Source organism: Homo sapiens, chromosome 4, assembly GCF_000001405.40.
Source record: "Homo sapiens chromosome 4, GRCh38.p14 Primary Assembly".
Taxonomy (NCBI): Eukaryota; Metazoa; Chordata; class Mammalia; order Primates; family Hominidae; genus Homo; species Homo sapiens.
In genome coordinates, this window is record NC_000004.12 from 83,836,574 (window position 1) to 84,413,289 (window position 576,716).

Sequence of the window (576,716 nt, forward strand, 5' to 3'; positions counted from 1 at the left end):
AAAATACACAAGTAAGATAATACATAAATTCCTAGAGCATTGTGAGTCAACAAACAATTAAAATTCTGTTCATAGATATTTTTTGTTGATGGGATTTATGTAAAAACATTAATTCTTTTCTGGTTCTAGAAAATTTATAAAATATAAAAAATATGACAAAGAAAATAATATTTTCTATAATATTGCCACTAAACAGTTAATCGATGTAAATGTTTTCTTATATTTCCTCCCAGCCCCTTTTCTATGTATACGTAGATCTGCTTAAAGTGTATAAATACGTGTTTCCCTATGTGTATATATATAGTAAATAAAATAGAAATTAAACTATATGTGTATTTGAATTTCTACTTGTTTCATTTAACTTTATAATGTATTATATTCCTGTATTTTAAAATATTCTTAGACTTTTAATGGCTAGTTAGTATGCTGTCATCTTTGGAATATGCTGTAATAATAAATTATTCATTTATTTTGGACTTTTAGTTTATTCCCACTATTTTTTTAATAATGCAGTGAAGAATTTCCATTTATATAAACCAGTTATCTTCATATGTCCCGGTCTTTTAGTTTCTGAGTTTAGATGTTACCTTCTCAAAGAGACTTCTTTTCCCTATCAAATGCTGTTGTGCGTCCCTGCCAGCTGTATTCTAGCACATTACTCATTTTGTATTCTTCATAGCATTCATTACAACCTAAAATTATCTTACTCCTTTATTACTCTTACCTGCTCTTTATTATCATCATCCTTGCCTTCCTGGGAATAGGAACTCTAGCTGTACAGTGATCTGATGCCTACAATGGTGCTGGGAATGCCATTGAGGTTAATGATTATATGCACAGGCTCTGGAGCTGGTCAACCTGGGTTTAAATCCTGCTCAACAATTTACTTGAGTATGTTACTCCACCTCCTTTAGGCTCCATTTTATTGCCCATAACATAAAGATAATCATAGTACCTACCTTATAGAGTAGCTGTGAGAATTAAACGAATTAGTACAAGTAAAACATTTAGAATAGAAGCTAACACATGATTAAAACAAAAACACATATAGCACTTCATAATATGTGCCAGGCACTGTTGTAAGCACTTTATAAATGACAACTCATTTAATCCTCACAACCAAATTATCATTGTTTCCATTTTCACATGAGAAAACTGAGACATAGTTGGGTTAAGTGACTTTGCCCGGGATCGAGTTAGTGAGTGGCAGAGCCAAGATTTAAAAATACCTCAGCAATCTGGCTTCAGAGTCCATGCTCTTAATTACGGCGTTATGTTGCCCAAGGCACTTGGTAAGTGTTAGTTGTTATTATTAGACTAAGTACTCAATACATTAGATAAATGAATGAAATAAAATATCTCTGATTAATTTCTTAGGATTTAGTTCCAGAACTGAAATTATTAAACACTTGGTTAGAAAGAAATGGTAATGAATAGTTTTAAAGCTGCTAATATATGTTTCCAAAAAGATGCTGGAGGTCAGGAAACATGTTAAGACATTTGATGTCACAATGCCAAAGCACATGTGATACACCATAGGATACTTAGTAAGTGTTTCACAAACGTGTAAATAGCCCTTCTAAAAGGGCTATATCAGCATATACTATCACACAAAATATGGAAATATGTTCATTTCACCAGGTCCTTTTTGAAAATGAGTACCATAATTTTATTATCTTTTTCAGTTTGATAGGCAAAAAAATAGTTTCTCATTTTTCCCATTCTCATCTTTATTATTCTCTGAGTTCCTTAATTCAACAAATATTAATTGTATGTCTACTGCACTATGTTTCAGACAAATATTGGAAACATATTATTTAACAAAATCCCTGAACAAGACTCACATACTTGCCTCATGGGTTTGTTGTGATGATTAAAGAATACAGATAAATATCTTAGAAACATGCAACTACCTGAGCCGAGATCCCGCCACTGTACTCCAGCCTGGGCAGCAGGGTGAGATCCCGTCTCAAAAAAAAAAACAAAAGCACTACAGTAGGGAAAAGAGGGGATAGGGAGAGGTTTGTTAAATAATACAAAATTACAGTTAGAAAAAAATAAGTTCTAGTGTTCTATGGCACTGTAGGATGCCTATAGTTAATAATAATATGTAGTTTCAAATAGCTAGACAGAGGACACTGAATGTTGTCAACACAAAGAAATGATAAATGTTTGAGATGATGATATGCTAATTACTCTCATCTGATTAGTATACATTATATGTATTGCAGCATCACTCTGTACCCCATAAATATGTACAATTGTTATGCATCAACTTAAAAAAGTAAAAAATAGAACAAATTGAGTTCAGTGTATACCGCTCAAATGTTGGGTGCACTAAAATCTCACAAATCATGACTAAAGAACTTACTCATGTAACCAAATGCCACCTGTTCCCCAAAAAACTATGGGAAATTAAAAAAAAATTAAAAAAAACCACTACAGATGGATTGGGACAGGTAGATGACAGGTAGGTAAAATTGTATAAAGGCAACTGCCCTGGGCAGTGTTGCCATGCTAAAGATGAAAGAGGTTGAAGTTTAGGACCTGCAAGGGTGAAGTGGCTCAGATGAACACGGGAAGCTTTCATTTGTGCTCCTTCAACAGTTAAATTTCAAGACTAAAGGCTAAACTTGGAAATAAGGGCAAACCAGAAATAGATTGGCCTTCATGATGACAGAAACATAGCCTTGACTGGAACAAGATAATCTGCATTTACTTTGCATGTCAGAAGAAATGAAATCTTTTCTGGTTTGGATATCATCCAGAACCTAAATGTTGTCATATGCAATGTCCAGTATGTAGTCATAAATTACCAAAACACCAAGAATATCAAGAAACAAAATCAAATTGATGAAAATTAAGAAATAAAATAAATAATAAAAGCAGAACCATAAATTACCCAGAAATTGAAGTTATTAGACATAGACTATTAAATAACTAGTATTAAAATGTTCAAGAAAACAGAGGAACATGATATATTTTAACAGAGAGCTGGAGTCTATAAAAGTGAATAAACAGAAAGAGTACATTTATAGGTAAATTAGGTGAAATCTGAATAAAATCTGGGATTTGTTATTAACGATCCAGCTGGTCCTTGACTTAGGATGGTTCGACAGTTTTTTTGAATTTACAATGGTGTAAAGGCAATATGCATTTAGTAGAAACTGTTCTTAGAACTTTGAATTTTGAAATTTTCCTGGATTAGTGATATGCACTATGATACACTTGAGATGCTGGGCAGCAGCAGTGAGCTACCACTCCCAGTCAGCCACATGATCATGAGAAAAAACAACCAATACCCTCTAGGGTCCTGTGTTTCCAGTTGATTTTGCCCAACTATAGGGTAATATAAGTGTTCTGAGAGTATTTAAGGTAGGCTAGGCTGAGCTATAATGTTCAGTAGCTTAGGTGTGTGTTAAATGAATTTTCAGCTCATGATATTTTCAACTTACAATGGGTTTATTCGGACATAACCCCATCTTAAGTGGAGAAGCATCAGTGTAACAGTGTTATTTTCTCAGTTTTGACAAATGGGCAATGGTAATGTAAAATGTTAACAATTTGGGAAGCTAGCTGAGGGATATAGAGGAACTCTCTGTACTGTCTTTATGACTTTATTATATATCTAAAAATATTTACCTCTGATATATTTCAAGCCATTTATACATAAAGTACATAAGGGTAGGGATTTTGGCTTGTTTTGATCATTGATGTTTCTATGATAACTTGAGTTATGCCTGACTCCTATAGGTACTCAAAAGATACTTGTTGATTACATTAGTCTTTATATTTGTATGTTTGTTTTTATTAGTTTCTTTTATTATTGTTATAATTTTACTTATTTGAGTTGCTTTTGGCTTATTCTATTCTTTTTGTAAATTCTTAAGTTTGAGGCCCATTTAGATAATTAATTTTTATATTTTCTTTGTTCTAGTATATGTTTCTAAGCCTTTAAATTATTCTCTAATTTCTGTATTGTCATAATTTTAATATAGAATATTTCCATTATTATATGTGTAAATATTTTCTAATTTTTATTAGAATTTTGTTTTTGACCAAAAGTTCTTAAGATTGGGCATTTCAGAATTTCCAAACTTACCAGGTTTTCAAAGCTATCTTTTTATTATTGATTTCTAACTTTTTGGAAATACAATGAAAATAATTTCTTTGGTTAGTATTTTCATAGTACATCTTTTTTAAAATTTTAATTTTAAGCTATGCTCTGCCTTTAGGTTTGGGGCATATCTCTGTTAAATAGCATATAGCTCAATATTTTCCTTTAAATCCTATCTGACAATCCACGCTTTTACCATAGTAATGACATATTTAGATTTATTTTTATTTATTTTTGTACTGTTTGTTCCACTTTTTCTGTTTTCTTCTCTTTTAACCATTTTTGAATTGATACAAGTTTTTCCCCTTTCATTCCATTCTCCCCCTTCTGCTAGTTTGGAAGTTTCTCATTCTGCATCAATTGAACTTTTCTTCCTCTGCATTTGATAGTGAATTTCTGACCTGATGCCCAATTCTTTCTAATTTTTTTGTGTGTATTTCCTATAAGCAGTGAAATTCTCCTATATTACCACAACACAATAATCAAAAATCAGGAGATTAACAATGATGCATTACTACCATCAAATCTCCAGACCACATCCAAGTTTCACAGGTGGATACCACCAGATATTCCCCATATGTCTTTTAGGTGAAAATGATGCAGTTCGGGATCACAGGTTGGCTTCACTTACTACTTTGGTTCCCATGTTACTTTTGTTTCCTTCAGTCTAGGACAGTTCCTCAGTTTATCCTTGTTTTTCATGACCTAAACACTTTTGAAGGTTATAGGATGCCCCTCAATTTGGACTTGTCTGATGCCTCCTCATGATCACATTCAGGCTATGCATTTTTATTCAGGTTATACATCTTTGGCAGGAATAACATGGAGTGATTCTTCTCATTGCATCCTATCAGGTGGCATGGCAGCTTGATTTGTCCAATTACTGATGATAATGTTCACTTGACTAAGGTGGTGTCTGCCAGGCTTCTTTAGTGTAATTATTCTTTCCACTTTGTATATAATGAGTGGGAAGTGCTTTGAAACTCTATATTCCATCAAACGTTCCATTTAGTATTATTTTATGTATGGACCCATGGTTTCTCATTTTTTTCCAATGGGATGTATTTGTCATTATCAACACTTATTTAGATACTGTGGTTGTACCCAGTGGGGTCAGTGGGAGCCTCTTGAACTTGGCTTTTATGTCTTTTTGACATGTCCCCAACCTTCTTTGAACATTTTTCTGCTTTCTGACAAATTAAGTTATTCCAGGTTCATCTTGTACTCTCTCTACCCCAATAATGAACTCATTTATTTCTCTGAGTCCTCATAGACATATATTCACACACTTCTCTATTTTTCTCTATATATTTACTTGCATGTTAAAAACTGTGATTAGTAATGATACTTTCAATTCCAATCCAACACCAAATAGTTCATTCACTCTTTCCATGTTTATAAGTCTCTTCTGACTGTGAGACGCTTGCTTCCCATTAACTTTATTACACGTTTACTTACTAATCACTTTCTGTATAATCAATCTTTGTAATCAATCTCCCATCGCCTTAGAAAGGAAGTGCTCGTGATGGGAGATTGATTATATTCCTTCCTTTCCATGCTAAGCTGCCAGTGTGCAAAGATGCCCTCCTCATCTTGAACAGGCTCTGACATCCTCTTCCTGTCCTTTTCTGGTATGGATACCCCCTTCTCCCAGCTTCAGCTCTGATCTCCCATGGTGGGCTATCCCCCTCGATGAATGCTGTCTTCACCCTGCTCAGGCTCTGATATCCAGTCCTGAGATACCTCTCTGCTGGGATGCCTTTCTTACCTTTAGCTTCTAGACCCCATATGGACATTCTCATGTGCCTCTGCATGGATGTTCTCCTTACCTCACTGTGGCTCTAATTTCCCATATAGAAGGACTATCCTTCTATCTAGACCATTTATTTCTCTACCTGGGCTCTGATAACCTTTTCTGGGTCTTTGTAAGTCCCCCTGGTTTGCTCCTCCCCAAATTCTTAGTTTTAGAACAAAAATACAGAAAGAGCTGAAAATCTACTCTAAAAATTTTAACATGTGTACTTAACCTAACAAAATCTAAATTTAATCAGTATCTTTATCCTTCTCACTAACAGTATAGATGCTTTAAAATACTTTACGTCTGATAACCTTCTCCCCTTACTTGTATGCTATAATTCAGTTTTTAGTTCTCCTTGCATTTTTATACCAGCTCTTTGGGGTAATATTTGTCTGGTGGACCCTCTTCTATCTTTTAACTTTTACCTATTTGCACATTTCCTGATAATCTTACAGGGCATTGAGGTTCAAGAAAATCATATAAGGCTTTGGACCTCACTTTCATTATTTTCCAATTTGAAGAAGCGTAGATTAATCTTTCAAGGTTTTATTTTAACTCAAAAATTCTAGAGATCACACCAACTGTGTGAGATATTATATGTGAAAACAATTCAAAGTGGAAAATGCTACACAAAGGGGACATATTAAACATGAAGGTAATCAAAGTATGGTTAGTTTCCTTTGCCTCTTGTGATATGATTCATACTGCTGTGGTACACAGCATAAGCCAAGAAAATAGATTGCTCAAAGCACTGCATACAGAGGAAAAAGCCCTGATAATGACTTAGGGAAGGTTTGTACTCACTTATTAATCATTTCATATCATCTGCATTTTGGTTCTACACCTGGTATTGTCATGAACCCTTTCTGAGTTGCCCTTGCATTTCCTAGTTTTTACCTTCTCCAACACAATAAGAGTTAATTGTAGCAGACATTCAGCAAATACTTGTAGATTGAGCCAGTTTGAATTTTCTTCTCACTCACTGAAACTGAGAGTTGCCCCACTTTGAGATCTATTGGTATAAAAGGTGCCATATCTATGTGCAGCTTCATCATCATTATGTTATTAAGCATCATCCGTCTATTCATTCATTTAGTGTTGATTGAGTACCTGTCGTGTATAGGCATTGTGCTGAGTTCTGTGTGTCCAGTGATAAAAAAGAAAAGATCTCTGGTGCCTAAGCTCACAGACTAGTGGAGGAGTCACACATGTATTCACAATACAATGTGCTAAGTGTTTCACAATACAATGTGCTAAGTGTTATAATATGCTCAGATAAAAAAGTGAGAAAATTAATTGTAAATATTTTATAGGGTCAGAATGAGATAGTCAATTTAAAGAACTTAGAATAATGCCTTAGATGTAGTAAGTGATCAGAATGTGAGATATCATTATCACTATTATTATTAAGGAAATAATGGTACATGAGGCCAGACATGGTGGCTCAAGCCTGTAATCCCAATACTTTGAGATTGCTTGTGCCCAGGAGTTCAAGACCAGCCTGGGCAACATAGTAGAACACTGTCACTATCAAAAAACAAACAAACCAACCAACAAACAGTAGTGTGCATGGTGAAGCGCACATGTAGTCCCAGCTACTTGAGAGATTGAGGTGGGAGGATAGCTTGAGCACTGGAGGGTTGAGGCTGCAGTGACCTGAGATCGTGCCACTGCACTCCAGCCTGGATGATAGAGTGAGACTCTGTCTCACACACAAAAATAGTAGGGAGCGGGACATGAAGCTGGAAAGGTAGTTAGGGGATAGAGATATAAGAATTTGGATTTTATTCTACAGATAATGGTGAATCTTTAAAGGAATTTAAGCAGAGGAAAGATATGGTCAGATTTGTTGTTTGGGAAGGACCCCAGCCATTATGTGTAGCATGAAACAGAGGTAATGAGACTACAGTCGAGTCCAGTTTGCTCATTCATTCACTTCTTCATGTAACAATGAATTGACTGATTGCCAACTGCTATACAATCATCTAAGCAAAAGATAATAAGAGCCTGAATGAGAACAGAAGGAAATGAAGACAGAGGAGGCGCTGGATTTGGGAGACATTTGCAAGAAGATGTGCCAAAACTTGATGCCTGAATACATATACAGAGAGAGATATTTAGACTGATTTTTAAGTTTATGGCTTGAACATTTGGGTTGGGAAAATATTACAGTAGGAGCCAGTCTTGTGAAAGAAGAAACTGAATTCAGCCTTGAGCAGGGTTGGCCTGAACAAGGAGGTGATAGAGCCATGGGAGATAATGAGATTGCCTAGGGAATAGAGTATGGTGGGCACCCCCCATGGAACATAGCTATTTAAGCCATTGTGGAGAAAGGGAGGTCAGTAAAGAGAATTGAGCAAAATTGTCCTGAAGGAAAATTAAGGAGAGAGCGATGACTAACAAAAAAGTGTGGCTTACATGGTCAAATTGTACAAAGAAGTCAATTAAGTAGAAGCTTTCAGTTTGATTAGGACCTTGAATGTAATGAGAGATCAAAGGATCTATAGTTTTAGTAAAGGGGTGCAGGTGGAGCCAAGCTTGCAGGGAGACAGCAAGTGAAGGCAAGGTGAAGAAGAGGGCAGAGTGAACGGAGACTAGTGTTTCAGGCAGTGGCTCTTAACCAGGCATGGTTATGGTTCCCAGGGAACATGGGACAGTGTCTGGAGAAATCTTTGATTTTGATGGCTGGATGTGCTACTGGAATCCAGGGGATACAAACCAGAGATGCTACCACACACCTACAGTGCACAGCACAGCTCTCAACAACTATGTATTATCTAACCCAAAATGTCAATAATGCTGAGGTTGAGAAATCTTTTATAAATACAGGAAGGAGAATAAAGAGTAAGTAGAGTAACTGTTAACACTGAAAAATGAATGGGTAAAGAATGAGGGCCACCGGGGGAATCTCTATTAAGACAAAAAGAAGGGAACAATGTAGAAGGAACAATTGATGAGTAATTGAAGGGAACAATTCTGGAGGGGATGACAGAAGGAACCAGGGGCACAATTCTCTGGATCAGATTAACCAGAGGTTGGATACCTTCTCTCTGAACAAGAGGGAAGGAAGTTAAACTTAAGTATGGATATAGACATATTTTGTACATTGTGAGGAAGAGAAGGTAAAGTGTTGAAGCTTTTGCTATTGAATTTTGATCCTATCATGACATCTTTTTATGAATCTGATCCATGCATGTTAGATTGAGACTCATAAAATGCAATACATAGAGTTACAAAGGAAATCAATTATGTTGTAACGTGGTTAGCAAAATATTTACAAAGTTAGCGATATAGTAATATATATGCTTCTTTACTAACACATTAAATAACAAGATCTAGTAATGTGTTTAATAACTACCATAATTTTGAAGTAATTACAAATGGAAATAATATTTTGAGAAATCTGCAACAATTGTAATAGAATACAAAAATATCACTGATTTCACTCGGTGACAAAATCACAGATTTCGCTGTTATCACCATATGCTGCCTGCATTCCTAATGATGGAAATGCTCAAATTCTGCTAACAATTACTGAAAATAAAACCACAATGTTTTCCCCATTCAAGTTCATAGAATCCCTGAGTTCTTAAGCACGAACCCTGGGTTAAGAAAACCTTCTCCTGACTATCTCTTACTGTCAATCCCACTTCTCTGTTTTCTTTCCTTGCTGTTTGTTTCTAGTCTTTTTCATCCTCTTCCATTCTGACTTTATCCCTTGGTTCACAAGGTTATTTACCTGGCACCTGGGGTTAACCACTAGGTTTTGGATTTTGATTTTAGCAGGTCCTTAAATGTCTTGGCTGACATTCACACTTTTCTTGCATGTGAATTACGATAGTTTCTCTCTGGTGAAGGTACTGGTTCTATAGTAAGTGGTGCCTGCCACCCTGTGTTCATCCTTAGTCATGTGGTCCACTGGGTCGGAGAGCCCATCACCGTCTTTAGTTTGGCTGAGTAAAAGGACCACATACTTTCTTCTCTCAGAATGTGGGGCAGGGTCATCTGCTACAGTGAATGGAGCCAGGTTTCAGAAGAGCCCATGAGGGAAGATGTGAGTGGGAGCTGGCTCAGGACAGATTGAGAAATGGTGTAGAGAATTCAGCTGAGATCAGAACTGCAGTGGCACCAATCTGAAGGGTCATATGATTCTCTTCAGCTGTGCTGGAGAGAAGTCTCAGTGGCAGTCTCCATGGCATAGACAAGATGGATTACTGAAGGAATCTGGAGTTGGAGGTTAGCAGGGCTTGGGGGGTAGGGAGGGTGGGTCTGTGGCAGAAGGCAAAGGGCTAAGGAAATTAAAGGTGCTGACAAGAAAGAGGTTGAAATGCTGCACCATGGGGTCCTGGCTCAGTAGGGAAGGAAATCAAACCAGGGGGAGCTGATGGACTAGCAGAGAATGGAAGGATCAAGGGAGTGGAGGTCTTGTTGAGGTCAGCATGCTGGTGAAAAATTGGAACAGGGTGTGAGAGAGTGGACCTCCTTCTCTTCATACCAGTTTCTGCATGACTGTAATTAGTGTTCTTGTCATGGCCCTCCCTAGTGTACATTTTAATGACAAAAAACATTATTACAAATGGACACTAAATGTGCCATTAAAATAGTTCTGCCCTACATTCAAATATGCTCAATGAAACGTACCAGACTCAATTGACTATTGGAATGAGAAAGAAAGGAGAAATATAGGGAGCTAGCCAAAAAACCTAAGTCACTTTTTGTAAATAGCTTAAAACCATTAAATAAATTAAGCTGCTGTGGGTATATGCACACATTTCATGGAGTTCCAATTTAGCAATTACTGTTCCTGCAGCAAAATCAATAAAATATGCATCCACAATCATACGGAGAAAACACATCAAGGGACTTCAAGTTTGAGTCTTGATTCAGAAAATATTTTTAAATAAGGTAAATGAATTAAAATGTATCAGGTTCAGCACTGGACTGTGGTTGGTAGAAATATTATTTTTGATACTTTTAGTTTTGAATCGGCTGTAGTACATGGTTCAAAGAGCAAAATGTATTCGAAGTCTGTCAGGGTATTGTGAAAGTGATGAAGACCATGCATAAGGATAGGGCTTGGGCTAGTCTCTCATTTTGAAACAAATCTATGAGATTTCTTATGATGACCTATGTAGGCACACGATGTGACAATGCTGCATTACCGACATTATAGAGTGATTTTTAATTTACAAAGGGCTTTAGCCTTCCTCCATTTAACATACTTTTATTAAGCACCTACTGTATACTTGACAGACAATGGAAATGAGTGTTGTTTCTTTCTCTCTTTAACATATAAAGTGCTCTTCAAAGTTTGCTCACATATACTTTTTAAGAGAATTTTGAAAGATTTAGTATCCCCTTTTAGATTTAAAGTATAAATAGAGTAGTTGAATGGATGGATTTTCACCATATTGTAAATATTGACCTTTTAAATAAAATATTGTAAGTATTGAACTTTTAAATAAAATTGTTACATCACCTTTTAAAATGCATTCAATGGAATCTAAATACTGATTGGATATCAACCATCACCTATTTAAAGATACACAAACAAACTCTCCTTTAACAGACTGAACGTTTACATCATTTATTTATTTTTCTTTTGAAGTCATTTTCCATACCACTTTCCCCAGTGAATTTTATCTTTATGTAATACATTTTATGCATGAAGGTGTTATGGACCATTATATCATGATTCTCTGCTACAAAATATGTATATACAGTGATATTTTAATTAAATTTTTTCTTCTAGCCATCAAGCTATAAATTTTAAAATACTGACTGAATTATTTTTATGACTATTAATAGTACCAATTGGTCAAAATAACATAAACATATTATGTATTTTGATAAATAATTTAAAAAGACAAATTTTTATTGAAACTGCATCTCCTATAAGATGGCTGGGACTATATATATTTTTTTAGTTCAATTAAATTTTATTTCAATTGAATTGTGGATACCCCCGTATTGCTAGAATGAGACAAGGGTTCAGTATAATTTCTATTCCTAGTTTTAATTTTCATAAATAAAAACACTAAAATTTTCTTTAGTAAATAAGATGAGAAGGAAAAAAGTTTTGTTATAGCAAGATTTCTCAATCGTCTAAAATCCTGATGTATACCCAACCTAATAATAAAAAATTACTTTTAATGATCCATTAACTGTCAATTCAATTAAATCTTTCTTCAATGTGGCTGAGAGAGAAGTATTGGAAATTTAGTGACAGGCACAAATGGTTTCCAGTTCTGTTTGGCATCCTTGAGGTCTTTATGCCCTTGGGCCATGCACTTTTGGTAAGATTAGAAAAGAAACACGTATTTTTTTTTTTTTTGTAAGAAGGGAGAAATAAAAGAGAAAGTGAGAAATAAGAGTTTGTTCCTTTTCAATGAGATTTCTCTCAGGTAACGTTAGTTTTAGGAAAAACTATACATAAAAGTTGAGGATCTGGAAGTTGACTTACTTAAAACCTCCCTTGACATATCTTTTGGAAAGTCCTTGTATATTACTGGAGGCACCCGTATTCCAGACCACTGGTGTATTTGACCTCCTGTAGAAAGAACACGTTCAAAACCAGGTCACCAGATAGGTGCAAAGCCAAAGGCAAGGAATAACAGCACAGAAGGAGTAGTCACAAAACCAGGCAAGATGAGAGTGAGGAGGAGGGGACACACCAGCCAGGGAGAAATACCTGAAGGCCTTTCACACTGAGAGAGTTGTGGACTTTTTATGTGGTCCTGTACAGGCTTCCCGAAGTGGACCAGGTTCATTGAAAATGGCCAGAAAAACACAAGATCACCATAAGGTGCAATTTATCAAGTCTTCTTAGTATATTACATCACTATCATTTATTTATATGCCTACTGTATATGTCAAGATCTAAGATGGCCAAGAATAAGATGATATCCTGGTCAAGACCACAGGCTTTACAGGCAGAGCACTTTACTTATTTGTTTGTTTTTTTATTTTGAGACGGACTTTAACTCTTGTTGCCCAGGCTGGAGTGCAATGGCGCCATCTCGGCTCACTGCAACCTCTGCCTCCTGGGTTTAAGGAATTCTCCTGCCTCAGCCTCCCGAGTAGCTGGGATTACAGTTGCCTGCCACCATGCCTGGTTAATTTTTCGTAGAGATGGGGCTTCACCATGTTGGCCAGGCTGGTCTCGAACTCCCAGCCTCAGGTGATCCACCCACCTCAGCCTCCCGAAGTGCTGAGATTACAAGTGTGAGACACTACACCCGCCCTCCTTAATTTGAATCCCAATTGCAACTAGTTCATGAACTCAGGCAAGTTTCTTAACTGTTTTAACTATCACCTTGTCATGTCTTCTAATAATTGTACCTAGCCCAGGTGGTTATAGTAAGAATTAAATACAATAAGTAAAGCTATGAACACAATGCCAGGTCATTCAACATTTATTCAACCAAAAATACTAAGTCAGCTCTATACAAACTAATGGAAGGATACAGCTATGCAAATATAGAAGAACACTAAAGTGTTACATGACAGATGTATGAGGTAGGTATTATTTTCATGCGCGTCCGTGTGAAGAGACCACCAAACAGGCTTTGTGTGAGCAACATGGCTGTTTATTTCACCTGGGTGCAGGCGGGCTGAGTCTGAAAAGAGAGTCAGCGAAGGGAGATAAGGGTGGGGCCGTTTTATAGGATTTGGGTAGGTAAAGGAAAATTACAGTCAAAGGGGATTTGTTCTCTGGTGGGTAGGAGTGGGGGTCGCAAGGTGCTCAGTGGGCAGGAGTGGGGGTCGCAAGGTGCTCAGTGGGGGAGCTTTTTGAGCCAGGATGAGCCAGGAAAAGGACTTTCACAAGGTAATGTCATCAGTTAAGGCAAGGACTGGCCATTTACACTTCTTTTGTGGTGGAATGTCATCAGTTAAGGTGGGGCAGGGCATATTCACTTCTTTTGTGATTCTTCAGTTACTTCAGGCCATCTGGGCCTATACGTGCAAGTCACAGGGGATGCGATGGCTTGGCTTGGGCTCAGAGGCCTGACAATTATTAATCCCATTTTACAGGTGGGGAAGAGGAGGTTACAGGAATTTGAGCTATGTGCTTATGGTTACCAGCCAGTAAGTGACAGAGCACAGACTTGACTCAGAACGTTGGACTCCTTGTAGCCTCTTCAAGTGTGTAGTGACAGCACACTGCTGGGTCCCGTAGACTAAAATATTATGCATCATTCCAGCTGAGAGAACAGTTCTGGACGTACATTCACCACTGACTGCCTGCAGCCAAGCCTTTTGGTTCCTGGCCTCTAAATGTCTCGTCAGCTCTGTGGGCCAGGGAGAACATCCTCCTAAGCATGAAGGGCATTCCAAGGTCAACAAAGCACTTCAGGCTCCATAAAGAAAGCAGCTATATAAATGGGGGTTCTTGTTAAGATAATAAAGCTCAAAAGGCCACTTTTAAAAAGAGAGGTCACCTGGAGGGTTACCAGGAAAAGCCAGATGCCCCAGATGTGCTATTTAACCTCCAGTTTTTATAAAATATACACATACTATAGGAATGTATGTTTAATTATTTTACTTTTAGAAAATGATGACTCTAACATTGTTTAAATAAATTAACTCAATTCCTATTATTAGAAGCAAAGTGTCTTGCATTTTACAGGTGCTGAGTCTGGTAGGAATGGATTAACCAGAGGCTCATTAAATGTATCACCACTGTTGGCCAAACCATATAAACTCTTTGGAGTATGAGATGGTTCCAACCGTCTACTGTTGTGCATTAATAGTGGAGAGTGCCTCAGTGTATTTCCTTGTTTTGAATAAATTGTGGTATTAAATTCACAGCCTTCCTTCATCAGAAAGGGAAAATGATTTGACCTTCACATTCTTCAGAGCTGAACTCAAACTTTGGAGGCACACTTCAAAGCTCTGTAAATAATATGAGTAACACTTTGGACCCTTCTGGGGTGGGAGGGAAATTCCCTTTCTGAAGAACACCCAAGTCTTTAAAAAGAAATGGTCAGGTTTAAATATCTCACTATTTTTCTTGTTTGAGACTCCATGCTGAGGATTTTATTTTCCTTTGCAAAGCTTATGCTGCCCAAGCTGCTTTCTCAGAGGTCGGCTGGCGTTGGTGCTCAGGGCCTGCTTGCAGATTTCGCTGGAACAAGTTTATTTGTAGTATAGCCCGGGGCGGGTTGAAGATTCCATTATGATGCGGGAGGCTCCCCTAGTTTGGAATATCAATGGCACTTCAAAGGGCTGGAGCTGTGAATTAGCAGCCAGGCTTCTTCTCAGGCCCTAGAATAGAATAAAATAACACGAAGAGATGTGTTTCAAGATAGAAAGAGTGGAGTATTTTCTTCTAGGGCTCTAATTGTAAAGTGGGCACTCCAAGTCTTCATGGATATCCTGGCGTCTCTCAGGGCACCGGAGGCTGTCATGGATTTTGCAGAAACCCCTCAGATCTCCCCGACTGAAATCTTAAACACAGTGCTGGGCACTTCCCATTCTGCCAAGTTCTCCAGCTTCCTTGATGTTAACCCCTACTGAGCCTTGGAAAAAGGGTAACTCAAAGCTGTTTAGCCTAATTTATTTATTGCCAAAAGGCCAAACACCATATTAATTTCAAGGTTTCTCAAGTATTCTATTTTCCTAAAACTTCACCTTCTTGTCTTCTCCTCCTCTGTCTGCCCTACGGTGAAAATAGGGGAGAAAGGAAGTTAGGGTTTTTTCCTCATGTCTCTAATGTGAATCAGCAACAGTCTGGCTACAGTCAGGCAAACAAAACAAAAGAAAACTGAAGACTGAGCCCTCTCATCATTTTGCTATGTGATTATGTTTAAGTAGCTCCAGGAGGACAATCAATTTAACTTAGAATATACTGAAGATTTACAGCTCTAGGAATTGCCACTCTGTGCTTATGCTTCTCTCTCCAATTGTATTTTTTTTAAATGAAAAATATGCATAGTAGTAAGGCCCCAGATTGCATGAGTACAGGTATAGATCTGTGCCTGGCTAATTGTCATGGTCATGGTTATTCACCCAGTCCTGGTGATTTTCTAATGCCTTGAACATAGTTTTGGCTGCTCCGACTCCTCTTCTTTAGGAAAGGTCTACACTTCCAAAAGCAAGATAGGAAAGGGGAAAGTACTCTGAACTGGGACTGGGGGTGATCACCTGACCTCACTGGTCCGTGATTTTTCTCATCCACCCCCCATCCCCCCCACTACACACCTCCTGGCTTTCTGTTGACTGGAGTTCAGTGGTGTACCCACAATAGACTTGATGACCCTTTAAAAATGGGGTTGTCTCTGGTTTTCATTCATTTATGCTGTCTGGCTCTTTCTGCAGGGATTTTGATTTGCAGCCTCTGGCCCAGAATCTCCCCTCTAGGCCTTCACCCTATGGGTTTGCCTGGAATATTCTTTCTCTCTGTTTACTTGGTTGACTTTACAAAGATTTTTTTGTTTGACCAAACTTTAGTTAGCTTCTTGAAACTTCTCCTAGGCCCATCTGTGCACTTTCTTGTAAAATCCAGCTTTAGCAAAGAACGCTGCTAAGTCAGTTTAGTGAGAATCCTCCATCTTCAATATCGGATCCCCTTGCTATCTTATTGGGTTCTTCAACCTCCATCATCTCCCGGGTGACATCTGATTGCCCTGGTCTTTCTTCAGCAAGAATCCTATTAGGTCAGTTTAGCCAGAACATACCTCACGCCTGATGTTTTCTCTTAGTAATTTTCTGTCCACTAAGCCCCACCCTGCTTCTTGGTCATAAATTACCATTTGTCCATGCTGTATTTGAAGTTGAATCCAATCTCTCTTCGCCACTGCAAAATCCCATTGCCACGGTCCCTATATCTATTGCCAGGGTCCTGATAAAGTCTGCCCTACTATGCTTTAACAAATATCATTGAATGTTTTTTTCTATAGCACTCTAAATAAGGTCCTTCAGGTCTTAGCTTTTGTCTTTCTTCCTCTGCATTCTCTTAGCATCTTGCATCTTCCCATCATAGCTCATACTGAGCTGCCTAATTATTTATGGGTTTCCTCCCTGGGCTGCAAGCTTTATGAGAGCAGAGATTACATCTGTTTTGTTCATTATTATACTTGGACTACCTAGCACAGCACTTGGAATCTACCAGGTGCTCAACAATGTTTTGCATTAATTAATGAACTAATAAATCAGTTAGTTAATGTGAGCCTTGAACTTTACTCTGAATTTCAGGAGATCATCGAAAAAAAATTCTCCCAATATTTCTCTGCAAAATTTTAAGGATATTGAAATGTTGAAAGAATAATACAATGAGCAGCCCCGTAGCCTCCACTTAGATTCAACAATCATATTTTTTGCTATGTGCTTTAATCTCTTTCTGTATAGAAATGGATGACTTTTGCTGAACTATTAGAAAGTAAGCTGCAGATTTCATGATACTTCTAAGGATTTCTGCACTTACCTTTGAAAACAGAATAAAAAATATCTTTCTACTGTGTAACACAATACCATGATCATATGCAAGAAATTAATAATTCCATAATGCCATTTAATATCCATTCATAGTCAAATTTCACCAAAGTTCCCCACAAATTATCTTTTTGAATAAATTGAAGTGAAATTCGCAAGTTTACATAACATAAAATTAATTATTTTAAAGTGTACACGTCAGGGCATTTAGAACATTCATTATATGGTGCAACCATCACTTTTATTGAGTTCTAAATCATTTTCATTACTCCCAAAATGAGATACACCCATTAAGCAGTCACTCCCTATTTTCTTCTTCCCCTAGTGCCTAGCATCTACAAAATTACTTTTTGTCTCCATAGATTTACTTATTCTGGATATTTTACATATAATGGAATCATACAATATGTGAACCTTCATGTACACCCAAATTATTGTATGGCCATTTTTTAAGAAGCAATCTTGAATAAGAATACAATTTTAAAACTACGCAGTATTCTTCCCTTCAATGACTATTTTGAAAGAAAAATATTTCATTTTGACCTCGAGCCTCAGGACTCCCTTGTCTCCTACTCATTACAACAACAACAACAAAAAACCATCCATGTGAGCCGAGTCACACACAGTCTAAACTGCAGGAAAAGATGACAAGGATTTTGCTCCCAACCTTTTGTGGTTCTTAAGGATGTTAGGAAGGGCTGCCAAGCTGAACCCAGGCTATGAATTAGCCTCCATAGTTATCCTAAAGATGCTGGGCAATGGGAGGTAGAGGTGGAGACACTCCCTAGCTGTGGTTGTAGGCACAGCTATTGTCAGGCTAGGCCAGACTGATATGAGTGGTAGTGATAGATTTGCTTAAAAGGAAGCATTTCTCTTCAGGACTAACTCTACAAAACCACTCTGAATCGGACATCTTCTTTGCTTCAGTTGCCAAAGATGTATTCTGCTATATTCCTTGCTCTACAGAAGAAAGCACATCTGAGAGGACAGTAGCACCTTCCCCTCTTAACTGGCCTTTCTGTCCACCTTCTGGTGCTTTCTCGGGGGAACTTCCTGTGCATAATAGTAATTTTAGCAGACTGTTTTGACTGAACATCAGTCTGAGACTCACCTGTACTGTTTTTTAGTGGGGATAACAGCATCAAAGAGTGTCGGGGTCTACAGGTTTGGAGGAACTGCTTGGCTTAGCATTTAAAATGACACTTGGCAACTCTCTATGGTTTCAAATTGGTAATAAGTGCTTTGTAGGTCCAGTGGTTATAGCAGGAAAGGCAAATATCTGCCACCATGCCCCACTTCCTCGTTCCTTTGCCTATGACAGACGTCACTGTCTCATCGCAGAATTCTTTTCCGTTGATCTTAAACACCAGTCAGGGATACTCCTCCACAGTGAATTCCAGGGAACCATAGTCATCCAGCTGGACTTCGCATTCAAGGGGAAACCTTTTTCTTCTCATCTCTGTGGTATAAGCCTTCCCAGTTCTCAGTCTGTCAGAATAAACATATACTTTGAGCATCAGAAATTAAAGGATCTCTCAATGGGGGGCCAAGAGTATGTTTATTGGTTGATCTCCCATCTCCAGCAAGTCTTTAAAATGCTAATCCTACAGCTTGCTGGGTAATGGCTCCAAATTTATAGTAAAAATAATTATGTGAGGAGGTAGTGCGATACGTAATTAATATTCAAAAGTAGACTTGTGTAAATTTACATGCCAAGATGCTTTCCTCCCTAGAGATCTGACACTGAAAGTGATGTAGTGTATCATTTCTAAGACAAAATTTATTATAGGATCTTATTTTTTGAGGTCTCACTGAGTGACTGTGTGGTGTTACACACCCTGCTAAGCGTGGAGATCAGGGAAGGGATGGGTGAAAGACTGGAGTGCAAAGTGCAAGGGAAGTTTGTATGGCTCTTTTAGAAAAGAACCAGCTAAGGCCATATTATTCTGGCTCTTGGTACTTGTGCCCCAGCCACTAAAGTTTATGGTAGCCTGTTTCCTGATAACCGGTATTTTCATGGGAGCAAGAGCAAGAGTCTGTGACCTGAAGTGAAATAAAAATGAAGTTTTTAGTCTTCCCAAGAGTCCTTTTTATTGTTGCAAAGTTGTGCCTTGGTTTCAGTTTCTGTGTATTTGATGAGTATTTCATGAAGAAAAAATACACATTTTAATCTGATGGAACCACAGAGCAAAAATGAATTCTTTGCCTAAAACATTCCCTAATTTTGATAGCTTTTCCCCCATCTACTTTGGATTTGTGCTATTTTGCATTGTGTGAGTTATTTTTATAGGCCACCTTAAAAGTATCCTGAGACAAACTAGGGTATAAATAGTCAATAGTAGTAGAAATAATAATATGCTGCCATTTATTGAATGCTCACTTTGTTTTAGTTCTGTTCTGCATATTCAAATGTTTTATTTTAATCTGCCTACAGTTCCGTGAGGAAGTTATTTTTATTCCCATTTTATATAGAGAGGAAATGGAATCTCGGAGTAGTTATATACCTGGTAAACGCCTGACTGGGGATTTGAACCCAGATCCTCTTAACTCGGAAGCCTGGGTCCTTAACTACTTCACTGACTTCTCCATGAATAACTGTGGACGTTTGCCATTGAGTTTTTGTTTAAGTGCTGCCTGGATCTGTAGATACAGTTTCCTTGTTTTGCTGAATCTTCCATTAGGAGACAAGTCCCATTAGTTTCATCAGGATTGCTGTTTTAAGATGTGCTCTTGTTTAAAACATTTTACTCTATTACTCCTGGGTATTATTATGTTAAAATAAATTAGGAAAGTAATTCATTTGACTCTGCTATTTGCTAAAGAAAATTTACATATAAGTTTGCTTAATATAAAAAAACACCAAACCTTGATATGACCAGTGCCAAGAAGAGTAACAAAATAACTCTTCATGGTATATTTACCTTTTCATACCATCCATTAGCCACTTTGTTTTATATGGCCAGCAGATGTTGGAACTTACAGCACCTACGAAGACAAGTTGATTCTTTATGGCTGCAGCCTGATCCCATCTCCATGGGATTTTATGTCCCCCTGCTGCCTTACTGGAGCCCCCACGCAATCTGTGCTCTTAGTTCATTAGTGCAGTCAGAGTCTGTGGTGGGTCTTAGATTCTCCATTCAAGAGGATCTGCTGGGCCTGCTTTGATAGTGCAGCCAAGCAACTGCTGGTTGCAATGTAAAAAATGCCAGAGGCTTCTTTTCTGTTTAGAAACATCATCTGAAAGCCCAATAGCAGAAGACAAGCACAGGTTTTCTTGCCATAAAACCTTAAAAACAAGTTTGGGAAGGAAGGCTTAGACAACAAATGTGCCCTATTTCTGTCTGCCCTCACTAAAATGAATGCACCTGCCTTTGGAAAAACTGCCTCCTCACTTTTTCCTCATTGAAGAAGCTATTGAGACAGGTTTAAAATACCTTCCGCAAGACATGCCAACCTATTCAATTATCCTCTATTCGAAGTCACATTGGAGAAACAATTAAGGCCATCTCTATCCACGAAAATGTGAAAACCCATGGCAATATCTGAGTTGTAAGTGACTTTTCCCTACTTTGGATACCCTAGGTGATTATTTTAATTTTCCACTTCACTTTTCATATTTAAATGACTATTCCCAACTAAAACTGGTAATATCATCTCAATTTGTTACTTTCCTTTTCCACTTAAAGAAAGCTTTACATAAAATGAAGCAATTTTAGGTGATATGTAGGTGCAAGATTACAGTGAATAAAAAGACAATTTCAAGAATCATGTAAACATTTGAGAGAGAAAATATGTACAAATATCATGCAATCATAAGATATGCATATAAAATGATTACTAGAGAACATTTTGATTTGTTATTTCACAATCACATTTCTCATATATTATAAAGTGTTTTGCAGGATACTACTTTAATTCCTGCTTTCCTACCATGTGTATTTGGTGCTTTTTGTGGCTATGGAGAGTATAAAGCAGGACAAGGAAGAATTGGATAAAAGTGATTGAAGTTGCTGACTCGACTCTCTCTTCCTCCCCACCTCTTAATTTTACTTTCTGGGGCACAAAGGAGAGAATCATATTTGAGCTCTAGGGAAATTCTATTCTAGTTTTGTAGCTTTCCAGGTAGCGTGGGACAGCAGTGTCAGGAGAAATTTAAATAGAGAGATCTCTTATCCATATTTAATTTTTTCAATATTGGGCTTCTCGTATGTTCAAATGAGTTATTATTACAAATTTACTCAACATCTGCCTGGCATCCATTCGCTGTGCTGAAACAAAGAGACTTCCACTTGAGCAAAGGCTACCAGTTAAGTGCTCTGCTGCTAAGGTTTGTTTGTGTTTTTAAATAGTGATGACTTCTTTCTTTATCTGCCTCTGTCTTTTAGATCTAAGAACTGGCCATATTTATTTAGCATATATGACTCGCTATGTCTTTCCTGTTCACTGCTCAGAAAAATACAGAATGATGGGGAAGAGTCACATCATAAAATAACATGAAAGCTTCTAAAAGGAGTGGGGGGTGGGCGGGGAAGAGAGTGAAATATGCTTATGTTGTCCAGTGGTACGAAGATACGAAGATTTCTTTTGGGGTTGACTTGCTGCCCAGCCACTCAGACATCTCCTGAGCATGATTCTAGTTATAGTAGATCTTGCTGGGAATAGGCAGGATGGTCAAAACAAGAAAGTGTGAGCTCAGGTGGTGCGGAGTCACCTTTTTTCTGAACTTGTGTTTGTAGGAGTGAAAGCCCACAGGAATTGTTAGCTTTTCTCTAAGACAACAATATGACCACCGAAACTTTCACTTGCAATGGGATACATAAATTATGAGCATATAGATTGTTATATTTTTTGTTGGGTAGGGAAGATCTAGGCAGTGATTAATTATATACTACAACAGTTTCTCCAACAAATAAAGCAGAAGTGATTGCTTTGTTGAAACTTGTTAATGTTGAAGCTTTTGGGGGTCAAAATTGAGGATATTGGTTCATTGTTCTTGGAGTGACAAGTTCTGGTTCCTAGGCCCTGCTTTGCCACCAATAAGTAAGTCTGTAAAATTGTTTAACTTTTTTTTTTTATTATAAAGTAATCCCTCGTGCTTTATTTATTAGAGAAGCCATAGCATGTAGTAACGAAAACAAAACAAAAGTAAACAAAAACAACCCTGAAACAAAATCCTAATTCCTTGCACACACAGCAAGTTGGAAAGTGGATACAATGGCCTTGGACGATTTAAAAAATATAAGATTTAAATGGTCAATACACTTCAAGAAAATAAAATCAAATTCCAGTAATCAAATAAATGCAAATCAGCAAGCTACCATTTTCTTTGCTTATTAATTAGAAAAAGAGTTTTAAAAATATAATGACTATTGCTGATGTGAGTGTGTCAGAAGTTAGTACTGATACAACTTGGGAGGGAGCTTTACTTGGGAGTTTACAGTGTTTTTCCATTAAACCAGCAATTTTACTTTTAATAATATATTCCAAAGAAATAGAAATGTGCATGTAGATTTATATCTCCTGAGCACAGTATTTCTAATAATAAAATATTGAAAATAACCTAGATTTCCTACAATAATTTATTCTGTATCCATAATCTGAAATACTATGTAGTTTTAAACAGTGATATGGTAAAATAATATTCAATGCCATGGAAAAGTTCAAGTATATTATTACGTGGAAACAAAAGCAGCTTACAAAACAATATCCACAGTAAGGTTCCAATTTTGTAAAAAGGCATAGTTAAATTATTTAGATATTAGTAAGGATTATCTTTGGAGTACATGGATTATGCATAATTTTTGCTTTATTTGTGCTTTCAGGAATTTTCCAAATTTTCTGCACAAGAATGTTATTTGCTGTGTAATTTGAATAAAAATAAATGAATGATAGGAGAAATGGTCTGGAAGTCTGGTAACCTGGTGGCAAATCATTTAAACTTTCTAGAGCTGAGACTGTAAAATGAGCCAATTGAATAGACTTAAGTTTAGCGCTGAGTCTGTGATATCCGATTTTTCAGCAGGAGTAACATCTTCAATTCAACTCTTTGTCATTTTGGCTAACAGATATTGAAGGAGAAGGTAAAAGGCATTATTCATTTTTAAGCATTTGGCATGTTTCCAAAACACTGAGTCAATTTAATGTAATTACTTTTTCATAATTATTATTTCAGAAGTGCTTCAACTTCAGTTTCTACTAATCTTTAGTCAGCTCTTTATATTTCCTGCCTATGAACTCGGGGTCCTGAAGGATAGTAAACAAACATTTAGGCACTTTGGATATCTGCTATTTAAAGAAAATCTGTGGAGAATACTTATTTGAAGTAAATTGTCCTCTGGTAATAAAAGTCGTAGCCACAAATATTTACTATGTTAGTTGATTTGCTTATTTCAAGGTTGCTTAAAATGGGATCTACTGGCATTCTGGAGTGATTAATTTTTTTTTTTACTGGCTCTCAGCCACATGCCACAGTGACTTCTTAGGGAGATTCAATGGCAATAGCAACATGGTGCCTGGAATGTGCGGTAAAACAAACAACTGTGCTGTGTCCCAAAGAACTGGTGCTATGATATAGCTCTGTTTTCACCTGTTGTGAGTAGCTTTGAGAAATTGATTACAATACTCCCCCTTCATCTGCAGGGGATGTGTTTCAAGAACCCCTGTGGATGCCTGCAACCATGGATAGTACGGAACCCTATATAGGCTATGTTTTTTTCCTATATAAACAAATGGTAAAGTGTCATTGATAAATTAGGCACCTAGTAAGAGATCAACACAATAACTATTAATAATAATGAGAACAATTATAACAATATGCTTTAATAAAAGTTATGTGAACATGGCCTCCCTCTGTCAACTGGAATTTTCCATTTAATATTTCAGAAGCAACTGATCCTGGGTAACTGAAAGCTCAGAAAGTGAAGCCACAGATCTGGGGCTACTGTACTAGAATTTTCTTTCCTTGAGGTTCAAGTATATTTTCATTTGACTTTCTAAATTGTTTACACCTCCAGAGCCACTGTTTGGTCTTATTTCAGTGATGACTATTATTCTGATGGGTGTTACAATAAGTAAAATCTATATCTCTGTCCCAATTTTGAACCACCAAAGGAATTGTCTTAAATAGTATTAACAGAAGATTAGAACTAACAAAATGATTGTTTTTAGTTAGATATTTTTTCACTTTTCCTTCTAGGCTGCCAGGGTTAAATTTATTTTATAGTCTGCTAAAAGTCAGATACATACATATAATTTTTATTAAATTTCAGTTAGCTACTTTATCTTCCATCCTCAGTGTCCCTGGATTATTGATTTTCTAGTTCAAGGCCTCAGGTAACATCCTCTGGCACATAACCCAGGAGTGTATTCTGACATTTCCACTGAAGCATGGAAGAGAACCTTTGAGAAACCTCCCAGGAGCCTGATGTGTGCGAGTTCCCAGCTGGGGCCAAGGCTGCAAGAGATAACTGCGGAATATTGATTGAGCCAGAATTTCTGCTCTGCATTGTCTCAGCGATCATCCTCATACCCTCAGTTACCCTTGACTGACTCAACAGGACAGGGTTAGGGAGGAGGAGAGGACCAAGTAGTGATCTATATAAAGATGTACTGTTTGGCAGCCCAATACTTGCAGGAGAGTACCATCACACCTGAGCAGCAGGGTTTTCCCGGGATCTAATAGAAAAAGACCTGGTAAGGTCATGGACATTGAGGCTCAGATATCAATTTAATCACCTCTTTTCTCCATTGCTAAAATGAACAATGTTATGTACCTTCTAGTATAAAAGTCTTCCCAATGGCTAGATCAAATTCTATTTCATTTAAAAAATTAAAATTTTCTATTTTAAAACATAACTTTGTTACATTCACAGATTTTTTTTTTTTTTTTTTTTTGCTTGGCCATATGACTTTTTTTTTTTTTTTAATGCTTCAAGTTCTGGGATACATGTGCAGAACGTGCAGGTTTCTTACATAGGTATACAGGTGCCATGGTGGTTTGCTGCACCCATCAACCTGTCATCTACATTAGATATTTCTCCTAATGCTATCCCTCCCCTAGTCCCCCACTCCCCGATAGGCCTGATGTGTGATGTTCCCCTCCCTGTGTCCATGTGTTCTCATTGTTCAACTCCCACTTATGAGTGAGAACATGTGGTGTTTGGTTTTCTGTCCTTGTGATATTTTGCTGAGAATGATGGTTTCTAGTTTCATCCATGTCCCTGCAAAGGACGTGAACTCATTCTTTTTTATGGCTGCATAGTATTCTATGGTGTATATGTGCCACATTTTCTTTATCCAGTCTATCATTGATGGATATTTGGGTTGGTTCCAAGTCTTTGTTATTGTGACATTCACAGATTTTTTTAAATCCTGGAATAGCATATTGTTTATATCAGCTGTTATGAGAATGATACTTTTGCTGGGCATGGTGGCTCACGCCTGTAATCCCAGCACTTTGGGAGGCTGAGGTGGGTGGATTACTTGAATATTTAAGACAATATGACTATAATCCCAGCACTTTGGGAGGCTGAGGCGGGTGGATCACGTGAAGTCAGTAGCTCGAGACCAATCTGGCTAATGCGGTGAAACCCCGTCTTTACTAAAAGTACAAAAATTAGCCAGGCTTGGTGGCAGGCACGTGTAGTCCCAGCTACTCGGGAGGCTAAGGCATGAGAATTGCTTGGAACCGAGAGGTGAAAGTTGCAGTGGGCCGAGATTGCGCCACTGCATTCCAGCCTGGGTGACAGAGACTCCGTCACACACACACACACACACACACACACAGAAACACTCTTACACAATGTCTCCGTGCTGTGTGGAATATTAGAACAAATAAAAAGGTAACTGTAAGAGGCACTGAGGCTTCTATTACCTTTGAAATGTTAGTGATGTTTCATTCTTTTATGTACTTATTGTTTATAATTTATCTGCCTCAAAAAAGTATTCAAATAGGTTGACAAGAAATGGCAAGATGTCCACTAAAACAAGAAAAATGTATGCACAGTTCTCTAAGAAATGAAATGAAAGAAATTTATACTATTAGTTGACCAGTAATTGTGCGCCATGGTGTTCGCTGCGGCATTATTTATGGCAGAAAAAAAAAAGGGAAAGAAAATCTCCAAATACAAGGGATAGATTAAGTCAGAGCTTTTCAGTGCTGGCACTATTGACGTTTTAGACAGGGGTCGTTCTTTTTTATAGGGGGGGTCTGTGTATTGTAGGATCCTTAGCAGCGTCCCTGCTCTCTGCCCACAAGATGCCAGATGCCAGATGCCAGCAGCATTGCCTCCATCGTGACAACCAAAAAACTTCTCCAGACATTGCCAAATGTCCCCTGGAGAACAAACTCACCCCCACTGAGAAACAGTGGGTTAAATAAATAAGAATTATATTAGCTTTTTAGTGTTGCCATAACAAATTATCCCAAATAAGTGGTTTAAAAGAATCAAAATTTCTTCTCTTACAGTTCTGAAGGCTAGAAGTCTGAAACCCAAGCATTGGCTGGTTTGTTTCCTTCCAGGGGTTCTCTGTTCCATGTCTCTCTCCTTGCTTCTGGTGGTTGCTGGCAATCCTTGGTGTTCCTTACATTGTAGATGCATCCCTCCAGTCTCTACTTGTTTCTTCACATGGCCCTCTCTCCTCTGTGTCTGTGCCTAAATTTCTCTCTTTTTATAAGGACATCAGTCATTGGATAAGGGATCATTAGAATCCAGTGTGACCTCGTCCTAATTTAACTGCATCTGCAAAGACCCTATTTCCAGATAAGGTCACGTTTACAGATACTAGGATTTAGGACCTGGACATATCTGTTTAAGGGACACAATTGAACCCACAGCAATAATGTTTTTGACACTGCAGAAGTATCATTCAATTTTTGTTACAGTTATTATTTAGAACTAGTGGCATCACGTGGAGATAGAGAATTTATCAATTGCCCTTGGAAAAAAACTGTGAAGTCTCCATGAACTTGAAGGCAAACGCTTCAGACTGAGATGTAAAATATTTTACCTGTGTAAATTGCTGAAGAATGGCAGGGGGAGGTTAGTAGGTAGACAGTGAACGAATCAACAGAACTACTTTCTACTTTAATATAAATTTCATCTGGTTGGTACTTCAATACTCTTGCAGTCCTTGAGAGATGGGTGTGTGTTTTGTCTAAATATTTTGTTTCAGGAGCTGGTGTGCAGAACAAACCAGGGAGAACTTATAGGTTCACTTCTTGCTGAAAAAAAAAATGTGAAACATTTGGCCTGGTGTTGGCACAGTGATACTTAACATACATAATCCTGACTTTAAGAAAGACATGGCCAACTCTTATAGTCACTTTGTTTGGACCATGGAGGTCAGGTTACACCCTCTGAATGAGGATGATAATTTTCTCTGGAAAAAAAAGGGAGTTTCCACTTTCAATTATTCTGTGGAAGAGACTAGGGTGTCTTAGAATGAGGGAGAGAAAACATAACTCTTCCTCTGAAGCCAAATGAGGAGGTGGGGTCAAGACTTTGGGGATGGAGGTGTCTAGAAATTTCTACTGGTGGCTCCTCCCGTGTGGAGTAGCCTAGAGAAACTCTTCTGGTAGTAAATCATTCTGTATTGTACCCACGTTAGCCATAAGCTTTCATTAAAATTCTGTGTAATGTCACAGCCTAGTTTTAGCTGGACTTCAGGGATGTAAGGGAGGGGCCTGTGTTCATGTTAGGACAAAGGAATAGAGGAGCATGTCTTCTCTACCCAGCGTTGATTCCTCTCCTGTTAGCCTGTGTAGCCATGGCTGTGTTACTTCAAGGAGATGTGGAGCCCAGATGTTTTTGAGCGATGATTTGTGTCAGAACAGAGAGCAATGGTTAGGAGCCAGCTAACATGGTGAGCATAGGCTATGCTGACAAATGACACACAGGACATGTTTTTAGGAACGCGTACGCATCCTTGGGAGTCCCCAGCTAGTTATTAGGTAAGGAAATCTGAATATCCTGCGCAGCAGTTTGGGGAATTAGACGATTGTTATGTCAGCATTAAAAGAAGAGTGACCTCTGAGAGCTGGAGGAGAACCTGGAAGCACAGAAATTATATAAATTATGATCTGTCCATATGGTGGAATAGCATAAAATTGTTTAAATCCTATTACTAAAAATAGTAATTAACATACAGATCTGTTTTTTGATACAATGTGAAGTTAAGGAAGACCATAAACTGTATAGACAATCTGATTTCAATTTTTTTTTACTAAGGTATTATAAGAAAGAGCTATACCAAATGTCAAGATGTTAAAATCCTGATTATTAAGAATGGGGGATTTAGAGATGTTTTCTGCCCCCCGCCTTCTTTTAAGTTTTCTGTGGTTTCCAGCATTCTCAGTGAACACACATGAATTTAAGCATTATGCATTGGAGAAAACAACATTTAGTTCTGCTGGCCAAGGCAGAGGGGGAAACACAGTGAGTAACAGCATTTCTATCAGTAGTCAAAGAAAGCCAGGTTTCTAATAGTAATTAAACAACAGTCCTGATGGGGCAGGCATTCTCTCACCTATCAGACCATGAAACCTTGTATCTCTGGGCCCAAGAGGTTCTTGTTTGAGCCACATCCTGACCCTGATGTGAGCACCCCTGGGTTTCCTTTAATCTTGACTCCCACCTCATTCTTCCCTTCAGGGAAAGTTAGCTGCTTTGGTAGGCAAAGTAGCCACCCAGAAGCTGTAATGGCAGGCCTTACTACCAGCGAAATCCCACATGACAAATTCGTCCTTTGTGCTGATACAATTGACTTGTCACCTCATTTTTACAGCTAATTAGCTCTTTAGTAAGCAGTGGCTAGTGTCAGAGGTCATCTGATACCTGATTCCGGTAAATTGACCGTAAATATTACTGTCCATCTGTATTTGCTGTTCAAAATGCTGCTTAGTGACCACATTTTAAACTCTTTTTGTAAGAGACCCCTGCTTATTTTTGTTGGCAAGATCAAGTTTCCAAATAATGCTCACAAAATTCATCATCTCCTGAAGTTATCTGGGATTGCTGCTCAATTAGCCTGTTCACTGGGTCATGCCACCCACAGGGTGGGGAACGCACCAAGACAGTTTCCAGCATTTCCCAGAGTTTCTTTTGTTTCCTCCTCTAAATCAGAAAGTCACTGAAGAAACTCTTGTTCTGATTCTGTCCATCACTATTATAACTTCTAGGAACATTTTATTGCCTTATAACAATAGCACTGGTAATACTAAGAGCAGCCGGTGATTATCAAAGGATCACTATATGTCAGGCACTATGCGAAAAGGTTCATATGTGTTAAATCTTTTATTTCTCACAACAACCCTATGTGGAGATCATTTTAATCTTTAAACGAGGGATGAAGAAACAGAGGCTTGGAGAGGGTAAACTTTTTGCCCAGTGTCACACAGACAAATAGAAGACCGATGCTTTGCTCAGATCTGCATGACTCCTAAGTCAGATCTGGTAACCCCTAAGCAGTACAGACATGTGAATCTAGTTATTAGCATAAATAACTAGTTAAAATACTAATTATGAAAATATTCATGGGGTGAAGTTTATGCTCAGATGTGTGAATCTAGTTATTAACATAACTAGTTAAAATACTAATTATGAAAATATTCAAGGAGTGAAGTTTATGCATAACTAGTCATTAGTACAGAGCATTTAGACACCAGTAATATCCAGGAAATATGAAACAGCAACACAAAAACAAATGAGAGATGGACCTATGGTTTTGGTTTCAAAGGGAGTCATAGGTGATCTGGAATGAGACTGGCAATCACAGTTGAGCTGAGACAAGTTTAGGAAGCAGCGTTTTTTCTCACTGGTTCTACCTGGAAACCCAGAGGCAGCATTCTTTGAGCTGTTAAAGTGTGTCCAGGAACAAGGCAAAAGGCAGTATGGTGTCAGATCAGGAACAGATGAAAAGCATGAGCCTTTTACATCAGTGAGAATGAATGAAGGATTAATCCTGCCTGGGTTCCTAAAATGCTAGTGAACACTGAGCCAAGACTCACTTGTTTCTAAACGCAAAATTTGTTTTCAGTGAATTTAGACTTCTCCACTCCCCTCCCTACCTACTGTCCCACCTCCTTCCTGAGACAGCGTGGGCAATAAGGAAGCCTTCCTGGAAGGCATTTTAAAAGCATTAGGTCATCGATCACTAATGGGATGTTCAGAACTCAGTGACAAGTAGACAGAATCTAGGACCCTAGGCTAGCCCAGTTTGTTCAGAGATGGTAAAATAAATAGAAAAAAAATGATATTAATATATTTGCTCAGCCTATCAAAAAGGATAGGCTGAACAGATATATTAATAGCATTTATAATAATAAATATAAAATGAACAAGTTTTTACTTTCTCTTTAGAGCAGACCAGAACCAAATGTACCTGACTGCTATGCAGATTCAGACTGTAGACTTAAAAATATGAGAGGTTAGGTATGCAAATGTGGAACTACAGCATAATCAATCAGCCACCCCCTAAGTGTATTGAATAGTCCTGTGTAATGTAGTCAGCACTGTGTGTAATGCCAAATGATGACGCAGTCTCTGACCTTATCTAGAAAGGCAAAGTAGGTGCAGAGGAGACAAATGAGAGGACCAAACACTTTATCATAAAGTTCTAGTTGAAGAAGAGAGACTATATAGGCAAGGGAATTTTAGAAGTCAGCTTGGATTAAGAGGAAAGATAATTTGGTTGGAAATCAAGAGACTTTTGTGCTCTATTTCTGGTTTTGACAATAAGTAGCTGAGTGAGCCTGAACAGTGAAATTTATCTCTCTGGATCTTTCTCAGTTTCCCATCTATAAAATGAAGGAGTCAGAGATGGTGATCTTTAAGGTCTTTCCAGAGCTAACATTCTAATATGAAGGGGAAAATCTCTGTGGGCCTAAATCATTGGAGGAGTAGTCTCAGAAACAAGGGGTTAGAAATGACCAGGCATCATGAACATGGGGAGTGTGTGTGTGTGTGCATGCACAGTTGGAGGTATGGGGAGGCAGGAGAGGGATTGTTTTTGAGCTCTGCATGATAGAGTACAGCTCTGTACTCATCTCAGATATGATGACAAAGTCCAGTCACTGTAAACTTCAGCTCCTTGATGTGGAACAACTGCACAGTTAATCAAGCCAAAAAATAAGGAGTCATTTTTGATTCCTCTTGTTCCAATATATAACCAAATCCAAGTCTATCAAGAATATAGACTCAGATCACTTGACTTCAGGCACCCAATAAATGTTTATTGGATGAAGGAAAGAATGCTTAAGTAATAAACAGGAATGGAGCCTGGCGATACATCACAGTGGTATCAGGCACCACGGATCAACTATCAGGCAAACCTGAATTCAAATTCCAAGTCTGCCACTTTCTTGGCAACCACGTGATCTTGGGCAAGTTGTGTAACCTCTGTAAACCTCAGGTGCAAAATGAGGGGGAATATGGTGTCAACATCACTAGATTGTGAGGTACATTGCATGAAAAATTATCATTAAACCTCCAAGCTCAGTGTTGCATGAAATTAACTTCTTGTTTCTTTTAACTCTTTGCCTATGGCCTCCATTTCTTTAGGACCTGAAAATCTAGCTTTGGTTTGAACAAGACAGGAAAATTGTGTATAATACATAAAGGGATTTCCCTCCCTCCCTTCCTTTCTCTATCCCTTCTTCCTTTCTCTTCCTTCCCCTTTCTCCTCTCATTCTTTCTTATCCCCCCTCTCTGTCCTCCCTCTCTTGTCCTTCCACCTTTCCATATCTGTTACTTATTTATATATGAATATATTTATATAGGTTTGCATGTATTTACACCCAAGTGCTAATATTATATATTAGATAAATGCAAATGTGATATAACTCCTTTTATTGTTATTACAATATCTTTGTGAAAAAAATCATATAGTTAAAATAATATATTGACTATGTTAAATCTGCCCTTCAGATGGATGAAATAATTTTGTAATATGTAAGTAATAACCATTTGTATAGTAGTTTGGTTTGTAAATGGAATCCAGTACTTAATTTGGTTTTATTTGGTTTGATGTAACTCTCACATTACACACAGAAAAATAAAAGGTTCTGGGTAGTGGGTTGAACTGTGTCCCACAAAAAAGATATGTCCAAGTCCTATGCTCTGGTACCTGTGAATGTGAACTTATCTGGAAATAGGGTCTTCACAGATGTAATTAAGATCTGGAGAAGAGATCCTTCTGGACATACAATGGATCCTAAATCAAATGACTAATATCCTTATTAAAGAAAGAAGAGGAAAATTTGGGACATAGAGACACATAGAGAAGAAGGCCCTGTGAAGACAGAGGCAGGGATTGGAGTGATACATTTACCAACCGAGGGATGCCAAGGACTGCCTGCAGCCGCCAGAAGCCAGGAGAGAGGCATGGACTAGATCCTACCTCAGAGCCTCCAGAGGGAACCAACCCTGCTGACACCTTGATTTCACACTTATGGCTACCAGTGTCGTAGAGAACAAATTTCTATTGGAAGCCACCGAGTCTGTAGTAATTGGTTACAGCAGTCCTCAGAAATTAATACATTCAGTGCATTCACAAAAGTGCAACACGAGAGAACAGAGACTATCCATGAAGCCAGTTATAAGACTCATGGGTTTACAAAGATTCTTCCAGGTTGAAGCTGATCTTATTCTGATCTTAACAAGTTATGACAAATAAAATCTGCCTTGAAAATGTATTTTGAATTATTTGCACTTCTGGCTTTACAGCTGCCACCCTGGTCCATTCAATTCTCTTTTACTAGAACTCTGAAATAGTCTTCTAACTGGCACCTCCAGTTTCCAAAACTGCCTCCCACCAGTCCATTCTTCACACAGAAGCAATAATGAATTAATTGTTTTGAACCTTCAGTGGATTATTTTATTCTAAGTGCAGTGAGAATTATTGCATTTAGAATAAAATAGCCTCATGCCTTCAATGGCTTCTCACTAAAATTTGCAGTAAAATACCCATTCCTTACCGTGACTTCCAAGGCTCTTCATGAACTGGTGGGTGCCTTCTCTCCAAACCATCTGCAGCATCCTACTCTTGCTCACTTTGCTTTAGTCTTTCTCAAAAGATTATATACCAAAAGGGAGAAGGAGCTATATCTGTCTTGTTCGTCTTTGTATTCTCAGTGCCCAGTGAAGTACCTGACACTTAGTAGATACTCACAAGACATTTGCTGATTTGATAGATGAATAAACAGATTGCTTAAGAAGGTCTCCACTTCTTTGTGGATCTTCTTTTGATAAGGCCCTAGGGTTTTTTAGATAGGGGTGCATTTGTTTCAGATAATATTTTTTTGCTAGGATACATGTATTGTCTACAGATTGTCATTGCAGTGGATTTTGTACTTGAATAACTAGCCTAGGAATTGAGCCAATGGAATGGTAATGATAATATTGCTCATTAAAGAGGGAATTGATAAATCTTCCCATTTCTTCAAAAGCTGTGCCTTTTAATTTCTCATCAGTCTTGTCCTTGTTTTATGAATTTTCCAGGCCTCACCCAAATTCTCCTTTTATGCTTTGCTGGTTGCCCCTGGGGGCTGAGCCTCATGGGAGATCCACCCCAGCTCCCTTGTCAGCTAGTTTCTGTTCTCCTTGGCCAATGGGAGGTGCTGGTAGGACACTGGACATCTGGAGGAGAGAGAGAGAGGTCACGGTTTTTCTTCCCTTCTACCTCCACACTGTGGACACATTTTCTGGCAGTGGCCACGTTCCTCCAGAACTACAGCTCCTGTCATTTTGCTCCTTCTCCATGTTTCCAGAGCTCACTGGGAACACTATTTCTTCTCTTTGCCCTTTCAGGAACAAACAATAGGCAGTAACAACTTCCTGCTGTTGCTGGTGTCTAAGGGAACCAAGAATCATTCATTGTTGGTTCCCTTAACTCGGCCAAACCTTTGTAAATGGTTCATTCATGAAAATCTCCATCTGTGTTGGACTCTGTTTTCCACTGAAATTTTTACTTTAGCACCATACCAACTAATACGGCAGAAGGATAAGGGTCTAGAGTTCGACAATATCTAATCTTTTTGGTTCACGACCAGTGTGTAGCTCTAATTTTTTTCTAACTGATGAAACTTCATTTTCACCTCCTTTTTACCTTCAGGCTAAGGTAAGAGAAGGTGCTCTTTGTCTGCCACTCAGGCCAATATCAAGTCTAATTAATTGAATAGACCTAACTTCCTTGTTCTAAACAGAGCCCAGAATCAGCTTCACAAGTTACCTTCATGTACTGTGGCAGAAAATGTTAATGCTTACTCAGCCTCCATGTGTTCCAGTTAGGTTGGGGCCTTTTGACCATCTTCTGGCCCAGGTGAGGTTAAAGTCATTGATGCCAATCTCAGGGATGGCCTCTTAAAACATCTCCTGTTGTCCTACCACTTATGCTTCCTTGGCCATAGTGACCTTGGAAGCCAAGTGTACAGATGGTCCAGTTATTATACAAGCCTCAGAAGGGGCTGCTTAACATGCTTCTGATTTTGCACAACTAGAAAACACACCTTTACTGTGTTAGTCACTGAGATTTGGGGTCATAATTGTAACTTCAGCCCTGCCTAGCCTAGCCTGATTAATATATGTACCAAATAGACTTACTTATTCCTGATATTATAAAACATTTTTGGTCTAAATCCTCACTTAAAAAAATCACTCAACCTATTACCCCACTCTGTGACACCAGGGCCATAATAGAAATCATTAGTCAACAAGGACACTCTTTCTAGTTGCCTTAGTCTGTTAGGGCTGCTGTAACAAAATACCATACTCTGAGTAGCTCATAAACAACAGAAATTCATTTCTCATAGTTCTAGAGGGTGGGAAGTCCAAGATCAAGGTGCTGGCAGATTCTGTGTCCTGTGAGGACTCTCTTTGTGGTTCCTAGTGTTTTCTTGTTTTGTCCTCACATGGTAGAAGGGGCAAGGCAGCTCTTCGGGGTCTTTTTTAGAAGGACACTAATCCTATCCCAGGCCCCAGCTCCTAATACTCTCACATTGGTGATTAGGTTTCAATTATGCATTTTGGGGAGACACAACATTCACACCATCACACCAGGTGAGCTCAGAACAGTTTCTGAATCATTCTCCACACAGGCCCCCAAGCACCCGCTGCCAACAGGTAGATGAAACCTAGTTCTAGTTCGTGTTCTTTGTGGTGAGGTTTAGTTGTTGCTCCATTACAACCACCTGCTCTATTGTAATTTTGCATTATTTTGTTATTCGTTTTCATAACGTAAAATAAGTGATCTTTTCAATATCAGTTGATTTCTATTTTCAATTCAAGAGTTGTTGGTAAATTTTTATGTTATCTTTTTAATATTCACAAATTGTTCCTTCACTCTAGAATCAAATGGCATACCACAGAGAGATGACCTTTACAAAGGTTGGTAATAACCTACTTAACAATATATACCTTAGAAATACATTTGTGTTTTAGCTCAGATTCCAGTCCCTGATATAAATCTGCATATGGACAGTGTTTTGTTTCTTCACTTATGGAATTCTATGGTCCTAATAGAAAAATGACTCAAAATTAAAATCTGTGACTTTTGGTTCACAAAAATCTCTTGACATCACCTAGAGCTGCTGAATGCAAGACAGAAGGAAGTGAGTAAAAACTCAGAAAGGACCGCAAAATACAAATGCTCCTTAAGTTGAAGTTTTTTTCCTTGAACTCAATAAAGGACTAGGAGGGGATTCTTGTTATTTAACTATGTCAAGAACTATTTTACGCCAACCTGTCCCTAGAATATGTTTTCGAAAATGGATCCACTTTTATAACAGAAACCTTAAAGGATTCTCCTATTATCTGTTATTCCTCATTTCCTTTTTTTGTATTAAGGCAAGGGAGAAATTGGCTGAGATTAGGGTTATCATGATCAACAGAATCTTTATAGCAGATACTGACATATTAATAATTTAATGAGGTACAACTTGCTTGTATTATAAACAGAAGCCATTATTATCTTCTTTTTTTTTTTTTGGAGACAGGGTCGCACTTTGTTTCCCAGGTTGGAGTGCAGTGGCGTGATCTCGCCTCACTGCAACCTCTGCCTCCTGGGTTCAAGATATTCTCCTGCCTCAGTCTCCTGACTACAGGTGTGCACCACCACCCCTGGCTAGTTTTTGTATTTTTTGGTAGAGACAGGGTTTCACCATGTTGGCCAGGCTGGTCTCGAACTCCAGACCTCAAGTGATCCATACGCCTCGGCCTCCCAAAGTGCTGGGATTACAGGCGTATTGTCTTAAATATTCAAGGTTTCCTTGGAATTTTCGAGTCTGTCTATTAAGTTTCCACAAAATGACTGTGCATTCTGGTCATTCAAGATTCCAGCCTTTGAAGGAATTTCTTACAAACATGTAGCCTGTTTTAAAGAATGATCGCTTGAACCACTCTGTGTGAGTTTGGGAATGAAGACTAGGCTATCTTGGATAATCTTCAGACATCAAAAAACAAAATCAAAGCAACTATATTTGATTATCTTGTCACTCAAGAGTTCTCATTCAGACATTCCCTTTGAACCACTTTCTCTTCATCACAAATCTGAGTTGGGATCCTGCCCATCTATAGATTCTGATCATCCTTGTCATCTGATATTACTGATTACTTTGCTTTCTGTAGTAATTTTCTCCCAGATTTCTTCCCATTTGATGTCTGCACCCACCCAATCTTTATCTCCTCAGCCACAGCCAGATCTGTGCCTCTGGCTACCTTCTTATTGAGCTTTCCCAATTCTCAAACAGAATAGACTGGGAATCCACACATTCTGTTTGAAAAAAAAAGACCATAGTACCTGATCAGATCTAGAAAGTAGTAAGAGTTAAGTATAGAATCACATAATTCTACGTCCCTAACAGCAAAAATGTGGGCTTCACTGACCCTGGGTGTGAGGTCTAATTTCACAATAACTATTCATCCTGGAAAGAAGGAGTAAGGATGAGCTATTAAATGTAAAGATCTAATTGCTTAACCTTCCTAACTGGCTTCTCCATCCTTGATCTATGATGCACACGGCTATTAAAAGTAATTTCTCCATGTTCAGGAATTTCTTATCATTCTTTATTTAGGAACTCCATAGTCATTTGCATATAGGGAAGGCTGGCCTGGAAGCAATATTTTATTAACATTTGAGAAGAACTCAAATATCATGTCCAGAAAATAATAACATATTTATCCTAGCCTTAATATGGCTTTTCCAGTAAGATCCATGTGACTTGTCTCTGTGTGCCAAGGCTTGTATGTTTATCCCTCAGGGGTTTGGAACAAATGTTACAGACTTCTGATTGCTAGAGTGATACAGAGATTATGAGGACACATAGCCATAAAAGTAAACAGCCTGAGTTTTAAGCCTGTCATCATCATTTTACTCCCTTACCCTATGACCTTAGACAAGTTTCGGAATATCGAGGCCTTAATTTTCTCACTTATAATATGGAAGATAACAGTGGTTCTATTCCTTAGGATTATCATGAGGATGAAACAAAATAACTTGTGTGATGCACTTAGAACCATGCCTGATACAAAGTGGGCATTAATGAAGGCTAGCTATTATTGGTAGAAGTAAGGAGAGCTGAACTTTCTTGAAATAGACCAGTAGACGCCTGATGCCTCCAGGTCGAATATCCAGATCTTACAAGCCACAAATGCTCAACTTTAACAAATTAAAACAGCTGTCTAATTGCTCTTGGAGACATTGGAGAAATGGAGGCAGTCATTACCAGCTAGATGTTTCCTCTTTTTTAAGAAGCAGAAAAACTAGAAACCAGTGACTCAAAATCATTAACAATGTAAGACAACAAGTTAGTATTTGGGAAATGATAGATTTGTCACCTAAGAAAACCATTCTACATCTTCCTGGGGTGTTACAAGGAGGAGGGAATACTCGCCTGACTATTTACCCATTGTTTCCACCATTTATGCGTGTTTCGTCTGTGATCTGTACTTCAAACTTCTCAAATCCTTCCATGTTGTACAGTCTAGAAGTAAATTACTTATTCACGCAGAATGAAATGGAAAAATGGATCAATGAATTTCACGTGTGGGAATGTTTCTTGGAGCATCTCTCCAGTGCTTTGCTTATTTTTACCTATCATATTAAAATGGTGCCTCATATTAAGCTTCTATTCTCTATGATGCTTATATTTATTTCCTCTCCATTGATAATTGTTTACTCCTCAGATCCCGCTTACAAGGATAGCACTTGCTTTCTCAATCTGCTTTCCTGGAGTGAGATGGATTAGTGAAAAGAACGTAAATGTTAAAGACTAGCAAACCTGGGTCTAATGTCTGGTCGGCCTACACGAGCTGTGTGACTTTGACAAATAACACATAATAACTTCTTGAAGTATCAGTGTACTCACATATGAATAGAGGCACTTCATAAATAGTTAACAATTCATAAAATTGTTATGGGAAATTAGATATCATATGCATGATGTATAATATAAATAATTGTTGCTCAAGAAATGATCATTTTCTTCTCCTCTTTTTTTCATTTTGAACAGCATTCTCCTGACCTCTGACTACTTCTAGAGCCCAGATTACAGCAGAGAATCCCTCTTACGTTAATCTGTCCTTCCTGCCATCCCTGGTGGATGAACTAGAGATAATAGAAGGACAATTAGAAACAGAGTAACTGCTGATAAACCCCATTCCCTCCCATCCTGTATCTAATTCTGCATTCCAGTGACATTACATGGGATGTGACCAATCCCTGGAATCCCACTCTGGCTGCCATTCATTTACAATTCTGCGGTGTGTAGCACATGTAAGTTTATCCAAATAGGAGCACATGCAACTATGTCATGTATGGAGGCTTAATTCAAAGGAAAGGAAGATACATCTCTCCTGCCATCCAGTCACAAGGTAGCTGAAAGACCAAGGCTCACACACAGAAGATGACTGAAGAACTTTTATACAGCACCAGACAAATAAGGATAAATTACTTAATACAAATCAAATGGTGCATAAGTGCTTTAAGGTATTTAGGGTAGGAGAGATTAGCATCGATTCAGTGACATTTATTGAGCAGTTTTTCTGTCATAGGCACTGTGCTTGGAGCAGGAGATTAAAACAAAAATGAATATGACATGGTCCATGTCCATGCACTCACGAAGCTCTTCCTCTGATGAGAGAGGCAGGCATATAACCAAATAGACACAGGGCACAATGAGGACCACTTATACAATGCACAGAAAAAAAAGAGAAAATTGGTCTTTGAGTTATTATTGTTTTTTTAGAGAGGGGTTTTCACTATGCTATGCATGCTGATCTCCAACTCCCGGGCTTAAGTAAGCCACCTGCCTCAGCCTCCCAAAGCACTGGGATTACAGGCATGACTCACCATGCCTGGCTTAGTCTTTGAGCTATTGTTAAAAGGACAGTAGGATTTGGTTAGGCTAAAGATTGCAAGTTCTAACTCCTAGACCAGTCAGGAACATAATGTAAATTAATTTTTTTTAAAAAAATAATAGAACAGCCATTCAGTGTCACACATTTACTGTTGGCACTTTGTTTGAGTTAACTCATTTAATTTTTGCTTCTATTATTGCTCTTACTATTGTTATCTCTATTTCACTTTTGAAGAAACTGAGGCACAAAGCGAGTCAGCAGTTAGTCTAAGGTTACACCCCTGATATAGCATGGTTAGAACACAAACCCATGCCATCTGGGTCTGATGCCCGTGGTATTCACTATACTTGGTGCCTTTCTATAAAAAAATACGATGGCATAAGTGATATGATCAATGGCGACCGATACTCAGCCTCAGTATTCAAGAGACAATAGGGAATGATGGAGATCCCAACCAATTATTGTTTTCAGAAATGATAGCTAGATAATCCTCTTGTTTTCCTAGAGGAGCCAGAAATCAAGCTTCTCTCACCCCCATTAAATATCTACATTTTTAAATGTTGAAAAATAACTTTAAAATTAAATCCTGTGTGGATCAAACAAAACATGATAATAAACTGCCTATGGCACACAAGCCACCAGGTGATGCCTCTGGATTAGGCAGAGGAAGAAGGCAGGGAGGATAATTATATGCAAAGGGGGCAAGTAATGCAAAGGCCCGGGAGGGATGATGAGCAGTATGGAGTGACTAGAACACCAAGAATTAATGAGACTGGCAAGGCCTTGGAACACCATAGTAAGAAGTTTACATTTTCCTCAGTTTGCAAAAGGAAGCAGTGCAGAATTTTGTCCCCGTTGCATTGTTCAAGGTGGATTAATCAAAGCAGACGTGACTGCACACTTCTCTAACTTTGTTTCTCCCTTAGCTTCCCCTGGCACCAAATGCTCCAATCATCCAAACAGTTTTCAGTTCCCTGAACACACTGACTGGTGGACACACCAGTAGGGCCCACACTTCCCTATCCTGGTTCACTTATGCCTGAAATATTCTCTATCCAGCTGGAGAACAAATACTCGTCTATTTAACTCAAAGGAGCTAACTCTTTCTGAAGTTTTTCCTGATTCTCCCAACCTCTCCCACTGCCTGCTTCCTGACTCAACACGTACAGAATTGGCCACTCTCTCTTTCATACCTCTACTGCGTGCTTATCATGGCACCTGAAACACTTTATTGTACTAATTTCCTTGTAGGTCTATGTCCCTTACTAAACTGTGAACTCTTTAGGCCAAGGAATATCTTATTATTATCTGTATGTCTAGAGTATAGCACAATGTTGCATACATAGCAGACACTAAAATATTTGATGAATGAGTGAATGAATGAGTGAATAGATGGATAAATACTTTCTGAGACTGTAGAGTATGAACTGGGGTTTGAACATACTGAATGTTCTGAATATATCATCTCTTAAATATTTTGTCTGTTGATCTAAGATGTTTTGGTTATTTTAAATTAGTTTTGGGGTTCAAGCAGTTCCTTTCTGTATCTCTTCCAAAATATCAACAAATCCAACAAAACAATCTTTTTTGAAGTTGCCTATATCATATAACTATTGCTGTACAACAAAGCATTCCAACTTTCAATGCTTAAAACAACAGGTGATTATTATTGCTCATGGTCTATGGGTCTGCTGTGTTGTTCCTTGATTTGGGCTGGGCTGAACAGATCTCATTTAGATTCACTCAGGTTTTCTACGGTTAGCCAGTAGGTTCACTGGTCTAAGATGTCCTCACTCACATGACAGTCTGTTGGCTAGAATGATAGAAACGATTGGACTATGTATCTATCATGATCCAGCAGGCTAGCTCAGGCTGTCCATATGAGAATGACAGGGTTTCCTGAGAGTGAGAAGTACACAAGTCCTAGGCTAAGAATGAGCACACCACCATTTCTGTCGCGTTCTGTTTTCCAAAGCAAGGCACAAGGCCACCCCAGATTCATGGATTGGTGCAATAGATTCCACTTATTAATGAAAGAGAATGTAAAATCAAATTGCAGAGGGAGTATATCCAGAAAAGTGTGAACATTGGGGCCATTTCTGAAATTCATCTATCTCGGCGCCAGATCCTCCTGCTCCGATTATCTTTGTGTTCTCCACCACACTCACAATTCTGTTGCTCCAAATGCAAATGATAGATTATGATTACCTCTGTCAATGACCTTGAATTCCTCAGAAAGAACATCGTTCATTCATTGATTCATTAAACAAATAATAGTTTAAGACCAACTCTGCCTCAGACACTGTGTAAGATACTAGGAATAGAGAACTAAATACAACAAAGTCCAGGAAATATAGAAGCTAGAGTCTAGTGTGGGAGAGAAATGTGCAATAGAAAAATCATAGTCCCAGAGTGTAACAATAGAAGAGGCCTGAAGTCCAGATGAGGGAGCAATTACCTCTATGGGGTAGAGGGTAATTAGCAGAGCCAGGTAATAAAAGGCTTCTTGGAGAAATAGATGACTAGACTCTTATCCAGTTATACAACTATTTATAGTGTGTCTAGATTCCTCTGGTGATATGGTTTGGCTGTGTCCCACCCATATCTCATCTTGAATTGTAGCTCCCATAATTCCCATGTGTTGTGGGAGGGGTCCCGGTGGGAGACACTTGAATCATGGGGGCGGTTTCTCCCATGGTAGGATTTCCCCCATGGTAGAGGGTTTACACCCTCATGGTAGTGAATAAGTCTCACGAGATCTGATGGTTTTATAAGGGGAAACCCCTTTCATTTGATTAATTCTATCTAATTCTAGCTTGCCTGTTGCCATGTAAGATGTGCCTTTCACTTTCCATCATGATTGTGAGGCCTCCCCAGCCACGTGGAACTGTGAGTCCATTAAACTTCTTTTTCTTTATAAATTACCCAGTCTCGGGTATGTCTTTATCAGCAGCGTGAAAATGGACTAATACATCTGGTCTGGATTATTAAGATTTACCCTTAAATATTAAAATAATATACCCTTAAATTATTGCTCTTGTATAGGTACAGTATAATATTAACTTGATTATATTTGTCATTTGGATTGTAGAAATGATAACCCAGCATGGTTTCATCTGCTAGATGTTTGTCAGTACCTGGCAAATAACAACGCTTGAGTGCAAGCCCTGGACTTATTGCTTGGGTTTGAATCTCAGCTCTACATTTTGAGGAAACTGTACCTCAGTTTCCTTATCTATAAAATGGGGATAGTAATCTGAAGTTATGTGTATTCATAGCTGTGAGGGTAGGGCCTTAGCATATAGTAACTTCTTAATTATTAGTTATTTTTTAGAAATTTGTTTTTCCCTCTAGACTTTTTCTTTTTCCTCCCTTATAAAGTGGAGATAAAAATTAACCCACACAATAGCATTGTTGTGAATATTTAATACAATTGAATATATGGAAGGCACTTTGAACAGTGGCTAGGACATTGTACATACAGTGTTAGTATACACTGTTGTTATTCTGTCAATATCATTTTTAGCGAATCAAAGAATTGAAGCCACCTATTCCTAGTTTCTAGGGGTTCAAACACATTTTACTTCTTATTTTATAGCCTTCTCTTTCACCAGGCAGAGGTTATAATGTATTTACTTATTTCCCTTTGGGGACATAGTGGGATGCAGGGAGGATCAAGATTTCCTGAAAAAAACTTCAAGCAGGTTTGAGTGGAGGGGGATTTACATGATCCTGGAAGGTGAGCTGTGCAAGGAAAATGACTCCTCAAGGTACACCACCTCCAAAAGACCTGTGCACACATCCTCTACATTGGTGATGAACCCATCACATGACCTAGCCCCCACTGCATTTTCTGGTACCACTTGCTTTTTGATTATGCAGAGAAGTAGCTGATCCCCAGATTATAGTGTTTACTGTCTCCAACAGACATTAGCAATCTGTTGGAAAGATGCTAACAAAAGTAATCAATAGAGCAAAGAAAGATGAACCACTGAAAAGAATATAATTAGATGGTAGAAGTCACCTTAAATATATTGTGGTTGCATAATTATAGAATTGTCTGACTAAATTTAAAGTTAGTTAAATCATAGATGGAGTATATTCAAAGAATATCTGGCACATAGTGAAAACTGAATAACTTAAATGAATGAATGATTATGTTATAAAAATGCTTACTAACATCGATTACATGCTATCAATGAAAACCATTAAAAGCCATGCTTTGATTATTCTAAGAATGAAGAGATTTTTCAGTACTTTGAAATATCTGTCAAAGTTGTTTCCCTAAATACTTAGTACTGAATTTCATAATGTTGTGGTGACCTGGGGGAATTTGTAATTGGAAGAGCATAGATTTAGAGCAAAGGAGAGCAGGCTGAAATCATACTCTTGAATTAAGAGAGCAATCTGAGTATTAAGTATTCAAGATCTAATGGAGCTGAAATGACAGTCTATGACAATGCCTTGTGTAATTGTTTGTCATTATGTCTGATAATGCTGTAAGGGCTTATTTGATTCTAAGGCTTTGCAGTAGAAAGAGCACTGGATTTGGAGTCAAAGAGACCTAGGTTCACAGGCATAACATACACACTAGGGTGCCATTCATACAGACTATAGTATGCATGATCCTTCATGGAGTCAATCAAAGAGAGGATTCAAATCCTCACATTGCTATCTACTAGCTCAGTGACACAAAGCAAGTTAATTAACCTCTCTCTGAGTTTAGTTTCCTCTGCTACTAGCATGAGCACTGATTTGGATAACCCAGTATTATGTACGATATCTAGGTTAGTGTCTTGTTCAGATTTAGTGGGGTTTTTTTCCATATTGCTACTTGTTGATTAATTATGGGAAGGCATTGACTCTGGATGGGTGTCAATATGGACATTGTTTTCATCTGGATATTTTGCCTCATCTAAGAAGCAGTTTTGCAGAGTGTAATGGTTAAACACATACACCCTGGGCTCAGACCACCTGGGTTCACATTCCGGTTCTGTCATCTAACCAGCTATGTGAACTCAAGTGAGCCAAATAGCTCCCTCTTCAAATGTGGGTAATGGTAATACCTACATCATATGGGTGTTAGGAGGATTAAATGATTAATATTTGGAAAGTACTTGGGACAGCTCCTGATATATATACTTACCATCACATAGCTATCTGTTAAAATAAAACCAGAGGAACTCAGAGAACTGAAGAATACTGTAGTAACTTGGAGAAATTTGTGACTTACTGTGTGGAATGTGTAGGTACTGCGTTTTCCTAACAACACACGCTGTTTGAATTAATAGCATTGCATGGCATCTTGATCCATCACCATCAGGACATGGAATTTAAATTATTTTGCCAGTTTTTTCACAGACATTCTCATGCTATCAAAGTTCAAGCATTAATGAAAATGGTGAGCTGAATCATGATTTCAGTCTGTGAAAATAAGACAAAAACAAAAATAAATAACCAAGGGGGCTAGGCATGGTGGCTCACGTCTGTAATTCCAACACTTTGAGGTGGGCAGATTGCTTGAGCCCAGGAGTTTGAGACCAGCCTGGGCCACATGGCAAAACTCTGTTTCTACCAAACAAAAACAAAAACAAAAAAAAAGCTTGATGTGGTGGCCCACGCATGTAGTCCCAGCTACCCTGAAGGCTGAGGCAGGAGGACTGCTTGAGACCCCAGGAGGTGGAGTTTGCAAGAGATTGTGCTACCACACTCCTACTGCACTCCAGCCTAGGTGACAGAGCAAGATCCTGTCTCAAAATAATAAATAAATAAATAAAACCAAGGGGATTAATCGTTTTTCTTTTGAATTGAGGTGTAGTTGGTTGATATGCACCTCTTTATCTTCATTGGTCTTTGTAAGAATGTATGTATGTACATATGAATACAGGTTTACATATGTGAATGTGTTATATGTATGAATCTATGTATGTTTGTATTTATTTTCTTTCACTTTCAATAATTCTCTCCCTTCCCCTTTTTCTGTTTGGTAACTATTGTAATATACTCCATGTGTATATTTTTGTTTGAATGTGTATTGTTGTTCTGTGTATATTTATAATTTTCATAAAGCTTATTGTGCAATGTATAGTTCACTTCATTCTTTAATTTTCTTGTCCTCATTGCTTGCTTTTGAGAGTGATCCATGTTGCTCTATGTCCATCTTGCTTCTAATGGCTGCAAGTGCTCCAGGAGTTACATCTGTCACATTTTACCTACAGGGATTGCTTCCAACTTCCTGCCACAATGAACAACCTCATCCATAGTCCCTGATAGATCTGCCAGCCTGAGAATTTCCTCTAGAACTCTGAAGTTGTTGTTCTATTGTCTTTTAGTATCCAATGGAGTTAATGAGAATTCTGATAATAATTTAATGATCACTTATTTATAGATATGAAAAAAGCCCTCTTTTCTAAAATATTCAGGGGTGGTACTTGGTTAGTTAATTGAAAAATTATTTAAACTGGGCATCTGTAAAAATCACATCTAATGTAAAGATCTGTTTCAATTGCAAATGTTTAAGTGTACCTTTATAGGCCTTTTTTTTTTTTTTTTGCTTAACCTAAGATCAAGGCTTTTGTTTTGCTGCCTGTCTGTATGTGTTTACTTTTGGTTTTGTTTTAGTATAGATCTACTTTTGGAATTCATTTTTATGTTTCTGATGTAAACAACTGCTGAATGCCCTATGTGTTTTCCTATGTCACTTTCTTCGAAGTAAAATAAGAACTGAAGTACATTGCAAGGAAATCAAGTGCAGATTTTTTCTTTTTTGTTGTTGTTTTTTTTGAGACGGAGTCTCACTCTGTCACCCAGGCTGGAGTGCAGTGGCGTGATCTCGGCTCACTGCAAGCTCTGCCTCCGGGGTTCATGCCATTCTCTTGCCTCAGCCTCCCGAGTAGCTGGGACTACAGGTGCCCGCCACCACGCCCGGTTAATTTTTGTGTTTTTAGTAGAGACGGGGTTTCACCGTGTTAGCCAGGATGGTCTCGATCTTCTGACCTTGTGATCCACCCACCTTAGCATCCCAAAGTGCTGAGATTACAGGCATGAGCCACCGCACCTGGTCTTTTCACATTTTTAAGTTTTCTTTCTTTTACAGTTGTTCCGCCAATACTACTTAGCTTTATCAAGTATTTCCAAAGCATTCAACTTAGTTTTCAGAGTAATGACTGCTCTTTCTTTTTACCCTTACATTTTATTAGTTTAAATATGTAGCCTATAGTTACACAAAATGAATCAGATGAAACTGCAAACTTGATGTTGTTGTTTTCATTTTCATTTGGAGAGGTCCTATTGTTAATCGTAGTTTCTGGGCCTCAGGCTTTTTTAACTTCAGTTACTTGGGAGATTGGGGCCTAGAAGCCATGCTTTGATATTTTCAATAAGCATAAAACAGTGCTTGGAACTTTAAAGGGACAGTAGATATGGAAAGCATATCCTACATTGCAAAGAGTTATATGTATCTAAGATGGTTTTAAGTTCTGTGTCTATATTGTCCTCACTATAACCTCAGTGTTTGGCCTCCACACATCTGGAGTCCCAGATCAACATTTGTTCAATAATGAATGAATTAAAACCTGGAGAGAGTATAAGTGTGATTTCTGATGTTATCCTATGTCACCTTAAACATTTTGGTATTGCATACCGTATATAAAGGATGCCTCTGGGTGATTGAATTTGAAATAGAAACTCAAGGAATATTTTGCTTTTCTAACAAAAGAGGGGTTCTACTCGTGTTTTCTCTACATTGATGATGTTGACACCTAATATTGGCGTTGATACAATGTTTTTTGTGCAGATTTTTTTGGTACATAATTTGTTGCTGATTGACTATTTTGGTTTTGGATAATGCATGAGAAAAATGAAATTAGAATTCGTTTTTATTCTATATACTGAGAAAAAAACTAATAGATAGATAGCTGGATATATCCAAAAAACTCACATTCTTATTTATTTACTCATTCAACAAATATTTATTATTATTTTACTATGTGTCAGTCACTGTGATAAAAACATTGACAAAGTTACTGTCTTTGTGGAGTTTACATTTTATTCAAGTGGGAGCTAAATAAATTAAAAAGTTGCCAATAAGTGAACAAATATAAACATTATATACTCTGATAAGGGTTAGAAAAAAATAGTCTGCAAAGATAAAGAGTAATGGGGAACTGTGGTCTGGATCATCTGGGATGGTTTCTCTGAAGAGGTGACATTTGTACTGAGACTGGAAGGATAAGGAGAAACCAGGCTTTGAGAGACTGGGGACAGCCACACTCACAGAGAAAATCTCAATTTTAGGTGTTCTGAGTCTACCGTTAATTGCTTCAAGGATGTTCTGAGGCATATAAAATCTTTATAGATAACCTATTTTTTTAAAATAAAAAGAAATGATGCCAGTGGAGATATTCCCAAATACTGAAGCAATGTAGGATTTATGCAAACACCAACCACACCCTTCCTCTGCAAAACGACTTAACAGAAATGTTTTCATGATGATTTTTCTCTTAAAGGATCTTGTCTGTAACGTGACATCCTCTCCACCCTTAAAAAAATATGTAGCTTAGTAAAGGGAAAAAAAAAAGAGAGAAACTAAGTTTAAAGAAACAAAATATGAGCGGTCAATTTTAAGAATCGGGATAATTCATTCTTAGAAGATTAGGACCAGTTCCCTAGTTTGTGGATGATTCTGTTCTGTGGATTCTTACTTTTTCTCCTGCCACCCTCCTTTTGATTATTGCACTGCTAATTAGCACTTCTATTAAGCAGTCCAGAAGAGGAGAATAATCAATCAAGGAAAGGAGTTTCCATTTAAGGTTTGGTGGGTGAGAAGTTAAATCTATTGGCAAAAATCAGCTTATTTTCAGATTCTCTGTGGATTTCCTTTATCTATGTTATTTCTGTCCCCAATAGCATAGACCAACATAAGCTGATTATACTGTATAACATGAGGACACACACACACACACACACACACACACACACACACACACACACACAGAGCTAAAGGTTTTTGGAGCATGGGCATATTTAAACTAAAACCTCTGGATGACAAATTTAGTTAAGTGATGCAATTTGAAGAGTGTTGAGGCGATGCTAGTAATAAAAACAAAGAAACATATGTATATTGTTGTCTGCAGCCACAGTTTAACACCTCGCAGTAAGGGATTCTTCACATCCCAGAAGTAGCTACCCTGCATCTTAAACAGTATGCTAGGTTAGATTCTTGCCCGTTTGCTGTTCCTGATAATGCCCTTTAACTCACACAACTGAGCTGTTGTTAGTTAGGATCTACGGCCACAGAAATAGTATGTCTGAAATAAACATAAATATGAGTAAAATCCAGGCATACCCCCTAAATCATGCCCTTCACTTCCTTCCTGTTTGTAAATCTTTTGTAAGCCTTCAACTTTTTTTCTTTTTAAGCTTGTAGCCATTTCTTTTTGAATGACTCTTAGCTTACTGTGTTTCCAGGGGTTGAGGAGCCATGTATCTGTGGGATACTCGAGGAAAAGCGGAATCTAAGACCAGGTTCCATGGGTAGGTCAGAAAAGGACACAGAGAGAGATTGTGTGTCCTTGGTGGAGATGGGCTTGTGCTGAACTTGCAAAATGTATGAGTTCAGTGTCATCTGTTTTCAGTATTTCCTGAACAATTGATTTATTCCACATTATTAATGAACTTTGCAGCAGTTCCACTTGTCAGAGCCTACTCTGTAGGGGTCAATAATGAGAGGAAACCTGATGTTAGTGAATCCAGCTTAAGTGATTCTGTCATGCTAACAATTCAATATATCAGGACAAATGTCAGCTCCTTCCAATATGTTAATTCCTCTGATCCTATTTGCATAAACTACAGTCAATGAAATACAAGCTCCCCCTCTAAGGTAGTTAATGGAGATTTGTAAAGGATTTTTAATTTACTTTTTTTTGGTCTTCTCCAACATAAATTTTTGAGTTGAAAAAGGGACAGAGAAAGCAAGGATCACAGATTGGGAAGAGGATGTAAAACATTACAAAAGCTCAAATATAAAGAAATATAAAATCTATGGGTATAATTTAGCCGTTTCTTAAGAATTCTGTATATTCACAATTACTTCTTCCAAAAGGAATAATTTCTTTTTAAAGAAACTTGGGAACAAAGCATTGATGAATTCTTCTTACATTTTGAGGTGAGTTTTCAGTTTCGCTGGTTTCCTGAAGTAAATCACAAGTTCATTAGTTTTCCCAAAGGACATTAAATCTGGGTTTCTGATCTCTTCTATTAACCCATAATATCTCCCTGAGACCATTTACATATGATAGCAATGCTTATTTTAGAAGTACCACTTTTTTTACTTTCAAATTCATGGTGCATAATACATCACAATTTAAAATTAAGATTAAGAAATCAGATTTTTTTTTTCTTGGAGGAAACACATAGTTATCTGATTTATCCAGTAAAGCCATTTCCTTTTTTTATTTTTATTTTTAAAAAAACAAGCTTTCAGGAATTTATTTGCTTTCTATATATAATTATTTGCATTATTGGCAACTGTAATTTTTATTTATACTGCAAACATCTCTCTGTCTACCAGTTTCCTTGGTTTTTGTTTTGCAGTGTGGCTCAACACTTTACTTCTCCACTCACAACCTTTCATATAGACTACTTTATTTATGTAAACTTGGTAGAGATTTGAAAACCCAAAATAGATATTGAATTTTAGATATAGACATTTGCTTAAGTAGTTTTTTTTTGGTCTCCTGCACAATCCCTAAGGTGTTTTTCAGTCTTAATTGTGAGATAACAATGATATAGGGATTGGCAGTGAGCATCATCAATCAACAAAGAGCATAGTAGCAATAATGGGCTTCATCTTCAATTTTTACGCAAGTGCTTACCTGCTATCAGCCTGGTGATTTGTCCATTTATCTATTTTTTAGGGTCAAGATGAGTTTAATAAAGTTATCCAAATCATTACCGTTATCTACGTTGCTATGTTTCATCTTCTCTTCTCCACTTAGCTTAAATATGCAGAGCCTAGTACTTTGAAAATTAGTACAATGAATTGTTCAGACCATATTTTGCTCATCATTTTCACTAATACCATAAAATTGGATTAATATTTTTACTTGTCACCACCTATAATAAGTAGGTAAGAGTATTTTCTAAAGACATCTGTACAATGTGAATGAGATAATAGTGGTCCAGGGTCATAGCTGTAGTCAGTAAGTGAGGGGTTATCAGACCGTCAACTTTCTAAAGATAGTTTCTGATGTGTGAATAAGGGAAGCATTTTGTTGAGTAACTTTAAAGAGTTCATTTATCCTACGTATTTCACCTTCATGAGCCAGTTATATTTTAAACTCCATGAGAATGAAGACTGGTTTTCCTTTGTTTCAACATGATGCTGAACATGAGGCCATGTGATATAGTAAATAATGTCTATATGTCTTATAGAATTTTCCAGAGGATAAAGAATCTTTGTGCAGCCCTGGTGCTGTCCTTTTTTAAAAAACCACTTTATTGAGGTATGATTGACACTAAAAAAGCTGTACATGTTTAATGTATACAAGTTGATGAGTTTGAAGATAAGTACACACTATGAAATGATTGCCACCATCTATGACATAAACATATTCATCCACCTCCCAAAGTCCCCCCATCCTTTACCTATTATTATTATCTCTGTGTGGTGTATATGACAAAAACAGTTAATGTAAGATCTATTCTCTTAGCAAAATTTTAAGTATGTTTTACAGTATCTTTAACTATAAGCACTATGCTCTACAGCTGATCTCTAGGACTTATTCATCTCACATAACTGAAAGTCTGTATCCTATGACCAATGTCTCTCTGTTTACCCCTCCTCTCAGCCCTTGGCAGCTATCATTCTACTCTCTGCTTCTATGATTCCTATTTTAGATACCTTAGATAAGTGGTATCATGAAGTATTTGTGTTTCTGCATCTGGCTTATATAACTTGGCTTAATGTCCTCCAGTTTCATGTACATTGTGGATGAAAATGGCAGGATTTAATTCTTAAATTTTTAAGACTGATCAGTATTTTATTGTATGTACATAGCACATTTTCTTTATTCATGTATCTGTTGATGGACATTTAGGTTGCTTCCATGTCTTAGCTATTGTGAGTAATGCTGCAATGCACATGGAAGTGCAGATATCTCTTTGACGTGCTGATTATAAATCTTTTGGATTTATACCGAGAAGTGAAACTGCTGGATCATATGGTAGTTCTATTTTTAATTGCTTGAGGAAACGCCATACTGTTTCCATAGTGGTTGCACCAATTTATGCTCCTCCCAACGGTGTACAGGAATTCCCTTTTTTCCACATTCTTGTCAACACTTATTATCTTTTGATAATGGCCATTATAACAGGTGGGATGTAATATCTCTTAGTGGTTTTCATATGCATTATGTGTGTATTGGATAATAATTTGCTTGAATTCTTTATATATTTTGGATATTAACCTTTTATTAGATATATGATTTGCAAATATATTCTCTTATTCCATAGGTTGCATTTTCATTTTGCTGATTGTTTCTTTTGCTATGCATAAACCTGTAAGTTTGAAGTGGTTCCACTTGTTTATTTTTGCTTTTGTTGCCTTTAATTTTGGTGTCAAATCCAAAAAATCATTGCCAGAACCAATGTCATGAAACTTTTCCCTATGTTTTCTTCTAGGAGTTTTATGATTTCAGGTTTTATATTTAAGTCTTTAGACAATTTTGAGTTGATTTTTTGTGTATGGTGTAAAGTAAGCATCCAATTTCTTTTCTTTTCTTTTCTGTTTTTGCATGTGGTTATAGTTTCCCCCATTTGAAGAAATTGTCCTTTCCCCATTGTGTGTTCTTGGCACCTTTGTTAAAGATTAGTTGACCATATATGCATGGGTTTATTTCTGGGTCTTCTGTTTCACTGGGCTGTGTGTTTGCTTTTACGTCATTATCATATTGGTTTGATTATTGTAGCTTTGTAATATAACTTGAAATCAGGAAGTATAATGCCTACAGCTTTGTTCCTTTTAGTCAAAATTGCTTTCGTTATTTGGGGTCTTTTGTCATCCCATACAAATTTTAAGATTGTTTTTTCTATTTCTGTGAAAATGCCATTGGGATTTCAATAGGGATTGGATTGAATCTGTACGTTATTTTGGGTAGTATAAACATTTTAACAATATTAATTCTTCTGATTCACAAATATGGGACATTATTTCATTTATTTGTGTCTTCAACTTTTAAAATCAGTGTTTTATGGTTTTCAGCATGCAGATATTTCACCTTCTTGGTTCAACTTATTTCTGAGTATTTTATTTTTTGGATGTTATTGTAAATGAGATTGCTTTTTAAATTTCCTTTTCAGATAGTTTGCTGTTAGTGTGTAGAAGCACAACTAATTTTTGCATACTGATTTTGTATCTGCAACTTTGTTGCATTTGTTTATGAGTTCTAACATGTTTATCTTTGTCTATATATTTACCTTTTACCAGTGAGTTTCATACCTTTCATATCCTTTCATATTTAATGGTTTTTTTTTTTGTTTCAACTTGAGTAACTCCCTTTAGCACTTCTTGTAAAGCGTATGTAGTGATGACAAACTCCCTTAGTTTTTGTTTGTCTGGGAAATCCTTTATCTCTCTTTTATTTTTAAAGGACTTTTTCCAGGTATAGATTTTATGGTTGGGAGTTTCCTTCTTTCCACACTTTTAATATGTCATCCCACTTTCCTGGTCTGGGAGGTGTTTGCTGAGAAATTCACTGATAGTCTTGTGGTTTCCTTATATGTGATGAGTCACTTTTTTCTTGCTGCTTTCAAAATTCTTTGTTTCTGAATTTGACAATCTAATTATAATGTGTTTGATATAGACAACTTTAGGTTTAATTCACTTGGTACCTTTTCGGTTTCATGAATTTAGATAGTCCTCTCTCTCCCCAGATTTGGGAAGTTTTCAGCTATTTCTTTAAATAGAATTCTTCCCTTTTCTCTCTCTCTCCTCCTAAAATGATCATAATTCATATATTTGTTCACTTGATCATATCCCTTACATATTATAGGCTTCCTTCACCATTTTCATTCTTTTTTTCTTTTTCACTCCTGTGAGTAGATATTTCAAATGACCTGCCGTTGAGTTCACCAATTCTTTCTTCTGCTTGATCAAGTCAGTCTGCTGCCGAAGCTCTCTCTTAAATGTTTCAGTTGAGTCACTGCATTCTTCAGTTTTAAGTTTTCTGTTTGCTTGTTTTTTCTGATTTCTGCTTCTTTGTTGAACTCATTTTGTTCATGTATTGTTTTTCTGATTCCATTTAGTTGTGTGTGTGTGTGTGTGTGTGTGTGTGTGTGTATATATAAAATTTATATCTATATCTATGTTCGTTTGTAGCTCACTGAGGTTCTTTAATTTTGAATTCTTTGCCAGGCAGTTTGTGGATCTCTATTTCTTTAGTACTGTTTACTACAGCTTTGTTTTTTTCCTTTGATAGTATTATGTTTTCTTGATTCTTCATGATCTTTGTAGATAAAAATGTATTGATACCTGCATGTTGTAGAAGCAGTTACCTCTTCCGGTCTTTCTGACTAGCTTCAGCAGGAAAAGTCTTTCATCAATCAGCCTAACCAGAGATTCTAGGTGTGCCTGTAGCCTAGGTCCATGAGCAGGCAGGACTGCTGCCAGGAGCAGTGGGCCAGCTATTGAGTTCTGTGTGCTGGTTGTTGAGAGCCTCTGTCTCTTTTCTTTGTTTTTAGCTACCCTAGGTGATTTAGTCATACTGATTCCCTCACTGCTGTGGGTGAGGCACAACTAAATTGGACCTCTCAGTGTCCTGAAAGGTTGGGGAAGTTGGATATCCACTTCAATCTCTCCTTCCCCTATGGGAGAGCTTGTGGGACAAAGGTATTTCTCTCAGCACTGTACCATGCTGGCTTGGGTGGAGAGGTGATGTGGGTAAAGTGAAACTATTCTTCTTAGCCTTCTAAATGTGTATTTTTTCTCATTCTTGTGCTTCACCTAGGTGCTGTAACCTCTCCCTGGGATACTGGAGCTCTTTTATTTTCAACTGTGAATGGTTGTTAAATCAATGTTTCTGTGGGGGTATGAGGGCTGGTACTTCCTATTTTACCATCTTGCCATTACTTTCTGCATCTTTTTTTTTTTTTGTCTAATAATTTGTTAAAGACAGGAAAACAATCTTCAAATTGGAATTGGTATTTATCAGTTTGACTCAGAAACTCAGTTGATTTGAAAGTTAGATCTTACCTTTGCTACTAAAATACATATTAACTTTAGCAGATTTAGGTCACTATTGTGTTGGAAGAAACACTTAAGTAATCTGGAGGCTCCCTTTGGCTTGCCGTTCCTTGTCATGTCTTCAGGATTTCCTCTCCAAGCTTTCCAGGCTTGCTTTGTTATTCTCTTTCATCTGTTATATCCTGGCAGTGCCAGATTCTCTGAGTGCTGATTGGTCAGCTTACTCTTCTGATAACCAGACTCAGTCTAAAATTCTACCATGCTAATCGGAGAGAACATAAAACTTCATCTCTTCTCTTGATACCAACTGTCTTGTATGAGAGACCTTGTGGAGACTATGTTCTTTAGTGTGTGTGTGTGTTTTATAATTTCATATGGTACAAGTGAGAAGACAACTCTATTAGATGTCAGAAGGAGTGAATTTGGTGTCTTCTGTTAACAATTACTACTAGTGCTTGATTTTGGAAAATTTCATTGTCTTTCTGATTATTTCTTCCTCTTCTAAATTGGTAGGATCAAATGAGAAAGCATATGTGTAAAAGCTATGCAAACTGTGAAGTGCTCTTCCAAAAAAAGGCTCTATCTTGTTTTATTTTTTTGCTTTTATCTTTTCTTCTATTCCTTTCTTCTCCCCCTCACCTGCTTTCTCCCTTCCTCCCTCTCTTTATTCCTTCCTTCTCTTTTTCCTCTTTATTTCTTTCATTCTTTTCACGTCTTTCATCTTCCCCCCATTCCTTACTCTCTTTCAGTCAAACTTTCTTTCTTTTCATAGCCCTTCTATTCTTCTTACCCTTCACCTTCACACTTCAATCCTTTAAGGATATACAGTTGTTCACATGGATGCCTATAAAACAAAATTAGGAGTGGAGGAGGCAGAATAAGGGAAATATAGAGCCATCAGATGATAATAACAAGGCAAAAGTTAGTATGAGACTGGGCCAAAAGAAGAAGAGAAATATGATTGGATAAAGTATTCCCATTGTTTTTTAAAAAATAAAACATACATTCTTCAGGAAAGACAATGTTTTTTTCTGGTCATTAGGTCTAAAGCATATTTCTTAGATAAATCTTATTAAGAGAGGCACACAAATTGTGTTCTTAAATTAAAGCAATGGTGGCTTTCCAGATGTTTGTAGTATTCCTGAGGGCATAAGGCTAGAATCTCAGTTCTGTTTGGGATTGGAGCATAGTCTCGTGGTTTAGCTTCTTGATAAAAATATTTAAACCAGAGATAAAATGTAGAATATAAAACGCAGCCTTAGTTTCCCCTAATCGTGTTGCATTAATAGTAATACCTCCTAGTTAATTTGTTCTTGCATCCCTCCTGATCATACTGGAGTTAGTATTTTCAAAAGTCTCCCCAATTATAATTTGAGGCATCAGGCCAATTTCATATATGTTCACAAACAAGTTGACGAGCATTAATGGTCACACAAAATCAGCTGAGTTCTCTCTCTCTTGCTCTGTGCCCTCTTCCTAAGTCTTTTGACCTTGAAACTACTTGAGAGTTTGTACTGCAGCCATGATAGCCATTGCATTTCTCTTATCCACTATTAGCCATCTTGCTTAGGTACCAAATCAGGGTTGCTTGCAACTCATGTCTTAAATTATCCGTTGCAGAAGCAGTTTCTTCAGTTTACTTCTTCAGATGTTTTCCATAGGGTATATTAATGAGTCATAGGTCTAGGTCAGGAGACAGGTATGCTCCCTCCTCTCCTCTGAAACCTAGACTCCTTCCTCAACCTTCACCTAAAAATAAGCTCATTCATACAAATGCATGAAGTCACCTGCCCCGTCAGTTCACCATCTATTCTCACACATGTCAGAGCCCCACAGTGAACCCACTTTAGACTCAAATTGGGAACCAGTTATATCTTGAAGAATAAATTTGAATATTTTGATTCAATTAAATTGAATAAAATAATCTTGAAAAATAAACATGGTCTCCAAATGGTGGTCCATACATATAATTTTTTATACCATTAAAAGTATTTTGATTATTATTTGTTGAGAAAATTTCAGGCTAGAAAAGAGGAAAGGTTATTCCTTGAAAAACCTAATGGATGGTGTCCTGAAAAACATCGTATTGGATTCAGCGATTATGCCTTTGGCTGCAAGTGACAGGAAACTCTGACTCAAATTGCCCAATTTGGCAAAAAGACTACAGAGTTTCAGCTGTGGTAGTATTCTAGGGTGCTAGATTTTTTTCTGTGTGATTCTCTTGGCTCCACCCTTTCACATTTTGCTTTCATCTTTACCTCATTCTTAGGCAAGAGGGTAGCATCTGTTATAGGGGACCCACTGGAAGAAGTCAACATCCAGAAGTAAGAGCATGTGTCTCTCTTTGTATCTTTCTCTCTTTCTCTCTGAGTGAGAAAGCTCTTCCCTGACACTGCTAAACAAATCACTATTTATGTCTTACTGGCCGGAATTAGCTCACATGTCCATTCTTTTTCTTTTCTTTTCTTTTCTTTTTCTTTTTTTTTTTTTTTGAGACTTAGTCTCGCTCTGTAGCCCAGGCTGGAGTGCAGTGGCGCGATCTCGGCTCACTGCAAGCTCCGCCTCCGGGGTTCACGCCATTCTCCTGCCTCAGCCTCCGGAGTAGCTGGGACTACAGGTGCCCGCCATCACGCCTGGCTTATTTTTTGTATTTTTAGTAGAGACGGGGTTTCACCGTGTTAGCCAGGATGGTCTCGGTCTCCTGACCTTGTGATCCGCCTGCCTCGGCCTGCCGAAGTGCTGGGATTACAGGCGTGAGCCAACACGCCCGGCCTCACATGTCCATTCTTAAACCAATCATGTGTAAGGGGAACAATGCTAGCTTAATTGGCTTAGAATAATTAGGTGGGTTAGATGGGATGTTAGAGAATTAACTACCAGGATCACTCTGATGCTTATGAAATTACACAGTAGTCAGTTATTTGTGGGCAATGGTTAGATACCCGTGGCCCTTGCCTTTTTGTTCCTGGCCTCATGAACACCTGGAGGTATTCATTGTGTTATAAGCCCAATAATTTGTGCGTAGGTATCTTCAAACTTCAATTATAAGTCTTTTGGGCTTTGTAATTCCTTCCTGTATGATATTTAAACAGAAAATTAATCAAGTCAAACATCATCTATCCCCTATTCTTTCTGAGACCTTTATCTGTAACTCTGATCTCTCTTATGAGTTTTGGTTATGTTTATCCAATTATCTACTGGATATTTACACAGCAACATCTGTGGTGCATGTGGTGGTTTGGCGCTATCTCCATTCCAGCTTTCTTCTATTGGGTCTTCCTAAATTTCAGAGCCTGGAAAACTTAAAAAAGAAAAACATTGAAACAAAACAAAACACTACATTTTCCAGACTCCTTGTAGCTAGGCTTCTGGGTTCAAATGAGGTTCTGCCTACTAGATGCATTTGTGTGAGATTGGGCAGGAAGAAATGAGGAAGGCCATGGTCCAGCTGCTTTGGCATTGTGCTGTGACCAAGCATGGCCACTGATCCAGGCTGAGCTTTCTGCAGCACTGGAATGTGTCTACTCACTCACTCTGTGGCCGTGGAGAGCAGTTGTAGTGACAGCACTAGCTTCATGTGTGATTCTGGATCACAGTTATGGTGATGGATTTCTGAAGTCAAGAATTAGTGGCAGCCTCCTGAATCCCCATCTCCTGGACAGGGTCTTATCAGCTTAGTAGTATTCTTCTGGATTTATTTCTAGAGATCCAGCTTAGAAGCCTCTCTCCTAGTGCTCCCAATTATTTTTAAGTATTTAATTCCCTGTTTTAAATTATTTTCTGCTTAAATTAACTCAAGTGTTTTTGGCTGTAACTTGACTGATATAACAGTCTATTGTCACTTAAAACTGAATTTGTTTATAACCAAACAATATTCATCTCTCTGAACTAGCTCTTACTTCTGATATCCTTAAGTATTATCACCCAAGGTTATCTTTTTTCCCTCCCCCATCTTTCTTTTTCATAGCCAATCAAATCCTTCAAAATGTCTCCTTTTATTGAACCTTCCTTCCTACTTTTCATACTAGCATCAAGACTAGACATTACCACTCCTTTGGCCTGGAATATTTAAGAACTATCTTGCCCATTCTTCTCAACTCCATTTTCCTCTACTTTTTAATCTATCATGCCCCCAAATGTGAAATTTACCTTCATAAAATATTGTTTTTATTATATTATTGCTGCTCAGTGATGTCTTAGTCTGCTTGGGCTGCTATAACTAATCACCATAGATTGGGTAGCTTAGACAACAAATACTTATTTCTCACAATTCTGGAGGCTGGGAAGTTCAGGATCAAGGTATTGGCTGATTTGGTTCTTGGTGAGGGCCCTCTTCCTGGTTTGCAGATGGCTACCTTCTTGTATCCTAACATGGCAGAGAGAGAATGAGAGAGAGAGAGAGTGGAGAAGAGCTCTCGTGTCTCTTATAAACCATCATATCTCTTATAAACCATCACGAGGGCTCCACCCTCATTACTTAATTGCCTTTCAAAGGCCCCATCTCTAAATACCATTACATTGAGGATTAGGGCTTTAACTTGTGAATTTTTGGAGGACACATTGAGTCCATAGCAGTGCAAGAAATCTTAATTGATTTTTCTAAACTTTTAACCTTGCATTCTGTGTTTTCTAAAATTTTGTCCAACTTATTTTTAAGATGTATCTTCTTCTCAGGGGAGAAGCGGGTAATTTGTACACTCTACTATGTGAGAGGTATTATATTATATGCTTAAAGAATTTCATTAAAACTTAATAGCAGTCCTTCACAATAAGTACTATTACCTCTATTTTCCAGGTGAGCAAACTGCAAATTAGGTAAGTTGAGAGCTTTTCTTTTCTTTTTTATATTATTTTTATAATACTTTTTACTATACTTTAAGTTCTAGGGTCATATGTACACAACGTGCAGGTTTGTTACATAGGTATACATGTGCCATGTTGGTTTGCAGCACCCATCAACTCGTCATTTACACTAGGTATTTCTCCTAATGCTATCCCTCCCCCAGCCCTCCTTTTCTAATGTAACACAGCAAACTAGTGGTGGACTTAGGATACAAACCTACACTGAGTGGTTTCAACACTCAACGCAATGTATACATGTGTAAATTTCCTCCCAAAGTTGTTATGGTCTACTGAATATCTCTGGAACATGCACATTGCAACTGTTGGACCTGTGCTCTTACCTTTCTTTCTTCCCTGTTTCAATATAGAATTGTCTTTTCCTCCTATTCATCTTAAATTTTAAACCTCACTCCAAATAGTCTCTTCTCTATGAAGTCTAGTTTGAATTTTTCAGGTAATTTCTGAAATTCAAGTCCTTTATCATCTGGCTGATGTGAGTCTTATGAAATCTCATATGGGCATGTGATTTTTTTATTTAACTTATTTAACTTTTCATTGCATAAATCTTGGCTCTTCCAATAGTCATGGGGTTCCTTAGGGCAAGGATGGCATACTATAATTCTGCAACACTTCTATATACTTATAAAATGCAGTAGTATTTGCATTAATCTTGGAGCTAGCAAAACTAGTCCTCATGCCACCACTTACTAGCCTTGAGACTTAGACAAGGCGATTAATTTTTTTCCCTCTAATTGTAAAATAGAGCTATAAAGGGATTCCCTCTCTTCGTCACAAAGGCATTGGTTTTCAGCCTTTAAGATTGCAGTGAAAGCTACTGGCTTTCTCTGGCAAGCAAATGCGCTTGTGCACAAATATACAAACAATTGAAGGAATTTCTGTACCTCTTGAAGTCATTCATAAACCTAGGTTAATATTTGCCTTCATAGGATTATCATGAGGATCAGATAAAATATTTCATGGAAAAGCTCTACATAAACTTATGAAATGCTATATGAAGTAAGATGACACTCAACTAAGGATTAAGTGAATAAATGAATGAAAGGAATTTAAGACTGGTAGAGATCTTCAGAATTCACCAAGTTTATCCTTTCTGTTTTCAAGAATGTTTCTCTTGAAACTAGTTTAGATGATTATTACAGAGAACTCGAGAGAAGAATACCTGCAACTCAGACTTACTATAATAGACCATGGTCAAAAATTTCTTTCTTGGGTAAAAATTAGCATATCTTCATAAGAGATGTCCAGTGAACATGTGAAAAAAATTGCACACTGATAAAGTAATGCAAATTAAAACAGTGAAATATTCTTCACGTATCACATAGTAATTAGTAAACAGAGTAATCATTGTGCTGGGGAAAAAAACGGTATTCTCATATGTTGTTAATGGAGTAACATTGGTTTAAGTTTTCTGGAGGACAATTTTGTAGTAAGTTAAAAGAAGCTTATAATTCCTTACCTATTTAGTAAGCAGTTCTATGTTTAGAAATCTCCTCTGTGATGCACCCCAAATCTCCACTTATAAAAAAGTGCTGACATATTTTACAAGGGTGTTATTGAAGCACTGTTTATAAATATCAAAAATTGAAGACAATGTAACTATTGAATTAGTTAACTAAATTTCAGCATATTCATGTGAGGGAATACTATGTAGCCTTTTAAATATTATTGTAGAATAGTCAATAATGTAGAGAAATATTCATAGTAATTTGCTATAAAAATAAAATGTATAAAATTATATGTAGAGTACAGAAAAAAGAGTATGTTTTATGCATAAAAAACAAACCCAGAGAGGACATTTACCAATATGATAATAATGGTTATCTTTGGGTGAAGAGAATGGGAGTTTGTAATTTTATTCTTTGTTCATTTGTGATTTTACCTTTTAAAAGATTAGGCATACATCAATTTTATAATAAAAATCAAGTTGTTAAAATGATGGTTACATCTAATCTCAATTCCTCTTGCTTTTTTTTTTTTTTTTAACATTTCAAGGAAATGGAGTACAGTTGATGATCATCTTCCATATAGAACACCAACATAATTTTTGATATTCCAACATAATTTTTGATATTTAAAAAATTATTTCATATGTGGAGCCAGTTATAACCAATGAAAGTTTATTTTTTCCTCCTAATTTATATCTTACTTGTCTTTCATTGACCATCTTTTGGTATAGTAGTATAGTACCCAAAATATTCATTTGAAGTCATTAACCTCTCTTTTTCATTTTTAAAATTTCTTTTACATTAATCTAGGAGGGAGATAAGATTCTTTTCCTAAACTTTTTCCTAATAAAAATTATAAAATTTTTATTGTGCAGAGGGGTTGAGGTAATCAGTGGCATACTGTAGAATAAAAAGTAATTGAGATTTAGAATCCGAAACCCTGGCTTGGCATTCCAGCTCAGTCTTTTAGTAGTTATATACACTTTTTAAGAGTGTTTAAATCTCCCTCAAACTTAGTTTTTTAAATCTGTAAATGAAAATAATGACACATGCATATATACATTCACACCTAATTGAATCAAAAGGTTGTGTTAATGGCCAAATGAGATAGCATATTTGGGAGAGCTTTACAAACCTCAAAGTCCTCTACAGATCTCGTTGAATTTGTTCTCTTATCGAGCATTGGTAAAGGAATGCAGATACATGAGGAGAAGGAGGTGCTTCGGAGAAGCAGAGAAACCACTGTCTTCCTGAAGCCTCAGAAGTATGGATGGATGATGTTAGTATACACCACGGTGTGGTGATGTCATGGCTTCCTATTCACTTCTACTGCCTTTGCCCTTCCTAACATCGATGTCTCTATTAAACACTCAATTAAGTATGCTGAGAGAAAACTTTCACTTTTTAAGCAGCCTATATGGGCATGGGTTTACTTTTTACCATCTCTGAAAATTGACATATGGCTAAATCATTTCACCTCTGGTGGCAAAGATATATTGGGCTACATGCTCCTCTAATGTGAGAAAGGCAAATCCAATTTAATAGAGGAGGGAAAGAAAGGAATGGTGATAAATTCCTACATAAGTGGCTCATGTTGGCATGAGATTATCTACTATCCTCTTATTTGTCAAGTTAAAAAATTTGAGATTCAGGGAGTTGGAGTCACTTTCCACCACACAGTTTGTGGCAGAATCAAGACTCAAGTTTAGGTCTTCAGAACAAAACTCAGTACATCATGTCCTTGTTGTCTTCTGGGCTCCATTTCTGAGACTCACCAATAGCTTCAAGACCAAGGTAGACAATTTGCTATTTCATACGTTACTTAGAAAATGTCATCAATCCTTTTGTGTGGGGATAAGTGGAAATGTCAAACAATCTTAAATTGGCAGACTTTCCCATAATTACACAAGTTAAAGTGATCATGACCTAATGAAAATACTCCTTGGGTCCTATCAGTTGATTTTGAGACTCAGTAATCAATTACATATGCTGGTGATTTTGCTTTCTAGTGGCCAGATATATCTGATTCTGTTTATTTAGTGGTCTTAGTGTAGGAAGATGAATCTGAATCTGGGATTGCCATTTTGAATTTTTCCTCTAACCCTCACTCTAGATTTTACAAGGGGGATTTTCTTTCCTTTTTTGGATTGCAGATGTGAGTGTGTTAAAGTTTCTAGGGACAGAAAAGATAAGTGGCTGCTGCTTTGTTTTCTCTTGCTTCCTCTATATATGAAACCATTCCAATAGATCTGCAGGAAGAGATTTAGTTGCAGATGGCAGAGGTCAGTGTCTTGTGTATTCAATGTAGTCAATAATAAAGTCAGGACTTATGCTACCTGAATGTTAATAAGGAAGCACAAGGACCTTGGAAAGTCATTATGTCTGGTCATTTGCTTCATAATATTACTCCAACAGGCTCAGGAGGCCAATGCAAGGAGATTTTTAAACAAGTAACAAGAAAAGGCCAGAAAAATAAGGAAACAATTGAAATGTTGCAGAAATTGTAAGGTTCATGTAATATACTACAGCTCGGCAGAAGGAGAATTTTAAAATGTAGTTTATGTGTAGCAGAGGGAATAGTATTATTTCTTATTGAAGGAAATTTGGTCCTTATCCAAATGTACATGTTATGTTTTTCTTGTCTAAATACTATGATTCCTTCTTAATATGTATAATGGGCTTCTACAGGCACTAATTACAGGTACTTCAAATGAAGTTAGTTACATAAAACTAGTAACTTTCTTCATGGGAGAATATTTATGCATCACTGCATTTGCATAGGTAGGGAGGAAGAAACTTAGATTGAGTGACTGGTATAGGAAAAGTAAATAAATGTAAACCAGCATCTGTCTCTTATTCTCTGTGTTTTCATCTCAAATTTCATTTCTTCCCAGTATGAAGATTAACACTGTATCTATGCATTTAGTCCAGGCTTGGGTTTTACCCTTTGTTTCTTTTCTAATTCTTCTTTCTTTATCCTCAATGGACATTTATTTCCATAAAGCTAAGAAGGAAGCCACAGTGGTGCAAGCAAAACACACACACACACACACACACACACACACACACACACACACACACACACTAAACTTGTCATTATACAATGGTAAGGACCAGAGAAGTACTATCCATTGCAGCGTTTGCAAGGAGAAAACATCCCAGTTCCTCAGATGAGGCAGGAGCACAGCATGATATTTTGTTCCTACTAATTTGTAAGTCCTAGGAGATCTTCACTTTATCAAAGGCTGCCTATCACCTAATGTGAAAAAAGAATCATAAAATGTTAGATTTTAAAGTAACTTAATATTTCTACTACCTCCTCTTGTTTTTATATATCTATCCATCCATGCATCCATCCATTTATTCAATGTTTCTAGAACCTCTGTACTAGAACTGCAGATTTGAAAATGCAGCTCTTGAGAACCGCATTGTCTAGTGAGAGTACAGACATAACAACGTTAGAAATATGGTAACTCCTATGTCAATAGCTACACATACAAAGTGGTCTAGAAGCACAGAGGAAAAAGTAGCTTAAACTCAGAGTTCCGAGAAGTGACATTTGAAGTAGATTACAAAGGGTAATGGGTTAAAGGCATGAGAATAAGGACAATTAAGGAAATCATAAAGGGAGAGATATGGAGACATGTTTGGATAATGATGAACAGAAGTGAGAGGCTTGGCAGTTGTGTGGAATGGAAGTGGAGGCTGAAAATGTTCTCCTGAGCCACATGGTGCAGGCCTTGTTTGCCTGGCTATGGTGAAGATAACCTGAAGACTAGAGCCATTGAGTGTTTCATGATGTCTTGCAGAAGGTAATGGTGGAACCATGATGAGACTTAAGGTCTTATCTTCCATAAAGTTCTCTTTAACAAAGGATCAAATCTTGTTACCTCATTTTAGCAGAAAGGGTGGAAATAGTCAAACTCAAGTTCCTTCTATTCTTCTAGAAAATCCATGCCTAAAATTCCCACACACATGCACATAGATATAAAAAAAATCCAAAACAAGTGTAGAGCTTAATGAATTATTTTGAGCCAATGATCATTGTAACCACTGTTCAGGCCAAGAAACAGAATATTTCCAGTCACTACAGAAGTTCCTTTAGGTACCTGATCCTAATTACAATGTCCTCTCTTACTTTCTGTTAGTCCCTATTTTTACTTACTTGAATTTCCTTATGGTTTATTACTCAAGTATCAGTCCTTGGATACTACAGTTTAATCTTGCCCATTCCTTTTTAACTTGACGTCTCTTTTAAGTCCTGTTTATCCTATAGGCCCCCTTCACCCTTTCACTTTCTCATAACTTACCTGTTGAAGGACTTGGGTTACTTAGCTGCAGAGTTACCTGCAGTCTAGATTTTGCTAATGGCACACTCAAGGGACAATTTAATAACTTACTCTACCACTTTGATTTCCTAAACGTTGTCAGCTGCATCTCAGGCTTGATCCCTTTGGTTTTGTGTCACTTCACTGAGAGACATATCAAATCTGGTTTTTGTTTCTTTGTGATGTCAGCGGCTGTTAAGTCTCAATACTTAAATGTATTCCTTCACTGGGGGCTAAAAAAGAGTGTTTTTCTATCATTTTGTTTTTTCTTATTCGCTGAAGAAGATTTTAAAGGAGGTGAGTCCCCTTATCTATCATTTGTTTATCTAGTGACAGACTGCTGTCTTTTTACTTAATTTAAGATCAATTGGTTCATATGAACTCATGGATTTCAAACATAATTTAAATGTATTTCTTGGTTTTCAATCTGTTGGACTGCTTATCCTTATTCGAGTTTACATTGTTTCATCTTTGGCCAGTGAGATCCTGAGGAATTGATTTCTGAGACCTTTTGCCATGACCCTAGTAATCTTACATGGACTCTTTGCTATCCATTTGATATGTCAAGATGTTTCAGGGTCATCTTGTACATTTTCTGATGCTGACCTGAAAACAGCTATATTTTGAAAAGCTCTGCTGCTTGATTGTTTTTTTTTATAGAGATGGTTTTTCAAAACCACAGCCTAAGTACGAGAGAGCCTTATTTCTACTTGGTTGATCATTGTTTCTTGGCCTTTTCAGTGGACAGAGCTAGGACACACACATACGCACTTTATAATATGAATAATATATGCATTATATATTGTATTATGTAAATACAAAAATATAAAATATTACTGAAATAAATATTTTTAGTGTAAACACACAAAATACTTATAAATTCATACCAATATTTCCAATTTATATTTAAGCTTAGTGTGCTTTAATTTATCTGGATCTATATTATATCCTTGTCTTCTGAATTCTGCACCAAGAATTTTAGTTCTCAAGGGCACAGGAGTAATAGAATTAGGAAACCCCATAATTATTTGTTTTCCTTTTGTATACATACAATAGGGTGAGAACAACAATACTAATACTACCATTGCCAATTCTAAAAAAACTGAAAACAGGTTATCATTTGTTTTATATATGTTAGTCCTGTACTCCCCACAGTTTTTAATAATTTTACTGGATTTGTATTATTAGATCACATAGCCATTACATACTATAATTTCTCCCGTTTAATCCTCACTTAATTCTATAAATTGCTACATACTTAATGTTTTTCACCAGTCTCTACTGATCTTGGTTGTTTGAAGCTTGTTCTGTAGTAGATTCCTTGAGAAGTACTCGTGAGGAGAATAGAAACTGAACTATTATCGCTTGCTGTCTGTCTCCTGTATATTTGAATGTTAGTTTTTCTGAATATAAAATATTTGGTGCACTTTTTTTCTTGAGTGTTTTAAATCAGTTATTCAGTTTTCTTTTGGGATAAACTGTTGTTGAAAAGTCTAATGACAGACTAATAATCCAATCAATTATGTAAGTCATATGTTCTTTAGTCCAGATTCCAAAAGAATTTTTTCTTTAAATTCCTGTTCTTTTACAAGAATATTTATTTCTTGCTTTTTGTTATTCTGGGTTTATATTTTCAAGTATATATTGTACATTTTCAATATGTAGTTTCAAGTCTTTTTTATTTCAGAAATTTGTTTTTGAATTATATTCTTGAGAATTTGTTTTAGTGCTTATCAATACTGGTTTTCTTCTTCAGGTATTCATATTATCCGTGTGTTGGGTCTTCTTAACTGCTTCAATATTTCTCTCTTTTCCCACATCATTTTCATCTCTTTCTTCATTTGCTTTTGATGTTTAATTTTTTTCTCCTTTTTTCTTCTATTTATTTCAAAGTATTGTTATTTACTCATTTTCTTTTAATTAAGTCTTCACTTTTAAAATAATTGTTTCTTAATTTCTAATTATTTCTTGAGTGTTATCTCAGTCAATTATTCTAATTTTGATTTATGTTACTGTCATATTGTATTACTTTCTTAATGACTTTAAATCATTTTGAAGTATTATGTTACAGTTTTGATTGCTTTTTGAAATTTTTTTTCTGGCATGCTTTTCTTTTCTATAGTTGTGCTATGCAATATAGTACCAACTAGCCTCATATAGCTATTTACATTTTAATTAGTTAAAATTTAATAAAGTTAAAATTTGGTTCCCTGGGCTCATTAGTCAATAGTCACATGTGTCTAGGAGCCACTATGTTGGATGGCACAGATATAGAACATTTCCATCACCAGGAAAAGTTCTATTGGGCAGACCTGAACTATAAGGATGTTATTCTGTTTCTTATTTATCTTTTCTCTTATAGTAACTATCTAAGATATAGACTTCAATACATTCCTGCTGCTCATTTTCATGTTAATTTAGTTTTTTGAGAATGTTAGAAGGAGCCTTGGTTCAGATAGCTGTGCAACTTTATAGAACTCCCTCTTCTCCTTTTGTTTGTTTGCTTATTTTTATGTTGTGCCAAGAAGCATGACAGCTTGATTTCTGAGATTTCTTGCTAATTTTCTAGATCAGAAACATTTCTTTTCTTTGTCTTTTTTTTTGTCCATATCTTGCTTAACTTTTAAAAAATTGTATTTATTTATTTTTTAAAGAAGGGGTCTTACTCTGTTGTCTACAGTAGTGCAGTCATAGCTCATTGCAGCCTCAAAACCCTGGGCTCAAGAGATTCTCTCACTTCAGCCCCTGAGTAGATGGGACAGTAGGCATGTGCCACTATGTCTGGCTATTTTTTTTTCTTTTAATTTTTTTAGAGACTGGGTATTACTATGCATCTCAGGCTGGTCTCGAATTCCTCACTTTAAGCAATTCTCCTGCCTTAGCCAGGATTACAGGCACCACCCACCATGCCTGACCTGCTTCATTTTGATCCCACTGTCACCATTTCTCCTCGGTATGAGTCCCCATCCTAAAAGACACACCTGGCTGGTCAGTTTCCAGTGTGCACAGTGGCTAGACTGCTCCAGCTCTTTTAGGTATTTACTTATGTCCTTTGTACACACATGATATTAGATTGAGCAAAACTGTCCCAGTGTCATCTCCTATTCTCAAATTGGCTTGCCAAGATTTCTAGTAATATCTGCTGGCTATTTTGAGGCTCTCCTATTCTTAGTCCATAGACCTGTATTGTTTTTCTTTGCTTTTTCCTGCACTGATGTTGGCAGTATGAACATCTTGTGGCTGCTGGTGGCTTTTCCACCTTATGTGATTTTGGGGATTCACACCATGTGGATACCTTGCCATCTAGTTTTATTGTAAATGTGATCTATGTGTTTTCGATCTGGCTATCTAGTTGCTCTGACTGTTATAATGGGATACATCAATGGGATACATATATGGTCAGATCCATGGACCAATTCCTTTGAAGAATACATTATTTAAAAATCTTCATAAACTTCTCTTCACGGTTACCTTGCTTTAGTTTGAGCAAAGTACTAGGTTTCCATCAGGATTTGACTTGAGGTAAAAGGTTGTTATAGACCATGCAGCTGTTCCCTCTTTCAGATGTTCTCCACCTTATTTATTCTGGGTGGGGCTCACAATGGCTGAGTTTTTATTGCATTTGAAACTACATTGTAAGACATTTTTCTGCCCATATTATGTCTACTGGAAACACTTAGTGTATGTTGCTTAGTTGGCTAGCTGCCGAATTTTTGCACTTCCTTCTTGTTGTTTGGAACATCAAGATGTATCTGAGACTTATTTAAGTGGGAACCTTGGTTCGATATATATTTGTGTGTGTATACATATTTGTGCATATGCAGTAACTCTTTGTAAAAGTTCAGTGTTGAAGTATCTTCATAGATCTTCTAACAAGGTTTTTCATCTTGGCACTATTGGCATTTTGGTCCAGATTATTCTTTTTGTGGGGGGCTGTCCTGTGCATTGTAAGATGTTTAGCAGCATCCCTGCCCTCTACCCACTAGATGTCAGTAGCATCCCCCAGTTGTGACAACCAAAAATGTCTCCAGACATGGCCAAAATCTGGGTGAGAGTGCAGAGGGTGGGTGCTGCAGCAGCTGCTGCTGCTGGCAGTGGTGGTGGTGGTGGTGGAATGGGGATTAACCCCTGTTGAAAACCATGGTCTAACAGTTATCTCAGTTGGTAGTTAAAGAATGGGCAGAAGGAGGAACAATTATTTATATAAGGTCACACTGCTATGTCAGAACTGTTTTCTAGACTCTCCTGGAAGACATTACAAAGAAACAGATAATTATGTCTAATTATACTTCATCTTTTGAAAGTAAATGTTCAAAAGATTTTGGTAATCAGGATAAAGACCTTTTTTTTTTTTTTTTTTGGACCAAACTGTTATTTTGATGGCCTCTACTGTGGATATTTATTGCAAGAGGAAAAAGTGTTCACTGTTGCTTCTTGGAACATAGACTGAAACACTCCACAGGCATGCCTTTGTACTTTGGAGAAAATTGGGAAACAGTTGTTTAGATAGTAAGATTCTGTTGGTTTGTTGATTTCTAGTAAGACAATTATTTTGAGATTGCCTTCTCTTTTGGAATTTTCTTTGACAGAGTTGGCCAAGAAGAAGAAGAAAAAGTACTGATAAATATTCCTCATCACTAAAGACTGCTGGGAAAGCAGCCAAACTGGTGAGGAAATAGGGAGCTCGGTGTCTTTTTTAACTGGGGGGAAGAATCCTAAGTCCAACTTGGTAATGCCTTTCTCCATCGCCATCTTTTGGAGATTTATGACAATATATTGTTTTAAACCCTGTAACATCTTTAAGACAATTGGCAGAAATGAGAACGAGGGAGAGAGAGAGAGAGACAGACAGAGAGAATGAGAATAAAAGCACAGCACTTATTAACAAGTTCAGCACAAGTTTATTATTAAATGTTTCTTAAAGGTAGCATCACTGATATTTTGGTGTTTACCAAATATTGCTGTTTTCATTCTCATGTTTTTCCTGAAACTATAAGTTTGAGACATATTAGAAGAAGAATGTGGGCAAGACTTCGCTGTGATAAAGCTGCCCTATAATTTCAGGTTTTTAAAAATTACAGAGTGGTATGAAAGCATAAAATATGTTTTTTAGATTCAACAATTTTTTTCTCTAATGCTGTTCATGGATGTCAGCCAATGAGACCATTTCACAGGTAAGGCTCCTTCAAAATATATCTTTTCATTGCTTAAGAAATTAATCATTTTCCCCTTATGGGAATCCAATATAAATGCTTCTCAGATTGCATTTTACTTATTGGTAAATGGCATTTACCAATATCTTGGAAGAGAATAACTTGGAAGAGAAACTTGAGAATAACTTGAATAACTTGGAAGAGAAATAAAGCAAAATGGAAGGGCAAATAACATTTATTGAGCCCATAAACATATATTTGTTGTCTCCTGCAACCTTTAAAGCAGCTCTATGAGTAAGTATTCTTATCCCCATTTTTCAGATCAGGAGATATCCCAATATAATTAATAATATCCCACAAATGAAACTCTCATATTTGCTTTACAATTGACAAAGAACTCCAAAGGTATGGAATGTGCATCAGGCTATTAGAAGTGTATAGTCACTGATTTAATAGCCCTTTATTAATACACATGCATACATGTTTTCTAGATATGAAGCCTTTTAGAATTATATTATCTAATAATATCCGTAAGGGAGAGGACCTTCTAGTCTTGTTTACTTATCAACGATGAATAAAAATAGATGTCTATGTATGTAATAGATAGTATATATATATATTTGCTGATAGAATTAATTTATAAAAAGGAGCATAATAATGTTCACCTGAAGAGTTGTAAGAATTGAATGAGAAAATGCAGCGAAGCAGCAGACCTCATGCAGACACTCCATAAATGCTCATTCCCTTCTCTTCACTGTAAACCTCCCTCCTGAATGAGCTCCTGCTCTTTATGTCTCCATTCTTGATACCCATCAGTGACTGCCATTTGCTTTCAGATGAAATCTCCTTCAGTGGCCACTCTTGTTATGCCTGGATTGGGCCATCCTATTCCAGGCATGGAAGTATCCTTTTAAAGTAATCAGTGACTTCCGGGACAACGCCAATTCTAAAGCATTCTATATGAAAGTAGGCTAACAAGTATGATTCCAAGTACAGGGCACAAAGGATAAGACATCTGTTTGAACTGTTAAGGAGGCATTGAAAGGGCCATTTTTTAAAAATTATTATACTTTAAGTTCTAGGGTACATGTGCACAACGTGCAGGTTTGTTACATATGTGTACATGTGCCATGTTGGTGTGCTGCACCCATTAACTCGTCATTTACATTAGGTATATCTCCTAATGCTATCCCTCCCCTCTCCCCCCACCCCACGACAGGCCCCGGTGTGTGATGTTCCCGAAAGGGCCATTTTGGGGGATGAAAAAAGGAGAGTGGAAATAAAAATTAAAGATCCATTTACCCCTTGGTGGTTCCTCTTCACTAATATTCATTGAACCTGCATTAGTGAGTTGGGGCTGAGAAACTAAGTGTTTCCAAATGTCCATGGAAAATTCTGTGTTCAGATGCTTTTTTAGAGTTCACATTGACTTATAAACACTAATTTTATTTCATCGAATTTGTTCTGCAGCTCTATCCTGATGAATATATGACACCCAGAGAAACAACAATTTTCTTCACTTTTCTTTTTTATCTTTAATTTCAAACCTAGTTCCCCATATGCATTTAGGAAACAGAAGAATCTAAGATTTTTCTTATGTATAGTTACGTGCATTTTAACAAACTTTGGACTTCAGAGATTAGCTACGCCTTCCTGCTCTGCAGAATTCTAACTGCTACCTGCATAATAATGAACCATTGAGAAGTGGGGAGAGAGAGAAGCTCCTGTGTGGCAGTTATGCCTGGGAAAGAGAATTTAGCTTTCATCAAGTTTACTGATAATCCTCAATCTTCATATGGAAATGTGACTCATTTCTCTGAGCTGCCTGCCACATATGTTTCAGAATATATATATATATATATATATATATATATATATATATATATATATTTATTTTTAAAGGGCAAGGGCATACGTTTTCTCTCTATGCCCCCTGTCTCCAATGGAATTTAATAGGAAATGATTAACGTTGGCAAACTTGAGGGGATGAGTTAAGGAGGGTTGATTTTGTATGGAGAAGAAAAGTGAAGCAAGAGAACAGAATTTCTGTATTTTCATTTTCTGCATAGAAAGTTATCCAGGTTTTTTTGTAAATTATAATGTTTTAACCTGAAAGAGATAATCCATTTGTCAGTGTTCTGGGAATCCTAAAGTGCTAATCAAATGTTAGTATATACAGCCAAACATTGATTATTTTTAATATGACGTTTTCCCCCAGGCCTTACACAATGTACCTATGGGATGACCTTTACATCAACAGCACAAAATTGACTTGCTTCATTCACTAAAAATGCCAGTGTCCTCTCACTCTCCCCACACACATTAAAAACAACGACCACAACACATGTAAAGTTATTCCCAAGGACTGTCTCTCCTGTGCTGAGAAACAAGTTGGTCAAGGATGATCCTCGGGTGTCCTTGGATGTCTTTGTCCTTTCCTCCGTCTGTTGCCCCCTAGCTTTGGTACATCTCCAGGGTAGGGAAATATTTGTTACATGTTTGTACCTGCACAATCACCTACCATATTATTACCTGGCTCAGCCTAGGTGGCCAGTGAATGATTAAGAAATTTGATTAACTAACACATTCTGCCTTGTCATCCCGTATGTTGGTTTTTTCATCTGAGATTGTTATCAGCAACCTATCTATGCTTGCATCTGCGTTATTAATGATGCGAAGAATCTTTCTCTCTATCCTTGCTTGGAGTAGAGGGTTGGGAATGAATGAACTCTAATGTTCCTTACAGCTTCCAGACATTTTGTATCATGTTTGTTAATATGATACAAACAGACCTGAGTGTGAATTCTGATTTTGCTGCTTGAAAGAAATGTTGGCTTGGAAAAGCTTAACTTTCAGTGCTTGCATCGGAGGTGGTTAATGAATGTACGTTGAATAAATTAATGTTCTCTAAGCCTCATTCCCTAAAATGAAGAAAATAATATGCAATGTACTTAATAGTGCTATTAAAGATCTCATTTGGCAAATTTAGGAAGGTAGAAAATTATTTTGATGTCTTACAAACATACTTTTGGATAATCATCTGCCGTTTTTCCTGCCCTTTCTACATACTTGTAGTCTTCTGAACGATCTATCTATCTATCTATCTAGATTTCAAGGAAGGTTAATATCTGATATTATGTTGTATTTCTGTGGTTCCCTATGTTCTCACAACATACTGTTTAACTTTGCCATTTCAGCAACCATCTGAGGTAATTGAGGATATCATTTGCTTGTTGCAGACCAGAAACTTGAGCCTCAGAAAGAATTTGACTTACCTAAAGTTACAGGAGTCTCCAACGTATGATGAGAACTTAGATTTTCTGACTTAATATCTGGGAGGTTTTGCCACTGCCTTGTTGTTCTCTCAGTGATCAGGATTTCTAAAATGAACTGAACATTTATTTATCTCCACATGCCAGTTCTTTTTGATGAAACACAAGGGAAGGAAGACCAGAGCTCCAACTTACTGTGTGGCTTTAATGGTAGTACATTTGAATTACTTTTTTGATCTCTACAGTTTGTTTGCAGGTGAAATGAGGAAGAGGAGAAATGGAGAAATAGTCCATTAAACCCAACAGCTGTGTTTGTGTTTGCAGCTGTTCTTGTGCATACAGGGCTGCGGGGAGACCCTGGCTGCTGGCAGAATAGCTGGTCTCATGGCCAGTAGCTAGGTTCCTTTGTGGTATTTGGAGACTAGCTGGAGCATGAGGAAAGTTTAGAGGAAATGCAAAAGTCTTGCCCAAACTAGGATTCTTCAGTGTAAAACATATCCTCTTCCCTCTTTTTGATATTATACAGGTTCATGCCTGACAGACTCAAGTAAATAAGCAGCTTAGCTATTATGGGGCTGGCTGAAGGTGGGGTGGCAGAAACTACTAATAGATTCAAGAAGAACAACAGAATGTTGGTTAAAAGTGTGGATTCTGGAGCTAATTGAACATCTATTATGTGCAAGGTGCTGGGGGTATAGCAGCAGGGAAAAAAATCCCTGCTCCTCTCATAGAGCTTATATTTTAGGTAGAAGAGAGAGATAGGAAAATAAAAAAGTAAATGATATAGTATATTAGAAGGTTATTTTACTGTGGAGAAAAATCTGTCAGGGAAGGGGACAAGGCATATTATCAAAATTTCCCCTCTTCCCCTTTTCATGGAAAATTTGTCCATGGCAAATTTTCGTGATTCAACTTTTTAATATGTCAGCTTCTAATTCTTGGGCTGCCTTGGTTCTCCTCTACTAACTCTATCCTTCTTTTATCCAGAAAAAAGCAAGTCTTGCAGTTTGGTGGGAGAGAGTATGCAGTCACCAACATGGCATGAATTTAGGAGTGAATAAACGAAAGAAAAGAAAAAAACCTATTATTTAGAGGTAAGCAGGCATTAAAAGTCCACCTTAAAATCGTGTTTTCTGTTTTTTTTTTTGCTTGCTTTTTCTTACATCTTGTAAATCAATAATACTGAATTGAGTTCTGAATTGTCCAAGCTAGTCCCAGCTATAGAATCCCTCCTGCCCAATGGAGGAATATTTATATTTCCCAAACACATCTTTTTTTTTTTTCAAGAGATTTGGACACCTATCATTAGAATGGAATAAACACAACACAATACAGGAAAGAAAGTCCAGACTAAGGCAAGAATGAAGCTGCAATCACACCACGATGACAAGCGTCAAACACTCCAGAAGCCTTGGAGCCTTGCAGCAGTCATAGCCAAAGGGGAGAACACCCTACCAATTCATCAGATAGATGAAGGCTTCCTTTCCTCTAATTTTTTAAAGAAATTCTTCAAGTTGGACAGTCCATGAGAGAACAAGAAATAATAAAATGAGCAATTTCCTCATTAATAGCTTTAGTGTGGATGCAGATTTGTTGTTGTTGGGTATCCTTAGAGAGACCAGGAATGTTCCTCCATCTGTCTCCTTTTAGCCTCTCAAGTTTCTTAGGGAGAAGTCAAAGACAGGGTTTTGGAAACCTGGATGGAACCATGTGGAGCTACAGTGTCCCTGCCGCAAAGGCAGGTAAAATCTCAGAACCTTTGTAGAAAGTAGGAGGATGACTTTCTTGGCCACTCCCTGAGCCTACCATCCAGCACTGGGCCCTCAATGTCAGTGGTTTGCAGACATTTTTTAACATGCCCCACAGTCAGAAACATATTTTACTTTGCCACCCAATACACATGCACACACACACACAGTTTAAACAAACATTTCTGTAAATTTCCAAGACAGTATTTTCCCATACTGCAAATGAGGCACTCTGATTATTTTTATTCTATTCAATTATATTTTTAATTGTTTCTTGTGCACTATACACAATAGCAAAGACATGGTATCAACCCAGGTGCCCATCCATGGTGGACTGGATAAAGAAAATATGGTACATATATATTATGGAATGCTACACACCCATAAAAAATGAAATCATGTATCTTGCAGTAACATGGATGCAGCTGAAGGCCATTATCCTAAGTGAATTAACTCAGAAACAGAAAAACCAAATACCTCATGTTCTCACTTATAAGTGGGAGTTAAACGCTGAGTACACACGGACACAAAGATGGGAACAATACTAAGGATTCCAAAAGTGGGTAGGAGGGCAAAGGTTGAAAAACTACCTACTGGGTACTATGTTCACTACCTGGGTGACAGGACCATTAGAAGCCCAAACCTCAACATCACACAATATACCCATGTAACAGACCTGCATATGTACTCCCTGAATCTAAAATAATAAAAAAAAGCTGCTTGTGACCAACAAAAAATTAATTTCATGACCCACTAATAGAGCGTAACCTGTAGTTTGAAATACAATACTTTGAATCAATTGTTCTCAACATGGGCAACTTTTCAAATTTCACTCATGTACTCTCCCTTGACGATTTGATGTAAGTCTATGATGTGTATAGGTGGTAAAATTTCCCTAAGTGATTCTGATATGTCCTGTTGCCATCTTCTAGCCAATCCAAAGTGACAAAATGCCAAGAAAAATAAACAAAGGAAAAGAAAGAGGCAGATTTGTATCCCTGTCCCAAGGGGTACAATTTCCTAATAGAAGGGATTTCTGGGCTCCAATTAAGACATGAGCAGTTGGACTACTACAATTCTCAGGAGAGTAGCCAAATATATTTATGTAAGAGAAACAGTAAATCCAAGGAGAGTCAACCTTCGCCAAAGCCTAGACGTTTAATCCTTTATGTGTTTAAGAAAAAGGTTTCTGTTTTCCCAGGACCAAAATTCCAGATGCAATAACATGTATGTATTCTTTAGTGCAGGCAATGAGGCTCAATTAAAACTACACCTGTTCCTCCATCTTCATTAGATTTCTGGTAACCTGCTAGGGTCCAAGTTTTCCTGGGTGTTAACATCTCAGGGTACGTTGTATCAGGGTGACCAGGAATTCTGGCAGACAGCATTTTGGAAGTACAGAAATAGGTGAGATCCAATTACAGGGGGGTGTTCTATCTGGCTGTGATCCTTCAGTCTCACATTTTGGATTCAGATGGGTAGGGTAGGAGCCATCATACTTAATATCCTGAGAAAATAATTTTTAATAACGCCTCTATGTGACAAAATTATTTTCAGTAACAGTTATAAAATGAAACAAAAATTAATAAGAACCAGAAAAGAAATGTAGGGGTTGACATTTAAAAAACTTATCTGTCTATCTATCATCTATCTAATTACTTACTTAATTTTTTTTTTTTGAGACGGAGTTTTGCTCTTGTCGCCCAGGCTGGAGCAGAGTGGCGTGATCTCAGCTCACTGCAACCTCCGCCTCCCAGGTTCAAGCAGTTCTACTGCCTCAGCCCCCCAAGTAGCTGGGATTACAGGCGTGCATCACCACACCCAGCTAATTCTTGTGCTTTTAGTAGAGACAGGGTTTTGCCATTTGGCCAGCCTGATCTCAAACTCCTGACCTCAGGTGATCCGCCCGCCTCGGCCTCCCGAAGTGCTGGGATTTACAAGTGTGAGCCACTGCACCCACCCTAATTTAACTTTTTACAGGCATGATATTATATGTATTATTATATGTAATATCGTGCTTATAAATATATATATTTATTATATATAATATCATGCCTATAAAAATTAAATTAGCCCAGGTGTGGTGGTCATGCCTGTAATCCCAGCACTTTGGGAGGCCAAGGTGGGTAGATAATATATGTAATTATTATAATTATATATAGCTATATAATTATATATAATAATTATAATATATAATATGTCTGTATAAAATTAAATTAAAACATTTAAAATGAAATATGGTACAAAAATGAGATAAAATTATAGATTAAAGTATTTTAATTATTGACATGTTCTTTGAAAAATATTGCATGTGATAATATTGAATAATAACATTACAGTCTATTTTTAAGCCTTAACTTCTGAAAATTTGTCAATGATGTTGATTGATCTCTGCATATGCATGTTCAGTACACAGTATGGTCAGATGTGTCAATCTATTTTTGCTCATAGTTTATTGAATAACACTTTTTAATTAATTTGTGACTTGAAACATTTCTTTTACGTAAAGCAAGATATCTAAAATAATTAGGAAAAGGCTTAAACATAAGAATACACATGTCAGAAGTTCCTAAATAATCCCATTTCACAAAAATTTCAGAAATTGTAATACTACCCATTTTGTTTTTCCCTCAAAATCAACTTTAGAAGCTTGAAAATGTCTCTGCAGTTGAAAATTTTCCACTAAAAATCTTTAGCATAAAATTTATCATAAATTTTTACTCTATTCTGTAAATATTTCTGAGGTCTTTAGTATTTTGCAAAAATCAGAATTGGCTGGACACTAGTGAATACTGGCATTATTTAATCCATTGCTTAAGAATGAGTTACGTAATTGAACTAACTGAAGTTCTGTTTCTTTGTCTTTACAACTACTGTGCTATTATAGTTTATTTGGAATCTACTGTTTAAAGACATGCATATGTAATACCACAGGGGTTGGAGACAAACTGTGGCCAAAGCAAGCTTCAGTAAGTGGTACAATTAAAAGTTCTCTGCATTAACTTTTGTAGAATATGATGTTTATCAAAGGATAAGTGATACAAATGTGATGATTTGAAGTTTATATATATTATTAAAGTTCAATCCTATCTGCAGCAATTGTTTTAAACATAGACCAACAAAAAGAATTTTCTGGGGAGAGTATTATTGCCATTGTTTAGAATTGCCAGTGCACTGTGATAGTAAAAAGCAGACTAACTTCTATTTGGTTTTATTATTGTTTTTAAATTCTGTACAGACTCCCCATTGCCCACACTAGGAACAGTTCCACCCCCTGTGTGCCACTGGGAACAGGTCTGTAGTGACGCCTGCCTGATTTGAGTTCTGTTCTTCCCCCAGCACCCCTGACAAGTTACAAAGCTGACCTCAAGCTTTTCTCCCTTCCATACCTGAAAAGTGAGTTTCTGACATGGAATTCTTTGGAGAGAGAAAAAGAAAAAAAAAACAAAAAACCTCCCACCCTGCAAACAAACAAACAAACAAACAAACAAACAAAACCAAACAAAAAAAAAAAACAAGTTTAATCTCTAATAAGGCATTCTGCTATAAGGGTAACACAAATCTTCACCCTTTGTAACATTCTTAGTCTCCAGTGACCTGACCTATCAGCAATTGTTGTCTTTGGGGTAGATGTGGAGAGAAAACTTGTGCTTCCCAGAGAGGCCAACCTTTCACAGATTGCAGGCAGTGCTTTCAGAAGTGAGAAACAAGCACTCTGTGCTCACACCCCAGCATTGGATCCCCCCCAAGGTCTGTCACTGATCTGTTGTGTAAACGTGGGCCAATTACTTACTCTGTCTGCGCAGAGTATCTGTAAAGTGGGGATGGCAGTAGTACCTGCCTCCTAGAGATTTTGTGATGATTAAATGAGAGAGAGGCACCTAGAACAATGTCTGGCACATAGAAAATATTCAATAAATATCAATTAATAGTTTTCCTCTTTTGTATAATGGTCATTAAGAAATGCATGAAAGAAATGTGCAAATCAAGAAAGACGATTCTTTCATGGGTTTAAGTAAATGCTCTAAAAATTTTATTTCTGAGACTAATCTGATTTTAGTTTACATGGAAGCTGGTTTATCCTATTAGCCATATTTTTTAAAAGGGCTACACCATCTATACATCATTCCCACTCTAGATAAATGGGAGGAGATTGGATTCAGTCTGAGTTTGCATGGTAAGAGAATCTGGGACCACAGGGAAGGTTTAACTGCACAGCAACTCAAATTCCCTAGAAAATCTATGGAAACAGCCCAATTACAGGGGATGACTTGAGTCTGAGGGGAGTTGACCCCCTTTAATAGCTTGCAATTTAATCCTTGCCACTATCCAAGTTTAGGCCCTGGCAACTAGTATTTCAATTATTTTTATCCTTCTATGCTTCTTTTCAAGAACCTAACACACTTCTCTGCCAACACTTAAGTTAAATAGGAAGACTAACAGATTAAAGCTTTGTTTCAAAGGAGGTTCCTTTGTTTTAGCTTCTTAACTCTTAAGCTTCACTTTTGACAACTTCAAGAATCTACCATTCTACTTCACTACCATTCTATCTTAATTTCCTTCACCTATCCATTAAGACAGGTTCCTCACTGTATTGCTTATTCTCTTTCCAGTCTTTTTTTCACCTCTCTTTACCTCTAATACCTTTTCTCCATAGTGTAGAGGAATATTGTCTCTAACTGTCCCCAGCATAAGATGAAGAAACTGACTCAGAATGCAAAATGACTTGCCTAAGTTGACATGTTTTGTTTACTCCATGGCAAAGTTGATCCTAGACTTCTGATTTCTAGTCTATTATTTTATTCTGAGTAGCTGTTGCAATTGGATTTCAGAATGCAGGTGTAGCATTCCCTTCCTTCATAGGTGTTTCAGTAGCTGGGATCTGCTTTTCACTTTCCTCCCAATAGACAACAAGAGACCCTGAAAACTCTTATAAGTTTCAATGAGATTCAAATTGGGACACACACACGTGTGTGTGTGTGTAAGTGTGTTTGTGTATGCTGAAGATTTCAGGGTGGAGAATAAAGCTAAGGGATAGGGTAATATTTAATTGACAGGTAATTTTGTTATGAATGAGTATTTGAGGCCATAACATTTCAATAAGTCCTTCCTTTTTGACCTGGTTTCTTCAGTCCATAGACTTACACACCACCCTGGGGTCCCTTTGATCACTTTTGGCCAATGACCATATAGTCTTGAATGTTAATTTTATTGCTTCTAGTTGGCATTTTTAAGAACAAGTGCTTTGTGCTCTGTGGTTTTCATTGAACGGAGACATGGATTGGAAGCTAGCATATTCTCACTCTCATTTGAAGCCCAAAATGAAAGTTGGTCTCCCAGGTGTCATAGTAATAGGCAACACAAAATGTAAATAAACATATTTCAATGGAATTTTGATAGGCATATGTAAGAAAGATGGCTGCACTTTAGTCAGGAGGAGGCTGAGGCGGCCTTCCAGTGCAGAATGACTCAGCGGGTTTGCAGCACAGGCGCACAACCCCACACATTATGTAACCACGTCACGTGAGGCACATTAGGTAACCACTCACATGAACTTGTGCTTGGCTCGGAGCCACTATTGTCTGTAAAAGGTATAACTATCCTGCTGACAATATACATACGGCTGGCCCCCATAGAGAGAATAAAGCCATGTCACAACTGCCTAAGATTCCTCAAGTGTTTTTCCAGCTACCCACCACCTACCCACCCACTACTCTTGGATCTCAGCTTGGGCTTGAACCTGACAGCATAGTGCTTAATGTAGTTCAGACATGGGATTAGGTGATTTTAAAATAATTTTTATCAATCAACATAGTAGAGCCTTTCTTTAGTCCTTTCTGAGTCTAAAAGACTTATACTATTTACATATTAAAAAAATGAATATCAACATTTCTGACTATTTTGACAAAGAGAATGCTGTAGGAGGCATTTCTGTAAGAAAAGGGTCCTTGGGGAAACTTTTAACAAATTCTCTTTTCATGTAAACTTTCAAGAAACTGAAATTAAAATATGCTTAAGACTTTGTCCATTTATATTTATTTCACAAATAGGAACAGCTACATATACAATAATTAAAGAACAAGTTCAAAAGGACAACTGATTTATGTCACTGTTAGGTCTCAAACCTAGAATTCCTAAAGATAAAAGTTTGGGTCTACGATTGGGCTCATCTTATATTTCTTTGGCAAAAGGTAGGAAAAATTGAGATGATATAAATTCTCTTTGCCTCATACTCATTTATTTTCCTCCTACTATCATAGTGATCATTTAACTCAATTTAATTCTAGAAGCATTTATTCAGTAACTACTATGTACCAGATTCTGTGCCAGGTGCTCTGGATGATACAAAATTAAATAAGATATACTTAAAACTGGGCATACTTCAACTAAATGTGCTATTATTTTTATACTAGTGCTATGAATGGTGTAAGCAAGCCTCTTTTGAGAGAGAAGAGCTTCACGGAGAAGCAGATTTTGCTGGTGGTGAAACAGGGGAAGGTCATTCCTGGCAGAGGGAGCAGGTGAGCCCAGGTATGTTTTGGAACACTTAGTGCATGGGGAGTGTGCAGGAGATGAGGCTGGAAAGGAAGGACAGGGCAGGTTACTAAAGGATTTACCTGCATGCTCAAGGGTAACAAGGTTAAAGACTGTCTTCCATGAGCAATGGAGGATCAACAGTGTTTACAAAGAGTATGAGGCATGTGGAAGGAAAGCTAGGGATGTTGACTCCTGATGGCCCTGAGTCTCCTGGGGAGGTGAATGACAGGATTTCTGCTGCGACCCAGGAGTTAGCGGTGAGGTTAGGATACTGGGAAGAGTGCAGTCAAGTGTTGAATAGGTGCTGTAGGGGATAGAAAAGGAAGCCAACCGGTAATGAGCAACAAGATTGGTAAACAGTATCTAGCTAAAGATGAAAAACGTCACAAATTTCTCATATAGCTAATTAGTATAGGTATACCAATTTTCTGCTGCAACATTCAACAGTCAAGGTACAGACAGTTGTGTTGATATCACTACTAATTCTTAATTTCACAGACACATGTTGCTTGATGTCCCTGGAGTCCCCCAAATACTTGTAGTCACTCTTCTTTTATTAAGATCTGTGATGAAGGCCAAAAATGTGCTTTTGTGTCCTGAGGGGTGGGGTGGAAATATTTATCCAAGAATAGACATGACGCCTTTTTGACAAGAGACAAATGTTTCATTCAAATGCTGCATTTCGCATATTGGAAACTGTAATGAATTTTTGTGCACCTCTCTACCTAGTTCACAATGTCAGGCCCAGGCATTGAAGCACCTCAGGCTTCCCTCACAAAATTAAATTTAATGCTATACCCTCCAGTAAAATGGTACATAAATCAAGCATTTGATTTGCATGGACTGCAGCAAGCAGCTCCGTTCTGGACAAATATAAACCCAACTCTGAATATTATGTCAGGGACAGGAACAAAGCAATCTAGGACTTCCAATAAAAGTCTGGTACCAAGGGTAATTCATGCTGGTATTACTGCTCTGTGTTAAGCCTGTTATTAGAACTCTTGTTTTAACCTCCTTTTTTCATTTCAAAAGAAAATGTTTTTTTTTTTTTTGACCTCCCTGTATTCAGAAAACCAGTGCACACTCAAACCAGTACTATTTATAAACTGGTATCTACTAGGACAACCATGGGCATATTTATTTTCTTCCCCCACCTACCCCTACCAACATAGAGTACAGGAATGGGGTACATATGAGTAATCAAGAGGAAAGAAAGAAAACAAAGGGCATGGAATAAAATATACCACAGGAGATTAGGTAACATGGATATTCACTAATGTTCTACCTTTGGCCATAGTCCCAAGAGAATGGAAAGAACAGTTTCAGGGCAGACAAGTATAAAAAACGATGCAATAGCCAAATTTAATGCACATTTGGATGCAGAACATGCATCCAATTCAGGAAAAGTGAGCCTAACTATGCATCATTTGGTCTTGTTTCTGGCCTCCAGCATATGCTGAGTTATACATTTTCCTTATATTCATATTTTCCCCATCACAGGCTATCTGAACTTTTTTTTTTTTTTTTTTTTTTTTTTTTTTACTAAAAGTAAAATCACAGTGATCTGAAATTGACTGAGGCCTTGAGATAAGAAACATCTTTACAAATGCAAAATGAGCCCCCCCTTAATCCCCTGAGAACATAAATAGATCATGGACTTGCACATATTCTACTCTACATCAAGGCCTGTCATGTTTATTCTGGAATGTTATAAGGGTATTACAAACAGAGCTCGCTCCTGAAGCCAAGTGCATTTCCAAGAAGGCACAGCTGTCCAGAACACATAACCAGGTGAAGATGTGATCCTGAGAGCTGTGCTGATGATTTGGTATCTGCAGTGTAATTTCTCCCAGCTGTCACCGAACATCTGTTCGAATTTAGAATGCTTCAAGATCTGAATAGGTGAAAGTAGGTGTCTGAAAACATAAATTTATGATGTTTTAAGAATAGTAAATTAGGATTCATTTGTGAATGGAATACATCAATACATATGTATTAAATGGATACAATGTGTCAGTCACGGTGCTAGGTACTAAGGGGGATGTCAAAACAAAATCAGACCTAGACTCCACTTCCAGGGAATTTATAAAAACAATTTAAAGTCTAAGAGATATATATAACTATCATACAAGATGAAAATGTCATAAGGTATATAGATATAGAAGAGGGATCAGCACATTGGAGGAAATCAGAGAAGGCTAAGCAGACAGGATTTGGCTGTATAAAATGGGGGTAGGAAAGGAGATACAGTGGGAGAAGAGCAAGGGAACAGGAAATCCCACGCACAGATCCTGCATGATGAATATTAACGAATGCCACACTACTGAATTAGTGGGTGAATGAAGACAGCAGAGAGAAATGAAACTGGAAAGGTAGACTTGGGGACAGGGATAGAAGGATAGGGGACAGCCATTGAATACTGGACTAAGCAGTTTATTTTATTTTATTTTATTTTTTATTTTAATTTAATTTAATTTTATTTAATTTAATTTAATTTTATTTTATTTTTGAGAGGAGTCTTGCACTGTCGCCTGGGCTGGAGTGCAGTGGCCTGATCTCGGCTCATTACAACCTCCGCCTCCCAGGTTCAAGCGATTCTCCTTGCCTGTCTCCCAAGTAGTAGCTGGGCTTACAGGTGCCCGCCACCATGCCCGGCTAATTTTTTTTGTATTTTTAGTGGAAAGGGGGTTTCACTATGTTGGCCAGGCTGGTCTTGAACTCCTGATCTTGTGATCCGCCAGCCTTGGCCTCCCAAAGTGCTGGGATTACAGGCATGAGCCATTGCGCCCGGCCTAAGCAGTTTATTTTAAAAATTAAGCAATATGGAGTCATTAGGGATCTGGGGGCAAGGAAATGACATGATCTACTCTGCACTTTTGGAAGCTTTATGTGGTCACAGTGTATAAGATAGATTAAAGAACAGAGATTGGTATTAAGGAGACTGGTTAATCCTAAAGAGAAGAAACAATAACCTAAAAAAAGAGGAGCAGTGGGAACTCATAAGAAGAGACAGAGTATTACGCAAGTAGAATCCATAGACTTGGCAACAGACTGGTGAACAAGATGAGAAGGTTGAAGATGATTCTGAGGTTTTGATTGAGTGAACAAAAGAGTCAGAGAAGTTAACAATAAACCTCAAAAAACTTAATTTTTTTCCTTTATCTTGAAAAGATCAATGCTTTTATAAAATAGAATGTAATGTAGTTGCATATCTTTTACCTGAGCTCAAAATTCAATTTACAGACACCTGCTATTGTAAGCCTTTTATTTCACACATAGTAATTTGGGTAAAGTTGAGTGAGTTACTTGGAGTTGGGAGAAAAAGGAGAAACAAAATATTTCTAAGTGGTTGCTGTGGTTATAAAATCAGCATGAAAGTTCTTGGCATTTATCATCCTGATTATTACACTAATATTTTTAGAAATCATTACAGAGAGCCAGAGTTTACCATATCCCAAATAGAGCAAACAGCTAAGTGAAGGTACATTGACCTCGTTGATCATGATTTAAAGATTCGTATTGGAATAGAACAGCATCCAGTCTTATCCAAGTTTATTTTGAAAGTACAGTCAGTCCACTTCATGGATAAGGTGTTTTCTAATTGACTGAAACACCAAGCAGGCTGATCTCTAAGCCACTCCATCAATACCCTTACAGAGAAAACCTGCATCCCCTTAGCCACCTCTCTCAGGCCAAGTGATTAAGTGTGCATTGGTCATTTAGCATAATAAATGTGAAGTAAGAGCGATTGAGTGTTGCCATGGGCCTCCTGCTGTGGAAATAAATGCCCTCCACCTTAGCATGCTTAGAGCAGACACAAAGAGTTTGCTTTAAAAGTGTTAAGGAGCCATAAGCACCCTTTTAGTTTTGAAACAGAGCCTTCAGGTAGTTAATCCTATCTGTCAGGCAATGTGGAAATGTGATCTGTTATCACTACCCTCTACATTTGAAATAAATCTATTTTAATGGGAAACAAAAAGTGGCCCTTTAGTGATCATTTTCTAAAATGTAACATGCACCTCCTTTAAGGGGCATTACTACCAGTATGGCAGAAATCACATGAACCTTAGAAATAGCTACTAGGGAAGGAATGAAGACTCCATTTTGAAAATTTCTTCTTTGCTCTCAGAAATCAAAGAAAGAAGAGTGCATGTTGCAATGACAGAATCTATTTATCACTAAGCAAATGCACAAAAGATATTGTTCTTTCTTAAGATTCTTAAGCATATTAAGGAAATTAGCTATATTAAATTCACCAAGTTTCTGATTTTGTAAATGTATTAAGTCAACAAAATCGCTAGTATAGTCTGGTTATTAATTCTAGTTGTCTCTGCTAGATTATTTGATCCAGGTTATTGCTACTGTAGAAGAGACATAGTTTCATATAAAATGAAGCAAATGTTTGATCAAATTAGGTGCTATCATTTGAGGCGGGGCATATTGAAATTAATATCCTCACATCTCCACTTGCCATCCCCAGAAATTTGCCTCTGACCTGCAATAAATAGTTGTGGTTCTTGAGCTATTTAAGCCTGATTAAGGTATTTGTTATGCATTTGACAGTACACAATAGTGCACAATGTCAATTCTCAACTGTCATCATTATGATTAAAAAGGGTAGAAGAGAATGACCCCTATGTGGAACAAGTTGTAATAAATAATGAGAATGCCATGAACCTCTAACGCAATCACAGGGTTTAGCCAAAGTGAATAAAAACCCTAGCAAGATCTCTAACAAAAAAGTTGCCAAACAGATTATGCTGGATTTTCTTATTCATAAAAATTATGTTTTGTTGTCCAGCTATGTAATATCCTCAATTGTTAGGGGATCTTGTTATGAATACTAATGAGAAGAATGCAATTGACTTCAGAGAAGCACCCCATATAACCTCCCTGTTAAAGGTTAGCTTATTGGAAGCTTTTTAATTTGAAAAATAATTTAGGTTAAAGGAGGCAGCCCAATCAAAATTCCAGCAAAGAGAAGACTTCAGCATTAGGAGAAATGCCTAAACCAGTGGTACAGCTGGGTTAAAAAAATCCTATAGACATTTTTAAAACCGAGGCCTGATAAGTGTTCATTGGTTTTGCTCAGCAGTCTTAAGACGAGCCAAATGACAGTAATTCAAGCCGGTCTCTCATCTTGAGAGGCCTCAAAGTGTGTCAGTGCAATGCCAAACATCCAGTTTGGCCAACTTGTTCACTGAATTGTCTCCCCCTGAAAGCCCACTTTTAAACAATGATGAATTGAACAACAACAACGATGACAACAACAGCAGTAAAAACAACATTAATCACAACTTTTAGGAAGAATCTACAAGGCATTGTGTTTAATACTTTTTGTGGATTATTCATTTATCAACAACTGAAGTTGATACTATTATTACCTTTTTCGTAAAAGAGGGGAAAAAGGTTGAGTAACATGCCTTGGCTATGTGGTGTATTTGGGCCTCAAACTCAGGCAGTCTAGTCATTCGTGTTCTTTCATCCATTATGCTATATTTCTTTATGTACTGTATGTAAACAGATTTTTAAAAATCGAATCTTGTTTTCATTGTGGCAGAGATTGTTTTATTTAAAAGATTCTTAAGGTTATTCTTCTTATAAAATTCTCATTCATTCATTTAAAAAATATTTATTAAGAATCTGCCATGTGCCTAGCACTGCTGATGCTAAAGGAACAAAGGATTAGATACAGTCCTTGACTTTAGAAAATCCTCATTGTGTCAACTGGGTTAATTTAAACTAAGGTACAACTATATTTATATATGTGTCTTTTGGGCATAACCATGGTCTTCATGTTTTTAATATGCTACTTAACGTCAAATTTGAATTTTCATGCCAAATTTGAACTTGCAAGCCTGGGCTATTATTTTTCCAAAGTGGAAGTAACTTCTATTTTTGTGGCTAATTACAAAAACGGGCTGGGCATGGTGGCTCATGCCCATAATCCCAGCACTTTGGGAAGTCAAAACAGGAGGATTGCTTGAGGCCAGGAGTTTGAGACCAGCCTAGGCAACACAGTGAGACCCTGTCTCTACAAAAAATTAAAAATTAGCCAAGCCTTGTAGCACACACCTATAGTCTCAGCTACTTGGGGGGCTGAGGTGGGAGGATGGCCTGAGCCTGGGAGGTTGAGACTGCAGTGAGCTGTGATCATGCCGCTGTATTCCAGCCTGGGTGACAAAGTGAGACCCTTTCTCAAAATAAATAAATAAATTAATTAAATTAAAAAATAAAAAATAAAAATAATCAGGCGATACTTAGTAACACAAAGGAAAAAGTGAAATCCTCTATAATCCTTATCCAGTGACAACCATTACTAATACTTTTGTGCATTTCTAATTTTCTTCAAGAATTTTTCTTTGTCCTTTTTAACACTATCTTTAGTGTTTTATAACATGCTCAGTATACCTATTAACAATACTGGGTGAAATATCCTTCTATTCTTGGCCAATAAATACAAATTTACATAATCATTCCTAATTATGTATAGAATGTTATTTACCCACACTTTATTTTATTCATCCCCTTTGTTGGACATTTAAATTGTTTCTAGTGTTTTTATTCTTGTAAACAATTTTTTGATGGCACACTTGTACATCATTCTCTTCATTCTTATTCCTGTAAGATTAATTTCCAGTAACAGAATTGCCAAGCCAGAGGCCATGCTTCCCTTAAGAAAAGCCCTTGATAAAAATATATAGAATACTCTCTAGTTTGTAGAAAGTTTTACTCTTAGAAGTATTGCATGAAATTGCCGATTTTCTAACCCATCATGGTCAATATGATGAAAATGCACAATGTTTATATGGAGATTGATCACAATAAAATATTTTATATATATTATTTCATACATGCCTTACAACTGCCTGTGAAATAACTAAGGCCAGCTTATTATCTCCAATATATGGTTGAGGAAGCTGAAATTTATCAAGGTGAGATTCCTCTGGATCTAGCTGCCCATTACGATGATGTCTCCAGCCAATTTTGTTTCTGATGCTAAACATCAAGAGAAGAGTAAATTTTGCTTTACCTAAGTAATAGTCCTTCATTAAAGACCTTTCATTGTATATTTTTTTTCTTCCAGACAGGCCTGATAGAAGTCAGTCTGACTCTTCCTTGACCACTTTAAGCCCCAGTAGCCGGCCCAGATCCTCCCACGATTCTTGCTGCCTCCCGAACTGCAGTGTGAGCAAATGAGATAAGTACAAAATATTCCTACACCACTGGCTCCATGCTCTCCTCATATTCAATCATGAAGACTAATGAACCAGAGATGATTACGGTGGTAAAAATCCAAATGCAGATTTTTGCTGTCCTTACTAATGAGAGAAAAATATAGTAGACCATTGGCCTAAAGGCTCCAGATGCGATTCCTTTGTAACTTAGAGTGCATTAAAAAAGCTTCAGTCAGCAAGATAAGTTAATTTTTTTATGACCTTTATAAACTCTTTTAGCCTGTATCTCGGGAGCTTCTTAAAGATTAAATTTTAAAAAATCCTTTTAGCTCAGGCCAACACAGCATCTGAGTCTTTTTTGCTTCCAAGGCTACATCCAAAATCTATAAAAAAATTCTGTTCATGACAATTATTGTCAAAGTAATGATTAGCTAACATGTCATTTTTAGTTTTTACTGTTCTTGCCTCTATGAGACTAATCCAATAAAGCTCACATCTTCTTAATGTAAAAGTTGCATGAAGGATGCATTATTCCCGTTGACTTTGCCTACATTTGCAAATTCTTGAAAAAGCAAATTGAATTGTCACTAGTGGCACCTCTTTCACAGGATGATTGTTGGGTCAAAGTGAGAGTGTAGGGGACAAATATCAAGATTTTTGTTAAAAGAAAAAAATCCCTACCTAAGAACTGTAAAGCTGTATTAATATATAATTGAGGCCATGGACTTTAGTAGACCATAAGGCACAGCTACCCAAGGTGATGGGTATAATTTTGCAGGGGGAGGAATGTCGGAGGAATGTGAAGGGCTCTTCATTGATGGCATCACAAATTTAATTTATTATGTGAAACATGTAGTTTCTTCTCACCTCTTTGGTTGTAGGATAACTGCTCCTTTTAAACACTGTGCTTTTGACTGGCTTGATTGGTAACTACAAAAGTCATCATCCTAGGCATCTGTCACTACTTCTATTACATCCAACCTACTGACCCAGAAAATCTGTGGTTGACACAATTGATTTCTCTAAAAGATTCATTCAGCATTTATTTTATTTTTGACATCCACCTACAAGGTCCCACAGAAATTTAGTACCTACATCTCTGTGTAAGAGAAACACAGCCCTTTATAAAAAGTGCATATCCTGAAGTGAGGAGCTGGAACAAAGCAGGAGTCTTGCTTAGAATGATTCACTGAAGTAACTGGATTTATTAAGATGTATGTGAGCTTTGGTGACTATGCCACTGAAGACATTTGTGCTCACCTCGTGAGAGGCTGCCACTGGAAATAACAACAACTAATAATAATAATAAAAGGAAAGAAAAGACTCAAGTTATAAGACTTATCCTTGTATTATCAAACTACTCTGAATCTTAACCTTCTCTATGTCTCTTTCCCTTCTTTCCTCTCGGGATGCCTTCCTTTAGATCCCAGAAAGCATCTTGATTTCAAACTAAGATATACAAGCCACATGGCTTAAATAGATGCTTGACAGTTATCTATTACTTCCCATGTATATTGCCATGCTACCTCATTATATAGAAAGGTTACGTGATTCTTTTTTCAAGGCATATAGATAATTAACTGCCAGATTCAGAATTCACCCTTAATTGTTTATCTTGTAAATATATTGGCATCTTCTCATGTGCTCTAAAATCTAATGACCTGGCTTGGTCATGCATCATCCTATGAATTTGCTGAGAAATGAGCAATGGGAGGGAATATAGAGGTCTGTATAAAATGGCAGTAGTGGTCTTTGCTTACTGAATTCATACATCTAAGTAGATTAAATTATTTCTCTTTTTATCTTGTTAGCTAAGAATTTTCAGCTTGGGCTGAGCCTCAGGTCCAATCAGGTATACTTAATATTTAAGATTTTTAAAATTGTTTTTCTAGTAATCCATATCTATAGTATTTTTATTTTTAGTAACTTAATGGTAATATTCAGGGGCCACATTTTCTGGGGAAATCCTTTTTTTCTAATTTGACACAGGACAATATAAAATGTTTTATTGACTGTATACATAACTGTTCAGAAAGCTCTTATAGCGACTATCTTTTGTCAATTTCTTCTGATTCTACTAAACGTTGTTTTCATTCCATAACAAGAAATGAATGAATGCAATGATTTTGGAGAGGAGGCAGTATCATTGGCTCTTTCAAAGATAAAACACTTCCAAGGTTCCTAGAACTGACTTTTACTATAGTGCCACCATGAAAGATCTGAAGATCATTATTTACTAGAAATAAAGGAACAAGGCAGAAATCGATGACTACACTAGATTTATGTTTCCCTTGCTTTCTATATACATCTCTATTTGTCCTAACTTCATGGGGAGGATATTTAATACATAATGGAAGGAGCCTGTTGCTTTTGATTTATTTTTTGTTTATTATTTTTGGCATTCCATAGAGAAATTCTGGAAATCAATACTGTCTCTCTGTGTGTGTATGTCTGAGTACCTTGGGCACAATATAGGTTTAAAGGTTCTAAAGGGACAAAGAAACCCCCTTCACTGGCTGAGCTCTCTTTTATTATATCAAATTATAACATTTACTCATGAAAGAGAGTTGCCTTTCTTTCTGTGTATGTTTTACATGACATTGTGAGCACAGACACAAAGGCTAATTTAATCACAATCACAAGAGCGAGATGATGCTTTGTGTATTTAAATTTATAGATTATTGCCCCCTCCTAGAGCCCAAGTGATTCTCACCAATTCTAGCTAACTCTCTCTTAGCAATTTTATTAGAGAATTAAGATACATCTCAGGTGTACGTGGTAGATGAAGGCGCAATTCATAGAGGTGTTATGAAATTTTAAATTTACTTTGAGTGAATAATGGGATAGTTGGTAATGCAGATGAGGTAAAATGAACCCTGTCTTTAAATAGTTTCTAATCACATATTTGGACTTAAAAACTACAGGTAATCAACACTAATTTATCAAGACCATGTGAACAGGAAATTATATTTAAAGGAAGTGATATGTGTTGCTATTGCATGAATTTATGACAGCTGGATAGAAACTCAGAAGGACAGAATACATGAAAAAAGAATGAAAGTAGCAAGGCTGTCCAATGTTACAAAACAGTGGAACAGCCCCATAGTAATTTCCAGCACCCCCAAACTGGCTCTTAGTAGTGTTGTCTTTTTTTTTGTTTTTTCCTCGTACAGAGACCAGAGAAAATTTCAGATTGGTTCTTCCTCTGGGGTTCTGGTTTCTTGTCTGAGAGACTTGCCTCACTTATGGCTGGTTGTAAGGACTAAGGTTATTGACTCTTTCTCCAGAGTATGACAATTCCATAACAATACACTAAATGATAAACTGATTATAAACAACAGGAGAATACTTCTCATATCTAGTGTCAGTGTGCTGGATATAGAGGTCCAAAGGAAATTAGGAATATGTATTTGGAGTTCAGGAAAAATGACTACATATACAGGACTTGTCAGCATGAGGATAATTGAAGTGATTGGAGTGGTTAAGCTTTCCCTGGGAGAGTATTAGTTATAAAATGCAGGCAGAGGACAAAATCTTCAGAAATAGCAGCCCCCCAAAAGTTATGAGGATTCCTAGAAGGCTGAGAAAGCAGAGTTAGAATGAGCAGTAGTGTTATAGAAATAGTGTGCAGGTAATGCCACAGAAAGGCCATGCAGAATCAGAATTTACAAATGTTCACCGGCTTGACCTCAGGAGGTAATTGGTAACCTTTGCATGAACAGTTTCTGTGGCCACGTAATACTAGGTAATAACCATAAGTTTACTTTGGTTACACTTAAACAATGACAAGTGTTTGCACTTGTAATTTTCTTGATCAAAGTGACGCCTATTTGAATATCAGCCAACATTTCTAGCTAAGACGTTTCTTAGCTAACTTTACATTTGTCATCATACCCCCAAAGTGAATGCACTTTTTGGAAAGGAGCAGTGTAGTCATGTTCCCTTTATTGAGTTTAAGCAAAGAATTGTTTTATGTATATATACATATATATATGTATACACACACACACACACACACACACACATATACACACACACTTTATTTTGGCAATTATGTTGAAAACCTTCACTGAATTTTGGGAATATTTGTTTGTTCACTAAAGTTAAAAGGATTTGAGGAGCAAACATTTGTATCATGAATGTGGTACTCCACAGATGATCAGTTTAGCCATGACCCTCCTACCGGTCCAGTTTGCACACACCACTCTCCAGCTGGTTGTTCCTCACTTCTGAGGCTTCCACTAATTCAGGCCTGGCTGTTTTTTTTTTTTTTTTTTTTTTAATCATCCACCAGTGCCTGAAGTTTGTTTAAATTGTACGCCTAGAGATGCTCTTTATATGTATGTTTTCATTATGAATGTTATTAAAAATTAATGGCTAGCAAATACTACTTACTATGTATTATATACTACAAAAAGCATGTTAAAAGTGTTTTATTTGATTCTCTCTCACACACAGAAACCTGTAGGAAGTGTTATTATCCCCATTTTATGGATTGCAAAACTGAGACTCTAGTTCACAGAAACACTTGGTGGCAGAACAGGGGCTTGAATTCAGGTATCTCTGGTGTTGAGATTCTTGATCTTAACTACTACTTATACTACTTCCTAGTTATTTGTATGATCAATTGTTAAAGTATGATTTCCTACACTTTTAAATTTTGGTGCGTGACTTGTGACTATTTCGTCTTCAAATTTGGTATAATCACAAATTTAGGTACAATAAGTAATTACAAAGCTGTGCATATATCTCTATTAATTTTAATAAATGAGAAGCTTAAGAAGATCTTAGATACTCTATTACTTTTTGAAATGTCATGCTAAGAGTAGTAGAACACTATATGACATATTAAGACATTCTGGACATCAGATTTCAAATTCAAAACAACCACATTTTTAAAGAAACAAAATAAATGATTACTAGTGTTGCCCCCTGAAAATAGAAAATAACATTTTTCATTCTGCTGTTATATATAGTACCAACGTATAAGATTTTATTCAATATAAAGCTACTATTTTTAAAACATACTTTAATACACATTGAAATATATTGGGTATACACCATATCCCATTCTAAGCACTAAAATAGCTCAGTTGTGAATACATTGCATGATCCTACCATTTTATAAACTCTGATTTAGATTTTCTATGAGAGAAGCTAGAAGGTTTCAGAGAAGAATGATACTTGAGCAAATCTATATAGTGAAAATAGGGAATTTCTGAATTTACTGACTTTTAAAAAAAGTGCCCCTCATGTGTATTTGAGAAATAAGAATATATTTGATGGAAAAGTAGGACTTCATAGGCCAAATGCCCAAGGTCACAACTGAAGCCTCAGAAGGTAAAGAAAAGCTGTTAAAGAAAAGTATTTACTAGGTTCATGCTAAATACACACATCACACAGTGCAGGTCTTCTACCACCCTCTGTGTGGCATGGAGTTCCACTTATTGGAAGCACATCAGTTCTTTTTGGAACCATGCAACCATAGTTTTAAAATATGCATCCAAAGAGCCTTATACATCTTAGGCACATACAACAAAAAAAAGTTGTCCTGACTTTATACAGAATACATAGACAATGTCTTCTGAATAAAAATCAGGCTCTTCTAGGACATAAAACTTCTACACTGTATTCTCTTCACATTTTCTTTCACGAAACCCCCACACCCCCAACTATTATTGTAGGTATTTCTCAATCTACAGTATAATTGTTCTCTTTAAAATCTCCTTTTAGGTCAGAGCCAGATCAGCAGTAGGACTCTGATAGAAACAAAGTGACTGGGTTCTGAAACCCCACAAACCTCTGAAACTCACCCAAAGCAGCCAATTACCAAAGCTTTTGCTCCCTTGCAGAGAACACTGGCAGTAATCAGAGGGGCAAATGTGCATCAGCTGAACGAACAACCTCTCTTTAGGGAGGCTGGAATTCCCTGCTGCTTGTCAAGCTACAGTCGATGTGAACAAACCTGTCAGTTTGTCTGCCTTTTCTCATTCTGTACCACATGTGTGGTGTTTTCAGGTTGCACAGTCTCTGAAAATACCAGAATTGGGTTCCAACATTTATCAATAACAATTTATAGCAGATAGCTTTCTGGAAAACAGTAGGAATCTAATGAAGCCTAACAATACAGCCCCCACAAAGGTTTCCAGGCCTGGGATCAATGTCATCAGCGAAATTTATGGGAAGGCCGTGCAACTCTCTGAGATGCAGGGGCATTCTCTGCAACCTGTCTTGGATTCCATCAATTATGGTCTAATAAGGTCTTTCCTGACACAGGAGACATCTCTCTTAGTAAGGCTTTCATTCTGCCGCTGCCTCTGAGATGTACATGTATATGTAAAAACAGTTGTTTTTCTATTGCAACTGTGGCCCTCTGAGAGAGAGGTCTCCATGGGTTTTGTCTGCCTTTCTGGGTTCTGGCAAATCCCTGTGGTTTCTCTCACTGGGTCTGTTTGCTCCAGGGAATCTGAACAGCCAGACACCAGCTCCCAAAATCTCTCTGAGGTGAAACAAACACTTGTCCCTAAAAATTTCACATTCCCTGCATATTTTAAAACTGTGAAATTGACATATCTAGCTGAATATGAATATTACGGCAGCAAAGCTTGTTTGTGGAAATAATGTGAAGTCCGTAGCAGAGGAGTGGACTGTGGTGTATTGGATACGGTTTTGCTCTAAACTTTTAGCTTCCTCAACACGTACAGTACAGAAATGTGAGCCTTGGAGCCTTTGATTCTCCCTCAGGGCAATTCTAGATCATCCTGGTGGTGTCCTCAGGGTTGACTTCAATGTATATTTAACTTACTCCAGGCTGTCTCTTTGAGAGGCCAGTGTGTGGCTCACTCTAGAGGATTCCAGGTTCTCTGAAAGAACTCTCAGTCATTCAGGAAAAACAGATTTCACTTCAGTGATGTACCCATACAATATACACTCATACATATCCACATTTATACACACATTCATTATATGCACACATAATATCCATGCGCATGTATATGTATGTATTTCCATAAGTTTTAGGAAAGCTGCTTTAGGAATATTATATTTTAGTAATGACACATGATTACTTGTCATACTTTTTCTCTGGATGAATAATGCTTTATTTTCTTAATGTGATCATAGCAGCCTTAGGTCAATAATGGGCTGCAGACAGAAGCCAGGCTTGCTTCTAAGACTTAAGTCACATCCTTGATTCAGAATAGGTCTCAGGCTACGTATAGCAGCCTTCTGAGGTAAAGTCTGGTGAGGGAGAAAATCTAGACAGGAAGAAATGGGAAACTCTCAGTTTATCAAGGTACCACCTGTCCTTTACTGTTCTTAAATATCCTTATTGCTAGTTACTCTACCATGGGTAGAGTACCCTTTTCACCATGAATAATTTGGGGGACAAATCCAAGACCATAAAGTCTTTATTAAATAACATAAGAGTAAAGATAAAGATGAAGCCAATCTAAGTACCTGTATTCATTTCCTAGGGCTGCCTTAAGAAATTACCAGACTGAGTGGCTAAAAAAAAAAAAAAAAACAGGAATGTATTCTCTCATAGTTCTAGAGGCTCGAAGTCTGAAATCAAGATGTCAGCAGAGCCATGCTCTTGCTGAAGGCTCTAGGGGAGGGTATGTTCCATGCTTTTCTCGCAGCTCTGGGTGGTGCCAATGATACTGGCTCTCCTTGGCGTGTAGATGCATCATTACAATTTCAGCCTCTTCTTTTCCATGGCATTCTCTGTGCCTATCTTCTCCTTTTCTTATAAAGATCCATGTTGTATTAGATTAAGGGCTCACTCTACTCTAGCATTACCTCATCTTAACTAATTGCATCTTAAATTACCTTATTTCCAAATAAGTTTACAAACCTGAGGTTCTGTGAAGGGCATGAACTTTGGGGGGACTCTATCCAACCCAGTACAATACATAAGGGGTTCCTTCACTGAAACACTCATTAATGCATGAAATCACTATATTAACTTGTTGCTATCTAGAAGAAAATTGGCAACAGCTGGATGTGGTGGCACATGCCTATAATACCAGCAATTTGGGAGGCCAAAGCGGGTGGATCACTTGATGTCAGGAGTTCAAGACCAGCCTGGCCAACATGGTGAAACCCTGTCTGTACTAAAAGTACAAAAATTAGCCAGGTGTGGTGGCACGTGCCTGTAGTCTCAGCTACTTGGGAGGCTGAGGTGGGAGAATCACTTGAACCTGGAAGGCAGAGATTGCAGTGAGCCAAGATTGCACCACTGCACCCCAGCCTGGGCGACGGAGACTCTGTCTCAAAAACAAACAAACAAACAAACAAACAAACAAACAAAAAAAACCCCAAAGAAAATTGGCAAGGTAAGTATTAGGGAGTGAGGATGCAAAAATAGAAAATGTCCAGAACAGTGATGTCCAATGTGGTATTTAATGGCTATTTAAATTTGAATAAGTTAAAACAATAAATTTAAAAATTCAGTTTCTGTCTCACTAGCTACATTTCAAAAGCTTGATAGCCACAGGTGGCCAGTGACTACTCTATTGAACAGTGCAGAAATAGGACATTTCCATCAGTGCAGGAAGTGTGGTCTAGAACACATCATGAAGAGGAGTTACAGCAGAAGTTGTCAGGAAAAGGGAAGGTGGAAAGTCCTGGGAGTGCAGTAATGTTGCTGTGAGAGAAGAGACCCTGAAAGAGCGGATGAAGGTGAAGGTAAAGTACTTATACTAATATAGTGTTGTCTGGGGCAACCCAAGTGCTGGGCATGGTGCTTTTCTCTTTTCTTTTTTGGAAATGGAGTCTCACCCTGTCACCCAGGCTGGAGTACAATGGCACGATCTCGGCTCACTGCAACCTCCGCCTCTTGGGTTCAAGCAATTCTCCTGCCTCAGCCTCCTGAGTAGGTGGGACTATAGGCGCACGCCACCACCCCCGGGTTAATTTTTGTATTTTTAGTAGAGATGGGGTTTCACCATGTTGGTCAGGCTGGTCTCGAACTCCTGACCTTGTGATCCACCTGTCTCGGCCTCCCAAAGTGCTGGGATTACAGGCATAAGCCACCGTGCCCAGCCGCTCTTCTCTTGACTCTGGTATTTTGCCTTGCATTCAGCAGGTGCTTACTAAATATTTGTTGAACCATTGAAGAAAAAGATGAATACTTCAAACATGATGGAATGTTGTGGAGACTGGCAATGCTGCTGACAAAAGCATATGACTGCCCTGAAGATTTCTGGAAAAAAGCACTTTAAGTATTAGCAAATTTTCATACATTGATCTTTAGTTATAGCATAAGAACACGTACTTCACATGCCTTACGCCTTAGTTAGCACCATCAGTGTTCTGCCTCAAGTCCTTGGGTTCCCCGGGAACACAAACAGCCACCTTCTTTCTCTGTCAAGGTGTAGCTGACATTATATTACCTGTGTCCTTTGTCCTTCTGCTGATTCAACAATTTCCCTGTCGACTGCCATTACTGCACCCGAATACAAAGCTGCCAGCACTACTGTGCATGCCCAGAACATGGTGGTGAATCCCTTCCTGACAATCTTTCCTTTCCCCACAAGACAGTAAGAGCAAATCACAATTGTTTTTGAAAGAGATGGGTAACTCACCTGGTCCCTGGGGCTTTGACAACTTCCTGTTGCAAGGAGGTTGTCTTTGGGAGGGCTGACACAGCTCATTTTCCAAGCTTGGATTTACTGTGGTCTCTCGTCACAGCTCTGTGATGAGGAAGGAAGGAGGGGAATTTTCATCAATGTAATGAGTACGTGTATTAGCTCCCTGTAGTGACTCCAACACACACACACACACATACACACACACACACACACACACACACACACATTGATATATCCCTATCTACTTTCATTGATATACAGAGCAGTTTTTCTGTGAGTCTCAAAGAAAATTTGGAAGACCTCCCCATAACTGCCCTTACTATTTCTCTAAGCTCACTCTTGATAGTGTTTTGGATACAAAGAGGAAGGAACACTTCTGCTTTACCCTGTGGCATAGGTAGAGCCAATGGACATATTCTAAATACATCAATCACCAGGATATTGCCTTCTGAAAGTGTGTTGGGCTGCACATGTGTTATTATTTGGATGCAAGGAACAGCTATTAAATGATATGATAGAAACATTATGAATGATAAATAGCATTAAATATTTATCAGATAACCTGCCTGAATTACAAAAGGGAACAAAACATTCTTAATTTTCTCTTTTGAATTATAAAATAAATTCTACAAATTAAATTCTGAACATTCAAAACTACCTTGGCTAAAAGAAGATTAATGGTTACCTAGAGTCAGAGGTGGAGTGGGGCTTGGGATTAACTGCAAAGGATAATGAGGAAATGTTTTAGGGTAAGGGAAATATTCTGTATCTTGATTGTGGTGGTAGTTATATGATGATATATAAATACCAAAACTCATCAAACTCTACACTTAAAATGATGATTTTCTTATATGCAAATACTACCTTAAAAGTTAACACAAAAACTCAAAACATTCAAATTGAAACTCATAATTTGCAATATTTACAATAGCTTAAAGAATAAAGAGTTTAGAAAATTGAACGTTTAAAAATATGTTACGATAAGGAATGTTTTAAAAAATTTATAATTAGATGAGCATTTTCCTTATGAAATATTGTTTAGGTAAAATCAATACCATACTTGGATGGTAGAATTATTAGTACTCACAGAGGGCTATCCCTCTCAGCCACCTTGGAGTTATCTGGGACCTTGTCACTGATTAGGCCCAATGGGTTGTTAGTGGACTTCACATGTGTATAGGTAACAGCCCCTGCATGAGTCTCCAGCTCTCTCGTTTTCTGCCTCAGCAATGTTGAGATGGCAGTGTCACAAGACGATGGAACCCTTCTCAGCCTGGGATACTATGTGACAAATTGAGATAGGGCTCCTTTACCAAACTGCACTGGATAAGCAAAAATTAAACCTTTATGATGTTAAGCCATTGAGACTTGGGGGTTTATTTGTTACTGCAATATAACATAGCCTGTGCTGACCAATACAATATGCTGCCGTGATTTCGAAACACTCAGATTTTAATGCAATTTAAAGGTGCATTTAAAGGTTGCCTCACTGAAGAGTGTAAATTTTTAAAAACATACCACTTGTGGGCACTGTTGATGAAGAGACATTCAAGTGATTACTTTCTTGTCAATTCATACTGGGTATTCTGGGATGTTGTGAGATTACCTATTGATACCTTTATCAGAGGCAGAATTCACTAGAAGGTCTTTGACCTACAGACTAAAATATATAATTAAAATATATAATGCTTCCCTAATAACACAGGGCATATAAGACAGAGTAGAAGATGTAGTGACCAACCTAGGATTTGAGTTGCCACCTGGTCATGGTCATTTGTCCTCTTCTTGCAGTCCACATATTCCATGAATCTTACTACTGCCACTAGTTTGCTACCTTTTACCATTTTACATTATATCTTTAACAGATAGGGTTCAGTTTCTTAATAAATGAACTCTTGGCCCTGTTGATACCATTGTCTCATCTTTTACTCCAGCAGCTTTAGTTGTTCCAGCTGGTGAAATCTCTTTAGCGCTGTTTGAAACCCACATTTCTACTAGTAAATATTTCAATGTTTTAAAAATAATTTGTTTTGGAAGAAGCACTGGTTTTTTTGGGGGGGATATGTAGTAAAGAACAAGTTCAGTAAAATCACCAGCGGTAGCTCATGGTAAATCCAGTGAAAGAATGTATTGACCAGAGGCGCATGAAGCAATTTGTAGTGAGTTTTCCTGGAAAAGAAGAATGGAAAAGGATAAAGCCAAAAGCAGTCAAGTAGAGGAAAGTACTTTTTTAATAAGTGAAAAGACAGTTTTGTAGGTTCATGTTGTTGATTTAAAAAAAAACAAAAACCAAACCATTATGTGACTGTAATCATTCTGTTTTTGTCTCACAGAGAAGCAGGAAAGCAGATGGAGGGGGACCAGTTTTTTCCACAGAATCCCTTTTCATTTGGGGTAAGATGCTGAAGACTAATGACTAAGAAAGTCCAAGAAAACTAAGACTTCATCTTCCTGGAAAAATTGAAGCCATTGATTGGAACAAGAGAAACACCAAGACAGGAAGGGACGTAGAAATTTTCCCTCTATCCCTCTTCCATTACAGAGACATGGAAAATCCCAGTATATGTTTGTTTATTTCTCTATTTCTTCTTCTCATACAGAATTTAAAAATAATAAATTGGGATGCATTGGTGAGCTAGGCCTCTGGGGCTCTTGCTTTAAATCATTCTTTTGGTGCTGTTCCCTATTCAGGTGTTCACATTCATGCTAACTCTCCCTCAAACACATTTACAACAACCACTGAGTTAAAATTTTTCCCTTGGTCCTTAAATATTATGTTACTAATATTGCATACTACCCAATAATCTATTTAGCTAATTATAAATATTTATAGATCAGTCAAAAGTAGATCTTGAGTATAGGAGCTCGGGAAAGAGCGTGACTTGTGCAGTGGCTTTGAAAACACGGAGGGTGACTATTTTATGTTCTTCCTCTAAGTCAAAAGTGCCCTTAGAGTTTGTTTTTGTTAATGAATCTACAGTTTGTACTATGACAACAAAAAATGAGAAAGTAACTCGGGCCTCAGTAGTTGAAAGCCCATAAAAATCTTCTCTAGTATCACACAGGTGTGTGGGAGCTGGGGTGAGGGTGTCAGGCATTTGGATGGAGGCGGGAGAAGCCATGCTGAAGGAAGCTTAATAAGAATATTAACTGCAACACAAAACCCCAGAAAACTAATTTCAGTATTTTAATTTAATTTGAAGGGGAAGTCTGAAAATGTTCAGGATGAAAAAAACTGATTTGGGGTAAATATACTTTTTTTGTATTTTTTATTGAAATATCATAGTCATATATTTTTTGGGGGTACGTGTGCTATTTTGATACATGTATACAATGTGTAATTGTTGAATCAGTGTAATTGGGATACTCATCACCTCAAACATTTACATTTTCTTTGTGTTTGGAACATTACAATTCTTCCCTTCTAGCTATTTTGAAAGATACAATAAATTGTCATTAACTACAATTCCCTAATTGTACTGTTGAATACTAGAACTTATTCCTTCTAACTGTATTTTTGTACCCATGAATCAACTTCTGTTCATCCTCCTCCTTCCTCCTTCCCTTCCCAGCCTCTGGTGACCACCATTCTATCTCATACCTTCATGAGGTCTAATTTTTTAGCCCCTACAATTGAGTGAAAACATTTTTCTTTCTATGCCTGGCTTTATTCACTTAATATAATAACCTTCAGTTTCATCCAGGTGCTGCAAATGACAGGATTTTATTTTTTGTGGCTGAATAATATTCCATTGTGTATATATACCACATTTTCTTTTTTGTTTTTATAATTTCAACTTTATTTTAGATTCATGGGGTACATGTGCTGGTTTGTTTGACGGGTATATTGTGTGATGCTGAGATTTGGAGTACAATTGATCCCACCACCCAGGTACTGAGCATAGTACTCAATAGTTTTTCAACCAACCTTTCAATGTCTCCTTCCCTCTCTCCCCCATCTAGTAGTCTCCAGTATCTATTGTTGCCATCTTTATGTCCATGAGTACCTAATGTCTGGTTCCCTCTTATAAGTGAAAAGAAGTGATATTTGGTTTTCCTTTCCTGCATTAATTTGTGTAGGATTATGGCCTCCAGCTGCATGGATGTTGCTGCAAAGAACTTGATTTTGTTCTTTTTTATGGCTGCACAGTAGTCTATGTTGTATATGCACCACATTTTCTTTATCAATTTTACCTTCAATGGGCACCTAGGTTGATTCCATGTCTTTGCTATTGTGAATAGTGCTGCAATGAACATACGAGTGCTTGCATCATTTTAGTAGAATACTTTATTTTCTTTTGGGTATATATCCAGTAATGGGATTGCCGGGTTGAATGGTAGTTCTGTTTAAGTTCTTTGAAAACTCTCCAAACTGCTTTCCAAAGTGGCTGAACTAATTTACATTCCCACAGTGTATAAACATTCTCTTTTTTCCACAACCTCATCAGCATTTGTTGTTTTTTCTTTTTTTTTGTTAATAGCCATTCTAACCGGGGTGACAGGATATCTCACTGGTTTGGGTTTACATTTCTCTGATTATTAGTGATGTTGAGCATTTAAAAATATACCTGTTGGTCATTTGTATGTCTTCTTTTGAGATATGTCTATTCAGGTCTTTTGCTCATTTTAAAATCTGATTATTTGCTTTTTTGCTATTGAGTTGTTGAGTTCCTGATATATTCTGGCTATTAATCCCTTATTGAATGGATAGTTTGCAAACATTTTCTCCCATTCTATGGGTTATGTCTTTACTTTGTTAATTGCATTCTTTGCTGTGCAGAAGTTTTTAAATTGACGTGATTCCATTTTTCTATTTTTGTGTTTATTGCCTGTGGTTTAAAGTTCAGGGGTAAATATACATAATATATATATTACCCTGAAAAGGTAATATACCCAAAAGAAAGTAAATTATTCTACCAAAAAGATACAAGCACCCGTATGTTCATCGCAGTGCTATTCACAATAGCAAAGACATGGAATCAACCTAGGTGCCCATTGAAGGGGAAATGGATAAAGAAAATGTGGTGCATATACACCATGGAATTAATTAAGCTTAGGTGATTAATTATATGTATTTTGAAAAAAGCAATTGATGTCTTTTAAAGTATATGATCTTTATCATTTTGGTTAAGTACCTTAACAAGTGTAATAAAAGGGTTTCTGGGTTTAGTTATAACCTCAGTTTCCAGTCTGAGTTTTCTAAGAAGCTCTCAATTTGGTCAACGGAATTCTTACAACAAGGGCTTCTTCTAACCCTTGTCTTGGTGGAGAGGGAGATACTCATTATTCCTATATCTATCAAGTGGAAATACTGTGCATGTTTTTTTTAATCCTTTTAAATACTGTGATTATCAAATTTTTTAATGCTTTTTCTTCCACTGCAATTTCAGAAAGTTGCAAATTATTTTGTTTTTTAATTTTAAGATGGGGTCACCACATTGGCCAGGGTGGTCTCGAACTCCTGACCTCAAGTGATCTGCTCGCCTCAGCCTCCCAAAGAGCCAGGATTATAGGCATGAGCCACCACGCCCAGCCGGAAGTTGCAAGTACTATCAAATCTCTCCCTGTATGTTTGCTACCATTATCCAGTATTATAAAGTGTTCATCGTGCTTGTTTCCGGTCTGTACTTCTATGTTTGATTTCTCTGATGCAATTGGAGAGCATCTGGTTCTGAAAGTGTCTTGGTGTGCCTCAAAGTCTGCCTATCTGTGTTAACCATGAGATCAAGCTGCTCAGACTGTGGTCCTAGATAGATGTGGTTGGCACCATTACAAGAGCCTGGTGAGAGCCTCATTCCTTTTCAGAATCTGCATTCTAGTTTCCTAACTACTTATTTCATCTCTATGCCCAGTGAAAGGCCTTTGTGGAATTGGCTTTGAAAGATCTTGGCCATTCATCACCACAATGTACAGTGTTGACCATGTGGGGTAAGCTGAGTATCATGCTAGGCACTTTGCATCCGTTATCAAAGTTCTTTTGATTTGTTTGTTCCACTTGCAGCAGCTTGTTGATAAGGCTGACTATAGCCTTAGGATAAGCAGATTTCCCTAGTACTCCAAGCAAACATCTAAGCGTTGCCTTTAGAATGGCTTCATAGCTGGTTCATAGCTACAACTGGTTTCATAGCCTTCATGCCTGCCTCATCTTTCCCCCATTCTCTTTCAAAGAGCTCATACATTTTATTGGACTTTTCAATGAATTTGGGGTCCCATTGAAGGGAAACTAACAGTTCCTAGGCTCCTTGGAGACATGCCTTGAAACTATGAAAAGATTTAACTCAGTGGTTCTCAAACTTTAATGTGCATGGTAACCATTTGCAGAGTTGTTAAAAATATGGATTTATTGGCCGGGTGCGGTGGCTCACGGCTGTAATCCCAGCACTTTGGGAGGCCAAGGAGGGCGGATCACGAGGTCAGGAGATCGAGACCATCCTGGCTAACACGGTGAAACCCCGTCTCTACTAAAGATACAAAAAAATTAGCCGGGCGTGGTGGCGGGCGCCTGTAGTCCCAGCTGCTCTGGAGGCTGAGGCAGGAGAATGGCATGAATCCGGGAGGCGGAGCTTGCGGTGAGCCGAGATTGCGCCACTGCACTCCAGCCTGGGCGACAGAGCGAGACTCCGTTTCAAAACAAACAAACAAACAAACAAACCAGATTATTGGGTTCCACCTTGGTGGTGGTAATTAAATAGATCTGGGATCAGGCCCAGGAGTTTATTTTTAACTATCATCCTGGGTGATTCTGGAGGTGATATGGGACCATGTTCTTGGGGATCTGACTTGACATTGGTTCTGGCTTTCACCTCTACCTACCACCTTGGTTCTCTAATGATTACTTCTTTTGATGTTCCCCCATTCAGTTCTTTTAGACATAGGAAGCTTATACAAGCTAGTACAGGCACACAAAAACTACTCTAGGCATAATTTTCACCAAGTAAGAGAAAGCTCCTTCCTCCCTGCCCCGAATATTTTCTAACTCATGCTCAAAAAGAATCTAGAGATAAAATAAATTGCTTTGTGATATGCAAGGTGTTATTCAAGTAAAAAAAAATTTTAAATGTTAAATGTTTACTCTTATAACATTGTTTAATTATATGTTATATATTTCATATACACAAAACTACAGAGAATAATATAATAGATACATGTGGACTCATTATTCCATCTTAACACATTAACATTTTGTCACATTTTAAAAATTCTTTTTTTTTTTTTTTTTATTGATCATTCTTGGGTGTTTCTCACAGAGGGGGATTTGGCAGGGTCATAGGACAATAGTGGAGGGAAGGTCAGCAGATAAACAAGTGAACAAAGGTCTCTGGATTTCCTAGGCAGAGGACCCTGCGGCCTTCCGCAGTGTTTGTGTCCCTGGGTACTTGAGATTAGGGAGTGGTGATGACTCTTAACGAGCATGCTGCCTTCAAGCATCTGTTTAACAAAGCACATCTTGCACTGCCCTTAATCCATTTAACCCTGAGTGGACACAGCACATGTTTCAGAGAGCACAGCGTTGGGGGCTAAGGTCACAGATCAACAGGATCCCAAGGCAGAAGAATTTTTCTTAGTACAGAACAAAATGAAAAGTCTCCCATGTCTACTCCTTTCCACACAGACACTGCAACCATCTGATTTCTCAATCTTTTCCCCACCTTTCCCTGCTTTCTATTCCACAAAACCACCATTGTCATCATGGCCCGTTCTCAATGAGCTGTTGGGCACACCTCCCAGACGGGGTGGTGGCCGGGCAGAGGGGCTCTTCACTTCCCAGTAGGGGCGGCCGGGCAGAGGCGCCCCTCACCTCCCGGACGGGGCAGCTGGCCGGGTGGGGGGCTGACCCCCCCACCTCCCTCCCGGACGGGGCGGCTGGCCGGGTGGGGGGCTGACCCCTCCACCTCCCTCCCGGACGGGATGGCTGGCCGGGCAGAGGGGCTCCTCATTTCCCAGTAGGGGCGGCCGGGCAGAGGCGCCCCTCACCTCCCGGACGAGGCGGCTGGCCGGGCGGGGGGCTGACCCCCCCACCTCCCTCCCGGACGGGGCGGCTGGCCGGGCAGAGGGGCTCCTCACTTCCCAGTAGGGGCAGCCGGGCAGAGGCGCCCCTCACCTCCCGGACGAGGCGGCTGGCTGGGCGGGGGGCTGACCCCCACCTCCCTCCCGGACGGGGCGGCTTTCTGGCGGAGACGCTCCTCACTTCCCAGACGGGGTGGCTGCCGGGCGGAGGGGCTCCTCGCTTCTCAGACGGTGCGGCTGCCAGGCGGAGGGGCTCCTCACTTCTCAGATGGGGCGGTTGCCAGGCGGAGGGTCTCCTCCCTTCTCAGACGGGGCAGCTGGGCAGAGACGTTCCTCACCTCCCAGACAGGGTCGCAGCCGGGCAGAGGCGCTCCTCACATCCCAGACGGGGCGGCGGGGCAAAGGCGCTCCCCACATCTCAGACGATGGGCGGCCGGGCAGAGACGCTCCTCACTTCCTAGATGGGATGGCGGCCGGGAAGAGGCGCTCCTCACTTCCTAGATGGGATGGCGGCCGGGCAGAGACACTCCTCACTTTCCAGACTGGGCAGCCAGGCAGAGGGGCTCCTCACATCCCAGACAATGGGCGGCCAGGCAGAGACGCTCCTCACTTCCTAGACGGGGTGGCGGCCAGGCAGAGGCTGCACTCTGGGCACTTTGGGAGGCCAAGGCAGGCGGCTGGGAGGTGGAGGTTGTAGCGAGCCGAGATCACGCCACTGCACTCCAGCCTGGGCACCATTGAGCACTGAGTGAACCAGACACTGTCTGCAATCCCGGCACCTCCGGAGGCCGAGGCTGGCGGATCACTCGCAGTTAGGAGCTGGAGACCAGCCCGGCCAACACAGCGAAACCCCGTCTCCACCAAAAAAATACGAAAACCAGTCAGGCGTGGCGGCGCGCGCCTGCAATCGCAGGCACTCGGCAGACTGAGGCAGGAGAATCAGGCAGGGAGGTTGCAGTGAGCCGAGATGGCAGCAGTACTGTCCAGCTTCGGCTCGGCATCAGAGGGAGACCATGGAAAGAGAGGGAGAGGGAGACCATGGGGAGAGGGAGAGGGAGAGGGCTTAAAAATTCTTTAATGTCTACATTAAAAAACATTTACCATATATGTTTCTATCTGGAAGCAATACTATATTATTGATTACAATACTATACAATACAGTATTGTTTATTATAATGCTATTTATTACATTAAATAGTATATTCTCTATATATTCCTTTGTAGGTTTTTAAAAACCAACATTGTTTTAAATATTATCCATATTCTATGCAAATGTAACTTAGTAACTTCACCTTCTATATAGTAGTCAGTTTTATAGATTGCAATTTATTTTAATTAGTGGTAACTTAGGTGGTTACTATTTTTTCAGCTATTAAAAATATTAATATACCATATTATACTACTGTACTATATTATATCATATACTATATTATAAAGCTTGTAAATTTGTAATTTAAAATTATACATCTAAAATAAGAGGCAAGGGCAATAACCAAACAACTGAATATTTTGTCATATTTTACTACAATTTACATTAAAATTAGCAATCTACTTTTGTAATGAAAAGTAACAATCTACTTTTTGACAATCTCCACCACTTCCTCTCTTCTTCATTCTGTTCAGAAAATTCAGAGTTGTAATCAATGGGCACATATAATTTTAAATTTTACTTTTTCAGTTAACATAAGTGCATATAAATATTTTATTCATTCAACAAATGCTTAATTAGTGCTTCTTAGGGCCAGACTAGCATCTAAGGACAGAGACAAAAATCCCTGCCTCCTTGGATCATGTATTACATTTGACATAATCAGTTAGTCTGTGAAATCATAATTTTTTAATGCTATGCTATGAATTGCTATATTTAGCAATTCATGTTACATAATATTAATATACTATGATTTGCTTATTTATTTCCTCAGGGAATTGTGACAGTGTTCTATGCTGTGTTCTATTTTAGGAACATATACATACATGACATCCATGTCAGAATAACAGACTAACTTCGACTAGTAGTATGGTAGTCTACATGGTAAATTCTACATAGTAGTATTATTACTGGGGGAGTATGCATGATTGATGCTCAGACTGACTTCAAATAGGTCAAATCTCAGCTGTCATCATGAACAATAGTCCATGTTTCCCATTTTCTTCGCGTTCACACACTGAAACTCAGCCCGCAACCCCGACTAGCATAGTGGTAAGGAATCTGGACTCTGGAGTGGGTTTCTTGGCCTACTAGGTAGATGAACTTAGGCAAATTAATTAACCCCCTTGTGTCACAGTTTTCCATAAAATGGGGATAATAACACATTTAGTTAATACTTGTAAAAATCCTTAAAACAGTGAGTTTTATGTCTGGTTAAGCACTAACTGCTATAAAGCTTTGGTTTAAAATAAATCAGTTTTCACTGCCTACTTCCTAAATCAAGTTACCTGAGGGATATATTGAGAAAATGAAAAATAAAGCAAAGAGACCCCCACCTGGCAACAACATGACTTTGTTTTCTTTGTAAAAGGCTGGGGTCTGTCTATCTGCATCAACCTTACAGTCTGTGGTTTACTGGAAGTTGCTCACCTTAGATTCTGTCCACCTGATGTCTGCCTAGATCTGTGTCTGCTGAGACTCTAAGAAGAGAAAGGGAGCATGATAGATAAGTACATTACACACACACACACACACACATACAACATGCACACATAGAGGCACGCACACAAACATATATATTGTACCTGCTTGCACCCCAAATACCCCTCACACATACACACATACCAGACACACATTGTGCATATAAACACAACCCAGATGTACAGCACACACACAGACACAAACACACCATACACACATACACACCACACACACGCACACACCCACACCTCCCCCACATACGCACAAACATCTCTCTCTCACACACACACCTTGTGCATACAAATATACATGCACACACACATACACACACATAGGAGAGAGAGAAAGAGGATGAAGGAAGGGACCTAAGCCAAGAAGTTATCATTGGTGAGAACAAATTTATCCATTTGAATGTTCTACCTGGCAGTTTAGCAAATTATTTCTACAATGTAACAGTTAATCCATTATGTCTTTAGGCTGCACTCACTACATGTAAATACACTGGTCATTTGTTCACACACCCAAGCCAAATAATCCTAAGTGGAAGAAAGTATAAAGTAACAACCAATCTTAACAAAAATAGTTCTTAGCTCACTGCTTTGAAAATGTTCATTGTCGCCAGTTGCCTCCTTCTCTCCTCCCCTTTCTTCTCCTTTTTCTGCTCTTTATCCTTCCATACCAGAAAACCTTCTAGCCACGGGGAAAATTAATTAACATAAATGTACCTGCACCTATTTCTTCAAGTTGCTGTTTAAGTTTGGTTCAGACATGAATCAGAAACACAGTGTTGGCACAGAGCTAAGGAGTAAATTCTGTATGCAGTGAGCTCCTATGAAGTCACTGATTAATATAATTAAAAGCCTGAGTTAATTGCATACTTTCCATTAGCTTTCATTGTATACTTACTTTCCAAGGACCCACTAGCCTTCCCCATGGGGATCTGGTCCCACGTTTATTCAAGTGAGATGGCTGCTTTCAAAACTGAACCTTTCATCAATCCCCTATTAATTAGCTAAACGCCGCACTGGATTATGCATTTATGCCTGCCAGCAAGGCGGGAGCATCCGGAGAGCAGAGCTCACAGTCCTCTTGGCTCATCCTCCAGCCTGGTCATTGGTATTCCAGGACAAGTCGGCTTACTGTAATTTGAAATTGGTCTGCCATCCCATTAGGAATCTGCCCGATCAATACCAAGTGAATTAGAGTTTCAGTGATCTGATTAACTCCCCATTATTTTCTACCCTGGCTGATTTAGAATGCATGATGAGACAATATTCCAGTTTCTTTGCTTTATCCCAGTTTAAGTGAAATATAGACATCTAAGGAAGCAGTGCCTGTGCATTTGATTTGGCTCAGCTGTAATAAAGTCAAACACCATGAGTATCTTCCCCATCAAAGCAGTCTTAAGTGACTGAGGGCTGCCTCTGCACTCCATGCAAAGAGCTGAGAGTGGGAAGGGGAAGAAATAGGTGGGAGCTCTTGCTGCTCATCTCTCTTCTTTTTGGCTCTCTTCTTCTGAATAAACCCCTATAAGGCTTTTAACAGGGCGGTTTAGTTATTTGTCATATGATCAACATTAGCAGCTTTGCGACTGAAGCTCTGGGTCATGTGGTTGGAAGATAGACTATAATTCTCTCTCTCCCAAAGGCACAAGAGGCTCATGACAAGAGAGTAACTAAATGTTGTCTCTTGATGACTGAAAACAAGCACTGTAGCTAGGGCCAAACGCTGCCCTTGGGGAAAATGCCTGGTGCCCTCAAGGAGCTAATTTAGTCTCCTTTGCAGCAAGACTGTTTTCATGCCCCGGCCCAGGGCTTCAGAGAAATCTGAATAGGGCTCAGCAAGTCAGTATGTGGCTCCAGGAGGCTAGAATTTCAAGCTGCTTGAAAACACAGGATTCTGAAACAATGCAAGCAATGCAACTATATCCTTTAAAAATACAGCCATGTTACTTCCTAATATGTTTGAATTTGGTTGGCCAAGCACTGCCTAGTAGAATTTCTTTAATCATTTATTATTTTTTTTAAGATTTAATAATTGTAGTGGGTTTATCTTGCTTTGATGTTCCCCAAATACTAAAAAATAACCTAGTGTATTTTTCATATATGTCTAAGCTATTATAATGTGGCACAATATTTTTTTACTGGTGATCCAATAAAGATTCATCTGGGCTTATATGTATAATCATAAATAATAGCTCACTAATATGACCTATTCTAAATAACATCCTATCTTCCTCTTAGTAATTACTTAGCAATTCAGAATATTCTGTGTGCAGGATGAAGAAATCTGGCTAGAGATGATATAATATAATCTGCTAACTAGTTATGTAAATATCTAGATTGAAAATATAAATGCATAGGAATGGAGTAGCTTTGGCATTGACAAATCCTAGTTTGGTGAGAGGTTTGGTCAGCCTAAACTTTTATGAACCTCATTGCTATTCTCCACTATTGATCATTACTCATCTGAATACTTCTGAGTATCTCGTGTGTTTTGTCTTCCAAATGTAGTTCACACAACTTAATTAGAGCAAAATTATAATAAGGACTTACAAAGAGAAATAAGGTTTGAAATATCTCAGCTCAAGACAAAGAAAAAATTGTTTATTCTGGAATAAATGATTTGAATCCTGATATTTGCAGATAGGTGAACTTAGTTGCCTTTTTAAACAAAGTTTTTTTTTTAATATCAATAAAATAGGAATAGTAATATCAACATTATAGGATAGTTTTATGGTAAATACGGTAATATATGTAAAGTATTTGTGCAGAGTAAATGCTCAAAGCTTGTTAGCTTTCTCCATTTTCCCCATCACATGTTCACAGAATCTGTGATGACATTTTTCATGTCAATCTCTACTTTTAAATGACCCACTTAAAAATCTTAAATTGAAGGGAAAAAGGAATCTGAAGACAAATAAATTATGTCAGATATTTTTATGTATATGATTTAAATGGAAAATTACTGGAATATTGCCAGTTTCTCTGAAATATCTCAAATTTCTCACCTGGGAAAAATTGAAGTTGCATGAAGAAATGATTCAAATCCTATCTAGAAACAGAACGACCAAATGCTCTAGTTGATTATTAACACAGAGCTAACTCAGAGTCTCTGGTGGAGGCATGGACCACCTGCAGCAGGGCTTAAAGCCCCTGGACTCAGCAGGATTGCTTTTGGATGTGCCATAGTTTCCATCTTTACCATGTTGATTAGTCCCCATTTTTGGAATGCAGAAACATATTCTGACAATGTATCTAGTCCCTTCTTTGGATCTGATACTGTATTTCTATTCATAGATTGAAGTCAATCATTCTTCCATTGCACTTCTGGTCAATTAAAAGCTTCAAGCTTTTATCACATCTATTTCTATCCTTCTTTTGTGATTGATTATTTTGTAACATGTAAAATGTAACATTTTCCCCAAATAAATGTTATTATATTGATTTCAGCCTATCATTTCAATTTATTTGCTTTTTTGGGTTTATTGTATCGTGAACATAATTAATTATCTTTCTAGCTTAGTATTCTTCAGCCACTAATGGAAAATGGCATACAATAGCACTAACACGCATCCTGATTTCAGTCTTGAAATCCACACCCTTGAGCATAGGGTTAAATAAACTTAAAACACTGTCTTGTGCTAACATCTAACCCATATTTCTCTACATTTACTGCCACTGTGCTGGAAATCTTCCACTTGTCCCTCCACACCTCACCCTAACCTACCCTACTACGTGCCCTGGGAGGCTGGCCTGTATGGACTGCATCAATAGGCTTCTCAGCTCTATGGCTTCTAGTTGGGTTTACCCAGTGGAGTGCTAAATGAAGATAGGAGGAAAGGAGGAAAGGAGAGGAGTGAAGTCAGGAATATTATTTTCCTAACTCCTTTCCTGTTGAATTTCCATGGGTTGGCTGCCTCCCTTGACTCAAGTCCATGCCTCCCACAGGGAGACTTTATGCATCTCATGATTATTACACATTTTGTGGACTATGAGACAAAATGGATGGTTATGTTAAATATACAGCTATTATATTAATATCAATTTATGTCTATTACAAATTACTTGTTATAGATTTGCTGACTTGTACATAGACAACTCATAAAAACATACATAAAATTTTATCATCTTTGGATCACTATATTTGATGACACCATACTGTTGCATTTTAGTGATACTTTGGATGTTGCTCGAAGCTTGACATATAACCCAAATGTCACAATTAAGTTATTAACTGGATGGTGAAAATACTCATACTTAGCACTTACATGTTGCTTTTTGTCATTAATGTGTATGACAAATAGGAGCTAATCAATAGCATAGCAGTGTATTCAGTAATGATCTTTTACTGTTGCTTGGTTCATTTCAGTTCAGAGGGCTTTTACTAGTAAGCCCATAAAACTGGTGACAAGTTTCAAGTTAATAGACAAGATTTATTTGAGTATGTCCCTCTTCACCCACCGTCCCCTCACCTGCTTAGCTTCCCACCAGATGGTGAAGCTCTAAAGGCAGAGATCCTTTTATCTCTGTATCCTCAATGCCTAGTTTAAGACCTGATACTTGGTAGACATTCAAAAAAGTGCTTATAGAGTGGATAAAGGAATAAGCAATATGGCAAAACTATTGACGTGATCATTTATGTTATTTCTAAGACCTGCTGTAAAAAGTGTCATGCACTGTTGTACTTTATATGCCAGATATTTTCAATTTCCCTTTCCATTGAAAAAGAAGACCATAGTTTAAGACTTTCAAAAACGTATGCTAGTATTTATTGACAGCTAGAAAACAACCTGTACCAAAGAAATGGATACATCCCATCATGTTAAAGGAGACTGAAGCCCATTCCTCTGAATTCACCATTTACAGCTGTCTTCTCTCCATGTAGCTCTGCTAAATGCACCAAAGTCAGTATCCTAGGGCAGACTTGGAGATTTTCACCAGCAAAGTGTAAAGTTTGCAGAGATTTCATCTCCTCTCCTCTGGTGGCTTGGGATTTGGGGAGAATGTTGAATTTGTCCTGACTCTCTAAGAGAGAGCCTGTGGCTTTCCAAGGAGGTGAGCTGGCCATTGATTCATGGCAGAGGGAGGGAGCATCCTTGACAAATCTGACATGTTGGGCATCGGCATCATTGCTTGTCAATACCCACATCAGAGAATAAGAGAAATGTTTTGGAATGCAGAAAATGACGACTGTGGCAGAGGATATAATCCAATGTGGAAAATAAGCAACTGCACAGTTCTAATGTTTAAAGAAAATCTCAACTATGTATGTCAAATAAGCATGAAAAGGATGATTGAAAACAGTCCAAGTTAGTGTTGAAGAAGAATCCAATTTTATAAAAGGATCTTGGAGACAGTTTAGTCTGACTCCCTCATTTCACAGCTAAGAAAATTCAGAACCAAAGAAGATAAATGACTTGCTCAAGGTCATACAACCAAGGCTTTTCACATTGTTTTCCTCAATACCACGTTCATTTCCACAGTAATCAGTACTCAACACTCCATTTAAATGTTATCAGTCATCTTAGAATCTGAAATTAAACCTGAACATTATTTCCCTAACATTTAGTGAGAGCTGATTTTGTATTAACTATAGGTGTTGTACAGATAAAATATTCCTACACTTCACATCTCTAGAGACTGACCAGGCCTTCCCTATGGAAGAAGGCAAGAATACAAGAATATTCTTGTGATAAAGGCAAAATGGAACTTCTTTAGTTCATATTATTTAAACTGTTATTATTAGGCTTCAAAGTCTATTATTATTTAGGCTTTGGAGTAATTCACATTCTCTGTGATTAAAAAAAAATTAAAAATTCTTCCCTCAAATTTTAAGTACTGTCAATTTGGTTTAAAATATGTACTTTTTTTTGTTGTTGTTGTTAGTTTTTATTCACTTTATTTATTTATTTATTTATTATAATTATACTTTAAGTTTTAGGGTACATGTGCACAATGTGCAGGTTAGTTACATATGTATACATGTGACATGCTGGTGCGCTGCACCCACTAACTCGTCATCTAGCATTAGGTATATCTCCCAATGCTATCCCTCCCCCCTCCCCCCACCCCACAACAGTCCCCAGAGTGTGATGTTCCCCTTCCTGTGTCCATGTGATCTCATTGTTCAATTCCCACCTATGAGTGAGAATATGCGGTGTTTGGTTTTTTGTTCTTGTGATAGTTTACTGAGAATGATGATTTCCAATTTCATCCATGTCCCTACAAAGGACATGAACTCATCATTTTTTATGGCTGCATAGTATTCCATGGTGTGTATATGTGCCACATTTTCTTAATCCAGTCTATCACTGTTGGACATTTGGGTTGGTTCCAAGTCTTTGCTATTGTGAATAATGCCGCAATAAACATACATGTGCATGCGTCTTTATAGCAGCATGATTTATAGTCCTTTGGGTATATACCCAGTAATGGGATGGCTGGGTCAAATGGTATTTCTAGTTCTAGATCCCTGAGGAATCGCCACACTGACTTCCACAATGGTTGAACTAGTTTACAGTCCAACCAACAGTGTAAAAGTGTTCCTATTTCTCCACATCCTCTCCAGCACCTGTTGTTTCCTGACTTTTTAATGATTGCCATTCTAACTGGTGTGAGATGGTATCTCATTGTGGTTTTGATTTGCATTTCTCTGATGGCCAGTGATGATGAGCAGTTTTTCATGTGTTTTTTGGCTGCATAAATGTCTTCTTTTGAGAACTGTCTGTTCATGTCCTTTGCCCACTTTTTGATGGGGTTGTTTGTTTTTTTCTTGTAAATTTGTTTGAGTTCATTGTAGATTCTGGATATTAGCCCTTTGTCAGATGAGTAGGTTGTGAAAATTTTCTCCCATTTTGTAGGTTGCCTGTTCACTCTGATGGTGGTTTCTTTTGCTGTGCAGAAGCTCTTTAGTTTAATTAGATCCCATTTGTCAATTTTGGCTTTTGTTGTGATTGCTTTTGGTGTTTTAGACATGAAGTCCTTGCCCATGCCTATGTCCTAAATGGTAATGCCTAGGTTTTCTTCTAGGGTTTTTATGGTTTTAGGTCTAATGTTTAAGTCTGTAATCCATCTTGAATTAATTTTTGTATAAGGTGTAAGGAAGGGATCCAGTTTCAGCTTTCTACATATGGCTAGCCAGTTTTCCCAGCACCATTCATTAAAAAGGGAATCCTTTTCCCATTGCTTGTTTTTCTCAGTTTTGTCAGAGATCAGATAGTTGTAGATATGTGGCATTATTTCTGAGGGCTCTGTTCTGTTCCATTGATCTATATCTCTGTTTTGGTACCAGTACCATGCTGTTTTGGTTACTGTAGCCTTGCAGTAGAGTTTGAAGTCAGGTAGTGTGATGACTCCAGCTTTGTTCTTTTGGCTTAGGATTGACTTGGCGATGCGGGCTCTTTTTTGGTTCCATATGAACTTTAAAGTAGTTTTTTCCAATTCTGTGAAGAAAGTCATTGGTAGCTTGATGGGGATGGCATTGAATCTGTAAATTACCTTGGGCAGTATGGCCATTTTCACGATATTGATTCTTCCTACCCATGAGCATGGAATGTTCTTCCATTTGTTTGTATCCTCTTTGATTTCCTTGAGCAGTGGTTTGTAGTTCTCCTTGAAGAGGTCCTTCACATCCCTTGTAAGTTGGATTCCTAGGTATTTTATTCTCTTTGAAGCAATTGTGAATGGGAGTTCACCCATGATTTGGCTCTCTGTTTGTCTGTTGTTGGTGTATAAGAATGCTTGTGATTTTTGTACATTGATTTTGTATCCTGAGACTTTGCTGAAGTTGCTTATCAGCTTAAGGAGCTTTTGGGCTGAGACAATGGGGTTTTCTAGATATACAATCATGTCATCTGCAAACATGGACAATTTGACTTCCTCTTTTCCTAATTGAATACTCTTTATTTCCTTCTCCTGCCTAATTGCCCTGGCCAGAACTTCCAACACTATGTTGAATAGGAGTGGTGAGAGAGGGCATCCCTGTCTTGTGCCAGTTTTCAAAGGGAATGCTTCCAGTTTTTGCCCATTCAGTATGATATTGGCTGTGGGTTTGTCATAGATAGCTCTTATTATTTTGAAATACGTCCCATCAATACCTAATTTATTGAGAGTTTTTAGCATGAAGGATTGTTGAATTTTGTCAAAGGCTTTTTCTGCATCTATTGAGATAATCATGTGGTTTTTGTCTTTGGCTCTGTTTATATGCTGGATTACATTTATTGATTTGCATATATTGAACCAGCCTTGCATCCCAGGGATGAAGCCCACTTGATCATGGTGGATAAGCTTTTTGATGTGCTGCTGGATTCGGTTTGCCAGTATTTTATTGAGGATTTTTGCATCAATGTTCATCAAGGATATTGGTCTAAAATTCTCTTTTTTGGTTGTGTCCCTGCCCGGCTTTGGTATCAGGATGATGCTGGCCTCATAAAATGAGTTAGGGAGGATTCCCTCTTTTTCTATTGATTGGAATAGTTTCAGAAGGAATGGTACCAGTTCCTCCTTGTACCTCTGGTAGAATTCGGCTGTGAATCCATCTGGTCCTGGACTCTTTTTGGTTGGTAAGCTATTGATTATTGCCACAATTTCAGATCCTGTTATTGGTCTATTCAGAGATTCAACTTCTTCCTGGTTTAGTCTTGGGAGAGTGTAGGTGTCGAGGAATTTATCCATTTCTTCTAGATTTTCTAGTTTATTTGCGTAGAGGTGTTTGTAGTATTCTCTGATGGTAGTTTGTATTTCTGTGGGATTGGTGGTGATATCACCTTTATCACTTTTTATTGCATCTATTTGATTCTTCTCTCTTTTCTTCTTTATTAGTCTTGCTAGAGGTTTATTAATTTTGTTGATCCTTTCAAAAAACCAGCTCCTGGATTCATTAATTTTTTTGAAGGGTTTTTTGTGTCTCTATTTCCTTCACTTCTGCTCTGATTTTAGTTATTTCTTGCCTTATGCTAGCTTTTGAATGTGTTTGCTCTTGCTTTTCTAGTTCTTTTAATTGTGATGTTAGGGTGTCAATTTTGGATCTTTCCTGCTTTCTCTTGTTGGCATTTAGTGCTATAAATTTCCCTCTACACACTGCTTTGAATGCATCCCAGAGATTCTGGTATGTTGTGTCTTTCTTCTCATTGGTTTCAAAGAACATCTTTATTTCTGCCTTCATTTCGTTATGTATCCAGTATTCATTCAGGAGCAGGTTGTTCAGTTTCCATGTAGTTGAGCAGTTTTGAGTGAGATTCTTAATCCTGAGTTCTAGTTTGATTGCACTGTGGTCTGAGAGACAGTTTGTCATAATTTCTGTTCTTTTACATTTGCTGAGGAGAGCTTTACTTCCAACTATGTGGTCAATTTTGGAATAGGTGTGGTGTGGTGCTGAAAAAAACATATATTCTGTTGATTTGGGGTGGAGAGTTCTGTAGATGTCTATTAGGTCCACTTGGTGCAGAGCTGAATTCAATTCCTGGGTATCCTTGTTGACTTTCTGTCTCGTTGATCTGTCAAATGTTGACAGTGGAGTGTTAAAGTCTCCCATTATTAATGTGTGGGAGTCTAAGTCTCTTTGTTGGTCACTCAGGACTCGCTTTATGAATCTGGGTGCTCCTGTATTGGGTGCATATATATTTAGAATAGTTAGCTCTTCTTGTTGAATTGATTCCTTTACCATTATGTAATGGCCGTCTTTGTCTCTTTTGATCTTTGTTGGTTTAAAGTCTGTTTTTTCAGAGAGTAGGATTGCAACCCCTGCCTTTTTTTGTTTTCCATTTGCTTGGTAGATCTTCCTCCATCCTTTTATTTTGAGCCTATGTGTGTCTCTGCACGTGAGATGGGTTTCCTGAATACAGCACACTGATGGGTCTTGACTCTTTATCCAATTTGCCAGTCTGTGTCTTTTAATTGGAGCATTTAGTCCATTTACATTTAAAGTTAATATTGTTATGTGTGAATCTGATCCTGTCATTATGATGTTAGCTGGTTATTTTGCTCGTTAGTTGATGCAGTTTCTTCCTAGTCTCGATGGTCTTTACATTTTGGCATGATTTTGCAGCGGCTGGTACCAGTTGTTCCTTTCCATGTTTAGTGCTTCCTTCAGGAGCTCTTTTAGGGCAGGCCTGGTGGTGACAAAATCTCTCAGCATTTGCTTGTCTGTAAAGTATTTTATTTGTCCTTCACTTATGAAGCTTAGTTTGGCTGGATATGAAATTTTGGCTTGAAAATTCTTTTCTTTAAGAATGTTGAATATTGGCCCCCACTCTCTTCTGGCTTGTAGAGTTTCTGCCGAGACATCTGCTGTTAGTCTGATGGGCTTCCCTTTGAGGGTAACCCGACCTTTCTCTCTGGCTGCCCTTAACATTTTTTCCTTCATTTCAACTTTGGTGAATCTGACAATTATGTGTCTTGGAGTTGCTCTTCTCGAGGAGTATCTTTGTGGCGTTCTCTGTATTTCCTGAATCTGAATGTTGGGCTGCCTTGCTAGATTGGGGAAGTTCTCCTGGATAATATCCTGCAGAGTGTTTTCCAACTTGGTTCCATTCTCCCCGTCACTTTCAGGTACACAAATCAGACGTAGATTTGGTCTTTGCACATAGTCCCATATTTCTTGGAGGCTTTGCTCGTTTCTTTTTATTCTTTTTTCTCTAAACTTCCCTTCTTGCTTCATTTCATTCATTTCATCTTCCATTGCTGATACCCTTTCTTCCAGTTGATGGCATCGGCTCCTGAGGCTTCTGCATTCTTCACGTAGTTCTCAAGCCTTGGTTTTCAGCTCCATCAGCTCCTTTAAGCACTTCTCTGTATTGGTTATTCTAGTTATACATTCTTCTCAATTCTTTTCAAAGTTTTCAACTTCTTTGCCTTTGGTTTGAATGTCCTCCTGTAGCTCGGAGTAATTTGATCATCTGAAGCCTTCTTCTCTCAGCTCGTCAAAGTCATTCTCCATCCAGCTTTGTTCCGTTGCTGATGCAGAACTGAGTTCCTTTGGAGGAGGAGAGGCACTCTGCTTTTTAGAATTTCCAGTTTTTCTGCTCTGTTTTTTCCCCTTCTTTGTGGTTTTATCTCCTTTTGGTCTTTGATGATGGTGATGTACAGATGGGTTTTTTGTGTGGATGTCCTTTCTGTTTGTTAGTTTTCATTCTAACAGACAGGATCCTCAGCTGCAGGTCTGTTGGAGTACCCGGCCGTGTGAGGTGTCAGTCTGCCCCTGCTAGGGGGTGCCTCCCAGTTAGGCTGCTCGGGGGTCAGGGGTCAGGGACCCACTTGAGGAGGCAGTCTGTCCATTCTCAGATCTCCAGCTGCGTGCTGGGAGAACCACTGCTCTCTTCAAAGCTTTCAGACAGGGACATTTAAGTCTGCAGAGGTTACTGCTGTCTTTTTGTTTGTCTGTGCCCTGCCCCCAGAGGTGGAGCCTACAGAGGCAGGCAGGCCTCCTTGAGCTGTGGTGGGCTCCACCCAGTTCGAGCTTCCAGGCTGCTTTGTTTACCTAAGCAAGCCTGGGCAATGGCGGGCGCCCTTCCCCCAGCCTCGCTGCTGCCTTGCAGTTTGATCTCAGACTGCTGTGCTAGCAATCAGCGAGATTCCGTGGGCGTAGGACCCTCCGAGCCAGGTGTGGGATATAATCTCCTGGTGAGCTGTTTTTTAAGCCCATCGGAAAAGCGCAGTATTCGGGTGGGAGTGACCCTATTTTCCAGGTGCCGTCTGTCACCCCTTTCTTTGACTAGGAAAGGGAACTCCCTGACCCCTTGCGCTTCCCGAGTGAGGGAATGCCTCGCCCTGCTTCGGCTCGCGCAAGGTGCGCGCACCCACTGACCTGTGCCCACTGTCTGGCACTCCCTAGTGAGATGAACCCGGTACCTCAGATGGAAATGCAGAAATCACCCGTCTTCTGCGTGGCTCACGCTGGGAGCTGTAGACCGGAGCTGTTCCTATTCGGCCATCTTGGCTCCAAGAACCTTTATTCCACCTTTTTTTTTTTAACTAAATCAAAGAATCTAGCATTAAGAATTCTGTCAACCTGTCTTCAACTACTGGTAATTCCTTCTCTGCTTACTAGGCTTTAATTTTTGTGATACATTTTAAAGTAATAAAAACTTTTTTTTTTTTTTGAGACGGAGTCTCACACTGTTGCCTGGGCTGGAGTGCAGTGGTGCGATCTCCGCTCACTGCCAGCTCTGCCTCCTGGGTTCATGCCATTCTCCCGCCTTAGCCTCCTGAGTAGCTGGGACTACAGGTACCTGCCACCACGCCCGGCTAATTTTTTATATTTTTAGTAGAGATGGGGTTTCATCATGTTAGCCAGGATGGTCTCAATCTCCCAACCTCGTGATCCATCCGCTTCGGCCTCCCAAAGTGCTTCCAGGGGTAAGCTTACAGGCATAAGCCACCGTGTCCGGCCATAAAAACCTATTTTAATTTTTGTTCTGAAAGATTGTAAAACCTTTGTATTACAGAAAAAGATAGGGCTGGAGGACTTAGAGGCAGAGCAATCCTTGGAGCAACTAGCAAGAGTAAGAAGTGTTGCTCTGGTCTAAACCAAAGCAATTATGTGAAGCAGAGAAACCATGCGATTGTGGCAGGTGAACATTTTTCTCTTATTGACACTAGAGATGGTTGGTGCAGTTAAGTATTTTTCTGGTGTGGAAAAATATAGATCAGAGACAGGATAGCTAAAATGCAGCATGTAGCTTTCTGCAAGGTTGGAAGCTATGAAGTGAAGTTCCAGACTCTTCCACAAATAGAGTCAGGACCAGTGAGAAGGAGATGATCATTTGATCAGCTATTGCATGGGAGGAATGCCTGGCCATTTCCAAGGGCACTGAATTCAGCAGAGACTTAGAAAAGCCGGCAAGTTCATCTCACCATCTAGCAACCCCTCTGATAAAAGTTCAAACGACCAGAGTTTGGTTGGTGAGGAGGTAGTGGTAAGAGAATATGTTAGAGTAGCAGTCCCCAAGCTTTTTGGCACCAGGGACTGGTTTTCTGAAACACAATTTTTCCACAGACAGGGAGTGGGGTGGGGTGATGATTTGAAGATAAAACTGTTCTGCATCAGATCATCAGGCATTGGATTCTCATAAGAAGTGTGCAACCTAGATCCCGCGCATGTGCAGTTCACAATAGGGTTCGTGCTTCTGTGAGAATCTAATGCTACAGCTGATCTCACAGGAGGTGGAACTCAAGTGATAATGCTCTCTAGCCCGCCACTCACCTCCTGCTGTGCGGCCCAGTTCCTGACAAGCCATGGACAGGTACAGGTTTGCCACCCCAGGGGTTGGGGACCCCTGGGTTAGAGTTAAACAGTGTTCTGGTATGGGGCTTCGCATATAAAAGATGCTCAATTAACGGTGAACATATGAATGAATGGCCTTATAAAACCAAATAAGGAGTTTGAATTTTATCCCAGGCCAATAGATTTCAAATAGAGGCTGATGTGCTCAGATTTGCACTTCAGAAAGATTTGCACTGTGGGGAATGGATTCAAGCTGGAGATCAGGAAGCCAGTTAGAAGGCTTTTGCTTGTGGCCAGAGTAAAGGTAGCGGCTATTCAATTAATGTTTGGAATATTGGATATTTAGCATTTTCTATTGATTTAAATAGCTAATAAAACTGTGTGGTAATAATGTGTGCCATATATCTCAGATAATCTCGGGAATGCTTTTGCCACACTGTCTGTCAATATTCTATGAAATTAGGAATTTCAGGAAAATACAGTGAAAGCTCCTTTAGCTAATGCCATTGGTACCATTATGCAAACTTGGACAAAGTATGAAATAATAAAACATGACACACACATATCTTAAATGTTTTACCTAACTTAAAAATATAAGTACATACTTATTTACCAATCATTCAATACAGAGCCAGAGCCTTTTCTTTGACCATTAATCTTTTCTTTAGAACTATCTGTAGTCTATTTTTGCACATATCACAAATGCATTTTTATGATATCCAATTTCATTTTAGTTCAAGTGGAGTGAAAAATTATACACCTTTATAAAGCAATTTGAAAATTTTTATAATTGTTTTCCCAACCTGTTACAGTTATTTTGCCCACATTGAATTTGGTAGAAATATTTTACTAGCTACTTACTATTACGATTTTCTAAAGCAATCAACTTATTTTTTACAGTATATTGGACACTTCCCATCATCTTGGCCCATCTTTATTTCAGCTATCGTTGCAGCCACAAACATTTTGCAGGTGTAAACCGATGATGTTTAATCTCATCTGACTACCCACCTAGGCTTTCTAGTGCCACAGCATGCGATACCACTGGAAAGCCTCAGGGAATCGCCCGGTATGAATAGGTGCAGCAACTTCAAGTTTGTGCAAGGGAGTTGTGCCCCCTAGGAAACCTTCAATCAATGGGGGACAGGATCTTGTAGATAAATATATCATTCTTCTGTCCAGTTTATACAGCTTCTCAGAAGGTTCCAGAGGAGTTTAGACCTTAATATTAACAACAATCAGCAGCTCAATAACACTCTTATATTGGCTCCCTGCTCTTTCAGGTTCTCCACTCTTGGGATTACATTAACTACTTATATGTAAACTCTTGTCTACATGCAAGACTCTGCTTTGTGGGAGGCAAGTCAAACCAAGACACACAGAAGCAACACCCCTATTTTAAAAACTCACATTATTTTACTGAATGTTTAATTTTATTACATAGTTATAACAAGTGCAACTTGATAGAAGGTATGTTTTGAAGTTGAGGGAAGAAGTAAAAGTAGGGAAAAGAAAACCTGATGTCTTTCAAAAGCACTCTAAGTAGGTGTTTGTTTATGCTTATTGAATTTAGAAAGGTGGTTTTGCTTAAATGGATTCACCTGTCAATTATTGTTGCCCTCATAAAAATGTCCTTACATTGAGATCCTTATCTGGAAATTGTTCTTGTAGTCTTCATTAGATAAAAATCTCTAGCAGTGACTTCTTTTTCTGTTTCGAGAATTTCCAATAAAATAGCAAATGCCTATATCATGTGTGTTATATGCCAGACACTATTAAATCTCACAACAAGCATATGAGATGCACTCTTATTATTATTTTGTAGTTGAGGAAACTGAGGCACAGAGGAATTAAGATACCTGTTTAAGATACTTCTGACAAGTAAACGTCAGAAGTTGTATTTGGCTCTGGTTTTAATTAAAAACAAACAAAAAACATAAATGGAAAACAAAAATAAATTATTATAAAAATCCTGGATTGCTGCATTTTAAAATAACCTTAGAATCACATTTGGAAAAAGTCTTAGCCCAACCACTGAGTGAGCTTCTTTGAATGCAGCTTCTTCAATATGTTCTCAGAGCACATGCCTCCCTACAGAGGAGCAGGACTTGGGGAGAGCCCACTTGAATGCTTCCAACTACCCTCCAAATCGTTGCACAAAACCTCCAAAGTACAGCCTTTCTACTTCTCTAGAATAGGGTCTGAGGCAAAACCCCAGGAATGGTTGTGCTGCGAGTAGATGTTCTTGGTAAGGTCAGTTCTGTGGACTTCAGATAAAAATATGCTAATAAGCTATTTTTCAATGCCACCTGCTGGTGCCAAACATAATTTTTCTTCTGAAGCTTTGTTCAAAGAGTCAACAGAGCTCAGACGTTATAGATTATAGTAATTCTAAGAGGCATAACTCTGTGATATATTCTGTAATTGTAACTTTTTCTTTTCAGTAATGCTCTCTTCTTCCTCCATAATCCATCAACAGTGTTCCATTTTATTTACTTTGATCTATTTTCTATTAAATACTCTATGTAATAAAAATGTATGCTCCACTTTTTCTCCCAGAAAAACTTTCAGTATCTTGGAAATTCTGTAGGGACAAGCTTTGACATTGATTTTTATCATAGTATATTCCTTGAGGATTAGGGAAGATTCATTTTATAAGAGGATTAACAAACACTGCATTCACAATGACATTGTAGGTTTATTTTTTCTTTGCTTCATTTAATTCCCATGTTTTTTAAAGGTAGTGTGAAAATGTTTAAGGCTTGACTTATTTATGACAATATCTATGTGACAGAGTGTTTCTAGAGCTTTTATTATATTTCATGCCAAATTAGAGCGGATATCATTGCCATCTAAACTACAAATACCCAGCTAGGTTTTAAACACCATTGGCGAAAAAGTATCTTCAACGTTGTCAGGTTCTAACTGAGGTCCAAGGAGAGTTGGTGGGCGAGTGGTGGGTAGCTGGAAAAACACTCAAGGAATCATAGACAGTTTTGACATGGCTTTACTTTCTCTCTAGGCATGAGTGAGCCTGGGCACGAGCTGTATGTACAGTGTTAGCAGGGTAATTATACCTTTACAGATAATAGTGGCTCCAAGTCAAGCACGAGTTCATGTGGGTGATCACCTAATGTGCCTCACATGGTGTGGTTACATAACGAGCGGAGCTGTGTACCTGTGCTCCAAACTTGCTGAGTCATGCTAGACCAGATGTCTGCCTCAGCTTATTCTTGACTGAAGCACATCCATTTTCCTTACAATCCACCTCCTAGGCTGAGAGAGACATAGGCCTTAAACACACAGGTCTGACACATAGGCCTTATACATTGGCTCTGAGCACACAGGCCCCAGGCACATGGGTCCAACACATAGGCCTTACACATTAAGCCAGGTTTTTATTTCCCTACCTTTAGGGGCATTGGGCCAGGCAACAACAGGTTACCCTTTGTCCCTATACCTGGTTGGAGGAGGTCATCATTCCTCCTAGAGGTCTTGGCACATGGCCTGGCCCCACATGGGCTGGTGACCAACTAGTCACTTTTGTAACTTTTAGGTAGTTAACAATAAGGTTAAACCTCTATAAACTGCCCAGCTATTGGTGCAGATTATCATAGGTATCACCTCCTTGGTGATCACCATTTGCACTGCTCTGAGTTCAGTCCATTGACTACTTTGTCCATACCTGGTATCAAACCATATGGTTTCAGTGCTAGGCTGGACTGCGAATAGATTAGCACCTTGCTAATCTAGTTCTGGTGCTAAGGAACTAATCCTGCTAAGGATTAGTTCTGCTGCTAAGGAACTTGTACTCAGAGTACTCTGCTGTTCTAAGTAGGTGTCCCACTTTGCAAAAGTGGATGTCTGCACCATTCCAGTCCAAGGGGTTGTTACCCATGAATGCACCCATTCCACTACTGGATAAGTCACCTTCATGACAACTGTAGCCCATCCTGTCATACTCTTTCAAGCCTGAAGGGCAGCATATACAGCTGCTAGCTGTCTCTCTATCAAGGAATACTAGAGCTCAGCTCTCTTCCATAGTTGGAACCAAAAGCCTACTGGCATTCTCAAGCTCTCTGTGCGCTGACACAGGCCCCAGCTGAAAACATCTGTGGTCACATGCACATCCAGCTCAAGTGGGCTCCCCTAGTCAACTACCCGTAGGGCTTGTGCCTGCTGAATAGCCCGTCTGACTGCCAGGAAGGGAATCTCAGCCAGTTCATCTCAATTCTAGGCAAGAGGAGTGTTATCGCTTCTAAATCTGCAAGATAATCAGAGGTTAACATCATATCATCAACAAGACCATGACATATGATGGGGCTGTGCATACATCCCTGTGGCAAGACTATGAAAGTCCATTGTTGCCTTTCCATGAAGGCAAACTCTTTCTGGCTCTCTAGAGCAATGTTAGTTGAGAATGCATTGGTCAAGTCCACCACATAGTGGTACTGTCCCAATTCTGTCATCAAGTGGTCCATCAAGTCCATGACAGACAGCACAGCTGCCAAGCTGTGCCAAGCCAATTCACTCTCAGAATGTATTCAGGTATGAGAGAGGCATACACACTGCATAAGGGGGGAGCCAAGCAGCTGTTGCTGAGGTGCAAAGGTACAGGTTTCGCTTTCACTGACTGGTCTTCGTAACAGTCCATGCAGCCTTGTCCAGAAACTTATCTGGGTGCAGGGACCAGTGGATTGCCAAGTCCACATGTGGCCTCTGGTTGTCTGGTGTGTCCCCAAGCTGGTCACCTCAACCAGTTCCCTAATCAAACAGAAAAGGCTTTACATCCCTGCCTGGCTGCAGCACATAGTCTGAGCTGGAGTGCCTGGGCAGGACTGGGTCACTCGCAATGTCCTTCTCCCTCATGGGCATTTTCTGGAATTGCTGCTCTGGAGACAACTGTCTCCACAAAGTTGAGTACCTCAATGTGTTCCTCATTGGGCTGTTAATCGATTTTCTCTTGGTTGACCCCAGCCAAAACCAAATCTATCCACATCTGTAAGCGTGTCACTCATTGGGGCCTCCTTTTCTCCCATTGGGAGCACTGGTGGGCAGGGCATCTTCCCCTTCTTTATGGCACAGATCCCTTGGTCCCACCAATGGCCTTCTATTTCCCTGAGAGCCACCATAGGAGTGGTCACTTCATTTCTAAGCTCTGTAGCCAGGCCTCCAGGCACTCCACCTCCACTTGAAGGTCCCCATTCATGGCAGCTTCTAACTCTTTTTCTGAGCTCTGTAGCTGGCCTTCCAGGTGCCCTGCCTGTACCTGGAGGGCCCTTACCTGTGCTGTGTCCCTCAGGGACTGGGTGTGTACTTCCCATAGCGCAGTGAAAAACACCCATCCAATTCTGCTGGCAAAGGCTTGCTCCTTCTTGGTGCTCTGAGCTTCCAGCTGCTTCAGCACCTTCTCCATGCTTGTGGGGGACCCATCTACCACTGCCCAGGTTTCTACTGGGCCCATCCAAGCAGCACAGCTGCCACCGGGTACCACAACCCATGTTGTGGCCATATGGCCAACAGGAATCAGCGGGGACAGTAGTCTTACTCACTCCATGATCCTGTTCATGATGCCAATTGTCAGGTTCTAACTGAGGTCTGAGGGAAGTTGATGGGCAAGTGGCGGATAGCTGGAAAAACACTAGAGGAATCATAGACAGTTTTGACATGGCTTTACTCTCTCTCTCGGTGTGAGCAAGCCTGAGCATGAGCCATATGTAGAGCATTAGCAGGGTAATTCTACATTTTACAGACAACAGCAGCTCCCAGCCAAGCACAAGCTCACATGGGTGATCACCTAATGCACCTCATGTGGTGTGGTTACATAATGAGTGGAGTTGTGCACATGCACTCCAAACCTGCTGAGTCATGCTGGACTGGATGTTTGCCTTGGCCTATTCTTGACCACAGTACATTCATTTTCCTTAAAATAATGTTCTGAACAAATAACAGTTTTTAAATATTTTATAGTTGTTTGTGAGAAACCATTATATACTTCTATTAATTAAAACTCACTCTGACATGCAGGCTCTAATATTTAGGAATTACTGAGATTTTATCTCATTTGTGCATTTACAACCCTATTTGTGCTGCCAATTAACCAGAATGCTCCTCCAAGGTAAGTTCTATCATCCCACAATGCACCTGGGCTGTCCTTTACTTGACTGAAATATATCATGAAATGACAGCTGCTTGAAAGGGACCTTTAATGAAGTATGCTCTACTTTTGATGTCTTCTCTTCAGGAGCTTGGTTGTCCAGTTGTTGGGTACTCTATATCCTTTTCAGGTAAAAATGACATTTTTAATTCTTCAGCCTCCAATTTTGTAAACAGACATTATCCTTGTAAACTCGTTTAAAGACAAAATGTGGGAAGGTTTTGCTTAAACTTATTAAGCAATGAAACATCAGCAGTTCCTGCCTCCCCTCTCTCTATATGATGATGTCAAAATGGGTAAGAAATGACACCATGTCCCACAGATATCGTAACCAGTGTAACTGTGTCCTGGTGTGTGGTTTCCTTGGCGTATGATAGAGATTATTTAAACAATTATTTCCTTGGTGTATGATAGAAATTATTTAAAAAACAGAAACATGAATGAAATAAGAGCAACTGAACTAGTTAATAAAAGCAATATCTTATCAATTTGAGTCCAGAATGCTCATAACAATATGTTACATTCTGTGATCAGTAAACATTTGTTTGGAACTTCTGTGCACCAGAAACTGGGGGTTTAAAGATGGGGGCTGGGCACAATAGCTCATGCTTGTAATCCCAGCACTTTGGAAGGCTGAGGTGGGAGGATCACTTGAGGCCAGGAGTTTGAGACCAGCCTGGGCAATATAGACTCAGTTTCTACAAAAAATATTAGCTGGACGTGGTAGTACTACCTATCTACTAAGGTGGCTTGAGCCCAGGAATTGGAAGCTGCAGTGAGCTATGATTACACCACTGCATTCCAGCTTAGGCAACAGAGTGAGACCCTATCTCTAAAAAATAATAAATAGAAAAATAAAAAATAAATAAATATTAGAGAAACAGGGACCCTAACTTCAAAGAACTCTCAGTCTAATTATACTCATGACTGCTTCTCATCTCCAGACACTAATGTTGTCTTGTTTCCATTGTTTCCAGATAATCTTATGTGAAGATTTGACAGGTAAATGTCAGCTAAATGGTTTATTGGCTAGTTACTAATTAGTAACCAGCCTGACAATAGCTATTTTGGGAATTATGAATAATGTTTAGGGGAAGTTCTGAAAACTGGCAATCAGTACTGGCCTATAGGTATTTGTATTTGGCATCCACGGTGGTTTTTTTTTTTTTTTTTTTGTCTGTTTGTCTGGTAATATCTTTATTTACCTCCAACCTTTTCATTAAATTTGGGAAGCTTTGGGACATTTCTTCTCAATCTCTTCTTCTGCTCAGCCAGGTGATATTTCCCATAGGTCCCACCTCCAGCTTTCTGTATCTTTGAGAGGTACCTTAATTCTTTCTTTGGAGGTCTACTTCTGAACATCAGTAGAGACCTTAAAGGGACTTTTCTTAGCGTTTCTCTCCTGTCCCTGATCTTCAGTGGTTTCCCCCTTGTACTTGGGGAAGACCTGCATGCCTCAGCAGACCCTGCCTCCTCTCCTTCCACTCCCAGCCTTCAGTATACTACCTGCATGCACTTAGTGAAGACACCATTGGTGAGATGATGCAGACTTGTTCTGTGGCTAAAGCCCAGAAATTTAATCCATAATCTCAACGGATAGCCATTAAAAGTTTGTTAAAAGTTTGTCTGGTTCCTCCTTACTGCTGTCTATGGTAGATTCTCCCTTCTCCTGCTGCTTCATCAGGGATGAAAGTAGCTGTGCATCTCTTCTGTCCTAGGAAGGGCTTATCACCTTATTTAGGTTTCTTTGTGCTTCAATTCCTGGATGGTTTTAATTTTAACCTAGTTTAGCCAGCTTGTTCTAGGGTGAACTTCTGACATCCTTATGAAAAGCAGAAGTCCCCCACAGTGTCTAAAAAATTTAAATAGTTGCCAGCACTAAAAATGTTAAGATTTACATAACAATCTTATTTCTGGCTTCTCTTGAAAAATGAGAAGTTCTAGCAAGAGAGGGCCTAAATTTCATAGCAACCGTAAGTGGAGTCAAATAATATCTGTCCCATTCCTATGAGGGAGATATGGCATTGATCTATTCCTTTATAGAGAATGCTTCATAACATAATTTGATATCTAGGCAGGTAGAAGCAGAAAGATACACTATAAAAACTTCTTTGTTTAGGTTCATACAGCATTTTAAGTCAGGCCATTTAACGAGCTCTTAGCACGGTTTCCTGATGTGACAATGTTCCTCTTGATCTTTTTCAAGTACAATGGATTCCTAAATCCTTCTTGCAGGTTCATTAGTGTTAAGATTTATTAATGAAGGCAAACTGTGCCTTTCAAATTATCCTTCAAGTGCAGAGAATTGTTGAGATGTATTCTTTCCAGAGTTTGTAAGATTTTCTGATGAATCTTTTTAGTTTTAAAGGCTTGTTTAGTGTGTGTGTGTGTGTGTGTGTGTGTGTGTGTATGCTTCTTTTCAAAAATAGTCTGAATCATTGAAACTTTTTTATTATTTGAAGGGGATGGAATAGGACTGATTAAAAGAAAAGAAAGTAGTGAAATACATATTTAATAAATCATCAGCAAAATACTTAAAATTCATGGAAATATATTCACTGATAAAGAAATTATACTTTTAGTTTAACATTCACTTGCAGTATGTGTCAAGGTCCACTCTGTATAGAATCAAGTCACTAACTTCTTCTATTCTTTTCTTTGTTCCTTTATTCCTTCCAACATCCATCTGCTATTTGTTAAGCACCTTGCTAGGTGCTGGGGACTTAATGGAAAGCCAGACAGATCTAGTTTTTGCATTTATGGAATTTGGGGATGTTAAACAAGCAATTACACAAAGTGTGTGAAGCCTATATGCATTTGATTTTTGTTTATTAAAACTACAAGCATGATGGTAAAATATGTAGAAATTAATAATTCATTTCATGTCTAATTTGAGAATGACTTTGAGATAATTTTTTTTCCCTCAGTCTTGTCTCTTCAGGAATACACATTTGAACTGTATAAATTTCATTAGCCAAAATCTTTTAGGGTGTCATGAAATGTGGTAAATATAGCAAAATAAATTATTTTAAAAATGATGTTCTATATACCCCTAAATATTGTTCTTTTGAAAGAAGTCACCTTGAAGAAAGGTCTGTTATTCCAATGAATACAATCTTGGATTTCTTTTCTAAGAAAATTCTCTTGAATATTCTGAATGGTGAAACATTTTCCTTTGTGGAGATAGATGAATTTTTGAAATAAGCCAAAAGTATCTTGGCTATCACATATTCTCCTAAATATTCTGAGCGGCAGCACATTTTTATTTGTGGAGGATAGATTTAGTTCTTGAAATAAGCTAAGAGTATTTAAAATTCAGACCTATTGAATAAGACAGGAATCCATACTATTTGCGGGGATGAGGTTGTTGCTGTCTCAAAGCAGCTGTGACTATGATGTCTGGAGGGTGTGTCTGGTTAATCAGCTCTGAAGATAATTCTTCAAGAAGAGCTCCACAAACTATTTAGTACACAAAAATATACATCAATAGGCCTGCAACATTATGATGTTGAAGAAAAACAATCATTTGAGTAGATAAATTTTTGTTTATCCAGAAAAAATCTTATTAGAGGAAATTGACAACAAAAATAGTTAAAGCTGTAAAAAATATGTATAACTTAATAGTTTCTTTGGTAGCATAATATGGTATTATGCATGTACAACAGCTTGTAAAGTGAACTATACTTCTTTGTACCTGTTTGTATTTATAATATAAAAATGGCTTATTTAGATATGTTGCTTCCAGATTAAAAATATGCTATGATTCAATTCTAAATTATATGACATTTTCTTGAGGTACTTATGGTTTATTTGAAACTTTATGTATAGAATGCCTTATTAAAATAATCAAGGTTTTGTACAAAAGTTCGGAAGAAAGGCAGGACACAAGTGAATTACACATAGTAAGTTATTCAACCAGCTTTGAATAGCTGTCTTTGGCTGAATTAATATTTGATTCATCAGAAGCAAATGACCAAACAAAATGGCATGGGTCTTGGAGCTAGAGAAACCTAATTTAGAATCCTACTTTACTGCAAGCTAATTGTCCATGGCCTCAGACAATTTGTGTCCTGTTTTCCGTATATATACACATAATATATATAAGATAGATAATGTCCATCCTGTTGTGTTAATATATGTAACATACCCAATGGGCTCAACAAATGGCAGTTATTATTAAGAGATAATATGGGAAAATTGAAATTTTTTTACATATTGTAATTTTCTTATAATTAAAAGCACATTTGCTAATACTACTGTCATTTTACATGACATTCATAACTTTCTTTTCATCAGCATCTACTGTGGTGCTGGTTGCCAATCAATGGAGATACCCAAACCGGGAGTGTTGGTGCATACTTACAGTCCCAGCTACTGCTTGAGATTAGGAGTTTGAGACTGTAGTGAGCTATGATTGTGCCTGTGAATAGCCCCTGCACTCCAGCCTGGGCAATATATCAAGACCCTGTCAAAAACAAACAAACAAAAAAGCAATGAATATACCCAGTAGTTTTGGAATTTGTGAGTTTCCAACTTAGAACATAGGACTAAGTCCCAAAAGTGGCAGTTGACAGTCACTATAAAGGAGAAAGTATTCTTCTTGGAGAAACTTCTTCTAGATCTTTTTTGAGATCTAAAATAGGGCTATCATGAAACCTCGTTACAGGCAGTTCTAATTCGCATTAGCATGTATTTGTGTATACATATGTGGGCACTCTAAAATTTTCTTACTGTCTGACTTCTGAATCAACAATGTTATTGCTGCGCTCCAGGAGCACAGTGTGATTACTTTGCTTTTGTAATATATCCATGAGCAAGAGCCAGATGTTCAAATTCACCTTTTTTTTTTTTTTTTTTTTTTTTTTTTGGCTAAAGAGATTATCATCCCTGAATATAATCTCAAAGAAAGTTCCTGGGCCCTGCTCCAATAAGAAAAAGTCTTGTTTCTCTTTACAAAATCAAAGGAAAGGGCTTTTTATTATATGAGAAGTATAACATTGCATTCCAGTAGAGGAAACAGGCAATCACCTTTTGATCCCTAATGTGGATACCCAAGTTTGTAAATTTAATAAAAAGATAAAAAATGTGGTGGTGTTTTTATCTCAAGCAATAAACTCTGATTAAATCTTGCCAGTTTGATGCTAACAGTCTTCCTGGGTAGCATGAAGGTGAGTGAAAGCTTTGGACAAGATAATAGCAACAGACAAATGTGAAAGAATATGAAGTTTTAAAGAGCCTTTCAGAACACTAAAGAGTTTAGGAAATTAAAGTAATCAGTATGGCTTTTCATGCTCCCGTGTAGGCTTAACTGTCTAGGTTCATTCACTTCTCTGTCATGGAGTAAATCTATCTCCACCATTGTAATGACTATTTCTTAGTCTGTAATGATTATCTTTCATGTTCCTTTTTATTATTATTTAAAAAAATAAAGATGGGCCAGAAAGTAATATGCACATTATCTGTTGAGCCTAACAAGCTGCCAGTCAGCTAAGCCTCATTGCTCTTATAACTAAAGAGGTAAGTTTGGGAAAGGGAGGATGTGGACTGGAATTTTTAACAAGGTCTTGAAAATTTATCATCATGTTGAGCAGAAGCTATAGCATATAGGAAAAAATAATAATTACTATGAGGTATGTAACAATGCTTGGCTATGCAGACACATCTTTAAAATGTTAACGTGATAACAGTGGTCTGAAAAGTCAGAAACTTTAGATGGCATGCTTTGTATAATAGATATTGAGTGCAATTCAGTCTAGTTATGCATGTTTATACAAATGTGTGGAGTATGGTAGTAGGGTCTTTAGTTAGAATAAATTGTAATTAATGTTGAGATTAACTTTATTTTATGTCAATTATGTTTCTTAGTTTATCCCATATTCATGATGATAACATTTTGATAAAGAAGTGAGGATTTTGCATTATGGTTGTGGATAGGAAGCAGTGCTTAAACATTTTGGTTTTGCCTGGTTAATGTTGATAGCAATTAAATAATCCTAATATGACTTAAGTTAGGTATGGCTTATATTTTTGTTATCTAGATATTAAATTGAGCTGGCTTCTTTTAATGTTTCATGGTTGAAGTTATATTAAAACATATTAGTTTGGCACAGCTTTCAAAAGGGCACCCTCTGTTAGATAAAGGGTGCCATAATAGCTTCTGGAATGATCTATTATTTTTGGCATATAAAAAGAGTTATAATGCTGTTCGTTAAAATTTATGTTTCATAATAAAATGAATAATTCATTCACTCATCCACTGACAAGCAGAATACTTAAATTAATGTCTCAAAGTAAAAAATCAGCACCAAACCAAAAAGCTAGGGTTGGAGGTAGAGAAAGAAGCCTGGCTATTAGGATATAATGCATTTTCAGAAGATAACCATAATATAAAATGAGTCTGAAAGTCATTTATAAAGAACAGGATATTAAAAGCTATAGGAAAAAAAGGCCATTTATCTATTTGTGTACTATTTTGAAGACTTGAGCCAAATGTTTCATCAGTGATTTGGGCGCCTTCCAATAAATTGGATGGGGTTTATGTGTGTGTGCAGGGTGGGGTGGGAAAGGAAGGTGGGCAACAGTCTCTTTTTCCTTTGAGCTTTGTTTATTTAAGCCTTCATTCAGTAATTCAGCAAATGCCTACTGAGCAGCTGATATGTATAAGGCAAGCTGCCAGGCACTACAATTTATATACAAAGATATCTAAAGCATAATACCTGAGTTCAGAAGTTACAAGTGGAGATGACATATCTAGATGAATTTAAGATAAAATTAGTTTTAAACATAATTCTGAAGTAAATTATGGAATGAAATTAATTTGTTAATGACTAAGGATGAGTAAATAAATCTCATCCACTGCCTCCTTTTTACAAAGCATCATCATCATCATTATCATCATCATCATCATCATCTGATCATTAAGGATAACAATAATAGCCAACATGTACCATTCTGTGTGTTTACATGTATTTATATGTACACAATAACCCTATGGTGCAGGCGCTATTATTATCTCCATTGAATAAATGGGGAAACTGATGGACGATAAATTATGCAACCTGCTCAGGATCATACAGGTAGTAAGGGTAGTCAGGGCTTAGCTCCAGAGCCCAGGGTTTTAGCTATCAGAAATTACACACATGCAGGCATTGCTGTCAACTCAGAACCAATATGGCATAATTCCCTGACAATATCTAGTTGGCATTCTAAGATGTCAGGATTGTGAGGATATTTTCATTTTGTTTTCCAGATTTCTTTAAAGTTGTGAATAGAAATTTCATATAGTTTGAAACAAGTCAAAGAGCTCAGGCCTTGGTTTAGAAAAGGAAATTGTATGAGTATGACAGATGTTCTGTTGTTGATATTTGAACATTCACATTTACAGAGAATCTTTATTTCCTAAAACTGATGTTTATCAGGGTTAGTCAAGACAGTCACAAATCAAACAGAGGTTGTTTCTGGTTAGCTAAGTTCTATCCATAATAAGAGAGTTCTGAACTGGGATCCCTGTACACATGACCATATCACTTTTCAGATCTCAGGTTTTCCATGTGTAAAACAGAATTGAATGAAGTGATCGCCTGGGTCCATTTCAAGCTTCATGTTCTGTGAGTTTATATTTCTTTGCATTAATGAGGCTCATGCAGTTCTAGATTTGATAATAATAATTAAGAAAGGTTTTAGTGGCTGGGTGCGGTGGCTCACGCCTGTAATCCCAGCACTTTGGGAGGCCAAGGTGGGTGGATCACGAGGTCAGGAGTTCGAGACCAGCCTGGCCAACATGGTGAGACCCCGTTTCTGCTAAAAATACAAAAGTTAGCTGGGGGTGGTGTCATGTGCCTGTAATCCCAGCTGCTTGGGAGGCTGAGGCAGGAGGATTGTTTGAATCCGGGAGGTGGAGGTTGCAGTGAGCCAGGATTACGCTCCAGCCTGGGGGACAGAGCGAGACCCTGTCTCAAAAAAATAAAAAAGGTTTTAGTGAGAAAAGTCAGCAAAATTTAGACACTTAGAAAATAGCTTTACATGAGCTGTTATCTTTTTTCCATTGACGGGTAGCTTTGGCCAAGTCAACCAGTGTACATTGCACAAATAAATATATTACATTGCATTTCTTACAGACTTAAAATAATTGCTTCTATTCAGAAATAGTGTTAGTTTTGTTTAGTCAAGGAGTTAATTATCATATTTCAACATTTGGTTACAATTTCCCATCTTTTGACTGTGACGCAAAGTAAAATAAGTTTCCTAGGAAGGCATGCATAAGTTCCAACAATAAAATGCTAAAAATAGAAAACACTAAAAAATGGAATAGGCAGAATTGACGTGATTATGTGTTCATTTCATACCTCTTGTAGAACATTGTAAAAACTTAATGTTCTTATATTTCACAGATTTGTAGACATTTTTGTTCTAAAGACCTTCAATATCACTTTTCTGAGCCAGAAGTCCTGTCAGGTAATTTCCAATGCCTGAGAATTTTTACTGCCTAAGGTGTGTGACCATAATATTTTAATATGTGATTGCAATTTCCTAGTTAAGAAATGGCTATATTAACTATATTGACACAGAGGTGAATTTACCTACTCTTTGAAAAGAAAGCCTGAGATCTTAATAACTTGATTCTCTGTCTGATGTGTGTCACGGATGAATCATCCCTCCCATGAAACATGCACAATTAATTTACTCCCATGGAGAAGCAGTTTATGATAAAAACCAGTAGCTCCAGTTCTTCTTCCTAGCTCTCTGTCCTAGGGCAAGCCATTGACCTCTCAAACACCATTTTATTTTCAACTATGAAATGGAAATTGTTATCCTTAAACCTACCCTAATTTCTTAAAAAGCAACTTTGCTTCATTGTTTATGAACAATAACACATTTCTTGTGACTCATTTTATGTATGATCACAACACATGAGTACAAGTGGATGCTTTGGATGAGAACTGATATTCTAGATGGAGACACAGACTGGAAGGGTCATAGGAAGTGAGTAATCTCACTCCCTAGACAAAAACTTTGCACATCAGGATCTAGAAAATGGAAGGCTGGAAGTTGGGGGCTTTTTTTTTTTCTGATTTTGATGTGAACCAATGTCATTTAGAAGAGAAAATTGAAGCAGCAAAGTGTAAATTTTTAAAAGGCATATTATTATTTTTTAAAAATAGTAGATGTAAGTTTCAGTTTTTTCTAACTCTGAAGATTCAGGACATTGGAACCTACTATTCCTTCTGGGCTTTGGTGAATTTCATTTCTGTTTAGGAAAGTGGAAGGGGAGAAGTTAAGGCCTCCATCCTTGATAGTTTAGCCTCATATTCACTCTCAATTCACAGGAAAGTTGAATAGTCTCAGACTGATGTTCCTATTTCTGAAAATGTACTAATCACTTGATATGTAATCATATAAATTCCCACCTCCACATATTCCTACCTGCACACTCCTACCTCAAACAATTTTTCATTTACCCCACTACTTTTTAGGCATGGGTTAAATAACAAGAGAACCCTACGTATTACCCCATTTGAGAAGGCAAGTCTGTCCAAGAAAGAATACGTCCATCTATGGTGGAAGCTCAAATGATTATTTTTCTCATACATTGAGAATTTCTAATTTACATTCAGGGAAACGTTTCCAATTCACTGAAAACAGATAACAAAAAATAAAGAAGTAATAGAATGTAATCTTCACTTCAGTTTTCTGGAAGTTTATATATATATATATATGTATATACACACCCACACATGTATATATTCTTATTTGAGGTATAACTTATAAACAATAAAGTGTACAAATCCCAAGAGGACAACATGCTCTTTGCATAGACATATTCTTTTATAATCACCACTCAGACCAAGGCACAGAAGATTTCCTGCCTCTCTCCCCCTACCTCCTACTCCTTCACAGAGGTAAGCACTTTTCTGTCCTTTACCACCATATATTAATTTTGCCTGTTTTTGAACTTCATATAAGTGTAATAATATAATATATAGTCTTTTACATTGTGCTTCTTTTCTGCTCAACATTATTTCAGTGAGATCTTATTCATGCTGTGGTGTGGAGCAATAGTGTGTTCTTTTTCACTGCTGTGAATTATTTCATTGTATGAATATTCTACAACTTAGTTATTCTATTATTGATGGACATTTGGGTTGTTTCCTACTTTTTAGCTATAAATAGTACAGCTACGACATTATAGTAAATGTTTTTGGTGAACATTTTTGGTGAACATAGCACCAAGGGTGGGATTGCTGGGTCATAGGATAAACACATGCTTAGATTTAGTTGATGGGCCAAAAGTTTCCCAAAGGGCTTATACCAGTTTACAGTCCCATCAACAGCAGATGGGAGTTCCACATCTTTACCAACATTTAATATGTTGAGTGTAGGTGCTCTTACAGCATTTTAGATGGTGTGTGGAGATATTTTATTGTGATTTTAATTTGCATTTCTCAACCAACTAAGCATGTTGATCTCGCTTTTGTATGTATATTGGCCATGTATTTCACTTTTGTGAATGTCTGATCAAGTATTTTCCACATTAAAAAAATCTGGGTTGTCTTTTTCTTTTTGATTTGTAGTTTTTTATATATTCTAAATATGAGTCATTTTATATATATATATATATATATATATATATATATATATATATATGGCAATTATTTTTTTCCAGTCTGTTGCTTGCATTATTATTTTTTAAAGTCGTCTTTCAAAGAGTAGGAGTTTTAAATTTCATGCAAAATAATTGATTTACCTTTTCCCTTGTGGTTAATTTCTTGCTTTTTTCCAGTTAAGAAATATTTGCCTATCTCAAAGTCTTGAAGATATCTATGCTTTCTTCTGAAAGATAGCTATGCTTTCATCTTTTATATTTAAGTATCTGATCCATCTCTAATTAATTTTTGTGCATGATGTAAGATAAAGGTCAATGTTTCCCTTTTTCCATTTATTGAGAAGACTGTCTTGTCCCCACTGGATTGCAGTGGCATTTTTATTATAAATCAAGTGACCATAGCTGTGTGGATCTGTTTCTTGGCTCTCCAGCATGTCTCTTTGGTTTATCTGTCTACCCTTGAGCTGAAACCTCACTGTCTTAGCTACTTTTGTTTAACAGTAAGTCTTGAATTCTGGTTCCAAGTCCTGCAGCTTTATCATTATTCATTTTCTAGACATTCCTGACTATTCTAGGCTCCATATATTCACTGAAGAGATACTTGAAAGCTCTACTTTTGAAAGATTTTTAAATAACTTTTTGGGAATTAATAAATTTTTCAAAGCATGGGATTGACCTTCAAACTCATTCTGATTATAAGATCTTTGGTGAATTAATGGATCATTAAGATCTTAATTTCTGCAGTGATAGAATAGGACTAAATAATTTCCATCAACCTCCTTGGATTGCTGTATGGCTAAAACACAAATGATTATAACTCTCTTGAATTCAATACTAGTGAATTAGTGCCCTTAATTTAGGGAGGGGAGTTACCTTAAGGATCACCTGGCTCAAGTCCTTTATAACAGAAGTGAAAAACTGTTAAGGTAGGTGATTTTCCCAATGTCTGTCTCCTGATCCACAAGTCACGTTTCTTTCTGCTAAAGCTTGCCATCTTTTAATCAAACCTACAATATTTTAGGAAACATTTGTCTTGATACACATGTCTTGTATCTATTGGCAGAAAGAGATGTGTGACCTTAAGAATGTTAAACTTCAATAAAGAGGAAAACAGTTTATAAGAACTGTTCCTTTGTGATGTAGAGAGATGCTTAATTAGCTAGAATGTCATTTAAAATTGCAGTGTAAATCTTTAAAAAATTAATCCCAAGTCCCCATGAATTATGTCTCCTCTGATTGTGCGCTCCAAAAGATTTTAAATCAGCAAGGCACATCTTGATCTAAGAACCATGTTAATGTTTGCACACTCTCCACTTTCTCATTTGCTTCAAGAGAGGAAGGTTTCTCCTTAATTCCATTTACAACAGCTGGATTTTGGAAGACAAACATTAACAATCTACAATTAAAAATCATTTCAGCTAAAGGGAACCTGAACAGATGAGGAGCATCATTGACAGTGGATTTTCCCCACTTCCTACGCTCTCCCCAAAACACTGCTTGTTTCCCTTCCCTTTTATTTTATTTTAATCACTCTTCTGAGACATTGTTGGGACTGACTCTTCATCAAGGTGTCCAGCTGAAAAATGGTTATCAGATCCTGCTGAGGCAGGGACAGAGGAACAGCAGCTCACATCGGCTGCAGATGTGCAGAGTGGTAACTTTGGGAGGCAATGATAATTAAAGAGCATATGGTCCATAATAAATCTGTACAGTAGTGTTAGCCTGTATTAATCGAGGGATTAAGAGTAATAGCACATCCTTACAAATAGCATGTTAAATCTCAAGTTACAATTCCTAGGCTTAACATAGGTCTGTGTAAATTTGGTGTTTTTCTTATTCGATATAGCATATGAAGTGTGAGAGATTTATGATATAATTTGTGTACATGCACCCTGATCAAAATGGCTGAGAAGGGCCTGATAACACACAAACATCTGGAGATACAGATGTCATTCCCGTGAAGCTGAAGACTGCCTGGGGTGGGGTGGGGGCAGTAGAAACGTATGATTGTGAGGGAAGCAGGGCTCAGAAGTGCCAAGTTTCACATGAGTTTGATAGAAATGTGTTATGAGTGCTTAACACTGTGATTGATAGTGTTTGACGAAGCAAACTATCCCCTAAGCCTATGCATGCCTTTTTGTTTGGTTTTCAGATTCGTTCTTTACTTTTACTCTTTTTTTTACAGTGGTGACTTTTACTGGGAAAGGCATTGAGTGTCCAGGTTTGGATAACAGAGGCGACTCTTTTGGAACAGGGAAAGCTGTGGTGAAGAAGGCAAGTCATATCCATGTTGTGTCCTGGCCTGATAGGAGGTTATCAGCAAGAAAGGGAGAAGTGTGTATTTCCTCGTTCACTTATACGTTCTCAATGTCTATCTATTAATACCCTCAAACCAGTGACTTTCATTCATGTTTATAAATAAAATTATATATATGAATACCCTATCAAATTAATAATGATTATTTCTGTTTACTGGAATTATGGAATATTTTTCCTTCATTTTGCTGATCTAAATGTTCATTGATGATTGAGATAACATGTTTTTCAGAAGAGAAATATTAAAAGCACAATTTTTCTTGAAATGAATGTCTTCACAGAAGTTCTGGTTTTGAATTCTTCTGTCTTTAACTGACCCCAGTGGCTTCCTTCTGGTTTCATCAAAGTCAAAGAATGACTACTACTTCTTTTCTTTTCCTCTCATCATTACCAAGTGAAAATAAACTGAAACATGATTATTCTTGTCAGCTCAAACAACATACTTTCTAAGTAGACTAGAGTAGAATAGTTGAGCCTGACAACTGTTATAAACCAAATGAGCAAAAATATGTAGGACCATATGGTAAAGGATATACATTTATAAGTTAAAGAAATATGTCCACTGGGAAATCCTAGGGGCTGGGCCTTGGAGTTTCCTGAAGCATCCTCCATAGATGAAGATGCATCACCTCAATGTTAAGTCAGTCAACTCTCTTCTAATGGATCAATAGCCCACTGGCTGAAGATTTTTGAGAATAGTTTAAAAAATTCATATCTTTTGGCTGGGCACGGTGGCTCATGCCTGTAATCCCAGCACTTTGGGAGGCGGAGGCGGGCGGGTCACCTGAGGTCAGGAGTTTGAGAACGGCCTGGCCAACATGGTGAAACCCTGTCTCTACTAAAAGCACAAAAATTAGCCAGGTGTGGTGGTCCGCACCTGTAATCCCAGCTACCCGGGAGGCTGAAACAGAATTGCTTCAACCTGGAAGGCAGAGGTTGCAGTGAGTTGAAATTGTACCACTGCACTCCAGCCTGGGTGACAGAGCGAGACTCCATCTCAAAAATAAATAAATAAATACATAAATACATAAGTAAAATAAGAGTAATGGTTTACCCCAGTGTCCTGGGCCAGGCGTTTGGAGGCTCAGATGAAAACCTTCTGTCAACTCCCAAAATCCTCTTTATAGGATCAAAGTATATGTGCCATCTCAGTAATATAAATTTATGTATATAATAACTGAATGCTCTATTCATTCGTTTGCTGGATGTGATGTTGCATTGGGAATACAATGGATAACAAAAGCAAAGTAATTAAGGCAATATTGAGTTTCCCTTGCAGAGCAAGAGCAGATGATTATATTGCCATAACCTTTGGAGTCGGACAGTAACCTTAGCTGATCAGCAACTCATTTTTCACCCGATGTCATTCTGTTCTCTTCTGGCCTCCTCCTAACCATACTGTAGATGAATAGCCATGCTCCTAGATTTACTGTTCTGCCACTGACTGAGGAAGCAGCTGCTGATGCTGTGATGATGCATGCAGTCTAGGGATGCCAGGCTTTTACTTCTATCAGGGACATTTTTTCCTTATTGGTTTTTAAATAAGCAATTTTATATTTCATACTGGCAGTGCTACATCTCAGCCTGAAGAAGGGCTAATGGCCGAAAATATTTTATGTGAGTTTCACATGGGGGCATATTCTACCATCAAAGGAGCTTAATTGCTATGATGGGAAATGGCTTTGGCATGGAAATGCCAGGGAGCATTTTTGAGTTCCTCTTGAAACAAAAAGAGAAAAAGAGAATCAGACAGACACAGAGAAGCAAACACATATTGACAGATACACACAGTAGGTAGTACACTCAGTTCTATTCCTGGTACCAGAAGGAGTTCTTTAACTGGATAGAGACAACAAAAAGGGTTAGCTAACAGAAACCATGCATGTACTCTGGATGATCTACATGGACTATTATGTGGTCATCTTAAACATATAGATGTACCTATGTGTATACGCATATGTGTATACACACTTAAAACCATATATGTGACACACAGAGTAGTAGAATTAAGTGTAGTTCTGATTTTTAAACTATGAATCCTTATTCTGGTAATGTAATGAAAGTTATGAGAGTGCTGTTTCTCTTCTTTGTGTTGCTTATTTCCTCTTTCTTAGACCTATGTTCATATCCATGTGTCAGAAACTAATTGCAGAAAATCCTTGGCCTCTCTGTTGAGAATGAAGTTTATAGTCTTAGACAACTTCATTTTCCATAGTGTTAGACTTTTCTGATCCTATTTGCTACTATATCAATCTATGTATTTATAAGACCTTCATGAGTTGAAATTCTAATTCAATGCATGACTTACAAAACTATCTGTTGGGTAAGATTTTATAAAACATCTCTGTTGTAGTAATAAGAAGGTTTTCTTTGTGGTCTGTTGTTTGTTCTATCAATGATGCTTTAGCTTTTGGTTGAAAAAGAACAAATCCCCACCTTGGCATATTGTTGCCTGGAAATTTGTCTCCATTATTCAGAATTCTTAGGTTGTGGCTATTTTAAGTATCAAACTATCAGATGTCACCTCCAATGTTATCAACTATGTTTAAGATCATGTAATTACTGCTTTGTTGAAATTTTGCTGCATAAATAAAAAGAGTTACTGACAGCACCAGATATGCAGGTACAAAAATATTTCCTTTCTTATTAAGTATAAGAATGATACTTTTAAAAAGAAAATATAAATCTAATTTTATATCCCCCTAAAATGTTTAATCATTTGATATTTTTTCAGAACAAATTGCAACAGAAGCGGAATATTGCCTGAAGCATGCACGTGGCACACACAGACACACACGTGCCCACACGATACATATTCATACACACACACACACACACACACACACATCTCCAGAAGTTAAATTCAGATAACAGAAGTGGAGAATTTTCATGGATAATAGGATCTATGATGAATCTTGCAGAGTAAAAATTGAATGACCATGTTGCTAGTGTACTAGATGGTTCCATTATCTGTCCTGCACAGGGAGGAGCAATCCTAAATACTGCACTTATTCTGTCGGCCCCTCCCCGCCAAGATGAATTTATCAGGAATTGATACCCACTGGAGTAGGGGCCATATTTAGGATGAAAAGCCATGATTACATTTTTTCTCAAATTTGAGAAACCAAGCTAAAAGGTCCTATAGACCAGGGAGTTGAAGTTGCCATTTTAGAGCACAAGGTAAGTTAGCAGGAAAAATGAGTGTGTAGAATGAGAAAAAGCAAGGAGATTCAATGACAGGCATCACGTGGCCCTTGAAGAAAAAAGGGGAAAAGAATATCAATCACATGACCTTGATCCAGGACCCTTGAGACACCCCCCCCCCGACCCCCACCGGAGTCATTATTTTCAATATGGCATTGTTTTTTAGGTTTAATTCCTTTCATGTGAAGAAATGGGTAGAAGCTACAAGGAGTCTGAGAAATTCTTCAGCCCAGCACTTGATTTTACAGATTGGTGAACAGAAGTTTATTGAAGTTAAAAACAGAAAACTTGTTCAAAATCACATAGTGACATAATCAGTTCCCCTTCCTTAGCATAGATACATACAATATAGTCCAGAGGAATATTTGTTATCAATAATAGTATCATTTGCAGAGACATGAATACTAATAATATTCTCACTTCTAATCTTTGAAAATATTTCTTCTACAGGTTTTCAGGGAAAAAATTGCTTTTCTGATGGATGGTCTGGAGCATTCATTCACTAAGAAAATGTGAGGCCCTCCATGATCTTTCCCAAGTTATATTTCTAGACTCATCTGTACTAGTCATACTTGGGGACCCTGTGGTCTAGCCACGTTGTTCCCTGAAATCCTGAAATGCCAAGTTTTACTATTTAAAAATGTATTTTATTTACATATTTATATGTATATATATATATGTGTGTGTGTGTGCGTGTATATATATATATAAATATACATGCATTTGCTAATAATATTTCTTTTTCCTAGAACAGCAGTTCTGCATCCTGGCTGTATATTAGAAGTTCCTGATGCCCAGAGCTGTCAGGTCCTGATTTAATTAGTCTGTGTTGTGGTATCAGCTAACTGAAGTATAATTTATGTACAATAAAAATTCATCCATTTAACTATACAGCTTGATGAAATTTGTTAACTGTACAGCCATATAACCACCATCACAATCAAGACTTAGCACAGTTCTATCTCCTTACAAAGTTTCCTTGTGCCCTTTGTTAGTTGATCCCCTCTCCTGACACCTGGCCCCAGCTAACCACTGATCTATCTTCTGTCACTATAGTTTTGCCTTTTCTAAAACTTTATATAAATGAGACCATATAGTGTGTATTCATTTAGATTTGACTTTCTCTACTTAGCATACATTTATGCTTTTGAGATTCATTCATATTGCTGCATATTTTAATATTTTTTCCTTTTTGTTGCTGAGTAGAATTCCATAGTATGGATAAGCCATAATTCATTGATCTTTTTACCAGTCAATGGAGAGTTGAGCTGTTTCCAGTTATTTGGATATTATAAATAATGTTCCCATGGATATCTGCATACAAGTCTTTGTGTGGACATATGTTTTAATATCTCTGGGAGCAGAACTGCTGGGTTACATGGTAAGTAAATTATTGCTTTTATAGATATTGCCATATTGTTTCTCAATATCATTTGCATTTTCACAGTAATGTGTGAGAAGTCCAGTTGTTTCACATTCTCACCAATACTTAGTATTGTTAGACTTTTAAACTTTGGCCATTCTATTGAGCATGTAGGAACATCTCAGTATTAAGTCAAGCATCAGTATTTTAAAAATACTCTCAGGTGACTCTAATATCACCTACATGTTCTCATTGTTCAGCTCCCATTTATGAGTGAGAACTTGTGGTGTTTGGTTTTCTGTCCCTGTGTTAGTTTGCTGAGGATAATGGCTTCCAGCTTCAGCCATGTCCCTACAAAGGACATGATCTCATTCCTTTTTACGGCTGTATAGTTTTCCATGGTATATATGTACCACATTTTCTTTATCCAGTCTATCACTGATGGGCGTTTGAGTTGATTCTGTGTCTTTTCTATTGTGAATAGTGCTGCAATACACATACTATAATGGAATGATTTACACTCTATTGGGTATATACCCAATAATGGGATTGCTGGGTCAAATGATATTTCTGGTTTTAGATCTTTGAGGAATAGCCACACTGTCTTCCACAATTGTTGAACTAATTTATGTTCCCAACAACAGTGTCAAAGTGTTTCTATTTCTCCACAGCCTCACCAGCATCTGTTGTTTCTTGACTTTTTAACGATCACCATTCTGACTAGCAGGAGATGGTATCTCACTGTAGTTTTGATTTGCATTTCTCTAATGATGAGTGATGTCGAGTTTTTTTTTTTTCATTTGTTTGTTGGCTGCATAAATGTCTTTTGAGAAGTGTCTGTTCGTGTCCTTTGCCCCCTTTTTGATGGGGTTGTTTTTTAAAAAATTTGTTTAACTTTTTTTGTAAATTCTGGATATTGGACCTTGTCAGACAGGTAGATTGCAAAAATTTTCTCCCATTCTGTAGATTGCCTGTTTGCTCTGATAATCATTTCTTTTGCTGTGCAGAAGCTCTTTAGTTTAATTAGATCCCTAAATGGTACCTATCTCAAAGGGTTAATATGATCACTGAATGGATTAGTAGTCATATAACATTTTGAACTGTGCCTAGCACATGGTAAGCAGTATGTGAGTACTCACTATTTTTAGAGTTTACTTATGTGTTTCTGCTCTGTGGTGTCCAGGGGTGGTTTGTAACAATAATTTTAAAAAGCTGAGATATTAGAAAGAGAGGGGAGCTTGAGGGAAAAGAGAGAGACTAGGATTACTTTTCCTAATATTGGCTTTGAAAAAACTGAAAATGAAATATCCATTTAACCCCTGTCAGTCCAGTTCTCTAGAGTGAGGCTTCATGGTCTCATTGGAGTGCTCACCCCCTTCAAATCCCATTTCCCCCCAAGGTAAAGCACCAGGACATTCAGCTGATGTCTGACTCTAGAGATTGTTCCCACTTAGTCTGGCTGCTGTCACTTGTTTCATCAAGAGCCAGTTCTGATCTCCAGCCAGTAGATCCAGCTTTTCAGTTTTCTCCCTTTACCAGCTGGTCAGATACTAATGCTTAAAAGCACCCCACTGTCCTGAAGGTGGTATTTTTATTAGAGCAGTTGCTGGAAATTTGGTGAGGCTTGCTTCTCAGCAATTTAGGAACTTTTAAATTTGTTTTACAGTGTATCTTTTCTTCCATGATAGAGAAGTCCTGTTTATGTATTAGAGGGTATACCTTTTCAAAGGAGCTGATTAGGATGATTTCTAGTTGAAATAAATAAAGTATTTCATTGGATCCTAGAAACAATAATCTGACTATACTCAGATCGTATTCATGCTGTGGGAGGAAAGAGCCACTGAGATTATTTGAAGTTTTACTGTTACTGCTAGGGTTGAGGAGAAGAGAGCAGCTTTGAGCAAGGAGACATCTTTCTTCAAATGCCGTATCTCTGGGGCCTGGTGAGGTTGAGGGTATTCCTTTCTTTAAACATTGAATATTTTGCAGCCACCCTATGGTGCAGAATCCTACCAGATGTTCCTGGCCCCTTCTGGCTGGGTCTGGCCACGGTAGGACACAGAGTGCTTGCTGTCCTTGCTGCTCTTGGAAGTCTGGCTGGGAGTTCTCTGCAGGATTAGAATATGGTGCTAATGAGGCCTGGGCCACAAGGTGGATCCAGGTGTGAGCCAGTCACCTTTGCACAGAGAAAAGCTTTGTCCTTTGGTCTCAGTTTGCACCTAGCCCTTGAGAGCCATTCTAAAAATGGGTCAGAAGGGGAACCAGGTGAGAGAATGTTCATGAATAGGGGATTCATTTTCACTATAGGGAAATCAAAGCACAGGACTTAATAAACCCAAGTTTATAGTAACATCTTTATTGGTGTGGGCTAGTGGGTGGTAATTAATAGGAGACAGACACCCAAACCAAAACATGAAGCTACACAGAAGTACCTGCTGCGGACACACATCAGTGGAGACACAGGCCATTTACCCATGCTGTCCAGGAGGAAAACAAGGAATTTAGTTAAACATATACTTATTGATTGAACACCTAATACAGCAAGCCACTCTTCAGGTTGCTGAGTGGGGCACTTAGTGAGTTTCTATTATCAGAGAACTTAATTTTGGCAGGCAGTAGAAATAAGTACACAGATAACTAAAATACAAGAAAGTGTTAGGTGAATTACAAAAAGTACAACCAAAATATAAAGATTCTGGGAGGGAAAAGTCACAATTACAGAATACACCATTGATTAACCCAATATATATTCCCCTCTATTTTCCTTCCTCACTGATTTTTGATTTTATTTAGTATCTGCCATTCTCCACACAATTATGGGCTTCAGGGGAAACTGACCTCATGCCCAGCTTCTGAGAATTTAAACTGATTAGTCTAAGCCAATCCTGGGAATCTCATTATCCCCTCCTGTGCATTATTTAGGAATGGTTATGCAGTCAACTGTAGCCAATAATGATGGTAAGGGAAAGCTTCTAGGGAAAGTTACCTTGCCACCTAGCAAACGGGAGAATGGATCCCTTTTTTATTGGCATGTTCCCAGCACTGGATGTGATGCGTGGTACTGCTGCAGGCATCTTGACATCAGCCTGAGACAAAAGCGAACACGTGGAGAAGCATGGAGTAAGACAAGTTTAACAAGAGGTGAATGTTACACAAGTTGCATTCACCCAGTGGAGGTGAGAAAAATTTTATGCAAAGGCCAACATTCAAGGTGAATATAAAAGGAAAAGTAGAAGTTTGATCATTGGAGTACAAAGAGTAAAATATTTTAGGTGATGGGGTGGTGGTAGTGGGGTGGAAATAGTCCAGGTTCAGAAAAAAAATCAGAAAAAAGGCACAGGGATTTGAAAGTTTAAAATATGTACATTCAGACTAAAATTTGATAATTTTATGCATTTTCATTTTACTGTATAAGGGATATAGACCATTTGTGGAGATTGTTAAAGATAGTTATAAAAAAGGAAAAGAATCAGATACATGAGAGATTAAAATATGCAAATGATAATAAAAGGTCCACACACAGAAGGTTGAAGAGAAGAAAAATGGAGTTTCTAAATCCTACACAGTCTCCAGGTTGGAATATGACTTTCAAATTTCCATGACCAAATGAAAAGGAAACCTGGTAAATTCCATAGATCTCGTTGCACATTTGAAGAAAACATGCTAATTCATAAAGAATATTTATTTATGTGAATATTTATATGGGGGACAATGAAAGATGTAAAGGCTAATATCCTCATCAAATTTTCTACAATTAATTCATCATTGGTTCCAATGCTTTTTTCAACTAAGGGCAAATCAAAGTATATAAAATTCTCAGTGGAGTCTTGAGAAGAGAAGCAGGCAAGGTTAAGTTGGACCATACAGTGCAGAGATTTGGATGACAGGATAAGAACTTTGGAATTCATTCCATAGGCAATTGGAAAATGTGAAGGAGTTTAACTGAAGAGTAACTTGATCACAGCTGATTTCCTGGAGAGTTTAATCTATTAATGGTCTGTAAATCAAATCTGAAGAAGAAAATCATAGAGATAGAGAGGAAAATAATAATATAAGAAGCAATAGGGATAAATAAACAGAAAAAAATGGTTAAAGAATCTTAAGAAAAGACATTGCTCAACTTTGTGCTGGTAAATTTCAATATCTGTCAATAACATGTACAATTTTCAAGAAAAATGAAAAACCAACAGACTCCGAAGCACGCCAAATAAAAAAAGTCAGATACAAAAGTGTATGAGCCTTACTGTATGATTTCATTTATACAAATTAAAGAATATACAAAAATTCTGTAGTGATAGAAATCAATGGTTGCCTGGGGGAGAGTTTGGATTGACTATCAAGAGGTACGAGGAGACTTTTGGGGGTGAAAAATGGTCTATATTTTGATTACAAGCACTCGTTATAGGTGAATACATTAGTCAAAACTAGAACTACGCAGTTTTTTTCTGTACATAAATTATACTTCAGGGAAAAAAAGCACAGTATGACAAAATAAAAACTAAATATAGAAGAGACAGGAAATCTAAACAAACTGGATTCTGTTGAAGAACAGATAAACAGATAAAGCTGTCAAAGAGCTTCTCCAAAGCATTATTAGGTTCTAATGTTTTCACAGGAGAAGTCTTTCAAATCTTTGAAGATCAGCAAATCTGATGCTGTTTGTACCTGTACTACTGAAAGTGTGGTCCTTGGGCCAGCAGCCGATCCATGCTTATAGCCAGCATTGTAACTGGTTAGTGACAGGAATGTAAATCCTGTTATGTAAACTCTTATGTAACTATGTTACATAAGGAATGTAAATCAAGTATGTCACTAAACATGCCGTTTAGTCCAGTTAATTTTTTTTTAAACTAAGACTTTCTCAATGATAGGAATAGTACATGGATTTTCATTCTGGTGCACTCTTCTTATCTTGCTGAAGTTGGGCTCTTTGAAGGGCTCTGGCTTGCACTATTAAAGAATGTGGACATCAAGAGAAAATGTCTGCATCAGTTGTAGTCCCAACAGGACAGCGATGGCATACTCATATTAGGGTATCTAAGAAGGTTTAATAAAGGAGCTATTTATAAATGTGTGTGCAGGGCGTAAGGGACCACCAGGAATAGTGTAGCATACCCAACAATTGGCTGGTAACAGGAGAACTAATGCTCCAGTTAGGCCCAAAGGGATGAGGAATGTGAGCGGTTATCAGAACCCAGAAGAGAGATATAGTGCATCATATGATAAAAATAGCGATTTTTCTTTTATTGAGTATTTTATCAAGAATGAATATTAAATTTTGCTAAATTCTTTTTCAACATGTATGCTATAACATCCCCAAAGCAAACACATTACTTATTGAGAAATTATAAGAAACATTCCCATTAAAGAACAAGAGAAACATGCTTGCTATGGCCACTGTTCTTCAACATTGTACTGGAAGTATAAGCCAAGGTGATTAGACAGTAGAAATAAGCAGTATAAAAATTGGAAAGTGGCAGGAAAAATGCATCTTATTTTCAAATAGTTGATTGTTTAATGTAAAACCCTAGAGAATTAATTTAAAACCACTAAACAATCAAAACAGCCACAAAATTAACATATAGTAATCAAATATAAAAAGAACAACTAGTTAGAAGATGTGATTAAAAAAATACCTTCCCACTTACAATAGCGCTAAAAAAGGTAAAACTATCTAGGCTAAACAGGAAATATGTAAGACCTAAGAAAACTCAAAAACACTCTTAAAATGTACAAGATCCAAATACATGAAAATGCATACTATATTTTTATATAAGAATGTTTAACATTATAAAGATGATAATACTCTCTATTTTACAAATTAAAACACTCTTGATTATAATAAAAATGCCACAGCTGCTTTTTTTTTGAGGATGGGGCAGAAGGAGGGAGCTGAAAAAGATGATCCTAAGTGTCATATGGGAAAATAAAACAATTCCAGGAATACTCTTAAAAAATGAGTACTGAGAAAAAATATCATACCGATATTAACATATATTAGAAAGTCTCAAAATTTAAAGAGTGTACTATTGGACTGTGAAAACGAAACAGAACAAAATAAAACTGGCCAATAAAATTGAATGGAAAGTCCTAAATAGACAGAAATGCATATAGCAATAATATATGAAAATGGTGACATCTCAAATACAAGGATGAAAAAAGGTGCTCTCAATACATGTTTTGGCTAGTAAACTAAAAATAAAATCCTAAGCCTCCCAGCTGACTGAGTGGACCCTATCTTGGCCAAGGGGACCCCTGAGAAACCTGAAACACTGAGTTCTTGGCTGTGATGGGATGAGAGTGAGACAGCAAGGTGGGAGGGGGTCTCCAAAGAAACTCCAGCCAGCGTGTGCACTGGGAGGAATGCACACCAGGGCAGAGCCTGGGTAAGTTCCTGCCATTTGAAGCAGGGAGGAGCCTGGCTCCTTCTTTTCCTACATGGAACCTGGGATCCCAATGACCGAGCAGGAAGTGCTCTAGCAGAGGGACACTGTCCTGGTGAAAGTCCCTGTTTCCCCCTTTTTACCCAATAAAACCCTGTCTTACTCACCATTTAAATTGTGAGCCTGAATTTTCATGGCTGTGGGACAAAGAACCCCATTTTTAGCTGAACTAAGGAAAAGTCCTGCAACATTTTTGGCACCCAATGTGGGGCTCAAGAGGTGGTGAGTGAAATGGGGACTCAAAACCTCTCACTGTTGCTTCTAAGTCTTTTCATCCTTGGACTTCTGAGGGTGGGGGAAACTATGCCCACACCCTCCGTCACTCCCGGAGATTTTCATGGTCTTTTCCTTCCTTTTTCAGGACCGACGGGCGAGCAGCAGCTCCACACCACTCTCCCCTCCCTGTCAGGGCTGGGACACGTGGTCCAAGGGTCCCACACAGCCAGCTGGCTGTGGTTTCCACCACACACCACCAGAGGCTTCCCCTTCCCCAGCCAAGGGGCTTTACTCCATCAACAGTAATTAAGCTTTTCTCCTGGTGAAGGAACCAGTTGCATAAAATAAGAGGTTCTTCCCCAGGCATTTTTTTTTAACTGTTTTTTCTTCCCCTTATCAACCCCACAGCAGTTAACCTTTAAAGTTTTTATTTTCCTCGTAGATGTTTTCACTAGGCTAGGTCCTCCAGCTGTCACTGCTTGTACTCTCTAAAGCTTTGGTTGTGAAAAAGGATCTTGTGGGGATTGCATTTTCTTCTGCCTGTCTGTGTGTGTGTATTGCTTCTGTCTGTCTGTGTGTGTATTGTGTGTAATATCTTTAAAAAGAGCTCTAATTAATTTGGCCTAAAGAAAGACAAGCACTTGGATCAAGTGTTTTTTAAAGGGAAGGTAAAAGCTGTGGTACCTTTCAGTTCACATGACTTTAATCTTTGAGAAGTAAAAACAGCCCTAAAGACTATTAGTAAAATGCAGGTCAGATGCAAAGTTTGCTAAGTGTTTTGAGGTTACAAACTGCTTTTTGGGTTTTGAGAACTATTTGACTTGCTGGCTTCACAACTTGTAAGGCCTGGGGACATATGGAACTAACCACACTCTTAACTAAGAAGGCAAACCTGGCTGCAGTTAGTACACAATTAAAGGAACTTACCAAGTTTTACCTTAAAGTTAAAAATTTCTAGGAGTTATCATTATAACATGTAATTGAGACTGCTGAAAATAGATTTACATGCAAGGTATGTAAAAACAGTGAAATGTGTTTTTTAGTAAAAGGTTATAAGAAGGCATGGAAGTGTAAACTTTTGCCTAGAGCTTAAGGATTGTTTTAAACTAGATAGGAAAAAGTTGAAGGTTCAAAGAAGTGGTGGAAGAATTGTCAAAATTAGTCTTGCAGAAGAGGTTCTCTATGTGAACATATTGACTAAATTTGGAAGGGTATTATATGGTTTTTCTGTAAATTGAGCATTAAAATAAAAGCATAACAAGGTACTCTCAAAATGCTAATCTGCTCTTTGGCAAAATTTATAAAGGGTTATAAAAGGTTTTGCCTCTTTCAAATTTCTGAGTCATCTTTCTGGCAAAATAAATAACATATGGTCATCTGGAATTTTATTTCATAATATCAACTGCTTTAAACATATTTATAAGGCTTCCCCAAATCAAACTTAAGTTTCAAAATTGTCTTCCCTGGCACCTGGATTTTTGAATACATCAGAGGGCCCCTGAAGTATCCAGAAAAGAGAGGTAAACAAGATTATTTGACATGTTTAGGAATGTGGGATTGTCAAAATGATGCTCAATCTTCTTCAGGTTATGTCTTGGTGAATAATGCTAATATATGTTCCACAATTGTATGGGATTTCCAAAATTCTAATGTCTAAGTATATGCTGTGAATCATAATTAAGGTTGTTATGTTATCGTAAACCATGGAGATAACCAAACTTCTCTGTCAATCTTGTTTCTTACTGTAACTACCCTAGATATTTTGCTATTCACAGACAATTGTTGTCTTGTTTTAATCTTTTTCAAAGCTGGTTTATAATGAACTATAGGACTTTAACAGGTGCTCTCAAATACAGGCTTCTGATAACTTTAGAGACTGTTAACATTGGAATGAAGCAATATGTACAGGACTCACAAAGAGCTGAAATGTTCATGAATATCAAGCAAAACCGGAGTTAACTAAATGGACTGAACTCAGGAAGCTGCAGCAAACCTTTTTTACTTTTGCTTGGTACATTGCTGATCCTTGTTTGGTTTTCCAGTGTCAAGGAAACTTATTTTGAACTATTTACAGCCTTTAATAATTAAGTAAGGTATACACTCCTGTGATCAAAATTTGGAGCATATTTGTTTCTCTCTGCCTGATTCCTCTAGAATTTGGAAACTATATCTGTGAATATTCTTATGGCAATATAGTTGTTTGTGTCACTGCAATAAGAATCCATTTTTCTTTTGCAACAGGACACAATTGGAGAAACTGGTAATTTTATCAAGGCTTTGACTGGAAGGGTATGCTTCCCTTAAACGAGTCAATCTTGATATGCAGAGCCAATAAAAGCCCAGTGGGGAAAGTAGCCTCATACCCTTGTCTACACAGTTCCTGTACAGGGTTCCTGACCTGTGGTCAGTAAAGAATGTCACTTTCTAACAGATCTAGGAGCTCCAAGTTTATTATGGGACCTTAAGAGGAGAGGATTACCTAACTCACAGGTATTTGAGGATAAACCCATGGTTAGGCTTGGCTTTAAAAGGTCTTATCTGAGATTCCTTGTGGAACAGACTTCCATCAAAGACAATCCAAAAGGCCTATGTAGAAATAGTTATTCTTGCTACACTTTACGCAAATAATCAGACCAATTATAAGACTAAAGTCTATTTTGCAAACCACTCAGGCCCACGATGATTTTTTTTTTTAACAAACATGAGGACTGCAGAGAGAGAGAAATCTTGTTTCAAAACTTATCATATATTTGTTATTAAATTCTATATTCACTAGTTGTTTTAAAGTTTTTGCCTACATTTTAGACTAACCCTGCTTGTTCCTGTGAATCAACTAGAAATCTTCTGCTGCAGCTCAGAAAGAACAAAAGGGATGGGTAATATAGAAATCTGGATCAATATTCTAGTTCTGAGCAATTATCCTGCAAATCCTGCCAGGTGATGGAATAAATAGGGAATACATAGAATGCCCATCACCCAGAGGTTTCCTTCTGGGGAAAGTAGGACCAAGAAAACTAACCAAAGCCAAGCACCATGCACCCAAATCCTAACAAGCATAACTGTAGCCACCAGTTATCTGGATGTATCAAAAGACATCCTTTTCTCTCCCTTGTTGGAGAAGGACTCAGTTCCACAGTTTCATTTTAGCATTTGGCTTATGATAAGGAGTCCATGCAACCCCCTGAGACATATTTTTGTCCCAAACTTTATTCTAAGCTTCGGGTCAAAGCTCTAGGAAGGAAAACTGGATCTGAGGGATCCAGAGGCAAATGACAACAGAGGTTAAAAGGCACAGCACAGGTGAGCCTGGCTGATTCCTGCCGATTAAGCCAACCCCAAGCTTCCTGTTTTATGAATAAAGGCCACGTTAATATCCGTGGTATAAATGAGGTCTAGGGAACTCCAAGGCTACTGACAGTAGGGGGGATAGAGGCATAGGTGAGAGCAGATAATTCCTATTCTCTAGGCCCTCCCTGTGTCATGGGTGCAAGCTGCTTTTACACTCATGGCAGGACCTACCAAGGTCACCGGGACTCAGGGATGCAAGGATGGAAGAGAGAAAGGGGACACTCTTCCTTCTCTTACTCACTTACCCTGGGTATCTGCTAGGAAGAGAAGGAAATGAGGGACACCTGTTCCCCTCTTTCTAGTAGGGTAGCCATTCATCTTCAGTCTGTACCCCTTTCAAATGCATCCTGAACCACTGGGACTCCTTTGAAAAAACACCTTCTTTTTTCCTTTTTCCTCCTCGATTCTCTCTTCATCAATAGGTAATTGTGTCTCTGTACTATGAGACACTCCCCTCAGATGCATCCTCCAACCTGGAAAAAGTTAATTTCCAAAACCTTAAACTGGTTGGTTTAGGATTGGGCTCACTGGAAGGGAACCCAGAAGCCCAACATCTGACAAAAGGGTAAAGATTTTTTTACCAGTCAGGATTTTGGCCTCCCTCACCCTATGCAAACTGGTAAAAGGCCTCATAATTTTTGAGCTGTCCTTACCTCCCGCTTGTTTCGATTTGATACATGTTTTCTAGTAACCCAGTTTTTCTGTTCTTGCTTTCAGGCCATCAGACTCCAAATGGTCATGCAGCTGGAGTCTCTGACAATGGTCCCTTTTGCTGAGACCACTTAGATAGGCCTCTGAGGGAGCTCTGACTGCCGTTTCCCCTGTCAGCGCCCCCTGTCAGCAGGAAGCGGTTTAGATCGGTCTTCATCCTTATCTTTAATCTAGCAGCAGTTAGATATACTTCTTTAGAGGGGGGAATGAGACAGCCAGGTGGGAGGGGGCCCACAGAGAAACTCCAGCCAGCCTGTGCACTGGGAGAAATGAGCATCAGGGTGGAGTCTTGGGAAGTTCACGCTGTTTGCAGCAGGGAGGAGCCTGGCCCCTCCTCTCCTTGTGTGGAAACTGGGATTTGAACAACTGAGCAGGAAGCACTCTAGCAGAGTGACTTCAGCCTTGTGGGAGTCCCTGTTTCCCCCTTTTCTTATTTTTTACCCAATAAAACCCTGTGTTACATTTAAATTATCTGTGAGTCTGAATTTTCATGGCCGTGGGACAAAGAACCCTGTTTTTAGCTGAACTAAGGAAAAGTCCTGCAACAAGAGATCGGACACATCTCATTATACACCCTCCTTTTTGGAGTTTAGACACAACAACTGACCAGCATTAATGTTAGAATAGAGATCATAAGACTAACAAAACAGACTCTTTGTGACACTGAGATACCAAATTAAAAACGGGACCTAAGGCCATGCCAGGCAAGGGTGAAATCACACACACTTACAGGTCGCTTTGACCCAATGTATTGGTTCACAGCCTTCCTTATCTTAAAAATTCCTTTCTGCTGACTCTAGATTTTTAGAAAAAGCTTTACTCCTTTAACCAATCGCAAATTAAAGAATCTCTGAACTCACCTATGACCTGTAAGTCCCCACTTCAAGATATCTCACCTTTTGGGGCCAAACCAATATATAATTTCTGTGTGTTGATTTATGACTTTGTCTGTAACTTCCGCTTCACTAAAATGTATAAAACAGAGTTATGACCTAACTGCCTTGGGACCACTTAGTTAAGGCTTCTTGGGTTTGATACATAAGGCTGGTCTTGATCTCTGTTCTCTTTTATCCTGCAACACAGATCCTCTGTGACCAGGACTTGGGCTCTATTACTAATTACATGGCTTAGGTGCACAGAAGAAAGAGTCTGAAATAATTTGACTTTTAAAATATCACATGTACTTGATAAATATAAAATATATACAATTATGATGTATCAATAAAAAATAGCAAAAGGTTTTCTACAAGCTACTGTCACTCATATTGGCTCATAATAGACTTGTTTAAAATATTTTACAGAGCTTGGATTTTTCATTAACAGAATGGACATTTGAAAAGAAATTTGGATCTATATCTTATGTCACTTACCACTACAAATTCTAAACCAATCAATTACTTCACTGTGAAACATAAAACATATAAGTACCAGACGAAATGAGAGAATCATAATTTGACTTAATGAAGAACTTCCTCACTATGACTCAAAATCCAGATGCTATAGATTGAGAGATTTGATCCATTGAGAGATTTGAATACATAAAAACTTACTTGTGGCAAAAGACATCATATGTGAAGTCATAAGAACAATAAACTGAGGGAAAATTCACAACTCATATTACAAAGGACTAAGTGCCCTAGTAAATGAAGAATGCCTACAAAACAGTAAGAAAGGTGAAAACACAAGAAAAAAATGGACAAATGATGTGAACATTCACAGTTCACAGAAAAGGAAATCCAAATGGGGCTAAATACATGAAAGAATGCTTATTATCATTCATGTAATCAGAAATGCAAATTAAGATATATAATATATACTTGTATATAAACATAGTATATACTGTATACTATATATAACCTATATATTTTATTATATAATTATGTTAGATTAATTATTATGTTAATTGTCAACTGCTACTCCATTTCTTAGAATAAAACCAAAGTGAGTAGTTGGAAAGAAAGATTAGGTTTATGTCATTATGCATTTTTCCTCTTAGACCTGTGCAATTGTTCTTTTAATGAGGCTATAATTTCCCTCCTAATAGCCTAAGGTTTATGCTGAACTCCAACCTAGATATCAACCAGATATGATTTTACAGGCAATAGTCTGTGGGGTTCTGAAGTGGCTACTGCCCTTTCATAGAGATAAAAATCATGGAGGAGACTATGTTTTGGGGAAAGGCAGCAGAAAAGCAAGACCTGTCAAGGGAGGAGGTAGGATGGGATGAAGGAGGGAACAATCCTTAGGTTTTTAGGTGCAAATAAGACTTGAGGAGTGGTCTTGATCTCTCTTCTCTTTTATCCTGCAACACAGATCCTCTGTGACCAGGACTTGGGCTCTATTACTAATTACACGGCTTAGGTGCACAGAAGAAAGTGTCTGAAATACTTTGACTTTTAAAATATCACATGTACTTGGTAAATATAAAATATATACAATTATTATGTATCAATAAAAAGTTGCCAAAAAAGCAAGCATTACCAGCACATTTCCACCTAGAAAAAAAAATGCTGTGTTCTTTTTTTTTTTTTTTTTTTAAACGTACACTAAAGGAACACAGCAGGTTCCCTTACAATCAGCTCCAGGCCCCTTGTCACAAGGAATGGCTCTCCATCAGCAGCCGGCAGGGAGCCAAAACTTGCATGGAGGGGCAAGCAATAAAATAAAAATCACATTTTCAGGATTTCTTTCCTCTGCTACTGTGGGTCATATTTGATTAATGGACTGCATTTATTTTAAAGGTGTGATTGCACACACGTTACCAATACTGTGCCACTGTGCACTTGGCAGAGGCAGAAAGCTCATTACAAATTCGGAACCACAGTGAAATGTTAGTACATCATTAATATGCGTAGGTGTAGATATCTGTCTGTTGTTTTATAATGCTATTTCATTTATATAGTGCCAGTACTTGACGGATGTAAGAGACTTCATTCCCAGCTAGAGAGATTCCTAAATAAAACTAGCAAGTTATTGCAGAAGTAATCAGACAGAGTGAAGGAGTTCAGGTTCTTGTGTCTCTCTCTATATAAGACCAGGTTTTGAGTTTTGTTTCAAATGTCTCTCTATGTGGACTAGGTTAACTTATTCCTTTCTTTCCTCACTGACAGCTCCAGTGTCAATGAGTCCTACTACACTGGAATATATCAAACTGCAAATATACCTGTTTTTACTTTTCTTTCTTTTTCTTCCTTTAATTTTGTTTAATGTAAAAATACAGTTTGCTGCTTTTTTTTTGTTGGTTCCACCAGCTAGAAAGTAGTCTCCAGGAAATAAAACCTCATAGTGTGTGGAGTCAAGCTGCCTGTGCCCATTTCTATGTAAACAAATGTGCAACCCTGAGTGGGGGATGGTCTAGGATGAGACTGGGTGTGCCTACCTGCCAGTATGAAATGGGACATTCAGAGTCAGATTTAAGTATCTTTAAGTCACCAGTTCACTACCCTACTTACAGCCATCTTGAGCAAGAAAAATTCAACTCCTTAGGATGGTATGCAGAGTATTCAAAGCCCCATCCATCTCTTCATCAACAATCTTACATCTTCACTCTAGCCGGAAAAAGCTCCCTACTGCTTTCGAAAGCACTGTATTGGTCTATGCCGTTTCCCTCTTTTTTGCTATTGCACATGTTCCTTCTTCTATCTAGAATGTAATTCTTCCCCTTCCTGCTTGGTGACTTCTTCCCATGGACTTGCTCTTGTGTGAAATCTCTTGTGAGTCCCTATGTAGACGTGCCCTCTCTCTCTTTCCTATTTCTATTGTGTCTTGATATATAATCTATTATAATACCACATACATCATACAATAAATTCTTTATACATCTCTAACCCTACTAGAATGTGGTTGCCTACAAGGGAGAAAGTGTGTTTGTCATCACTGTATCTCCAATGCCTAGCACAATGCCTGGAAATAATGGACCCTAAATGAACATGTATCGCACGTGTACCCTGTGAACTTGGAAGGTATTTAAGGTAGGATGAGGGAATCCATGAGAATAGCCCATATCAGAAATATTGGATTGTGTATTTGAGATTATGAGAGGACTCTTTCCTTGATTAGAGGCATTCTTAAATAACACCTTGAAGTTACTGCATTAAAACCTATTGCTGTCAATTCCTCCCTTTCTTCAAGACAAGTAGGAGTAGCTCTTCTAGGAATGATTGCAGCAATTCTACTGCTTTGATAAGGAGTCTTAAGATGGGGGTCTCTGGGCAGAAGTTATACACACCTGAAGACTCACTGGTTATACTGAGTTTCTAAATATGGTTGTCTTATCTTATGTTTTTAAAAAAATTAGTTGTCAATATCAAAAATCTGCAGATTTCACATAATGATCTTAAGCTCCAGCTTCTTTTAAAGCAAAACAAACAAACAAAAAACCCATGAAAAACACAAAAACAAAACAAAACACCAAAAAAACCAACAGTAGACATACATTGTCCCATGGTGAAAATCAGATGGAGGACATACACCATCCGTGTGCCACAGACTCTCATCTCTCCCATTTCATCTGCCTATTCCATTATGTTAAATGCTACAAATCCCTTGAAATTGGATAGGGATTTAGTCCATGTGAATTTATGGACATTTTTGAAAGGAAAATTTTCTTGTTTTCATTATAATTTCAAAGAAGAGTATGAATCCAAAAAAGGTTAAAACTAACTAATTTGGATAATATCACACAGGAGACAGCAATTGAGCCAAGAGAAGAGTACTAACTTAAAACAGACAGCAAGTCATTGACTGGGCTTCCATCATTTGTCATATTCTCACGGTTGGGTGGGAAATCAAGTGGGTTTTGAGTAATGGATAAAGCTTTGTTGTTGCCACATTGTTAATGTAGCTAACACACATGCACCCACATGCACACACATATGTATACACGGAAGCACACCCCGAAAGTATAATCCAGAAATAGTATAGCACATTTGGAAATGCCACTCTAGCTATTTTAAATATGAAAACTTCTAAGTGAATACTTGAGTTATATTCCACAGAATAATTGCAGAACTCAAGTCCATTGTAGATATTTATCCAAATTTTAAATTAATCTGGAACTTTGTGAATTTGGTCTTAATTTTAGACATTTGGAAAATCTTGCTATTAGTTGCATATAATTTAATTCCATTCATCCTGCTACTTTCATTATTATTAAAGTCTTTTAAATATGAGGCTAGAATTGGCTTACTGTGCTTACTGTTGCTTTATAGCTTAACACAAGAGTCTTTGTTTTCTCCCTATTTAATAAGTTACATAGTATATATTACTAGTCTACTGGTATACTAGTGAATGTATTACACTGTCTAAACATATTTAAGAGGCAGTGTAATATATTATTAATTTGAAATCCATTTGATTTTCCCAACTTTGATTTAAGTTGCATGATTCAGGAAGGACATTTTTATTCTTTGTTTTGTGAAAGTTCTACTTACTAGAGATTTTTTAGATATCTATGATTGAATTAAAACACAGTAATGACTTAGCTGGAGACTTAAAACTCACTTTTTCTTCTTATCTATAGGTAGACAAATCCTAAGTAATAGATATAAAGGATAAATTCTATATGAAAGAAAAGATAATTTTTGTTTAGTAACTTGTTTCATTATTATAAAATCTTTACTGCTGCAAAATGTTTTCTTAAAGCAGGAATCATTCATGCCAAAGATTAAGCTCATATTCTTATCAATTTATAAATAATCCATGTGATCTTGTCATTATGCCATTTGCATTAGTTGAAAAAAATAAGAATTACATTAAAAATTCATTAAGTTTAAAAATAATCGTAGGAGGCTTGAATTCAGAAGTTTAGGAAATCTTAAGAATAAAAGGGAGGATTGTCAACTAGTTGCTTAACCTGCAATATTTCACTTGAATTTAGACACTTAGAGTGAATCAAAAAATCAAAGGATATTTATTGCTCACTTGAAGTTACATAAAATAACAGCGTGACTTGGATATGATATCGCTTGAGTTTTCTTGGAGATATATAATTTAGTTTTATGGCAAATTTGGTAATGGAAGTTGTCAAGTGACATTGAAGCAGTCTATTAATTCCTATTAAGTTTACTGTGCTGATCTCAGAAGATGAGGCTATTATTATGTATGCATAATAATACATATTTCTTGGAGACTGTTGTAGAAATTATTATCACATCTTCAAGAAAGTTGTTACCCTGTCTAATACTGTCCCCAATTAAATCATTATTAAATTGAGGCATATTCTACTACCCAAATCCATAACAGCTTTTTTGCTTTTAAATGTTGACTAATAAAATAGAAGGTGGTTGGCCAAAAGCCACCTAATGGAACACCTGAGAATTTGTGGCAATGTCTGCTCTTGACTCATGCATACAATTTAATATATTTCATCATATCTAAAACTTCATCAATTATGTCATACTAATATTTTATGTTCCATTAAGAAATAAAAAGTGCTGCCAATTAAACTAAGACACACCATTGATTATAAGACATCTCTGATTTCAAAGACATTAAATATAAAAAGAAAGTATGTCTTAAAATGATAAGAAAAGATATTAGCTCTTCTCAAACTTTTCACTCCAGGTGGCCACTCACTTTCCCTCCAGTGTTTTGGGAAATAGTAATGTAGCCATGTCTATTGAGTACAACTTGTGATACGTGTGTGTGTGTGTGTGTGTGTGTACTGGTAACATGGAAAAAGCTTAATATGACCTTCATGTTAGCCTTTTAGTAACATGTCAGTTACTAAAAGATGTGTTTCTTAGTCTGAGTCTTCTTTAGAAATGTGCTAATTAAAATTAGGTCTATGTAACAGGATGTTCTGAAGAGTAGACTTTTTCTTTCTCTTTCATCAGTTTAAGTCTTGCTTGTTCAGAGACTGCAGATCTGCTTCAGGGGATCTCTATATGCCCAGAGCCCTTGGACCCTTGGATTTAACTATATCAACATGGTTGTATAAGAAGCTGTTCTGTAGAGGCATGCTGCATCTCTAAATGGTGAAAAATGGTACCAAAAGTGTTGCATACACACACACATGAGCATGTGCATGCACACACATGGAATTCAGTATCTAATTATTTAGGGAACTTTAGTTATGTGTCAGCCACTGTTTATACATTTTATAAACATTTACTTTATAAGGTTTAATCTTAATCTTATAATATTTACCACAATCTATGAGGTGGTTACTAGTACGTCTATTTTACCAAAAAGCACACTGAAGCTTAATGAGATTGTTACTTGTTCACACGATACAATTAGCAACCGGTGAAGGCAAGATTCAAACCCAGCTTTGTCATATTCCAAAGCCAGTTGTTGTTGTTTTGACCATTATGATGACTCTCCCAAACAAATTACACTTTTTAAAACATTTACCTTATTCCATTGTTTTATTCCATCTTGTACCAAAAAAGCCTTCAGGTGATAAACCCCCTGCCCCACACATCCTACGCCAAATTATATAGCGATGGAGGAGAGGAAAGAAACAAGTAGAGGGGAAGATGATGATTTCTATGTTTAAGTGTTTTTTTCTTAAACAATAAACTAGAAATCAGGAGTTTATGGTTTGATTTTTCTTCTCCTGTTATCATTTTGGTTAATTGAATTATTCAGTATATCCTGGTATGAATGGTTCTTTGTAACAGTTTAGATAAGCAAGAATTCATCCTTTTTCTGTGTATTCTTTACCTCCTTTGAATTAAATAAATGGTTTCATTTGGAAAAAAGCAGGATGAAAGCTTAGGCCTATTGCCATTGATTCCTCAGTGTTTTCCTAATGTTTTTATTTTATAGAGTGGGCAATCAGGAATACAGGAATCTTTCTGAAGCACAATGGATAGTATTGGATGTGGGGAAAATTGGTGCTACTAAATAATATAGTTTGTAAAATGTCATGGTACAGAATTTGGATGATTCCAGTTCTAAAAAGTTGATGACAATATGCTCATCCTTTTAATGGAAAAATTACTAGGAGGTTCCTGGCTACATAATCCAACATACTGCAGAAGACTTGCTGACTTACGCTTTGTGACAGGCCAGTGAGAAAAATACACAAACTCATACACCAATGTTGCAAATCAATTCTGCGGCAAAGTGGAAATAACTCTTGTACCAATAAGCAGTAAGACCTAGAGGGGAGAAATCCTTTTCTGAATTTCCAACTTGCAGACAGAAAGAGAAGCCATCAATCATGCTAGAGAGCTTCCATTTCAGGGCCATTGTTCTTAAAGACAAACCAAATGAAATCAGACAAGACCAGAATATGCAAAGGCCTTTGGATTTTTCCAGTCTTGGTGCAGGAAGGAAGCAGAGAAAAACAAGACTTTCTCTCCTTTTCTTCTAGATGTGAAATGTGAAGTCCAGCAAAAGCATGCACATAGTCTCAGTTTATTGTCAAATGACCAATTAATCACTCCACAAATGGCTATTAATCATACACATTAATGAGATATTCTCTTTGCTCTGGCAAATACAGATTCTGTGGCAATCCTTTCTCCTTGGTACCGAAAGCAAGCTAAAAGCATGTAGAACTCAATTAATCTTGAAGCAGCATGGGGTGTTTGAAATTGCTCACAGTTTGAAAAGAAGCAAACAGCAAAGACATTTAAACTTGTCCATATTTCACTGTGTAAATTCAGAAGCACTTAATCATTCCCTACACATTCTTTTGTTCCCTTTCTTCCTCTGTCATGTTATAACTGTGTTTTAAGTCTTCCCATTTCTTTCCCCAACCTTGTACACTGAAACACAAACCGAAAAGAGTGGGGCTTCTAATAAATTGGATTCTCAGTCTTCTTGGATAGACCATGAATAGAAACAATGTCTGTGTGTGTATGTGTATACACACACACACACATATATATATATATTATATATGATATTAGAGCAAAAGGCCTATATCTAGTTGCATAAATTATGAATTGAATGCCATTTCTTACTAAGCAACACCTAGGTTAGGATTCTACTTCCAGACAGAGCTGGATTGACCTAGGGAAGAAATTCTATGAAGTTTTTCCCAGTTAAACTGTCTGCAAAGGATTCAATTTTTATAATTGAATGCTTTAGTTTATTCAACAGATGTTCATTAGATACTTATTCTGTGCCAGGCCCTGTGCTAGGTGCTAAAGATGCAAATATGAATCAGTTTTATTTCTTCCCTTTATGGAGCTTACAGTCTAGTGATAGAAATGAGCTGTTGTTACATATGCATACGTTGTGCACATGTACCCTAAAACTTAAAGAAAAAAAAGAGCTGTTGTTTCCCTAGGAGAGTAAAAGCAGAGGGAAGAACCAGTGTGAGGAATGAAAGCACAAAAGAGCAGAATATATATGGGATGTAAGTAATAAAGGAAGGCTAGACATCGGTTGCCCTGGGGAGGAGGCTGAGCATGTGTAGGGATTGATGTTGGGAAGGAAGGTTGAGGCCAGATTGTCAAGGGCATTGTACACACTTCTAAATACACTGGGGAGCTACCAGAAGTTTTTGTCCAGGGAACTGTCATGATTTGTGTCAGGACTTTGAGCCTAAGACCATGCCTGGAAAAGACATTTGTTGGTCTTAGAATGAGAGTGAGTGGATTTGGCACGGGGAAGGTACATGAATAACTGCACCCATGACAGCTGATCGCAATACATTTGTTTCATTAATAGCTCCAATTCTTCACCCTTCCCTGGAGCAACACCTTGTTCACCATGAAGTTTTACACTGTCCCCGCTCTGTGGGCAGGGCTCTTTCCTGCTGGGTTTGACTACATGATCTATCGACAGATTGTCACTTCTGATTCATTCTAAAATAAAGTTGCAAACCTAATTGCCTCCTTTTGCATCCTCAGCTTGCATTTGGATATCAAAATCTGATCTGCAGCCCCTGTTTTAGTGGGCTCTGAGGGAAGAGAAGGGAACCCTCGTCCACAGTACTAGAGGACACTGGGAAATAGATATTTCAAATCTCGTTCCAGGTCTCCAATAGCAATGGCTGTCACTCGTTTTGCTGTTTAATAGTCTAAGAGCAAATATATTTTCCTGCCACAAAAAAATTGATTTTCTTCTCAAGACCACTTAGTCTCAAGAATACTGAAGTTTATATGTTATTCCTTCCAAAATAAAAAGCTTGGCCTTGTTATACGAACAACTCTCTTCTGGGTTAAATTTACAAAATCTCTCACTTTAACTGAACGTTTTTTTCTGTGAGCCACATGGGACAAATATAACTAATTAAAAATAATTTCTGTGATTGTTAAAAAATTTCCTAAGCAGTGCTTAGTGGCAGAAGCCTGTTCAGTGAGGAGTTTCAGTTCATCCCTCAATCTTTCTTTATTTCTTCTTCCCTCCCTTTTTAAGTACAAAAGGAACACATGCAAAGGGCTTTCCTGTATTTTTAAAACCAACTTTAAAACTATAGAAGATATTATTTATTTATTTATTTATTTTTATATTTTAAGTTCTAGGGTACATGTGCACAACGTGCAGGTTTGTTACATATGTATACATGTGCCATGTTGGTGTGCTGCACCCATTAACTCATCATTTACATTAGGTATATCTCCTAATGCTATCCCTCCCCCCTCCCCCCACCCCTCAATAGGCCCTGGTGTGTGATGTTCCCCTTCCTGTGTCCAAGTGTTCTCATTGTTCAATTCCCACCTATGAATGAGAACATGCAGTGTTTGGTTTTTTGTCCTTGCAATAGTTTGCTGAGAAAGATGTTCTTAATGTGCTGGAGAGTTAAAATTAAATTTCAAAATAGTTTGCATTATATGATTTCAAATATAGATTGATTCATTAACATACATACAAGATAGATAAAAAGATGATTGATTCATAGATATTCCAAAAATGTTCATAACAGTTATTTCTGAGTGACTGTATTTATCTCCTTCTTTCTTATTATATTTTCTTTTTTTTACTTTTAAGTTCAGGGGTACAAGTGTAGATTTGTTATTAAATTAGTTCAGCCATTGTGGAAGACAGTGTAGTAATTCCTCAAAGACCTAAAAACATAAATATCATTTGACCCAGCAATCCCATTACTGGGTATATACCCAAAGGAATATGTCATTCTATGATAAAGACACATGCATGCATATGTTCATTGCAACACTGTTCACAATAGCAAAGACATGGAATCAACCGAAAGGCTTATCAACAATAGACTGGATAAAGAAAATGTGGTACATATACACCGTAGAAAACTATACAGCCATAAAAGAGAACAAGATCATGTCCTTTGCAGAGACTTCGATGGAGCTGGAGGCCATTATCCTTAGCAAACTAACAAAGGAACAGAAAACAAAATACCACATGTTCTCACTTATAAGAACATGTGGTATTTTATAAGTGGGAGCTAAATGATGAGAACACATGGGCACATAGTGGGGAACAACACACACAGGCCTTTCAGAGGGTGGAGGGTGAGAGGAGGGAGAGAATGAAGAAAAATAACTAATGGGTACTAGGCTTAATACCCGGGTGTTGAAATAACCTGTACAGCAAATGACAGATGTGTTTTCATTTCACTTGGGTAAATACCAAAGAGTAGAATTGTTGGGTCATATGGTAAATGTATGTCAACTTTATAAGCAACTGCCTAGTTGTTTCCCAAAGTGGTTGTATAGTTTTACATTCCTATCAGCAGTATATGAGCATTGCAGTTGTTCCACAGCCTCACTAACATTTGATAATTTAATCTGTTTAATGTTAGCCCTTCTAGAAATTGTGTACCAGTATCTAATTGTGGGTTTAATTTGAATTTTCCTAATGAATAATGGTGTCGAACATATGTTCAGACCCTTATTTGCAATTTATATACTTTCTTTGGTGAAATATCTGTTCAAATTTTTTTTTTTGCCCATTTTTAAGTCAGGTTATTTGTCGTATTCTTGAGTTTAGTAGTTTTTGCATATTTTGGATACAATCAAAGATTTTCTTTATCAAATACATATTTTGTTAATATTGTTTCAGTTTGTGTCTTGCCATTTTATTTAGTAACAGTGTCTTTTAGAGAACAAAATTTACTTTTGATAAAATCCAATTTTTTTTACACTTTGTGATTTTTGTGTCTTACGAAACCTTTATCTAACATAAGATTGTACACATATCTTATTTTTTTCAGATGTTTTATAGTTTCATGTTTAATCTTTAGGTTTATAATCTATTTTGAATTAACTTTTGTATATGGTGTGTATGGCTTCTGCATGGGAGATTGTCTCTTTTTCCCCAGTTATTAATTTATTTAATCATTTATTTATATAATTATGTCATGGATATTTATTAGGATATTTATAAATAGCATGGATATTTATTTTGTACTTTGAGTTATAATACTACTTTATTTATTTTCTTGCACAAATTGTTCCAGCTTTAGCCACTGGGAGCTTCTTCAGTTGGCTCCAATGACCTCTTGACATACCCCCATCAATGTGTTTTTTAATTCTGTTTTGTGTTTTGAAAACTTCCTTACTGTCTGACACTATGAGATGTTCAAGGCTCATCTTGTATATTTCCTGTCCCAGTCCTAGAACCAGCCATTTTGCCAAGAACACAGTCTTTTTTAAAATGGGAAAACAGTATTAGAAACTGTTTTAAAATGGGAAAACAAGGTCAAGGTGCTAGGTGTGCTTGTTGCTGCTAGGGTACTATTTCTTTTAGATCCTCTCAGCTAACAGAACAAAAATACATGTGTGTATTAACATGTGTATATATACAGACATATATATATATTTCTACATGTAAAAATCTGTACATTAAGTTAAACATGATGTTTTTCTCATGTCTCCAACTCAAATTCACTAGCACATGGATCATTTTAGCCTCCTTCTCTGCTAATTACCATTATATAAGTGAATAACCTGGGTTCCACCATCTATCATCCATTTACTTGGTTAATTCCAGTATATATAATGAGAATTTTTAACCTAGACCTCTAAGGGAAACAACTTTATCAACTAGAGTACATTAATGTACAGTTTTTGTTGCCTTCAATCTTACAAACTACATTCATTTCCAAAGTTACTTAGGTCAGCATCTAGTCTCCCAACTTTGTTTCATAAAGTTAGATTTTCTTGTCATAGTTTTCATTATTTCTTGAGATCCTCTTCCTAAAATTTTTTTAAAAAATTGATTTACATTAATGTTCACTCTGTGCTGGAACATACTGTAGATTCTGACTAACATATAATGTTATGTATCTACTATTACAGTGCCATACAGACTAATTTCACCAAGCTAAAAATTATCTGTGCTTCGTATATTTATTCCTCTCCTTGTTTTTCCTTTCACTTGGCAACCAGTGATCTTTTTGTTCTCTGTAGTTTTGGCTTTTTCAGAACGTCATATAATTGGATCATAGAGTAAGTAGCCATGTCAGACTGGCTTCTTTCAATTCTCAATGTGCATTTATGGTTCTTTCATGACTTTTTGAACCTTGATAGCTCATTTCTTTTTATCATTGAATGAATTCCATTTTATGGATGTGCCACAGTTTATCTATTCACCTATCGAAGAACATTTTGGTAGAAATTATAAATAAAACTGTAATAAGTATCTATGTGCAGGTTTTTGTGTAGATATGTTTTCAACTCATTTGGGTAAATACTTAGGAGCATGATTGCTGCTTAGTATGGTGAGACTAAATTTAGCTTTGTCTTCCAAAGTGGCTGTACTATTTTGTATTCTCACGAGCAATGAATAAGAATTTCTGTGGCTTCACATCCTTGTAAGAATTTAGTATTGGCAGTTTTTAAAATCTTTCTTAGCCATTTTAATAAGTACGTAGTAGTATCTCATTGTTTCAATTTGCAATTCCCTAATGACATAACATGTGGGGCTTCTTTTCATACATTTATTTGCCATCTGTATATCTTCTTTAATGAAATGTCTGTTAACATCTTTTGCCCATTTTTTAATTGGATTGTTTTCTGATTGTTTAGTTTTAAGAATTATTTGTATATTTTGGAAACAAGCCTTTTATCAGATATGAATTTTGCTAATATTTTCTCCTAGTCTGTGGCTAGTTTTTTCTCTTAAAAGTGTTTTTTGAAAAACTGAAATTTTTAATTTTAATAAAATCCAATTTTTCATGGTTTGTGCCTTTAATGTATCTAAAAAGTTATCATCACTGAACCTAAGATCACCTGGATTTTCTCCTGTTATTTTCTAAAAGTTTTGTAGTTTTCTGCTTTTAGGTCTGCAATCCATTTTTGAATGATGTTTTTGTGAAAAGTGTAAGGTTTGTGCCTGGATTCATTATTTTGCATTTAATTGTTCCATTATCATTTATTGAAGAGCCTATTTTTGTATAAATCTCTTTCTGGAATTTTTATTCTGTTTTATTGATCTATGTGTTCTTTTGCCCCCCACTACCATGCTGTCTTGACTACCATAGCTTTATACTAAGTCTGGAAGTTGGGTAGTGCCAGTTCTTCAACTTTGGTTCTTTTTCTTCAGTATTGTGTTGACTCATCTGGGTTTTTGGCTTTCTGTATATACATGTTAGAAACAGCCTATCAATATTCACAAAATCACTTTCTGGAATTTTTATTGAGTTTTTTTGACTCTACAGATCAAGTGGGGAAGAATTGACATTTAAATAATAATGGGTCTTCTAATCCATGAGCATGACATTTATATTAATTTTTAAAAATCTTTTATTTCCTATGTCAGAGTTTTATAGTTTTTCATATATAGATCTTTTACATATCTTGTTAGATTTATCCCTAAGTCATTCTTATTTTGTTAGACTTATATGTTTTTAAAAATTAAATCAGAGCTTTAGACAAAGTAGTTGATATTTTGTCAATGAAATAGGGGGAACAAGGTTTGTGTCAAGGAAAGAGTTGACCTAAGTAGTACAGAGGACTGTCCACAGTGTCTAAAGCTAAAGGCATGACATGAAATAATGACTGAAGAGTCAGAAGCAAAGAAAATGTCTATGTGGAAGTGGATCCAATTATGACCTTTTATGTCTAAACTTATTTACATCTACCCTCACCAGCCAGTCATTATGTAAATTCATGATAAAGCAGTAAGGACCTATGTGTCTGCTTGAAGTATGCTTGGGCTCTATTAGTCAGTTGGGGTAATCAATAAAAATGGGATAATTATTCTCCATTCTCTGTAGATCATATAGTTGCCCTTTTACATCAGTTGAACACATTTTGTGAAACATAACCTTTGAAACTCACACGTAATCATCATATGTTTCATATACTATCTTTTCTTTCTTTAGAGTTTCTGACATCTTCCTACTTTAGGGAAAACTTTCTGGGCCTGTTGAAAGAGGAGAACATTTCCTTTGACCTCATTTCTTTCACAATATTCTATTCAATCACCTCTTTGCAATAAACATATTTTTTTCTCCACATACGCATATCCTTATGGAAAGTTGATTTCACTATCTGGGTCTTTGGCTGCCACTACTGCTTATCATGTATTGTCAGATGTTAAAAAGCAGGTCCAGGAGAGAAATGCACTGAAACAGACATTGAATAAATCCTTTAGATGCAATAATGATTGCCCACAGAGGAGCTAGGCCAATAGGCTTGATGCCAATAAGATGATGCCAATTTCAGCATAGCAACATCAACTTCAATACAATGTTATTGATATAAGCATTTTAGTATTACAGTAGTATCATTGGCACCAGTGGAGAATGGACCTGATAAAGGCTATTTGACGCCCGGCTGGCTCAGAGTCATTCATAGCTTTCCTTTGGGGGTTAGGACATGTGGCACACTCTGCATATGGGAGATAAAGGGGCACTTGAACAGTACTTGATGGGATCCAGATAGATTCTATGCCATTTGTTGCTAGCAAGTATTTTTTAAAAATTACTTCTTTTTAATTTAATAAAAATAGTGGGGCATAATATGTAATGGAAAGACTGAATATCTTCTATCATTTTAATCTGCATATGCTTTCTAGATTAGGAAACCCGAGAAGTTTTGGAATAAAGAGTATTATTCCATGCATTGCTTCTAATAGGTTAACTCTTTTTCCACGTGGATGGCAAGATCCCAGCTTTGGCTTGATTCCTAGACTTTACCTATTTTCCTTCCACACAGCATGGGGACACTTGCACTTCATGTGCAGGCTCAATCACCTCTCAAACTATTGGTAAGATCCTAAAAGTTTCAGATTTCCAAGTAAATGGGATAGATACAGAGGATCTGGGACTGAAGCAAAAGAAAAAACAAAGAAAAGCAACCTAGTTGTGGATAACACAACCTTTCATCAAAAAGGCCATGTTAGTGGAGAGCTTTGAGCCATTGGGCAGGTATATTCTTCATAAGAAATGTTTCCCTTATGGTCTTCATTCATTAGGATGATGGATTCAAGAGTTATTGCCATTTTTCTCAAGGCCTAAATTTTTATCTATCTAATGTTGTCACCTGAGAGAATTCCCCTAACTACGTACTTGTTCTGATCTAGAAGTAGTGCCTGGTCATGAATATTACCACCAAGCATCACTTGACTTTTCAAGGACAACACCCTGGTTAAAAACACCCTTAACAATATTTTGGTCTTGGACTACCATCTATTATTTTTTCCCGTGTACTGTGAATATCACACTTTATTTGTTCCACATACTTGATTCAACTTCACTCTATTTAAATTTACGGTCTACATATATTTTAGAGAGATTTCTTTGTTTCCATAACTAGAGATTTAATGGTGAGCATAAAAGACATGATTTTGGCGTTTTACTGCCAGCTGAGATGTAGAAAGATGCAAAGGACCTTCACCCTGATGAAACCCACATGCAAGAAACCCACAGACAGAAATAAAAAACAATATTTTCTATGGGGCTAGCAAAGAGCAAGGAACAAAGGAAGCCCTGATAAACTGAATTCCAGAAGGAAATGAAAGTTTCACAGGTGAGCAGAAAACCATGACAGCTTCTATACCATAAGGCAGTTTCCTAATTTGAGTGGAGAGAATGGAAGAATTAGGTTGACATATGCACACAGACATTGCAGTAATGAAAAGAAATCAGCTGATTCTTAGACAATAATTTGGGCTGGGGACAGGTTGGAATCCAAAAGAGACAGAGATCCCAAAAACAAGTGGTTTGACCTGAAAAAATTTTCCCACCACAAATTTTGCCAGGAAAGTGGCAGTGGCAGAAGATCTGGAAATCAGAGAGAAGTTGCAAACTTCTGCACATTCGGGAGGCTTGAATTCTAAGGCTCTGCTTAAGTTGAATAAAAGGGGAATTAAAAGTCTTTGAAACTATAACCCGACTTTGTTCTAGCTTAATATCGACAAGGTCAAATAGTTAATCTTGCTATGGGAGATTGGAAGTTGGGCTAATCACAGATAAGCTCAGTCTAATGAAAGCTAAGGTTCAGTTTCAGATCAACTTAATTCTGGCCATAGAGAAATGGTTTATAATCTCTGAAAAATAAGAAAATAAAAGGAAATAATTATACGTCAGTCTTCACTGTTTCATGTCCTAAAAAGTACATGTGAGTTTCTATATGTGAGAAAGCACGAAAATGTGATATATAATCAAAAGTAAATACACTCAATAGAAGACTGACAGAGGGCCCAGTTAGCAGAAGTAACTTAACACAACTATTATAAAAATGCAAAAGGATTTACAGAAAAAAGGAGATGTAATGATGAAAATACGGAATATTTCAGGAGAGAGATAGAAGTTTTCAAAAATAATTAAATGAAAAGTTACAAATAAAAAATAAGATATCTACCATCAACATTTTATGGGGTGGAATTAACATTAAATTGAATAGGAGGAAAAAAGCATCAGTAAATCTTAGGATACATCACTTAAAAAGTAACTAGAATAGAGAGAAAACACTGAAAATAAACACAGGCAAACAAATCTTTAGGGCTATTATAAGCTATGAAGTCCCAGAAAGAAAGGAAAAAGAGACTAGGGCAAAACATTACTTGAAGAAATAATGACTGAAAAATTTTCCAAGTATGATGAAAGTAATAATGTATAAATCCAATAACTCAATGCATCTTAATCAGGATAAATATCAAGGAAACCACATTGAGAGATGTCATAATTAAATTATTAAAAACCAAAATAAAGGAAAATCTCAAAAGCAATTGGAGAAAAAAGACACAAAAAGGAACTTCTTATACACTGCTGGTAAGATAGTAAAATAGTTCAAAGACTTTGAAAACTGTGTGAGACTTTCTTATAAAGTTAAACATATGCTTATTTTACAAACGCTTAAGTCTATTCCTAAGTATTTACCCATTAGAAATAGGTTCAGTCCCAGATCAACTGAATTCCAGCCATGGAGAAATTGCTTATAATCTCTGAAAAATAAACAAAATAAAACCAAATAATTACATCTCAGTCTTCACTGTTCTATGTCCTAAAAAACTTATGTCCATTAAAAGACTTGTATAGTGTTTAAAGCAGCCTTAGTCATAACAGTAAAAAACAAAAAACAACTTAAATGTACATTAACAGAAGATTAAACAAACAAATTGTGATAGATTCACCCAATGAATTCATCAGTACCAAGAACAAACTACTGATAAACACAACATGAGTAAATCCCACGGACATATGTTGAATGAAAAAAGCCAGACCAAAAAAAAATGCATACTATGTGATTCTATTGATAAAAATTCAAGAACAGGAGAAGCTAATCTATGGCGATAGAAATCAGAGTGAGAATCGACCCTGGAGGTTAGCGGGGTTGACTAATGGGGAGTGTAGAAGTACTTTTTGGGTTGATGGAAATGTTCTATACCCTGATTAGAATGCCCATAGTATCTTGAACTGTATGCCTATGAAGATGTACACTTTCTATAGGTTAATTAATTATTCCTCAGTGTAAAGAAGATGGAGTCTCTTTCCACATGGAGCTTTCATATCAGTGTGGAAGAAAGAGCATCATCACACAATTATACAAATCCATAGATATAAACCATGATGAATACTAGAAAGAGCAAGACAAAGACTTAAGGATTGCAGAGAAGCTAATCTACATCTGCGGAATCAGGGAGGGCTTTTGAAACGGAATAACATTTGAACTGGGTGCTGAAGGTTGAATAGATGATAACTAGGAGAGTGTTGCAGGTAAGGGGAGGAAAGAGCATTCTGGGCAGAAGGGATCAACTGGCTGTCCAAGAGACCTGAGCAAAGGAAGGCATATGACAAATTCAGAAAGAGAGGTAATGTGATGGGTCAGCATACAGTGAAAAGTAAGAAAGGTGGCGAGTAAGGCTAATCATGCATGGCACATTTAAGATCATATTAAAGATACTACTTTTTATCCTAAGGATATCAGTAAATGACTCAAGTGTCTTACATAGGAAGCTGGAATGATCAACTGCATTTTCCAAAGCTCCCTTTCATAAAGGAAGAATGCATTTTCCAAAACTCCCTTCATAACTTAAAGAATGAATGTGAAGTGGTCAAGAATGGATATGGGGAAATCAATTAGGAGGTTACTGCTATTGCCCACCAGTCATCATGTCCACTTGGGTGAGGTCAGTGGCAATAGTGATAGACATACTCAGGCAGTATTTCTTAATGGATTAGATTGAGGGCAATGATAAACAGTTGTTTCACACCATTACTACTACTAGCTGTCTGCTCTGTGAAACTAGAAGGAATCTGATGCCAGCCACTGAGATCGAATAGAAATGAGGAACTACGTTGTAGGAACAACACATGAGTTGTATTTTGAACAGGTACAGATAGAAATGTCTTTGACACCTCCAAGGGAATATTGATTATTAAGTTGACATGCACAAAAATGGCCTGGGCTGGAAATACATTTGCTGGAAATTTGGGAGTCATCTATTTGCTCTGATGATTCAAGTCACAGGCATTGACAATGTCATCTAGGGAATCATTAAAAATTGAGAAGATCTTACAGCCAAACCTTGAGGGCTTCCCAACATCCAACGACCAGGTAGGAAGAATATGCTAGTGAAGGAAACTCTGAGATAGTCAGAGAAATAGGAGGGAAACTTACTGGGCCCTCACACAAGCCAAAGGAAAATGTTTCATGAGTGAAGGAATGGAAAGCAGAGTCTAAGGTTTTTGAGCAACCCAGTAAGAGGAGAATGAGAAAATGCCTATTTCATTGGTAAAATAGATTAGATTTAGGTGTCCATGGGAACGAAAAGGTTTCAGTGCAATAGGGGTTCTATCTACAGCTGTACACAGATGAGTTAAGGGGACTTAGAGAATTCCCAGAAATTGTCTGAAAATGTTTTTATATAGGCACATGCCTTTTTCTGTGGACAGGATCTACAGGCTTAATCATATATTACTCTAAGAGAATCAACTATCTGCTTCCCCTTGCTTGGTGTATGTGTATGCGTGCATGTGGGTGTTCATTTTTAGACTCTGGCTGATCTTTGCTGAAGAACATCAATATTTAGTTTATCTCTCTCACAGTAACAGAATGAACAACACAAAGCAGGTTTCAGTTTTGTCCTCGATAAGCAGCCTAAAGGAATTCTGATAACTTTTCAATAGAATCTTTGGCATTAGAAAACAATGTTGAATGTAGGCCCAGAAAAACTGAATTTTTAGCCCCTTCCTTGCTGTGAGATCTTTAGTGAGAGGCTTAAACATTGTATACCTCAATTTCCTTGTCTGTAAAACAGGTAAAGTAAATAGCAACTTAGTAGGGTTATTGGGATCATAAAATGATATGTTGATTTAGAATGCATTTTGCAAATTACAAACTGCTATACAAAGATAACTATTCTTATATATACCTTATGTGAAGAGATGTGAAAAATGGGAGACAATATCTTGATTAGGGTTATGGTAGACACAAGTGGCTAGGCAAAGGTAGAAAGCACAAGAAAAGTGGTTGCCAGAAGTTGCTATCCTGCTAGCATCCACCACACTGACTCCAATAAAAACCAAAGTGAAACAAAAAATTACCTCCATTTATAAGGTGGAAAAGAGTTCATCAGAAAAGCAATGGAGTGAGATCAAAGGTCTTCATTTTTTGTGGCAAATAGAAAAATCTAAGCAGAATCAAATATATATTGCGTAAAGCAAGGGATAAGATGTAATTTAGTTTGAGAGCAAAATCTTTCAAGACCTAAATGTTGCCTCTTTTCCCTTTGCCAAATAGTTGCTTATTAGTTTCCTAGGTTTTCACTCTAGAAGCTTGTATTCATATATGATGAAGTTGGTAAAATGCATTTTCTTTTCTCAGTAGTAAAATTATTTTTCTTTGGCTACATGTCAATGAAAATAACAAACTCTTCAGCTCCAAAGGGTCTAAAATGCCAGCTCACAAGTAGTTTTTTATTGGGGTACTTGTTTTTACTAACTTCTCCATTAATAGTACAAATCTGTTGCCTGATTAAAGTGTCCTATGAAATTGCCCTATTCCACTCAAATCTGGAAGTCTTCCCTACAGCAAGTGTTTTGAGATATTGTTTCTGGTTCTGTGAAATAAAATATGGTCCAGATTTGACAAGTAAAGATTAAGTTGGAGCAGGTCCTTGGCCTCTCCTCCCTCTGTGGCTAAAGAGAAGCCTACTCCATCGCAGGTTGTGCAGGAGTGACCTTCCCCACTCGCTGGGCTCTCTTTGGCTTATAGTTAAGGACAAGTCCAGAACTGTAATGGAAACGATCTCTTGTATAACATTGGCTTTGAATCACAATTTAAAAATAATGCAAGTTTACTAAAAATTAAAATGCCTTTTAAAAAAGTTTCAGATACAGATATGCTTGAGAAAATCTTATTTTCAAAACAATTAAATATAATGCAGTCTTTCATTATGTGTTAATTGAACTATATTGATTTTTGAAAAATATATGGGGGTATGCCAGTAAAGCAGGAAGTCATTTTCTTTGCAATTACTTGCTTTTGAAGTCATCTTGTGAGGAGACTTAAGTCTTATTTCAACAATATTGTCAATGCTTAAATATTTCCTAAAGTGTGTTTTGGAGTTACAGTTAAGAGTATTTTCCTGCCTAACCTTCTTTACCAGACTTGCCTCCAAATGAGTCTTGGATATTTGGAGAAATGAAATCTGCCGGCAAAGATGGCAAAGATGGAGATTTTCTACCACATAGAATATTCACATAAACCAGCTTTAGGCTTTGAAAACTTATTTCAAATAGTCATTCCAAGCTTGATTTTAGGAGTGGCAGTATTGTTGAAAATATGAAAATAAATTTTTTGACTATGTCAAAGGTAGAGTGGCACACAGCTAGTTCTTTTTTTTGGGGGGGGGGGTCTTGTTTTTATTAACTTCTTCATGTCTTGTTTTTATTAACTTCTTCATTAATAGTACAAATCTGTTGCCTGATTGAAATGACTTATGAAATTGCCCTATTCCATTCAAATCTGGAAATCTTTCCCTGTGGCAAACCTCACCCCATTTTGCCCAGGACTTTCTCACTTTTGGCGCAGAAAGTATTGCATCCTAGGAAGAATAAGAAAGACCACTCTAGACAGAGGACTGTTTTTAATTTGGATAATGGTACTCTAAAGTTGCTTGGACTCTGTTATGGTATACAGAGTTTATATAGAATTTAAGAGAATAACAAACTGCTGTCATAAGCTGCTAGTTTTAGTCCAATAGCTCTTCTTTTCTTCTTTCATTTTTTAGTAATAGAACCCTAGATTTATAGCTTGGAGCAAAACAGCTCAGAATAAGGGCTATATATTCTAGTTTCCCTTCTAGCTAGGTGTGGTCATGTGACTAAAAACTGTACAATGGGACATATGTGTAAGTGATGCATGGAACTCTGAGAAGTGTCCTTAAAGGGAGGGAATGTGCCCTTTTTCTCCACTTCCCACACCTGCTACCATATTTGATAATGAGATGATCTTGGGAATGAAAGTCACACCCAATGGAGCCTGGGTCAATATCACTGTGGAGCTCCATATCTTCCCTGGATCTTCTTGACCAACAGACAGAGAAGTAAATTTCTGTATTTCTAAAGCTGTTGATATTTGAGGCTTTCCTCTCACCCAAAGTTTAATCAAATCCTCTGATAAGAAGTTTTAACAAAATGATTTTCTCAGCTCCTCCATGGTCAGAGGAAAACCCATACCTTCTTAGGTCATGATTCCTCATTTTAGTTTTGTAATCTTTATTTGCGTTCAAGTTATAAAGCTTTAAATTAAAAATTAATTTTAATTTACTTTAATTTAAAGTATAAAATACAGGTCGAAGGGAAGGCTTTACAAAGGAAGAGGAAACCAAACCAGACATTCACTTTTTTGACATTTTTATGACAACCTCTCCTATGAGATTTTGGAAGTGGGGATTTTGCAGAGTTTAGGGGAATCTTGAATCTCTTTACTATTCTTGTCTTTAATGACAGCCCACTCCTTTGCCTCTCCTTATAACTCTAATAATTGCTGCTCAAATTGCTTTGCGGACACTTCTTACTTCACCAATATTTTTCTGATGTACCTTAAGGCTTCACCTTTAATCCAGTACTTCCCCCAGCCCTACCTTTATACCATATTCTTAGTTGATCTTATCTACTTTTTTATTACAATAAACTTTATTTAAACCAGAGTTCTATACACATTGGCATAACATTATTTATTTTACTTGTATGTAGTTCTGCCTCTTTCTTAACCTATGACTTGTTTGCCTCTGCCTTACTTCTAGCTGTTTTCCTAAATACAAATGTACACTGACTGTGTTAAATATTAACTTGCTACTTTTAGAGTACTCTTTATTTTCTCTTTTCTCTCCCAATCTAAAAGAGACCACTTTGAATTTCTCTAAGTCTGGGCCAGATAATTCAAATGCTTTTGACTACATCCCAAACACTCCAACCCAGAGCAAACACACACACACACACACACGCACACACACACACACATGCAGAATATAATATAATGGAAGAGAAAACATTTCTTATAGTAAGATGCATCTCATAAAGTAAGGGTAAGTATTCTTAAATTTTGTTTAATTTTATACACACATACAAAAGTACTATATGAGATTAATACTATGCACTTTATTTTCTAGACTTCTCTATTCCAGTCTATTTTATTCTCTTCCATTTGGTTCAAAATGAATATTTATCATAATCATCTAAATTTATTTCACAATCCATTAACAGCCATGATACACAATTTGAAAAAGAGTCATTAAAATATTCTTTCAAGAAAGGAGGAAAAAATAAAAAATGTCCCTAGTATTTTTCAGAGCCTGGCTAAAAAGCAACCACTGTAAGCTGTGTTTATGGGAGCAAAACCATATTTTCATTGTCAAAGTGAATTAGGGGATTGGATCTCATCTGCTTTTGTATTTTAAGCCACTGTCATTATATTGGTCATTTCTACAATGTTATCTCTAGAGCAGACTTTCTGCTGCTTCAAGTTCCTAAAGTCAACTGCTTTCTGGTAGGACAGATACTTTTTATGTAACTGAAATTCATAATGTTCAAAATTCAAACTGATTGAAAAGAACACCTTCTTCCTAAACGTGTCTCTCATTGCTAATGGACTGAATGTTTGTGCCTCAACAAAATACATATGGTGAAGTCCAACCTCCAATGTGATGGTGTTTCGAGGTGGGGCCTATGGGAGATGATCAGGTCATGAAGGTAGAGCCCATATAAATGAGATTAAAGCCTTTCAAGAAGAGATAAGGGAAGAGCTTGCTTCTCTCTCTCTCTCTCTGTCTCTCTCTGTCAACCCTCACCCCCAATGCACATGTGAAGGTACAATGAGGAGTCAGCTATCTTTAAACCAGGAAAGTGGGCCTTTACCAAGACCTCGACCATACTAGCACCCTGATCTCAAATTTCCAGACTCCGGAACCGTGAGACATAAATGTTTGTTGTTTAAGCCACCCAGTCCATGCTATTGTATTATAGTAGCTTACAATGACTAAGACACCCATTGTAGATTCTTTATTATTCCATTTGAGTGACATCAACAGTTACCCACATTAGAAACCTATCATTCTTGATGCTGCCCTTTTCCTCAGACTCCAATGCCAACACCCATTTATTATTACTCACTAAGTCTTGCAAATTTTATAGCTTAAATATTTATCGAATTCACCCCATTGTCTCCAACCTTATCACCTCCCTCCAGTTTTTGACTCTCCTTATATCTCTACCTGGGTTACTACTGCAGCTTTGGAATCACTTTCCTGCTTTAGTTTTGTCTACCTCAAATCCCATTTCACCACTGAGGCACTATAGGAAATAATCCATATTTCAAATCTGACTTAATGCTCCTTTAATTAAAATCTTTCAAAGGCTTTGCATCCCCTATTGGATATGATCCAAATTCCTTAGAATTGCAAAGAAGCCGTCAGTGTGCTAGACCTTGCTTGTCATTCCAGCCTCACCTGTTGCACTGCCTAGCCTTGAAAGTGCTATTCTAACACGAAACAGCACATACAACATTCTGGGACTCACATCCATTCACCTACTAATGCTTCCTCTGACCCTTCTGCATAGTCAAGCTCTAAAATTAATTTCAGGTGTCTCCTCTTTTAACGTCATGCCTGACCTCTCCCTCCAATGTGAATTAAACATCTCTCCCCTCTGCTCCCAAAATATCCTAAGATTTTCCCCCATTATAGTCATTATATGCTCTAGTTATTTGTTTAAATGTGTGTCTTCTTACTAAGTCATACAGTAGAACTTAAGTGTATGTTAATGAATGCATGAGTTAATAAATGCATTAATGAGTGAACTAACTTAATAATAACATAGTGCCTAGAATAAGAACACACAATAGAAATACATTTTATTTGATTCTAGATATGAGATTGAGCTGGAAATAACCTCTGCTATCCAAAAGATCATTCTATTTGATTCATATGATTTTGCTAACTGGGTAGGTGTTCTTTGCTTTCCACCATTCTATATATGATCTTCCTGAACTGGAGACTCAGACAGAGATAGTGGCCTTTGCCTGGAGCAAAAAAAAAATCCCAGTTCACATTGTTTTCAGTAGACTACAAGCAGGGTTGATTCAATGATATTTCAGGAGATAGATGTTGACCATATTCTTCCTAACAAAGTCAATCATTCAGCTGACTTTGCATTTTGTCATATTCTACAGGTTCTTAAAAAACTAGTCCATTCGAATGTCTCAAAGATTAATTTCTAACTAAAAGGCAATTGGATTGACTGAACTGTATGTAGTAATTGGCAAGAAGTTAAATAGCCTCAGAATAAAAAAAGTAAGGAAATATAAAGTCTCCTTCTCGAAAGCACCCCAGAAGAATTTCAAACAAGTTAATATTTATACTCATAATACTATAATTTTCTCCAGTCCCCTTTTATTCTTCCTATATAACTATTCAATTATGGTAAAATGTCTATCATATTAGAAGCACCTTTTTATTTTGTTTTGTAAACCAAAAATAAAATTCTAAGCCCCCAACTGACTGAATGGACCTTCCTCTTGGCCAAGGGGATCCAAACAAACCTGAAAAACTAGTTCAGGTCATGATGAGGACGTGGAAGTTCGACATGTCTCACTATACGCTCCTCCCTTTGGAGTTTAGACACAACTGATCATCATTAACATTAAAACAAAGATCTTAGCACAGATAAAATAGACTCTTTGCAGCAATAAGACATCAAATTTCTCACTCTGTAATAACATCATATGACAGAGAGCAGGCCCTGAAGGAGATCAGTCTTTTACCCCAAAATATATTTCTTTGACATATTTTGAAATGGCACTGCAAAGCTGTCTCTTTTGGGAGACACTGGCATTCTGTAGAGAATCTCCTTCCTTTATGAGGTCTGACACTTTTTAAGGTCCAGTGAGACATTCACATCTATTCTCTGTGAAGCCTGCTACATGCAGGCTTCATCTACATAGTAAGAACCTTGGCTTCTACAACCCCTCCATTACCTTAACTCCAGCTGATTTCAACTCTTCAGGCAGAGCTTAACCCTTTCAGCCAACCGCGAATCAGGAAATGTTTTAATCCACCTATGACCTGGAAGATCCTTGCTTTGAGATGTCCCATCTTTCTGGGCCGAACCAATGTATACCTTGCCTGTATTGATTTATGTCTTTGCCTATAACTTCTGTGCCTTAAAATATATAAAATCAAGATGCAACCCAATCACCTTGGTTCTCAGGACCTTCTGAGGCTGTGTCATAGGTCATGATCCTTTATCTTTTCCTTTATCTCTACCTTGGGGAAATAAACTTCTAAATTAATTAAGATCTGTCTCAGATACATTTTGGTTTACACCTTTAAATTGTGTGTATATCTCAGCACTTTATTTGGGTCAAGACCTAGCCCATTTATTAATAGAGATAATATTTAATTAGCAGAAATACCCATGTACAGCAACAAGAAAACCTGTATTACTAATGCTTGAAGGATTTAGATTTCAAAGTCTCTTAACAACCTCGGGCTAAGAACACATGTCACAGAAGAGGTATTTGGTAGATGGATTGACCTTTAAGAAAGCAAACGCTTCTTTGTCTGTCGAGGCCACTTTGGCTAAGACAGAGTGAACATGGGGAAGAGCAAAATGGCACGAGGGTGAAAAGACATCTGGGTGAAACGATAGAAGTGATCTTAAAATGGGGGGGTGTAGTAAGAGAATTATAAATAGAAGAATAAATGCAAATGTTCTCTTCCATTGTTTTTTCTTGGGTCACATGTAGTTAGGACAGGCAGATATTGCTAGGGTAGCATGTCTCTTGGGATGAGACTAGGCTGCTCTTAAAAAGTGAGGTACAAACTAGAGAAGGGCCCAGTTTTGGGGACACTAATGTTTGAAGGGACAAGAAGAGATTGTGCAGCTCATGCATGATCTGGTTTAGGTCACCAGGGTAGAAAACCCTACAGTAAATTGAGGATGAAGTTATAACTAGTTATAAAGAGTATATATTTGTTTGGAGAGTCCTTTGGGGTTGTGAGAGTAGCATGGTTTCTGAACTTAGCAATACTGTTATTCTTTTCATGTATCACAACTAAAATGAAATACAACTATATTTACCATTTTAAATAATCACAACTGCTTTTTGGACATAGACACTGTGTGAGCAAGAAGGGGTGGAAGAAAGATTGCTAGAAATAGATGTATGTACAAATCCATATATACTTACATTTAATATATATTTGACAGTGAGATTTAATATTTGCTGGCATTTATTCCAATGCTTTTCTTTTTCTTAAAGGACTGAGGTTGATTTTCAAAATGATTTATCCCTATGGCTCCCACTAATACATCACCACTTTAGAATTTTGCTTCATACAGCTGCAGCTTCACCCACATGCCACAGAAAAACAAACCTTTTTAATATACGAAGGGTGTCAATGTTAGTCATGTGATTTGTAATGCTTTTGCTTAAATATTGATTTTTTTCAAATTCAATTTTTATTGATTTCTCTTAAATATTAATCATTTCTAATGACAGCTTAAAAAATAGGCTGAGCCCCTTGAACATTCTTGCTATCCACTCCTTGTAGAAATAGAGTACAATTTTAGTATGCTTCAAATTAAGTCAAACAAAAACATACTGCTTTTTCATTTAAGGGTTTATTGTAATCAATCAAAATTTTATTTGTCCCAATCTAGGAATTTATGCAGTGTTAAACATGGCTGTGCAGTTTCATCATGAAAATCCAGTGCCATCTATGACCTCTAGCTCGTTTATCTGTGCTTTGCTGCCATAGCTGCTTCCTGGCAAACTGTTCCTGGCCTTTAGGAGATCAGCGTTCTGCAATATTAGTAAAGTTGACAGGGCCCAACTTAAAATAACTAGAAAGTGGCAGATTGTTAACAGTTGCAGGGGACGAGGTGTCTCCTGTACAAGCGTGTGGAAAATATTCCGATTCTCTTGGAAAATAAACGTCACTTCCCCAACATTGGTTATGCTTTAAATTTGTGATTGAGAAATTAGTGCTTCTGAAGAATTGAGTGCTAAACTTGGCAATAATTAGCTGTGAGGCTTCCAGTACATCATTTAACCCCTCTGACCTTGGTTACCTCATCCACAATAGCGCCAGTGGCTCCGTGGGAGACAAACAGCACAGGCAGTTACCCACTTGAGCAGGTTTGTATTTAGAGTTTTTCTATGTGGATTGTTGAGATTTGAGGCTATATTTACCCACACAAACAATGTATTAGTGCTGGTTGGATTTTAGTCCAGTTCACAAAGCCCTTTAAACCTATAACATAGCTAAAAATATGATTTTTTAAAATATGAATTTAAGATTAGATAATTTTTAATTTTTTGTTTTTAACAAACAGTATTGAAGTACTACAAATTAAAGATAAATGTAATAAAGCAAATAAATATTTTCTTTTGCGTTTTCAGTGATGGTGTTTGAAAATAACACAAGGACAATAATGATGGGGGTTATGACAAAATTAAATATACTTCTATACACCATGAATGTATTAAAGTTGATAGAAAGTTTTAAGAATTTTTTTTGAATCTAATGCTTATTTACATTTGACATAGAAAATTTGGAGAATAAAGATAAATCTAAAAATGCATTTAAAAATGATCTTCCACTACCTAGAGATAGTCATTATAAAAATACACTCTGGCAATAATTTAGTTCTTGCTTTTAACTAATCAGGACATTGAACTTAACCATCATGATAAACCTTTTTTTTTTTTTTGTCTCACAAATAAATTAGGGCCAAAATACAGCCCAGTAAATAATATATGCAAGTGTCTGTTATGGTCATGGTGATCCAGAAAGAATCCTACAGGATAAGTTAATCAGGTGACTGTCTGGAGCTGGTGAACTGAGGAGAAATGATATGGAAGAAGTGGCGTACACCAAGTGCCAGGGTCAATATAAGAATACTATATGTTTGGAAGTACAGTTAATTCTATATAGGAACCACTGATGAATTTATCTATTATTCATCTTTTGTTGTGAACCTGATTTAGGCAAGCTTGGATTCCAATCTAGGCCCTATCACTTAGTGGCTGTGTAATTCTAGACAAATTTATGTAACGTCTTCTTTTAATTGGTATAAAATTTACATACCATAAAACTAACCATTTTAAAGTGTATAGTTCAGTAACATTTAGTATGTTCACAAAGTTGTGTAATCACTACCTTTATCTGATTCCAAAACACTTTCCTCACTCTAAGAGGAAATCTGTACCAATTAAGCAGTCACTCCCCATTCCCCTTTCTTCCCAGCTCCTGAAAACCACTAATCTGCTTTCCATTTTTATGGATTTATCTATTCTGAATATTTCACATAAATAAAATCATACAACATGTGAACTTTGCACTTACTTAACTTCTTTAACTTTTTTTGAGCTTCAGTCTTCCCCACTATCTTCCCACCCTAACATGTACTTTATTGTATGAATTATCATTGTATGAATTAAAATAAGATCATGTCCATAAAATACCAAACACAAACCCTGGAACCATGCATTCTGTCAAATAGTTCCTCTTTTATTGTTTGGTTTAAAATCATTGCATATATCTTTGTATGTATATAGATATTATACTAATCTGTGAGGATTTACTTAATGTAAACTTTTTTTCCTATCACTAATACACTTTTTGTGTGACCTTGTTAATGTAGGTCTAGCTACGGATTTTCATCTTGGCCTGCAGTGCTGCCCTTTTCTCTCATTTCATCTCCTGACTTCTTTTCTAAACATAGTTGTATTTCCATCCATTTGGTGGGTCTTGGGAATTTTCTTTTCATATCTGTGAAAACAGCAAGCTGACAAGCTTCTCCTTGGCATGACACAGCATGTGTGAATCTATGTCATGTCCAAGTGACTTTGTTCATAGTTAATTTGTTAAATTCCTTTGGAGAACAGACATGGCATTCCCTACTGAGCAATCAGCACAGCTGCGAAGCCAGGCAGTGGCCAAACAGAACCCAGTGGGAAATGTGTATTCAAAGTCCAGAGACAGCAGTCATGGCTGAGCCCCTGAAAGTTTACTGGCCTCTCTTTGGGGATATGCAGTATAACTTGCCCAGGAGCCCCATGTTGTCCACGAATCTTAGGTATATAAGGTGCTTGGCTGTGAAGGTTTAATAGACATAAAGCAATAGAAGGAGATACCCTGGAGTCATGATATAATCCCATTCTACTCTGTACTCTTCCCTCCTTTGTTCCTTCTCTTCTTTTCTTTTTGCTATCCTAATATTTTTCTTCTATCGTCTCAGCTGCTTTGATCTTGGTGTGTTGCTCCTTTGACAATTAAGTGATGAGGACTGCGGCTGACAAGTCATTATAGAAGGAGCTGGACTTTAATAAGAAATCAAATAAACCTGAGGCACGATTCCCGTGAGTCAGAAGAGACCATGTGCCACTACATCGTCTTGGGTAGACGGTGGGTGGGCAAAAAGGACAGTGTGTGCACACTCTTCAATAAGCACTCCTAATAAAGTTAGCTCCAGCTGAGATGATCAAAGGCTGTTTTTCCCAAAGCTAGCCTATGAATTGTCAAAGTCAGCCTGGCATTCAGAGGTTAGAATCACATATCTCCCTGAAATTATCCATAAGGTCCAGGAACTTATCTCTACCATCATGATAGGAAAACAAGCTCTGGCCCACAAGAGCTGGACATAAAGATTTCAAGGTAGTGAGACTAATGAGATGATCTACAAACTACAAACTTGGTCCCTCTTTTTGCTTCAGTTTTTTGTTTTGTTTTGTTTTGTTTTTATCTGGGGGTGGGGGGTGGTTTGATTCTCATGTTCTGTTTTCTTAGGCTAATGTGATAATGGCTGAAAAAAAGAATTCAGCAGAGAAAAATGTGAAAATTTCAAGGAAAGGTCCTTCATAACTCTGAAGCAGGGTCATAGAATTTTGTGGTAATTTTTCAACTTTCCTTCTTGGTTGAAAAAAGATATACCTAGGTGTTGGTCCCATAAAGTTGAACTGAAACATCATTCAGAGAAAAGAGGTTTCTGGAAACTTCTAATTAGACCTGTTGTGTGTGTGTGTGAGAGAGAGATAGTATGCAAGACTGTGCCCATGGGGTCCACCCAGCATTGTGCTAGACTTTCCATATGTTATTTCTTTTATTTCTGAAAAAAGTGAGGTGGGCATTTGGGAAAATTGAAATTAACAAATGGAAAGCAACATGCTACCACTGGTCAGGAAGCTTGTAAGTGTCAAGATCAGAACTTGAACTCAGGTCTCTGACTCCAAAACATTTTCCACTGTGCTACCTGCTCTTGTACTGCCTAGTAGGACCTACAGAATACCCAGTATCCTCCTCCTCTCACAGATTCCCTCAAAGCCCATCTAGTTAACAACTGTAGATTGAATAATCAGTACCTGCAAAAGCTCTCAAAAGCCTGAAGGTGAGGGAGCCAGGTCCTATCTTCAAGGATGTCACAGTTTAGATGGGGAGGTAAGAAATGGACTCAGATAACTAGAGCACAAGGCAGAGTGTGCTGAGGGAGTACCAAGGAGCAAGAACCTCATTTCTAGCTGGGAGTGCCCAGGGCGTTTCATAGGGAGCTGGCACTAGAACTTGACTTTCAAGGGTGGAAAGGATTAAGAAATGCAGATGGGGAGGGATTTCAGGCTGGAAGGAGGAAGGAAAGAGAAAGGGACCCACAGGCTGAGGGTGAGGACTTGTAAGTCATCCAGGTTGTCTGGGCTCTAAGCTAAGACCAACCAGATCTGGACCCCCACCTAAAGAGTTTGGACTTTCTGGTTTACGTTGCATCAGATGTTTGCAAGGGAGGAAATAAGTAGTAAGATACTAAAGGCAAAGGCCACAAATGGAAGACTGGCAGCAGATTACTATAAAGGTTGAAGTGGCTTTTTTGACAAACATATTATAGTAATATTTTTAACATTTTGAGTAATTATTTAAAAAGAGAGGGGATTTACATAACAACAAGCGGCTAGCATTTGATATGGCAACAATTGTCCACAACTGAGAAGCAGCCCCTTCAGTTCTTCTGCTTCAGTTTCCCAGAGTCCCTGTCTAATTCAACGCCTGGATTGCTTCATTCGTTTACCTTACCTACCTAGTTCCTGTGAGCAGTTAAGTTGGTAAACCCTGTCTCAGGTTGTCACCAGAAGATGGTCTATTGTCATAAAGTGGAAAAGTTAGAGATTCGAGTTAATGGTAACACAGCGGTTAATATTGTCATCACAGGCATATTATACACATTATGATTCTGTAGAAAGAAAAGCATCGGTTTATGGATTTATTAATTTTTCTTGATCTTTTCTTCTTCCATATTTCTTCTTATCAAAAGAGACAAGTGTTCTTAAATTTTCCACTAAGTGAGCACTTTGGTTTTGTCAAAAAAAGGAATAAATAGAATTAGAATAGAAAAAGCAACAGTATTTACAATATGGTTTCAGAGGCTGTATTAGTTTCCTTTTGCTGCTATAACAAATTACCACAAACATAGTGGCTTAATAGAAAACAAATTTATCATCTTACAGTTCTGGAAGTTAGAAGTCTGAAATGAATCTCAAGGGGCAGCAGGACTATGTTCTTTCTGGGGTCTCTGGGGAAGAACCCACTGCCTTGCCTTTTCCAGCTTCAAGGCTGCCTGGATTCCTTGACTTATGGCCTCCTAGGAAATTACATCACTGTTTCTGTAATCACATCTCCTCTTACTCTGATGCTCTTGCGTGCCTCTTATAACAAACCCTTGTGACTACATTTGAAATACCCACATAATCCAGGATAATCTCTCCATCGCAAGCTCTTCAACTTAATCACATTTGCAAAGTTCCTTTTGCCATGTAAGGTAACGTATTCACAGGTTTTGGGGATTAGAACATAGATATCTTTGGTGGGGAGGGGCATTATTCTGGCTCATAGAGATCACAGTAAGATTCTGACCTCCCAAAGAGTTGAATCTACCATACCCGCTCAAATTCCATGAAGAATGCTCAGAGCATTTTATTCCATAAGGACAGCTAAGAAAAATAACTAGAAGAGAAGGTAGAACAGTGTCTTAAAATTGGCACAAGACCAAGGTACAAATCCTGATTCAAGATGTTGGGCAGAAAGTGAAGGAAGGTGAGCAAAGCAGGACACTGTATAGGAGGGTGCAGAAAGAGAATCTGGAGAAATAACTATTTATACAGTGATTAATGACTGACCAAATATTTCTTCATATGACTCCATGAGATTCTCACAACAAGAAAGTTAGCATCTCTAACCATGTTTTATAGGTGTATAAACAAGGCCTATGCTAGGTAACTTCTCAGAGACACACAGGTAACGAGACACAGAAACTCTTATACTCAGATATGTCTAACTGCAAGCCACACTATAAGGTGGCCTGTTGCACAATTTGCTGAAGACCAGACTGAAAGCGTTAGTAAGTAATGTTCATACCAAGCAAATTTTATGACTTATGAAGATTTCTGGAGGATTATTTGTTTTGAGCATAATTACCTCTGGAGAAGATGTAATTACCTCTGCTTTAAAAGATGCTATCAATATCGGGATCCTACTAGAAAACAGAAAATGTTCTAGGTCTTTCAAACAGTGAGGATGTAATAAAGGGGATTGGTTAGATGTTGGAAGGCTGAAAGAACAGAAAGGTGATGCTGGATTAGTATTAGAAACTGTGAGAACTGCATGAAACAGCTATCATTTCTAAGGTAGGGTGATACATCAGGGCAGATGATTTGGTGTGACAGGAGCTGATGCCTGTGATAAGTACCTGTGAGTCTTACCACAAGTGGTGCTGGGTGTACCCAAGAAGCTGGAGGCCAGAGATGCAGCGTCTCTTGCTACTGGATGAGGCTGCTACTAACCAGACAGCAGAAGGAGCCCTTTCTCCCCGCCTTCTGCCTTTCACACTCCCTCTAGTGCCTCCAGTAGTCTAACTACAGCAATCCAAGGCAAGGTGCTCTGGGAAATATGGATTGCAGACTCCAGGCCTGGCATGTCTGGGAAGAAAACAGAAGAGTAAGCAGAGAATGGCAGACAACAGGTAAATCACTAGCACAGGAGCTGAACTTGTTAGTGATAGCATTTATTTACATTTACTGTACTCTAGATATTTGCCTGTAAAAATTTATTTAATTTTATAATCCTACAAGGCAGGTACATTATCTGTATTTTACAGATGAGGAAATGAACATAACCAAGGCATCCACAGCTAGTAGTCAGGTGGAATAAAAATCATGAGTATAAATTTACTCATATATCACATATTCATAGTCCAATATTCCCTTCACTGTGCAAATAAACCCCACATGAATCTCCTTTTATTATCTTTTCTGAGCTAATGTCATGACATAGATTTTCTTAATAATAGGTCTATGTGAACACAGAATCTTTTTAGATAGCTGGATGCCTTACTTACTGAACTAAATTATTATATTAATGAAAAGACCGTACCCTGGAGCCAGACTGCGTAAGTATAGAGAGTTTCAGTTCTTACCAGCTGCATGTCTTTGCAAAATTGCATAACCTCTCTGTGCCTCAATTCCTTCATCTGTAAAATGGGGACAGTAAAAGTACCAATCTCATAAGGTATTTGTGAGGGCTAAGTGTGTTAATACCTGGAAAGTGCTTAGATGACTTCCTGCACTATATGATAGCCTTTGTTTATAATAATAATTATTATTAGAATTGGAACAATCTTTAAGGAGAAATGATTCCCCTCCCCCTATCACATTGTAAACATATACTATCAATTCAGCAAACAAATAATTTATGTTCCTTGATCAGGGGGTTGACCCTCTCTAGCTTTTTGGCCACCAGAGAGTAACCTACCACCTTTCCCAGCATGGCAAACTTACTTGAACAGTGGCTTAAAATTTCTCTGATCTTTGTGTTGACATGGATGTAGTGAAAAGGGAACACGTATATGCCACTGGTAGGAATGTAATTTAGCATAACCTCTGTGGAAAACAGTATAGGGATTTCTCAAAGAGCTGAAAGTGGATCTACCATTCAATTAAACAATCCCACTACTGGGTATCTACTCAAAAGAAAAGAAGTCATTATATCAAAAAGATACCTGCGTGTGTATGTTTACTGTAGCACCATTCACAATAGCAAAGATATGAAATCAACCTAAATGCCTATCAACAGATGAGTGGATAAAGAAAGTGTGGTATATATACACCATGGAATACTACTGCCATGTAAAGAACAAAATAACATCTTTTGCAGCAACTTGGATGGAACAGAAGGCCATTATTCCAAGTGAAGCAACTCAGGAATCAAAACTAGATACTGCATGTTCTCACTTATAAGCGGGAGTTAAGTTATGGGTACATAAAGGCATATAGAGTTGTATAACAGACATTGGAGACTCGGAAGCAGGGGTTGTGGAAGGAAGATGAGGGATAAAAAACTACATATTGGGTATAATGTACACTACTCGGGTGACAGGTGCACTAAAATCCTAGACTTCTCCACTGTACAATTTATCCATGTAACCAAGAGTCACTTGTACACCTAAAGCTATTGGAATAAAAACATTTTAAAAAAATAATTCCTCTGATCTCTGATTCAATTGGTGGCTTTCCCCTCTGAAAGACTGAAATGAAGATATTGTAATTTGAATATAACAAGTCACTCACCAAAACTGTGAGGGATTACCTTTGCAGGGACATGGATGAAGCTGGAAACCATCATTCTCAGCAAACTAACACAAGAACAGAAAACCAAACACCACATATTCTCACTCATAAGTGGGAGTTGAACAATGAGAACACATGGACACAGGGAGGGGAACATCACACACTGGGGCCTGTCGGGGGGTGGGGGGCGGGGGGAGGGACAGCATTAGGAGAAATACCTAATGTAGATGACAGGTTGATGGGTGCAGCAAACCACCATGGCACATGTATACCTGTGTAACAAACCTGAACATTCTGCACATGTATCCCAGAACTTAAAGTATAATAAAAAATAATAATTAAAAAAAGGTCAGACACCTAACCTGGCGGGTCTCAGCCATCTCTCCTCTCTTTGGCTGTTCTCCCTGGGTAAATCTCTCCATGAACATAGGCCCTGCTGCCCAACTTTTCACGTTGAATGACTTTATGCACCACTTGGATTCCACATGGCTGGGCACCTTGGCTGGTTCTTGAGTTGTCTTCATCTTGTCTCCACACTAGCAGCCACCAGCAATTTTCTCAAGTTATCTGGAAGCATAATCCTTTTTATTTTTTGAGAGAATGAGTGAATGAATGGGGATGGAAAGTCGTCCCAAAGGGAACTGAGTGGTATTCCTGGCTTTATGCCTCAGCTTTTCCCTCTGTCAATCTGCTTCCCAGCTTTTATTTATGAGACAAGAGGACTCAGAAGTGAAGCTAATAAACTCCTAATGAAATTGAGATAGGGTCCTAAACAGTACAGTTGATGTTTAACAGCAAACTAAACAAAGAGACAAGGGCAGGGGAGGGCCTTGTAAGGATTGTGTAGGTAGGTAGTGGGAAGAAACTGGCTTGTGTGAAAATAGTGACTGCGTTAGTATCTTCACTGGCCCCAAAGGGCCCATTTGGATGGGAATGAAATTTTGTTTCCAGCCCTTACACTTGGAGTGTAACAGCAATGGGGTACATGTCCCACTCCCCCCACTCTCCATTCCTGGATGAGTAGTGCCTATGATCTGTTTCTCCTCCATGTCCAAAGCTTGCCAAATATGCCAAATACAGTACTTGGATGCCTTCAAATGATTAATAGATATCACTTGTAATTCACAGCCCTTGGCTTGTGAATTTTAAGATCCCTGTTGACTGCTTCACTCCACGAATGTTTATTGAAGCCCCACTGTACTCAAGATTTGTTTCTCACCGTGCTCTTTATCCCTGTCCTTGTCAGTCACCACAAGAAGCCCAGGCCTCCCATGCCCTCCTAATCTTTACATCCTCTTTTGCGGGCAGTATGTGCCACAACTTTCAAACAATTTGTATGACTGTGCAGTTGTTCTGTTACTTAGAGCTCCTCTCCTCAACTTTGAGTTCTCAGTTTCCAAGAGCTGTGCTTCATTCTCTTGTGTCCCCACACCTGAGAGAGTGTTCAGCACTTAGTGAGTGTCCAATACGTGGTAGTAAACTAAAGATGTCTTTAGAATCTGCCATCAGTTGACTTTGGCAGGCATTTTATAAAATGAAATGTATTTTAGGAAATTGAGTAAGTGAATCCTAAGATTTTCTTTCTCTCAGTAGTAGCCCTCAGCATATCAAGGTGGACCGAATCTTAGAGGTGACACTAATGAAACTTGAACTGGGTGCTGGAACTTAGTGGGGAGCATGATGATGAAAACGAAGCTGTGGCCGAAGCTTTGGACTGGCAGTCATCCTACCCCTGGGTGTTCTTTGAGCTTGGCTAACTGTATAAAATCTCCAGGCTCTAGGCTTCAGGAAGTGTCACAATTTGATTTGCTTGCTCTGAGCTAGGTTCACTATTACATTTTAAGTTAGACTAAGAAAAGCACAAACATAATCAGATAAGAAATAGAAATAATGAACTTATATTCATTATATCTAGAGACCTTAGTGCAACCTTTTTTGTTTTACAAGTTGTTTATATTTGGATCTGCTGTTATCATAAGTTAAATTTTATGTCAATATTGTAAACATAACTTAGATTCAAATTAAGTAATGCTTCACTTTGTTTCAGAAGGAATTGGAGGTGAACACTTACATAAATTTATTCTAATGACACAAAAATTATTAAACAACAAAAAGTGAAAAGAGATGAAGAGAGCAGTTGTTATTTTACATTGCAATCCTGATATGACTCAGTACTATTCATAATAACCAGTCTTGTACTGATTATAATGGAACCTCAAAATAGAGTTGTTCTACTTTCTAGAGATAAAACAAAGAGCCACACTATTGAAATCTGCCAAGCTGCCCACAGTGACCATCTGACCAGAGACACGTATCCCTTCAACCAAGAAGTCTAGCATCTGTCACGATATTCACTTACCAACAGCACTGACAACAGCCTGAAACCAGTAATGAGAGAAAACTAATAATATCTAGAGACACCATCTGTTCAGCATTTTCTAGGGTGCACTTACTAGCTCTATCACCTTGGCCAAGAGCCTTAACCTCTCTGTTCCTCAGTTTCCTCACATGTAAATTGTAACTAATGACCGAAACTACTTCATAGGATTGCTGTGACAATGAAATGGGTTAATATATGTAAACAATTTAGTGCCTGGGATGTAGTAAATAACATTTAAGTGTCTACTATAGTTATTACTGAGTGCCAACAAATAGCTTCTGTAATTTACTTATGCTATCTAATTTAACTTTATCATCTTAATAACCTTCTTGTAAGTACATTTCTGCATTTTTACAGATAAGGAATCTGAGGCTCAGAGAGATTAAATAATTGGCCTAAGATTTCACAGCTAGTAAGATGCAGATCTGGGATTTGAAGCTAGGTTTTTCTAACACTTAACCTCCATGACGTGCTGTCAACAGACGACATCTCCAATTCTCTTGGGAACTGTTGTGCTCCTAGAGTGGGTATTGAACTTCAAGAATAATAACGAGGAGGACTATTTCCATATCTCCACATTTCAACCAAGCATCTTCAGTCTGACATCCTTCCTTCCCTAGCTTCAACTTTATTACATGCTACAACTTTCCAAGCACTTTGTGCCCCAAGCCACAAAATAGTCCTAATTATTATTATTTATTTTCTCATTTATTCCCACAAAAAGAATAAAATAAACAATATAATTTCTGCTTCATAAATTATTAAAGTGAAGTTCCTAGAACTTAAGTTCAAGATTGTATACATAGTAACAAAACAAAAAGTAGGTACTTATTCCACAAGTACCTACTTTGTATCTACCAGGTGCCAGGGTTACAGTGGTAAAATATTCAATTCTTGCCCTCAAGGAGCTCACCAACCAGTGTAAGATGAAAGAGGAAGCAATCACAGAAGAGTGTGGTTAATGCTATGATGAAGATGTGCACAGAGTGCTACGGGGCACATTTAACAAAGTGACAAAGTGGTGGCGGGAAGAAAAAAATGTGCTCAGGGAAGGTTTCTGGGGCAATGATACCAGAACTGAACCTTCACAAAGGAGTAAACCAAGTGGATAACTGAAAAAAAGTCTTCAAAGCCCAGGAATGTCCATAACGAAAAGACTGGACACCTGAAGAAATGGGGTAGCTGGAATAAGTTCACTAGGGCTGGAGTTGAGAGTAGAATAGTGTTGAATAATGACAGGGCTTTGACTATGAAGGGCCTTGTATGCCACACTAAGTAACTTGAACTTTGTGATAGAGATGGTAAGAATTTGTTGAACACATTAAGCAGCAAATGTATGAGGTAAGATTGGCGATGAGTATGACAGATCACTTAGGAGTGTAGGTAAATAAAAGACCAAAGCACTGGTAGTGGCCCTGGAGGAGGAAAAACCTAAATCTATTAAGGAGTAGAGTGGCCAGGATGTAGGAATTGGCAGTGGGTATGGTCAGCAGTGGAAAAGAATGAATCTAAGCTGACTCCCACATTTTGGCCAGACAACTGGGTAGTCAGTAATGATTTTGCTAAGATAGATAATATAAAAAGAGGAGCAGATTTTAAATGAAAAAGAGACACTTCGGTTGGAGACACCTTGAGTTTAAGAAATTTATGAGACCTGTGGGTATGTCCCTTGAACTGGTTTGGAGTTAGGAAGAGGATAGGGTACTGGGAAAAGTATGATTTCTTAGCTGAAATCACAGGTGAAGACGCAGTTACAGAAATAAAGTTAGCCAGGACTTAAATGCAGGTTGATCGAACTCCAGAGCCTATACTGTTTCTATGGCCCATATTGTCACTTTCCAAGGATAACATCTACTTATAATTGTGTTTGCAATGCATTCTCTCTTCGATACTGTGTCCTGAGATCCTTGCTGCTGTTCAAATCTCGGTTCAAGTCTTACATCTTGTACAGGGCCTCTCAGACCATTACAGTCAGCATTCATTTTCATGCTCATTTCTTCCACTGCCTGTTTTTACTCCTCTAATATAACACTTAGAATCTCAGAGACCTCAAAGGAGCCATTTAGCCGAAGCCTCACTGTTGTATGAACCACTTTTTCAACAACCTCCATGAGTAATCTTGCAGCCTTTCCTTTAGCAATTCTCCAAGCAAGCAGTTCACACTTTCCAGAGGCAGCACATTCCAATTAAAGACAGCCTCAATTGCTGGAAAATTCTTATATTCTCCAGAGCTCTCCGATATACCTTCCATTTACAGATACTGGATTTGCTTGGTGGAATCTAGTCCCTCTTTACATAATAGCTCTTTAGCTCTTTAGAGATAACTGGCTTGTGCCACTTTATCCCCACTTCCCAGGGCTAACCATCCTCAGTTCTTGAAGCTACTTTTCAGGACATGTTTAGTTAGTTTCCTCCTTTTATTTTTATTTCAAGGTATTCCAGCTTGTCTACAGCCCTCTTAATATGTGATATCAGAGCTCACCCCAATAATACAGGTATGATTTAACCACCACCAAGTAGAGCAAAACCATGCCCTTCAATTATACTAAAAATTTTCAGTACTTTTGATATAACCTAAGATTTTATAGATATTCTCATGATCCTTATCTATTGACTTATATCGAATTCACAGTAATTTCTGGTTATAGTTGCTTTGAATCATAGTTATTTGTTAATGTGCCCCTGCCTTTCATTTGATTATTAGTCTTTAGATTTATCCAAAAACATGTATTATATATCTTTGTAATTACTTTGCTCAGCATAACACTTACATGTATTTGAAGCTTAATAAATGCTGAACCTTCAAATTGGCATAGTTTGGAGTGATTTTCTAAACTACATATTTTTTAAAAGTCACAGCAAAAACACCACCACCATTTTGTCTCTTTTATTGAGTAATGAAACTTTTTTGCTTGCTTGAGTTATTACCAAAAAAGGATTTATTGAAACAATGCTCTACTGAAAGAAGATGAATTTTAAATCTGAGTTACAGACACTGAGTGAAAAGGAGAATGAATTTTCTTTATGACAAAATGGAATTTATGCATATGCTTTTTCAGAAACATGTCTGAACTCAGCTTTGTTCTCGCTGAGTCCCTAAGAACTCTGTCTCTGCATTTTTCTATAATTAGTTTCTAAGTCAGCTGAGAATACACTCCTCCCGTCTGTCTTCCTAGAAAGGCTCTTCTTAATACAATGTTGAGGATTAATGCAAAGTGACCCGGTTCTGGTTTTCCAAGAGTAAAAAGATTGGATGTTCAAGAGGGACGTATGTGCCAAAATAATTTTGGGGAAAAAACAGTCAAGTAAAAGAAATATATTTGACTAATCCATGATTATTTAAACATGAATTTAGCTGTTTGCATGCATCCAAATGGTAGATGAAGAACAACACCTTGTGTCTGTCTGCAGTCAAGAACCCTAAAATCTCGATGTCAGAAAAAGTCACAATAGGCCTTCAAATCCAACATTTTAATAAATAACTCTCTTCCGAACATATTTAACCATGGTGAGAGCTGGCCTCTGAGAAATGGCAGCACTTAGGGCTGCATTAGGTAAGTGTTCTTTTTGGTCTCTCCTACTTCTAGATTGAGATTCCTACTTAGCCATTTTAGATTTAAGAGATCATTTTTAAGGCTGTATCCCAGCCTGGTGGTGCAGTAGGGAATCATTCCCATTTTTTCTGCTGTCACTCTTTATATATGGTTTTTCTCAGAACAAATGATTTGTCATTCACAGTGAAGAGAGACCTTTTTCAGTCTGGTGTGATGAAGGCCTCCCTACATCACATCAAGGTGTCCACGATTAACCTCTTTATTATTTTTAGGGGCATAGCCCATTAGAGCCCAAGATGCGGCTTTGGGAGAGATGGGTATTAGAATATTGATAATCTCCAAGAGCAGACCAATTCTCTTCCAGTTACTATAAGTAAATACACAATCTAAATTCAACAGCACATGTGCTATGTAATTCTTGCAGCATCTTGAAACAGATTGCTTCTCATAAGCCCTTTCTCTGTAGAAATTCTGGAGTCTTCACTAAACAAAGGGTAATTTCATTTACAGGTACAAAAGGCACGTTCATTAATGTTGCAAGGTTAGTTGACAATTGAATCAAGTCTTAATGTAGTTGGAAGACTGTAGATTGAAACCATTTAATTCACTGAGACTTCTTGGCCTGTCTCAAACATCTTTTCTAAAAAGTCCTTCATTAACAATAGCTTCCACTGGCATTCCAGGTTGTCTCCATGATGCATAAGTGATCACAGCTGAAGTTGTGCTGTTTCAAAGATTAGAGAGGAAATAAACATTTGTTGAACATCCCCTATTTTGCTGCAGAGTATATGAAGCTTACAGTAGGTTCTTCACATACGTGATCTCAATTCTCTACAGATCACTTTCCCTCTGAATGCATATAAACCCACACATTCCTGAAAGAGTTGTCACAAATGACCCTGCAAATCTTTAAGTACAAAAATTTTGAGCTAACTCTAATGTCTTTGTGTGGGCTTTAGTGCCACTGTTACTTTTAGTGGTCTTAGCATCATTTAAAAAAAATGAATTTAGTAGTTATTTGCTTATGGCACCTCAATAGTAGCTGTCTCAAGATCCCTTGCTCATAGGACGCTAGAAACCAACGGAGAAGATGAGGAGAAATGTATTATTAATTAAAAGTAGAGATAAATAGCAGTAGAATTATGCACATGCTTCATGAAGTCATTTAGCACATATTAAGTATGTGTGTGTCTGGCACAGGGGGAACAGTGGTTTAAAACAAATTCGGTTTCTACCTTTACGAAGTTTACAACAAAATGTGAAGGAATGATCATTAAAAAGAAAATAAAAGAGATCTGATTTCCAATCCTAGCTTTGTCTCTCACTACCTTGGGCAAGTTGTTTAGTTTCTCTGGGCCTTAACTTTGCGTCTACAAAATGAATAAACTGGACTATACTAGGTCTCCATTGATTTGTAGTTCTGTAGATTTTATTTGTTGCCTTATGAAAAAATATTTTGCCTGTCTTATATTAAGTACCTTCCAGTTCTATGACTCCTTGACTTCATGAGGCCTATGCTGAAATATCTTTCTAGTGAGAAACAGTTATCAATTATGGTTCATGTTTATCTCCCTTTTGGGAATCTCTGTAAGAAAGTTTATGACTCTGGCAATTAGAATAGCTCATACCCAATCAGCTTCCATGGAAGTCCATTATTTTTTATTCAGCATTACATTTTAGCATTGTTATATATGACTCCAGTTGACTTTAATTAAATAACTATATTCCTTAACCAGCCAATTAAAAATAATTTTGAGTATAAAATGTTCATGATTCAGAATACTATACGTACCTATTCTATTACTGTATGTCCTTTTTATCTGACATCCTCCTTATTGTACATATAAATAATTGGATCTTGTCCAATCTTGTAATATGATTAAGTTTAATACATTTTTTATGGGATTTCCTTAATAAGTGTTCTGTTTCCTTTGAGTTACTAAATAATTCAAATGTACATTTTGAATTCTGGAACCATTTTTTATATTTTTCACTTTCCCATTTCCTTCTGTTTGTTTTCAATTTCCTCTCTTAGCCTTCACAATTGTTGACAACAATGGTCTGTAGTTTAGCAACTTCGTTATGTGCTCCCCTCTGTACCCCAGGAGACATGTCTCCCAGTCACCCTGATTTATTCTGATTTTCCAAGCATGTTTTACCTGCCATATATTAACAGCTATTTTCACAAGGTCTTCATTACTTCCTAATTCTGCAAATTCCATTTCCTTATTTATCTTGCCAAAGTTGAGAAAGGAGTTCATTATCTCAGCTGTTTTAGAGTCATTATTAATTTCACTTCTTTCCTTATTTGTTAATGGCTCTACATATGCTCAAATATTTCTTTTCGCTGATAGTTGTAAAATACCTTCTTACTCCCTTTAATGTATTTGGCCAGCATTAGCTCATTATTCCTTTTTGGCTGTCCTTTCCATTCTATTCCTGGGAGTCCTGATAGATTTTTGTATCCTTTAGAGGCAGGGTGGGGGGCAGGGACAGATAAGGTTTGTGGGCCCCCTTATGAAAAAAAAATGATAAATTTCAATATAAATATGAATATTTATTACAGGGCAGAGCTACAAAATACTATAAATATCACACAATCTGGAAAAATAATGCTTGTTTAGTTAATTATCAGAAAAACCTCTCTAATACTTTCTTTCCTGTATTTTTCTGGCTACAGAATCATTAATCATCTTTTCACACACTAATGATTTTGGAATATATAGAGCTGCGAGATTTAGCAAATAAAAATACAGATGTTCAGTCCAATTTGAATTTTAGATCAACAATGAATAATTTTTTAGTATATGTCCTACGCTATATTTGAAAATACTACACTAAAAATTTGTTATAGTGCAAGTTTTCTTATATGTGAAAGCTAAAAATATTGAACACATAGAAGCAGACAGCAGGATGATGGTTACCAGACACTGCAGCGTGAGAGGAACAGGGAAATATTGGTTAAAGGGTGCGACGTTTCCGTTGGACAGTAGGAATAAATAATAGGTATTTGAGTTGATGGATATGTTAGCTTGTTCAATTATTTTGCATTGTATATGTGTATCATAGCATCACTTTGTACTCTATAAATAGATATAATTATAACATATATCTAATAAAAATTAATGAATTAATTTAAAAAATGTATTTGCTGTTTATCCAAAATTCGAATTTAATCAGGTATGCTGTATTTTATCTGGCAACCCTAGTAATATTTATACAAAAGAATAGAAAAAATACTTTCATTTATCCTTTGGAATGGTCAGAGAATTTTTAATTTGCTGGTATTTACAAGAGTTTCTGCAACCTCATAACTTGTTATTGGTTATATCATGCAAACCTTTAGGAATGTCAAATTTGGGGAAATCTCTACCAAGATTCTTTCATGTATGAGCTATAATATTTGGAAGAATTTCTCCAAAGCTAGCTTCTAGCTTTGTTTATATTAAACATCATCTCTCCTCCCACAGCCACACCTTTCTGGTGCTGACACCATGAGACATATCCATATGGCAATGTGAAATTTGGCCCTGCTCCTAATGTTTCTGTGATTGTGGACCCCATTGAATCCACGCCAAAAGTATTCCTAACTTATCTTCCTCTTAGTTTGATCCCAAAATGTGCATAGTCCTTTCAGTGCTATTGACTGGGGAGGAAGAGGGAATAGAAAGAGCCAGTGGTCTTGATTAACTGTGGTTAAAAGGTCTTAGGAGTGCAAATTTAACAAATCATACTACTGTGAGAGTGTGGAGCTCAGGCCTTTTCTTTGGGTTTGAAAGGGGATTTGGGTAAGTGAGGTGTCCTAAAACTTAAACTTCATTAGATTCAGGGTCTATCTGCCTCTGGCAGTAAGGAGTGTATGTGTGTGTGGCAAGGGAGGCAGCCTTATTCTCTTCTTTCTTCTTTCCAGTATAGGACATTCTCAGTTTTCATCTGCTCATTCTCTCCTTCCTTTTGGTCTCCTCTCTCCCTCCCCTTTTCTTTCTCCCTCCTCTTCCTCTCATCTGCTTATTCTCTTCTTCCTTTCTCTCTTTCTCTCCCTCTTTACTTTCTCCCTCCCCTCCCCATCTGCCCTGTCTCTTGAATACTCTGCCCCTGTCTCAGTATAGACTCCTGCTCTTTCACAGAAAGAAACTGCTGGACCTCAATGACATTATCATTGAAATTTCTTCAGACTTTCTTCCTTCCCTTGGATTTTAATATACCCTCTCAATTATCCTAATGAACTAGACTCTTATTTCTCCAAGCTATACTTTCTTGAAACCTAAAAGTCTTCCAGGTCTGGGATCCATGTGACTATTTCTTACTATGCTCAATTCGGGCTCTTCCTTTTCAGTGGTATTAAACATCCTTAAAAGTCTTAAATTTTCAGTGGTTTTCTTTTAGTTTGGAAGAATCAATTTCAATGAGGTCCTCCTGTGGTAGGCTTTCTATTTATCTTAGGTTTGACCCAAATTCATTCATATCTTTAGGACCTACTGCATAATGAATATTATCTCAGTTCCAAATCTTCTGGACTATGGAACTGGTATTTCTATACACTGTGAGTTCTTTAATCTGAGTTTCTACATTAGGGATCAGTGTGAGAAGCCCCTCCTCTTGGATGTAACTGTCATTATAGGCTACCAGTTATACTTTAATTAAAATGGCAAAGGTGTTCTTTAAACTTGAGCTCCGAGGTGGTTTATGCAGCTGGTACTATTTTTTTAAAGGAAAGTAAAGAAAACTGACATTTTCATTCTTAGTATATCTATCCCAGATTACATTTTCAAGTCAACTCTCTGCTTGAAAGATAGATCTCATTGGCATACTTATTCTTGGCATATAACAATGATTATCACACACAGTGTTTGAATACCACTTTAATATTTACCAGGAGTTGTAAGTCCTTTATCTTTTTTGTTCATCAATAGCCCAATGAAGCTTATAGGGCAAGAATTATTGTTATTCCCAGTGTGTAGATGACACAATTAGGTTTAATGAAGTTAAGAGTCTTGCCTAAGATCACATAGACAGTAAATGGTATTCCAATGTCTCCTGAATCTGGATTCTACTCTTTCAATTAGGCTCTACAATTTTCTACCTAGATTTTGTTGATGGAACTTATTCCTTGTAATATTCTGTCAACTTTATTCTACCAAGGTTAGGAAGGCCTCTGGGCAGTCCAAATCATTCACCTTGGATTTCAGATATACTCACCAGAGTGAGTGTAGAATGGAAACCAGAGTGGGTAGGTATGGATTCTATTTATATTCTGTCTCTTGGAGAAGATAATTTGCCTTTACAAGAATTCATTTCCTCATAACTAAAATAAATGACGAAATGATATTCAATTTCCTTCTAGCCCACACATATAGTATTCTCCTACTTGTCATCCTTGGTTGCAAAGCCCGTATGTATCTTATCTTTGAGAGTTTCACTCTATGCTACTTATTTGCATTAAATACTCTTACCTAATTTCTGCTTTCTATTTTTGAAGAAACGAAATTAGATCTGGTAGAAAGACCTCTAATCACCTTTATATAAAATCTTTTTATATGCCTGTGTGTCAAAAACTTTCAGAGCTACCTAGTTACACATGACAATATTCTTACAGTCCTGTGATAACCAATGGTTTCTAACATTTCTGACATCATTGCATCTTTATCATAGTATTTTCAGTCAAATTTGTAAAATATTTAGAGAAACTGACACTTTTGGAGATATGTTTTATTTATTCAGATGATGAGTCACTACAAGTCAGTTAAGACTGAAAAATGATTCCTCTATGAAAGAGCCTTTTGGGAACAAAATTATACAGCTCTCTCTAAGGTTATAAAAGCTCACTAAAATAACTTTATATTCACGTTATGCAGAGTGCATTAGTCACCAAAAATTAGACAACTGGATGTTATGAACTGAAGTGGGTCTTTCCAAGTTTCATCTGTTGAAGCTGTAACCCTCAAAACCTCAGACTATGGCTGTATTGGCTGTTAGGGCCTTTAAAGAGTTAATTAAGTTAAAATAAGGGATCTTTTGTTTGTTTGTTTTTGGAGTTTTAGGGTGGGCCTTAATCCAATTTGACTAGTGTTTCTATTAAAAAAGGAGATTAGGACATACAGAGAGATACCAGGCGTGAACATGTACAGAGAAAAGACCATATGAGGAGGGAGCAAGAGGGCATCATCTATAAGTCTCTGCAAACAGGCCTCAGAGGAAGCCAAACCTGCCAACACCTCGATCCTGGACTTCCAGGCTCCAGGATATGTGAGAAAGTACCTTTCTGTTGTCTAAGTCATCTGGTCTGTATTATTTTATTATGGCAGCCCTAGCAGGCTAATATTCTGGCCTTACTCATTTTTTTTTTTTTAATTTTGTAGAATTGGTGAAGAATTTTATTCATACCCAACTGGGTGAAAATAAACCTGCTATAACATAGCCATGCTGTGGAGTATGTGACATGTGTATTCCATGTCTCTAGACAGCGCTGGATTTTCCTTTTCACATATCCACCCTCTACCATTTCATGCCCAGTGGGCTGTCCTTAACATTTCCCATCACCTAAACAGTGGATGATCTGAAATGACCTTTTATACTTACACACTGGAAGATGTCTTAGTCCATTTCTTCTGCTGTATGTAACAAAATATCACAGACTGGGTAATTTACAAATAGCATAAATTTATTGCTCAAAGTTATGGAAGTTGAAGTCCAAGACCAATATGCCAGCAGTTAAATATCTGGTGAGGGTTGCTTTCTACTTCTAAGATGGTGCTTTGAACGCTGCCTCCTCTTGAGGGGGTGGACACGATGTCCCTAAACGGTAGAAGGGCACAGGGAAACGAACAAAAGGGCCTCGCTAGTTCCCTCTGGCCCTTTTATAAGGCATCCCATTCTTGAGGGCAGAGCCCTCATGGCCTAAACAACTCCTAAAGAACTCACCTCTTAATACTGCATTGGGGATTACCTTTCAGCAAGAATTTTGGAGGGGACACAAATATTAAAACCATAGCAAAAGATTATGCTTTAGTTATTTTTTAAATTTTCATTCATCAAATATTTATTTAGTGCTACTATGCACCACGTGCTGGAGATACATCACAGAATAAATTAAATGAAAGTCTCTCCATGTTTGGAGCACTCATTGTAAAGATGGAAGAAAACAAAAAATATGAATAAGTACAATATCTTAGTATTTAAGACAGTGATAACAACAAGGAAAAATAAGGCTGATGAGGCCTAAGAAGGCTGGAGGTTGCATGAACAAGATTGGCTATGTGTGGCATCAAAATCTCCTATTTTGTAAAACAGCAGGAGGGATCAATGAGCACCAAGGCAGAAATGTGGAGTAACAAGGGGCAGAGGATGACTGAGGGCCCATTGCAAGGCTGGCTCTAAAGATGAGCCTGATTAAGTATTTTATAGGACAAATTGGAAGTAGTCTTCAAAGATGATCCCTGTTTTCCCAGGAAAGGGCCAGAGGCCAGGGCTTGCACTAAATGAGCTGGATTTTCTTGTGGTGATGATTCCTTAGACTTGGGCTCCATTAGCCTAATTGTTTACGTGGATAGAGACAGAGTCATCAAGACCCTCTAGCAGCCATAAAAGGGTAGCCAAAAACCTACCTGAGCATATCAGTCCCTTCTTACCTCCTTTTAAGTCAGCCCTTCATCAATAGCTATCCTCTGTTTTGTAAATATGCAACTGATGTTTTCCAATAATTTACCACAGTTTTAGCCCAGGGTTTCATCATTTATTTTTGGCAGTAGATATCTCTAAGTTATGAGATTATGAGTGATTTTTTTCTTCTTTTTACTTATTGGACTTCTACATTTTCTACCATAAACAGGAAAAAGTTTTGATAGATAAAAGTATAGCAGCAGATATTAAAATGTCATTAGAGATGACAACTCTATCACCATAACTCACGATTCAAATTTCTCCCATTTTCATTCAGTCCTTGTCAAAATGCATACATATTGAAAAATGTTTCAGAGAGTAGAGAAACAGCAAGAGCTAACAATTTTGAGGGCCTATCATGAACAAGGTATGTGTGAAGCATAGATATCACAATTTAATCCTTACAATAACTTTATAAGTTCCCTGTTGGACAGATGAAGAAACTGAGGCTCAGAAAGGTTGAATAACTTACCTAAGATCACCCAGCCAGTAAATGTTAGAACTGAGACTGGAAGCCAATAGTCCATGTCCTCTGTGATATGAATCCTGGCATGGAAGGAACTTGGTATGGTAAGGACAACTTTGGAACTGACAGTCTGGCCCCAGAATTAATTAATATTAGTTAATTAATATTAAGACCCTTGAGCAAAAGGGATAAAAATAGTTCCTACACTGGCAGAAAGCTTTTTAGGGAGTTGGAACAGGGTTGACACATGTGCATGAAAGCTTGAGTTTGCCCCTGGGAAGATACTTGCAATTTCATAATTGATTGATGCCACTCAAATGGCTTCCAAACTAGCCTGGGGGAAATTCACCATGCTTCTTACAGAGCCTTAGAAATTCTATCTTAACAAATACTTGTAATTACATGTTCTATGCCTATCTTCCCTACCACATTTTCTACTATGAATACTTTTGTGTTCCTGGTTTTCTAGACAGTGTTTTCCATATAATATACAATTAATTAAAAATTTATTGAATGAAGGAATTAAATTAATTGAGAGACCTGTAAGAAAATGAAAGAAGTAAGGCCCAGAATAAAAGCCTTTGGGGAAGCCCTCTCTCACCTGCATGAGGACATCATTGGGGGCCACCAAAATGGTAAAACTGGTGGTGGTGGGTCTGGAAATAAGCATTGGCTAAGCATGGTTGGACCAGGTGAGTATGTAAGGTGGTGATTGTGGTTGCCATTGATGTAGACACAGGCATCACACACTCTCATAGGCAGTCTGGCCTTGGAGCACAGAGCAGCACATGCAAGGATAAAAGAAAAACTTTAATTTGGGTGCTGTTGCAGGAGGAGAGAAAAACTGGAGTATGGGACATCTCATTAGTTCTTGCAGTGGGGAATGCAAAGGCTGCTGTTTAACTTTGTATTAGTATTCACATCTTTATTTCCTTCCACAGGCTACTGTGGTCTTGGGAATTAAATGTAACTCACTGTTTTTACAGTTTTAATCTATATGTAGTTAAAAATTTGCCTTTTGCTTCAATTATGTTTCAGATTAGTATTTAATAGTATATTTGTTTACAATATTTTTTCTTCATACCCAAAATTGCATATTGACCTATGTCTTATGTATATTTTTTACCATTGGGAATTAAAGAATTTTATATCTAAAAGTGACTTTTTTTTTTTTTTTTTTTGAGATGGAGTCTCACTCTGTCGCCCAGGCTAGAGTGCAGTGGAGCGATCTCGGCTCACTGCAAGCTCTGCCTCCCAGGTTCACGCCATTCTCCTGCCTCAGCTTCCTGAGTAGCTGGGATACAGGTGCCCGCCACCATGCCCAGCTAATTTTTTGTATTTTTAGTAGAGACAGGGTTTCACTATGTTGGCCAGGATGGTCTCGATCTCATGACCTCGTGATCCGCCCGCCTTGGCCTCCCGGATTGCTGGGATTACAGGTGTGAGCCACCACACCCAGCCTAAAAGTGACTTTTTACAGTAATACGATCCAGCTGTCATTTTGCAGATGTAGAAACTTAAATATAGAGAATTTAATGCACTCATAGCACAAATTTGCACAAGGCAAGAAGTAGAACGGATGACTCTGTCTCTTAATCCATTGCTCTTTCTACTCTAATCCTCTGCTGCCAAGACTGCTGGAGAAATGTGCACAAGAATGTTAATTTGTGCCATGCACAACCCTGGTATCCAACTTTATCTACACCCTCAATTTTCTTAGAAGGAGAAACCAAATACACAAAATTATGCCTATTGATTTTTCCTCTTCAACTACTAATACCGTACCTCACAATGTGCAAGGAAAGAGGGTGGGATGTTATTGAACTAAACCTCTTTTGTCAATATGATATTATTACTGTGTGTGTTTTACAAGGTCAAAGGAATTCAGAAAGAAAAAAATATTTTTCCTGTTGACACATTGAAATGGGATATTGGTTTATAAATGATGACTATTATTTTTATAGATTAAGGAAATTATTGTTATCTACTTTAACAACTTAGATAAGCCCAAAACTATATTTGACATAAATTTCATTAAACAACAATTTATTACTTTCTAATTTTGAATATATTTTCTTTTGTTTACATATGTAGTCTAAATGCCTAAAATATCAACTGGTATGTAATAAACATTCCATAAATGCTTGTGGGATATTTGTTAAACAGTTTATAGAAAGTGGGAATCATTAATGGACTGCCTCATGGTCTAATGAAGAATCTCTACCATACAACATTGCTTGTTGAAGCTGCTTGTCAACTTTGCTTTTCGTTGTGATGTTTAAAATCTAAGTTTTTGAATTGTTCACTTCAAGGATTTTTGTCTCTAAAAATCCCATTTGGAACAGGAAAGAATGGGGTATAAGCATGATGTTTCTTATCACGTAGATTCTCATTTGCACTGATACTACATAGTGTCAGCATATAAAGTGTTCAGTGTTTGGACTCCATGCAGCTCTGTGTGCGTTTAAGTAAACACGAGAAAGACTTGCTATTTAAATAGTTGAGAAACTACATTTAGAATTAACTTTATCTCCAAACACTTGGTTTCGCAAACCTAGGCATGAAACACTGGCACTGGGGAAAAGAGAAATAGAGAGTAATTTATTTCCTTAACTAGATTTCATTAAACGTGATGTTTACTTGCCTTTTTCATTTGTGATGGACTGACTTTTTAGTTCTCGTTAATGGACTCATTTAGATTTATACCCCTATAGACCTTTAGCTGCATTTTTTTTTTATCTTGAATTTGTGGTGAAATATTCTCTTTTTGTAAAGATAAAATGACCAAAAATGTGTTTTATGAAAGGAAATGTGAGCTCAACATTTAAATAAGAGGTTAAAAAAATTGGACTCAAAGAAAATTCACATACACATAAATAAATTATATATACATTGCATTGGTCTGGTCTACCATCATCTAAAACCATACTTGTCATCACATGCTTATCTTACATTGTTGCCATGTTTTATTATTTCTGAGTGCTTTCATACCTTATCTTATTTGGCCTTTATACTAACTCTGAGAAATCTAAGATGGGTATTGTTATCTCCATTAAAAAAATTAATCAATGAGGAAACAGCCTCATGTTGTATGATTAGGACTTATGGGTAATTCCATCAGGACCAAACCCAAGTTCTATGATTTCTTCTCTGAAGCTCTGTTCACAACATCCAACCTGTCTGAGTGATGGTTATCCTTTCAAAGATGGGTAGACCTCTCTTGGCTCCTTTCTCTAAAGCATAAGTGGATGTTTCTTACATGAGATAAATTAGGCTTTGCAGTGTGATTTACATTAGGGAAGGACAAGTGTCTGTTTCTGCTCTTTCATTTCTCCTCATTGGAATTCAGTCTTAGAAGAGGAATCAGTCTTTTTCATGAGTAGCAACAGAGAAAAAATCTCACTGGTATGCATGTGTATAGTCCAAATTAGACAAAGAAGCAGAAACCTTGGTCTCAGACTACATGAAAATATGTATAAGAGAATATAACATTTTTCAGCCTAAATATGAAAATAGTAATCAAGGGATAATTATTATTATTGGGAATATCATGAGATGTCACTTCAAGCCAGAGATATCAAAGATACAGTCATACTGGCTGAGAAAACGAGAACATTGTCATCACAAGCATTATCTCTTGCAGGCCTCTGAGACCCATTCCTTCCTTCTTTCACTCCACATGCACCCACCACACACAGACAATACCATGCACACTAGTTGCATGTGTTGCCTGAGGGGATACCTACTGATTTGATGGGAAATGAGGCAGACACTGTAGGAGCTATGTACCTACATTCCAAATAAACATTTGCTGAAGATGACTTGATTGGAATTCACGTAATTTTTTGCCAGGTATGACAGTAATAATGCCTGACAAGAGGAAACCTGTCAATTGATTTCACGGAGATGCCCCTTAGGGTTCCCTAGGCCCTGACATTACAAAAACAGCAAATTATACAAGTGGCTCACAAGGCCATCACCATGACCACTTACAACTTGTGTTCTCTCTGCTAGTCACAAGCCTTGAGCCATCAATGGGATATACAATGTGTTGTGTTTCCAGAGGTAATAATGGATTTTGATTGATCCTCCATCACTCTTTATCCTTGTGAGGAAGAGCATGGCTTCATACAATGTCTGACTAGACCAAGAACAGCATGGAGTTAACTACATTATGCTATGTTATATTACTTTTTTTTATATTTTCACTTTTTATGCTTGTTTTAGTTTGAGCTTTTTGGCTACTTTGTTTTGTTTTATTTTGTTTTGTTTTTGAGATGGAGTCTCGCTCTGTCACCCAGGCTGGAGTGCAGTGTCACGATCTCGGCCCACTGCAACCTCCAACTCCTGGTTTCAAGCGATTCTTTTGCCTCAGCTTCCCAGGTAACTGGGACTACAGGCGCCCGCCACCACACCTAGCTAATTTTTTGTATTTTTAGTAGAGATGGGTTTTCATTGTGTTAGCCAGGATGATCTTGATCTCCTGACCTCCTGATCTGTCTGGACTCGGCCTCCCAAAATGCTGGGATTACAGACGCTTTTTGGTTACTTTTTTACATTCTCAATCTACTTGGAAGGCAGAAGAGTTTCCCTATGAAGCTTCTATAATTACATTTCCTCCACCATAATGAGCTCAAACTGACCACCTATCTTTCAATCCCAAATCAAATTCCTAGGAGGGAGAATGCCATTTGTTCAGCATGAGCCGAGTCCCCACATCCGGTCCAGTCAGTAGGAATGGAACAGAATTATGTGTGGATATTTGCAATTGAGGACACTTCGTGACAGCCAGCAGGCAACTTCCAGGGAAGGGAGCCACCACGCTACTCTGAAACGATCACCCAAGGGTGGGCCTCCAAGAGTGTTGTAGAAACAATAATGACATAAACTCACATTTGGATGGCACTTTAAAGGTTACAGTATGCTTTTGTATACCTTTTTGTGTTTGTTTCATAATAATGGTGAAAGAGAGGATTTTGGAGGAGAGGAAGACCACATAAAATATATTCATAAATGTCAGCCAGATGCGGTGGATTACTCCTGTAATCCCAGCACTTTGGGAGGCCTAGGGGGGCGGATCATGAGGCCAAGAGATTGAGACCATCCTGGCCAACATGGTGAAACAATGTCTCTACTAAAAATACAAAAATTAGCTGGGCATGGTGACGCATGTCTGTAGTCCCAGTTACTCGGGAGGCTGAGGCAGGAGAATCACATGAACACGGGAGGTAGAGGTTGCAGTGAGCCAAGATCACGCCACTTCACTCCAGCCTGGTGACAGAGCAAGATTCCATCTCAAAAAAAAAAAGAAAAAAGAAAGAAAAAAATCTATGTATCTCTCTCTCTCTCTCTCTCTCTCTCTCTCTACCATCTATCCATAAATATCTCTAAATACTGACACACATATTTTAAAAACCTCTACCTACAGAGTTTATACTATGATTTAGTGAATTATTATGGTCCGTGTGTGTGTTGTGTGTGCGTGTGTATGTGTGTGTGTGGGGGTGAAACAATAAAACAAAGAAATAACAAATAAAAACAGTAGAATAAAGCAATATAAACAATATTTTGCAAGAAAGTGACAGTACACTGAAAAAAAACTTAAAGAGTGAAAGCAAATGTAAATGTAGTCACGGAACTTAAAAGTTGTAAAGATTTGTATATAAACAATTTGTATGTAAACAATGCTAAGAATTTGGAAAGTGACAAGAAGTTTTCTTTCACATACCAAATGTACTTGAACTCTGAAGCTACCCAAGAAAGGGATCCTACTGGGTGCATGACTCAGGAATTCTACTGCATGAAAAGAGCCAAGCTAATGATGGTAGAGTGAGGAAGAAAAATGCAGATGTAAGCTCAAAGCTAAAAAGCAAGGCCAGGAAGTGCTGGGAAGAAAACACTGGAAGATCAGAGATGAGGGAACTGGAAGCCAGCAGGTGTCACCGATCAAGACAGAAGCTGAGCTAAAAAGCTGGGGAAAAGCTGGGCAGGCATTTCTGGGCTCAGAGCCCAGGAAACACTGTCTTAGTTGGTAGATCAGGTGTCTAACAGGGAGGGAATTCTCATTTGAAGCTTGAAATGGGCTTGAAGTTAAAAAAGGCAAAGCATCCACCCTTTTTCAAAACAAAGACATGAAATAAAATTCAGTCCAAGCTGGAGGCTGAAGTAGAAAATCCCAAAGTCAAGTTCTAAAGGAAAGGTTCATGGATAGGAAGAGGGAGTAACTTTAGAGAGTTCCTGACAGGGCATACCAATGCTTAACCCTGTGTGGAATGGCTTGAATCTCAGAGGAATCTGTACTTGAAATGTGTGTCTAATTTTCAGTTCCTCCTCTGAGGCTTACACCCACAGTGGTCGAATATTCCATGGACTGCACTGAGGTGGTCACGATGATAGCCCTGTAGCCTCACTGTCCCATGCCACTAGTCATATGTGCTTACTTAAATCCAATTTTAAATGAATTAAAGTCCAGCTTCTTAGTCACTGTAGTCACATTTCAAGGGTCAATAGCCACATGAAAACAACAATTGGACAGCACATATATGGAGCATTTGTATCACCACAGAAAATCCTATTGGATAGCACTGCTCTAGAGAAAAAATGATCAAGGGAGACCCTGAATTTAAGGTTTTCATCTGGGAGGGGAAGATATCTCCTTCTAATTCCTGGGAGAAATCCCAAAATAAAGGAATCTGCAGAAAAGAAGATCCCTGTATTTTAGAGTTGCCAAATTTTGTCACAACATCCCGACCCCCTCAGGTTCCCTCTGTCTTCTTTCCTCCCCTTTCCCTTTTTAATATTTTCTGTCACAGAAAGCAATAGGGCAGGCAAAATAAACAGAATAAGAAACTGCTTAGTCACATCAGCAGGGCTTCTTTGAGGACAGATACAGTGTCCTTTTTGGTCCCCATTGTTTGCTGCAGGCTCAACACTCCGTATGTGCAGATCTCTTTCATGGCCCCTTGGGGATCACTGACATCACTTAAGAAATCCTAGGATTCTCCCAGTATGTATTCCTGGCAACCATAAGTAAGTTTTATACAGTTACATGCTCCAGTTCACTATCCTGGTTGTTATTATTTAATCAACAGGGTAAGTCATCACTTCTGATCAAGAGGATTGGTGGGTGGGGGCTTGGGGGGTGCAGCAGCCTCCAGGATGGAGAATACCCACATACACAAAATGCAGCCTATTCTGTGGCTAGAGAAACAGGCATGAGAATAATTACCAGCCAAAAAAAAAATAATATTTTCACTGACAGTTGAGGGCAGTTAGTTTCCCAGGGAGAAGCACTGGTGGCAAAGGGCTTTACACAGGGAGGCCTTTGTCATTTTATGGATGCTCATCTGTCAACTGTCAGCGTGTTTCAAAGGGACTCTGCCCATAATGTTTTCCTCTGCACCTTTCCCATCATGGTGGCCCAAATTTCCCTGACTAACCATTCGTCTTCCTATTTGCCTAGTCTGGTCTCTTACAATGAGTGGAGATGTAGTGGTGATTCTGCAGCTGCAAAGAGTGAGGAAGAGGGGCGGGTGGCCTGAAAGGGAAGGCTGGAAGGAGGGGGAGGCTCAAAGAATGAGCTTAGCATCTCTATGGAAGCACTTCTGCCCAGGGAGGAGTTTTTTTGTCTATACCGTTGTTCCTTAGGAAAAAAGGGTTGAGCCAAGTGTGAGGTTGGCAGGACAGAAGCCGGGGACCCAACAAGGCATGGTAAATCCTAACACCCCCACACCAACCCTAGCATTCTGAGGCCCCACCCACGTGACAATATCATTCTCTTGAGTTCCAGGAGGAAATTAAGTGCAATTGTCTGAGGCATGATAGTACATGAAATTGGCTGTGATGGTTGTGAATTATACATCACAGTTCTATTTGTTCTATCGCATTGTAAATATCATAAATATTTTTGGCAAGTTGGAGACCAGTGCTAAACCATGAACATCAGTAGGGTGAAATTCTGAATCTTCCACATGCTCCATGTATCTTTATCAACAAATCCCTTCAGCTTTCTAAGATTTTATTTCCTCCACTGCAAAATAGGAATGATAAAAACATCTGCCTTACAGTTGTTTGAGGATTAAATGAAATAATGAAATGAGAGAGACTCCTGAACCTCTAACTTGGTCTTGACTGTGCTCCTTTGCTGGCTGTCCACTTTCTCATTCTTGCTCAGTATCATTTCTCTTGGATTTGACTTTTCCAAATTCTTCTTCCCCCTTCCCCTCAGTTCCAACCTCACTGTGTATGGCAGGCTGGGCTCCCAGACAGCCTCTCATAGACCCGGCTCTGCAGCCCCAGCAAGCCTGGATCCAAGAGCATGAAGTAAATAATCAAAAAGGCCATACACTGTTCACATTCCTTCATTATTTCTCTTGTGAATTTTTTGCTTATGTCCTTTACCTATTTATTTAACAGGACTTTTGCATACTGATTTTTGAAAAATGTTTATATGATAAACTTATTAGAGCTTTATTTATTTTATATGTTATTTCTTTTCTCCATTTTTTTTTTCATTTACCTAATAATTGAGAGTTTCCTTGCTAAAAAGTGTTTTTTTTTTTGAGACAGAATCTCACTCTGTCACTCAGGCTGGAGTACAGTGGTGCCATCTCAGCTCACTGCAGCTTCTGCCTCCCGGGTTCAAGCGATTCTTGTACCTCAACCTCCCAAGTAGCTGGCCACCACACCCAGCTAATTTTTGTATTTTTAGTAGAGACAGGGTTTCACCATGTTGGACAGGTTGGTCTAGAACTCATGACCTCAAGTGATCTGCCTGCCTCGGTCTCCCAGAGTGCTGGGATTATAGGCGTGAGCCACTGCACCTGGCTGATGCAAAAGTTTTAATTTTGTGCTGCATAGTCAATCTCTGTCTTTGTAGTTTCTTCTGTTTTATGTTCTAAAGTCCTTCATCCCCCTAAGATCAGACAAAAATCAATTTTTTCCTCTTCTGTTTTAAAACATAAAATATTTATTTAAAAATTAACCGATTATTTAAAATTTAAAAAATTTAACCAACTGGTTAAATTTTGGCTTTCTAGTGTCTGAATTATTTTTGACATACATGGAATGTGCTACCGTGTGTTTTGAGAAGTTAGAAAGCCAAATTCTCGCTTCCCCATATCTGACAATTAGGTTGTATGTACAACCAGGTTGTAAATTCAGCTTGTCTAATTGATGACTCCACGCCTTACGTCCAGTGGAGTCAGTGAAATTTATAAAGCGAAACAGTTTTAAATTCACTTCAGTAGATGTGGCTCTGTCTTGGGTTCAAGTGTCATTGTGACATTGAGTATTAAGGGTCAGGGGCTCCAGGCCAACCAGGTTAGTTCTAGAGCCAGGCCATGACTAACCAAGACAATGCCCTTACGTAAATTAAAGAAAGGCATCCTCCAGGTGCTCATAGGCCCTTGAATACACAGCTTGGCCAGTAGAGCTTTTTGTGAAGACATAAGGCATCTTTTTCTCTGGGTTGATGTGGCACACACCAGGACACATGGCTTGGGGAGCAGAAGCTGGGTTGGCCCCTAATTTCAACCCCTAATTATTCCCTCAGCTAAACACCTTTGGGCAGCAAACAACCTTCATAACCATACTAGGTGGCCTTATGTCCCAAGACAGTTTTATGAGTTTCTCATTAAATGTGTGATCTACCTAAAATCCTACCAAGACATTTCTTTTCAGCTTAAATTATTCAGAGTCAGTTTTCATTACCAGCAACCAAGAACCTAGATTGGTATAATGTTGATCTAGCTGTATAGTCATATATATGTGTGTATATTTCATTTATTTACTCAAATATCATAAATTATTAACCTACAGACCTAGTAACATTTATTTTAATATATCTATTTCTCCTACTCTTTTGAAACCCCACCTTCATAGTAAATTATTTCTTTTATACACTAAGGTATACTTGTAAATATTCTTCCTGTCCCGTTTAATCTGTTTATTCTTACACTTGCAGGTCCCCCCTCCTCAGCCAACCTTCTGGAGGCCCCCCTACAGAGCCCACCTCTGATACTGGAAGGGCCAGAAGTATGAAGGGATACAGATAGACTTATGTGTTGGAGAAAGGAAGCTGAGGCACTTCCTGCCCGATAGTCTCCAGGGAAATAAGAAAGAAATAGGAAGCCAGGTCAAGGATACCCAACAACTGACTTCTAAACACAAGCTGACCTTCCTGGGGGTACCTTTAAGAGCCACACTAAAGGTGCCAGTTCCTTTCTTTGAACACAAATCTATTGAAGACAGGGATTGTGTCTTTCTTTCCTTACAGTCTGGTGGAAAATCTGTAGTTGCTTAATACAAAAGCAATTGAAAACAGTTCCCTGTGACAGTGTCCAAGTGGTTTGCTTTGGTGTTTAAATAAAGCAAATTTTGAAGCAGATGAGAAATATCATTAAGCTCCCTGACTGTGCCGTCATATTAAATTTCAGCAAACTTGGTGGCAGAAGAGAGTAAAGAACATGACATATACAAGGCTCCATCTACCTTAGCTTTTTGGCTTGAATATGAATGAGCTGTGGCATGAAAGCTCTGTATGTGCTCAGAGCCCAAAGTCCACAGGTCATCATTGCATTTCCTTTTGCCAAAAAGATGTACACCCGATTTTCCCAGGGAAAAAAATGAGAGAAAAACCAAGTAAGAGATACTAATGGCAGTTTCTTGTGCATGCAAGCCCAGGCAACAGTGTAGTCTTCAAGAGCACAGACACTGGAGAAGAATGTCTGGTTCAACCCTAGCTCAGTGGCCTCCTAGCTTCCATAGGCCTTGGTTTTCTCATTTGTAAAATAAGTTGGTTTTGAAACTACATCAAGCTCTTAGAACAGTGCCTTAAACATCAATGCTATGTAGATGTTAGCTATTATTCTACTCCACATGCAGCACATGTAGGGCTAGAGGTTTTGACTATGCTACAATTTTTGATTCTGTGAACAGGAACCAGCTGTGTTCCAAGTTCTATGAACTCCAGGAAGACTCTTGATAATTGATTTTCTTAAATACCCTACTCTGTGATACACAGAGAATGGGAACCTTCTCAGTGGGCTAATATGGGGCTAGGCTCTAGTATCCCTTTTTAAATCACTACTGGCAGATCTGAACAAGGAGTTTTCATGCACAGATGACACAACTTTAGGATCACAATTTAGGTGTGGTCTTAATAGACAACTGACCTTGTTATCTAGCTTTGTTAGAGGGAAGGGCTAAGGATCAACTTCTCCAAAACCAAAGTCATTATTGTTGGCTGACTCACCTCCACTTCAACCTGACAGTCCTTTGTAGCAGCTCACTTCATTTAGAAAACCTAGGCAAAATTGTGTTGCCCATTTTGTTGAAGGACATGAGAAGTTACACCGAACGCTGAAGAAATTGGATGTGGCATAAGTGTTTTACAGAGCTTTTTAGTGGTTAATGTAGAAAAATCTGCTTTGTAAATTGTCCAGTTAAAATTCTTACCACCCACACTCTATGGCAGAGGACACTGATGTCTTCGTTATTGGTTCTGTGCAATCAGGTAGATTAAGAGAATTACTTCCTGAAGAGAATCTTGGCCCTGCCTTGGGTCCTGTCTACTTCTCTTCAAGGGGGGCTGAGATGGCCTCTCTCCAAGGCTGTTTAGCTTTTATTCATTCTATCCCCAGCTCAGCTGGCTTTTACAACACATAGTTCTGTACTTAACTTGACACTTAAAATGACTTCACCTAAGGACTTGTTAGGAAATATATTCTCAATATCACTGCCAGTCAATAGCTATTTAAGTCTCTGGAAGACAAAAATACCCATCCTGTTGATTTGAACCCCAAGACACCTCTAAAATCCATTCTCATCTCTTCATTCCCCACGACACTCTAATCTTAGCCACTGAGTCTTTTGCAACACCAGAGCCTTCTAATTCGCTCCACGTTTACTTCTACCTTAACCTTTCCAGTTTCCACACCTTGCTCTGAGCAATTTTTTATTTTATTTATTTTTTTATGTTTTAGACAGAGTCTGGCTCTGCGCCCAGGCTAGAGTGCAGTGGTGCGATCTCAGCTCACTGCAAGCTCCACCTCCCGGGTTCATGCCATTCTCCTGCCTCAGCCTCCTGAGTAGCTAGGACTATAGGCGCCCGCCACCACGCCCAGCTAATTTTTTGTATTCTTAGTAGAGACGGGGTTTCACCGTGTTAGCCAGGATGGTCTTGATCTCCTGACCTCGTGACCTGCCCACCTTGGCCTCCCAAAGTGCTGGGATTACAGGCGTGAGCCACCGCACCCAGCCACGCCGAGCAATTTTTAAAACACAAATCTGATTGGACCACCCCCCTGTTTAAAAGCCTTTAATGACCTCTTAACTATTCTTAGGTTAAAGTCTAAAATCTTCATCCTGTCTTACAAGCTCTGGCATGGTCCAGCCTTTGACCGTCCGTCCAGCCCTATCTCTCAGCCTCTTCCCCTTTCCCTCCAACTTCTAGCCACTGTGGCCTCCCCTCCCACCCTCAAATGTACCAAATGCTTCTACCTCAGGGCCTTTGTGTGTGATGTTTGTTCTGCTAACTGCTTCCTCACCCCTCTCCTCCCTTCTCTACTCCCATCATTCTCTCTTTTTTACCTTTGATAACATAACCTCCGCCCATGGCCAGATAAATCCTACTCACTATTTTTTTCTTTTTTCAGATAGGTTCTCACTCTATCACCCAGGCTGGAGTGCAGTGGCATGATCTTGGCTCCCTCTGCCTCCCAGGCTCAAGCGATGCTCCCACTTCAGCCTCCTGAGTAGCTGGGACTATGGGCACACACCACCATGCCTGGCTAATTTTTGTACTTTTGTAGAGGTGGGATTTCGCCGTGTTGTCCAGGGTGGTCTCAAACTCCTGGCCTCAAGCAGTTGCCCCTCCTAGGGGCACTTTCAAAGTGCTAGGATTACAGGCACGAGCCACCGCGCCCAGTCCTTACTGAATTTCTTGTCTTCGTTGAATTGTTGCTGACTTTCTAAATATTTCCATTAGCCAATGTATCATAATTGATGGTTGATAATTATATTTTGGTTTTTGAGGTTGTCATTGTCCTCATCAATAAAGGCAGTTACTAAGACGGTACTGTAAAAACCCTTGAGCTTAGCATTGTGCTTTGAACTTAATAGATATTCAATAAATGTGAAAGAAGAAAATAATTGCCGCAAAGACATACAGTTCTTCCATGCTTCTGGGAATTTCAGAATTTATCCTTGGATTAAGTCAATTAATAAGAGGTATGTATTTCTGGATCCCAAAGTATTGCCTTTTGCCACCCCCAACCACCATATGATAAATACTTTAACTTAAACGGGCCTTAGAATGATTTTATCAGCTTATAATGGGGGATGTTATAAGAGATAAAGTTATAAAATAAGTATTTGCTATAAAGTTAATTGAAGACATAATTCATTCTATAAGTACCCACAGGAAACAAGTCTGTTCAAAACAGTGATGCTTCTTTGGAGCTACTGGTTGGTTTTTATCTTATGAAGATGATTAAAAGCATAATTAACAGTATCTTCTTCTTTAAGCAGTCAAATTGGTGGCCCACTTTTGGCAAATGGATATGATTTCATGCCGTACTTTTAATATACTAACCTGATGGCTGGTAACATTTTACTTCCTTACACTTTTGTTTTGCCTCAATCTTCTCACCTCTTGTGAATTTGTGTTACCATATGCCTCTTCATAAGCCATCTTAAATCCTTTCTGGGATAAGGTGGGGTATAAATAAACAAACAAGAAATGTGTAATATATGCTTCTCTGCTACACTTCTGTGCTTTTCCCTGGAGGTACTAAAACAATTGTGAAAATAAGGCCAAAGATTTCTTTTCAGTTTCCTCTATAGTCACAGAGAATCGCTTAGGCTCACTAAAACCGTTCCCTAGATGGAGTCAAGTTGCTTTTTTAGTAATTCCATTCATAAATACACACTGGCTGTCTAGTAGAGCACTTGAAATCTTGATAATCAAAAGCTTATTGTGTGTTTGAGAAGCCTGAAAGGAAATTGAAGCTAATACCAAGGGAGAATAGAATAAAGTTAGATGTTTTCCTTCCAAACCAGCAGGAGGTCATTTAAAGTATAATGTAATGCACAACGTTTAACTTTACGAACCTTTTCGCTTTTTCTGCTCATTTTGTTTTGCATTTACATTAGTAAGGTTACTCTATCACACATAATTAACTTGCCATCTATAGAATGAGAAAAAAAATCCAAGGTTGTACTGATACTTTATAACAGAACAATAAGTATGTTTGACATTGTAAGTTTCTTTGAAAAGTTCAGAAGTTAAAAAAAATTAAGGACTCTATATACTTACATCTTTACTAGTTATTTATCCTTCCTCCCCTCTCTACTCCCACACCCAATATACAATTATGAAGTAGAAACAGAATCACTACAGTTAAAAAAAAAAAGAAAGAAAGAGAAAAGAAAGAAAGAAAGAAAAAGAAAGAAAGAAAGAAAGAGAAAGAAAGAGAAAGAAAGAAAGAAAGAAGCAATTTAGGAAAAAAATACAATGGAAAAATGGGAAACACTATTTTCACTAAATCTGCATCAACAATGAAGTCTCTCTGGGCAAGTATAAAGGAGATGTTATGATTGGCACCCCTGGTGATCTTCTCTTCTGTTCTCTGGAAATATTTTCTTGGACCTTTGTCCTCTAAAGTCCCTGGTTCTGCACTCTGAGACCTTCTCCTCTCTCCATTTTTCTTTATGACCACATGTGAGGTGAGCACTTGGAACAATGCCTTTCTGGGGGGTTCACAGTTTTTATATCCTGTTTCCAGCTGGCACAGGTTTTGGAGCCCAGGGATTACTTCAGAGGCTGACCAGACTTTTTCAGACCCAGTTTGTGGTTTCTTGGGCTATATTATCCCCTCAGAAACTTGGTAAACTTCTAATGAACAGTGTGTGCCCAATCTGTTGCATGTGTGGCTTGCCCTAGCCAAAATCTGGCCTAGAAATAGTTTTTAAGTACAAAAGCTTTGGACTTTTACCTTCCACTGCGATTAATTTCTTTTCTCATACCTAAATTATGGCTCCCTTAGAGCTGTCTGAAAACAACCTCCTTGAATTGATATTTGCCTCAAAGCTGGCTCCCACTGTCTTGCAGAGAACAATGATTAGAAGATGCTTGAAGAGTATGTTGGGGCAGAGTCAGTCCTATGTGTAGCTAGGCAGTCATTGCTTATTACCAGTCCATTTAGGATACAAACGCAATTAGGTTTTTCATCTCTGCAAGACCCCAAATTACTGGGTATTCAAGAATTCGTAGACCATGAGCCAAGAATATTCTTTTCTACTTCTACTTGCAGATAAGCTAGCTCTGGCCTGAGTTTATCTTTCTCTGCTGAGGCTTTGCTGAAAGTGGCATAAAGTGGCCAACACACACCAACATCCTGAATTTTCCCTGAAGCTTCAATCAGATCATGGTTTCCCTTCCAAAGTCCTGCTGGAAATGATTTAACCAAATGTTTTGCAACATTTCAATCCATCTACAACTCTACCAAATCCACTAAGCCAATGGCTCATTTTGGGTGTTTACTTGGAGAACCCCACAGCCAGATAACAAAATCTGAATCACTTAGGGTTAGATTTGGCTGAGAGTGATACAAACCCCAAACTACCATGTGTGGGTTTTTTGTTTTTTTTTTTTTGAGACGGATTTTTGCTCTTATTGTGCAGGCTGGAGTGCAGTGGCATGACCTTGGCTCACTGCAACCTCTGCCACCCGGGTTCAAGCAATTCTCCTGCCTCAGCCTCCTGAGTAGCTGGGATTACAGGCACGCACCACAAGACCCGGCTAATTTTGTTTTGTATTTTTAGTACAGATGGGGTTTCACCATGTTGGTCAGGCTGGTCTTGAACTCCTGACCTCAGGTGATCCACCCACCTCAGCCTCCCAAAGTGCTGGGATTACAGGTGTGAGCCACTGCGCCCAGTCAAACTACCATGTTTCATATCACATGGTGTGTTTTTCTCAAATGTACACAACATTTGAAAATAAGTGGTTCAGGCTGGCATGGTTATTCTTCTTCTTAAGTGCTTAGAGGCCCAGGTCTTCCTCAGCCAACCACCATGTTTGCCCTAGGATGTTTCCCATGTCCTCATGGCCCAACATAGACCACCTGCCATTATATCCACAATCCAACCAGCTGCTACTTTCAGCAAAGTCTCACAGGGGCAAAGAGGAACTGAAGAAAAGCATGTTCCCTCTCCAAAGTTGCACACATCATTAGAATTTACTCACATGGCTACACCCAGGAGCAAATGCAGTCTTCATTTTGTTGTCTAATTTTATTGAATCATGTACTTAGCTAAAAATTGTAGGTTCTATTATTACAGGAAAATATGAGACTGGATTTGGGGAAATAATAGGAGTAGTTGCTCACAGTTGCCTAGATTACAGAGTAACTGGGCTCAAACACTGAGATGATACCAGACTTAAGGGTCATGTTCTCAAGCCATGCTCTCTGAGCAGGAGCCTGGTGGAGGCACGCAGTTTGTTGACATGGTCAAGCAGTTGTCTGTCTGCTTGGAGACTAGGGAATAAAGGGAGTCAGCTAGTTGTATGTGCCATCTTATGGGGACAGGTCTCAGAGACTTAGTGGAAAATTTGATGAGATTCATGAAGTTGTTGTCTAATTTTATTGAATCATGCAGAAATGAAAGATAGTTTCAAAAGCCTATTAAAAAGCTTGAAACAGCATGGGTAACAGTATTGTTTCTTTTAGCATAAAGTTAACTTGGGAAGAGAATGGAAGATTTAGGAATACTAGAATGAAGTGGCAGATTGTTTTCTCTAAAAGTTAAAAAATAATAGGTTGGAGGAAAAAAAAATGTGCTGAGGGGGTTAAACTTATCTTGAGAATCAAGATCAGACAAAACTGAGATTCCAGACAATTGGAGGATGACAGATATGGCAGGAAGGAAAAGAACTGTGAGAAGAGTATGGAAGAAAATGTTAAGGAACAAGTTTGACGAGAATCCCTGTGTTCTCACATATTACATCTATTGCATAGAGAGTATATATTTTATACAAATACTGAAAAGTGACTTAATGTTTTGAATTAGATTTCCTGTATGATCTTATAAGCATTCTCATAGCCTGGAAGTTTTGAAGTAATGACATTTCATGTGATTGGAAAGATTTACTTTTTTCAAAAGAAGTGATCTGATAGAAGAAACAGGGAAATGACTATATGATAATAAGGATACGGTGAAAATCCACAACCCTATAGAAGTTCCATATAAATCTCTTTACAAAAATGTAATACAAAGAAACAGAAGGAGGTTGAAGAAATGGGACATAGATATGTACCAATGGCTTCCATTCTTTTCGAGACTTAGAGGTACTTAGAAAAGTAGTGACTTCAGGGCCTCACCAAAGACCCACCAGACCACAGTCTACTATCCAGGACTCGGGAATCTGTATTTATAATGTAAAAACAAAAACACTTTCAAATTTTTCATCCTGGGAGTGGCTTTCGGGAACTGCTGCTACAGACATTCAATGAGAAGGAAGGGAAGAATGCTGCTTTCCTAATGTGGATCACAAAACTGGCGCAGAGATGAAACAGAGATGAAGTCTAGTGGTAGTGCTGGGGGCAGCATCCCCTGCCCTTCTGCAGTCAGCTGCGTGTTTCCTCCTGATGAAGCAGAGCAGCTAGTACATTCTGGATTTTTCTGTTGTTGTTGCAAATGGCACTTTTCAAATTTGAGGAAGAAATGAGGGAAATGTGTACCAGGACTGTTCTAGCTTCTTCCAATCTCCTATCCAGGGTGTTATTGCCTGAATCCAAAAGAAGCCAAAGGGCTCAGGAGCTGGTGATGGGTCAGCTGGGCCTCTGGAGAAAAGGACAGGGTGAAGGCAGGGTGGACCTTGAGGGGCATGTGGAGATTTGGGGGGCACTGAAGCGGTAGGAACTAGCCAGCCCAGCCCCAGCACTACAAATTTGTGTGGTCATTCTTCATATCATAACCCAACCTGTTCACTATCCCTAAAAAACTTCTTACAGAGCTTCATGGCCATTCATAAAGATGGAGTTGCTCTGGCTAAAGAAAAGAAGTTTAAATCTAATCAGAGAAATGCAAATCAAAACCACAATGAGATAACATCTGACCCCAGTCAGAATGGCTATTATGAAAAAGACAAAAAATAACAGATACTGGCAAAGGTTCAGAGTAAAGGGAATTCTGATGCACTGTTGGTGAGAACGTAAACTAGTACAGCCACTATGGAAAATGGCATGGAGATTTCTCAAAAAAGTAAAAATATAATTACCGTTTGATCCAGCAACCTCACTACTGGGTATCTGCCCAAAGGAAAAGATCAATATATTAAAGTGATACCTGCACTCACATGTTTGTTGCAGCACTATTCATAATAGCACAGATATGGAATCAACTTAAGTGTACACCAACAGATGAATGGATAAAGAAAATGTGACATAGATACACAATGGAATACTATTCAGTCATAAAAAATGAAATCATGTCATCTGTAGCAATGTGGATAAAACTGGAGGTATTGTTTTAAATGAAATAAGCCTGGCACAAAAAGACAAATATTGCATGCTCTCACTTACATACAGAAGCTAAAAAATTTGATCACATGGAGGTGGAGAGTGGAAAGACAGATAACAGAGGCTGGGAAGGGTGAGTAGGGGAGAATGGGGGAGGATGAAGAGAAGTGGATTAAAGGGTACAAACACACAGTAAGATAGAAGGAATAAATTCAAATTTTGTAGCACAGTAGGATGACTATACTTAACAAAAATATATTGTACTTGGGTGATAGACATTCTAAATAGCCTGACTTAATCACTACACATCATATACATGTAACAAAATTTCCCACTTGCCCCATAAATTTGTACAAATAAAACAAATGGAAATGATGAGGCAGGAAATGTGCATACTGCTACTGTAAACACTTGAACTGAAAATGGACCCCTCACTCATTCTGTCTTTCAGTGGTCTCTCTAGCCAGTTGGTGGTATTTTGGCTGGCAGATCATACTCTATATACTCTGGAAAGATAAGGTGAACCTTCATCTCAAGGAATAAATGATGGTTGGAATGAACAGAGGGTATAGAAGTCTATATTAGGTTTATTTATTAATCTGAAGTTCAATATTTCTTTTGACATACAAGCATTAATCTCGAGCAGAAAGGAGCAGGAAGAGTTTATTTCAGTTTTATTTGCTGGTGTTTCCTTAAAGCCATGTCTACAGCCATCATACTGAGATGAAATTGGTTTGGTAAAAGAGCTAGGGGATCAGTTCTAGCTCTGGAAAGGAGAGAAATGTCTCGGTAGAGTGAGACTGGAAAGGAGAGAAATGTCTCGGTAGAGTGAGAATTTATAAGATCTGAAAATTGGACATAATGGGTTTCGTGGAAACTACCCAAGTGCCAGGGCTGCAAGAGATTTAGAGCTGTTGCATAATCTCTCTCTGGCTTTCAGCAGAAGCAGTCACCGTGGCTACACTGGTCTTCAGTGAATTATCCCCAATGTTCCAGATGGCATGGGCAGCAGGATTACATGATAACATGGGGGTAAGTATCAGAGGCTTTCAAAAGGCATTTATTAGAAATTATTTCTGACAAAAGGTTAGCAAATCCCGTCCTTTCAAATTTATCAGTACTCTTTTTATCTATACTTATCACAGTGCTGGGTACACAGTAAGAAATCAATAAGTACTTTCTTTTCTTTGATTAAAATTTGCCAACATATAAACACAATTCTGTATCAATATTTGCTATATTCACCAAATATATATTAATTCCTACTATGCAACTAGAACTGGCCAGGCACTAAAGTAACAAAAAAGATAAATGACATGATCTCACCTCTCAAAGGGCTTACATTTCAGTGCAAATAAATATATAATTACAAATTATAATACAAGCCATGAAAGAAAAGAGCTAAAAACTTTGAGTGATTTTAATGGGAGGACATGATTTGGTTTAAGGATTGAGAATCTCTGCTCTAAGAAAATGACATTTGAGCTGAGATGTGAAGGATAAGTAGGAATCAACTCCTTGAAAGAAGTGAGCATTTCAGACCTTTAAAAAAAATCAGGGAAGATAAAATTCTGAGGTATGAAGAAGCAAGGTGCATTCCAGGAGGGCCAGTGTGATAGGCGCTCAGGAAGCAAGGGGAAGCAGGTGAGAGATGAGGCTGGAGAGGTGGACAGCAGCAGGTTGTGGCTCTTATACAGAATCATTTATTTTAAGAGTCATTGAAAGTCATAATCAGAGAAGGATTATGATCTAAGCTGTTTCTGAAAATATTACTTTAAGGATTGGATAGAGGAAGGCAGAAGAGGATGCTGTCCAGGAAAGAGATGATTTCAGTTTGGATAGAGTGGTAGTGGCTGAAACTAGGACAAGTAAAGGGATTTGAGGAATATGTACAAGTCTAAATTGATAGGTCTTGACGATGTAGCAGGTGCGTGTGTGTTTTGTCATGTGTTGGACAACAGAGAGGGAACTGTCAAAGCCAACAGCCCTGGTTCTCTGCTTTTGTAGCTGGACAAATAGCTGTGCCATATTCTTGAGACAGTAATGGCGGAGGACCAGATTTGGAAAAAACATGATCAGTTAAGTTTTAGGTATGTTGATTCTGAGGCACTTTCCAAGCGGAGATGCTGAGAAGCAGTTGGGAGCTCAGAAGAAAGGTCTGACATGGTGTGGAAGAACTTTAATGGGCTTGTCCAACATCCATTCCCAACTCTTTTCTCTTTTGCCAGCCTCTACTATAGAGGCTGGATAAGCAATATTTTCAGTTTCCTTATCTTTTTGCATATGAGGATAGCCATGGAACAAAGATCTGGCCAATGTGACATAAGCTTGAGTTTGTCAAGGAATTATCAGGAAACCTTTTTTTTTTTTCCTGATATAGATACTATCTCACCTCTGGTTTATTCTATCACTTTGAATATGGATGTGAATATGGAACTTTTGCAGCCATATTACTGCCATCAGAGAACAGGCAAGAGAATCATAGACACTTCAGTCAAGATGTCATTGAACAACTAAAATATGCCAGCAAAAGCTACCTCCCAACTTTATGAAAAACAAAATAAAATTATATTTTTTCAGCTACTCTGTTTTTTATTAATTGCAGAAACAAACTATTTCTAGCTGATACAGGTAGAGTTATAAATTTGACAATCATCAGCATATGGATGATAATTGGAGCCAGGCGCCAGAAGAAAAAGGCCCAGAACAGACCTTAATGAACTCCAACAACTGAAGTCTAGTTAAAGCAAAAGGAGCAAGAACAGGAGCTGAGGAAGAGTGTCCAAAAAGGTAGGAAGGAAACCAGAAGAGTGTGTAAAACAAGGACGCCGATGGAAAAGGGTCTTATAAAAAGGAATGAATGGTCAATGGTGTTAGATGTAGCTGTTAGCTGAATCCTAAAGCATCTACTGGATTTGGTGACATAGAGGTCACTTGTGACTGTGGTGGAACTATTGGAATGCATTATATAGGAAGGGTAGGCCAAGAAATGGAAACATCATCTACAGATAACTCTTTTGGGGTGTCAGGCTGAAAAAGAAGAAGGTAGCAGGAAGAAGCTGGATAGAGAGATTTTGTTTTGTTTTTCAAATGAGAGGATGGAGGAAGTTGTTTTTCTTTTCTTTTTTTTGAGATGGAGTTTCACTCTTGTTGCCCAGGAAAGAGTGCAAGGGTGAGATCTCAGCTCACCGCAACCTCTACCTCCCGGGTTCAAGGGATTCTCCTGCCTCAGCATCCTGAGTAGCTGGGATTACAGGCATGTGCCACCACGCCTGGCTAATTTTGTATTTTTAGTAGAGATGGGGTTTCTCCATGTTGGTCAGGCTGGTCTCGAACTTCCGATCTCAGGTGATCCACCCACCTCGGGCCCCCAAAGAGCTGAGATTACAGGCGTGAGCCACTGTGTCCGGCCTGGATGAAGTTTTAAAACATGTAGAAAGGACCATCCAGGCCAGATAAAGAGAAGAGAAAAAGGTTATTGATAGCATGAGATTCCCAAGAAGGTGGAGGCAATTGGTGATCACAGCACAGGTAAAGGGATTAGTTTTTAATGTTAAAAATATGAGACTCAGAGAGGCAGATTAAATCTGATGAATAAGATAACCTAAATACAGCCAGTTTATTTAGGACGTAGGCACTGTTGCTTTCTGGATATACTGATTATATAATTTGCAATATAAACTATAGGGGCCTCTGTAGAAATGTGGAGAATTCCTGTGGTGATTTTGAGGTTTGCAGGACAAAGACAGCAAACCTGCTCCACAGTTGCCCCACTGGGCGACTTTGATTTTCATGGTGGATATATCACACTATAACGTCTAGCTCTCACTCTCACTTTGGTGGGTATGTGGTATTCTAGTATATAGTAGCCAATCTTACTTTGGGATATATAGCAGTCTAGATTCTAGCCCTCCGTCTTCACTTGGTGAATAAAATGGTTAATTTTATGTGTCAGCTTCGATATGCTACAGTCTGTAGTTATTCAATGAAACACTAATCTAAGTATTGTTGTGAAGACATTTTATAGATGCAATTAAAGTTCATTATCAGTCAACTTTAAGTGAGTGAGATTATCCTAGATCATCTAGGTGGGCCTGATTTTATCAGTTGATGAAAGGCCTTAAGAGCAGAGCTGAGGTGTCCCTGGATGAAGAAGAAATTCTGTCTATGGGCAGCAGCTTCAGCTCACGGTCAAGAGTTCCAGCTTGCCTTTCCTGACAACCTGCCCTGAGGACTTGCCTAGCCAGCCCCCACAATAGTGGAAGCCAATTCCTTGTAACAAATCATTTAATATATATTTCCTCCTGGTTCTCTTTCTCTGGGTGAATGCTGGCTGATATAGTGGCCATACTACAGTAAAAAATCTAGCCCTCAGGAAGCTGATTTGTAAAAATACCAAGGGTTGGCCTGACAGGTAGAAAGCTGAAAAGGCTAGCTAAAACACCAAGAGTACCTGTATACAGTAAGAAAGTTAGATTACAAATATTGGAAATACTCAAAGTCCATACGAATGGCACACTCATTGGATGATTTGTGGAATCAAACGTGGAAGTAGGGGCAGGTGAATATTGAACTAGATCAGGCTAAGAGATCCGATGCATCCGTCTTGCCATGGAGCCTCTCCCTTGCCAAGAGAACCTCAAGTACTTAAAGTTCCTTTGCTAAAGCTCTTTCTCTGACGGAATGCTACTCTGGTCATTAACAATATTTGCCTACCTGACTTGCCTGTTTCTAAACTTACACGGCTAAGTAATTCCCTTTATAGATACACTACTTTCTTTACCTATGTTGATACTGATATAGTCAATCCAGTTTCCCAAGAGCCTCACAGGCTTAGGCATCTTTCTACTTCCTTCCATGGTCCTTACATAGCTCTGCTCTAATCCCACTCTGTATTGATGTTACACACTGGCTTTCAGAGGGTAATGACTTTTTCCTCTTTCTTGAAAGCCCACCAAAAGTTTTTGTGAAATCAGTACTTCAATTCTAGACAAAGGGGTTGTGGGCCGTTGAAGGAATATGCATTCATGGTTCAGAAGGTAGCTCTTAGATTAGCTATTGTTAATCTTCTGGAAACTAGTTAGATTCTATCATACCATCCAAACACCTTCTACTTTCAAGTCTTTCCTTCCAACTCAAAATGTTTGCAAACTGCCAATATCTTTCCTAAAAGCTCTGCATACATTAATTTCTACAATCCTTGTAACAAAGTATAAGCACCTTGAGACGAAGCCATTTTTATTTCTGCACTATGGAAGGAAAACCGAGGCTCAGAACATCAACAAGTTGTCCAGTGTCACATACTAGTAAGATGTGGAGCTGGGGTTTGTGTCCAGACCTATCTGACCCCACACCATGGGCTCTCCACCACAACACTGTAAATATCCCTCTTCCTTTAATAATTAGATACATCTATTGAAAGGTAATGTGGAGTTAATAAATTGTTTTTTAACCCCAAACCAGATTTCCTCCTACAGACCTTTCTAATCTGCTATGCACATGGTATCTAAACATGGTTCAACCATCTTTTCACTTATGATCTCTTTTTCCCCTACGTGATTATGTGATATTAAATCTAATTTTTTTTCCTTTGTTTGTCCCAAATGTGTTCTAATTTCTCATCCTCCTCTTTCCACTCTTATTCCTTATTCATTAGACTATAAATTCAAAGGGTAGTAAGTGATACTTTGAGTTTCAAATCATTCATCAGGATGATAAATGTTTTAATTTAGAAAAAAATCACATTTTTAGTTGATGTTGCACTTTAAAAACCATTTTACAATTATAAAGCACTTTTTTTCTATTCAAAGAGCTTTCATATACATTATACACATTATTTTGTTTGATCCTTACAGTATCCTTAGGATCTGAGTAAGATAGATACTATTTTCATTTTGCAGATGAAAAAAATTAAAATAGAAAGCTTAAGTAACATCATTTTCTGGCAAAATAGATTAGATATATGTAGATTTACATAGTAATGCCCACTAGGGTTCATTCACTGAATTTATAGAATGAACACAGGAAAGTTTAATGGAGATATCAAATTATCCAATACAGTCACACAAAGGTGACAACAAACAAATAAAACTAGTGTGAACAGTCCCTGAAAGAAAACTATTAACCCTCCAATTAGACCAATCTCAGCTTAGTTTAACCAGATTATACTGCCCTGCCCCTAAATTTCTATACTTAGATTACATCACTTGACCTTACTTGGATGATTCTATACACTTTTGTGGGAGGAGATGTAGGAAGAGAGTTATACATAGAATTTTCGGAAAGTAGCTAGAAAATATCACCAAGTAAAGGCATGCTTTGAAATTCCGTATGCATTTCATTTTATTCTTCATTTTCCTTTCCTTTCCCTTCCTGCCTAACTAACCCCCATTGCTCCACATACATTCATACCCACTCTCTCACACATATCGGCTTGCTCCATAAATAACTCAGCGACAGTACAAGCTCTAAGGGATATCAGAACAGCTCATTGGCTTCTTGGGCATGCTCTCCTCTCCTGGCCATCAAGTTTTCTTTGCTGATGAAAAGAAAAGACATTTTTTTTCCCTAAGATTAACCTATAGAGGGCATTAATTTAAAACATCACTAGGACACCGGGTGTCCAGGAGAACTGTGTACAAGCGCTAACCTCAAAACATTCAGACTTTGAACTAACACCTTTGAAGTAATCTGTGACTGAAATGCAATGCTTAGGTGATGCTTTCCAAGCCTGCGGCACACCATTCTCCCCAGGTAGGTGTCGGTGTGAGTGCATCTCTGTGCTGAAGTGTCTTTGTATGCCTGTGCGCACCCTATTTTCTTGATTTTTGTATGGATGGCATTATAGGGATCACAAAGCTACTTAACTTATTGTAACCCATTTTTTTTTTTTAGATGGAGTCTTGCTCTGTCACTCAGGCTGGAGTGCAGTGGCGTGATCTTGGCTCACTGCAGCCTCTGCCTCCCAGGTTCAAGCAATTCTCCTGCCTTAGCCTCCCAAGTAGCTGGGACTACAGGTATGCACCGCCACGCCCGGCTAATTTTTATATTTTTAGTAGAGACGGGTTTTCACCATGTTGGCCAGGACGGCCTTGATCTCCTGACCTTGTGATCCGCCCGCCTCAGCCTCCCAAAGTGCTGGGATTACAGGCGTGAGCTACCGCGACTGACCAACCCACTTTCTTAAAACTACTTCTATCACAAACTTTTAGTTCTTCTGATTTTGGATTTTTTTTTTTTAACAAAAAAGAGGAAGAAGAAAACGGTAAAAAGAAAAAACAAAAAAAGAAAAGAATAATGAAAGGGAAGCCAACACCACTTCAATTTGATTCGGATATCCAACCTTAAAAAAAAATAGTTCAAACCCAAAACCCAACAACCAAGAAAAACTCCAACGAAACAATAGAAATTTTAAGCTGAAAGTGTTCCAGATCCCTCTGACAAAGAGCCTCCCGAGGATTACAATGCAGTCAATGTTGCTTTAATTAAATTTAATGCTGTGTGAAATGCACTCCAAGAAACTTTGATGAATGACTGGGGCAATTCACGGAGCTCACTAAAGGGCATCCAGCCCTTGCCGGGGTGTCAAGCCACGATGAATTGGTTAGTACAGGCATGTTTATAGACTGCCTCGGGAACCTCGTATCTGTGTGGTAATGTCAGAGATAATGTTATGATTCGCTGGACCTGAGGGGGCTTTGATGACACGGTTAATGAGATGTCCCAGAGAGCACCCCTGCAGGTTGTGCTCGGACCTCCCACATCAAACGAGCGGCCTTGCCCCTCCAGAGCTGCTGCCCTCCAAATCCCTCAGCTGGGCTTTTCTTTCCTTAGGGTCTTTCTCCCTCTTTTCTTTCTTTCCTTTTTTTTTTTTTTCCTTCTGAGTCTACATTCACTTTGTCTGGCTGTTGAAATTCAAAAGTTGTTAGTTTTTAATTTGGCTTCTTGTTGACCTGACAGTGAACAAAAGGCTTTCTGGGATTTGTGGAAACTAGGAGAGAAAAGAAAAGGATGCTGGGGAAAGGATAAAGAAAAAAGAAAAAGGACTCATGACCAAGAGAGGCAACATCTAAACATCACCCTGCTTACAAAAAACAAAGGTTCCCTGTAGACTTTGGTAGTAAAATGTGGTCATATTGTGGGAGAATGTGATTTTTAAAAACCTCAAATTTTATTTGCTTTACTGACATCTAAAAGAAAAAAAATTAATTGATAAAAATTAAAAATTAGCCAAAACAAGCACATAAGCAAGCAATTCACTTATGATTATAAAGGACACTGTTGTGTTTTAACAGTTTTTCTCCTCATTATAATCTGTGGGTAGAAAAAAATCCTCCTGGGAATTGAAGAAAGAAATGGTAGCTGGTAAATAAACATGCTTGGAATATATCTATCTCTGCAAAAAGTCCCCAGACAGGAAATGAACAGACAGTATTACCTCATTAAAGAGAATATGCATAGAAGGCAAAACAGAAGTATATCAAATAACCCTTCCTGAGAAAGAAAATTGTTTTGTTTATTTTATACTTTAAAGACATTCTAAAATATTTGCCTATCTAAATGTAGCCAAATATCTCCTCCTTGGGGAGAAAGCAGCCTTTATTATTAATACTTTATTATTTTTTCATAGAGGAAGAGAGGGAAACGATAACTCACCATTACATGTTCTAAATATGCTTGCCACTACCATTTTTCTTGTTTCTAAAGAAATTACTTGAAACTGAATAGGAAAAACAAGCAATAAAGTATTTCCCTTTTTTCTATCGCATTCTTTTTAAAAATAACTCCTATTGAAATCCTATTAATTTTTTATTGCTGAAGGATAAGTGAACTGTCTAGGTAGACAGTTTCTTATGGTAAATGACATTTATTTAAAAATATACTTGTTTTGCTTAATAGCAATATAATGAATGAAGTTGAAATTGGAGCACAGGCACAAAAGTGCCACACATGGTTTGGTTGGTTGTTTCCTAAAGAGGACAAAAGATAAGCAAGGAGCTAATCTATTTTAAAATAAGTCTAGCTCCAAGATAGTTTAGCTCTGAGATAGTATGACAAAATAATCTTTGTACTCATTAAGGATCAATTAGTGCTTCTGCTAACTGGACTCTTGCCCACAATTATAAAGGACAGAGAACCTCAGAAAGCTGGATGAGAAGCTTATTTCTTGGTTGTAAGTTGGAAAGAGTAGCTTTATAGGTGAGAGGGTATTATTAATTATATCAAAGTTGAAGTATGGGTTGAAAAATGAATGAACACAGTAACCAGTTGGATGTTGCTTTAGTAAAGAATGATTTCAAAATATTAAGTTGTTCCTTAACAGGGAGAGGAAAAATTAAGTGATTGAAAAGGAAGGATGTTTAATAGAAGAACTGGAGGTAAATACGATGCCTCTCTTACATAAGGAGCAGCTTATTAGAAGGTCTCTGTGAAATATGTTTACTTTTTATAGCTCTATGCCAGGCTCAAAGCCCTGACAACAGACAAACTGCCTGTGTGTAGCACAAGTATCAGGCAGAACTCTTTCAGTTGCAAGTGACAGAAATCTCGATTTGACTTTGTTTAAACAAACTTTTAAGAAAAGGAATATATTGGCTTATATGATAGTAAGTCTAGAGAGAGATGAACTTTCATGTAGATCTAAATTCAGATTCCAAACAGTATCCTAAGGACTAGATTGCTTTCTACTTTCCTCTACATATTATATAGATTTCATTTTCAGCTCGGCATGATGACAAGTTAGCTGCAGTTGCTCCAGCCAGATATTCTTTCAGGTCCAAGTTGGATAAGACAGGCTTGAGATTCACTCTGACTTCATGGACTTAGGTCATGTGCCCAGCCCTGGATTTACTGCCATCACCAAAATAATTAGCTGCATTAATTTGCTTATGGCCAGGTCATGCGTACCACCCCTAAAACTGGGGGTAGCACCCCACAGACCACGTGGAGAGAAAGTAGGCGAGTGCATACCCAAATTAAAAATTATAATCTGCTACTAAAATGAGAGAATTCTAGTACTGTATTCCTGGACGATGAAGAGACAAACAAAAATTCCCCCAAACACGTCCTATCTCATTATTTCTATAATAGGTATTTCTACAATTTTACTCTTTCTATGATTTGAGAAATCTACTGATACAGGCTTGGGCTGATAGTAATAAAGGGTAAGAGGCAACGTTTCCTTAAAATGGGGCTAGGAGAGAGGGCAAATTATCTAATATGTTTCATACCTAAGTACAATTATGCCAGTCATTCATCTGGTTATGAAGGGCAACATCAAAAGTGCGTTACAAAGCAACTGGTAGTAGAAAGAAAACTAGCTTTAGGTCATAAGCTAGTTTCTGTCACACTTTTTGCATTTTCTTAGGAATTTTAGGCAGTTATAGCCACAAGGAAGAAAAGAAGTCAGTAGTCACGCCTGGGTCCTGCTAGATAAGGCAGCTGAACTGAAAGAGGAGGAAGAGTGCAGCCAGCCAAGTGGCAGAGCACCAGGGCAGTTACATTCCCAATGCACCACAAAATGACTCTATAATGCAGCATAGACCAAAGCTGAATGCAAAAAGAAATCACATTGCTGGTGAGGAACTGCGTTCCTTTGGAGGTTCCTCACCAGCAACGGAACAAAGCTGGACGGAGAATGACTTTGACGAGCTGAGAGAAGAAGGCTTCAGACGATCAAATTACTCTGAGCTACGGGAGGACATTCAAACCAAAGGCAAAGAAGTTGAAAACTTTGAAAAGAATTGAGAAGAATGTATAACTAGAATAACCAATACAGAGAAGTGCTTAAAGGAGCTGATGGAGCTGAAAACCAAGGCTTGAGAACTACGTGAAGAATGCAGAAGCCTCAGGAGCTGATGCGATCAACTGGAAGAAAGGGTATCAGTGATGGAAGATGAAATGAATGAAATGAAGCAAGAAGGGAAGTTTAGAGAAAAAAGAATAAAAAGAAATGAACAAAGCCTCCAAGAAATATGGGACTATGTGAAAAGACCAAATCTACGTCTGATTGGTGTACCTGAAAGTGATGGGGAGAATGGAACCAAGTTGGAAAACACTCTGCAGGATATTATCCAGGAGAACTTCCCCAATCTAGCAAGGCAGGCCAACATTCAGATTCAGGAAATACAGAGAACGCCACAAAGATACTCCTTGAGAAGAGCAACTCCAAGACACATAATTGTCAGATTCACCAAAGTTGAAATGAAGGAAAAAATGTTAAGGGCAGCCAGAGAGAAAGGTCGGGTTACCCTCAAAGGGAAGCCCATCAGACTAACAGCAGATGTCTCGGCAGAAACCCTACAAGCCAGAAGAGAGTGGGGGCCAATATTCAACATTCTTAAAGAAAAGAATTTTCAACCCAGAATTTCATATCCAGCCAAACTAAGCTTCATAAGTGAAGGACAAATAAAATACTTTACAGACAAGCAAATGCTGAGAGATTTTGTCACCACCAGGCCTGCCCTCAAAGAGCTCCTGAAGGAAGCGCTAAACATGGAAAGGAACAACCGGTACCAGCCACTGCAAAATTATGCCAAAATGTAAAGACCATGGAGACTAGGAAGAAACTGCATCAACTAACGAGCAAAATAACCAGCTAACATCATCATGACAGGATCAAATTCACACATAACAATATTAACTTTAAATGTAAATGGACTAAATGCTCCAATTAAAAGACACAGACGGGCAAATTGCATAAAGAGTCAAGGCCCATCAGTGTGCTGAATTCAGGAAACCCATCTCACGTGCAGAGACACACATAGACTCAAAATGAAAGGATGGAGGAAGATCTACCAAGCAAATGGAAAACAAAAAAAGGCAGGGGTTGCAATCCTAGTCTCTGATAAAACAGACTTTAAACCAACAAAGATCAAAAGAGACAAAGAAGGCCATTACATAATGGTAAAGGGATCAATTCAACAAGAAGAGCTAACTATCCTAAATATATATGCACCCAATACAGGAGCACCAAGATTCGCAAAGCAAGTCCTGAGTGACCTACAAAGAGACTTAGACTCCCACACATTAATAATGGGAGACTTTAACACCCCACTGTCAACATTAGACAGATCAACGAGACAGAAAGTCAACAAGGATACCCAGGAATTGAACTCAGCTCTGCACCAAGCAGACCTAATAGACATCTACAGAACTCTCCACCCCAAATCAACAGAATATACATTTTTTTCAGCACCACACCACACCTATTCCAAAATTGACCACATACTTGGAAGTAAAGCTCTCCTCAGCAAATGTAAAAGAACAGAAATTATAACAAACTATCTCTCAGACCACAGTGCAATCAAACTAGAACTCAGGATTAAGAATCTCACTCAAAACCGCTCAACTACATGGAAACTGAACAACCTGCTCCTGAATGACTACTGGGTACATAACGAAATGAAGGCAGAAATAAAGATGTTCTTTGAAACCAACGAGAACAAAGACACAACATACCAGAATCTCTGGGACGCATTCAAAGCAGTGTGTAGAAGGAAATTTATAGCACTAAATGCCCACAAGAGAAAGCAGGAAAGATCCAAAAGGGACACCCTAACATCTCAATTAAAAGAACTAGAAAAGCCAGAGCAAACACATTCAAAAGCTAGCAGAAGGCAAGAAATAACTAAGATCAGAGCAGAACTGAAGGAAATAGAGACACAAAACCTCTTCAAAAAATTAATGAATCCAGGAGTTGGTTTTTTGAAAGGATCAACAAAATAGATAGACCGCTAGCAAGACTAATAAAGAAAAAAAGAGAGAAGAATCAAATAGATGCAATAAAAAATGATAAAGGGGATATCACCACCGATCCCACAGAAATACAAACTACCATCAGAGAATACTACAAACACCTCTACACAAATAAATTAGAAAATCTAGAAGTAATGGATAAATTCCTTGACACATACACTCTCCCAAGACTAAACCAGGAAGAAGTTGAATCTCTGAATAGACCAATAACAGGATCTGAAATTGTGGCAATAATCAATAGCTTACCAACTAAAAAGAGTCCAGGACCAGATGGATTCACAGCCGAATTCTACCAGAGGTACAAGGAGGAACTGGTACCATTCCTTCTGAAACTATTCCAATCAATAGAAAAAGAGGGAATCCTCCCTAACTCATTTTATGAGGCCAGCATCATTCTGATACCAAAGCCAGGCAGAGACACAAGAAAAAGAGAGAATTTTAGACCAATATCCTTGATGAACATTGATGTAAAAATCCTCAATAAAATACTGGCAAAACGAATCCAGCAGCACATCAAAAAGCTTATCCACCATGATCAAGTGGGCTTCATCCCTGGGATGCAAGGCTGGTTCAATATATGTAAATCAATAAATGTAATCCAGCATATAAACAGAGCCAAAGACAAAAACTACATGATTATCTCAATAGATGCAGAAAAGGCCTTTGACAAAATTCAACAACCCTTCATGCTAAAAACTCTCAATAAATTAGGTATTGATGGGATGTATTTCAAAATAATAAGAGCTATCTATGACAAACCCACAGCCAATATCATACTGAATGGGCAAAAACTGGAAGCATTCCCTTTGAAAACTGGCACAAGACAGGGATGCCCTCTCTCACCACTCCTATTCAACATACTGTTGGAAGTTCTGGCCAGGGCAATCAGGCAGGAGAAGGAAATAAAGGGTATTCAATTAGGAAAAGAGGAAGTCAAATTGTCCCTGTTTGCAGATGACATGATTGTATATCTAGAAAACCCCATTGTCTCAGCCCAAAAGCTCCTTAAGCTGATAAGCAACTTCAGCAAAGTCTCAGGATACAAAATCAATGTACAAAAATCACAAGCATTCTTATACACCAACAACAGACAAACAGAGAGCCAAATCATGAGTGAACTCCCATTCACAATTGCTTCAAAGAGAATAAAATACCTAGGAATCCAACTTACAAGGGATGTGAAGGACCTCTTCAAGGAGAACTACAAACCACTGCTCAAGGAAATAAAAGAGGATACAAATGGAAGAACATTCCATGCTCATGGGTAGGAAGAATCAATACTGTGAAAATGGCCATACTGCCCAAGGTAATTTATAGATTCAATGCCATCCCCATCAAGCTACCAATGACTTTCTTCACAGAATTGGAAAAAACTACTTTAAAGTTCATATGGAACCAAAAAAGAGCCCGCATCGCCAAGTCAATCCTAAGCCAAAAGAACAAAGCTGGAGGCATCACACTACCTGACTTCAAACTATACTACAAGGCTACAGTAACCAAAACAGCATGGTACTGGTACCAAAACAGAGATATAGATCAATGGAACAGAACAGAGCCCTCAGAAATAACGCCGCATATCTACAACTATCTGATCTTTGACAAACCTGACAAAAACAAGCAATGGGGAAAGGATTCCCTATTTAATAAATGGTGCTGGGAAAACTGGCTAGCCATATGTAGAAAGCTGAAACTGGATCCCTTCCTTACACCTTATACAAAAATCAATTCAAGATGGATTAAAGACTTAAACATTAGACCTAAAACCATAAAAACCCTAGAAGAAAACTTAGGCATTGCCATTCAGGACATAGGCATGGGCAAGGACTTCATGTCTAAAACACCAAAAGCAATGGCAACAAAAGCCAAAATTGACAAATGGGATCTAATTAAACTCAAGAGCTTCTGCACAGCAAAAGAAACTACCATCAGAGTGAACAGGCAACCTACAAAATGGGAGAAAATTTTCACAACCTACTCATCTGACAAAGGGCTAATATCCAGAATCTACAATGAACTCAAACAAATTTACAAGAAAAAAACAAACAACCCCATCAAAAAGTGGGCAAAGGACATGAACAGACACTTCTCAAAAGAAGACATTTATGCAGCCAAAAAACACATGAAAAAATGCTCATCATCACTGGCCATCAGAGAAATGCAAATCAAAACCACAATGAAATATCATCTCACACCAGTTAGAATGGCAATCATTAAAAAGTCAGGAAACAACAGGTGCTGGAGAGGATGTGGAGAAAGAGGAACACTTTTACACTGTTGGTGGGACTGTAAACTAGTTCAACCATTGTAGAAGTCAGTGTGGCGATTCCTCAGGGATCTAGAACTAGAAATACCATTTGACCCAGCCATCCCATTACTGGGTATATACCCAGAGGATTATAAATCATGCTGCTATAAAGACACATGCACATGTATGTTTATTGCGGCATTATTCACAATAGCAAAGACTTGGAACCAACCCAAATGTCCAACAATGATAGACTGGATTAAGAAAATGTGGCACATATACACCATGGAATACTATGCAGCCATAAAAAATGATGAGTTCATGTCCTTTGTAGGGACATGGATGAAATTGGAAATCATCATTCTCAGTAAACTATCGCAAGAACAAAAAACCAAACACCGCATATTCTCACTCATAGGTGGGAATTGAACAATGAGATCACATGGACACAGGAAGGGGAACATCACACTCTGGGGACTGTGGTGGGGTAGGGGGAGGGGGGAGGGATAGCACTGGGAGATATACCTAATGCTAGATGACGAGTTAGTGGGTGCAGTGCACCAGCATGGCACATGTATACATATATAACTAACCTGCACAATGTGCACATGTACCCTAAAACTTAAAGTATAAAAAAAAAAAAAGAATAAAAGATACCTGGGGACAACTTCTTAAAAAAAAAAAAGAAATATATGCAACAATGGTAATGTAAGCTAAAAATATCCTTTTTTTGGAGACAAAATTGAAAGCCTACTACTACCACTGTGGCTTCTTGCCCACATTCATAATCAGAAGAAATATTAAATGTCTATTAGAGGTTATTGAAAATAAAAATGTATTTTTTCCCAAAAAAAAAAAAAAAAAGAAATCACAGGTAGATGGAGCAAGGTGAAACAAAGCCACATCACACTGCATAAGGAAAGAACATGCACTGTAAATATTATAAAGCATGCACCACAAATCCACAAAATTCAATATTTTTCTAAATCTGTACTGAGACCAGGAGGGCCTTTGACTCCAGAAAGTGATGCCTCATAAGTTGCAAAAAAAGGTTAATAAACACTTAACAACGATTAGATAGAAGGTGTTGATCTGTGCCTAGATATTGTATTCATATCTAGCTTCAAATAGTACTTTTAGAAATGTTAATATACAAATAAGATAATAATTGTTTATTAAAATATTGATACCAGTGAACCATAGTGGGTTTTTTAGTATAATTTGCTAGAGTGTGTTTATTCATCTCATACCTCTCTCTGGTAGCAGGTACATAATTGCAGGCGTGGTACCCCAAATAAACTAAATAACCTCATGGAAACAGGCATCACATATTTATTGCTGATATAATAACTGTAAATTCCACAGGTTTATCCACTACACTACTAGTTTTGACTGCCTTGTTTTGTTTCTTAATCATTCTAAACCCACAGTCTGAACACATTTACATTTTCTGTTTTAATACCAAAAGCTTCTATTTTTCAGAAAAGGACCTTCAATATTTAATAATAATTACATATTCTTATGTAAGAATTATGATAATTAAATGAGGCAGCATATATTCAATCACAAATCACTTAACACTAAGGAGTGTGTCACTTGGCAAGTGACAGACTGGCCAATTGCCCGGGCTTCAATATGAGAGATCTTCCTGAATTTGTAGATTAGTGGACAAGATAGGCCTGGAAAGGCCTGATAAATTGTATAAATCAGATCCAAAATTTGACTGCAAACTCCTGAAGGTGCAAACTTATATTATCTTTGTATTTTCCTAAAAGCTGATCAGCATAAAATACACACGTTGAGAGCATTGAGTAAAAATAAACTTTGCTTAAAAGAACAGAGAGATGAGAATATAGGATTTCTGAAAATAGGTATTTCTGCATGATTTCAAAAATGTAGTAATCTCTTGGCCATCTTAAATTGCTACAAAGGTTTCATTTGTATTTTAAAGAAAAGTAAAAACACACAAAATGACAGATATTCCAGTCAGAGGTATTGGTATACGCAAAGGCACAGGGATATGAATTCTGTGTCACTGTAGAATAACGTATCACAGGTTGAGCATCTGTAATCCCAAAATACAAAATTTGAAATGTTCCAATTTGAAACTTTTTGAGTGCCATCATGATACCACAAGTGGAAAATTCCACACTTGACCTCATATGACAGGTCAGAGTTGAAACCTTGTTTTACGCACAAAACACAGTCAAAACTTTGTTTTATGCCCCAAATTATTAAAAATACTGTATGAAACCTTCAGGCTATATGTATGAGGTGTATCTAAAACATAAATGAATTTTGTGTTTAGACTTAAGTTTCATCCTCAAAGATATCTCGCTATGCAAATATTCCAAAATTTGAAAAAATTCAAAATCTGAAACATTTCTGGTTCCAACCATTTCAGACAAGGGATACACAACCTGTATTTTAGGAGCAGAGATGAGGTAGTGGGGGATTGGTAGCAGAAGAAGCCAAACAGTTGAAGAAACAAGAAAGAGTTTACGAAGGTTTTGCTTCCTACGTAAAGGTACCTAGTATTTTATCTAGTTTCAAACGGGAACCATTAAAGAAATTTTAGGAAAAAAGAATAAAAAGAGTTTTCTACTAAATGAACAGGTCAGGAAAAGGAAGGAGGAAGACCAGAGAAGCTGCACATAGAATAAGGTCTGAACTAGAGCAAAGGCAGTAGGGGTGGAGAAGATGTAATGGATATAAAAGATAAGTTTTAAAGTTTCCAAATGATTGCTGACGCACTGGAACTCTTTTGATCAAACAAAACCTTGCAATCTTATCCCAAACCAGAGCAGGTGTGTTTTGTTGAAGGGAGGCTCCTGTTCCCTACCTCCCACTCACACCACTGGGCACAACTTAAAAATTACTGTGCAACTGCCAAGCTTTCATAGCAGTCAGTATGTGGGGCTGAGAGATCAAGTGAGACTCAGTTTCTCAATGTAGGCAGGTTGGTAGATGGAAATGCTCTTCCACAGGGAGGGAATGCAGGAGGCAAAAAGGCATGCTCAGTTCTTGTGTTGGACTCTCTTCTCCCTGTCCCCAATTTATTCTTTGTTCAGTCTTCCTATCAAGATTTTACAATGAAAACTTTTTTGCACCAGTTGGGAAAATGAGATTATCAGTGAAATCCTAACGATCTCAAGGTTAAAAAATTAGCCCTAACTATAAAAGATAATTAAATTTGCTTTTTTTCTGGAAGTACATAAATCTAAATGCCGAAAATTTAATTCTTATTTTTAGATAGTTACCTATTTTTAATATGTGGTTTGAATTTCTTGTTAAAGTTTGGTTCTAGTGAACAGTAACTACCAGGGCATGTGTGTATATATGTGTAACATATCATATTTATATAATATGCATTTTTAATATATTAAGTACAAATTATATATTTAAAGGTTTATCTATATTTTATTCACTAAATATCCATCAAATGATTACCAAGCGCCTACCATGTACCAGAGATATGGCGTGAAACAAGCAGGCAATTCTCTTTTCTTAAGGAGTTTATATTCTAGTGAGTTGAAAGCAAATCATTTCTTGAGTATAGCTAAAGGGTAAGATCTGCTAGAAAAGTTAAGCCTATTATCCACTCTACCATTCAAATCTGGCAGTGCTTGATTCAGTGCTGTAAGTTGCAGCAACATGATGGGGATCACAAGGGCCACAGGGTTGGGCAGTGACACCACGGAGATGAAGTAATTTGGCCTTTATGTTTCTCATCAGCATTGCTTTGCACTTTGGATCAAATCTTGACATGGATTATCAGTCTCTTTTCAACATCAAAAAGGTAATGTATGCTTCAGTTTCATTGAAACTTGGGATGTTGGGCAGGTAAATGACTACTAATTTTGGCTAGAGGAAGACTGAGTGACAGTGGGAGTGACAGTGAAATTACCTCCCCCTGGACTGTGTTTTACACAGAACCACATGGAGTTGCATACCTCCTCTCTCTCTCTCTGCTTCTCTCTTGCTTGCATACATTCATTACATGCCTAATGTTTAGGAGCCAGGATCCTTCCAGCTGTTATCCTTCCAATATGCCTGCCGACTTGTCTGTATCCTGTTCCCTTTTGCCTTTCTTAATTATTTGTTTATGGGAGGACATAGTATTGGGCCTTAGAGCCAAAATAGATTGCATTAGGTGGGCATGGTGATGATTGCTTTTAGTCCCAGGTACTCAGGAGACTGAGGATTGCTTGAGCTTTGGAGAGCATGGCTGTAGTGAGCCGAGATCACGTCACTGCACTCCAGGCTGGGTGAGACACTGTCTCAAAATCAACAACAAAAAAACTCCAAAATGGGTTGCAGATTCCATCCCTCGCAATGTTCTTCTCTGACATTTGCAAGGCTTTATCTCTGTTTAAATAATCAGTAGGATTGCTGAGTACTTATTGAACCTTCTTTCACTTTACTTACATAGCTTGAATCCCACAGTCAGCCATTTCACCCAAGTCTTTACAATCAGCCAAGTCACCTTGCTGTTGCCAACTCAAGATAACTACATCTCTATAGTTTTGATTTCTTCATTCCCCTGTTTTATATATAATATATATCTATATCTATCTATCTATCTATATAAATAAAACAAACCTTCAAAGGTTTCCCATTATCTATCATACTCCACAGCAAACACTGAGGTTTCTCTACCATCAGGATCCAAACTTCCTTTCTAGTCACATCTTCCTGTACCCCCCACAAGTTCTTTGTATGGGAAGTACATCATGTACCTGTGCTGATACTCACATTGCTAGTGCCGTCTGGAATATCCTTCCATTGATTTCTGTACCTGCCCAAATAACTCAACTGTGGCTATCCTAAGGATATTCCACATTATCTCTGGCCTTGAAGTCTCTTAAATGAACAAAATGAAATTGTCCTATTTGATTAAGTTGGTTAATACACTTGATTTCCTCTTATTTTTTTTTTTCTTCAAACAAAATCCCCTGAATTTAGAGTTCCAGATTTATGCTACTTTTACATATCACTAGAGTTATGTTTCTTCTAATGCTGGAGCAGACAAAATCAAGTTTAATTTCATTCTTAGATCTTAATAATGGTTTCTAGTAGTGATTTTGTCATGGAAAGGTATATTGTTTAAACGGGATTGTGTAGTCCTAGCCCACATAGAATGAGCAAAATCTAGGAAGCCTAAACATACATTTATGGGCATCGAATTGTGAAACACAGAATGAGTAGTGAATTCAGTCTCCATGAGGAAAGAAGAGGAATCTCTTAAAAGATCTTGAATATCAAAGGGAACTGAAATTTGATTATTCTCCAGAAATGTGAATACAGATTAGCTTTTTCTCTGAATTATCTGAGTATCACATAGCTCTAGAGGGCCTAGAGCAGTGATTGACACATAAAAGCTACAAAATAAATCCTTGTTGACTGACTTACAATGAGATCACAAAGTGAGGAACCCAGAGGGTTTGCCCAAGGAGGGAGTAAACCAGGAAGATTTCATGACGTGTGATTCCAAGGGAACCCTCTGCAGAAAAATACCTCCCCCACTTGCAATTCCACCAAAGTCACCTCCTAAAAATATTCCAAATCCTTTGTCTATGTGTCCCACACCTCCCAGCATGATATTGATCAACCAAATATGTGGGTATCAAAATGGAGTCTCTCTATTCTTAAGGGTATATAATAAGTGGTTAGATTTATTAATATATCTTTTTGAGTCTTAAGAATTATTGCATCCTCAGCCAACAGACACATGAAAAAATACTCCTCCTCACTGGCCGTCAGAGAAATGCAAATCAAAACCACAATGAGATACTATCTCATACCAGTTAGAATGGTGATCATTAAAAAGTCAGGAAACAACAGGTGCTGGAGAGGATGTGGAGAAATAGGAACACTTTTACACTGTTGGTGGGACTGTAAACTAGTTCAAACATTGTGGAAGACAGTGTGGCGATTCCTCAAGGATCTAGAACTAGAAATACCATTTGACCCAGCCATCCCATTACTGGGTATATACCCAAAGGATTATAAATCATGCTGCTATAAAGACACATGCACACGTATGTTTATTGCGGCACTATTCACAATAGCAAAGAGCTGGAATCAACCCAAATGTCCATCAATGATAGACTGGATTAAGAAAATGTGGCACATATACACCATGGAATACTATGCAGCCATAAAAAAGGATGAGTTCATGTCCTTTGTAGGGACATGGATGAAGCTGGAAACCATCATTCTGAGCAAACTATCGCAAGGACAAAAAACCAAACACCGCATGTTCTCACTCATAGGTGGGAATTGAACAATGAGAACACTTGGACACAGGAAGGGGAATATCACACACCAGGGCCTGTCATGGGGTGGGAGGAGAGGGGAAGGATAGCATTAGGAGATATACCTAATGTAAATGACGAGTTAATGGGTGCAGCACACCATCATGGCGCATGTATACATATGTAATAAACCTGCACGTTGTGCACATGTACCCTAGAACTTAAAGTATAATAATAATAATAATAATAATAATAATAATAATAATAAAAGAATTTTTGCATCCCAAGAGTGCCCTAATGAAAGTCACGTGGCTTTGGGAGGCCTAAAATTTTAAATCATAGATCACTTCAGTGGGGAGGAGGAAATGACGTTTGTCATCGCCAGCTATGAGCAGAGCCCCCTGGAAATAAGGCACAAGAGAGGCGCCTTATGAGGACTTCATGAGGGAAGAAGAGGGGCACTCTAGGCCTCTCTGACTGGTGGTTATGTAAAGCCACAATAATGGAGGAGAACATCTTAGCATCAAGGGCTTGCTTTCCTTCCTCCTATCTTTCCTTTTGCCCACGATTTCTTTCCCTTCTTCTCCTGCCTTGGGGACTACAAGGTAGCATAAGGAAAAATCTCTGTGATGGACACCTTTCCTTTACCCCTCTTTTCTATTTCTTGGTTCTGTTCTTCGCTCTGCTTTGTAACCTGGGAAGCTGGCTCTATGAATGGCATCCCTTGCCCTCTAGTTTCTGTTCGGTGGCCCACCAGGAAACATGGGTAGCAAATCAGAAGAAGAAAAGAGAATGAGAAATGACTGTTTACTCTCCTGGCTCCCATTCTGTGGGGTTGTTGAGGGTGGACCTAGACCAAAGCCTTAGAGTCCCTGACACTTGGCTTCTTGTTTTCTTTCCTTCTCATTCTCACTCTCCCATCCCCTCCTTCTTCCCCTACTGCCCTGCCTTTCTTCTGGTAAGTGCTTTCCTCCCTTGCCCTTCAGATCTTGAGATGTAAGTACCTCTTACACTGATACAGCCCCAGAATACAGCATTATTTCTTGCGGTTTTTCCAAATCCTTCTCCACATATTTGTAAATCTGCCTTTTATTAAACTCACATTAAATGACCCAATCTGGGCACATCATTTGTTTCTTGCTGGGATCCTGACTGATGCAACCTCTTATCCTACAGGAAAACTCACCGTGAGGCCATGTGCTTTCCCAAAGAGATAAATATCTGATTTGGTAGCTCCTTATATGAACATTTTATTGTGTATGACTAGGATATTGTTTTTTTTTAAGCTAGCAGGTAAAAATTTTCTGAAGATCTATTTAAAAATGGAATCTTATTTAAAAAGGACATGGGTTTCTTCTTACCTCTTATCAAACTATTACTAAATATTTCTCCTCAAATAAATACACTTTTTTTTTTCAATGCCTACTAAAGACTCCAAGTCGGTGTCTTATGGAGGATAGCTCTGAAGAGCCAAGACATTATTCTTTGGCTTGCCTGGCTCCTCACATTTAAAAGGAAGAAATTAGGTCATACCAAGTTAAATGACTTTAATAAACTCATTGTTTCCAGTGCTGGCGTGGTGTATGACTTTTGGAGCAGAGAAGGATATAAATTCTATTTCTCTAGAAGGACTCACTGTTTCATCATTATCTTCAAATTATAGGTGCGAGCCCAGCAAAAGACTTTGGACATAGTAAAAGGAGCTTGGATATAGTAGAAAAGCCTTCTAAAACAGTGGAGACAAACACGATAGTATTCACTGGGGCATAAGTAATCACATCTCAAAATGTAGCTGGACAAACTGGCAGCTGAGCTCATGCCTAGTCCATAGGAAGTCAAAACAAAGAGAAATATACCATTACAGAACTCACATTTTGATTACAATTTGATCACATTATAATTTTTGTCCCCTGACGACAGAGTAGATTGACTGTCTGAACTTCCATTTAATGTTTAAAATGCCTAATCCTCCAAATCCTATAAGAGGATCTTCCAACTGTGAGATCCTGACCATGGGCCAAGTCAGCAGCCAACAGCGACCCCGCAGAGCTTTTAGCTGAAGCCAGGAGGAAGCAAAAGCCTTGTTAGTAGAGATTCACTCACTCATAGCTCCCTAAATAGCCCTGGCTTCGTACTATGACTTTGCCCAGGTTCTCAGGTTCAGATCTCTTAGGCTTATTTTGGGAGGATTTTGCTCCTGTATAATGCTTTAGGCACAGGGCTTCTAGACTGAGACCATCTGGATTCAGGTGCCAAATACATTGGCGTGACACTAGGCAAGTCACTTAATGTCTTGTTTTCTCAGTTTTCTTAGCTGTAAATGGGATAACCATAATGCCTATTTCTTAGAATTGTCATAAAAATTAAATGAGATTTGTACATCAACTTTCTTAAAAGTCATTGAAAGTTATGAAATGAGCTAATACATGAAATGCATTAGAATTGAGCCTGGCACATAATAAATGTTCAATAAATGTGAACTATCATCATCATCATTGTGTGAAGTGTTTAGCATTTTTTAAAGTATTTGTAAATGTGAGATTTTTGTTTTCAGATTTTGCTATTCTAGCAATATTGTGTTTAGCGGTGATTTGCAGAATAACTTCTTCCCCTAATTCTTTTTTTTTTTTAATAGAGTGGTGCTTAGTTGCAACAATGTACTATTGATTGAAAATCTTAACAGTAACTCTATTTTCTTTTTTCTGGGATGAAATGTGCTGCTTACCTCCTGATTTTTCAAAAGGAGAAAATGAAGTCATCATAAAAGAGATGCGTGTGGAATAGTTTTCCCAATAAAATATTTTCATGTACTGCTTCATGTCCTTTTTCCCTTTCTGGAGCATGGGCTTTTGGCAGGAAATATTTAATTCCAGTTATTCAAATGATGAGTATTTCCAAATAGACCCCTATACTGTACATATGAAATATACCAAGTTAAAAAATGCCAAAATTTTAGAATACAAATAAATTCTAGTTCATTTATTCAAAAGACTGAATGAATTATACCTGCCATTATTTCCTTCATCCAATACCCTTGCCCATGACAGACATTGCTAATCGATTACTACAATCATTCCTGCAGTCTTGGTTGCATCTTCAGAGTCCTTCTCAATGCAGCACACCAGTAACTGCTTCTAATGAGTAATAAGATAAAACCTAACAGACAAAATATAATATAGCCTTAATAGATTTCTTTGTGTTACAGATAAAAAAGCAAGATTAAGTGGCTCAAAAAAATACTACACACCTGAATAGTAGCAGAGTTAGATCTAGTACTCAGTATTTCCAGATCTGAGGATTCACATTTGTACCACAGTGAATGAAAATCTGCTTAAGAACTAATTTCATGATACTCTCTAATGATATTTCTATATTCCAGAATGTACTGCATAAAAAAAGAAGCTATATTCACACCTCATGTGAAGTTTGCTTTGAGTTTTTCCTCCACAGGAGCCTCTGGAGTGGCTTAAAAATCTCTAATTTTACTCACTTCATATCCCATTTCAGCTTTCATAAAAAATCAGCCAGATCCTTAGAAATTCATAGGAAGATTTGCTGTGTCAGAAGCAAAGTCGACTGACAAGCCAGCGATGTCTTTGTTCTTCAGTGTTGCCAGTGAGATAATCGTTTTGCATTAGATTGGCTCCCTGATCTTGCCCTCCCCGCCACGAGGCAGAGCCCCTTAGAAAGTCTCCTTCCAGCAAGTCCCACTACCCAGTGTTTAAATTTTCACTTGGCTACTTTGAAAGGTCTAGCCAGTGTCATGTCTGCTGTTGCCTCAGGGTTCAGTTTCAGGGAATGTTTCCTTAATTAGTAGATGACAGGTAGATGACATCAATCTGAAATAAGTTCAACAGACTCTCTAGCAAGAAAACCAGCTAGTGTCAGGAAGGAGCAATATTAGAAGTTGTGTATTCTCAGGTGTAATGCAGAAAATGGCTCTGAGGGCTGGAGAGAAAGGCAAATGCTACCTTATGTGAGGCAGATCCCCACTGGTCCTTGCTATGAACGATGGCATCCCTTTCCCCGACACCTCCTAATACCAGACCTGATGTTGGAGTATGGGAAAGGAGGTTGGATAGGGGTGTTGAATCTTCCCCGAGCCTTTTTGCCAAGCTTGTGTGTTGAATTCAGTTTGACTTAAACTTGAAGATACTCAGTCATACTAAAGCCAATACTTCCTTGCCCCACCTTCCCCAGATGGGTGTGTGCACTTTACCTAACTCTATTAGATTGTCTCTGTGGACACTCAAAAATTCTGCCTGGAAGATTCTTACAGATACTCCTAAGAGTTTTTATTGAAATAGCAAAGGTGTAATGGAGTAAGAACTAGACGGCAGTTCAGAGTAAAAATATTTGCCATACCTATGCCCTCCCTCCTTACTGAGGTGGTTGTCAATAATATTAATCGTTGTACCTTGCATTCGCTGAGCTTTATCACGTTCAAGGGACGCCAGCTAAGTGATCTCATTTGATCCTTCATACTTTGCACATGAGAAGATGCTAATTGCTTATGAACTAATCATTAGAGGGAAAAATTGAAAGCAAAACGTTCAGAAAGAATAACATTGGGGAAGGAAAAAAATTAAGTACTATTTCAGTTTGTCCCATATAGGCAAGAGAGTGAAGAGGGTTAATCAATGCTAACACAGAATTTACTCCAAGAATGAATGCTAAAGATGGTTCCCAAATATTTCTCTATTAGAGATTTCTGTGGGATCCCAGAAAACTGCATTTATAAAAAAAAAAATTTTACTTTGTCCTCATTTTTAGCAATAACAGCCATGCCTGATAACAATCAATTGGTACAATTCTGAGTTGCTATAAACAGACATCACAGAAATATAGAATTTCCATTAGGTTTTGATGATGATTTCAATAGTCGCTGGATTCCTATTTTGTGGAAACAAAGTGATTGATGCTAAAGTTTGAAAACTATTGATAAAGTCTAGCCTTCTCCTTTTAATGATGAACAAATTGGCCAAGAAAAATAAAATAACTTGGCTAAGATTACAAAGCTAGTTGGTATCAAGGTGAAACTAGAATGCAAGTCTTCTGTCTGTACATTTTAACAAGATATAAATCAAGTCAAAATCAAATTATATTATGAACCATGCAGGTAATTAAAAAATGAAGTCACTAGTTAAAAGAAAAACAGATGCAGAGATTTGATAAAACTGGCAAATGGCCCTCCGGCTTGGTAGTGAAGAGACAATAGGAAAAAAAAAGAGGACTATAATAAAAGGGAAAGGACATGTCCTATTTAAATGGGATAACATAGCCTACTTCAGCTAAGGGCAATTATACTGGAATGTGAACTTGGCATTGCCAAATCTTCGTGCTTTTTTCCCAAGAAAAGTAGGAAATGCAAATTTTTTGTGAAATTTCTCAATGTTTAAATGTTGCCGGTTTATTTGAATGTTTGAAAATGCCATTTGGGCCAACGTTTCAAGAGACAAAACATACCGGTGAGTTGCTAATTTGTGGCTGCTCATAAAAGTAATCAATATTGGAACATAAAATGTGTCTACTGATAAAAGTTTACCAAACCTATAATATTAATTTGTTCATCTAGCCTTCCATTTATCCATGTGGGAAGTTCTTGAGTTTCTTCTATGGGTAAAGCATGGTACTAGACATTATCAGAAGCACTGAGTGAGACTGGAAATGTGAGGGGAGTAGAACAGCTTTGGAATGGCCGTCAGAGGGATTTGCTTCAGACTTGTACTTACCTGGGCGACAAATCAGAATCACCTGGGTCTACCCCTTGATGATTCTGACTCAGCTGTTCTGAAGTACCATTAGCAGTCAATAAGAGATAAGTAAAATATTTTTAAGTAGCAGCTGATGTCAGATGACGTGAATTCCTGGTGAAGCCAATATGTATGATATAATGACTTCTAACAACCCCGGAAAAAAGAGTGTAAGTAAGTGTGGCAGTGGAGGAAAGTAGATAAGGAATCCCATTTAGGCTAGAAGACTGGCAAGGTGGTCATACCTGAAATGAATGGCCATTTGGTTCAGACTGATTCGGTGGATGTCTGGCTAGTGGGTAAGCAGTGTATGGGTCTTGAGATATTCTGAGTCTGTAAACATTGGGCTCATTGTGTTTCAGTAGAAACAGAGGAGGCTTGTGTCTTAATGTTCCTAGGGCTATATCAGACTGACTAAAGAATCTTGAGGAAATTTGCTACACCCCCAACTTCCTCATCTGTTAAAGAAGGCTAATATTGCTGTAGAAGTAGTTTGAAACTTGTAAAAGCAGTTTGAAGTGTAAAGGAAAAGTGATATCTAAATGTAAGTGTTATGGTTTTCAAATGTATTATTTTGGTATTTTGAGTGCTAAAAGGAGCTTCTCAGAGAAGTCTTTCTCTTCCATAAAACCAATCAGAAACGTTCAATTTTTGCACACAGGAACAGGCAGCTACAACTGGGAAAATGATTCTGTGATTCCACACATTTCTTTGACAAGTCACAAATGGGTTTTAGTGACCAGCTGCAGCTTGTGTGTTAAATTCAAATAATTCATTCTTGGCACAGTTATTTTTCACATTCCCTTGCATTAGAAAAAAAATTATGCTGCCTAACATTACATATTGTAAAAACGGTAGCTTCTATCTTATCTATTTGGAGAGGATATTGCATGCTAAATGCATAAAATAAAAATGTCAATGAATTCACCAATATGTTTCTCCTTTAATCAGTTGGAGCAAACCTTCTTTGGATCTTTAGTCAGGTCTGCTAAGACCTTCAGGGAATTTTCTTATCTCATAAACTACAGGAAATGCAAAATGGAGATGATTGTTGACTACTTTTTAGGTACTCAGATGAAAACTAGCTTTTAGAGCTTGGATTGATCTGGAATTCTTGCTCCGACCCAAGGGTCTGGACCCAGTAACAATAAAACAGACCATCAATCTGCTTAGTACACTTCTGGTTTTCAGGAGGAAAGTTTTCCCTTCAAAGCAAAGGATCTTCTCACATTGGGGTGAATTATTGTGTTGAAGGTACTAGTTTATCTACTGGCATCCTGAAATCTACTCAAACAAGGAATGCATTTCAAAATTCATTTTATCGCTATGCTTTTTTTTAAGTCCACAATCATGTAAATTCATTGTAAGTGGGAAAAAAAGTATATTCGGTAAGAGAGATGTCTCAAGATTATTATAATATAATAATGATTAATATTATCACACTGGAGGTGATTTGATGGAAAAGATCCTTAGGTGTTTGCACTTAGTCCCTGACTAAATCAACATAGAATTTCTACTGACCTAATTAATCTTAAATTAAGCATGTCTACTGTTTACTGTGATTACCTCATCAGACAAGCTGTTTCAGCATCTGTTTTTCCTCATGGTGAAAAAGGTTCTCTTTTACTTCAAAAATGAGTTTTCCTCCTTTAAAGCTCACTTGTTTGGGTATTTCTATCCAAAATAAATACTTCTTTCTCACCTATTAGCTGTTTAAGACTGAGTTATGTCTTCAAATGCATGTACAGGGCTCTCAGTGCAGACATTTGACTTCGGTGGGAGCTATGAGTCTTTGAGGGCCTGATTTGCCCCTGTTTGTGCTCAGTATATAAGTATTTAGGTAATGTTTTCATTTCCTGACCCACTCAATATCATTTTTTGGCAAAATGAATTCACTTCCCTCACATTTTCCCCATCTGTTATATTCTTAAGTCTGTTTATAACTTTGCTTACTTTTCTTTGATCATTTTTAGTCTGGATGTCATTTTTCAATGACAATGCATGCATGCACGTGCGTGCACACACATAAACCAAAAGAATACATGGAATTTGTATTCCTTTATACAAAGTATGTACAAAGTACCTAGTACAGCATTTAACTTTACATATAAGATATGCAACATGTATAGATTTATCTTTACACACATCTCTATGGTGACAAAATGGGTTGATATTTTGCTTTTAAAAATAGAGACATAAAGTTGTCTATTTCTTAATATTATGGGAAAGAACCTGCTATGGTAGAGAACTGAGTCCTCATTTTTCTTCTCTGGGTCTAATTCCGGCGTGTAACCTAGATGGAAAGATTTTCAGTTTTTAGTTTTTCTTTTGATTAATCCATATTTGTTTTCTCTTTGTTCCCAAACAGTATGTTTCGAAAGCATGACTAGCTAACCATCTTGAAAGATGTTAACATTCAAGAAAACATCAGACTGGGTATCAGGCATCTGTGGACTCATTCTGGATTCCAGATGGGTGTTTGAGACACAACAAATGAAAAGCCCTATTTTAATACATTTGCCTGCTCTTGTTTTTTCACTTGACTTCCCAATCTAATTTCTTTGCTGCCAAGGGTTCTCACTCATATCACCATTTAAAATTTAAAAGCAATATATATTTAAATGCGAAACAAAATGCTTATATGGAGACTCTGCCACAGTGGAAAATATGACAGTGGGTTTCATTTCAAAGAGTTCTGGATGATCTCCCGAGTGGTAGAGCCAGAGGTAAGAAATGTTAGATCATTCCAAATGGCTGGAAACAAAACAAATATTATTCCCTGTCTGATCATGGTCTGTATCTTTCCACATTAGGGAAATTTTGTTTTTATTCATTTGCTCTTTGTCATCTTCCTTTTGGGTGACCATGGTTGTTGTGAATAGCACAGAGAGCAACTTCCAAATTTATTTTAACAGTAGGAGAGGTTATAAGTCATCCATTCTCACATTTTGAGAAAACGGAAAAATCCTATTAGTAATGTATATGCATCTTAGGTTTTACTTAAAAAGTCTCCCTCTTGATTTAAAACACCCTTCTTAAATTGTACTGTTCTCTGGAATGATAATAGAATTGGAAAATTTCCACTCAACATCCCATTTTATCAATCCACTCAGGAACACCCTGATAGAGTGATCAGTTACATGGAACTTACTGCTTGCACAACCTTCTGCCACCAAGGCTCACAATGAAGCAAAAACGTGAAAAGCTCAATATAAATGAAAAATATTTTATATGATACTGTATGCATACTTACCAAGAATGTTTATATGTTTTGTAATAATAATTTGTAGAATATACAAATAAGTTTGTGTCTGGAGTCAATAGTCAAAAGTGTGCTTGGAGAGCAAATAGCAAGTTATTCTGGCAGTGAAATAGGGCAATGGACTACAAAAGGTATAACTTCAAATGTATCTTTTCCAACTGCTTTTGTCTTTGTTTTGTTTTGTGTACCTTCAAAAAATTAGTCTGCTCTTTCCTGTGGAAGCAGCACTAGTAGTTATATGAAATAAATCTACTTGTCTGGCATATATTTTTTCCCCTCTTAGAAATGTCAAAACTGATATAGTGTGATGTGTATGAGTGTGGAGTATGTGTCATGTGGGAACCCACACAGTGTGCAAGTGCCATCTACATTCCTGAAAAATTACGTATATGTGAATAAATAAAAATGAAATCATATTTTAAATGTTCCATGGAAATCCAATGTAACGTAACTCCTCTGGTAATTACTTTTAAGTGAAACATAAAATAATGTAGTTTGTCCTACATACAGATATACTGAATTTATACATGAAAAAATGTTTTGAACACTGTATTTTCTGTAATTACTTATAGCCTTCTAGAAATATTGATATACTTTGAAAGTAGAAAATTGAAAGAAATATAGAATATTTGACATAACCTTCTGCAGCTTTCTGGGCTGATGGTAAAAATGAGGATAATGAACATGAAGCCCAGCTGCCTCTGAAAGAACAGTAATGTGCTCACCTTTCCCTTTCTTTCTCCTTTGTCTATCTCATGGCTTCTGTCTTTGTATCATTTTGGCAAAAAAGAGTGTAGTTTTTGATATTAGTCAACCTCTACTGGGGAAAGGGCCTCCTGGGAGAGCCAAGCAATCTAATTCAGGCAAGAGAGAAGAAATCAGTAATCCCTTAACTTTGTGGCTGAAATAATCTATGTAGGTGCTAGAATTTCTTTGAGATCATAACTTCATGATGTGGAGGCCTGTTCTATAGAAATTGGACAGTGGCTGCCAGCATAAGTCAGGCATAATGTAACCTTGTTCTAGTTATTCAGCTTCTCCGTACCATCCAAACACATAAACCAAAAGAATCACTTTTATTGTATTACTTAGAAGCCCTAAGATACTGTCAAGATGTTTTATGTTGAGTCAAATGCATATGAGTGACCATATTTTTTTTAAAAAGGAATCTTGACCCTTACCTCACACCATATGTAATTAATTCAAAAGGGAACATAGACATAAATATTAAAATTTTAGAAGAAAACATAAGATGAAATCCTAGAGACCTTGGATTTGGCAAAGATTTTAAAAATATGACATAAAAATCTGCACTTCACCAAAATTAAAGACTTTAATGTTTTCTGCAAATCATATATCCAACTGAGAACTTAAATACATAATATATAAAAAAATTTGCAACTTTTTCTAGCTTTTTTTTAGCTTTGGGGTACATATGAAGGTTTCTTACATAGGTAAACTCATATCAGGGATGTTGAACATTTACAACTTTAATAGTGATAAGATAAAATGATCCATTAAAAAAGTGGGCATAAGATTTGAAGAGGAACTTTTGCAAAATAAAAAGACATGCGGATGCCAAATAACTACATGAAAAGATACTCAACATCATTAACCATTAGAAAAATACATATTAAAACTATGAGATATCATTGTACTATCACTAGAAAGGCTAAAACTTTAAAAACTGACTTTTACAGTGTTTGAACCCTGATATACTGCTGGTTGGAATGTAAAATAGTATAACCACCCTAGAAAATAGTTTGGCAACTTTTTAAAAAAAGTTAAACATACGCTTATGCAGCTGAGCCATTCCATTACTGGATGGATATTCACCCAAGAGAAATGAAAGCATGTTTCCATACAAAGATTTAAACACAGATGTTTATGGCAGCTTTATTTGTAATAGTGAAAAGCTAGAAACAATTCTAATGTCCTTCAATGAGACAATGAAATACAGCTCAGCAATAAAAAGGAATGAACTATTAATATATTCAAAGTCAAAATAGCTATGCTAAATGAAGTCAAATTTTTAAAAAGTACTTACTGTATATCATTTACATAAATTTCTAGAAAATGCAAAACCACTCTACAGTGACAACGGTAGATCAGTGGCTGCCTGGGATGAGAATGGGGAAGAGGGACCTTTGGGAGGGATTACAAAACAGCACAAAGAAACTTTTGGGGGTTACAGTTATATTCGTTATCTTGAATGTAGCAATGGTTTCACAGGCGTATCCAAATGCCAAAACTCATTAAGTTGTACATTTGAATATATAGTTCATTGTATGTCAATTATACCTTAATAAAGCTGAAAAACCTAAGTGTAATCTGAAAAACAATCCTCTTTTGTTCATTAATTACCATTAGCACAAGCTTTGGAATAAATGGTGAGTTTTTTTGTTTTTTTTTTTTTACTTTGGAATATTATTTCTCAAGCAGTATGCCTCTAAGCAGGATATTGCATGATAGTTGTGATTATTAGTTTGGCAAAACACTCAAATAAAGTTTAACTGTGTAGCAGAATTCTAATTACTAATATTCATTGAGATATAGAAAAGTTAATTCACTTTAATCATTTCACAACATATGAATATGTCAGAACATCACATACTCCATAAACAAATAAACATATATATGTATAATTGTTGATTTTAAGAAATGAAGAAATTTCAAGATGAATTTTTACATTCATCTAAGTTTTTCGTTTTACAAGTATATGAATCTAGATATCTATGAAAGAAGCTGCTAGATTCCATGGAGCATATGTTCATTTGTGGTTTTAAATGACAACATTTTGTTAGCTGAACATTGTCCTAAAGCAATGATTCCTATTTACCAGTCTGAACCCCTGAATACATTAGAGTCACTAGAAGGTTTTACAATAATATAGTCTTGCACCTTTCTCTTCCTCTTCTTCCTTGCATAGTTTAATCCAAAAGCTATGAGATTGAGCCAAGAAGGTAGGCATTAGGAGGGGGAACCTTAGTAATCTAGAATGTCTGTAAGGAGCAAATCAGTACCACGTGTCGCCTGATGGAATGCAATGAGAAATACACAGCATCAATTCTGTGCTATTACTACCATAGATGTATAACCTGAATTGAATAAAAAAGCACCATCAGACACACCTAAACAGAGGGCATTTTATAAAACTAACTGGCCTGTAATCAGCAAGTATTAAAATCATGAAAGTCAGGCAAATAAGAAGGAAGTCCCAGATTGAAGAACACTAAAGAGACACAATGACTCAAGGCTAAGCTCTAAAGGACATTATTGGGACAATTGGTGAAACTTGAAGGGGGTCTGAGAATTAGATAATAATAAGGAACTAATGGTACTTTCTCAATGTTTATGTTTGTTTTGTGATTATGCAATGTTTATGTTTGTTCATGTGATTATGTGAAGATGCCCTCATGTGTAGGAAATACACACTAAATATTTAGAGGTAATGATGGGGCATCACATCAGAAACTTATTCTCAAATGGTTCAGATTTTTAAAAGTCCTTTATGCTGTACTTGCAATTTTTCTGTAAGTTTGAGATTCTTTCAATTGTTTAAAAGAATTTAAAGGCATATCCCTGGGGAAAAACAGGACACATTAAAATTAAATTCATGCCATAAATAAGGTCAATTCTTTATCATTAAAAAAGTAACTATATAAAAGTAAAATGAAAAGCATTTATCTTCCTATAAAACTGCAAACCAAAAATCACACTAGAAACATACTGAAACATAACCTTCAAACTTAATTTCCTGAAACAAAGTGAGTGGTACATCTTCACTGCCTATAAGTCTTTCAACTTCTCCAGCTTATTTTTTAATAGTCTATTTGACTAGTGTTAGGTTTAGGGTTAGGTTCCAGCCCCCGCTGAGGTTTGAGGGGAGTGGGTGGAGGAATGGGCAGATAGCTGAGAGAACACTTGGGGGGCCATAAGCAGGTAAAATGTAGCTTTATTCAGCAGCTCTCTCATTAGCGCCTTACCTACACTAGCTCTCTCACACTGGTCACCTTTATCTCAGCTGTCTGCTCCAGCTCTGAGGTTCCTCTCAACAGCCAGCTCAGCTCTCCCTTCAGGGTCAGCAGCTTAACTCTTTCTCTCTAGGCACAAGTGAGCTGAGCTGTGTTCTGGCTTCCTCCTGTCTGTCTACAAGACAGACAGCTTTGGTTCTCTCTCTTTCTCTGGGTGCGAGCGCCATGTCAAACCATGCCCAAGAGCCCATACAGTGTCAGCAGGGCAGTTATACCTTCTACAGACAATAGTGGCTCAGAGCTGAGTATGAGTTTATACAAACAGGTTATATAACAAGTGGAGTATGCACCTGCGCCTAAACTCACAGTCATGCAGGCCTGGATGTCTGCCTTGGCCTAATTCTTGACCAAAGCACATCCATGTACCTTACAAGTAGCAGAAAAGGAAGGTCATGATTTATAATGTTTTAGACTCACTGGAGGATATATCTGACATTTAATATATAATACACTAAAAGATTATACATATATATATCTATATATATAAAATATGTTATCATATAAGAATCATAGATGTCAAATAATCTTTATTTAAAGAGCACAGTATTCCATCATTAGTTGTTGGATGCAGCTGGAACTTAATTGACAATTAGGCTTTTGGTGTCAGGTTCATAACTAGAAATCTGCTGGGTTCCTTGCAGCAAACTCTCTAAAACACAAAGCACAGTTGAGGATCTGTTTTTAAAAATGCAGCCAAGCTAGTGCCATACAGACCAACAAAATTAATCAGTGGAATATAACTAGATTATTACACTGAATCTAGTCAAGTCTATTGCATCTCTACCTATAATCTAAGATCCCAACATCTGCTCTCCCTTCTGGGCCCACATATACCCTGCCAGTTGAAAGACAGTCATTAACAGATCCTAAACTCTCCTATATTCTTCTAAAACTAAATTGGAAAGTTACACAACCAGATGTGTGTTGATCAATACAGGGTGATAGAGTAGGTAGTTATTAAAGATTAATAAAAGAAAAAGGCAATTGAAGATGGTTTCTGTGTTTGTTAATTGTTGAACATATCACTCATAATATTGATGATTCAGGTACCAAATATATGTTAGGATAAGAGTAATTATATAATTCTCTTTAAGGACTAGTAGAGCTTCCAGTCAGACAAAACAAAACAAAACAAAACAAAACTAATGATCTTAAAAATATTTTACATTAATACAGTGGAATACTACCCAGCACTATAAAGGAATAAACTACTGATACATACAACACTGGATTAATCTCAAAACCTCATGCTGAAAGAAGCCAAAAAAAAAGTCTGTACAAAAAGAGTTCATATTCTCATGCCTGTAATCCCATCACTTCAGAAGGCCAAGGCAGGCAGATCACTTGAGTTCAGGAGTTCGAGGCCAGTTGGCCAATATGGTGAAACCCCATCTCTACTAAAAATACAAAAATTAGCTGGGTGTGGTGGCACTTGCCTATAATCCCAGCTACTCAGGAGGCTGAGGCACGAGAATCACTTTAACCTGGGAAGCAGAGGTTGCAGTGAACTGAGACTGTGCCACTGCACTCCAGCCTAGGGGACAGGGTGAGACTCTGTCTTAAAAAAAAAAAAAAAAAAAAAGGAAATATTGGGTACCATTTATATGAAGTTCTAGAACAAGCAAATCTATGTCGAAAGAAATCAGAGCAACAAAGAATTGACTGGAAGGGGACATTTTCTGAGGTGACCGTTATGTTCTATATCTTGATAGGAATATTGGGTTGCATGTGTATATGCATTTGACAAATATCTTGGGATTGTAACACTTAATATGTGTGCAATTCTTTGTAGGTAAATTATATCTCATTATAAAATATATTAAAAGAAAAAATGTAGTGTAATTTTATTTTCCTTTTCGTCTTTGCTTCCAGCAAGTTCAAAGGCTGATTTTTAATAGCCAATCACACATGACTAGGAGGAAAATCATGTTAGCATACTCTCTACCTTCTATATTTATTTTAATTATTTCTAATTTAATGACAGTATACATTTGTCATGTTATAATGGCCCTCCCTTTTTTAAAAGGTGTATTGTAAATGTACATATATATACAGTCACCCTGGCATATAACAAAAATGAATAGACTTCTAAAAGGTACATTTAACAATTCGGGGAAAAAAAAACCTTCAAAAATCTTGACTTGTTATCACTCTCAGTTACTTACAAAAGTCTATTTGAATAGTGTAAAGATAAATTCCTCTCCTGATTTTAGTCATTACATCAAAAATGTATTCTCTTTTGAAGAATGCAGCATTGCTTAAGTGGAATATTTACTTGAGAATAATATATATGAATTGAAGTGTTTGATTGTGGTTAGAAAAGTTATTCTACAGAATCTCAAACTCTCTCTGCTTATATAACATTAAAGTTGTCTGAGGATGCATGACTAATGTAAAATGAGAAAATATGAAATTCTTGAAGTTATCACTGTTCATACTTAAAGAGAAATTTTTATTTCAAACAATCCTTGGAACTACTCTGATATATGGGGTAGACGTGGACTAAGTGAGAGAAGGTTTGCAATTCTGTCTCCAACTCACATTTGTCAAATAGCTTTGTCTTGGTATTTACAATTTTCTCAGTAGATGTGAAAACTCAGTTGCCATAGCACCAAGGAATGTTGAGGGTTGACTGAATAAGACCTTCCCTTTGCTCAGGATGAACAGTGTGGGCAGCATTTGGTATAAAACGTATTTCACAAATTCCTAGTTCAGGAAAAGCTGCTGCATAGAAGCTGCTATTTCCTTAAGAATGCTTACAAAACTACTGCCCTCTCCATTCCTAGTTTTCCCCCTATTTTCTAACCATTTTTATTACCTTGTGAAGAATAACTTCAACGTCTATTGTATAACCCCACACAATAGCTCTTAAAAACTATGGCAAATTATATTTCTACCTCCAAAGTTCACCTCCACAATTTTTCAAAGAGAAAAAAATTGTTTTTAAATTACAGATTAATCATCAAACTTCTTCAGTCATTTGTTTCTCTTGATGCTGAGAGAGAACAGTGTATTTTTCACGAGGTAAGTAGTTTACTGTAGCAAGTACTGCTACTGTAGCAGAAAACCCTTCAGCTGTGCTGTTTTATAATGCAAATATGCGGCATGGCCCTTGAGTAAAGGAATCAACATTTACGTCTATTCTGTAAGTTTATATGTTCAGTCTCCTCATAAAAAGAGAAACGCACTGAAATAAAATTTCTTACCTATCAGGTTGGCAAAAATGTAAAAGTTTGACACCAGACTCTGTTAATGAGGCTGTAGGAAAAATGGCACCTCATACATTGATGGTAGACTGGATTATAGACATTAAGATTTTTTTTTTTTTGGTCAAAAGAAGTAGGCTTTTGTCTGTAATATTTGATGTAAACATTTTTCTCAGGTTCCCATTTGTCTTTCAATTTCGTTTCTGGTAGCATTTTCCCAACAAAAGATTCTGAGTTTTATGCAGTTGAAGTCATTCCCTCTTTTGTGTGTGTATGTGTGTGTGTAGGAGAGGGTGGTGGCTTTGAGGATTTGTGTCACTCTTTGACAGGCCTTCCTCATTGTGACAATAACAACAAAAGCACCTCTGGTTTCTTCTAGTTTTATAACTGTTTCATTTTTAATACTTAAATATTTCAGCCATCTGGTTTTATTTTGATGCAAAGTATTGGGAATTCAATTTTATTTTTCTTTCTTGGTAGAAATCTTTTTGTAATCCATTTCTTCTAATTTAAAATGTCTTCAAAATATATGAAATTCCTATATGTGCTTGTGTCTATTCGGGAAACTTTCTATTGCATTTCATTGATCTTTCTGTTCACGAATTAGTACCACACTTTTAAATTATTATAGCTTCATAATATATTTTAATGTCTATAAAACTTAAAAAGAACAAAGCTGGAGGCATCATGCTACCTGACTTCAAACCACGCTAGAAGGCTATATATAGTAACCTAAACAGCATGATACTGCTACAAAAATAGACACATAGAGCACTGGAACAAAACAAAAAACTTAAGAAATAATGCTGCACACTTATCACTTTCTGATCTTTGACAAGACCAACAAAGGCAATCAATGAGGAAAGGACTCTCTAATAAATAGTGATGGAATAACTGGCTAGCCATATGCAGAAGAATGAAACTGGACCCTTACCTTTCACTATGTATAAAACTAACTCAAGATGGAATAAAGATTTAAGTGTAAGACCTGAAACTATAAAACCCTAGAAGAAAACCTGCAAAATAGGTTTTCCTTGGTTTGGGGGGCCTTAGCCAATAATTATTTGCCAAGGCTGATCCTTCTCAGCGTCAGCCTTGGCAAACAATTATTGACTAAGTCCCCTAGAGCAACTGTAACAAAAACAAAAATTAACAAGTGGGACCCAGTTAAACAAAAGAGCTTCTGTACAGCAAAATAAACTATCAACAGAGTAAAATATGCAACCTACAGGATGGGAGAAAATATTCACCAACTATGCATCTGAATGCATAGTTTATATCCAGAATCCATAAGGTCTAATATCTAGAATCTATAAGGAACTTAACAAGCAAAAAGCAAATAACCCCATTTAAAAATGGGCAAAGAACATGAATACACACTTCTTAAGAGAAGACATATAAGTGGCCAACAGACATGAAAAAATGCTCAGCATCACTAATTATCAGAGAAATGCAAATCAAAACCACAGTGAGATACTATCTCACACTAGTCAGAACGGCTATTTTTAAAAAGTCAACAAACAATACATGCTGGTGAGGTTGTAGAGAAAAGGGAATGCTTATATACTGTTGGTGGGAATGTAAATTAGTTAAGCCACTGTGAAAAGCAGTTTGGAGATTTCTCAAAGAACTTAAAACCATTTGACCTAGCAAGCCCATTATTGGGTACATATCCAAAGAAATATAAATCATTCTACCATAAAGACACATGCATGCATATGTTCACTATCATGCAATTCACAATAGCAAAGACACAGAATCAACCTAGGTGCCCACTAGTGGTGGATTAGATAAATGAGGTACATATGTACCATTGAATACTACACAGCCACGAAAAAGAATGAAATCATATCCTTCACAGCAACACAGATGGAGCTGGAGACCGTAATCCTAAGATAATTATCACAATGTGATGGTTAATACTGAGTGTCAACTTGATTGGATTGAAGGATACAAAGTATTAATCCTAGGTGCATCTGTGAGGGTGTTGCCAAAGGAGATTAACATTTGAGTCAGTGGCCTGGGGAAGGCCGACTTGCCCTTAATCTGGTGGGCACAATCTAATCAGCTGCCAGCAAATATAAAGCAGGTAGAAAAACCTGAAAGGCGAAGGCAGAAAAACGTGAAAGGTGAGGCTGGCCTAGCCTTCCAGCCTACATCGTTCTCCCATGCTGGATGTTTCCTGCCCTCGAACATCGGACTCCAAGTTCTTCAGTTTTGAGACTCAGACTGGCTCTCTTTTCTCCTCAGGCTTGCAGACAGCCTACATGGGACCTTGTGATCGTGTAAGTTAGTACTTAATAAACTCCTTTATATATCTATCCTATTACTTCTCTTCCTCTGGAGAACCCTGACTAATACACATAGGAACAGAAAACCAAATACATATTCTCCATTACAAGTAGGAGCTAAACACAGAGCACACATGGACATGAACATGGGAACAACAGTTACTGCAGACTACAAGAGTGGGGAGGAGGTAAGGAATGACTGAAAAACTTCCTGTTGGGTATTATTCTCACTATCCGGTACATGTAACAAATTTGCACATGTACCTACTGTACCTAAAATAAAAGTTGAATTTTTAAAAATAAATTAGTTCCCTCTTGTTGCTATTATTTCTCAGAGGTTTTCTGAATGGCCTAATTTTTCCCATGTAAAAGCAATGTATCTTATTACAAATAAAACTCCATTAGTATTGTAATTGGAATTACATTTAATTTAACTCTTAAACGTAAGAAGCTTTCCATTTTGTCTTCTTTGATCATTTTAAATTTTTCTTCATGTAAATTTTGCACATATCTTGCTAAGGTTATTTCCTCATCTTTCTTGTTGCTAATGTATCTATCCATTTTGGTGAAAAATTCAATAATTACGTTCCACTGGGTTAATACAGTGTATGCTTTTCATTTGATAAACCTAGATAGATAGTATCTGAAAGGCTTGTCAGCCTAAATAGTCTGTGGCTTTTCTCTTTTCATAAATTTGAACAACATATCTCATATAAAATACCTCTGTTCTGTTAAATAGTAATATATTTAATCCATACATTAACTATCAATGTGAATTCTACATTTTCCCCCAACTGAGGTGTCAATAAATTATTTTAAAATCCTTTTATTCTTTGAATGAATGAAATGACTGCCTTGGTATATGAACGTAAAATGAGTCCCAAATTTTAAAAAATTGAGGCTGGCATGGCACAGTGGCTCACTCCTGTAATCCCAGCACTTTGGGAGCCTGAGGCAGGTGGATCACGAAATCAAGAGATCCAGATTATCTTGGCCAACATAGTGGAACCCCATCTCTACTAAAAATACAAAGCTGGTCATGGTGGCAGGTGCCTGTAGTCCCAGCTACTTGGGAGGCTGAGGTGGGATAATTGCTTGAACCCGGGAGGCAGAGGTTGCAGTGAGCCGAGATCGTACCACTGCACTCCAGCCTGGTGAAAGAGAGAGACTCCGTCTCAAAAATTAATTAATTAATTAATTAATTAAAATAAAAAATTGAGACCGGCAAAAGTAAGAAACTGTATGATCCTGGTACTTCAGTTTCAGCACATATGGAAACAGCATGCAGGGAAAGGAAAATAAGAGCTATAGTAGATCCTGTAACTACCTTCATAGGATGCTATATGAAAAAACTCCTTAATAATAGAATGGTGGTTTGAATAGAAGAGTGCTAGATTATCTTAACATAATCTTTCTCATTCATAAAAAAATCATGATTGTGGAAAATATACATCTTATATATTCCTTTTCACGATGGACATACTTAAAGGGACTAAGGAAATACTATAGCCCTCAAATAACTGTATAATTCAGTAATATAGAAATTAATGGGACCTGGAGCAGTGGCTCCTGACTGTAATCCCAGCACTTTGGGAGGCCGAGGAGGGCAGATTGCTTGAGCTCAGGAATTCGAGACCAGCCTGTGCAACAAGGTGAAAGCTCATCCTACAAGAAAAATACAAAAATTAGCTGGGCATGGTGGTACATGACTATATATAGATCCAGCTATAATACTTGGTGGGCTGAGGCAGCAGGATTCCTTGAGCCCAGGAAGTAGAGGCTGCAGTGAGAAGGCTACACTCCAGCCTGGGTACACTCCAGCCCGGGAGACCCTTTATCTCAAATAAATAAATAAATAAATGTACTTTTATTTTCGTGTTATAGCCCCAGACTTTTATTCGATGCCCTCTTCTCTATTTAGCTTGATTTCATTTTACATCTTTCCTTATTCTTAATATCTTTATGCAGCTACATTTCATGTTAAACAATTATTAACATAAAATGTTTATAGAGTACAATAGAATGCAAAGTACATATTTAGACAGAAGCTGCCCATAGACTATAAAGGGCAGACAGGAAACAAGAGAGGAATGGGTGAGTTTGTTTGAGACAGGTAGAAGAAAAATGCCAGAGTTTATCTGAGAAGGAAGGTAGAATCAAGGTGATTTGTAAAGTGTTACTTTGAAGCGCTTCACTGATGCCACTAAGATTGTGATTTGTTTTTTAGAGAAAGGACTGATGTAGGTAAGATCTCTAACCTTTTTTTTTTTCACTTGAATTATTGTATCTATCTGAGTTTTAAACCTAATGTAGGGTTTTGGTAAAGATTGATTAGATAATAGGCTAATTCTACAAGGTAATTAAGCTATTCCCTTGGGGACATAGGCAATTTGGGGAGACGTACTATTTCTTTCAAACCCTTATAGTGCCACTTAACCCAGCTGTTCAAACACAAAGCCATTTAAAGTGATTTCTACCACTCAGAAGGAAATTCTAGATATTACAGATAATCAGCATTAATAATATGTCCAGCATGACAGGGGATCTAGGTGGAAGAAGATGTGATAAAGGGTCAGGGCTGGGAGTGCACAAGCAGGGAGTAAGTTCTGTCATGGAACTGGGAAGTGGTTTTAAAGGAAGACTGCCTCATAAATAATGAGTCCTAAGTATCATTGCCCAGATAGACCCAAGACCACCATCTAAAGAGTACACTTAGGAAAAGAGGGAAAATGAGTGTTTGCTTGCTTACAAGGTGATTCGTTGACTCCTGCCACCAAAATTCTTGCTCATAGCTAATGGATTTTATATGGCTTTCCTAAAAGCATTGCTTTGCTTTTACTGTTGTTTTATCATCATGCTTTTCTACCTTCTGTGCTCTAAATAGGGTGTGGTATTCTGCAAGGTGTGACCGGGGATGCGGGCATCAGGTTGAGTTTGTTGGATAGGTATGTGACTGTTTCTATTTGTAGGTCCACAATTCTTCCATTTATACTGGAATTATCGGGCCTAGATGGTGTATTCAAGATCTCCAAATACAGTAAATGCAAGTGTAAGAATCATGCATGGATCTTTCCAGGCCATGCATTGGATGGAATTGAGTTCAGAGTATCCTTTGCATACAGAAGCAATTGTAGGAAGAGAACTATACAGTTCATAATGGTACCAGTTGATCAGGGTTCCAGAATCTGCTTCTAGTGGGTTATATCTAGTATCAGAACATAGACAAGGAGAGATAGACTTGACATCTCACATGAAGAGCCTGTTTGAAAAGCTGTGTAGCAGGTTTTTACATCATTAAACCTGGCCTGAAGGTGCTGAGGTTCACCAAGTTCTGCTTAGTCAGTGTTTCCCAAACTACATAGACATGAGAATTAGCTGGGAGATTTATTAAAAGTGCATGGCTCTGAGCCCCAATCCTGGAGATTATGATTCAGTAGATGTGTAATAAGGTCCTAGAATCTGGATTTTTAAGAAAATATAGATATATAGGATTCGATACAGATGAACTATAAAAACCTCATGCTGGGTAGTCACTGACGAAAGTCACTCAGGTGGTAGACATGAGTGGAGGAAGATACCAAGTTTGAAAAGTGGACATTTTTATCAGCCTGGATGTTCTGGATTGTGGATAAGGCTGAACTTCTGCTGAATTAATTGGTGGGAGAGAAGGCAGGCTAGTTGACCTGCTGCTGTAAGGCGTAGAGCCTTAAGTTCTGTTCCATCTAGCTTCCCATGTTGGTATTTTATCTGCACATGAGATTGGTGATGGTGTGCCAAGGACCGGAGGACAAGGACACATTACTTGCTGGAGTATCATGGAGAATCCTCCAGAAATGGGAGACGAACTGAAGATTTGTACAGCATGAGGAGATATATCATCTGACTTTTTCTGGAAAGTAAAGGATCCCTTGGAATTGGGACTTGGTCTCAGTTCCTTCCACGATCCCTTGACCACAGTAGGATGTTATTCTCAAAGGATCAGAGTTTGGCTAATGAAGCTACTGCAGGTCTGAAATTTACTAACTGTAAATTAGGTAAAATTCATTTGTCTTTTTGAGCCTCAGTATCCTCATCTGTAAATGAGTGTAACAACCACACTTTTTTATTTTTATTTTTTTTGAGATGGAGTCTTGCACTGTCGCCTGGGCTGGAGTGCAGTGGGGCGATCTCGGCTCACTGCAAGCTCCGCCTCCTAGGTTCATGCCATTCTCCTGCCTCAGCCTCCCGAGTAGCTGGGACTACAGGCACCTACCACCATGCCTATCTAATATTTTTTGTATTTTTAGTAGAGATGGGGTTTCACCGTGTTAGCCAGGATGAACAACCACACTTTGGATTGTTGTAAGGAAAGGCAGAATAGGAATAAATCACTTTGAATGGTTTCTGCATATGCAAAAGATCTATTTTGGTTTCATGAACATTATGGAATAGTGAAAAGAATGTGTATTGTATAGTTAGACAGACGTGGATTTGAGTCCTGTCTCTATAACTTCCTAACTATATGACCTTGAATAGTTTACTTCCTTTCTCTACAGATAAATTACTCACTTAAAATAGAACCATAATGCCTGTCTTGCAAGATAGTTGTGAATATTAGCAACAATACAGGACAAATACCTGGCATTCTATAGAAATTGATCCATAAATATTACTGCTTCTCTCCCTCTTTTCTTTCTCCTCCTTCTTCTCCTTCTCTTCCTGCAACTCCTTCTTCTACTTCTTATAACTTGAGGTCCTGAGTTCATAAAACCTATGGAGAGTGAGCTGGTCTCCCACTCTGATTTCAACTATCATTTTCAGAAAATTGCATAGGAATGCTAAAGCTGAAAAAAAAAATGTGGATTCATAAGTCAACATGACCAGGGTGGCCCTGAATTGCTTCCCTAACCAGGACCCAAAATTATTTATAGTGGCTTCTATGAAATGACCTGCTGGCCTGATTTAATAGTTAGGCCTCCTGCCAATCATTTCACAAAGTTGGCCCAAGGGGAGCTGTATCAGCTCACTATAAGGTGATGATTTTACAGCATAAGAGCTATGTGAATTGATATCAAAGTTACCTATTTGAGGTACTGTATCCTTCTTAGGTGTGTAAATACAAAATGCTATCCCCTTTAATTCTTCCAGTTCATTCATTCCATACTAAACAGAATCAAAAAGCGTCAGCTCCTGGACCAGGAAGGAGGTGTTAGAGTGCTGGAGAATGGAATCACACCCTTTATACAGCTAGAAAACATTTGTCATCTTCCTAAAAAACACGCCTTTAGGACCTCTCAGCCTCACAGAAAACTTCCGTTTCATGAGTAAGGAACTCTGGTTATGTACCTGTTATGCTGGTCAGTCATTTGTCTCCAATTTGGAAGGTGACTGTGAAGTCAACCCACCTTCACATTATAGATCACAAGACTCAGGAGCCTGCATGTAGGCAATGATCAACATGTAAAAAACCCATAATTCTCCAAAATTGTCATAAATTTTTACGAGACGCTCCAACCAGGAAGAAATGAATGTGTTATGTACCCACAGACTTTATAGCCTGTCCAAAAAGAGTTGTTTCTATCAGTAGGGCAAAGCCTTTCACTGCATTACCTAAACATAGAAAGGCTCCAGCAGAACAGTGTCAGCTGTTGGTGTCAGAACAGTGTTGTTGTACTACAGAGTGTGAGCAGGTCTGGAAAGCAGAATTGCTGAGAATTGGTGCCACCCAGGTATACATGCACAAGTGGATGGGTAGTGGTCTGCCATCCAAGGGAGAGCAATAGGAATTGTTAGCCACACTCAGTAAAGGAAACCCACAATTAAATACTAGAACTGAGCCAGTAGGGGCCAAAAGTTAAACTGATGGGTATTGTTAGGAGCTAGAAGTAAATTGCTGGATAACTCCAGTGGATTCTACAGAACAGCATTCCCCTTGCTTGGAGCTCTTCTTATTGAGCCACTTTCATGAGTTGTTCTGCCTGGACTGTGAAAATGAACATATTGTAATCATGAACAAATCACCATTCAAAGTCAAATCCAACACATCTGCCTTGAGTATTTTCTACATGTCAAGCCCTGAGCCAGACACTGAAGAATACCAGTCAAGTACAGCTATATACTGTACTCTGTGATAGCTCACAGTCAATTGAGGAATATGGTTATTTAGCAACTACTTTTAACAGGCCACTGATTCAGCAGCAGAGGGCATAAATATAAATAGGACTCCTTCCCTCCTTCAGACTTAGTGGAACCAAGTTAGATTGGCAAGTTAGGTGAAGAAGCCAGACTGCAGAAAACTGTATATAAAAGAGGGGAAAACAACTACACTTCAAATCCACTCTTGCCTTCTTAAAAAAGGGTCTGGTTAGAGAAAAATCTGAGAGTAACTGCCTGTGCTTTGTGCTTCTAAGGGAGTAGAGAGCCCTCTTGCTTGGCTGAGCACCTTGAGGTACTCCTGATATGAAAAGGGGGTGGAAAATCTGGAAAGAGCTGAAAGTGTCTTCATAATAACATGATAAGAATATAGAATTCTATGTACAATTAGGAGGTACGATATGAGAAGAGGTGGGAAAAGGAAGAGACAGGAAGGCAGGATGCCTTTCAGGGCAGCTAAAAGGTATTTTCGGGACAGAATGTCTAATATTTTATTTTATTTGTATTTGTATACATTTCTATCTATAGAGAAAAGAAAGTGAGCTTATGAAACCACATAAAAGTTCTGTTCCAAGTTTGGGGTGATGCTCGGTGGAACACAGAATGCATATGTGGAATTTATAAACTAATTCAGCAGAAGCAGAATATCAGAGCCAGAAGGGACCATGAGAACAAAAGCCTTCTCATTCTCCCTTTCTTCTTCCTTCATGCCCTGAATGTGAAGACACTGGTAAGCTTTCTAAAAGATGTGAAAGAAGTTATGAACCAATTTAATCAAGATTTTAAGGTACAGAGTGACCCCAGATGACATTTGAATTATATTTAAATTATAAACTGAGAAGCGTGGACTTTCTATTCTAACCAGTCAAACCACTAAAAAACTGTGAATTTGAGGAGTAGTTTATTTGAACACTGATAATAATTTTACAGTTATAGCTAAAACATTTTAGGAAGAAGTTTGTTCTTAAGAAATAGACAATTTTTAATTCCTTTTAAATTGAGTCAGAGTTTGGGATATATACAGTGAATATACAATTTTTAAAAAAATGACAGGACAGATTAAGGAAAACATTCTTTCATGAGTTTTGTTTTTTTAAGAATATTTTGTACAGATATCTGATTTATTTATAATCAGGTTTATAGATTTATTTTTTCTTTCTACTTATGGTAATCTTGTGTGAGTATACATATGTATGTGTTTTAATATATGACCAGTAGCAGAATTTTGAGCAAGAAAAATTTTACTTAATTTTTGTGGCCAAATGCAAAACATCTGACAATTTTGCCAAGAAAACCCAAATTGCCTTGTTCTGTTTGCATAAGCAAAAGAAAAAGTCCAGGATATCCATCTGCAAATCAACATCAAAGGCTTTCCACAAAATACGGGGAGGGTGACTTGTATTTGGAGAACAGCATGAGATCTTTCTGTTGCTAGGGCACTGCTGGCTGCAGCTTTCTACACTAATCATGGTCAAGGGCAACTGAGGTTTATGTGTCTATATTGCTGAGGTAGCTTGTCTTTTCAAGCTGAAACTCACAGCTCTCTGCCTTTTGCCCACTCCTCCACCCTTTGACATCTGTTAATGATGGAGATTCACAGCACATTTTCTATGAAATGAAACCATTCTAAAAACTTTTATAAAGTCAAAGGTTTTGGAAAAAAGGAGAAAAAGTCATTGAGTAAACACATCTTTTTTGAGACCTGATCCTAATAAGCCTCATATGAGTTATTCCGTGCATATAAAATTTACTCCACAGAATTATGGTCTTGATACCTGACCAGAAAGCCTCTATTTCTTTCTCATTATTAACTGGATCAGGTTTTCTTCTTTTCTTATAATGTGATGTTCACAACCATGCATTTTAGAAGTAAGGGTATAATTTGGATGACTCCAAACTTCTAAGATTCTACAATTGTGTATTCTAAATAAGGAATATGTCTTTGTGAGTGTTGATGGTCCTAAATTATCTGTTAGTATAAAAGATAATTTACTATATAAGCTATCAAATTGCCCCAACTCCCTCCTTCCCTTCTCTCCCCTTCCCTTCCCTTTTCCTCCCTTCCTTCCTTCCCTTCCTCCTTTTTCCTCCCTTGTTTCTTCTTCCTCCTTCCTTTCTCCTTTTTTCTCTTTATTCCCTCTTTCTACCCCTTTCTTCTTTTCTTGTCCTCTCTCTTTCCCTCCCACTACCTCTTTTCCATTCTTTCTACAACACTTTAAAGTTTGTATTAAAGTAAAACATAATGCAGAAAATTGCACAAACATAATGCAGAAAATCATAAGTGTACAACTTGGTAATTTTTTACAAAGTGAACAGCCTTGTGTAACCAGCATTCAAATGGAACTATAACAATATCAGAAACCTTCTTTGCATCCTCTCCAAATTATTAGGCACGCTTCACCCAAAAACTCATCACTATTCTAACCTGTAGAACACAGATAATTAGGTTAGCCTGTTTTTGAACTTTATACAAATGGATTCATATAGTGTGTACTCCATTGTGACTGGCTTATTTTACTTAACATTGTGTGGAATTTATTCATGCTGTTGCTTATAGTAGTAGTCCACTCTTTTTCACTGATGTATAATTAGAAAAAAAGAAAAGATTGAGAAAAACATTTCTTCATGCAATTGGGCTATTAATAAGAGTTTATAAATAAGAATATACCACAATTTTTTATCTATTTAACATTATTGATAGACATTTGTTCTCAGTTTTGGTTTTGGTTTTTAAAAAAGGACTGCTAAAAACATTCTTGTATGTACTTTTGGTTTCTATTAAATATATTCCTAAAAGTAGAGCTGCTGCAACATAGAGTACGATTATGCTAAACTTTTGTAGGTTCTTCCAGAGTTGCCCCAAATGGTTATACTAACAATTCTAGTTACTCTATGACTTTGCCAGCCATTAGTATTATCAGATTATATTTTGTTTTATTTTAAAGCAGTGCTATTGATGAATATGCCATGACATCTTAGTGTGGTTTTCATTTGTGCTTTCCTATTAACTAATAAGAATGAGTGCCTATTCGTTTGTTTATAGGTCATTTGAATATCTTATTTTGTGAAGTATCTATTTAAGACTTTTGCCTTTTTTTTTTTTTTTTTTTTTTTTGAGATGGAGTTTTGCTCTTGTTGCCCAGGCTAGAGTGCAATGGTGCAATCTTGGCTCACTGCAACCTCCGCCTTCCAGTTTCAAGCCATTCTCCTGCCTCAGCCTCCCAAGTAGCTGTGATTACAGGCACCTGCCACCATGCCCAGCTAATTTTTTGTATTTTTAGTAGAGATGGGGTTTCACCATGTTGGTCAGGCTGGTCTCGAACTGCTGACCTCGTGATCCTCCCGCCTCGGCCTCCCAAAGTGCTGGGATTACAGGCATGAGCCACCGTGCCCTGCAGACTCTTGCCTATTTTTAATTGATTTGTCCGTCAGTTCTTGTTGATTTTTTGGAATTCTTAGTATATATTATATATGAATTATTTGTCAGAAATACATTTTGCAAATATCTTCTCCCAATGTATGCTTTGCTTTTTCATTCTACATTCTTAAAAAGCCCATCATGTCAGTCTTTTGTCTTTATAATTAATTTGTTTTGTCCTGTTTAGGAAATCATTGCTCACCTAGAGCTCATGAAGATATTATCATTTGTTAACTTCTACAAATCTTATTGTTTCACATTTCACATTTAGGTCTTCAATCCAATTTGAAATTGAATTTTGGATACGGGTCTCTCCAGATTCATTTATTGACACGGGGAGATCCAATTGACGCAGAACTACTTATTGAAAAGACCATCTTTACCCACTCTTGTGTAGTAGACCTTATCGCATATCAAGTTTCCATAATTGTGTGAATCTCTTCTGTATCACATTACATGTTCATTGGTGTATTTGTCTATCTTTGCACCAGTACTACACTGTCTCAATCACTGTAGTGTTAAAATAATTCTCGATGTCTGGGCACAGTGGCTCATGCCTGTAATGCCAGCACTTTGGGAGGCCAAGGTGGGAGGATCCCTTGAGGTCAGGAGTTCAAGACCAGCCTGTGCAACATAGTGAGAGCTTGTCTCTACAAAAATAAAAATATCCAGGTGTGGTGGCACACCCCTGTAGTACTAGCTACTCAGGAGGCTGAGGCAGGAGGATCCTTTGAGCCCAGGAGTTCTTGGCTTCAGGGAGCTATGATTGCACCACTGCACTCCAGCCTGGGTGACAGAGTGAGACCCTGTCACAAAAGACAAGAAAATTATTGATAATTCACAGTATAAGTCCCCCAAATTGAACTTTTCCTCAAATGTTGTTTTGACTTTTTATGACTCCTTGCATTTCCCTAAAAATTGGGACATGGATGAAGCTGAAAGCTATCGTCCTCAGCAAACTAACATAGGAACAGAAAACCAAACACTGCATGTTCTCACTCATAAGTGGGAGCTGAACATTGAGAACACATGGACACAGGGAGGGGAATAACACACACTATGGCCTGTTGTGGGGTGGGGGTTGAGGGAAGGGAACTTAGAGAATGGGTTAATAGGTGCAGCAAACCACCATAACACATGTATACCTATGTAAAAAATCTGTATATTCTACACATGTATCACATTTGTTTTTTAGAAGAAATTTTTTAAAAAAATTGAAATCACCTTGTCAATGCACCACCCCTCATGTAAATTTTCTGAAATTCCAATTGAGATTAAGTTGGATCCACAGATTGGTTTGGGCCAATTGTACTACATTATTTTGATTCATGATGTGATATAACCTTCCATATATATTGATTTATTTAATTACTCCAGTAGTATTTTCTACTACTGAAGTAATTTGTAGATCTTTATGTAGTAATCTTGCATTAAGTTTATTCCTATGTATTTGATATCTTTTGATACTCTTGTAAATGTAATCATTTTATTTCATTTTTCTATTTTTTTCTAATTATTTGTCTTTATTTCATCTTCAGATTTGAAGATAAATTTTTACTAGATATAAAATTCTGGGTTGACTGGTATTACATTCTGTGAACATTTTAATGGTAACATTCCACTATCTTCTGGGGCCAGGCACGGTGGCTCATGCCTGTAATCCCAGCACTTTGGGAGGCCAAGGCAGGTGGATCACCTGAGGTTAGGAGTTTGAGACCAGCCTGGCCAACATGGTGAAACACTGTCTCTACTAAAAAAAAATACAAAAATTAGCCAGGCATAGTGGTGGGCTCCTGTAATCCCAGCTACTCAGCAGGATGAGGTGGGAGAATCGCTTGAACCCAGCAGGCAGAGGTTGCAGTGAGCCGAGATTGCACCATTGCACTCCAGCCTGGGAAACAGGAGTAAAAACTCAGTCTCAGGAAAAAAAAAAAAAGACATTCCACTATCTTCTGTCTGCCATTTTTCTGATAATAACTTAGGCATCATTCTTACCATTATTCCCCTTTGTATAATATAGAGGGTTTCTTTTCCCCCTTTCTGGTGGCTTTTAAGATTTTTACTAAACCTTTGGTTTTTAGTGTTGTATTATGACTAACCTACATATTGTTTTCTCTGTATTTATTCTACTTTTAGGCCACTAAGCTTTCTATGTCTGAAAACTAACATTTTCTCATTTAATTTGAGAAATTTAGGGCAATAATTTCTTCAAATATTTTCTCTGTTCCAAACTCTGTCTCCTCTCATTCAGGGACTCCAATTATATATATGTTAGGCCACTTGATATTGTCACACAGTATATTAATGCTACATTTATTTTTTTCACTCTTTTATTATGTTTTTTAGTTTGGGAATTTCTATTTGTTTGTCTTTAATTTTATTGAATCTTTCTTTTGCTGTGCCTAATCTGTTAAGCTTACCCAGTAGATTTTCTCATTCAGAATTGTACTCTTTAGCTCTTGGATTTTGATTTTTTGAATAGTTTCTACTTCTCTGCTGAGAATTCTTATCTCAACTCATTATATTCATCTTTTTCTTTAACTCCTTGCACATATTTATAACTACTTTTTAAAAGTCCTTGTCTGCTAATTTCAACATTTAAATCATCATATGGTCTATTTATGATGTAGCTTACATTTTCCCATTCCTTCACAAGTTTGTAAGTTTTGATTGAATATAGGATATTGAAAGTGTTAAGTTGAGGGGGGCTGGACTTGTTTAAAGGATATTGAGATGTGCTGTACTAGGCAGTTAAATTACTAGTGGATTCTGTTGATCATATGAGGCTTGGTTTTATGATTTTTAGGGTGGCGCTCTATTTCATTTGAGTCATTAATCCTAAGATCTGTTATTTTAGTGTGTGCTCCTTGTTTAAAGTGTGGCCTTTCTGGGGTTTCAACTAAATGCTTGAGGTGTTCACCAAGGCCTTTTTCCTCAGCTTTGGCTGAAGCTTAACATTTTCCAGCTCTGCACAACATCCAGAATCTCTTTTCCTTTTTCTTTCTTGTAAAGAAAAGAAAGAAAAAAGAATCTCTTGTATTCTTTTTCAATACAAAGAAAGGAAAAGAATCTCTTTTTCTTTTTCTTTCTTCTAAGACTTAGGGAGTCTCTCCCTGTTCATGTACAACTCAGCACTTGGCCAATGACTTGAGTGGAGCTATTGCATTGACTTCTAGAGCCTCCAACAAAAATATCCTCTTTATAACAACATATCCCACAAATTCCACTCACTCAGAAACTCTGGATTCTAATGGGTGTCTACTTCTAACAAAAAGAAATTGATGTTAAAAATGTAATCTTTACAGAGACAGACTATAGAAAGTAAAAAATCTCTGGCCAGAGCTTCCAATACTATGTTGAATAGGAGTGATGAGAGAGGGCATCCTTGTCTTGTGCTGGTTTTCAAAGGGAATGCTTCAAGTTTTGTCCATTCAGTATGATATTGGCTGTGAGTTTGGCATAAATAGCATTTTTTACTTTGAGATATGTTTCATCAGTACCTAGTTTATTGAGAGTTTTTAGCATGAAGGGGTGTTGAATTTTATCAAAGGCCTTTTCTGCATCTATTGAGATAATTATGTGGTTCTTGTCATTGGTTCTGTTTATGTGATGGATTACATTTATTGATTTGCATATGTTGAACCAGCCTTGCATCCCAGTTTTATCTTGGTGGATAAGCTTTTTGATGTGCTGCTGGAATTGGTTTGCCAGTATTTTATTGAGGATTTTTGCATCAATGTTCACCAGGGATATTAGCCTGAAATTTTCTTTTTTTGTTGTGTCTCTGCCTGGTTTTGGTATCAGAATGATGTTGGCCTCATAAAATGAGTTAGGGAGGAGTCCTCTTTTTCTATTGTTTGGAATTTTTTCAGAAGGAATGGTACCAGCTACTCTTTGTACCTCTGGTAGAATTTGGCTGTGAATCTGTCTGGTCCTGGGCTTTTTTTGGTTGATAGGCTATTAATTACTGCTTCAATTTCAGAACTTGTTATTGATCTAGTCAGGGATTTGACTTCTTCCTGATTTAGTCTTGGGAGGCTGTATGTGTCCAGGAATTTATCCATTTCTTCTAGATTTTTCTAGTTTATTTGCATAGAGATATTTATAATATTCTCTGATGGTAGTTTCTATTTCTGTGGGATCAGTGGTGATAGCCCCTTTATCATTTTTTAACGTGTCTATTTAATTCTTCTCTCTTTTCTTCTTTATAGTCTGGCTAGCAGTCTATCTATTTTGTTAATCTTTTCAAAAAACCAGCTCCTGGATTCATTGATTTTTTGAAGGGTTTTCGTGTCTCTATCACCTTCAGTTCTGCTCTGATCTTAGTTATTTCTTGTCTTCTGCTAGCTTTTGAATTTGTTTACTCTTGCTTCTCTAGTTCTTTTAATTGTGATCTTAGGGTGTCAATCTTAGATCTTTCCCACTTTCTCCTGTGGGCATTTAGTGCTATAAATTTCCCTCTAAACACTGCTTTAGCTGTGTCCCAGAGATTCTGGTATGTTGTGTCTTTGTTCTTATTGGTTTCAAAGAACTTATTTATTTCTGCCTTAATTTCGTTACCTACCCAGTAGTCATTCAGGAGCAAGTTGTTCAGTTTCCATGTTGTTGTGCGGTTTTGAGTGAGTTTCTTTTTTTTTCTTTCTTTCTTTTTTTTTTTTTTTGGAGACAGAGTCTCACTCCGTTGCTGAGGCTGGAGTGCAGTGGTGCAATCCCGGCTCACAGCAACCTCCACTTCCAGGGTTCAAGTGATTTTCCTGCCTCAGCCTCCTGAGTAGCTGGGATTACAGGCATGCACCGCAACGCCCAGCTAATTTGCTAATTTTGTATATTTAGTAGAGATGGGGTTTCACTAGGTTAGCCAGGCTGATCTTGAACTCCCAACCTCAGGTGATTCACCTACCTTGGTCTCCCAAAGTGTTGGGATTACAGGTGTGAGCCACACAAGGCTGGATTACATCCCGGCCTTGAGTGAGTTTCCTGAGTTCTAATTTTATTGCACTGTGGTCTGAGAGTCTGTTTGTTATGATTTCCATTCTTTTGCATTTGCTGAGGAGTGTTTTACTTCCAATTATGTGGTCAGTTTTAGAAAAAGTGTGATATGTTGAGAAGAATGTATGTTCTGTTGATTTGTGGTGGAGAGTTCTGTAAATGTCTATTAGGTCTGCTTGGTCCAGAGCTGAGTTCAAGTCCTGAATATCCTTGTTAATTTTCTGTCTCTTTGATCCCTCTAATATTGGACAGTGGGATGTTAAAGTCTCCCACTATTATTGTGTGGGAGTCTAAGTCTCTTTGTAGGTCTCTGAGAGCTTGCTTTATGAATCTGGGTGCTCCTGTATTGGGTGCATGTATCTTTAGGATAGTTAGCTCTTCATGTTTCATTGATCCCTTTACCATTATTTAATGCCCTTCTTTGTCTTTTTTGATCTTTGTTGGTTTAAAGTCTGTTTTATCAGAGACTAAGATTGCAACCCCTGCTTTCTTTTTTTCTTTCCATTTGCTTGGCAAATATTCCTCCATCCCTTTATTTTGAGCCTATGTGTGTCTTTGCACATGAGATCGGTCTCCTGAATACGGCACACCGATGGGTCTTGACTCTATCCAATTTGCCAGTCTGTGTCTTTTAATTGGGGCATTTAGCCCGTTTACATTTAAGGTTAATATTGTTATGTGTGAATTTGATCCTGCCATTATAATGGTAGCTGGTTATTTTGCACCGTTAGTTGTAGTCTCTTCATAGTGTTGAAGGTCTTTACAATTTGGCATGTTTTTGCAGTGACTGCTATCATTTGTTTGGTTCCCCCCCACCCCCCATATTTAGTGCTTCCTTCAGGGGTTCTTGTAGGCAGGCCTGGTGGTGAAAAAAATCTCTCAGCATTTGCTTGTCTATAAAGGATTTTATTTTTCCATTGCTTATGAAGCTTAGTTTGGCTGGATATGAAATTCTTCTGGGTTGAAAATTCTTTTCTTTAAGAATGTTTAATATTGGCCCCCACCCTCTTCTGGCTTGTAGGGTTTCTGCAGAGATATCTACTATTAGTCTGATGGGCTTCCCTTTGTGGGTAACCCGACCTTTCTCTCTGGCTGCCCTTAACATTTTTTCCTTCATTTCAACCTTGTTGAATCTGATGATCATGTGTCTTGGGGTTGCTCATCTCAAGGAGTATCTTTATGGTGATCTCTGTATTTCCTCAATTTGAATGTTGGCCTGTCTTGCTAGGTTGGGAAAGTTAGGCAAGAGAAAGAAATAAAGGGTATTCAAATAGGAAGAAAGGAAGTCACATTGTCTCTGTTTGCAGATGACATGAGTGTATATTTAGAAAATCCCATCATCTCAGCCCCAAATCTCCTTAAGCTGATAAGCAACTTCAGCGAAGTCTCAGGATACAAAATCAGTGTGCAAAAATCACCAGCTTTCCAATACACCAATAATAGACAAACAGAGAGCCAAATCGTAAGTGAACTTACATTCACAATTACTACAAAGAGAATAAAACACCTAGGAATCCAACTTACAAGGGATATGAAGGACCTCTTCAAGGAGCACTATGAACTACTGCTCAAGAAAATAAGAGAGGACACAAACAAATGGAAAAACATTCCATGCTCATGGATAGGAAGAATCAATATTGTGAAAATGGCCATACTGCCCAAAGTAATTTATAGATTCAATGCCATCCCCATCAAGCCACCAATGACTTTCCTCACAGAATTAGAAAAAACTACTTTAAATTTCACATGCAAGCAAAAAGAGCCAATATAGCCTAGGCAATCCTAAGAAGTAAGAACAAAGCTGGAGGCATCATGCTACCTGACTTCAAACTATACTACGAGGCTACAGTAACCAAAACATAATGGTACTGGTACCAAAACAGAGATATGGACAAATGGAACAGAACAGAGGCCTCAGAAATAACACCACACATCTACAACCATCTGATCTTCAACAAACCTGACAAAAACAAGCAATGGGGAAAGGATTCTCTATTTAATAAATGTTGTTGGGAAAACTGGCTAGCCATATGCAGAAAAGTGAAACTAGACCCCTTCCTTACACCTTATAAAAAAATTGAATCAAGATGGATTAAATACTTAAACATAAGACCTAAAACCATAAAAACCCTAGAAGAAAACCTAGGCAATACCATTCAAGACATAGGCATGGGCAAAGACTTCATGACTAAAACACCAAAAGCAATGGCAACAAAAGCCAAAATTGATAAATGAGATCTAATTAAACTAAAGAGCTTCTGCACAGCAAAAGAAACTATCCTCAGAGTGAACAGGCAACCTACAGAATGGGAGAAAATTTTGCAATCTATCCATCTGACAAAGGGCTAATATCCAGAATCTACAGGGAACTTAAACAAATTTACCACAAAAAAAACCCCATCAAAAAGTGGGCAAAGGATATGAACAGACACTTCTCAAAAGAAGACATTAATGCGGCCAACAAACATATGAAAAAAACCTCATCATCACTGGTCATTAGAGAGATGCAAATCAAAACCACAGTGAGATACCATCTCATGCCAGTTAGAATGGCAGTCATTAAAAAGTCAGGAAATAACAGATGCTGGAGAGGGTATGGGGAAATAGGAATGCTTTTACACTGTTGGTGGGAGTGTAAATTAGTTCAACCATTGTGGAAGACAGTGTGGCGATTCCTCAAGGATCTAGAACCAGAAATACCATTTGACCCAGCAATCCCATTACTGGGTATATACCCAAAGGATTATACATCATTCTACTATAAAGGTACATGTACATGTATGTTTATTGCAGCACTGTTCACAATAACAAAGATGTGGAACCAACCCAAATGCCCATCAATTATAGACTGGATAAAGAAAATGTGGCACATATACACCATGGAATACTATGCAGCCATAAAAAAGGATGAGTTCATGTCCTTTGCAGGGACATGGATGAAGCTGGAAACCATCATTCTCAGCAAAGTAACACAGGAACAGAAAACCAAGCACTGCATGTTCTCAGTCATAAGTGGGAGTTGAACAATGAGAACACACAGACACAGGGAGGGGAACATCACACACTGGGACCTGTCGAGGGGTGTGGGGCTAGGGGAGGGATAACATTAGGAGAAATACCTAATATAGATGATGGGTTGATGGGTGCAGCAAACCACCATGTCACATGTATACCTGTGTAACAAACCTGTATGTTCTGCACATGTATCCCAGAACTTAGAGTATAATAAAAAAAAGTAAAAATCTCTTATTATTCTTCCTCAAGTTTTGTTCTTTGCATATTGTTTTTATTTGAAAAGTATCCTGTTTTGTAATGTAATTTTTTTGCTCGAGATATATCATAACAAGGATTTTAGCTAGGTACAGAATGCTTTTTTCATATTATACTCACACTTTTCTTAGTCACTAAAGAAACATACACAGTTTCTTTAAAAGAATGAATGGATTAATTTTTTTATTGAAAATTCTCAATTCTGCTAGGTACTGTGGCTCACGCCTATAATCCTAGTCCTTTGGGGGACCAGGGTGGGCTGACTTCTTGAGCCCAGGAGTTTGAGACCAGCCTGGGCAACATAGCAAAACCCTGTCTCTGCAAAAAATACAAAAATTAGCTGGGTGTGGTGGTGCACACCTGTAGTCCCAGCTACTCAGGAGGCAAAGTTGGAAGGATCACTTGAGCCCAGGAAGTCAAGGATGCAATGAACCATAATCACACCACTGCACCCAGCCTGGGTGACAGAATGAGACTTTGTCTCAAAAAAAAAAAAAAAGAGAAAATTCTCAATGCTAAAAAGGTGAGGAAAGGTGTGTCAGGGAGACCACAAGGTAGAAGGATATAAAGTGATGCTGCAGAAGATTTTCTGCCTCTGAAGAGAGAAATGAAGGGTTAGAAAGAAGAGGAAGAAAACTAAGAGAGAACATGGTGGCTTGTATACTTTACCTTCTTGAATAGGATGATTTTTTAATTTAATGATAAATTTAAAAATCACAGAACATTGTAATACAAGGTTGCTTGTTTAAAAAGGTATGATTATATGATTACTTTTTTGAGACGGATTATATTAAGTTATACTACACATTATAGCAGGACACTGGCCCTTAATCCTGTGAGTAGAAGCATGCTAACCTGCCTACAGGCATTTTAAGCCTTGTGATTTTACTGTTAAAATGTTATTAGAACTCTATTATTGAGAATATTAAAATTTATCACAGCCACTTACAAGATAGTATCACATGAAAAGATTCCCTAATCAATATCCAATAATCAGAATTATGTGTTTAGTCATATAGGACTAATAAGGCCTTTTCCCTTTTACTAGCTCTGTGTGGGTGTGGGTATGGGCATTTATGTAGTGTGTATATGTGCACATTTTCAGGAGAATATCCAGGAGCATGTCATATGGAATTTCAGGTGTAGAAGGGACGTTAGAAATAAACTAGCAAAATCCCTTAGTCTTATAGCTGGGGAAATTGAGGTTTGAAGACATTTGAGTTAAGTCGATCAAGGTCACATGGCTACCTGGAGCAGAACTCAGGACCCCTCTAAATTATTACTTCTCTTGTAAGCTGAATATTTTTAAAAGAAGGAAAAAATCTGAAAAAAAAGATAGTCAAGAATGGTATTTATTTGTTCCTATAATTAGCTTATAGCAAACAATTATGAATGTCCAATAGCATTTGGCAACAATCTAACAATGACCAAAGTTAGTTGAAACCTTTTGGTTAATCAGATCATTTAGGGTTAGAAGTCCTGCTTTAAGGCTCCAGAGTTAAACTCAAGCTTCAAAGGTCCTGTGTCATTTCTTCTTAAGAAATAAATGAAAAGGAAGAATGGAAAGCAGGCAGAGGGTTGAATTTAGCATCTGAGGACCAAAATCCAGAAGCAGTTCCACTTGCTTCTTACTTTCTCGGTCTCTAATGCTGGGTATTTTGTTTCTCTGATCCTTTTCCTCAGGTTGGGATATAAAGTTACAGATATATACATATATATATATATATAAATGCTTATAGAAATATGAGATTGAAAGCACAATTGTACTGTTGGCTCTTTAATGCAAATACCTTAGGTATAGCTTAAAGATTTCCTTTTCTAGAATGGCTGTTCTGCCAATATGTTATTCATCTTTCTTTCTGCCCCCAAATCTCACTGGATAAGTGATTTCAGAAGAATGTGAAAGGCGAGGAGAGGCAGGAGAAATAGTGCCCACTGGGGGTCATTTCTGGTTACCTATATCTGTATGACAAGTCATTCAAAAATTTAGTAGTGTCAGACAGCAACAATTATATTATCTTTCATGGTTTATGGGCTGTCTGGACTCACTCAGTCTTCTGGTCTAATTTCAGTCCACTCAGATTCTGACATGGTTGCAGATATGTTGTGACTGAGGCAAAAGTTATCTCTACCTAGGTTCAGTTGGGACACTGGGACAGCTGGGATTATCTCTTATTCCACGTTACCTCAGGGCCTCTCCTCCTGCGGCTTCTCAATCAAGAAAGTTGGACTTCGTACATGCCAAATCTGGGCTTCCAAAAGCAAATGTTCGTGAGTTACTTGCCTTTTCAGGTTAAGTAATCTTCCTAGTATTCACAGAATCTATGCAATGCTGTGAATATCTGGAAGAATGGCTCATTAGAGAATATGTTTGGATATTAACTGTCACAAAAGACATATCAGAATCCCTGGGGAAGTGTATGTGTTACTTGATAAAAATGATTTTAAATATTGTGATGAAATATATGAGAAAAGAGTAAAGAAAGCTATTGCTTTTATAACTAAAATACAATAAAACATAAAACATTATGAAACATTTTTGTCTGGTGGGGATATACAAATTATAGCTCATGATCTTCAGCTGAGGGGAATGATCATCTAATTAGTCATATCATAATCTTGGGGAAGGGTGGCATGAGTTTTGTTTCATTTTGGGGGTGGGGGCAGTGCATCAGAAAAAAAATGATGATATATTTCATTCTTAGCACTTAAGATTTCAAAACAAAATTTTGATGTGCTGACTTTCTCAGCTTGAAATTGAGGTTTGAATTCTATTGACTTTCTACTAAAGCAAGGTCTTTTACCACGTATTTTCGTTAGATTAGAAAAACAGAAAGAACTCAGGACTAATGCATATTGGCTTTCAGAAGTTCTTTCTCCAACACTTCCCCTTTCATCCTACAAACATGTTCAAAGTAGAAATTTTGTCCACAAAAGAACACACAACTTTTTAAGTCAAATTTGACCCTACTTTTTCTTTATGACCATCCAACTTATTCCCTGGATACAGAATTAAAAACAGTGAAACTCCCATTAGTTTTTACATTCATTAGTGATAACATCTAAGATTTCAGATTTTCCTTTAACTGGGAAATTTTCAGACTGCTCCACAGAAAAAGTATACAAGGTCAATGAGCTCCTCATTAAAGAAGCTGAGCCTTGGGAAGGTGTGCAGAGGCATTCTTCCAAAGATGATATTGTCACTACCTCACATGGAGTTCCACTTTTATAAATAAAAAAAGCCTAACTTGAGTAAGTCAGGTCATTTTAAAACCCATCTCCCAATTCAACAGGCCACATCATATGAAGACATATGTATGGTGCACAAATGTACTGAAATGTACTGAAAGAGATTTTTCCAAGGGTACCTTAATAAGTCTAAAAATGAACAGAAAAATTGTCTGAAAATGGCTTTGCCTTTTTTGAACAATAAATACTGGGTGAGTTGATTCTGTCTGTATTCGAAACTGGAACATAATCTCCAAATATCAAAAGTCTAACTCATTACCTAGCACTAAGAAAATATTTAATAAACATTTGTTAGATGAAAAAATGAATGAATCCATCAAAAAATATATTATATGCCCTCTAACCTTCTTCCTTAGCACTCAACTGGAATATTTGATGCTATGTGTTATCTACTGTTTATTCCTTAATTTGATAGATGATGAAATTGAAAATTACAACTGTGACTCATATCAATGGCTATACTTTGAATAGCCCATGTTTTTCCTTGTTCCTTGTCTTCAAATTGTTATAGCTTGGATACTGTTAAATGTTAATGAATAATGCTCTTGAAGACTAAATGGAAGGATACTCTCTTCTGTGGTCATAATTTGGCTCCTACCATGTTTTTCCACATTCAAAGAGAGATAATGGCCAAGAATGTTCAATAACTGATGGAAGACGTGAACTCCTAGATTATAGAAGCACAGTGAGTTTAGAGGAAAATAAATAAAAGTGAGTCAAAACAGTAGAGAAGCTGGAAAACATTAAAGTTAGGTACAAAAAATTACAAAATCAATGAGAGAAAAGGCAGAATACTTAAAACAAACTTCTCATTAGCAACATTAGAGGCCAAAGGACAATGGAATACTAACTTCCAAGAATTAAACCATCAGTTAAGAAGGGAAATAAAGATATTTTTAGACACACACTGAGATAATTTTCCACACAGATATTCACTATAAAAAAACTACTAAAAGGTATACATTAGTAAAAAGCAATTAAATATAAGAAAAAGAGTGGATTGTTTTAAGCAATGTAAACAAACAAATTGGCAAGTATGATAAAATATTTAAAATAAGAATTGCCTTTTAAAAAATCAATAGTTAAAATTGGAAATAAGTTTAAAACAAGGAAGGATAAAAACGCCAGAAAATAATAACATGGAATATGAGAGTTGGAGACTAAAGTTAAAACAATATAAATGGTCTTCCATCGTTTGAAAAAGTATATCTGGATGTTAATTTTATAATTTGTTAGAGCAAATATATATTTTAAAATTTTAGGGAAAACCATGAAAATAACAGAAATATAAGGTATCACATCCAAACCAATAGAGAATGGAAAAAGGAGATTTAAAACATAATCTAATCTAATTAATAGAAATTTGAAAAATAAAAATAAAAAGCATGATATCTAGAAAATACAAAATAAGATAGCAGCAATAAGGCCTAATAGATCAGTAGTTGTAATACATGTAAACAAATTAAACTCAATAATTAAAAAAAAGCTCTGACTGAATTTTTAAAATCCAGTAATAGACTATTTACAAGTGACACTGGGTTTTTAAAAGAAGTCCAAGTATATTCACTTCGTAAGATAATATATGTTGACATTGAAAGTTTGAAAATAAAGACATAAAATAAGAATTGTCAGAAACAAATGAAATAAAGATGGCAGCCATATTAATACTAGAAAATTATAATTAAAAACAAAAGCATTATTAGAGATGAAAGGGATTCATTGCATGATAAAAAGAGAAAGCTACCAGAGGAACATAAAAATCCTGAGCCTGTATGCATCTAACACTATAAACTTGAAATCTGTAAAGCAAAAAAAAAAAAAAAAAAAAAAAAAAATCAACATAATTACAAGTAGAAAAAGACAAACACAAAATATTAGGAGATTTGAGCATATTTTTCTCAGAAATAAAAAATGTAGCAGCCAAAAGTAGCAAATAACACTCAAAGACCAACCACATTTATGTAGAAGAATTATGTATAAAAACATATAAACCTACATATGGAAACCATCCCCCTCAAATCTTTCTAAGCCACTAAGGAAGTCTCAAAAATTATCAAATAATTTTTAAAAATCCGGACAATTTTCTTTTAGTGCAATTCCATAAAATAAAAATTAATGAAAATAAAATACCAAATAATTCATGGATCAAAGAATAAATCAAATTAAAATGATTAAAAATAGTAATAATTGAAGTAGAATAAAAACACTATATATCATGACTTGTGGAATACAGCTAAAGTGTTATTTAAAAGATAATTTATAACTTTAAATGTACATTGGAAAAAAGAAAGATTAAAAATTAATGAGAAAGTGCAAATTTAAGAAGTGTATAAGTCTGTTCTCATGCTGCTATAAAGAACTGCCTGAGACTGGGTAATTTATAAAGAAAAGAGGTTTAATTGACTCACAGTTCCACATGGCTGGGGAAGCTTACAATCATGGTGGAAGGCACCTCTTCACAGGGCAGCAGCAGTAAGAATGAGTGCCAGGAAGGGAAATGCCAGATGCTTATAAAACCATCAGATCTCCTGAGAACGCACTATCAGGGGAACAGCATGGTGGAAATTGCTCCCGTGATTCAATTACCTACACCTGGTCCTGCCTTTGACATGTGGGGATTATTACAATTCAAGATGAGATTTGGGAGGTGACACAGAGACAAACCGTATCAAGAAGTAAAAATATCCACTGAAAAGTGAACCTAAAGAATGTATATGAGAAGAAATGATCAAAATAGAAGTGGAAATTAATGTAACAGAAGATAAAAAAACAAACTAAACAAAAAGCCAGTTATTTGTTAAGACAAAATAGTGAGACTCTTCCAATGTGACCAAGGTGGGGGTAGAAGGTGAAGGTAGAGCAGCAGGGAAGAGAATCAGTATTAGGAATGTAAAGAAGGCCACATTTTCAGACAAAAGTAAATATTATAACATAAGAAGCTGTTAGAAATAATTTTATGCTAGCAAATTTGAAAATGTGAATTACGTGGATAAATTTGTGGAAAAAGTATAAATGAAAAAAATTTATTCAGTAAGAAATTAAAACACTGACGAGGGAGGAGCCAAGATGGCCAAATAGGAACAGCTCCAGTCTACAGCTCCCAGCGTGAGCGACGCAGAAGACGGTGATTTCTGCATTTCCATCTGAGGTACCGGGTTCATCTCACTAGGGAGTGCCAGACAGTGGGCGCAGGTCAGTGGGTGCGCGCACCGTGCGCGAGCCGAAGCAGGGCGAGGCATTGCCTCACTCAGGAAGCGCAAGGGGTCAGGGAGTTCCTTTTCCGAGTCACAGAAAGGGGTGACAGACGGCACCTGGAAAATCGGGTCACTCCCACCAGCATATTGCGCTTTTCCGACGGGCTTAAAAAATGGCACACCACGAGATTATAATCCGCACCTGGCTCGGAGGGTCCTACACCCACAGAGTCTCGCTGATTGCTAGCACAGCAGTCTGAGATCAAACTGCAAGGCCCCAGGAGGGCTGGGGGAGGGGCGCCTGCCATTGCCCAGGCTTGCTTAGGTAAACAAAGCAGCCTGGAAGCTGGAACTGGGTGGAGCCCACCACAGCTCAAGGAGGCCTGCCTGCCTCTGTAGGCTCCACCTCTGGGGGCAGGGCACAGACAAACAAAAAGACAGCAGTAACCTCTGCAGACTTAAATGTCCCTGTCTGACAGCTTTGAAGAGAGCAGTGGTTCTCCCAGCATGCAGCTGGAGATCTGAGAACGGGCAGACTGCCTCCTCAAGTGGGTCCCTCACCCCTGACCCCCGAGCAGCCTAACTGGGAGGCACCCCCCAGCAGGGGCACACTGACACCTCACACGGCAGGGTACTCCAACAGACCTGCAGCTGAGGGTGCTGTCCGTTAGAAGGAAAACTAACAAACAGAAGGACATCCACACCAAAAACCCATCTGTACATCACCATCATCAAAGACCAAAAGTAGATAAAACCACAAAGATGGGGAAAAAACAGAACAGAAAAACTGGAAACTCTAAAACGCAGAGCGCCTCTCCTCCTCCAAAGGAACTCAGTTCCTCACCAGCAACGGAACAAAGCTGGATGGAGAATGACTTTGACGAGCTGAGAGAAGAAGGCTTCAGATGATCAAATTACTCTGAGCTACGGGAGGACATTCAAACCAAAGGCAAAGAAGTTGAAAACTTTGAAAAAAATTTAGAAGAATGTATAACTAGAATAACCAATACAGAGAAGTGCTTAAAGGAGCTGATGGAGCTGAAAACCAAGGCTCGAGAACTACGTGAAGAATGCAGAAGCCTCAGGAGCCGATGTGATCAACTGGAAGAAACGGTATCAGCGGTGGAAGATGAAATGAATGAAATGAAGTGAGAAGGGAAGTTTAGAGAAAAAAGAATAAAAAGAAATGAGCAAAGCTTCCAAGAACTATGGGACTATGTGAAAAGACCAAATCTACGTCTGATTGGTGTACCTGAAAGTGACGGGGAGAATGGAACCAAGTTGGAAAACACTCTGCAGGATATTATCCAGGAGAACTTCCCCAATCTAGCAAGGCAGGCCAACGTTCAGATTCAGGAAATACAGAGAACGCCACAAAGATACTCCTCGAGAAGAGCAACTCCAAGACATATAATTGTCAGATTCACCAAAGTTGAAATGAAGGAAAAAATGTTAAGGGCAGCCAGAGAGAAAGGTCGGGTTACCCACAAAGGGAAGCCCATCAGACTAACAGCGGATCTCTCAACAGAAACCCTACAAGCCAGAAGAGAGTGGGGGCCAATATTCAACATTCTTAAAGAAAAGAATTTTCAACCCAGAATTTCATATCCAGCCAAACTAAGCTTCATAAGCGAAGGAGAAATAAAATACTTTACAGACAAGCAAATGCTGAGAGATTTTTCACCACCAGGCCTGCCCTAAAAGAGCTCCTGAAGGAAGCGCTATACATGGAAAGGAACAACCGGTACCAGCCGCTGCAAAATCATGCCAAAATGTAAAGACCATGGAGACTAGGAAGAAACTACATCAACTAACGAGCAAAATAACCAGCTAACATCATCATGACAGGATCAAATTCACACATAACAATATTAACTTTAAATGTAAATGGACAAATGCTCCAATTAAAAGACACAGACTGGCAAATTGGATAAAGAGTCAAGACCCATCAGTGTACTGTATTCAGGAAACCCATCTCACGTGCAGAGACACACATAGGCTCAAAATAAAAGGATGGAGGAACATCTACCAAGCAAATGGAAAACAAAAAAAGGCAGGGGTTGCAATCCTAGTCTCTGATAAAACAGACTTTAAACCAACAAAGATCAAAAGAGACAAAGAAGGCCATTACATAACGGTAAAGGGATCAATTCAACAAGAACAACTAACTATCCTAAATATATATACACCCAATACAGGAGTACCAAGATTCATAAAGCAAGTCCTGAATGACGTACAAAGAGACTTAGACTCCCACACATTAATAATGGGAGACTTTAACACCCCACTGTCAACATTAGACAGAGCAACGAGACAGAAAGTCAACAAGGATACCCAGGAATTGAACTCAGCTCTGCACCAAGCGGACCTAATAGACATCTACAGAACTCTCCACCCCAAATCAACAGAATATACATTTTTTTCAGCACCACACCCCACCTATTCCAAAATTGACCACATACTTGGAAGTAAAGCTCTCCTCAGCAAATGTAAAAGAACAGAGATTATAACAAACTATCTCTCAGACCACAGTGCAATCAAACTAGAACTCAGGATTAAGAATCTCACTCAAAACTGCTCAACTACATGGAAACTGAACAACCTGCTCCTGAATGACTACTGGGTACATAACGAAATGAAGGCAGAAATAAAGATGTTCTTTGAAACCAACGAGAACAAAGACACAACATACCAGAATCTCTGGGATGCATTCAAAGCAGTGTGTAGAGGGAAATTTATAGCACTAAATGCCCACAAGAGAAAGCAGGAAATATCCAAAATTGACACCCTAACATCACAATTAAAAGAACTAGAAAGGCAAGAGCAAACACATTCAAAAGCTAGCAGAAGGCAAGAAATAACTAAAATCAGAGCAGAACTGAAGGAAATAGAGACACAAAAAACCCTTCAAAAAATTAATGAATCCAGGAGCTGGTTTTTTGAAAGGATCAACAAAATAGATAGAGCGCTAGCAAGACTAATAAAGAAAAAAAGAGAGAAGAATCAAATAGACGCAATAAAAAATGATAAAGGGGATATCACCAACGATCCCACAGAAATACAAACTACCATCAGAGAATACTACAAACACCTCTACGCAAATAAACTAGAAAATCTAGAAGAAATGGATAAATTCCTCAACACATACACTCTCCCAAGACTAAACCAGGAAGAAGTTGAATCTCTGAATAGACCAATAACAGGACTTGAAATTGTGGCAATAATCAATAGCTTACCAACTAAAAAGAGTCCAGGACCAGATGGATTCACAGCCGAATTCTACCAGAGGTACAAGGAGGAACTGGTACCATTCCTTCTGAAACTATTCCAATCAACAGAAAAAGAGGGAATCCTCCCTAACTCTTTTTATGAGGCCAGCATCATTCTGATACCAAAGCCAGGCAGAGACACAACCAAAAAAGAGAATTTTAGACCAATATCCTTGATGAACATTGATGCAAAAATCCTCAATAAAATACTGGCAAACCGAATCCAGCAGCACATCAAAAAGCTTATCCACCATGATCAAGTGGGCTTCATCCCTGGGATGCAAGGCTGGTTCAATATATGCAAATCAATAAATGTAATCCAGCATATAAACAGAGCCAAAGACAAAAACCACATGATTATCTCAATAGATGCAGAAAAAGCCTTTGACAAAATTCAACAATCCTTCATGCTAAAAACTCTCAATAAATTAGGTATTGATGGGACGTATTTCAAAATAATAAGAGCTATCTATGACAAACCCACAGCCAATATCATACTGAATGGGCAAAAACTGGAAGCATTCCCTTTGAAAACTGGCACAAGACAGGGATGCCCTCTCTCACCACTCCTATTCAACATAGTGTTGGAAGTTCTGGCCAGGGCAATTAGGCAGGAGAAGGAAATAAAGAGTATTCAATTAGGAAAAGAGGAAGTCAAATTGTCCCTGTTTGCAGATGACATGATTGTATATCTAGAAAACCCCATTGTCTCAGCCCAAAAGCTCCTTAAGCTGATAAGCAACTTCAGCAAAGTCTCAGGATACAAAATCAATGTACAAAAATCACAAGCATTCTTATACACCAACAACAGACAAACAGAGAGCCAAATCGTGAGTGAACTTCCATTCACAATTGCTTCAAAGAGAATAAAATATCTAGGAATCCAACTTACAAGGGATGTGAAGGACCTCTTCAAGGAGAGCTACAAACCACTGCTCAAGGAAATAAAAGAGGATACAAACAAATGGAAGAACATTCCATGCTCATGGGTAGGAAGAATCAATATCATGAAAATGGCCATACTGCCCAAGGTAATTTACAGATTCAATGCCATCCCCATCAAGCTACCAATGACTTTCTTCACAGAATTGGAAAAAACTACTTTAAAGTTCATATGGAACCAAAAAAGAGCCCGCATCACCAAGTCAATCCTAAGCCAAAAGAACAAAGCTGGAGGCATCACACTACCTGACTTCAAACTATACTACAAGGCTACAGTAACCAAAACAGCACGGTACTGGTACCAAAACAGAGATATAGATCAATGGAACAGAACAGAGCCCTCAGAAATAACGCCGCATATCTACAACTATCTGATCTTTGACAAACCTGAGAAAAACAAGCAATGGGGAAAGGATTCCCTATTTAATGAATGGTGCTGGGAAAACTGGCTAGCCATATGTAGAAAGCTGAAACTGGATCCCTTCCTTACACCTTATACAAAAATCAATTCAAGATGGATTAAAGACTTAAACGTTAGACCTAAAACCATAAAAACCCTAGAAGAAAACCTAGGCATTACCATTCAGGACATAGGCATGGGCAAGGACTTCATGTCTAAAACACCAAAAGCAATGGCAACAAAAGACAAAATTGACAAATGGGATCTAATTAAACTAAAGAGCTTCTGCACAGCAAAAGAAACTACCATCAGAGTGAACAGGCAACCTACAAAATGGGAGAAAATTTTCGCAACTTACTCATCTGACAAAGGGCTAATATCCAGAATCTACAAGGAACTTAAACAAATTTACAAGAAAAAAACAAACAACCCCATCAAAAAGTGGGCAAAGGACATGAACAGACACTTCTCAAAAGAAGACATTTATGCAGCGAAAAAACACATGAAAAAATGTTCATCATCACTGGCCATCAGAGAAATGCAAATCAAAACCACAATGAGATACCATCTCGCACCAGTTAGAATGGCAATCATTAAAAAGTCAGGAAACAACAGGTGCTGGAGAGGATGTGGAGAAATAGGAACACTTTGACACTGTTGGTGGGACTGTAAACTAGTTCAACCATTGTGGAAGTCAGTGTGGCGATTCCTCAGGGATCTAGAACTAGAAATACCATTTGACCCAGCCATCCCATTACTGGGTATATACCCAAAGGACTATAAATCATGCTGCTATAAAGACACATGCACACGTATGTTTATTGCGGCATTATTCACAATAGCAAAGACTTGGAACCAACCCAAATGTCCAACAGTGATAGACTGGATTAAGAAAATGTGGCACATATACACCATAGAATACTATGCAGCCATAAAAAATGATGAGTTCATGTCCTTTGTAGGGACATGGATGAAATTGGAAATCATCATTGTCAGTAAACTATCGCAAGAACAAAAAAACAAACACTGCATATTCTCACTCATAGGTGGGAATTGAACAATGAGATCACATGGACACAGGAAGGGGAATATCACGCTCTGGGGACTGTTGTGGGGTAGGGGGAGGGGGGAAGGATAGCATTGGGAGATATACCTAATGCTAGATGACGAGTTAGTGGGTGCAGCGCACCAGCATGGCACATGTATACATATGTAACTAACCTGCACAATGTGCACATGTACCCTAGAACTTAAAGTATAATAATAAAAAAAAAAGTTTATCAAGAGAGTAATATAGTAAAAGTGACATTTTGAAAATGACTCTTCTGATAGAAGCATTTAATAAGCTCTTACAACATGCCAAGCACTACACTAAGCATAAACATGTTGCCTCAATGCAAGATGGACTTAGAATGGAGGCCCAGCTGTGACAAGAATGCACATTTGAGAATCTGGGCCATGTCTGATTGCCTGTCTTGTTTTTGTTGCCCCAAACAAACAAAGAAACAACAAAGGCAGGGAAAAGTGTAATAGCCAAAGTAATAACTGGCAGCTGCACAAGCCCTCGGTCAGGTTCATGTCATTACAGGAGTCCCTGGTGCCCCACACTTCCTAAAGGCAGAAGAGCCACAGAATGGCAATGAATATGTGAAGGTGAGCCTGGGTGGTTAGGTCATTTCTTCAGGAAGAAAAGACAGAAATAAAATTAGAACAGGGTGAAAAAAAAAAAAAAAGAAAGAAATTAAACACTGACTAGATCTATTAAAGAAATCACATCAGTCGTACAACTTGCCCTCAAATAAAAGCAAAGGACTCATACAATTTCACAGATTTTGCAGGCCTTCCAAGGAAAAAACTTCTATTTATATAAATTGTTTTATGGGCTAGAAAAAGGAACAAGAGCTCTCCAACTTATTTTAGAAATAATAATATATATTTCATACATAAAATGGATTAGGAAAGTACAAAGAAGAAAATTTATAAGCTATGCTTTATTACAGAAGCAAAAATCCTAAATAACATATTAGTCAATGATTCCAGAAATATTTTTTTAAATTAATTATGACCAAAGAAGACTCATTCTGGATCTGAAAGAATGATTTATAATTAAGAAATCTATTAAGTAATTTAATACATTAACTCATTAAAAGTTATTATTTGTTGTCTCATAAGTGCAGGAAGATTTATTACCTAAAATTCAACAACCATTAATGATTTCAAAAAACCTTATACTCACAATAAATTAAATTTCCTGAATATGATGAAAGATATCTAACAAAAGCCTAGAGCACAAATACCTTTCAACAGTAAAATGTAAGGAGCATGCTCTCCAAAATTAAAGGGAAGTATGCTAATTATCATTACTTCTATTTAACATTGTTAAATAGTATTCCAGCCAATGCAATAATAAAAGAAAAAGAAATAAAACATGTATGAGAACTTTATGAAGAAAAATATGAATTGTTGTTAAAAGGAGATAAAAGCCTAAATAATAAAAAGATACATCATATACCTGAAATGAAAAAGTCAATATCACATAGGCCAGATATATCAAAATAAATCTATAAATCTGTGACATTTTCAAAACCTTCCAAATATTTTTAAAGGAAGTTGATAAATTAATATTACAATTTGAATAAAAGAATATATGGCCAAGAAATGAAAAAAAATGACAAGGGATAAAGCAGGAGGATCATCATACCACATATCTAAAATCTGATGACAATTAATAGCAAATTGTTACAACTCTGTGACAAGGAGCAAGGACAGAAAAGTAGACTAATGACACTGAATACAGCACTTATAAGAAGGCTCATAAATACATAGAATTTTGGTAAATATAATAGAGTTGGCATTGCAACTGGAGAATAAGATAGACTACTCAATAAGCAAAAATGAGAAAACAAGTCATCCTTATGGAAAAAAATAAAATATTTATTTCATACACAATTAAAAAAATAAATTTAATCTGCTTTAAAAGTAAAACTTTAAAACATAAAATGATAGTATCTTTTAATGAGCCAATAGAAAAAATATGTTTTTAACCAAGAGACAGGCATAAACCTTAGGAGACTGATAAATGTGAGCATATCAATGTTTAAAACTTCAGTTCTGTTCAGTCTTCTTAGGTTTAAAGAGATTCAAGGAATATTCAAGGAAAATATTCAAGGAAAAAACTTCATTCAAGGAAAAAAAAATGCATGTAATAAACCAAAAGTTGGATCTAAAATATATAAAGAACCCATCCAAGGCAAAACTGAAAAAAAAAAAAAAAGAAGGAGAAAGAGAGAAAATCAACAGATAGAAAAGTTGATAATGGTATGAACAGGCAATAGAAGAGGAAACCTAAATAGCTAATAAGCATAAAGAATTCAGCCTTAATTACCTGTTATTAATCAATACAAATTAAAACAATCCAATAGGTATATTTCATACCTATAAGATAGGCAAATTTTTATATCTGGTTAAGATGACAACAAATGGGAAGTGTCTTACATCATTGTTAAGAGTGTAAACTCTTACACTCTTAACAATCTCTTTAGCAAATAGTTTTGTAGTATCTAAAAATCATAAAGTGTATATGCCTGTGGTTCCAGTATTTCTACTTCTGGTTTTTCAATTTATAGAAACCCTTACATATTCTCTCAAGAAGATGTTGACAGGAACATTTATCCCATTTTTTTTGTAACAGCAGTAAAATGGAAACAACCTAAATGCCAATTCATTCACTGTGGTGGGCACTTTGAGAATAGATGGAAAACAAAACAAAACTTCTGCCCTCACTGAGTTTACATGCCATGATTCAAGAATTTCAAATACAATATCCTACTCTGTTCACCTCCCAATCTTTCTGTAAGTTTACCAAAAGCATACATACATTTTTCCCCAACCTGAGTAAGAATTAAAAGGGTATTATGCCTATGGTCTGTCTACTTGTTGCTTAATGAGGTAAAGCATTTTAATACAGTTTAGTGATATGAAAGCCTGAATAACTGCATGGAGTAGTAATGTCATTAGGCTGTGATGATACTCAATGAGAAAAGTAAAAAGAAATTTGCAGTTGCCATGTGTTATTTGTATAAGCATGCTACCAGAAATGTCACTCTGTTAGTAGACTAATAAAACATTAATCCCTTAAAAACTGATAAAGAGAAAACCCAAAGGGAAAATGGAGGCTTGCAGTTAAGTGAAAGTAGCCGACAGACTTTCCAGAACACAGATTTTGAGATTAGACAAATCTGGCTTCAGTCCAGGCCCTGCCACACTGTATTATGTGTCAAATCATCTAACTTACTTGAGTTTCATTGTTTCTTTCTATGAAATAGAATAATTCCTACCTCAGGAATCACCTGTACTAGTTTGGATAGAGCTATCAGTGTGACTGATGTGGAGACTCATACAGATTCCTTTATAGCCTGACAGGACCCAAACGTCTCAGGACCACATGCTTTCTAAGAAACTCTCAAACTTTAGAGTGCAAGAAATACAAAATTTTCAGATTGTCGGTCATCACCTGGATTCTCACACCATAAAGGTTTCTACATCCCCTAATCTGACTCAATTTTATACTCCTTCTCAAACCTCCAAACTTTTTAAAGTCTGCCATAGGAAAAATCTCTTAGAGCTTCAAACTCTTTCATAATATTCTCTTTTCACTTTTCTGTTCCACCAAAAATCTGCTTTCCCCTGAGGCCCCTTTCCCAGAATCCCTATTGAGTAGTGGCTGTTTTCTCTCCCTCACACCTTATGCCAATGGATTACTTATAAAGCTACTTTCTTCTCCTTCTTTGGTATGCCGCAGCTCTTTTGAAGATTCTGTGTCAGACTATACCACACTCTACCCTCCTTGATACAGTCATTTGCAGACCTTAATATAGACCTCATTCCCTGCAGATTTCAGCAACTGCTCTTTTTCAAACACTACTGTCATCATAATTCTTGGTAATTTCAACATTTACACAGGTAATCTTTCCAATATTGTGATTTCTCAACTTCTTGACTTCATCTCCTCTCATGATCACATCCACTAGCCCAACTACCTCATGATTGTAACCTTGTCATTACCAATAATTGTATCCACTGTATAACCTCAATTTTAATCTTCCTAATATCTGACAACTGCATCCTTTGCTTCCAGTTCACCCCTCTGGTACCTCAATTCAAACAGTTCTATGCACTAACAACTCTAACCTTTAATCCTACAACCCTGCTCATATTCACACTTTCTTTTTTCAAACTTAGATTTGATGGTCCATAAACAAAATCATTTCTCTGCATAAAGCCACAGTAGCCATAGTTCCTTACTACTTCAGCCTTGCTTGATAAAACCCCAGCAGTGTTTAATTATCTTCATGTTTACTCTGCCCCCACAGTTAAAGACTGACCATGGTTACAGTGACTTCTCATTTTGAACTCAGCTGTTGCTCCAGAAATGTTAGTTCTTCAAAGCAGGTAGGTAGGAGCTGCCAATTTATGTAGGCAGAGTGGCAGCAATGGACTGACTTTTAGTTTAGCATGAATATTATATGTCCTGCCACTCCCATCCCCAGTACTCTTGGAAGACTCTAGAACTTGTATTCAACTGAAGGAAACCACCCTGCCTCTGCTTCTGCACCAGCTAAGTTGATACCTGAGTAAAACCCAGAGGCTCATGCAGGAGCCACTCCAGCTTAGCATGGCACAGGGTCAGTCATTAAAGCCATCCTAAAGAGTCCAATGCTGTGTGCTCCCTGAATAACCCATCAAGCCAGAGCCACTTCCCTGCAGTAGCTCAGATTAGTAACCCACCTACAGGGACAGTAGCAAGTTCCACCCAGAAATATAAAGTTGACAAAGTTGTTTTTCACACTGCCATGGCTCATTTCTCTGTTTTCTGCTTTTTGTCCAGATTACCTCTTTATCAATTGCTATGACAGGAAAATAATATGATCTCAGTCTCATTTCCTTTCATCTGAGATTAAATTGATTTTCGAATATAAAGTTCTTTGTCTTTAAATCATTTAGGGTATAAGTAGGCACATGATGGGATTTTTTTGCTGGAGAAGTGGTTTCCTCCTCTGGCTATAATGTGCTTGGGCTGGACTTGGGCCTCCTGGATTGACTTTGAATGGATACAGTACAGAATGGATATTTTTGTTCCTATATCCTTTAGCTTGGCACAATCACTTGGAATGTGACAATCCTCTCAAATAGTACGTTTGACTATTTGTCATTAATTTTAATGCTGTAACTATTTGGGGGTGTATTCAGTTTTTTGTTCATTCATTAATCCATATAATCAATCAATATAGATTGAGAATCTGCAATACTCAAGGCTTTGTGTTGAATGCTGAACCAAACATGAGAAAGAAACAGTCCTTGATTGGTTATCTAGTTACCACAGGAAGGTAAATAATCATTATAATCAGGTACTCTACAGAGGAATAATTTCAGTGAGGAATATTAGAACTGTTATTTATAAATGAGAGTTTTACCACTCAAAATACCTGAAGCATCCAATAAAAGGATTAAAAAGACATTATTATAGTCTTTCTCTGAAAATCTCAAACCATTTATAAATATTTTCACAACATGTACCTGAGATGAGAGGGGAGAAAAAAAACCACATAGAGGTCAATGACTTATAACCACAGAATTTAAGAGCTGAAAAGCACATCAAAATTCAACTGACCAAGTTTTCCTGGTTTCACCTTACAAATGTAGAAAGCTGGAAAGAGCATTCTTTCAGCCCTTAAAATAAGAAAAAAAAATCCAGATAAAATGCTAATTAACACCTTTTCTTGAACCCACATGAGAACTGGTCAGGTGCCTGCAGGGAGGAACAGGGCCTCAACATTTGCTTACCTGTGGCAGAGGCCACCAGAAAACACATAAGCCACAAAAATGACTCAGTGAGAAATTGTGGAAAACTTGCTTGAGGCCAAATGTGAGACTAGTGTGAGTGTGAGGTCTCTGGGGGATGCAACTCTAGGGAGCTTTTTAGCCTCTTTCATGGTTTTCCTCCATAATCTCCTCCAGATGTCTGCAGTGGGGATCAGAGAGCATCCTGAGAAAGCTTCCCAAGTGGCAGCTCAGGGAAGGAAACAGCAGTCCTTGCCCAAACTCGCCAAATCCATCATGCCCATCTCCCTGGTAGAAAGTCTGAATCTGCAGAGGGAAGTGCAACAAAGACTGTCACCTCAGTACACTGGTTGAAGCCTACGGCATCTAGTGTAATAAAACAAAAATACAAAATCTTCTTGAAATACAAGCCCAGTGCTACAGCTAGAGGAGGAGCACTTTGGAACCCCCCAGATGCCCAGTCTCTCCCTTAAACTAAAGCTTAATCATAACATCAGAAAATGTTTCCCTTCTTATAGCTCCTACCACCATGCTGACAAGTACTGAGCAAAAATAGCGGGAAAATACTTCTGAAAGAACTACAGGAGACAAATTTTCTCTGGGAAACATACATTGAGAAAAACTTTATGGTATACAAATCTACACCCTAAACACAAGAAAAACTTGAGCCCTTTGGTGCACTGATGGGACCCACAGCAACAGACTTCAAACCCAGCTGAACTGCTGATACTAGTAACATAAACCTCTACATTAAGGGCACAGCAGAAGGAAAGATGTGCTCATTTCCAAGCATGAAATATATTTATCTCAGTGTATGCTGTCCTATATATAGATACATGTATATTTTGCTTTTATCAATAAATTAAGAGGCATAGAAAAAGGCAAAAATAAAACACAGTTTGAAGAGAAAAAACAATCAGGCTCAGACTAGATTGCCATTTTACAAATGTAGAGAAAGAACAACTTAAATCCAAAGCAAGCAGAAGGAAGGAAATTTTCAAAGTAACTGATTATGACATTATAGGGTAGTAAACAACAAGTAATATAAGATAGGTAATTTCAACAGAGAGATAGAACAGAGAGATGAAAATGCTAGAAATCAAAAATATAACAAAGATAAAGAATACCTTTAGCAAACTCATCAGTAGACTCAATACAGCTATAAAGAGAATCTGTAAACTTGAAGATAGGTCAACAGGAGATACCCAAATTGAAATAAAAGGGGTAAAAAGTAAAAGAACAGCATCCAATAGATGTAGCATAATATTTAACAGCCTAACATGCACATAATTGGAATTCTAGAAAAAGAAGAGAGGATGATGTGGAAGTAATATATGAACAGGTAATGTATGAGAAGTTTCCAGAATTGATGACACACACACACACACACACACACACACACACACACACACACACACAGATTCTCAAAGCCCACAGAATGAGAAGCAAGATAAATACCTAAAAACACACCAACATGTATCATAGTCATACAATAGAAATGTAAAAGTATGTTTAATTATGAGAAAGGAAAAATACAAATAAATATTCCTCATGAGCAAAAATCCTCAACAAAATATTAGAAATCAAATAAAATAATATATAAACAAATAATATAACCAAGCAGAGTTCACTCCAAGAACACAGTGTTGGTTCAACGTTCAAAAATCAATATAATCCAACTTATTAGTAAATTAAATAAGAAAACCTACATGATACGACAGACGCATAAAAAGCATTTGACAAAACTTATAGTTCGTTACCAATTTTTTAAAAATTCACAGTAAGACAGAAGTAGAAAGGAACTTTCTCACCCTAATAAAAGGCATCTACAAAACAAACAAACAGAAACCCTACAGCTAACATCATACTCAATTGTAAGAGACTGAGGGCTTTCCCCCTAAAATGTGAGCAAGGCAAGAATGTCCTCTCTGACGGCTTGTATTCAACATTGTGCTGGAAGCTCTATCCAGTGCAATACAAACAAACAAACAAAATAATAAAAGGCATATGAATTGTAAAAAAAGAAATAAAACTTCCTATTTGCAGACAGCATGATTGTGTACATTGAAAATCACAATCTATAAAAATGCTTCTAGAAATAATAAGTAAATTTTATAAGAACACAGCTACAAGTTAATATACAAAAGTTAGTTGCATTTCTATATATTACTAATGATAAATTAAAATTTGAAATTTAAAAACATCATTTAAAATAGTACCTAAACAATAAAGTACTTAAAAATAAATTAAAGAAAATATGTACAGTTTATGTTGAAACACACAAAATATAATGGAAGAAAACAAAGGAAAATTAAATAACTAAAGAAATAAAATATATTTATGGATTTTAAGTCTTGGTGTTATTAAATCTATACATTAAGTGCATTTTCAATCAAAATCTTAACAAGCTTTTTGTAGATATTGACAAGGCGGTTCTAAAATTTATCTGAAAAGGGAAAGGAACTAAAAGCCAAAACAATTCTGGAAAAGAAGAACAAAGTTGGAGGACATACACTTGCCTATTATTAGTTTTACTATAAAGCTTTTGCTTTTATCAATAAATTAAGAGGCATAGAAAAAGGCAAAAATAAAACACAGTTTGATTACACAGTAATCAAGACAGTTGTATTGGTGAAGGGATAAATAAACAGATCATGGAACAGAATAGAGAACCCAGAAATAGACCCACACAAATACTATCAACTGATTTTTTGGCAGAGGTAATTCAGTGGAGAAAGGACAGTTACGATAACAAATGGTGCTGAAACAATTGGAAATCTACATAAAAAAAACCTCAACATAACTTATATAGAACATAACTCAAAATGCATAATATACCTAGCTGTAAAACATATAACTTTAAAACTTCCAGAAGATAACATGAGAGTGAATCTGCATGCCCTTTGGTTTGGTAATAAAGTTCTACATATAACACTAAAAGCAAAACTTATTTAGTACAATAATTTTATTTATAAAACTTCAAAATTTTATTCTTTAAGAGACACTGTTAAATGAATGAAAAGCGAGGCAACGGATTAGGAGAAAATATTTGCAAATCACATATCTGATAAGTGATTTGTATACAGAATATCTCAAGAGCCCGTAAAATCCAATAAGAAGACACAAGTGAATTAAAACACGGAAAAAAGATTTGAATGGACACTTCGCCAAAGAAGATATATGGGTGACAAAAAGCACATGAAAATATTTTCAACATCATTACTCACTAAAGAAATACAAAATAAAACAATGAGATATCACTATACACTTATCAGAATGGTTAAAATTTTTAAAAAGTCAATGAAAGTTGTCAGTCTAAAAAGGATACATACTATATGATTCCAACCATATGATATATTGAAAAAGGCAAAACTAAAAAAAGGATTAAAAAATTAGTGGTTGCCAGGGGTTTGGGAGAATAAATAGGTGGAGCACAGACGACTTTTAGGGCAGTGAAAGTACTCTGTATGATAGTATTATGGTGGATACATATCATTATACATTTGCCCAAACCCACAGAATACAAATACAAGAGGGAACCCTAATGTAAACTCTGGCTCTGGGTGATAATAATATGTCAATGTAGGTTTATTAATTGTAACAAATGTACCATTCTGGTGAAGGATTTTGATGATGGGGGAGTCTATGCATGTGTTGGGGATAGGGAATACATGGGAAACTTCTGGACTTTTAATTTTGTTGTGAACTCAAAACTGCTTTAAAAAATTAAGTCTTTTAAACAAATACTTGACAGTACCAAATGATGGAAAGGATATGGAGAAAACAGACCATTCATACATTGCTGATAAGAATGTATGGATACTTTGGAAAGCAATTTGATAGTTTCCTGGAAAGTTAAAATAACCAATCAGGAATCCTACTCACAGGTATTTATTTACCCAAGTGACTTAAAAACTATTTTCTCACAAAAACTCATATGTAAATTTTTATAGCAAAGCTATTCATAACTGCCACAAACTAGAAACAACCCAGTTATTCTCCAACAGCTAGATATAAAAACGTACTGTGGTACATCCATACAATGGAATACTATTCAGCAATACAAGGAACTAACTACTGATTCATACAACAACATGGATGATTCTTAAATGCATTTTGCAATGCGAAATAAACCACACCCCACAGGCTGCATGTTGGGTTTCAATTTTGATGACATTCTGGCAAAGACAAAACTATAGGAATGAAAAACAGACTTGAGCCAGACGCAGTGGCTCGCTCATTCATGCCTGTAATCTCAGCACTTTGGTGTGCTGAGACAAGACAATCACTTGAGGCTAGAGGATCACTTGAGGCCAGGAGTTCAAGACCAGCCTGAGCAATATAGTGAGACCCTATTACTATAAAAATAAAAATTAAAAGGAAAAAAAGATTTCTTCTTGGGGAAAGGGGAAGGATTGAGTACAAAGTACAAAGCTGCTGCACAAGGGAGATGTGAGGGGGATGAAACTGGGCTCTGTGGTACTATCGGTGGATACAGAACTAAATGTTTGTAAACACCTATAGATGTGTATAATACAAAAGTGCAACTTTTACTGTTTGCACACACACATACACTCACACACAATCAGTTAGGATGGTGGGGGAACCCAGGACAGAGTTCAGACTGTAACAAAACAATCTGATTGTACTACAAATGTAAGATGTCAGCTCGCTGAAGGGGATGGGGAAGAAAGGAGCTGATCTAAATAGCTGAAAAACTGTTTTGTCTGGGTACTCTAAAGTTAAAGATAAAGTGTACAAATATTGTATTTTAGTCAGTAAATTTGTTTCTCACAGAAGTACAATTTAGCAATTCTGAAATTATATTTATTAGCACAGAGTAAATAAGTAAATATATTTGAAGGAATAAAAACTAGGTTCCTCACTGTCAGAGAAAGAAGTTACAAATAACAACGGGATAAAAACCATGTGATACAGAATTAGAGCTGATGATGACTCTATGAATGTGTGTTTATTTATATGTGTGTTTATTTATATGTGTGTGCACACGTACTAGATAGAAACAGAAATGTAGCATGTGTGTGTACGTGAGTTGCATGTGTATACATAGACATATCCATATACATAATCCTTAGTGCTGTCTACTGAAAGTGCCTACAAGCAGTGATACTGCAGCAATATTGAGTATACCCAGCATCTATATCTTGGTTTCTAAGTACCAGTATCTAGGGAAAGAAACAGAATCCTTTGAGAAATGGGTGATTCTAGGCTGGGATACAGAAGATACAAGATAAATCTGAAGTATTTCTACAACTGCAAAGTAACAGGGAAAATGTATTTTAATGAGAGCATGGCCACCTGAAAGAATTCCCAACGGCCAAAACTGAAACAACTTGAACAACTAAATAAATGATAGTATTAAATTACAACCCTCTAAATAAAATACATCTCCATGGGTCCATACTGATAGAAATATATGATTGAATAAATATATGGGAGAGAAGACTCAAATCATCTTTGCAGATGAATTACAATGAAGAAATATAGAAGGAATGAGGGAAACAGAAAATCAACATTAGAACACCCCACAAATAATTGCTATAGGCAGATTCCTAATGAATGCCAAAATTAGTGGACAAAGCTTTATAGATATGCAACATATTTGCTAAGCCTCAAGGTGCATTTTTCAAAATATGTATTAATTACTTGCTGTGGTTTTAACATACGTCCAAAAATTCTTTGATATTCTTCCTTTCAGGAGGTGGAGCTTCATTCCCCTCCCCTTGAGGGTGCACTGAATTTAGTAAATCACTTTTAATGAATAGAGACTTTTGATGAATAGAGTATGAAAGGTTAAAAAAAGTTATTTTTATAACAATTTTACCAGGTTGGCAGACACCAGCCTAACAAGGTGATAAAGTTAACATCACCAGCAGTAAGTCATTTGATGTCATGTAATCCTGATATGAGGCAATGTGAGGACACTTAATCTCTGTGGTAGTCTTTAACAAAACCCATAATAATCCCAGTCTGATCATCAGAAGACATAAGACAGATCCAAATTGAGGGACATTCTATTTTGAAAGTGTCAGGATCATGAAATATAAGGAAAGACTGAGAAACCATCATAGAATGGGGGAAAATACAGAGACACAATGACTAAATGCAATGTCGGGTACTGGATTTAATCCTGGAAAATAAATTAGAACATTAGTAGAAACTGGGGAAATCCAAATAATGTCTGTTTAGTTAATAGTGTTATACCAATGTTACTTTCTTAGTTTTTATGATATACCATGACTACATAAAATAGTCACATTAAAATAGCTGACTGAATGGTATATGGGAACTCTCTATACCACTTTTGCAACTGTTCTATAAATCTAGAATTATTTTATTATAAAAGTTTTAGGCCGGGCATGGTGGCTGACACCTGTAATCCCAGCACTTTTGGAGGCCCAGGCAGATGGATCACCTGATGTCAGAAGTTTGAGACCAGCCTGACCAATACGGTGAAACCCTGTCTCTACTAAAAATACAAAAATTAGCTTGGCATGGTGGCGTGTGCCTGTAGTCCCAGCTGTTCGGAAAGCTGAGACAGGAAAATTGCTTGAACCTGGGAGGTGGAGGTTGCAGTGAGCTGAGATCACATCACTGCACTGCAGCCTAGGCAACAGAGCAAGACTCAGTCTCAAAAAAAAAAAAGTTTTAAAAATTCAATTATTCTATTCCCACTCACCAAATTGGTGAATTTTTGGAAATAGAAATCAGTAATCCCAAGGCTAGTCTAGTCAAGCCGTAAAGCCGCCATGTTGCAGTTGTACATTTTGCAGCTGGGCTCAGGCAACATCCTGAGTCTTGTTGACCAGTTTTCTCCACTCCCCACCTCCACATCATCACTTCAATTGACAGTCAAAAGAAGGGCAAGACTCCTGCCATTGCTCATGCTTTCCATGTAAACAATTTTCCCCTCATCCTGTTTTCCTTAAAACTTTGACCTAATTTCTTTCACATGCTGAGCTAATTCTCATGACGGTTTAAAGGTTGCTGAAAATATCATAAAGGTCTGCTAAAGTTCACAAACGAAGATGCCATTCATTCAAGCCCTGTGTTCTTGAGTCATCATTTCTTTAAATGCATGACATAAATACGTTTTTTTCTGTTCTATTGATAATTTTACATTAAGACATCATTAGAAAGCAGCATCTGGGCTGCTTTTCAAACCACACTAGCTGAACTCATTTTTTCCCCTTTACTAAAAAGGTGCTTAGTTCACATTTATGGATTTTCAATTAGCAGTAATAATAAAGAACAGTGTGTGGTGTTCAAAAGACTTAACTGGCTGCTTTCAAAGTAAATCTTTAAGTCCAATGATTAAGTTGTTTCTGATACTTAACAAAGGCATATATTTATGCTTCCAGAAATTTAGTGCATTTTGGGGTTCATTTTCCAATAATTTTGATTCTTGGACATTTCTCATATGGGAGCATTTGTTCTTAGAGAGGCTTCACCCAGCAGGCCCAGAGAAACAGGAGGTTGGGAAGACAACATAGATTTACTAAGTAGGAGGTGTACCTTGGTTTCTTTCTCCTTGTTTTCTTTCAGGTGTCATTTTGTTCATTTTACTTCTACCAACAGAGAAGTGCCAAGACTGATGCATTGGGCAGAGGAATTCAGGAACTGGGAAAATATCTAGAAATCTTTATTTGCTAACAGAAATCATCAACACAAAAATGATTTCCACAGACAGCTTAGAACAACTAATTTGAGGACTAAATATGTCAGCATTTGCAAAGTGCAAAACAGGCACGGGGATTGCTCAAGGCCTCCAATCTCTCTTCGTAATAGTCTTTCCTCCCCTGTGTCTAGCATTCTTGATTTCAGAGACATAGCAGTGCTTTTCCACTGTTTCAGGCAAAATCGGCTATCATTCACTCACAATTCAGTATGAATTAAGTCAATGTCATCACCTCTAGGAATTACCTTTATTTTGAACTTTAGTCCTAATTTAGGAAAAGTGATTTGTTTCCAAGATTAAAAAAAGTTTAGCTATTGATTCTAAGAAAAATGGACAGAAACTAGACAAGAAGAGAACCTTCCTGCAGTCACAGATCTATCTGCCTGACTTAAGGTCGGCACACATGAAAACACTCAAAGGTGTTTTCTGTGACTTTCACTTACTGTAGTTTCAGGTTAAATCATCAGAGCAAGTATTATTTTTCCTTCTCCTCATTATTCACCTTGTTGTTACTTTAATCTTTGTTCAGTTTGACAAATGAGAATGTAGACAGAGGGTTAAAGAGGAATGAGCTGAATTCCATCCATATTCAGGGCCTGTGCCGACGTCCTCCCTGGGTTTAATGCTCCATATGGTTTGGCACAGTGACATTACTTCTCCTGCTAAAATACCCCTTAGCCTGTGTGGCATCCATCAGTTTGCTTGTTGACTTAGTTTCATTTTCTGTTTTCATGGCCTGCTCAACTGCCTGCAAAAGCATTAAATTATTCTTCTGATCTTTCCATCTCCCTGGGTTCACAAACTGCAATTTATGGAAGTCTTTAAAACTTAAAGGGCTTTCTGATAAAGGTAGATGCCAATGAAATGATAAAGGTCAAAGAAAAACAGTACACTTTAAGGAGGCAACACCTTTCACAGAAATGCCATATTTTCATCATATTTCATATCCTAAGGAAATATTACAACCCATAGAGAAGTCAATATAGAAATTTTGAAATGGAAGGGGCTTCAGAGATTGTCCAGTCCAATCTCATTTTACAGCTGTGGGCACTGAGGCTTAGTGAGGGTCACTCACAGAGTTTTTCAGCGGTAGAATTGGAAGTTGTATGGGGCACTCCCAAGTCAATTCACTGCTATATTCACCACATTGTGCTGACTCTTAATTGCATATTCTTAATGATAAAATAATATGAGGAAAAGGGAATAGCAACCAAGAGAAAGAAATGGAACATTTTCTATTTTCTTTTTAGAACCAGAGTCTTGCTTTAGAGTAATTTGTCTAACAGTAAAATGACCATCTACCTGATGGTGAAAACCAAACCATGGCATCTGGTGGAGATGGCATGCTGTTTCCCCCTCTCCCTTACATCTATATCTATATAGTCCATGAGCCCTAGTATGGCTCTCTTGGTAGCATTTTTGTTGCCATCTTTTTCATTTATATTGCCACTCTTGTAGCTCAGAACATTATAAGCGTACACCTGGGCCTTTGGAGTTGAGTTTTTTAACTGCTAGCCTTTGGTTAGAGTACTTTTCTCCCCCTTTCAGTCCATAATGAAAAGAACCACAAAACTGATCTCCTGAAGTATCACCTTCAACATAATATTATCATCAGTGGAATTTCTAATTTCTACTTTTTCTGACTTGTTATTCTGCAATCTTGAGGCTATGGTTCCTTCACCCTTCACTGTTTGCCTTTTTTTTCTTTTTCTTTTTCAGTCCTATGTTTAGCCAGTCCAAATAATGTTTCTTTAGGGCATAGTAACTGTGGGAGTTTCATGGTATAGAGGAATGACTAGGGGCACCAGGGATTTTCACAAACTAAAGACACCTCCATTTTACTTCTGCACAAATTACTTTCTCTTATATTCATATTTCCCCAGTGAAAAAGGTGAAGCAGCACCACATCACTCACCGCTGTTTTCATTTTAGCCCTACTCTCTGGACACTGTCATGAGAATGAATTACCTGCACTTGCCACGGATTTGCTGCGGTGCTGACCAGGAATGCTCTTGGGAGTTTGCTCACTTTGGCCTGGATTATGACTTTTTCCTTTTGAAAAAAAATAAAAAGAACTCAATATATACTAGTAAAACAGCATGAACAATTTTTTCACAATTTAGTGAGCATCATTAATATCTTTGTAAAACTATGTTCAAGACTTTATCAAGCTGACCCACTTCAGAGAAAATGAAGCCAGGAAGCTGGACATAGTTCCAAAGACCAATTTTTGCCACTCACATTGTGAGCTATTTCTCAATATTTAGCCAATATATCTTAGTCTTCCTTCATAAATAATGTTTTGTGCTACATTAGTACCACAAAAACAGCATGCCCTACTTTTGTCTTAAATTGAAAATTATCTTCAAAGACCAGGCATTTTGACCCTTTGATGGAGTTTTCCCTCCTGTCTGAAATTAGTAGAAAGTACAATCAAACAAAACAATGAGTACAAAACATAGTTTTTAAATATATAAAAATCCATGTAAATATATAAAATGTTTTTATATTTATTACCAGCTGTTTTTTGTGGGAGATAGGGGACAGGGTCTCGCTCCGTCCTCCAGGCTAGAGTGCAGTGGTGTAATCACGGCTCACTATGCAGCCTTGACCTCCCGGGCTCAAGTGATCCTCCCACCTCAGCCTTCCCAGTTGCTGGGACTGCAGACATGTGCCACCACATCCAGCTGATTTTTAAATGTTCTGTAGAGATGGTTTCATTATGTTGCCCAGGCTAGTCTCAAACTTCTGGGCTCAAGCCATCCTCCTTTGTCAGCCTCCCAAAGTGCTAGGATAAAAGGAGTGAGCCACTGCGCTCAGCCAGCAGCTCTTTGATTCAGCATTTTTGAATGAGTTTGATATGCCACTTAGACCTTATGTAAGACACCACAAATTCGAAGAGGAGTAAGGCATAGTCCCTATCATCAAGGGTTTTATCATCCAGGAGAGACTGTCAGGTGAAGAATCCATTGTAATTAGATGAGACAAGTACAATGTGACTATATAATAAATTGTCATATAATATGTCATACAAGTATTGTCACAACAAATATGGGCTCCTAACCTACATATTTTTTGAGGCTTTAAAAATCTACAACATTTTACTCTAGAAAAGTTATGGAAAATAAACATTCTCCCACCTGTCAACTCAATCTGTTGATAGTAGCTCTCTGAAGAACTGGATGGAGAAGCATTTAAAGCTATTTTCAAGCTCAGCAAAAAAAAAAAAAAAAAAGTTGTTTGATTAATTACTGATGCCAGCCATTGGCCTACAAGTAGGAAGAAAGGGGCTTGCCACCTCTCATCTATAACATGCAACTACTACATCACACTTTCTCTACCCTATCACATGGTTACTTTCAACAAAATTTTCATCATTTACACTTCATTAAGCAACTCTTTTCTGGGGATTATGAAGTTAAGAATAGAAGTTTCCCTCATGGCTTTTTTTTTTTTTTTACTTTCTGAGAGATGAAATCGTCGGCAAGTCAAGTCAAGAATTTACTCAATTAACTTCTTTAGCTTAATGAGACTTTGAGCTGATATTTGCATCCAATCACGACTGTATTTGTCTTTTTGCCAGCATTGTGACTTGCATTAGAATTTCTTGCCCAGCAAATAAAATTAAAAATTTAATCTTAAAATAGGAATTTCAGAGCCCAAAAGCAATCAAAGAAATCACAAAAGGAAAATCCAAAAGACTTAACTACATAAATATTCAAAATGCATTTAAAAATGTCAAAATCACACACACAAAAAAAGAACAAACAACTTACAGGGCAAGGAAAAATATTTTCTAAAAATGTAACAGGTAAAGAATTGATATATTTAGCTGTGTATATAGAAAATAATCTACTAGGTTGAAGTACAAATTAGACATGCGTTAAGCCTACAGAACTAAACTAAAAGTTATGCCCTCACCACCATACAAATAAAAGTTCATTTAGTTTAAAGAGCCAGACCTATCTACAAGTGACTCTAGGAAAAACAGTGGAGAATCCCATCAGGCCTCAGTAATATCACCAGTTTCTGGGGCCCTGTTGTGCAGTAACACTATTGGCAACAGATCCTACACACTCTAATGTGTCCTTGTCCACTGCTTATCATCCCTGCACAACCTGTAATAATTTATTACTTATAAACACTTCCATAGCAACTACTATGTACCAGGCAATCTTCTAAGCACTTTACAAATATTAACTTATTCCTCATAACAACTCTGTGTGGTAGGTTATCATTACTAGTTCCATTTTACAGTTGAGAAAATTGAGGAACAGAGAGGTTAAGTAGTTTATCCAAAGTCACACAGCGATTAGGTTAGTGTGAATGTGATTGTAGATTTTACAATTAAAAGTAATGGCAAAACAGCAATTGCTTTTGCACCAACCTAATAGTAAGTGGGGTATCTGGAGTTGAATTCAGGCAGCCTGATTCCAGAGTCTGTGCTCTCAAACATTTTCTGGGAAGGACTAACTCACTCTCCTGAATCATCCTCTGTTAAAGAAGTACCACGCTTGGCCTCCCAAGGACACTTCTTGCTCTTCTATATGTTGTGTCTTGGTTTTATTTACCAACTACACTAAGCAGGAATTAAGAGCCAAAGCAGGACTACACAAATGATAAAAGGATGCTTAGGACTCTGTGGGACCAAGAGCTCATTCTCTGGAAAAAATAACAATAAAAAAGAAGAAAGTTCTGGTAATGTTGAAGAAAGGGGAAAAATGATAACCAAAATATTCATTAGGAACTAAGCTGTGTCCTCCCAAAATTCATATGTTGAAGCTCTAACTCCCAGCGCAGCTGTAATTTGGAGATAGGACCCTTCAAGAGGTAATTAAGATTAATTGAGGTTATAATGATGGGCTCTAATCCAATGGGATGGGTGTCCCTATCAGAGAAAGAGACACTAGAGATGCACGTGCACAGAGAAAAGGCCATGTGAGGATCCAACAAGAGCCCATATACGACCCAAGGAGAGAGGCCTCAGGAGAAACCAAAGCTGCCAACACCTTGATCTTGAACTTCTACCCTCTGAAACTGTGAGCAAATTCATTTCTGCTGTTTAAGCCACCCAGTGTGTGGTATTTTGTTATGGCAGCTCTAGCAGACTAATACAATATTAATGAGAAAATATGATTAACTTTCAATACGGAGCATATCAAGAAAATAATAATATAGATAACCCCATGCTAATAAATTTTAAAATTTTAATAAAAGCACAACTTTCTGGGAGTATGAAAAGTCATGTAAATCATCTCAATGCTAACGTAGCATCTATTCCTGGAAATCAGGAAAGCATCTGTTTCTGATACAATTTCTTGGTAAAGAATAAATTAAAATATATTTCCTTCATATGAAAAACAAATCTATCTGGAATCAACAGCCAGTATCGTACTCAGTGTAACTACAGCCTGTACGACAGGTCACGAGCTTGCTGTGGCCCAAGGGCTAGATATCACCTACAGATAGATTTGTTTTGGCTGGTTTGTTGTTTCATTTTTAATTTGCTCTAGTTGCCAGCATTTAAAAATCATGATATTTTATATAAACTTCCAGGGCTTTGTTTTCTCTTCCACATTAGGCCCACATGACAACTAACTGTAGCTGAGTAGGGGTATGCCAACGCAGACTGGCTCTGTACATTCTGGCCTGCCAGTTACCAGCACTCTACCTAATTCCCTCTGTGCAGACGCCAGGTGGCAGTGACTAGGTTTTATGACATTTGTATTGTTGTTTTCCTAACTTGGCCTGTGTCACTTTTTTGCCCCTTGCCAAGTTTTTCTCAGCATTTGTGTTCATATCACTTCTTTAAAGGCAGTCCCATTACAGCCAGGAATTACAGTGCCCAGTGCTATCATTATTATTCAACATTATTCTGAAAGTTTTAACCAAGACATGAAAACAAAATCAAAGGCATAAATCTTGAAAGGGGAAGACACATTTGTAATCATTTGGAAGTTATATAATCATATATCTGTTTAACCCGATTCAAATACCATTAGAAATAATAATTTCAGCAAAATGGTATATTATAAAATAAATAATACATGTATCAATAGCTTTCCTATTTAATACTAATAATCAGAGACTAGCATGAGTTTTTAAGAATCTCATTTATAATGATAAAACACTTGTTATACAATAATTAACCCAATGAAAATGTTTTTTACCTACATGAATAAAACTATGAAACTTTAAGTCCAGGAATTATCCTAGCATATGTAAGAATTTAGCACATGACAATAATGGCATTTTGAACCAAGGGAAGAAAGGTTGGATTATTCCATAAATCATGCTAGGATAATGAGTTAAATCTAACCGCAAAAAAACAGAGTTAAATTTCTAGCTACAATTCATGCACATAAATGTATTAAAAGAGTACTCTGTGGAAATCAAAAGCCATACTGATTGAAGAAGAAAATAAAAGTAAATGTTATATTTGTTTTCATAGAATAACCTTCCAGCAATGTGAAAATATGGAAATAATAAAAAGTTTGATAGGTTCGGACACTAAAAATTTAAATATTCTATACATTAAAAAATTAAGTAAATTACAAGATGAAGGACAAACTAAAAACAAAATTTAAATGATATGATAGTTGAAAGGTATATAATTTATTACATCAAGAGTATCTATAAAATAATAATTAAAGGGAAATACATCAAAAATAAAAGCATGAATAAGAATTTATAATAAAAGGAAGAGAAATGGCAAATAGTATATTTTTATACATGCAACTTCACTGGAATACAACAAAAAGCAGTTATATCAAAATTTATGTTAAATCAATATTAAGTATTTATTTTATTATGACTATAAAGTATCCTTTATTCCAGAACCATCTAGTATTTTCTATTATTTCTTTCTTGCACAAATTTCTATTTTTCTTTAACTTAGTAATTGCTTATTAATATGTTTGGTCTCTTGGATGGATCCTAATTACCTAGTCTCTTCTGCTTTCCATCTTGTATGTTTTTCTTCTTTTTCTATTCTTAATTTCAACTTGCAATACTTTTACTGAATTTGTTGTTTTGGCTATACCAGATATTAATTCCTAGAGTTATTTCTTATTCTGTCAATGTTTTTCTTTATCATCTCTTATTGCCTTATCATGTACTATCTTCTCTCATCTCTTGGACAATAATATTGGTAGTTTTTCTTTTATGCTTAATTCTGCTGCCTGTATTGTTTCCATATTCCTGAATTCCTTTTTCTGTTTGCTATTTTAGTCTCTGGCTTTCATGTTAGTGGCTTTTCTCACATGTCCTCAGATCCTTGTCTGTCTGTGTATATTGTCTAAATAACTGAAAAACTGATTGGACACTCTGGGGCATGGCGGAGCCTATTGTATGGTAGTTAGTGATTTAGAAATTTGCTATTTTGTTAGGGCTTTCTGAATGGCCAGTGGAGGCCTTTCTTCTAGGATAATTAAATTTCTCCAGAAGGTAATCATCCAATCACCCGCCTAGTTTCCAGTGTTCTGGGAGCCAAGGGAGAAGGTCAAAAGTCACTGAGAAGATTTTCCCAGCAGGTCTCCTTGGTTTCCTTACAGAACCTTGCCCCCACTTGCTCAGGGTCTGGATCCAGAGCCTCTCTACTTCAGTCCCTCCAGAGAGTAATTATTCGTGTCTTCTGGCTCCTGGAGATGAGAATTGAGTGTCTATAATGGATCTTCAGGAGGTAATCTGGGGTTCTCATGGCTCCTTATACAGACTTTCAACTAACACTTGTGTTTTCAACCTCTTTATGCACTCTCTTCTCCAGAGGCTTTCAATTGTTCTGTGGATAGACTGGTTGCCTCCTCTCTGGGCTCGGCTTTTATCTTCTGCTTTGCCAAGTCATTCCCATTTAACCATCAGCTTCTTAGCTTTTGGGGCTTTGTTAGCCTCTCTCATTTGTTTTTCTTTCTTGTGAATTTATTCCTTTCTTGTGAATTTTAATGAAACTATACCTTTTTTATATTATATTCATTTTACTAGCAGTTGAAGAGGTTGCTGAGATAAACCCTTGGGTTCTATTTGACATATTTAACCAGAAGTCACAGTTACAACAAGAAAAGGACAGTTATAATAAAAATATCATAAGACAATCATAGCTACTTATGGCTGAAAGGGAGCTTAAACACCAATTATTTTCAAATTCTTTACATAAATATGGGAAAATAAAGCATAGAGAATGTTAATAAATTACCAGAGATATTCAGGTTATTTGAAGCAAAGTCAGGACTCTCTTATGCACCCTACCAGATGCCTTTTGGTTGTTTCTCAAAGAACTGCCATCCATTGGGAAGTGCCTTCATCTACAACATGTAGTATTATGCCCTTGACATCTATGTTTCTTCTCCATCAGTCCGATCCCTTGGTCATAGCAGATTGGATGAAGGTAGTGTACCAGATCTAATCTGGGCAAAAATTGTCTCCCATAGAAATTTTGAATTAGGAGGGACCCCAAGGTGCTACCTACTCCAAGATGATATTTTGAAAAAGGACCAGAAAGTACAGGCATAGATGGCCATCCACTTTCTATATGAACACAAAGTGAGATTATTGTATTAACCTTGCACGTAACCTTGCACAAAGACAACGAAAGTGTGTGTATGTGTGTTTGTGTGCATGTGCGCACATGTGTGCATGAACACATGCACGCATATCATCCTCCACCATACACCCTTTAGACTGGGTTCATTGTCCTTAAATAGCAAGCTTACTGCTTCCACGTTGCTTTTCTTAGATCTCTAATGACAAACAGCTTCAATATTGGTAGAGACAATAGATGAAATCCGTGTTTCCCGGAGTGGACTTGGTCTTCAATTGCAACTTAACCTGCCCTCAAAGCCTGGGTTATCTTAGGATAACACTTCAACTTTTATGCTTCTCTGGCTTTAAATAATTGCTGAAGGACAGAAAGTCTACCAAGGAAAGTTGGCAGGACTGAGTAAAGAGAGAAAGAGAGAGGAGAGGGGAGGGGAGAGGAAAACAGAGAAGAGGGTGCCCTCTCATGTAGGAATGTATGTAAAAATATGGAAACAAGCTACCAATGTGCCTGTGTAATTGTGTTTTGAAAATGATTGATGAGGATATATCTATGACATGCACTTTTTAAAGGAAAGAAACAACAAAAACATAAAATACCCAGTGCAGCTGACCCCTGCTGCTTTCCTTTCTGCATCTCTTTCTGAGGTGGATATATGGCTTCAGTTTCTTTCAAGTGTCAGCTGGAGACTGCTGGGGCTTTCTGTAACTCTCCAGGCCTCTTTGCCTTCTAGGAGCATTAAAAACTTTCCCAGTGACTTAAAGAAACCACACACATGCACGTACTCGAAGTGTATCCCTAGAGTGGTTCTACTGTGTTGGTTCTTTCTCTCATCTTTGGGAGCCTGTTGTTTTCATCTCCTGACAGACTCCTGGGGATGTGGTTGAAGAGAGGAGGTTGTGACAGAAGTAGAGAAGGTTTCTGATTAGTGAGAGCAACGGAAGACAGAAGAAGTTTCCAAAGCCTGACTTAATGATTGCCTCTCGAAAAGTGGGTGCTCCCTGCTTCCTCTGCTTTTGTCCCTTAAGTGGCTAAATTGCAGGTGGTGCTGTCCTGACAAAAGATCTAGATCACATTCTCATGACTTCACACAGAAAAAGTATAAACCAAGAAAAAAAGTCAGGCAGTCAAACTCACAGAAATTAAGCAGGAGAATAAAATAGATGTAATATATCCATTTCAGACCTTTCTGGTTATCACAACAAAAATAACGAATATTTATAACCACATATGACCAGACACTGTCAAGGACATTTTCAAATACATGATCTCAGTTTCACTTACTTCTGTGAAAGACATCCTTGCACCTGCCCTCACTCCCAAGCAGAATTGACCTGTCCCTCCCTTGTCCACCCACTGTACCATGCATATTGATTTATCATAGAGTCACAGAACACTGTGCTGCATTTATTTGTGTGTGTGTGTGTGTGTGTGTGTATATATATATATATATATATATATATATATATATATGTATATATGTCACTACCACCCCAGTAGACCATGAGCCTCTTAAGACAAATGGAAATTTCTTATTTGTTCTTGAAATATTAACACACAGTACGGACTGGCACAGTCCAAGCACGTAATATTGAACAAATAACTGATTTTAGCATAGAGAAACAATTTAATTTTAGGCAAGGTTTTCCAGCTCAACCCCCAAAAATATTCCCAGCCCATTATATGGAAGAAACAATAATTCCCACCCAACTCATGGAGCAGACAGAGCACCAGTCAATCTACCACAAGACCAGGTGCCAAACAGAGAGGAAACAGATCAGACTTGAGTTCTGACTCTGCCATTTTAAGTTCGTGGCCATCAGAAAGTTTCTTAATGCCTTGAGCCTCCATTTGCTTATCTGTAAAATGGGGTAAAGTATCTTGAAGGATAAAAGTAGTTACATAAAACAGTAAAATCCCTTATATGTTACCCAGCTCACAGCAGAAGGCCAGTAAGTCTCAGATCCTCTATAAGCAGGAATCTTCTCCACCAAGAAATTCTGGATGGGGATTGGGGTGGGGAGCAGATTCCTAACTAATCCCTGTCCTTTAAAAAAAACATTTAAAATAGTTTTGTGCTAGACTATTTAAAATAAAAAATGCCTTCTGGTATGCTAACTTGTACTTTGTAATTTGGAGTAAGAGACCAGATTTTTGCTATTTGAGAATAAATTTTATGTTGAGACTACGACTTTTTTAAAGAAGGAATTTCTACAATTCAGAAACTTGAACAAACCAAGGACTTCATAAATATATACTGAATGACTGAATAAATACAGGAATCAATCAATCAATCAATCAATGTGGCTAATGATGTTTCCTGAAGAGCAGAGAAGAATATTTTTCCCCAGGAAAATATAAAAGCTCCCCTGTAAACGTTCCAACTAAAGCTATTGTTAGAAAGTAGAAAAGTTGAGGCAGCCACTCAAAACGGTTTATTTTCCAGTTTATATTTATGATTCTGGTTTATTATGTTTATGGTCTAGACCTCAGTCAAGGAACTTGAATTGCATTTGGAATTTTTACTCCATGAGATATTTTGTTCATTTGTGGGTCACCTGCTTATGATTCCATCTACCTCACAGAAGCCAGCATCCATTTGTCTGGCTCCAACAGCTACATTGCCCTAGCTTAACAGTCAAGAGACATGACTCTGACACTTGCCAGTTTTGCAAAACTGTGCATTTTATGAACTTATTAGACTTTTTGTAGTCTTACTTTTAAAAAGAGATGGTTAAAACTGATTATTCACATCTATTCTGGTTATAAAATTAGAAGATTATTCCATAAAGTGGCTATCCTTCGGGAGGCTAAAATATTAGGAAACTCAGAGGCACTGAGCAGAACTCTCGCACTCACTCTATCCTATGCGAAAGCACCCTCCGTCATCTTTGGAGGCATAGCAGATGGCTGTAGTGCAACCCTTCCCTGTAGCTTGCCATGGGCTCCCAGTCTCCAGGCTCAGGTTTTGTGAGCCCAGGAACCCTTTGCTTGGTTTCTTGCACTTCCTTTCACCCCGCCTCTTCTTTAGATTCTTCTCCAATTTTTTTTTGTTCTCTCCTATACCAGTTCTGTGAATTTAAAAAACTGCTTCAACAATTTCCTCTGCTCTTAAAGGTCTGTATCCCCATCCTGAAGGTCTCTGTCCTTGTACATCCAGTTTTAAATAGTGATATTTATACTGTCCCTGGATTTTTTTTTTTTTTTTTTCTGAACTGCTGACCGAAACAAAAATAGGCAAGAGCTCCAGCCAGGACTGAGTAATGAATGCAGGATTAACAACAATTAGTCCTGAATATAGATGTATTCTAGAGTGTGCATGGAAGCTGCATGCCATGTTGGGGGAAAGTGTCGTCTGTGGTAGGGAAACATTTTGAACTCTCAGCAGGGAGACACCCCTGTAGATCCAGTGCTAAAGGAGGGAATCGCCAATGATAAAAACAAATCTTCAAAACATGGGGCAATGAGAAAGTCTTTAGCTGGTCTGTGACAGGAAGCACAGATGTCTAAATCTACAAACATTCTACCCTTAGGGGGCAAATATTAGTAAAAAAGAGTTCTCCTTGTCTCTAAAACAAATCCAGGTTTCTAGAAAATGTTGGTGATTTGGTTTAGAAGACAAGGATGTTGTTGGAGATGAAAAGATATTTTAATTTTTCTCTTTCTCTGAAATTAGGTCAAGTAAATTCTTAGATGCATGCTTTCTAGAATGTCTCCATGTTTTAAAAACTCTATCTTCAGTACATATTATTTTTATTTTAACTTTATCCTGGAATGAGAGAATATGTCGGAAGGTGCTTCACCTCCTAACACAACGTCTGGCAAGCGCTTCAAAATGCCAGTTCAATTAGGTGTTTGATGAAAGCAGGAAAGTTGACTTGTTTAACTTACCAGAAAATAAATAGAAAAGAAAAAAGAAGCTCTATACATATAAAATTGTACAAGCCCTCCCAATCTGACAAGCCTGTATAAAAGCCTTCTGACCGAAGAGGGACCTTTCCCTTAAAAAGAATGAAACAATAATTTGGGTAGAGTCTGGAGAAGGCTAAAGGGCAATTCCATTTCTCATGGTCACTTGAGAGGCAGGGAATTAGTCCAGCTAGGGTGATGCCACCACCACCACCACAGTGCTGGGCAAGTGTAACAAATAGTAGGGACACTGCTTGTCATTTTAGTTAATAATTATAAGGCATACAATTTGTTTCACTATAAAGTCCACCCAGTGGAAACAAGTTTTCCTCCACCTTGTGCAGTGCAGAGTGTCAAAGTCTCATTATTCCTGCTCAATCAGCTTCGGCCGATGTGTAAATATTGAAGCAAGTCTGAGGAGCCAAGGAAGGGAATGATTATTACGACATTAATACTAATGAGCGAAATGGAATCGGGGATGTGTTTAGCTAATGTTGCCACAGAAGGAGGTGACTTAAAAAGGAAAAAGAAATCAACAGGATGGTTATTGATTTTAAAAAGATGATCAAGACATAAAATCCACATGAGGAAGGAATCAAAGAAAGATTATGGCTCTAGGAACTCTCTCTCTCTCTCTCTGTGTGTGTGTGTGTGTGTGTGTGTGTGTGTGTGTACATGTACACGTGTGTACCAATTTAATATTTAGTTTATTCAAAAGTCTCTGTGTGGACTGAAGCAGGCTACTACATGCCAATAAGAACAGTCCACACACAGCTTTCTTGTTTCTCCTCCTTGCTGGTAGCTTTTCTTGGTACCTTTAATATCTGTTTATGTACCCACAGCAAATACAGACTCTTATCGGCTCATCCCCTTGTCTTCTATTGTAGAGATGTCAAAAGATCGAGACAGTCTGTGAGGGTGGAGAACATAGGAGACAATATAATGACAGTTATGTGAACTTATGAAAGTCATTTTTCCTTTACACCTCATTAAATGTTGTAACACCATCCTTATCAAATCCATCCGAACCTCAAACAAAAGCCATTTATACAGGAATGGACAGGGTGCTTATTTATTTTAAGGGGTCTGCCACATATTTATTGGCTGCAATAACTCTTTACATCCCTCATTTTGGAATGCTTGCACTTCAAAAGAAATTAAATTTCTTGTAACAGTAAAGGAGGTTTAGAAATAGGCTATTCTCTAAATGTTTGTTTTTAAAAATAAAAATAACCCTCAGGTTCTGCCCAAACTTTAGGGAGGCTCTGCCAGCAGCTTTTCATTTTCTTCCACAGAGCACTGTGGACGGCTCATGGAGCCCGGCACAGAGATCTGCTGCTGCTAGTGTTCAAAGCCTGTCAGCTGTCAGCATCCCCAAAGGGTCTACATGCCTGAAGTAAGCAGAGACAGCGCTTTATCTAGGCAGAAACTCACCCGGTGCTTCTCTCAGCAGACACAGGGAGGCAGTGCGGGAAAGCTTGGCTTCAGCCAGGCAGGAGGGGAGGAGAGGTGCCCCAGAGTTTATCTTTTCCACTGGTTTACTTTTTACAGAGTTACTTTTAGCACTGGTAAAGTCCTGAAGTCCCCAATTGCTTGCTTAACTTTTATACAACTAAGAATTTTTAATGAAAATCATCAGGTTACCTGACCAATGAAACAAACCCCTTCCAAAAACTTTACTTTTTTAAATGATAATGTGTATGTGTGATCAGAGAAAAGAATACTATATAATAACTTTAAAAAGTGACAATTATTTATTTAAAGCAGAATACATGATATATCAAATATCCAGCACCCATCACCTGTCAAAGGCACATATCCAGAGTTTCCGTGCCAATCCTGCTTTCCTAAAAGGATTTACGATGCACATTGAAATACATTATTTCACCAAATTCCTCTACTAGTTCTTGAGATCACAATAGTCATGGAATTGTTTCCATTTCATGAGGAACTGAGGTTGGAGAGTTTGCATGGTTCGAGAAGATCACATGGCCAGTAAGCCATAAGTCAGGATTTCAACCTAAGTCATCTGACTCCATGTCAAGGGTCATTCACTTTACCCCAGTCAGATTTACACAGAAATCAGAAATCAGTGATTTCCCAGGCTGCTTCTCACAGTATTCTTAAAGGAGAGTGAATTAGGGGGTATCCTCTTTCCTTTGACCAATGTAGAAAACAGGTCATAAAGCTTGAAATCTCATCATCATAAACCTTTCTCCAAGTATAATCCCCAATCTCATAGTCAATGTATTCAAACTGAACTCCCCTTATCAGTTTTTCTGCCTGAAGTATTATATGAAACCAATTTTTTGCTCTTATTCTCCATTCTGTTACTATCACTCTCACATGTATCTTTTTCTCCCCTCCTTACACCTTGAACCTGTTGATGAGTTTTCAAAACATGTGGATATCTCTTCTGCAGCACCTTCCTCATCTTCCTTCTTCTTCATGCACACTATGGTCAGGTCACATAGATATTATTTGTCTCTTTCTTAGAATTGGGAGTTTCCAAACTAATGCCCTTACTTCCATTTCTTCCCTCTTCTAATCTATCCTACATGACACTTCTAGATTAACCATTCTTAGGAGTGCTCTAATTAAACCACTGACCACCTCCAAAGCCTTCAAGATCTTCCCTTGGCTTATTCAAACAATGTAAGAACTCTTAATCCACAAACATGGCACAATCTGACTTAACCTCATTTCCAAACATATTCCCTCATTTATCCCTCATGAAGGTTCTGCCCCTTCTAGCTGCTTCTTTATGTATATATTATACTTTAAGTTCTAGGGTACATGTGAGCTGTCCACTTGCACGTGTACAGCGACTGCCCTTTTCCACCCTGCCAGCACCTCCGAATTCTATACTCACCAAAGTCTAAGTCGAACACTGGGTTTTTCATGAAATCTCCCCAGGTTCACCCAGAGAGGTAATTTTTCTCTTAAAATTCCTATTCACAATCCAATGCAAATTCTCTTTTTTTTTTTTTTTTTTTTTTTTTGGAGACAGAGTCTCACTCTGTTGGCCAGGCTGGAGTGCAGTGGCATGATCTTGGCTCTCTGCAACCTCTGCCTCCCAGGCTCAAGCAATTCTCCTGCCTCAGCCTCCCGAGTAGCTGGGATTACAGGGGTGTGCCACCACGCCCGGCTAATTTTTGTATTTTTAGTAGAGACGGGGTTTCACCCTGTTGGCCAGGCTGGTCTTGAACTCCTGACCTCAGGTAATCCACCTGCCTCAGCCTCCCAAAGTGCTGGGATTACAGCATGAGCCACCGTGCCCAGCCACAAATTCTTTTAAAAATAAGGTTGAGTATAAATAGTACATATATTTTTAAAACTCTCAGGACACTTCTCTTATCCACCATCTCTTGAAATTATAGTTACTGGTATACAAGTTAATCTTCTTTCCCATGGCAAAAGTGCATAAAGGCAAGAGCCAGGTCTCATCTTTGAATTCACAACAGCCCCAGAACTGCTTTCAGATATTTTGTGCTAAGTAAGTAACTGGATTAAGGGAGAAAGGGTTGTGATTGAGCCAAGATGAAACTTCCATTTATCTTTCCTATGCACTAGACATATATGTAACATATTTAGTTAGATGTTCCATCACTCAATAAATCATTTTGTAAAATATTTACTGAGCCCATAATATCTGTCAGCATTGTACTGGGTGCTATGGTAAACAAAAAAAGGCACAGTTCAAAGTACTAGGGAAGATAGATAATGAAAAAATTGTAACTTTTTTCAAATAGTGAAGAGACCAGAAAAACATGCAAAGTGAGTGAAGCAATTGAGGAAGGGCTATGAAAAAAACCCTACTCAGGTACAGGGGTTCAAGGAAACTTTCTTAGAGGATAAACAAGACTGAAAGGGTGAGAGGAAGCCAGCCATGCAAAGACCGGGAGGAAGTTCATTCCAGACAGAAGAAACCGCAGGAGTATTCGCTGAGAAGTGAGGAAAAGTGTGGCGTTTTCTAGGAACTGAAGGAAGACAAACACAGCTGGGTTATAATGAATGAATGGAAGGGTAGACCAAAATTGAAGAGGCAGACAAGAACAAGGTCATATGGATCTTGTAGACCCTGGTGAGGAAGTCGATTTTCTTTGAAGTCTGTGGGAAGCTATTACACAGTTTAAACGGTAGAATATCATGATCTATTTGTGGTTTCAGATCATTCTGGCCACTGTGAAGAGAACAGATTTTAACAGACAAGAGTTAAGGCAGAGAAACTGGTAAGGGCACTATTGCAGAGGTCCAAGCAGAAATGATGTGGCAGACTTTTGCACAGCAGCAGCACAGGGCAGCAAAAACACGGATTGTTAAATAGGAGGTGTGAGGGAGAGAAAAGACCCAAGGACAGTGCCCAGGTTTCTGGCTTAGCCATTGAGTAATCAGTGTTACCATTTACTAAGACAAGAAAGACTGAAAGAATAAGTTTGAAAGGAAATAATTAGCTCAAATTCTAAAGCCACCTTAAATTATAATTACTCATATGGTGAATATGTGATACATGTTTATGAACACCTACTGTGTGCCAGACACTGCATTAGATGCCAGAGTAAATAAGACAAGGTACCTGCCTTTATAGCCCATGCCATCTGGTGACAAATACCTATATCATTTAAAAGTTTTTAAAGTTAGGTGGTATACAGGATTGTGTACAGACATTCAGATTCTGCTGTTGGGAATTTTATAGAATAAAATGTCACACTACCTTTTAAGATCCTTTTCCTTGATGCTTTGCTCATGTTTGAGAGAATAAAATTAACTTACCATTTTGCAAATGAATCCTAGAAATTTGTGGACATAGAAGTCCAAACCAAACACATAGTAAATTTTGGGAACAGCTCCTCATAATTTGCTTTTAAAAATATGATATCAAATTTTCCCTAACCTAAGCCCTAAGTATTCTTCATAGACAAGCATGGTTGGAGCGTAGTCTGAAGTTGCCTATCCCAATCTCTGCTTTCATGGCTAGGCTACTCACAACAGGCACTTTGTGTTTTTAAAGTGACTGCTTTAAAAAGAGAGAGAGAAAAAGAGAGAGGTTGCACAATGTTATTCTACAACCTTATCAAGAAGAGTGTCAGACCAAAAAAAAAAAAAAAAGTCAAGTTGGGAAACTACTTAAAATTATCATTACATCCTGCTTTTCAGTCTGACCAGAACTTATATCCTGAAAATTTTCTCTGTATACATCATAGTTTATGATAAAATCATTCAAAGAATAACCCACATAAGGCTAAAAGAAAATATTGCTTCTCATATTACCTCTTTTTAACATTTTACCTAATCTTCCCCAGCATTTGCAATATATTATATAACAAAATACATTACACATTCATTAACTGACCATGTGTGGAGAACTCAGACTCTGAACCCAAGTTAATAAAATACTCATAAATTAAAATTTGGCCACAGGATCAACAGACAATTTATTGATAGCTCTCTTGAAATTCCTGCTTAGCCAGCTCAAAGTGTCATATTGTTAATGTGATGATAGTTTGCTTTATGCTTTGTAACATTTGTCCACATCAAAGGATTCTTTTTTCCTTTAACATGTCCAGAATTAGCTTCATCAATTTTCTAAAATATAGTTTACATAAAGTCACACTCTAATAGGCATCCTCCTAAAGCTGAAAGTCCTGTTTTCCTCAGAAAATGTCATTCTGATGCTTGTCCTGGCTTATTCTCCAGCTGTATTGCGGCCAGCCAAGACGCTCTGACCATATGCACTGACTAAATCACTATACTTCTTCTCTGGTAACATCAAATATATACAGCAGTCATCTGTCTTCCTTTGATCTTCAGCTAGCACAAGCCCTTTCTCACTAAGTTGTCCTCCATGGTTTGTTTTTGATAGTTAAACAGTTTGGACATCTCTAAAAGTGGAGTGACATTGACACAGAGATAAGGTGCCAATCAATTTATTAAGTGATTTCATACAAAAATGGCAAACTTAACATGACCCTAAAGCATGGCTGATTGGGCCAACAAGAAGCGTGAAGAAAGCCATTCATCTGTTCTTGTCTATTCTGGCCAAGGACATCTATGGAGCTCTTCTCTGAAGCCGGAGCTAATAAAACTCAACAGAAATAATGTTTTTATTCATTTTTAAATTCTTAATTAATAGACATAAGTATTATTCCTTATTTCTATACTTTTTTATTTAGTTAAATGATGGGTGCAGGGTAGGTAGATCGTTAGGACATGTTTCATTGTCATTACAAGGGATATTTCATTCTACTAAGATGAGATTTCAGTGTTTTGCAAGCCATCAAAATTACCAAGCTTATTACAATTACATTAAAGAATTTTCAAAGAGGAAGAAGTGAGGTATAAAAGGTAAATGCGTTCATTTATTTCACTCCAGTACATCCTGACAGTAGCCTGGAGATAAACTCATCCCAAGAGTGCTAAATGTTTTCAGGATTTTTGTGTTTCAAAGCAAAATATACAATGTCTATGGAAATAGGAGCTTTGATTACCTTTATTCCTTATTCCATGTGAATGCCAAAACAATAGGTTACTTTGAAATAAAATAACAAAACAATGACCTTTAGATATCATTATTCCTAATAAAATAGCTAACTCGTAGAATGAATTGGCCTGACTGTCTCACAAGACCAATTTTTTCATAAAGTAGACTCAATAGCCCCGTATTGAAGGACGAAAGAGCAAATGTAATTTAAAGCAGTCGCCTGTCAGCCAGACACAGCAAAAAGACTGCAAAGCGATAGTTTAGAGAGAATGCCACTGTCATGGTTAATTTTATGTCAACTTAACTGGGCTAAGAGATGCCTAGGTAGCTGGTAAAACATCGCTGGGTGTGTGTGAGAGGGTATTTCTGGAAGAGATTAGCATTTGAATCAATACTGAAGAGTAAAGAAGATTGCCCTCACCAGAACAAGTGGGCATCATCCCATCCATTGAGGGGCAGAATAGAACAAAACTGCTCTCTGCTTGAGCTGGGATATCCATTGTCTCCTGCCGTTGGACATCAATGCTTCTGGTTCTCAAACCTTAGGACCTGAACAGGGACTTATACCATTGGCTCCCCTGGTTCTCAAGCCTTCAGCCTTGTACTGGATTACACCATTGGCTTTCCTGGGCCTCCAGCTTGCAGATGGCACCTCCAAAATTGCGTGAGCCAATCCCTCATAGTAAATCTTTTTCTATATATCTATATCTATGCTATTGGTTCTGTTTCTCTGGAGAAAGCTGACTAGTGGCCACATTCAAGAGATGGATGAGAAAGAAAAATTACTAAACACAAGGAATGATCAGAAAAATAGTTGGAGAACATATGTAATAAAAGTCAGTTGGAGTGGGAACTACGAGACAGTAGGGCTCAAGCAATGAGAAAACAATTCAATAATTAATAACCTCTATGTCCACAGAATATGAACTATTCTGGTTTCCAAGAAGGGAGATATTTCAGCCTTGAAAACACACTGTTAACCCTCTGCCAAACTGCACATAACCCTCTGTGATGAGCTAAGTTTTGTTCCCCTCAAAAGATAGCTTTCAGTGCTAACCGCCAGTACTTCAGAATGTGACCTTATTTGGAAATAGAGTCTTTATGGTGATAATTAAGTTAAAAATGAGGTCATTAGGATGGGCACTAATTGAATATGACTGGTGCCCTTATAAGACAGAGACATCTAGACACAGGTAAAACAATGTGAGGACACGCAGGGAGAAGGCTGTCATCTACAAGCCAAGAAACGTCAAGGATCACCAGCAAACACCAGAAGCTAAAAGAGGTAAGCAAGGACTGTCCCCAGAAGCTGTCAGATAGCAAGGCCCTGCCAACACTTTAATTTCAGACATCCAGTTGATAAAGTTCTGTTGTTTTAAGCCACTCAGTTTTTGATATTTTGTAACACCAGCCCTAGGAAACTAATACTCTCATCCTGAAGTGTGCCATATAAACCACCATTTGAAACCCACCAATGCTGATCCCCAGGCAGGAAGATTTATAGTCCAGAAAGATATCTTTGTATTAAGCCTCCCAAGGCCTGGTTCTGATAGGGACAGCTTTCTTGCAGAGTGCCTACAGAACATCTTCTAGCCATCCCAAGTCAGATGTTTTTCCCCACCGGTCTTGTCCACCTACAAGTGAATGAATGGTCTAGAAATAAGGAGTGGGTGGGCAGTGGGTGTGTGCACTGTGAGAAGGGAGGAGATAATCAGGGGTGTGAGGTCAGGATCAGGAAGTTTGAATTGTTCACCACTCATGTCACAGAATCATTACTTCCACAAATGTTTGCTAAGTATTTCTATTTGTGAGTCATTGTGCTAGATGCTTCAGATCATAGCTGTGAACAAGACAAAGAAACTATACTCATGGAAGTCATGTTCTAGCCTAATCTCACACAATCACATACAAATAAATCTTTGCTAAACAAGCCAATCAAGAATTTAATCCTGCTTACACTGAAACTTTGAAAGAGCTGGATTCCATACATGATTTGGAACAATTTGAACAGCTTTTTAGTTCATATTCATCTTCTATATGTTCTTTTGTCCAAATAAGTTACATTACAGTTTCTCAAAGTCTGACTTGAAAGGATAAACCACCCCACCTTCCCCCAAGAAGTCTGTGTGTATGTGTGTGTGTGTGTGTGTGTGTGTGCATGTATGTTTGAGAGAGAGAGAGAGAGATGGCAGGGATAGGCCTAGAGACATAAATTGTGCTGCTAATACCAATATGTGCAGCTGGCATTTCTATTGTCTTGTCTCTTATGACAGTGCCCTCCTCTGGAAGCTGTTAGGATAAGAGCTAATGTGGGCTGTGCCACACAAAGGTGATGGCAAATTGATGAGCCTGTAAAGAGATTCAGAGGCAAATAGGGAAATGCATTGTTAATGCTATTAAATATTACTTAGCCTACAGCAAGCTGCATGTTCAACAGTTTAAACTTTAATTGCTAGCTGATGCAGAAACAAGCCTGGATATATGTAAATCCTATTGAAAGCTAATATCATTTTGGCTGCTTAGATGGATTAGCAGCCACTACAATTAGCAGCATGTGCAACTAATGATATTAGGGGAGAATCCATCATGCAGTGGTCTAGGCCTTTAAATCTGAAAAGAAGTTAAGGCTCTTTTCCCCACAGAAACCCCACACTGGGGAGTCTTGCCAATTGATGCAGCAGACTCTAGAGTGAGCCAAGAAGCTTATAGAATGCAGGAGCCTGACTCCACTATCACCTTGAATTGTTCTTCTTTTTGCCCTCTACCGGCAATTCTAGCTAAGCACATTACGACCAACACTGCCTCCTCCCAACTCTCCAGGGAGTGACAGTGGATCACAGAGTAGAGGCAAAAAGATCCATCTTCAGCGATTGAACCCTTGTGGTTCACTCTGGCTACTGTGGTTGTGATCGAAGGAGAAAAGACAAGGCTTTTTCTCAAATGTGGCACCACTGGAATCAGGTTGTTGTACAGATTACTTACTACAATGTTCGTGACTACATAAAAGGGCCCCTAGGAAAATAATTCTCATTGAAAACTTCACTGCTTTTAGATAGTCTGTGAAAACTGTCATGTTTTGAGTAAAATGTCTCTATCTGTTCCATAAAAATAAGCATTTTTGATGCCTTTGAAGTCACCAACGATAAGGTGCAATGGAGCGTATGTGGTGAGGTGTGATTCCACATCCTTGGCTGGTTAGCAACCCTTTCATTTCTAAAAATTTTAACTCTGGGAAATGTTAAATCACAGTAGTTGAAGGAAAGATTGGCCTTTATTAGTAAAATTTCTAATATATGGAAGATTGTAGTTTCACTAATCTGATTGTAAAAAGCTACTATATTTATAATTTTGCAGTACATATTACAATTAAGCTAAAACGGCTACTTATGAATAATTGTAGATAATCTAATTTTGAAAAACAAGCTTTCATCATCAAAACTCTGTGCATATAAGGAACCATTAATATCTTGATCTGTGAGACAACTTATTTTACACTGATTCATCAATGAGTATAAACCCTAATTTTTATCAAAAACCACGCAGACCCACAAATTCTGACTTATTAGTATTAATTAGTAAAGTCTTGCCTTATTAATACCACATAAACAGTAATTATTAGTCTTTGGGAAGTTCTAGTAAACTGAACTGTTTTAGAAGATATAGGCTTAAGACGCCTGTAATCCCAGCACTTTGGGAGGCCAAGGCGGGCAGATCATGAGGTCAGGAGATCGAGACCATCCTGGCTAACACAGTGAAACCCTGTCTCTACTAAAAATACAAAAAATTAGCCAGGCGTAGTGGTGGGCACCTGTAGTCCCAGCTGCCTGGGAGACTGAAACAGAAGAATTGTGAGAACCCGGGAGGCGAAACTTACAGTGAGCCAAGATCGTGCCAATGCACTCCAGCCTGGGTGACATAGCGAGACTCCGTCTCAAAAAAAAAAAAAAAAAAAAAGATACAGGCTCAAGAGTTGTATACATAATTACAGTTTTATGAAAACATTTTTTGTAGCTTGTGTGCCCTTGTCGCCAAGATGGTAGAATGTGATAAGCTATAAATATATTTTATGCAAGAAATTTATACTACAAGATACAATAAATAAAGGTGTAAGGAAGCAAGGACTAGGCTATTCTGTTTGTTTTCCATCAGTTAGGAGAATCTTTTTCTGATTTTGCTGATCTTGAGTTTGTCCTGTGGGAATCTCATCTTATCCTGGACAGCGGGCCTAAATGAATAACTGTGAGCAGAGAGTGAAGATGATTTGTTGTCATGAGCAACCCTTTCATGTGACTTTGAGAAAGCTACACTCAGTAAAGATTCAAACATGTCTACTCTAATGAAAACCTCTATCCCATTCAATGTACTTCTCAATTTTTTATACTGATATGACTTTAGAGTTTGGTTGGGCTCAAGAAAATAGATGGCATTTTTCATTAACACTATCCTTTCTACAATAAATGTGTTAGTATCAAAACTTTCCTCTTACCAGTTATTCTCCATCCTGTACTGGATCCAGAAGCACGCCTTTACACTTCAAATAAAGTGAGTGGGATTTTAAAACCCATGAAATATCAGGTCAGAGGAATTATTTAACAACAACCTGCGGACATATGAAGAACCATAATAGCAAGCAACAGAGGCTCACACTCATTCATCCTTAAATTCAGCAGGCAATCATTGAGGACCTACTGAGTGCCAAACACTCTGAAGTAAACATACCTAATATATTGCCCTTTTCCTTAAGAAGTTTATAGCTTAGTGAGAGAGAGATAGAAAATAGGTCTAACCAGTATAGAAATATTCACAGGCTCTATGGGAGCATGTAACTTAAATTGGAGGGGGTCAGAGTCTAAAAAATGGCTTAGATTCAAAAATGAAAATCTTGATAATGAGAATTATAACACAGCTCTGTCTATTGTCAAGGGGGACTGCAAGGTTTGGGACTTTTTTTACATATATGTGTGTATATATATTTACATATATGTATATATACACATAAATGTATATGTAGGTATATTTACATATATATATATAAATATATATATGTTCTGTCTGAAGGTTCCAAGACAGTTGGGTCTAGGAACACAGTGCCAACTAAGTAGCTCTGACTTTTGGTGTGAACTATCTGGCACAGATGATATGTTCTCTGCAACCCACTACTCAGCCCACCTAGTTTCTGCAAACATCAACATCATTCTGTCTTTACTCAGCACTATAGACCCAAGTTTATCTTCACATTTTGTGTTCATTGCAATCAGCTCATTTTTCATGACTATACATGATTTGGCTCAGGATTGCTGCATAGTAAAATGACCAGAAAATAAATCTAATCTTTTTCATCTCCCTCCACCATCAAAAACTTAATGCAAGATATCTTAATTCTATCACTGACCAGTTCTGCTTACAGTGTAAGCAAGTGGTGGGGTGAGGAGGAATGCTTATTTTAACTTACCATGGTGTTATTAATGGATATTGCACAGATATAGAAGAGGGTTTAAAAAATAAAGGTAACAAGTGACCATTTCAAAGGTTCATGCTTATTGCATATTTGGAGAGATCGTTCCAGGCATAAGCCTTGAGTGTAATGAGCTTTTGAAGTAAAGCCCCCAACATCTCAAATTTAGCATATCCAGGACTCATTATGTTCTTGTACACTTGCTTCTCTTGCTGTGCTCTCCAACTTGGCATAACATTCCATCTATCACATAAGCTAGAGAATTCGAGTTTTCCTTTGACTCCTTTTCTCACCCATTATGTCAAATTGGTCAGTGAAACCCATCGGTTCTCTCCCTCACACATCTCTAATATTCATCCCCTCCCTTCTTTTTCCCACTGCTATCATGGCCTTACACATACTAGTCATCATTTCTCTCCTAGACTATTGGCAATGGTCTTCTAAGAGATCTCTTGCCTCCACTCTTCTCTTATATTACCTTCACTTTCCACACAACCAGCAGAATTCCCTTACCAAACTACACTGTTGCTTAAAACCTTATGATCTAAAAGATAGAGTATGAAATCCATAGGGTGATAGTCAAGACACTTTCCAATTTGGAACTGAGAAACCAAGAAGTCCAGGGCTCATCCTCTCCCATTCTCACTGTGAATATGAGAGATTAAACTCCAGCCAAGCTAGATTGTTTCAGTTACACTGATAATTTTTATATTTCTATATCTTTATTTATACTGGAATGCCACTGCATCCCACACACCTCTACTTGGTGGAATTCTATCCCTCGAAGCCCAGATCAATGTCACCTTCTCTTTGAAGTCTTCCCTAATTCCTTAGACCAATTACTCATCAAGCAGTTATTAGAAGAACTTCAGACCCAAAAATGTCTAACAGACAAATTGCAAACACTGTATTTTTTTTCTTTGAACATTTTTAGTGAAGACACACTCTGTACCATGTATTGTAAGAGGCTATAAACAAACATATAGGTGAGCAAGACAGGTAAGGTTAGTTTCATGGAACTTCAATTTTAGTAAGAAAAATAAACAACAGATTTAAAAAAAAAAAGATCATTTCTAACACATGAACAGAGTAATGTGCTAGAGTAATGAAAAAGATAAGGGGCAATTTTATACTAGTTGTCAAGGGAAAGCTTCTCCCAGGAGGTAATATTGGAGCTGAGACCCGAATAACATGACAATGCCTCTCAATATTAGTTTTGTGTTTGGGCTTTAGCTGAGTATTAGATTAGAGCATTTTAAAGAAAAAAAAAGTGAGTCTTCATTATTTTGAGTTCCTGTGATTATTTCAGAGGACATTCTGGGAACCTTAACAATGATAACAACAACAACCTAATCTTATATATTGCTTCATAATAAACCAATCCATAATTCAATGCCTTGAAACAGCAATTATTTGTGTCTTCTGAGTTTGTGGGTTAGCAAATGGCTGATTGACTGAAGCTGGGCTGAATAGATTCTACTTCATGTTTCTCTCACCCTTTTCTTCTTCTGGAAATGACAGTTACAAGTACAAACAAGCTCCATGGTGTAAGTGCGTTTCATAATTCTGCTTACAGCACATCTGCTAATATCTCATTGGCCAAAATAGGTCACATGACAAAGCCCAAGGATGTGGAATTACACCCTGCCCATAGTGAAAGGGCATGGCACAGTTATATGTCATAAGGCATGGAATCAGGGATGGCTGGAGAATTTTGCCAAAGTGTTAAATAACATACCTGGAAACTAGTATTGCATTTACTGCCAAATGTGTCATTTTAGGCATGTCACTTGCTGTCTCTGGCTCTTAATATTCTCAGATATAAGATAAGGTCACTTGAGTAGATAATTCCTAGGTTTCTTTGAAATGCTACATTTATTAGGATCCTTTAATTTTAGAAGGTCAGGCAGTGGTTAGAGCATCTGGGCAAATAAATACAAAATTCTGCTATGAAAAGAACTAAAGCTCATAATAAGTTTTTATAAATGCTTCATAATGGTGTATTGAGACTTTGTGATGCTGCTGAGTAGCGAAGATAACAATAGGAAAAATCACAATGGAAAGGAGCATCAAAAGGATGCAGCTCATCTGCCAACTCCCCCACGGACTATTTTTTAACCCTTACAAAGGATGGTTGGGCACTCAGAAAAGTGTAATAATTAATAACTTGTACCCTAAGGTGAGCACCCAGATACTCGAGTGGAAATCCTGGCTGTCCCCTTCACCAGCTGAGTGACTTATCTTTCAGTACCTCCATTTTCTAATTTGTAAAAGGAAGATAATAAGAGTGTATACTTTGTATTATTGATGTGAGTAATAAATGAGACACTACATATAAAGTTTAAGAAGCGTGCAGAAAACACAGTGCTCAATAAATAGCAGGCATATGTATTATTTTTAAGCCACCTAAAACCAGGTATATGTATGTTTCTTTAAATATACATGTGCATATATATGTATGTATATGTATATATTATATGCTATATGTATAGGTGTGTGTATATATATAGCATATGTGTGTGTATATATATATATGTGTTATATATGCTATAACAATCAAGTGGGATAGAGATAAGAAAATAGGGACCTGTATAGATTGTTTCATTTATAACAATGCAATAACACTCTCCCTGGCTTCTGTAGACATTTGCATTGTCATCCTCTACTTCAGAAAATTCTAAGGGCTTTTTCAGTCTCACCAAATGGTCACTGTGTTCTGGACGTAAAGCCACTACAGACTGGTCAGTCATCTTGGTGGTTCTCTGAGCAACTAAAGGAAAACCCAGAAGGAATATAACCCAAAGCATGCTCAGAAAAGGAAGCAGCAGCTCTCTTTTCCCTTACTGTAGGCTTTTAGGCATCCTGGTTATGAAATATGGCTGCAACTTTCTTTTAAATCCTTTTAAGTAGCAGTCATCCTCCTCCCCCCCTCCCCAATACTATTAAGTCCTTCACAGGTATCAATCGTCGGGAAGTAGGAAGAACTGCACTTTAAAAGGATTTTAAATAATGTCTCCAAGAAATATAGCAGCAGATTGTTCAATGGGGATTATCAGCCAAGAGTGTGCTTAAGGGGGAGGGCTCTCTTTTAAAAGGTCTTTAAATAATGTAAGTGTACTTCTTGGCAACATTACTCAGAACCATTTAAAGAGAAGATATCTCTGCTGCACCTAGGCACCCGCAGAAGAGACCTGAGGGAGACACATGACAAATGATATCCCTACACCCTTGACATTGTCATGACACAGACATTACAAGCTTTATCCAAAATGTTGAGAGCACCAGAGACTTACTCTCTAGAGAGATCCTCCCTCCTTCTAAGGGTCAAGGTCAAATTATCCCTAGAGAATATTTGGACATTTGCTCAGTGACCTTTGGGGGAAAAATGCAATTTCTGTGCTTTCCAAGAGCGTTGCAAGAAAGGAGCAGTTGTTTTACTTTCTTGTCTCCTTCACCTCTTCATAAAACCTAACTTAAGGTCTAATGTCATCAGAATCTAAACAGCCTACTTTGTTTTCTTCCAACCACTCCATCTCCAACTCCCTCCCCTGTCTAGCTTCATTGAAAACTGCAGGATGGGTAGAAGTGGAAGAGGTGTGGTATGTTGTAGAGATTAAGGCTTTGGACTCAGAAAATCTGAGTTTAAAATTTGTTATGCCACTACTGGTGACTTTAGGAAAATGTCATTGTCTCATTAGCCTCAATCTTCCTACCTGTAAAACAGGGTTTAAAACATGCTTGCTCCTGGCCAGGAGTGGTGGCTCATGCCTGTAATCCCAGCACTTTGGGAGACCGAAGCGGACGGATCACTTGAGGTCAGGAGATTGAGACCAGCCTGGCCAACATGCCGAAACCCCATCTCTACTAAAAGTACAAAAATTAGCCGGGCGTGGTAGCACATGCCTGTAATTCCAGCTACTAGGGAGGCTGAGGCAGGAGAATTGCTTGAACCCAGGAGGCAGAGGTTGCAGTGAGCTGAGATGGAACCACTGCACTGCAGCCTGGGTGACAGGGCGAGACTCCATCTCAAAAAAAAAAAAAAAAAAAAAGCCTGCCCCTAGTGTTGTTGCTAAGGTCAAATGGAATCAAAGCAGGTAAAGCACTCATGGTAGGCTCCATGCCTACCATATCCTAAATGCTTAATACATGGTACTCAGGGAGCTGTGACTATGGAGGCTGTAATTTCAAGAGTGTGGTTTGAGTTGTTGAAAGTACTGGAAATGCCTCTCTTCATTTATCTGGCTTGTTGGGCCCAAGAGTTGAATCTGATACCCAGATGGTACCTGTTTTAAGGACAGTTGGGTGCTACTTGAAAACTATGGCCAAGTGGAGATCCATGTTGATATGTAAGAATGAACAACCAATTCAAATATTCAGCGTGAACCTGGGGATACTTTAGGCCATTTCCAGATAGACCTTGCACAGATTGCAGTAGAAGGAAATTTCAGGGGAACATTGTTTGTTTTCCTTATCTCAGAGATCAAACATAAAGTAGAAGACATAGCTCAAAAGACATACGATCCAGCTAACCCACTTCTGGGTACATATGCAAAGCAATTGGAATTAATAAGTTAAACAGATGTCTGCACTCCCATGTTCTTTGCAGCACTATTCACAATAGCCAAGATATGGAATCATCCTAAGTGTCCATCAACAAATAAGTAAATAAAGAAAATGTGATATATATAAAATGGAATACTCTATAGCCTTAAAAAAGAAAAAAATTCTGTCATTCATGACATGGATGGAACCTGAAGGACATTATGTGAAGTAAAATAAACCAACACAGACAGACAAATACTATAATCTGCCTTATATGTGGAAACTAAAAAAGTGAACCTCATAGAAACAGAGTAGAAAGGTGGTTACCAGAGGCTGGCGGGGAGCAGGAGGCATGGGGAAAGGGGAGATGTTGATCAAAGGGTACAAAGTTTCACTTAGACTGAAGGAATATGTTTTAGTGATCTATTATACTATATGATGACAACAGTTAATAACATTGTATAATTAAAAATTGCTAAAAGAATAGATTTTTAACATTCTCACCATAAAAAATGGTAAGTTGGTGAGGTAGTGTTAAGTAGCTTGATTTAATATTTCTTTTTTTTTTTTTTTTTGAGACGGAGTTTCGCTCTGTCGCCCAGGCTGGAGTGCAGTGGCGCGATCTCGACTCACTGCAAGCTCCGCCTCCCGGGTTCACGCCATTCTCCTGCCTCAGCCTCCCGTGTAGCTGGGACTACAGGTGCGTGCCACCATGCCCGGCTAATTTTTGTATTTTTAGTAGAGACGGGGTTTCACCATGTTAGCCAGGATGGTCTCAATCTCCTGACCTCGTGATCCGCCCGTCTCGGCCTGATTTAATATTTCTACAAGGTATACTTAGATCAAAACATTACATTGTAGCCCACAAATATATACAAAGATCATTTGTCAATTCATAATAAATAAGTAGACTCAGTTTTCCTTTATATCATAGAAGAGTTTCAGAAATAAGAAGTACCATTGCCCACTGGATCTCATGTACATTATATACTCGAGAAATTGTGAAATGTCAAGGCTGGGCTTAAAGAACACCCCCAAAGAAGGACACTGAGCTGGCAGGTGAGTGGAAATAATGCAGCTCGAATGATGTGAGGGAAAATGATGTTCCCCTAGCATTCAGACAGCAGAACAGGTCTTGTGTCATTGACCACAATGACAGAAAATCAAACTGAACCCCATTAAAGGAAAAAAGCCATCTATTTTAGTTAGCCCAGCAGGCACCTGAAAGCTCCATTCAGTATGAAAAAATGGAAGGGCACTTGAGAAGATGGAGGTCTTAGTTCTAATGACTATGTTTGCACCTCCTGGAGAGGATAGATCTCTCTTTTAAATATGAGGGATTGATTTTGAAAATAGTGTTCTCTGCTGTGTTAGTTCCTTTTCTGCCTTTCAATGACAAGAGGACATGATTAGGTGAGGACCTTTTCAGTTAACTGAGATGAACCAAAACAAGGGAACCATTTTTTAACAGCAAAAATCTGGTGCAGCCTTATAAGCTCTAATACTTTAATTCTAGTACATTAAACAACAGTGCCATAATGGGAGACTTTAAAAAAATCAGAGAAATTGAGACATCAGAGAAATAGGAGAAAAGAAAAATGCTTTTGAGATTTTCTTAAAGCATTTCAAATGACTTACAATGTCATTGTCACTTGGAAAGGAAAGTTAGCGATGATTCCTTTAACTCTTTCTTCAGTTGACACTCCAGGTACCTTGGTCTTCCTGACCTATTAGTAGAAACTAGCAGGTTGACTCTTTGGCCCTTATAAAATAAAGTGAAAGTCTGAAGCAGCTATCTGGATACGCAGGTCCTCCAAATATCTTTGGTTTAAACTATGCTATGTGAAGTCTTCAGAGAGCTTACAAAAATGTTGACACCAATTTTTATGAGTAATTGCCCCCATAGCTTCACCTTGATAAATGAGGTTGTTCGAGCCATGGGCCCCAATCATTTATTACTATTATTATTATTACCATAATCCTGTTTTGCAAGCTAAAATGTATACTTACATACTTCCCAAGCATAACAAGCAAACATTTTTCCCCTAGACATATCTTTATTCCAACTTCTCTCTTAACTTCTTGGTAGAGTTTAAATAATGCAGAAGCCAGCTTTAGGCAAATCACCATCTTATTTGATTTTCCCCAACTAGACTGTGTGTTAGGACTTTTTACTGCTGAAGAAAACCATGTTTTGGGCAACATTTTACCCGCCAGTTCAAGACTTATATTTGAATTTGACTTTTTAGCTGAATGTAAATATGTCATTGTATTAGTCCATTTTCACACTGCTATGAAAACATACATGAGACTGGGTAATTTATAAAGGAAAGAGGTTTAATTGACTCAATTCTGCAATGGCTAGGGAGGCCTCGGGAAACTTACAATCATGGCAGAAGGGGAAGAGGCACGTCTTACATGGCAGCAGGCAAGAGAGAGAAGAGAGAAAAGACTGAGTGGCAAAGGGAGAAAAGTCCCTTATAAAACCATCAAATCTTATGAGAACTCCCTCACTATTATGAGAACAGCATGGAGAAACCACCTCCATGATCCAATCACCTCCCACCACGTCTCTACCTAGACACACAGGAATAATGCGGATGACAATTCAAGATGAGATTTGGGTGGGGACACAGCAAAACCATATCAGTAGTATATCTGGACTAGCTGCTGCCATGGAGCAAAACAAATATCTATGTTTGTCTACTTAAATATGATAAGCAACCATTCTTTTGATCATCAGACCTCAGAGCCTAGCTTTACCTGGGACCATAAGGAAGAAATCAGAGGTAAGATATCTTTGGAAGTGAAGTGTTACTGGTAAGTGTTGGCAAGGAGAAAAGAAGTTGTGGTTCTATAGAATGACCTCATAAGGTCCTATCATAACTCAAGAATAACAAGGTACAAGCCACCTTTTGAGTTCCATTGTATTTGGAAACAGAGTAAAATTACACCACTAGATAAAAGGGAGAGAAGAGGTGTGCACCCATGTTAGGTAAGAATGTTCTTGATTTGAAACCGAAGTAAAGCCAATGACTCATCGAAATACTGGCAAGTTCCTGCCCTTGATGTTGATGCTTTAAACAGAGACAGGAAATTGGAAAGGTAGCATATCTGCCTTCTTCCCTCACATTGGACAGGCTGCAGAGTTTGCCTTACTCAGCCCGGTGATTGTGTTGACTCCAAATCACAGGAGGTGGACAGGCCTGCAGCTTAAAACATCCCTGTGGCGGCCTGATGATTAACTCAGCAGCTTGAGCTATTCCAAATGTTGCTCTCTTGTCGGAGAAAAAGAATAAATACATTGGGTGTGAGTGATGGCCAGCAAGGGAAAGCTGGGATGTTTGCATAGCCTCAGTTTTCTGTGAGCTGAACAGCTTTCCAAAGCCACTTTTTTTTCCTCTCCAGATGTTCTTGAGGAAGATGCAAATGAGCATTTTTTAACATTGCAAAACTGTCAAATCCTGTCCAAGGAACCTAACAGAATGCCATCAAGTCCAGCAGGTTTACTCCCTGATGGGGAATGTCTTTCTTGCCATCAATCACATAATCAGAGACTTCATAACAAAATGTACTCTATTTTCTTATTTCAGAGCAATAGACCTTCCTCAAATATTCTCATGGATATCATCTTAAATTATTTCATTTTATTATAAATACCAGCTCATAGTGTGTCATCCCATTACATGCCTGCTGAGATGTTGCTTCATGATATTACCTATGTTATTTACAGGTGGCTCTACTTTACAAATGAGTAGGCTAAGGAACAGAGAATAGACGTGGACTTTCCCAGCATCTACCCTTTCTGAATAAGATCAGGTATAAAAGCCAATATATTCCCTTTGTTTTTTTTTTGCAAAAAATATATAATAGTAATAATAATAGGTCACATCCTAACTGAATATAGCAGATGAGAGTTCACAGATTCAATGTTAATCTCCTGGCAGAAAGAAAGGGAATTGGAGGATCTGTGCCTGACCCTGATTCATTCTATTCATGAGAGTATCTGTCCTAGTTTGGATTAGCCAGAATTGAACTTTGAGAATATTTGAATAGGATGCTAAACAAGAGGAAGGCCTTAGAATGTTGGCTATTAAAAAAAATTCTATAGATGCTAGAAAGGGAAAAAGAAGAAAGTAGAAAGAAAAGTATCATGGAAAAGGAAACTTTCCTCCGGTATACACAAGCTATCACTCTACAATGACAAAAAGCTCATTAAAATGCAAAAGCGCATTTATCTAAATATTTGCAAAATCTTTATCATTACATCATTTTGGAAGCATATAAAATTTGATTAAATGTTCCAGGTTTCATCAAAGTTTTTAGCTTGGTGGAAACACAGCTTAATATTCAATCCCTTAAGAATGCACAAAATGAAAGATAAATTCATCAATTTTCTGGTTACTTTTGGATACCTTTGTTATAGTTAATGAACCAATATTGTTATATTATTAAGTAAATTCCATAGATTCTTTTGATTTCCTTAGTTTTTACCTAATTTCCTTTTTCTGTTACAGGACACCATCCAGGGAACCACATTACATTTAATTATCGTTATCTTATTAGGCTCCTCTCAGCTGCGTCACTTTCTCAGACTTTCCTTATTTTTGATGAGTTGACATTTTTGAGGAGTACTGGTCATGTATTTTGTAGGATATCTAGTATTGAAAATTGTTTGATCCTTTTCTCATTATAAGACCAGAGTTATGGGTGATTGGTAGGAAACCACAGAGTGTAGTGCTATTATCACATCTTATCAAGGGTCCATGCTATCAAGATGATTTATGACTGTAAATGTTGGCCTTGATTACCTGGCTGAGGTAGTGTTTGTCAGGTCTTTCCACTGCAAAGTTACTCTTTTCTCCCTTTTCATACTGTAGACTTTGGGAGGAATTCACCACATGCAGCCCACACCTAAAGAATATGGAGCTTTTCTCTCCCTTCTTCAGGGCTGAATATCTACATAATTTATTTGGAATTCTTCTACATGGGAGATTTGTCTCTTCTTCCCCATTTATTAATTCATTTAATCATGTATTTATATCAATACGGACACATAAATATTTATTTTATACTTTAGGTTGTAATCCAATATATATTATTTATTTTGCTTCCCAGAGGGTTTCAGCTTTGGCCCTTAGGTGCTCATTCAGTTGACATCTATGTTCCTCCTTTGATACATCCTCATCAATATGTGAGGCTTTGTTTCTCTCTCTTTCTCTTCTTGTGAACATTTCTTTACTCTCTGGCACTGCAAGATGCTCCAGGCTCATCTGGCATATTTATTGTCAGAGTCATAGAATCAGTCATTTCTATAAAGAATCCTGAATACTTATATTGCAGAAAGATATGAGAAACCAAGATCTGGGTACTAGTTGTGCTTGTTGCTACTGGAATGGCATTTATTTTAGGCTATCTCATTTGGCAAGCAAAAAAAAAGAAAAAACCATGCGTTAATCTATGTACATATGCATATCTATAAATATTTCTACATGTAATTATGTGTGTTAAAGGTATACACATTTAACACCTCAAAATGCCATCTAAAAAAGGTTGAGTTTGAACTAAAAGACTTTTTAGGTTCTATTTCAGCTCCAATACTATATAATATTATAGTTTATCCTTTTATTTTTCTATAAAAAGAGAAGGCGGTTTTCTAAGCTTCTTTTGACATGAACTCAGTACTACTGAATACACATAGACCTCTTATCCATCATACAATAATGTCCTGTGTTTCCTTCTCTTGTTTTTCTTGACTAATTTAAACTTAGAATGGAAGACCAGATTTATATTTATTAAAGTACTAAATTACAACTCATGTTCAAAAAATGCAATTACATATATGATCAGCTTCAAGAAAATTCTATATATGCAAATTTACTCTATTATTCCCATTAAAAAATAATTTACTGAATTTTTAATTTAAATAATGCACTCTCCTAGTGCATTTTAAATTTGATTAAATTAACAAAAATGCATTTGACATAACATTTCTCAGCTAATTTATAGCTATACCCATGCTAATAAAAATCATAAACTTGGTAGAATAATAGAAGAACACAAATTGTAAATCTAGCTTTCCATATCAACTCACCAAAGCTTTGCAAGGAGAATGTTTTCCATTAGAAACCAACTGTTTGAGGGGAGAATGTTCTTCATTCAGGAACAAATCCTACTTATGCAATACCTCTGTCTTAGTTCATGCGGAAGTTTTAAAATATATATGCAAATTATCTGACACTTTTCCCTCCAAATCTAGGCCAATTTATCAAATGCCTTGTAACCAAAAGAGTGTAGCAAAAGCAATGTTGTACAAATACAAAGGCTAGATCCAAAAGGACAGTGTAGCCTCTACCGGGTCCTCTTGGGGCACTCATTTTGGGGAAAGTTAGACACCATGTATGAGTGAGCATCTCGAAACTTCCATCTGGAGACGCCTCATGTAGGTACTCAGGTCACTACTTCCAGCTGAGCTAGCAATTGAGTCATCCCAGCCCAGGCTTTACATACATGCGTGAGGGGCCTTCAGATGATTCCAACCCCCAGTTGTCTACCCAGCTTTTGAGTATTCCCACTTGAGGCCCCAAACATCATGTAGTGGAAACAAACCATTTCCACTGTGCTCTGCTTGAATTCCTACCCCAGGGAATTTACGAGCATAATAAAATTCTTGTTTTGTGCTACTAAGTTTTGAGTTGATTTATTATAATGGCAGTAATAATTCCAACAATTTAATCCCTCCAAAAGCAGACCCCAAGACTAGGATTTAATTGCAAGTAGATTGTTTGTCAGCTGATCCCAAGAGGCATCATTTGGAGAGTAGAGAAGTGGGGCAGGGCAGGGAAGAAAGTTAATAACAGATATCTTTAGTAAGCAAGTTATCACATAGCCATATAGCATCCCTTGCTAGGACCTGGAAGATGGTATAGAAAATGCTTTCAAGTTGTTCTACCTGAAGAGTGAAGAAACTGGGGTATTCATCCACCAATTCTTATCCATCATTGGTTGGGAGTTATTAGGGTATTAACATCCTGGCATCTGACCTGTCCTACACATAGGCTATGCACACTCCTGCAAAGAGTCACAGGAACTTCTAACAAGAAGCTGTGGGCTTGACACTGCTGAGTGCAGAGGGCATACAGATGGAACCTTAAACTCACAGAGCAGGAGTTCACTGGAGTCCACTGAGCCATGATTGAGTTTCAGTGATCTGCCAAGTTCCAGAAACTAGATTTGAAGTTCTGCCTATATGAAGACATATGTACTTTTCTGGAGTGGGAGCTCAGGATTTCATTAGCTTCCTCAAGTGGCCGGTGAAGTTTAAAAAAAAACAAAAAAGGTTAAGAATAAGGAACCAAGATAATAAAGAAAGTTGTGTACCTTAGGCTCTCTTTCTTATATCAGATAATCAAAATCAATAATAACAGTAGGAGTTACTAAATAATTATAGTTACACAGTAGTTAAACAATATATATTAAACAATTATATTTAAAATAACTGAACCAATAATTATTGGCAAAAAGATTGTCATACTATTTCCTTGGCAGAAGAATTTTGGTGGATGAAGAAACTAAAGAATATCCAGGCCAGGCGCGGTGGCCCACGCCTGTAATCCAAGTACTTTGGGAGGCCGAGGTAGGCAGATCACGAGGTCAGGAGTTCAAGACCAGCCTGACCAACATGGTGAAACCCCATCTCTACTAAAGATATACAAATTAGCCAGGAGTGGTGGCACGCACCTGTAATCCCAGCTACTCAGGAGACTGAAGCAGGAGAATCACTTGAACCTGGGAGGCGGAGGTTGCAGTGAGCCGAGATCATGCCACTGCACTCCAGCCTGGGCGACAGAACAAGACTCTGTTTCAAAAAAAAAAAAAAAAAAAATCCTAGAAAAAGTAATTATATTTCAACCCCTGCCAAGATACGTGGTTTTGCAAACAGCAGTTAGACCTCTGGTGGTCAAGAGGATAAATTATATATTTATGTATAGTCTAAGAGTCATACATTTGAACACTTATTTCTCCACAATGGTTAATACTTTTTATTAATGTAAGATAATACTATAATGACAATCATAATAAGGATGGAAATCAAAATTCATTGATACAATGAAAATCTTAAAGTGTCAGATATGTTTTCAGCAAGAAAACATAAGTAAAAATTTATTCTCTTAATCAATTCCCTTCAGACTCAAAGAAACCAAGAGACCAGTTTCAGAGAAAAACTGCCTGGATGGTCAAAGTATGCTTCCATTATAGAATTTGGTCACATTATCTCATCTATTCAGTTAATTGATATCAAAAGAATTACCAAACTACTTCTCCAAACCTATAGCTTCCCAAGGGTATTGTTTGATCGAAATTTTTTTACATTTTCATTTAGTTATGTTGGCTTTTGTCTATTGTTTAAATTTATAAAGTAAGACTAATATATCATTCATCATACTTCGAAATACTGTACTACTCAAGAATTTTGGGTCAGGAACGGTGGCTCACGCCCATAATCCTAGCACTTTGGGAGGCCAAGGAGGGTGGACCACGAGGTCAGGAGATCGAGACCATCCTGGCTAACACGGTGAAACCCCGTCTCTACTAAAAATACAAAAAAATTAGCCGGGCGTGGTGGCGGGCACCTGTAGTCCCAGCATACTCAGAAGGCTGAGGCAGGAGAATGGTGTGAACCCGGGAGGCGGAGGTTGTGGTGAACCGAGATCACACCACTGCACTCCAGCCTGTGCGACAGAGCAAGACTCTTTCTCAAAAAAAAAAAAAAAAAAATTAAAAAAAAAAGAATTCTGTATGAATTCAAAGGTAGTAAAGGAAAATGAATTAAAATGAGTGTAGTTTAGAACTTCCTAAGCCAAAAATAAAATGGCATATTACTTCTAACTTTAGGATTGTGCATAATATCACTTGGTTTCCTTTATAAAAGATGTCTGCCACCTATGTCTGAACAAGCTGTTTACAAAGCTATTCTCCCTATTCTTTGGAGTAATGGTCTATTCCTTAGCCTCCCTACCCTTCTACCCTTTCATCCCATAGATCAAGTCACTCATCCAAATACTGCTTTGTTAATGTTTTCCTGACAGGGCTGTTCAATGATAATTTGTTACAAGGAAGCCCGTAAATGACTTTTAATTGTAGTAGCTACTATCCCATGCTATCATTTAAATCTCGATGGTTGTCGCTTCCTCCTCCTCACTCAGAAAAAATACAACATTTTCCCCTCTGAACATCTGCATTAGCACATAGTTTATGCTTTTCTGGGATAGGTTAAGTAAGTTACAAAATGCTAGTTTCTGGAATTATTATCTGATGTGAATTGGTCTGAGTAGGGAAAAAATCCCTCTCTCTATAATCTCTCTAAGCATAATCTGTATATAAAAGACACAATGCACTTTAAATATGTGCCACAAAAAGATTGTGGTCTCATGTTATTAGAAATAAAAGTCTTAGGATATATCTTCATAACTCTTCAACTATTTTAGTCAATTAAATAATGTTTAAGAAAATGCCAACATTATATTTGAACGGTTTATCACTCTGTATGGTGCAATAAATTCCATAGAAATGTTAAACTCTCCTCTATTGAGACTGAATACTGATTAAAAACATGAATACTAAACTTTTATCAAGTTTTTAGGTCAATTTGCTATTGATAAGACAGCCCCAAAAAAGTTGTATTGTTATGAGGTCAATTATATATGCTTATGACTACCTCACCAAATGATTAGCTTTTACATACATGTGGTTGAAAGCTTTTTTTTAGTAAGGCACCAGCCATTCCATCACTTTAATGTCTGTCATAGAACCAGAATGATTGTCTTTTTCCTATTTGTCTGATTTTACTAATTCATTGAACCATTTAAACTATGTACATATGTAGACATAGTTTTTAGCCTGCATACAAAGAAAAAATTTTAAAATAAAATAAATTAGAATGTATTTTTCAGCTATGCATCAAAGAGTTATGACTAGTTAAGAAATAGTATTGACCATTTACCTGCTTAGAAACCCAACTAGCAAAAATGAAAAGTGCATCTAAATCCCTCTTCTCTGATGGAGGCAGAAGGAAATAATCAGTGGTTGACTACGCTGGTGGGGTTGTCTGGAAGAGCTGGGGGAAGGTGTCTTTCTCCCAAAGTAGCAGTCAAAGTACACAGAGTCAAGAACCAAATGGGAAGACACAAAGGAAACCAAATTCAAAGCAGTGAGGAGAGTCTGCATAGGTCCTCAAAAGCACATTTTTTAAAAAATTGGAAGCCAAACCTTTTTAAATAATTAGATTTCTTTCTTTTTTAAAAACATAGTTTTGGGGGGTACAGGTGGTTTTTCAATACATAGATAAGTTTGATGATTTCTAAGATTTTGGTGCACCTGTCACCCAAGCAGTGTACATTCTACCCAATATGTAGTCTTTTATCCCTCACCCACTTTTCCACTCTTCCTCCCACCCCACGTTCCCAAGGTCCATTATATCATTCTTAAGCCTTTGCATCCTCATAGCTTAGTTCCCACTTATAAGTGAGAACATGCGATATTTGTTTTTTCCATTCCTCAGTTACTTCCCTTAGAATAACGGCCTCCAGCTCCAACCAACTCACCGCAAAGGACATTATTTAGTTCCTTTTTGTGGCTGAATAGTATTCCATGGTGTATATATACCACATTCTCTTCATCCACTTGTTGATTGATGGACACTTAGGTTGGTTTCATATTTTTGCAACTGCGAATTGTAAGAAGCCAATACTTTTGAGCCAATGAAACAAGAACAAAGATGATCAGCATTAGGTCAAGATGAAGCAAAGACTAGACCTGGACAATTGCACTGAACACATGTTCCTTGACTTACTTTTGTGTATCTGTGTGTGCTTCTGTTGAACTGAATGAAGGAGGGGTAAGACATATGTGAGCAATCACTAGGCAAGATCTGTGTGACTTAATGCCTGAAATGCCAGGAAGCAATCATTTGCTAAAACAGAAATAAAGGCCAACTGCTAAACTCAAGTTGAATCAGAATAATTATCTGGAAGTAATAAAAATGGAAAGTAGAAGACTGAGTTTACAAATCTAGTAAAGAAGAATTTGATTTTGAAGCTATTTGTTGATATTGTGTTCAGCACCTAAGTCTGCAGGTTTTCTATGTCAATCACCCAATCTGCTTTTCATCTGGAAAATGGAAGTAGGAATGGTTGATGCTGACTTACTTAAATTCAATCAGATTATGCAGTTGAATATGTGTAGTACTTCTAGAAACTTCTTGGCAGAACTGTACTTTTTGTAAGAAAAAATCTACCGGAGTTGTAGAGAAAAAAAAAAACCACAAATCACTTAAATTTAGTGATAACATCATGGGCTTACCAACCAACAAAATTAGAATTCACTGAAACATGGACATTATTTTTTAATGTTCCTAAGACCCTACTTTCTGAGTGCACAATCAAAGACCAAAATGAAGAAGGCTAATGTCTGTTTTCTAAATAAGAATATTAGGATCAGATAAAAATATTTTATCTTAAAGATAAGACCAATGTTTCTATCACGTGTAGATAAAAACTAAAGCTATTGACCTGGAAATCTTCCATCAAGTCCTGAAACATTCTTAACTGTTAGATAAATACTCAGCATATAAAAAAATTAAAGAAACTTCATCAATGACAGAATATTTTTCCATTCTTAATCAATAGTATTTGACTACTACCAACTATTTCATAAACCGCTCAACAAATATTTACAGAGCATCTGCTATATTCTTAGCACAATATACTATAAGTATTAAGCCTAGTTCCTATCATCAAGTAACTTGCAGTTAGGAAGGAAAAATAGAAAGTCAACAAAGAAACAGAGAACAATTCAGTATTAAACTAAACATTGACACATGATTATGATTCTGTTAAGAAAAAAGAAGCAGGCCAGGCATGTGGCTCATGCGTATAATCCCAGTACTTTGGGAGGCCAAGGTGAAAGGATCACTTGAGGCCCTGAACTCGAGACCAGCCTGGCCAACACGACAAAACCCCATCTCTACTGAAAATACAAAAAGTTAGCCAGGTGTGGTGGTACACACTTGCAATCCCAGCTACTCGGGAGGCTGAGGCACAAGAATCTCTCCTTGTGAATTTTTTCCTAAAATTCACAACTAAGAGAGTCTAGCATTTTCTAAAGGAACTTTCCTAAAATGACATAAGCAAAGGTAAATCACAAGGAAAGAAAAACTCAAAGGCACAGCAAGAGAGAAATAAGTAAATAAACTACAGTGCATCAAAAGATCATGTGTTCGACTTGAGAACTTTCTAAGCCTGTTTTGAACCTAAAACAAAATTTTTTTCTATAATTTTCTAACTCTCTGTTGCCTGGATAACTCCTACTGCCTGGATAACTGCCTACTCGGAAAGCAGAGGTTGCAGTGAGCTGAGATTGCGCCACTGCACTCCATCCTGGGCGACAGAGCAACAATCTGTCCCAAAAAAGAAAAGAAAAGAAAGCAACAACATACTGGCTGAAAATACGCATTTGAAAAGGGATGATAATGGAAAAGCAGAAGAGAAAGTGGAGGAGGAAGAGGAAGAGGAAGGCAATTTATAAAGTCATTACTATGTCCTAGGAACTAGGCTATAACTAATTAATGAATTGTTTACATCTATTAGCATTTTTTTAAAAAACTCACACTAATGATAATATATAATATTTATTGAAAGCCTTTGAGTGCCAAATATTTACAAGTGGTGACTCATCTAACTCTGACAATAAATCCTATAAAAAAGGTATTACGGATTTTTTTTTTCTTCCATTTTAGAGATAAGGAAACTGAAGCAAGGAGATGTTAAATAATGTAACCAAGATTACACAGATCATCACAGTACTAGGATTAAAACCAGAACAATCTGTCTAGAGAGCTTATTCTCTTATTCCTTTACAAATTTGGAAATGAACTCCAAATTAGGGCTGCCAGTGTACTTGTTTTTCCTCCATCCTCGTCAGAGTCTCTTACTTGGATTGTCTGGTAGCGCACCTATATCCTAAGCTGTCCTGTCTAGAGCCCAAAGGTGGATTAATCTGCTTCATTTTTTACTTTTCAAATTTTTTTTCCTAAAATTCACGACTAAGAGAGTCTAGCATTTTCTAAAGGAACTTTCCTAAAATGACATAAGCAAAGGTAAAGCACAAGGAAAGAAAAATTCAAAGGCTCAGCAAGAGAGAAATAAGTAAATAAACTACAGCACATGAAAAGATCATATGTTTGACTTGAGAACTTTCTAAGCCTGTTTTGAACCTAAAACAAAATTTTTTCTATAATTTTCTAACTCTCTGTTGCCTGGATAACTCCTAGTCGTTCTTTAGGACTCAGGTTCAGTGATGTCCCTGGTCAACACACATCCAAATACACAAACACACCCCTCACCACTGTGGAGTCTGGGTCAAGTGCCTCCTCCTTTGAGTTTCCACAGTACACTACATCTCCCTGTATTCGAGCACTTGTCAAACTTCAACATTAACTTGTATGTCTCCCTCATTTGAATGTAAATCTCTGAAGACATGGACTGTGATGCCCATTTAGTATCAAGGCAAACATCCCTAAATTTGTTAGTAATGCCTAAGAGCATCATTGTATTATTTTAAAAGTTTGAGAATTAATGTTAACAATGATTCCAAGTCACAAATATGGATCTATTTATATTCAGTATACTATATTTTAGAAAGTATTTAATGTGTTTTGTAACTTGTGATTATTAAATTAATATTAAAACTTGTAACATGCATAATTAGGCAAGTCCTTAACAAACTGAGAATTCAACTATAATAAAATAATTCATTCCCTGAAAAGAGTCAAGATTTCAAGATTTTCTTGGGTCCGATGGTTGCTCAGATACAAGAGGCACTTTCTAAAAAGTTATCATGAAAGCTAATGTTTAGAATGTTGATTTCTACAAGTACATCTATAAAACTATGGTGAAACTTTATTAATTAATAACCTAGAAAAATGTAGTGTTAAATTATCTGCACAGGGACTAGGCTGAAGTTTGCATTTGTATTATCCATATATAATTACAGATATTAATAAATCAAAGTCTCCAGGGGAATTCGTAAATAAATTGAGGGAAGGGCTGATTGGCATTCATTTATCTTGCATCTCATTCTTGAAGAACATACTGAAGTTTCTATACATCTAGAGGCAGAGAAGGAGTTACAGGAAAAAAATTGGGTGAAAAAATAAGGCCTTAACAAAGCATACAGGCTGCATGGATTGTTCAATATTAAACAGCTTTTCAAGTTGCAAGACAAGAATGAAGACTTTGTTGCTTTGTTCTGGATGACATGCTGACAGATAGCAGGCCTTTGATAGCTCAGTGGAGGACGAAGGTTTTTATATGCCTGTAGTAAGGACATTAACAAATTTGACAGTAGACAGCAGCTTGTACAAACTGCTGTGCTGATACCATTCTCTGTCCAAAGATGACAAGTAATGATCATGATGAAAATTAAGCAATAAGGGTGAAATCAATCAGGTTGGAAGGAATACTGAAAAACAGAATACAGATGGGGAGCTTCTTTGGATCTGAAATCTTTAGAATGACTAATATTTCAGGTTATTACCAACATGTAGAGTGTATGGGCCAAGTCCTTTTCTTTATCCCTCATTTCCTATTCTCTTATCCAGGCCAAAAGAGCCTGAAAATATTCAAGGCTCAATTTAGTAAAGGCTTATTTTTGGAAGACAATAGAGAATGCTTCAGAAATATGTTACTCTAGATAGTTAAGGCTAGGCATGAACCATGAAATTAAGTTTAGTAAATGAACTGTGACTAAATATAAACATCATATATGTGTATGATTGTGCTCATTATATGTCAAGCACTTTTCTAAATCAAGAATTAAACAATATAGACAAGATCCCTGTTAAAGTTCACGTTCGGTTATAGAGATAGAAAATTAGTCAAGTGTACACACAATTGAACAAACAAATGAAAACATATGCACACGGGTTTTCTTATGAAGGAGATAAAGTGATGAGTTGGGGCAACTGAGAGAGGTTGTAGTGAAGAGGCGATGAGGGAAGTCCCCTCAGAAGAGGTGTCATGTGAGCTGAGATCCGAAGAATGAGGATGATCAAGTCAAGGGAGGAGATGGGGCTTGAGGAAGGAAGTGGGAGCAGTGAACGTCCTGAACAGAAAGAAGGAAGAGAAGATGCAAAGGCCAAGATGGGCAAGGATTAGAAGAACAGAAAAAGGTCAATGTGACTAAAGCAAAGTGACCAAGAGGGGGTGCATCATGAGTGGAGGCTGAGGAGGAAAACAGGAGCCAGTTTATAGAGAAATTTGTGAAATAGATTTTTATTCTAAGGTTGATTGAAACCCAGAAATTGAAGGGAATGATTATATTTATGCTTTTTGAAAGGCCATCTTTCTTCTATCTGGAGAATGTACTATACAGGAAAAGAGTTAAAATAAGGAGTCCTGTTACAAGACTGTTTTAGTAGTTCTGATAAGAGTTGATGGCAATTTGAATAGAGATGGAAAGAAATAAATGAATTTGAGATGTAATTTGGAAGTAAGAAAAATAGGACTTGCTTGTGGATTGATGTTAGGGTGAGGCAAATGGAAAAATCAAGAATGTCTCTTAGGTCTCTGGCCTGAGCTATCGAGATGGGAGATAAATGGAAGAAAAAAAATTGATTTGGGTGAGTACAATCTGGAATACCACACCATAACATCGATACAGAAGGCTGGGGAAATGTGTTTAATGCCACAATGTTCAGGATTCTTAGCTGAACCATATGGTCAAGTAAGAGCCAGGATGATGTAAGAGAAAAGTTCTATACTAACTAGCTCTCTGCTCTTGGTTAGACCAATTACATTGGAATTAGGTAAGTATGGATTTAGAAAAGACATTATGAGTAATCTAGTCTTGCTTTCCATTGATCATAGCAAGACCTTCTAATACATTCAGTGGTTAGATGCTTGCTACTTCAGAAGTCAGCCACTCCATTTTAGGAAAACTTCAATTGTTAAAATTATTCTTAATATTGAATCAACATTCCATGCCACTACCAACAGCAAGCTTAACCTCTCAACCACATAGCAACTCACTATGTGTGTATTCTCTTTATTGTTTCTGATATTTAAATTTCAATCCTAGCTCTAACTGTACTCATACTACTCAATCTCTACATACAAAAAGAATTGAAATTGTAGATTTTGAATATTTGACTTTTGTAATCGCCTCAAACATTTTGATATTCTGTAATTATAAATCCTAAATCCCTTTGTGACTCAGTTTCCCATTTATATGATTGGCAATATTCCAGATTGTTTAGGATTTATAAGAAAAAGTCATATTTGTGATCATTTTCTTGTCTGTTGACTTACAGTTAGTAAGGATAAAATATATAACTGAGCAAAACAACTGAGCAAAAGTATTTATTTCCACTTGTCCATAAAGTTTTCCATCTTTCAAAATTTTGTTTTCAATTTGCCTTTTCTTATCTCTTTATTTCTTTTCCACTATCTTTTAGTTGGAGATTGAAAAGCACTAGAATTACATTGAGTTGTCCAATCTCCTGTTGAACCAGAAATCTAATGATGCTCATTTGTATTCCTTTTTTTCCTTCAAAGGTCTACATTAAAATTTTTGGTTATGTTTCATTGTTAAACTTGAGAGTTTCAAAGATAAATTCCACTAGAATTATATGTTTTAAGAAAATTGAATGGTAGAAAAGTCTAAGGCAATATAGATGAATTAAAGGGTGTCTGGGCTGGTCTTGGTTGGCTTATTCATGATCTTTCAAATAAACATGCAGTGAGCTAAAATGGCTGTTAATAAAAAATAGGAATACTGGTATTTTATGAGTTGCTTATTATAATTACATATTTAGAAGCTCTGAGACCCTGAGGTCATTGCACTATATTCTCACAAAGGGAACCAGAGTTCATGCCTCTTTCAATGAAAGCACTAACATTTCAACAGTTAAAGATTTCTGGTGGCTCATGGCTAAGTGGATTCAGAACTCTGAGCTTCAGTATATCTTCAGTGCTAATCTTAAAACACCAGAGGTAAAATCCTCTTTCGCTGTGTACAACTGGTTTTCCACAGGAACAGTATGTGCCACAAACAATTTCTTGTATTTACTATCTTAGAAGTAATCACATAATGATAGATTCAATGACATTTGAAGGATAAATTCTCCTTGAAATACAGTTTCTTTAGGAAAATAGAATAAGAAGCAGGGATAGGAAAGTAAAATAAGGATTTGAGGGTCTCAGGTCATTCGTTTAGAAGCAAGCCTGATGCGCATTAAGCAAATGTTACGTACTCCAAATATTAAATGATAATTTAGGTTGGAGTAAGGGAGACTGCAGGTGGCCAGTCTACTCACATTTCAGACTGCTTTCTTGGTGACATAAATATTTCCAAGTAGATCATGAACCACCTTACAAAATATTCAAAGTAAATTGTGAGAAAAAAAGTGTAAAAATGGGATAGTTATCAACATTTACAATTTTTCAAGTAATTCTGCAAAAGGGAAGCCTTGTAAAGATTTCAGTCCCTCTTGGATCAGCAAGGTCCATCATGGTCTCTGTCCCTTCTTTCTCCTTCACCTCTGCCAATTTTGATCATGGCTGCTGTAGAAAGCTATGACTGCAAGCTTTCCTTTCTAGGATCTCTCCTTAAAGCGTCTGATCTTACGTGCTTTCCTTGCTTCTCTTCCCACCTATCAATTTCTATTTCTAGGCTAAACTAAGTGAGGAATTTAACAAGCAGCCAATCTTATTTTTATTCTTATCAGGAGTATAATACCTCTCTATTCAGCACTGGAAGTCCTGCCTTATTCCTTGAGGTCATGACCCCACAAATCCCCCATTCTGATGGACTGTGTTTCATCTTAGCTCTCAGGAATAGTTTCTCCAGTGTTTCCCATTTATACATAACTCATAGGTATAAAATTATAAATATAACCACAATTATTTGCAGATGCTCCTAACAAGGTATGGGGTTCATTTCTCTACCCCTTGAGCTTAGGCTAAACTTCTGACTTGCTTTGGCCAATACAGTGTAACAGCGGCATTACTGGGTAAGTTTCCATACTAGAACTCAATATATTTTTGTGTGTTTTTGTTCCTGTTACTAATGAATCCTGCCATCATGTGCACAAGCTTAGGTTAGAGTGCTGGAGGATGAAAGACCTTATTGAAAAAGTCACAGGCATCCCAATTTTGCCAGCTGAGGCTATCATAAAGCCTGTGACAACCTACCAGATGATCATGGATGTGTAAGCAAGCCCAGATGAAATAAGCTGAATTCAGCCCAGACCAGTAGAAGCGCCCAGCTGAGCCCAGCTCAAATGGCTGATGTACAAAATTGTGAGCTAGAGAAAAGGCTCTTGAGGGCCTAGGAGCAATGACACCCCAGTAGCAACAAGCACCCCTTGAACACAGACATTGGTTTCTAATATGAATCTTCAATAAAAGAAGGCTCTTTGGGGATACGGCTGATTCTAGGACTGTGAGAAGGAATGTCTGAGATGATCCTGGAGTCTGGAGTCTGATAGAAAGTTAGGAAGTACTCAAAATAACCAACAATGATGGGAGTATATTGAATGAACACAGGAGCCAACCAAAAGAACTCCCAAGAGCTAAAGCTGCAATAACAAACTATTGGATTTTAACTCAAAATATAAAACAAATATCAACAAGCATATAATGTTATAAATGACTGAATAAATAAATAAATGGGGGGAAATAGATACATTTCTCACGCGGGATAATTCCAAATGAAGTATGTAGATACTTTACCCTGTGTGTGATCCTGTGGACCACAATAATGCACAAGCCATATCCTTCTAGATGTGTAATTCCTTCTATGTTTCCTAAGCTACAAGCCCTGCTGACATCTCCTCCAAAACATGTAAATCTATGTACTTCTCTCCATCTCATTAACTGCCAACTAGTACGAGCCATCACCAACCATCACATGAACGACTTCACAGCCTCTTGACAAGACCATTGACTTCCACTCTTACGCCAGCACAATCCATCACCCACAGCAGCCAAAGAGCTCATAACACTGCATAAAACAAATAAACATATTAGCCAACAAAACTGCTCCCAGTGCTATTTACAATAACAAAGCCATGGAATCAACCTAAGTGTCCATCAATGGATGATTGCATAAGGAAAATATGTGTGTGTGTGTGTGTGTGCATGTATGTATATACACATATATACATACATATTCATATAGCATGAAATATCACCCAGTCATAAAAAAGAATGAAATTGTATCTTTTGCAGCAACATAGATTGAACTGGAGGCTATTACCTTAAAATAAATAATTCAGAAAGTCAAATACTGCACATTCTCATTTATAGGTGGGAGCTAATCAATGTGTACACATGGACATAGAGAGTTGAATAATAGACTTCAGGGACTCCAAAAGCTGGGAGGGTGAGAGGGAGAAGAAGTTGAGATATTACCAATTATGTACAATGTACATTATTTAGGTGATGACTAAGCTAAAAACCCCGACTTAACCACCACACAATGTATCCATATAACAAAATTGTACTTGTGGCCCCTAAATCTATAAAAAATAACAACAAATATAAACAATAAAATAAATTTAAAACAAAAACAAAACTCTGCTTTCAAACTTAGAATAAAATTCAGACTTCATGATTTGAGTCCTGTCTACCATTCTTTTTTTTGTTTTCTTTTGTTTTGTTTTTTTTGAGATGTAGTTTCACTCTTGCTGCCCAGGCTGGAGTACAACGGCATGATCTCAGCTTGCTGCAACCTCCACCTCCCAGGTTCAAGCGATTCTCCTGCCTCAGCCTCCTGTGTAGCTGGGACTACAGGCTCATGCCACCATGCCCAGCTAATTTTTGTATTTTTAGTAGAGACAGGGTTCACCATATTGGCCAGGCTGGTCTTGAACCCCTGACCTCAGGTGATCCACCAACTCAGCCTCCCAAGGTGCTAGGATCACAGGCATGAGCCACTGTACCCAGCCTGTCTGCCATTTTTCTACATACTATTTCCTTTTTCTTATCTGTTCCAGCCACTTTGGCCTTCGATCATCTTCAGCATACCAAACTCTTTCCCACCTTAGAGTTTTTGCATAACTTCTCTTTCTGACTACACTTCTTTCTCCCCTAGCTCTTTGCATAACTGGTTTCTTCTTGTCATTCACCTTAAATGCCCTCCTTGAGCACCTTTTCCAAAGTAACAGCCCCATCACTGCCTATCATAGAACATTATTTTACTTTCTCATTCCTATGACTGTCCTAGGTTGGTACTGTCCTCAGCAGAATAGCTGCTCCTCCATGAGGTCACTCAGGACCCCAGGCCAATAGCTGCTCTGCTATCATCATGTGACTTCTAAAGTCACCCTAGGAGACCGCATCCTAATCATCCAAAAGGGTAAAGGGCCTGGAGAAACACATGGGACAAGTTTTCATGGGCTAGGCCTGGAAGCAGCACACATCACTTCTACTCACATTCTAATTATGGGGGTAGTGGGCAGAGAACAAACAAAAATAAACACTAAGGAGGTTTTCAAGTAGCTCTGTGTGCAAAAAAGGGGTCTGATTTTTGGTAGAGAGCTAGTAATCTCTGACTCAGGAAAAATAGGTCTAGGTACTTGAAACATACTTTGGAAACATTGCTGGCAATATTTGGGTAACTTAGAAGCGAAAGGAAATGTTCAAATAGGATCTCAGTTTGGTTAGGAAAATGCCAGCTGCCGAAGCCCCAAATCCCCCACGTCTTAGCACAATTAAATTAGACACACGCCTGTAGTCCCAGCTACTCAAGAGGCTGAGGCAGGAGAATGGCGTGAACCCGGGAGGCGGAGCTTGCAGTGAGCTGAGATTGCACCACTGCACTCCAGCCTGGGTGACAGAGCGAGACTCTGTCTCAAAAAACAAAACAAACAAACAAACAAAAAAATAGAAGTCAGCTTTCTCCCACCTTGAGATCCACAAATCCTTAGAGCTCCAGAATCCTCTTCCCCTACCTGTGGATAAAAGCCTATCCTCTTCTTAAAAGTTCCAATCCAGAAATAAATTACGCATTACTTCCACTCACATTCTATTAATGAAAACTGGTCATATGGCTACACATGGATACAAGGGAGGCTGGGAAATGTAGTCCCTGACTGGGGAGCCTTCTTCCACTGACAACTCCACACCAGGGAAGGGGAATGAATTTTGTTGCACCACTAGCCTTCTCTACTATAGTTAAACTCCCCAAAACAGGGCCTATTTATTTCCAACATAGACCCGGTTGCTGGAATCTTTACTAAATAAACTGTTTTGAACACAGTATCTATCATCTTGCCTCCTGTTACATTTGTACAAATCAAATTTTGCTTTAGAACGCAGGATGTACATATAAATATGTCACTTGCTTGCTTAAAATCCTTGAATGAATCCCAGTGCTCTTCAAGTAAAATGCAATCTCCTTACCATGGCCTACAATGTCCTATGGGTTCTACCTCCTGCTGACTCCTGCAACTTAAACTCCTACCATTTTCCATTCTTATTTCTGTGCTCTGACCACACTGAGCTCCTTTTAAGTTCTTGAGTGCTCTTTTCCCACTACCAGAACTTCCCATGTGTTATTCAAGAATGCTTTCCCCCAACTCTCCTCATGGTTAATTATTTTTTTGCTTCAAGCTTAAGCCCACTGGTCACAAGCTCTTCAGAAAGGCCTTCACTGGCCAGCTCTCTAATGGAGCCTTCCACGGCTCCTTTCCATTCCATCCCCTTGTTATTTTTTCACAGCAGATGTGTCAATCTGTAATAATATTGTTTGAAAGTCTCTTTGTTCACTGTCATTCTCCTTACTTGAATATAATTTCCATGAAGGCAAGGAGCCCTTCTGTCTTATCACTATCATAACCCTATTGTTTAACGTTATGCCCAGCATTCAATAAATATCTGAGGAGTGAATGAATAAATGTATCTAGTTGAATCCAATCATATACCTTGGGTGGATTACTTCATCATGACAACTAAAGAAAACGTTAGAGAACCTGACTCTCTGGCAGGAGCTCAGCAGTGCCATCAGTGTAAAGGAAGAGAAAACGAGGCCTATGCCACTATACACTGACACCTCCCTGGCACTGGATATCAGATAATTAAAGAGAATCCATTGGCCAATAATGGGTTTTTGACTTTCTAAAATTTCCATAGAGTTATCCACAGTGCACAGGCTTATTATAAAGAAAACATATCAGAGATTGCAGAAGTAGTGATTAGGTGGGGTCCAGGGAGATCTGAGTGTTCACCTGTCACAGCAGCTCAAAACCAATGAGTTCTTCTGCCAACTCTGCATTCATTGGACAGGCTTGCATTAACCTGCTCTGTAAAAGGGAAAAATTAAAAGTAAGCTTCTTCTGGGGACACAGAGAAAAATGTAAATGTAAGGGCCTGGTAGTGGGGGATAGAAATAAAAGGAGGTTGATAAACAGGGACAAAAAAATGTTGGCAGCCAAAAAAGGTGCTGTATATTAGCTACTATGATGTAAAACGGCCCAGTAGAGATCAGTGTAACATCTGCCTTGGTCATTTTTTGCATGTCTACATATTCATGCCCAGCTTTCAGAATTCTCTGGAGACACTCGAGTATATAGGAAGATGAGTTCCAATGAGCTGCAGCCTCCTGCTTTGCTGAAGGGATATAAAAAAAAAAAATCTTGCTTTCTTGATTCAACTTCAGTCTCAAGCATTTCTGAGCCCTTACTAATGAATGCAGATTTTAAGTACATATGAAAGAAAAAATGAAAGATAAAGAATATACATAAGTTTAATGAATATACGCAGACTGTGTCAGGTCTACATGATATAGGTATCATGAGCCTTGGACTCAGAAGGACTTGGACTCAAATCCTGACTCCACCTCATATGAGCTATGTGGGAAAGTCATCTACACTGAACTTTAGTGTAAAATAAGCAGATATATAATGCTGTGAGGATGAACTAATATCTGTGAAATAATGGACATGGAATAAGTACTCAATAAATGATATGTGTTTATTATTCAAAACAATTCAAGCACTCATCAAGTTGTTTTTCTCCATACCAAGTTGTTTAGGGGATTTGCCTCAATTATTGGGACAACTATTATTAGTTCTGTCCTTGACCTTAGCTTTGGTCAACACAACCACAGGCCTTTGTCATAGAACAGTACACTGGTCTGATAAACCACTTCCACCTCACCAAGCTTCTGTTTATACTGTTCCTCTGTCTATCCTATGCACTGCCTTAACTCCCACTTTTTCTTTTATCAAAATCTTCCTTATCTTCCAAAATCTACCTCAAAGCCAATGTTGTAGTACAGCTTTGCTGGCTACTCCCAGTTCTTTGATCGACTTCTCCTCTGCATCCATTTTTTCACTTATTCATGTGTTCCATAAACAATACTGACAACCCACTAGATGCCAGGGAATTTGATAGATACTTGGAAAATAAAGATGAATAAGACATAATGCTTATTGTCCTAGTCTAGCAAGGAAGACTAAGAACTGGACAGATTATTGCATTCAAGCATAATACATGCAATAAAGGTCTTCATATGGGATTTGGGAGCCCACAGGAGAGGCTCTTATCCAATAGTAGTTGCTTACACCTCTGGTTCACAGTTACTTTGATTTATTTGCATCATAATTTATTGCTAAATAACCATCTTGCATGTTACATTATGAACTCCTCGAGGACAGATGCTGTCTTATTTGTCTTTGTGTTCCTCTGAAGTCTTGCACAATGTGTTACAAATAATATGTGTCCAATAAATGTGTGTGGGTGAACTGAAGCCATCATCAATGAACACTTGTTAATAGCTTGGTCTGTCTTGAAGGATTCATACTCTATAAAAGGCAGTATACATATACAGCACAGCAGCTATAATAGCTAGGATATTCAAGCTAGATAGACTGAATTCAAACCCCCATCTCAGTCTTTACTAAGTGCTTGCATTAAGCAAAGTACTTTATCTCCCTGTGTCTCAATTTCTTCTTCTATTAAAAGGAAATGATAATAATAGTATCTACCACATACAGTTCTACCCCCTTATCTATGGAGGATATGTCCCAAGGTCCCCAGCGGATGCCTGAAACTGCGATCACACCAAACCCTATATATACAGTCATATGTTGCTTAATGACAGGCATATGTCCTGAAAAATGCATGATTAAGCAACTTTGTCATTGTGCAAATATCACAGTCTATACTTACCAAACCTAAATGGTATAGTCTACTACACACCTAAGCTATATAGCACAGCCTATTGGTCTCAGGCTACAAATCTGTATAGCATGTTACTGTAGGGAATTGTAACACAATGATAAATATTTATGTATCTAAATATATCTAAACAAAGAAAAAAATGCATTGTGCTTATATCTCTAGGTGGTAGAAATTTTTCAGCCGCATTATAATCCTATGGGAGCAATGTCATATATGTGGTCCATTACTGATCAAAACTTTGTTATGGGGTACATAACTGTACTGTTTCTTTTCATCTGATAACTGAGACAGCTACTAAGTGACTAACAAGCAGGTAGCATATACAGCATGGTTATGCTGAACAAAGGGCTGATTCATGTCCTAAGAGAGATGGAGCAGGACAGAGCAGGGGTTTATCACATTACTCAGAATGGTGTGCAATTTAAAACTGATGAGTTATTTATTTCTGAAATTTTTCATTTAACACTTTTGGACCCTGGTTGGCCACGGGTAACTGAAACAGGGTAAGGGAGGACTACTGTACATTGCTATTAAAATTAAGTCAATTGGTATACTCATTAAAAATTATTTAGAAAAGTGCCTTAATGGTAGCTATTTAGGTAACCATTTAGGATACTTAGTGGCCTTCACTTCTGTAGAACAGAGACTACTCCAGACTGAGTTTAAATTCCATAGATAAAACACAGTTTCAAGTCTGGCTGCAATGCCAGTCTATTACAAATCCAGAAAACTGCTGACTTACAACTTTTTACAACCCATACCTCCACCTTTTCTGACCACACTAGATAATATGATGCCATCTTGGGAAAGTTCAATTTGAAATCATTACTTCTATTCATTCACTATATCAATGTGAAAAACCTCAATACAAATAATAAATAAAATATAGCTCTGTACTATGCTTCTATTATGTGTCATGTAGTTTACATATATTATTTCCAATCTTTAGAACAAACTCAAGATAGATATTATTGTATCCATTCTATAGATGATAAAATTGAGGCTCAGGCAGATCATGTTACTCACCCAAAGGTCCCATTATGGCCAAGTAGCTTGACACTCTCTAGCACAAGAATCTTATCCCAGTCCTTTCACTCCTGACATTAGATTCTAACTAGGTTTAGTTTGTTCTTGACTTCATTATCCTTGATCTGCTTATTCAGCACCACTGAAGAAGACAAAAGCTCCAGAGAGAAGTAGAAATTAAATTTGATTAGGAAAATACTTTGCCTTATAATTTCAACAATTTAGTGTGAGTCAAGTGGAGACAGGATTTCAGTCATCTGATCCCAGTCCCATCTTTCAGACAGTTCTATAGAAAAGTTGACTGACATATGGCTGCTGCTCCTATTTTCTAAGATTTGTAGGCATACACATTTCAGGGCCTCTGTTTGTGAATTTCAATATTTAGGAGCCCTTAAACCGAGTTTATCCTTTTTTATATATTCAAACTCTTTGCATACTCAAGTCATTAGCTTTTATTCTGTCCACTACAGATTTAGAGAACAGCTGGTCATTGCCATCTTTATAGTTACGCTTCATATGATCTAAAGCAGCACTGTCCAAGAGAAATATACTGTGAGCCACATATGTAATTTTAAATTAACTAGTAGTCACATTTTTTAAAAAGTAAAATTAATTAGGTTAACTTTAATAATGTATTCATTTCCTGCAACAAATCACCACAAACTTGGGGGCTTAAGACAACAACATATGGATTAACTTGGAGTTCTGGAAGCCAGAAGTCCAAAATCAGTACCACTATGCTGAAATCAAAATGTCAGCAGGACTGCACTTTATCTCCAGAAGCTCTAGGGAGGATCGTTCCTTGCCTCTTCCAGCTTCTGATGGCTGCTGTCATTTCTTGGCTTGTGGCCACATCACTCATTTCTGCCTCCATCTTCACATCACTTTCTTCTCCATATATGTGTCTGACTCCCTCTACCTTCCTCTTCTAAGGATACATGTGACTGCACTTAGGGCCCACTTGGATAATCCAGAATCATCTCCCTATCTCAAGATCCTTTAATCATATTTGTAAAATTAATTAATTTTGATCATATCTGCAAAAATTCTTTTTCTAAGTAGGGTAACAGTTTAAGTTCCAATGATTAAAATCTGATATCTTTAGGGGTCATTATTCAAACTACTACAAATAATATATTTTATTTGACCCAATATATCCAAGATGTTATTTCAGTTTGTAATCAACATTCTATAATAACTTTTCTAAATCTAGGTGCCTTTTGATGCTTACAACAAATCTCAATTAGAATCAGTCACATCTCAAGATAGAGAGCAACAAAATAATTGTGGGGGACTTCAATACTGAAAGCACTAGTTAGATCATCAAGACGGAAAGTCAATGAAGAAACAGTGGACTTAAACTATACCCTAGAACAAATGAACTTAATAGATATTTACAGAACCTTCTTCCCAACAACTGCAGAATATACATTCTTTTCATCAGCACATGGAACATTCTCCAAGATAGACCATATTATAGCCACAAAATGAGTCTCAATAAATTTAAGAAAATTGAAATCATATCAAGTATCTTCTCAGACTACAATGGAATAAAACTGGAAATCAATTTCAAAAAGAACTCTCAAAACTATACAAATACATGGAAATGAAATAATCTGCTCTGGAATAATTTTGGGGTTAGTGAAATCAAGATGGAAATTTTAAAATTCCTTGAAATGAATACCAGTGACACAACTTCTCAAAACCACTGAGATGCAGTAAAAGTGGTGCTAAGAGGAAAGCTCGTAGCATTAAATGCCTACATCAAAAAGCCTGAAAAAGCACAAATAGACAACCTAATGTCACACCTCAAGCAACTGGATAAACAAGAACAATCCAAACCTAAACCCAACAGAAGAAAAGAAATAACAATGATCAGAGAAGAACTAAACGAAATTGAAAAAAAATACAAAAGGTAAATGAAACAAAAAGCCGGTTTTTTGAAAAGGTAAACTAAGTTGATAGATATTAGTGAGATAAACCAAAAAAAAAAAAAAAAAAAAAAAAAAGAAGATAGAAGATACAAATAAGCTCAATTAGAAATGAAACTGGAGGAAGGGGCTGGCAAGATGGCTAAATAAGAACAGCACCCCTCTGCAGTTCCCAGTGAGACCAACGCAGAAGGAGGTGATTTCTGCATTTACAACTAAGGTACCTGGTTCATCTCACTGGGACTGGTTAGACAGTGCATGCAGCCCATGGAGGGCCAGCAGAAGCAGGATGGAGCATCACCTCACCCAGGAAGCACAACAGGTCAGGGAACTCCCTCCCCTGGCCAAGGGAAGCCATGAGGGATGGTGCTATCCAGCCCAGATACTACACTTTTCCCATGGTCTTTGCAACCTGCAGACCAGGAGACTCCCTCAGGGGCCCACACCAGTAGGGCCCTGGATTTCAAGCACAAAACTGGACAGCCATTTGGGCAGACACCAAGCTAGCTGTAGGAGTTTTGTTTTGTGCCCCAGTGGCACCTGTAACACCAGTGAGACAGAACTGTTCACTCCCCTGGAAAGGAGACTGAAGCCAGGGAGCCGAGTGGTCTTGCTCAGTGGATCCTATCCCCACAGAGCCCAACAAGCTAACATACATTGGATTGAAATTCTCACTGCCAGCACAGCAGTCTGAAGTCAACCTGGGATGCTTGAGCTTGGTGGGGGGGAGGAGCGACTGCCACTACAGAGGCTTGAGTAGGTGGTTTTCCACTTATAGTGTAAACATAGCTGCTGGGAAGTTCGAACTGGGTGCAGAACCTACTGCAGTGTAGCAAAGTCGCTGTGGCCAGATTGCCTTTCTAGATTCCTCCTCTCTGGACAGGGCATCTCTGAAAGAAAGGGAGCAGCCCCAGTCAGGGGCTTATAGATAAAACTCCCATTTCCCTGGAACAGAGCACCTAGGGGCAGGGGCAGATGTGGACGCAGCTTCGGCAGACTTAAACATTCCCACCTGCTGGCTCTGAAGAGAGCAGCAGATCACCCAGTACAGTGCTCGAGTTCTGCTAAGGGACAGACTGCCTCCTCAAGTGGGTTCCTGACCCCTATGCCTCCTGACTAGGAGACACCTCTCAGCAGGGGACAACAGGCACCTCATACAGAAGAGGTTTGGCTGGCATCTGGTGGGTGCCCCTCTGGGATGAAGCTTCCAGAGGAAGGAACAAGCAGCAATCTTTGCTGGTCTGCAGCCTCCACTGGTGATACCCAGGCAAACAGGGTCGGAGTAGACCTCCAGCAAACTCTAGCAGACCTGCAGCAGAGGGGCCTGTTAGAAGGAAAACTAACAAAAAAAAAAAAGCAATAGCATCAACATAAAGAAAAAGGACACCCATGCGAAAATGCCATCTGAAGGTCACCCACATCAAAGATCAAAGGTAGATAAATCCACAAAGATGAGGAAAAACCAGTGCAAAAAGGCTGAGAAGTCCAAAAACTAGAAAGCCTCTTCTCCTCCAAAACATCACAACTCTTCGCCAGCAAGGAAACAAAACCGGACAGAGAATGAATTTGACAAATTGACAGAGTAGACTTCAGAAAGTGGGTAATAACAAACTACTTCAAGCTAAAAGAGTATGTTCTAGCCCAAAGCAAGAAAGCTAAGAACGTTGATAAAAGATTACGGGAACTGCTAACTAGAATAACCAGTTCAGAGAAGAACATAAATGACCTGATGGAGCTGAAAAACACAGCACAAGAACTTCATGAAGCACACACAAGTATCAATAGCCAAATCAATCAAGCAGAAAAAGATATCAGAGATTGAAGATCAACTTACTGAAATAATGCATGAAGACAAGATTAGAGCGAAAAAGGATGAAAAGGAACGAATAAAGCCTCCAAGAAATATGGGACTATGTGAAAAGACCAAAGTGAAGTTTGATTGGTGTACGTGAAAGTGACAAGGAGAATGGAACCAAGTTGGAAAACACTTTTCAGAATATTATCTAGGAGAACTTCCCCAGCCTAGCAAGACAGGCAAAAATTCAAATTCAGGAAATAAAGAGAACATCACAAAGATACTCCTCGAGACGAGCAACCCCAAGACACAAAATCATCAGATTCACCAAGGTTGAAATGAAGGAAAAAATGTTAAGGGCAGCCAGAGACAAAGGTTGGGTTACCCACAAAGGGAAGCCCATCAGACTAACAGCGGATCTCTCTGCAGAAACCCTACAAGCCAGAAGAGAATGGGGGCCAACATTCAACATTCTTAAAGAAAAGCATTTTTAATCCAGAATTTCATATCCAGCAAAACTAATCTTCATAAGCAAAGGAGAAATAAAATCCTTTACAGAGAAGCAAATGCTGAGAGATTTTGGCACCATCAGGCCTGCCTTACAAGAGTTCCTGAAGGAAGCACTAAATATGGAAAGGAACAACCAGTACCAGCCACTGCAAAAACATGCCACATTGTAAAGACTATTGACACCATGAAGAAACTGCATCAACTAACGGGCAAAATAACCAGCTAGCATCATAATGACAGGATCAAATTAACACATAACAATATTAACCTTAAATGTAAACTGGCTAAATGCCCCAATTAAAAGACACAAACTGGTAAATAGGATAAAGAGTCAAGACCCCTCAGTGTGCTGTATTCAGGAGACCCATCTCATGTGCAAAGACACACATAGGCTCAAAACAAAGGGATGGAGGAATATTTACCAATCAAATGGAAAGCAAAAAAAAAAAAAAAAAAAAAAAGCAGGGGTTGCAATACTAGTCTCCGATAAAACAGACTTTAAACCAACAAAGATCAAAAAAGACAAAGAAGGGCATTACATAATGGTAAAGGGATTATCGCAACGAGAAGAGCTAACTATTCTAAATATACATGTACCCAATACATGAGCACCCAGATTCATAAAGCAACTTCTTACAGACCCACAAAGAGACGTAGACTCCCACAGAATCATAGTGGGAGACTTTAACACCCCACTGTCAATATTAGACAGATTAATGAGACAGAAAATTAAGAAGGATATTCAGGACTTGAAGTCAGCTCTGGACCCAGCAGACTGAATAAACATCTATAGAACTCTCCATCCCAAATCAGCAGGATACACATTCTTCTCAGAACCACATCTCACTTATTCTAAAATTGACCACATAATTGGAAGTAAAACATGCCTCAGCAAATGCAAAAGAATGGAAATCATAACAGTCTCTCAGACCACAGTGCAATCAAATTAGAACTCAGGATTAAGAAACTCACTCAAAACTGCACAACTATGCGGAAACTGAAAAACCAGCTCTTGAATGAATACTGGGTAAATAACAAAATTAAGGCAAAAATAAATAAGTTCTTTGAAACCAATGAGAACAAAGATACAATGTACCAGAATCTGTGGGACACAGCTAAAGCAGTGTTTAGAGGGAAATTTATAACACTAAATGCCCACAGGAGAAAGTGAGAAAGATCTAAAATCAACACATTAACATCACAATTAAAAGAACTAGAGAAGCTAGAGTAAACAAATTCAAAAGCTAGCAGAAGGCAAGAAATAACTAAGATCAGAGCAGAACTGAAGGAGACAGAGACACAAAAAATCCTTCAAAAAATCAATGAATCCAGGAACTGATTTTTTGAAAAGATTAACAAAATAGATAGACTGCTAGCCAGACTAAAAAAGAAGAAAAGAGAGAAGAATCAAATAGACACAATAAAAAAATGATAAAGGCGAGATCACCCCGATCCCACAGAAATACAAACTACCATCAGAGAATACTATAAACACCTCTATGCAAATAAACTAGAAAATCTAGAAGAAATGGATAAATTCCTGGATGCATACACCCTCCCCCCAATATTTCAATGTAGGTTCTTTCTATTTTCCCTGAGTTTTGGCCAGTCTGAGAAATAAAGAGAAAGAGAGAAATTTTACAGCTGGGTCTCCAGGAGTGTCATCACATATGTAGGACTGTGATGGTGACCTCAAACAGCAAAACCAGCAAGTTTTTATTAGGGATTTTAAAAGGGGAGGGGGTGTATGAACAGGGAGTAGGTCACAAGGATCACATGCTTCAAAGGACAATAAAGATCACAAGGCAAGGCAAAATTAGAATTACTGATGAGGGCCTATGTCCGGTTGTGCACACATTGTCTTGATAAACATCTTAACAGAAAACAGGGTTTGAGAGCCGACAACCGGTCTGACTAGAATTTACCAGGCTGGAATTTCCCAATCCTATTAAGCCTGAGGGTACTGCAGGAGACCAGGGCATATTTCAGTCCTTATCTCAAACTCATAAGACAGACACTCCCAGAGTGGCCATCTATAGATCTACCCCCAGGAACGCATTCCTTCCCCAGGGTCTCAATTATTAATATTCCTTGCTAGGAAAATAATTCAGCAATATTTCTCCTACTCGCATATCTGTCTATAGGCTTTCTGCAAGAAGAAAAATATGGCTCTATTCTGCCTGACCCCACAGGCAGTCAGACCTCATGGTTATCTTTCCTTGTTCCCTGAAAATTGCTGTTATTCTGTTCTTTTTCAGGGTGCACTGATTTCATATTGTTCAAACACATGTTTTACAAACAATTTGTACAGTTAACACAACCAACACAGGGTCCTGGTGACATACAACCTCAGTTTACGAAGATGATGGGATTAAGAGATTAAAGTAAAGACAGGCATAAAAAATTATAAGAGTATTAATTTTGGGAACTGATAAATGTCCATGAAATCTTCACAATTTATGTTCTTCTGCCAAAGCTTCAGCCAGTCCCTCTGTTCAGGGTCCCTGACTTCCTGCAACACCTCCCAAGACTAAACCAGGAAGAAGTCAAATCCCCGAATAGACCAATAACAAGTTCTGAAATTAAGGCAGTAATTCACAGTCTACCAACCAAAAAAAGCCTAGGACAAGACTGATTCACAGCCGAATTCTACCAGAGATACGAAGAGGAGCTGGTACCATTCCTTCTAAAATTATTCCAAACAATAGGAAAAGAGGGAATCCACCCTAACTCATTTCATGAGGCCAGCAACATCCTGATACCAAAACCTGGCAGAGACACAACAGAACAAGAAAATTTCAGGCCAATATCGCTGATGAACATCGATGTGAAAATTCTCAATAAAATACTGACAAATCAAATCCAGCAGCACATCAAAAAGCTTATCCACCATGATGAAGATGGCTTCATCCCTGGTATGCAAGGCTGGTTCGACATATGCAAATCGATAAATGTAATCAATCACATGAACAGAACCAATGACAAAAAACACATGATTATCTCAATAGATGCAGAAAAGGCCTTCAAAAATATTCAACGCCCCTTCATGCTAAAAACACTCAATAAACTAGGTATTGATGGAACATATTTCAAAATAATAAAAGCTATTGATGACATACCCACAGCCAGTATCATACTGAACAGGCAAAAGCCTGAATCATCCCCTTTGAAAACTGGCACAAGACAAGAATGCCCTCTCTCACCACTCCTATTCAACATAGTATTGGAAGTTCTGGCCAGGGCAATCAGGCAGGAGAAAGAAATGAATGGTATTCAAATAGGAAGAGAAGAAGTCAAATTCTCTCCGTTTGCAGATGATATGATTGTATATTTAGAAAACACCATCGTCTCAGCCCAAAATCTCCTTAAGCTGATAAGCAACTTCAGCAAAGTCTCAGGATACAAAATCAATGTGCAAAAATCACAAGCATTCCTATACACCAATAATAGAAAAACGGAGAGCCAAATCATGAGTGAACTCCCATTCACAATTGCCACAAAGAGAATAAAATACCTAGGAATACAACTTACAAGAGATGTGAAGGATCTCTTCAAGGAGAACTACAAACCACTGCTCAAGGAAATAAGAGAGGACACAAACAAATGGAAAAACATTCCATGTTCATGGATAGGAAGAATCAATATTGTGAAAATGGCCATACTGCCCAAAGTAATGTATTGATTCAATGCTATTCCCTTTAAGCTACCATCAACTTTCTTCACAGAATTAGAAAAACTGCTTTAAGTTTTATGTGAAACCAAAAAGAGCCTATATAGCCAGGACAATCCTAAGCAAAAAGAAGAAAGCTGGAGACATCACGCTACCTGACTTCAAACTATACTACAAGGCTACAGTAACCAAAACAGCACGGTACTGGTACCAAAACATATATATAGACCAATGGAACAGAATAGAGGCCTCAGAAATAACACCACACATCTACAACCATCTGATCTTTGACAAACCCGGCAAAAACAAGCAATGGGGACAGGATTCCCTATTTAATAAATGGTGTTGGGAAAACTGGCTAGCCATATGCAGAAAAGTGAAACTGGACCCCTTCCTTACACCTTATACAAAAATTGACTCAAGATGGATTAAAGACTTAAACATGAGACTTAAAACCATAAAAACCCTGGAAGAAAACCTAGGCAATACCATTCAGGATATAGGCATGGGCAAAGACTTCATGACTAAAACACCAAAAGCGATGGCAACAAAAGCCAAAATAGACAAATGGGATCTAATTAAACTAAAGAGCTTCTGCACAGCAAAAGAAACTATCATCAGAGTTAACAGGCAACCTACGGAATGGGAGGAAATTTTTGCAAGCTACCCATCTGACAAAGGACTAATATTCAGAATCTACAAGGAACTTTAACAAATTTACAAGAAAAAAACAAATAACCCCACCAAAAATTGGGCAAAGGAGATGAACAGACACCTCTCAAAAGAAGACATTTATATGGCCAACAAACATTAAAAAAAAGCTCATCATCACTGGTCGTTAGAGAAATCCAAATCAAAACTGCAAGGAGATACCATCTCATGGCAGCTAGAATGGCGATCTTTAAAAAGTCAGGAAACAACAAATGCTGGAGAGGACATGGAGAAATAGGAATGCTTTTACACTGTTGATGGGAATGAAATTAGTTCAACCATTGAGGAAGACAGTGTGGCAATTCCTCAAGGATCTAGAACCAGAAATATCATTTGACCCAGCAATCCCATTACCGGGTATATATCCAAAGGATTATAAAATAATTCTACTGTAAAGACACATGCACACCTATGTTTATTGCAGCACTATTCACGATAGCAAAGACTTGGAACCAACCCAAATGCCCATCAATTATAGACTGGATAAAGAAAATGTGGCACATATACACAATGGAATACTATGCAGCCATAAAAAACGATGAGTTCATGTCCTTTGCAGGGACATGGATGAAGCTGGAAACCATCATCCTCAGAAAACTAACACAGGGACAAGAAATCAAACACCACATTTTCTCACTCATAAGTAGGAGTTGAACGATGAAAACACAAGGGCACAGGGAGCGGAATATCACACACTGGGGCCTGTCAGTGGTTGCGGACAAGGGGAGGGATAGCATTAGAAGAAATATCTAATGTAGATAACATGTTGATGGGTACAGCAAACCACCATGACACAATAATGCCTATGTAACAAACCTGCACGTTCTGCACTCTGTATCCCAGAAATTAAAGTATAATAAAAAATAAAGAAATGAAACTGGAGATATTAAAGCTACATCTCAGAAATACAAAAGATCATTCAAGTCTACTATGAAGGCCTTATGCACAAAACTAGAAAATCTAGAGGAGATGGATGAATTCCTGGAATTATACAAGCCTCCTAGATTAAATCAGCAAGAAATAGAAACCCTGAACGAACCAATAACCAGAAGTGACACCACATCAATAATAAAAAAAATTTGCCAACAAAAAAACACCCAAGACCAGATGTATTCACAGCTGAATTCTATCAAACATTCAAAGAAGAATTGGTACTTCTTAATGATACTTTTCCAAAAGTTACAAAAGGAGGGAATCCACCCTAAATCTTTCTATGAAGCCCGTATCACCCTAATACCAAAACCAGGAAAGGACTTAACAATGAAAGAAAACTATACAACAATATCTCTGATGAACATAGATGCAAAAATCCTTAACAAAATACTAGCTAACCAAATCCAACAGCATATCAAAAAGATAATACATCATGATCAAGTGGTTTCCATACCAGGGATACAGGGATGGTTTAACATTTGCAAGTCAATAAATGTGATGCATCACATAAACAGAATTAAAAACAAAAATCATATGATCATCTTAATAGATGCAAAAAAGCATTTGATAAGATCCAGCATCCTTTTATGATAAAATCCTTCAACAAAACAGGCATAGAAGGGACATGCCTCAAAGTAATTAAAGCCATATATGACAAACCCACAGCCAGCATCATACTGAATGGGGAAGAGTTGAAAGCATTACCCCTGAAAACTGGAACAAGACAAGGATGCACACTTTCACCACTTTTATTCAAATAGTACTGGAAGTCCTAGCCAAAGCAATCAGACAAGCGAAAGAAATAAAGGGCATCCAAATTCGAAAAGAGGACATCAAACTGTTGTTGTTCACCAATGATATGATTGTATACCTAGAAAACCCTAAAGACTCATCCAAAAAGCTCCTAGATCTGACAAACAAATTCAGTACCAATGAAACAGAATAGACAACCCAGAAATAAAGCCGAATACTTCTATCTAACTGATCTTTGACAAAGCATACAAAAACATAAATTGAGGAATGGACACCCTATTCAATAATTGGTGTTGGGAAAACTGGCAAGCCACATGTAGAAGAATGAAACTGGATTCTAATCTCTCACTATATACAAAAATCACCTCGAAATGAATCAAAAACTTAAATCTAAAACCTGAAACCATAAAAAATAGAAGATAACATTGCAAATACTCTTCTAGACTTTGGCTTAGGCAAAGAATTCATGACTAAGGCCCCAAAAGCAAATGCAACAAAAACAAAAATAAATAAATGGGACCTAATTAAACTAAAAAGCTTCTGCACAGCAAAAGAAATAATCATCAGAGTAAACAGACAACTCACAGAGTAGGAGAAAATATTTGCACATTATGCATCCAACAAAGGACTAATATCTAGAATCTATAAGGAACTCAAACAAATTAGCAAGAAAAAAGCCAATAATCCCACCAAAAAGTGGGCAAAGGACATGAATAGACAATTGTTTTAAAAGATATACAAATGGCCAAAAAACTTATGAAACAATGCTCAATATCACTAACTATCAGAAAAATACAAATTAAAACCACAGTGGGATACCACCTTATCCCTGCAAGAATGGCCATAATTAAAGTCAAAAAATAATAGATGTTGGTGTGGATGTGGTGAAAAGGGAACACCTTTACACTTCTGGTGGAAATGTAAAGTAGTGCAACCACTATGAAAAACAGTAGGGAGATACTTTAAAGAACTAAAAGCAGAACTGCCATTTGATCCAGCAATCCCACTACTGGGTATCTACCCAAAGGAAAAGAAGTCATTATATGAAAAAGGCATACGCACGTGCATGTTTATAGTAGCACAATTTACAATTGCAAAAATATGGAACCAACCTAAGTGCCCATCAACCAACAAGTGGATAAAGAAAAAGTGATATAGACACACAACACGGAATACTACTCAGCCATAAAAGGAGAGAGGCAGAGGTTGCAGTGAGCTGAGATTGCGCCACTGCACTCCAGCCTCGGCAACAGAATGAGACCCTATCTCAAAAAATAAAAAGAAAGAAAAAAAAGAATTAGCCACATTTCAAGTTCAATAGCCACATGTGAATAGTTTAGAAAGGAATGCTTTAGTTTCTCATCAGCAATTTTCTCTTCTTGCTCAGAAGCAAAGTAGCTTCCATTAATTTCCTCAATAAAGGTGTTCTCATTCAATTATTTTTCTTGTTATCATCATGGGTATAATTCCCATCTTCCTGCCTCATCGGATTGCTGTGAGGATTAACATAAGAAAACCCTTTGGAAAATGTGACTTATTGTATGGTTCCTTCAAAAGGCATCCAAATTTATTGCCAAAGTGTTGTGCTCAGTATCCTATAGTCCTATGTTTGCTCATACACTTCGTGTAACTGGAACCTACAACGAAATCACACAAATGAAGGAATGGGGTCCCTCTGCAGACTAGAGTTGGGAGCTTGAGCAGTACAACTGGTCATGGATAAAGAAATATGAGGGAGACAGGATCAATGTTTAGAGAACCATTGAAAAGAAATATCCTCATTTCTGCATGAAAAATACTCATTCACTCATTCAACAAATTTACCACATCATAGGCACAATATTAGGTGTGGGGAATGCAACGCTCAATGGTAAGAAAAAATAGATAATATCCACCTCAGGGCTTAGAGTTTAGAGAGAAGGTAGAGATGAATAAAAAGGAAAACTACAACTGTGAACATTTCTACCAAGGAGCAGAAGATGGTTCTCTGAAGGAGAGTTTGACCTTGTCAGGGAGGTTGGAGAGGGTATCCTTTAAGAAATATTAATTGAACTGAGTGATATGGTTTCGCTGTGTCCCCATCCAAATCTCATCTTGAATTGTAGTTCCCATAATTCCCACGTGTCATGGGAGGGACCCAGTGTGAGGTAATTGAATCATGGGGGCAGGTCTTTTCCATGCTGTTCTCATGATAGTAAATAAGTCTCACAAGATCTGATGGTTCCCCTTGCATACACCATCTTGCCTGTTGCCATGTAAGACTTGACTTTTCTCCTCATGCACCTTCAGCCATGGTTGTGAGGCCTCCCCAGCCATGTGGAACTGTGAGTCTATTACTTCTTTCCTTTATAAATTACCCAGTCTCAGGTATGTCTTTATTAGCAGCATGAGAACAGACTAATACACTGAGATATGAAGCATAAGTAATAATTAACTCAGTGAAGAGGAGAGAAGAACATATTGCAGGCATGAGAAACTCATGCACAAAGACCCTTCTGTGGGAGGAATTATGACAGTAATATGGACAAAAACCAGGATGACTGGAGTACAGAGAATGAACAGAGAGGACCAGGCACATGTGAAACCAGAGAGGGAGGAGGATCTCAATTATGTAGGCCACGTAAGAGAGTTCTATCTTTTTTTTTAAGTAAATAATAATCCACTGTGCTTTGGAAAGATCATTCTGTTGAAGTGTAAAGAACAGATTGGTAAGGAGACAACAGTAGATACTGGTGAAACTATGAGGGGGCTGTTACAGGAGTCTTGGCAAAAGAAGATGGCATGGAGTAGATATGAAGTCATCCTTGATTCCTCTTTTTCTTTCATATCCCACAACTAATCCATTAAAAAACCTCGTTGACTGAATACAAATGACCCTTTTCACACCCATTATGTTAAACTGAAACCCAAGCCACCATAATTTCTCCTCTGGACTATATCAACTGTCTTATCCTGTCTCTCTGCTTCCAATATTGATCCTATAGTTTATTCTACACATGGAAGCCAAAGGGATCCTTCTATAAAGTAAGTCAAACCACATTATTCACCAGCTCAACATCCATCAATGGCTTCCCATCTCACTCAGAATGAAAGCCCACATCTTTCAAGGTGCTCTATGATCTGGCCCCTACCAAATCTGATCCCATCTCCTCTCACCCTCTCCTTTGCCACAATGGTCAGCTTTAAACAAACCAAGCATGACCTAACCGCAGGCCTTGGAACTTGCCATACCCTCTGCCTGAAATACTTTTCTCAAACACCACATAGCCCCCACTTGAAACTCATAATTTATATCTCCATTTAGCCCCTCCTCATGTGGCTCCCTCATCTAAAACTGCTACTCCTATTTTATACACAAGAAAGTGAGGGAGCAAGTCACAGAGATACTTGGGAGAAAGGCATTCCAGGCTCTGGGAAAGGCAAATACAAAACAGTAAGGTAGGGATACAAGGAACAGCAAGGAAGCCAGACAGACTGGAGTAAAATGGGGCAGTAGGAGGGAGGCTGTGCTGCAGGTAACAAGGACCAGCTCACATCGTGCTTGTGTGCACATTATGGCGAGATCAGTGCTCTTGCCCTGAGATGAGAAGTCATTGAAGGGTTTCAAGCAGAGGAATGGTGTGACCTGACTTATATTTTAACAGGTTTTTTTCTGAATACTATGTTAAATATTGATTTAAATGAGGCAAGAGCAGAAGCAAGGAGTTTAGTTTTGAAGTTATCATAATAAGCCAGGTAAGAAGTAATGGTGGCTTAGATGAGGCAAGGAGTAGCAAAGTGGGGAGAAATATTCAGATTCTGAATATGTATTGAAGGTAGAAGTGTCTGAATTTGATGATAGATAAAATGAGTCATGTAAAAGAAAGAGATTTGGGGGGCCTGAACAATTGGTAAGTAGGGCAGTCATTAATTGGGATGAGGAAGGCTATGGGTTTGGGAACAGTTGTCAGCAGCTCAGTTTTGGAAGTTGGCTTCTGTCTTAGTCTATTTGGCTATATAGTCTATTTGACATCTGTCTTAGTCTATTTGGGCTTCTTTAACAAAGTGCCATTTACTGGGTGGCTTATAAAAATAAAAATTTATTTCTCACAGTTCTGGAAGCTGGATGTTTGAGATCAAGGTGCCAGAATGATTGGGTTCTTGTGAGGGCACTGTTCCAAGTTGCAGACTGCCTTCTTCTCATTGTATCCTGACATGGCAGTAAAAGGGTAAGAGAGCTCTCAGGGGTCCCTTCAAAAGGGCACCCAAATCTCATTCATGAGAGTTCCACCCTCATGCTCTAATTACCTCCCCAAAGCCTGTCCTCCAAACACTATCACACTGAGTAGTAGGATTTCAACATATACATTCTCGAGGGACAGGAATATTCAGTTCATTGCAACATCCAAGTGAAGATGTCAATGAGGCAGTTGGATGCACAAGTTTGTATTTGGAGGATGGTCTGGGCAGGAGGTATACATTTGAAAGTCATCAGGGTATCAGTGGTATTTTCAGCCATGAGCTTGGATGAGATCACCATGGAATGGCCACTGCTTGCAACTAAAAATCTGGTGTAGAGTGCAGAAGAAAAGTAGAAGATTCACAGACGTAACACACTGATAAAATGATCATTCTGGGCTACAGCTTACTCAGAGGGAAGAGACCTCCAATGGGCAGGTGAGGAAAATAGAGTAATGTGGGTACATGGTTGTGCCAGGGGTCTGAACTACTGCTCACAAATACCAAAGCCATAGTTAACCTCTCAGAGAATGTGTGGCCAAATTAACTCCCTGGGCCCAGCCCCAGCTGTCTGTCATAAATGACTCAAGCCTCCTCCAGTACCAAAGCCCTTACATGAGTTACAACGCTGAGGTCATCCCTGAGCTGATTTACTGCCCTGAACATAATTTTATATGTATGCTTTCTCCAACCACATCACTTTCGCTCTTATACTCAGCTTCAGTGATTCATAAAAGCTCCTGGATCATAATAGTTATAATGATGACCATGATGATCCCAATTCTCTGAGCATGGCCAAAGGGCAAGCTATCATAAACCCAAAAGAAAGAGGAAAACTCTCCACAGGCAGCTCCAGGGTAGAAGAGAAGGCAGACTTGATCCCTCGTGGCCATCCACTCCTCACACCAACTTTACTGTCAGCATGGTTCTCCACAAGTGTGTGACCTGGGACTTGAACATGGAAGTCATAGGACCCAATTTATGGGGTGTAGGAGATGATAAAATGTGTGGGTTGTAATGGATGGAGAAGAGTTTCTACTATGTCAAGTGCATATTTGCTAGCATTACTATTCTTACCACTAAGACCACTGCTCCTGTCAGCTCCACCAACATCATCATCATCACCATCACCAGAGAGAGAGATTTTACAGTAGCACATGCAGAAGTCTAATCCACAACCTCCCATCATTTCCTCCTCTCCTGCCCACTCCAAAGCCTAGACTATAGGAGCAGCCAAAACATGCCTTGGGCAAGCAAAATCAAGGTGGCAGTCCTAGCTTTCATATTTTGCCTATCTCTAACCTTCCTGCTTAATTGCTTGGCAGTTTGTAGTGACTTCTTATTAACCTGCAGTCCATATGTGCTAATAGCATGATTTTCCTTTTCAGTTGTGTTGGTTAAAAATCACAGGTGACCTGCACTGCAGAACATTTGAACTGTGAGATGCGTTTCAGGCATTCTATATTCAAAGTACACCGAATTCACATAAACAGCTGAAGGTTACTAGGAAGTGGATTTCTCATTGGTGAAAGATGACAAAATTTTTATACAGATAAAATCATTCATTCAATTAATTCATTTTTAAAATATGTGAGTTCCACCATATTCCAAGAAAATAAGTGATGTATGAGTGAAGTGATGATGAGTGATGAAATGAGAATATAATTATTAGCAAAGTAGTTTTTTTTCTGCATTCATGGAACTTAAAAGTATAGTCAGGGAGATGAATAGTAATTAAATAAATACCTCCATGATATAGACATTGTCATATATGATGTGGAGGAAAAAAAATAAGTGCTATAAATGAAAACAGTGAAAGGTATCTTTTATTTTGGATATGGTGAGGAGACAGAATCAAGAAAAGCTCCTCTGAAGAAGTGGCATTTAAGCTAAGATATAAAGACGAGAAGATATTAGCTAGGGAAAGAAAGGATGAGGCATGAGAAGGAGGATCTTCTTGATAGAAAGCACAGCATGTGCAAAGATCCTGAGGCCTTTGAGAAACTGAAAATGATTGTGATGAAACCAAAGCAATAGAATGCAAGAAAGTGACTGACTGAGCTGGGGCCAGGGGAGGGAACCAGCAGCAAAGGAGCACGAGGAAATGTTTTAGAGAGATAGAAATGTTTTACATCTTGATTAAAGTGACGGCTACCTAACTATACACAAGTGTCAAAATACATCAAACTGTATACTTAAAATCACTAAATTTTATTGTATGTAAATTATTCTTCAATAAAGGATGAAGAAAACACAGTAAGATTTTTGTCCTTTCCCTTTTAAGTGATAATTTTGGGTTCATTTAATATAAAAAGAAAGCAGAAAATGCACGAACTACTAAATTAAATGTATTTGTTTATGAATTTATTCACTTGTTTATTGTTCATGGCCCATTTGTTTAAAAAATAATTTACAATGAAAAGGGCAGACTTGGGATCCTAAGGGACATTTGGTATTTACATATCTACAGCTAGGAGCAAGGCACTTAAACTTCTGAGCCTTTGTTTCCTCCTCTGTGGAAAAAAAATAGAGAGAAAAACATCTCTCATATTAGGTTGTTGAGTGGATGATCTCATTTAATCACAGAAAGATGTCAGTTCCAATAGATAATAGATCCTTCTTCTTTGTCATTCTCTTTGGAATCTCAAATTCAAGCACATTGCCAAGTTCTTCTGATAAAATCAGCCTCCACAAGGGGTGACATGTCTCTGTACGGTGTTCTGGGTATGGGATACCTTTGAGGGGAGGACCCTTAAGGGAGCAGGAGATGACACAGTGGTAGATGGGCATAACTGGTATTGGGTGGTATCACCTCTACCTCAACCTGTGGCCTGCCGCACCCCAATATGGCAGAAACATTTTCAGGCCCCGGCAGGTCCATGTGCATCTAGATCCTGCCTGAGATCCATGTGAAGAGACAAAGTACAGTGAGAGATATTCAAACCTCTCCGTACAAAAGTGAAACAAGAAATGCTAGGAGAGTGTTCGATTCAGATGCAAAAAAAAAAAAAAAAAAAAAAAAATGCACACCTAAAGAACTTTTCAAGGTTTACCCAAACTCGATTTTTTCTCTTCTTTCATCCTTTCTGTTTTTTCCTTTTCATTTTCTTACTGTAGCTTTCTAAAATCATAAGGGTGAAATTTGTAACCTTCTGAAGTCATAAATAGAGGAAATTCATTGGTAGAAGCTAAAACAATTCACCCTGACTCCCTTTAGTTTTCAATTACCCAAGAAAATCTAGTTTTCAATGAATAAAGGCTACCCTTTCAACCAATTTGTGGTGTCTCCGGAGCAAGGAATTGTGTCGATCGTCACCACAAAAATGCACAGGCAGAGGGCAGACAGGCAGATCGCTTTTTGGAGGCTCACAGACAAAGGAGGTGTTATGTGTAGTACAACCATTCACTGCAAAGGGATTGTTTAAGTGGAGATGACTAGTCGACACTCACACAAGAGGGAGCCTTCATACGTAAATAAAGGCTGGCTGCCACAGAAACCCCTCCATCTGTTGCTGCCTATTGCCCGACTTCCAAGGCTCTGGCTGCACTAACTGAAAACATGGATGAATTTGCGTCCCACATGTTCACTTTTAGGAATCACTGAGAGTTTGTTTTCGGGTAGGACCAGCTCCAGCCTGACTCTCTGCTCCGCTAAGCCAAAGAGGTATCCATTTGGAGGCTTTGGGGCTTCTGTTGTCTTTGTATCATTGATTCCTGATACTTTTCCTCACTGTTACTCTCTCCTCATTTGGATGCTCTAGTCATCAACATGGCTAGAGATGTGTTAAGCAGCTAAGCCTCTTTCACTTTGGAGCCCAATTCAAGGCAGGGCTTGAGTAGAACAGTTTCCTCTGCAGAGAGAACAAAAAACCCAAAAGCATGCACGGATGTGCGCACTGGAGAGGACACTGTTTTGGCATTTGCAGGGCATGCCGTTACTATCTTCTGAAGGGGTTAATGTGTCACAAGTTTCAGAAAGTAATCAGAAAGGTGCAAAAGGTCTTCAGCAATGGCAAACCAGCTGCACGCAATGCTACTGGCCCCAATTTATATTTTCTTTTCCTTCAAAGCTGAGGCCAAACATGCAAGTGTCAAATCAGAGGTGGATGCAGAACATAAGCACTGTCATCTGAGTGTACGCAGAAATAGATCTTGAATTGAGCATTGTTGATGAGTTGGCTTTACTTCTCCTCTCCATCTGATAGAGAAAAGGCAAGTACAGTTGTCAGTTCCATTTTGCACCTAAAGGACACTGAGGTGCCAATATGTGAAATAACACACAGTCTCAAAAAGAATGACCAATGTACTCAGTTCCTGACTAATAACTTGGAGCTCTCCTGTTAGATCACACAAGCTTGAAAATAGCCAACTGGCTTTACCAAAGAACTTTTGCATTCCCTATAAGGCAATGAAATGGTGGGAGTGGGAGAGAATCTGAATTCATGTTTAAGCTGCCTAATGCTGAATCACATTCGTGACGTTTTGTGTTCATGAATGGGGCTTTTTCTACTTATTTGCTGGAGGGTAACAGTGTGTCAGAGAAGTTGTGTAAAGCTAAATCCAGAAATCAAAACTTTTTTTCTGCAGTATCCCTTCATGTTTTTGGTCAGGCCACCTGAACACATTCTTTCTTATATGAAATGTAAAGAATAAACTGTCATTTGCACAAAAAGACTTTTGAAAATTAGTAAGATTTGTATAGCAAACAGAGCTAATTGGTTTAAAATACTAAAGGGTCTATTATTTAGCATCTGCTTATTCATGCAATGATATTTATTGAACAATAAACCTAGGAACTTTTGCCACACTGGATGCATTCTAGAACACCTGGCCTTCTTTGCATGGCTGGATGAACTGACTTAGGCCACAGCCAGCTATCTTCTAAAAACTTCTAAATGAAAGCCAAAAAAGAATTAACAGGAATGTCACAAGTCACATGCACGCAGCTGAAGAAAGCATATTGTCTTGACTCAACTTGAAATCTATGCTAACTTAGCAGCAACACCTCATTTCTTAAAACATCAATGATTTTAGGTTTTATTACAGCACTACTCACTTTTGTGGGACTTAAAAAATTAAAAACATTTTAAACTTGCCCTTTAAACATGCTCATAGATTCAGAAGATGTATTTCTTAATATTTAGTATGTTTGGCTCATATTCTATTTCCTGGGTAGACTGGTTTGTATATTTATTTTATCAATTGTTGACACCCATATTATAAGCTGAGAGCTGTTTTGAACATTTGTTTTTAATCCAGCAATAGCTTCATAGACCCTTTAGTGTTTAAAGTATAACGTACAGATGCTATTGGAATAGTTTTAGGGTCCTAAAGCTTTTCAGGGGTCCCAGATCAGGATTTATATAATGGATTTTGGTTTTGTAAAAGGTACTCATAACTCTTGTTAAATTTCTGCATGTTTTTTCTTTAATTCAAGTTTACCAAAGATAGGGAATGGGGCTAACCCAAAGGTAAAAGCAGGAACAAAGTGAATAAAGTGTTTCTCTATTTTGATAAGGGCACTGGGTTAACACGTGAATGTTGGTGTTGATGTCAACATCCCAAGTCAAAGTTAAACATGGCTGGGCTGCTCTTACTTCAGATTTGGGTGACATTTTTCCCGGTTAATGAACATTTCCTTTTCTGCAAAAGAAAGGTTTTGTCTTAAGTTCCATGGCTTTGGGCCAAAAAGAGATCTTTTCTTCTCTCTTTGCCTTTACCCTTTAACAAAAACAATGAAATTCCTTCTTTTTCATAATTATCTTTGTATTTCTGTTAATGTCCTTTTACTTTCATTTTATTATGACTTTGGTACCTCCGATTTTTGTGGAGAAAAAAATAGATTCACTTAAATTAATGTTTATTTTAGCCCTTTCTCTTAAAACATTTAAGTGAGTTTGTTATGGTAAAAGGTACCAGGTTTCTTCGGTCTGATGTTAAGTGAGTGCAGCTTCATGTCTATGTCGCTATGGACATTGAAATTTGTTTTCTTTTGTTTGGCTGAGGTTTACTTTACCACTGCCTGGTTGTTATAAGAGTGAAATAAATCCAGTCATTTGTTTCTGAAAGAATGTGGTTATTATCCATGTTCTTGGACTTTAACGCTACATTCAAAAAAAAAAAATGGCTGAGTACACCAGAGTCCTTGCAATCATACTTGGATCTGGGTTCATACAGAGTACTTTGCTGACTCCCTTCTTCCTACCAAGAGAAACTTAAGCGGTCTGAGAGATTCTCTCCCTTTTTAGCAGTGGGAGAAATTGGTCCTAGCTCAAGTTGTACGATAGGGCCATACAGTAAATACTAATTACCTGACCGAGCCAGATACTGTGCTAAGGACAGAGTCAGAGTGACCCAGAGTGTACAGCAAGAAAAGCTAAGGTTATGCATAAGACAAAATTATGGGGAACTGAAATTAGGAACCTGCAAAGAAGCAAGTTTGCAGAGACGAAATTGGAAACAACACTGCATAGAAAAGTAGAGTAAGAGAGCTAGCGAGTGACTGCCTGATGATTTCCACCTTTCCTGAGCCCTACCTTCATTTTCTACAATGTACTGTTCCCACTATTCTTTTAATAAAACCCCCCTTCGCTTGAGCTTTTTTGGGTGGGGCTTGCTTCCTTGCCAACAAATGTGCCCTGACTAAGACTGGTGCTATCGTTAATTTTTAAGGTAACCCCGAAACACTTCTTTTTGCCTGAAAAGTAGAAATGTCTTAGAAATGTCTTAAGGCCAAAAGTATTCATGTTAGTGACCCAATTCTGTGGGGAAAGAGAAGCTTTGCTTCTCCCTGCCACCAGTGACACTGTCCCCCAACTTCTCACCCTGGAGAGTTCACGAATGGTTGGGGGAGCGGGCTAGCATATCATCTCCCTGGATCCCAACAAGAGAAGGAAATGGGACTAACTAGCAACTGACCCAACTGACGAATTCCATTTCTGTGCAAACACGTCTCCTCTGGCACAGACAGATTCTGATTTTATTTAAATCCTGCTCAGAATTAAATCCCTGCAACATCAAGCTGAAAAGGAGAGCCAGCTGTGAAATGCAGAGGGAAGTGGGTTCCTAACTTGATAAGTCCTATTGAAATGGTGTGGAGTGAGATGACTGTTAAGTGCCTGTGAGAGGATGTGGCAGAGAGCAGCCCAGAGGGGACTGCAGGGGCCTAAGGAGAGAAGTCAGAAGGGGCAGGGATTTTATTTTATTTGCTTTTCTTTCTGGTCACACTGTATTTGAGTCACCTGCCAGTGTAATTAGGCCAGGATGCAGATTTCGTAAAGAAAGAAAGTCATAACCAATTCAGAAGTCGTCAAGGATTTTGACTGATTGTGGTCAAAATGTTCCTCCAGACTGATTTGTCAATAGGCCCTCAGAAGTTATTGGATTGGAGTTAAAAATCATAAGAACTGGAGAGCAGGCTTTAAAATTGCCTGTTCAGTCTTAGCACCTTTTCTTTCCTGGCCCACTGCTTGTTCCCCTTCCTAAAGGTATTTCCTGTTTTTAAAAGGCTTCCAGGATACTTACGAAATCACACATCCCCCTGATAAAATTCAGGGATGTGTCCAAAAAGTCATTCATATCTAGGCACAAAGAACTGATGAGGCTACAGGTGAAAACACTCCAAGAAATATGCATTTTAGCCTAAGACAAAAGTGACTAGAGAATAAATCTCCAGTTACAAGGATTCGAGCATCAGTGGGTTGCAGGAAGATATGTAAAGGACAGGAGGACTCTCCTGAAGTTAATTTGAGGAGTTGTATCTCATCCAGTGAGGCTGCACCTGGGCAAACATTTGACTAAACTGGAGCTCTTCTAAACCTGAGAACGGTAGTGACCAAGAATCACAGGGACTGATCCCCCTGATACTCACTCCTTCCTCCTGAGGAAAAGAGACACACAGCTCCCAAGTTGCCCATCATAGTGGTTATTCCTCAGAACGCCCAGTAATCGCTAAAGGAAGAAACAAAATCTCTAAGAACTTCAGTATCAGACAAGCTCTAGGAAAATCACTAACCTAAATTCAGAATGCTGAACAAAGCCAGAGCACTATTAAAATATTTTATTGATATTCCTCAATTGGAAAATATGTCAAAGACCACTGATTTTGAATAATGGGAGGTTCTTGGCCACACCTGGTCTTCCTGTCCATGCTACCAGTGATCCCATCTACCCCAGAATTTCCCCCATTGTATTAGTCTGTTTTCACACTTTTATAAAGAACTGCCCAAGACTGGGTAATTAAAGGAAAGAGGTTTAATTGATTCACAGATTCGCATGGCTGGGGAGGCCTCAGGAAACTTACAATCATAGCGGAAGGTGAAGAGGAAGCAAGGCACCTTCTTCACAGGTGGCAGGAAAGAGGAGTGCTGAGCAAAAGGGGAAGAGCCTCTTATAAAATCATCAGATCTTGTGAGAACTCACTCACTATCACGAGAACAGCATGGGGGAAACTATCCCCATGATTCCATTTCCTCCACCTGGCCTCTCCCTTGACACATGGAAATTATGGGAATTATGGAGATTATAATTAAAGATGAGATTTAGATGGGGACACAAAGCCTAACCATATCACCCATCCATACCTACACTGCCATCACTTCCACCCCACCACCCTAGCAATACACATCAGTGTCCTTATACCAAAATCAGAGTCACCATATTGCTAAAAGTCCATTTGAGGCTTGAAGTTCGGATGAGGCAAGGAGCCAAAGACCATGGCAAAGAAAAAAAATGAGCTAGTAATTAACACATATAATTACAAGAGTGATTCACAAAAGAGTTACTATGGTTGCTAGTTTATTTTTGTCTTTGTTTCTCTTGACTCATGAAAGCAGAATCTGTTTGTTTCTAATGCAGAATAAGCCAGGTCTTCACAATATATGCTTTCTCCCTTATGACAAGTGTTCAAAAATTAATTCTATGCCTGCAAAACTTAAAAATCTGTCACTGTAGTTTATGTTCCCAGTAGGAGGTGTAACTTAATTGTTCAGGGACATATAGAATAATCCTCCATGCCATGATACCTCCAAAAGAGATTTGCTGTAATGCACTTTACACATAGTTCAGTATTTAATGGCATTCTGCTCAGAGAGGTTTACTTCCTCTTTAAAGGCGAGGTGAATTTCTATGGTGCAAGGACAGGAAGAGTTTCCAAGGATAGGAAATTACTGGTTTCAGAAAGGAACAAACATCTCAGGGAGAATCAATATCAAGTCAAGAATATTTGGGCCTTGCTGTTAATTTGCATGATGTCTAGTACTGACAATCTCACAGTTTCACCCTTGTTCTTCCTATGTAAAATAAGGATACTTGGAGTTTTGTATGTATGTGTGATAGACTTCGCTGCCCCTACTTTCTCTCCTTATAAGCTAAAGGCAAAACGAGACCGCTAAATACCTTTGACACAAAGTGTGGTTTTTTTCTGATGCCTCCTTTACCTCCGGATGGACACAAGTTCTATCCAGCTCACATGATGTCAGCTACTTCCTACAAACATGATTTCCTGCATTTTGGCCATCATAATCACCAGATGATTTTATTCTCTTTACTTCCATATCCCTCATTGTTCAGATTGTTCCTACAAGAAAAACCTACACAACAAAGAAGAGGAAAATCTGATACCATCACGTTTAGCACCACAACTAGCAACCACTGCAAAACCCATTTATAAAAAGGCTATTATTCCGCTTATAATCTGCTTTCATGATTGCTTTTAACTAACTCGAGGAGACGACGCACTAAGGTAGAAAGGTTTGTGATCCATCTGTTGAGTGTATAATTTCCTTTTCATTGGCTAGCACAGTCCAATAAAGAAATATTATTAGGTGCACTAACTCAATCAGCAAACAAATGACAGGCAGATGGCCTTCAAAAACAATACTGCCCATGAATGCCACAGAGCCACAATGTGGGCCCCAGCTTTTAGGCAGCCTTTGTCTGAAAACACTCCACTGGGTTAAGTGATGCAAAATACGACAGAAAGAGAGAGAAGCTGTGTGTAAATGAGGGAGAAGTTAACGGCCTCTGAAGTGCTGCATGAAAGGCTATGATAATTTTATTGGGAACAGAAATAAATAAATAAATAAAAGCACCCTACTTAAATAATACAGCCCTGTGATAGCGCTGAAATCAAGTACATCACGTTTAGGTAATCCTTCTGTTCTAAAGCCTCATTTTGGTCAGATTTTTTTTTTCTCTAAAGGGACTTTATCTGACAGAATTTTCTCAAGGTTTGTTTCAGCTGAGTAATGCAACTTGGTGAGTAGAAGCTTTTGTATGAGAGAATTTCACTGGTTGAATAGGAGAAAAGAAGAAAAGAAGGGAAGAAGGAAGAAGGGAGGGAGAGAAGGAAAGAAGAGAGAGAGGAAAAAAGACAAGAGAGACAAGGGAAGACTTTTAAAAGATTTTGAAAAATTAATGAGGTCAGAGACTGGCATGGGTAAATTTAAAGTCACGAGGATACATATAACCAATACAGGTTGAGCATCCCAAATCCAAAAACCCAAAACGTATAATGCCCCTAAATCCAAAACTTTTTGATCACCAACATGAAACTCAAGGGAAATGCTGATTGGAGGATTTCAAATTTTGGATTTTCAGATTTGGGATGCTCGACCAGTATAATGCAAATATTCCAAACTCTGAAAATATGTGATGCCCAAAACACTTCTGGTCCTAAATATTTTGGATAAGGGATGCTCAGCCTGTATAACCTTTGATGCTTGATAATCGTGAACAGGTAATTAGCTCATATCCTGGACAATCCACCTATCATCCTTAGGGTATGAGCTTTGGTTTGTTTGGTCAATAATGGTAATGGATATAGGTTGAATAATCCACACATCTCCCTGATGAGTGGTGGTGGTATGCATGGCTCCATGATAAATTAGGATCTACCATGGAATCTATGATAAATTCAATCTAAGTCCTTGACCTCAGAAGCAACTTAATTTGATCAGCACAACTATGTAGTTATATACGCCTCTTATAACCTCTAGACTAACATCTATCTCTGGCTTTTAGAAGAAAAAAGAGAAAAAAGCAAATCATACCTGGTTGACATTTTAAAAGTTTTTCTCCTTGTAAAAATAATGCAAGCTTTGGCAAAAAATGAAAAACAAAGAAAAATCGTCGAGGAACAACTCCGTTAATAATGTGCAATGTGTCCTGCCTGTATTTTTTCTTTGCATTTTTGCACATTTGAGAATATATTATTTTGCATTCTTTTTAAAAACTTAATCTTATATCAAAGTTTTTATAAATATTATTTCAAACAGCTTCATAATATTTCATTGTTTGTGTAGAACAGAATCTTCTTAACATTTTTAAGAGAACTATGTTGACCTGTATGTCTTGCTACTTGCTAGCTTTGTAAATTTAGGAAATTAATATTACCTTCTGAGCATCAGTGTTGTGAAGATTGAATTAAATAATCCCTGTAAAGAGTTTAGTACATTGCTTGGTACATAGCAAGAATTCAATAAAAGTTATCAATGATAGTAACTTGTCCGTAAGAATTCTTGTTCCCATTTCTGATAATTGCCTTAGGAAAGATTCTTAGATATGAAGGGCAAAAGATCTAAACACAGTTACGATTCTTAATGAATACTATAAAACTCTTCTATGTATATAATAATAATTTATGTTCCACCGGTAATGGAGAAGTTTCTTACCAAGCCCTTGACTACAATGAGAATCTTTTTTTTCTAACTTCAGCTTATTTAGTAGGTTAAAATATGATATCTCAGGCCAGGCATGGTGGCTAACACCTGTAATCCCAGCACTTTAGGAAGCCAAGGCAGTGGATCGCCTGAGCTCAGGAGTTTGAGACCAGCCTGGGAAACATGGCAAAACCATGTCTCCACAAAAAATACCAAAAAATTAGCTGGGCATGGTTGCTCGCGCCTGTAGTCCCAAATGCTCAAGAGGCTGAGGTGCGAGGATCAATTGAGGCTGAGAGTTCAAGGCTGCAGTGAGCTGTGATCACGCCACTGCACTCCAGCCCAAACGACAGAGTGACACCCTATCTCAATTATTTTTTAAAAATAATAATACATAAATAACATCACACACACACACACACACACACACACACACACACACAACATTTTATTACTTGTTAAATTGGGTTTTTAAAATTTTTTCAAAGAATAGCAAACATTACATCTTCTTTCTTTTTTGTGTGTAAATTGGTGAACTTTTTATTAGTATCTTTTGCTGTCTGAGTCACTTTAATTCCTTATTCAAAATCATCTAGAGCCACATCTATAGTATCTCTTTAGTGCCATCTCACACCCCACATTCCACACTCTACAATGGCTCAAATATCCGTTTCCACCTACTCAGTCAATTTCTCTCTCTCTCTCTCTCTCTCTCTCAATCTGTCCCTGCCCACGCCACACCTCCCTCTCCATTTCTCCATTAGATAGAGCTAAGCTCGCTAAGGCAATGTTGCTCAATCTTGACTAACCTAGAGAATCTTATTAAAATGTAGATTCTGCATTTCTAATAAACACTCTAATAACACTGATGCTGTTAACTTTCAACCTACTCTGTATGAATCACTGCAAGTATCTTGTAGTTGATCCAAGCCATTGAAGCCCATGGAAAGCACCTCCCTTCAAGATTTTCAATTTTTGAAGGAAAAAGCTGCAGATGAGATTTCTCCAAGGGAAAACTAGCTGGTCTCCAATAGTCCTCACAGAGTATAAATGCCCATGGTCCAGGGTCCAATGGTGAGGTAATTTCCCATTCTAGTGACCGATATCAGGATTTTGATCACAAGTTATCAATTAGTTTTGATTTTAAAAGTTCATCAACACCCTAGCATCTAACGCCTTATCTGCCATGATCTATTTGCCACCACAGACCTCTGTGGGTTCTAGTATCTTGCTAGCCACTCTGGCCTTACTGCCTGTTAGGATAAATGACCATGCCTAAGATGATTAAATGTTATCATCTGGCTTCTGCCATTCTGGAATCCTGGAAGCTGGAATTCCAGGAGCTCCATTTCATGGTAGCATCTTTTATTGTCAACAAAGCCTGCAAATAAAGTTACAACTGAGCTTCTCAAAGATGCTATAGGCCCTCTCACCAGTGAATTCCACACTACCTCAGGGAAGGTAATATCCTCCACAGCCTGCCAAGAAACAGAATCAAGCAGTAGGACCTGTTCTTGCAGAATCAACCCTTTCTTACACTGCCACATTTCTTGGGTCTTCTGACCCCTTCCACAACACTCTTCCAAGGCAGTTCCAGTGTCCCCACCTCACCATCATGTCTAAGGGCCAAGGAGCCATTATAGGATCATATTAGAATCAATTCCAGGTGTCCCTGCCAGTACCGTGAACCCCAAGTCATGGATGAGTACTCCAATCTCAACACATTTTTCCTCTTGTCGGCCTTAGATTCTATCCCCTTCTCCCACCACCCTAGTCCAACAAGATATCCATTCCCACAAATGTTGTCATGTTACTGTCCATGAGCATTAGCAAGAATGGGAAGGTCTTTTGGTGTGTAAGCTCTTTCCTCACAGAGTTGGGAGAGTATTTCTCTACTTTGGACTGTACCAAAACCTGACCCTTGTTATCAGTCTGGAGGCAATAAGGGAAGTGAGGGAAATTCCACAGCAGTGCCAAGGACATCTTGCAGGACACTTACCACAGATCAGGTCTTTGCAAGGTCTCCAGGCAAGGGGAAGCTATTATAATCTTGTAAGAGGGGCAGAGGCTAATTCTGCCAGACTGAAGAATTCAGAGGAATCTAAGGGGTTTAAGATTTTCACTGCCTAAATATTCCCTAATGAGAGCTCAAGATCACACTTACTTACTCTTAGGGCCCTGACTTTGTCATATGAAACTTATCAAGGCTGTGCATTCAAGTGTTCTTTGCAGTTCAGTTACCCTTACAATTAGATCCTGGATGTGATTTTCCATGGCAGAAGGAGATAAGGGTCTCTTTAATTATTGCCATAGAAGCTTTTGATATTCATATCATGCCCAGGGTTTCCTCTTTTCGAGGTTTATAAGGGAGTTAATAGATGCCAACCAACTAGATAACTCTTACAGTTACCATAGCCCCATAGCCTCTATACCACTCAAATGCCACAGCCTAAAACAAGCCTGTACCTTATCTCAATCCACTACAGATGAGTATCTTAGTAATTGTAGTGCTACAACATGCTAGGGGTTATATTATCACCACTCACTTAAAATCAGCAATGGAGTTTTTGCTATAGTTTAACAGGTGGAGGATCCAGCTCTGAAATCCCATCCTAAGGGTCTGCTTTCTGGGAACTCTTTTGGTCTCAACTGACATTCTCTGAAAGCAGAGCCTAAAGAATATGATATCAGGGATCAGGTGTATTAGAATGAATGAACAAGGAAGAAAGAAACGTATACACTATAATGCATTATTATACTAGCCAACACTACAGGTTATGGGTTCTTAGTTCCTTGGGACCGCCTGACAATTCTTATAGAATGTGTTTGAAATAGCCCAAATGGAGAAAGAGGGAAGTATGTATCCACCACTTCCCATTCCCTGTTGGTTGAGGGTAGTCCCCTGGGTATTAATACCCTCACACTTCCAGACTGTATAAGCATGGGTGTGCAGCAGATTTCTATGGGCATCAAAGAAATCCTGGGCCATTTCTCTTGCCAGGATAAAACCCACTAGAAATGGAATAACTGTGTGTATGAGCCTGATCTTGTGTTGCTATGAAGAAATACCTGAGACTGGGTAATTTATAAAGAAAAGAGTTTTAATTGACTCACAGTTCCACATGGCTGGGGAGGCCTCAGGAAACTTGCAATCATGGCAGAAGGCAACTCTTCAAAGGGCAGCAGGAAAGAGAATGAGTGCAAGCAGGGGAAATGCCAGATGCTTATAAAACCATCAGATCTCATGAGCCTCAGTCACAATCATGAGAACAGGATGAGGGAAACCACCCCCATGAGCCAATCACTTCCCAGTGTGTCCCTCCCACAACACATGGGGATTATGGGAACTACAATTCAAAATGACATTTCGGTGGGGACACAGTCAAACCACATCATTCCCCCCGGCCCCTCCCAAATATCATGTCCTAACATTTCAAAACACAATCAATCATGCCTTCAAAACAGTCCCCCAAAGTCTTAACTCATTCCAGCATTAACTCAAAAGTCCACGTCCAAAATCTCATCTGAGACAAGGCAAGTCCCTTCTGCATATGAGCCAGTAAAATCAAACACAAGTTAGTTCCTTCCAAGATACAATGGGGTTACAGGCATTGGATAAATACACCCTTTCTGAGGGGCAGAAATTGGTCAAAACAAAGGAGCTATAGGCACCATGCAAGTCTGAAATCCAACAAGGCAGTCATTAAATCTTAAAGCTCCAAAATGATTTCCTTTAACTCCATGTCTCACATCCAGGTCACACTGATGCAAGAGGTGGACTCCCATGGTCTTGGGCAGCTCTGCCCTGTGGCTTTGCAGTGTACATCCCCACTCCAAGCTGCTTTCACAGGCTGGCATTGAGTGCCTGAGGTTTTTTCAGGCACACAATGCAAGCTGTCAGTGGATCTACCCTTCTGGGGTCTAGAGAAAGGTGGCCCTCTTCTCATAGCTCCACCAGGCAGCCCCAGTGGGGACTCTGTGTGGGGTCTCCAATCCCATATTTTCCTTCTGAACTGCCTTAGCAGAGGTCCTCCATGAGGGTTCCACCCCTGCAGAAAGCTTGCCTGGACGTTCAGGCATTTCCATACATCCTCTGAAATCTAGGCAGAGATTCCCAAACCTCAATTCTTGACTTTTGTGCACCCAGAGGCTCAATACCACATGTAAGTCACCAAGACTTTGGGCTTGCACCCTCTGAAGTAATGGCCTGAACTCTACTTTGGCCCCTTTTAGCCTTTGGCCCTTTTTTAGGCTGGAGCTGATGCAGCTGGGATGCACCATGTCCTGAGGCTGCACAGAGCAGGGGGACCCTGGGCCTGGCCCACAAAACCATTTTTCCTTCCTAGGCTTCTGGGCCTGTGGTGGGAGGAGCTGCCGTGAAGGTCTCTGACATGCCCTGAAGACATTTCCCCATGGTCTTGGTGATTAACACTGAGCTCCTTGTTACTTATGCAAATTTCTGCAGCCTGCTTGAATTTCTCCCCAGAAAATGAGGTTTTCATTTCTATTGCATCCTCAAGCTGCAAATGTTCCAAACTTTTATGCTCTGCTTCCCCTTGAAACTTTGCCGCTTAGAAAGTTCTTCTGCCAGATATCCTAAATCATCTCTCTCAACCTCAAAGTTCCAAAGATCTCCAGGGCAGGGGCAAAATGCTGCCAGTCTTTTTCCAAAGCATAGCAAGAACACCTTTATTCCGGTTCCAACAAATTCCTCATCTCCATCTGAGACTACCTCAGCCTGGACTTCATTGTCCATATCACTATCAGCATTTTGCTCAAAGCCATTCAACAAGTCTCTAGAAAGTTCCAAACTTTCCCACATTTTCCTGTCTTCTTCTGAGCCCTTCAAACTGTTCTTACTTCTGCCTGTTACCCAGCTTCAAAGTCGCTTCCACATTTTTGGGTATTCTTACAGCAGCGCTCCACTACCACAGTACCAAATACTGTATTAGTCCATTTTCATGCTGCTACAAAGAACTGCCCAAGACCAGGTATTTTATAAAGGAAAGAGGCTTAATTAACTCACAGTTCTGAATGCCTGGGGAGGCCTCAGGAAACTTACAATCATGGCAGAAGGCACCTCTTCACAGGGCAGGAGGAGAGAGAATGAGTGCAAGCAGAGGAAATGCCAGGTGCTTTTGAAACCATCAGATCTCATAAGCCTCACTCACTATCACGAGAACAGCATGGTGGAAACTGCCCCACATGATCCAGTCACTTCCCACTTGGTCCCTCCCATGACATGTGAGGATTACAGGAACTACAATCAAGATGAGATTTGGGTGTAAACACAGCCAAACCACCTCACTGTGTTATCTTCTTTAGGCAAATAGCGTCTACTTCTGGCATTGGTCAAAATAGGAAGAGCAGATAAAAAGTTAAAAGTACTAGATTTTAGTTTGAATTGCATGCTGATTAGGCAAAATCTGTCTGCAAAGCTTGTGATCCATATTTCTCTAGTCTAGATTTTGTCCTGATAGGAGCATAGCTTTCATAGTTTAAAAGGCTCCATTCTGCCATGATGGTCTTGGCTTTAGCTGGGTAAGCTTCTTTAGTAAATTGTAGGTTATTCTTTGAAAATGTTCAACTGAAAAGGCCTTTGACCAAGGTTTAGAAGGTTGTCTTTTAAAAAGAGAAATACCCTACTTCCTCGAGATATTTATTCCACTAGAAATGCTAACCTAAAGTTAGAGAGCATCCTTCTCCTTCTTTATTTTATTCTTGCTTCCTCCTTAACCTCCTGCTTCCCACTAAATAACTTCTAACACTCTGTACTATGTGTCCTTTTAACATCTTAGGCTGAAATGAGACAGTTGAGCAAAGAGAAAATTTAAGTCATCATTACTCACGTCTAAATATGTATTATTAATATGTGCACATGGAATAATCATCTTTAATTCCAAATTTTTATCGGAACAAATGTGAGGACTATCAGAATTTTCATTAGGAGAAGGAGAAAATAAAAATGGGCCTGGGACACAGATCTGTGAGGTATGGATGTGCAGAGTCCCACATGAGCCTGACGCCTCTGAGCGTTAACACATGGTCCCCCATCAAAGGTCTGTATATGCAACTCAGCTGCTGCCCTGACAGAAGATTTGGTGTTGTTAACACACACTTCATTAAAATACCAGCTAAAATCCAAGTTCCAAATCCCACAGTTTGTGTTAGTTGATAAAACTCAATTGCTTCTAATTACTGTTAGTGCAGCTTTAAAATAATATTTTGTTGTAATAAAGGACTCAATATGACAAGTGAGAATTGGCCCGCTGAACTGGAAACACCAGGCCAGAGGGAATGTGTGCACACACAGCATTCACTGCTCTGCCTGATTGTTCTTCTGAAAATTTTCCAAGCACCTAACAGAGAAAAAAAATGACCAGTCTTCAGAAGGATTTTGAAAGGATGGGGATGACTCAAACATAGATACTGTTTGCCTCTCTGATTGGTCAATGCAGCTTAAGACGTGGAGCACAGAAGTCAAATGAGACAGGCAGAGTTGTGGTTTTTCGATGCTTTCATGGAGCATGGGCCAAAAATAGCCAATGTCCCCTCCTTGCAATGTTTCTATTTACTTCCTCCGTCTGCTTCCTAAAAGATTGTCAAGATTAGCACATTTGATAAGATGAAACATCTTCAAATATTAAAAGTTGTTGGCCTTAGCATTGGAAAGGAAAGGAGAATCTTCTCTCTCACCAATCTCTTCCCCTCACTGCAATCCAGAAACACTGATCTTAAGATTTCTGCAGTAGGCTGAGCTACATTCCACCTCTGGCCTTAATACCTGCTTCTGCCCCAAACCCCTACTCCCTCCACCCCACCCCTCTTAACCTAACTCCTATTCATCCTTCATGTCTCAGCTCAAACTCTAATCCTGAGGGAAGCCTTCCTGACCCTCCATGTTTAAGTTAGTCCCTCATTGTATACACACTGTCATTACATCCTACATGTCTCCTTCAGGGCATTTTGATCAAAACTATGATTATTTGCATAACTATTTGTTTTATATCCTCTCCCAATTAAGCTCAAAAGCATAAGCACCCCTCCATCCTATTTGCAGCCATATACAAAGTACATAGAACAAAGTGACTAACTCCTAAGTAGATAACAAAGATCAAAAAATGGAAGTGACTTTTTAAAAGTATTGAGAAGACTAAGATACTAATATGCAGATCTTGGCTATCAACAATGCGAAATGTTTGGTGAGTGCTGGCTTCAGCAGCACATATACTAAAATTGGAACAATAAAGAGAAGATTAGCATGGCCCCTGCACAAGGATGACACACAAATTCATGAAGTGTTCCATATATAATTGTTTTAAAGAAAAATTATTATAATTAAAATGTTTGGTGAAATAGACCTCACTCAACAAGACAAAAAGGAGAATCTTCTCATCTGTTGGTAAAGACTTCGGAGGAAGTTATCAAATCCTCTTGTAGAAACCCAAGTTTGTAAATTGACAAGCCATTCTCTATTAGGAAAAACTAATAGAGAGCTCCTCTCAATGTTCTATCCCACATGAACAGGTGTCCCAGATTGGTTCATATCAGAAATATCTCTACTTCTGCCCAGAGACATCTCACTGTTTAACTCATGCACAGCCATAAATTCCATCCTAGCTCTAAATTCTCATCTCGTCTCATTTTGAGAAATGTCCCAGGTATAGATCTCCTTCATCCTTCCAGCAATGGAGAATAAAAATGATGAAGGCAAGTAATATTCATTATTACTTATGATATATGATATAATCCAATATCTATTCTTTGAATGTCTATTGTTGTTTTAACTTTCTTAAGCACTTGCTGTATTGAGGAATATATAATTTTTCTAAAATCATCCAAATATTTCCCTATTGAAATATTTGAACGTTCTAGCCGGGTGCCGTGGCTCACGCCTGTAATCCCAGTATTTTAGGAGGCCAAGCTGGGTGGATCACCTAGGTCAGGAGTTTGAGACCAGCCTGGCCAACATGGGGAAACCCTGTCTCTAATAAAAATACAAAAATTAGCCAGGCGAGGTGGTGCATGTTGGCAATCCCAGCTACACAGGAGGCTGAGGCAAGAGAATTGCTTGAATCCAGGAGGTGGAGATTGCAGCAAGCCAATGTCACACCACTGCACTCCAGCCTGGATGACAGAGCAAGACTTTGTCAAAAAAAAAAAAAGAAAAAAAAGAAAAAGAAAGAAATATTTGAACATTCTAAAAAATTATTTCTGTATGTAAAATCAACAGCTTTCATAATCATTGTTAATTATTGTAGCACATTTATACATCAACTAGATAATAGAGTTTTATGATATAAAAGTCTTAAGAAAAATTTTACAGTCAGGTGCGGTGGCTCACGTCTGTAATCCCAGCACCTTGGGAGGCTGAGAAGGGTGAATCATCTGAGGTTAGGAGTTCGAGACCAGCCTTACCAACGTGGAGAAACCCTGTCTCTACTAAAAATACAAAAGTTAGCTGGGCGTGGTGGCACATGCCTGTGATCCCAGCTACTTAGGAGGCTGAGGCAGGAGAATCCCTTGAACCTGGGAGGCGGAGGTTGCGGTGAGCCGAAATCTTGTCATTGCACTCCAGCCTGGGCAACAAGAGCGAAACTCCGTCTCAAAAACAAAAAAAAAAGAAAAAAAAGAAAAATTTTACTTCAAGTTAAGTCTAAAATGCTTACTTATATTTAAAAGTGCATATCCGTAAGCTGTATTAGACAGCTATGCTACATAACTAACCACTTCAAGATTTAGTGGCTTAAAAACTACAACTATTTATTCTTGCTTATATATCTATAGGTCTGCTGAAGGTCAGCTGGTCTAGGCTGATGACTGACTCAAGCTGTAGGATTAACTGGACGCGGCTCCTCACTGCAGGCTGGGCTCAAGTCTACTCTGCAGGTGGGCATTCTGGGCCCAAGGCTGATGGAGCAGCTGCTGCTTACAGGAAGCTCTTCTCATGGCAATAGTAGAGGGGAAAGATGGCAAATCTATTGCACAAGCACATTCCAAGCCTTTGCTATATCACAAACACCTACATCCTATTGTGCAAAGTATTGTGCCAAGCCCAACACTGATAGGAAGGAGAAATAGATTTCATACACATGGGAGGGGAAAGAAGTGAGTGTTTCCTAAATAATAGTTCAAACTGTCGTATAAACTAGCAACGCATCTAAAAGCATACCTCACTTATTTACATAATATTGTTATGCTGACTAGATAGAATGGCAACTTACTTGATCATGTACAAATTCAAGAATAGCAGAAGTGATACTGAAATTGGCAATGAGCTAATTGGCTATTCACAGTCTAAGGCTGAAGTTGAAACCACACAGCAGATGAGAGATGAATTCTTAGGCAAAACTGAAACATCAAGTCACTCAGTAACTAGCTCAAAGCTATATAGCTTTGTAGTGGCATAGCTGGAGTTTAAACCCAGATTTTCTCAACTCGAATTTCATGTTCTTAAGCACTAGGCTATAGTGCTGCACAGTAGGTATTATGTCTCCATTTTGGAAAAGAAGAATTGAAGCATAGAATATTGAAGCATGAAATATTTACTATTTGCCAGCCATTGAGCCAGAGGGTTTGTCTGTATTATTTCATTGTATCCTTAAATCTCATGAGGTAAGAGTAATTTTCTAGAATTTACAGACAATAAAATAATTGTTGAGGAAGCTTTTAAAATGTACTTTTCTGAAGACAAGCAGGTAGAAAACCTGAATCTTGAAACCAGTGCATTTTGTATAAATACAAAACACATGCTTTTCTATTAAACCATATATCCATCCCCAAACACTCAGCAATCAGTCGTGAAAGCTAGTACTCGAACCAATGCATCAGGACCCAGTGATTTCTCTGTTATTGCCCCAGCAACCATATTTCCAAAACCATAAACTGTCTTAATACATGGCTTAACAACTGGTGAAAGCATTTGAATTTAGGATTGTCCAACACATATTAGTTGCTATAAATATATGACATGTCACTTTCTTAATTCAAGCACCATCTGTGACTTTTTTAATATAAAGGGAAGATAAGTGATATAATATTTTTCAAGCATATTGTCTTTTACCGTTAGGGAAAAAATTACATTGTAAAGGGGAAAGAGGTCAACATGTTGATTAAAACCTTCCACTTATATGTTCCGTTGTCCCCACGTATGGAACAATGTTGCCTCCTGTCACTGATTAAAAAATAATAATAATAAAATCATGCTTTTAGGAATTCTTAGTCACTGCCCATAGAATGTAATCAGGATTCTTTTAATTGACACATTAACAATCCCTTTCAGGTTATTGTACTTTGATAGACTTAACAATGCATTCTTCAAGAAAATTGCACTTTTGTAAAGCTTTCAGCAAAGTATTATGAATATACCTTGTACTTCAAAATATAAAACTAAACTCTTCTACAATATTCTATGCCGATTTTATTTGACTCCATGTACAGAGAATCTCAAACCAGAGAGTTGGCTATCCTTTGGATAATGATTCATTGTGAATTATACAACCTGCTGATTAATTGAAATTGGAATGACTGAATCAAAATAAAACCAAAAACAATAGAAAACTCATTTGCTATCTCAACTTAAGGTGATCGCATGAAAAAAGTAATTATAAAGTAGTTTTAATTGTTTTAATACAATGAGCTCACTGTTAGACTGGGTAAAATACAGTCCCTCAAAAATGCATGTTCACTCAGAACCTCAGAATGTGACCTTATTTGGAAATAGGCTTTTGCAGATATAATTAGTTAAGATGAGGTCATACTGGTTTAGGGTGTGCCCTAAGTGCAATGACTGCTGTCTTTCTAACAAGGCCACGTGAAGACAGAGGCAAAAGGCCATGTGAAGACAGAGGCAGAGATTGCGGGGATGCTGCCACAAGCCAGGAAACACCAGGAGCCACCTGAAGCTGGAAAAGGCAAGGAAGGATTCTTCCTGATACGGTTTGGCTATGTTCTCACCCAAATCTCATTTTGAACTGTAGTTCCCATAATCAGTATGTGTTGTGGGAAGGACCAAGTGGGAGGTAATTGAATCATGGGGGCAGTTACCCTCATGCTGGTCTCGTGATGGTCAGTTCTCATGAGATCTGATGGTTTTATAAGAGGCTTTTCCCCTTTTGCTTGGCACTTCTCCTTGCTGCTGCCATGTGAAGAAGGACATGTTTGCTTCCCCTTCCACCAGTATTGTAAGTTTCCTGAGGCCTCCCCAGCCATGCAGAACTGAGAGTCAATTAAAACTCTTTCCTTTAGAAATTACCCAGTCTCGGGTATGTCTTTATTAGCAGCATGAGAACGGACTAATACACTCCCCTAGAGCCTTCAGAGGAAATCAACACTTTTATTTCAGACTCCTTGCCTCTACAATTGTGAGAGAATAAATTTCCATTGTCTTAAGACAACAAGTTTGTGGTAATTTGTTAATGCAGACCTAAGAAGCTAATACGGCCTCAAAGCATAGATTTTATACATTTGGTCATATAAAAATCATTGATCCTGATTCTGTGTCCAAATGGAATTCCACATAACAATGGAGGTCCTGCTACATTGGAAATTCCATGTCCATCTTGTCTACCCATGTATTTCTAGTGCCTAGCACAGCATTGGCACACAGTAGGCACTTGATAAACATTTACTGAATAAGTGAATGAAAAATATATCTTTCTATGCTTCTGAATTTTGAACATAATTTGATTTCTGTGTGTTACTCAAGTTTGGGGCCAGCTTATGAGAATACATTTTGTTTCTGACCAAGTTCACTGGCTTTTATTTAACAAGTGTCAGAGCCAAGTCTTGATGCCTAGTGTCTCTGAAAATAATAATTGGAAAAGAAAGTAATAGTAGCAGTAGCAGTAGTGGCAGCAGAATCTAAGAAGAAAATCCAACCCTTTCATCTGCACGTGTGTGCTGGTCCTTTCACAATCCCTTTATGTAATTTCTGAGTCATCAATAAAGCTGAAATAAACTAACCACAGGATATCTGGAATACAATTTTGACCAGCTGTGCCTATCAGGCCTCTTCTTTAAAAAGTGAGCTTGTGTTGCGTTGTGTAATAAATTGTTACAGAAACCTATCTAGAACTTAAAAGTTATTCTGGCATCTGGCTGAAAGTTACTGTGAGCATTCTAGAAGAATTTCAATAGGAATAGAAAGGACGGGGAAGTGAGTAAAGTCATTTCAGAACCATTCTTGAAGGGTAATACTGGCGTTCCGGAGGGATTTCAGTGCTCAGCTAGAGGGCAGCAGAATTATTGCTGAAGTATTCCTTGTGGAGAGCTTTAACCTCATGGCCGAAATGCATTCAAAACAATTCTGCTGTGATAGTAAAAAATATATATCCATGCTGTGCATTCCCAGAAGAGCATTTTGGCCTGCTTATTCACATGAGCCAAGAACTGAAAAAGAGCTAAGGGGTAAATTGGTAAAGTGCTACCACAGAGATTTCACTCTAAATGCTGGCTGGGGAAGCCTTGTGGTTTCAAAAGGTTAGAAACTTTAGATGTTTTACAGGGTACGTGCCAAAATGAATAATTCATAGAAAAATGCTAAGTCTATTCAGGTAAGATTATATGGTAAAGTAAGAGAAAATGCCAGATTAAAAAAAAACTCTTTTCTATGTGATCCTGCAAAGCCCTCTAAATTAATCCTCCACATGTACCCTGTGCATAGCACTGTGCTGGGTACTAGGGAGATACAGCAATTGTATCTCAGGCTAACTGAGCACATAGGACATCCATATAGTCAACAAGTACTTATTTAACACCTACTGCTAGGTGTTGAATGCATTCTGAAACAACGTGCTTGACCTAAAACTGTGTAATCAAGTAAGAGAGACATCTAGAAAGAATAAACTGCCATCAGTCATGGAAAAATCAGCATTAAAATTTGTACAGGACAGATTGTGCAGGGCAGTTAGTAAGCTTCTCACCTACCTTCCTACTTCCAGTCCTATGCCTTTCCCGCCCACCCTCTCCATGGCTCAGAACTCCTCCCCATGGCCTTGCAATGTCCTGTGTGCTGGGAAGTCTGATGATACAGCCACCCTTATCTCTCTCTCTCACTTTTTTCGTTTTTTCTTTTTTTTTTTGAGACAGAGTCCTGCTCTGTCAACCAGGCTGGAGTTTAGTGGCACGATCTTGGCTCACTGCAACCTCTACCTCCTGGGCTCTTGCCACTCCCTCCCATTGAGCTTCAGCCAGTTCCTTTTGCCTCAGGCTCCTTGGCCTCAAGGCCTTTGCCTAGGAAACCAGCTTAGCCACTTCACGTCTCATCACATGGCAAGTTCCTTCCCATCCTTTAGGTCTCAGCTTCAATGTTACCTTCTTAGAAAGGCCCCATGACCCTATCTATAAAGTATATAATTCATTTTATTCTCTATCTCACCTCCTTTTTATTGTTTTCTTTTTGATGCTTACTCACAATTTCTAAGTATTTGTTTATTTGTTTACTTAGAGACCTTCATACTAGACTGGCAGGTATTATACTATTTCTGTCTTGTTCACCATTATATATCCAGTACTTAGCTCAGTGAGTACATAGTAGTTATTCAATAAAATTAGTATTTTACTAAGCACAGCAGTTGCTTAATAAAATGTGTTGACTGAATGGCTTAAAGTGACCAATGCTGGCACTAGCCCAACTAAATAAAAATAAAATTCAAATCTCAATTATAAATTCTTTTTTTTTCTTAGAGACTGGGTCTCACTCTGTTTCCAAAACTGGAGTAAGGTGGTATGCTCAAGGCTCACTGCAGCCCCAACCTCCTGGGCTCAGATGATCCTCCCATCTCAGCCTCCCAAGTAGCTGGGACTACAGGAGTATACCACCACACCCAGCTAATTTTTGTATTTTTTGTAGAAACAGGGTTTTGCCATGTTGCCCAGGCTGGTCTTGAACTCCTGGACTCAACTATTCCTGCCGCCTTGGCCTCCCAGAGTGTTGGGATTACAGGTGTGAGCCGCTGTGCCCAGCCCTCAATTATAAATTGTTATTCTCCACAAATTCCCACAGTGCTCAAGATAGTGGTTTACAGGGAAGTATGAAAGTCAGGTTCCAGTTAAAATAATGCTGTTTCTGTTTCTATTGAAAATTAGGAACTGATTTATGGTGATTTGATGGGACAGATTAACAGCTCTAGAGGGACTCCTTTCCAGTCTACCTTCCTTCCACCAGCCAATCCCCTTACCTCAGGAGATCAAGTGATGATATGAGTGGGTCAAGTCCAAACATATTAATTGGGATACTTAGTATCATCAAAATAATTTAAATAAATCACTGTTGGGGCAAACACTGTCTTCTTTTCTTAGTGTAATCCTATAATCTGAATGTTAAAAACACAGAGAACTAAGATTTGAGTATGGGGATAAGGGAAAGCAAATCAGGAAGGCTACTCTGCAATCTTGATCCTGGCTTCAGGGCTGCCTATTGCAAGCTAATAGAGTTATGGATTCCATGTGTTATGATCTGGATCATTAGGAGACCTTCTTAGGTTGAAGTTAAAGAGAGAAAGTTTGAGTCGAACTGCAGAAGTTTGAAGAGGGCATGACCTCCCCATACCATCCTTAGGATCTTGATATGGTTTGGTAGTTATTCTATCGTGTAGACTCAGGATCCTGAATCCTGGGAAAATAACATCTTAAACAACCATCTTAACACAATATATTCCCCCCTCCGGAGACTTGTTGGTAGTAAATAGAAAATTTTTGCTGATGGCAACAATCCCATGGAGAATGGCAGATTCTACTGCAATTTCTAGAGAGCTGAATGAACAAGTACAGCACAGATTAGGAGCTTGGATTTTAGAAAATACAACAGAAGATGGTGTGGGGCAATTAACAAGTGGGAGATTACTGCCATGTAGTAATATGGTGCCTGTCTTCACTCCAGGGATCTTCAGTAAAGTTATTAACCTCAAAGAATTCATGAGTGGGTTTGAAAATTGAAAAGTTAGGAGGGGATGAAGTCTATAGTTGCTCCTCCCGGTGCCTCTGTCTCTGGGCGGAGCTATACCACAGGATTTGCACTAATCCTGAGGAAGGGGCCAGACTTGTACAGACTGTGTGATAGCATGAGTCAAGTTTCTAAAAATCAAAGCATTAGAGAAGTCTGTATGACATTTAGTTTAACTATGGGAGTCCCACGTGTGTTCCTTCCTCTAAAGCACTCAGTTGTATTTTGGATTTAATCACTACCTTAAAACTGGGAAAAGTGGGCCTTCTATGAAATTGCCAACCTGTGAAGATAGAGAAAAATATAACACACACTGAGAATCAGGCACTGGGGCCCAGGTATTTCTTAATGCAGCAAGTTATCCAAGTGATGAAGTAGCCAGCACAGAATTGGTTTATAGCCCAGCGCTTGAGAGTCATTGATTCAGGATATTGTACTTTTCTTCATGTTAACATGGGTAATCAAGAGTTAGTTTTCATCACCTGACAGTTGTTAGGAATTATTTTTCCCCAATTATTTTTCTCTGATGTTTATTAAAATGCAGATTTTTGAGCCTCAAAAGGGCTTACTGAATGGGAATCTCTTGAGAATGAAGCCCAGGAATCAAAAGATGACACAAATTTTTCTAAGTTGATTGAAGTTTGAAAACTATAGTTCTTTCCTTTCTATTCCCATAATGTGAGACATTTCTGTGCTCACCCACTATCAATCTTGCTTCCTATGACCAGATGACTAATGTGTTCCAGATCCTTCAGCTTTCCTATCCCTTGCTGTTATCACTACTGTAACTTCTGCCAAACAAAGGATGCATCTTCATCTTCAATGGGGTGGCTCTGGATCGCTGGCCTAAAGTATTGTGTAACGGCCTCTAACTACTCACATTCCTGCACCAAAGCCTGCACTTCTGAGTTTCCGACATTTACCGCCCAGTGATGGAGTTAGAAACTTATGTATGGGATTATATATGATCTAGCAATTCCACTTCGGAGTAGTGGTAGTGAAACTGAGTTTAAACGTCAAAATAATGGAAAGCAAAGATTTAATCAGATATTTGAATACACCCATGTTCATAGGAGCATTATTCACAGTAGCCAAAAGGTGGAAGTAGCCCAACTGTTCATCAATGGACAAGGGATAAATAAAATGTGGTCAACAATGGAATATTATTTAACCTTTAAAAAGGAAGGATATGCTGATACATCCTACAGCATGGATGAACCTTGAAGCCCTTATGAAGACATTATGCTAAGTGAAATACGCCAGTCACAAAAAGACAAAAAAAGTATTATACAATGTATGAGGTATCTGAAATAGACAAATTTATAGAAGTAGAAAGTAGAATGGTGGTTGCCAGGGGCTGAGAGGAAGAAAAAATGGAGAGATGGTGCTTCTTGGGTATGGAGTTTCAGTTTTGCAAGATAAAAAAAAAATCATTGAGATTGTTTGCACAACAATGTGAATATTACTACTGAGTGTACACTTAGGAATGGTTAAAATGGTAAATTTTATATTATGTATGTTTTATCACGATTAATCATGAATAAAAATAATACAAAAAATCAGTTGCCATTTGGCTTAACTTGTTGTCATTGTTAAAAAAAAAAGCCCTCCACACATCAGGCAGCTGTCATTATATGGCACCATTTTACCTGAACATGGCTTCAACTGTCCTCTACAAGTATATAAGTTTCCTGTATCGGATAGAAAATGCCTCACCTGAGATTCCAACAACAATCTTCTCTAGCTCCCATTTCGATCATTTCCTCCCAAAGGTTGAAGGGCAATCTTCATGGGTGATTGTTGGTGTCCTTTTCTAGACAGCCTAGAAGGAAGAAATTAGACTGATCAGCACTTTAAAACATTGAATGTCCTTCAAGGACAGCAACTTATACACAGAGGCCATCACAAGAAAGGTAGGTACATTAATCATCTCCCCAGCTGGAAACGAAGGAGAAGAAATAAATAAACAGCCCATCATCATGATCAGGTATCAAAGGTTCGTTTTAGGTCATACCCCCATTAAAAAGAATTTCAATGCTGTCAGGAGCAATGTCATGAATCTCTTGTACTTCTTTTATGAGTAATTCATGCAGGGAGGAATCACCCTCCCTATGAGCTCCATAATGAGTGCCCCTGTCAATTTCTCTGCCTTTCCACTTTTGGTCATCTCAAAGCAAGGATAGAGAAGTACTATACATTTACCCCTGCATTGAGTGCCTGTGTCTTAAATAAATATTAAGTGAAGTTAGTGCAACTGGTAAAAAAGTCAATAACTTAGAAAATAATATTAGCATTTTGTTCTATGTTTGGGTTTTATCATGTGAGGTTATCATTTTAAAGTTATTACTTAAACGTCTTAAAAATAGCTCACTTTTAAAATATGTATTTGTATAGAAATACTAGAAAATGCTGACAACCAAAAAAGATTAAAAATCTGAAAATACTGGCGGAGCCCGAGCGCCGCCCAACCCGCAGCGGTGGGGCCCCGAGTGCGGCGAAGAGATTGTTTTCTCAAAGCTGCATTGGAGGCTGTGACAGAGCTGAGAGCCTGTGTGGAGCGGACGGTGAGGAATTCTCAATAACATGGCCCTTTGCCATTAGCCTTGCCATGACCACATTTTTCACCAGCGTCCCCCGCTGGATTCAAGATGCAAATCAGGAGGAAGTGGGCTGGAAACTAGTTCCCAGGCCTCGGGGCCGGGAGGCGGAGAGTCAAGTGAAGTGCCAATGTGAAATTTCGGAGAAACCTTTCTCAAATGGAGAGAAGCTGAGGCCTCACAGCCTCCCACAACCAGAGCAGAGACCATATAGCTGCCGTCAGCTGCACTGTGGCGAGTCTTTTGCTTCCAAATACAAGCTGTATAGGCACATGGCCACCCACTCAGCCCAGAAACCCACCAGTGTATGTACTGTGATAAGGTGTTTCACCGCAAGGATCATCTGCGGAACCATCTGCAGACCCATGACCCTAACAAAGAGGCCCTCCGCTGCTCTGAGTGCGGTAAGAATTACAATACGAAGCTGGGCCACCGGCGCCACCTGGCCATGCATGCTGCCAGCAGCGGTGACCTCAGCTGCAAGGTGTGCCTGCAGACCTTTGAGAGTACCCAGGCCCTGCTAGAGCACCTGAAGGGCCACTCACGCCGGGTAGCAGGCAGTGCCAAGGAGAAGAAGCACCCCTGTGACCACTGCGACCGGCGGTTCTATACTCGTAAGGATGTACAGCGGCACCTAGTGGTGCACACAGGCCGTGAGGACTTCCTGTGTCAGTACTGTGCCCCGCGGTTTGGCCGTAAGGACCACCTGATGCGTCATGTCAAGAAGAGCCACTTGCAGGAGCAGCTCAAGATCAAGACAGAGCCCGTGGGGACATGTTAGGCCTACTTAGCTGCAGCTCCACAGTCAGTGTGAAGGAAGAGCTGAGCCCTGTGCTGTGCATGGCCTCTCGGGAAGTAATGGGAACCAAGGCCTTCCCTGGCATGTTGCCCATGGGCATGTATGGTGCCCACATCCCTACCATGCCCAGCACGGGCGTGCAACACTCTCTGATGCACAACACGCTGCCCATGGGTATGAGCTGCCCTCTGGAATCCTCACCTATCTCTTCCCCAGCTCAGCTCCCTCCAAAATACCAGCTTGGATCTACCTCATACTTGCCCGACAAATTGCCCAAAGTGGAGGTGGATAGTTTTCTGGCGGAGCTTCCTGGAAGCCTGTCTCTCTCAGCCGCTGAACCCCAGCCCGCCTCACCTCAGCCGGCGGCAGCTGCGGCCCTCCTAGATGAAGCACTGTTTGCCAAGAGCCCCGCCAACCTCTCTGAGGCCCTCTGCGCTGCTAACGTGGACTTCTCCCACCTACTGGGCTTTCTTCCACTCAACCTGCCCCCGTGTAACCCACCTGGGGCCACGGGAGGCCTGGTCATGGGCTACTCCCAGGCAGAGGCACAGCCCCTGCTCACCACTTTGCAAGCTCAGCCTCAAGATTCCCCAGGAGCGGGGTGACCACTGAACTTTGGGCCTCTGCACTCCTTGCCTCCTGTCTTCACGTCTGGCCTGAGTAGCACCACCCTGCCTCGTTTCCACCAAGCATTCCAGTAGCCCCCACAGAGGTCCTCAGCTCAGTTTTTGGCTCTGTTAGGGAGCCTTAGTACCCACCCCGTCCGTGTCCCCCATGAAGGCTTCTCTGCTCTCCATCACATCACTTCCACTTCTTGTGCCCCTGCCCCCGCCTCCAGTTTTCCCCTAGTATCCAGCAAGGTTTCTTGCAACAAATGATTAGTTCTTCTCTTCTGACTTGTGGGGCTCCCTGCCGCAGAGAGCACAGCCCTTGCCCAGAGCCCAGGAACCCCATCCTTGCTTCATCTTAGATCTTCATGGGCTTCACTCTTCCCACTCATGGAAGGGAGGCAACTCAGGGACCTCCATTGTGGGACCCTTGAGACACCTCCACTCTGATTCAGAAACACACTTCTACCTCTTTACTGTTAACTCTTAACAGATGCAGTCAGCAGTTTCTGGGCACTTCTCTCAGTAGGTGCCTCATACTGACTTCTCCACTAGGGTTTCAGGACAAACTACCAAGGAACTGCCTCAGCCTGGTACCAGTCCTCCCTCACCCACCTTCTGTCTAGGTTCACTTGGTTTGTCATCAGGAACTGAGCAGGTCCAGGACTCAGGCTTCTGCTTCAGCCCAAGCCAGTACTCCTTGTTTGAGGTAAAGGCCTTAACATTTAGTTCCCTAGCCCTCGATTGGAAGCAATTTGGAGTGTGTTTCGATATAGGCAGGGTAGCTTGGGATACCTTTTAAAAAACAAAACCAGATATTAAAATGTCTGGCAAGGTTAGAATCAGACTAGATGGTTTGCTTCTAAAAGTTAGTTTCAGTGAGTCCCAGGGACTAATTAAGGTTTATTTTAAAAAGCGTCTACCTTGATACGCAGCCACCTCCTGCATGCTGTCATGTTATTGGGACTTGTATTATAGGTGATGGTATGTGAGAATCGAGTTGGGACTCGCTGTTGCCATCCTCCTTGTTGTATCTGGTTTTCATCACTAGACCCAGCAACCCTTCTCACCTTAACTGCCACCTTCCCTACACCCTCAGTTTACAGAGGCCATTGGGCCTCTGGCTGCAGAATACAAAGTCCTGGGCTGTTAGAGGAGTCCTTTCCTCTCTGCCTGCCCTTTCCTGTCCCTCCCTCGAATTCTCTCTCCCCATAAGTGATGCTGGGAAAGTCATAGGACTGGCAAAGCAACTGTTTGAACCCTTGTAACTGGGGCCTTGCCCCCACATCCTGTCTTTTCTCCTTGCCTTCCTCACTCCTGTGTCCTCCCATCTATCCTGTCTTTCCTTTCCTCCTCCCTCAGTGTCCTCAGCACCCACAAGGAATTTTCCTATCACTGTGAACTTTGCTGGTACAGAGGAATAATATCTGCCTTCACCTTTTTTTTTGGACCATAGCTAGCCAGTCATTTCTTAAACCTCCCTTCCTAAAATCTGGGGGGCTGGGGGTGGGGGAAGCCTTAGTGGCCTGGTTGTTCAAAGGACAAGAATAGCTTTATCCTACACTCAGTACCCAAACTCACTTCAGTATGCTCACTGAGGCCATGAGAACCTGAGGGGCATCTGCCCAGGACAGGAGCCATGGCATATGACAAAGACCAATGAGGGACCAGGAAAAACAGGGGTGATGTCCCCTTTCCCTGCCATCTCCAGCCTCTGTCAGCAATGAGCTATTCCCCTCCCACCCTACACAGTAGCTGGTCAGGGCTGAATGCAGTCCTGAGGGTAAGGGGATGACATGCCCAGGTGTCAGCTCAAAGGATCTCTGCATCATCTTGAGGTGGGAGGCAGGGAAGGGAGCACCAATGAGGATCCCCCCCGCCCAACCTTTTACAAATGGCATTTTCTTAATTGAAATCCGGGAAGCAGGTGTGATTAGTTTTTTGCTCGTAGATACTGTCCTAAGTTGGAATTCTCCCACTGCCCTAAAACCTTCCCTAGTAGTCCTTTAAATTCCCCCTTCCCTTTTTGGTAGCTGTTTTCTCCGTCCTCTCTCCACCTCCCCTCTTATCTAGGAGCTGTTTGTAAGCAAGATTTTTTAACAGGTTATATTGTACAGGATCAATATTTTGCTTTTTAACAAGGATATTTGTGTAATAAGAAACTTTGCCTTAGGCAGGTGTTGGCCAGAAAAGTCCAGATTCCTCTGGGACCCCACCCTGGCCTCTCCTGAAACTCTGAACCTGCTGTGGAAGGGATTGGCCTTGACCTTCACCTTTGGAGAGTAGGGTCTATGGCGAGGGAAAAGGGTGTTCACCATAAACATCTAGTGCCTCCATGGAGGGGTTTGGAAAAATTCCAGTCCAATTTCTTTGTGTGTCAGCTGACTTCCTTAGCTGATTTTTTGCACTTGCACCTTTCCACCTCTGCATATTTGGCACTAGAACTCCTGAGACACCACTTCTCACGCTTCTCCTTCCCTACCAGCGGTCAAGGCTTTGGAGCCAGTCTCTTGTAACTTCAGATTATTTAAAGAGAAAAATACAAGACAGAAATCTTCTAGCACTTTGTAAACACAGTGAATAACCTCTTAGAGTATTTTTGGCTTCATATAAAACAAGGTTTTTAATTGTAAAGTATAAGTGCCATTAGAAAATGCACAGGGCATATCTCTGTTAAAGTAGGTTTTTCAATGTTTTACAGAATTACATTTTCAAAAAAAGGTTTTTATAATGAAGTTGTTTATTAAAAACTTCTGAATGATGAAAAAAATATGAAAATTAACATTTACTCTCAGCTGCCAAGTGAAAAGAATGATCACTTATTAGCATCTTGTTATATCTTACAATTTTTTTTAATAATAGAGACAAGGTCTTGCTATGTTGCCCAGGCCATTCTCAAACTCCTTGATTCAAGTGATCCTCCTGCCTCAGCCTCTCAAAGTGTTGGGATTACAGGCATGAGCCACTATGGCCAGGCACAAAATTTTTAAAAACTGCATGAGTGCACACACTTACACACACACACACACACACACATGCAAATAGATAAATATGTTTTGAAAATTGATACCCTATTGCCCATTTTGGTAGGCAGAATTCTGAGATGACTCCAAAAATTTTGTGCCGGACACCAGAGGTATCCCAAAATAGGGCATTGGCCTCTAGAAACACCAGGAAAATATGTGGAGGGGTAAACACAAGCCCATACCAAGCCCACTGAAACACCCCCAAGAACACAGCCTAATGATGCAGTGCCAGCAACACCCTCTGTATGTGGGAAGAATAGAAAATTGTACTGATATCTTTAAATGAAGGGATTATAGAAAAGAAAAAAAGAATAAAATAAGACATATTCCCTTCCTATTCCAGAAAGTAGGTTAGGAAAAGAGACATTACCCATTAAAATTAGTCCTTCTTTAAGAAAAAAACAAGTCAGAGACTTATTGTGGAGAAAGTAAAGTTCCCAGCTGTTGGGTTTAGAGATATGTATGTTTGACTTTGAAATTCCTTTAACAGGCTCCATCATTTTTTACTTACATGTTTTTAAAGTGTGGCAGCCCAACTCCCACCCAACCTATTCCCCAAGACTTAACCAGTGGCAAAGAACATTAAAATAAAACCTGAATAAATAAACAAAACCCTGAACCTTTATTTTATGTGAAAACCAAAACAAGGTCAAACTCTTTTCCCTTCTAACAGAATGCCCAAAGAAGAAAATTTTTCTCACACTGTTAAACCCAGTCATCATCAGATTCCCATGGGCAGGAATGCCAAGTTTGTTAGTATGGAAAAGAATTTAGATGACTTTTCTCCTTTCTTGAAAATAGAATGATTTAAAGCCCAAGGAAAAATAGGTTAACTCCTGAAAATTTCTGATTCCTGACAAATTCTGTTCCTAGAAGAGTTTATTTTTACTTCCACTATTATAGTTATTCACAATAAAAAGTTTAGTGTATCTCATTTTTGTTTGCATTCTCTTTAATCATGGAATATACATTCACATTAAGTAATTCATTTTTCTCAATAGAGTTATTCCTAAAAAGGTGGTCTATATATCATCTTAAAAAGAAACATCTAACCATGCTGGAGTAATTAGTATCAAATTTTCTTCCTTTCATAAACAATTAAAGAATTGGGTAAAATATATGCAAGATCTGGTTCTGGTACTAGGTAATAATCAGCACATGACTGTGATCTTGAGAGAAATGACGTAAATCAACTGAGCCCTGCAATTACCCTGGATACCCTTCTGAGGGCACTTCTCAGGCTAAAGTACATGGAAAGGGAAGACAAGTAGACTATCATGGCCTCCCTGAGTGGAAGAGATATTAAAGCTGAGGCAGCTAGAATTCATGGGGCAGAGTACTAGAAAAGAGATAGCTATCTAGAGAAAAAGTTCCAGAAATGTATATAAGGTCCTCTGAAGCCTATTGTTGAACATTAAGCTACACATGTGCAGGTTGAAACGCCATGAAGCTAAGCTGACAATTACTAGAGTGCTATCAGCTAAACAATTCTCACAGCCCATTAAGCCTGAGAGATGATAAAGTTCTAACAAGCCAGAATGGATAGTTCTTACTGACTCTTTGAGGCACTCAGTACACGCCCCAGAAGAGCCATGCCTGGGTAACAGGAGTAAACCAGCTGTAGAGTAAAATCTACTTTATATCTGCCCTATCAAATTTTTCAGCAATTTTCAAAATGATTAAACTGAAAAACAAGTGACTTAACTGCCTACCAGAACTAAGTCAAGCACCCTTTAAAAGAAGACAATGAAAACTAGACACTCAGCAACATGAAATTCATGATTTTCAGCTCCTAGTCAAAAATTACTAGACGTGCCCTCAGAAGCAGGAAAATAGGATCTAAAACCCAGAGCAAAATCAGTCAATAAAAACAGAACCAGACCAGGTGCAATGGCTTACACCTCTAATCCCAGCACTTTGGAAGGCCGAAGCAGGAGGATAGCTTGAGCCCATGAGTTCGAGACAGCCTGGACAATATGGTGAGATCCTGGTCTCTATAAAATTAAAAAACAACAACAAAACAACAACAACAACAAAACAGAACCAGAAGTGGGTGAATTAGAGCCAAAAATTTTTTATCAGATATTGTAAATATGGTTAAAGGAAAACATGAGCATGATGAGGAAAAAGACTACAATATATAAAATAATAAATTATTTTTGTGTATAATAATTCATTTGGTGGAGTTAACAGCAGTTTAGATAATGAAGAAAGAAATGTCAGTGAACTTGTAGACATAGCAATATAAGTTGCCCAAATTGAAGCTCAGAGGAAAAAAAGAGACTGATAACAAAAAGCTAAAAACAGAACTACCATTCAACCCATTACAGGGTGTAGACCCAGAGGAATATAAATCATCCTACCATAAAGACACATGCACACAAATTTCTTTGCAGCTCTATTACACTAGCAAAGACATGGAATTAACCTAAGTGCCCATCAGTGACAGATTGGATAAAGAAAATGTGATACATGTACACCATGGAATACTACACAGCCATAAAAAAGAATGAGATCATGTGTTTTGTGGGAACATGAGTGGAGCTGAAGGCCCTTATCCCTTGCAAACTAATTCAAGAAAAGAAAACCAAATACCACATGTTTTCATTTATATGTGGGAGCTAAATGATGAGAACTCATGGACACAAAGATGGGAACAGACACTGGGACCTGCTTGAGGGAAGAGGGTGGCAGGAAGAAGAGGAGCACAAAAAATAACTATTGAGTACTAGCCTCAGTACCTGGGTGACAAAATAATCTGTATGACAAACCCTCATGACATGAGTTTACCAATATAAGAAACCTGCACATGGGCCATAAACCTAAAATAAAAGTTTTTTTTAAAAAAAAGCTAACAGAATCTTAGCAAATAGCCACACATGGAGCTATAGCCCCAGGAGAGAGGGAAAATGATTGGGGGAGAAACTTTTAAAGAAATAATGGGCAATGTTTTTTTCAAATTAGATGAAAACAACAAACTTAAAAGTTCAATTAATCCTAAGCAAGATAGCACAAAGAAAACCACATGGAAGTATTTCATAAACAAACAATCAAGAAAAAAATCTTAGAGTCACCCTACATACAGGAGGTCACAGAGAAGAGTGATTACAGGTTTCTCAGAAATAGCACAAGCCAGAAGATAATGAAGTAGCATCATTAAAGTTCTGAAAGGAAAAAACAGAACTGTCAAACCTAGAATTTTAGAATTTTATATCCAGCAAAATACTTTGTAAAAGTTAAGGCATAATACTGTCATTTTGAGCAACATAAACAAAATCTGAGATAATTTTAACTACAAAATGTGTACTGCTCTTGAACTACAAAAAAAAAATAAAGGAAGTTTTTTAGGCAGAAGGAAAATAATTCCAGATAAAAACATTTTTTAAAAAACAGAAAAGTGAGAAAGAAGCAATATAGTCTATATGGTGAACAACACAGAATTTGAAATCCTGATGTTGATACTTTGATACTTACAAAACATTAGTTTCCTTATCTGTAAAATGTAGATGTTTATGCCTTCATCATAGCAATGTTGCATAGATTCAATGAAATAAAGATCATTTAGCACAATGATTGGAACATACTAAGCACTCAATGAATCATAGCTATTACTATGTTATTGATAGCTATTAAATGTCCAAATATATTACTGTTAATAACTCTTGGTGAATAATTTGCACAGAATGTTATATATGTAAAAAAGTGATGGGCTGATCACCATTAAGCTTTGTAATTTTTCTTGGAAAAAGGTGGGTAGTTAAATATGTTAGTATTATTGGTGCTTTGCAGGGTGGGAAACTGAGAAGAGATGAGATACCTTGAGACAGGTCACAGAGAAGAGTTCATAGATGAGAAGGAAAGATTTCTCATAAGCAATCCAATGCTATCTTGTTGACTTGTAATGAAAAGTCTTAAAATATCTCTGACTTCAGGTCAATATTGGCCTTTCATTGTACAACTGGAAGAGCTGTAAAATAAAAAATAACTATTTAGAATTTTTCTTGAATCTTAACTTTATTTCACTGGGAGAAAACAAGTTACCTGCCTATGATTCTATAAAATAACCAATGCAATGGATATTCTCTAGTAACATTTAAAACCACCACATATGTGGGAAAACATAGGAAAATGAAATGTCTAGATTTTGAATAAATGTGTGAATGGATCAAATAAACCTATAAATAAAGTGCAATGCAGTGGTGAGCATAGATTCTGGAGCCTGACTGCCTAAATTCAAATTCCTATTCTACGCCTCAGTAGCAGTGTAGTCTTGGGAAGATACTTGACCTTTCTCTTAACTGTAAAGTGGGGAAATAATATTATCTACTTCATAGGATTATTGAAAGATTGAATGAGTTAGCATGTAATATATTTGGCATGTATTTGTTATTATATAAGCAATGATGAGAGAGTTGATTAAAAAGTTATAGGAATTACTTGCTAATAATGACACTGTATTACTTGTTAATAATGACGTTGTATACTTTCTCTTTTCAGAATGTATTTCAGGTTTGAAGTTACTGTCACATTACTTAGAGGTAAAACATCATTACCACTGGTATTACTAGCATTTTATCATGAAATATTGATATAATTTGTGAAGAAAGGAAAACTTTCCAATCTAAAGTTCTTAGGAGGCTCAAGACTGCATCTGGAGAGAAGCAACTACTTATCTACTAACACGACAACCCTTGGTTTGGTTGCAGTAGCAAGCTCCACTCTAATCATTCAGCTGAACAAACAAAACCCAGGATTTTGTTATTTTCCCAGAAACTAGGTAAACAGCCACTTCCCTTTTAGTTCTCTTTTTAAAGTAAGAAGGTCCACATCTCTCCTAATCATCACTTCACTCTATATTCCTATTTTAAAAGTTGATTTTTCTAGATGATTGCTATTTTAAGCCAATAAAAAAGTCACTAACAAATATGCTATTTAAATAATGTATGACTATAAATAATATGCTATTGCAAACATATAAATTTTAAAACCACTAATTAACCCAATGGTCAGTGGTATACTGTTAGGCTTATTTGGCTGTATGGATAGAAACCCACTCATGAAGGATACTGGATTTGGGCCAGGCTTAGAAACCAAGAACGTGCAGAACTCTAAAAACAGGCTATTTTTTATTGTCTCTTTCAAGAGCCACAGAGTTTCTCTGTATTTCATGATATCTCTGCTTATCTGAGCATGTCTGATCCATCTTCTCTTCAAACTACCTGGCTTCTGTCTTCTGATGGTTTCCATTCCATACAACTTTGATTGAATCATCAGCCACTATGGGCTTTACCTTACTAATAGCATCTCTGAATTTACCACTTGGTTTGAATCTTAGCATATTCCCAGTTCGGTTCAAATTAGTGGAGGAAGAGGGAGATTTAAATATCTGATCAGCCCAGTCCCAGTTTACCTGATCAATCCATCAATCATCTGTAGATCACCAAACTACAGACTGGTGGGTCAGATGTCCACCCTAGGTTCATGTGGGAGAGATCACACAGTACAAACCACTATCCCCCACTGCCATTCCATGTATTAGGCATATCTTTCTCAGAAGGGATTGTGGGCAAGCAGGCATCATAAATATATCTAGTAAGTACACTCAAAGAAAATGGGCCACATCCAGGCAACATTCCATAGTGGACACTGTTTACTTGGTCTGCCCACTTTGAGAACCAGGGCTTTAAATGTGAATGTCAGTTGAGTTAGCACAGGTCAGATATTTTGCAGCAGTATTTGATAGGATTACTTTAGCACAAGAAGGAATAAATGCTTCAAAAAGACTTCAGTTTGAAAATACCTAAAATCATACCCTGAAACAAATTATGTAAAATTAATTAAACAGTAAATTTAAATCTAAGTACAGGTGCAAGTTATGGCTGCATATAACATATTCCTATAATCACAAATGGGTACTAGTCTCTTTTAACTAATTTATTCCTGAAACCTGAGTCCTCTTGGCTCTGTGAAACTTTTGTATACTGTCATTTAATTTTTCTTTTGCCTTTATTGTTATTGCATTTTATCTGCTGATACATACTGACATCCCTAGCAGATCTTCTTAGGCTGACTACCTCGATGTGTCTAGGTTAAGCTAATGCAAGTGCCTTCCTAGTCTCTGAGATAATCTTTAAATTTTATCAGTTTTATCCCTGATGTTCTAGGTATTTTGTTCACCATTTACTAATGCAGAGAATCAAGCAAACCATGCAGATATGCCAACTGAAACATGCCATCTTTCCCTGCATTGCTGTATAATACATATGCCTGGATTAGTGGGTTTGTTTTTTAATTCATATGTTTTTTATTGTGCAATAGTTTAAACAGAAAAGTTGCAAGAACTGTGCAAAAGAACCTCCAAATTCCTTCATTCAGATTATCGTATTGTTAACCTCATTCCACAAGCTCTCTCTCGCTTTTTTCCTCTCCCCCTCACCCCTTTACTCTCTACATATGTATGTGTACAGACCTATATATTTATATATATATATTTATTTATTGATATTAATCCACTTTGTCAGTGAACATTTCAAGCATTTTCCCTTTCCCTTGGCTATTACATGATACTACAATGACCGTCATTCTACTTGTCTTTTTTCAAACATGTACAAGAGTTTCTCTAAGGCAGCAGTTCTCAAAATGTCATCCATGGACCTCTGAGGTCCCCAAGAGTTCACAAAGTCAAACTATTTTCATGATAACACAAGGACATTATTTGCCCACAAATGACATTTGTACTGAGGGTACAAAAGCAATGGTAGGTAACACTGCTGGTGCCTTAATCAAGGCAATGGCAGCAAGGGCAATTAATTATCATTGCATTCTTTGCCACCATGCACTTGTAGTTTTCTTTTTTATGCCAGTTTCCCCTTTAAAATGTCCATGAGGAAACTTCAAAACTTAATTTGATTAAATGGCAACCCTTGAGTACACATCTTTTTAACATTCTGTGTGACAAAATGGAAGGGAAGTGTGAAACACTTCTGCTGCATAGGAAGATGGTTCTCTCAAGAAAAAACACTTGTGTGATGGTTTGAGTTGAGAGCTGAACCAGGTGCCTGTTTCATCAACACCATTTTTACTTGAAAGAATGACTAATTCAGACTTTGCTATTTGAACAAACTGCGTTTGTGACTTTGAGGAAAAAAGACTGACAGTATTTGTTATCCATACAAAATTTCTAAGTTTCTCTTGAATACGCAGATATTTAGAATATCTGCATAACCCTTTGAACCAATTCTTTTCAAATGACTAATTATTGATGTTACAAAATTATGCATGGGTTAAAGAACCCCTCAAAATACAAGATAGGCCAATTTATTTTAATGCAGCAGAGTATTAAAATGTTTACTGATATGGTTTCATATTCTACATTGCAACTAAGCCTCAAAAAATTAAAACATGTTGAGTTTTGATGTAGTATCAAATAGAATATCCACAGTTATCTGAAACAGCTATTAAATAATACTTTCTTTTCCAACTGTACATCTGTGTGAAGCTAACTTTCCTTTATGTGCTTTACAGGAAGCACATTGCAGCAGACTGCATGCAGAAGCAGACATCAGAATCCAGCTGTTAAGCCATGCCTCAGAGAGATTTGTAAAATGGTAAAACAATGCCACTCATCCTTTTCTGTCTTCTAGGGAAAATATATTTGTTTTTAAATATCATGTTAACATGTAACAAATGTGTCATTCTTATTCCTAAATGAATTAACAAATAAATCTGTCTTTTTAATTTTCCAACTTTAAATTCTAATATGATAACTATAACTCATGAAACAAGATCTGTTTGGGGTTCTCAATAATTTTTAAGAGTATAAAGAGATACTGAAGACAAATGTTTGTAGATTACTGCTCTAGGCTATAAATACGAAAATAAATTTGGGAAGGTATAGGCTACACATATCTTTAACATGACTAGATAACATCACATTGCTCCCCCATCCAATCTTGAATTACAGGTCTATGTATTCAAGTTGAGAGATGGTAGCTTAATTGAATTATCATAGTGCTTCCTTAACATGAACTAATTAGCTATTACATAGAAATTGTTTAGGCAAATTCTGGATACTATTTAAGAAGCTTTGAAACAATTTGGTCTCACTAAATGCCTTCTATTTTATTATTAAATTAAAGGAAAACTCAACTAGGATAACATTTTTCTCGAATAAATATACAGGTTAAATATAGCCAGAGACATTAAATTTTATTACAATATTTTATTAATAATTAAGTCACACAGGCATCCTAGACAACCAATACATTGAAAATACTATATATTCCTCCTGTGTCATTACAATATATAATTATTCAGGGAGCCTATGCACTGATTAAAAGAGGTGCAATGATTTAAAACATGTGGCCTATTACCATGTAAAATAGGTTTGGGATTAATTCTACAACTGTTTGATATTTAAAATGAGTGTGTAATTCAGTATATTAAAGAGTTTTTATGTATATACAATAGGAAATGATTTAAGATTTCTTAACATTAAAACATAATGCAAGAAGGAGGTAGAGAGAAATTATATTAATTCTCCCAGAGCAAGACATTATAATAAGCTGAATCATACAATTTTTAATTTTAAATTTATGGGTTAAAAGGAATGAAAGCCCTTGGGACAAAATGGAATAAAATAAGATTTTGATCCCAGCAGGGAACTTTTTGGAAACCTCTCCTCCGGGCATCGTATGAAGACCTTATGGAAGAAATGGCCTTTCAATCATATCTCCTGAAGTCATAGAGAATTTTATCATGTCTCACGCATAATGAAATGTTAATGTGATTTTTCTTGACTGATATCATTCAGAGTAATTCATTTTCAACACCAGTTCTCACTCATTATAAGACTGATTTAATGTGGTACTTATAATTAAAGCCTGTTTTTAAAAATAGCAACTGAATCCACAGGAAGTATGAACATTTCTCATTTTAAGGAGTTTTCTTTAGAGAGTAATAGTCACTGGACTCTGCATTCGTTGAACTAACCTTTAGACAGAGATAGAAAAGGGTTAAGTAGACAGTCTTCAACTCATCAGAACTCCTACCCGTAGTTTTCCTATTTCTGACTCCACTTCAGGCTTCTAAATGACATGAAAATATTTTAAGTACACATAATCCTATATGAAAATTATAACCATTAATATATTTGTAGTAGTGAAAGAAGGTATATAGACAGATAGCTTGATCAATCAATCGATCGATCGATCCACCCCAATAAACTGCCTAAAGTGGTGGCAGAGATGTCTTAGCTAGAAATGTTCATCATAAGCTGGGGTTTGAGGCTGTGCCCAGAGATAAGTTATCTGACACTTGAAAAACCAACTGTCTAGAAAGAAGCCCCAGAGTGCAATGTAGACAGATGAAAGAGTCTCTGCACACATAAATGAAAAAGTGACACATATCATCTACTTTCTGCAAGGTAAACCCAACAACTGGAGCTGATAGTTCAGGCTTGAGGCTATGACCTCATAAATCATACACACAACTGAGGGAATAAAAACATTTGAGAAGCCATAGTTTCACAGCCAGAGCTTCACAGCTCACATCCCATGGGATTCTATGAAGACAATCAACTATTGGCAAGTCTGCCTACAAGCCTAGAAAAGCTGTTTAAACTGTCATCTATGGCTCTGGCCATATTGCAACAAGGCTGAGTAAGCCAAGAGCTAGAATACAGGCTGTACAGCTTCCCCCTCCCCTCTCATCTCCTTTTTTGTTCTCTGAGTAAATAGAGGTAGAAGACAGTTGAATAATCGTTTAAGAATGTCATTGCCGTTATTCTAATTTGTATCTTAAAATAATCTGGAGAATATACTGCCATCACGGAAGAAATCATAAAGAACCTGGAATGTTTTATGTAGTACCTTGTTATTCAGAGATCAACTTCAATGTCACCCTTCAGGGGTTTTCCTTGACCACCCACTCTACTCTCTATCGCATCATCTTATTTTTAATAGAGAAGGTATGGGCATTTGATATTCTTCTTGTTTATTTATTAGAGAATAAGAATAGTATAGGTGTTATAAATACAGATCCTGAGATCAGGTTGCTTCAATTGGAATTCTGGCTCTCCAACATAATCACTGGGAGCAAGGCTCTATGCCTTAGTTTCCCCCTCTAACATTTGAATAGTAGTTTTTTCTACATCCCTGGGTTTTGGGGAGGATTGTGCTTGTTAATAAAAGTACTAGATCCTGGACAGGCACAGAGTAAGCACTTGATGAATGTGAGCCTTAACTCTTTATTTGCTTGGTGTCTATTTCCCTAACTAGTCTGTTCTTCACTTGTCTGCCTCAGTGACCCAGTACCTGGAATGATGCCTGGAGCACTCATGAGACTTTCAGTAGGAATGATGAAAAATTAATTAATGAGTCTCAGTTCAGGTTTTGAGATTTAAATCTAACTCAGTAGACAGTAAGAAGGCATGGACAGACAAAATTGAAAACTTAACAGTTCACAGTAAACATTGAGCTTCTGCTATACATGGTAGTCAAGAACTTTGACTGTATAATGCTGACAATGGCTTTCTTTCTTTAGTTGCTAAGAAATTACCCCAGTGGTTTTATGCTCCAAATACTCTACATGACTGATAACCTTATTTCCTGTGCTGATTGAGTCAAATCCATGCCACACCATTTGAGCCACCTCAGAATACATATTGAAACTCTATCTGTCACCTCAGGCCTTCCCCTAAGTGGGCTCTGTGCCACAGAAGAGGCAGCTCCAGCCATCCCTGGAGGGCTGTCCCAGTGGCCTGAGAGCTGCTCCTAGACCCCTACCAAGGTCAGCATTGACCTCAAAGAACCTAGTCACAGACTTGTCCAACCAGCCCCACCCAGCTTTGCCCCCTCCAGTGCCTTGGCAGCACAGTGCAGGATGGGGCCCTTGGGAACTCCATGCCCTGACTATCACCAGGGACACCTCGTACTTCCTCCATCAACAAAGACCAAGTAAAAATTCCACTGCCATTATCACAGGTGTCTCTTGCCTGCAAGCACCACCTACTGGCCTGTAGGATGAACTACACAATCCAATATAATTCCTGCTGACAAAAGTAAGGAAATGAGATAATTTCCCAAGACCTCCACCTCCTCATCTTTGTAGGAGACAGTGAGCCTCACCACACACACAAGGCTACCACAACCTACAAACAACTAACATTTGGGAAAACCACTATGCTAAGGCTATCTATAACTAAGACATTTACACAGAGACTTGGCCCCTTGAAATCACACAGAAGCAAAGCCAAATGAACCTACCCAACATGAGCAATAGTCACACTCTCAAGGAGGAAAGAAGAAACCCACCGAATTAAAATAAATTTTAAAATATTAAATTTATTTTTAAATTTAAGAATTTAAATTTAAATTTAAGAAGAAACCAGCACAAGAATTTCAGCACCATGATGAAACAGATGGTTGAGACACTCCTAAAAGACCACATGAGCTCTCTAGCAATAGCTGCCAACCAAAATGAAAACTTTGAGGTGAGAGATAAAGAATTAAAGTTATGAATTTTAAGGAAGTTCAGTGAGATCCAAAAGAAAGTGGAAAACCAAACAAAGAAACCAGAAAAAAAACTCAGGAGACGACAGAGAGGAAAGATATATATTTTAAAAACCAAACAGAACTTCTGGAAATGAAAAATTCACTAAGGGAATTTTAAAACACAGTTAAAAGCTTTAATAAGAGACTAGACCTAAGCAGAAGAAAGGATTTCAGATCTTGAAGACAGGTCTTTCAAATTAATCCAGTCAGACAAAAACAAAGAAGAAAATAATTTTTTTTGATCAACAAAACCTTCAAGAAATATAGGATTATGTAAAGTAACAAAACCTATAACTTATTGACATTCTTAAGAGGAAGAAGAAAAAATAAGAAGTTTGGGAAACATATATGAGGAAATCAGGAAAATTTCCTCAGTCTTGCTAGAGAAATAGGCATCCAGATACATAAAATTCAGAGAACACTTGGAAGATATTATACAAGATGAACATCATCAAGGCATATAGTCATCAGACTATCCAAGGTCAACATGAAAGAACAGATCTTAAAAGCAGCTAGAGAGAAGCATCAAATTACTTATATAGGAAACCCCATCAGACAAACAGCAGACTTCTCAGCAGAAACCATACAAGCCAACAGAGACCAAGGGCCTGTTTTTAGCCTCCTTAAAGAAAAACAAAAGTACTAGTCCAGAATTTTATATCCTGCCAAACTAAGCTTCATAAATGAAGAAATAAAATCTTTCCCAGACAAGCAAACACTAAGGGAATTTGTCACAACTAAACCAACCCTATAAGAAATGCTCAAAGGAGTTCTAAACACAGAAACCAAAGGACAATAATCACCATCAAGAAAGTGCTTCACCATCCTGTGAAGCAATTACACAATTGAGACTCCAAGGCAAATAGCTAACAATATTATACAGAAACAAAACCTCATATATCAATGTTAACCTTGAACATAAATCACCTAAATGCTCCACTTAAAAGATATAGACTAGACTTTAAAAAACAAAGCTCAATCATCTGTTGCCTACAAAAGAACCACCTAATGGCTAAAGCTGACTCAGACTCAAAGTAAATAAATAAAAAAAAGATATATCACACAAATGGAAAACCAAAGTAAGCAGAAGTAGCCATTCTTATATAAAACAGACTTTAAAGCAATAATAGTTTTTTAAAAATGGCATTAAAGGGCATTATATATTGGCAAAGGGTTTAATATAACAAGAAGATTTCACTAGCCTAAATATATATGCACCCAACACCAGAGCACCCAGATCCATAAAAAAAATACTGTTAGACCAAAGAAAAGAGACTGATATCAATACGATAATAGTGGGGGACACCCCACTGATAACACTAGACAGATCATCAAGGTAGAAAGTCAACAAGGAAAACTGGATGTAAACTGGACTCTAGACCGAATGAACTTAATAGATATTTACAGGACATTCTACCTAATAATTGCAGAGTATACATTTTTCTCATTTGCATATAAAATATTCTCCAAAATCCACCAATATTTGGCTCTAAAGCAAGTCTCAATACATTTAAAAAATTAAAATGATATCAAGTATCTTCTCAGATCACAGTGGAATAAAATTAGAAATCAATACCAAGAGGAACTCTGAAAAGTAAGTAATTACATGGAAACTGATAACCTGCTTCTGAATCACATTTGGGTAAACAATGAAATAAGACAAAAATTTAAGAAATGTTTTGAAGTGAGTGTAAATAGAGAAACAACATATCAAAATCTCTGGGATACCGTAAACACAGTGCTGAAAGTTTATAGCATAAAATGCCTATATCAAAAAAGATGGAAAGATCTCATATTATAACTTCACATCACACCTCAAGGAAATAGAAAACAATAATAAAACCAAACTCAAGTCTAGCAGAAGAAAAGAAAAAGATCAGAGCAGAACTAAATGAGACTGAGACCAAAATAAATCAAAACAAAACAAAAAAGATACAAAAGATCAATTAAAAGAAAAGTTGGCTCTTTGAAAGAGTAAACAAAATTTAATAACTTCTAGCTAATTTAATAAAAAAAAGAGATTCAAATAAACACAATTAGAAATAATAAAGGTGACTTTATTACTGATACCATAGAAATTCAAAAGATAATCAGAGATTACTATGAACATCTCTATATGTACAAACTAGAAAACCTAGAAGAAATGGATAAATTCCTGAAACATACAACCTCTGATATGGTTTGGCTGTGTCCCCCCCCACCCAAATCTCATCTTGGGAGGGATTTGATGGGAGGTCATTGAATCATGGGGGCAAGTCTTTCCCATGCTGTTCTCTTGAAAGTGAATAAGTCTCATGAGATCTGATGGTTTTAAAAAGAGGAGTTCCCCTGCACAAGCTCTCTCTCTTTGCCTGCTGCTAGCCATGAAAGACACGACTTGGTCTTTCTTGCCTTCTACCATGATTGTGAGGCTTCCCCAGCTACGTGGAACTGTAAGTCCAATTAAACCTCTTTCTTTTGTAAATTGCCCAGTCTTGGGTATCCCTTTATCAGCAGCATAAAAACGGACTAATACAACCTCTCAGGATTGAACTAGAAAGAAATAGAAATCTTGAACAGACCAATAATGAGAAACAAAACTGAATCAGTTAAAAAAAATCTTTCAACCCAGGACTAGACAAATACACAGCCAAATTTTACCAGACATACAAAGAGCTGGTACCAATCTAAATGAAACTATTACAAAAGATTGAGGAGGAGGGATTTCTCCCTAACTCATTGTATGAAACCAGTATTACCCTGATATGAAAATCAGGCAGGGACAGAACAACAACAAAAAATGAAAACTGCAGGCCAATATTCCTAATGAATATAGATGTGAAACTCCTGAACAAAATACTAGCAAACTAATCCAATTGCACATCAAAAAGACAGTCCATCTTGATAAGTAGGTTTGCAGGAATGCAAGGATAAGTCAACATTTGCAAAAAATGGAATTGATCACTGTTTTAGTCAGTTATCATGCTGCTAATACAGACATATCTGAAACTGGGTGCAATATAAAGCAAAGAGGCTTAATTGACTCACAGTTCAGCATGGCTGGAGAGGCCACAGGAAATTTACAATCATGGTGGAAGGGGAAGCAAACACTTTTTTCTTCAAATGGCGGCAGAAAAAACAAGTGCAGAGCAAATGGGGGGAAAGCCCTTTATAAAACCATCAGATCTCATGAGAACCCACTCACTATCATGAGAACAGCATAGTGGTAACTGCCACCATGATTCAATTACCTCCTACTGGATCCCTCCCATGGCACGTGGGGATTGCCAGAACTACAATTCAAGATGAGATTTGGGTGGGGACACAGCCAAACCATATCAATCACATTAACAGAATTAAAAACAAAAACCACAAGCTTATCACAATAGATACAGAAAAAACACTCGATAAAATCTGACTTTTCTTCATGATAAAAACCCTCAACAAACTAGATATTGAAAGAACATACCTCAAGATAATAAAAGCCATATATGACAAACCCACAGCCAATATTACACTGAATAGGAAGGAGTTGAAAGCATTCCCTCTAAGAACTGGAACAACATAAGGATTTTACTCTCACCACTCCTATTCAACATAGTACTAGAAGTCCTAGCCAGAGTAATCATGCATGAGAAAGACATAAAAGGCATCCAAATTAGAAAAGAGGAAGTAAAATTAGCTCTGTTCACTGATGACTTAAAGCCCTAAATACTCCTCCAAAAGACTTCTAGACTTGATAAATGACTTCAACAAAATTTCAAGACACAAAATTAATGTACAAAAGTCAGTAGCATATCTATACACCAATAATGCCCAAGCTGAGAACCAAATCAAAAACTCAATTTTATTTACAATAGCTACAAAAAGAAAAAATTACCTAGGAATACAGTTAACCAAAGAAGTAAAAGACCTCTACAAGGAGAACTACAAAACACTGACAAAAATTCATAGATAACAGAAACAAATTTTCTTTAAATCCCATGCTTATGGATAAGAAGTGTCCATATTGTTAAAATGACCATACTACCCAAATCAATCTATAGATTCAATGCAAGTCCTATCAAATTACCAACATCATTCTTCAAAAAATTAGAGAAAACAATTCTAAATTTCGTATGAAACAAAAAAGAGCCCAAATAGCCAAAGCAATCCCAAGCAAAAAGAACAAATCCAGAGGCATCACATTATCTGACTTCAAATTATATTACAAGCCTCTAGTAACTAAGACAACATGGTACTAGTTCAAAAATAGACACATAGATCAATGGAACAGAATAGAGAATCCAAAAATAAAGCCACATACTTACAACCAACTGATGATCTTTGACAAATTTGACAAAAATAAACAATGGGAAAAGGACACCCTATTTAATAAATGGTTCTGAGAAAATTGGCTAGCCAGATGAAGAAAAATGAAACCTGATTCCTGTCTCTCACCATATGCAAAAATTAGTTCAAAATAGATTAAAGACTTCAGTGTAAGACCTGAAACTCTAAACATCATAGAAGAAAACCTAGAAAAAAAGAACTCTTCTGGACATAGGTCTTAGCAAATAATTTATGACTAACACCTCAAAAGTAAATGCAATACAAACATCAAAAATAGACAAATGAGACTTAATTAAACAAGCTACTGCATAGCAAAAGAAACAATCAATAGAGTAAACAGACAACCTACAGAATGGGAGAAAATGTTTGCAAATTATACCTCTGACAAAGGACTAATATCCAGATTCTACCATGAACTCAAACAACTCAACAAGAAAAAGAAACAATCCCATTAAAAAGTGGGTAAAGGACATGAACAGACATTTCTCAAAAGAACACATACAAGTGACCAACAAACAAAAAAAGTCTCAATATCACTAATCATCAGAGTTATGCAAAGTAAAACCACAAGGAGATATTATCTTACACCAGTTAGAATGGCTATTACTAAAAAGTCAAAAACCAACACATGCTGGCATGGATGTGGTAAAAAGAGAACCCTTATATACTGTTGGTGAAAATGTAAAGTAGTACAACCTCTATGGAAAACAGTAAGGAGATTTCTCAAAGAACTAAAAATGGAACTATTATTCAACCCAGCAATCCCACTACTAGGCATGTACCCAAAGGAAAAGAAATCATTATATAAAAAAGACACCTGCACTTGTGTGTTGATTGCAACACTAGTCACAATAGCAAAGTCATGGAATCAACCTAAGTTTCCATCAAGGGTTGATTCAACAAAGGGAATGTTGTATATACACATCGTGAAATCACTATGCAGCCAAAAAACAAAAACAACAAAAAAAATGAAATCATGTCCTTTGCAGCAACATGGATGGAGCTGGAGTCCATTATAAGTGATATAACTCAGAAACAGAAAATCAAATACCAAATATTCTCTCCCATTATAAGTGAGAGCTAAATAATGGGTACATATGGACATAAAAATGGAAAAAATTATACTGGGCACCCCAAAATGGGGGAGGATGGGAGAGCAGTGGGGGTTTAAAAAATTACCTATTGGGTAAAATGTTCACTATTTGAGTGATGGGTATACTAGAAGCCCAAACCTCAACATTATGTGACATATCCATGTAACCTGCACATGGACCCCCCGAATATAAATTTTTTAAGTCTTTCTGTCTTCTTTCTCCTCTACAGTTTCTCTTGAAATTACATTTTTGTGCTTTGTGATTATTTATTTTTACTATTATCTTTCTTTTAAAAATCATTTATAATTATCAGGCTTACACTAAAATGTCCCAGGACTATTAAAAGTTGTGTAGCCAAGAACAGAAAACCAAACACTGCATGTTCTCACTCATAAGTGGGAGTTGAACAATGAGAACACATGGACACAGGGAGGGGAACATCACACACCAGGGCCTGTTGTGGGGTGGGGGACTAGGGGAGGGATAGCATTAGGAGAAATACCTAATGTAGATGACAGGTTGACGGGTGCAGCAAACCACATGGCACAAGTATACCTATGTAAGAAACCTGCATGTTCTGCACGTGTATCCCAGAACTTAAAGTATAATAAAAATAAAAAATAAAAGATGTGTAGCCTGTGTTTTACCCAGACAAGCTCTCAATAAAACCATGAGCTGCTTTCAAATCCAAGTTGTCCTTTTCTCAGTCAGTTGGAAGAGGTAGGTTATTAATAATTCTAAATTAAATCACGAGCTCAGATGCAGTGAAAACTGGTGTTGAAAATAGATACATTTTCTCAAACAACGGGACTCAAGATAATCACCTTAACATATCTTCTCCATGTTCAAGTGGCTCTATGAAATGTTTTATTCACCAGTAGACTTGATTGAAGATCCATCTCCTCATTTATATCAGAGATTATTGTGGGAAGGAGATTTGTTGCATAGGTGTGTTTGAGAGGTCCTCAGAAGGCACAAAAATGTGGAACAGTCATAAATCCAAGGAAACTGTAGATGTCTCCATTGATAGAGGAAAAAATGCCAGATGGTTGTGGGGAACAACACAGGCCACAGAGATCTTTGAAAGAGAATGGAACCAGGATGGGAGAAGCTTGGGTCTTGTTAGGAAAATAAAAAGTCAAGTAGGAAATAATTGCATCAGTGGAACTTCATAACTTTAAATGAACTTACAATGTTATTATCACTCCATAAGGACCAGCAAACTCTCCTCACAGCTGCTATCAATATCTCCTACACTCTGATCTTAATCATGTTTTTCTGGATCATTCCTTAATTGACTCCTGATTTGTTTACTAGACATTTATTGAAAGCTTACCATGTGCCAGGAACCATCCTAAGCTCTTGAGATACAATCATGAGCACAATTAAACACAATCCTACCCAAAGAGAGCTCAGAGTTTGTTAGGAGACAAAGGCTACATAGCTCAAACAACCAGTCAATCACATGGTAAAAACCAAAGCTGTGAAATGTGACATGACTGAAAAGGAAATGGTATTCTGAGAGCATACAACAGGGTTTTGGCAGATCAGGGAAGGCTTCCCAGGAGCAATAAGCCTTGAACTTAAAAATGAAGGAAGAATGGATGTTAAGTGGGTGAAAATGGGGGCAGGGAGCAGGTGGCCTTATGTGCTAAAGGAACAGGATGTGCAAATGCTCTGTGGCAGGGGAGATTGCATGGAGTACAAGGAACTAAAAGAAGGCCAAGTTCACTAAAGTCAAGAGAGGAACAGGGAATGATGTGTGAGATCTGTAGGGACCAGACTGTTCAGGGCCCTGTGAGTCTTGTTAAGGAATTTTTACTTTATTCTGAGAGTAATGGGAAGAATTTGAGGGGTGATATTGTATTATACCTCCACTATATGATTTTACCAGTATTCCAGCTGCCACCCCACGCACTTAATGCAATGTAAAATTGAACTAAATTTGGGAAACATAGTAGAAAAGCAACCAGGGAGATCTGAACAAATTGCAATTGGAGATCCACAATTGAGATTCCTGTAGGCAATGAGAAAGCATGGGAATGAACCTGAAACCCAAGGCAAAACTGTGGGTCAAAACAACCTGGATGTTATCCCTGAATAAAATTCATAGTGTTCCCATAAATTGCACCTCCAGACTTCCCTCCTCCCTGTCCTTCAGCCATTTGAGGATTTCCTAATGTTCTGGCCCTTCGAATGTCCATCACAATTGCAAAGGTAAAATGAATGGTAATAAGAAATTGATTTAAGGTCTGCCCTAGGGTAAAATAATGATTCATTGACGTTTGCAGCATTTTATTGTAAGTGTGGTGGAAATGATTATTATCTTTAATGGTTAACTGAGTAATTGATTATTGATAAATGAGTACTCTATTCAAGCCAGGATCCATCTTACATCACCTGGAAAAGGATGATGTTCCTACTCTTTTAATGACCATTAAGTGGTAAATAAGGAAGTGGAAATGTTTCATAACTTACATATTAAGTATCTTTGGTCATTTAACCACCTCTACAATGAGAGCAATAAGGGAGCTGGGGGTAGGTAACCGACATAAGGAAAGATCAATGACTGTTTTTCAGAGTTTTATTGAAAGTGCATTATGGATTGTCTTGCTTTTAACATTATTACTTCATTGAATAACGATATATGAGTAGACTAAGGGGAAAAATTAGAATCTAGCTATGCAAGGCTATCTGTGTGATAGGATGGGAATTACATAGTAAAATGGCCTCCAGAGAAAACTTCAATCTCACCCATTCCCTCTACACAGTGCAAATAGATTGGAAGTTGGGAAAACAAAATGAATGAAGTTTGTCTTTGTGCCCCACTTATCTCCTTTTTGTTGCACCCCTGTCTACCTTCTGATGTCCCTTCATAGTTACCCACTGGACCCCTGTGCTGCTGTCCTGCTACCCAAAGTCCACTCCCACTCACAACTGCTGCATGTCACTGAGATGCATAATTCACATAAATTTTCCCAAGTGCCATAAAGATCTCTCCTGCAATCACAATCCCCTTTCACACATCCCATTTCTTCAGTATTTTGATCTCAGTCAAGCCTTAGAAAGAAAGCAACCTAATTTAACCAATTTATACTATGTCCCATTAACCTGCTTTGAGGTGAATTCATTTTAGTAAAGAATGCCAATTATATATTTAATACATTTCTAATGAGGGGACTTTCAAGAGGCTTAACAAAGTGACATGCAGTTTTATGGAACTCTGTGTTGAGGCGGGTGACACCTTTGCCAAGGATGGCTGTCAGAGGCAGGGTAAATTGTTAGGAAGAGCACAGACTCTACAACAGAATTGAGTTCAAATCCTGGCTTTCCTCCTATTAGCTGGGGTACCCTCTGAGACTCAAATTCATCTGTAAAGTGAATGCTACTGTCTCATGAGATTAGAGTAAGGATTAGATAAAAATAATATATGCCTGGTGCCTAGCACAGCAGCTGGCACATAGTAAAAACAATCCAATTGTCATTATTATATTTATAGGGGCAAGTGAGTGGTTAAGGCATTCTAACCAAGGACCAATGGGAACCACTGATAATCATCTGTTTTGTTTTGTTTTTTTTCAAGGAAGAAATGAGTGAGCTGATCAAGACCTTAGGAAGAAAGGAAAGAGGTGGGCATCTGAGCATCATGGTCCACAGAATAATGATCCCTGACTCCAAGTTTAATTTGAAACTTATTTTGAGAACCATAAACTTCTAAAAGGCACTCTGCTTGCTTTGGCCTTAGCTTCAAAAGCAAAGCTTTAATACTAGCCTATTAACATCTTCAATATAATTTGAGAGGTCATTCATGTCTTCTCATGGATATTTATGTCTACCATAGAATGATTTTAGGTGAAGTAGCATAGTTTCACTTCTCATAGGTCATGATGATTACAATCACCAAGACAGCAGTTTCTTTTAAATATTTTCTCTTACAGTCGTATTCTGTATATTTCTGCCTATCACTGTCTTCTAATACTTTTAAAGATTGACAATATTTCCTAACCATGTACCTAGGCCCTGGAAAGTTAAAAATTTTACCTCCTTCTGTCGTTTCTTTCCCCGGATCCAAAACAGAGTACCAGTGGTTGTAGCTTTGGTCTATTCTTCACCCTAAGTCCTCCCTTCAATCACTCCTGAGGCCATGGCAAATATATAAAAATAGTTTGATTGGGTTTGGAAAATATCAATCTAGTGTATCTTCTCTTAAATCATTTCTGGAAGAAAATTATTTATAACTTAATGTTTCAAATATACCATCTCTTTTTAAAGTGAGAGGAGGCAGAATCTAGCCATAAATTCATTACTTGTAACCCTTGACCCCAGAGCTTCAAGCCAGCCATATATCATACAGCAGAGAGTCAAAGTTCAGAGTCCCTGTAAATCATACAAAGCAGTTACTCCTCTAATAGTCTATTGAAAAGAGCCACCAATCTACTTTAAATGAAAAAGAAAGAAGTCCTTACTTACCACAGCCCCCTGGCCATGCAGACTACTGCACTGAAGACATAGGGAGAGGCAGTGGGAGAAATATGGAGTTAGTGAGAATGTTGTCAGTTGCAGGGAGAATGGATAAGGGCATTGCATTAAGGTAATTGTATAATATTGCATTTCCTCCATAGTATTTACTCAAGGCAGTGGTATTCCAATTATGTCCCATCTAGCCTAAGGATTCTGTAGAGTGCCTAGCACAAGGTCCAGGAAAAGGCTAAGCAGGTGTAGTGAGGGATATCCTACAACCAGGACAGTTCTACATATATCACTGGGCATCCATCTATATATGTATATATATGAACATACTGGAAAAAATAATAAGAGTTCTAGTTCTAAAAAATTTTTGAAACTCATTGACACAAGGTTCTGGAGGATTATTTATATGCCTCAGTAGCCAAAAGATAAAGAGAGAGAAAATACATAATGGTCTTTGAGGCATCTTTAAAAATTACTGTTCTTTGGCCCCTGTCAAACTGGAAATGATAAACATCATGTAAGAATAGCTGACATGTATCAAGTGCATATCATGATCCCTGTACTTCGTTAAGGGTTTTGCATTGATACATCTCATCATATCACAAAGAGACAGGTTACATGACAAACCCCATTTTCAAGTAGGAAAACAGAGGCTCAGGTGACTAAAATGTATCCAAAGTTGCACAGCTAGAATAAGACAGAAGTTTGTCTTATTCACATATCAATTCAATGAAGGTGTTTGGTAAATGGTCTGCCACTAGTTAATTCATGAACACAGGTTTTTTTTTAATCCTGCAGCTCTTTTCCCAGAGCTTCAGAGGCCTTGACTGTATTTCTCCATCTGATAATAAGGTTCTGGACAGCAGAAAGATAGGAGATAGTAGAGGATTGCATAGGAGGTTTTTAAGTGCTAGACCTGGAGTGGGATGCATCATTGCTGTCCACGTTTCATTGGCCAGAACTCAGTCATGTGGATGTGTCCAACTCTAAAAATATTTGGGAAATGTATTCTAGCTATGTGCCCAGGAGGAAAGGGAAAATAGTTACTTGCCAATCTCTACTGCAATAGAGGATTCAAACTCAAGGAACTTTAAATCCTCCAGAGGCCACCACACTACAGAATTAGCTTGTCTTCAGAAATAAAAGAATCATTAAGAACTGTCATCTCTAGGGGTCACCATTGCAAATTCTGAAGAATCCCTAAGAACATGGCAGATGTAGATTCATTCATTTATTCATGCAACATTTACTGAACATCTACTATAAGCCAGGCAGTTATTCATTCATTCATTTATTCAACATTTATTAAGCTCTCACTGTGTGCCAGGCCTATAATGGGGGCTGCAGCAATAAACAAGACAGAAACAGTCCCTGCCAACATGGAACTCACATCTCACAAACTGGAATTGTATTTCTCACATAAGACATTTTACTACTGTCTACAAAGTCATGTACCACTTTGTGTTTTATGCTCTTTCAGCTTCTGTTGTTTAGCTTGAATATATATATGGAAATGTAGGAAAACACACATTTTCTATACTGAGTTCCTTTCAAAAGGAAAAGCTCTTACAGTGTTTGTCTTTGTGTCTTCAGTACCTAACATAGTATATGGCATATGCACAAATTCTCATGTCATGGAAAAAGTACTAGACTAGGAATCACACAGTTTTTATTTTGTTCTTATTATGCCATTCAGTTCTTATACAATTTAAGCATGTTTCCTCGCTGCAAACTAAAACATTCAGAATAAAACAATTTTGCAGATATTTCCATCTTTAAAACATAAACTTAACATTTTGAATGCGATTAGTCTAGTAGAAACAACATTGAATCAGGGGTCAGCAGATGTGGACCATAGCCTTAGTTCTCCAGTTTCTTGAGGAAATCAACAAAAATCTTTATTTTTTAAAAAATTTTTTTCACCCCAAAATCTTTAATCCTCAGTCTATTCACTGGCAAACAAAAAAAAAAATGAGAATTAAAAGTATCCCTTCAATATCTAATATTCTATTAGTATTTATGATACTAATATTGGGTACCAAAAGATCAGATGCCTGCCATAGAGTTTAATTTCCTACAGCCAAATCCTAAACAAGGACCCCTGAAGATCTGAGAGAGGCAGAACACCTTCTGTGTGTAACAGGAGTAATTTTCTCTTTCTACCTGGTCATTTTTAATATTTTTTATTTTCTCCAAAATTCAAAGCCGTTTTTGCTTTAACTAGGTGGGTTGGTATTGAATAACTTTGTATTTCAACACAGTTTACTCTGCTAATTCACTACTTACTAGTGTATTAAACACTGGGGTCTACTTGAGGACAGAGGGTGGGAAAAGGGAGAGGATCAGAAAGCATAACTATTGTGTACTAGGCTTAGTACCTGGGTGATGAAATAATCTGTACAACAAACCCCCATGACATGAGTTTACCTATGTAACAATCCTGCACATGTAACCCTGAGCCTATAATAAAAGTTTTTAAAAAAAAGTTGTATTACTCTGGATTCTCGTCTTTCCTTCCCCCAAATTAGAAACTGTGTCAGAGCAAGGTGACTCATAACAGCCTAAACAATGGGGCTGTCTCTCCCTGTCTTTAAAAATATATATATATTGACAGCAGTTTATAAACTGCATACTCTCACAATGCAGGGAGAAGGGAGACTGTTTCTCAAAATATTTCCATTCATCATTATATTTATTTAAGATCTTAATCAAAATGATAAGAAATATGGTCTTCATCACAAGGGAAAAAATTTACTATCTCTGGAAGTCAAGAGGTTATGAGCTATTAAGATTCATAAAATGTTTAGTTCTGTACTGAAAATTAACAAAAACAGTTGTTAGTGAGACTAGTTCTATTTGTAATGTTGTTTAATGAAATAATATTTGTAGTGCATATGAGGGCCTTGAAAGAAATGTTTTAGTTGACATAAGATATGACTGTGGTTAGTATACCAATACAGAGGAGATGTAAACATTTGTCTGAAAATGTCCACAATTAGGACAACAAAAATAATAAAACTAGGGTTCAGTGTTTCTAATCCTGTGTAGAGAGGATTCCTTTTTAAAATACAATTAAGCCTAAGTCAGAGTTAGACTGCTTGCAAATTCTATCCATTGGCATCGCTAGAACATGGATTTTGATTTGGGTTGGGGAAGGGGGCTAGAAACATTCTTCAGTAAAGAATGAAGAATTAAAAGTCTCAGAGTCAAAGGTTTGTGATACCTTCATTCATTAGTTAAAAACAAATTTCTTGGAAATGAGAGACTGCAATTCAAGCATTATTTGTTCCCATCCTAATATTCTCCAGGTCCACTTTGCTGGCTGCCTGGGAGCCTGAATGATGCTAATATTCTGTGTCCAGCAATGGCTGCATTGGCCCCGAGGTCCTGAGAGAAATGGGTAAGTCAATAGTAGTATGCACACTCCACATGTGTAGTTTTTTCTGTAAGTACATAAATCCTGCAGAAACCAGTACCTGCTCTTGTGCCTTCAAAACCACACTGAACAGAGCCTTATTCTATAAAACCTGATAGGAAGACTTGGATAATTCATTTCTAAATCAGTGGTTTCCAAAGTATGAGAATACGAAATGATCAACTAGGCTATAGAAGGAAGATGCTTAAGTGGGAGCTAAATATTGAGTTCACATGGACACAAAGAAGGGAACAACAGAAACTGGGGCTTGCTTGAGGGTGGCAGGCGGGATGAGGGAAAGAATCAAAAAACTCTCTGTCAGGTACAATGTTTATTATCTGGGTGATGAAATTATCTGCACACCAAATCTCCATGACATGCAATTTACCTATATAATAAACCTGCATGTGTACCTGTGAACCCAAAATATATTTTAAAAAAGGACGAAAATAAACTTCATCCCCTCCAAAAACTAAGAAAAATTGAGTTTTACTAGTATCTCACATGTGGATGGCAACTAGAACATATATATATATGTGTGTGTATATATATATGTATATATATACACACATATGTATATATCTAATATAATGATATAGATATAACTATATCTATAGCATTAAAAATTATGCATGTATTGGAGGGATATCAGTCAGGTTGTCAGCAACAAAAAGAAGGTATCCTCAGATTGAATAAACCAAGGCAAGTTTCATATAGGAACAATTGACAAAAGTTTGGAGCACCGAAATATAGTAAAAGCAACAAGAGACAGGGCATACAGGACAAGTAATGGCAGGGAGGGGCATAAGGAGGGAGTGGACACCCAAACCAAAGACAGAGTTACAGAGAGGGCCATCTAACAGGACTTGTGGCCTTTGGTAAGGGACCCAGATAAGCCAGGGAAAAAAGTACCCTGGCCTCACTCTCTCCTATCCTCCAGGTTTCCTGCCAAACCCAATTGGAATTCAGAGGACATAAGAGCCCACTGATGCAGTCCATATGGGTCAGCCTCCACATGTAGCATACAGTGGTACACAGAGCTATCCATCAAAGATGTGCCCCCCCCTCCAGTTATTTTTCCTAATAGAGTTACTCCTTATTATAATTTTACAATGTTAAGATACCACTGTTCTAAATAACTTCACAAGATATTATGACTGTACTAGCAAAAAGCTAAGTTCAGAAGGCTTAGACTGCCTAGATGTAGACTCAGTGGCCTAATCCAATTAGACCTTTGCTAATGGGAAAAGTCTGTTCTCCATACAAAAAGGGAGAGTGTACCACTTGGGTCATACGTTTGCTGTTTCTGCTTTGAATTATCAGGCTAATGTTCACTCATTGGATTTTATTTATTCATTCACTCATTCATTTTTTTATTCATTATGTCAGGCTATGTATAAGTGCTGAGAATAAAAAGATAAATTATATATAATCTCTGGCCTCAAGATTCAATAATTTGTGAAAGGAGACAGATATATAATCAATATGTACAGTTGTATTGTAATTATGCTGAGAGATTAGAGCTGGCTACAACGGGTTTACAAAGAAAAAATGGTCAGTTGTACTGGAGATTGAGAGATGGTCAAGAATCATTTTATGTAAACAAAATAAATAAGTTCTAGAGATCTGCTATACAACATTGTACCTATAGTCAACAATACTGTATTGTACATTTAGAATTTTAAGATAATATATCTCATGCTATAGTCTTACCACAATAAAACAAAATTAATAATAATAAAAAGAATTGTTTCATATAGGCATTGGTTTGGGAACACTGAAGGAGAAGACAGACAAAATATTCTAGGCAAAAAGAATGTATATAGCAAAATGACTTGATAAATTTGGGGAACTAGAAATATTTTGGCACAGTAAAAATGGGGGAAAGAACATAATCAAATTGAAAAGTCAACCAGGCCAAGATTGTAGAAAAGCCTTATTAACTAACCTAAAAGTAGAACCTTTTATCTATACTTCTGTATTGGATCCTTAGTTTGGGTAACTCTAACTCATTTTACTTGAATCAGGTACTTCAGCTGGAAAATAAGAACTACTAATCATATGCCATCACATAGAATCAATGGAAAAACTCATTCTGAACCACAGTATTAACAGCTATCCCTATTTTAAGGTGAAGGAACCAACATTAAACCGCAATTTTTCCTAAGGTCAGTTTTGGATGCTGTGGAATGGCATGTTTTTTCAAGGATTTCTAGGCTATTTCAGGTAACCATGTGGCTAAAATAATCTGGTTTTATCATTAGAATTAAAATTAATATATCGACTAGCCATGCCACAGATTATCAAATAGAGCCTAATTATGACATGGCATCAAAGATCTCTTTCCTTCTTATATGTTTCCTAGTTACTGAAATGCACTCCTACCAAAAAGCTCTCAGTCCCACCACAAAAAGAGCAGAGCCTGAACATTTTCATGGACATCCGTTATTTTCATAGTAGTATAGTCCTGATGATTCAACAATTCCCCAGTTAGTTGACCTATACAGGTATGGGAACACTGGCTTTAGCAAGTTCTATTTCTGAAAACACCATAGGCTAATTAATTTGCCTTATATGTACTAACCCTGATTTTCATCCTGCCCCAATCAAAAAAATATCTATTAATTGCATAGAGCAGTTTAGAGAGTGCACTGGCTATTTGACAACTCAAATGCATAAAGAAATTCAATAAGGATGGTTTGCAAGGAACAATGGAGTGAAGAATAAATTCTGAGAGCACTGCAAGTCAAAGTTGACCTCTTAAAGGAGTACATCAAATGAATGAACAATAAATTTTCCATAAGGCAAACCAAAGCATATTTTATAAAGCAAGAATTGTCTCTGCTGAATACTCAACAAGGCCCCTAATGGGCCCAATTCTTCACCAATATAACTCTCACAGACGGGATTTGCTCTTTCTGCAACACATTCACTGGCACTAATATTTCATTAGGCTATTCCCGATCAATATTCCTGCCATGACTGTCTAAAGGCACCACTGAGAAGGAAGTATCTGGAAGACTTTTCAGCAGTTGGATCCTTCTAAGGACAAAGTGAGGTGTTATATTGCCACTTAAGAATTCAAAGGTAAATAAAGGAAGATACCTTTCTACTTCTAGTTACTCTCTTTGAGACAAACCAGAGGAGCTTGTCATTATAGACAAAATTCTTACCCACAAATCTCTGAGGGGTTTTCATAATGTTATATTCTAACCCTTTCAAGCTAGAGTTGCTTCTAAAGGTCAGAATAATTACATCCAGTCCCCAGCCCAAGTATCAGTGGTTATAGTTGCTAGACCACCCTGAGCCAACAGGAATACAGTGGGAGGCATGGCAAATAGGTAAGGAACAGCTTCCGTCAGTGAAATCAAATCTGTCTTCTCAAGAAACAAGGAAGAGCCAGGAAGAGCTGGTGTCATACTAGGCCTCCTAAAATTGTTACTGCCTTCTCTCAACCTCATCCAGGCTCCATCACAAAGAGAGTTGCATGTAAGATTAGACGCTCAGAGTCTCTCCATTGCCTTTTGATTCTTCATTCTCAGCTTATTTTTGGTTGTAATCTATGAAATCAGTGAAACTGAAGAAGTTGCAGATGAATTGCTTGTGAACTGATTTATGATCTTTATTGCACCAGAGAAGTAATTGTATGCATACAACTTCCTTTTACAATTACCTCCACATGATTTCAAAGCAATTCACTGCCTATGGGAGGAGGCCATCAATAAGTGACACTTGCATATTCATTCATTTCAATATGAGAGTTTTTAAAGGCTCAGGGGAATAGTTCAGTGCTATTGAAAATTACTTTTCTTCCATCAGGATTTTTCTAATTGTTTTTGTTTTTGTTTTTTAGAGAGAAAAAAACATGATGCTATCAAAATCTGGTTTTATTTAACTTTATTTTTACTCTTATTTTATTTTTAAATAGATTATATTTAAGAGGGTTGAAATGAGAGGCTGCATTTATGAAATGCCAACTATAAGCCAAAAACTGTGCTAACCTGTGTATCTATGTTAATTCTTGTATTCCTGCCAATGCCATAATTACTTTGCCTTTATTTATTTATTTATTTCAATAGGTTTTTGGGGAACAAGTAGTGTTTGGTTACATGAATAAGTTCTTTTGTGGTGATTTCTGAGATTTAGGTTCAGCCATCACCCGAGCAGTGTACACTGTACCGAATGTGTAGTCTTTTATCCCTCACTCCCCTCCCACCCTTTCCCCTGAATCCTCAAAGTTCATTATATCATTCTTATGCCTTTGTGTCCTCATAGCTTAGCTTCCACTTATGAGTGAGAACATATGATGTTTGGTTTTCCATTCCTGAGTTACTTCACTTAGAATAATGGTCTTCAATTCCATTCAGGTTGCTGAAAACATTTAACTAGTGAAGAAACTCAAAGAAGCATAAGTATTTGCCCAAGGTCAAGCAGCAAATAAATGACAGACAGGGCAGACAGGGTAGTGTCTGAACTCACATCTAACTACAAAATCCATCCTCTTTCCATGACTTCACCCTGCACTCAGCTTTTTGGGATACAATTCCATCTGTTTTATATTTCTCAGATTGTGGAAAGGTTTTTCAACTTTGTTGAAATTACCTGAGACTGTTTACTATACCCCAAAAGTCTTGTGTAGCATATATTCTCTAAGCTATCTTTTTTTTTTCTTGTTATTTTTTTAAACATGACTTATATGGGGAAGCCCTAGTGCCCATCAGAATCTGTAAACCATGTATTCATGATCTTGCTTGACCCTAACAATTCTCCCAAGTCAGTTCTACTTCAGGGAAGGGGCAAAAATATCAGTAAACTTCATCGCAAGATATTGTGTTGACCAGTTTTTTTTCAAACTTCAGTGATTGCGTAACATCTACATCATTTTTGCTATATCTGAATGGTACTATACTATTTTTTATTTAATATGTTCCAATCAATTTTAACCTGACTCCATTTTTCACTTAGCATTGTTCTAAACAATAAAACATGAGTTTAGTGTATTTATCAATATTTTTCTTATGCATGTTAAAATATATGAATAACTAATAAAATAAAAAATGTTTGTCCATGCACCTTCCAAAGTCACACTTTGGGAAGCACTAATGTCAAATAATTGGCTGTGCTTTTCCACTTGTATCCATTTGTGTATGTGTCATTTGTTCATGGTCTCAGTTCACATATTCATTCATTCATTCATTCAAAAAACATTTATAGAGTACCAACTCTTGTGTTAGACACTGTTCCGGACACCAACAGCATGCAGAGAATGGTTTGGGCCAGGGAGAGAAGAAAAACATGGAGCCCAGGCAAGGGCTGCTGGATTATTAAAGTAATACAGGAAGAGAGGAAAGGGACTGAATGCACTCAGTAATAATAAGAAAGGGATTCATTTAAGAGACATTTCAGAAGTAGAATCAATAGAACTCCATGTTAACTTCAATTCACAATGTGGGTTAGGAAAAAGGAGGTAGAAAAATGGCTGTAAGGCCATTCAAATATTTTAACTGCATTAAATTATAATACTTTCTGACATCTTTAACAATCCTGAACACAACTGTAAATGCATAAGTAATGGAGAAACATAAGGAGGTGAAATCTTACTTAAAGCCAGATATAGCATTTAATATATTTAGCAATCTAGGTGGTATTGGCCACAGAACAATTGAAACAGATACAAGAAGGTCCTGCCGGCCTCTGGCGGAGCTAGGAGCAGGGAAGGTTTGGGAAAGGGTTAAGGAGTAGGAGGCTCAGGGTCTAGCTATTTATCCAGCAGTATAGAAAGATTTCAATATTCTACCAATGGTTGCAAACCTCTGGATTATCATCCTTGCTTAAGCCCATTCATGGCCCTCATCTCTCTTAGAATGTGTTCCAAAACTTGTCCTTGTGCCCAAGGTCTAGACTGTGTACCACACCTGCCTCATCCCAGCTCCCAACCCTCATCTTATCCCTGCTTCCTCCCACCTAAAATTCCAAGCCCTTAAATATACCATGTCTTCCACTGCAAGGCCCTCACACAAGTGTGTCTGTCCTTCAGTCTGGCACACTTTCCTGCCCCTCCTTCTAGCACACTCCTAGTCATCCTTCTGGCCCCATCTTGGATGGTATCCTCATGGAGGTTTCTCCTGACCTTCAATATCGAGACAGGTTTCCTCTTTACATGTGGTCACAGTACCCTGTCATTACTTGTTTCATGTCGGTTTTCTATAATAGACTCACTAATCTCCATGAGGGCAGGAACTAGGCCAGCCTTGTTCACCATCCCTCCCCAAAGCTTCATCTACAGCTTGCCATATCAAAAGAACTGAAAAGTAGCTATCCAAAAAGTTTTTCCTCTGCAAGAAGAGAGAGAAAACAGTGCTTATTCATTTACTATTGTTGATTAGGGGGAGCTTGGGAACATTTAGATGGAAATAGAATACTATATGCCAGATACTGACCTCAGAACTTATTTTTATCTGATTTAAGCTTTACTATAACTCTGAAGAGTAGGCATTATTATTCCTAATGTTTTTAGATGAGGACGCTGAGGCTTGAAGAAGTAAAGAAACTGGCTCAGAGTGACTCAGCAACTAAGCAGCTCAGTGAGGATAAAAAATTCTGCCCCAGTACTGCTTCCCAAGCATGATTATTAAACTCTCCCTGGCACATGACAGCACCACAATTGCCAGCAGATCACAGATAACAAGAGAGCTGAGGAATTTTGCTAGATGCCCTTACAGTAAGAAGGGACAGCTGGTACCATGGCATGAGATGAGAATACCCAAATCAGCCAGTCAGGGACAGGGCTATTTCAGTAATAGATGCCCATCAAATAGTGATCCTGACCCAACAAAAAGATTCATTTATTTTTGAGAAACTCTGTTTGATAAGGAAGTATGTGTATAGTTTAGAAGATTTTCATTAAAATCAGCTAACTTTTTAACAGTGCTTTAGATATTTGGCCAATTTGTCTCCTCTGAGCACTTTCTTCTCTATCCAGATCAATAAAGCATTGCAGTGCTTCAGACTAGACCGCAGTTTGGCTAAAAATGTTTAGTCTCCTTCCAAAGCTAAAGGAGACAAAGATTCAGCAAGATAGAATCCATTGATAACCAATCTGATTAGGATGCTTTTTTTGTGAAACTGATGGGTATTGATTCATTTACAACCAATTAGAGGCCTTTTGCCTGGGAAAAATCACTCTTATTCTGGCAGAAATGAACCTCATAAAACAGGTGGAAACAAAAGTTGTAAATTGTGTGACTGGTCTCCACAATAATTAATAAAATGCCTCATGGTTCTAATTTCTGCCCTGGCATTTCTTGTTTTGTGCAGCTATAATTTCAGTCACTTAGTAGTAGTTTTTCCTAAGCCTCATATTTCTGGTGAGCATCTTTTCTCACAAACAAAAAATGTTGCTTTTACAATACAGCTATATCATAAACTTCAAACAATCCTCATTGTCTTCTAATTGTCTGTGAGAATACAACATTAAGAAAAGTTTTATGGCCAAGTGTGGTGGCTCACACCTGAAAGCCTGGCACTTTGGGAGGTCGAGGTGGGTGGATCACCTGAGGTCAGGAGTTCAAGACCAGCCTGGCCAACATGGTGGAACCCTGTCTCTACTAAAAATACAAAAATTAGCTGGGTGTGGTAGTGCATGCCTGTAATCCCAGCTACTCGGGAGGCTGAGACACGAGTATTGCTTGAACCTGGGAGGCGGAGGTTGCAATGAGCTGAGATTGCACCACTGCACTCTAGCCTGGGCAACAGAGCAAGACTGTCTCAAAAAAAGAAAAAGAAAAGAAAAAAAAAAGTTGTATGATGTATTATTAAAATGTCTGCTATTACAATAAGGTGAATGTGTCCAGTGACCAATAGTTCTAAGGTCAGGATTTACACAGAATATAAAAATGATTTATCTATTATCACCCATCCCATGCTCTCATCTGCAGATACAGCCTGGGGAATGTGTGCCCTCTCAAAGCTTCATATATGTTCTTCTCAAAAAAGGGGAAGAATCACCTTATTTAAGAATCTCTTTAGAGTATCTCAGAAGGAATTATTTCAATAACTTTTTTTGAAGAACTGATTATTTTTATAAAGAAATTGCTTTACCTCATATCTACTTTAATCAATGCTAGTTCATAGAGGATATCTAACTGAATTAATAAGAAACTTTTTTAAAAAAATTAAAAATTGTAGCACAGTTTGTCACTGTTCTTGGGGGATGACCTCCCAAATGCAAGTGTTGGATCTTGCTGCAAATAAGCCTTTTTAAGAACTGCTAAACACACACACACACAAACACACACACATGCACACACACACGCGCACAGTAAATTACTTCCTTGCATGCAGAGATCATGTTTATGAAACTGTGGCTTAGTACAGAATTTCCAGGGGGAGCATATAATATACATGCACTTCAAAAAGTACGTAAATCAAACAATTTAGATGAGAGAAAAAATTACATGCTCTGGCAAACTGTGATAACAACTATTAAAGTGGCTCTGATGATGGCAAAGACACCAATGGCAAATATGTTTCTAAAGAGCATGACCAATATTGCTTTATGAAATGTGAGAGTGAATAAAATATTATTTCCACATTAGCATTATTTATATGATGGACTGCAAATGTTATCATAAATGCATAAATACCATGAATAGACAACTGGCTTTCTTCTCTATTAGCCCAAAAGTTTATATATACATTCAATTTACTCCCCAGATTGGTATCTTTTCATTGGAAAAATGAATGATCATCTTTTTTTTTTGAGAGCAGGGTATTTATCACTTTTCTTTAACTGTTATATTTCCACTGTGTAATGGACTGCCTGAAAGATAATAATTGCTTCAAAAATATTTAATTAATATACAAAATAATTAGACACCATTAGTATATAAAAAAGCAGGGGTACTAGACATATCCCCAAATCCACAAACATCTTAAGTTAAAACATCCTTGTTAACAAATCCACTTTGAGATTCCTGAAACTAATAAAATACACAGACTATTTTGAACCAATATTAGAGGTCATCTAATCCAATCTCTATTTTTCAGATGAGGAAATCACAGTTAGAACAATTAAATGCCCTTCTGCAAGACAGCTGGGATTAGAACCTTGAGCTTTCCATTAGATAGTATTATTGAGTTGCTTTCTTTGTATGGTTCATCGCAGCCTCTGATTTACACTTCATGTTGAAAGCAAGCAGTGTCTCTTGCCTGAGAACAGTTTCTGTTAAGCAAGGTAAACACACATTAATTGACCCTGAATAGCTGATGGACTGAGAGAGAAATGTAGAGTTTGTGATACAAAATCCAAGCAGATGCCCTTTCTGAGTTTTCATTATTTGCTAAAGAAGTTGGCCACCTAATCCCATAGAAATGTATGTAACGTTTTGGTTTTGATAAGCTCTCAATCATTATGGGTCTTGGTTCAGCTGACAGCCCTAGTTACTGTGAGGCAGAAAAACACTCCAGAGGTGCAGCAACACTGTTTAGACATTCACACAGCAAACCATGCATTTGTACCCAAGAAAAAATCAGTATAAGGGTCTCTCTTTCCTTGCATAATGTATTCTTTTATTAAAATAATCACTGTGTATCTCTAATAGAGATTTATGAACAGAAATCTTTATGTCACACTAACAATCCAAGAAGAAAAAGCCTAATTGTTGAGTTTTTTTTAAAAAATCCATTTGAATGCTGCTAACTTATTATTAAAATACACAAAATTTTTCCCCATTCTTCCTTCTTTTCCTCACTCATACTAAAATCCTCAGTGTATCTTAAACCCTCCTCGATTAATTAACTCTGTTAAATTTGCAAACAGTCCTCAGGGTAGACGATGTATAAGTACCTAGGCTACCATACACATGAAGCACACACATACCTTTACAATCCTTTAAGGAAGGATGCCATGATTTCTAATACACTACTAATAACTTATATGCTTCACTTACTAAGTACTGGACATTCTTCCAAACACTTATATCAACTTATATAATCTTCCTAACAACCTGGTACTATTATCATTTCCTTTGTACAGATAAGGAAATTGGAGCTCAGAGACATTAACTTACTAAGAGTCAAATGCAAGAAGTAAGTGGTGGAGCTGAGATTTAAACACAGGTACTCTGACTCCAGAGTTTGTGCTGTTAAATACGTTGCTATCGTTCTACAGTTTGATTTTAAATTGCTATTTTTACTCATACTGTGGACTGCTCATCCTTTGCTCTTTTTTTCTTTAACAAAGAATTTTCTCAGTATTCTAATCTTGTACTTAAGGTAATTGTTTATATTATGTAAGTTATTTCTATTATTAAGTAAAATAATCTGTGTGCTATAGAAAACACCAAGATTCAGGTTGAATTTCCATCCAAGGGGCTCATGATATAGATAAATGAGGAATTTCTCTAGATCCCCATGGAGTTGGTGGCATGGTGAGTTTGTGGAGTGTTTGAACATCAAAGTCTTTTTTTTTCCAAGTATCGAGGATGAATTAAATAATAAAACATGACCTGGCATGAATTACAGTATCTGAATTCATTTCTCTAACTAGTGTGTTTGTGGGCCCGAGGTTGAAAGCAATTAGGTGTGAATTATTACACCATCTTCCATGCCCTGGACGGTTTTATGATGATTATAAAATTTTATTATTAATGGTTCACTGTTTTTGGAGGAGTTGTTAATTTAAAAGTATATATTTATATTGTTAATTAATGAATAGGACAAAAATAGTTGGGTAAAAATCTTTCCGAAGAGCAGAATCTATCTAAGAGTGGAGAAGACCTCACTGACAGCAGGGGCTATGGCTGAATCCTGACCCCAGAGAGAGGCAGCATGCTGCAGTTCCACCAGGGATACCCAGGCTATTAGAGTGGTATGATGCCTTACAGACTACCTTGTTCAATTTCTTTGTTTTAAATATCAGGAAAAATAAGTGACTTGCCTGCGATCACACCATAAGTTAATAGCAGAGCTGAGTTGGCTCAGTCAAAGACACTTGGATCCTGACTCTCAGTGTGCAATGCTTCTCATTTTAAACAATTTAGAAAGATGTCACTGAATACCTAGAAAGGAATAAATAAAATTATTAGAAACTGGAAGACAAAAATCATAAAAAAGAAAACAATAGTTACTGTTTAATTGGGCTACTCTAAATGTCAAAATATGATTTGATTGTGAAATACTTTCCTAAGAATGCATTTTCTAGTGCATTCTTGTGTTGGAACCACAACTAGACAGGCCAGCTGATCCCAGAAGCCATGTATGTAATGACTAGCAGGAGCTCAGGTAATAGTCGCACATAATTTCCACCTGTGGGCCTCTTCTTGCCATGATTTTCAACTCCTCTCCATCCCTCATCCCCAAATTCTCTCTTCCTCCTGCTCACTGAAGGGTAAAGATATTTTCTTGGACAAATTCAGTCAAAAAGGAGTAATTGAAAACCAATTGAATTTTTCCCTGGGTTAGGCAAGAGAGAGGAAGTGTAGTGCTTGGTAACTAAGTTTGTTATCAAATAAATTGGTGCTGGAAGCAACCATGTAGAACTGCTGGAACATTGAGCAGAAGTCTATCTTTCTAACTAGTAAAGCTGAGTCTCATCTCTGTTGGGATTCTCCAGGGGGTCTTAGGCAAGTAGCCAAAATGAATTTTACTTTGAGAACATAGGTGTATGAGTGTCTATTTTTTCCTTCTCTTAGTACTCTAAATGTTTGCCAGGTGAAGCCATGCCAACAGTCATGATCAGTTTGACCTAACTGAGCAGTGATTGACAGTACCCTCCAATTCAGCTCTTACCTGTTTCTGATTGAGTTATTGCCTGAGCTCCTGGGAGTCTGACCTGAGTCTTCTCAGCTTACTATAACAGTCTCTTAATCAGAGACAGAAACAGCTCATAAGAGAATAAACACATTTTCTAGAAATAAACATGCTTTACTTCAAGTTCTGTATTGTACTCTGTTGCTATTGGAAATAAATTCACTCACTTGGACAATGGCATCATCCAAATCACTTTGAGCTCTCTCTAGTCCATCTAAGTCCAGTGTAATATTACTTCTGTAACATTAGATTGCTTTATGTGAGTTCTATAAATACCATGGATAATTACAAAACTGAGCAAATCGCTCTATTAGGCAATGCCCTCCCTCAAATAATTCTATAAAAGAAGCAATGTTTTGTGATGTCTCTCTTTCTTCTCTCTAGGCACCCATTCCTATGCTGAGTTGGGGGAATGACTATGTACTGAATTACAATTGAGTTTCAAAACCTGAAACTCTTGTATCATGTCAAATACTCCAAAGATGTCTCTACTCACACTCCATCAAATAAAACTCCAACACTTCATATTCCCAATACACAAAATTGCCAATAATCAGTGGCTGGCCAGATGGCCATATAGGAACAGCTATGGTCTGCAGCTCCCAGCAAGATCAATGCAGAGGGCAGGTGATTTCTGCATTTCCAACTGAGGTACCTGGCTCATCTCATTGGGACTGGTTAGACAGTGGGTACAGCCCATGGAGGCTGAGCCAAGGCAGGGTGGGGTGTTACTTCACCCAGGAAGGGCAAGGGGTCAGGGAATGCCCTCCCTGAGCCAAGGGAAGCCACAAGGGACTGTGCTGTAAGGAACGGTGCACTCCAGCCCAGACACTACACTTTTCCCATGGTCTTCACAACCTGTGGACCAAGAGATTACCTTGGGTGCCTATGCCACTAGGGCCCTGGGTTTCAAACACAAAACTGCATGGCCGTTTGGGCAGACACTGAGCTAGCTGCAAGAGTTTTTTTCATACCCCAGTGGCACCTGAACGCCAGCTAGACAGAACTGTTCATTCCCCTGGAAACGTTGCTGAAGCCAGGGAGCCAACTGGTCTAGCTCAGCGGATCCCACCCCCATGCAGCCCAGCAGGCTAAGATCCACTGGCTTGAAATTCTCACTGCCAGCACAGCAGTCTGAAGTTGACCTGGAATGCTGGATCTTGGTGGGGGAAGGGGCGTCTGCCATTATTGAGGCCTGAGTATGTGGGTTTCCCCTAAAAGTGTAAACAAAGCCGCCAGGAAGTTCAAATGGGTGGAACCAATGGCAGCTGGGCAAAGACACTGTAGACAGACTGCCTCTCTAGATTCCTCCTCTCTGGGCAGGGCATCTCTGAAAGAAAATCAGCAGCTCCAGTCAGGGAGTTATAGATTAAACTCCCATCTCCCTGAGACAGAGCACCTGGGGGAAGGGGCAGCTGTGGGCACAGCTTCAGCAGACTTAAACATTCCTGTCTTCCAGCTCTGAAGACAGCAGCGGACCTCCTAGCACAGTGCTCGAGCTCTGCTAAGGGACAGACTGCCTCCTCAAGTGGATCCCTGACCCCTGTGCCTCCTGACTGGGAGACACCTCCTAGCAGCAGTTGACAGATACCTCATTTCGGGGAGCTCTGGCTGGCATCTGGCAGGTGACTCTCTAGGAAGAAGCTTCCAGAGGAAGGAATAGGCAGCAATCTTTGCTGTTCTGCAGCCTCCACTGGTGATACCCAGGCAAATAGGGTCTGGAGTGAACCTCCAGCAAACTCCAGCAGACCTGCAGCAGAGGGGCCTGACTGTTAGAAGGAAAACTAACAAACAGAAAAGAATAGCATCAATATCAAGAAAAAGGACATCCACACAAAAACCCCATCTGAAGGTAACCAACATCAAAGATCAAAGGTAGATAAATCCATGAAGATGAGGAAAAGCCAGCACAAAAAGGCTGAAAATTCCAAAAACCAGAAAGCCTCCTCTCCTCCAAAAAATCACAACTACTCACCAGAAAGGAAACAAAACTAGATGGATAATGTGTCTCGTGAATTGACAGGCTTCAGAAGGTGGATAATAACGAACTCCTTTGAGCTAAAGGAGCATGTTCTAACCCAATGTAAGGAAGCTAAAAACCTGAAAAAAATGTTAGAAGAATTGCTAACTAGAATAACCAGTTTAGAGAAGAATATAAATGACCTGATGGAGCTGAAAAACACAGCACAAGAACTTCATAGAGCATACACAAGTATCAATAGCCAAATTAATCAAGCAGAAGAAAAGATGTCAGAGATTGAAGATCAACTTAATGAAATAAAGCATGAAGACAAGATTAGAGAAATAAGAATGAAAAGGAATGAACAAAGCCTCCAAGAAATATGGGACTATGTGAAAAGACCAAACCTACATTTGATTGGTGTACCTGAAAGTGACGGGGAGAATGGAACCAAGGTGAAAAACACTCTTCAGGATATTATCTGGGAGAACGTCCCCAACCTCGGTAGACAGACCAACATTCAAATTCAGGAAATACAGAGAACACCACAAAGATACTCCTCAAGAAGAGCAACCCAAAGACACATAATTGTCAGATTCACCAAGGTTGAAATGAAGGAAAAAAATGTTAAGGGCAGCCAGAGAGAAAGGTCGGGTTACCCACAAAAGGAAGCCCATCAGACTAACAGTGGATCGCTCTGCAGAAACCCTACAAGACAGAAGAGAGTAGGAGCCAATATTCGACACTTAAAAAAAAAGAGTTTTCAACCCAGAATTTCATATCCAGCCCAACTAAGCTTCATAAGTGAAGGAGAAATAAAATCCTTTACAGACAAGCAAATGCTGAGAGATTATGTCATCACCAGGCCTGCCTTACAAGAGCTCCTAAAGGAAGCACTAAATATGGAAAGGGAAAACTGGTACCAGCCACTGAAACAAACATACCAAATTGTAAAGACCATCAATACTATGAAGAAACTGCATCAACTAACAGGCAAAATAACCAGCTAGCATTATAATGACAGGATCAAATTCATACATAATAATATTAATCTGAAATGTAAATGGGCTAAATACCCCAATTAAAAGACACACATTGGCAAATTGGATAAAGAGTCAAGACCCATCAGTGTGCTGTATTCAGGAGACCAATCTCACATGCAAAGACACACATAGGCTCAAAATAAAGGGTTGGAGGAATGTTCATCAAGCAAATGGAAAGCCAAGAAAAAAGCAAGGGTTGTAAACCTAGTCTCTGATAAAACAGATTTTAAACCAACAAAGATCAAAAAAGACAAAGAAGGGCATGACATAATGGTAAAGGGATCAATGCAACAAGAAGAGCTAACTATCCTAAATATATATGCACCCAATACAGGAGCACCCAGATTCATAAAGCAAGTTCTTAGAGAGCTACAAAGAGACTTAGACTCCCAAACAATAATAGTGGGAGACTTTAATGCCCCACTTTCAATATTAGACAGATCAATTGACAGAAAATTAACAAGGATATTCAGGACTTGAACTCAGCTCTGGACCAAGTGGACCTCATAAAACAGGTGGAAACAAAAGTTGTAAATTGTGTGACTGGTCTCCACGATAATTAATAAAATGCCTCATGGTTCTAATTTCTGTTCTGGCATTTCTTGTTTTGTCCAACTACAACTTCACTCACTTAGTAGTTTCTCCTAAACCCCAGATTTCTGGTGAACACCTTGTCTCATGAACAAAAAATGTTGCTTTTACAATACCGATATATTATAAACTTCAAACAATCATCATTGTCTTCTAGTTGTCTGTAAGAACACAACATTAAGAAAAGTTGCATGGCCAGGTGTGGTGGCTCATGTCTGTAATCTGGGCACTTTGGGAGGTCGAGGCAGGTGGATTGCCTGAGGTCAGGGGTTCAAGACCAGCCTGGCCAACATAGTGAAACCCTGTCTCTACTGAAAATACAAAAATTATCTGTGTGTGGTAGTGCACACCTGTAATTGGGAGGCTGAGACACGAGAATTGCTAATGGACATCTACAGAACTCTCCACCCCAAATCAACAGAATATACATTCTTTTCAGCAACACATCACACTTATTCTAAATTTGACCACATAATTGGAAGTAAAACACTGCTCAGCAAAAGCAAAATAATGGAAATCATAACAAACTGTCTCTCTGACCATAGTACAATCAAATTAGAACTCAGGATTAAGAAACTCACTCAAAACTGCACAACTACGTGGAAACTGAACAACCTGCTCCTGAATGACTGCTACTGGGTAAATAACAAAATAAAGACAGAAATAAATGAATTCTTTGAAAACAATGAGAACAAAGACACAACACACCAGAATCTCTGGGACACAGCTAAAGCAGTGTTTAGAGGGAAATTTATAGCACTAAATGCCCACAGGAGAAAGTGGGAAAGATCTAAAATCGACATCTTAACATCACAATTAAAAGAACTAGAGAAGCAAGAAGCAAGAGAAAACAAATTCAAAACCTAGCAAAAGACAAGAAATAACTAAGATCAGAGCAGAACTGAAGGAGAGAGAGACATGAAAACACCCTTCAAAAAATCAATGAATCCAGGAGCTGGTTTTTTGAAAAGATTAACAAACTAGATGGACTGCTAGCCAGACTAATAAAGAATAAAAGAGAGAAGAATCAAATAGACACAATAAAAAATGATAAAGGTGAGATCACCACTGATCCCACAGAAATACAAACTACCATCAGAGAATACTATAAACACCTCTACACAAATAAACTAGAAAATCTAGGAGAAATGGATAAATTCCTAGACACATAAACTCTCCCAAGACTAAACCAGGAAGAAGTCAAATCCCTGAATAGACCAATAACAAGTTCTGAAATTGAGGCAGTTATTAACAACCTACCAACAAAGAAAAGCCCAGGACCAGGCAGATTCACAGCCTAATTCTACCAGAGGTACAAAGAGGAGTTGGTACCTTTCCTTCTGAAACTATTCCAAACAATAGAAAAAGAGGGACTGCTCCCTAACTTATTTTATGAAGCCAGCATCATCCTGATACCAAAACCTGGCAGAGACACAATCAAAAAAGAAAATTTCAGGCCAATTTCCCTGACGAACATTGATGCAAAAATCCTCAATAAAATACTGGCTAACCAATTCCAGCAGTACATCAAAAAGTTTATCCACCACAACCAAGTTGGCTTCATCCCTGGGATGCAAGACTGGTTCAACATAGGCAAATCAATAAATGTAATCCATCACATAAACAGAACCAATGACAAAAACCACACGATTATCTCAATAGACGCAGAAAAGGCCTTTAATAAAATTCACCATCCATTCATGCTAAAAAAATCTCAATAAATTAGGTATTGATGGAACATATCTCAAAATAATAAGAGCTATTTATGACAAACCCACAGCCAATATAAAACTGAATGGGCAAAAGCTGGAAGCATTCCCTTTGAAAACTGGCACAAGTCAAGGATGCCCTCTCTCACCACTCCTATTCAACATAGTATTGGAAGTTCTGGTCAGGGCAATCAAGCAAGAGAAAGAAATAAAGCATATTCAAATAGGAAGAGAGGAAGTCAAATTGTCTCTGTTTACAGATGACATGATTGTAAATTTAGAAAACACCATAATCTCAGCCCAAAATCTCCTTAAGCTAATAAGCAACTTCAGCAAAGTCTCAGGATACAAAATCAATGTGTAAAAATCACAAGCATTCCTATACACCAATAATAGACAAATAGCCAAATCATGAGTGAACTTCCATTCACAATTGCTACGAAGAGAATAAAATTCCTAGGAGTGCAAGTTACAAGGGATGCAAAGGACCTCTTCAAGGAGAACTACAAACCAATGCTCAAGGAAATAAGAGAGGACACAAACAAATACGAAAGGGCTTCTGCACAGCAAAAGAAACTATCATCAGAGTGAACAGGCAACCTATGGAATGGGAGAAAATTTTTTCAATCTATCTATCTGACAAAGGGCTAGTATCCAAAATCTACAAAGAACTTAAACAAATTTACAAGAAAAAAACAAACAACTCCATCAAAAAGTGGGCAAAGGATATGAACAGACATTTCTCAAAAGAAGACATTTATGCGGCCAACAAACATGAACAAAAGCTCATAATCACTGGTCATTAGACAAATGCAAATCAAAACCACAATGAGATACCATCTCACGCCAGTTAGAATGGTGATCATTAAAAAGTCAGGAAATAACAAATGCTGGAGAGGATGTGGAGAAATAGGAATGCTTTTACACTGTTGGTGGGAGTGTAAATTAGTTCAACTATTGTAGAAGACAGTGTGGTGATTCCACAAGGATCTAGAACCAGAAATATCATTTGACCCAACAATCACATTACTGGGTATATACCCAAAAGAATATAAATCATTCTGTTATAAAGACACATGCATGTGTATGTTTATTGCAGCACTATTCACAATAGCAAAGACATGGAATCAACCCAAATGCCCATCAATGATAGACTGAATAAAGAAAATGTGGTTATGTATACACCATGGAATACTATGCAGCCATAAAAAATGAGATCTTGTCCTTTGCAGGGACATGGATAAATCTGGAAGTCATCATCCTCAGCAAACTAACACAGGAACAGAAAACCAAACACTACATGTTCTCATTCATAAGTGGGAGTTGAACAATGAGAACACATGGACACAGGGAGGGGAACATCATACACAGGCCCCTGACAGGGGCCTGTCAGGGAGTGGGCGGCTAGGTGAGGGATAGCATTAGGAGAAATACCTAATGTAGATGACAGGTTGATGGGTGCAGCAAACCACCATAGCACGTGTATACCTGTGTAACAAACCTGCACGTTCTGCACATGTATCCCATAACTTAAAGTATAATACAAAAAAAACAGTATAAAAGTTAAAACTGGAAAAAAAATTGCCAATAATCCAGTAATCTTTGTTTTCTGTGTTTTACGTTAGTGTTGTCTTTCATTTTTAATCAACAAGGGCTGAAACCATCTCCTAATGGAACAAAACTAGATTAATCATACTAAAGAAAGAAGTCTTTTTCTCTGAATTCTAATCACTGGAGCTTAATGCTGCTAGCACGTTTTCCATTTGTGCCTTGACCTAGAGTAACCTCTTTACCTCTGTCCTCAGTCTATTTGTTGAACTTAGATGTTATAAAAGCATACTTCAAATAAAAGATAAAATTTACTACAGGGTGAAATGTAAATACCATAGTTAGAAATGAATTATTCCATAAAGTGGAAAATACTACATGCATTGGAGAAATGTAATTGTATTATAGAGTTATGTATAAAATATGCTATATATTAGTACAAATCCTTGGGAAACAGGCACAGTCAGCACAACAGGGGAAGGCCTGCGAGCCTGTGTTAACTTCCGCCACCTCAAAATTTGCACATTGCCTATCTCCTCTCCACTTGAAGTTTCAATTCTTGAAAAATGTTTTATTTAAACTTTTCCCCACAATATAAATTTTAAGGAAAAAGGGATCAACCAGAGAGAAGAGCCCATGTATGACAACAAAGATTCAGATCATTTCCCAAAAAAACCTTTCCATAAACAATCTGACCTAATCCCCAAACCAAATTTTCCATATACAGATGTTTGTTTTTAATGAAGTTTCAGGAAAAAAGTGTTAAGAGAGCATGTTCTGTTGCATTAATGATAATACCCAACCTGAGTCTGACTTGAAAGTTGCTAAATACTATTGATTTTTTTTTTTTTTTTTTTTTTGAGATGGAGTCTCACTCTATCATTCAGGCTGGAGTGCAGTGGCCAGATCTCAGCTCACTGCAACCTCTGCCTCCCACGTTCAAGCAAATTTGCCTCAGCCTCCCAAGTAGCTGGGATCACAGGCGTGCATCACCACGCCCGGCTAACGTTTGTATTTTTTAGTAGAGACAGGACTTCACCATGTTGGCCAGGCTGGTCTCAAACTCCTGACCTCAAGTGATCTGCCCGCCTTGGCCTCCTAAAGTGCTGAGATTGCAGGCATGAGCCACCGCACCTGGCCCTGAATTTTTAAAAGGTGCTGTTGAGGCATTTAACATTGAACCAGTACCTGGTAGTAAATTATATAAGGTTGTTATATACATTATAGATTTTTTAAAATGCTATGAAGAGGCATTTTCCCCCATTTTAAAGATGAGAAATCTAGGACTTACAGATGTTAAGTAACTTGCTCCAATATACAAAGCTGCTAGTGACAGGGATTCAAAGATTGCCTGATCCTGGAGTTGGTGTTCCTAACCTCTCCGTTGAGTTGCCATTGCAGCAGCCCCAAACTGCATGTAACTGTAGTCAGGATGCCAAAAACATTGCTTGCCCTCTTCATTTCTTGACTCCAGACCATGACTGAAAGGAAAGGAAAATAAAAAATTTTATCCTGAAAGATAATTGTGGCAAAAACAGTAAGCTTAATATTGGAGTTCTAGTAAAATTACCAGCTAACCAACCAAGCAACCTTGTGATTTTAGAAAATCATTTTGCCTCTGGGAAACTCAATGATACCTCTCATCTAGGATTGTGATGACTAAAAAAAACCAGGCATACTAAAAGCACTCTGCAAATTGTTCTGTCCTATAAAAATGTATATCATGATTATTGTTAGTAAGAGTTAGTACTATTTCTTTAAAGGAAAGTATGCCTTTCCTCTTTTCTGGAAAAATCTATAACTTTTTGGCTGAAGGAGGACCTGATGCTTATTAATACCTCTCCTCAGCTAAAGGTAAAAGGTCCAATAAAGCTGAGTGTATTTTGGTTCCATGCTATAAAATTAATCTTTACACATCACAATAACCTGGACAAGATAACTAATATCATATATTGGTACTATGAAGTTTCAGGCCAGCTCAGCATTCAGGGACTGCAGTGTTGTGTGGATAAAGACAGGAATTTAACTTAAATCAAGCTGCTGTAAATTCAGATTTGGAACTCAAATCCACAAATCTCTTATGATTCACCATAATAAACACACATTTCTAGTGATTACAGAAGTTCTAGGGACTAGGGCTCCATGAATAATTAAAACCTCATATTGAGATCAAGACTTCTTGAGTTTTTTTCAAAATTCTTATTTTCTTTTTTCATCACCTCAGAATGTGTACTTTCAAAGAAAAAAAGAGCATTGTATTCACTTTATAAGTCTTTGCTGATATTACACCTTTGGCTGAGAAACTTTACTTTGGTTTTCTTTTTCCAAGGAAAAGAAGAGTATTCATGGTTTGTCCTTCCTAAATCTCAGCTTGCCCTTCCACTCATTCATAATCTATTAGTTTACTAGGGCTGCCATACAAAGTACCACGGGCTGGGTGGCTTAAACAACAGAAATTTATTTTCTCAGTATTCTAGAAGCTAGAAATCTAAGATTAAATTGTTGGCAGGGTTAGTTTCCTCTGAGGCCTCTCTCTTCGGCTTGTGAATGGCTGTCTTGTCCCTGTGCCTTCAACACTGTCTTTCCTCTGTGTGTGTCTGTGTTCTAACCTCCTTTCCTTATAAAGATCCAGTTAAATTGGATTAGGGCCCATCCTGATGACCTGATTTTTATTTAATTGCTACTTTAAAGCCTTATCTCTAAATATAGTCACATTCTGAGGTATTGGAAATTAGGACTTTAACTTTATGAATTTGCAGGGGACACTATTCAGCCCATAACAAAGAAGAATAGAAACTATCTTTACTTACATTCAGTAACCTGCTTTTTTAAAAATTGTGCTTGAAAATTTCTACCTGGTGTACTCATTGGAAAGCTCAAGGCTTTGGAGGAAAAGAGCAAAGACAGTGCAACTCAGAGAAGTCATATAGTAACATTTGAATGAGGAGGGGCTAGGGAGCAAAATGTCATCTAAATTTTTTTTATTTTAGTAGCTTTTAGAGTACAAGTGTTTTTTTGTTACATGGATAAATTATATAGCAGTGAATTCTGAGATTTTAGTGCACCTGCCACCTGAGGAGTATACATTGCACCTAATGTGTAGTTTTTTTTTAACCCTATCCCCACCTCTCACCCTCCCTCTTCCGAGTTTCTGAAGTCCATTATATCACTCTGTATGCCTTTGCATACCACAGCTAATCTCCTACTTATAAGTGAGAACATACAGTTTTTGGTTTTCTATTCCTGTGTTCCTTCACTTAAAATAATGACCGCTAGCTCCATCTAAAGTTGCTGCCAAAGACACTATTTCATTCCTTTTAATGGCTGAGTAGTACTCCATGGTGCATATATACCACATTTTCTTTATCCACTCATTAGTAGATGAGTACTTACGTTGGTTCCACATCTTTGCAAATATGAATTGTGCTGCTATAAACATATGTGTGCAAGTGTCTTTTTCATATAATGACTTATTTTCCTTTGGATAGATACCCAGTAGCAGGATTGCTGGATCAAATGGTAGATCTACTTTTAGTTCTTTAAGCAATCTTCCACGGAGGTTGTTCTAATTTACATTTCTACCAGCAGTATGCAAGTGTTCCCTTTTCCCCACATCCATGCCAATATCTATTGTTTTTTTACTTTAATAATGGCCATTCTTGCAGGAATAAGATGCTATCTCATTGTAATTTTAATTTGCATTTCCCTGATGATTAGTGATGCTGAGCATTTTTTCATGTTTGTTGACCATTTGTACATTTTCTTTAGGAAACGTCTATTCATATCCCTTGCCCACTTTTTGATGGTGTTAGCAAATGTCATTTTGAGGCAAAACATTCAGGATAAAGGTATTCTTAAATTCTGAGCAATTACATGGCACTCTAAGAAATGAAGAAAGTTTCAAAAACTTTGATAGAAAAAGAACAAACTCTTGCTAGACTTTGTACTGACCTAATATATTAATAATGCTATTTATCGAGTTGTGGCTCTCCCTTAAACATAATGCAAAATTAATTATTTAAAGTAACCCAGGTTACAAAAGAAGTACAATACTTTTTAATGCTAAAGAAGAGGAACATAGATGTTGAAACATGTAAGATTTTAAGAGAGCAAAAGAATGCAAAATAGCCAGACCAGAAAAAAAAAAAAAATCATGTATTCAATATCAACAGAACATTTTAAAGAGAATGAAAAAATTTAATTCAGAAATTATGAAAAATTATCAAACTATGGTATCTTTTGATTAATGATTATATTTCACATCCATAAAAATTGTCAAATATTTGATGAGAAAAAATTGTTATGGACTAAAAGTAATATTTATCACCTACTAAATTAAGATTATCTAAATTCTATTACCTTATGCTGGTAATAGTGCAATGAGATGGGCCCTTTCCTTCACTTCTACCAGTTCACATCAATGGGAATTTAAATTGGTTCTATCTTCTCAAATGTATGAGAGGTTTAAAATATTCACACACTTTGAGAAAAAACACACAAATAAGGAAGACAAAGGACTCAAATGTTGCCACTACATAAAACTATTCAACCATAATGATAAACAATAAAAAAGAAAGAAAGAAAGGCTATACAAAAGAACCAAAAATAAAATAATAAAATGACAGGACAAGCCTTCATATATTAATAATTGTCTTTAATGTAAATGGATTAAACTATTCACTTAAAATATATAGACTTGCTCAATGGATTTTTTAAAAATGACCCAACTATATGCTGCCTACAAGAAATTCACCTGTAAATACACACATGAACTGAAAAATAAAGAGTTGGAAAAAATATTCCGTGCAAACAGAAACCAAAAATGAACAGGAGTAGCTATACTTACATCAGACAAAACAGACTTTAAATCAAAAACAGTAAAAAGATACAAAGAAGCTCATTATAGAATGACAAAGGGATCAATTCAGCAAGAAGACATCATAATTCTAAGCATATATTAACCCAACACCAGAGCACCCAGATATACAAAGTAAATATTATTAGACCAAAAGGGAAAGATAGATTCCAATATGACCATAGTTGGGGTCCTCAACACCCCACTCTCACCATTAGACAGATTGTCCAGACAGAAAATTATCAAGGAAATGTTGGATTTAAACTGCAATTAATAGCAAATGGACCTAAGAGACAGTTACAGAACATTTCATCCAACAGCTACAGAATACACACTCTTCTTATCACCACATGAAACATTCTTCAGGATAGACCATATGTTAGGACACAAAACCAGTCTCAACAAATTTTTTAATTGAAATTATATCAAGTGTTTTCTCAAACTACAGTGGAATGAATCTAGAAATAAATAACAAGAAAAACTTTAGAAACTGTAAAAATACATGGAAATTAAATAAGACATTCCTGAATGACCATTGGGTCAAGGAAGAAATTAAGGAGAAAATGTTTAAAAAAAATGTCTTGGAGCAAATAAACACCAAAATGCAACACATCAAAACCTATCAGACATAGCAAATGCAGTGCTAAGAGAGAAGTATATAGCAATAAACACCTTCATAAAAAAGTTGAAAGATTTCAAATAGTCTAATGATGTACCTTAAAAAACTAGAAAAGCAAGAACAAGCTAAATCTGAAATTAGTGGAAGGAAAGAAATAATAAAGTTCAGAGAAGAGCTAAACCAAATATAAACTAAGAAGAATACAAGAGATCAACAAAATAAGTTGGTTTTTTAAAAGGTAAACAAAATTGGTAAACCACTAGATAGACTAGCCAAGAAAAAGAGAAGACGCAAATAACTAAATCAGAATGAAAAAAGAATACATTACAACTGATACCACAGAAATGCAAAAGATCATCAGAGACTATTATGAGCAACTATACACTAACAAACTGGAAAATCAAGAGGAATTGGATAAATTCCTGGACACATACAACCTACCAAGATTGAAACAAGAAGAAATAGAAAAACTGAAAAGACCAATAACAAGTGGTAAGATTGAATCAGTAATTAAATGTCTCCCAATAAGAAAAGCCTAGAACCAGATAGCTTTATTACAGAATTCTACCAAACTTACAAAGAAGAACTAACACAACTTCTTCTCAAAATATTTTTTTAAATTGGGGAGAAAATAATTCTCCCTAACTCATTATAAGAGGCTAGCATCATCCTGAACCCAAAACTAAATAAGGACACACACACAAAAAAGAAAATTACACATCAATATGCCCGATGAACATAGATGCAAAAGTTCTTACCAAAATACTAGCAAACTGAATTCAACAGCACATTTTAAAAAACCATGATTAAGCAGGATTTATTCTAGGGATAGAAAAATGGTTCAACATAGGCAAATCAATAAATGTGACACATTGCATCAACAGAATGAAGGACAAAAACCATATGAACACCTCAATAGATGCAGAAAAAGCATTTGATAAAATTCAGTATCTCCTCATGATAAAAACTCTCAACAAACTAGGCATAGAAGAAACACAACTCGACATAATAAAGACCATATAAAACAAACCCAAAGCTAACATTATTCTAAATGGGGAAAAGCCAAAACCCTTTCCTCTAAGAGCTAGAACAAGACAAGGATGCCCAGTTTCAGCATTTCTATTCAACATAGTACTGGAAGTTTTAGCTAGAGCAATCAGGCAAGAAAAAGAAAGGCATTCAAATTGGAAAAGAGAAATTCAAAATGTCCCTCTCTGAAGCTGACATGACCTTATACATATGAAAACCTAAAGACTTCTTTAAAAAACTCTTAGATCTCATAAATAAATTAGTAAAAATTTGCAGAATGCAAAATCAACATACAAAACTCAGTAGAGTTTTTGTACACAACTAACGAACTAGCTGAGAAAGAAATCAAGGAGGAGCCAAGATGGCTGAATAGGAACAGCTCCAGTCTACAGCTCCCAGCGTGAGCGACACAGAAGACGGGTGATTTCTGCATTTCCATCTGAGGTACCGGGTTCATCTCACTAGGGAGTGCCAGACAGTGGGCGCAGGTCAGTCGGTGCGCGCACCGTGTGCGAGCCCAAGCAGGGTGAGGCATTGCCTCACTTGGGAAGCACAAGGGGTCAGGGAGTTCCCTTTCCAAGTCAAAGAAAGGGGTGACGGACGGCACCTGGAAAATGGGGTCACTCCCACCGGAATATTGCGCTTTTCGGACCGGCTTAAAAAACGGCGCACCACGAGATTATAACCCCCACCTGGCTCGGAGGCTCCTACGCCCACGGAGTCTCGCTGATTTCTAGCACAGCAGTCTGAGATCAAACTGCAAGGCGGCAGCAAGGCTGGGGGAGGGGCGCCCGCCATTGCCCAGGCTTGCTTAGGTAAACAAAGCAGCCGGGAAGCTCCAACTGGGTGGAGCCCACCACAGCTCAAGGAGGCCTGCCTGCCTCTGTAGGCTCCACCTCTGGGGGCAGGGCACAGACAAACAAAAAGACAGCAGTAACCTCTGCAGACTTAAATGCCCCTGTCTGACAGCTTTGAAGAGAGCAGTGGTTCTCCCAGCACGCAGCTGGAGATCTGAGAACGGGCAGACTGCCTCCTCAAGTGGGTCCCTGACCCCTGACCCCCGAGCAGCCTAACTGGGAGGCACCCCCCAGCAGGGGCACACTGACACCTCACACGGCAGGGTATTCCAACAGACCTGCAGCTGAGGGTCCTGTCTGTTAGAAGGAAAACTAACAAACAGAAAGGACATCCACACCAAAAACCCATCTGTACATCACCATCATCAAAGACCAAAAGTAGATAAAACCACAAAGATGGGGAAAAAACAGAACAGAAAACCAGGGAACTCTAAAACGCAGAGCGCCTCTCCTCCTCCAAAGGAACTCAGTTCCTCACCAGCAACAGAACAAAGCTGGATGGAGAATGACTTTGACAAGCTGAGAGAAGAAGGCTTCAGATGATCAAATTACTCTGAGCTACGGGAGGACATTCAAACCAAAGGCAAAGAAGTTGAAAACTTTGAAAAAAATTTAGAAGAATGTATAACTAGAATAACCAATACAGAGAAGTGCTTAAAGGAGCTGATGGAGCTGAAAACCAAGGCTTGAGAACTAAGTGAAGAATGCAGAAGCCTCAGGAGCCAATGCGATCAACTGGAAGAAAGGGTATCAGCGATGGAAGATGAAATGAATGAAATGAAGCAAGAAGGGAAGTTTAGAGAAAAAAGAATAAAAAGAAATGAGCAAAGCCTCCAAGAAATATGGGACTATGTGAAAAGACCAAATCTACGTCTGATTGGTGTACCTGAAAGTGATGGGGAGAATGGAACCAAGTTGGAAAACACTCTGCAGGATGTTATCCAGGAGAACTTCCCCAATCTAGCAAGGCAGGCCAACGTTCAGATTCAGGAAACACAGAGAACGCCACAAAGATACTCCTCGAGAAGAGCAACTCCAAGACATATAATTGTCAGATTCACCAAAGTTGAAATGAAGGAAAAAATGTTAAGGGCAGCCAGAGAGAAAGGTCGGGTTACCCTCAAAGGGAAGCCCATCAGACTAACAGCAGATGTCTCGGCAGAAACCCTACAAGCCAGAAGAGAGTGGGGGCCAATATTCAACATTCTTAAAGAAAAGAATTTTCAACCCAGAATTTCATATCCAGCCAAACTAAGCTTCATAAGCGAAGGAGAAATAAAATACTTTACAGACAAGCAAATGCTGAGAGATTTTGTCACCACCAAGCCTGCCCTCAAAGAGCTCCTGAAGGAAGAGCTAAACGTGGAAAGGAACAACCGGTACCAGCCACTGCAAAATCATGCCAAAATGTAAAGACCATCGAGACTAGGAAGAAACTGCATCAACTAACGAGCAAAATCACCAGCTAACATCATAATGACAGGATCGAATTCACACATAACAATATTAACTTTAAATGTAAATGGACTAAATGCTCCAATTAAAAGACACAGACTGGCAAATTGGATAAAGAGTCAAGACCCATCAGTGTGCTGTATTCAGGAAACCCATCTCACGTGCAGAGACACACATAGGCTCAAAATGAAAGGATGGAGGAAGATCTACCAAGCAAATGGAAAACAAAAAAAGGCAGGGGTTGCAATCCTAGTCTCTGATAAAACAGACTTTAAACCAACAAAGATCAAAAGAGACAAAGAAGGCCATTACATAATGGTAAAGGGATCAATTCAACAAGAAGAGCTAACTATCCTAAATATATATGCACCCAATACAGGAGCACCAAGATTCATAAAGCAAGTCCTGAATGACCTACAAAGAGACTTAGACTCCCACACATTAATAATGGGAGACTTTAACACCCCACTGTCAACATTAGACAGATCAACAAGACAGAAAGTCAACAAGAATACCCAGGAATTGAACTCAGCTCTGCACCAAGTGGACCTAATAGACATCTACAGAACTCTCCACCCCAAATCAACAGAATATACATTTTTTTCAGCAACACACCACACCTATTCCAAAATTGACCACATACTTGGAAGTAAAGGTCTCCTCAGCAAATGTAAAAGAACAGAGATTATAACAAACTATCTCTCAGACCACAGTGCTATCAAACTAGAACTCGGGATTAAGAATCTCACTCAAAACTGCTCAACTACATGGAAACTGAACAACCTGCTCCTGAATGACTACTGGATACATAACGAAATGAAGGCAGAAATAAAGATGTTCTTTGAAACCAACGAGAACAAAGACACAACATACCAGAATCTCTGGGACGCATTCAAAGCAGTGTGTAGAGGGAAATTTATAGCACTAAATGCCAACAAGAGAAAGCAGGAAAGATCCAAAATTGACACCCTAACATCACAATTAAAATAACTAGAAAAGCAAGAGCAAACACATTCAAAAGCTAGCAGAAGGCAAGAAATAACTAAAATCAGAGCAGAACTGAAGGAAATAGAGACACAAAAAACCCTTCAAAAAATTAATGAATCCAGGAGCTGGCTTTTTGAAAGGATCAACAAAATTGATAGACCGCTAGCAAGACTAATAAAGAAAAAAGAGAGAAGAATCAAATAGACACAATAAAAAATGATAAAGGGGATATCACCACTGATCCCACAGAAATACAAACTACCATCAGAGAATACTACAAACACCTCTACGCAAATAAACTAGAAAATCTAGAAGAAATGGATAAATTCCTTGACACATACACTCTCCCAAGACTAAACCAGGAAGAAGTTGAATCTCTGAATAGACCAATAACAGGAGCTGAAATTGTGGCAATAATCAATAGTTTACCAACCAAAAAGAGTCCAGGACCAGATGGATTCACAGCCGGATTCTACCAGAGGTAAAAGGAGGAACTGGTACCATTCCTTCTGAAACTATTCCAATCAATAGAAAAAGAGGGAATCCTCCCTAACTCATTTTATGAGGCTAGCTAGCATCATTCTGATACCAAAGCCGGGCAGAGACACAACCAAAAAAGAGAATTTTAGACCAATATCCTTGATGAACATTGATGCAAAAATCCTCAATAAAATACTGGCAAAACGAATCCAGCAGCACATCAAAAAGCTTATCCACCATGATCAAGTGGGCTTCATCCCTGGGATGCAAGGCTGGTTCAATTGACGCAAATCAATAAATGTAATCCAGCATATAAACAGAGCCAAAGACAAAAACCACATGATTATCTCAATAGATGCAGAAAAAGCCTTTGACAAAATTCAACAACCCTTCATGCTAAAAATTCTCAATAAATTAGGTATTGATGGGACGCATCTCAAAATAATAAGAGCTATCTATGAAAAACCCACAGCCAATATCATACTGAATGGGCAAAAACTGGAAGCATTCCCTTTGAAAACTGGCACAAGACAGGGTTGCCCTCTCTCACCACTCCTATTCAACATAGTGTTGGAAGTTCTGGCCAGGGCAATTAGGCAGGAGAAGGAAATAAAGGGTATTCAATTAGGAAAAGAGGAAGTCAAATTCTCCCTGTTTGCAGACGACATGATTGTATATCTAGAAAACCCCATTGTCTCAGCCCAAAAGCTCCTTAAGCTGATAAGCAACTTCAGCAAAGTCTCGGGATACAAAATCAATGTACAAAAATCACAAGCATTCTTATACACCAATAACAGACAAACAGAGAGCCAAATCATGAGTGAACTCCCATTCACAATTGCTTCAACGAGAATAAAATACCTAGGAATCCAACTTACAAGGGATGTGAAGGACCTCTTCAAGGAGAACTACAAACCACTGCTCAAGGAAATAAAAGAGGATACAAACAAATGGAAGAACATTCCATGCTCATGGGTAGGAAGAATCAATATCATGAAAATGGCCATACTGCCCAAGGTAATTTACAGATTCAATGCCATCCCCATCAAGCTACCAATGACTTTCTTCACAGAATTGGAAAAAACTACTTTAAAGTTCATATGGAACCAAAAAAGAGCCCGCATCGCCAAGGCAATCCTAAGCCAAGAGAACAAAGCTGGAGGCAACACACTACCTGACTTCAAACTATACTACAAGGCTACAGTAACCAAAACAGCATGGTACTGGTACCAAAACAGAGATATAGATCAATGGAACAGAACAGAGCCCTCAGAAATAACGCCGCATATCTACAACTATCTGATCTTTGACAAACCTGAGAAAAACAAGCAATGGGGAAAGGATTCCCTATTTAATAAATGGTGCTGGGAAAACTGGCTAGCCGTATGTAGAAAGCTGAAACTGGATCCCTTCCTTACACCTTATACAAAAATCAATTCAAGATGGATTAAAGACTTAAACGTTAGACCTAAAACCATAAAAACCCTAGAAGAAAACCTAGGCATTACCATTCAGGACATAGGCATGGGCAAGGACTTCATGTCCAAAACAACAAAAGCAATGGCAACAAAAGACAAAATTGACAAATGGGATCTAATTAAACTCAAGAGCTTCTGCACAGCAAAAGAAACTACCATCAGAGTGAACAGGCAACCTACAAAATGGGAGAAAATTTTCACAACCTACTCATCTGACAAAGGGCTAATATCCAGAATCTACAATGAACTCACACAAATTTACAAGAAAAAAACAAACAACCCCATCAAAAAGTGGGCAAAGGACATGAACAGACACTTCTCAAAAGAAGACATTTATGCAGCCAAAAAACACATGAAAAAATGCTCATCATCACTGGCCATCAGAGAAATGCAAATCAAAACCACAATGAGATACCATCTCGCACCAGTTAGAATGGCAATCATTAAAAAGTCAGGAAACAACAGGTGCTGGAGAGGATGTGGAGAAATAGGAACACTTTTACACTGTTGGTGGGACTGTAAACTAGTTCAACCATTGTGGAAGTCAGTGTGGTGATTCCTCAGGGATCTAGAACTAGAAATACCATTTGACCCAGCAATCCCATTACTGGGTATATACCCAAAGGACTATAAATCATGCTGCTATAAAGACACATGCACACGTATGTTTATTGTGGCATTATTCACAATAGCAAAGACTTGGAACCAACCCAAATGTCCAACAATGATAGACTGGATTAAGAAAATGTGGCACATATACACCATGGAATACTATGCAGCCATAAAAAATGATGAGTTCATGTCCTTTGTAGGGACATGGATGAAACTGGAAATCATCATTCTCAGTAAACTATCGCAAGAACAAAAAACCAAACACCGCATATTCTCACTCATAGGTGGTAATTGAACAATGAGATCACATGGACACAGGAAGGGGAATATCACACTCTGGGGACTGTGGTGGGGTGGGGGGAGGGGGGAGGGATAGCATTGGGAGAGATACCTAATGCTAGATGACGAGTTAGTGGGTGCAGCGCACCAGCATGGCACATGTATACATATGTAACTAACCTGCACAATGTGCACATGTACCCTAAAACTTAAAGTATAATAAAAAAAAAAGGAAATCAAGAAGGCAACCCCATTTACAATAGCTACAGAAAAATAAAATAAAATACCTAGGAATAAATTTAGCCAAGGAGGTGAAAGACCTCTACAAGCAAAACCAAACAACACTGATGAAAGAAATTAAAGAGGACACAAACAAATGGAAAGACATTCCCTACTAATGGATTGGAAGGATTAATATTGTCAAAATGACTATTCTATCCAAAGCAATCTACAGATTCAATACAATCCCTATCAAAATACCAGTGTCATTTTTCACAGAAATTTTAAAAATCCTAAAATTTGTATGGAGCCATAAAAGAGCCTGAATAGCCAAAGCAATCCTAAGCAAAAAGAATAAAGCTGGAAGCATCACACTACCTGACTTCACAATATATTACAAGGCTATAGTAACCAAAGAGCATGGTATCTGTATAAAAAAAAAGACACATTGAAGAATGAAACAGAATAAAAGTCCCAGAAGGAAACCCATATCCATGTATCTATAGCTAACTGATTTTTGACAAAGGCATCAGGAACATACATCAGGGAAAAGACACTCTCTTAATAAATGGTGCTAGGAAAATTATCTATATACAGAAAAGTGAAATTGGACCCCTATCTCAGCATATACAAAAATTAATTCATGATGGATTAAAGACTTAAATGTTAGACCCAAAAGTATAAAACTACTAGAAGAAAACATAGCAGAAACACTTCACAACATTGGTCTAGTCAAAGACATTGTGACTAAAACCTCAAAAGCATAGGCATTAAAAACAAAAATAGACAAATGGAACTATATTAAATTAAAAAATTTATGCACAGCAAAGGAAACAACAATAGAGTAAAAGACATGTTCAATGGAAGAAGATATTTGCAAACTATTAATACAAGAAGAGATGAATATCCAAAATATACAAAGAACTCAAACAACAGCAAAATAAAATACAATAATTTCATTAAAAAGTGGTCAAAGGACATGAACATATCTCAAGGGAATACATACAAATGTTAAATAGATACATGAAAAATGCTCAACATCACAAAGCATCAGGAAAATGCAAACCAAAACAATAATGAACTATTACCCCAGTGAGAATGCACATCATTAAAAAAACAAAAAGTAATAAATGCTGGTAAAGATGGAATGAAAAGGGAAATCTTATACAATGGGAATGTAAATTAGCACAGCCACTATGGAACACAGCATAGAAATTTCTCAAAAAAACTAAACTAGAACTACCGTATGATCTAGCAATAACATTACTGGGTATTTATCCAAAGGAAAGGAAATCAGTACATCGAAGTAATACTTGCATCCTTGTGTTTATTGCAGCACTATTCACAATAGCAAAGACATGAAATAAACCTGTATCCATTAATGAATACACGAATGAAATGAAGTATATATACACAAGAAAAGAATACTATTTGGCCATAAAAATGAATGAAATCATGTCATTTGCAGCAACATTGATGGAACTGGAAGTCATTATATTAAATAAAATAAGCCAGACACAGAAAGACAAATATCACATGTTCTCACTCATATGTGGGAGCTAAGAAAGTGAATCTCATGAAAGTACAGAATAGAATTACACATAACAGAAGCTGGGAATGGCATGTATGTTGGAAAGCCGGCGGGATGAAGCGAGGTGGATTAATAGGTACCAACATACAGTTAGCCAGAGTAAGCTCTAATGTTCAGCAGCAGAGTAGGGTGACTATATTTAGCAAAGATGTATTGCATATTTCAAAATAACTAGAAGAAAGGAACTGAAATGTTCTCAATACATAGAAATGATGGATACTCGAGGTTATGGATACCCTAAAAATCCTGACTTGATCATTACACATTCTATAATGTAACAAAGTATTGCATGTATCTCATAATAAATATATACAAATATCAATAGAAATAAATAAAATGTTCACATAGTTTGATCTAGTAATTCAATTTCTATAAATACATCTTAAAGAACTAATCACAAATCCTACCAAATATTTGAATAGGAAAATATTTCATTGTGAAAATGCATGTAAGATTAAACAAAAGAATAGTAATTGTGAATTTTATAGGCTGTTAATTATATCTCAGTAAAGCTGTTAATTAAAAAGTAGGAATCAAAATTGTCTATTCAGTAGGATAGCAACTACGTAAAATTGCCATGGAAGGGGGTCAAAGTAACTGCTAAGAATGAGTATAGTGGTTATCTCTGAGCTATTGGCTTACAATTGACTGTTGAATTCTTACTATCAGCTGCCTAGATGTAAATTTCTTTTTACTTATCTTGCTTGGACTTTGCTGGGCCACTTTCATTTATGGACAAACAACCAGCATAATTTTTGAAAAGTTACTAGACATTTTGGTCCATGTAGTGCTTTGATACCACACTATCTTCCCTCTGGAATGCCAATGAAATATTAGAGTTTCTTGTGGTATCCTCTATGACGTTTACTTTTTCTTCATTTTAGCTATCCTCTTGCCTTTCCATGCTTCATTGTGTATATTTTCTTCCAGTTACACTAATTCATTCTTTGGAATTGATTAATCTGCTATTAACCCAATCCACTGAGATCATAATTTAGGTTATTTGTCAATTTTAGAATTTCCACTTGGTTCTTTTTCTAAACTGCTATAAGTTTGTTTTTTTGTTTATAGTTCACTGCGAAATTTTCAGTTATGTCATTTATCTATTTGAGCTTAGTAAGCACAAGTTATTTTAAAGTCACCGTCTGATAATTCCAGTATCTGAACTATCTCTGTGTCTGATTGTCTTTTTTCTAAGGATTCTTGCTTGTATTTACTTATCTCCTTTTTTGCCTGATTATCCTTGATTGTGAGCTGGTCATTGCATTTTTAAAATTGCTTATACAAATACTCTGAGGTTTAGGATAATGCTAACTTTTTTCAGAGAGGATTGTCATTTGTTCCTGTAATGTATATGCGGGCATTAGCAATCTCAGTTCATATAAATCCAATTTCAGGCACAGATATTTTTCTAAGCCAATAGGATAATTTGATCTGAGTCAACATCCATGTGAATGTTGATTTCCTTCCAGTTCACCCTTACTATTAGTATACAGCCCTTTGGGTTCTAACCCAAGGATAGAGTTTACCTAGACCCATCCTTCTTAGCCATGTATTCCATTTTATGTGGTCTTAATCCCACAAGGCTGTCAAAAACAATTTCAGTCTCTTAGCCACTTTTATTAGATTGACAGTCACCCTTAGGGGAAAGCTACCCAAAAGCTGAGCTCACTTTTTTAGATATCGGTCCCCTCCTAGATATGAGATCTATAATCCTTCACTGCTATGTCAGCTCTGCAATGCCTTTCAGTAAGATTTTTATCCAACTTGTCTATATATCCCCATTGAAAAAGTTTGTGCATCTGACCTGCGTCATCATTACAGTTACAATTTAAAATTTTTTCTTATTTCTAAATTTCCAACTATGAACATGAATTACTTGTATCATCAGGCCATGAAAAGTTTGTTTTGTTGTTTTAAGTAGTATGTGAGCCTTTATATGATAGTAAATTAAAAATATTTTCTGTGCATTTATAGGTGACAGACCATGCTTTTATACTGAGTAACACTTAGTTGAGAAAAAAGTATGCAGTGGGCTCTTGTTGCAAGAAAAATGTAATCTGTGACTCATCTCTATATTCACTCCTCCAGAGTAGTTCAGCTGTATGAAATGCTGAGTTATTGATCATTAAAGAACTATTCTCTGTCTACTCCATTTTATTCTCTATTCTTCAGCCAGAGTAAATATTCTAAAGTTAAAATCTAGGCCAGACGCAGTGGCTCACACCTGTAATCCCAACACTTTAGGAGGCTGAGGCAGGCAGATCATGAGGTCAGGATTTTGAGACCAGCCTGGCCAACATGGTTAAAAAATGTCTCTACTAAAAATACAAAAATTAGCCTGGCATGGTGGCTCACACCTGTAGTCCCAGCTACTTGGAAGACTGAGGCAGAAGAATTGCTTGAACCCGGGAGGTGGAAATTGCAGTGTGCCAAGATCGCACCACTGCACTCCAGCCTGGGCAACAGAATGAGGCTCCACCTCAGGGGAAAAAAAAAAAAAAAATATATATATATATATACACACACACACACACACACACACGCACACAAATTAGCTCGGCGTGGTGGCACCCACCTGTAATCCCAGCTATTCTGGAGGCTGAGGCACAAGAATTGCTTGTGCTGGGGGTACGGAGGTTGCCGTGAGCCAAGATCATGCCACTGCACTCCAGCCTGGGTGACAAGGTGAGACTCCGTCTCAAAAAATAAAAAATAAGTAAAAATAAAGTTAAAATTAAAATCTAATTGGGTCATTGTCCTGCCTGAAACCCTACAAAGTTTTCCTGTCACTCTCAGTGAAAAAATCCAAATTTCTGAGTGCGGCATATATGGCCACTCTGCTCTCACTCTCCTCTCACTCTGTGTCAGTTCTCTTTGTTGAGGAACTATAAGTCTACCCAACTTGTTACTCTCTCTTGTCTCTAGTCCTTTCCCCACTCTTGCTAGCAGGAAGGTGGCTGCAATAGGAACAGCCCTCTTGGACCTAGAGGTGAAAGGCACTTGATGAGAAAGCTGCATCACGCTAAGCCTCTTACCTTAAGATTTTCATGGCAGTAAATCCACTTTAGCTAGTTTAAGCCACTGTATTTGTAGTCTCTTTGTTACAAATCTAAGCCTAAATCCTAATTAATGCCAATTTTTTCCATACCTTCTCCTTCCTCAAGTCCCCAATGAAATGGTCTTTTTCCCACGAGTCTGTCTCTATCTCCTCATAACAGGCTTAGGTGCCCCTCCTCAGTAACTTCATCCCATGCCATAGCACTGTATGGATATTACCTGCTTCCTTGTCCATCTCCAACACTAACCTGAAATCTCTGAGGTCAGAGATTGTGCCTTATTCATCTTTGCATCCCAGTGCCAATCACTGGGTCTGGCACATAGTTGACATTCAATAAATGTTTTGAATTAATGTAAGAACAAGAAAGGATTGCAATGCCTAACTCCACATTATAAGGAGTCTATGAAAAGTGATTGTAGGATAAGCATTTTTCATAATAGGAAAATTCCTATTTTTATTTGTAAACCAATGTAGATGGAGTTTTGGGGTGAATTATACTTCCTCGATCACAGTTTAAAACTAGATAACATGTATCATAAATGACACAGTTTCACATACAACATGACAGTTTCTCCATTCTTCCTTTCATCACACATCCAAATATCTCAGCCCCTGGAACAAACTGAGATTTACTACCATTAGATTCATTTCTTTGAGCTAAGTAAGACAGGTTTCTCTGAAAAGATTGCCAAAACGCAAGTATGTGAAAAGGCAGCAAACTTCTGGCACACCTATGCACTTCCATAGGGATTAAATTATTAGAATGAATAGAAGATACAAGGAACATAAGGAAATGAGACCAAGAACTGAGCAAAGTTCATAGGAAGAAGAGATTAAGAAAAGTGACATTGAAGTGGGAAGGTCTGCACCATATCTGCACTAAGGTCTGCACTAAAAGTTTGAAGAGGGCACAGAGCATCAGGTAACACCACCGCCTAAAACGAACAATAAAGTACCTAGAAGAGAGGCTGGGAGCTAATAAACCAATTTGGTATGTTGTATTATTTGCTCTGATAGAGAATATAATGCATGCAGGTTTCTGCTGTTGCTTTCCTTGGGTGGAGTTACCCAAGAGGCAGTGGTTTGTTTATATTCACACAGCCAGCATTCCATGTTTCTTTGGAAAAGTAGTTTGTCTTGAAAGAGAATCTTTATTTTCATGTCCAAGTAGTTATATTCTAATGGCTTTTTGGGATCAAAGGGAGAAATCACTCAAGTCCTTAGTTAAGGAGAGCAAACCAGGTGCATGTTATGATATATTCTAAGGAATCCTCTGGGGACATCTCCTGATTCTGCTTTCCTATGAATGCGTTTTCCACAAGAACAGAAACTCATGCCAAACTTGATGCATTTTTATGACCAGAATTGAAAGAAGAGTGCCAAATGTCCTTCATTCTTTTATACTGGGTCATGACTGTAATCTCATGGCCCTGCTCAGATGTCAACCTATTGACTGGAGGGACAGGTAGATGATACAAGAGTTCGATCTTATTCCATCTCCAATTTATTCACCACAAAGTGAAGAGGGTTGTCTCCATCATAACACAAGGCATGCACCTTTCATTTTCCATTTGACTGCTAGTGTGTGCAGTCAGATGGACAAGGTCGACCTCCCCACACTTTAATCTCTTTGTCAAGTTGTTTCCAGAGCTTTGGGTTCTGTGGTGTGGATGCATACAGGCAAATACACACACACACGTGCGCACATGCACACACACACACCAACAACAATCACAAGCATACTCAGACACTAGGTATGCTATTTGTCAGATGCAAGTCTCCAGAGACTTAAAGCAAACAGCATCTCCAAAGCCTCGCTTATTCTGAACAGTTCGCTAAGAAGAAATTTACCTAAATAAATTTGTTATTGATGCCAGACATTACATATCAGATTTTACTTTTCTGAGAACAAGAGATTATGTAAGTCTACAGAACTGATTAATATTTTCTTATTTCATGTACACTGACACAGATGTATTGTATTTCTTTGGTGTAAATGGCTACAGCACCAGTGTTCTTAACTTTTCGCTGTCTCAAAACCACTTTAGATCCATGGATACCTCTTCTGAAAAATATACACATACCTAAACAATGTTTTATATTATATCAGGGAATTTATTGACTCCAATAATCTCTATTCTACTAGTAATCACATATTTTCCAAAGATTGTAATATCACTCTAGCTCAAATTCTGTTAACAATGACTTTCTAGTTCAGTTTGAGTTACTTCTTTTATCTGAGATTTTACTATTCTGGATATCATTTGAAATAATTCAGAAATGACCACTTTCTTGATATAAAAATGCTTAGCGTATAATTGTGAATAGATGAATAGAACAATGATTGAAAGGATAAATAACATATCTTAATCTGTTTTATCATTTGTTACTAGATCACTGTCTGAATATAAATTTAACTATGAGGAGAATAACCACTTTTTCCAAGTATGTTTTTGTGTTCTGAGTCAATGAGTTTCTTAGAGTGCTCAGGAAACTGCTAGAATCTTTTCCTGAAAGGTTCTGATCCATTGGAAACATTTCAGATGCCTGGGCTATAGACCAAGGACCTTCTATCACACGACTCATGTCCTTTTTCGGGAACACAGCATGAAGAGAGACCACCACATTGCTAAACCCAGGGTCCCGAGCTTTCCATTGCTCAGACATGCAAGTCTCACCTCATATCAAGAAACAAGACAAAAATACATGATGTCACATCATGAGCAAAATGTCATTATGCCCTCAAGATTGTTGAAAACAAAAAGGTTACCTAACCAAGATGTCTGGGCCTTCTTCCTTATTAACTGGACCAAGATTTACAGAGCACCTCTTCAGCTTTAGGTCCTAAACTAGAGTCTCTACGGCACATGCACTTCTCAGATCCAAGCAGAATTCCCCGGTGAGCTCAGTCTGGTTGACATTAGATGGAAATTGCAGCCAAGTGAATTCTCCATATTGTAACCCTATTATCTCTCTCTCCCTTCATCTATCTCGCCTGTGCTGTGCATGGTTGGGCCTTATGGAAAGTTATCATTTGGATGCAAAACAATTATACTAAAACAGTTAGCCAGAGTGGTCTGGACACACAGATTTATCTTCCCTCTTCTTCAGTGAAGAACATCTATCTTCCATGACCTCTTGATTACTGAAGCCTTCAGAATATATTCTTTGGTCTGTGACACTGTGCATGGTGCTGGGCTGAGCATTAAATATCACCCTCTATGATTAATTGGAAGTTAATTAAATCTATCACTGAAACAATGGGAAGGCAATGAGCTATGTAATCATTGCAATAGTAAATGAAATGATGTACAGGTCTCTCCATCTCGCTTATTGACAATGATGGAGGGGTGGCCGGCCTCGGATGCCTGGCGAGGCTTGCTGCCTGACCTCACAGGCCAGCTCTAACTTTTCACAGAGCCCAGGGACAAGGCAACTAGAAGTGTATTCCGACCATTTCTGTTGACTGAGGGAGCCTCTCTTCCAGAGGCCTCTGAAGTGTGCTTTACAAGGTTTTTCTGTCTTGAATAATCAGTAGGTTAAGGTATGGGAATGGCTGAATGAACCATGAAAATGCTGGTTGTTACCATTTCTAAGCAGCTCCAGTGAAGGCCTGGCTTCAAATGTCAGGAGCCCTCTGAACTCAATGAATAGAATGCATGTCTATTGAATATTTAATATTTTTGCCTTTATTTAAAACTTCAATATTTTCGAAGTTTTTACTTAGACCTAATGACATTTGGCCCTCATAAACCCTCATTCAATGGGAGAACTGAGAGAGGGGCTAAGTAGCCTACCTGAATTTACATAGATTATTAGTGACAGAGGTAAGTAAAGCTAATTAGAAACTAAAATGGCTAAGCAGACATAGCTAAATCCTCGGTTCCTGTTTCCAAATGTAATTTAATTTGGAGATGTGAGGACATAGAAACCCATGAGGTTTGGAATGGTAATCCTAAATTGCCAGAGTGCCAAGAATCGCCAGGATCCAGATTGGGGTACCCCAACATTGGGTGTAAATATTAATTTGGATCACAGGGTAGCTATCTAGATATTAATTTGTCTTAGTCTTCTAGGGCTACGGCAACAATATTTCACAGATTGGCTGGTTTAAACAACAGAAATTTATTTTCTCACAGTTCTGGAGGCTGAAAGTCCAAGATCAGGGTGCCAGAATGGTTGAGTTTTGGTGAGGGCTCTCTTCCTGGCTTGCAGACAGCCACCTTCTCACTGTGTCCTCACATGGTTCAGCATTCTCTTTTCATAAATCCACAGTCTATCAGTCTAGGGTCCCATCCTTATGACCTCATTTAAACTTAGTTACCTCCTAAAGACTCTTATCTCCAGATATAGTCATATTGCAGGTCAGGGCTTCAACATATGAATTTGGTGGAAGTGGGGGATATAATTCAGTGCATAGAATAATTCAAAAGCAGATCTTTAAAAATTGTCACTCCATAAGAGTTAGAAATTAGGGTAAAATTTTTATTTATATATATATATATTTTTTAATTATACTTTAAGTTCTAGGGTACGTGTGCACACCATGCAGGTTTGTTACATATGTATACATGTGCCATGTTGGTGTGCTGCACCCAGTAACTCGTCATTTACATTAAGTATGTTTCCTAATGCTATCTCTCCCCCCTCCCCCCAACCCACAACAGGACCCGGTGTATGATGTTCCCTTTCCTGTGTCCAAGTGTTCTCATTGTTCAATTCCCACCTATGAGTGAGAACATGCGGTGTTTGGTTTTTTGTCATTGTGATAGTTTGCTGAGAATGATGGTTCCAGCTTCATCCATGTCCCTACAAAGGACATGAACGCATCATATTTTATGGCTGCAGAGTATTCCATGGTGTATATGTGCCACATTTTCTTAATCCAGTCTGTCATTGTTGGACATTTGGGTTGGTTCCAAGTCTTTGCTATTATGAGTAGTGCTGCAATAAACATACATATGCATGTGTCTTTATAGCAGCATGATTTATAATCCTTTGGGTATATACCCAGTAATGGGATGGCTGGGTCAAATGGTATTTCTAGTGCTAGATCCCTGAAGAATCGCCACACTGTCTTCCACAATGGTTGAACTAGTTTACAGTCCCACCAACAGTGTAAAAGTGTTCCTATTTCTCCACATCCTCTCCAGCACCTGCTGTTTCCTGACAAACCTGACAAAAACAAGAAATCAGAAAAGGATTCCCTATTTAACAAATGGTGCTGGGAAAACTGGCTAGCCACATGTAGAAAGCTGAAACTGGATCCCTTCCTTACACCTTATACAAAAATTAATTCAAGATGGATTAAAGACTTAAATGCTATACCTAAAACCATAAAAACCCTAGAAGAAAACCTAGGCAATACCATTCAGGACTTAGGCATGGGCAAGGACTTCATGTCTAAAACACCAAAAGCAATGGCAACAAAAGCCAAAGTTGACAAATGGGATCTAATTAAACTAAAGAGCTTCTGCACAGCAAAAGAAACTATGATCAAGTGAACAGGCAACCTACAGAATGGGAGAAAAATTTTGCAATCTACTCATCTGACAAAGGGCTAATATCTAGAATCTACAACGAACTCAAACAAATTTACAAGAAAAAAACAAACAACCCCATCAAAAAGTGGGCAAAGGATATGAACAGACACTTCTCAAAAGAAGACATTTATGCAGCCAACAGACACATGAAAAAATGCTCATCATCACTGGCCATCAGAGAAATGCAAATCAAAACCACAATGAGATACCATCTCACACCAGTTAGAATGGTGATCATTAAGAAATTAGGTAAAATTTTTAAACTCTAGTCATCCAGTATTTTTAATTTTCATTTTTTCTAGATGTCACTGAGAAGAAGAGCATTTTCAGATCTAAGAATTAACTTAACATCCATCTTCCCCCCATTTATCTTCTATCTCCTCCCCTTTCTGAGGGGATAAGCCCCAAGTTCTGATGGCACGTCTCTTCTGTTTGAAGATGCTTGGCCCTGATGAGAAGCCTTTTCTTACCTTCTCAGATATTCACTGGACAAATGCGTGTACTGAGTGTTGGGGAGAGAAGGTAGCTATCAATGTGTCATGGCTGCTCATGTTCCCAAGGGACCTTTAAAAAGTCTAATGCACTCTTTGGGGATCAGTTGTAAACAGATTAATTAAATAAACATTCCTTGTCACAATCTTGAAGTTTAATACTGCTTAGGGACAAGATATTTAGGTGAACTTCTTATCTCTGGTGACCAGAGGAGATATTCATTCCTCAAAGGCATTTTTCTTTCTCTTCCTCTCCCTCCTGCTGACACACAATCAGGCCCACCTGCCCAACATCACAAACTAAATATCAAGGGCTTTAGGAAATATCACAGTGGATCTGACTTAAAAATTTCGTCCTGCTCCAGTTCCTCTCAGGAGACTTCTGGCTCATATATAGTGCAGTGACTATGAAGTATACGAACACCCAACTCAGAGGCTGTTCAAAAAGCAATTCTGGAGAAAAAATGGATGAACACACTCTGCCTCAGGGCCTTTGCACTTGTTCGCTGTGCACAGAGCACTCTTCCCTTAAATACCTGTATATCTGGTGTCCCTACCTCCTCAGGTCTTTGAGTTAGGTTTTCTCTGATGTAGAGAAAACCTTCTATCAGCCTGTCACTTTCTAACATCTTTCTCTATTTTTTCTTCAGAATACTTACTAGTCAGTACTTAACACACTCATTTATTTTTCATTCTCCTTGTCTAGAATGTCAATTCCATGAAGTCGGGGGTGTTGTCTGTTCTCATCTATATTCCTAAACTTTGCACACTACATAGCACATAATAGGTGCTTTGATAAATGAATGAATGAATGAATGAATGAATGAGCAGATTTAATGGGGCAGCACCAAGACTAAGCCAGCTATGGAAGCAAAGAACATGACAGAAGTATCTGAGTTTGTCTAGCAAGATGTATACTTCAGAATACTAAATCTCCCTGGACCACAGTTTATTTATCTATAGAAGATGCAGTTTGAAACACCTGTTTGCTTCCAGCTTTAACATTCTATGAGATATGCTTTGAATACTTTGAATTTAAAGATGATTATACAACATGCTGCCAATTTCAGGAGTCCTGATACTGAGTCAGCCAGAAGGGGCGAGGAAGGGATAGATGGAATAGCTATATTATGACTTTATTTTGAGTTCCAGAGTTCTTAAAGTTGAAGGACTAACTTCAAGCTACCCCAATTCCCTCAATACAATGGTAACTAACATTTGATGTTGCTACGTTTCTTCTGAGCCTAATCCTGGGTTTTCCCCCATCCACTGTCTTAGTCTTTTATAAAAACAACAACAACAACAAAAATTATTACATCATAAATTAAGCAAATAAGTTCAATCTAAACTTCTATTTGCAAAAAATGAATAGGATTAAAGAGAGAAAATAAATCTGAATAAAGAACTTCCCTGCAAATACTTTACATGGTAAAAAGGGCATTAAAGAGATAAATATGGGTGGCAGATTTTTAGCTCAAAGAATACCTTGGGCTAATACAAAAGCATAATTATGCTGCTGATGTCACTTCTGGTCATAATGACTTGAAGTATAGCCAAGAGAATGTTATTAAAATGATTGGAAAAGTTTTTATTTACTTATTTAAGCTTATTGACTTAAAGACCCCGGGCAAATGTACAAAATACTCATTTGAATTGCAGATTGAATCCATCAGCTAAAGTTACATATTTTTTAAGTCAAATTTGAACTCCCAAGCCATTAATTCATAGTCTTCTGCAGAGTATATGAATTAGCCTATCACAAAGATAATAATATAACATTATTGAACAACATAAAATAACTTCCTTTTATTTTCCCATAATGTCTGAGTTCCAGGTTTCCTGGCTCTCTCATAATGCCTGATGGTGCCAGAGGGCAAATACGTGTGAATTGCAGTTGCAATATGAAAAGTGACTCTGGAAAAGGCGTGTTGGGACTTTCAAGCTGATTCCTGTCGATAGCCTCTATATCAAACTGCCTCAGAGTTTAGATCAAGCAATGCTTTTCGTAGATGCCGGCATTGTCAGGTCAACACAAGATCTAAACACTGAGATGCATCTACTCTGTCTCTTAAATCAGCCCCAATAACAATAATCCTCCAAGGCAGGGTGGTGGTGAGGTGGGAACTGATCTGATTTTGCTTCATCATAAGTGTGTAGGATCCTGACTGCCTTTTACAGCAGAGAAGTGAAATACATGAGGATTGGTTCTATGACCATCCTAGCTATATAGAAAGTTACCACTTCCACTTTTGGTTCTATGATGAAAGTCAAATGGGTTTGAGCTGACAAACACTGGTGGAGAAGTTATTATGTAAGAAAGCATGACTACTTCAAAGATACCTAGAAGGAAAATAAAGATGTTTGCCTATTTCCAAGAGAAATCTTGCAGCCCTGAAGGGGTGAAGCTGACTTTGGTAGTCTCTATACTCAGTTCAGTTGAAACAAAATTGTCAAGCTATTTGACATTGTGCAGCCTCTGAATTAAATAAAGGGGGGAGGATTATGGTTCTCATGTTCAGTAGCCTAAGTAAGCATGGTATATTCAGAGTAGAAATCCAAAACAGTTTGAATTATCAGTTTTACAATGTATTTGTTTTGTGATCTCTATCCTTTGTCTAGGATTGAGTCCTTTATGCCAGAATAACCAATTTAAAAGCAGAAATTTGAGTTAAGCAACATGTTTTTCTGTTTGATGCCAAACAATTAATGTGACTTGATATTTGACTGAATTGACACAGGCATTTAATGTCATATTGACATAGTCATTATCCCCTGTTCTGATTTATCTATTAGGAAAACAAAGATAACAAATGATGTCCAAGCTTTTGCTCAGCTACGTAACATCTATGAGCTCTACAATCGCTTTTAACATTCATCCTTTTCACAGGCATTAATTTTCTCAGAGATTGAAAGGCAACAGAAAGTGGTTAAGAGAAAGGGCTGTGAAGTCAGCCAGACCTGAATTGAGATAGTGGCTCTGCCACTAATTAGATATAGTGAGCAAGCTACTTACCCTATTGGAGCCTCAGTTTTCTCATTTCTAATATGGAATGATAATATAGCTGCATCATAGGATTGTGGTGAGAAATAAATAAAATAATGCACAGAAGGCACTTATTATGGTACTAGGAACATAATGAAGGTTAACTATTTTAATTAAATAAAAGTTATTTAAAAATCACAAAATCGGCTGAGCATGGTGGGTCACGACTGTAATCCCAGCACTTTGAGAGGCTGAGGTGGGCAGATCACCTGGGGTCAGGAGTTCGAGACAAGCCTGGCCAAACCCAGTCTCCACTAAAAATACAAAAATTAGCTGGGCATGGTTGTGGTTGCCTGTAATCCCAGTTACTCAGGAGGCTGAGACAGGAGAATCACTTGAACCCAGGAGGCAGAGGGTGCAATGAGCCGAGATGCACCACTGCACTCCAGCCTGGATGACAGAGCAAGACTCTGTCTCAAAAAAAAAAAAAAAAATCACAAAATCAATGCAAAAAATATCATCTTCAAGTATTAGTTAATAAGTTTACATTTTAATAAAAAATGTTCAAAGAAATTTACGCTGAATATATAAGTAGACTCTCATGGAATTTTAATATTTTCATGAAATGAAAGACTGAAGGTCTATAAAATTTGCCTTCTGTGAAAACATCAGAAAGTTTCCCCAGCCTGCCACACTTCAATCTCAGGAAAAAATTTAAATTCTCAACTATGGCAAGTACTGAAGGGGTAAATATTCTTACTCCCAGGGAAGCTAAGACCATTAAAATTACTTCATTCAGGACTCTCCTCCCAAGAGCTAACTGAGCAGCACTTCTAGGTCCTGCCAACAGAATGACGCCAGGCTGATGTCGCAACACAATAACTCTAGGTTCATGAAGTGGGTAGTCCTAGTTTTGTGCTGTTTTGTTTTCTTAGGTTGTTTTGCTTTCCAGTGTGATGAGAAAATGCGGATCAAATATGATCCTGCTGGGAACTGTTAAAGCTCTCCACTGTCCAAGTTAGGAAGGCTCCTGGAATATGCTGTCTCCCGCCAAGCCCACCGGCTTTTAACCCATTTGTGTCAGAAGTTACAGGTTGGTGGTGCTCCAAAGTAGGCTCAGTGGGCAAGAGGGAGAGCTGGGTCATAGCCCTCATAGGGACTCTCTTCCTGTGGATGTTTTCTGCAATGCTTGGAGTCAGAAAAGAGAATATTTGAGTCGACAAACCCCTGGCTTTATGGGGCATATAGACAAATTCTAACCCTCTCACTCTGCTTCTTAAACAAAGCAGTCAACTGTGATACAGACTCTCCTTACAGTGTGGTGAGTCACAAGGTTAGAGTCAGAAAACCTAGGTTCAAATCCTGGCTCTGGCCAATCTCCAGCTATAAACACTAGGTATATGATTTAAGTCTCTCTCTGAGCCTCCGTTTCCTGAGATAACACATATAAGTGTTTAACATAGTATATAGTTATAGCAAACATTAAAGAAATATTTGTCTCTGTTACCATTACTATTACTACTATTCCATCTAAGAAGAAAAAAAATAATTTTTTCTGGCCCATTCACAAAGATAGTGCCAAGCAAGCTTTCATGTGGCTTATTTTTTTTTTCAGGTCGGTCTTAATTTAAAAGGTTCTCATCATGGAGATAGTACTCAGAGACTGGCATAAGGCAGAACCACAGAGATTTACTCTCAAATACATCTTTATAGCTTCATCACCATAATACCTAGGCATTCATGTGGACAACATCATTTCATCATAAATGAGAAGGTCGTCCTATTGAACTGTAATCCATTCATTGATTTATGGTCCCAAGTTCCTCCAAGGATTTTCACAAATGCCTGTGATGATTCCTAGTGCTGGACTTTGCATTTGGATCTGTGATTTAGATGACAGATGCGTGAAATCATATGTAGCCAGACAAATCCCTGGTGATAACACATTTGAGGGGGCTCAAGAAGTGATGGATTAAGGCCCAATCAACCAGATCAGCTAATCTGAGCCCTCTTCAGTGACGTTGGCCCTGATGGTTTAAAGGGGCACCCCAAACAAATTACTTTCCAGAAATAATACTTTCTGTTCTGCATCTCGCCCTATCATAACTTCCTTTTCCACAATAAACCAGGACACCATTAAAGAAGCCCTGTCTAATTCTAGAGAATATATTGTTATGTCTGGGATTAACATTTGCCACAGTTGACTGGTTAACATTACTTTTAAAATCTCATATTCCAAGTAGTAATTGGATTATTAATATGGTCGATTTGACTGGCAGTAACCATTTGGAAAGTCTGACAATGTAGAATTTACAAAGCCAAAGACTTGATAACAGCTTCTTAGATGCTAACGAATTCACTTCAAAGAAACTCAGCAGCTCACAGTCAGAAGATACCAAAAATCAAGGCTTCTTCCAGGAAGAAAGTATAGTAACACAAGAATTAGACTCTGAAGATTTACCTAAGGGTAAACCTTTTGATGCCATGTATAGCATTACTTTCAAAATAGATTATCTCACATACATTTTTATGGAAACAGGAAGGAAGCAAGAAAAATCATGCTTTAGCATAGGTGTAAAGGAATATAACACAAGCCAAAGAGCTATAATAAAAGAAAAAGCAAAGAATGTTCTGAACTTCTCTACAAAGATCTCTCTAATGCTTTGCAACTCCTGCACCACCTCAGTGGTGCTCCCATTTAATTTCATCAAAGGAAGGCTTGAATGCATTACTATTCTGTCCCTTTTCTGAGCCTCCCTTTATTTTATTTTATTTTACTTTCATACAATATTGTTAATAATTTTCTCCTTTTTATAATTGAAATTTTATTTTAGATTAGAGGGTATATGTGCATGTTTGTTACATGGATATATTGCATGACATTGAGGTTTGGGGTACAAATGATTCTATCACCCAGATAGTGAGCATACTTAATAGGTAGTTTCAGCCTTTGTCCTCCTCCCTCTCTCCTCACTCTAGTAGTCCCTAATGTCTATCAATCCCATCATTATGTCCAAGTGTACCCAATGCTTAGTTTCCACTTATAAATAAGAACATGTGGTATTTGGTTTTCCATTCCCGTATTAATTCACTTAGGATAATGGCCTCCAGCTGCATCCATGTTGCTGCAAAGGACATAATTTTGTTCTTTTTTACAGCTGCATAGTATTCCATGGTAGTCCATGTGGTACATATACCACATTTCTTCTTTATCCAATCCACTGCTGATGGGCAATTAGGTTGATTCCATGTCTTTGCTATTGTGAATACTGTTGCAATGAACCAATGACTACATGTATATTTTTGGCAGAATGATTTATATTCCTTTGGATATATACCCAGTAATGAGATTGCTCTGTTGAATGGTAGTTCTGCTTTAAGTTTTTTGATGAATCTCCAAACTGCTTTCCACAGTGGTTGAACCAATTTGCATTCCCACCAACAGTGTATAAGTGTTCCCTTTTCTCCACAGACTTTTTAATAATAGCCATTCTGACTGGTGTGAGATGATATCTCACTGTGGTTTTGATTTGCATTTATCTGATAATTAGTGATGTTGAGCATTTTTTCATATGTTTCTTGACCTCTTGTATGTCCTCTTTTGAGAAGTGTCTGCTCATGTCTTTTGCCCACTTTTCAATGAAGTTATTTGGTTTTTGTTTGTTGAATTGTTTAAGTTCCTTATAGATGCTGGATATTAGACCTTTGTTGGATGCATAGTTTATGAATATTTTCTTCCTTCCTATAGGTTCTCTGTTTACTCTGTTGATAGCTTCTTTTACTGTACAAAAGCTCTTTAGTGTAAGTAGGTCCCACTCGTCAATTTTTATTTTTGTTGCAATTGCTTTTGAGGACTTAGTCATAAATTCTTTCCTAGGCCAATGTCCACAATGGTGTTTCCTAGGTTTTCTTCTTCTAGGATTCTTAAGAGTTTGAGGTCTTGCATTTAAATCTTTAATCCATCTTGAGTTTAATCCATTTGCACACCCAATACTTTTATAACCTTTGAATAATTTCATAATAAAACTCACCTACCTATGTTTTATACAGAAAAAATGTGTCTGTGTGTGTGTATGTGTTTTTGTATATGGTGAAAAGTAGGAGTTCAATTTCATTCTTCTGCATATGGTTAGTTAGTTATCCCAGCATCATTTATTGAATAGGGAGTCCTTTCCCCGTTTCTTATTTTTGTCAAATATCAGATGACTGTAGGTGTGTGAGAGCTGCTTTTTAAAGTCTTGCTCTCAGCATCAACTTTAAACAAGTTTTTTTTTCTTTTCCATTATTGAAGTGCTATCGAAAATAGCTTCTGGCACTTACCAATGTATGCCATAGGTGGGCTTCTAAGCATGCTTTGGATAATCGAGAACTTATTTGTAATAAGAATCTAACCCCCCTTTAAAAACAGTCCCGCCTTATAGTGAATTATTTTCTCTGCTGAAAAGCACTAAAACAAGCTTTTAGCAGGATGTTTCCAACAGCAGAACCTAACTTTAATAGCTGCATTGTACCCCTCTTTCCTCATCCCATTCCTGGTACCAAAAATAAAAAACAGTCAATAGTGTAGCTGTGAAACTGAATGCTGGCCCACATACCCAAAAGCAGTCAGAATAAACTATACAGAAATCAGGCAGTGGCAAGGAGAACATAATGTACTCTCACTCCCCTTTATCCTTTTGCAGGAACCTCTGCGGGCTTCTTCGAGTTTGTAGGAAAGCAATATATATCTGTATTCTAATGATAAGACAATACTAAAAATAAAAAAGCATTGGCTGGAAGCAAGAGTAGAAATATGAAGGAAAAAAAGTAAAATTTACAAATCAAGTAGCATTGTTTCAGATTAACTTTTTTAATAGCATGACCTAATCCAGGGGTCTGCAAACTACAGCCCAAAGACCAAATCCAGTCTGCCACCTCTTCAGCGACCATTGGTTTACTTATTGTCTACAGCTGCTTTTGTCCTACAACTGCAGAATTGAGAAGTTATAACAGATACAATATGGCACACAAAGCCTGAAGTACTTACTATCTGGCCCTTTATAGAAAGAGTCTGTCAACCTGTTATCTAAACTTCAGAAGAGGACTCAGAGTATTTAGAAATTAACTTACACTTGCACACCCAATACTTTTATAGCCTTTGAATAATTTCATAATAAAACTCACCTACCTATGTTTCACATGGAAAAAATGTGTCTGTGTGTGTGTGTTGTGTATATGAACACAAATTTGAGGGATGCCTTAAAATAAAATATAAAAGACATTTGCTATGAGACTTTCCTGAATAATTGGAGGTTTGGCATATGCAGAGTCAGCTGTAGTATAATTGAAAGATTCAACTCAAAACCAAGAGATTAAAAAAATAGAGATGAGACACAGTTAGACCCCCACAGACAAGTCACTTAGCCCCCACTTCCTCACCTCTAGGATGGGAACCCTGATGCCTCCCGTTCAAGCTTGTGTAAATCAAATGAAATTATCTATGTGCAAATCCTTTGTTAAGCCATAAATTACACAAATATATGTTGTGGTTATTAGGCAGCATCTTGAATGCTTTCCATAAAAATGCCATTCTGAGCAAGAATATCACAGTCAACTGAGGCATGTGGTTGCCATCCTCCCCACTCCACATGAACTCTCCATGTTACATCAAAGCACCATTGCAAAGAAAGCATCATTTAGAATTAAGAAGTCTGACACCAAGAGTCAGCACATAAAATGCTCTGGTTCAGGTCTACATCTGGAGTAATTCCAAAATAATCATCATAGAAGTTTGCCATTTTCTCCTACCTATCATTTGTGGTTCATCTGATGGCATTTCTATACCTGACATTTCCTGCCCTAGCTGTTTGCAGCTTCTTTCATACCTGTCTTCCTTCACTCCTCTCTCTCTCTCTGTTTGCAGCTTCGTTCATACCTGTCTTCCTTCACTCCTCTCTCTCTTTCTCTACTGTCCCCTTTCATCCCCACCCCAGGCCCCTTTAATCCTCTTCTCATTTCTAATGCTGAAGGCCCTTTGAGAAAGGGGGAGGGGAGGAAAACAAAAGGTTAATTTTCTCCAGCCTGCCCAGGCCAACTTAATGTAACAGAAGGCAGCAAATTGTATTGATTTAGTGACATGCAACTGTCCAGAAAGAGCTATTTATACATTATTCAGGACAAACACTGTCATAATGGACAAACAGCAGCAGCATCTGGGATGTTAATGTCTACAAATAAGATTATTCTTTGAAAGGATTAGGATGAAGCATTTTGTGTAATTAGATTTCTCCGTTTCAGGAATGAATTGCCTTTTAGCAGTAAAAGCTGTCACTGAGGGAGCCATTAGCTCCTTATAACTGAATTAAATGCATAATTAGTGACATGATCACATTAGGATTTGTTTCATTTTTAACTAATCGGGGTGGGGGGAGGGGCCGAGGGAGAGTTGGGGAGCAGAGGCGGTGCCATTTCCAGGTCACTGCGGCCTTCCTCAGCTGGGATAGGCCTCAGCTGGCGTGCTGAAGTTGGTAAAAGTCAGGCGTGTGTGAATCAGAGCCCGGGCCTCGCCACGGCGACGGCCAGGCTATTCATCACTGGGTGGTGGGTGACAGTGACTGATGGGCTAGGCCCGGGCCTGGCACTTCACCAGTGCAAGAATCATACGAGCCAGGGAGCAGAAAGACAGCTGGAGCGCTGTGTCAAGTGGTGGAGAGACCAGAGCTATTAATAATGTGTGCCACATGATCTCAGCCTCAAGAAAACAATGATTTAGACATTGGTGAGAATAAAGATTTTACATTTAGTCCGGGGGTGACTCTTCTCCTTGGCACTTGTAGAATAAATCGCTATGCAATCAGCATGTATGAAAATCAAGCAGTGCATATATTAGAGCCTAGCTCATGAGGAAGGGGAGCATGGGTGGGGATTTTTAAATCCTTGCATTGACTACATGTGCTGTTCATCCTATCCTCCTGACATTTCTGCAAATGCCTTGAGGTAGAAGGAAAGAATAAGAAAACAATGAGGAGGGCTTTTGCATTCATTCACACACTTGATCATTCAGCACTTACCTGTTCAAGATCCACTCCCCTTCTTGGGTGCCAAAAGGTAAATGAAGAGGTATAGAGCATTGTCTTTACCTTCAAGTAGCTTATCAGAACTGAAAGGCAACCAGGACACCAACTGTGTTATTGCATCCACTGACATCTGCATTACTTTGAGGGGCCTTTAATTTTGTTTCGTGGTCTGAAAGTTAGACAAAGAAACAGGACCTTATGAAACAGGAGCAGGTCCTAAAGGAAGCCAGGTGAGAATGCTTCCATTCAAATTACTCCAAGTTAAGCAAGACCTATACCAGCAGAGGCAGCACTAGTGAATGGTAACTTGGGAGGTGACTGGGTAATTGAGCTTTGTGGAAAAGGAGTTTCCTCCTGGCTTGGCCTAAACATTCTGTTACTACGGAAACTAGCAGGTTTTGGAGATTAGGTTCTAGATGGTTTGAAGTTTCCAGCAATAGTGATGGGGACTTCTCTACAAAACAGAGCAATGAAGAGCAATTAAAATGTTCCACTCCCTGAAAGATTCACCCCTTCTTCTCCACCATAGGATCCTACAGAATAAAATAATTTAGAGATTCATGTTGATCAGGGCTTACTGGCCCAGGATCATCTTTTGATAGAGTGCAGCTTAAAGTCAGGAAATAAATTAGAATCTAATGATTAGATGAATACCCTTGCAGACTTAAAATCTTAGGACTCTATGATTAAGATGTGTTGTTACAGAAAGAAAGATTGTCATGATTGACAAAGACAGTCAAGAGAAAATGTCACTGGTAGCCATGATGACTTGGGAAGATGTTCTTTGTGCCCTCCTAAGGGATGGCTTGAGTTCTATTAAACTCTTGTTAACCTTTGCTGTACCACAATCAGACCATATCAAATTCTCTTAACTAATGGCTCAGCAAAAATCAACAATAGAAAAGACAGTAGAAATTCTTATTCCTTAAAACTGCCATTTGTATGGAACTTAAACTTTTAAAAGAGACTTTTGTGCATTGCTTGAGAAAATATAGCACTTTCATAATGTTATGCCAGGAAAATGTATGTAAAAATTCACATATAACCTTTATATATTGGTGAGCATTAAGATTTCCTATTCTTTGAGGCAAATATTGACCTTGACTTCACCTCGGTCAATATTTACCTCTCAGGTCAATAGATCTTGATGTTCACCTCAACAGAAGTCAATATCTACTTATTATCTCATTTCTATCTGTCAGGTACCAGTGTGTAATCAGTAATGTGAATTTTCTTCCCTTATGCATTTCCTGAGGTTAAGATGAGATTAATTTTGGACCTTATACTTTCCGTTTGTTAAATACCTTCTCCCCACAGGAGCTAAAGAGAGTTTCATACAGAATGTTAATTATATATTATCATCTTATTCCATTCCCTCCACTCATCCCAAATTAAGCTAACACATGGGTAACATAAAGTGTTTTAAAATGAAAACTTCATTTATTTATTCAATAAATATTTATTGTCCAGCATATGTCTGGCACCAGGCTACATGCTGGGGAGGTAGCAGAGATATAGGTAGACATGGTCCCTGCCCTCAGGAAACTTGCCGTCAAGCACAGCACTTCCCAAATGCCAAGACGGTTGCAATTGCATCACTAGAAGAGTGTTTGGGTTTTTTGTGTGGGAGGGGTTGGGGTGGAGGGTGTAATTTTTATAAAGAGCACCCAAATACTCAATGGTTAGCTGGTGAGTAGGCTCTTGGGGAGGGTAAGCCCTAATTTGTTGCATTTGCTGACTTCTATGGTGCATTTATGCTCAGCATGGCCAATTTTAAGCTGCCAATGTGAAGTCACTGACAAGGAGTTGGGAAGAGATGCAGAAAATAATGATCCAATTCATGCCAGCTATAGCCCAGCACTGCTACCCTTTACCTAGGTTTACCTACTGTTGGCATTTTATCCTATTTGATTTATTACTTGTGCTTCATTCCCCTTTACTTTTCTTCCTTTTCCTTTTTTCTTCTCTTTTCCTTTCTCCTTTTTCTGCATAGTTTTTTGGGGGGAGGGATTTTTTAAGCATACAGATTCCAAAACCCCAGATTAGTAATCTACAGTGAGATTCAGGATGTGTTAAAAATTTTACAAGTGCTATTGATGCATCACCAAACTAAGGAACACTGGCTTAGTCTTGTAGACCTCATATGGCATTACCAAGATTTTGAAATTCAGAGCCTCATAGACTCCACCTTGATCTTTATCTAAGGAAGAACCACATGACCTCCCCTGGAATCTTTCATCAGTGCCATGGCATTCAGCCTTCTAATCCACCTGGTTTTAATGTTTGGTTTGCATGACCTATTCCTCACCTAGCCATTTTCTGTTAAATCTGACTTGCACTTTTTCCTCTTCACTTTGGGCAGGTAGAAAAATTACTTCAAGAGGTTTTGTCTACACTTGGTGTAATAAGAATCTAACCATAAACTGCAAGTGGTACATAAGGAAATAAAATATGTTACGCCATTTAAATGATCAAGAAATGCCTTTCAGATCATTGATAAAAACTTTAGATGAACTGACATGTTTAATGCATGACAATTTGCTTTATCATGGGACTGTTTTTGTAGCTTATGGATAAATTTAGCTGTTAAACTCTGTCTTAGTTTATATAGTTTTAGTGACAGATCTGTTTATAAGACAGCTTAAACTATAACTTTTGGTTGAAAAAAAAATCAACAGTAGACTTTCTCCATGAGAGCACTTAACCCTATCCTAGTGATGTATATACTGCTATGATGAAGCCCCTGGAACATGAAGCAATGATGATCTATAAGCATTTTTACCCTGCTAGGTAGACACATCCTTCAAATGCCAGAACTACACCATAATGGGTACTTAAACTACCTTGCAGGGATACCTAGGAGAAGCACAGTTTTGAGAAAGAACAGAGCTTTATTACTCCAAAAGACTTGGTCCGGGAATCTACTTAGAAGCTATGTCACCTCAAACAAGTTACTTAACCTATTTAAATTCCCATTTCTTCATCAACAACATGGGACTAATAATATACACCTTATGTTTTTGTTGTAAATATTAAGTGACATATCAAAGAAGAGCATGAGTAGAAAGGGAGTCACTGCACCAAAATGTCACAGTTTGTATTTGGCAAAATAGTTTCATCTCTTGGATAAAATGTGTTGAAAAGTTATCACAGTGACTTATAATTGGAAAACTATAGAAAATAGAACTCAAACTCTTAAGAAAAGTAATGAACTCAATTTGTTCACTTTCAAAAACCAGGAAGATAAATATTTTCCCTGGATAAAGATTGGCTTTAAGAACACTTAAATCTCTAGGAAACAACCCCCCAAAATTTTCTCAAGTGGCTAGACTAAGAATAATCAGTTTGAAAACCAATTGACTGAAGAGATATCAAGTCTTTTTCACTCTGGCACTTCCCAAGAGGAAGGGCTAACATAAAAATGCAATATCTATGAATGAAATTTAGGTTCATTTTAAAACACTATAATATTACTTATACTTTCCAGAAGTAGTCTAATATGTATGTGTATTCACTGTCATGTTTGTTTAATGTTCACTATTAAGCTCCAAGCCAAATTCTGCCAAGAACCTCTCAAAAACCCACAACTCTCAGAGATGTCTCTTCCACATGCCTTGAGAAAACTCTTTCTGCAAACCCTCAACAACTGGATCAGCTGACACTTTTACAAAAATTATTTCAGCCCCATAGACTGATCTGATCATGACTTAGGTGAATTGTCTCCAATCAGGGAAGACTCAGGTTTTGTAGGCACTTCAGCAAACGAACTTTTTTTCCTTCCTGGCCTGCATCATTTACCTGTAGGGGTAAATAACACCTGCCATAGAATTTACCAGCTGCTTTTCACTGTCTTATTACTTTATTTTCCATCTAAGATGTACAATATAGAATTCAGTCAAAAGAAAAACAGCTTCCAGTGGCAATGATACTCATTTCCAATAGATCTGTTCAGTCTGACACGTTAAAATGGCGATCATTTCAGTTTTAAACTGACTGTGACAAAAATCAATAGATCTCTTTCACCTCTGAAAAACTGGGTTCAGATCTGAATTTGCTCTCAAGTGAAATCAATTTTGTGGCCTCTTAACCCAGTGTCTGGGAACCACTGGTCCCCATCACACAATCACCCTGTTGCTTTTATTCAGCCTGGTTACTTTTATTCCCGAGAGTCGAGGGATCATAGGTGACAGAAAAGCCAAGATGGGGTTGAGAATGAAAGTTGACTTAGGGGAAATCTGACAACCACCACAGGTGACAGTATTTCTGGGGGGTTTTGATGGGAAGAGGGAGAAGGACAATAGTGTCCATAACTTGATGTCAGAATTCATATCTTTATAGACAGTTTTCCAGTTCACTGCTAATTCTGGGTATGTTGCCCGTTTCCTTTCTCTTTTGAAATTAAAATGAAATTTATACTTAAAATTCACAAAAAAGTAAAACTAGGTATTGAAAAGTAAAAATTTTCAAGATCTAGCTATATTATTTGAAATGTTAACTCTTAGAGAACCAAAAAATTAAAACATACCCCAAATCCAAATTTCAGCCAGGTTTTTGTGTGATAAAATGTTCTGACCTGGTTCCTTTGTTGCTGATATGCAATTTTTCAGAAAAGATGCAAAAAATATGTATATGTATACATAAAGAGAGAGCAAGTCAGATAATTCCTTTCTGTTAATGAAGTTATCAGGCACTATCATCAATGATATCTTACCTAGCCAATATCTATTTTTTCTTTACTCTTCTAAGTGTATAATTCAATGATTTTTAGTAAATTTAGGCAACTTACTAAATTGTATAATCATCACGAAAATCCAGCTTTAAAACATTCTGATCATCCCCAAAAGATCCCTCATACCAGTATGTAGTCAATACCCATTCTCACTCCCAGCACCAGGTAATCAATAATCTACTTTCTGTCATTGCCTTTTCTAGGTATTTCATACAAATAGAATCATACAATATGTGCTTTTTCATGTCTGACTTCTTCCTCAGAGCATAGTATTTTTGAAATTTATCTATGTCACTGCATGTATCAATATTTGGCTCCTCTTTATTGCTAAATAACTACTTGTGTACCACTTTTGCTTATGCATTCACCAGTTGAACATTTGGATTCTTTCCAAATGGGCTATTATAAATAATGCTGCTATGAATATTCATGTAAAAGTCTTTATGTGGATATACGTTTTCAAAAATTTCTCTTGGGTAGATACCTAACAATAGAATTGTGGATCATATGAAAAATTTATGTTTAAATTTTCAAGAAACCATCCAACTGTTTTCCAAAGTGGCTGTGCCATTATAAATTTCCACCAGCAATGTAGAAAGTTCCAATTTCTCCACATCCTCACCAACACTTGTTATTATCTCTCTTTTTAATTATAGTCATTCTGGTGGATGTGAAGTAGTATCTCATTATAGTTTTAATTTGCATTTCTATAATGACTACAGATGTTAAGCATCTTTTCATATGCTTATTGGCATTTGTATACTTTTTTAGTGAAATAGCTATTCTAATATTTTGCTTCTTTTTTGTCTTCTGATTATTGTTGTAAGAGCAATTTGTGTGCTCTAGATATGAATGTCCTTTATCAAATTAATGCTTTGCAAAAATTTTTTCCTAGTTTGTGTTGTCTTTGCATTTTCTTAGTGGTTCCCTTTTGAAGCACAAAAGATTTTGATAATGATTAAATCCAATGTATCAATTATTATCTTCTATGAATTATACTTTGATGCTGTATCTAAGAACTCTTTGCCTAACCCAAGATCATGAAGATTTTCCACTATGTCTTCATTATAAGTTTTATAGTTTTATTTCATACATTTAAGTTTATGATCCAGTTTGAGTTGATTTTTTGGTATGGTACATTGAACTTATGATTCTAAATTCATCTTTTTGCATGTAGATATCCAATTATTTCACAGTCATTTGTTGAAAGACTATCCTTTCCTCCACTAACTTGGCCTGACTCCTTTGTCACAAATCAATTTACCATTAATGTAACAGTTTATTTCTAGACTGTCAAATCTGTTCTATAGATCTATAGGTCTATACTCATGCCAATACCACACTATTTTGGTTACTATACAGTAAACTTTGAAATTGGGAAGTGTAAAATCTTCCAACTTTGTTTTTTTTCCAAATTATTTTGGCTTTTCTGGGTCTTTGTACTTCAAATAAATTTTAGAATCAACTTGTCAATTTCTGTAAAAAGACCTGATAAGATTTTGATAGCCACTGCACTGAATTTATAGATCAATGAAAGAAGAATTACCTTATTAACAATATTGAGTTTTCCTATCCATAAACATAGAATAACTCATCATTTATTCAGTTCTTTTTAAATTTGTTCAATGTTTTCTAGTTTTCAGTGTACACATCTTGTAGTTTTTGAATTTAATTTAGCTTTATTTTATTCTTTTTAATATTATTTTTGATGGAATTGTTTCCTTAATTTCATTTTTGGAGGGTTCATTGCTACTACATAAAATTACAACTGATTTTTCTGTATTGACATTATATCCAGTAGTCTTTCTGAACTCATTTATTAGTTGTAGTAGCTTCTGAGGAGTCTCAATTCAGGCCAAAATCCTATGTATGATCCCTCAAGCCTGACTATAAGCAATTACAAGACTGCCTGGCAGACATCATGAAGGGAAGCTTCCCTTCCCATTCCAGACTTGGTGCACAGCCAATGCATTGCAGTTTTCTAAATCTCACAGTCAAGGACTCAATTCCCCTAAGGTGGACCAGCCATGCTTATATGTATATCTGAATTCCTGACCAAGTCGTCTCAATTCAAAGGCTTTCTTATCAGGTGCCTTGGAGAAAAATGGAGCACTAGGAGCCAGTGCCTTTTTTTGCCTCTTGCTTGCTCTCTCACCATTGTTATCTGTTTGTCACATTGTCCTAATTGATCACCTCCACCTGGTTGCTAGGTTCTTTGAGGATTTCACAGGATTTTCAAAATACAGGATCATTCATTTCTGAATAAAGACAGCTTTACTTCTTTCTTTCCAATTGAGGTGCCTTTTGTAGCTTTTTCTTGTCTGATTTAACTATACAATTTTGAGTAGAATTGGTGAGATCAGACATGCTGATCTTGTTTCTGATCTTAGGGGGAAAGCATTTAGTCTTTCACCATTAAGTATGATGTTAACTGTGGGCTTTTCATGAATTCTCTTTATCAGATTGAGGAAGTTCCCTTCTATTCCTAGTTTCTTGCAAGTTTTTATTATGAATGGGTGCTTATTTTGTGAAATTATTTTTGGGTACCTATTTGGATAATTGTGTCTCTTTTGTCCATTATTCTATTAATATGGTATATTACACAAGGTGATTTTTATTATTTATTTAATTATTTATTTATTTTGAGATGGATTCTTGTTCTGTTGCCAAGGCTGGAGTGCAATGGCATGATCTTGGCTCACTGCAACCTTTGCCTCCTGGATTCAAGCAATTCTCATGCCTCAGTCACCCAAGTAGCTGGGATTATAGGTGTGTGCCACCATACTCAGCTAATTTTGGTATTTTTAATAGAGATGGGGTTTTGCCATGTTGGCCAGGCTGGTCTTGAACTTCTGACCTCAAATGATTCACCTGCCTAGGCCTCCCAAAGTGCTGGAATTACAGGCATGAGACACTGTGTTCAGCCACAAGTTGATTTTAGATGTGAAAACAGCATTGCATTCCTGGAATAAATTCCATTTGTCACTGTACATAGTTGTTTGTATCTGTAGCTCTATTCACTTTGCTATTTTGTTGAGAATTTTTGTGCCTACATTCATGAAGGATAATGATCTATAGTTTCTTTTTTTATATTTTTTTTGTCTGGCTTTGATATCAGAGAATGAGTTAAGAAGTGTTCCCTCTCCTTCTATTTTCTTGAAGAGTTTATGAAGAATTGGTATTATTTATTCTTTCTAATTTCGATAAAATGTAACTGTGAAGCCAACTGGGCCTGAAGTTTCCTTTGTGGGAATAGTTTTACTTTAATTTAATTCCTTTATTTTTTATAGATCTTTTTAAAGTTTCTATTTTTTCTTTAGTCAGTTTTGGACATTTGCATTTATCTGCAAATTGGTTAATTTCATCTGAGTTTTCTAATATATTGATATAAAGTTGTTCACAGATTCTCTTCTAATCTTTTTCATTTCTGTAAGAATAGTAGTAATGCCCCCTCTTTTATTCCTAACTTCCTGATCTTTTCTGTTTTTTCTTGCTAAGTCTAGCTAAAAGTTTGCCAATTTTTAAAATCTTTTCAAGAACCAACTCTTGGTTTCATTGATTCCTTTCATTGTTTTTCTGTTTTCTATTTTATTGATATCTATTATATTTCCTTCTTTTAACTTGTGTTGGGCTTAGTTGGCTTTTCTTTTTCTACTTCCTTGAGGTTGAAACTCAGGTTTTTTATTTGTGACTTTATTTTACTAATATAGGTGTTTAAAGCCATAAATATCCCCCTGCACACTGTTTTAGCTTATCTAGTAAATTTTAATATATTATTTTTCCATTTTTATTTAATTCAAAAAATTTTCTAATTTTTCTTGGGATTTCTCCTTTGACCAATAATTTAGACATGTTTTTATTTAAATTCTGATAGATTTGTAGGCTTTCAAAATTTCTTTCTGTTGTCAATTTCTAACAATACCATTGTGATAAGAACATACATTGTATGATTTCAATCCTTCAATCCTTACAATCCTTTTAAATATACTGATATTTGTTTTGTGGCTCAGTGTATTAGGCCATTATTGCATTGCTATAAAGAAATACCTGAGACTGGGTAATTTATAAAGAAAAGAGGTTTCATTGACTCAGGGTTCTGCAGGCTGTACAGGCATGTGGCCTTATTTCTGGGCTTTCCATTCTGTTCCATTGGTCCATGTGTCTGTTTTTGTACCAGTAACATGCTCTTTTAGTTACTGTAGCCCTGTAGTATAGTTTGAAGTTGGGTACTGTTATGCCTCAAGCTTTGTTCTTTTTGCTTAGGCTTACTTTAGCCATTCACGCTCTTTTCTTGCTCCCATGCAAATTTTAGAATAGTTTTATTCTAATTCTGTGAAAAATGATCTTTATCGTTTCATAGAAATAGCATTAAAACTGTAAATTGCTTTGTGCAGTATGGCCATTTTAACAATATTGAGTCTGCCTATCCATGAGCATGGAATGTTTTTCTATTTGTTACTGTTGTCTCATCTTTCAGCAGTGTTTTGTAATTCTTGTAGTAGAGATCTTTCAACTTCCTGGTTAGCTGTATTCCTGGGTATTTTATTCTTTTTGTGGCTGTTGCAAATGGAATTGTGTTCTTGATTTGGCTCTCAGCTTGGATGTCATTGGGGTATAGAAATGCCTTGGATTTTTGTACACTGATTTTGTATCCTGAAACTACTGAAATTGTTTACTAGTTCTAGAAGCCCTTGGGCAGGGACTATGGGGTTTTCTAGGTGTAAACATTATGTCATCAGTGAACGGAGATAATTTTACTTCCTTTTTTCCAATTCGATGCATTTTATTTCCTTCTCTTTCCTGATTGCTCTAGCTAGGTGTTCCAGCATTATGTCGAATGGGAGTGGTGAGAGTGGGCATCCTTGTCTTGTTTCAGTTCTCAGGGGGAATGCTTCCAGTTTTTGCCCACTCAGTGTTATGTCGGCTGTGAGTGTGTGATTGATGGCTCTTATTATTTTGAAGTATGCTCCTTTGATGCCTAGTTTGTTGAGGGTTTTTATCATAAAGAGATGTTGGATTTCACAGAAGGCTTTTTCTGTGTCTATTCAGATGATCATATAGTTTTTGTCTTAATTCTGCTTTTGTGGTGAATCACATTTATTTATTTGTGTATGTTGATCAAACCTTGCCTCCCAGGAATTAAGCCTACTTGATTGTCGTGAATTAACTTATCGATGTGCTGCTGCATTCAGTTTGCTAGTATTCTGAGGATTTTTGCATCTATGTTCATCAGGCATGTTGGTCAGAGGTTTTCTTTTTTGTTGTGTCTCTGCAATGTTTGGTATCAGAATGATGCTGGATTTATAGAATGAGTTAGGGGGGAGTCCCTTCTCAGTTTTTTGGAATAATTTCAGCAGGATTGATACCAGCTCTTCTTTAAATGTCTGGTAGAATTTGGCTGTGAATCCATCGGGTCCAGGCCTTTTTCCAGATGGTAGGATTTTTATTACTAATTCAGTTTTTGAACTCGTTATTGACCTGTTCAGGATTTCAATTTTCCATGGTTCAATCTTACAAGGTTGTATGTTTCTAGGAACTTATCCATTTCTTCCAGGATTTCTAGTTTGTGAACATCTAGAGATGTTCATAATGTCTCTGAGGAATTTTTGTATTTCTGTGTGGTCAGTAATGCCATCTTTGCCATTTCTGATTATATGTATTTGGATGGTCTCTCTTTTTTATCATGATTAATTTAGCTAGCAGTCTATCAATCTATTTATTATTTGAAAAAAAACACAACTCCTGGTTTTATTAATCCAGTTTCATTGAATTTTTGCATCTCAATTTCATTCAGTTCTGCTCTGATTTTTGTTATTGCTTTTATTCTTCTAGCTTTGGAGTTGGTTTACTCTTGTTTTTCTAGTTCCTTTAGGTGTGATGTCAGGTTGTTAATTTGAGATCTTTCTAATTTCTTGATGTAGGCATTTAGTGCTATAAACTTCCCAAATACTGCTTTAGCTGTGTCCCAGAAATTCTGGTAAATTGTATCTTTGATTTTATTAGTTTTTCAAATAGTTTTTTTATTTCTGCCTGAATTTTTCATTCTTTATTCAACAGTCATTCAAGAGTAGGTTGTTTAATTTTCATGTGATTGTATAGTTTTAAGAGATCTTCTTGGTATTTATCTTTTTATTGTGCTATAGTCTGAGAGTGTGGTTGGTATAATTTTTGGTTTATTTGAATTTGTCAATAATTGCTTTATGGCCAAGTATGTGGTAGGTCTTATAGCATGTGCCATGTGGAGATGAGAAGAATGTATATTCTGTTTTCGTTGGGTCGGCTATTCTTTAGATGTCTATTAGGTCCATTTGATCAAGTGTTGAGCTTAGGTTCCAAATATCTTTGTTAGTTTTCTGCTTCAATGATCTAACATTGTCAGTGGCATTTCTGAAAGATGTAGAGAGAGCAAGCAACTTGGAAAACATATTTGGAGTCTCCCACTATTATTGTACTGTTATCTAAGTCTCTTTGTAGGTCTCTAAGAACTTGTTTTATGAATCTGGGTGATCCAGTGTTACATACATATATACTTAGGATAGTTAAGTCTTCCTGTTGAATTTAACCCTTTATCATTATGTAATGCCCTTCTTTGTCCTTTTTGATCATTGTAGGTTTAATGTTGGTTTTGTCTGAAAAAAAGCATAGCACTTTCTCTTCTTTTTTGGTTTTCATTTGCGTGATAGATCTTTCTCTATCCCTTTACTTTGAGCCTGTGGTTGTCATTGCATATGAGATGGGTCTCTTGAGGACAGCATATAGTTGGGTCTTGCTTCTTTATCCAACTTGACACTTTGTGTCCTTAAGTGGGACATTTAGCCTATTTACATTCAAGGTTAATATATGAGGATCTGACTCTGTCCTGTTGTTAGCTGGTTGTTATGTAGACTTGCTTGTAATTGCTTTAGTGCCTGTGGGCTATGTACTTAAGTGCGTTAACATTGGGTCAGATAACAGGTCTTTCATTTCTATGTTTAGCACTCCCTTAAGGACCTATTGTAAGGCAGATTTGATGGTAACAAATTCTCTTAGCATTTGCTTGTCTGAAAAGGATTTTATTTCTCCTTCACTTATGAAGCTTAGTTTGACTGGATTTGAAATTCTTGGTTGGAATTTATTTTCCATAGGGATGCTGAATACAGGCCTCCAATCTCTTCTGGCTTATAAGGTTTTTGCTGAAGGGTCCACTGTTAACCTGATGGAATTCCTTTTGTACATGACCTGCCCCTCCTCTTAAGCTGCCTATAAGGTTTTTTTGGTTGCCATGACTTTGGAGAAACTGATGACTATGTGTTTTGCAGATGGTCATCTTGTATAGTATCTCACAGGGGTTGTCCGAATTTCCTGAATTTGCATGTTAACCTTTTTAATGAGGTAGAGGAAGTTTTTGTGGACCATATCCTCGAATATGTTTTCCAAGTTGCTTGTTCTCTCTACATCTCTTTCAGAAATGCCAATGAGTCATATGTAAGGTCTCTTTGCTTAATTCCATATTTTTGGAGGATTTGTTCGTTTTTTAATTTTTTTTCTGCTTGCATTAATTTGAATGAACAGTCTCTTGAGTTCTGAGATTCTTTCCTCAGCTTGGTCTATTCTGTTATTAATGTTTCAAATTGCATTCTGAAATTCCTGTAGTGAATTTTTCATTTCCAGAAGTTCAGTTTGTTTTTTTCTTAAAATGGCTATGCTGTCTTTCAACTCTTGGACCATTTTACTGTTTCCCTTTGATTGGATTTCAACCTTTTCCTATATCTCAGTGAGCTTCCTTGCCATCCAGATTTTAAACTCTATGCCTGTTATTTAAGCCATTTCAGTCTGGTTAACAATCATTGCTGGGGAGCTAGTGTGATCACTTGAAGGTAAGAAGACACTCTGGCTTTTAGAGTTGCCAGAGTTCTTGGTTTTTCTCATCTGTGTGGGCTGATGTTCCTTTAATCTTTGAAGTTGCTGTTTTTTAGATGGAGATTTTTACTTTTATATTCTTTGATGCCATTGAGGGTTTGAGTGTGGTATAAATTGGGTTTAGTCAATTGGCTCCATTTCTGCATGCTTCAAGGGGACCAAAACTCAGCTCAACACTCATGGGTTGCATGCTCTAACCCTGGGGGACTGGGACCAGGCCTGTGGCTTTGTTCTCTGGAACCTCAAGGTTAAGTACCTGCTACAATGGAGAAGCTAAGATGTTCCCAGTCTATTGGTAGCAACACTCTGATGAAGGATTCTGGCAGCCACGCTCCAGCAGGGCAGCAGTGGGCCTCCACATGCATGTGCATCAACAGGGCAGCAGGGGTTCCTGCATGCACACATGCTGGTAGGGTGGCGGCAGGTCTGTGCGCATGTGCACACTGGTGGGGTGGTGGAAGGGGAGACTTTGGGCAAGTGCATGCCGGTGGGGAAGTCTACAGGCACGTGCATGCTGGCAGGGGGAGGCTGCAAGCAGCTGCATTATGGTGAGGGTTCCTTTGCAAAAGCACTCTGAGGGGTAGGCAGGGTCTACTGGCAAAAGAGCTGTGACAGTGGCCACTAGTAAGCTGAAGCTACATTGCAAGTGGGTACAGCCAGGCAGGAGCCCTGGGAAAGGCTGGCAGATAAGGGGTACTCAGATAAGTCGGGACTCATCCCACAGAGAAGCAAGAAAGCCCTTCTCTGTCCAGGTCCAGCAGCTATCAAAGGCTAAAGCAGCCTAGAGAAGTATGGCAAGCCTTGGGAGATGGGTGGCCCTGGCTGTAGTCCACTGCAGCCATTCCTAGGCCAAACCTGGGCTTCACACAGCTGGAGTTCTGTCTCTGCCAACTCTCTGGGTAGTTCTCCCTGCCAGCTGAGATGTCCATGAGGATCATGAGGTCTCCTGCAGCTAGGATCCCTGAGGTCTGTGGTGAGAGTGGGCCACTCTATACCTACTTCACTCACCCTTTCCCTAGGAGCAGCTCAGAGCCAGAAACAAGTCCTGTTGCTCAGCAACCTTGTACAGGTTTCCCAACTTCTTCCCCTTTCAGCCTGGGGTCCATGTCCTCCCTCTGTCCACTCTCAATGTCTTCTTTCTGAGAGAAGATCTGCTTAGTGTGTCAGTCTACTTGATGATCTGGTCTCTCTCAAAGGGCAAAGCTCTTCCTGGCTGTGTCTAGTCAGCCGTCTCGATTCTGCTGTTTGTTTTTAATATTTCATGTCTTTTTTGTTCTCCTGTTCCTCTTTTACAGCTTTTTTTGTGTTAAATAGATATGTTTAGTGTACCATTTTAATTCCTTTAAACTATATTTTTTAGTTATTGTCTTAATGGTTGCCCTAGGGATTGCAATATAATATATCACTATCAGGGAACCTGCCCCAATAGTCACGTAGGTTCTTTTCTATTTTCCTTAAGCGTCAGCCGGCTTGAAAAATAAAGGGACAGAGTACAAAAGAGAGAAATTTTAAAGCTGGGCATCCGGGGGAGACATCACATGTTGGTAGGTTCCATGATGCCCCACAAACCGCAAAAATCAGCAAGTTTTTATTAGGGATTTTCAAAAGGGGAGGGAGTGTGCGAACAGGTGTGAGTCACAGACATCAAGTACTTCACAAGGTAATAGAATATCACAAGGCAAATGGAGGCAGGGCGAGATCACAGGACCACAGGACCGGGGCGAAATTAAAATTGCTAATGAAGTTTTGGGCACCATTGTCATTGATAAAAACTTATCAGGAGACAGGGTTTTGAGAGCAACCGGTCTGACTAAAATTGATTAGGTGGGAATTTCCTCTTCCTAATAAGCCTGGGAGCACTATAGGAGACTGGGGTCTATTTCACCCCTACAGTCTACAGACCATAAAAGACGAGCACGCCCAGTGGGCCGTCTATAGACATATACCCCCAGGCGTGTATTCTCTTTCCCAGGGATGTTTCTTGCTGAGAAAAAGAATTCGGCAACATTTCTCCCATTTGTTTTTGAAAGAAGAGAAATATGGCTCTGTTCCGCCTGGCTCACGGGTGGTCAGAGTTTAAGGTTATCTCTCTTATTCCCTGAACAATTGCTGTTATCCTGTTCTTTTTTCATGGTGCCCAGATTTCATATTTGTTCAAACACACATGCTCTGCAATTTGTGCAGTTAACGCAATTATCACATGGTCCTGAAGTGACATACATCTTCCTCAGCTGACAGGATTAAGAGATTAAAGACAGGCATAGGAAATCACAAGGGTATTGATTGGGGAAGTGATAAGTGTCCATGAAATCTTCACAATTTATGTTTAGAGATTTCAGTAAAGACAGGCATAAGAAATTATAAAAGTATTAATTTGGGGAACTAATAAATGTCCATGAAATCTTCACAATCCATGTTCTTCTGCCATGGCTTCAGCCGGTCCCTCCGTTTGGGGTCCCTGACTTCCCGCAACATAACATAATCTACCTCATATTAACATTAACTTAATTCCCATAAAATATAGAAAATTTGATCCCTTATAGCTCCATTTTTCCCCCTCATTTGTACTATTATTGTAATATCAATTATATCTTCACACATATCTTCTGCTTTATGCAATTATGTTTTAAAGCAGATAAGAGGAGAAAAAAGAAAATGTCTTTATACTGTCTTTCACATTTACCTACTCACTTATTTTTACTAATGCTCTTTATTTCTTCATGTAGATTCAAATTTCTGGATATAGAATCTTGGTTCATAATTTTTTTCTTTTTCTTTCAGCACTTTGAATACGTCATCCCACTGCCTTGTGACCTGCATTGTTTCATATGAGAAGTCAGTTGTTAGTTTTATTTTGGTTTCTGTATATGTGATGGGTTGTTTTTCTCTAGTTGCTTCCAATATTCTTTTCTTTGGCTTCCAACAGTTCAACTATGTTGTGTCTGGGTGTAGGCTTCTTTGTATTAATCTCACAGCTTATTGAGCTTCTTCATGGTGTAAGTTAATGTTTTATTCAAAATTTTATCAGATTTTTCCCCTTTTCTCTCTCCTCCCCTCTGGCATTCTTACTGTGTGTGTGTTGGTGTATTTGATGGTATTCCATGGGCCTTTGAAGCTCTGTTCACTTTCCTTTATATTCCTTTATCCCTTAAAGTTTTTATTGATTTATCTTCAAGTTTTCTGATTCTGTCTTCCAGATTTAAATTTTTCAGTTGATCCCTTTTGTAATTTCTCTCCTTTTATTGATATTCTTCATTTAATGCATTATTGTTGTCATGCTTTCCTTTAATTCTTTAAACATAAATTTTCTTTACTTCTTTAAGTATATTTACAATAGCTGTTTTGAGGCTCTTCTTTACTAAATTCAATACCTGGGACCTCTCAGAGACAGTTTCTATTCACTGCTTTTTTTTTCTCCTGTGTAGGTTAGACTTTCCTGTTCTTATGCATATTTTGTTGTTTTTTATTAAAAACTAGGCATTTTGCACAATGTAACAACTTTAGGTTTTGATCTCCTTCCCTCCCCAGGAAGTTATTGCTTGTTTAGTGTTTGACAGACTATAGAATCTTCCTCCCTTACAGTGCTTAGCTGCTGATGTTTATGCTGAGTTTGTTGTTTTTAAATTCTTGTTTTCATAGTTAAGCCTGTCTTCCTAAGAGTTGTCTGTTGCTTAGCATAGCTTAGTCATCAGTGAAAGATTGGTGAAAAGTTGTGCTTAATCATCTTGAGCCAATAGAGTTTGAATGCATTCAATGTTTGGGGGGCAAGGCCAAGATGACTGACTAGAAACAGCTGCAGTTGGAGGTTCCCACTGGTAACTGATGTATCCAAGTTCTATCATCAGGACTGATTAGATGGTTGGCATGACCCAAGGAGACCAAGGAAAAGCAGGGTGGTGTGTCAGCCCACCTGAGAGCCACATGGGGCAAGGGGAGCCCCAAGGTCCCAGGCAAAAGAGGCAGGGAGTGAGCATGTTACCCAGCCTGGGAATCCATGCTTTTTCCACAGATCTATGCAATCTGCAGATCAGGAGATCCCACTCGTGAGCCTATGCCACAAGGACCTTGGGTCCCAAACACAGAGCTGTGCAGATTCTCAAAAGTCACTTTGCTAGAGTCTGCCTAAGACTGCCAAATTCCCAGGGGGAGGGGTGGCCATCATCCCTGCAGCTGCCTAAGAAAACTAAGCTCCCTGGGGGAAGGGATGGCAGCCATCATTGCAGCTGCCAGCTGCCTTAGACACTGAACTCCCAGAGGGGAAGGGCAGCAGCCATCACTACTGCTCCAGGCAGCCATTTTTCCCGTGCTAGTATAAGGGGGACCAGACAGCTTGGACTCAAGCAGTATTCCCCACAGTGCAGCACACTGGCTGCGGCAGATTGTGGCCAGACTGCCTCTTTAGGCCAAACCCTGACCCATCCCTCCTCAATGGGTGGGGCCTCCCTACAGGAACTTCAGCAACTATAGCCAAGGGCTTAGGGACAGAACTCTGATCTCCCTGGGCCTGAACCCCTAGGGGAAGGGGTGACCATGGTCTCCATTGACCAGCACACACAGTCTTTCCCCCTGCTAGCTCTGAGAAATCCAGGCTGAACAGACAAGTGGGTTTTCCTAGCTCTAGCAGCACACCCCCTCCACCAAGGGACAGCCAGAATGCTTCATTAAGTGGGTCCTGGATCCCATGCCCCCCAGCTGGGTGAGACCACGCCCGGCTAATTTTGTATTTTTAGTAGAGATGGGGTTTTTTCATGTTGGTCAGGCTGGTCTCAAACTCCCGACCTTAGGTAATCCACCCACCTCGGCCTCCCAAAATGCTGGGATTATAGGCGTGAGCCACTGCGCCCGGCCCAACATTCTTAAAGAAAATAATTTCCATCCCAGAATTTCACATCTGGCTAAGCTAAGCTTCGTAAATGAAGAAGAAATACAATCCTTTTCAGATAAGCAAATGCTGAGGTAATTTGTCACCACCAGGCCTCCCTTACAAGGTCTCCTGAAGGAAGCACTAAAAATGGGAAGGAAAAATTGGTACCAGCCACCGAAAAAACATACTGAAGTAAAAGACCAATGACATTATGAAGAAACTGCATCAACTAGTCTGCAAAATAACCAGCTAGGATCAGATAACAGGATCAAGTTCACATGTAACAATATTAACCTTAAATGTAAATGGGCTAAATGCCCCAATTAAAAGACACAGACTGGCATATTGGATAAAGAGTCAAGACCCATTGGTGTGCTGTATTCAAGAGACATATCTCACATGCAAAGACACACATAGGCTCAAAATAAAGGGATGGAGGAAAACTTACCAAGCAATGGAAAGCAGAAAAAAGCAGAGGTTGCAATCTTAGTTTCTGACAAAACAGACTTTAAACCAACAAATATCAAAAAAGACAAAGAAGGCCATTACATAATGGTAAAGGGATCAATTCAACAAGAAGAGCTAACAATCCTAAATACAAATGTATCCAATACAGGAGCACTCAGATTCATAAAACAAGTTGTTAGAGACCTACAAAGAGACTTAGACTCCCACAAAATAATAGTGGGAGACTTTAACACCCCACTGTCAATATTGAGACAGAAAATTAACAAGGATATTCAGGACTTGAACTCAGCTCTGGATCAGGTGGACCTGACAGATATCTATCCAACTCTCCAACCCAAACCCACAGAATATGCATTCTTCTCAGTGCCACAAGGCACTTACTCTAAAATTGATCACAAAGTTGGAAGTAAAACACTTCTCAGCAAAAACAAAACAACGGAAATCATAACAAACAGTCTCTCAGATAGCAGTGCAATCAAATTAGAACTGAAGATAAAGAAACTCACTCAAGGCTGGGTGAGGTGGCTCAAGCCTGTAATCCCAGCACTTTGGGACGCCAAGGCAGGTGGATCACGAGGTCAGGAGATCAAGACCATCCTGGCTAACATGGTGAAACCCCATCTCTACTAAAAATAAAAAAAAAATTAGCCAGGCATGGTGGCAGGCACCTGTAGTCCCAGCTACTCAGGAGGCTGAGGCAGGAGGCTGAGGAGAACGGCATGAACCCGGGAGGCAGAGCTTGCAGTGAGCCAAGATTGCACCACTGCCCTCCAGCCTGGGCAACTGAGCAAGACTCCGTCTCAAAAAAAAAGAAACTCACTCAAAATCACACAAGTACATGGAAATTGAACAACATGCTCCTGAAAGACTCCTGGGTAAATAATAAAATTAAGGCAGAGATCAAGAAGTTCTCTAAAACCTATTAGAACAAAGAGACAATGTACCAGCATCTCTGGGATGCAGCTAAAGCAGTGTACAGAGGAAAATTTATAGCACTAAATGCCCACATCAGAAGGCAAGAAAGATCTAAAATCGACACCCTAACATCACAACTGAAAGAACTAGAGAAGCAAGAGCAAACAAATCCAAAAGCTAGCAGAAAACAATAAATAACGGTGAGAGTGGAACTGAAGAAAACAGAGACACAAAAAAAATGCTTTAAAAAAATCAATGAATGCAGGAGGTGTTTTTTTGAAAAAAAATTCATAAAATAGACTGCTAGCTAGACTAATAAAGAAGAAAACAGAGAAGAATCAAATAGACACAATAAAAAATGATAGAAGTGATATCACCACTGACCTGCAGAAATACAAACAACTATCAGAGAATACTAGAAACACTTTTATGCAAATAAACTAGAAAATCTAGAAGAAATGGATAAATTCCTGGACGCACACACTCTCCCAAGGCTAAACCAGGAAGAAGTAGAATCCTTGAATAGACCAATAACAAGTTTGGAAATTGAGGCAGCAATAAATAGCCTACCAACAAAAAAAAGCCCAGGACCAGAAGGATTTATGGCTGAATTCTACCAGAGGTACAAAGAGGAGCTGGTACTTCTGAAACTATTCCAAACAATTGAAAAGGAGGGACTTCTCCCTATTTCATTTTACGAGGCCAGCACCATTGTGATACCAAAACTTGGCAGAGATACAACAATAACGACAAAAAACTTCAGGTCAATATTCCTGACAAACATTGATGCAAAAATCTTCAATAAAATACTGGCAAACCAATTCCAGCAACACATCAAACAGCTTATGCACCAGAATCAAGTCAACTTCATCCCTAGGATGCAAGGCTGGTTCAACATATGCAAATCAATAAACATAATTCATCACATAAACAGAACCAATGACAAAAACCACATCGTTATCTCAATAGGCACAGAAAAGGCCTTCGATAAAATTTACCACCCTTCATATTAAAAACTCTCAGTAAACTAGGTATTGATAGAACATATCTCAACATAATAAAAGCCATTTATGACAAACCCACAGCCAATATCATACTGAATGGTCAAAAGCCAGAAGCATTCCCTTTGAAAACTGGCACAAGACAAGGATGCCCTCTCTCACCACTCCTATTCAACATAGTATTTGAAGTTTTGGCCAGGGCAATCAGGCAAAAGAAAGAAATAAAGGATATTCAAATAGGAAGAGAGGAAGTCAAATTGTTTCTGTTTGCAGATGACATGATCCTGTATATAGAAAACCCCAGTCTCAGTGCAAAAGCTGATAAGCAAATTCAGCAAAGTCTCAGGATACAAAATCAATGCGCAAAAATCACAAGCATTCCTATACACAAACAATAGACAAGCAGAGAGCCAGATCATGAATGTACTCCCATTCACAGTTGCTAAAAAGAAAATAAAATACCTATGAATACAGCTAACAAGGGATGTAAAGGACCTTTTCAAGGAGAACATAAAAACTGCCCAAGGAAATACGAGAGGACACAAACAAATGGAAAAACATTCCATGCTCTTGAATAGGAAGAATTAGTATAATGAAAATGGCCATACTGCCCAAAGTAATTTATAGATTCATTGCTATTCCCATTAAACTACCATTGACATTCTTCATGGCATTAGAGAAAACTACCTTAAAATTCATATAGAACCAAAAAAGAGCCCAGATAGCAAAGACAATCCGAAGCAAAAAGAACAAAGCTAGATGCACCATGCTACCTGGCTTCAAACCATACTATAAGGCTACAGTAACCAAAACAGCATGGTTCTGGTACCAAAACAGACACATAGAGCAATGGAACAGAATAGAGATCTCAGAAATAAGACCACACATCTACAACCATCTGATCTTCGACAAAACTGACAAAAACAAGCAATGGGGAAAGGATTCTCTATTTAATAAATGGTGCTGGGAAAACTGGCTAGCCATAGGCAGAAAATTGAAACTGGACCCCTTCCTTATACCTTATACAAAAATTAACTCAAGATGGATTAAAAGCTTAAATGTAAAACCCAAAATGGTAAAAATCCTAAGAGAAAATCTGGGCAATACCATTCAGCACATAGGCAAAGGAAAAGATTTCATGGTCAAGACATCAAAAGCAATTGCAACAAAAGCAAAAATTGACAAGTGTGACCTAATTCAACTAAGGAGCTTCGGCACAGTAAATGAAACTATCATCAGAGTAAACAGACAACCTACGGAATGGGAGAAAATTTTTGTAATGTATCCATCTGACGAAGGTCTAATGTCGAGAATGTACAAGGAACTTAAACAAATTTACAAGAAAAAAACAACCCCATCATGTCAAAGGACATGAACAAATACTCTCAAAAGAAGACATTTATGTGGCCACCAATACATGAAAAAAAAGCTCAACATCACTGATCATTAGAGAAATGCAAATCAAAACCACAGTGAGATACCATCTCATGCCAGTCAGAATGGCAATTATTACAAAGTCAAGAAACAACAGATGCTGGTGAGGCTATGGAGAAATAGGAATGCTTTTATACTATTGATGGGAATGTAAATTAGTTCAACCATTGTGAAAGACAGCATGGGGATTCCACAAGGATCTAGAACCAGAAATATCATTTGACCCAGCAATCCCATTTACTGGGTATATACCCAAAAGAATGTAAATCATTCTGTTATAAAGACACATGCACATGTACGTTTATTGCAGCACTATTCACAATAGCAATGACATGGAATCAACCCAAATGCCCATCGATGGTAGACTGGATAAAGAAAATGCAGCACATATTCACCATGGAATACAATGCAGCCATAAAAAAGAATGAGATCTTGTCCTTTTCAGGGACTTGGATAAACCTGGAAGCCATCGTTCTCAGCAAACTAACACAGGAGCAGAAAACCAAACACCGCATGTCCTCATACATAAGTTCAGTCATCTTAAAATGCTGTTCTGCTTTTGGTTTTTGCTAGGTCTTTTCATGTTGTCTTGAACCATGTTTAGAGAGGGGGGTGACTTGATTTAAAGCAGGTGCCTTACATTCATCCAGAGAGTGGTAGATAGCTATGACCTCTCCAGTCTCTCTTGAGCATGTGTATAACCTTTTACAAGTGTGCATCCTTCCAAACCACCATGAGTATGTGGAAGCTTATTCAGACTCACTATGGCCACCTCATTTTCTTTGTTAAATTTCTAGTCTAGTCTACTAGAAACTAGCTAGTCTACTAGTCTGTCGCTTACCCCAACCTAATGGCAACCTCAAGCTAGCTGTGAGGGTGGCCTTTTCTGATTGTTTGCCACTGAGATTGCTACTGTTTGCAATGCCGCTGACTTGCACCTGCTCTAAATCAAATCATTCCCCTCAAGTAGTTCCCATAGCTTGCCCTACCCTGTTAGAATTTCCATACCAATAGAGCTGAAGGGCTAAAATGCCACAGACTCACACTTTTACTTGAATTTCAGTTGTTTTACTTAAATAAATATTTCTAAATTTGTTGTACGCCTTTGATCTATTTATAGAGTACTTACATGATTGTTTTTGATAGTTCTATCTAGTTCTATTATTGATTTTTGAGGAGAGAAAAATAACTAGTTTCTTAATCTGCTATTCCAGAAGTTCCCTTCTGAATCTATCAGTTTTGTTTTTTATCCAACACCACTTCCTTTTGATATCCTTTAGATATCACTTCCTAACCCTAAATTAAATTCCTCTATGATGCCTTGACATAGGACCCTGTACTGATTTCAAAGAATTTTTTACATTTCCTGTAACTCTTTGCTTACTTGTCTGACTCCCTCACTAGACTATAAGCTCACAGAGACTCCTCTGTTCACTGATGTATCTTAGGCAGCTAGAGCAGCATTTGACACACAGTAGTCACTCAATGAAAACAGTGAATTTACTTGAATTAATTGAATGGAATTTAAATGCAGAGTCATGTATCCAGAGTAGCAACTGTGGTTGCCAATATTGAGACAGAACTGAGGACAATTTCTAGCCATAGTCTTTTACTCAAGCCAAGTACACAAAACCTCAGGTGTATGTCAATGAATGATGTCATAAAAAAAATTCTGTTTCTCAAAACTTAGCAGTCAACAAAACATTACAAGACATTGTTTTTTCCAATAGAAGGGTCTTATAGATTATAAGCCACAGGGAAAGAGAACTTGTAGTTACCAACACTTGATTCATGAAATTTGGTAACACTAATTTATTTGGGCTTACATGTTTCAACACACCTTTTAACATTAGGAAGCCAAAATGTAGTTGTGGTAAATTTCAACACATACACAAAAGCATTGCCCTAAAATATGCAAATACCTAGTTGAGCATATTTCATAATAATGCAGAAAAAGATCTGTCAAATATTTTTAATTTTTTATTTAGTTTTTAGGTAAGTAAGCAAGGACAGATGCCAGTGCCATCCTTATTTTAGGGCCTTTCAAAGACATGCCTTCTATTATTATCAGAAGGAGACTGGGCCAGGAGAAAGAAATAACAGAACTCCATCAGATACTACGTCATTGTACATAGGGAGGGCACAATGAATGCTGCTTGGACAACATTTATTGAACACTTTACATTTTATGACATCAATTTTCAAACTGTGCTTCATGAATCCCCATAGAAGTACCTTGGTAATATATTTAAGGACTGGGAAGACCAAGTGAACAGGTTTTTACCCATTTATCTTTTCACCCCGCTTTCATATGTTTTATATGTTGGGTTTGGTCATAATTTTTTAATGAATCTATTACCCCCCAAAAAAGATTTGGAAATGACTGCGCTAATACTATGTAGAGTAAACACAGTTGCTTGATCTATTTTTAAAAATATGTTTCTCACTAGATTATTGTGAGTGCTAAATTAAGTGATGTATATGAAAATACCCTGCTGTCTTAATCTATTCAAGCTTCTCTAACAAAATCATACACTAGATAGCTTATAAAGAACAGAAATTTATTTCTCACAGTTCTGGAGATTGAGAAGTCCAAGATCAAGGTACCAGCAGATTTAGTGTCTGGTTACAGACTGCTTTCTGGTTCAATAATGGTGCCTTCTCACTGTGTCCCACATGGAGGAAAGGGCTAGCTAGTTCTCTGGAGTCTCTTTTATAAGAGCATTGATCCCAATCATGAGAGTTCCCCTTAACAATAGAGTCACCTCCTGTCTTAGCCCATTTTCTATTGCTATAACAGAACACCACAGACTGGATAATTTATAAGAAAAGTACATTTATTTAGATCATGGTTCTCAAGACTAGGAAGTCCAAGAGCATGGCACTGGCATCTGGGGAGGACCTTCTTGCTGAGTCATAGCATGGAGAGGCCATCACATGGTGAGAGGCCAAGAACATGCCAAGTTCTCTCAAGTCTCTCTTCTTCTTCTTCTTATAAAGCCACCAGTTCTATCATGGTTGGCCCATGCTGATGATCATATCTAGGCCTAACTACCTTCTGAAGGCCCCACCTCCAAATGCCATCAATGTATGAATTTGGAGATTAAGTTTCCAACACATGAAATTTGGGGAACACATTCAAACCATTACACTTCCCAAAGGCCCTACCTCCTAATCTCCTTGCCTTGGGAGATAGGATTTCAACATATAAACTGGGGGGAGAACAGAACATAAGAACTTGGTCCATTGCATTTGCAAACTGTAAAATGCTTATCAAATGGAATATTATATACTGTTGCTGCCCTTCAGAAACCTGTGGCCAGATAGGCTACCAAAAGAAACACATTTATATCACATATACATTTCAAGCTCTTTGCCATTTATCTTAATTTTTATTTTTACAAAACTGTTTTTTCTTTTAGAAACATTCACTGAATCCACTGAAGTTGGTCCATGATTGATACTAATCAGCTTCCTCTCCTAAATGTCTTGGTTCCCTGGTAAAACAGCCCCCAGGAACAGAGTTCTGTAGCCTAAGATGTTATCACAAAATAATTCCCCTCTAAATGAAATGGAAGAGGTTGGAATTTTTAAATTAAAGTGTTATGATTTTATTCTGTTTTTCAGGCTGCAATGGCATGAATTGTTGGAGGGGCAATGTCCTGTTTAAATCTGGTTTTATCTCACTCCCCAGTGCCTTAAGAGAAGAAAAACAAGCATCTCTGGTCTTCATTATTCTGATTATAAAGAATGTTCTCTTAATTTCCTATTGTTGTGTACAAGATTTAGTGCTTACCCTTTAATTTCAGTGTCAGAATGTGAACTGTAATTAATTTTCATAAAATGGAAAGCAATAAAGTCAGATATATTAAATGCTGGCTGTAGAGGTTGAAATTGTATAATTTACAATTAGGGATAGTGGGGGAAAAAACAGCCTACACATTAAATGAGTGATAACTCATCTTGGCTTCAGCTTCAGAGATCATGAAAGTGGTCAACAAAACTGCTCAAACCAAAGCCCCCACTCTATGGGGTATTGGAACCTTCTCAAGAAGGTCTATCAAATCTGGTGTCATCTCTCCCTATTCCAACATTTGGATTGTTTTTATTATCATTAATTAACAACAATAATATGCAAGGACCTAAATTACCACCTAATGAATCACCTAAATCCTTTCCTAGGCATTATTTGTAACAAACTATAGATAATAGACCATAATTCTATATCAACCATTAAAAAATGCAGACCGCCAACTGATTAAAAATGCAGGTTCCCTTTATCTTGCCATCAGAATTTCCATAAAGAAAGTATGTTTAAAATTGGGGAATATTTGTGTAGTGGTTATTTATAAATGTTAAGCTATATTCTAAACCAAAGGAAGCTATATACAAAATTATGTATAAACTTCACTATATAAAAGAAGTGTTTTCATGTTGGAGGCATTAAAATGGGTACACGTTCTATCCCTTGTCTCATTGGTTCAGGACATGCTTCTCAAGAAATGGTACTCTGGAAGTGATCATTAAAAGACAGATAGAAGCAGTGATTTCTCAGTTAAGTGGAAGCTTGTCCTAGAAATGAGTGGTACAAGCTTTACAATTTACAAAGCTCCTTCACACACATTATCTCAATGTAATTTCACATTGCCCCTATGCGGAGGACAGAGCAAACTCTGATATCTTGTGTTTCAAGGAAGACACTAAGAAGTGAAGTGGTCTGTCCACATTTACACCATCAGTAAGTGACTGACCCAGAAATTGAATCTATGTTTAGGACCCTCTAAATTTAGTCCCTGGGTCAACATAGGTAAGAATAGCTAACAAATCCAAAAAACAGCTCATTAATTGGTGTGGAGCATACTCACAGAACTGGCCTGAAGTGTGATTACAAATATAGAGAGAAAGAAGACAGGGTGCCCAGGCATTAAAAAGGGGACAAATACTGCAACCTCAGGCATCATCTGAAAATAAGGAAGACCATTTGGGAAGGGAACAATAACTGAACTGCAATCATTTCCAGCCTATTAGATTTTACACCACAGCCTAGAAGTCGTTAGGTTCATGCATAATGACACAAGAACTAAAGGGATCTTAGCTTTAGGTTCAGTTAGATACCCACATTTTATCTACCCCATACTAAGGAATGCATGCTCAGTGCCCTCCAGACCCCACTGCTGGGAGTTAGAACGTACGTAATTAGTTAACCATGGAGATAGGAAAGAGCCCCACCTTGGAGCAGTGAAAGATTACAAAATAAGTGATTATTTTTATATCCACAAAGAAAAATTGTTGTATGCACGAGAAAAAATCTAGAAGAAAATTAAATCATATGTAAATTTCAAATTTACTCTGAGAGATGGACTTACAGGAAATAGTCATCATTTTACCTTAAGGAAAATAGCCATATTTATTTACCTTAGTAAATTACTCAATTATTTTATAATGAACAGGTATTACTTTTATAAAGAGCAACTAAACATGAAAATTGTATTTTGTAAAAAGCCTAAATTGTAGACTCTATACCTTATTGCATGAAATGGGTTAGTCAAGTTGAGGACATTGCTTAGATTTGGTGTCAATCATGGCCTATGCTCCAGTCTCAGATGACATATCTCTTCCTCCAGGAGGTCTTGCCTGATGTACACAGCCCATTACTACCCCTCTACACTGGGATCCTGTAGGTACTCCCTCCTAGCCCTCAGCCCTCTGTTTTCTTCCTTCATGACACTTATCATGACTTGTAACTACACAAGTATGTGTAAGATTATTGGCAACCTGACCTAAATCCAGGCAAGAAGGGTTTTGTCCTGGGCCTCTTGCTTTAGAGAACCATACATACCACGAACATTAAAATGCACATACAATTTTTTTCAGTCTCAAAAGAAAGCATGTTGACAGTTCAGTTTATTTTTTAGTGAATTAGGGAAGAGGGATGCACTGAACAAACTGAATAATGCAGGCCAGAGTATGGCGGGCTGAGAACAAGAGAGCAGATGTCAGGGAGAAGACAAGCTCAGCCTCTGCCCTGAGATATGAGATAGCAAGAGGCCATTTAAAGTTGTCTGCCCCAGAATACCCAAAGCAGACAGGATTTCCCAGTAAGTTGCACACCATCCCTTTCATCCCTTGTAGTGGAGAGGTATTAATACTTAGAACCACCTAACAAAAGGGTGTGAGAAAGTGATATATGAGGGATGGGACCTCCCTATTCCAGTTCCCTGGACACTTGAACAATGTGTTCCTAGGCCAGTTTCGGGTGACTTTAGTCCCAAGGACTGAACCTCTAGCTCACCTTCTCCCTTGCCCTGTGCCAGCAGCAACTGTTGCCACTCAGGGTCAAGATGGCAAGACTAACCTTGGGGAGATGGGTCTCCTTTAGCCTCCAGATCACAGGGGTAATCCCTGGGCTGTGGAGCATCAAGGCTGTGAACAGGAGCATGAACTGAGACAAAGCATAGCTTAACTGATCACTTTAAAATCTTTAAATATTTGATATGTGGCTCCCATTGTTACTCTGGCCTCAGGCCCCACAAACATTAGAGTCAGACCTGATTATTAGTGTAATAACTGTATTCCTTGCTAATGACATATTCCATAAAGTGTAAGATTATATTTATTTTATTTAAAATACTAGTCCCCCACTAGTACAGAGCCTGGCATATGTTAGGCATGCAATATTTGTAGAATTAATAAATGGCTAAAAACAAAGTGCTGCTACACAATATAGCCCTGTGCCTGCCCCTAAACGCACTTGTAATGAAAGCAAATCTGAGAGGAAGATACCATTTTGTATCAGGCAAGCACCTAGTGCTGACAGCCTTTGACAATAGAAGTCGGTGTACCACGGCATAAAACCAATGATTCTCACTTACCATCAACACAGTCCAAAGAGTTTTCCATTAACAAGTCACACCAATAATTTCTGATGAATGGCAAAGAGTTAAAGAATATGGTACAAAAATGAAAATAAAAATACAAGCCCATGCTCTCCACTTCAACCAAGAATCCCCAACCTCCATCTCCACACCAAAGTTTGGTTCATTGTCATTTTATTCTATGTAGATTTAATTTTTCAAAGTTTATGTTCTTTTTAAGCCAAAAAAAATGGAGATACAAAATGAAATAAAATTATCTTTGAAAAAACTACATTATTTTTACTATGACTTTAAGGTTTAAGTGAAAAGGCACAGTTACAGCTTTAAAAGCAGGTAGATTACAATGTTCATTGAACCTATAATTGCAACAAGTAATTCCCACATTCTAGGTCAGGGATTACATTTATTATATGTTCTCATCAGAACCTACCATTCTGTAGGCCCTCAATAACTGTAAAATGATCATTTCAACTCTGTCAACAGCTGACCTAAGGTTAAGTCATTTTCTTATGTGTGGCTATCAATGGGCAAATGAATGCCTCAGAAGAGTTCAGCAGGTTTTTATTAATAAGCATTTCCTTTCCATAAATATCTAATTTCAAAATGGTACCATTTTTCATGTGAAGGGGCTTGTGGATATAAGAAAGAAGGAGAAAAACATTAGCAATATGTAGTAAGGGAAAGACATGAATCTCTTGGAAAGCAAATATGCTAAGGGCACCTACTTTTATCATCTTCAATTTCTATCTTAAGGCTTTGAAAAACTAATTAAGCAGCATCAAAACAAATATTGACATAACACAGGAAAAATGGGAAAATATTAGGAATAGTCTGACTCAGACTAACTTACCTATTCTATACTATTTTATAGTTTACAAAAAGCTTTCACACCATGGTGTCGTATAACCTCACATACACTCTCTGAGGTAATATACTGCCCCATTTAATAGCAAACAAGTCAAATTGGACTTTAACTAGAATCTTTGTTGCCTCTCTAATGTCTATCACTTCTTTCTTCCTTTCCAAAAGAACCCTGAGCTGTCCACACCTCTATTCTTGTCCATATTGTCTTGTCCATGTTGCTGAAGATTGGCCCTAACCTCAGCCCAGGGAATGGTTTTGATTAAGCCATGCCAACCATGGTGATCCTTTTCCCCTGGCCAACGGCTGGCTTACACAGTGTCATGTGATGCAATTGTAGCCAATGAACATGAGGATAAGTATGATAAAGTTTCTTCTCTCTTAGAGACAAAGCAAGGATGACTCTTTTCTGCTTATTTGGATGGATACAAGAAACTGCTGTAGCCGTCTTGCAAATGGCCAGTGACTCCAGTTCCAACCCATCCATTATACTTCAGTTCTGTATATCCAGTTACCTGCTTGATAGTTCTATTTGGATCCTGAATTGGTAACTCAAACTTTGAATAAGGACGACTTACTTCCCCACCTTTTACCAGTCTTCCCCATCTCATTAAATGGCACCACCACTAATGCAAAATCCAAGTCTATTAATAAGTTCTGTCAACTCTCACTCCAAAGAATACCCCATGTTTGTTCATTTCTATGTATTTCCACTGTTACCATCACCTCAATGAAGTCCAGTGTCTCTTGCCTGCATTACTGCAACTGCCTGTTTCTGCTCTAGCCCTTTTCAAATATAGTCTCCACACAGCAGCCATAGCCAACTTTAAAATGGGTAGATTAGTTAATATTACTCCCTGCTGAAATCCCTCAATTGCCTTCTCACTGCATTCAGAATAAAATCCAAACTCCTTAGCACATATGGAGCCATTAGCCTATATGGGCCTATAAGACCTTAACCCCGATTTGGGAGGTCTTGGTCCTTGAACATACCAAGCTCATTGTTACTTGGAGCCTTTGCATCACAGCTTACTCTGCATGATACACCCTCTCACCAGATCTTAGAGTGGCCAGCTTCATCCTGACAGTAACAGCTCAAATGTCATCTTTTCAAAAGAGTCTACCAATCTAAAATATCTCCCACTATAATCTCCATCACATCATCCAGTTGTATTTTCTTCACAGTTCTATCATTATCAGAAATTATCTCATCCATTGATAATGTGTTTAATTATGTCTCCTCACCTATAATACCAAGTCTATGAAAACACAAACGTTTTTGCTTGTTTGTCAGTTTTAGCAGCACCTAAAACAATAGCTAACATAAAGTTGGCACTCGATAAATATCTGTTAAATAAATTAATAAAGCCAATAACTTTGCTGAATCTAGAAATATAATAGTAAACATATCTTATTTCTTCTATGAACTCTATGTTCAGTAACTCATTTGGGATTTTTGCTAGAGGTATTGCACACAAAAGCTAGAGAGGGAAATAGGAGATCTACCTAACAAAGAAAACCTCCATTGAATTATTGTGTGAGTTAAAAATCCACTAAAATCTGGGGGTTAATTTATAATCACCCATAATATATTACATAAGAAATGTAAGAAATTTGGAGGGCTTTTGTAGCAGCTGGATCTATCTTGCCTAAGAGAGAAGAGGAATAAGCAAAGGAAAGGTAAAGAAGGCTTGAAGTAAGGGCTTAAGGTAATAGGAACTGGCAAGATTTGGGAATGGGTGATTGTTGACCAGAGAAACAAGGAATAATATGATTGAGTAGAGGTGACCAGACTTCCACAATTAATAGGTGACTTAAAATCGTAACTTGAGCAAGTTTATGACATTTGCACATGTATTTATCAGGCCCCTTTATCTAGACTTCTCTATAAATACAGATTAATATTGCATGACCATGCTTTTGCAACTAGGTAAACTTGTCTTCCTCACATAAACTATTGCCAGGCAAAGTTTACCTCAATATTATATTTAATTAGCATACTTTTCCAGAACATTAAGTATGTAAATATTTCTACTGATGCCTGCACATTATCTCCTTGATGCTTTCAATCCAACATTCTGATCTAAAGAAAAGATTTTGAATCTACCGAATCAATCAGCTAGCTTACCCAATTTGGGGAGTACCTACAAATTTGCCAAGCTTCTGTATTTCACTTTAATCTATTGATTAAAAAATTAGGCATGGCCATTGAAAAACTATATTAAAATTGGTCTCTTTATCATTTGTTGTAAATGTTTGATCAGATGTAAATTCACCTGACAATATTCTCACTTATCCCACATTTCTCTTTCATGTCCACAAGGATATTATAAAAACTATCAGTTTACTAAGTATAGGATATCTGATGCCCACAGCAGCTTTCCCCAAAGTTTGTTCCATGTAACACTAATCCTGGTCAAATATTGGGGAGAAAAACAACAATGCCTAAGGCATGAAGCACATTATTCTAAACTATGGTGGCTCTAAATTGCTTCTTTTTTTAATCTTACAATTAAAAAACTCATTGATATGATTTGCCTGTGTCCCCACTCAAATCTCACCCTGAATTGTAATAATCCCCATGTATCATGGATGAGTCCAGGTGGAGATAATTGAATCATGGGGGCAGTTTCTCCCATACTATTCTCATGATAATGAATAAGTCTCATGAGATCTGAAGGTTTTATAAATGGGAGCTCCTATGCACAAGCTCTTTCTTGCCTGCCCCCATGTAAGATGTGACTTTGCTCCTCATTTGCCTTCCACCATGATTGTAAGGCCTCCCCAGCCATACGGAACTGTGAGTCAATTAAACCTCTTTCCTTAATAAATTACCATCTCCAGTATATCTTTATTAGCAGCATGAGAACAGACTAATACACTCATCAATTTTTAAAATATAATTGTGGGATTCTTTTATTTTTCTCCATTCTAAGCTTGTTATTGCCTTCCCATGAAATTGCTGTGATTTGAAGGTAATATAGATACAATTGCTAATGGATTGAATGTTGGATGTGGACAGAGTCAAAAACTTCAAATTTTTGAGCCTAAGAAACTGCAAATATGGTTATCATTCACTGAGATGTGTCAGACTGAAGACAAGTAGTTTGGGAAAGAAAGAGTGGAAACCCTGACTTGGTATTGGACCTGTTAGTTTTGAGATGCATATTAGACATGCAAGTAGTAATCTCTAGTTAAGGATCAGTTCTCTTTGTAACAAACATCCTCTACCACTTAAGCATTCAAATTATTAGCAAAATGAGTCCATATTTACTCTCACGCTCACCTTTTAGCAGAATAATTCACCCATCCTTATTGTATTTTGCCTGTGTCAAGAATGCATAATCTAAGTCACCTGTGACTAGGCAGTTTTTAGTAACTTCCAACAACAAAAGCAATTCTCTTTATTTCTTTTTGTCCTCTCACAGGTGTTCTTCACACTTCAGGTTTGTGGATCTCTCTATTTTTCCACTCAATTGCATATTTCTTCCCGGTTACCTATTCCTATATGTGATCAACTACCCTAAAGTTTAGTGGCTTACAACAGCAGTCTTGTTATTGTTAGTGTTGGTGGTAGTGGTGGTGGTGGTGTCATCATCATCATTTTTCAGTTTCTCACAGTTTAATAGGTTGGGGATTCTGGAGTCATCTGGGAGTTTCTTTTCTTTCACATTGCATTTACTGAGAACACTTGGTGGTACCCAGCTAGCAGATGGACTAGACTGAATGGCTAGACAAGATGGTTTCACTCACAGTCTGGTGTCTTAGTGCGGGTGGCTGGAAGGCTGGGGCATGGCTGGGATCTCACCTGGAGCACTTACAAGAGGCCTCTCAAGCATGCCAATCATGGGGCAGTCTGACTTCTTGCATGGTAGCTTAGGTATCCTAACAAGAAAAGAAGTGAAAGCAGCCAATCTTTAAATCCTGAGCCCCAAACTGTCACAATATCATCTCCTCTATATTCAGTTAATCTAAGAAGTCATAAGGTTAGGGTTAGGATCAGGGGACCCAAATTCCAGGGGAGAGGGGCATAGATCCCATCTCTAGATGAGAGGAATGTCAAATAACTTGTGAACTTCTTTAACCTGCCACACATTATTACAATGGTCAAGAACTCCTCCTCTGAGACTGGATTCCAAAACTTACTCCCCACCACTCACTGGTCATATATCTAGGCTGACTATTTAACCTTTCTCTGCCTTAGTTTCCTTGTCTGTAAAATGAAGATAATAAATGTATTCATTCAACAAATATATGTTGAACATTTAGTAGGGAGCAGATGGCTGGGACCAGAAACAGAAGTAAGCTGGTCTGGGCTTTCAAGTTGCATACAGTCTAGAATAATGGCAGGAAAAGATGTGCATTCATTTATTCTTTCAGTAAATATTTAATAAGTACTTACAAAGCATGAATAGAAGCATTTGTGCTAATCCCTGCTGTGGAACAGAAGAGAGTCAAAGTTATAATGGTAAGGTCTTTCTCAAACTGGATTTTTATTAAATAGGATCTTAAAATCATGTATGTCCAAATTTTAGTTGGTGAATGAAGAGATTTGACAGCATTCTTCTTTCAACTGGCATTTAGACAAGAACACCAGTTTCTTTTCTGTGTCCTCTCATCTTTGTCATGGTGAAGAACTATAAAACCACAATCCACACAACCATTTAACAGAGATAGTAGAAGACTCCATTGCTGTTTTCTTTTTCTTTTCTTTTCTTTTCTTTTTTTTTTTTTTTTTTTTTGAGATGGAGTTTCGCTCTTGTCACCCAGGCTGGAGTGCAGTGGTGCAATCTTGGCTCACTGCAACCTCTACCTCCCAGGTTCAACCAATTCTCCTGCCTCAGCCTCCCGAGTAGCTGGGATTACAGGTGCACGCCACCACGCCCAGCTAATTTTTTTGGATTTTTAGTAAAGACAGGGTTTCACCATGTTGGCCAGACTGGTCTCGAACTCCTGACCTCAGGTGATCCGCCCGTCTTGGCCTCCCAAAGTGCTGGGATTACAAGTGTGAGCCACCACGCCCAGACCATTCCTGTTTTCTTTATGAAAATTTAAAGTAATTTTTTCATTCAAGTTGAATCATGTTTACACTGAATCTGGATGTCAGATGGGGTGCAGGAACCATAGCGAGGCCACTGATGGAGGAGCTTAGCAGGAATGACGTGCGTGCACTAAGTGAAATTTCCCATCTATACCAAAAGTCACTTTCTTGTTATAGAGTCAGCTTAGTGTTTCATGACACAGCCGACCTAGAAGATTTCAGTATTAGTTTAGTTTGGGCATTTCGACTGCTAATAATCTTTATTCTAAATCTTTTTAAGTGATCTTTACAAGAATAATCAAATAATAATAAGTTTTTGAGTTGCTGCTTTGTTGATTGAGAAGATAGTTTAAAAAAATACATTTTCAACCTGCTGAAATAATTTGGTGAAATTCAGCTGGGCACGGTGGCTCACGCATTGTAATCCCAGCACTTTGTTAGACTGAGGTGGGTGGATCACCTGAGGTCAGGAGTTCAAGACAACCAACCAGTTCAAGCCTGGCCAACATGGTGAAACCCCATCTCTACTAAAAATACAAAAAATTAGCCAGGCATGGTGGCAGGTGCCTGTAATCCCAGCTACTTGGGAGGCTGAGGCAGGAGAATCATTGGAACCCAGGAGGCAGAGGTTGCAGTGAACCAAGATCATGCCATTGCACTCCAGCCTGGGTGACAAGAATGAGACTCTGTCTCAAAAATAAAATATATAACAATAATAATAATAATAATAATAATAATAATAATAATAATAATAATGTGGTGAAATTCTTCAATAGACTTGGCTAACTGAAACTGGTATATGAAGTTACCAATATTTATGTCTGTAACCATCTGCAGTTTATACACTTGACAAGATATATAAAGATTTGGTCACATTGTATTTCACCATAGGCCCCTCCTAAGATTTATTTCTTAATTGGAACCTTGCCTGTGGTTATATATGCGTTTTTTTTAATCACATAGTAGATATCCAACAAATAAGTATTAAACAAACAAATACATTCTTATTTGTAGGCCAGGCAGAACAAATCGGCATAGTAAAATGGTTACAAATATGGCTTTGAAGTCTAACAGGATTGAGTTTAAATCCGAACTCTGCCAACTATTAAAATAATACAAGTTTCTTAATCTCTCTAAGCTCAGACTCCATGTATAAAATGTCAAAAATAGGAGTAGAAACCTCAGAGAGTAGGTGAAAGAATTGGATGATCATTGAACGCATCTGATCATTTAAAGATAAATGATCATTCAGCACAGTGCTTTGACACTGTATGTTCCCAATAAATGACAGGTGTAATTTTGTTGTCATCACCATTGTTGTTATTTAGAAATGGCCTTTAGGGATGCACAAAATATTGCAGCAAAATGTCTCAGTATTCTTGTTCTTTGGCATACTCCCAACCCCCACTGGTTTTGTGACATCAGATCTGAACCACAGCAAAGGAAGAGGTAAAAGAACGAAGTATCTCTCAAGACAGACTCAAAGATCCTTGACAGTAGGGCTCTGTCCTATGACTCTTTAGCCCAGTTTTTTTGCACATGGAGGTACTCACTAAATGTTTTTGATAACAAGAATATTGAGGTTCTTAATTATGTAAAAAAAATTCAACATATTTGAAAGCTGCTAAATGCCAAACTAATAACTTTTTGCAAAAGGAAACTAATACTTTATTGAAAATTCTTATAAAACAAGTTGTATTTCACAAGATTGCACAGAAACAAACTATCAAGCTCCATTATTAACATAATGATGTTTCTTATTTCCTTTACAATTTCCTATCTGATGACTATCCTCCCCAGTCTTTTCAAAGTAGCCTTTGTCTTATGAATGGCCCTTGACCTACTGGCTAAGCCCTGCCTCCTGGAGCCCTGTGACCTTAGCTGCTTGAGTTATGCTTCCGACTCTGGAGAAACATATGTCAGAGTGAGGCAAATACTGGTCCACATGATAAGGCCTTTGTTAAGTTAGGCATAAAGTAGTTGAAAATGGCTTAGAAAGGCCAGGCACAGTGGCCCACACCTGTAACCCCAGAACCTTAGGAGGCCAAGGTGGGAGGATCACTGAGGCCAGGCGTTTAGACAAGTCTGGGCAACAGAGTGAGATCCTAACTCTATGAAAACTTTAAAAATTAGCTGGATGTGGTGGCACACACCTGTAGTCCCAGCTACTCGCAGGAGTGCTTGAGCCCAGGAGTTGAAGGCTGCAGTGAGGTATGATTGCCCTGCACTCCAGCCTGGGCAACGCTGGTGTATAAAATACTTCTTCATGAGAATTATCTGGTAGGAAGGGATAAGGACATCGGTGGGGGACTGTGTTTTCCTTTCATACAACTCACATCTCACAAACAAAAGGGGAGAAAATCTCCACCACCCACACAACCCAAGTTCTTCATTTTGCCCTTTAACACGTTCTAGTGACTCTTCATGGTAAAATACAATTCAGGCTGGAAACCAAGCCCTGTTTCCTCATCTGGCAATTCTTTTGGTGGCTATTACATATATGTCTTGAAGTGAAGGAGAAACACTTCCTCTTTACAAAGCAAAACACACACCCGCTCCTCACCCACACACTTTTCTTCTTCAGGTGTTTTTTTCATTTCTGAAAAAGCACATTCACCTTCTTGAGACTCTCTGGAAGAGCAAAGTTGTTATGCTGGAAGAGTGAACCCACAGATGCCCCAGCCACGGCTCCAAGGTATCCCACTCACAGCCTTCAAGCCAACTCCCAGTGCTAGACAGTACAAGAAGCCAAGCCAAGAACTTCTAGGGGTAGCAGCCACATCTCAAGAGCTCCAGAATCTGTTGGGCAATGCAAAGCCCTCTCTATTACATGTAAAATTCCAGAAAGCCCATTTGATGAAAATAAGATTACATTTCACTGTTAAGGCCATTTCATTGCCTTATGTGTTTAAAACGTATTTGGAAATACAATGTGTGGTTTGAGAATGCAGGCTGCGGTATGTTCCCATCCCTCGTTCTTCCTTTACTTGATGGACAGCCCTTCAACAGATTTTTTGACTCCCAGGGCTGATGAGAGAGAGGTGAGGGAGTGAGCAGCAAGGGGGCGGGGAAGAGCTGGCACTTCAGGAGGCAACTTCCAGTTGCTTTATTTCTTCAGAATTTAAGAAACCACTCTAATGAGCCCAGTCCTCCCCAATAAAACCAGTCGCCTCTTATATCCTGGCTGCTCCATATTAAACTGGCACAGAAGCACTTAACCTGCTAGATCGCCTTTCTCCAGACACCTGCCCAAGCAGCAGACTAAACAAACAGGGATTCTCCACTGCGCAAAAGTTGGCTTCTTTCACTAGGTCTCCCATCTGTTAAAAAGCCATTGTCTGAGAAAGTGTTCAGCTAGCTGGAGAGCGAGAGTGATTGCATACTGAACTGCCCCCTTTTCCCCATAAAAAGTCCTCTTTAGCATTTTCTTTTCTCCCCGGTTTTCATTGCCTGATTTATTCATTGGTTTCACCTCTTCTCCCCTCCCCCTTGGTTCGGGAGGAGAGCCTCCTTGTCTTCGGTTTCTGAGGGGTCATGTCTTTTCAGTCACTAGGACAATACCCGCTGCTGGCATCTGCTTCCAGATCCAATCAGCCATATTGTGAACACATCCTGCCAGAGAATTGTTCCTCCTTTTGCTCGGCTTTGTTGCCAATTTCATGCCATGTATTGCTCCATGTTTTGTGCTTCATGAAGCTGTCACAGGCATAAAAGTGGTCTGACCAGGGTCGTAGTAAAAGGGGTGGGAATGAAACATCCACCAAAATGTTGAGCAGGCCACCCACAGTCCACACACACACACACACACACACACACACACCACATGCTCACACACCCACACCCATATGCAGCCCACACACACACTCATACACAATCCACACTTACCCAGTCCTCACACTCACACCGAGCACACATACACACACAGTACACACACTCCCAGAACCCACACACAAACACACACACTCCACACATGCACAAAGTATACACAATCCACATACACTCACAATTCACACACACAATACACAGTCCCTCCCAGGACACACACGCAATTTGCACATATTTATAACATAAACACAAACTCACACACATTTGGGGCTCTCACCCATTTTCTTTTCTTTCCCCCAAGATTTCATTGGTACCCTTGTGAGATACTTTGTGTTCCCCAAGGGGGATAAACAGTTTTACAAGGAGTCAAAGAGTTTGGCTCCCTTCATAATGATAAGGAATATACTAAGTTGAGGGAAGGGGTGTCTTGAAAGTTAAAGAAAGAGTTCAGGGTTTTTTGTTTTTCTTTTTCCTCTGAGGTGTTTCTTATTACATGTAAAATAGCAATAATCCCTTAGTGCACAATCTTAAAAACATACCACAAAATACTTTAAAAAGTAAATTAAATTACTCCAGATTTAAAGAACATGATAAAACCCATATTCATCGATCCTCCTTTTGGGGACATTAACCTCTCATAAAGAACAACAATATACAATTATAGGAAAACATGTCAACAAAAACGTGAAAATTATCCTCTTGGATTTGGAAGAAGGTGCCTATAAGTCTCCTCCTCTCCAAGTTATGATTCCTGGGTACAGGAGTATCACAATTTATCAAGAGGCTCTTTGTAAACTCTGGATTCGCCTGCCAGAGCACAAAAGACTAAACTCCATTGCAAAGCATTTCTGAAACACAGGCTTCAGGAAGAAGGGGAACTGGGGTTACTGGTCCCATCACCCAGAGCCCACTGATTGAACTGGGTCTAACTGCTGGCTGCCAGCCAGCCTGAAGGGAAGTTGCATTTCTCCTTCATGTCATAAGTCAAGGGGAAAAAGGGAGGGAAAATGGATATCAAAAACTCAGAATCCTCACGGTGGAAATTTCATGGATGTTTTCTCATTTTATTTCTATGGCGAGTATTTGCTTATTTATTCCAAAAAGTTCTAGAGATTCTGAATGTAGCTTCTGTATAGTGTATTATATCTCTACTTATATTTTTCCATGTTTCTATCCCAGCACCATGAGCAGGTCCTCTTGCCTTTTTTTAGAAGAGCAATTTTGGGTTGTCGTTAAATGTCAAGGAGAAGGGTCATGTGAGCACACAGACAGGGTAATGGCAACCTCCTCATGCAAGGAGGAGAAGTCTTGGAATGAAATCTAACTTGGTGACACATTTATCTTGAACTTCCAGCCTCCAGAACTGTGAGAAATAAATTTCTGTTGTTTAAGCCACCCTATCTGTAGTATTTTGTTATGGCAGCCCAAGCTGACTAATACACACCCCAAGATGTGGTAAATGACTAAAAGATTTGAGAGAGAAAGAGTAAAACAAGCACTGTGTGCCACTGTCAAAAATGGGGTGCTACACTTTGTGGGCAAAGTGCCTGCCGAGGCAGGCAGATCATATAAGGCCAGGAGTTTGAGACCAGCCTGGTCAATATAGTGAAACCCCGTCTCTACTAAAAATACAAAAATTAGCTGGGCGTGGTGGTACACGTCTGTAATCCCAGCTACTCAGGAGGCCGAGGCATGAGAATCGCTTGAACACGGGAGGTGGAAGTTGCAGTGAGCCGAGATCACACCACTACACTCCAGCCTGGCAACAGAGGGGGACTCTTTTCCAAAAAAAAAAAAAAAATGGGGCATTTCTTCACAAACAGCCAGGGATAGGACTGATTGATGTTGAGACTTATCTCCAACCCAACCCACCATGCTCTTTACCAACTTCTTGTCCCTTTTAATCCCTTAACTTCTGAAAAGTAATTCATCAGGGTTTTCAGGAAAATAGAGCATGTCACTGCCAAAAAGTAATGTACGAAACCAAGACATAGGAAGCCTCACTCAAGGGAACTACTGGAAGTGTGCATTCACCCAGCTACCCTGGCAGGCTTGATTTTCTCTCAGTCGACCTTGATGTCCACTATACATTGGTTGAGCATCTACTTTATGTTGGCTACTATGTTGACCCTGATACAATGATGAGTAAGTCACAGCCTCAGCACTCAAAGAGCTTTGAATCTGGTAAGGGAGACAGGCACTTACATCAAAACTCACAATGCAATATGACATAAAAATTGTTCTACAAAAATAGAGAGTGAGTAGGAAAAGCATTTTCCTTCTGCAAAAGCCAAAGGGATCAAGGGAGCTGGCATGTTGAGTGAAGAGGGCGGATGTGCAATGGAGTCAAAATATAAGATACACAGTACTTAAAAGAAATGGGAGGATTAGAGAGAAGATGTCAAGGTATAAAACAGATGAGGGACCACACTAAGAAATCACTTTCCATGGCACACAGGACTGAAGACTGAAGGGAGGAGACATAATAATGCTTTGGTTATATCAGTTCAGAGGGAAAAGAAGATGACCTCTAATACCCAATTTCCTAAACTAACCCCCAAACACACCAGTTCTTTGCTTTTCTCATGACTTCATTATTTCTAACTTTTTCAAGAGCCTTTTTGAAATTCTAAATGCATCCAATGTAACTACAGTCCAAAATGTGCCCTCTTTTTAGTTGTTTCATGAATTTTTCTTTCTTTCCTAGCCCTATAGTTTTTATTTATGTTTAATAAGGACACTAAGCCAGCAAGACTCGAAAGGGGGCCAGAGCCAGCTTTGTGCTCTGTGTGAGCGTGTATGTGTGTGTTAAACAATTTCATGGACATCTGTCATGCACAGTTAACTTTGCATTGCTGCATTTTAAGTGGTGGGCCCAGGCTTGGCTGGCAGTGATAAAGTAGCTGGCAGTTTTCAAAAAGCCACAGGATAACTGAGCATGAATCATAAAACACACTACTGTGTAGCAATATCCAAGTTCATTCAATGCAATGAAACCATGCAGAGGCCCTTTATCCCCAGCTAATTATGTGGAAACGTCTAAGACAATAAAGCATCTGGTGGTCTTTCTTCCCCATTTCAATTTTTCTCAATATTGTGACAGGGGAAAGTATTGTGCCTTTCCCAGGGTAGTTGCAGTGAAGAGGAGTAAAAGCAAGGGTCAGGGAAGAGCAAATAGATGAATTTATAACTTTCTTTTTATTTATTCCTTCCCCATTGTTTCTCTGGAAGTCTTCCTGCAGGGCTGTATTTTGGGATCACTATTCTCATTGCACCCTGCTTGAATCCCCTTTTCTCCCCCTTTAAAAAAATACCACCCAAACTGCCAGACCTTCTATGATTCCCTGTTGCTGATGAGGCTTTCTCCCCCATGGGCATCCAGGAATATAAGTCTAAGATTTATAATTATTCTCCAGACTCAGGTGAAAGGAAGGGTTCACGCTTCCAGAATGAAAGCTAATATGTGATTTCCTTTCTAGAAAAAGGTGATGAGAATGGTCACTATGATTAAAGTTTTCCCAGAGAGGATTCCCCATAATTGCCTTGCACATGGTTCTTTCTGCCATTCTCTTGAAAACACACACAAATGCCATGCGCTGTACTCCTGGGGGTTTTGATGAAAGCCCCTTTATAGCTATGCACTGCACAATGAGACCCAAGCCAGAGTCTGATGAGGTGACTAATTGGTACCACTAGCTTAAAAAGCTAATAAGTTAATTAGATTAACTTTGTTCATGTTTGCACAGGGCTTTGAAGAGGAAAACACCACAGGAGCCCTAAGCTTCACTGAATCAAGGTCCGATACAGCTCTGTGCTGGATAAAAGCTTTCCTTTGGAACAGCATGAGCTTCTTGTGGTTATATTCTATTTTGTTTTGTTCTAGTATTTAATTCCTCAGCCATCTCCCCATTATTCTCAAAACCCAAATTAGAGTGACATAATATGCCTTTAGTATCTTCCAGTGCAACACTTTCAGTCACAAATCTAAATTCCATTTAAAACCATTATGGAATGTTTTAATTTCCCCGCTGTCTCTGGGCATTATTGTGTCATAACATCCAAGTCATTTTTATGCTAACTTAAGAATCCAGCCAGATTTTTTTTTCTATCCACAATTAGAAATAATCGCAGGAAAATTACCTGAGTGCTATGAGCATTCTCTTTGGTTTGTTTAATTTTCCCACACCTTAAAAATGCAGCGAAGCCCAGAGTCACAGTATTATAATTATTGTGGAATTTTAGCATTAAGCACATTTTTAACGCATTGTTGGCACCCCCTTTGTCAATCAATCAATTGACTGATCTACCTACCTATCCATCCATCTATCCATCAATCTATTTCATGTATTAGGCAAACATTGAGCAATACACTAAAGTAATGCCCAGAAGATACAAAGATGATGGAGACAGGAGTACGGCCCTCAAGGAACCTTTAATCTAGAACACATAATATCTCCTCTGGGTTAAGTACCTAAGAGCAGAGACAGGAAAGAGACAACTGAGCTAGAGGACCCAGGGGAAGTTTCAACAACACGGTGGATTTTGAGCCAAATCTTAAGGAGTTTTGACTAGTGGAGATGCAGGAAAATATATTCCCTGGGTGAAAGAGCATAAACAAAGGTTCTGACAAAGGAGAGAGCACATGGCACATCCAATCAGCAAAAAATTACCCAGTATGGCTGGGGTACACTCACAGTGGGAAGTGAGGGATGGGGTGGAAAAAGCAGGATGGGATCAGATCACAAATTATCTTTCTCAGGTTTTTGGTTTTTGTTTTTGTTTGTTTGAGGAGGGAAGTAACATGAAAGGAAACAGTCAAGGAGAGACAATGGAAAGATCAATAAAGGCATTTTTAAATTGTCCTATAAAAAGCAATAAAGATCCAAACCAACGTGGCGGCAAAGGCTAATGAAAGAGAAAGGGAAGAAAAAATATACATCAAATAGTCATGAGCTTTTTAAGTGAAAAAGTAAAAATAAAGTGTAGATTACAATCAAAATGGATAGCAAAATTGGATAAAATTACATTTTTTTATTTACAAAATTTTTTTACCTCTGTTGGTAGTTAAAAAGTGTTTGCTTAGGACTTTCATGACTTACTTATTTTTCTCAATAATGGATATATATCGTTAGTAAATAAAAGATTTTAAATTTTGTCAACTAGTGTTAAGACAATAGCATCCCTAAGGTCTAAACTTAAAAAGTAATTCAGATAGAGTGGTTGCTTTGCTGAAACAAAAAAAGTATTAAGACTCAGGGTGGTACAGTGGAAGAGTATGCATAGGAGTTGAAGGTAAGACAACTTGAGTTTTTATTTCAGCTTCACAATATAACTAAGCATAATTTTAGGCAAGTTACTTAACTTCTCCAACCCTCGATTTTCTCATATATAAAATGAGGCAATAGTAGTACTTACCTTACAGGGTTCTCGTTAGGACTAAATGAAATGACTTGTATAAAGTGCCTAAGAAGTGATAGAAACCTGATTACTAAATGTAATGTGGTATTCTGGATTGGCTGGTAGCCTGGAACAGAAAAAAGACACAAATGAAAAATATAAAAAATATAAATAAACTATAGGTGTTAGTTAAAAATAATGTATCAATATTGACACATTAATTGTGGCAAATATATCCTAATGAAAGATAACAATAGGGAAAACTATGTGGAGTGGATGAGAACTCTCTGAACTATCTTTTCAATTTTTTTGTAAATCTAAAATTGTTTTTGAAAATAAAGCTTATTTTAAAATATGTTACTGAAAAAATTCAACTGGGCTCATTCCCATTAAACAATGGTATAAATTTAAAAGAAGCTAATGAGAGTAGGGATTTTTTTTTGATAGGGGTAGGGGGCTGTTTTATCTATTAATGTAACCCTAGAGCTTATCATAGCATACAGATGGCACTCCATAAATACTTGCTGAATGGATTAAAACAAAAATAATCAAAAACTTTTTAAGGAACATAAAGGGACTCAAGGTTTCTGCTATTCTCCGCTTTTCTATTTTCTCCACTTGTTTGTTCTACTAGTTTTTTTGTTTGTTTGTTTTTGTTTTTTGTTTTTGGCATGCTTTCCATCGAGGAAACAAATTTCCTTGAGTAAGATGATATTGGGCATTTTGAAACCTTTCTAGGTGCTTCAGCCAATTTATTCATTAATGACTCCATGTGCAGAACATTGTGTGTGTTGGTACATCTCTTTTCCACCCAATGCTCTTAAAGACATTAGGATAGAATTCATACTAGAAGTACTTCAGGTCCGTGCTAACTAAGCCTTTCCAAGGAACAAGTCACCTAGACTCAAGCTAACTCTACATAATGTCAAATAGCTGATGGTTCAGTAGGACTTCCAGATATTCACAAATCACTAGAGGTGTCTGATTACAATGTTTAAATATTTCTATTTTTGGTAGCGTCCTTAGTGATTGATAATTTTCTGTTTAAAAGATCAGTTGCTTTGCTAGTATGTTTAGAGATGAATAAAACTTTATATTCTTATTTGTAACCCAGTGTTTTAAAACTTAAGGTTAAAGGGTATACTTTCAAGGTTCAATTCTTCCAGCTGAATAAACTCGTCCTTTTCACTGAGACTCTGAGGAAGTTTAAATCTAAGCAACTGAAAAAGAATAGAAGGCAAACTGTTGAAATGAAGAAAATCTAGAAGACAAGACTCTGAGATATTTTCTTTTTTAAAACATAATTTTGACTTTTAGATTCGGGGGGGTACAAGTGCAGGTTTATTACATGAGTATATTGTGTGATGCTGAGGTTTGGGGTATATAGATGATCCTGTCACCCAAGTAATAAGCATAATACCCAACAGGTAGTTTTTCGACCGTTACTGGTCTCCCACCCTCCACCCTCTACTAGAACCCAGTGTCTATTGTTTTTAACTTTATATCCATGAGTACCCAATGTTTATCTCCCACTTAAAAGTGAGAATATGCAGTATTTGATTTTCTGAGTTAGTTCACTTAGGATAATGGCTTCCAGCTGCATCCATGTTGCTGCAAAGGGCATGATTTCATTCTTTTTTATGGCTGCATAGTATGCCATGGTGTACAGGTGCCACATTTTCTTTATCCAGTCCACCACTGAGGGGCACCTAAGTTTTTTCTGTGTTTTTGCTGTTGTGAATAGCACTGAAATGAACACACACGTGCATATACAATGTGAGATGTCTGAATTATTGGGCTAAAGTGGCGTTAAAAATCATTTCCCATGTCATGAAGGAGGAAATATTAAAAAGAGTGGTCATTAGCTGTCTAACTTTGGTGATTTCTATAAGTCAAAAGGAGATCAGAGCATCCTAAAATGTTAGATGGGACTTAATCATTTAGTTCTTGGCAGATAAGGAACTAGTCCAGATACAAAAAATAACATGCCCAAATAGTTTGCTAGCAACAATATAAGCAGGTACCCCAGTAAGAACTACTATGAATCTACTGGATGCACTTCTCATGTTGTCACAAGCTACAATCTACTAAACTAAGTATTACTTATTAAGCATAGTCTATAATGGCAAGGAATACATTCTTTTTTCAGATCTGCTTTTCTATCTTTTGCTAAATTAATCTTTTTTTAAGGTTAACCTCAACATTGTGCATTATTGAAACTAGGAATACACATGAATATGTGTATGTATATAAACACAAATATGTCTACATTGGTATAGGAAATGTCTGCACTTCCTGCTTCCACTTTTCTACTTTTCTCATTTTTTTCAATAATCCTCTGAGTTTTGCTTCCACCTCTACCATTCTGCATTCTCTGAGGTCATTACTAGTGTCCTAGGTAACAAATCTCTAGGCTTTTCTCCATCTACATTCCTTCCAGCTCTTCTCATTCATCACTGTTGATCGTTTCTTCCTTTTTGAAATGCCTAGTTCCTGGTCATGATACTAAACCCTCTAGGATTTTTTCTGCTTTATCTCTAGTCTTTCTCACTCTCCACAACTGCTTTTCTTCCTCCATTCTTTAAATGTTAGTGTTCCATCCTTAGTCCATCCCAGATTCATCTTCCACAACAGCATCTTCACCTCTTAACAGCAGCGCCTTCAAACATACAATCAGCATGTAGTGCCTTTCTTTCTTCCTTCACTAAAACTCTACTTTTCTCCTCAAGACTCAGCTAAAACACTATGAAAGTGTCTCTTTTATTGATATTACAAACCCTGCTTTGTACTCCGAGAGCATGAATTCTTGTTATGTGCTAATGAAACACAGAGAAGGCTGTCTACAGTAGTGGATGAGTGAGAGATCAGGAGTCAGACTGCCGGCTTTTAAATCTTGCTCTTCCGTGATTGTGTCTCAGCTTCCTCATCTGTGAAATAGGGATAACAGCAGTATTGATCTCCTATATTTAGTGGGGATTAAATGAATTAATATATGTAAGAAATATAGAACAGTGCCTGAGACATACTTAATTCTCAATAAATGTTAACAAGAGTTATCGTAGCATGTTACCATAATAAGTTAAAATTATTTATGTGTCTAACTTTGTTACTAACATATGATAACTTTGAGGACAGAAGCAAGTCCCAGTCAACATTCTATATCCAACTGTTACCACAGAGCAAATAATAGGTGCGTAAACTGTTTGTTGATTGAGTATAGTACTTAGGTGAGAATAAATGGAGAATGAAATAAAAGTGATATTGATCTGGGAGTATACTACAGTTCCCCTATCCAGGCAGAAAGTATATAATGCTTCTACAATAAGGATTGCAAAGCTACCAAAAAGGAAAAATGAAAACGTTGTAAGAGACTTCAACTACCTGAAGAGCTGCCAGAGAATACAAATGCTGAGAGCAGGGCATCAGAGAGGAACTGCCTTACCTGAAACACAGAGGAGAAAGAAAGAAATGAGAACTACAAATGTAATTTAGACCAACAAGAAAGAACCATTTGGAAATATAAAATAGCTGGAATTTGAGATGAATTAAAATTGGCAAAGATATATTTTGCAGCTATCACAAACTCCCAAATATTGTATTTTCCGCTCTTTTGTCACCTATATCTTTCTACTTTTCTTTGTAATTAAATTACCTTCTAATTTTTTTACTTTTACTTTCTACTTTTCTTTTTAATTAATTATAATTTGTAACTAATAAATGAAACTTCTTTTGGATTGTTACTATTCAAAGGGAAATATCATATCTTCCACATCTTCGCTTCTCTCACAGCCTGTAAGCCAGTACCTTTCACCCAGGAATCAGTAAATTTTTACTGACTGACTAAATCAGAGGAAACGATGGGGAAATATACATGGAAAAGAAGGGGGCATATGAGTGTCAATTTGCTGGTGAAATCTGAAGAATCTGATGATTTTTTAGATATGCTATGGTAAGGAGGAGAAAATAATTTTAAAAGACCAAGAATTCTGGTCTTGGTGATTAAGAGAATCGGGCACTTTTTATAGGAATCAGATGTCATTTCAAGGCATTGGTTTCAGAAGCAAGGAGATAAATGTGGCTCACCCTTGCCGATTGTGGGTGTTTGGTGAAATATACAACAGGAAAAATCCAGGCCGTGGCTGACTGGATGATTCTAAAGCCCAGAGAAAGACTGCAACTAGATCTTCTAGAAAAAGCAACTAGAGATGAAGGAAGAGTTGGTATTGTGAGTATTACAGAGGGAGTCAGGGAGAGAAAGAAGTATCTTGAAGTACAAGGTCAACCATGTCAAAGGCACCAGCCTCAGAGGAAGCTGAGAAAAGATGAAAAAAAGCCATTCACTCTTGTAGAGAGAAAGTTCAGGAGCTTCATAGAAGCATTGTAGCCACTAAGAAAGGCTAAGGCACTCAGAAGCCTTAAGAAGATAAAGACAGTGGGTTTGGACCACTTTAAAAAATAGGAACCAAAGAGAAAGGACCTAACACCTGTTCGTGGTATGAATGGATGAAAAAGGGAAGCGATCAAATGAATGGCTCCACTCAGGTGTGGATTAGAGCCACAAGACAGAAAAGACTCAGATGAACTACCAAATATTTGACCTAGGAGGGACTTTCTAGACAGCATCAAGTTCAACTCTCCAACATTAGGTAGGAGGAAACCCTGAATAGTTAAGTAGCTAGTTCAAAGTCATCCAGCAAGTTAGTGTCAGGATCAAGATTCAAATGAAGGTCTCCAATCTCCTAGTTGGGTGATCTTTCCACTATATTGCCTTTGCAACATGAACAGGATGGCTTGAAAATAAGAAACAGAAATAAAAGAAACACCTTGTAATTTCTCTTGTTCCTTCCAGTTACTTCTTTTTAGCCAATCTATAATCCCTCGTGCAGATACAATGCTCTTCCTTTCCCAACTGGTCTGTAATGAACTATTACTTTTCATGGGAAAAGTGAATTTCCAATGTTTCCCAGGTTCTTGAATGTAGATCTGACATTTTTCCCTAGCAAATTGACATAAACCTTTTCATGAATACACAAGGCCCCAAGGGGCCAAATTTACACGTAAAGAGAAAAGTTAGCAGTAACAGCATTGGTGGAGAAACAGATTTTCCTTTTAATTGCTCACAGGCAGAATGTGCACAGCTAAAATGGCCTAAAAGGAAAAATGAAGTGATCATCTGACAAACCCAGGCAGTGTAAATACCCAATCCAGCAATTCAGGCCTTGGGGCAAGAAAACCATTTTCCCTGTGCCTGCCAAGCTCTCTTCTCATGTTTGAAAATTGTTCCTGGACCTAGCCTGAGGGATTCAAGTATCTCAGACAGTGGCATCACCAAGTTGGCATGGAATTAAGTGAGGCATCTGTCCAATAGCATGTTGGGCTCCATTCTCCCCCCGCCTTAGTCGCCCATGGTACTAAAAGGGTATTTAGGAAGAAATGCTCCCTCTGTGCAGGCACTATGGTATGATTCAGTACACCACATTAGTACTGCAGTGTCTGGAGTCTAGTTAAGGTAGATTCAGTGGCAAAGGGTCTAGATGTTATGGTGATAGGTGATTTAGCAAGGCATGGTTAGCTACAATGCTATATTTATTACTTCATGTGTTGGCTTTGGTTACTGACTAGCTCCAACCAGCTCTGTGGCAGAAGACATTTCTTATCAGTAAGTCGTTTTACACTTTCCTTGGTTTGCCTCTTCTAAGAATCTGAGTTCATACTTTTAAATTAAAATGAAAGAATGATTTTCAGTTTTTCCTCCATATTAAAAAAGGACCTGGAGTATCAGGCATTGTGGTCTCTTTTCTCCCTGTCTAAGCCACTGGGTAGATAACTGACAACTTAACTTCTTCAGGCCAGGAGGAAACTTGAAAATTCAGAATCACCCATTTAAAATACTTACCTTCTTGAGTTTCTTTGGCCTTCCTCCACCCAGCTACACCTGCTTCAGCTGGGAGCATGGAAATTCTGTCAGAGATACACTCATTCGATCTACTCCTGCAGAAATGAGGTCTAATGGGGCTGATAATACCTACCCAACAGCAAGAGCAGATTATACCCAAGTATTCATTCTTGTCCTCCTTTTTACCCTGCCCATCTAACGCTGCAAAAAAAAAGAATAATAACAATATTAGAGACAATCTGGGAACTTCTGCCTCTTTGCAAGGCTGACTCAAACCATGTTGGAATAATAATGTATTCAGCAGCCACCTAGTCAGCAATGCAAAATGGTCCCTGGGTTCAAGGCTATGATACATTAGAATATAATTTGGCTGGAGTTTCTCTCTCTATTATGGAGAACAAATGCATTTTTGAATGACTTGAAGAACAGGTCATGCTATTACTTATGATGGGTAAACTCAAAAAGGGTCATAGGAGAAACATAGTTCAGATAAGCCCCTGGAAACTATAGATGCTCTTTCAAATCTAATCTCATTTTTTAGGTCTGTCTCTTCACTTTCAGGGCAGGAAACTTGGCTGCCGCTAGGGATCTATTTTCAACTTGTTGTGAGATTTCAGACAACTGCTGAATCTCTTGTGCCCCTAGTTACTCCATCTATGGCATATGGCAAATGCTACCTACCTCAGGCTATAGGGTACAGTGAAAATTGTTGTGATGGTGGTTGTTTATTTCTCAAAAGACCAGGATCTGGCCAATTTCCAGGAGCTTTGAGCTAGATGGGCAACAATGGGTTTTCTTCCTAAGCACCAGTGTTAGAAAGATTCCTGTGTGCTTAAACTGTTGTCATCTTTTCAGTTCCTCTCCTGTCTGTTTTATATACAGGCTCTTGTCAACAAGAGAACCAATTTAGGTTCTTCACTGAGGATCTCAAGTTCCCACTTCTCACAACCAATTAAGCAGTATATTTAGAGAGAGGGCAAATATGACTTAGATATTCTTAACCAAATCCTACAAAGGAAATTGCTTAGCACACATTCTATTTGCCGTCTACCCTTTCCTAATTAAACTGGGTAAGAGGATTGGAAAAATTGTATAATTACATGAAAAATCAATGTCACCTATTTTGACAGGCTTTGAGTACATTGTGAAAAATCATGACTGAAAGTCAACTTTTTGTGTGTGTTCACATGTTTTTGTACATGTGCTATAGGCTGAGACAGCTTCCAAGTCCAGGTCATGGCAATCCTTGCTGGCGTTTATTGGTAGAGACCTGGCAATACTATATAAGGGCCACGCTCAGCCCTCTCCATGAACAGCCTCATAGTCCTCAGAGCAAGTCTTGGCTGTACACCCTTCGGCCTGCACCAAGTTTCTTTTACTTGAGAAGTAGTCACAGTCCATCTGCTGTGCAAATACACAAATACAAAACCGTCACCCGTTTCATTAGGAATTAGTCCCCACCAGGATACAGCAGCCCTTTCACCTCTGAGATGAGGAATGAATGTTGTAATTGTAGATGAAGGCCCTGAATGAGGCCTTTCCTGGGCAACAAATGGAGTCTGCTCTGGCTCCAGGAAGCCACTGGGCCAATAGGTGCCTCAGCAAGTTCTGTACCAAATGCCAACATGACAAATGCCAATTCTTAGCCTACTGTCTGTTATACTTTCAGCTACCTGTCTTTCACAGCATTGAGTACTCACATTTGGGAATGAGAACTAAAGATGTCAGTGGATGTCAGATCACTAATCACTTCCAAATACTCAGCACATCTGTACCAGTCCACAGCAACGAAATTGTCCCTCTGCATATTCCTCATGGCTAATGTTTTCACATTTAGTTTGTAAACTACAAACTTCCTAAACCTGACTTCATAGAATTTTGCATTGTTCCTAATTTTTTAATAATGATCAAGTATTACTTCTATAACTAGGGGGAAAAAATAGAATGTTCTGACATTTGACATGACTTTCCTCCAGGCTTGGGCATGACAGAAGGGATTAAAGAACAAAATTTAAAACCTGAGTCTCACATATATACATAGATATCTCTAAAGAAGTCTAAAATATCTTGCAACGGTGATTGACTCTGGGAAGACAATTGGAGAAAGAGATGTCTTTAAAATATCCACCATGGATGGTAGAGGAAGACGAGGAGGAAAAGGAGTCAGGTACTGTCATTTTCAGAGAGATACCCATTGTGCTTTACATGGAAAACAAAGGCACACCTCTAATCCCAGACATAGGCAAAACTTCCCTATTTGCATTTTTTAAAAATCAATTTCCACTGTGGAAAAGTGGGAAAGCTACATTCTAACAGCCTAGAATGCAGATTTTTAAATGTATCATCCACCTAGTTTATTTTCTCCTTCTCTGACATGGTCTTTAACCATGTCTCTGTTGGACACATCCATAGAAAAGACAGAAGGTCACACACTTAACATTGTTTATTATCTAAATGGGATTTGTTCTTTCACCCCTGTCACTTCTCATTTAAGTATGTATTCTCTTTCATAACTTTCTCGATCCTTCTCAGGGTTTTCACTCATGTAATGTATCTGTGTTTCCTTTCTTCTCTAATAACATTTATTGAATACTTACTATGTTCTCTCTTTTTTTCATTTATTGTTTATTAGATGCCAGGCAGTAAACCCTTCATGTGCAGTATTTTATGTAATCTTCAGAACAATCTTATAAAGTGCCGTTATTATCTTCATTTTGCAAATAAGAAAGCCAAATATTAAACAGGTAAAGTAACTTGCCCAACATCACACAGCTGACCCAGATCTAACCACGAAGAACCCCAAGATTCAGGATGTAAAAGTGATATTCTTACCTCACTCCTTAATTTTTTTGTTCCCTTGCATTTTTTCTTCAAATTCCTGTTTACTATCTAATGCCCTCATATTATTTACCTCTTTTACTTTTCATCAGTTTTCCATTGTTTTCCCCTGTCCTTGTGGTGCCATCTTTAGTTTTCTTTGCTCAGGTTCAAGGTACAAGTAGATAATTAATTTTAGGGGCTTCTTTCCTGCTACTCAGAGCCATACTGAATAACCATGGGCTATGTAATTGGAAGAGAGGTGATTTCCTACTGATTTCCAATTGTATGTGCTTGAAAATGGTGCTTATCCCAAAGACCAGGAAACTGTTATCCAGTATCTTCATAAGGTAGTGGGAAGACAGAAAATGTATTAAACTACATATTAACGTCTAGCTGGTGTTAGTGAACTAGTAGAATACATACTTTTTTCCACAAAATGTAACTTTTATACTTGAGGGACATGCAAACAAGATTCTTTTGTGAACAAATGCTTTTATTTTTAGCTCCAAAATATCAACTTTGCAAAAATGTTAAGCATGAAACAGCATTCCATTATTGAGTTGCTTTTGTTGTACTTACATCACTATATTTTTGAGAGAGTTGGTACTGTTATCAACATCATCATCATTAAATAACAGATGAAGGAGAAGGAGAACTTGAAGGAAGGAAATCAAGGTTCCAAAATTCAAACCTATATGTAAGCCTTGCCCCAACCCTTACACCTCACGAAGTAAGAAAGAAAACAGATAGCCCCAGAACAAAAGAAAAGCATACATAGCTAGAATTCATATTCAAAAGGCTAAAGGGAGGAAAAATATTTCTGTATCTAGATAAATATGCATGTGGACACACACACACACACACACACACACATACACACACATACACACACGCATACCTCCTTTGCGTCAGAAGCCTTGCCCAGCAGAGCCTATGGCAGTGACTTAATGGCATGACATCACTGCATCTCAGATAATATGTGGTAATGAATTCATTGCATAGGATCTATGACCAGAAATTCATCCCCGGCCCTTCCCCTGCCCACCCTGTTCGCAACAGCAAGCCAAGTTTGTGTAGCTCTGTGCCCCTCAGCCTGTGTGCTTAATGCATGCATTAAACAGGGAGACTGGCGATGGTTTCCTATGTTTCTCATTATTTAAAAGAACAAGTTAATCTTCCCTTTGGGGGGCAGCAGGGGAACTGAAAACCACACGATCCTCTTAAATAGTTCTATGCCCGGCCCTCCCTTGTTGACAGGTCTGCTTTCATAATTTTATTGTCATGGCTTTGGAGCAAATTTTAGAGAGGTAGAGTTAGTTGATGGAAGGGTTGGAAATGAGAAGGAAGATGAGGCTGGGAAAATCCTAGGGGGGTGAGGGAAAGAAATCAAGCCATCTGATGGATGGCAAGTCTTTTATCAGATATATCTCCTTTCCTTTTCGAGTGCCTATCATATCACACAAACTGCTCCTGAAGAGCCCTCCATTTACCCTTTCCCCTAATTAAATGTGCACTTCATTAATGTAAATTGGGGGTTTAATGCTCTTGTTGAAATTCTGAAGAAAGTGCTATGGCCTTGCGAAATGCTTAAGCATCATTGCAAATTAGATTAGGGACCAAGAAAGGCAGTAAAATTAGAATGATAATGGCTGATGTGGCTTCCTGACAGGCATGACTATTCAGGGATCAATGGAATGGAGAACAGTTTCCCGAGCCCAAAGTGAAAGGCAGGGACAAACGTCAGCCTACAGATGTGGCTTTTGGAAGCACTTTCAATTAGTTTAATTTGGTAAATGGTGGGGATTTAGAGGCTCTCAGCCAGTCATACAAGACAAGAATACATTGAAATGTTTTTCACTTTTTAACATAAAATAGGATTGGCTTTAGATTTGCATTTCTCGAACAAGAAGATGGAGTGGGGTGGGAGGGGATGGGGGTGCAGGGAAAGTTTCCAAAGTGTTTTACCAACTCTGCTTTTGAAAATGGAAATGACTTTTATAAGCTTGGACTGAAACCTTCCAAAGAGTGGGAAAGGAAAGAGTAAATGTACTCCTTCTGGTTCTCAGGGAGGCCTTAAATCCTGAACACCTCAAGAGCCCAATGTGTGCTAAAACATGTTGTCAAGACTGGGGAGTGGGGGTGAAGGGGCAGAGGGGAGGGTGGGGGGAGAGGGAGGAGCAGGCAGTGAAATACACTCAAACTTATCCATCATTTCTTATGATAAACTTGTTTTTCATGGTTAAAAAAATAAATGTTATTTCTCAGCTAGAGCAAAAAATTTAATTACAATTTTAAATGTGTCACATAAAAGAAATATTCATAACCTGATCACACTAATATTCACCCAAGCACACATGCTCGCGGTTCTACTTACGAGGCATCAGCACACGCCCATCAGCAGACACTCAGTGGACGCTCATTTGGCCGTTACTTCAGAGCAGGGCTCTCATGTGGTTGGTGCTAAGTATGCCTTTTCCTTTTTGCTCCCTCCTGCAAACTCCACCCCACCCCCAGACCCCTGGTGTCTTCACTGGAAAATAAATTGGCACTAATCTGGTGACTGGGGACATTTACAGGCAGGACAGCTTCTGTGCACAAAGGCCTCCTTCAGATTTGTGCATTTTGACTACAGGTCCCTCCTTGTGTTCCCAGAATGCTGTCAAGCTCGACTGGGACCTCCTCCCTGAAGGCGTCTGCATTTTTCATGAGTGAAGAGGAAAGAGATGATGCGTCAGAAATTGCGGTAAATATTACCAAATCCCCAGTGGCTCCCAAAGCCCTTTCAACCTCATGAACCAGCGTGGTGATTCACCCTCTAAATCCTTTTACCAATTCACCAAAAGTGTGCTAATAGGCTCACCTCTCACTCTTGTTAAGTTAATATCGCAAGTCAGCAACAAAGCATGGAAATGCACAAAACTCATACTGAAAGGAGAGAGACACGTGTCCAGAAGGGAGAAGAATGATCTCAGGCAATGAAAACAAACCAGGGCAAAGGTAAGCTCAGAACATAGTATGCCGTGTTAATCATTCGGTGGCTAGGAATTCTCAGTTTCATCATGAGGATGGTAACAGGTCATTGGTGTTACCAGCAATTCCACCACTGATGGGCTTCCTAAGGCCTCTTCATAAAGGCGGCTTGTCTCCCACAAAACACCCGGATGAGAAGTAGAAAAAAAATCCGAGTAAATTATTCCAATTAAGTTAACAATCATAATATCTAATATTTGTGTATTACTTTGATGGCTTCTAAAAACATGTACAAATCCAATAACTCATTTCATCTGTAGCAAAATCTTCAGAGATAGAAAAGAAATGAATACTTATTTTATAGATGAGGGAAATGAGGTACAGAGGTGTCCAGTTACTTCCCCAAAGACACAAAGTTAACAAGTGGTAGTGGAGGAAATAAGACAAGAGTTCTTCTTTTACTAGCAGCTAGTGTTGTTGCAAAACTGATAGATGATTATTGTGAAAAAATTTCAAGTAACACAGCAATGTACAAAGAAGAAAGTAAAGTGCATAACAATAATTAGTGGAAATATTTTGCGAACTTTCCTTCATATATCTTTCTGTGCATGTAGATAAGATTAATAATAAGAGGGAACACATACTGAGTTCTTAACCATGTACGAGCTATCTTGTATACTGTGCATTTACTCCTCAGAACAACCCTCTGAGGTAGATGTAGCTTACACATGAGGAAAGTGAGGCGTGAAGAGGGTAATTATTAATAATTTGTCCAAATTCACATAACTATGCATATACCTTACAAAAATATGATCATAGTGCTCTTATTAGTAGGTAAGATGCTTTTTCACACAGCAATATATCACAAATATCTTTTCATGTATCTTCCTCATCAGGTTTAGTGCTTTTAATTTTTTTTCCTAAACAATGCTATGATGAAAATTCTGAGCAAACTTTCTTTCACATTTAGCTGGTGATCTCCTCAGGGCTAATCCTAGACAGGAGATACAGAGCAAAACTCTCTAGGCACTCAGAGAATTGCCTGTAGCTGTAGCCCACGTCCCCCAGTGGTAATAACACGAAAGCACTATGAGATGAGACAGAACTAGTCCTTTCCTTCCTTCCCATCACTCCACAAGCATTTGATTGGATACTATGAAAAAAAAAGCCCAATAAGATAGATTCTGGGTCCTCAAGAAGCACACAGACATGCGAGAGAGACAGAAAAGTAAAGAATCAATTATTATACAAAACAGTGTGATTTGTGCTAGGATAGGAAGATTCACATATTTCTTACATTGACAACTAAACTCTGTACTCAGCCCAGACCAGTGAGCTCAGGGAAGGCTCTCCCAGCAGAGAAGATACCTGGAGGAATCCTAAAGGAGGAACTAGGGTTGTTCAGGCAAGGGAGGATGGGTGGATGCTGGATGTTGCAATCTTCAGTTCTCATCAGGAGCCCTCCTTGTGTAGCTGCTTTCTCTAGAGCCTCCTATACCTCTTCTCCTTCTTGCCCCTTCAAGCCAAAGAGTGGGTGATAGTGGTTTCCTATTTACTAACTTTAAGATACTAGAATCTCCCCATTTTATTTTTGAAAATGCTGTGTAGCCATTTGTAAATAGCCCATTATTAAACTCTCTTCAGATTACCTAGCTTGAGTGTGAGACCTGTTTCCTGCCAGGACCTTGACTGACTCAACACATATACAGAAGAGATTGAGCAGAGTTCTACAGATCTCACAGCCCTCCCTGCCTTACCCCTATCCCAAAGCCCACTGAGAAGCAGAAATAAGGCTCCTAGCTCCAGAAGAAATGCGTAGCACTTGAGATTGGCCCCATTCCCTTGTTGGCACAATGATCTCCACGGGACATCTCTTTTCTGGCGCCAGTTAGAAATGTTCAATTCCATTTCACTTTAATTTGCAATAAATGTGCCTAATTTTATTTTTAATTTCCTAAATAGATTGATTTGGCAAAGCCACTTCACCAGCTCAAAGGTTAAATTCCTAATTGAAAATGCTAATATCGAATTCATTTTCTCAAATGCTGATTCTCTGATTTTGTGAAACGACTCTTTTTCAGATAAGAATCAGAGAACTATGGGGATGGGAGATTTGGTAGACATCAACCCAATAGGTACAACAAGGTTAAAGGTCTTGCCCAACAAGACACAGCTTGCTAATAACATCTTTTCACTCCACTAGAACCTGCAGTTCCTGAATGGAGGCAGCCGTTGTTTGCCCTGGAAAAGTATTGTCTGCCACAGAATGATGGGAAGAATAGAGAATGATTCTTCCCAGTTTGTGAGACTTTCCCTCCTTTAGCATTTAAATACTTTTAGATATGGTCTCAGTTTTACTTTCTACATCCTGGAAGACTATTTCAAAAATAAATAAACTAAAAAGAGTAACACAAGAAACCAATAATAGTAGTTGTTTCCTGGAGGAAAAATGAGAGACAGGGAGAAGGGGTGGGAAGAAGAATTACTTTTTGTGAGTTAATTTGTAACTTATGACATTTATAACATTTGAAGGTATTACCTATTTTAAAAATAAATTAGCTTATTTGGAAGGCAGGAAGAAAAAGTATTATTTGAATTCTGTTTAACAAAGAGATATTGCTTGCGTTCCACACAATCTAGAACTTTCTAGGCACTGGAGGGCATATAAAGGCACAGTTCCAGACTTCAAAGGATTTGTTGTCTTCTAAAGGAGACAAAAATGAACAGAATCAATGATAATCCATCAAGGAATGTGTGAAGCCACAGAATAAAGGGTAATCACAGAAAAGAGATGGAAAGATAGTCATTTCAACTGGTTGCACATTCACAGATGGTTAGAATTGGGGAAGGATGAGCCAAGTGGAAGGAATTGTGTCAGCAAAAGCTTGATGGGGAAAATTAAGGAGGATGTGAACAGCATGTTTCTGCTCACACTACAGCAAGTGGGGATAAGCAATAACCCTATGTCCCTTCCTACGTCTAGCTGTAAGGATACCCTCCATTTTTCATAAAAGTCCTATTTGTAATAAGTATGTCTTACGTAAGTATTACATTTTAGTTTTTTTAAATTTTATTTTATTTTAAGTTCCAGGATACATGTGCAGGTTTGCTACATAGGTAAACATGCACCATGGTGGTTTGCTGCACCTATCAACCCATCACCAAGGTATTAAGCCCTGCATACATTAGCTATTTATCCTGATGCTCTCCCTCCCCCAGGGCCCCCTACCCCTACAGGCCCCAGTGTGTGTTGTTGCCCTCCCTGTGTTCATGTATTCTCATTGTTCAGCCCCCACTTATAAATGAGAACATGCAGTGTTTCGTTTTCTGTTCCTGCATTAGTTTGCTAGGGGTAAAAGGTCTTTTTAAAGAAACTCCTTAAACTTCACAGTAACATATCTCTACTACATAGTTGAAGAAACCAGCTGAGAGAGGGCAGCAGAGTTGGATGGGATTTTAAAGGTAACCGGTCATTTTACTAATAAGGAAATGGAGGCCAATGGAGACGATGTGACATTTAGTTAGGAACAGACCCAGAAACTTCTGAGATGTGTTTGCCTCACAGATAGAAGGAACAAAACCAAATGTGCCCTCTACTAAGTGTTGATCCCGTTGGAATGGAATAATTTAGAGGGCACAAAAAATTGGCATTTGGCTTGTATTAACTCATTTTCTGCCTAATGCAGAAATTAAATCTGTACAATTCAATTGTCCCTATGCTAGCCACCACCAGAAAACGTGTTAGGAAAAACAGATGCTTTTATGACTACCATTAGCACGACCAAGTTGATTTTTTGTCCTACATCTACTGTTATTCACTCAGAAACTCCATGCCTCTAGTGTGACTGTGTCCGTAAGTACAGATGTAGACTGGAAAGGAGAAGGGCATTCTCACAAGCAGGAAGTCAGAGGTTTGCCTCGTTACTGTACTGTCTACCACTGATCCAGAGGATACTGTGACTGAAGGGCTATGAAATATTTGGAGGTATTGTTTTTAAAAGAGAAAAATTAAATACATATTAGAAGATAATTGATTATATAAGGCTGTCCAGGTCCAGGGCAGGCTTGGCTGCCATATATAGCAAGCAGCATGTAAAACTTATAAGAAAAAAGCCACATGGACATTTAGTCTTGAGTTTCCTGTATTATACGTGATCTCATCTTTTACCCCTCATTAAATGTGTGCCCACCTCCCCTCTGCTAGCTCTTCATACACATACTATCTGCCTCTCTTGCCTTTTTGAGATGCTCCCCCGTGTCCCAGCTGGACCTGAATGATTAGGTGTGGCCCTATAGCTCACTCTCACTTATTCAGCTGTTAAAGCAGCTTAAACCCTCATAAGAACATTAACATTTGGGTGCCAATAACAGATTGACCTTTATTCATAAAGTGCAAATAGTTGGAAGTTGAACAGATTGGTTGCCAGCGATTGCCTTTTATGTGCAGTTTAAGGCTTTGATTTCTCTCCCCTTTCTTCCTTTAATCTGACATCACTGGGTTGAATAGGGTTTGCACTCTAAGTAAACAAGGCCAGGGGAGGCCTTTGCTTTTGTAGCACAGTTTGCTTGGAAAGAGAAGGAGACAGGAGGGTGACATTAAAAGATTTGCCTTTGGAATTAAACAATTTAAGAATGGATTGGAAACCCCAAAACTGAGTGGAGCTGTTGGTAGGCTCTGAACTGAACTCACACAAGAGCCTTTTGCATATGGGACTATTTATCCACAATCATTCATGTAGATGGTGAATGAGAATGTAAGGATTTATATTAACTCTCTTGAAAGTTTACTCTATGTCATACACAAAAGGGAAACTCAGAAACCCACAGAGCCTATGGATTTGAAATGAGACCACAGTGCACTGCTTTGTTACCCTCTTCTAGCCAGCTGTGAGCATTTTGATGCTTAAGATTGCAGAGGGTGGCTGAAGCCCTTTAAACAACTAGTGTTTCTTTAAAGCATTCCAAGGGAATACCTCTTAAGCATAAGCTTTTAAAGATACTCTCCAACACAGCGTTCGGTTCTGAGGGGTTTTTCCCTGATTTATCTTGACAGTACTTTACTTTCAATAGCACAGTCTACACTTTGTAGTGAATGGGGAATCTTTACAGCATTTTCATAGGTAGCATGAGCACATGCAAGTCTTCCTCGCAATTAATTGTGCCCATTTAGAAATAATAAAGTGAGTCAACAGAACACAGGAAATGGAAGATATGAAGCTCTCATTAATAGGGCTTGGCCATAAGTAAACGGCAATTTTATGTGAATACTCGTTCTGCCAGAGCTTTTGATTATGTTTTTAAAAAATCTTAAATGCCTGTATTTTAGGACTATAGGGATATTTCTTTTTGATTCAGATAATTTAGCATTGCATTGTCTATTAACAACTTTGGCTTTAGAATTAGGCAGACCCAGATTTGTGTCCCAGCCCTTATTAGAAGCTTGTTAACTGTGTAACTTGGACATAGAACTAGTCTTAAAGCCCCATTTTCTCTGCAATCTGTGAGTCACTGTAGTGCCAATCTCAGAGGGATGAGCATCTCTATGAAGCTCTTAACGCAGCCCCTAGCCCTTAGTAAGTACTCCATAAAAGTTATTGTTTTTTATCAAAATTCAGTTTTATATCACATTACTGTCCTAGGTCTGTATGGAGAATATGACAAAAACAATAGAAAGTGCTTAGCAATGGACCCATCTCACAACTAACTTCGATAAATAGAAACTGCTATTATTATTGTCATTTTAGTCTATACTGTCTTGTAACAGATTGTTTCACTATCTCAAACTACAGTATGGCTGTCTTGTGGCAGAAAACAGGGCTTTCATTTTTCTGTGTGTGCCCCCGATGCCTGAGCACAATATTAATGTAGAGTGGACACTTAATAAATTACTTATTAGTAAACTCTTCTTCTCCTTGATTGGGAACTACTTTCTCCAAAGTCAAAAACAGAAACATCATCTTTCACTCCTTCTCTTTCAGTCCCTCCATCTAATCTAATACTGAGGTCAATCATTTCTGGCTTAAAAAATTAGCTCTCCTGTTTTCCATTCATGTTGTCACTAAGCTAATCCAGGTTTGCAAGAGCCTTCTAAAGGAGAACCCACAAGACAGGTACTGTGTCCTCACCACCACTCTCCACTGCTTTCAGTCATTCTGCAAACTGACACCAGGCAAATATTCTCCAAGATTCTTTTATGTCCCTACCCAGCTCCAAGATTCTTTTATGTTCCTACCCAGCTCTTCATGCTGCACCTCCCCTCTCTTCCAGACTTTCCTTAATAGTGGCATGGGAAGTGCATGGATGAGAAGAATTTAAGCAAGAAATAAGAATATCATCCACAGTGCTTTGATTTGGTGGCTTATCCTGAACTCATAATATTATAAGGAGGACAAGGCCTCACCACATTTGATAACTAGGTAACTGTCTTGCCAGCACGGGTCTGTCTTCAAACCATAAAAGGGATCATCTTAGAGACCATGGATGGATCAGAGATACGACTGAGGGAAAGGCAAAAACCCTTCAAACCTTGCTATCACCTTGTAAGTAGAAAAAGAGTGTCTTTTCTCCAAAATTTCAGACTGCCAATGTCAAACTTTACACAATAATAGTAACTTTAGAACTTTGTTTTGGAATCTCAAAACCAAAGGCAGAAAACAAAGGAAAAATTAAAAATTACACACAAGTGTACAAACATGCATAAACACAGTCACACAGATGGGTAAAAAGAGAAAACGAGGAAGAGCAAATTGAGACGTTAAATTTCAGATTCTCCGGACCTGTCCCTACTCTTCCAAGTCCTTGGAATTATTCCAAGAAAGACACAAGAGCCAGGGGCAAGAACACCAGTCTTTTCTCCGGGTCTCATGCCCTCCCTCCCCAAGTTCAATACTCACCCAAGGCAGGGCAAAGTGTTTATTCTCAGTGGCAGTCCCTTTCTATGTCATTGTTTTTTCTCACAGCTTTTCCTCCCCTCCTCAGAGACTGAAATGCTAGCTAGGTCTCAAGCCAAGACATTTTCATGAGGGAAAGATTTCAAAAAGATTATGGATGGGATTTTAAATGTCTACTGAAATACACACAGAAAAGTCTTCATTGTAAAGGAGAAAATGCTTTTAAAAGTATATTTAAATAAATCCTCAATAACAGAGACTTGGCAGACCCAGGGCTGCTCCCCGGCCATCCCTGGGAAAGTGGGCTTTTTATGGATTCTGATCTAAGTGTGAGGGCTGACAGGAGGTCCTAATCTATAGTATTGTTCCGTGCTTGTGAGAGTCTCACTAATTAGTAGCTGATGAGCTACAAAAGGAGTAAATTTTGTTTCAATTTAATGATGACCTTCATCTTAATTCCATTTCCTCTGTGAAAACCTGGAAATTATATGACAATCCCCAAACAGAAGAGTTTTTAAATACTCCTCTAGTCAGGCAAATTGTGTTAATTTCTTGCCCCCTTACTAAATGCAGAGCTACGGTAAACATAATGTACTTCTGGAAAAAGAACTGACAGAAGAAAATTTAGGTTTTTGGATCATTGGGGAAATTTTGGCTGGAGATAGGAAAAATGAGAGGTTTTGGTTTGCATTTATGACAAAAAACAAATCACATAAAAACTCTGAGGATGACAAAAATAAACTGTTATGTCATCCAAACTAAAAGAATTTAATGCTCCTAGGAGACCTTAAGTAACCTAGAGACCAATGCCCGTCAGAGTATATGCTTAGTAAATTTTGGTTGAAAGAATCAGTGAGTGAATGAATGAATTCTCTTGAGAGTATCTTGCGTTCAGTAAATGCTGGTGTTTTCAGCTGTAACTTTTGTAAATTCAATAAAGCAGCAGATTCAGTACACTGCTGCTGCTAAAAAATGTAGAACAACTAGTTGTGAAAGCAGCCCTTGACCGCCCAGCAGGAAATAAGCTCTCAGCTGCACTCAGTGAATAAGTGAGGAGATCCAAGGGCAAGTCGAATCGGCACCTGTCTGCTTCTCCACCACTATGGCCTCTCAGATGGCAGACCCCAGTATCAGGGCTTCTCCAGCAACAGGCTACAGGGTGGGGGAGGGGGCGACCCACGGATGGTTCTGGAAACAGTGTGAGCAGGGGACAATCCCATCCAGCTTTTTTGACACAGCCATTTTAATAAAGGAAAGGGAGCAGTGGTATTTTCTTTTCATTTTTCCTCCTTTTAATACCAAATAATCTTTGTTAAAGACACTATTCAGCATCACATCATTCTTGACCCTCTCTTCAGACATGGCGTGAGATCTGGGGATGTGTTCTGACTCAAACATTATTACAAGTTTTTCAGAACTGAAAGTTAAATGACTTGAGGGCCAAGTCAAAGCATGCTGTTTTCCACAATGACCCCTCTACGATCCTTGTCCACACACAGGTGCACACCTACAAGACTACTTATGGAATGACTGAATGAGTGTTTGCTATAATGAATGGTAATCAGGGTTGGAGTGCACATAATGACTATACTTAGTATCCATGTAAGCCAATATTTCTAGAGTCAGATGGTGGGTCATGGGAGAAGGCAGCTGAGTAGAACAAGACATGATTTGATTCCTAAATTTTTTTTTGTTTTTTGTTTTTTTGAGATGGAGCTCCACTCTTGTTGCCCAGGCTGGAGTGCAGTGGCGCAATCTCAGCTCACTGCAACCTTTGTCTCCCAGGTTCTCCTGCCTCAGCCTCCCGAGTAGCTAGGACTATAAGTGTGTGCCACTATGCCCAGCTATTTTTTTTTTTTTTTGTATTTTTAGTAGAGATGGGACTTCACCATGTTGGCCAGGCTGGTCTTGAACTCCTGACCTCAGGTGATCCACAGTTTCGGCCTCCCAAAGTGCTGGAATTACAAGCGTGAGCCACTGCACCTGGCCTGATTCCTAAATTCTCTTGAAGATTTTAGATCTAAATCTCAGAGGCACCAGCCTGCCCAACTCTCCAGCTGAGAGAATCAAAGGTGCTCACAACCCAGATGGGTTAAACATTCAGGCTACCTTAGGGCTGTGCTGTCCCCTCTTCACCGTAGGAGACAGGAACAGATCGGGGTGGCCATGGTTACACTGAAGCAGAACCAACTCAACATCATCCCCCTCTGGGGACTGGAAGCCACAACTCTTATTTCCTCTCATTCCAATGCCATTTCTCATCTCTCTTAATAATGGATCCAGAATTATTCCAAGGTATTTCAGGGCAGATGACTCTTCTGCCCAATTTCAGTTCTACAAACCCTAAATGATTCTACTCATGTTCCCATTTTCTCTCTCAGGATCTGCTTTGCACACAAAAAGAAATAAGAACAAAGGGCCTCATCGTGTGATTTAAGAAAAAGAGTCTTTTCCTACTGCCTGGCTCAGTTCAGAAGTAAGAGACTCATTTGCATTAACAAGTAAGCATCACTGGGAAGAGTGAGAGAAGTCTATCAATCATTCACACTCTAGTGCAAATTACTAAAATCCAATTGCTTTCCTCTCTTATATCTATCTGAAACTTCTGGGGGAGGTTTCTCATGGATGAGCTCCGGGTGCACACCTGTGTAGCTATTCTCACTAAGCAGCATCTGTGTATAGAGATTATGTATGTGGTGCAGAGCCCATACAAAATAAGTTTGGCAGAAACTCTGCTAAAACTAGAGGAAACTAGAATTAATAACATAAGCACATAAAATGTTCTTACAGCTTCTTCTCTTGCATCACTTTATTTAATATTCACATAACTCTGTGAGGTTGTATTATCACCATCCCATTTTATAGGTGAGAGAAAGAAATTAAACATCTTGCCTAAGAAGAAGGAGATCTTAACTCTGAAACCAGAGAGAAAGATCCCAAACCTGGGTGTCGTTTTACTATGGGAAGGGTATTTCTTTTGCAGTGTTTTAAGGCATCTGCTACCACCACATTACAAAATTTAGAAAATAACAGAGGTATCGGCAATGGCAGGAGTCCAAACATGAGAAATAAAACTAGAAGAGAAGAGTGGTTTCAAATGTTGGCACATCCTCTTACCTTCCTTTTTGTACTTTCCTTTAAGTCTTCCATGGTAAATGCAATCTGGCTTCGTGCCTCTTCCTTCATCTAGGTCATTTTAACAGCTCCTTTACTTTAGTCCAGGGTGAAATTCTGTCTCAAAGCTGTCTGAGATTAGCCTAAGTGGGGCAACTTGCCCTGATTGGATAAAGCTTTTAAACGGTCATGAATTAGCTGAGCATGGTGGCTCACGCCTATAGTCCTAGCTACTTGGGAGGCTGAGGCAGGAGGATCACTTGAATCCAGAAGTTTGAGACCAGCCTGGACAACATTGTGGGAGGCATTGTGAGATTCCCCCATCTCAGAAGACAAACAAACAAACAAAAACCTCATGAACTAGTAGGCAGCAGACTGAAGGATAAAGCAGTGCCGGGTAGCTGACAGCAGGGGAGTGCACAGCTGCAGGGTGTCCAGCTCTATTCTGTGCCCCTCTTCATGAGACAGGGCCCACCTCGAGCATTCCTCAGGGGGTTAGGGAGGGGCAGGAACTCACATCAAGTACCCTGAAAGGTAGTCATAGAGCTAACAATAGTTAAGGCCTCACGAATTCCTCCACAGCTCTATGAGGTAGTGCATTCACCAATATTCCCATTTTCAGGTGTGAAAAATGAGACATTAAGAGGGTAAGTAATTTTGCTAAGGTCACTCAGCTGCTAAATGACAGAGCAGGCATTTTCACCTAAGCAGCCTGATCCGAGAGCCTGAGTCCTTAACAGAAAACTATAACACATATGGTTTTCACAGAAAACTGCACCCACCTCTGCAATGTGCTCAAGGTGGACCCTGTCTCAGGAAGAGTGGAACAGAATAGAACCAGACAATCTTCAGGTGTGCACTCCCCCATGCTTCGCTACCTGGCACTGCAGCCTACTGGTTCATGAGATTACACCGGGATGTGTTTATCCCAGGTAATCTAAGACATGGAGGTATATGGCAGCCTCGTATCACACAGATGGGGAAGTGGATGCAGAACTAGGGCCAAAGGGAAGAAGTTACAAGCAGATTTCAAGAGAATATGACTTTCAACTTTCTAAACACAGATATGTCTGCATTGGTTGGATGCTTTTAGTTTCAGCAACAAAAAAACAATCGAAAATGTCTTAATCAAAAAGGGAAAAAACTTTCCATATAACTGGAAATTGTGAGACATGGCAAGATCCAGGTATTAAGATGTTGTCATCAGCAATCTGTCCTTTTTTCTTCATCTCTTGACTCAGCTTTCCTACCTGTTCTATTGCTTTCAGGCAGAGTCTCCACTGTTGAGCAGAAATGACACCAGCAGTTCTAGGCTTATCTCATCCTCACAGTTGCCAATCCCTCTGGAAACCCACAGAAATTAGCAGTTAGTTCTGCCTATGGACGTGGGGTGGGGAAATCTGGGTGGACTTTACAGAGGTGGTGGCATGTACTTGGATCTTAATGATATGTAGGAGTTTCCCAGGCAAAGGAAGATGGAAAAGAATGGGCTTTCCTATATTTGAGGGACAGTTCAAACATCCTGGAGATGCTTGATGATGAGAGATGAGAACAGCTGCCCAATTCACTGAAAGCCGTTTTACCAAATGATCAATATGCAAAGTAACCAATTTGCTTAAAAAAATCAATTTGTCAAATGTTCAATTCATAATTATCAAGTTTACTGATCAAAAAATAATCTTTTTTGACTATTTAAAGTTTACAGCAATCTGTGCTGGATCTGTGGCCTTGGTTGACCAAATTTGATTCTGTCTCTAGAACAGCATTTTAAGGGATATTCAGTTTATTAAGACCTAATATTATAGGGGGATTTAGTCTGCTTAGGTCTATATTTAATATTTTTTGAAGTATTATTTTAATCAATGACCAAATGTCAATGTTTCATGTGCGAGTTTTTCAGTTTCTACTGATATCTTTCGACCTTTTCTCATGCTCCTGAACATTTCAGCATGTCTTGCCAAATCTTATTAAAGACCTTTCTCTCTGAAGAAAGTTTTTACTTTTCAGCTTAGACCTCATAGTTCTAACACTTTAGACCTTGCCATTTAATGTGATAGCCAATATCCAAATTTAAATTAGCTGAAATTAAATACAATCAAATAGAATTAAAATTTTATTTCCTCAGTGGCACTAGCCACATTTTGAGAGATCCCAGCCACAGGTTGACAGTCAGTGGCTACCATAATAGACAGCACACAGAGAACATTCTCATCATCACAGAAAGTTTTATTGGGTAGCATTGTTTTAAATCAGCCTGGTGAGTCCTGATTCCACCGTTTCCCTAGGATTTTGTCTTTGATTCCCTCAGCTCCAAGCCCCACAGCCGCTACGGGGCCAGACTCCATTCCTGCCTCTTGTCTCAACTCCCCAGCGTCCTACTTGCCTCAGGGAATTTAGAAAGCAAGCTCATGGTTGATCATCATTTCATTTTTGTCCATTTTCTAGTCTAGCCTAGGAATAGGATGAGTTGTTCAAATATTTTAAGGGTCCCTGTGCAAAATTTCCTAGGGAATGGTCTACCTTAATTAAATACAAATAAATGCTGCTCTATTCTGCAATGCTTTTGTTCCTGAAACTCCACTGCCTCCAGAGAGGAGGAGGGAGGGTGGGAAGAAGAGAAGGAGGGAGGAAGGGAGGAAGGGAGGGAGGTGTTGGGGGGGACAGAGAGAGAGAGAAAGAGAGAGAGAGAAAGATCCTCTTGTCAGCAAACTCCTTACTAAAAATATTAATTCCACTAAAAGCATCGAAAAGACCTTTTTTTCCTTAGAAAGAAAAAAAAATACAGCTGCATAGCAAAATGGAAGGCTTGAATGAACATTTCAAGTCCTACCTGTCACAAGCCATTAGTCGAATTGCCTAAAGAAATCCCTTGACAAGTATAAGTGCTGTTTTTATGTTAGAGCGCTTCATAATGTTGCCCACAAGAAGAAATTTCTCCACAAAAGCTTCTTCTGTTTAATAAAGTGATTTGTTCCAGTAACAGTGATAATAAAATTGCTGAATTGAAATAGGATTGTTCAATGAAGACCTGAATCCAATTTGCTGGACTAGTATGATTACACTTTTATCTCTGTGTTTACTCATTTGTAGAATTGCTACCAGTCTTTTGATACGCAATTAATAGGATTAATGGTTTTCAGGACCAGAAGGCAGTAACAGGGAAGAGAACCCATTTTTATGTGGCACAGTATCTGTGTGTTGACCTATTAAGGCCTGTGCACCTTGTCAGCTGTGCTACAGAACGATAGGTTGATTGCCTTTCCTTATCCTTTGAAATGGGATGGCTTTTTCCAATGAAAATTATTTTGAATAATTATGTCTAGGTTAATTTAGGTGCCTCCTCTCTGTGAGCTCCTCAGGCAGCTGACGGTGGAGCCTCATGGACCAGGAAAAAGAAGTAAAGACAACTACAATTCTCTAAAATTTAATTTTTGGAGTGATCTGTCTTCTCTATCTGGTCTCATACAAATAATTCTTATTATCATTATTAATGGCTTTAATAGCAGAATGAAACATTTTGACAAACCATTTCATTCATTACCTGGAAATCTTTGGAGGCTTAGGTGTACTCATATTTATTTTTGTGATAGCTTATATATGCTTATACTTTCTCTAATCAACATTGCCTTTGGGATAGTGCCATCTTAAACCCTCAAAAGGGATTAGTATTAATCATATGGTATACAAAGTAGGATTTATCAAATAAATATGGCTTTTTCTGTGTGGAGGTGTTTGTTTTGTTTTGTCTGTTGGGTTTTAAGGGTTTTTTGGTAACAGATTAAGAAACTAGTAAAAACATAACTAGTAATGACATAAGCCAGCGTCCTTATAGGCTACCAGAGTGTTTTAAGACTAGCCCTTGATTATGTTTAGCAGACACTGGTATCTTTGCTTGGGTTCCGAGAAAAAAGGGCATAAGGCAAATCTCAATGTTAATGCTTTATTGAGGGAATCCCAGGGAAGCAAGCATAGGAGGTGAATCTAGGCAGGGAAAGAGGGAAAGCAGACACAAGGTCATATGTTCCCAAGTTGACACCGCATCCCTGGTAGCTTAGTCATGCTGGATATTTCCAGTGAGGCTAAAGAAAACCACTGCATCTTAGAATAGCCTGTCAGAGAGAAGAAGGGCAAGCAAGTGTCCACTGGCTCCTTTCTGTCTCTGTCTTTTATTGGTCAGAGTTCCTCGTTGGGGTGTTAGCTCCCCTATGTTTGCCAGTCATGTGTTCTAGGCCCCCCAGGGCAGGCACTGGGGAAGCCAGAGCCCCACACACATCAGGTTGGGTCAGAAATGGGCACCTTCACTGCTGCATTTCCCCACAGGTTCAGTGAACACTATGCCGCAGCCTGGCCCTCATCCACAGGGGAGGCTAGAACAGCCACAGGCATTAGAAAATGAGGCTGGGGCAATGAGGGCTTTACAATCACAGGAACAGTGTGAGCTTTCCCTGGAGTGGATCTGTCGGGGAAGCAGGGAAATGACCAGGGACTGAGGGAAGGAGACAGGCAGATGGGGCAAGGCAGATCTGGAGTGATGTATAAAATGGGTCCAATACAACTGGCAAGCTGAATCTATTCTGACGAGCTCTGTCCACAAATAAAGAAGAATATTTTCCCCAGGATTTAGTCATATGCAAAAATTATCAAAGTATTTGTTGAATCTTCCAAAATGGCATCTCCTAAACAACTCTCTGCATTAAGTGAAGAATTTATGTAATTGTAGCTGGGGTTTGCCTGCTATTATTTCAAATATGTGATCCATGTGATCAAGACCCCCTCACAAGAAAAAACAGAGATAACTGAGTTATTCACCCATGACCACAAGGCTTGAATGTGGTAGAAACTATTGGTAGAAATTATTGGTTGAATGAATGACAGTGAATAGTCAGCCAATTAGCCCAAGGCATCGACTCCATCAGCCACACCCTCATCCCAGCTCTGCCTGGTTTTACTGAATATGATGAAGACATTATGGAGGTAACTTCATCCTAAAAAGAATATTCGCAGTCTAACAGTGGCATTTCTAGTCTCACGCTGTAGTGCAGATAGAGTCCGATATTTCCAGTGGGGCTCGGATTACCTCCCTAGTCCCTTGGCAAAGTTGCTTCTTTAATTGCCACATCTTGAATAGTAATTGTGGCATCAGAATATTAGTAGGGAAACATTGTTTATATATAGGCTAAGTAGTCTTTACCTGAAGTGCTGGGACCAGAAGTGTCCCAGATTTTGAACTTTTTTGGATGTTGGAATATCTGTATATACATAATGAGACATCTTAGGGAAGGGACCCAAGTCTAAACACAAAATTCATTTTTGTCTCATTATATACCTAATACACACAGCCAGAAGGCAATTTTATACAGTATTTTTAATAATTGTAAATAATTGTATGCATGAAGCAAAGGTTTGGCTTTATTTTGACTGTGACCTGTCATAAGTGGTCAGGTATAGAATTTTCTACTTATGGCTCATATTGGCATTCAAAAAGTTTCGGATTTTGAGCATTTCAGATTTCAGATTTTTGGATTAGGGATGCTCAACCTGCATTATACACCTTTCTATAGAGTCCCTATAGTCCCACGTAATTGATTTTCATCAACCAATGAACAATTTCAAAACTTTTTTTCGGGATATTTTCTCAGTATCTTTTCTGGTTTGTGAAGTCTTTTACTACAGCTCAGCATAGGAAATATAGCATAAATATTGATCATAGTTTCCCATTTAAAGTGATAGTATCTGACAATATTAATTATATGGGCACTTTTTTATTTTTTTTTTACCATTTCCTGTTTATTTTTTTTTTTAAACAGACTAAAAGTTGGCATAGTTACCTGGCAAAGGATAATTAATTCCAATACTTAATTAGAGATGAGGCATTCCAGTAGGTAACCTCTTCCTCACATTCCCTGGTATGTTTCTCTGTTTTTCTTTTTTTTCTTTCTTTTTTTTATTATTATTATACTTTAAGTTCTAGGGTACATGGTGCACAACATGCAGGTTTGTTACATAGGTATACATGTGCCATGTTGGTTTGCTGAACCCATCAACTCGTCATTTACATTAGGTATTTCTCCTAATGCTATCTCTCCCCCAGACCCTCACCCGCCAGCAGGCCCCAGTGTGTGATGTTCCCCACTCTGTGTCCATGTGTTCTCATTGTTCAACTCCCACCTACGAGTGAGAACATGTGGTGTTTGGTTTTCTGTCCTTGTGATAGTTTGCTTAGAATGATGGTTTCCAGCTTCATCCATGTCCCTGCAAAGGACATGAACTCATCTTTTTTATGGCTGCGTAGTATTCTGTGGTGTAGAGGTATGGGCACCATTTTTAATATGCCAGCAGTCCTCACTTTGTATGGTAGTTTGAGACCATGAAAAAAGATCTTACAAGCTGAAATCATGCAAAGCAATCTTAATAATGAAGAAGAAAAAATATGATGGTCCCATGACACATAAAAATTTCTGTCAAAATGTTAAAAACTCCCTTACTCTAAGTCATAAATGCATAATAAAGTGAAAAATAGTAAAACTAATATTTACCTAGTATACCATAATTAAAAACATTAGAAATATTTATGTTTTATTCCTTTGTCAAAACTCATTATGATATAACAGTACTTGCCTTCTTCTCACATACACATAAGCATCTTTTCTATGTCTTGATAAATTACCCCTCCTAAGGATAGAGCAGCTTCCAACCTTTGTAAATGATAGCTTCCTATCTCTTGTGATGCCAATGTTGTGAAGTATCTCTGAAAGTTATTTTAATGTAAAATTTTTTGCTAATGTCACTTTGTGGGGAGATGTTTATCCTTTTCATCACAACCACTTCCCTCATTGATGTCAATAAGTTTTCTTTCACTAAGTTCCCCGGGCTGCATACTGAAAGTCTCTTGAACAGTAACAGTATCAACAGTCTGTCAGTCAGTTATTTCTTCTATAACTCCACTTAAGTTTGATTTGAATTTCACGTCCAAGATGACCACTTCTCATTTCTCTGCTACAATTTTATCTTTGTTGGATGATTCCCTCTTTTCATTGTCTATTTTTGTAAAATGCCACATGGGTTCATCAGTCTCCCAAACCATGCATCTGCCCCTCTGAGGGTGTCTTGTTTACGACTTTATGTCTAGTATGCAGCATGGTGAGTATGCAATAAATATTTGGTGAGTGAAAAGAAAAAAGATAAGGAGGCAATGCAACTAGACACTTTACTGTCTGCGCATGAGCTGAATAACAGATCCTCTGAGACAAATCACTGACAGATTTTGAAAGAAATGATGTGCTTGGTCACTGATCATAATGCATACCTGTTATTTACATAGTGATTGGTAGACTGAAGAGCCAGCCTCAACGTTTCTACTTTATGCAATTATTCACAGTTAATATGCCATAGTGAATGAAATTTGAACTATATTTTTGGGAGGCTGCTGTTGATTAAGTAAGCCATGGTAACTGAAACTTATTCATATAGAATCTTGCAAAGTAGGGACCGCCTATATTTGATATCCAATGGTTTCTGGACTTGGTATGAGAACCTAGCTAACCAACATATGATGAAAGGAATCTGTGTCCATCTTGGCCAAGGGGTACCTGAATGAGAACATATTTGATTTCTTATACATATAATGTGTATATCCACCTCCTAGGGACTATGCCTAAACTCATGGATTACAACGGTTAAGTGTATATCTTTTGAAATCTGATTGAACTGAGTTCAAATGTTATTTAATCTCTCACAAACTCAGTTTCCTCACATGTAAAAGCCTATCTCAAATAATTGTTGTGAGTACTGAGAGATAATATAAGCAAGAACACAAGTGTAATATTGTTAGCACAGGGTCTGGCTTGTAGGAGGGTTCATTAAATGGTATTTTTAGTAGTAGAAGTGCTGATGGTGGTCATGCCATGGTGATGCAGTGTTGGATACCCAAAAGAGGAATGGAATACTGGACTTTAAAAAATAATAGAACTGAAGTACATAATTGAAATCCTTGAGCTTCCCAGAAGGTTATTATGGCACAGATTTATAATGAACTCATAGAACATTGACTCTGAAAATCTAGAACTTTAAATAGGTTAAAATGCCTCCAGTTCAGGGAAAAATGAGCAAATAAGCTTTGATATCTATCCATGCCAAGTCATAGTGCCAAAAAGCATTTATGTCTCCATTGTGAGCTTTATCCAACATCCATTTACCAGTTCCTGGTTTGCAAATCCAATTGCTCTAGAATAGCAATTTGAACATCAAAATTGGCAATATTTTAAGCTTGATACATTAGAGCTGCTAGCATGATGGCACAATTGTAGGAAAGAGTTCAGCTTGCCCATTGCAAAAGCTTCCCATGAATTTACCTTTGAGCAGCTTGACTTTTGTTAACCATCTGAATGCCATATACATTTAGGAAATTTGAAGGGACAATATCCTAATTAGGGACAAGTTAAATTTACTTACACTGAATTATAAAAAAGGCTAGTGTTAATCAAACAATTGAAAAGTCTTTGACCTTTACAATTGTATTTCCTAAATTGTGTTCTGTGGAGCATCAGTACTCCTTGTGATAGTAATATATATTCCACACAAAAAAAGAGAAGGAGGAGTTTCATCGTCATGAATCTAGAGATTCATAATGGTTCATTAGCAAGCTAAAGACAGCATTTCTGCAGAAAAAAAATCAAATGTGGCTAATCACATTTCCCAAATATATTGAGCCTAAAAAACTAAAGCCAAACAAGACAAAAACTATTACTTTCTCACAGAATACAGTGTTGCATGTAACAGTTTTGAAAAGCCTCAGAAAAAGTATAAATGAAATTGGGGTTCAAACCATTACCAGATTCACATCTTGAGACACAGAGGATATTTTAATAGTATTTCTGCACTATGTCCTTGACCATCTATGCATTTGGAAATAAAGTTCAGGTAACTTTCAGCAGCATTCACAAAATTATTCACAAATTTGCCTAAAATGTCTTATTCTGACACAAATTCTCCTTCCCTCCATTCCACTGCATTCCCCACACTGGACCATGCTGTGTTCCTAGAGAACCACTTTTCTCATTGGATAGAGTTCCTTGCTCAGTCATCTTAACTGGTCCCCTAATTCAGTTTGTCAACAACAACAAAACATTTTCAATTCCTCTGATAAACTCCTGGTTCTGTGTTGAGAGAAACGCAAATGATATGTAAGCTCTGGTACTTGGCCTTAAGGGTCTTACAGTTTAGTAGGAGAAGCAAAATTGACAAATGTAAAGCAGTTAAAAATAACTCCAGAAGTTTTCAAACAGGCGAAAAAGTCAACATGGACTGAGATAACTGGAGAAGGCTTGGTGGAGAAAATGGACTTGAGCACATGAATAGGATTTAGAAAAGTGTGGAGGAAGAGGGGAGATTTCAAAGAAGTAAGCATGAGCAAAGTCAAATGGCAGGAAGAAGTATTTGGATTTGGGAGGATATAGAGGGAAAAAAGGTATACAAATCTGACTGGAGTGGAACATTGATGGTGTGTGTGGAAAGAAATAAGATAGGCTAAATACAATGGGCTCTCCACAGTGGACAATCCTGACTGTCACATTAAGGAGTTGGATTTGTTTTGTTAAGTAGGAGGACATGGTGATTAAGGATGAGATACAAATTTGAGCCTGGTCATACAATACTCAAATGAATCTTCTAGAAAGATTAGTCTTGAATCTCACATAGAGAGGTTTAAGACAGAGAGAAAGATGCCAAAGGCCAGGATGGAAGTTAGAATGCTTCTGAGGTAATCCATGTGTTGAGGCTCTTGACAGGGAGGGATAAACAGGAATAAAGAAGGAAATGTAAATCCAAAAATTTGAAGGCACACATGAGAAGATTTTGCACAAGAAAAAGGTAGAGTTGGACACAATCCCCAAAGTTTTTAGTCTAGGACATGAATGATTCTAAGAACCAAGTTTTGGGGGAAGAAAATAAACATTTACTAAATAGTGAATGAAAAAGATTTTTTCCATGGCTTTCTAGTCTATTCATCCATAATTTACTTCCAATCTACATATCCTATGTTATCTTCCACTACCTATTTATTAATTCAACAATGACTTTATAAATTGTATGCCAAGCAATATTCTAGGCACTGGAGAAATAAAAATATGTAGTACAGTTTGAGGCAAAAGTTGGAGATGGGTAATGGGTATGTAAATGAACAATTATAAAATTTGAAATTTCTGTGTATGTTTCCTACTTTCCTATTTTCAGATTAGAGGGGATAGATGCTAATATTAATTGAGCTCTTACTATACACCAGGACTTTTTAGAGTCATCTAACTTAATTTCTACACCAACACAAAGAAGTAGATATTGTTATTCTCATTTTTCTTTATCAAAATCACCACCTGTTAGCTTCCCTCTATACAGAACCCCTGAGGATGCCCACAATGTGAAAGAATCCAAGCCCCTGAAAAATATTGCTTTCTATCTTGACATAACTACCAAGGCGCCTGGACTGATGGCAGGGACCCTTCACTGTGAAAAAAACAAGACTTGTCAAGCCCTTTAAAGCTTCAAAAATTCTACCCCAGTTCCAAGACCGACTGACCAGATTTTATGGATTTTAACACTTTTTTATATATTTCAACATCTTGAAGTTGGAATGCATCTTAGAGTCAAAAAGATAACCTATTCCTCTGGCAAAGAAGGGTCCCTTTCATCCATCCAGGTGCCGCTGGTATCTGTGTCTAGAGAAAAAGCAATGTCTTGCGTCATGGAAACTGTTAATTTTGTGCTACACTTTTTGTGCTGTTTTCCCATCACAGAGGTTGCTATCTGTATCCAAAATTAGTTGTTTCATTAATTATTTTTAAAAATCACCCACAAAACAACACTGGAGGATTTCATTTCCAATCCACATTTTATTATCATCTTTAATTTAAAGTGCAAGCAGGAAAATTATTTCCTTAACAAGTGAGAATTATTCTTCAAATATTAAATATTACTTTTGGAAAAGTATTATAATTATTGTGTCATTAGTTTTTTTGTTACTTTTATAGTGTGTTTCTTTACCACGATTTGCTCATAAAATTAATGAAAAGGTAGCCATCTGTAATTAGACCTTCTCTCCAGATATAAAATAAAATCAGTACATTGTGACCAAAACCAATTTAACCCCAAAAGTTTCATTTCAAACAAAGTGAGAAATAAATATTAGCAATTCTTGACTCTGGGAAGTGTCAGACTACAATGAGCCTAAGACTGGAGTAGCAGCTTGACACATGAACATTTTACGACAGGTAGCCAACTCAGCTCTTTAGGTTTTGTCCTGCTGCCAGTGTTTTTGCTTGGCATGACTTCAAGGGCCTTATGTGTTCAACCCAAGGCAGCCCCCTTCAGGATACATGAGCCAAGCTAACTGCATGCAAACCAGGCTGGGTCTTGGAATCAGTTTACATGGGCATGTTGTCAGAGAAAGATGTTTATGTGTGTGAGAGTCTTAAAGGGCTGAATAGAAAGATCAGAAGCAAGGTTAAGCAGAATGGGGCTGGGAAGAATTCCACACGTCCTTAGAGGACAGGCAGGGGATAAAAGAAGGTACAGTAGGGAGGCAAAAACAGAAGTGCATTCTTCACAGTCTGGCTGGCAAGCCCCGCAACAGTGCCATTCTTCAAACAAAACCTCCCTTGGCCTCAGATTCTCCACTGGTCATGCCAGCTCTATTGATTTACACAAAGCCTTCAAGGCTTTGATCAGCTACCAAATTGCAAACATTTTAAGCAATGCTCCAAACATGTAAAAGTTTAAAACAGTCCATTAACAATCTCATGTAGAAATGTGTATACATATATGATCATCCATGCATGGTTCTATGCACAAGAATATTTTTACACAGTCTATTAACAATGCCACATATTTATCACACATATTCACTTCAAGTCCAAGGAAACGTCATTTGCAAATGTAAAGTCAAAAATACAAAACTAAACTCTTCTCTCATTGAACCTCACACTCAACCCCCCACTCAAAGAGTGAAAAAAGAAATTATACTCCATCCACCCATCAGACATGAAAAGGGTGATTTATAGTTGTGTTTATTCAGACCATAAATTATTTCACAAAGTAGGATTTTAGGATGTGAATTAATCACATAATTTTAGAGGCCACAAACATTCAAATGATCATTTCCAACTTTTTACTTCTTATTGACTGTTCTATACTTTTAGAGGCCTCAAACATTCAAATGACATTTCCAAATTTTTTACTTTTATTGACTGTCCAAGTGCTTGTCAATCTGATAAATGCCTGGTACATTATAACAATCAAATGGCTTCTAAAAATAATGCCCCATTACACATGTCAAATGCCAACCTCTGTGGACCTCTGGCTGCACACTGAGAGTCTCCTGTACTAACAAGAGTAACAGTGTGAACAGTCTCTCCAGTCAGTTATTCCTTCTAAAACTCCACTTAAGTTTGATTTGAATTTTATGTCCAAGATGATCACTTTTCATTTCTCTGCTCAATTTTATCTTTGTTGGCTGATTCCCTCTTTTCATTATCTATTTTTGTAAAATGCCACATGGGTGGACCCTGAGATCTTGCTCAACCTGAAACATTGACTCAGTATGCTAGCTTTAGAGAGCAACTGGCAAGATTTCTACCTATGAAATAGGCAGCCAGGAGGTTTAACGGTATGGCTCCTGTACTTTAAAGAAATTACTAAATAATATTTTTCTGCCTGAGTCATTTGGATTCTATTTCTGGACTTTGTGAGTATGAAGAGATCCATTTCATAAAAATATGCACTTCATCCATTCTAATAGAATAAGAGGACCTGGCTCCAAACTACTACTTTAAAAAACAAAAACAAGCAAACAAAAACCATTGACTCACAGGTCCAGAGATAAGTTTCCCTTAACAAAGTCATTATGAATATACAAGCTATTATAGGTTACAATCATGACCAAAGCTGACTTTCAGCTAAGACTTCTTCTAGCTAGAAAGGCAGCAGGACAGCAGTTTCCTAAGTTACAGTGGTACATGAGCCTGAGGAGACAGCAGAACTGCCTGAGGCAAGAGGCAGCAGAATTTCAGTTCTTCAGTCCCCAAAAGAATTCCAAACACTGTTCTATCTCAGTAATTTCTAGCCTTTAAATTCTGATTGATCCTGAGCCCAGTGTTTTCTACACTGAAGTTCAAGCTGAAGAGGTGCTACAAAATTTTAAAACACATAGCATCTCTGGGCTACGAATAACACAGGCCTTTCCCAACTCTACTAAATAAATTCCTTCTGGAATGAGTCAAGCCCTCTCTGAAACCCACATGAAAGAGAAGTATCCTCCAGATTCATAAACACTAAAGATTCAACCATGATCTTCCCTTTGTGGGTTGAAACTCCCCTAGCCTGATTGGCCAAACGAGGCTCCCCACTCACTCTCTTCCTGCCAGCTCAGCAAACTTCCTCAAAGCTACCTTCCTTTTATTCTGTATCTTCTTATGCTATTACCAATGTTTCGGAGAAAAGTAAAGTTCACAATGTGTGCCACCCTGGCCCCCACCGCCCACTTCATTTTACAAAGCCTTCCCATACTAAGTTTAAACAAAGTATAATGAAGTATTTTGTTCTTCTATTTAATCAACAATTTATTCAAGCCCTCTTAAAAATATATGACCAGAGAGAGCCATGGAGAAAGGCAGTGCTATAGAGGGGCTGAAGATGCCAGCCCTGGAGTCAGGCAAATCTGGGTTAACTGCGACTCGGCTCCTACTAGCTGGGGGGGGGCTCTGGGCATGCACTGTCTGCTCAAGCTCCTGTGTTTTCATCTACAAAATGTGCAGGAAGTAACTTGCAGAATTGGGGCAGATTAAATGAAACACAGTGTGTAAAGAAGGAGTCTAGCCCATGTCCCTTCTCATGACTGTGGAACACAGAAACCTTGAAACTGCCTCAAACAGACGAATATGTATAAGACGAGAGGTTACCCACCGTTGCTTAGTTAAATTGCCTGGGTTAGAATCACAGCTCCATCACTTATAATCTGGAAGACCTCTATATTCCTCAACTTCCTCATCTTCCTCATCTCTAAAATGTAGCTCATCATAGTACCCACCTTATAAAGTTGTTGAGAGAATGGAATGAGAGAGTGCTGGGAAGATGCTTAACCAAGTACTACCACATTGTTGTGGTCGTCTGTCCATGTATGCAGGATGACTTTAAAAATATTAACTGAGTTTCTTTATTGTAGAGAGGCTGGAAGTTACTGAGATAGAACAGTGTTTGAAATTCTTTTGGGGACTAAAGAACTGAAGACTAAAAGCATGAACACAGAGCACAACTGGTCACTAAGGTATTTACGGCCTAATGAAAAGGTGTTGGAACAGGGGACACAGCACTGTCAGCCTAAGGTACCAAGAGTTGCAAGTGAAGTGTTCATTGTGTAATCTCCCTTAGATTAATTGATCAATGTCTGTCTATGTGTATAGGGTGACTTTAAAAATATTAACTGAATTTCTTTCTGTTTTCTCCAATGGAGATTCACTCTTGTCACTTATTCTTCCCAGAAGATATTTAAAATAATCTTAAATGAGAATGTGATTCATCCCTACATTTTTTAAAAGTACATCTGAGTTCTACACTGACTACAGCCTGATGCAGTCAGGGACTGGACATCACTGAATCCTGTCCAGCTGATTTGCCAACTCCTCTGCCATCACCAGCCTCACTCATTTGGCCACAGCAGTTACAGTTCCGAAACACAGCTGATTCCTATGCCCAAATTCTTGCAATTTTAATAACCTGAACAACTGATTTTATTACAATGTCAGGTATGACACAAAAGATAACATGTAAATTTTGAAGTTTAAAAGCTGTCTCCAGTCACTGTGGCTGGCTCCTGTAATCCCAGCATTTTGGGAGGCCAATGTGGGAGGATCACTTGAGGCCAGGAGCTCAAGACAAGCCTGGGCAACATAGCAAGACCCTGTCTCTACAAAAAATTAAAAAATCAGCTGAGTGTGGTGGTGCACACCTGTAGTCCCAGCTACTCAGCTTGATGAGGCAGGAGGATCACTTGAGCCCAGGAGTTCAAGGCTGCAGTGAGCTGTGATTGCACCACTACACTCCAGCTTGGGCAACAGAGCAAGACATTGTCTCAATAAATAGATAAATAAAATAAAACTGCCCCAAAAATATGCAAAATGAGTTTATATCTAATCCCATTTCTAATCTGCAGCAAATACTGTGACCTTATTCAAGTCTTTCCGTCTCTGAGCATTACTTTTCTCCTACAAGAAATGAAGGGGTAGACTTCTAGACCTAAGCTCTGAAATACTATTGTGCACGATTCCATTCTCCCTAACCCCAGCAACGAAGAAATAAGGCACACATTTCTGGTTTGGATTTGACCTCCTTGTGTCCTGCTTAGTCTGGAAAAGGCAGTACAGGCACACCTCAAATATATCGCAGGTTTGGTTCCAGACCACCACAATAAAACAAAGATAGCAATAAAGCAAGTCACACAAATTTTTTGGTTTCCCAGTGTGTGTAAAGTTATGTTGACAATATACTATAGTCTGTTAAGTGTGAAATAGCATGATGTCTAAAAAACAATGTGCATACCTTCATTTTAAAATACTTTATTGCCAAATGTGTAAAAAGCACAACAGCTGTGAAGCATGATAAAGTGAAGCTCAATAAAACAAGTTATGTCTGTGTAGCACTGTGTGTGGCACATGGCTCCAGTGCCAGGTTGCCCAGGTTTGAGTCTGAGTTCTGCTCCTACTCTCTCCACCTGCAAGCTCAGCAGGATCCAGCAGTCAGACAGAGAAGCCAGTTGCTAGAGATGGGAAGTGGTAAGAGCAGTGGAGGAAAGAAGGGTGAGTGCAGAGGGCAGAGGATCGGACACACACAGTTGTGCTACATACCTCGTGGGGTTGGTGTGAGAATAAAATAAGTCAATATACAAAGAGGATAGAGTAGTGCCTGGCACAGACTGAGGGCTACTTAAGTTTTAGCTATTATTATCGGGACATAACACAAACACTCAATAAATGTTCACTGTGCTGAAATGAACATCAGCTATGAGCCAGGCACTTGACATATGTTGTGCATTTCATTCTCGCAACCCTGAGAAGAAGAAATTATTCCCATTGTATATATAATAAATCAGAAAATAGACTCAGGGAGGTACAATAATAGATTGAAGAGGAAGAATAAACTGGCATTCAATGCCAAGATGCATGCTAAAATGCAGCATTGTCTGATAACAAAATACATATTAAATATTATTTTCCATATAATAAACAATATAGAAAGAATGAACCCTTTCACTTTCACTCTAATATTGGGCATCACTTCAGGAAATTGTGAATAAAGTTTGTTTACCTATTTTTACATGAACCTTGAAGTCTCCAAGAATATCCTCATGAATCTACTAGGAACAGGAATCTAGGCTAACATGATCACTTAAATCCATCATAGAATTAAATCAACGTTATTCTCTTATGATCAAAGTTCCTTGGGTTAAAGTAATAGAAACATCAAACTTGCTTAAGCAAAAAAGGAGGATTTATTTTAAGAAAACAGAGTCAGAGAACCCCAGGGAGAGAATGTGGCCAGGTCTCAAAGGACTAGACGCGGAGCCTGGAATGCTGGCAAGAAGGCAGCTACCACTCTCGGGCTCTCTCTCCTATAGGGCGTTACAGTCTCCATCACCCCTCTTTACTGATCAACTTTCTCTGCGTCTCTATGCTCCTTATATCATCATCCACAGCTCCTTACTCAGAACATTCGTGCAACTGACCCAGGCTGAGATTAGCATCTGTCAGTCCCAATTCAGAGTTCTCAGAGTAACTATATAGAATAGGCATTCCAAGATCTCCCTCTCTCTCTCTCTCTCTCTCTCTCACACACACACACACACACACACACACACACACACACACACAAAACCTAGACAGCACCCTGAGCCTCTAGCAAAATGAATTGCTGCTACTTTGTTACATCTCTACCCATTTTGTCATCAGAATACTCAGGAAAGTCTGAGCGTACTCAAAGGACAGTCCAGTTCTCAGGCATGTACAGCCAATAGAGAAACTGGGGGGGAGATTTTGAAATTGGACGCATCTGAGCTGCCAGAAAATTGCCTAGAAGCAGCAGCTGAGCAGTGGCTGAGAGTGGGCCTTGATGTGATACTTAATCAGATGATGATGAGGGAGGGGCCCTGCCAGCCAACAAACCAGCCGCCCGCCAGGAGCCCCGGGAATAGGGAGCAGTCTGCTGTAGAATTCTCTCACAATGGCCTGGCAGAAATGGATGGTCCACACAAGGAAGGATCAATTGTAAAAAGTGGAATTAGTCATTCTAAATCATGCAGCTGTGGTCGAAGGGAGCTCTTCTAAAAATCATTAAACAATCATGTATTCCTATTGATTTATTCAAAATACCTTGAGGGAAAGCAGATTAAACACAAGGTAAAAGTAAGCTAATGCAGATTAAATGGATGAAGGATGGGCCGAGAGTTCCCTAGGTAGTTTTTGTACTAATGAGAGGAAAATTATATGTACACTATTACCAGGATAAAAGGGTCTATTAGAGGTCTTTTGCTTGACATATTTATGTATTTCAAATACTAAGTAGCATAGTGAATTAGGTTTACTCTGGACATTTGTTATTTTTATTGCATCTCCAAAGTGATAAACAGAGTTCTCTGTTGAGGCAGCATGCTGCCTCACTCCAGGAAGCCCTGCCTGAATAGACAAATCCTGATGCCAGAGCTGTTCCCTGGATGTCATTTATTAACAAACCCAGTGCAGTTGGACTGCAAAGACCAGGCCTTTAAAGTCCAAGAGCAACATGCATAACCCAGAGGTAGGAAGAAGCTGCAGTGCTTATGGTGTCTGTTCCCTAGGCCACATTTACAGATGGCCTTTCTTCTTCCAGTGGAGTCTTTCCAAACACCTTATCACATAAGGAAACCAGAAATGTGATGCCTATGTTATCCACATATTCTGGCATGTGTGGTAATTACAGCAGGTGTTATGATCCTCAGAGAAAGAAATGGAAGCAGAGAAATCATAAGTGAGGAGCCCAAGGGCATGCAACTAGTGAGAATTGGAATCAAGACCTCAAATATTTCTGTTCCCTTGTTCAGGGGCTTCCAGCTATACTGTTTACTAGTGAAATTTGCACTCGTGGACTACAATCTTACAAAAAGTCCTATTGTCACTCAACTCCTTGGATGTTTAAAACCAGACTCACTGCTCTCCCCAGACCAATTCCATCCTCCACACTCCTCACTACCACTACCATCCCCACTTCAGTCAACTAGGAAATTACATCATTCTCCCATCATCCCTCTAGACCAAAGTAATAAAATTCCACCTGATGTTCTTACTCTCATTCTTAGCTCCCTGATAGCCATTCAGCACCCGAATTCCAGCTTAATCTTTCTAAAATATTGCTTTCATTATACTAATCCCTATCCATAAAAGCTACAGAAGTAAGGTGGCAAGTATCCACATTTCTCTTTTACCTGGTTTGGAAAGGCGTCATGGAAGGCTGACATTTGAGCTGGTTTTAAGAGAGATCACTTATAAAGGAGGCACTTGTGGTTGATAGAGCCTGCGATGGCCTCAATCATCAGTGGGTGGATTAAAAGGAATGCCAAGAAGGTTGCAAGCTTAGAGCAGAAACTGGAAGCTCGGGAGGAAAGGCAGATTAACCAGATGGTATGCAAGCTGAAAAGAGTGTAAGAGTGAAGACCTCGGTGTTAATGAAGACCCACGCAATGTGGGTGACATTGGCAAAATCCAGCTACAACCAACGGAAACATTAAGCTCACTGTATTCCACAGTAATGACTTTAGTCAGTAACTATAAAGGCACAGCAATGGCTCTCAACTGTACAAATACCCAAACCTCTACATCAAAAATCTCCAGGAGAGGGATCCATGAATGTGTAGTTTTAGAAAGTGCCACACATTTTGATGTGTGACCAGGTTGAAAGCATCTATATACTGCATTAAACCTCATCTATTAGCCATCTATGTTTGGAAGGATTGCTTTACTATTAGACAAAACTCAATATTCCAGCTAAATCTTATACCTCCTTATGGACCCTCTATATGTCTTCAAGTGGCTGTTCTTATCTACAGAACAGATATCATAATCATATGCCTGTGCATAGTCTGGCCAGAAAACTAGAGAAATGGTCTGTCTATTCTTGCTGCAGGAATAAATTTACATTTCTTGCCACCTGATTATGTTCTTTACATCTTCTACATGTTAGAGCCAAAAAAAAAAAAAAGCCTGCAATCTAAAACATTAATGACATCTTCCATTTTCATAGTACTTAAATTCCACAAATACATTCATTCATTTGGTCATCACTTCAGTCTATGGGAGAGGCAATGGGTTATATTCATTTCTAATTTGCTTGGGGAAATGGATCCTGCAATACTGAAAGACTTGCTTAAGGTCATATGAATAGGTAGTACCAGAACCTAGACTAGTAACCTTTCTTTGGAATTCTGTCATCTGATGTTATTTTGCATTACAGCATTGTCACCTTTAACAAGCTGGACAGAAGTCTGGAAGAAAAGACCCTAAACAATGATAAATGTTTTGAAGTATCCACAACCAGACTTCATCAAAAATGTAACACATTTTTGTTACAGATTAATAGCAATAGGATTTGACTCTCAATATAACATTTTGGTAAAGTATTAAAAAGGGTTAAAATCACAGGGTGCATGTATGTAGTAAGAACTGGTGGTATTATCCCTTTACTCATTTCTATCTCTGCTCTGTGCTTTTCAGATATCAGCAGCACTCACAGGCACATGGACAAACACACATGCACACATGCACAATGGCCATTGTACTAAAATTAACTTGGACAAATCCAAATAGTACAAGCAAAGGTCTAAGAAATGTCTGTTTGGTTAGAACTGCTTAAATACCACAGAACTCACAGGAAGAAAGCAGAAATACTGTCCACATATACATCATCAATGCTGGAAAATATAAATTGTAGTCCATTCTGGTCTGTTTCAGATAACATCCTATTGCCAAAATTACTAGATCATAATCTGTCTGCAGTCTAATCAAAAGAACAAATATGACTTCCTTTCCCATTGTGCAATTGGGGATGAGCTTCCAAATGACCCGCTTTAAGAAGAGGCATCAGAGACCGAGCTTTTTCACTCAGGAAGCCCTATCCAGTGTCTTTTGTTCTCCTTTTGCGGGTCATGGAGTGGGGGCAGTGTCACTATGGTCATGTAGGTCCAGGACAGGAAAAGTCTTTCTGCTTACTGAAAATGAGTTCTATTCACAACTGTGCTTTTCCAGAGTTTGGCTGTTCCCATTTTCTTGGACGCTGTTAGAGTTATAAAATAAACACTTCCAAGATTGTTTTCTTAAAAGTCAGTCCAACATAAAATAAAATGAAAGAACTTTTCTGAGTCTTCAGTTCAACATGGGTGCATTTAACCAGGAACATACCTTTTTCTTCCTCTCTTTGAACTTCTTCAGACTGATCTTTGTTTTTCAAAGTCTCAACACTGGCTCATTCCACTAGAGACCTCTGTTTGATGACTGGCTCCCTCCTAAACTCTGGGACCACATTTGGATATCAGTTATTTATTTAAGATCTGAATTCAGGCAAATACCAAGACAGGTGTTTAGGAACTTGAGCAGTAGTTGAGTAATTATAGAGCTTAAACCTAGAAGGAACATGGACATATGATCTAACCAGCAGCTTTCAAGCAGATAAGGCACAATTGTCCCATTTTACAACTGAGGCACCTGAGGTGTAGAAGAATTCAGTCATTTGCTAATAGATACACAGTTAGTTAAAGAAGAGGAGAGAAAGGAGAATGAGTTGAAAGAGAAGTGGATCCCAAATTGCCTCCTGCTTTTCTGTTGCACATAGAACAACTCGTGTCACCTGCTGCTGGTTTAATCAGTTTATAGCAAAGTGGTTAACAACTTGAATTCTAATTTAATCATATGGGCCTAAGTTTGAACCCTGTCTCTTCTCTCTACGGGGCTTGAGAAAGCTACTTTTTAGAAATAGAAAAGAAGTAGGATGCTACATATACGGTGTTTATCCCAGAGTCTAACACATGGTAAATGCTTTAAAATATTAGCTATTGTTTTAAATCAATCATTATAATCTGCCTGCCAAGGCTCCCTTTATAGCAATACTTGAAATCCTTTAATAATTTCAAGATGAGAAAAACAGACTTCCTTTAAACAGTCAAAAAGCAAAGGGAAAGAAGAACAGATCTTTTTATACAAGTGGGCATGAGTGCCCAATAAAATGAACCCACTGAGGTCCTGGCAGAGGGTCCAACAAGGCTTTACTTGATTTAAGGAGTGACATGACCATAGGTGGACTTAACATGTAACTCATAAAGTTTATTTGCAGAGTCCCTCATAGCATGGGCTTCTTCCAAAGCCTTGCCAGGGCCCCTAGCAATATGGTCAAGTGATACTTTGAAATTTTCTCTTAAAGAATACCTACTGAATTATATAAGCTTTAGGCCCCCAAAAGTTTGAATTTACTTCTGCAAATACTGATGTTTGCAACTCCTTGAAAACCAAACAAAGCCAAAGTTGACGTAACTGTGAGAAATGTCTTATTCATTTGGCTTCTCTGTTTTTCAGGTGCCTTAACACCAGCCCTTAAGTCCTGGAGAAAAAGGCCAAGTTACTGGTTAACACTACCATAAACTAGATGGTTCCTTCCAAGAGTATTAAAACCCATAGACTGGGCACAGGTCCAGGGGACCCTTCTGAGTTGTAGGTGAGGTACCTCAAACAATGATCTGAAGAATACATTTCAAAGTCCACTCAGAGACTTGAGGATGTGCCACTGGTTCACTTGGTGACTCCTATTGAGAAACTAAAATGGGACATCATGTGGAGCTTGATCAAAAAAGATGCTCCTTCCTGAATGCAAAGTGATTTTAAACTCCTCAAAAGAAAGCAACCTAGTGACACTGAATACACAAGACTTGTCCAGGTGGAACTACACCCAGACTTCTTGTTTCATCTTATATTCCTTCTTGTTGCCCTACTCTCTGACATCGTGGCTTGGTCATCATTTTCCGAGAAAGAACATAGAGGAGAAAGGGAAGAACTAAATATTTTGCTGAATTTTTCCAATGTGACCAAGTATTATGGTAGCACTTAATATATCATGTCATTTCATCATCACAATAACCCTCTGAAATACTACTGCATTTCTCAGATGAAGAAACACAGACTAAGAGAAACAGGAAAAGACAATGAGTGATGGAACCAAATCAGGTCTGCCACTGTGGGGTAGAGGAAGGCAAGAAGGTAAGAAAAAAGGGGAAGAGGAATAAAACAAGAAGAAGAAAGAAAAGAAGAAGAAGATAGGATGTGATCAAATTTCAAGAATGGTTTGCACCTCACTAGATCAATGGAATCCTGAGATCTAGAACTAATTCAGTAAGCTACTAAATTTCACTCCAGAAGTGTAGTGGATTCTCTAAATTGGTTAGACCTGAGTACAAATTCTGGTTCCACCTGCATAGTCTTGGGCAAGTTACCTCTCTAAGCTTCAACCCCTTTATAGGTAAATGGTATTAAAATAGTGCCTATGCATATGGTTGTTGAAGGATTAAATGTGTTCATACGTATAAAACAGTCCTTGTAACATAGTAAATATTAAGTGTTAGCAATTATTATAGAGAAATTCACATCTTGACTGTCTTTCCCTTTATCAATAATATTGCATATAAAAACTGATATAGGCCAGGCACTGTGGCTCACAC

The 576,716-nt window shown here is 37.9% G+C and overlaps 1 long non-coding RNA gene and 2 pseudogenes across 1 annotated transcript, besides 18 other annotated features; 2 read left to right on the forward strand and 1 right to left on the reverse strand.

Moving 5' to 3' along the window:
- Positions 13,279-13,890: an enhancer, noted in NCBI's record as "OCT4-NANOG-H3K27ac hESC enhancer chr4:84771005-84771616 (GRCh37/hg19 assembly coordinates)". NCBI's record gives its function as "activates a minimal SCP1, AML or CMV promoter by ChIP-STARR-seq in naive H9 embryonic stem cells {active_cell/tissue: H9 hESC(naive)}" and the evidence as "EXISTENCE:reporter gene assay evidence [ECO:0000049][PMID:30033119]".
- Positions 13,891-14,502: an enhancer, noted in NCBI's record as "OCT4-NANOG-H3K27ac hESC enhancer chr4:84771617-84772228 (GRCh37/hg19 assembly coordinates)". NCBI's record gives its function as "activates a minimal SCP1, AML or CMV promoter by ChIP-STARR-seq in naive H9 embryonic stem cells {active_cell/tissue: H9 hESC(naive)}" and the evidence as "EXISTENCE:reporter gene assay evidence [ECO:0000049][PMID:30033119]".
- Positions 18,099-19,298: an enhancer, noted in NCBI's record as "BRD4-independent group 4 enhancer chr4:84775825-84777024 (GRCh37/hg19 assembly coordinates)". NCBI's record gives its function as "activates an origin of replication core promoter dependent on BRD2, P300/CBP, MED14 and CDK7 cofactors, and independent of BRD4, by STARR-seq in HCT116 cells {active_cell/tissue: HCT116}" and the evidence as "EXISTENCE:reporter gene assay evidence [ECO:0000049][PMID:35650434]".
- Positions 85,522-86,064: an enhancer, noted in NCBI's record as "OCT4-NANOG hESC enhancer chr4:84843248-84843790 (GRCh37/hg19 assembly coordinates)". NCBI's record gives its function as "activates a minimal SCP1, AML or CMV promoter by ChIP-STARR-seq in naive and primed H9 embryonic stem cells {active_cell/tissue: H9 hESC(naive and primed)}" and the evidence as "EXISTENCE:reporter gene assay evidence [ECO:0000049][PMID:30033119]".
- Positions 86,065-86,605: an enhancer, noted in NCBI's record as "OCT4-NANOG hESC enhancer chr4:84843791-84844331 (GRCh37/hg19 assembly coordinates)". NCBI's record gives its function as "activates a minimal SCP1, AML or CMV promoter by ChIP-STARR-seq in naive and primed H9 embryonic stem cells {active_cell/tissue: H9 hESC(naive and primed)}" and the evidence as "EXISTENCE:reporter gene assay evidence [ECO:0000049][PMID:30033119]".
- On the reverse strand, positions 131,509-462,596 carry LINC02994 (long intergenic non-protein coding RNA 2994). Its single transcript, NR_125909.1, has 9 exons — positions 462,551-462,596; positions 456,647-456,836; positions 450,096-450,254; positions 447,633-447,753; positions 406,538-406,643; positions 312,646-312,683; positions 311,474-311,557; positions 175,482-175,546; positions 131,509-133,537 (listed from the first exon to the last, which is right to left on the reverse strand). It is a non-coding gene; the product is annotated as a long intergenic non-protein coding RNA 2994 (long non-coding RNA).
- Positions 159,450-160,158: an enhancer, noted in NCBI's record as "NANOG hESC enhancer chr4:84917176-84917884 (GRCh37/hg19 assembly coordinates)". NCBI's record gives its function as "activates a minimal SCP1, AML or CMV promoter by ChIP-STARR-seq in primed H9 embryonic stem cells {active_cell/tissue: H9 hESC(primed)}" and the evidence as "EXISTENCE:reporter gene assay evidence [ECO:0000049][PMID:30033119]".
- Positions 290,480-291,043: an enhancer, noted in NCBI's record as "NANOG-H3K27ac-H3K4me1 hESC enhancer chr4:85048206-85048769 (GRCh37/hg19 assembly coordinates)". NCBI's record gives its function as "activates a minimal SCP1, AML or CMV promoter by ChIP-STARR-seq in naive H9 embryonic stem cells {active_cell/tissue: H9 hESC(naive)}" and the evidence as "EXISTENCE:reporter gene assay evidence [ECO:0000049][PMID:30033119]".
- RNU6-774P (RNA, U6 small nuclear 774, pseudogene) lies at positions 397,084-397,190 on the forward strand (annotated as a pseudogene).
- Positions 407,265-409,111, forward strand: LOC152845 (PLAG1 like zinc finger 2 pseudogene; annotated as a pseudogene).
- Positions 407,277-408,250: an enhancer, noted in NCBI's record as "H3K4me1 hESC enhancer chr4:85165003-85165976 (GRCh37/hg19 assembly coordinates)". NCBI's record gives its function as "activates a minimal SCP1, AML or CMV promoter by ChIP-STARR-seq in naive H9 embryonic stem cells {active_cell/tissue: H9 hESC(naive)}" and the evidence as "EXISTENCE:reporter gene assay evidence [ECO:0000049][PMID:30033119]".
- Positions 408,251-409,224: an enhancer, noted in NCBI's record as "H3K4me1 hESC enhancer chr4:85165977-85166950 (GRCh37/hg19 assembly coordinates)". NCBI's record gives its function as "activates a minimal SCP1, AML or CMV promoter by ChIP-STARR-seq in naive H9 embryonic stem cells {active_cell/tissue: H9 hESC(naive)}" and the evidence as "EXISTENCE:reporter gene assay evidence [ECO:0000049][PMID:30033119]".
- Positions 416,524-416,885: an enhancer, noted in NCBI's record as "heart enhancer 9". NCBI's record gives its function as "activates a minimal c-fos promoter by transgenic reporter assays in zebrafish embryonic heart {active_cell/tissue: heart(embryonic)}" and the evidence as "EXISTENCE:transgenic organism evidence [ECO:0001131][PMID:20075146]".
- Positions 487,865-488,829: an enhancer, noted in NCBI's record as "VISTA enhancer hs680". NCBI's record gives its function as "enhancer in: hindbrain (rhombencephalon)[6/7] | midbrain (mesencephalon)[5/7] | cranial nerve[6/7]" and the evidence as "EXISTENCE:transgenic organism evidence [ECO:0001131][PMID:17130149]".
- Positions 500,063-500,592: an enhancer, noted in NCBI's record as "OCT4-NANOG hESC enhancer chr4:85257789-85258318 (GRCh37/hg19 assembly coordinates)". NCBI's record gives its function as "activates a minimal SCP1, AML or CMV promoter by ChIP-STARR-seq in naive H9 embryonic stem cells {active_cell/tissue: H9 hESC(naive)}" and the evidence as "EXISTENCE:reporter gene assay evidence [ECO:0000049][PMID:30033119]".
- Positions 500,593-501,120: an enhancer, noted in NCBI's record as "OCT4-NANOG hESC enhancer chr4:85258319-85258846 (GRCh37/hg19 assembly coordinates)". NCBI's record gives its function as "activates a minimal SCP1, AML or CMV promoter by ChIP-STARR-seq in naive H9 embryonic stem cells {active_cell/tissue: H9 hESC(naive)}" and the evidence as "EXISTENCE:reporter gene assay evidence [ECO:0000049][PMID:30033119]".
- Positions 505,937-506,436: an enhancer, noted in NCBI's record as "H3K27ac hESC enhancer chr4:85263663-85264162 (GRCh37/hg19 assembly coordinates)". NCBI's record gives its function as "activates a minimal SCP1, AML or CMV promoter by ChIP-STARR-seq in naive H9 embryonic stem cells {active_cell/tissue: H9 hESC(naive)}" and the evidence as "EXISTENCE:reporter gene assay evidence [ECO:0000049][PMID:30033119]".
- Positions 526,134-526,359: a silencer, noted in NCBI's record as "fragment chr4:85283860-85284085 (GRCh37/hg19 assembly coordinates)". NCBI's record gives its function as "represses an EF-1alpha promoter that drives an FKBP-Casp9 reporter gene in an ReSE screen in HepG2 liver carcinoma cells {active_cell/tissue: HepG2}" and the evidence as "EXISTENCE:reporter gene assay evidence [ECO:0000049][PMID:32094911]".
- Positions 542,226-542,910: an enhancer, noted in NCBI's record as "OCT4-NANOG hESC enhancer chr4:85299952-85300636 (GRCh37/hg19 assembly coordinates)". NCBI's record gives its function as "activates a minimal SCP1, AML or CMV promoter by ChIP-STARR-seq in naive H9 embryonic stem cells {active_cell/tissue: H9 hESC(naive)}" and the evidence as "EXISTENCE:reporter gene assay evidence [ECO:0000049][PMID:30033119]".
- Positions 542,483-542,777: a silencer, noted in NCBI's record as "tiled region #8005; HepG2 Repressive non-DNase unmatched - State 24:Quies, and K562 Repressive non-DNase unmatched - State 24:Quies". NCBI's record gives its function as "represses a minimal TATA promoter and a strong SV40 promoter by Sharpr-MPRA in HepG2 and K562 cells {active_cell/tissue: HepG2 | K562}" and the evidence as "EXISTENCE:reporter gene assay evidence [ECO:0000049][PMID:27701403]".
- Positions 548,382-549,095: an enhancer, noted in NCBI's record as "OCT4-NANOG hESC enhancer chr4:85306108-85306821 (GRCh37/hg19 assembly coordinates)". NCBI's record gives its function as "activates a minimal SCP1, AML or CMV promoter by ChIP-STARR-seq in primed H9 embryonic stem cells {active_cell/tissue: H9 hESC(primed)}" and the evidence as "EXISTENCE:reporter gene assay evidence [ECO:0000049][PMID:30033119]".